The sequence below is a fragment of the Vidua macroura genome, chromosome 3 (genome assembly GCF_024509145.1).
Source record: "Vidua macroura isolate BioBank_ID:100142 chromosome 3, ASM2450914v1, whole genome shotgun sequence".
In the NCBI taxonomy this organism is placed as follows: Eukaryota; Metazoa; Chordata; class Aves; order Passeriformes; family Viduidae; genus Vidua; species Vidua macroura.
The window spans coordinates 90,053,233-90,629,948 of NC_071573.1; the positions used below are offsets into that span (position 1 = coordinate 90,053,233).

Genomic DNA, 576,716 nt, shown 5'->3' on the forward strand with positions numbered 1-576,716 from the left:
TACTACAAATTCACACATAAAGGAAAGCATTTAATGATTGAGTCCTTTTTCTAAGTAACACAAACCTGTCCTCTTCACAGTTTTCTTTCAAAAAAATGTTTGAGCTATGTGATGTTTTAGGAGAGAAATGAGTTTTGTCTATTTTTCAAATGCAAGATAGACAAGCTCTAAAGGTAAAGTCAACATAATAAATAGAAAAGATAAAAAATAACTCCTACCAATGCTAAAGAGACTGATAATCAGTCACGAGACAGAGCCTTGGTACGGAAATAAATCTAAAGTAAGCAAGAGGACCACCATGCACTACTCCATAACTAGGACATTGGATTAAAGTGCCAATATTCTTTCATTGCCACCATCACCAAGGACATTAGTTATGTAAGAATGTGACATAAATATGGGAACAGATAGATATCCTTCTACAAATGAAGAAAAAGGGGGTTGTTTTCCATCTGTAATGTTGAAAAATAAAATACTGAACGACTTGACAAAAAAGATTAGAAGCCATTGATCCATCTTTTACAATCACTTTCTACCCCTGTCTGCTCATTAACATCAGGGCAATGCAGAGCATAGGTGGGTTGTCTTTTCACACAGATATCTGCATCTCCACAAAGTGCAGGAGCTGCAAATACAGGAGCAGCCCAAATACCTACTTAATGTGATCTGGTTTTGACAGTGATTGGCTCCAGATGCTCAAAGGAAATTTCCACAAAACCCACAAGGTAAGCAGTCATGGAAGAACAGATGTATAAGGACAGATTCTTCCCAAGTTTGCTGTTTAACTGGTTTATGCCCTGAAGAATGGCATCTTATGCCCTTTCCAAATTCACTCTCTTCCATCACCTCAATAATGGAGTTTAGTGAAGCCTGTCTCTTTCTTTCTGTACTCTGCTGCATACTTTCCCCATCCCCAGGCTTTAGCAGTCTCTGCACCAAGGATCCTGTGACACCACAGCTGCATAGCCTCTGCTCAGACTGCAGAAAATGAGTTGTGAATCCATACAGTGACAAGGAAAATAAATATTCTAGGGATGGTGTGCCAGGATTATTAGCAGCTCAAAGATTCAAGAGGGAAAACACTGGCACAAGAAGGTGTATAATCGTAAATTAAAACAGAGGGGAAGGCTCCTTAGCTCAGAGACTATTCAGGAGCTTCTTGGTCATGTCACCAGTGCCATGAACGTCAGTGGAGCTGGTGGTAGATGGCAGCTCAGCAGCCCTGGGCATCCATTGCAGGGAACCATGGGACAGCCTGCCCTCCCCATTGTGACTGATGGCTGAGCAACAACAACCTTGGGTACCATATTTGGAGCAGTGAGTATATCCTTAACCTCAGAGGTCATTAAATCCAAGCTGACTTTGTAAGGCAATAAGCATTTGCTTAATACCTGTAAGCTGGACATGTCACACTTGTGTAGATCATGGCCTATGGACAACAGGCCCAAACAATCCAACTCAAAACAGGGCCCATAACAACTGATGTGTGCTTATTGCTGAAACCTACTGGACTCTTAACCTCAGTCCTTAGTGAACAATCAGATCCATGGATTATGTGTTGTATAAAACACTGGTGATGTCTATGTAAACTGGGAGAAATTGCACCTTTATGGGCCTGTGTTGCAGATACCTGATTGAAACAAATCTTTTTCAACATGCTGTTTTAATCTCTGTAGAACCAGCCAGTTCCTACCATTCAATTTACTTATACTGCAGCTATTTTACCCTTGACATTTTCAGCAGATTCACCATAGGCCACCAGTTGCAACATGTGTGTACAGTTTATTGAGTAGATAGCCCACAGCCATGTCTATTTTATTTTTACAAGCATTTTTGTTCAGTTACACTGAAAAAGCAGTCAGCAGGATAATATTTCATGAGGTCATCTTTTGCATTAATATTTTTTTTGCATTAGTAACGAGAATTTCCACAACAGAATATTGTTGCTAATTACATTCACTGAGCCAATTTAACCACCTAAAGGCTAAGTCTAATTTAACCTAATTTACTTGCCTGCCTCATTGTTTACTGCAGAGAGAGCATGGTCTCAGAGAGCAAAAGATCTCCAGTGTATTTTTGAAACTTACACTATCCCAAGATGAATCACTTTCTAGGAGTTCTCCTTCTTTCTGCTGAGTACAGAGGTAGTCAAAATGACAGATTTAAAATGGATGCCCACCCCTGCTTTTATGCAGTGTACGATTGAAGTTCTCTGCAGATGGACTACAAAGAAATGGCATTGCATAGACACAGCTTGAAATCACAGTTAATTGATGTGAATGAGTGGCTTAGGTCACCTAAAGAATCACTATCAAAGGTATTGGTAAAATCATGTGTAATATAAATTTGCAAAAGCATGACTTAAAACTTGGTGGCAAGTTTCACTCTATTACTTATTACACAGATGAAGTACACAAAGGCAAATTGTGTTACGATCAATTTGTGCGGAGACGAGGGTCACAAAAGGGCAAAGGGGTAAGGGAGATCCTCCCACTGAGACACAAGGCTCAGAGCTGACCCCTTACTTTCTAAACTCCTGATGATGTGGTTGAGTCCAAACTTCACTTCAGACTTGGTCAACAGCTTATATCTAAAGGGTTTAACAACCCTTAATAATTGACTAACTTAACAATGAATGATACAATAGGATTTACTATAATCACAGCAGTAGCTTAACTACAAATCAGAGATTGGAACATTCACACTACACTTGCTATAAGGTAATTACATCAATTCACACAACAATTATGTACAAAGGTACCCAAGTTTGGTGAAATACCTCAAATAATAAAAGGATTTGGGGGTGGGTATTACTAGTCCAGGCTTCATCATCAGCTTTCAGTAATGATCCTCCAATTTTCTCAAGCTTGAGAGTTGGCAAGCTCTGAGAAGCATCCCACTCAGAGGGAGATGCTGCAGCCCAGGAAACTCAAAGAGCCTCACTCAGGACTGCAGTTTATAGGGTGACCAAAGGTTTGGCTGTAATCATCTGTGAATCTCCATCCTGGCTGAAAACTATCCAAGATGGTAATTACTGAACTTTCCTCAGTTACAATAATATTGTTCCACTTGGGCTATGATTTAGACAAAACAATGTTCCAAGGCTATCTGTTAGAAAACAGAAGTTTCTAAGGTAACAGAAGTTCCTGGGAACAGACAGTGTTTCTGATAGGCGCAAGAGGAGTTTAAGTGCCCGAGAGTCATTAATCAAGATGGAGGCCTAAAACAAGAATTCCTCAGAGCAGCCTGGGGAGGGGGAGGGATGCACCACCACAGCTGAGACATATTCTTTCAGATATAGGAAGAAAACTTGAAATTTTCCTCTCCAAATCCAATCCCAGATCTTGGTCTTTTGTGTTGCTAGGTTTAAAGTAAAATAGGTTGGTAAGCACAATGAGTCCTTTGCATGGCTGTTCAGGTCAAGGCATTTCAGTTTCTTTTGTGGGTTTTCTTTTGAAGGCGAGGGGTTGGAGTGTGGAATTCCAGTAGGAGCCATCATCACCAAAAGCCCAGACCACAAGTGAGAGAGGCCGTAAATACGGTTTTGCAACTGGTCATCACATTTAAAAGGGATACACAGAAATTGGAGACTGTAACAACAACTACAATCAAATATCCAAAATCAAAAGTATATAATAAAGTGGTTTTTTTTTACCTTAGTAAAGGGAAGACTGGTAGGGGAGAGTGGTGCCTGATGATTTTCAAAACCATCATGAAGGAAAATCAACGACAACAAATCAAAGAAAATTTCAGGATAGACATCAAGAAAAACCTTCTCAGGTTGAAGAAGTTCCTGGGAGAAATTGCCAAGTTTTCTTTACTGGAGGTTATTAAAACCAAGACAAATGTCTATCAGGAATGACTTAGGCATAGTTGCTCTCTTCTAGGAAGACAGAAATACAACAAGTACATCCTTCATCTGTAATATTTCATTTTCTAAATTGTTCCTTGTTTATAAGAAATTTATTTTATTTCAATGTTCCTTATGACAGGAACCTCACAAAGTTCAAAAAAGAGAATTGCAAAGTCCTGTACTGAGGGAAGAACAACCCCAGGCACCAGACCCTTAAGATTAGCTCAGCTGGTGAGAGCATGGTGCTAATAACACCAAGGTTGTGGGTTTACTAGCTGTATGGGCCATTCACTTATGAGTTGGGCTCAATGATCCTGTGGCTCCCTTCCCACTCAAAACATTCTGTGAGTCTGTAACAAAAAGCAGCTGTACCTGCTGGGGTCACCCAGCTGGGAAGCACCTTTGGATAAAATGACTTCAGTGTCCTGATGGACATGAGGTTCATCATGAGCCAGCAATGTATCTGTGCCACAAAGATGACTACTGTCATCCTGAGCTAGGATGCAGGAATGCTGCTGTAGGTAGGGGCAGAAATCTTTCCCCTCTACTCAGCACTGGTGAGGCCACACTTGGAGGAATATGTGTCAGTGATGGGTCCCTTCTTAGCTTTCACTAGGAATCAATGAGTTTCATTAGCCTTACTATGAAGAGGAAAGCTTGAAAAGTAATCCTTAAGAAATTCAAGTCTCAGGACATTCTGGGAGTGAGAGTGTATGGAATGGAGGGGGGAACAAATACAATACTGTTATTTTATTGCTGGGCCCCTATGGACAGACACCTTTTGTAATGGATGGTGTGTCAGAAGAAAGGGTTTAGCATGATAGGGTGGGTCTCAGAATACAACTTGGGCTCAAAGAACAGGTTCTTTTCACTTTCTGACAGCAAAATTTGTGTTCCTATGGACTTAGAAACAGTTAGGAAGCACAGTGTATCCCCAAATGAACAGTACAGTTAAGAGCAATAGACTTGGAATTTGGATCTGATAATAGCCTCATGTACAAACCTTCACCTTTTCAAAATAAAGAAACCTTATATCTAATCTAGCAAAATAACCATATACTTGGCTAAATACAATTTATAACCCAACTGATATCTGAGTGGGATTACTTTTTTTCAGCCGAAATTAGTTTTAAAATCTGTCACTGGTGAGTTTCCACATATTAGTTACTGCTACCACTGAAGCCATGGTCTGCTTATTTAGCAGGAGTTGAGATTCACAGTGCAGCTCAGCAGTGAAGTGTGAGCTGTATCAATTTCAACAGATCCGCTGGCAGGGAAAGTCAATCACTCTGCTGACAGGAGCTATAGACAACCTTCTTGTGCAAGGCAAGCTTCAGTGCTTTGCCTGGTTACTGTGCCTTGCAGGGTCAGCTATTCAGTAATTTCCTCCTACTTTCAGGGATATTTTAGCTGACATCAATTTTATCAATGTCTATTTTTCTTTGAAAGTTTAAGTTATATAGCTGACTCCAACAGGCATTTTGGAAAATACCTGGTGAGCTCTCCTGGGATTTACAGTAATGTGCTGTCCTGGTTTTGGCTGGGATAGATTTTTTTCAGAGTAGCTAATATGTAGTTGTGTATTGGATTTCTGCTGAACTCAGGGTTGATAACAGGGATGTTTTTTGCTGTTGCTGAGCAGCACTTGCAGAGCAAGGTGTTTTCTGCTTCTCCTACTGCCCTGCCAGCAAGAGGCTGGAGGTGTGCTAGGAACTGGGATGGAACACAGCTGGGACAGCTGACTCCAACTGACCAAAGGGATGGTCCATACCATATGGTGTCATGATCAGCATATAAAGCTGGGGGAAGAAGGAGGAAAGGGGGACATTCAGGGTCATGGCATCTGTCTTCCCAAGTCACACATGCTTTCCTGGGGATGACTGAACACCTGCTTGTCCATGGGAAGTGATCAATGAATTCCTTGTTTTGCTTTGCTTATGTCTGTGGCTTTTGCCTTCCCTGTAAAACCTGCTTTATCTCAACTCATGAGTTTTTACACTTTTGCTCTTCTGATTCTCTCCCCCATCTCACTGGTAGGGTGTGAGTAAGCAGCTGCATGGGGCTGAGTGTGCTGCAAGGTTTCTCTTGGGCTTCCATCTTTCATCTTTTTTAGCCTAATCTTATATATTAAATGATCCAGAGCTACACTGAGAGCAACAGTCCCCAGTAGAGATGGGCAGCAGCTATCACAGTGTGATAGTTGAACCAAGCAAGCCCAAATGAAAGGAAAAAGGTGTACCTAAAACATTTTCTCTTGTATGGGCTTATTTTAATGGCTTTAGGCACTAAACCTAACTGCTATTTTAAAGTGTCATGATTTATGCAGGATTAAAAAAATCTACTGCCTTCAGAGATCTTTTGTATAAAGGTCAAATTTTTGAGCACTCAACTCTAGACCAGGGAAACCTTGGATTCCAGTCATATGGCAGCTGGACAGGGTCTGAACTCACTACATCTAGCTCTCTTAACATGTTTATGAGGATTTTTTTGAATATGCACTACCAAGAAGGGAGTAGATAAAAAAATATAATGGCATGTAATAGCATAGACCTTGTATTCTAATTACCTATCAGCTTATTTTTTTTTTTCACTTCCAAGGTGATATGTGTCTTTGGAGGACTGTAAAATTATTCAAAAAATGAGGTCTGTGATGCCAAGCTCTACCCATCAGCCCTACTCTATAGGATGTTAATGGTCCTCAACCCATCCTGCATAGCTATAACTCTGCCAGCTTAATGGGCAGCATAGCCACAGCAAATAAGAAGCCAAGGGGCAGTGGTGGGCATGGCACTTTATACAGAATATGGTGATACAAATGATGCCCAAAGTTTTAGCTTTCATATTCTTAGATTCTGTACTGCCTTAGTGTGTGATTTTGAACTTCATAATAAAGTATTGTCACTGTTGATCTCATTTCAGAGAGACGAGACAGTCTTTCAAGGGGCGAAAAAAGCTAAGACTTAATTTTATACATCCCTTTATATAGAGTTTTATAAACCCTCCCATGTCTATCCCCTATTGTCAGTAACAAGCTGTTACCCTGTAGTAATTGGTCAGTCTTGGACAAGGTGTCTACATGCAAGAAAGGGTTGTTTGTGAGATATTGCTCTCATTCTTTTGCTGAGACGGGATTGCTGAAACAGGTGCAAGAAAACAGTCCTAATCTGTAGAATTCTTTTGCAGGGAAACAAATTGTTTTCCACCTTTACAGGCTTCTGTTTTCATGAAGAGCTGTTACCTTTCTCATGGCTATGTCAGACCAAGTCAGGATTCAGTCTGCAAGGCCTTATACAGGCCTGCTGTTTGACACCACAAAGTGTTTGCAAGTTCTCTTCATAGGTTAGACAAAACAATCCTTTTCCAACTTGAGAACTAAGGACAGCCATTACAGCCTCAGTCCCAAAAAGCATAAACAATGGCAAATTGAAGAGAGCAAACTGAGAGGATGAGACTTCATAACCTGAGGCTGTAATTGGACAATTAACTCCAATATGTAAAGGGACCAAAACTTCTAAAACTGTGATGACTCGTGACTGGTTGTCCATATTGCATCCATCTCAGGTCCATCTTGGGCAAATTTCCAGCCAAGCTCTTGTACTGCCCAAGGTGTGTCCTTTAAAGGCCTCTTAATGAATACCTACTTTATTCCTTTAACTCTGTCCAGCCTCTGTTCCAGATCAGCCCCTTTCTAGGCAGCACAATCAGAAGGCAAAAGCCAATTAGGTGACAAAGAAACAGAAAATGTGCTAAAAACTTACATAGTGCAAGGGTGAAAAGGGTGAAGAGTTAAGTTCTCATACCACAGCCCACTCTTGTCATCATATTATATGAGCTGTCTGCCCCCAAGGATGGTAAGACATTAAAAATTAATTTATTATTAAACATATACACCAACTTCAATACACATAAATTTTCCTCCAAGCTCATCATGTTGTATGAATACGAACACAAACGTTCCAAAGAAATCTATAGTTACTACAAGGCAAATGTAAAAAAAAACAGCATTATGGAGTAAGCAGCTACTGGGATGTACAAATCAACTTATTTAACCAAATAACTCATAATTGCTACTCTTTTCACAAGTTATTTAAAACAAGCCTATAAAATTTTAAGGTATAGTACATCATATGTTGAGAACAACAGAAATGACTATATAGCCATGGAAAGACTCGTCACTACTCTCATGACTGTATATTTATTACTCTATTACTAAACTATTACTTTTCTATAAATATCTGATTCCTTCACAGGGGACATGAAAATTTTAGCCATTCTTGAGTAAAATGCTAAGTAAAATATCGGAAAACAAGTTGGTGTGTTATTTTATAGTACAATTAACAACTTTGCATACTTTTGCATTTTGTCAGTTGTTACAGTCTGCACTTTTAGTCCCAATTAAGTTTGGCTTAATTAATTGGAGGCTCAGTAAATACATACCCCAGCTATCTGGCAAAGCATTTGACTAAACTCCATGCAGCTCTTCTTGCTCTACTCTGTTTCCCAAAAAAATCGAAACTTCAGTTTTCCAAACAAAGTATCAACAAGTCCCCCTGTGGCTTTTGAGTCCCTGCTCTAGTAGCTCCAACAAGACAACATAATCCAGCGAGGCCACTTCATCCTCACACCACAGGAGAGGCTCAGCAGTATGGGGTGTGCTTTGGTCGGGCCACATGGCGTGGGGGAAGAACTGTTTCATTGTGACTTAAAGTTGTTGTCCTCACAGGAATTAACACACTCCAGGTCCAGATTCCAGTGTTCTAATGAGTAGTTTTAAGGGAATTTCAGAGAAAATTAGATCTTCACTGGAAAGTGCTGAGGCAGGGTGCAGAAAGGACTTTTATACTGGCAGCCACAAGTGAAGGAGAGACGGAAAGAAGAAGAAAAGAAAGGAGGAAGGAAGGAGTGAAGGAGCTGTAGCCTTATGTAAAAATATCAAAGAGTTTATTTTAACATGTTTTTTTACTCAGGTAAAGTATTGGCACTTATTTGTCTGTACTTAAATTAAATACAAGGTTTTGTTTCCAGCAGATTTATTCAGTTTAATTCTGTGAGAATGAAAGGAAAATTCTATAGATTTCAAAGTAAATTCACCTGTTATCCTTGTGATGATTTTCTTGACAATTATGCCTGAGAGTTTTCTGATTGCTCAAATGTAAAATATCTGGCTTCACTCTTGAAGAGCATCTTTTTCTGCCATCTTCATTTCTACTTAAACAGTTTTACTGATGTTTGTGTAAAGAGGGCAGTAAGAAAGGTTCCATTTTCATAGAACAGGTTCTGTTAGATTTTGTAAAGATACTTACAAAGGTGTCTGGGATAAATGCCCATAACGTGGTGTTCCACATTCAAACTGCTTTCCATCAGTAAGTGCCTGCAAAGACAGCCATCAGAATGCAAGACTTATAATGTGGAGAACTAATGCTTCCAAATATAAGGATACAGAGATGTTGACCACTCAATACAGTAAATGTAAACCTTCTATCTAATAGAGTATGTTTAAAGTAAGGTTATAACAGTCTTACATAAGACATTAACTTACTTCAACAATAGTTTGGACATGACTCATTGTACACAAAACTGATTTTCCCACCATTACTAATGTGACAATTATGAATTACTCTAGTGCCTGAAAAACTTCTCAACTAGTACAAACATGGCAATCAGGCAAATATCCTGCCTAGCTACAGGGATCCATATGCATATGTTCTCTTTTCCTGATTCTGAAGGTGAACAATGTAGGTGTGTAAGTGTTTACAATGTAGGCATTAGGTGAGATGAATCCCAGCCACACCCCCAACGTCTCCCATGATGAAAACAGGGAAGTATAATAAGGCACACATCCAATATATTACTTTTGTATTAGGCAGTTAACAAATTTCTCTTAATGCGAGGGCTCTCCAAGGCCTTTTGGAACAGAGAAGCCCTGGCATCAGACAGACTCTGAGACTATGAGCATTAACAAAATGAACATATAAATTTAAAAACAGAAACCATGCATGAAATCTTACTATTCCTTTGGGATGTAACTGCACCATGTTCTAATCCAAAAAGTATTTATTTAGGGACCTAACTGATGCTAGAACCAAGTTGTTGGCTTGAGAAGCACAGGACAGGCATAGAGAGCTCTCTGTTGTGGAAGGCAGACTTCATCAACCACACTTGGCAAAATCTGAGTGTTACTTGGCCATCTTTGAGTAGCAGGAGGGACGGGGGCACTAAGAGCAACCACCCCAGCCAGGGACGTGCTCTGCAGTATGGAAAGGGGATTTAAGGCAGTGGACTTCTTTCAGCAGTTTAACTTAGAAAACCAACCAGCCAAAAAACGAAAGGAAGGGGTTAAGAAAGGTTAAATTTTCAGATTTTAAGACTACCACGTCTATAGTTATGCCAAAACTTATCTTGTTTAATATATAGCCTGGGAGCTAGCAGACCACGTACCAAGGTGATGGGCACATCTCGGTTTAAAAAAAAAAAAAAGGGTGCTACACACAGGAAGGCAGCTGCCTTCCGTGGTAGCCTAAGGAAAACCCGCGACTGATCACACGGGTTTGTTTTCCATGGAAGATGAGGTGAGGAATGCCGACGTATAGGGAGTGGACCAGGGACAAAGGCATCCGTAGGCAAGGAAAAGATCACCCTTGTCCGGATCTTTCCTCAGGAACCCAGACGAAAACCTCTCAAAAGCAACTTCTCTCTCGCCTCAAGCCCGACTTGGGCGCCCCCGGGAGCGACTCCCGGGCCCCCTCACGGCGGGGCCCGCCGCGGGGGCGGGGGCAGCGGGCAGGCGCCTCCCCGAGCGGCGCCCCCGGTCCTGACGGCGCTTCCGGGCGGGGGAGCCGGGATGTGCGTCCGGGTTGGGTCGGCCCCGGCGAGCGGTTTCCTCTCGCCTTTCCTCCGTTTGCTCTTCCCTGCGCCCCTCCACCGCCGTGCCCTCGGAGGGAGCGCCGCCCGCCCGCTCCGTAAGGGGTTGGTGAGAGGGGCCGCGGCCGGGCGGGGATCGGAGCCCGGGCGCCCCGGGCCGGCGGGAGCGGGGCCGGGGCCGCCGAGCCTCGCCCTCGGCGTGGCCTGTCGGGCAGGGCCGGGAGGTACCGGTGGGATGGATCCCCGTGCGGACACCCGCGGGTGGCTGCCTCTGTTCTCGTCCGAAGTGGCCATCCGGCTTCCCGGTGCTAACGGGGCTTGCCGAGCTGCGGGTAGCCGGGTGTAGGCTAATGCAGGCAGGAAACATCATCTGTCTGAGCGAGCCGAGCGAAGGGATCGGGTAGCCGCGCTCTGCCGGCACGGGTGCGAGTGTGGTGATGGGCAGAGCCTTGAAAACGGGAGTATTTTCCCCTCCTTCGAAATGAGCGTGATCTGATTCTTGGAAGGAAGTTTGCAGCTGCAAAATATTACTCTGATGATATCCCGGCACGGCAAAAAGTGGCGTAAACTTAGCTTTTATCAGGTGGACAGTGGTGAAGTTGTAGCAAGACCGAGGGAGTCAAGTGAGACTTGAAAGCCTTGGAACAACTGGTTAAGGGACCAGGAACACAAGCAGTGTTCTATTCTGGCCTTCCAATCACAGGGAAGAAAGAGGAAGAGCCTGGAGTTAGAGGCAGAATTTTGTTTTTTTGGTGGTGAGTCAGTCTACACAACAACCATGCTTGCTGGCAGTAGATGGGGTAGATCTATTTCGAAGGAGGAAGCTACTTTTACAAGAGTTAGTAGGACTCATTGAAGCAGTTTTAGACTAGATGTGAAGGGGAAAAGGGATAAAACCAGGCTCCCTAGAGAAAAGTTTGGGGGAGGCATGCACTTGCGGGATGGAGGTTCAGAGAGTGGTGGTGAATAGGTTTAAATCCATCTGGCAGCTGGTTGCTAGTGGTGTTCCCCAGGGCTTAGTGTTTGTGCAAGTCCTGTTTAATAACTTTACTAGTGATCTTGATGAAGCCATCGTGTGCACCTTCAGTCAGTTCGCAGGTGACACCAAGTTGGGTGGGAGTGTTGGTCTGCTGAAGGGCAGGAAGGCTCTGCAGTCATCTGGACAGGTTGGATTGATGGACCAAGGCCAATTATGAGATGAAACAAGGTTAAGTGCCAGCTACTACACTTGGGTCACAACAACTCTATACAGAGCTACAAACTGGGGTCAGAGTGGCTGGATTGGGGCCCAGTGGGAAAGGACCTGGTGGTGCTGGTCAACAGCAGGTGAACGTGAGCCAGTGTGTGCCCAGGTGGCCAAGAAGGGCCAGTGGCATCCTGGCCTGTATCAGCAATAGTGTGACCAGGACCAGGGCAGGGATTATCCCCCTGTACTCAGCGCTGCTGAAGCCACACATGGAAATCCTGTGTGCAGTTCTGGGCTACTCACTGTAAGAAAGAAATTGAGGGGCTGGAGGGTGTCCAGACAAAGGCAGTGAGGGGAAGGGTCTAGAACACAGGTCCTATGAGAAATGGCTGAGGGAGCTGGGGTCATTTAGCCTGGAGAAAAGGAGGCTCAGGGGAAATGTTATTGCTTTCTACAGCTGCCTGAAAGGAAGTTGTAGCAGGGTGGGGGTTGGTCTCATCTGCAAGTAACAAGCAATAGACAAGAGGAAAGGGCCTCGAGTTGTGCCAGGGGAGTTTTAGGTTGGATATTAGAAAAAATTCTTTGCTGAAAGGGTTATCAAGCATTTGAACTGGCTGCCTGGGGCAGTGGGGCAGCATCACCATCCCTGGAGGTATTTAAAAGATGTGTGTGCACGTGGCACTTAGGGACATGGTTTAGCACTTTGCAGTGTTGGATTAATGATTTCACTTGCTGATCTTTGAGGTCTTTTCCAACATTAACAGTTCTGTGATTTTGTAGTTCAGTGCCTTCATTTCTTCATCATTAAGAAAAAAAGCCACCAAAACATCAGTGAAATATCTTTGCCTTAAGCCAAATAAATTATTCTCTACTTCCAATTTTTATTATTTTCAGTTAGTAAGTGTCAAACCAAAGCTAGTTACATAACTTGTCTGAGGTCATTTAAGGAATCTGTGACAAAGACAGAAATAAATTGAACTATCTGTATATAGCACCCTAATCTGTGTGATTATCTTGCCTCTTGCTTTCTATTCACAGCATTTTTATGAACATAATAGCTATTTACTTTGTTGACAGAATCAGTAGTTTCCTGAATAAACCAGAGAGTCACCTGAGACGCAAAGATGTTGGAAGAAGATATGGAGGTGGCCATCAAGGTGGTAGTAGTAGGAAATGGAGCTGTTGGGAAGTCCAGTATGATTCAGCGATATTGCAAGGGGATTTTTACAAAAGACTACAAGAAAACTATTGGTGTAGATTTCCTGGAAAGACAGATCCAGTATGTATTAAACAGATGACATACTATTGATTTTTACCTCTCTCTCTATTTCTTTTTTTTGTTGTAATCCTGAAATTTAAGAAGGCATGGAAAACAAGGCCTGCTGTTTCTGAAGCACACTAAAAGGAGATGTTTTCTCTCTTGCAGTGTTATATCCCTTATTCTCCATCCAAAATTTAAAATTATAAATAAAATCTGGAATATCTGCCATACCAGGCTCTTTGACAAGTTTGCTTTGTATTCTATCTCCAGTTGATTATTTTTTAATTTTTTTGTGATTTCTTGTGAAGAAGTGAAACTGCTTATGATAAAAGAATTACACAAATTTATTAGCCAATATAGAAAAAATGTGAAAAAATTAGTGTCTTTATGCAGTATAAGCAGGTAATACACTATTATGTTTGGTAAAGTGGAAAGTCTTATGATAATGAGAAGTAAGAAAATTCTATAAATTCTGCAAGCTGATGAAAAGGCAAAAGCACCATTCTTCAGGCACCTAAGTTTTGTTTTGATGTCTATCTTATTTTTCATTGTAGAAGGAAATGTAGAGGAAGAAGAGGAAAGGAAGAGGAAAATGTAATACGGATTGTCTGTAAAGAACATATAATGTAGTTGAGGGACTATTGCCATAGTATGTTATGAAGGTGAATGAATATTAGTAATAAGTTACATTATGTTTACATCCAGTTAAATTTGATTTGGATTACTCTTATAATGTAGAAGCAGAAGTATTTCCATGACATTTGCTTTGATTTATTCCTGTTACTGTATTGATCACAAAACTGTCTTGTTTATTTCAGAGTTAATGGTGAAGATGTCAGGCTAATGTTATGGGACACTGCAGGTCAAGAGGAATTTGATGCAATAACTAAGGCCTACTATAGAGGTGAAAATACCATGTTTATTGTTTGGTAGTTGGGGTTTTCTTGGTCTGCACATCTCTAAAATATTTTCGTATATTTGTATTAAGAATTTTAGTTATTTCATGTGTGTGCAAAGCATGTTTAGTTCAGCTTTTTCAATTCTTAAATATTTTTTCTCTTTGTGCAAGTTCCTTGTCTTAATTATGTCCGCTTTATGCAGTAGTACCCTTTAGAAAACATTGAGTAAAATCAGACAAATATCTGCACAGAAACTGGACAGAGTGTAGACATTCAAACAATCAGATGCAAATGTATATTTTCCCTCTGAAAGTGTTTCATTACTTCTGTGAGACACATATCCAAAAACTGTGGATGAGGCACATAGCAATTAATCTAAGGGGAGGAAATCCAGCAGTCATCCTAGAAAGACAGTTTACAGGGCACAAGAGTTCTTTTGCTAGTACAGTCTGCCTCAAATACGTTAAAACAAGAGCAGTAACGAAAGTGTATTTATTTACTTCATAAAATAAACTGTGTTATTTGTGTAAAGGCAGTCTATCTGTTTAACCAGTTACAAATTGCATACTTAAGCTTTCTTTGCTTATAATTTAACTATGGTTCTGTAAATATTTCTCTTTGTTTTTTTTTTATGGGAGAGATACAAATGACTTGGCAAAGATTCCACTGTTCAGTTCTTGCAAACTAATTACCTGAGATGGGGGGAAAATATACAGCTATAGTATAAAATTACCTCATTTGGAGATAAAATAGTGATTATGCCAAGCTGTTTCAGGGTGCTACTGTCTTATGATTGTTTTATGTTTCGTAATCAATTTGCTAATAGGTGGGTTTTTTGGTGATACTTCTTGTTATTGTCTGTGATTGATGATTACTATTTCCTCAGAAAAAGATCTTCTTTTGTCATGTGGATATAAATAATTTACAGCTGACAAGTTGAGCATACGAATTTTAGATGGTAGTAGTTGATTCTCTTGGAGCTTCCTTTTCACTGTCCTGGCCTTTGGTCCTCTTGTGTGCTTTGCTCTCCCCCGTTGTTTTAAGCCAAAGACTTTTACTCCTGATTACTGAGACTGATAGTTTAGAATGTGGAGCATTGAGAAGAACTCAGGACTATACCTACTGGCCTCACTTACCACAAGCAACTTGCTGGTTTAAAAACAAAACATTTGCATGAATATCTTGAAATTTTGGTCATGACTCATGCTCAGCGTAGTGCTGTTAGATCTCTGCCTTGGAGTTCTTTGCGCAGTTAGCCTGTACACACTGTAGCAGCATGATGAGTATACAGTAAATAGTTCCAGGTGTCAGATACAGAGACTGCTCTACACTAGACTTTGACTCATGAAGGACGAGGGAAATTGGAAGAGCCTGGAGTGCAATTTTGGTCTAGCCTCAGCAATCACACTATTATAGAAACAAAAAGTCAAGCTTACTTTGGAAATGCCAGGATTTTATTGCTAATTATTGCTGATAAGGGGAGGATACTTCTAAGATAGGTAAGATAGATGCTGGCTGTTGATTTAAGGTTTGCTTCTCCCACAGGTCACTGTCACACTATCATTGCACTAGGGCTTTTGTACTCCCCTGGGACACTGTGCATTGTCAGTTCTTCAGTGCTCACACATGAATGCTTTAGAGCCTGTCTCTGAGTGTTTCTTGTCCAAGGACCAGATTCATTCAGCCTTGCAGAGAAAGAGAATTGGAGCTGACAGTGGATTTGTCGTGTAATTTCCTGTGTACAGGCAAGTGTGTGCAGCCAGTGTAGTTTCATGGCCATGATCACACAGTGCAAAGAGTCCAGCAGTCTAAATTCAGAGTTGAAGGAAGCACTGTATATATTTAATAATTTCTCTTTTTTGTATTGTCCCATGCATCTTCTCGCCAGTTTCTGTGTGATTGAAGTCAAATGTTTCTCAAAGCAGAATTTGATCATTTCTTTGTGTATGTATCTTCCTTCTGCTACCACTGGTCTATCTTGAAGATCCTTGTTAGGTTTTTGATGGAAAACAGACATATTGCTCATTAGTGTGTTACTCAGTTGCTGATTAGTCAAATTGTCAAGATCCTAATTTTGTTGCAAAGTAGTTCATTCTTCATAATCAAGCCTTCATAGGATTGCTTTAGCTTGCATTTGTTAACCCCTTTTGTCTGTAGCAAATATGATAATGGAAGGCCTGCAATACTGCCCTGGTACAGTTCTTTTAGATACTGCTAAGGAGACATTCAATTCTGCTGAGCCTGTCAAAGACAGCCAGGACCCACAGAGGTTAGAACATCAGCAGTAAACGAGAATTTCTGTATGATGATACTGGGTTTTGATCTCAGGGTGAGATTGAACAAGTCACCATCATTTTTATAGGGAATATGTGCTTTCTATCGTAGCCTGGAAAAGCTAAGGCAAAGTACTGAGTGAAATGAGTAGGGTCAGGTATAAAGCCCTGTGAGAGTCCTCTCATGGCAAGGAATTTCCTTACACTTTCTCTTACAAAGGCTTTGTACCATTATGAAAGGAAAAAAATGTGGTTGGGTAGTCTATGGGGTAAGATAGTCTGCTGAGGATCTTCGAGACCAATTCAGCTGACAAGCTCATGCTTTACTTGAATTAAGTAGCACTAGTGTCTAATTTTTTTTTCTGAATTGCTCTAGGTATAAATGTTATGTCAGTGATTCTGCAGGCAGTTGAAACATTTAAAAATATAGAGGAATTATCAACGCAGTAATTGCACACAATGTCATTTTCTTCAGTACTTTAAAGTAGCTTTATGGAAGAGCTTCTTACAAAGGAGCTTTAATTTAAAATATTCATTGAGAACATCCTGAGCTGTTATGCTTCTGTTTGATACTATCCTGAGCCTTTGCTGCTGGTGCCTGTTGATGTACATAATCTGTTGTATGACAGAGGTGGTGTATGACTCCATTAGCTGTGGGTGATTGATATAGTAATGTTACTGAATAGTGTCAGTGCCTGCATAAAAAAAGGTGTTTATGTGGCTAAATTCTAGGGTTTGTCTTTTTTTTTCCTCCTTAGAACTCTTAGATGGACATTATAATTTCTTAAATTGTTTACGTTTTCAGTAAAAAGAATTAGTATTTAGCAGATTTCTTGAAGATTAAAAGAATTTGCATATTAAAATCTCTGCCCTGTGGTATCTTCTGTTGAACTCTGTTGCCATAATAACTTTGCACCATACTGAAGCACACTTCAGAAAGATCACAGTTGATACTGTTTTGCATTGAACCTGAGAGGAAAACTACTTTTGTCTTCTCTTCTTAAATAAGCATCTTACAGAGTTATTGGATTAGTTAAGTCTGATACTTATGATCCAGTGATTGAAAACTTTGGCAGATGTTTGGAAATGCACAATGACATGAGTGTATAGAATTTGTCTTTGTTTATGACACTTTGTTTTACTGTTTGTTGTAAAAATCTTGAAGGTCCACAAAAATATTTCAGTTTGATTCTTTATTAAAGCCTGTCATATAATTCCCCTTTGAAACGAATATGGGCAAGCTGAGGTATTTTTACTGTCCTTGGCCACTGCATTCTACCTGTACTATGTACATTGAATAAGGTCTGATGTAGTATGCTGCGTTCTCTTTACCTACAACATACAAGGGCTTTTCCCTCTAAACTTGCTGTTACCTGTGGTAGCATTCAGAAGGAATGGGTGGAAGGAGAAAGATGAAGTGAAGGTCTCTTAGTTTGGAAACTTCACAAAGGATTTCTTGGTCTTGAAACTGAACAAAGTGATGTTTACAGATGGTGGGAGTAGTTTAATAAATGCTCTCATCTCCATTAAGCTACTTTGTGAGATAACAGGCAAATGCAAACTAACCTGCTTTGGAACGAATAATGAATTTTACACCTCTGTCACAGGAATTGCATCAGAATAATTGCATACTTTAGAATACAGTGTGGACAGTAGAGAAAACAAAGTTTTACAACACAAATAATAGGGGAAATTATGGAAGGCTGCATTGCTGCTTTTTTACTGGTAGAGCTTCAGTTGAAGTTCTTAGGGCAGTTCTTATTGTTTTGTATAAAACTGTACCAGAAGAGTCTTAATATGCATGTGGAAGAATGTTAAAGAGCATCGGAAATCTTTCTGAAAATAGACTATGAACTTGGCTTTTAAAAAGCTAAATAAAAGCAAACCTAGTAAGACAACTTGGGTGCTTTGTGCCAGAGAAATAAAAAGATAAACAGAATACAGGAGTCGGGGATACTTAATGAAACTCAGAGATAAAATTCGTACTGATGAAAAATTTTTCATGCTATATGATATTAATGTGAGATGTTCACCACAAGATTATACTAGAGTCTCAAAAACACTGGCTATCTATTCCTTTCATACTGTCTTACTAAATAACTAGTATTTTGAAGGCATATAAATAATGAAGTGTGCAAAGAAAAGCAGTTTCTGAAGAATTAACAAAGGGCTACTGGACAGTCAAAAGACCACACACTAATATTTCAGCTGTGGAGGTACCTTCTCAGTATCCATGGAGTTTAACTATTGTTTATTTACAAAACTGTAACAAAAGATTTTGTAAATTTTATCGTAGTGCTCGGATAGAATTATTAGACTATCTGATAGTATTAATTAGAAACACACTTATTTTCCCCAAAAAGCTACTAACAATTTACTTGAAATAATCACAACTTCATCTGAAAACTTTTTAAAGTTTTCTGCTTTTCAGAATCCAAATTATTGTACCACAAAGAATAACATGAAATGTGCTTTACAGATGCTGCATACAGGAAAAAATTTGCCTTCTGGCCTCCATTAATCTGTCTGTAAAACAGCAATAAATGAACCTCCCCTTCCCTTTTGCCAGCCTTTCCAGATCTCCTCCTGTTCCTTTCCCCTGCATGCATTCAGTATGCTGGAATTAGCTTTAAAGGTAACAGACCCATTTGGGATGAATATCTAGGCCTGGTTCCAATGTGTACTTTACTTGGATACAGCCATCATGAAGATGGCTGTAAAGATCAAAATAATATGGCAATGAATTTTCATTTAGGGAATCTGTGACCAGTGGTTTACAAACCGGTGGTAAAAGTGCGTGTTCATGGGAAAGACTTAAAAAATCCCTCATATTTTAAATACATTACAATTTATTTTTTTCTATTGTTTATTGGCTAATTTGTGTGTGTTTGTATTTGTAATTTATTTGTATATTTCTAGGAGCCCAGGCTTGTGTTCTTGTGTTTTCTACAACTGACAGAGAGTCCTTCAAAGCAATCCCTACCTGGAAGCAAAAAGTTGTGACTGAAGTTGGAGACATTCCCACAGTTCTTGTGCAGAATAAGATTGATCTTCTTGATGACTCTTGCATAAAGAAGTAGGAGTTCTATTGTACTACTTTTAAAGATCCATAGGTGCCTCCTGTATACAGAAGTTTTAAAAAAAAGAAGTCTGTGTGAGTTTCTGGTGAAGACTTAGAGTATCTGGGTTGTCCCACCTGTGTCCTGCATCTAGACATGCCCTAGAGGTGGATGTTGCTGCATGAGTGTAGATACTTGGGCAGATGTGCTGCAAAGCTAGGAGCTTTCTGTTTATTTCATGCTGCATCCTGAAGCCAAAAGTAATAGAGGAAAGACATGAAAAGTTTGGTTCTGGCATAATATGATTCACACCCTTTTTTTTTCATCCTAAAAATCTAAAACTATAGATTTTCTCTCCTATTAAAATTCAGTTACTTTTAAACTCTTCTGTGCACCACTGAAGGCACATTGTCTGTTTGGCTAGTGAATGCTTGCTAATATTCTTTGCTTTCTTTAATTTGATTTTTATTATTCATTTTTATCAAAACATTGTGACTCTATAGAAATAAATATGTGGTAATATTCTCAGACTGCATGGTGCTGAATCTTCCTTGCTGTATTTTTCTTTACAGATTTTATTGTCAATTCATTCTGCCCTTGTGTATGTAACCAATTTCATTCTTGTCGTAAAATCAGCTTAACAAATACGTTTATTTACCACAGCATTTCATGTAGAAAATAGTGCATGATCAAGTTGATCATTCTCCACTTCTTCAATTTCTATCATCTTCCTGAGAGATTTAAATTATTTCTTCTTTTTTTTTTTTTGTTGTTTCCTGCACTGGCTTTCTTTGTTGTCTGTTTGCTATCATTGATGGCATAAATCAGCTTCTACTTCTTCTGCAAAGAATTCTGAGGATTTTTCAAAGGAAAAGCAAAATTGCATTTGAACTCCTCCTTTATTCATGGTATGTCCCTTAGGTTTGGTTCTCAGAATACTCTGTCTGCCTCAGTAAAATAATCTTTCTGATGATCTGATTTTCCTTAGGGATGTATTTATAAGGTTCTTAAACTTTAATGTAAGTTCTTTTTCACTTCACAGAAAAAAGTAATTCTTGATTTCATCTGTGCACTCATCTGATTGCATAGCATACTGCTTCTTTAAGATATACTTAAAGTTTAATTTTTGTTGTTGTTTAGAGTTTGCAGTGATAGTGCTGTTAATTACAGCCTCCTTCCTTTTGATTTCACCCACACACTTCTTTGAACCCTTGGGAAGTTCTATTTAATGAAGTCAATAAATATTGGAAAGAATTCCTTTGAGTCATAAAGAAACTGCATGTAAAATACCTTCTTTTTATAGTGGAGATACTGTAAAGAAATTAAAGATTAGGTAATTTTTACTGTCTTGAATTTCTCAACCCATGTTTAACTTTAAGCAAAGCATTTTGTTTATAAGAATAACTGTTGACAAATGAACCAGATAAGGACTTACAAAGCCCTCTTGTGTTGTGCAGTGAGGAGGCGGAAGCGCTGGCAAAGAAGCTGAAGGTGAGGTTCTACCGAGCGTCGGTGAAGGAAGACCTGAACGTGAGCGAAGGTAGGCGCTGCCGCAGGGAGAGCAGTCCTGCCACTGCTCCATGGCCCTGAGCATCCCCCGGGCTGGAGACAGCTGCTACTTACACATCCTTGCATGCTGGTGGCAACCCTCTTTATGTTCCCTAGCAGCACATCTTAAACCCAGCTAAAATTACCAGTGGGTTAGGCCCATTTCTTCAGGCACATCTTCCTCTTCCACAAACACACACAGCTGTGATGTTCACAAGTGCCAGTGTGTTAAGGCTCCTTCGTCCTAATGACTGTCAGTAAGCATGAGCTTTTAAAACAAATACACGTAGTAGAAGCTGAATTATTGCAACATAAATATTGTTGAACAGATTATTTTGTAATTGTTCAATAGTTAATAAATAATTGATAGAATAATTATTTTATATTTTAGTCATATTTAAATAAAGTACATTAAAAGATTGCATCTCTTGCAGTGTTTTGTCTACTGGTGATATTTGATTAGTTCCTGAGTACCGCTTTTAATGTACTTAATTTTATAAGAGTAGTGTTAAAATTTTGAGTCTCTGTCTTTTGTGGGCTGGGTTTGAATAATCATGTACTATACTCTCTAATGATATATTCTTGTTTAATTAGCCAAAATTAATAGTAAACTCCCTGTTTCTTCTCCATTAACATCATTCACCATGGGAAAAATCTGCAAGAGAAAACGTAAAACTCTTTGTATCATTTTTAAATGAGTTGAATTACAAATGTAAATAATCATAACACATCTAGGTTCTGAAAATTCTGCTTTAGTTGTATATTTTTTCAGATTCCTAGGTCAGCTTTATATAAGCCAATAGAAATGAGGGTAGCATTAGTTAATTAGAAAAACCTTGTTGCTGAGTTTTATTAATAGACTTATTTTACATGACTACTGTTTTTCTAAAGCTTCTTGCAAAATATATATATATTAAATTCCTACATAATTGTAACAAGTTCCAAGTTGCATTAATTGAAACATTTGGCAATATGTATGAGCCATTTTTTTTTTTTAATAAGAGCATTGAGATATTTCTTTGCAAGACTTCAGTACTGCAAACTGTAAGAGCTGGGCCAATACTGGAGTGACTTGGATTCTGCCTAGGCACACAGGCTTGCCCAGAGTCACTCACCAGGTTGTGCTAAACCTGGAGTGTGAAATGCACTTTTGTCACCATGCAAAATTTTGATATAATGGCATTATGATGATGATGATAATGATTTTTAAGCATTTTGTGATATACCTTTTTTCTTTTTTAACTTTCCAGTTTTTAAGTATTTGGCCGATAAATACCTTCAAAAGCTCAAGCAACAAACAGCAGAAGATTCAGAAGTAGTACATACAAGCAGTAACAAGATTGGTAAGTATACTATAATTAAAAAAAAAAACATAGAAACAGTATTTTGTGCCATCAAAGCTTATGGTCTCATCTGTTTCCTTATAGAATTAATACAAGGTGAATCAGAGTCAATTATTACCTCCCTATCTTAGGATATCATCTCTTTCTGTAAAATAACTTTGTGACTCTTGAAAATTACAAGATGGTCAAACTGATGCACAGAAGTTTCTAGCTAATGCTTGGCAAGTGTTCTTTTACTAAATGCATTTAAGCAAGATTGTGCAAGGATTTGAGAAAGATGCTTGTTGGGTTTTTTAATGTAATTAGCATTACATAGCATTGCTCATCTTAGTGTGGACTTACAAGACTCATGGGGAAAGAATCTGGCATGTAATCAGAAGGTGTTTGTAAGTTGCCTTCTGTAGGAAAACACTGAACTTCTGTAATTCTTCTTTAAAGCATTTCCGAGTCAGGTAATTTATTTTCCTTAAAGCACTCTGTTTTTATTCAGGTCTTTTACTTACCTTTATATCAACAAAGTTTCTGAATTTTAAATCACCATGTTTTTCTTCTATTATATTACTCAACTAACCACAGCTTTGTGCAGTTAGTAACATACACAGATGAGTGGATATGCTGCCCTTGAATTACACAGATGCATACTAGCTTTAAATACTGCCTGGCTAGTAATTCCAGCTGCCTCTACTTCCAATTTAGCTGCAAAATTGACCCAAAATAGATTTAAAAACTAGTGTACACATTTGAGGTGCTCTACTATGCCTTGGCAGGTGTTTCATCTAAAGTGTTAATGTATTATGCTGCAAGCAGTAAACAAATACAAATACTTCTCTTGTCTGAATTCTGTAGGTGTTTTTAATACAGCTGGTGGAAGTCACTCCAACCAGAATTCTAGCACTCTTAATGGTGGAGATGTCATCAACCTTAAACCCAACAAACAGAGGACCAAGAAAAACAGAAGTCCTTTTAGCAACTGCAGTATACCTTAGACCACTTTTGGAAGAAATTAAGCAACTCAGAGAATTGGATGAAGTTGTGCAATTGAATACAGAGTAAAGCCAGCTGTAGAGGTATTTTTACCGGTGCTTTAGCAAATCTTGTGCCTCCTAGACAGAGGGTGGATTTCGATGAACTTGCTGATGCCGTGGGTTTGTTGTGTGGCGTGAGACACCTGGTGGCGACACACAGAACCGTGGCTGCCTTGTGCACTTTGTACAGATTAGGTGAGCTTTTCCTTTTTCAAGGAATTACTCACAGAGCTATAAACTAGGTATTGCTGAATTGCAAAGCACATTTAATGTAAGGATAATACTTACACGTATAGGTACAGACTGTAACTCTATGGCCCAAGGTAATGTAGCAACCTTGCAATTAAATTTCAAAGAAAATATTAGAATTGGTTAGTCAGAACACTACCACATTTTGCTCTAAATGAAGAGCAAAAAAAACACTACTTCCTTTTATGCCTGACCATATTAATGTTCTGCCAGGATTCTGGCAGTCCTGTGGGTGCAAGATCCTTGCATTATATATATGTGTGCTAAGGTATATGTGTAAACATTTGGGATGAATATCTAGGCTTGGTTCCAGTGTGTTCGTTACTTGGATATCAGCTAATGATCATCAAATGGCATCTTCCAATTGTCCTTTAAAAATGTTGCATTTCAGATGAGGCTTTTGCCACTGTGTATGTTTAACTTGCTATATTTTGGGCCTAAAAGCTTAGATTTAAAAACGTGTGGTGCCAAAAATGCTCCTTTTTACCTAATGCTATGCTACAGATGTTTTGTAAGTTTGTTTTTCTCAGTCTTAACAGGTTGAACAACTAACACTAATAGCTGTTCAGAAGGAACATATAATCATATTCTTGTTCAAATTTGATTGTTGTATCCTGTGTCATGTTATGAAAAAGGAATTTTCAAAGTGATGTTACACAGTATTTATCATATTTGAAATTTTTTCATAGATACCATAAACTAAGTTACAGGGATTCAAAAAAAATGCAGCTGATTATATTACGGAGACATTCTTGAATGTTGTCCTTCAAAATTAAGGAAATCTAATTCTGAAAGATGAGAGACATGGCAAAAAATTTTCAAAGTGCTTCAGTAATTTTAAAGAACTGATTTAGATGTTTAGGAGCCCAAATCTAACTTCAAGGTTATTTGGGCTAAGGCTCCTAAATCACTAAGGTGCTTTTAAAAATGCTAAGCAAGATACCTTTTATTTAGCAAAAACGAACACTTTATAATCCTCTTCAAGAGCATGCATGCCTTTTAAAAACTATCCATTTTGTTTACATGTTTTTGTATGGTATGATATAATTTTAACTTTCTAAGATTTCTACACATCTGCCAGTGACAAATGCAAAATCTGCTGCTTAAAAAGATTGGAGTTTTAATAGTTTTATAAATGGTGTATAAGAATGAAAATTGGTTGAGTCATCCTGTATATTTTTGAAGGAAGGACTTTTCACTATGTGAATTCATGTAGAAAGCTTGACTGACTTTGTTTCTAAGTCAATGAGTATGAAAACTGAAATGTATTCTTATTCCCACTGTCTGCAGGGAGAAAAGTGAGTGACAAGTTATACACAAACATTAAAGATCTCAGAACTCTGTATTTTATGTTTACTGTATTAGGCTTTCTACCGAGTACTGCAGTTTCTTTGACAAACTGTTAGAGCTGTCCTGTTGCTGGCAAGGAGCACTCCATCCTCTTTGGTCTTGCAACAAAACCATGTGTTCTTCACTGTAATGTTTCCTGTATTTTCTCTTGGATAAAGGCCTCTATTTTTTAATAAGTGCATTCAATCGCTGTATGTATAAATGGAGTCAAGTCCTATCTGTCTTAGCAGTTTAAGAAGTAACGTACTTGGGATAAGATGATTGAACATCATGGGGCCACCTCACAGCTTAGGGGAGAGTGTATGCATGAAGAATTTTGACAACTGGTTTTAGTATGGAAACTTTCACATTTCACTGTCTGTCTACAAGTTTCATGGGGTTTTATTCATTTTTCATGAAAAGCAAACAAAACCACAGAGTGTTTGAAACATCTTTTTTTGCCTTCTTTGACTTTGTACAGCATACTGAAAAATATTATACATAATGACAATTTATACTGTTTTATGTTCTACTGTAACACACTGTACAATTGATATAGGCTGTTTGTATTTACAGTATGTCACTAAACTACTACTTTTAACGACTTTTAGTAGTTGTTTCATAGGTGGAGACTTGACAGACTTGATAAATTTAAGATATGTTGAAATGTAGTGCATATACTTTAATGTAGGAATAGTTACTTGCAGCATTGGGTAACAGTGAGTTTTCATTTTACTCCCCCCCTAAATCTAAAGTGGATCTTTTTTGTTGAGACCTTGCAGTGCTTGTTCTCTAATATGACTGTGATGGAAACTGCTGAAATTAGCATCTTTCTGGGAAGTGCCCTGCATGTATGCTGCTTGAAAATTTTGATTATTTATTCTTCTGGGGTCAGTGTGTAGATGTAAACCGGATGACTTGCATATTGCAGGAACCCTTAGGTATTCACATCACTCTTCAGTGGCACTAACATTTGCGTTTTGGAAGAAGACACATGCCTAAATGTTTTAGCACTTGTGTTCTCCCTCATGGATAATTTTTATTACAAACATTACTTCATTCTCCATTCAAAGTGTACTCATTAAAATATCATATGTTTTAGTTAGCAAAACCTATAGGTGCAGGGCTGGTAATAAAAATGCTCTTCCCTTTGCATCCCTGGGACTGCATGGTGGGTGAGGATGTAGCTCTGTTACATCCATGGTACTCTGGGTTAAGAGCAAGAGATTCTTGTGCCACAAGACACAAAACTCATTGCACTCCTGTATATTCTTTTTATATCTTGAATAGCTCATTGGCTGTATTACCTGAATCTTGCCACAATTTTTTGCCCTTGGCTGATAAAGCTACCACTAGCAGGAAACTTCAGTGATTGTTAATGTCTTAGTGAAATAGGGATTCACTAAAGAGTATGACACTACAGCTTTGTCACTTCTGTGTTGTATCCATTCAGTGAATGGGTGTTCTCCCAGCACGTGGGGCATCGTTAGATGCAAAGCAGTAATGCTAGGGATGTATTTCCAACTGGAAATAGCAAACCTCAAAGTTGTATGACTGATCACACTAATTTTTGTGCTTGTGCGTGTGTGGTTAATTTTAAAAAAACTTTAAATATTCCACTTAAGACAATTTCGAACTTTCTTATTTTCAGTGTTTCTTAAGGCAACACTGTGGTAGTCAAAATGCCTGAATTACCACAGTCAGTCTGATTTCCTGTTTAATTTTTATGCTTCAGTGAAATATATCTTTTTATTTTCTTCATTATTGGGCTGCAGCACATCTGACATGAAGTTTTCCTTCACATCATTTCTGTAGAGGTGGGATAATCTAAAGAGCATTGAGCAGCTGAACACGCAGCACTCTGGGGGGGTTGTGTGGGGTACATGCACAAGACTCAGCAAGCCTGCCTTTGAAGCTTCATGCACCCTTCAGGCTGAGATCTCCAGGTGTTAACAGGTGAATGATCTGCCCTTCTCTGTGGGAGTTCATCATGCAGCAAGCCAACACACATGCTGCTGCATTCCAGTGACACTACCTGAGCCCCTGCTGCTTTTCCAAGTATAGTCATAGACCTTCGGTTGAAGTTCCAGTACCTGAACACTAATTGTACCAAAATTAGAGTGCAAGGATGGTCCAGCAAGCTCAAATTCATCAAAACGACCTTGCTGTCTTTTTGTAGGAAGCAAAAGTTGTGCAGATCTTCTTTCTAATGCACAGATAGTACTGAGAGAAGAAAATAATTCTCTGCTAAATATGGCATCCAAGCAGATAATCAAAATTATAGAATGAAAAACACAGCAATGCTTAGATTTAAGATGAAAGGTGCTATAATGGAGTAAGAGAAACCTGCTAATGTTCCGTGTTGAAGTGTTCTATATGAGTTACCTCAATGCCAGGTGAGTCCTAGTACTGAACTGAGCTCATTCTCAGGTTTCTTGTAGAAGGATAATACTGATAAATAGTTTGTCAGTTCTGCCAAATTCACTAAAGTTGATAAGAAAAATTTAAAATTACTGTGGACCAGGAGAAACACCACTCTCATTGTGAGGATTCAGATGCATTGTTACTAATGGCTTAAATGTAACTGGCTAGAAGAGGAAAAGTACATACCTGGTTTTATCATCATCATGATCTCAAGTAAATGTAACAGATTTGTAAAAAGAAAGTCAACATACCATAAATCCTCAATCGGAAGAATCAGTGTTTAAAATTGAGTGTCTTGTGTATGGTGTTCTGTAAAATCCCTACAAATTCTGCTGTTCTCTTGTAAGTGACACTAGTTGCATCATGCAACTTAAAACATTTGTTTGCTTATTGTTGGGTCTGATATAAGTCACTACTTTTGTGGTTATATTAAATTGTCAGTATATTAAATTTCAAAAATTGCTGTAACTACAAGCTGTGCAACCTCAATCTGATTGAGAAACATGTGCTTGATTCTTGACTTGTGTGTTGCCAGCAGCTGGGATCCAAGGCAGCACATGAGAGCACTGAAAGGAACAAGTGTGGATGCCCTAGACAAATAGAAATGGTTTTTCTTAGCTCTTGCCTCTGATTTCTTTACGATGTAGTTGAAATACAAAATAGGGATTCTTTTCTGCTCTTGCTGGTAATTTTGCTTTTTATGATTGGTCTGGCCAATATAGTGACAAGGTTTAAGATTGTAGACATTGGAAGTGGCATTAAAGTATTATTAATATATCAAAGATGCCTGGTACATTTTCTGAAAATAAACAGGTAAATAGTCACTAGTGATTGTTAGTTGGGGGTTTTGCATTGTTTTGGTATTTTTTTCTTTTTTTAGTAAAACACAAATCAGCATTTGTGTCTGCCTCTTTACGCAGGTATCTGAAGAATATCAGAAGTAACATACTCCTGCTTCCTCTTGCATGCAGTTTTGAACACAGAAAATCAACACCCTGCTAAGGATTAATTGGCAGTGTTTTAGGCTCATTCCAGAGGCATTAGACTAGATGACCTTCATCAGGCCCTTCTAACCCACCTCTTCTACAATACTGTGATAGCACAAGTGCTATAAAAAATAAAAGTTCTTCTAGGTATCAGAACAATGAAGAGGATCTAAGAAAGAAAACAAAAAGATTTTTTTCCTGAATAACCTTATAATGGCCTTAAAAACCCAAATATTGAAGGAATATTCTAAGCAACAAGAAGCTGTCTTCAACTTAAGTGTTGCACAGCATGAGTTCTGAAAACATCCTAGGCTGTGTATTACTGTAAAGGGTGTTAATAGTGTTGAACAGCTTGAAGATTTTTTTAAAGTGGAATTACAGAATTAATGTCACCAACTCTTAGAAACTTTTCACAATCTCAAAGCTGAAACTTTAACTGCATTTGAAGCACCCACCTGAAGTGCCATTTCTGCAAATTAAATGCAGTGACAGTGACCTTGTAGTGGCTGAAGTTTCCAAGAAGGGCAGCTCTAGTTTTCCTGCAGAACCCCTGAGACCATTCAAGGCATTTAAAACCACAAGGCTCCTGACTGTTTGGCTGTGCAGGAGCCTGATGTGCAGGGTCTCACCGTGGGCTGGTGCCCTCAGAGCATCCAGCTGTACACTCCAGCTGTGACACTCCAGCTGTAACACCCTAGGCACTGCCACCAAGGCAGCTGTGGTGGGTGGCATCACTCAGAGCCTTTGGGCTCCCTTCAGCTGAGCTTTAACCTGAGGCAAGTTCAGCAGGCTGGTGGCTGAGCCAGAGAGCACCCTGCTTCCCCTCAGGGCACAGCCACCCTTGGGTGAAGTACTGCAAGACTGGCCAGGCTCCAGGGGGTGACAAAATTCCAGGCACACCCTAAAATCTGCAACTTTTGACCCACAGCCACAGAGCTCAGTGCTGATGTGCAGCAGTTACTGTGAGTGAGTGAGTGGAAGATAAACCAAAAACCACTCACACAAAGAGGTGAGTAATGCTGGATGTACAAAGTACCATCCTACACAAGACACAAATACAGTGTTTGCCTGGTGAGAAGTCAAAATGTTTTGCTCTGTGGCTGCAGAGATGATGAAAAAGTGGAATAGTAGCTGATGTACAATTCCCCTGTCTATTATCTTTTAAAAAACACAGCAATCTCAAATGAGCTTGTGGGAGCAGAATGGTTCACCAGGCATGGGGATTTTGAGAGTCAGGTAATTTCTAGCCGAGCTAGTGATCCCTGGGATACATATGTTGCTTTTCACTTAGTTACAAACAAGGTAGCTGTCTATCTCTAGAAAAGTATTGTGATTGGTTTATTTAAAATATTCAAAAAGTGCAAAATTATAAATGGTAATAAGTAGGACACTGTGTTGTTTATGAAAATACCATAAACAGTTTATTAATTCTTTCGATTTATTGCCATAATTTGTCTTTTGTCCCCAAAAGTCTGGTTCACACACTACGTATACAGGAGAGAAAAGCTGAAATCTCATGATAGGACATAACAACTTTAGCTTAAAAAACCCAGGAGAATGGAGGAAAGGCTAGATTTTCAGTTTCTGTCAGTTCAGCAGAAGCACAATTACAATTTGCAATAGAGCAGTATTGACTCTACAGAAGAACTGATAGCATTCCTTACTGCCAAAAGAACTGCCAATGCTACCAAAACCCATTAAATGCTTGCACCTCGCAATCAAAGATACTTTGGTGTGTGTGGATGTGTAGATATGTGTGTGCTCGTACAGAGAATTCTTTTCTTGGCTTCTGTGTGCTTTTTATGGGCACTTGCTCATCCTGTGGTTTGCCAGAAGTAGCCAGGAGGATACGTTAATCCTGTTTGCTGTTGCAAGATTGCCGAACGGATGATTTCTGATGCTCCAGCAACGTGATGGACTTTTCAGAATTTTCCAAGTTTCTGAGCAGAGTCTCTAGGCGCCTTTTGATTTTCTTCTGATCCTCAATGGCACATCCGATGACCACAGACTGAAATTTCTGATCGATGGGTCCTGCTGGCACGTCGGACGTGCACGCACCATAAAGTGACATTAAGCGCATTTTGGCGTCTTCCAAATCATCCAGGAGTTTATTGACGATCTCATCAATCATCTTGGTGGCGTGCAGAAGGGATTCCTGCTGCTGCGCGTTGCGGATGGTTTCTACGGAAACCTCCACAGTGAGGGTTCGGCCCATCAGGCGATTAGCAGTCAAATTAAGTTCTTCTCTCTCACCTCAATTCAAAACAATATTCTTGGTTACAGGCAAATACTTTCCTGTGCAAATAGCATCATCAAGACACTCAAACTGCTATAACTTAGCAGTAAACAACTTTTTTTTAAAGTAAGTGACAATCAACAAGATTTCCAGAAGGCAGAAATGAGCTTTTTACATTTGCCCAAGTCATACTCATTTCATATAGTATTATTTGAAATGAGGCATTAAACGCTACTAAAATTGTAAGCAATGTTTTTCCACTGCTGACACAATGCTTGCTGTGTCACTTCAAAGCAAAACATACAATATTGTGAGGAAACACTCAGTAACAGAACTGGCTCATTAAGGACTTCTGAGCCATTCTGAGGGAGAGATTTAGACAATAACCCAGAAGGCCATAAAGAGAGAACTAGATATAATAAGAGGCCATGAAAAAACTGGTTTTCTATTTTCTGAAAGCATAGCTGCTTTTCAAAAATATGAAACATAGGCTCTTCAAGAGCCAATAAACTAGCCATTTAAAGCACCTAATAATCAGGTTTAGGGAATATATTTAAAGACATGAATCACACAACTATGACAATCATCTTAATCATCAGGTGCTTGCAGACTGTACACTTTGTAACACTCATGCCTGTCCAGTAGTCAAAGTCATTTTCAACTGTGTTATCATCATCATCAATGTCTCTCCCCCAGGAGAGCAATGTTAATCTTGATTTTGAAAATGTATCAGTGAACTGAGTATAGGCTTTCACATACACAGTAGTGACATTCCTGGTAGTCCATCCATCTAAACAGCATGGATTTAATCAAGAAGAGGAGATCTCAGGATAATGAGTGACACTTCAACAACCTCAGCTGGCTCCAATGCTGCACCTTTACCAGCAGCAGAGAGCTGCTCACAAAGAGCTGCCCCCTAAAAGGTGGGCTGATTAGACTTTGGGTCAGTTGGAGGGTACAGGAAAGCAGCTTCTCACCTTCACTGATGTGCCTCATATCCTGGCTGTTCTGTATATTGTGGATCATTTCAAGCAGAATTTCTTTCTCTTGCTCCATAGCAGATGCTGCATCACGGAAAGCCTCTACCCTGTACGTGGTTGAACCAAACAAAATGTTTGAATAATAAAATAGCTGTTCACCTATATAGCTGCAAGGAACTCTTTATTTTAAACTTCGGCTTAAAGTACAGTCAGGTCTTAGTTATCCATGAGACAGATTCTGACTTCATGACCATCTCTATCTTAACTTCACTTTTCAAGACTCAGTATGATTAAACAAATGGAGGGGCAAACAGAAACAACAGCAATTCAATCAGACTTCAATCTTTAATTTTACTGACAGTGCTGTTCTATCCTACTCTGTGGTTATCTGGATATGCAGAGCCTGATGGTACTACAGCCCCATAGCAGAAGTTCTGTAGCCAACTGGCAATTATCAGCTGCCTAACTGGGAGAGAAAGGGACCGAGTCCCCATCAGGGAGCTTGGCAGTGAGGATGGCAGCTGCAGAGATGGAGGCAGCAGGGGGCCCTGGCTCCCTGTGTGATCGCCAGGCCAGCAGAACCTATAGAGTCCACCTGCAAAGCAACAAACACTCCAGAAAACTGCAACGTGCCAAACCACCCCTTTCACAAAAGATAAAACCCTGTGAGTGGACAAAGCTCACACACTTTCATTAACATGACAAGGCTTTGCCTTGGTCACTGGGAGAAGATGCTGGACTGCCTGCTCCCATTCTTACTGGTGCTTTCCAGGGAATGATGCTCACTGTGACTCACACGGGGAGGAAGCTTCTGTGGGAGCAGCTCCTGTTTCTGGGCTTGCAAGGAAGCATGAAACTCAGTCCCTCCTGAAACCAGACCCCTACTCCAGTCACATTACTGTGCTGAAACTCACATGTAATGCAGTGACGACAAGGGGAAAGTCCATCAGAGACTGCTGTCCCTGTAACTATTGGTCCTGGTAAGGTGTGTGGTTCTGTGCCCACAGCCAGCCCTCCTCGTGGCATAAAATGCAGACTCAGCTCACCGTGGGCAATGTGAAAATGTTGCATGAGAAATCTGTGTCCAGTTTCTTAATTCATGTCTTACTCCCCACCACACCACAGAGGGGGCTTTTGCATTCAGGTGAATAATGGAAAAGAACACTGGAGAATTCTAATGCAACGCTTTATTTGACCTGATACAAAAAGGGAAATGTCCCATTCCCTTGGCTTTTCTCTGAGACTTGAGGGTCTTGCAGAGGACTTTCCAAGCTGGAACTGGCTACAAGAGTTGCACCAAAACCATCAACTCTGCATTCACAGGCCACACAGAAAAGCAAGAGTATCATGTGAACCTGGCTGATGGTTTGAGATGCTTACAATGCACAGCTCAGGAGGTCTAGCTGCGTCACGAGAATCCATCCATCTATACTGAAATGTTTAACAAACCTGGCCAGAAAAGGAGAAACAAACCAAAACATTGTTAAGTCTCTTAGGTGCTCTACACTCTTCAACATTTCTGGGTGCTGCCCTGAGACAGCAGTGGCTTGTTGCTGTCTCTGCAGATGAGGGCACATCTCCTGGGACAGGAATGGAGCTGCTGCTCCTTCCTCACAGGCTGGCTGAAGGCAGGTAACTTCAGGAAAACAGCAGTAAGAGAAAAGAGGGTGAAAGCAGAGGAACAGGAGCATTTGAGGATATAGTCACTCTTCACATGCAGCCTGCTCATGAAATGATTCTGTTTTACAAAATATCTAGCCCAATTTAATCAGTGAAAGCACAGGCTTCAGGTCTTGCCTTTTATGTTTTTTCTGAGGAGGAGTGGGAAAAGCTAAGGCAATGCAAATTCATGCCAAGAGCAAATACTTTTAATTATTATTTTGGACTGGTTAGTAAGAGCAATGAGGCAGGTGGAGTCATTTCATACTTCAGATGTCTCTACTTTATAATTTAGGAAGTCTACTAATATTTTCAAAATGCCTTGCCATGCCTTTTTAAAAAACCTAGTTGCTGGAAAGTTGTAAATTAAAATTCTGAAGTGCAGACTTTCAATTTTGATAGTGTTTTAAAATCAGATTTTGTATATCATTGTACTGACATAAAAACTGAAGTTCTGCCTTCAACAGATAGATCAGTCCATGATTTCTACTGGCTTTGCTGGGTCCTAGGAAGAATGTGGAAAAGCTGCATTGCAGAGATGTATCCTGAATTGGTACAGTTCTAAAGAGATGCCTAAAATCTCATGGCTTCCAAAGGCCAGTTTGGTATGTGAGGTAAGACCTAAAAGCCAAATTATCAGAATGAATGTGCACTGCAAAAAAAGAAAAACACAGTTCACCAACTAGAGCTTTGATTGATATTAATTTACTAAAGGTAATATAACCAAATCTTAAAACTATTTTATTTGCAGCTTCTTCAGAATTATTTTTACCATTTCCTAAACTGCCATGTAGAGTGCCACACAACAACGGGACAGGGTCATTTCACAACAGTGCTCTAGTGGGAAAAAAAAAAAAAGCCAACAAAAAAATGTAAACCAGTCACACCAACTTCAGAAAATAATGTGTCAGGATCACATCACGCAGTCAGTTCTCATAACATCTTTCCTAAAATGCATGGTTTCTTAACTTCACAGGTTTCTGTAAATCTTTCCTTTCCTTGTGTGGGGGACCCAAAAAAAACAATTGGAAGATTTAAACCTCTAACAGAGGTGACTGATGTGGGAAGGCGTGGAAACACAATCCAAGTCTCAAAAAAACAACCAACCAAAGAATAAAAGGTGAAGAAAAAAGAACACAAAATACTCATATTTATTTATAATAAATAAATACTTATATTTATTTATAATTGATAACTAGGCATATTTATGCCTAGGCATAAACTAGGCATATTAGTAAATAATTAGGCATATTTAAAAATAATTATAAATTAGGCATATTTATGCCTAGTTATAAATTATTTTGAAGCAGCAGTATGGTCTTTTTTCCTTAGAGATGAAAACCTCCAATCATATTTTTACTTGGATTGTATTTGTTGCTTTGAACATCAAATAAATATTCCATCTATTACCTAACACTGAAAAAGAAATTCCTTACTTCTGATTTTCCCTGTTTGTGAGCAATTAGCTGAGCAATGCCTTTTTTTGCTACATACCATTTACATGAGCAGAGCATTCCCCTGAGAAACAGGTGGACCAGGCTGTGCTTTTGTTTCCAGATGAGAAACTTGACACCCGCTTTCTTAGGACAGCTGCAATAACTCTGTCCTTTAAACTAATGACTGACTTAAACAGCCCACTATTAAAGCCCATGTGCTGGAGGTTCAGATAAGTTTTCAAAGGAAATAAGAAACATCTGAGGATGGAGCAGCTTTTTTCCTGAAATGGAGCTAATCAGGCACACTGGAAGAAGACAAAACAGGGGGTTTCACCCTGGCATCCTCAGCTCCTTCAGCTGAGTGTCCATTCCCAGGTAAGCAGTCCTGTGAACACTGAAATGAATGGTGGCAGAACATGGCTGATCCAAAGAATAAGATAAAAAGTACAAAAAATGAAGATAAAAAATACCTAGCAAGAATCTGACTTACCTCGTGTATCATCACACCTATAACTGTGTTTTCATTTAACACAACCAACAGAACACAGTGACTCATAAACAGAGCCTCTGGTTTGGCTTCCAGCTGCTCCTGAGATATCTTGGCAGTCACGGCAACACGAAGGTCCAAGCCCTTACAAGGGGCAAACGTGTCACCTGCCCCCTCGCCACCTCTGCCTCGGGCACTCGCTCCCTGGCACTGCCTCCCAAATTAATTCCCCTTCCCGGCTCACTTTCCATACAGAAGAAATCCCCTCTGCAAACACCTATCAGGGAGGTACAAAAATACCCCATTACTGTTAGAAAATAAGCTCTGACAGTGGAAAGAGAGAGAGGAGGGCTGTTCAAACTGGAGCAGTTTACAATGCTTTTAAACTGAAAGAAGGTAGACTTAGATTAGGTATTAGGAAGAAATTCTTCACTATGAGGATGGTGAGACACTGGAACAGGTTGCCCAGAGAGGCTGTGGACACCTGGAGGTGTTAAAGGCCAGGTTGGATGTGGCTCTGAGCCACCTGGTCTACTGAAAGGTGCCCCTGCCCTTGTCAGGGGGTTGGAGCTAGGGGACCTTTAAGGTCCCTTCTAACCCAAACCATTCTGTGATCCTCTGATTTCCAGAGGGATGAGGCTTGCTTCAGAGTTCAGCTGACCTTAAGCAACTTGAGAACTGAGGATTGTTGAGGGTTTTAATTAAAGGCTGTAGATCAGTTTGACAAATTTTCACTTATTGTATTTACAGGCAACATCTTGAGGGTCTATAGCAAAACCAAACAAGCTGGAGAAGGAGAAAGTTTGGAAGTTTTTCCTCCTGTCATTCAAATAAATTTGAAATGAAGCATGTTGATTAGCTGTGAATAGGAAAAAACCGTAAGACTTGAGTGACTTTTATCAAATTAGACTATTTTTTTTCTCATTACTATTCCACATTTAGAATTATGGCTGTCTGAAAGAACCACAGCAAACTGGGAAGTTTAATTGAGGGTTTAATTGCTGGCTAACCAAACTGTCTGCTTTGTTTCAGAGTCACTCAGCAAATCTAAAACACATTTTTGCATATTCTCATGCTAATTTTTGGATTATATATTCATCATACGCCTAGACCTGGATGTAAGCAGTGAGACTTGTTTGCAGACAGTGATTTTGTTTAGTCAAATTCAGAGAAGTCTGCAAAGGACTTCAAGGAGATTTAATCAAGCTAAGTGAAAGGCTAATATAACAGCACATCGAGTCCACTCCTGAATAATGCAAAGTAATGCAGGCAGAAAGGGGAAATAAAACTCCTGCATCCCACAAAGCTCTTTTAATTACAGGAAAGTCCTGGAAACATTCTGGGTGGCTCTATGAAAGCTGCTGATCAATATGCAGCTGTAATGAAGGAAAGGGTGTGTTGAAACAGTACCAGAGGAGGTGAATCAGTGGCATCCTGCACATCCATCCACCTCAGAAAGGACACTATGTAATTTAGCAGAGCTGAGAGGACAGGGAAGATGATTAAAGGCAAGGTATCATCTCTCATAAGACCAAACCGGGAAAAAAGTCAAATGGTATTATTTAGAGAACGTTAAGAGGCAGAAAAAGTTAGGAGATGTCTTAGAACAATGATAAAATTCACATAGCATTTACAATAACTTTGGAAAAACACACCTCAGCTGCAGAATGCAATGCTGTTCACATTTTATAGTGACACATTTTAATACACCTCAGAGAGGAGGTGGACACAAACACAACAAGAACATCCACAGCTGAACCAGTAAGTGCAAAGGGAGGTTTGGAAGACAAGAAGCCTCATACGCCAGCATACAGCACTGCAGCTTAAAGGCTTGCCAAAGTCTCCGAGCGCCTGAATGACACCATGTTTTATCCTCGGATTTCCTGCATCTCCTTATAAAACAGCTGCCCGCAGGTGCGGGATAGGGGCGACAGGGTGGGACGACAGTCACGATGCACCGCGGGCTCGTACCCGCCGTGTCACAGCACGCAGAGCACAGCCCCGTCTGCTAAAGGCTCCCCACACCCTGAAGGGTAACAAATCCGAAGCAGCCCTTCGCGCTTTCTCTGAAAAACGTCTACTTTCATACATTCGTATAGATATTCCTATTTTCATGTATTCCCAGGCCACGCTAACTCACCTTTGAGCAGCAGCTCCCATTTTTAAACTTTGCCCCCCATGGAGGAGAGCCCTTTTTCCCTCGGTCCCCTCCAGAAGCCTCACACCGCCCCCCCCGCGCCCCAGCCCGGGGAGGGCTCCGCGCCCGCCGCCGGCCCGCGGTGCGGAGCCACCGGCTCAGGGCCAGCCGGCTCCCCGGCCCCTCCCAGCGCCCGGCCCCGGGCCCCACCTGAGCTCCAGCTGGTCCAGGTTCTCGAGCAGGCGGCTGGAGCGGTCGGCCATGGAGGTGGAGCGGTAGAAGCGGCCCCGGAGCTGCCCGCCCGACTGCTGCTGCTGCTGCGGCTGCTGCTGCGCCCCCTCGCTGGCCTTGGCGCTTATCCTGGCCTGGGCCATCCCACCCGCCGCTGCCGCCGGCGGAACCTCGCTGCGGCCGCTCCCTCCCTGCGTCCCGCAGGCGGCGGCGGCGGCCGAATGCCGGCACCTCGCTCATGGCCAAACAAGGAGCCGCCCCGCCGCCGGCCCCCGCGGCCACCCCGCCCCCGCGCCGGGCCCGCGGGCGCCGCCTCACGCAGCGCGGCGGGGCCGCCTCGCCTCGGCCGGGGGGCAACGGAATCACCGGACGGGCCAGGCTGGGAGGGACCACGCTGGGTCATCTGGTCCAAGCTCCCTGCCCCCTCTCGAGTGAGGGAGACTCCACAACCTCTCTGGGCAATCTGTTCCGGTGCTCGATCACCTCGACAGTAAAGAAGTTGTTCGTATTCAGGTGGAACTTCCCTTCCTGCGCATCAGTTTCTGCCCATTGTCTCTTGTCCTATTACTTGGCACCACGGAGAAGAGGCTGCTCCATCTTCTTGACACCCATCTTTGGGTACGTAATCACACTGATGAAGTCCCCTCTCAGTCACCCCTTCTCGAGGCTGAACAGACCCAGCTCCCCGAGGCATTCCTGGTAAGAGAGATTCTGCAGCCCCTTGGCTGAGTTAGGTGCCCCGGGAGCTCCCTGTCTCTTGTCTCTGCCCTCTCCGCACACAGCCATGGAGGCCGGCCGAGCCGCGCCTGGGGCTGAGGCCGCAGCAGCCGAGTGTTCCCGGTTGTGACCGACACCGCAGGGTCACCTGCACCTGCCTCTTGCAGGTGTCCGGCCACTGCACACCCGACACACGGCAGCCGTGTGGCACCTCTGCTCCTCGCTGTCACCAGCTGGGGCACAGAGAGACCCGGGCTGTCCTGCTCCTGTCTCCACTCCTCTTTGTGACAAAAGCAACAAAACCTGGACCAGCCAAAAGCAGCAGGAACTCTGGCTGTAGTTCAGCCAGAAGCTACGGGAGGAATAATGATGTTTTCAATATCTGTATTAACTTTGTGTGAGATGGGAGCTATTGGTATGAGGATTTGTGTTCCGGAACTGGTCTGTATGGTTGGTTCATTGGTTTGCTCTTTCATTAAAGAAAACAAGAAACCCACAACTACCCAAATGTTATTCTTATTTAAGGCTAATTAAACAGTAAACTACAAAACTGAAAACAGTGGAAAGTGCGAGAAACAGGAGGAGAAAAAATAAAGGGCTTTAAAAATCCAGAAGACTGAAAGGAGAGAAAAGTTAAACCAGAGACAGCCCTTACTGCAAGCAGAACCTAAACAAATTTCCAAAAAAAAAGAAAAGAAAAAAAAAAGGTACTTTGGATCTTTGGATACTGCTACTTACAGTGCATCTTTCTCCTGCCAACTGCAAGAGCCCCCTACTACTTGCAGAAAAGCAGCTGTTTCACCAGCTGTTATTGTAAGATTCTACAAAAAAGCTTACTGGAAATAAAAGTGGTTTATATTCTCTTTCTGTGCCAGAGAGAAAAGATATATCTATTTCATGGTAGCCAAGGTAGTTGATCTACATCTAGTAATGACTTGTCCCAAGAACATATTTAATTTGCCTGTATGAAACGGCTCCTTCTTTCTCACAAGCACCAGCAATTCAAGTCACACGTAAGTTTTACTTACCACTACTGTGAGTATTTAAAAAGGAATTTGCTTATCCCAAAAGACGAAGCTTGGGCAAATACCCCATGGCTCCAACAGACCGATTTTTGGCACCCAGCTAAGAGGGATTTTGTTGCACAGGGATACTGTTTTGTATGCTTATCCTGCTGTGATTGAAAATAGCTGTTTTCTCAGGCTCGTCCATTCAGAATGATATCATGTCCCGAGTACTCTCGTTAAATTAATTGCCTGAGTTTTCTTTGTTTTACATGGTTGGATAAGCAAGGCTCATTGCCTGTGAGCTCATAGAAATAGCTTCATTTGAACAATTGTTCCATCCATCTCTCTACAGTCTCTATAGAAGATAATTAAAAACCATTTCCCACCCCAAACAGAACCCATTTGTAGCCATGACACATAGTTTGCTACCATTTATTTCCTAGGATCCTTCTATTCATCCCATGCCAATTTATTAAGCTTCAATTAGATTGGGTTTAAAAAGCAGAAATCAAAGTAGCTGAGCAGCTCTGAACACTTTTTTCCTCCACAGGTAAAGAGGGGTTTAATTCCACACAGTAGAAGTTACAACAGCTGAATCAGAGGCACAGAACAGCTCTAAGTCCAAATGTATCACACTTGACTTACCCTCTTTAACAGCAAAATGACACTTTACACAAGAAAGAGGAATAGCAAAACTTTGGAAACAAAATGCAAATTTAAAAGCAAAAATGGTCTTCCAGGACAAGTCTTGAAATTACTACCTGTAAAAACTGGGATCTTTTCCCTTTCAGAGACTTGGAAGGACCTTGAAAACTGCTTTTCCTGCTCTCTAGAGTAGGTTGCCCCCACCCCCCCTATTTTTGCCAAGGTATGTAAAGGGACAATTGGCATCGCTTTTCCAAAATAATAACTGGTTGGTCTAGAAAGATTGGAGTCCAACCCTACAGGAAGGAATGTGATTTATAGCTGAGTTGGAGGAATTTTGAGGACAAAAGGCAGGAATCGAGTCCTTCAGGGAGGCAAGGAGGAGGAAGGGCCCCCACACATGAAAAAAAGCACGTATTTCATTCTCCTTCTTGCCATCACTGGTGAAGCATGTTCAGGACTGCTGGTGATGCCATGCTACATCCCTGTCTTCTCCCATGTCCCCACATCTGTGGCCATGTGAAAGACTGCACAGCCCTGCTCTCGCTATGGGCACCAGCAAACACATGAGAAGGGGGTGTGTATCCCATTGTTCCTGCATTCCCATCACAGCAGTGAAAACACTGGCTGTCTCCTGTTTAAAGCACAGCGTTGTAAAAAATGGGTGCTGGCTGCAAAACAGCAATGAACAGAAGTCTCATCCACATGCATAAAGTCCCTTGAGACAGCAGAAAGAGCAACTTTCCCAGGTCTCAGACATCTGATGTAGAAGTCCCAGAGCCAGGGAGATGACCTACACCAAAAGCACTGCAAAATGTAACACTACTAAAGAGCACCTTAGTTCCAGCTTTGCCTTATTTCAAATCCTGATATATGCCTTGTCACATACCCTAACACTTACATGAGCTGTCATGGAACAGGATCAAAGAGAAAGTCCACACCCAAGAAATGCCATGCAGGATTATTTTCCTGCCTTCACCTACAGGAACTTAGTATTTTCAAGCTGAAAGAGGGGAAATTTAGTTTAGATACTAGGAAGAAATTATTTTCTGTGAGGGTGGCGAGACACTGGAACAGGTTGTCCAGAGAAGCTGTGGATGCTTCATCCCTGAAAGTGTTCAAGGCCAGGATGAAAGGGGCTCTGACCAGCCTGGTCTACTGGGAGGTGTCCCTCTCCACAGCAGGCTGGAACTACATGATTTTAAAGTTTCTTCCAACCCAAACCATTCGGTGCTTAAGAACCTTCCTTGTGCACAGGTATGCTGGAAACACAGCAGTTCCCAGACGTGGCTGAAGGATGCATCCATGGATCAGGCCAGCCAACCAAAACCAGCCTGCAGTCTCCCCAGCACCGCAACAATAACAATAAAGATGGGCCAACCTGACTTTTCAGGGTATGTTTTCCATCAAAACACATCTGCTATCACAGTAGGCTGCCCCCTCACTTCACACCTGCTGAACCTGTGCTGCTGTGTCTTTATTGCTGTTCTTACCAATGCTAATTAAAACTAGCCTGGGTTTGCCTCTGCACGTTGCAGTTGTTTTACTGTGTAGGTAAGCCCCGAGGTCCTAGGCCTGTTAGAAGTCTGAATGAAGCCCTCTGTCTCAGGAGCAATCTGAGAGCTGCTATGACCATTTTGGGGCATGCAGCAGTTCATTCTCACTGGAGCAAAGTCGACGATTAAATGAGGCAGTGCATTCTGTACAGCTGCAGATGCTCGGTCGATTGACAGTGGAGCTCTGAGCTAAAAAGCAAAGGGAAGGACTACCAGAAATTAGGATATTGCAGTCAGTGAAAGCCAATTTGCACAGATTTACAAAGGGAACTTTACATTAAATTTCCATGCACGCAGAGCATTGCTGTTCAAGTACACACTTGGCATGTTCTTGCCATTTGCCAAAATTTTTCTGACTTGTTTACATCCACTTTTAGAATTATCTCAGGCCATATTATTTGACCCAGATTGTTACTACTGAGCACCAAATCCCTTGAACTAAGAATTTCTACAGGAAACTTCAAGAGGTTTAGAAGTACCAAAGAGAAATGCAGATGCAAACTTTTCTAAAGCTGCTTAGCTGGAAAGAATTGCCAGAAAGTATATTTGTGCTAATGTAAGCCAATTTTTCTGAATTAATTTTGAAACAATTCATCATTCATCCTCCTCATCTCTTTCCAATTTACAGCAGTCTCTGTAAACATAGCCAGGACACTGCAAGCAGATGATAGAACACTTTCCTTTTAAGAAAGATGATGGCGTAACTTCATACCTCCATAAACTTCACTATATTTGGTAAAGATTTCATAAAGGTTTGCATTCCATGATCACTACAGGAGCAGTGGTGGTCATTTCTGTATTCCTTGAAGAGCTATGAAAATTAACCCACCACCCAAAACATACATACAAGGCAAGTATCTTAGAGTCAGCCAATCTCTCTTTTTAATATTATTAAGTAACAGAAGCAACCAGGCAGATATAACACTTCAGTGCTCCAGTGACTTTACTAACAGTTGCACTGGCTTATTTGTCGGCTCACCTTGTGTCTGAATATGACCAAAAAGGGATTTTGTTTCGTAAGAATTTGGCACACAGAACACCAAAGAATTAAGAGCCTTATACCAATCTCAAATTGTCACAGTTTCAGTCTTGTAAAACTTAACACATATGCCATTCAGAAATTAGGAGCACTGAAATGAACAGTTGGTGGTAGTCAGGTAGATTAGACTTTTTGCTCATTAAAGATAAAAATAAAGAAGCACTACTGAATTACTCAGTCTAACCAAAGATGAACTCAAACATCACCACAAAACCAAATGCTCTTGAAAAGGGCATGAGAAATCACTTCTAATACAAATGCACTGGGCAAGCCCCTTTTAAAAGACAGGTTGTGCTTGTAAACGCAGGCAGATTTCTCAGCATATGAAGGACAAACCTCAGAAATTTCAGCCAGTTAAACAAGACTCACCAGACAAAACCACTGAATTCTGAAACACATTTACAAGACAACTTTTTCAGTTGAAGGTGTTCAACCACAAGATGCTGGTGAGTAACAAGTCACATGTCTGTACATGCAGTGTTTTAAGAATCCAATTTTCTCTGTTCTTTGGGAAACAGAAGTATCACAAGCCCGTGATGGCAGAAAATTTCACAAAGAAAAATATGAGTTAAGGGAGAACCTCAAAGAGACCAAAATTTTCTTCAAAATGAGGCCAAATTTCAAGATGTCGCTAATTCTGAAGACTACTGTTATAAAAATAATAGAGAAACTAGAACTCTATTTAGTTTGTTTTATAAAAGCCAAAGCAGCAGTGGTTGGGATTTGCCACTTGTTTTGGTAAGCAGATGACAAGGCCAATACAATGTGTTTAATAAGTGGAGCTTCAAGTATACAGAGTATGTGTGCACACAGGACTTTTTTTTAATGCAACCAATTAAGTAATGGCCTATCAGGTACAAGCAAACTTTACATTTATGACAGAATAAAATGTTATGAAAAATAAAGCACATAATCAAATCCTAACATAGCAGACTTTCAAGATCTATCCAGGCTTTAAACACTATGGAGCCAAAGAACTTTCTCAGAAACATCTTTTCATGTGAAAGGAATTTGAAACTTCAGGCTCTATATAGAAAAAAAACCTGCCCAAAAGCTTCTATAACTTAGATGGAGATGCTTTTGAGGATGAAAATTGTTTTCTGTTTCATTCCACTCTTTAACAGAAGCACTGGGAAAAAGGGTGGGAAAAATTCTGGAACTGATTTAAGCTAAATACAGTAGTAAATTATGTAGCTAAAGACAACTCAAAATCTCCCAAAATAGGGCTCTCTCAGGAGCAGTGCAAACTACACACCTGCATTTTAGCAGAAGTACAATTAATCCAAGACTGGCAGTAGGAAAACAAGCAACAGGCACAAGGGGAAAACCACTAAGAGGTCCTGTTCACCCTGTAACACTTGGGAGTCACACTCAAATGCATTCTTAAGTGTTCAAACTATTTTCTGGCATTTGAACAGTTTTTTCAAGCTGTATGATTGCTAATGAGTACTAGATACCTCACTAGATTCTTCCTTTATTCTACTTGCTTCAGAAATAGCAATTATATCAGAGTAATAATTAGAAATACACCAGTGTCAGTCTTCCAGCTTTTCTAACCATGATGACAAACAGCTGTAGTTATGCTGATTCTTTGGAATAGTGAGAAAAATCCAGCTCTCCCCACATCATATTCTCCACAAAAAGTATCTACTTGCATAATGAGTATTTAAGGATACAGCAGGTAGGTAGAAGCAAACTCTCAAGGTGAGTGAATCATAAAAAAGAATTAGGCTGGAATTTTATTACACTGAGATATCTTACTGATTGACAGCAATCATTAACTGAATGATAATAGGCTGGTAAAGCTAGACAGTTTGCATAGGTATTTTAAAACAAAACTGAGAAAGATGACAGATAATTTTAAACACAAATAATTTCACAGTAAGGACAGTACAAAAATAATTAGCACATTTACATTCACTTATCCAATGCCACCTCTTCATGAACAGAAGAGAGCAAAGACCATAGTATACAGAAATATTACAGTTTAAATTTTCTCACATGTATTCCAAACAGAAACTAGGAAGTTTATTTAGATTCTGTTCCCTTAAAAGGTTGTTCCTGCTTTAGGTAAGGGAGAGGCAATGAAGTCGTCAAACTTTAAGCCATCAAATCCAAATACTCTACCAGTATTGAAAAAGTAAACACATTTATACAAATAAAGCTGGTAAACTAACTATACAGCCTGTGGTCCTGATTTGGACATTTATAACAAATAGGACAGAGACAAAATTATGGCCTATGAAGTAAAACCAGCCACAGGCAAGAGTTAGGCCATATGTTCAACAACCCTGGGATCTAAGCTTCTCTTTATAACAAGATTAGCCAGGCAAATCTGAGATAACTGGAGTTCACTATTTTTATCTGTTGCAAAGACCACATGAAAAAGTAAATAAAGACAATGACATTTTGTGACAAAAAAAATTAAATACAAGAACCAATTTAAGAAAAGAAACCTGAACAACCAGGAACCCCAAAATACCTAGTAAGACCGGCCTACTAATTAGGCAACAATTTCAAACAGCTAAATTGGAGAGACTTAGTCATCACCCCTTAGAAACAAATATGAAAAGGCTTAAAATTTTATTTTTATCAAACATAACACATTGCAATGAATATGAATAAGCTCCAGCTGTACATCAGTATGACAGAGGACATCAGATTATTAATCTAACAATTACAGACACTTCAAAAGTGGCATTTCTGAACCCTTCTAAATAGACAGAACAAGCTTCCATTTTTGTGAGCAGTTCTGATGGCATGGTGTTAGTGTACTGAAGTATCTTCATTTACATTTCCTCAAGGCTCCTTTTGATAGCTTCTTGCAGTTCTACATCTTGCAGTTCTGTATAAACAAAAAAAGACTGTCAAACTGCAATTGATAACTAGCCATAAACACAACTACCTTAATATTACTACAAAAAGCATGAACTTACTTCTGTGGGCAATGTCAGTAGACTGCAAAAAAACCCCAAGAAACAGATGAAAATATTTTCTCTCCTTGTTTTATGCTATCTTTTCAACACTACAAAATGTGGGAAGCACCTCTACAACTTTTCACTGTATTAACCAGAAGCAGTCCAATGATTAGTATAAGACCATAATTTCAACTATGTATTTACTGGTCAAACTAACAGCAAGATTAGAACCCGTATGTATGCACCAAGAAAAATAAATCATATTAAAACAAAAAACCACAAACACATAACAAGCAGAGAGGTTTCAGTATTTTCATTCCAGTTCCTCATCCAGATATATGCCCATACCTACATTCTGACTTGGCACCAGTGTTGTCACTCTTACTAGGCAGTCCAGAGAAGTAGATAAAAAGTCATTCTCAGCAGTAAGAATAGTCTAGATCAGGGCTGTAACAGGTTTCATGGTGGGGAGGAGAATCACATTGCACTCATCTGACTTCTTAATCTCAAACAGCTTTCATAATACTCAAAAAAGAAACTCTGTTTTTGCATTACACTGAGGTTGTTTTGGGCACTAATTGCTTGCTGCTAGTGATCAAAAATCATAAAGTTGACACAGTTTGTACATACAGCAAATATTAATATCAATAATATAGCTGGAAAAATTAAAGCAGCTTTCAGACACACTATCATTCATGAATTATTCATCTGCTTTAGGAAGACACAAGCACATCCTATTAAAAAGAAAGATCTGTCTTTCTTATGAAAAAGGAAATAGAATTTTAAAATTTTAATAATTGTTGGGCTGTTGTATGTGAGGCTGAGATTTAGAACAAAGATCATATCACTGACTGCTCTCTCATGCATTTGGACTTTCCTGTAATGTCCAGAACTACTGATAACAGACTTGCTTAAAGAAAAATACTACATGCTCACAGAAACAAACAAAACCAAAGACAGAAAACCATTTGCAGACAACTGCTTGCATTAAAATATGTTGTTATTTAGCTACTAGGCCTGTTCAAAAATACAAAATAAGGTCCAAGCTATGATTCATGTGAAGCCAGTGCTTCATAAGTGCCTCTGCACTGCAGCATCACAAGTGGGACCTCCTGCATGCACCAAATGCCACTGCTATCCCAGTACTAGGGGGGCCTGAATGCACCAAACTTTCAGTGCTGGAGATGAGTGCTGGACATTTAACAACAGTGTTTAGTAACAGCTGGTAAACTTACAACTGAATAAATTCTGGGAACATAAGATTCAGTAATCAGTTTTATGACTGAGCTTGTACAACTTTTTTGGGTTTTTTTAGTTTATTTCCATGAAGTAGAGGGGCAGAAACAAGTCTTTCAACAATAAATTATTTTCAAAGTACACTGTGGTCTGTCACCAAAAATGTGTATCTATATTGAACACCACCAGTAAGCTCAACAGCAAAAGGATGAGAACCATTTCAAATAATGTAAGATAGGATGTGAACAGACAGATGTGATGATAATTCAACCTTGTGCATAACTCTACAGCTCTTTCAGGAGACCAGAATGCTTTATTGCAAAATTATATCTAAACTTGAATTATTTATTCAGGAGTTCAACTATTTAGTCAATAGTTCTGCTCTGAGACAACACAGTCATACTAAACTGGTACAAAGTGAACTCAGTCAAGTCTTTAACTGATTGGTTCCCTGTGGTGTCCAATGAAACAGATTTTTAGTCTGCTGGCATATTTTTCAGATTAGGAATTTTTTAAAATTTAAAACTCATCACAGCATTCTTCACTACTCAAGACTGCCCAGCATAGTTTAGAGAGTATTCCTAACAGGTCACTTGCTGTAAAACTGACTGTAAGTTTAGTTTCTGTATCTTCCATAATTAATAGTGCTCTTGAACACAGAAAAGTAAAAATTGACAGACCTTCCTGTTTCTTTGTTTCTTCTAAGCTCCGCTTCACTGTTTCCTTCACATCTTCATCCTCTTCACTATCTGAACCTTAAATGCACAAATGAAACAAATTACACATTGCTTCTAATAAAGGTATTAACAGCCTCTCTTGCATTTCTTTTACTGTAACACAACTGATTCAAAGAGTACACTTGTTATGATCTAAAAAAATCAAGATAAAAATACATTCCAGTGGTTGTTTAAGACAGCAACTCAAGACAGTTATTTTTCAGCTACCTCCTTCCCCTTCTCCCCACAATCTAGAGGCACATTGCTTCAATTTTTTATTATGTTAAAGCAGTAACAAGAAATAATAGGTGCAGAAGCTACAGTCATTTGTGGGTTTTTTGGTAATATTCAGTTATTAAAAATTACTCACTTTCTATAAATTACTCACTTTCTATAAAATGTATCGAGGATTTAATTATGGGAAGAACTACTTTAGCATTTCTCTGCCTATATGTGACTGCAGCTGTGTTTTATTGCCCAAATACTGCATTTGAACAAGGGAGTGCTAAAACTCAATTGAACAGTGCAATTCAGCAGAGGCTGCTGTTCAAGTCTCATATAAGCAGAAGACTGATAGACTTAATCTGTTAATTTATCACAACCCAACCCAGCCAAAACTCCACAACCTTTCCCTTTCTTAATAACACTCTTCACAGGCTGGTTTCCAGCTCCAGAAAGATGATTTTATTTCGTTTAGTGCACCTGAAGTGTTGTGAGGTTTGTTTGGTTGGTTGGTTGGTTTAGTTTCTTGTTGGTTGGTTTTTTCCCCATTAAACAGAGGCACAGAAAAGTACAGGTTAAAAGCCAAGCCAATGAGTCACGTTATGCATTCATGTTCCTGCTACAGGCTATTGCTATTTTGGGAGATGGTCTCTGTAATGAGGTCTTACAGTATTAGCAATCAACAAGGTCTCCTGCAGTCATACCAACAGAAGTCATCACATTTATTAATACATCAATGTACTTCTGATTACATTAACCAGCAAAGAACTTTCTGATATGGCCATCTAACTTACTGTGGGACTTCTGCCATTTTGAATTACCCAACTTAGCTATTCAAATTGTCAGGTATGCTTCCAAAATTTGTTTTCAAACCTCTGACAACAACTGGTTTGAGCAGAACCTTGCTGACTTTCCCAATTCCAGGAATAAAAATTCCAACAGCTGGTGTCAAACAGTGATCAGCAGCCCGAAATATGCTAGAAACAGATAGTTAAAATGGTATTTCTCCACTCACTTAGCAGACTGATTGTGAACTCTTTTTGGAGCTACCTAGTATTTTCTGAGCAGAAGCTATACTAATTTTTACTTCATTTTCCAAAGCAAAGGAAAGAAAAATCCCCCAAAGCAGTCACTACAATTACTAATGAAAGGGAGGAAAAAGTGCAAAGGAAAGACATTTTGCAAGTGGCTTCTCCCTTATTAACTATGCTTTTAATCTTCCAGCCTGGAAGACACGTCAGACCACTCTAAAAAGTTTTAAACCTGTTAGAGGTGGAACAGTTGAAGCAATCACTCCCTAATTCAATTCTTGGCTTAGTACACACGACATAAAAACACTTCCAGGGATGGGGCATCCACAGCTTTTCTGGGCAACCGGTCAAGTGCCTCACTACCCTCTGAGTAAATAATTTCTTCCTGCCATTTAATCCAAATCTTTTAGCACAAAATCATTTCTCCTTGTCTTGTCACTATTTGCCCATGTAAAAAGTCCTTCATTTTTATAAGGCCCCTTTAAATACTGGAAGGCCACAATGTGGTCTCCTCAGAGCCTTCTCTTCTCCAGCTGAACAACTACAATACTCTCAGCCTTTCTTTCCAGCTCACTAATCATCTTTGTGGCCTCCTCTGGACCCACTCAAACAGATCCATGTCCTTCTTGTACTGAGGACCCCAGAACTGGACATGGCACTCCTAGTGGGGTCTCCTAAGGGCAGAGGGGAGGGGGAGAATCCCCTCCCATGACCTGCTGGCCACTCCTCTTTTGATGCAGCCCAGGATGCCATTGGCCTGCACACTGTTGGCTCATGTCCAGCTTTTCATCCATGAGAACCCCAAAATCCTTCTCCACTGGTCTGTTCACATGCAGCTCTTCTCCCAGGCTGTACTCATGTCTGGAATTATCCCCACGCAGGTGCAGCACCTTGCACTTGGCCTTGTTGAACTTCATGAGGTTCTCATGGGCCCACTCATCAAGTTTGTCCAGGTCTCAGCTTCATGTCATCGGCAAACCTGCAGAGGGTGCCCTCAATTCCAGTGTCTGTGTCACTAGTAAAGAGACTGAAGACCAGTCTCAAGACAGAGCCCTGGGGGTCACCATCTGTCACCAGCCTCCACTTTGACATGGAGCCACTGACCACAGCTCTCTGGCTACGTCCATCCAGCCAATTCCTTATCCACCAGTAAGTCCACCCATCAAATCTACAATTTTGAGATAAGGATGTATGTAGGATGGTGTCAAGGCCTTACAGAAGTCCAGGCAGATGATATCACAGCCTTCCCTTGTCAAGCACTGCAATTGCTCCATCATAAAAAGCCACCAGACTGGCCAGGCAATGTCATAGAATGGTGGAGATTGGAAGGGACCTCTGGAAGTCATAGTGTCCACCCTCCTAGCTCAATCAGAATCATCTACTGCCCAGGACTCTGTCCAGATAGTTTTTGAGTACTACTGAGAAGACAATGTAGTGGGGAGCTCCAAACTAGTTAGATAAGACCTTACTGGATCAAGTGAAAGCATCACTTTCCTCAGCCTATTGGCAACAATCTTCCTATTGCAGCCCAGGGTACTGTTGGACCTCTTAGCCACCAGAGCACACATTAGCTCATAGTCAACTTGGTGTCCACCAGGACCACCAGGTTCTTCCCTACAAAGCCATTTCCCAGCTGGTTGACTCCTGGTCAGTATATATTGATGCTTGCGGCTGTTTCTCCCCAGATGCAGAACTCTGCAGTTCCCTTTGCTGAACTTCATGAGATTCACTGTCAGCCCACTTCTCCTCTGCCAAGGTTCCTCTGGATGGCAGCACAGTTCCTGTGGTGTATGAACTGTCACTCCCAGTTTTGTCTCATCAACACACTTGCTGTAAACATGCTCTGCCCCATCATCTAGGTCATTAACAGACATTTAAAAGGATCAGCCCCTGTACTGGGACACAGCTGGTTCCTGACCCCCATGTCACTGATCTCCATGTTCCAGGTCAGGCTGTTCAGCCAGTTTTCAACCCACCTCAGTTTTCTCATCCAGCCCACACTACATCAGCATATACTCCTGATACTGCTGGCATCTTTTAATGAAGAATGTTTAATTTGAGAAACCAGGCATGTCCTGTCCCTCTTGTTAAAATGCTCAGCATGTGCTATAGCTCTCAACTCCTTTGGTGTCAGAGGAAAAGCAGCTGCCCAGTTCCAGAGGCAAGAGATCTTAAAATCTCTTGTACTATTCTATAGTACATTTTGTCAAATACACATCAGGTAAGAACCTCTGACTGTACCAGTTCTTTCAAAAGAAATCCTACTGCTAACTATTGTCCTCACATACTGACATATTCCCACTGGAAGAATGAGAAAACAGGAAAGCAAACTCCGGATGAATATAGAGATCAGAGTGATTTTTTGACATTTCATGTCTCTCAGAAATCTGTTCTGGGGAGAGACCAGGAACTTTCACAGAATGTAAGCATCACCCACTGTCCTGCCATCAAAGCACCACAGCTTGAATTTGGATTAGCTGCCCACACAGCTCAGGGTAACATCCCCCCACTATATCTTCTTCTATATCCCCCTACTAATCTTCTTTTGCAACCTCCCCAGTTACCACCAACCCTTTCATAATTTCCATCAGGTTTGCCACCAGAGACTCAATTTCCCTTCCCCAACCTTCCTCCTGCTCCCTTACCACACAACACACCTCTTGTCTACTGTACAGTCTCACCTTCACTTCCCTCCTAAAATCCTCCTCCACTTCCCTCCCAAAATACTCATTCTCTTAGTCTTTTCATTAACTCCCAATCTCACGTGCCCCTTTCCTATTCCAATGTACAGTGGAATTCACATCACACTACCTCTCCAACCACTGACCCTTCACCTTTTACAGCGGCTGTCTGGAGTTTTAGTGCTACCTTATAGATACCATTTGTTAACTCAGTCAGGATCCCAGGAATTTCTTAGCCAAAATCTTTAGATCAGTACATCACCCTTACCTTTGTTAACAATCACATTTGGTATGTGTGGCCATGCTGCCTTTTAAAATACTTTCCTTGGCTTCTAGAATCTTTTCTTTCATTCCTTTTTTCATAAGCCCCTGGAGGATCCTTCCCACATACTCTTCCCAATACTTACTGCTCTACTCTCTCTTCACATTAAGGTAATACTATCTGTAAATGCAAGTATAGCTACTCCCTGCTGAGGGTTACCACCTCTCTCCCTCCATGCAAAGCAAGCTTTGCTCTATGGATCTCTGACTACAGTTGCTCATTCAAGTGTAGGACAAATAAAAATAAAGCTCTCAAGCTGCCACTCTCCTCTAATTGCATTTCTTGGAAACTGTGGCCAATATAATTATAGTCACTCAGGCTTTCATCTAACCTTTATCTTAGACTCCTCTCTCAAATTCAAAGCAAGATTTAAGCTAAATCTCAAGAATTCTTTTTGTATGATCTGAGTGGTGAGGTCTTCCCAGTTCATCCACTGGCCTACAACTATTGTTCAGACTCATTATCTTAGCTCTCAGTACATCGCTTTCTCCCTAGGGCATACACATACAAGAGATGCCACTGACATACCAAACCCAGTAGTAACTTCCTGCTGTAGCTAACACAAGGTTACAACTGAAGGGTGACTTTCTTATCACTCTCTACTGCAATAAGTTGTGGCTGCTACAATAAAGGAATATATTACTAGAGAAACGATAATTCACTCATGGTGCATCACTCTGCAGATGCTCATGCCCTTCACATTCAGTTTCACACTCAGGAAAGTGGAGGCTGGAGGCTGTGATTTGCAATCTGTGTTAACTAAAGGTTTGCAAAAACAGAGATGGGACAGCATTCACACTGGACCTCAAACTGGACCACATACAGATGTTCACCCATAAAAATCTTCACTATGGAGAAGTAAAGCAACTATTCTCAATGTTTTTTTAAAAATTTGTTCTTCTGTCCTTGTAAATTATTTTGTTGGCTGTAGGTGAAATGAAAGGTTTTGAGCATAGTTGGAGCTAGGAAGCTTGGGAGCATTCATTAAAATGAACCAGAATCCTGCTCTTCCAAATGTAAAAACTCTCATGGAAGCTGCATTTGGTAGTACTTAAACACTTCAGGCAAGAGTAGCAGATAGATGTAGGCTGGCAACTCCTTTTGTGCACGCTGAAATGTACTTTATGGGTCAGTGAAAGAGGTATGGTGGCTATTTGGCAGACAACACTACATTCAGTATACCACTGACTGACAGGCTCATGAGACAGACTGGCTCTTCAAAAGAAAGGACAAGAAATACTTTCAAAAATTTGTTCTTATTATTTAAAAGAGTCTGTTTTACATAAGAGCTCAGTCACTGAAGGATGTCATTTGAACATAACTGGGAGAAATACAGTTAAGCTAAAGACATCCACTTACACAAAAATAATTTGTCAACCAAAAAGCTGAGGCATTCCTGTCAGTGTCCAGACAGATATGATGACCACAACCTACTATCAACTTTGGCCTCAGCATTGTCCAGCACTTATTAAAAGTGTACTTTCAACACACGGGATATCATCAAGACATAGACAATGGAATAATGCTATTTTTCTGCACACTACAATTTTTTTGTTACAAAGAAAGACATTGAAAACTCTTCCACCCTTCCCAAACCACTCAGCTAATATACATGAAGCTCTTGTCATGTGTTGTGGCTTCAGCATAAAAGCAAAAACCTTCTTCATTTATGAACTCAGGCTTAGCAGCAGCAGAGAACAAGTAAGAATGCCTACTCTTTTCATATCTCAAAGAAAGTTCAAGCATCTCCTCCAGCCAAGGGTTTCCTATAGTAACATACAGTTGGTATTGTATTGCAACATATGCAGAAAATTTTATTTTTATTACTTGCTTTAAAATAAATGCAGTACTACAGTTCCCACAGCAGTTGTGCTGGTAAAACAGTTCACAAGATGCACCTGTCAGATTGCCACATCCAAACACAATCCAGGTGCTCAGAAGCTAATGATAGCTCTGTCAAGGTGATTTAGGGAAAGAGCTTTTTAATTTTGCAGCTCATCCAATACCAACAATGGTCTGATATTTTTCAACATGATTCTCTGCCCTGTTTCTCACTTACATCTCTCTCCAGAATAATAGCCATAGGCTTGAAAAAGTCACAAAGCAAGCAATTCTTGTTTGCATTTCCTTATACTCAGCTGCTTTTCTGTAATAGGTCAACAAGTTATACCAGCCTATGATACACTGCATGACTTTCCACCTCAACCCTCCAATACTGGTTTTGCCACATTAAGACTTGCAAATGATGGCTGATGCTGCTGAGCCACACAATGTGTGTACTATGTGGTGGCTTTATCTTTTTAAAGAAAATACTCTTATAGTATTTTCTTTTATAAACTCTTGGTAACAACATCATCCCAAAATGCAGCAAATACAGACCTATTACCAACAGTGAATTCTCTAATATTCTGTTTTAATACACGACAGGGAGACAACAGCAGCTCTTGCTGTCTGGGTCCCCCCCTTGCTGACACTGACTAAAAAAAGGGACAATTCTGTTCCTTACAAGTTTGGTAAGGAGTGCTAACAGCCAAAGGAATCATGTGTCATTCCATCAATTTCCTGTTCAAGGATTTTTTTTTTTTTTAATAATGACCACATGTCCAACTTAAGTGGAACACACAATGAGCAGCCAGCCAGCAAGTTAAGGTTTGCAGCCTCCAGGTAAGGCCAATTACCATAATAGTAAATATTAATGTAGTAAAGGACATTGAAAGAAGTGTTAAATTAAAAAACTTCTAATGCCTGGGGTGGCCAGAAAACTCTGTAAGCACCTTTTCTGTATCAAAACCACTTAAATCAATTCCAGCTCACCACACGTAATATTTTTTTTCCAGATAGCTATTATCCTATTTTTTTCCCTTTTATCAGTCAATGCCAATTCATCACTCAGAGACAGCACTCCACTTTAATCTTCGTTGTGGAACAGCAGTACCATGTTATAGCTCTCATAAACCTGTATCAAGACTAGCAATGTAAATTCTCAGAAAACAGTTTAGGGTTAATTCAGAAACAACTTTCTCTAATATTCCATGAATTAACAACATTCCAGAACAGCAACAAGAAGCCAAAAAAACCCCAAAAATGTCTACAGAGAAATGTCAAATCTTCCAGGAAAACAGCAAAATACTCTTAAATGCTGATAAGTATTAAAACTCATCTCAGCTCTGGTACCCTTTGCATGAAAATGAGCTGGCTCAATCCTCTTCGATTGTCCTATATAAAACCAATGTGATCATTTTAGCATGCCATTAGAATCTGGCACTCTAGAGAACTTAAAAACTTCCACTAAGATTTTTTTCTCCAAATGGGTGTGTGAGTTGTGCCAGTGAAGACAATTATCAAATGATAGGAAGTAGCCAGGAGGTCCAAGTTAAAATAGACAGAAGTATTTTGAGAAATAATGATGCTTTAGCAGTGACACATTTGTTTCAGACACAGAATAAATCAAGCCAAACAGATCTGAGTACAAACTGATAACTATTCACACAAGAGTGCTTTAAACAGCTTCTCTTGCACTAGAAATGAGTTTTCAGACTGAAACATCAGTTTCTTCTCCTGCTAGAATAAAGACTACAGAGGTAACAGAGTTTTTTGTATTGAAAAAAATGCTTAATTAAGTCTGTTTTCAAAACATGCCCAAGCATAATGATTTTCTGATGTATTATTCATTGAAATACCACTACAATACAAGAAGCAACAAGCAACAGTTTATGTTACCAGTATGTGTGTCCCATTTTTTTATTGGAAAGAACTATCAGTTTACTGGAAAAATTGTGTTTAATGTTTACTTTCTACCTTTTGTGATATCTGAAATGCTGTTTAGCAAGGCACACATCATGTCTCCTTCAATGTGGTGAGGATTCAGGATGCGAGCTGACCGCTGGGTCATTTTAAATTGGTTTTCCAGTTCCAGGAAGCTTTTGTCTCCAGAAAGAATAGTGAAAGGAATTTGCTTGGGCAGGTGCTCATCCAGACGACCAGCCTATACAAAACAAATAACAACTGTTGAACAGAGATCATGTTCTTATGTCATGGCATTTGGCTAGCTTTTCTTTGTAAAGTTTTCTACAGCAATTTATTCCTGCCTTTATGATCCAAGCCACATTATTCCACTGTGAAAGGCACTGTTTTAAAAGTCTGATGCTCATTTCTTCTCTATGTGCAATAGATACTGGTGATGGGTACCAGAACAGTACAGATGGAATATGGAACAAATTCCTAAAAAGCAGCATTTTAGAACTGTCTCTATATAAAACAAGTCATCTCTGCAGAGCATTTTAAACATATCATAAGAAGCATGATGAAACATAAAACCACTGTTGCAAAAATGTGCTTATACATTTAGATAGGTAGTAATTTGTTTAACTGATAAAGCACTATATGGCCTCAAGCTGCACCAGGGGAGGTTCAGATTTTCACTGAAAAGTTTGTTAAGCATTGGAACAGGCTGCCCAGAGAAGCACTGGAGTCACCATCCCTGGAGCTGTTCAAAAATCATGTGGATATGGCACTTGAGGACATGGCTTAATGAGGGTGGTAGTGCTGGGCTGATGGCTGAATTTGATGATCTAGGTCTTTTCCAACCTTAAAATCTATGATTCTACATTAGGAACACGAGTCCCTGTGGCATCCCAGATTCCCATGCCTCACCTGCACATCCCCAACCCTGCCAAAGCCTTAAGTCTACTGAATAAAGGCACTGCTCTTTGTCAGCTCAACAGGGTCTGTGAAACCAGCACCCATTCAACTCCATTGTAAAGATGGATCAATATTTGTTCTACTTGAAGAGACGAAGGAGTTACATATCAGTCTCAAAGAGAAACTGTAAGAAGTGCAGGTTTTTTTACTCTTCAATCCCTAACCAGCTCCCTTCTCCTCCACAACAGACTGTTGTCCTATTCAGGCTAATTTTTAAGTCACTTCTTGACCACCCAGCTCCACTCAACCCAGGTTTATCATTCTTTATAGGGGATGCAGAAGTCTCATGGAGAGAATATAAAAATGTCATCTGCAATTAGTACTTAACATCAATAGCAGATACCATCTGCCACCCTTCTCTGGGTGCAGGACACAATAAAGCAAGTGTGCCCTAACTTACATGAACACAGAGAGCAAAGTCTGCTGCTTCTCTTCTGGTACTGCAACGTGGATGAAGAAAGAAACATCCAATCCTCTTAAGATAATTGTAAATTTTGCAATGCACTGGAGGCTTCCAGTTGCTGTATCCTCCTATACAGTGAAGGGGAATAATATTAATAATAATAAAAACCAAACATGAAAAACAAACAAATATGGGCAGAAACGCCTCTATAAATTAAGAATGCAAGAAGGCAAAAGCAAATATAAAACTGTCTTTAAAGACAGAATTTATTCTGACCAATGTGAAAGCTAAGAAAAACATATAGCCCAAATCCCCCCAGCCTTGTTTTTCAGATAGAAGGCAAAGAAAAAGGAGCTAGCCTGATGCTACTCTATTTTGTACTATTTTTTTTCTTCAAATCCTGAAAATTTTATCTTCTAGATATCATGTGCCTTTAGATACAAGGATGTGATTTTCTCCAGTTTGAAGCACAGTTACGGTTAATGTGCAGAATCAGAAGAGCTCTGAAACAGTACAAATAACAGAAATGCTTCTCTTAGGGAAACCTGTACCACAGGAGTTACACGGTCGACATGCACTACAACTGCCTGACGCATCCCATGTCACAACTCATTAAAAAGAGGATCCAAGATCTGGAGCAACAGCTGAGAGAAATGTTAAGAGTCCTGAAAAACCCATGGATGCAGTCAAGGACAAGCAAAATGAGGCTACAACTGCGAAAGAAGTGCAGGAATTTTCTAAACAGTATGCTAAGCAGGTAGTTACAGGCTGAGAAAATAGGTGGATAATAAAGATGAGTTGAGTACAGACAAAACCAGTACCAGACTGAAGCAAGTTGCATGGGAAAGGAAAGAAGCAGGAAGTCTCTCAAGAAGAGAGGAAACACCAGAGGAGCTTGCACCACAAAAATGCATATGGCACCATAAAAAGACAAGCAAATGAAAGAACAATTTGACCAGAGTAACTATGAATTGTTTAACATTCCAATGGCTAACAAATAATGGGTCTGCAACATGAAGGAAAAAAATGTTGCTTTATCTGCTAGATGACAGAGTATCTGGATGTAAGAAAGGATTTTGAATGGAAAATGAAAGCAGTCATTGATGACACTTCACTTAAGGTCATGGAAAACCAACATTCAAGTAACCAGGCTGCAGAGATGGCTTATGCCAACCTGTCCACCTGCAACCTGACAAAGAAAAGCATTTCTCAGTACATATCTCCTGTTTCCCCCCTGCCTTTTCAGCCTAATTACAAGACGATTATATAAAAAAATTAGTGCAAAGATTTATTAAGAGTCTACACAGAAATTATTTAGTAGAACCTGTACATAAGAAAAAAATGCTATTTGCAAGTTGCTCGTCAGCCCTCAATCTATTTGGGAAAGACTTGTAATCACCACCCCTATTTTTTGGCTGCATAAATGTACAACAAAAGCATTTTTGTCCAGGGCAGCTGAAAACAATGACAGACCTGTATTTATTTTGTTTGTTAGCCCACAAATGGATGAAAGACAACTGAGTATCTGAAGACAGAAACAATACAGAGTCCGGACAATACAATGGAGGAACTTGAAGCAGAGCTAAGACTATACTAGAAACAGGAATAATAGAAATAATGCAGATATATAGTATAAAAATAACAATTAAAAATTCAGAAATGTTGTTTGGGAAATCCAGGGAAAAAATGTTGCTATATTTTCACAGGTTGAACAAACAAGAACAGCATGCCTCAAGTAACTATACAAATCATTATTATGAGAGGGTACCTACAACAATAGATCCAGATGTGCCTGGAAGCCTTAGTGTTCCCAGGCTCAAAACCAACATATTTGACACTAAAACTGGTAAATTTTTCTTTAATATTAATATGGCCTATTTTATTCACAAGTAACTCTTTAGCACGTTTTTTAAGTTCAGGTGCTTCAAGGGCCATTCCCATGAGACAGCCTGCATGCAGCAAACCTATTAGGAGTAAGGAATTGAGCGGCGCTGACATGGGCTGTGCTGTGCCATCAGGCACCTGTGTTTGGAACATCTCTGGGCACAGAACTCCTAAGAAGCAGATACCAGATTACAGGTTCAGGAACACAGATGACTGAATCTCTACCACTTTACATTAACAGCTATACTTGCTCTGCCTTCATCAGCTAACTGGAAAATCTGTTTCTAAGAGGAAAAAAAAAAAAAAAGTGACCCAGGCATCAACAGGCTTTTCTGTAAAACCTGGGCAGCATGAAAACTCTCAGCTTTAAGAATAGCCTTGATTATCTTTTATGGGAAGAAATAATAAAAAAACACTTAGCAATGAAGTGCAGTGCAATAGTGTTTACCAAGCGTAAAACATACCTGACCTACAAATCTGGTAAGATGATGCCTGTGTTTCATTTGAAACTATCCCTTATCTATATTTTACTGATGAAATCAATGTACCACAGACAAAATAATTGTAAAGGTAGGTACAGAGCAAACCTGTAGAAAAAGCATGAGGTGAACAAGCAGTTAGTTCAAAAACAGTCAGATAAGCAAAAGCATCAAGTTAAAGGGATGCTACTGGCAGACTTTGCAAAATGGTATGATCTTTAAGGTCCCTTTCAACCCAAACCATTCTATCATACTATGAAATGCATGACAATGTGAGTTCCATCAACCATTGGTATCTTTAAGATGGGACATACACCTATTGTTGTACAGGATGACCAGGACCACTCTCTACAGAACAAGCCAGAGACAGAACAAAATTAAAAGTCTAAGAGTGCAAAATCATGCCTTCTGGAACTAAAACACCAAACCAAAATAAAAAATCCCAGCCTTATAAGAAAGACTTAGGAGTTAATAAAATCTCTGAGTATTATGGCTGTCCTGATAACTATGAAAATATGATACAGCTTAAGTAAGTTCATAAGGGAAGACAGACTCCTAAACAGCTCTGCAATTCTGGAACTGTTCTACAAGGACTAGTAAGAGCAGTGGAGGTTTATATGGAGTTTGAAAAGTTCAAGAAGCAACTTTAGAAGCCTAGTGCCTTCTTGCTCCTGCTCTTCATTGTCTCAGATTCAAAGAATCTCTGCTCAAGTACATGTGTAGAGTTGTTTATCTTATCTTTTAATTTACTTCAAACATTTTTTTACCTTGAAAACCCCAGATAAATGTCCCTTGGTTCAGGTTAGCTGGCAGGTCTGTGAAAAGGCTTCCCCAGTTGTCCAGATCCACCAACACAATATGAGTCATGGTACTCAGATAGTCAAGATCAGGAAGTTCACCATCTTCAATGGGATAAAAAGGACACTTTTAAAATTCATGTGACTTTCTGGTTAACCAGCTTGCTTTTGAAAATTCTTGTAGTCACATATGTAAGGAAAAGTCACAAAAAGAAAAGCTACAAAACATGATGCTGTTTGGTGACTGCACAGATTTTAAAATCAACTAATTCAGCACTTAATAATGCACAAATTAAGAGAGAAGAGTGCAATCTGGCTATATGATGGTATAGACCTGGATAGTTTTGTGGTAAGCACAGAGAAGCCACCATCCTTCACCAAGACATTTTAATAACTAATTTAATATCCAGCTGTGTACCCCTGACTATGGCAAGTCTCTGTGACATTCAATTGCTTGCATGCATAAAAGCACATAAAATGTTTAGATATGTACATTTTGCTGTACTTCTAGTAAATGTCAACCTCTTAATCAAAACATTATGACACCACTAGTAATCAAGAAACATTTCCAATTCTGAACACAAGAAAACTACATACTGGGAATATAAATTCTCAGCTGATACTGCTTTTCGGCAGGCTAAGAAAGTTGAGATGATAGTGATATAACAGAATTGCCCACACAGAAAGCACTATCAGGCTCATAAATATTTATATATATAAAAAAGGCAAGTTTCTTTCGAATGTGTATGATAGATCACTTTTACACTTCTAGGCACTGGATCCCTAATTGGGGTATCCTTGATGATCCTCTTCCTTTTAACACCAAATTATGCTCCAAACTAATTTGAAAATCAAATGTTTCAGCCTCAGGATTCTCACATCTGCCTTTTTGTTTGGTTTCTTTTCCCCACCAAGACTTCATAAAAATGGCATATAACAATAAATTGTGGAGTCTGAGTTTTGGAAATTCAAGTACTGAGAATTCAGTATACTAAATTCTGAGCTCATTTATAGACTGGATGTAACCAAATGGTATGTGACATGTACTGACAATGAAACAAAGTGTGTTGAGGACAGAAATACTTTTCTAATGCTGAAAGAAATTTTCTACATACTTTCACTAAGTTGTTCAGACTGTTCTAAGTCCTCATTTTTTATTTTATTTCCCTCTATTGGGCCCTGCAGAGGCGAAGATGGTGGTCTGTCCTGAGTTTTGCATGGAGATGCTTGAAATTGTTGCCTGTGAGGTTTTCTGACCACACAAGCCCCACTTGCTGAAAACTTGAATACTGTGTCTTCTGATTCTGATGCAAGACTTGACAGATCAGGTTTCTGCAAGAAGCAGTGTTTCATGTGATAGTGCTGATGTGCACTTTGAAGATCATCAAAGTTTTTGTTGCATGCAGCACATCTAACAACATACATCTCTCCCTTAGATTTTACTGATGTGTGACTCTTGAGATGACTGTTCATATCAGCAATATTCTGTGCCGTTGCAGAACACAAGCAGCATCGAAACCATAAGTTTCCTTTCTGCAGCATGGCTTTCTGACAATTCTCATGATCATTCCTCCTGTTTATTTTGGAGATGTAAGTTGTCCGGCAACCACAGGTTAAGCGGTCTCCTTGTTCGACTGGGAGGAAGTCCTCATCTTTTTTTATTGACAGTTCCACCTGCTCAGGCACAAATGTATAGTCCATGCTATGAAGTGCCTTGTAATGGGTTAGAAATTCTTCCTCTGTGTTGAAGAAGAGATTACCACAAAGGCCACAGAAGTATTTAGTCTGCATCTCCTGATTATGATGCTCTTGGAAGTGCCGCTGTAGCGTTCCTACTTTCCGAAAATGATTTTTACATATGCCACATGAGTACCTGTGAAATGCATGGCTTTCTAAGGACATGCAATGTTGCTGAACACTCTCTTCAGAATCAAACATCTCCTCACAAATGCGGCACTGCCATTTTCCCACAACAGGACCACTTTCAGGGGACAGATCCACAGGGCCAGAAATGCAGTCTTTATCTCCACCTGCAGAAATGCTCACTGCATCAGAAGCAGATGGCATAGGTTCATCTTCTACAGCTTCTTGCTCATAGTAGTAACTATGTCCACCATGAAATTCAGTTACGTGTCCCATAATATCCTCTTCTCTAAGATCTACAGAGCATGCTCTGCACCAGAGAAGAAAATTAGTCAAGTGTGCTCCTCCATGGAATCGACTCATATGCAAGCGGATAATGCTTGAATTTTCAACCAGCTTTCCACACACAGCACACTTATGACAGATCCTATTTGCTGATAAAATGTGCTTTTCTACTGACTCTTCCGTAAAAAACTTTTGAAGGCATTCACAAAACCAGGCTTTTACTTTGCAAGCACTACCTTGACGTTGGTTTGCAACTTTATCTTCACTTTTATCTTTTAAATTACTCTTCCGTTTTGAAGGACTAGACCCCATTTCACTGGAGGACTCATCTGGACTCAAATGTCTTTTAAGCAGTGGTCTTGACCGTTCCACAATGTAACCCAAATGAGACTGATTTTTGTGTTTTCCATTGACATGGCAGAACATCAAGATTGACTCTTCCAGTGTAGTAAAAACTCTAATGTTATGTTGAGTGGTTTGTTTGTGTTGGGTCATCTGATTCTTATCAGCAAACAGTTCATCACAGTTCTCACAGTGACCTTTCGTTTTAAATATCTCTGCAACTTGGGAGACGCTTTTCTTTGACAGTGCCATGGGTCCAGAATTATGACAACGTGTTCTAGAATGGATAAAAAACATTAAGAGGTTATATCACCACCTGAAACATTTGTAAACTTTCAGATGTACTTGATATATTACCAAGTAGCTACGGCATTAATGCACGGAAACAGTGTGCCCTGTGTCCTTTAACCCACCTACCAGCTTGCCAACAAAACCATGCAATGTAAATTTAGTCTCTGAAATTTGAAGAGAATTAGGTGCTAATTTCCAAAGCTAGCATGTAGATTGATGCTTATGTTCTTGACTGTACATTTTCAAAATCAAATGCTGCCAACTTCAAAATAGTGGACCAGCAAACAGCTTTTGTTTTACTGTTACAACAAATACAAAAAGGATCCTGACATTGATCAGCTTTCTGCAGTGTGGGGTAAAGTTAAGGGGGCAGGCTTTTGATTGTTTATTCAGGAAGTCAACATTCAGATGGTCCTAGCTGCCCTGAAATCCACTAGTACCACTGAAAACATGCAGGTATGTCTGCATACCTGTCATTGATCTATGGATGTTCACATTATAAAGACAACTGCCTTTCACAAACCTGAAATGAGCCGTTAATTCCATATGTGAGCGCAGTATCTTGAAGCAGGACATACACTTCACTTGGAAGGAAACCTCTTTGCACAGAGATACCAAGAGGTTCTTTGCAAAGGATGGAAAAGGTAGTGGATGGCCAGACTTCACTGCATCTGTAAAACAGAATGGTAGAAATGCAACCACACGTTAGAGTTTCCCAACAGAATTTCAGCTCTGTGATGACATAATTAATTGCTACTTGTCTGTCACAGGGTTCAGAGTGCAAGTTAACAAGTGTCAGCTGAGCTACAGTAACTGTATAGTACTGGAAGCTGTAACTAAATCCCAAATTTTTTAAACTTCTGTAACGATCTTGTACCTGAATCTGTTTGCATTTTGCTTTTTCATACTTGGTGACTTATTTTACTTCTCTTTTCCTCCTTCTACAATGCCAGGTCCATATCTCTCTTAGGAAGGTTCTTACCTTCTTCTCCTCCACCTATTACCAGCAGTCTACTCTTATTAGATAAAATTTTGTTTTAAGCCATAGAGTATTTTTTCTGAAAGAGCACGCAATTTATTTAACAAGTTCTCACATACCCTGACCATCTCTTTCTCTCTTTCCCATCCTTAATGTTAATTCTTAAACTTTTAGATGCAGGACTTTCTGTTGTTCTGAGCATATATTCCACTGGTAACTCCCAGTACCAGCAGAGTAAGAAAATTCTACTGAAAAGATAATGGAAAATAGTTTATGGGTTATATATTGTTCATATTCTGCACCTTAGCAGGATTTTTTTTTTTTTCTGTTTTAGTAAGATGTGATGATCAGCAGGCAGTAATTTGAGGTTATGCCTTTCAGTTAACTTCAATGACAGATCTCAGGCCATGCTGATAATTATTAAGCATGAAACCTAATGAATACAAAGTAAAACATGGAACAGTCAATTTTTTTCTGAGTTAAGCACTCTCCAACTCTAAAGAAGAAAACACTAATTTGTGTTTTTAATCTTTTCAAAGCAAGAGCTCACCAGTAATCTTTTTTAAAACCTATGACCTGAATTTAAAAGCATCTGCAGTCATCAAATTCAGAACTAATAACCTATTTGAGAATAAAAGTACATTAGAGTGACAATGCATAAGGGAAAGTATAACCATGCAGCTGATTGTCACTTCACTACATGAAGGCAGCACCTGCAGGGGATTCCTTCAAAGCCTCTTCATTTCCTGCAGCCACTCTACGGAATGACAAAAGTGAAGACACACTTACGAAGATGAGAAATAAATATATGAATCCTTCTGGCCATGTAGGCTTGTTCAGAGAGTTACAATGTCTAAAATATGGCCACTTAGTAGTTCAGCTAACAGTGAAGTAAATGCTTTAATGCCTACTGCTTATGTCAAAAATAAAATCAGTACAGCTATGTTGGGCATTAACCCTGTTTGCAACACCATGATCAGACAGATCTTTCCTCTGGACTTTATTAAGCATGGTTCAGGATGTTCCCAGCTCACAACATAACCATCTGCCTTCAGCAGCCATGTAGTCCGTGCAAGCCATCAGACCAGCAGCAATGTTCCAGCTAAGCACTCTAAATTTGCAATTATATGGAGAAGACATTTTAACAAGTCTTTGCCATCAGGAATGCCAAGGACACTGACAAGAAAAATAGCCTCCAAGCACACTACAGACAGTCGAGTAAGGAGAAGAAACTCAACAGCCACTCTGACTGGAATTGAAAAGAAATTTATGTGTTTTGCTCTGAGTCTCTTTCAACATGCTAAACGTAAAGTTACTCAGGAAAGTAGTTGCATGGAGTCATTGGAGGATGAGAAGCTTATATGACAGACTCAACAACATCTCATTACAACAAGTGTGATAGAGGAATAATTTCTACACAAAAACACAATTTTCAAAGCATCACATTTAAGATCTTAAAAGAAAAGTAAGAATTCATTAATAACAAACTTTAAAACCTTAAGCTTTTTTACTCAGCAGAAAAATGTAAGTCACTTCCTATCTTAAGGATGAATTATCAGAAAAAATTAAAAGCAGTACACTTAGTAGCAACGTACCACTCAGTTCAGAAACCTGCAGGAAGTGTTTCTTTTGCGACATATGCTGCCAACACTCATCTCTTTTGGTGAAAAGGAAGAAGCAGTTTGGGCATGCAAAACACTGAATATGCTGTGGAGGAGTACCTTTTTTATGCCCATCATTTTCATTTAGCTGGAAGAGAAAATTATCTATTTAGGAAAAAAATTAAGTCAAGAAACCAGGCCCAGTTCTCACATCCTCTCATTCCTCTCTCATTTCTGTGGTAATATTTTCACTTCTAGATTTCCAGCTACCACATCTGTATTTACCTACAGCCTACCCCTCTGCATTTCAGCTCACAAGACACAAGGAACTGGCCAAAGTACCACTGTCAAAATGAGCTACTTATACACCCTTATTACACCATCAATTTCTCCATCCCCTTCTTGCACCACTGGGAGCAAGTACCTTCCCAGGGACTATGGGCTCCAGCAATTCTTAGCTATTCCCTTTACCCAGGCTCTCAGAAAAAGCTCTGTCAATAAAGCAGCTGTTTTACCTCATGTCAGCTCTCCTCTAATCTTGCTAACCTCTAACTCCCCAAAATGCTGCTCCTCAGAGTAGCCCAAAAAGTCTGTCTTCTGTAGAAGTCAACTCCTTCCACCCGCTTTGCCTCCTACATCAACTTCACAGCTCTGCCTTCAGGGCAAAAATCCTTTAGTTCTGCTTCTGATATTTTTGCTTGCTTCTTTCTACATCACTCTAAGAATCTTCATTATATGCTTAGAGCTTTGATTAGGATTATCCCCCCATTCCTTACACATCAAAGTAATCCCATCTTCTCGCTGTCTGCAAGAGACACTCACTGCCTTTCCCCCACCTTGGCTGCTACTCCAGCTAATGTCCCTGAACACATTGTGTGAGAGGCACACAACTTTGAAGCAATGGAAGAAGAGCAGGGACACACTACAGTGCAGTCTTTCAGCTTGTCAGGTATGACTAATTATCAAGTTATTACTACAAGCAAAATTTAGTCTGATTATCAGGAAGTCTAACACTTCCCCAAATTTAATGCAGCTTCTGGAGACTTGGCGAGAATATTTGTTATCAAAACACCCAATTTTGAAAATGCTATCCACTATCCAATCCTACACCATACTGCTTAAATAAAACCTCCATCTTCTTTTGGCTGCTACTCTTTTCTGTCAAGTTATTTCACCCTAACTTACTGCCTTTACCTTTCATAGTTTTGGAAATGCAAAAAAAAAAAAAAGGGACTATCTATCAACAACACCAATAGATGGACAAGAGTTCAAGACAGAATTATGGTCCTCTTGAAAGCATACCAAAAAGTACAACCTAATGGCCACATCTAAAGGGAATACTGTCAGGCTACACCAGGTGTTTGAAACACAGCAGAATCAGAGAAAACAATCTTAAAGAGCAACAGAGAAAAGAGAGAAAGAGGGTTAAAGAAAAAAACAAAACAAAAAACCCACCAAAAATCAATGCATAATTTTAAGTCTTAAACCCTCTACTACATTCAGTCAGGCGAGTTATTTATCCTTATGCTCTTGCCTTAGATAAAAGATGATCATTGTACTGCTGAGAGGTTGAAAATCTTTCACAGCATATCACACAGGCAAAAGCATTATGTGGGGGTCCATGTAATGTGACTGTTGGGTCACAAGGAGAATGATCAAACCTGGAGAAGAAGAAATAATTAGCAAACTAGTCCCCTCTAAATAGTCAAACAGCTTTTTTTTAATGGAAAAAATTCTGTCCTTTGAAGCTATCAGACCCCCTATCTAACCAACCTAAACTATGAACTAAGCTAAAAATCCCGTCTAACCAATCTAAACTATTAAAATTCCTTACTTCTCCTATCATGAAATGTATCAGTTGAAGTGTCCTGTACAGAGATGATTCTTCCTGCAGCTTACACGTTAAAACAGCCACTCTGGAGAGAAATCATACTGCTTTTAAGAGAACTAAGAAAGCCTTAATTTCCTACATAGACATTTCAATTATTTACTTATTTTTATTTCCCTGTACTAGTTCTGGTTGGGATGGAGTTCATTTTTTGTAGCAGCTTGTATGGTTGCTGTATTTTGGATTTATGAACAACAGTGTTGATAGCAAAGGGAAGTTTTAGTTATCACTGAGCAGTGCTTGCAGAGTGTCACGGTCTTCTCTGTTTTTCAGATTGTCTCAACAGGAAGATATTGGGAGACACAGCTGGGACAACTGACCTCAAATGGCCAAATGGACATCCCACAGCAAAAGACATCATGCTCAGCAATGAAAGTTGGGTGGAGGAGGAAGGAGGTGGGAAGATAAATGCCATCACTCCAAGTAACTATCACACATGGTAGTTACTCTCTATCTGTCTGATAGTTACTCTTACCCTCTGACTGTCAAGTCCTTAATTTATTTCGCAGGTGCGCGCAGCTTTTGCTTTACTGATTGAACTGTTTTTACCTCAGCCCAGTGTTTTCTCACCTCTCCCTACATCCCACTAGGGTGAGTGAGTGAGTAGCTGTGTGGGGCTCAGCTGCCTATGGGGGCTAACCCATGACACTCTCCTCAACTTCTCACCATCCTGCCTACGGACACATTCAGTAGTTAAAAGGCAGTATCTGCTGGAATTGAACACAGATAGACTGAGTACTGACTAGCAAGATCAGCTATGAACACACAGCCTATAGCTTTTGTTCCTCTTTCCCAGCATTAGGGGCTTTTCTTTTTATCTTACCAACAACTTATGTAAGTTGGCCTTTTGGTTTCTTTCAAGTTTGGATGAAGATACAACTAAACTGGAGTACAGAAATCTGACTTCTCAAAAAGACTCAGATACTAAAAAATGCTCAACAAGAGGAAGACATCAGTTCCGAATGAAAAAAACAAACCACACACACCAAGTAAAAAACTAAACCAAATCATCAAAAAAGAAAAAATCCATGAAGCTAGTCTATAAAAATTGTAACATATTAACTGGCTCTCAAAATGGAGCTTTGTCAGTACAGGCAGTCTGAAGCAGACTTGATGCTGGTGTCCTAAGTTAGAGCACATTCATTCATTATTATTCCTTGCACTGAACTCTTGCAACGTATCTCCTTACCTTTGAAGATGACCTAGAAGAAGATGTACATTATCAAACTGTCTGTTGCAATGCATCACGGGACAACATTTGGGACTGCTGTTGACTCGAGTCTGACCTGTCCTCTTAAAAATAGCCCTTCTTCCACCGTTAACAGAGCCTGGTTTCAGACCTGTGTTCCAAAACAAAGTACTTAACCAGAAGCTCAATTAGAGGCTTAAGAAAACAAATAACACACAAGCCCTAAACATTCCACAATGAAACTGTAGTGATTCTTAAAAGCAAACTAACAATCCACTCACTGTCCTTCAATCCTACTACAGTAAGTCTGCTCTTTCACTGTCTCTTCAATTCCCAGTAGTGCAACTTTTCAAACAGTTTGACACCCTTCCTCCAGGTCCTCCAGGCACTATTTTAAATTCATTAAACATTGTGAAGTTACACTTACTTACACTTTCCTATGCAGCAGCTCAACAGTAATATTTTTTCTTCCTAGCAACTTGGCTTATAAAAAATAAATAACATTGCCTTACTGGTTTTTAGACTTTGTATCTTAAATTTTCTAAGTAGCAAAGCATTATAAGAATAGCTTTCATGGAAATAAATGTTTAGAAACTTTCCAATTATATGCTCTAGCAAAATTAATATTGTAGGATTTGGTTATGCACAAGGCACCTGCAAGCTCAATACAATTTTCACATGTTCTACTCTGTAATGCAGGACTTAGAAACCATCACTCAAACTTAGTTTTCTACTCTTACCTGGCATTTTTAACCACTGGTCCACACATAACCTTGCAGCTTCTGTATCACTGTGTTCCCGAATAAATTCTAGTTCTTGCAACCCATGAGCATATTGGGAATCAACTTTCTCCTAAGGTAAAAAACATACCAGACAGTGTTGTGACCAAATTGCAAGAATAAAAGAAAAAGAGAAAAGAGTAAGTATGTATCTCAAAATTTTCATATGGGTTTCTAAAAAACACACCCACAAAAACCTAAGTGAGGGGAAAAAATTCTTACAACTCAACTGACTTCTATTTAATACAATAAAAATTGAATGTAACAGAAAAAAAAAAAGAAAATAAAAAGGCGCTTTCACTTTGAAGACTAAATTTAAGTCTGCAGATTGCATTACCTGATGAAGAGTGAAGAGCCAAGCAGGAGGAAAATATTCATGTTTAACAAAAAGATCTTTTAGCCTTTATTCTCAAGCTGCTTTAAAAGCTACACAGTTACCTCTGACTCCACTTTACAGTTGAAAAACTGTATGTGGAGACACAGATAACCAAATTCAAAGTGGAAGAGACAGAAGGGGGATGTAAGCCTCCAGACTTCAAGGCTACCTTGGACTCTATCTAATCTAGCCTTCTACTCTGTTGTACTACAGTTGCATAGTTTACATAGACTGCAACAAGCTGTAACTATAGTAGAATTATGTGATTTTAAAAGCCTTTAACAGTGTTGAGAAAATTAGGCTGGGAAGTCAGCACATTTTGCCAGCTCTGGATTTACATTCATCCTGGTTCAATTCCATCAAGTTGTTGTAATCCCATTCCTTCAAGATGTCCAGTTCCCCCTGAGAGCAGTCCTACCATTAAGCCCACTGACTGGATCTCCCAGTTTGTAATAAAAGTAAAAAGAACATTCTCTTCAAATGGCTGCAAAGTGCAACTAACAGGACTCAACTTTAAAATTATGCCTTAAACATTGAAAATGTTTTCCCATTATGAAATACTACCTGATACAGATTTAATGCAGCAAACAGTTTCCCAAAAATCTCAGACAAAAAGCAAGGCTTGTTGCACAGTAGTTTGTCATAACTGTTATTTTTCAATTAATTGAAATATTAGAATATCAGAATAATTGATACTAAGGTTCCTCTGCTATATCTACAAACAAGAGAAGAAGTTTTTGCCATTGGTTTTCTTTCATTTAATTTTCCCCCTTAGAAACTGCAATAAGACTAGAAAATTGATCAGTTAAAAGCCACTGAAAAGACAAAGTCCATGTAGTACTTCACACGATGCCTCAGAAGTAGAAGTCTAGTTGCTAATTCCAGGTATGCCTCTCCAATTTCTTTATTTATTTAGTAGGGAAAACAAAGATACTTGTGACTACAAGGCCTTTATTATGCAATTCTTCCAAAATAAAACACATCCAATACCTTAAAGGCTTTGTTTTTCTCTTCTTTTTGCTGTTTCTCTACTTCAACATGGCGTGCCAGACGATCCAGGGTTGATGCAACTCGTTCCTTCTGATAGTCAATGTGATCCTTACGCTTAGTATTTCTCTACAATTGGAAGGTTAAACTCTTATTTGGTGACTGTTACATAACAGACATTAATACAGTGAAAAGTGATGCCCAAGCATCACAACATAATTCAGTAAAGAAACTCTTAGCCTAAGTTCCATGAGCTACCTTGTAGCTTTCTCTTCTTTTTTACCAGCATATGTAGCTTCTGTTAAAAAACAAATAAAAACAACCCTCCCCTCCACATATTCAAGGCAATTCAACATAAACATTAGCATTACCATGCAGTAAAGGAACATGCATGATTGTGCTGAGTGTCCTAGAAGTCTCCAACAAATGAAAACTTAACTTCTTCCAAGTAAACAAAATCCCTCCTGACTTCAAAGCCAACACGCAGCCCATCTAAAAAACCTGAAAACTGCTATCATTCTTGCCCTAATGCTGCCCACTGTCTTCAAAAAGGCAGATCATGAGCTTTTTCTAGGGATAGGCCACATCCCTGTTTCCTCTTCTTACAGTCAGCTCTAGTAATGATTCCTGTAATGACAGCCTGTGTGTGTACAGAAAATCACCTTTCCTTAAGAATCAGGTTTGTTGCAAATATCCTCTGCTGCAACACAAGAAAACAAAAGTCAAAAGACAGTCACTGCTGCCAAAATCAACTCTAGTAGGGTCTCTCATTGTCCCTTTCAAAGGCCTTGCAGAGCAGACAGAATCAGCTTGGGGGACAGATAAACTGATGAGCCTGCTTCTGACTCGTACATTCTTAGCATGGATTATGAAGGATTAGGCTGAGCTAAACCCAGACTGTCACTAGAATAAGGTCATTCAACCCATACACTGTTCCTAAAAAGTTATTTTAGAAAGAAAAGGCCTTGTAGTAGACCAGGTATATTTTCAGGATAGAAACTGGAAACCCCGACTTCCAAGGCTGCATGTAAAGTTTTATTTCCACACACTTGTTCAGATGACTGAAAGACAAATACAAGTACCAAGGTGGAAAAAATGGCTGTGGAAAAAGTTAAGTGCTGGTATTCTTGCTTTTCACTCAACAGCAAGTAGAAAAATCAAAATATGTCAATACTGGTTATTTAGCACTTGTTAAAAATACATCTAACAAGGCTTTTGTGAAGAGTAACGTGATAGGAAAAAATACAGAAGAGCAATTATTTTATTCAACTAAGATATCCTAAAATGTATTACAACATACTCACATGAAAATAAGAACTGCTGTTAGGCTCTTCATCCTCACTGCTGACGAGATCAATGCATTCAAGGACAGGCCTTAAAGGTCCTTCCTGGAAAAAAAAGTGTTAAAAATGCTCACACAAAAGCATTAAATTGTCCTCCGCAGAGATAAAATGTACCATCTCTTCCATATATTGGCATATATCTCTTCAAGATATCAACAACCAACCAGGTAGGGCAAGCTAGAAGACCTGCTGCCTCATGATGAGTAGCAGAGAGAAAAACAGCATGGAATCCTCTCTGCTGCTCTTAATGCATCTCATTCTTTACATTCTTCCACCTTTCAAGGCAGTAAAGCTGTTTAGCTGGCCAGGCATGAATAGTCCTTTGTCTCACTGGGGAGAAGAAGGATGAAATCTTGCACAGGCACAGATGACAAAAGCTTCTATGAATCAAGCTGCCAGCCTCCAATTACCGACAAAGAGTGACTCTTTATGATTAAATAAAGATAATGTGGTTTTCTAAATGAAATAGCAAAAAGAATCCACTGCAGATATGCTTCTGTAGAAACTGACAGGCTCTGCAATGCTTTTAAGAAATTAAACCTTTATTAAACAGATGTTAGCAAGTAAGAGTTCAAAGACACACTCCAACCATCTGACTGTCTAATCAGTTCAATAATGTGTTTTGAAATGTTCAGCTCTGATCCTAACAGCTTCTTCAAGGACAGAGATTTTTCTTATTTGTGTTCACTTACTCTTAGCGTTCAACAACTAATGAAAATGTACAAAACTGACAGCTGAAATGCAGAGTAACTTGCTTTCAACCCTAGAAGTTCAAGTGATCAAAACATTACTTGATTTGGTATAGTAACTAACTCTCCTCTAAGCCCAATGCCAAACTCTGGCAACTTGAGTTATCCATTTGTTCACAGGGCATTACAATTGTGAATTTTTTCACTCTTCCCTTATCCTTCCCAGGTAAGCAAAATGGGGGCAAGACCATCCTATCTTAAGAATACAGGAGCAACAGCTTGCACTGTAGATTAAATCATATTTCTCTGGTGGTATGTAAAGCTTAAAATGTAATAATTTGAAATGGACAAAATTTGTTTTGTGGAATATGTGGAAAACTGTGGAAGAATAATTTTAGGTTTCTTGAATGAGGGTGAATCAGACTGCAAAAGCTGAAAATCTCTGGCAGCAGCAGACTGACAAAAAGTCCTTATCTGATGGAGCAAAAGCATAGTCCTACAGTATGAATTCAAATACCCTAGTACAAGTGAATAAAGTAGGAAAAAGCCACCCCAAAACCACAAAGAAAAACTGATCAAAGAAACAAAAAACCCACATCAAAGCCACATCTGACTGTCAAGAAGAAAAGAGAAAAAAGAAGAAAAACATAGATCACATGGCCTACAGCTAGCTGCTTGTTATCTATCAAAATGAGCACAGGTTGGGACACCCCAGTAGCTTCCCTAATTCAATTTATACACTACCATCTTGTGCACAGAGTCTTAAAGACATGTAGATAATCAGGAGGCAACCATCCATAATACTTATGAAGAGTGTAAGTTTCCAGTCATACACATTATTATATGGAAATGATGATCTAAAGCTTGCCAAGCAGTCTAGAAATCCTTTTGCAAAGTCCAAAGTCACCTTCACTCAGAGGAGCAAATGAGATCTGAAGACACATTGCTGATATTAGGTGATAGCCAGAGTCACACACCTTTCCCCTCATATTCATCAATTACAATAGTAAGCTACTCACCCCAGGATATAAGTCAGGCAAAAAATTTTAGCAGAGTCATCTTCCTATATATAGCAGCCTCTCTTGGAAGCAATAGTCACGGGGAGCAAAAAGGATTCCTATTATCCACAGGCAAAGCCAAAGGAAAAAAAGGTAGCTGGAAGTGTTGATTTTAGTTCCTTTGTTTCAGTTCTCTTTCAGTTCCTGTTCTTGGTGCTCCGGCAGCCCTTCAATCCTTACACTTTCTACACTATACTAGCTTCCTTGTTCATTCGTTGCCCAGTTTGAAGAAAATGAAGCTTATTCAGTCATGATCACAGGATGACAGAAGGGTTTGGAAGATCATCTTGTCTCAACCCCCCTGCCATAGGCAGGGACATCTTCCACTAGACCAGACTACTCAAAGCTCCCCACTGCCAGCCTTGAACACTCCCAGGAATGGGGGGCATCCACAACTTACCTGGGCAACCTGTTCCAGTGCCTCACCACCCTCACAGAAAACAATTTCTTCCTAATATCTAATCTAAACATACTCTCAGTCTGAAGCTATTCCTCCCTGTCCTCTCTCTATATGCTCTTGTTAGAAGCCCCTCTCCATCTTTTCTGTAGGCTCCCTCCAGGTGCTGGAAGGCTGCAATTAGGTCATCCTGAAACCTTCTCTTTTCCAGACTGTACAATCCCAATTCTCTTAGTCCTTCCTCACAGGAGAGGTGCTCCATCCCTCTAATCATCTTGGTGTCCCTCCTCTGCACTCATTCCAACAGGTTGATGTCCTTCCTGTGCTGAGGATGCCAGAGCTGGATGAGAACTGCAGGTGGGGTCTCACCAGAGCAGAGCAGTGCAGCGCAGCAGGATCCCCTCCCTCGCCCTGCTGGCCACACTGCTTTTGGCACAGCCCAGGACACACTGGAACTTCTGGGCTGCAAGCACACATTGCCAGCTCATCCACCAACAACCCCAAGTCCTTCTCTGCAGATGTACATGAATACTTGTGTGTATATAATGAACTTCAAACTCAATCAATTTTGCCCAAATCAACCAAAATATTAAGACATCTCAGAAATAACCATCTACTTATAATTTTTGCAAAAAAAACCCCTGTCCTTCATACTAGAGCTCATAAATACCCCTGCAGAAAAAGTCTGTATGTTGAACTTCGGCTTTAATCAAATACCACACAAAAAGGGGGGGGGGGGGGGGGGGGGGGGAGGATCTAGTAATTATTCAGCATATTGTTCAAAAATGAGACCAATCTACAAAAAAACAGCCACTAAAAATACTGGCATCACTGAATCTCTTGACCTTAGCAACATGACTTGCTCCTTCAAGAAAAACATCTTTAGATGTGTAGATGTGGCTCCTAGGGACATGGTTTCATGCTGGGTTAATGGCTGAACACAATGATCTTAATGGTCTTTCCCAACCAAAACAATTCCATGATCCCATGTAATCCTGCCATCCAGTACCACTTCAGTGATGACAGATTGAGGCTAGAACACGTGCAGCATGAAAAACATTCTGCTTCTCTTGGATATCCAACAGATACAAGTGTCTTATTGGTCACATAAAGCATGTCAGCATCAGACTAGGTGTTGTACAATAAAGAGCCCCTCACAATTTGAGAGGATTGTTTAAGGCCTGTAGTCCATTATTTCCTACCTCTTCTACATTGAGTACAGTGATTTCAACATTGATTTGCAGAATGAGCAGTGATTTATGACATTATTTTCTCTACAGGACCAACTGACATCATCTTACACCCTTCCAAGAAAGGGCACATAAGATTGAGTTGTTATCTGCTATAAAAATTCACAAATAAAATTATCTTTATATTCAAGAGTAATGCTTTACATCAAAATATAATCATCATCAACTGAGTCAATAAAGACCTCTCTCCTGTTTACTGGACTACTGAAAGTGTATTTTTTACAACAAGCAGTGTATTTCCAGTACAAGGGCTACTTACTCCAATGAACTCAATTTCATCTTCACTTCCAGAAGCTGGTGATTTATTCTTGTGAAAGCTATCAGAGTTATGAGGCTCCATTATCTAAACAGAAACAAAATATACTATATAATTTCACTTCTAAAGTTTCATTTAACTATACAGCATTTTCCATTTTATGCCTTAGTTGGCTTTGCAGTTTATCTGTATTCAACAAGTCTCTATCATTCACTCCCAATTACCAGTGACACCACAAGTGGTGATAAACGACTCTGACTCGAATCACACTACTGTATTTTTCCAAATACGTAAAACGTGGTTTTATCTACAAAGCATGCCAATACCTACACTCCTTCAGCAGCCGTAGCTGCAGTGTAGCAGCCCAAGGACATGCCTGAACTTGAAACCCCAGTAAGAGCCGAGACCCGAGCTCCAGCCTAGCGGCGCTCAGCCACCGACGAGCCCAGGCCGGCCCGTAACAGCTGCGGGCGAGCTCGGGCGTTTTCAGCAGCTGCGGCTGCTTTGGGCCGCTCTAGGACCGCGGCACAGGGCTGAGCTTCCTGTTCCAAAACAACGGCGGGGGCTGCGGTGCTGACTCACGTTCCCGTACCGCAAGGGCCCGCGGCACACGGCTCGGCGGGCTCCGCACGCCGCGCTGCCCGTGCTGCGGCTCGCCGGGCCCCGCCCGCGACCGCTGCGCTGCAACCGCCGGCCCCGCCGCCCGCGCAGCGCCCCGGCCCCGCTCACCCGCCGCCGGGCCCCGCGGGCAGCAACAGCCCGACCCGCCGCGTCCCCGCTTCCTCTGCGGCCCGGGGGCGGGGCGAGGGCGCGGCACGGCTCGTCGGGATCGGGAGGTGCCGCCGCCGCGCCCCGCGTTCCCCATGGCAGGTGCCGGCGCTACCGCGGCAGCACCATGGCGCGGCCTCCCTGGCCGGCGCTCCGGGATCTTTCCTTCTTTTGGGCCTTCTCCTTCTTCCGGCCTCCCCTCGTCCGCCTTCAGACGGGCTGCACCGAGTTCCGGCTCGGAGCGGGAAAACCCGCACTCCGCTTCCGGGGGAGGAGGAGGAAGAGAAGGAGGAGGAAGGGCGGCTATTGGGGCTGGCGGGAAGGCGGCAAAATCGCCGGGCCGGGCCGGGCCGGGCCGGGCCGCGGTCCCGCTGCCGCTGTCTCAGCCGTGCTGTGCCTGCTCAGCCGGCCCGTGCTCAGCCACCTCACACGGTGCTTGGTCCAGCCCGGGCATCTGCGAAGGTCCTTCGTGAAGATCTTGTGGGAGGCGTTGGCAAGGGCAATGGTGAAGTCCAGACACGCAATGGTCGTTGCTCCACTCTACCAGGGCAATCAGTTTATCACAAAAATTTGTCAATCTGGTCAAGCCTGATTTCCCCTTAGTAAAGCCATACTGACGGCACAATGATTTTCTTGTCACTGAGATACCTGGAGATAGTTATTGGGATTGGCTGCTTCATTACTTTCCAGAGTGGTGAGCCTGCTTTTTATTCTTCACCCTCCCCTCAGGATCCGGAGCTCCACCGTCTCATGCTCACTGTGGCCAAGGGTGCCTTGAGCTTTACATTTCCCACAATCCCTTCATGGGTATAGGTCCAACAAAGCATTGCTCATTCTTGGTCCTTGTTGACTCCTTTATGACTTGAAAGAAGTTACCAGAAACCACCTGGATTGGTTATGTCCTGCTGTATTGTCCCTCCAGCAAATATCTGAATGGTTGAACTCCCACATTAGTACCAGGGCTTGCAAACACGAGGCTGCTCCTATCTAGGAAAGGACCTGGGAGATTTCTCCATTATGGTGTCTCATAGACATTTCTCTGCTTACATTGAAGAGCTGAAGGTGACCTCTTCTAAGTTCCATCTTCTTGATTTTGTGTTCTCTTTCTGCCACATCACCTTATGCCCTTTGCTTTTTTCTGTGTCCATCAATCCCCCACAAGGCTGCTGGTTACTCTCTCACTTAATTCTTAGTTTCAATCTCTGCTTATATGGTCATGATCCTACTGGTAAAAATAGCTTTGCCCTGCTTAGTGAGGTGGATCTCATCTCTGTCAAGACGAATGTGATTTGCAAGCAGGGTCTTATGGTCGTACAACTCAAATCCTTGTCGCCAACACAAGTTCTGCCAACAAGTATTGACTTGTCCTGTCAATGCCCCCTCACTGCTAGGATTGAGAAAACATCACTCAGACCCCCACACCCATGATTCCTGCTATTTATCTGCTACTGCTCTCCTGCTTGTTCATATAGCTACTTTTTGCCCCCAAAGTAAAAGTCAGTATAAATCATCTTTACTCAATGCATTGGCTTTGAGTAAGCCGAACAGTGTAAATGTCACCTGTGAGCTGTGTATCAGTATAAAAGAGCTGCTTGCACACCTGCAAAGCACTTCACTGATGTGTGCTTATCAAATCCTGTAGACACAGCAGAGAAAGAATTCAAAGTTGTGTGTTAAATTTTGTATTATGCAAGAGAATAAACAACTATCAGCAATGTCATGTCATATCATAGTGCACTTGTTTTTCTTGAAAACACAGTTACTACTGTTAGTTTTAAGCCTCTTTCCATCTGAATGTAAAAACAGCTCTATGACAGAAGGTGGACATACTGAGCTGCTAGTTATATCTCCTAGTTATATACTCATTAACAGCTGTACTGATGTAAATTAAGGGCCAGGAGACCAGCTCCTTTGAAAAACCCTTTATTTAGGTGATCAGCTCTGGGTGGGGGGCCCGAGGGGTCGCGCACACTGTCGCTGCTCCCTTCGGCGACGCAGAGGAGGAGGATAATCAGTTTTGCTTCACAGCAGAACTGGGGCTTCCGCCCTCGAGGGCGTGCCTAGGAAAACGATTACTGGTTTGTAGACTAGGGTCCTCATCTCAGTCTGACTACTTTTAGGTGGTGGTGACCTCCAGAACTCGATTGATGGCATGGGAGGACTCTTCCCACTAGGTCTAGTCACTTGGTTCCTCGAGTTTCCACGTTAATTTGGTGTTTTTAGGCCCTTTTAGTGGATTCTGTTCTGCTTCATTTCATTTGCATACTGCCGAGGCTGTTTCTGGCCGCCATTTTGGGAGCAGCGAAGGCAATGCCCGAGGGACTGAATGAGGGTAACAATAAAGGGATTTAACAAGGGGTAACAGGGGGGTATTATGCAACCCTAGTGAACATGGGGGAGCATATAACAACCAGGGGGGTATTACAACAAGGGTACAGTTAGAAGGGACATATAGAAGCAGCAAACAGGGGGGTGTATTACAACCAGGGCACAACTGGAATGAACAGGGAGAGACATCCACAGTGGGAGACATAACAAGGGGGGTACAATTGGAATGAACATGGGGGCACAACAAATATGCACTGAATTCATTCATAACAGTACGACTTAATCACTCTTGTTGGAGTGTATAAACAACACTCATTTGTCTATTTTTATTTCATTATTAAAATAATGGAAACCTGACTGCCACTTGGAAAGTCATTGTTGCTGCCTAAACTTTAATATTTTGCATTTGTAACTTGAATTTGCTAACAGAACATTGATAGCAGTCATTCTGTTTGTAGCTTGCATTTGCACTTGATAACTTTTGTTTCTTGAGAATAGATAATATGACAACCTGTAGTAAAAAGTTATTAGGGCAGCATGATGGAATTATATTTCCAAACTCTGACACCCTATGCAAATGATGCTCAATTAAATATGAATTTTTCAGTAGTCCTTCATGTAAATGTTTACTCTTGCAATGACCAGTCCAAATTTCCTCCTTGTATGTAAACAATACAGTTAAGAAAAAAAAATAGTAAGGGAGTTGCCATGCAATAATTTCCAATATACTAACAAAACTCTGAATTCCAGAATTTGTGTATTTCATCTAATTCCTGTGAAAGAACAGTTGTTCAGGCTTTGGGCCAGCTTAGGAATGTTCTTATGGAGAACTTGTTGAGGAGGGCAGGGGAGGTGAGGTAAGGAAGAGCAGGGGTTTTTGTGAGATCTTCATGAGATCTCCAAGTCCAAAGCTCAAATGAAGTCTAGATATCACATAGGATGTGGAGGCTCTTTCAGAGCAGACAATCTTCATAAATTCAGTAATGCTCTCTAGCAACTAATTCCACATATTCACTATATGCCCTTAATTATAGAGTAGGTTTAGATGAAATATTATTAGGAAGAAATGCCTTACTGTGACGGTGGTAAGGCACTGGAACAGGTTGCCCAGAAAAATTGTCCATGTCCTATCCCTGGAAGTATTCAAAGTCAGGTTGGTTGGGGCTTTGAGCAGCCTGGTGTAGGGGAAGATGTCTCTGCCCATGACAGAGGAGTTGGAACTAAATGATCTTTAAGGTCTCTTCCAACTTGAATAATTCTATGATTCTAATTCAAACATATTTCAACATTCTTGCTTCGCTCCTTGCTCCCTGAAGTGAAACACTGATTGCCTTTATAATCATTGATTTCCCTCTTGTATCAACATGCCATACTGCCACTTACTCTTGATCTAGAAAATTTAGATATCTGGTGGTTTGTGTTTTTTTACTCCTATCTATATACCCTAGTAAGAGGGGACTCAACATGCATTTAACTCCCTGATTCATTCAACCATATATTTTTTCAGTAAGGTTTTTATCCAATTCTTCACATATCTCAATATTCTTCCTGTCTTAGAAAACAAGCACTTTTCTGAGCACTTCATGATAAACAGTTACCAAATTTTTTCCATGCTAACCTTCAAATTCACTCTAATATGCAGTAATAGAAATAAATAGTTCAAATTATTAGTTTTAGTGTTGCTTACCTTTTCAGTAGTAAATCTCCAGTTACTAAATGCCATACAGTCTAATACCACTACTACAGCTTCTGTAGCAGCCATCAGTCTTCTCCCATTCTGAGGACTGCAAATAATGTGCCCTCTGTTGCTCATATCAGAATTTTACACTTTGGAACATCACACATTTACCTATAACCAATTAATTTTTACTTCAATGCAAATTTTGGGAGAAGCAGCATTATGCTGATCTGATGTCCTTCTGAAGTTTCTAATCTGTGATTATCTAGTCTTCAATTTTGTATTATCAGAGTTTGTCAGGGTAATTTTGAAAAAAACAGTTTTATTTTGTACCTTTGTGGTCATACTGCAAGAGATATGGCCCTTTTGTTAATGGTATAGTTGTATAACAGCTATTTGGTTCCTTTCTTCCAGTGGGATAACATCATTTCTATAATTTAGTAGGAGGAAGGAATGGTCTTTTTGCAGCTCACTCACTTTTTGTCCTTTGTTACAACATTAAAATATCTCCTTCCATTTGTTGTTCCTTTTGTCCAGAATACCCCCCTATCTCCCTGGCCCATGCCTGGGAGCAGGTCCCCCACCCTACCATGAAACTCCTCCTACACGTTTTGTGGTGAGCTGCCAGCGCCACTGGTTTTCCTTTGACAACTCACCAAGGCAGCAGAATAGAAAAGCACAAAGTGCAGCAGGATCTGCAGCGCTGCAGCAGCCACAGGAAGAGCAGCTGCTCACCTCAGTCCCATCTACCTGCTCAAGGGCTTCCACACCTCCTGAAGGGCAGAGCAGCTGCAGCTGTGTGACATCAACTGTGACAGCTTTGAGGTTAGAGTGCCCTGGTAAGGTGGGCCAACTCCTTCCCCAGGTAAAATGATGAGCTTTACAGAAGCTGGCTTCACAACAATTATTAAAGTGAAAGAAAAAAAAAAACAACAAAAAATGAGTGAGAAAAAAACCCCAACCTTGTACGTTTGAGTGTGCCACAGAGGCTGATGTAAGAAAAGGCCCATTAGACAGTGAGGACAATAAAACAGCACTAAAACATAGTAATGTTTCATTTTATTTGATAGAAAGTCACTTCAAAAATATGATTAACTATATACATTATTATATATGCTGTACATACAATTACATATACAAAATTTACATAATAGCAAATTTCCTTCTGTTACATTTTATAGATGGTAGTTAATAGCATGAGATAGAACTAACATATTTCATACCTGCTTTCATCCTGATCCTATCTACAAGGAATTGTTAGGTGAGAGATGAAAAAGGATAGCAAATCACTTAATTTGTACCCTAGCCCACAAACAAGTCTTCTCCACAGTGCATTCTATTAATGCCTTGCTCTAGAACAGTTAGATTTGCAGTACTTCCCTTCAGCAGTATTTGGCTGATAACCTTATCTTCAGATTTTTTTTTCAGTGTTCACCCTCATATTATTTCTAATTTATTTCTGTAACTCAGATGTCCTGAAATCTTCCTTAAATCAAGCTAGATTTCTTCAGCTTAATGTCACTTCATTTTTCCAATCTGATTTGTTAGTTGCTTGTTTGCCATGTTTGAAATAGATTCAGCTAATAGTACTCTCAGTTCTGGGAGAAGTACACTCAAACAGGAAAGCCATAGTCCCAACCATTCTCTCCTTCCCATGTCAGCACATTGGAAACCTGAAATCAGTCACCAAGGGAAAAAATCATAAAACCACAGAATATGCTGAGTTGGAAGGGACCCATCGGGATCATCAAGTCCAACTCCTGGCCCTGCACAGGACACCCCAAGAGTCACCATGTGCCCGAGAGCATTGTCCAAACACTTCTTGAACTCTGTCAGGCTTGGTGCTGTGACCACTTCCCTGGGGAACCTATATCTTCCAATCCTCCTCCTAAGGCTGTTATAGGGTTTGTGTGACTGCCAGCTGCTTCCTGGAAGAAGTGGTGTCAGATCTCAAGGGGAACTTGCCCAGATACTGGGATTTTTCTGGTCCTCGTCCCATGGGGAATTTTCTGCCTGTCCACCTTTTCTCTAAGCAAGGGGTAGCATGCCAAAATCAAAACCCAGGGAGTAGAAACTGGCAGCTCTGCCCTTTACTAGTTGCTTCTGCTGAAGTGTCCTCTATTTCCCCACTGAAAGACCAGGCACCCTTATCCTATGGACCTGATGGTCAGGGAGGGAGAGGGAGTAAGAGCTGCCAAACCAGCAGAGTACCAGCAGCAGAATCCCTGTAAGAGAATGGCTTCCATAACTAAACAGGCTCTCCTGGAGGACTCTTCCCTGAGCTACAAAGGAACATGGCTGCTTCCATTACCTTTTCTACTTTGAGAGGTTAAAAAATAACTGCTTCTTTCCTGTGGATATCTTGAAAGTTGTAGTTTCATTGGCCTAAGAAAGTTATTTTGTTTTCCAAGTTATTAACAGCCTTAAACATCTATTTCATTTCTTCTCTGCTCATGAGGCCCTGTGCTTTCTACTCCTGTACTGGCCACAGTCATCATTTCACTAGGAGATCTTTCTATTTTCTCTCCATATCACTATATCTTTTTTACATTAATATACAAGAACTTTCTTTGATCAGTTAAGCAGTTTTCCCTCAGCTGTCAAGCTGAAAGCAAGGGGAATTATGGTTCCTCATATATATTCTTTTGGTAGTACTTTAAATAATTTTTTCTAACTAAGGGGAACTCTACTTGTATTCTTCAGTACAAGTTTTAATTACTGCATAACATGCATATATCTTATAATGTCTTAAATTCAAATATATTAATATGCCTTCAATTTTTTTTCTAGACTATGGCATTTTTATTTGTTTGAGAAAAAAGTTCTCAGGCTCCTATCTCTGTCCACTGTTGGACACTACCATACATCTAGTACAATTTAGATATTTTTTCTTTTTTATTTTATACGGCTTCTTAATCTCTGTTGAGCACATGAACTGGAATGAAACACCTGTTATTCCTTGTCTGAATTCCTGAGATCCTGTCCACAGCCCTGGCTGGGAGAGGGCGCTGGTGAGCTGCTGGCGAGTTGAGACTCCACCTTAGAAGAAGTGGGTTTGGAACACTCCTGCTGACCTTCTGGGGTGGGAGGTGGACAAGTCAGGCAGCTGTCACTTTGCTGAAGTTGTGCATTAGCAGCTGGTGAATCATCATCCTGCTGGTCTTGTGTACAAGGAGGAACAGCTGAACAGATGATGCCCTGAGGAGCAGCTGTTGAACCACTGTAGAGACAATTTCTAACTAAGTTTGAGATATTAACATTAAATGTACAATTAGTATTGTTCTTAGTTTTCAAGCTGCAGAGTTTGTTTATTAGCTAGTTAAATAGTTTTCTTCACTGTCACATTGCCCTTTTCCTTGTTTCACCTCAGCTTCATGGATCTGAGATGAAAATTTGTCTGTCTCATTGGATTTGTTTCCATTTTTTTTTTCTCTTGGATCATAATTCTACTCTGTGGAAAGGTGGAGGAGGTGAGTAAGGAAGAATAGCAGCAAGGGAGGAAATAAAAGCTGCAGCAACACCAGTTTTTAAAGTTAGTAACTTGTTTGGATAAATGGTTACTAAAGGTCCTGCACAACAGAATTTTCTCTATCCCTCTCTGTACTTCATTGCTGGAAGGTGGACTGAGGGAGTAGTAGTGAGATGATGAGCACTTTTTAATTGTCTTACTTTTCTTACAGAGAATGTGTGTCATCTGAGTTATCTTGATTACCTAGTTGGTGATTAACTGCTTTGACAGTGAGGCTATGCTTAACAGGTATAAAAAAAAAATTCATTATAAATGCATCAATTCAAAAGACACTATTCAGGCAATATTTGAATTGGTCACAATGGATGTTGGACTCGATTTTACATAAACACTGATCAATAAGAGACATAAGGGCATTTTTAAAATATTGAAAGGGCATTTTTAAAATATTTGGTTTATATTGGAGGGTCCATAAGCAATATTTAATAACAACCCAGAATTATTTTAGTATAGTCAAGGTCTTCCTATCAAGGCTTCAGGAATATTGTGTATATCAGAAGACTCGGGAATTAGCAAAAATGTATGAATCCATCTGATGGAGATAAAGATTTAAAATATTTAAGATTTCAATTCTTTCAAAGATGACAAAATCTGTGGTTTTGTGCTGTTGTTTTTCATGTCTGTGTTAAGGACAAGGAAAAACACTGCAGTGAATCATTGCACACTGTATATTACAAATACACAGGACCTTTAATTTATGAAGTCTTCTCATCTCTAGGAGAAAAGCATTAACATTGTAAGCTTCATTTTTACCAGGCTGGTGCATTTGTTGATTGTTTTCAGATGGAAAAACCTGTGTATGTTGATTTTCCTAACAGATATTCCGTAAGTATTTCTCAAGTAATAATTCACAGATCCCTGGTGGTCCATGGAGTACTACCAGGTGGCTTAGAAAGGAATTTTAGAATCAAAGCACTACTACTTTTCAAACATTTGTATCATAACATAGACAAATATCTTGGGCTGCTTCTTATTTGTTGGGGATAGGTTTTTTTTGGTTGGTTTTTTTTTTGTTTTGTTTTGTTGGGTTTTTTTTCTTATGAAATGTCTTAGAGTTGCAAATTTAGATTTTAAAACCATGCAGGAGAGAAGTGAACCAGGAAGAAGAAAAATGCTACTTCAGTATAGGAAGTATACTTCAGCATACTTATAGTAAGTATAGTATATACATACTGAAGTATATATAGTATATATATACTGAAGTATAGTATATTTCAGTAAGGACAAATATCTTTTCCCTGTCACCCTATTTTTATCTCGTCCTGTTCCTTGCTCATTTCTTATCGGGTTCTTGAGGAGAGGCTGAGGCAGCTGAGCCTGTTTAGGCTCTAGAAGGCTCAAGCTGATCCTATCTGTGTGTACCACTGTCTGATGGGAGCGTGTAAAGTAGATGGAGGCTCTTCTCAGTGGGGCCCAGTGGCAGAACCAGAGGCAAGGGGCAGAAATGGAAACACAGGAGGTCCTGTGTGAGCATCAGCCAACACCGTGAGGGTGGCGGAGCAGTGGCACAGGGTGCCTGGAGAGGTGGTGGAGTCTCCACTTTGCAGATACTCAACCACACTGTGCATGGCTCTGAGCAACCCGGTCTGGGTGACCCTGTTTGGAGCAGCACGGGCTGGACCAGCCAACCTACAGGGGTCCCTTCCATCTCCACCATTCTGTGATATGTACATTTGGAATATGTGGAAACAGTACTGTGCAAATAGCTGACTTCATCGACTGTAGCCATGAGTTTGGTAATTTTTGTATTAGTTTCACTCACAAGGCAAACATGTCCCAAATAGGTAAGATATTATTTAATAATTTCTCTGACCCAATAATTTAGACTCTTTTGGCAATAAAGGATTGCCAACTTAGCTCACCTACAGTACTCTTATAAATACATACAAAAAAGAGTTGTGATTTTTCCTGTATTCACTTGTGGGTTAATTGGGGTACAACAGGTGACATGAAAATGGAATTGACTAGTCTATGGTGAGCCAGAGAATAACAAGAAATATGAATAATGTCAAATCTAAAATAGATATATTCAGCAAAGCAAGTCCATGTGTTTCCTTCTGTTTTCTCTTCCTGTAATTTAATAGACTTGTGATGCTTTGCCTGGCACCAATAACTATTTTTGTGCAGTACTGTTAAGCTGGACTGCTTCTGTATTATGTACTTTTTGTACAAGTTTATGGAAATATTTACTGGCTGGGAAGTGTCTATACCAAGTAGGTAAATATATATTGTTATCTGAATTTTAAGACTGCTTTTAGATTTTATTATTATGAAGTAATATGCAGATTTACACAGTGCAGACATTTTTTTAATTTGACTTACCAAAAGCTATGTTTCTGAAAAGCACCTGAGTTAAGATCTTTGCTTGAAATTGGCTTCTTGGTGCAATTGTTCAGTTTTTGTCCCATCATTCGCCTAATTAAAGCATCATCTGTGTTTGGAAACAACTGTTTTGTGATTCCTGCAAAATAAAGAGATGATATATGTATATGGACCTTCCAAATCAGGGAAACAATATATAAAATATATTTCTTGCATCTTTTAAAGTTTCAGCTACTTCAGCTTCCACTTTAGTTACTTCACAATCTTCACAAACTCCTTCATAGATTTTACACAGCTCCTGTTTTTCTTTGTGCCTTCCACATTGCTGAGCCTGCTCTTGGCAGACTCAAAAGGAACTCCAGGGCCACAAGGGCTTCTGTAGCCAGTGATTTGTTTGCTTGCTAATCCTCTGTCCTTATGTTCTGTTCTTGATCAGAGTCCTTTTCCTATCCTCATCAGTCCTTAATGACTCTGAATCTTACTCTTTTTTTCCTCATTAATTTTCATTTGCATGTGATGTCACTTTTTCTAAAAATTTCCCTTCTGTTTTGCCTGGCTACATTTTTTGAATGCAATAATTACAGGACTCAACATGAGGAATGTCATTCCTGCACCCTTCTTCCCATCATTTTCTCTTCCCTTGATTTCTCTGCCCTTTAATTTCATTTTATTTTGAAGTCCTACAATTTCCATCTTCTTTAAATAATCTGATTTACTAACTCATTTTCTACAATCCTAGAACTCCCAAGCTTTCTTCTCATTTTTCTTTTTCTCTTGCATAATGTTGACACTTTTCTGTTTAAATTCAAGAGTATTCTCTTCTACCTTAACAAAGTTCTTTGATTTCTTTATAGGCTTTGCCACTGAATTCTCCACAACATGCCGTATTTCATTCTCTGATTACCTTCTCTGATTCCCTTTTCAGTTTTGCCTAGGCCGTAGTAGGATTTAGAATCATTTAGGTTGAAAAAGACCATTATGATTGAATCCAACCATTTTTCTCATCCCATTAAATATTTTTCATTTTTCTCAAATGTCATTCTGAAACTGTCTCATCTTACTGCCTCTAAATATATTTTTACCATCCTACACACTCTTTCCTTTTATCTTTCTTGACTTGAAGCTTTTTTTTTCTAACGAGGTTCTTAAGAAAAAAATGTTTTTTGCAACTGATAACTTTTGAAACTGCTGGCTAACTTCAACAAAACTGTCCTAAGGTACAGGAACTGGAGCTAAACCAAGAAGGGAACCAAGAGAACTGCAAAGTCCAAGGGAATGGCAATGGGGGAGGAATTCTAGTACAGTAATTAAGGCTATATTGTTCTAGTATTTAGTCATAGGTCTGAATCCAATTAAAATTTGGCTTCATATGCTCACAAAATACTGTTTTCTTTAAACCTAATACTTCCATCTGAAATTATTTTCTGTCCTATGCACCAAAGATTTTCTGCTGTAAACCTCAGCATAAATCAAATTTCGTTTGCTTCTCTGATCCCTATTTCTGTCTTCTATACAGTCTCATTTTGCCTCTAGCACTATTAAAAATGTCAGAATTCATAACATTCACTAAACTTCAGAACACAGCAGACATAATTTAAAATTTGATCCAAGCGTGTCCTCTTTTTGCCTTCCCTTATCTGTTATCATTGTGCTCCAAGTTTGACTGTTGCAAATTAACCTTGCAAGGGCTAAAACAATTTACAATATCACTGTTCCTGAGCAGTCACCTGAATAAAACCCACAGAATTCACATAATACTACTACATTGCATTTCAGTGGCAGTATTTTTAACAGATGGTTTTAAAAAGCATGTAGCTGAAGAAGGAAATAGGAAGCAGCTCATCACCAGAGTAGACCAGCTGCTAAGCACTACAGCCCCTCCCTCCAAGAAAGCCCCCTGTCATGTCAGAGCCGCGTTGAGTAACTTAAGAAGTCATCACCTATGATTTCCTGAACTTCATTCTGATTCATAGCTGGTTTTGCCGCTTTATCCTTTGAAGAGGAGGACTTTGCACCTGTCAGGCTGTGTGTAGCCATGTATTCATGTGTATAAAGTGCTTGCATCAAGTCATTTATAAATTTTTGAGGTTTGCTCTTGTTACAAAGTGCAATCTGCCACTTTTCGATCTTGAACTGGAAAACAAAATAGGTCATAGGCATAACTACTGCAGTTTTCTAGAAATATTATATACTATTACCACTGAAATATCTTTTTCATTTTCGATTTCTAAACCACAATCTCAAAAGTCATCTCTGCAAACAGTGTGCTTGAGATAACACCACACTTGCATACTGCTCAGCATTTGGGACTATACACACAGCTTGATTATTTTCCAGAAGGAAGTGTGGGGCAGACTAAGGACCCCATGCATCCTAGCAAAGCCTTCACCATCCTTATTACTCACTAGTGGAGACAGGACATGTTCAGACATAGCAAAATCCTTCTGCTTGCTCTCCATGCAGGCTGGCTGTGGTCCAGTTCTGGCATGGTTTCTGTACTGCCTTGGTAGCATGGCACAGTGCCCAAGCAAATATTCCTGCCTGTGAGCAGACATGCCCTAAGAACTGTGACATGTGGTCCTGGGCTTTGAGAGTGGCTTCTGCATGCAGTGGTGGTACAGCCAAAGAGCTTGAACTCTCCTAATAGGCAGTTTTGAGCAACCTCTACGAAGTAAGGCAGGCTGCTCAGAAAATTAGGTCTTTTTATTTCTTTGAAGATGTTAGGTCAAATTTTGTGGTTTCCCATATGCAGTCAAAACATACCACGATAATTTTTTACAGATTTCTTTGGATTTTAGCACTCCATGACAACACTCAGGAATGATTTGCATGGATTAGCATGACCCAATGCATAATAATGTTTATGTAAATTGTGAATGCCGACACTAGAATCATTCTTTCAGTTGTGCCTTCATTTTTTTCATGTACAGCCTCTGTGCCTTAGATTTCTCAATCATGTTCTATTATAATTGCAGAGAACAAGGGAACTTCTTTACTCAGCATCTCTGTATACACGTATTTCTACTTAACTGCTAGCCAGTGTCTGGAACAGAAGAAGAAACACAGCAGCCTCCAATTACAAATTAACAGTTTGAACAGACTGCTGGTATTCATCTTAGATTATCTTTGAAATACTATTATTCCCCTTTGGCATCCAAACAATTAGGCTGGAACTTATCCCTGGATCTTGTTATTTTCATCATGTATCTGCATTCTGCCCTTTGCCACAGATATGCAAGGCCACTGAAATTAAAGTCAATTTGAGAATATAAAGGACACTGAATAAAAGCTAATGCTTCTCATGGAAAGAGCATTCTGCACAAAAAGAGCTCTTTAGTTATGTTATCAATGCAATGATGACAAATTATTTTACTGATGGTTATTTTTTATATTATGCTATAGCAGTAAACTTTATACTGTATAAAGTTTCATGCCTGAAATTGCCTTTTAACTGACCTGTTTTTCAGTCTGTTGCTCCTCATCTTCCACATTCAAAGTTATTGGTGAGCTGGAGTTACTATGCATAGCTGCATAGGAATCTGCTAATGGATTGTGAGATGCCTTCCAAACAGCATGTGGATGCAGACTGGACGTAGATGATGTCACTCCCCCTTTGAGCAGTGCTTCAGCCATCCCTACCAGTTCCTCAAAATGAGAGACTGCCTGTGGCAACACTGAAATCAGATGAAAAGTGAGGGGTAAAATAGTAATGGAAGCTTTCAGACTCCAATTACATAAGCAGGGATATTTTCGCAATTAGATTCCTGTCATAATGAGAAGGCTAAGAGGAACTATTAGTTTATGCCCATCCTGGCACAAAACAAACTATTTATCTTTTTTCTTTTTACAATTTCAAAATCTCTACAAGTCCATAAAGTTATTGAATATGGGCTAAGTAATGTCTGATTTTTTTTTTCCTTCAAAGAAAGTACACAGATTGCAGAGGCTTTTCTTTTTTTTTTTTAATCTATAGAGAATATGTTTTAAATACTCTTTCCTCAAAGTAATATTTTCAAATATAAACTTTTATTGCATCCATTAAGAAGAATCAATGCAGAGCAAAAAGAAATATCAGCAAAATACAGAATCACTAAATTAAATAAAATACTGTAAAAGACTAAGATAATTGCTCAGGATGCACGGTAAATTGACTTATGTGTGAGAAAAGTTGTCAGACACAAAGAAAATGTTTACAAATAATATTTAAAAAGGTGGAGATGAATGATTCAAACCAAGATGGATAACACAAGAAATGCAATCAGGTGGAAATTAAAATTATAAACAGTTGCAAAATCATCTGACAATAAAAAAAAAAAACAAACCAAAAACCCAGATACCACCACATTGTCTAGGATGGTGTAGCTGGCACAGGAGGGAGTAAATCCTCTTTAAAACTTATTCACCCACTAGTGGTTTGAAATTTTGGATTTAGTTTTGGCTGCCTCAGAGTAAAGGACAGGGACAAGTGAGAGGCACTTCAGAGATGATCACTAAAAGATGAAGGGTTCATTTACAAAGGAACAAAATTTTTCATCTCTGGTTTGGTGCATCTGAAACTAACTCAGATTATCAGTAATGAGGAATTACCAAAGTAATTAGAAATTAAGTAATTTCAGAATAAATGAAATATCAATTGATCAAGAAAGACTGCTAGTAAATAAGGGTCATTGGACTGGTCACTGAAGTATTTGAGCTTAGCCAATGGTTACACAGCATACAGAAAGGTTCTCTTGGGAACAACTGGCAGGATTTAGACACATTTTTCATTTCTAGCTCTATGATTGCATGGCCTCTGTGTAAGTCAGTAAGTGCTGCTGGAATTAAATGCTGCCATGTATCACAGACTGTGATGCTAATGGTAGGCCTTGATCATGTCAGGTGCTTGAGCATCCATAATTCCCATCCAAATGGCCTCTTATAAATCAAGCTTTTCCTGACCTTCAGGCTTTCCTCTTCATCAAAATACTCCCAAAATTACCTTGAAGCATCACAAGGGACTGCCTTAGGCGGCAGTTTTCTCTCATGGTATCTGTCAGCTTCCTCTTGAGACTTTTAATTTTGGCACATAGTTCCACCTTGGAGAGTTGAAATAAGGGCTCTTCATCATCACTGCTACTTTCACTATATAGAAAGTTGCTTCCTGAGTATGGTTCTCTCTGAAAAAAACCCAAACAACTGTGATATCTAGAGCAACAACAACACAAAATCAAAGCATCAAAACTAACATTAAAATATCTGGCTAAATCAAAAAATTCTCTTGTATAAACAGACTCAGTACATTTTAATAAAAGCTTTTATCAAACATAGCTATTAGTATTCTTATTAAAATTTAAAATGAAACATCAGTGTAATATGAACTGTTAGGTACCTTTGTCTGTTCTCTATTCACCAATTTTCCAAAGCAGCATCTTTTAGAACTGTTAACTTCACTATGGCAAAAATCCTATGCCTCCCTCAAAAATACCTTTCAGACTGCTTTTGCTTGATACATTAAAATTGCTGAAAAGATGTTTACCTGTTTGTTAATTAAAGATGTTTCAAGTTGACTCAGGATGTTGGCAGGAGCAGATGTCTGCAACGATTTCTTTCTTTTTACATGTTTCATCATCTTCCCCTGTAAAAAGTGCGTAACGGTGCCTTTGCATTCCTATAGAGCCTTTCATTACAGTATTTCATAATATACCATAAGTTTTTATTCACTGTGCACTTGACAGTCTTGGTTAGTAGTTTCAAAAAATATATCTGTAACTTTGTTAACTGTTATGTTTTCCTGGCCTATATTTTGTCACTGCATATCTCAGCACAAAGCACACCTCAGAAAACCTGGTCTCTTCCCTTTTTGATGCACTAGTCAGATTTCTGTCTTATGGGGGAAAATGCAATGGAGCTACAGAGCATCAAAGCTTTGAATAACACTCATCTCTTGACACAGAAAAGGACAAAATCCATTGGCCTAAGTAATTACTCTGACAGATTATTGTGCTGAGGTACCATGTGAAGGCTGCCTGTATTCCTACCTTTACTATACATCCTTTGTGTGTTATATCATGAAGAATCAATAGTTGTAGTCTATTTCATTCCTTTATGGACCTAACAATATAAGGCACATAAAGACACAAACTCACCTTTTCTTTATCCAGGTCACTGTCCTCACTTTCTGAGAATATCATTTCTATCCTCTTCCTCTTGCCTTTTCCAAGGACTTGTATTTTTGTAATTTCATCTGCTCGTAATATCTTTTGCATCATTTCCACTAGCTCTTGAGGGTCATCTGAAGTGACGGAAAGGAAAAAGACCAAAGCACAATCAGGCAACTATACCTTAAAAGCAGGTTTCATAGCAGACAAGTGTTCTGGAACTGCACTCACCACTCATGTACACAACTTTCACCAGGTGCTTTTCTGTCTTTCTTTCTCCCACAGGCCAGTTTACTAGTACATGCTCATTAGGTTTCAGAAGTCTTTCTAGTTCATTGTCATCACAGGGAAGGTCCTGTATCCATGAAGTCTCTCCAATTTGCAGTGAATTATCATTTACAAAATCAAACAGTGTGAATTTTTTCATTGTTAAGTGGCTTTCTTGTCACACAGATACTTCCTGAAGGACATCATAGGAAAAATAGCAGTTACTGTATCATGCCACAGGGATGTTACAAGAACCCTTTGAAAAGCCCCAAACAACTCTCCTTTTGCTGGATATTGGTAATTACCTTGTATGAAAATATCCTGAGAAAGTGAAAACTAGCCAAGCAGTGAGTTGCATCCCCCTTGAAAGATGGGAGATGGTCTGTTTAACACCTGTACACCAGACATTTGCCTCCAAAACTATGCACAGAAAACAGCTTTCACTCACAGAGTCCTGGCTTCCATATTACTTCTATGTTCAATCTGGCTGGGATCTCTACTGTTACTACATTTGTCTCAATAAAATTTTTAGTCCAGCTTCTCACTAAAAGATACAGGTGTGATAGAACCTTTCCCTAGAATGGAGGAAAGTGCTAGCTATTCATGCTATTGAGTGGGAAGTATGGTTATTTCATGGTCAGGAAGACAATTGCAGCCACAGAAAACCAACCCAGAACTACCCAGGACAACTGAGTGGGTGAGGTATGACACATCCTGGCAGTGGAAAACTTGATGTACAAAAGAAGTGACAGACTAAGGACTCAAAGAGAGCTGGGCTGCTTCATGAGGAATAACAGCAACAAGGAGAACCCAACCCCAAATATACAGTTAAATCATTTGCTTCATAAAACAATGCTTTTAAAGCAATGTGCTGTTCTGGGTTTTTTAAAGCACTGAATTTCTCTACCAGGAGAAGGGAACAAGTCATACTTTGAACTTTATTTTCCCAATTAGGATGATAGCTTTTCATGAAAGTATAAATCCTACTGGAAATGTAACCATTTCTTTTAAGTGTTGCCATTATACTCAGAGAAGATATTTTCTACTTTAAAATTATTAAATCAATACATAGAAAATCTGATTTTCAAACCTGAGTCTTCTTTCCAGCAAACATATGGTCAATTCATAAAGGTGAAATACTTTCACAGAGCTGAAAACTCATGAATTCCTAGATGTGACAGTGTGATTTGCGATTGACTTGGCCTCAATCAGTCAGAAGCAAATTTAGTGCCTCACGAAGAGGCTGTCAAAAAGGTAACTCAGAGCTAGAAAAGGAGAATTACGTGGGGCTATTATGTCAAAGTGAGAATATCTGGCTGCACTGCTCTGTGAAGTAATGTCAATTTGTTTGCAGAAGTCCAGTTTGCCACTATTCCACACGTCTGTTCTATGCCTCAACAGAGCTGGATTTCCATACAGGGGTGAACTTGTTAATTTGCAAAAGACAGCTGCAGTCCTGTCAAAGTGTTTACTAATACAATGGGGCAAGCAGTATAGATAAGAAATCACCATTAAAGTGAGTATTAAACCAAAGTTTTATGCAGAATATGCTTAGTGTGATAGTAGTAGAATTGCTAAGTATTGCCTCACTGGAGAAAGGAGACTGTGTTTGCAAGAATTGACATTATTTTTCTTTAAAGATCAGAAAATATCCATCACATGCAAATTCTGGAAGAGGAAGCAGCCTGACTATCTCTGCCCAGCATGACTCACTAGAGACTTCATTCTGCCACTGATCCATGCTGGATGGATCCTCATACCACAGACAGGGATCATTCAAATGAATAAACATATAGACAAAACAGAATCCAAAGGAACAAAAGTTCCAGCACTGACCTCACTATGGGCATGTAAGGTCCAAACTGGAACTGCATGTTTGTCTGAATAACAAAATACCAGATTTGAAACAGGTAGAGTATGCAATCAGTTGGGCATCAGTATTCTTCCATCTTTTTCAAAATGCTTTTCAGTATATACTTCACTCAGCTTAACATTTTTCATCCGGTTCAAAGATGTTACTTCAGCCTCTGATCAACCCAGCACGGCAATCCCCACCACCCAGTTCTTTGATTCTCAAATGAAGTACTTTGTTATTTCCCCCCTTGGCCTTGGCAGTTGTGAGCTACTTCTTTACCCTCCTAAGAGCCACAGAATTGCAGCAAAGTTAGAGCTGCCAGTGTGCTAAGTCTAACAACTGATGGATTGACTTCTATATTTTGTTAATGTTTCCCTGCAGTCCTCTAACAGTTTGTCTTTTGTCTCTCATTTTGTATTACGACAAATACTCTCTAAGCCATGGGACATCCATGTGGTCTGAACTTGTACAGGGTTAGCAAGCCAGCCCAGGATTTCCAGAGGTACACTGAATATACAGGCTGTTCACAGCATGCAGGCAAGTGATGATCCCCCACATCAGGCACCAGGGCTAGTCCCGTACACACTGTGCCAATACCATGCACATCAGTAGCAAGTCCAACAGCTTTTGGAAGGTATCAGACTTGCCTACATTTTTAAACAGCTTAATGGAGCCAATGGAAATGTGGACTTCTGGATGTTCAGATTCCATGAGAGCAGCCTGGTGCCACTGGTAGACATTGTGAAGCACATGGACAACAAAATATCTCGCACAGTCTTTACACCAGGCAAGCACCTGGATCCATGAAAATACATCCTGCCTCTTTAAGCTAAGGACAATTTTTACCGTGGTCATGGCAGGATGTGGAGCTCAGCAATTTATCTACATTATATATCAAGTTCTTCTGAGCTGACAAGATTCTTGCCTGTGGTCAGAGGGTGTACTAACAGCTAAACCAATTTCACTAAGGGCCTTAACAGCTGCCATATTCTCTCAGCATGCTGAGAGAAGGAATGTCCAAGGCAGGAAAGCAGCTGAGGGGCAGCAACAGCAACTGACCAGGACCCCCTTTTCTCTGCTGCAGCTCTACTGGACATAAGCCCAACTGCTTGTGTTATGGAAAAAATGATGAAATCATTGCCAAATAAAAGGAACAGAGTGTAGTAGTTGATTGTAAATATTTTTATGCTATGGAGCAATGCCTTCAGCTCCTGCAGTAGACATTAATCAAACTATGTATTTTCACAGAATTTATTGTGACAATCCATGAGCCCTGAGGATAACACCTAACTGTCTGCTGGCATCATCTCTAGCCAGTGATTAAAGGGAATGGAAAGGTAGAACAAAATGTCACTAAGAAGGAAAAGGAATAGTGAAACACTTCACTTTCTGGAAGAGAAGTCCTGCAGTGTTTTCTCACCCTTACCTCCCATAGGAGTCAATGTGAACCTTGTCCAAGGACTGCTGGAGATGCTTTCCTCTAAAATCTTATTTGCCAAAACAGATCAAAGGCAAAATATAATGTATCATCAGAAAACAAACAAAATAACTTGGGAACTGGGATTAATGTTACCAAACTTTTACTGCCTTAAAAAGGGGAGGTTGTCTAGCCACATTTGGCTCAGTCACTGCAAAAAGAGAGGTGATTCATTTCACCCTATGACACGTGTCTAAAAGACAGCAGATGACTTACTGTCTGGGAGAGCCTATTTCTCTCCACCAAGTACTCAGTGACTATAAAGTTGGTGTGTCTTCTTACAGAAGCTGGCCTGGTCCAACCCATCTTGTATCACCTTTTTATGGTTTTGAACGGATTTTGAATAGTAGGATAGATTCCAGTAGACCAGCAGAAGTTAGAGAGCCAAAAGGATGGCATAAAAAAATCTGTTAAAGTGTATCTGGTTCTCTGTTTTAATTTTTTCTGACATAGTTCTGCAAATCATCAAGTAAGATTTCTGACACTGAATGCTTCGTTCAGTGGTTCATTTGGAGGAAACATTATCATTCACAGGCATTACCCTGTGTGCAGCTACTAACCACAAAGACATTATATGACCTTTGAAAGCCACTTATGCTTTACAAGTTATTTAATTCTGCTATATGATCCATTTGAAAACACTACTGATTTGAATAATACTGAATTACAAATTTATGATTTTTCACAATTCTAGGTCATTTGTAGAAGGGGAAAAGAAAAAGGAAGCAGCCATATAATTTTAAAGTTCTGCAGAAGAAACATTAATTGGACTCTTAATTTTTACAAACTTGTTAACACCTCACATACTGCACAAATGCTATAAATTTGTAATCATGATATTGTTACTAAGCAATACAAAAAGCCAAAACAAAACCACACAAGAAACCCCAAAGCCACCAAAAATCCACAAAGGTCACTTAAAGACATATCTCACCCTTTGTCTGACATAGTCTGTTCCATTCAGCCAGAGAACTGGCAGATGGCATGCTGAGATCATTATTTCTCTTTTCTTTCAGTAGACAAAGTGCAAAGTGTTACAAGTTTACAACATGAGATTGTAAATCTGATGAGTCTGATTCTCTTGGCTTAAAACAGGGCTTTGACACTGGTTTCAGCAAGTCAAGGAACTGTACCACAACCAAATACCACAGATCTACAATTACATTAAATGGTCAGGCTTGCTACAGAGTTGCCTTAAATTGGTGAAGAAATGATGAGACTTGTTGAGAAAAACATGAGATGTGCCCCTGCCTATCTTATACCTGGCTTGAGCAAGGTGTAAGGACTGAACAATGCCTGGGTGAAGTGGAAGTCTCAGAGAAGCCCCAGAGAAAACCTGTACCTCTCTACCAGCCACTCTGCATAACCAGCCTCGTTATAAATGTGGTCCTTTAAGGAGACAAAGATGTACTCAAAGACTTTCTAGTGAAGGTCAGACAGCCTTTACTGCCACCTCAGCAGGTGGAGGAGGACCAAAGTGTTTATTCTACCTTTTGTGTCAACTATAAATTCTGACTGAAAATAACTAAGACACTCATTAAGCCCTATTTGCATATTAACTTTTACATCCTAAGAATGCAAATGAAGAGAAATGAAAACACACCTTACATGTATGATCATAACACTCAAAACCCTACCTATGGCATAAAGGAAGGAGGGGTTTGGGGCAAAGAAAGAAAAAAAGAGAGAGGGGGAAACACCTCTGCTTCCTCAGGATCGGTTTATGGACTGTCCTCCTCCCTTGAAGGGATGCCTTTAGGTGAGCTTTGTGCCTTCAGTGCATTGTAAAGACCTGGGAATATTTTTATATTTCTCTCTATATACCAGTAATAGAACTCTGTCTCTATCACCTGCTGTAGTGATTCACTGTAGTTAGTGCAATCCTATCACCAGCAATCCTGAACCTGCTTTCCTGTTATTTCAGGAAACAGTACTTTTTGTGAATCTGGACTGTGAAAGTTTTTATTGAACTCAGATCTATAGTATTGAACTGATAAACTGCACTGTTTTCAAGTCTGTGATCATACAATTTCTTACTGAACTTAACCAGGCTGGTAATGCTGAATCAGTTCTAATCAGAAGCTAAGCCCAGCTGCACCCAACCCCTCTGATTTCTGAGGCCCAGGTGGAATGCATTGGGATTTATTTTAGGCCAAGTATCTGTAACCTTAATGCAATACATAATGAATACATAATAAAGCTAATATTTTATTATGTACTAACATTTTATATTATTTACCCTCTGAGTTCAGCCTTCAATTATCCCAATTTTCCTTGGGAAAAAAGCCAAACCAAAAGCCAAACTTAACTGGTCTTAAAATAAATCTACCTCATAAAAACATATTTATTTCCAATTCAGCATGATAAGTGGTAGTGACAGATTTGGGTTGTGTTATTTAGACTGTCACATTTTACCTTGAACTTGTCAGAATATGAAATACAATGTTGATGAAAAACTTGGGCTGCACTGAAGTCTCAAAGTTCCCAATAGCAAGTGTATGATGGAAAACATGACCATATTTAAATAAGTTACATGCCCTGTTGTAGATTCTAATCTTTTTACCTGAAACCAGTGTAACATTTACTAGTGAATTCAGTGGAACTAGGTGCTGTCAGAATACAAAAGTGTGTTACTGCTCGAAAGATTTACAGTGTAATATCTTAGTAATTTCTGAGAAAAGATGACTCAAAACCACAAATCTGCTGCTCTCAGCTGAGAAATATAGAGTACAGATTTTCCAGAATCGTCAGTATTGCTGTGTTCCAAATTCAGCTAGGAATCTGGGGGAGCATCTATCAGAACACTACTGCAACTCTTAAGACTATAAATGCACAGAAATTATCCCACTTGTCTTCCACAGGAAGGATAAAACTCTGTGATTTTATTCCTGATATTCAAGAGGTCACTTCCTCACTGCAGATCACTATCCTGGTGTGACTGTCTGTGAAATAACCTGAGATACTTTTCTAAGAAGTGATGCTATTCGTGGTAAAGCAGCAGCTCTGGCCTTATTTACCCAGATGGCCTCCTTGACTTTAAAGCCTCAGTGCATTTACAACTCAGAGGATTACACAGAGAACTTGCTGCAAACCTTGTACCGCATTCTAAAATCTTTTGAGTGACCCAAGGAATTAATGAAGCCATTCTTATTTTTCCCAATAGTGCTCTCTTTCCATGTTTTCTCAACCTAGGAGTTCTATATCATAATATTAATACTTAAATATGCCAAAGTCCTTTGTAGGACTGTGGCTTAAATCAAAAGCTTGAAGACATCTATTGGAAAAGCTCTGATTTTTGCATCAAACAATTAATTTTATTTGTTAAATTGAGTGATAGGAAAGGCTGAATAATGAATTTTTAAGCAGGTATATTCAGTACTTCTGGAAGTACTAAACTTTTGTTCTAACCAAAAATTTATTCAACTATCAGTGAAACATGGCATTCATTTTAATGGATTTCAAGATAAGCTAGCATCATTACTGGGTTTTCAGTACAGGATTCTAGATTTAGATGCTTGCATTTAGGTGTCACCTGTGCACCAGGTGTCTTAAGTTGTTGCTGTAATCACTGGAGATGCAGGGGGCAATTTGGCTTTCTAAGCAGGTGCCTGGCACTGTTATTGGCTTGGCCTTCAGCTGCTACTCTAGAAGTACAAATCTCCCACAGGGTTTTTTATCACAGTTGTCATCCTTTTGGAGATGTCTCAGCCTTGAGCAGCTCCAACAGTCATAAGTGTGAAGCCCCTACTCAACACAGCTAAAGCTTCCTGGAGGGAACTGCTGTAGGGCTCAATTCAGTAGGCTAAAAATAAATGCATGGTGCAATCTTAGATACCAAAAGTTATTATGCCAGGCCTCCAGCTGCCTCTTCTGATGGGAGCAGACTTCCCACAGGACTTGGACCCTTTTCTGGGCTTACAATGGTGGTTACTAACTCCAGGCACTTCAAATGGCACTAAACACAAATTCAGGGAAAAGCATTGTTCTCTGAGCCTCGATGATTTACCTGAGTTTAAATAGGAGCCTAGATATCTCATATGCCTATAAACCATGCACATTTATTTATCTGTATTTTAATCCCATACTCAGTGAAAGATTCACATTAAGATAGCTTCCTGCATCTTACTTGGCATCTTGCTATCTTAATTCTACATGACAGATTAATATCTTTATTAAATAGCTATTTCACAGCTGACAGATGGAGAACTAATACTCACTTCAATTTGCTTGTTTGTAAATGCCATGCACAACAAAATGTATTAACATACAGACCAAGAAATAAATCTCTATTGAACTGGATGAAATACCTATGCCACAGGAGTTTGAATAACCCCAAGAAAGCTCTTTGCATGCAGGCTAATATATCCAAACACTTAGAAGCAAGAAGTAGCCTGGAAGAAGAAACAGTCAACATGGCTCTGTAAAGTCAAACACTTGGCCATGCTCATGGTGACCTGGCTTGGGAAATCCAACATAATCCCTTTTAACAGCTCCCAAATTATAAACATGAAAGAACAGTGATGCATCACCTATCTTGTCTAAAGATGTTTATGGGATCATTAGAGAAAGTTTGATCACATGCAAATCTCTGTTGAGGTGCAATAATTGTGCATTTGTTCCATGCAACAGCCCAAGCAGTCAAATAAACTTTTCCTAAAAGGCTGAAGAAATATTGGACATACTTTCAAATTGGACTTATTCAAACAAACTCTATGATAACCTGATACGAGAAGTTATAAGAAGATGCATCTTACTCTTTTTATAAGGTAGTAGAAACTATATCTTTCATTCTACCCCAAAGCATTACTGTTGGTGACATTCTCCCTTCAACATTTAAAAGCAAGAAGTGAAACAGCAGCTAGAAAATTCCAGGCTTGATTTTTGGTCAGTATTTAATAACTTAGCAGCATCTTTGCTATCTCTACTTCTATGTCTTTACTGGCTGTCATAGGTGAGTGATCACAGAAGAGAAGTCATGCCTGATTAATACTCAAAGTGCTTGCTCTTTTACTCCAAATCTCTTCCCCAGTTGCTCTGGTTTTGCAGCATTTTTATAGGTAGGAGAGAAAAAAAAATCTGCATTACTGTTAAAGGTCCTGAACTAGAAAAAGAGACATGCATATTGTCCTCTTACTCCAGGAAATGTCACTTCAACTAAGAGTAATTCTGCACACACTTCAGAGAATTGGTAGCAACGCATCTTCCCTGCAAGAATAAAAACCTCAAAACTTACTAGAGCTATTTTTCCCTTCCTGTAAAAGTAAATATCTTTTTACTGTATGTAGTTGAACCTAACTTTATGAAGTAATATAATAGTAGAAAGACCAGTGTTGTATATCAGTCTGAAATAATCCTTAAACAACTTTCAATCATATAGTTAAAATACTAATGAAGTGCATTTCCCTCTGGGATGTAAGGCCACAGACAGATTGACAACTGCTACTCTAAACACTGCCAAAAATGAATACAGAGCAAATTTCAACCAAGGACAAAGGGGCACACTGCTGCTGTAATAAAAAAAAAATGCCATAGGAGCTTCAGCAGTATATTTCCATCTAGGCTCAAGAACAGCCTCTCTGTCTACAAAGTCAATTTATGCCTACAGGATTCCTGCTAGCATTTTTCCAGCAATACTATAAGCCATGAGTGTACAACTTTATGGCTCATTCTCCACTTGATTTACATTCAGTCTCATAAGCAGAGAGAATTTAAATATGCAAGTTGTTTGAGCTGAGGAACCCACAGAATAAGGACAATTACCTTTACATATATAAAGCTGACAAGAATTTGGTTTTACATGGTCACCTATGAAATGTAGGTGGCAAAATGTTCCAGCCATGGAGGGGTTTAGTCTGTAGCCCTGGAATTACAGAGTTTGGTCTTGGGTAAATTATACAACTTTTAAATTTATAGTTCACCTTGTCTTTTCAATGAATCTGAAATAACAATACATGTTTACCTAAATTCAAAGATTTTGTGAGAATTAACTAATGTTAGCATGCCTTTTAACCATATGAAGTACTGTATGGAGTAAACAGTTTAGCAAGTTTTGCAGAATGAAGATTTGTAATAACCCTCCTGAATTTAGAACATATAATTTCACGTGACAATTAAAAAAAAAATCTGTTGCCCATATCAAGCCAGCAAGTGTTATTCTTTCAACTGAAGTGTTTTGTAAGGTTTAATCATCTACCAGAAACTCTCACAACATTTCCTATGGTATGTTTAAACTGCTAGTGTAGCACTGATGGCATTATGTAATCTGTGACTAGAATATTGAGGGGGAAAGTCAATTATTTCATCAAAAGAAGTTGATAACACTCAGACACTATGTCTTCTGTATTTTATTTGCTTGCCTCTTTGGTTCTGACTGTATTTACTTTGGTTCTTGTTTGATGAGGAAAAACCCAAATATTTTGTTAGAAGGTATTAGATGATTAGAGAACCCTTCTAACCAGTTAAGTAGTCATTTAGGCAGAATATTGCACTCAATTCTAATTAATTAGTACACACACAGTCCTTAAAGCATACCTACATGCCAGTGAAAAGAGATGATCTTACCCTTTCACTCCCTCAGCTACTCTTCTGAAATAATTTCACGCATTGTCTCGTATTCTTGTGTCCACATCACTAGATGCAGCCTGTGGCCTTTTTCCCCTCAGCTCACTGGTACAGGGACTCTTACAGCTGCCAAATGAGCTCTGCAAGGCCTCAGCCTGCAGGAGCAGAGGTGCCTTCACAGAGTTGTGGAGTGCCCTTGAATCCCATGGCTCACACCAGGGGAGGCCAGCAGACCTCTGAAGGCAAGGTTTCTCCACTCAAAATGCCATCACATTTTCTTTTTGCCTTTTTTTTTTTTTTTTTGTCTGTCAGCCTAACCTATGGCACTCGGGTAGAATTTTTTTGTTTCTTTTAAAAGGTGTGGCTGAACATTACCTAAATTATCAAGGAATATACACTGGCCCAGAGACTGTACAGCAATTCTCCAAGCAGGACAAGGGTAAGGGAAGAAAGGATCTCCTTCTTCAGTCTTGCTGGGCAAGACTGCTAAGTCAGAACAGGCTATCATGAGAGACCAGCTGAAAGAATATTTGAGGTCAGCACTGCCTTTTCTCTCTGCAGGAGGGCTGCTGCTGCTACAGCATGTTCCCTGTTCAACTCCTACATTAAACTGCAGGAGTTTGACACAATTTCCATGTTGTTTCCCTGCCTCACCAACTTGGGAAAATAGGAACTGCAGTCAAGAGTAACTGCAACCACAGAAACATCCTCCTGTGCCTTTCCACTTCCAAATATTTGCTGATCACCTGTTCTCTGAAGCAGAACTTCCCTTTTTGATCCCTCTGACCAAATAATTATTACCACCTCCTCCCTCAGCATTGCTCAAGTGAAAGGCTACTTCCCAAAGCTTCACCTATGCCAGTGACTTTGTCACTGCTCTATTTGCCTGTGGTCCCCACCAAAACAAGCATCTGCAGGACCCTACATCCCACCTGCTCACAACTCTGCAAAAGTGCACTCACATTATGTGTACTCTGAAATGGCAGCAGGACCCCTTGCTTATTGCAGAATCAATAACTGCCTTCTTAGATTATAAAACACTTAATTCCACTTCTCAACAGCTTCTGACCTCCCCTCCCATTTCACTCCCCATGATCACAGATAGCCTCAAGGCTTTGTTACCTTCTTCTTCTCTGCAATGGCTTCACCTCCAGGATTTCCCTTCTGAGGTCAAATCTCAGATGAGAGGTTTTGTTTTAACCTTCTCTCTTCATTTCTTTTGTCTTCTCTGTTTATCATCCTTAAGATTTAGGAAAAGTCCCCTAAAAAACATTCTGTAAGGAATCTTAGATTAAAAGTGTGATACATATACAACTTCTCTTAAATTTGCTTTATTACTATTTGGGGGGATAAAAAATCTACCCACATATAATTTGCTTATTTTTAATGTGTAGTAACATCAGCAATTTAAACTTTATTCACCATAGAAGTAATATTTTAACCACTCTACCATACCCTGCAGTATTTAACAAGCACAGGGCAGTAATGAATATAAAGAAAGCCAGAGCAGCAATTTGGTGTACATGTGAGAGATAGCCTGGAGCAGCATCTCTCTGAAAAATCATGCATGTCAGCATTTCTTGCTCTAAACTCTCTTACTGTACTTTCTTTCGCAGTTGAAAAAAAAAAATTAAGAAGCTGTCATGAAATTTATTATAACCTTTTGGAAAAACATTATCCTCAAGACACCAGTGAGCTCTAACTCTTAGAAGGGAAGAGCTATAGATCTTAAACTAAAAAGCTTTCACTAGAGATTTTTCTGTCAGATGATTTCTACACACTGTTACCTGAGAACAATGTGAAAAGAACCGCTCCCCCTCAGTTCTCTGTGATTTATCGTGCAGCCACTGCTGTGCTACTTTTGCTCTATCATCCCACTCTGAAACAATAAATCAGTGCAGAGCTAAAGGTGTCAAAAAGTTTCCTGCTCCTGCAATATCCTGCAGCGTGGCACTGCAGCACGATGCCAGGAGGATCATGCCAATTTCCTTCATGTTTCACTGAGGTAACATGGACCATTTGAATAATCTCCAGGTAATCTGCATTAGAACCATTCTACTGCAGTGTACTGCGGTATTAGGAAAGATTTCAATATTGCACCACGTGATGCAACACAACCTTACAGCATTTGGCAGTTTCCAGGCAGTGAGGGAAAGCTTCGAATCCATGGCTGCAATGTAGCGACTTTCCATTTTAAAAAAGCAATAGGACAGACTATTTTGGCTCACTCTGTTGGTGTATAGAATGAAATGGTAGAAAATTCCTGGAATAAATTATTATAGACCTAAACCCCTTTTTTTTTTTTTCTTTTTTTACTTACACCCCCTCCCCCGCTATCATGAGCATCTTTCGATGATAACAGATTTCCTTAACCATAAGGGTACACTAAAGTGTTACAATGTTATTAACCTTAAGGGTACAGTGAAGTGTTACAATGTTACTAGCCCAGTGATAAATTAATTTTACTAATCTAGAGATTATTTTTCCTGTTCTTATTTAAGCTACCACAGACATATGTCCCTCTCTTTCCAGCTTGCATATTTTTTAGTTTAACTTAAATTTACACATATGCTTTTCTGCAGCTTCATGTCAGTCAAATAAAGCAGTAACATTCAATGTTTCTCCAATATTTAAACAGAGATTTTAATTATTTCTATGAAGTTTTGGAAATGTTCTACAGATTTATGTGCTCACATCAAAGATACATGAAAAGCATATGAGTTTTGCCTTGAGTGAACCTTTCCTCCCAGTAACATGACTAAATGCAAAATGGGACCTGGCTATGTTTTCAGCTAGTGATTTTTTTTCTGCGTGTCCGTGAGGGAGTTTAGAACTGTATTTCCAAACATCTCTGAAACAGTCTCTAAAAGTCTGGACTGTCACAGTAACAACTACAGAGGTAGAAACAGCGACATAGGTGAACTCTTGCTAGCGTCTGCATTAGCGACCTGCACATGGCAGGATTTTGATGCTGCACCGGCTGCGGCCCGGCGGCGAGGGAAGGGCACGGGGCTGACATTGGCTGCAGCGCGTTGCAGTTTCCTGCAGGGCGAGGGTCCCTGCAGGTGCTGCTCTGCGCAGCCCCGGCGCCTTTCGCGTAGGGCACGGCGGGGCAGCGCGCACACCGCCCCGTCCCGCCCGCACCGGCTGCCCACTAAATGCCGGCAACAGGGACATGGGGCAGCACCGCACCTGGTCAGGGCCCTGGTCACCTTGTCAGGATGGATCTCGTTATCATTTCCCAATCCCTTCCACCGCCACGAAACCGGCCTCGACCGATGCTTCGGGTCCAGGGTACGCCACAGACCCCCTTCACCCACGGACCTGCGCGGGCGCTCGCCGCTGCCGGCACCCCGCGCCCCTCGGTCGCATCCCATCTTTTCCCACGGGGGTTCCCCGGTACCTCGCAGCAGCCATTTTCCGATTCTCTCAGCAGCTCCAGCGGTGATGTTACCGGCCGAGTCTCCTCGGCGGCGGGATGCACCGCTCCGTACTCCTTCCTCCCTCCCGACGCCGGCGGCACCTTCTTCTTCTTCTCCTTCGCCTTCTTCTTCTTCTTCCTCCTCCTCCTCCTCCTGCCGCCCCGCCCCGCCGTGCCCGCGCCGGCTGCCATGCGGCGCCCGGCCCCGCCCCGCCCGCCGATGCCCGCGGGCGCTCCGGCTCTGCCCGCCGCGCTCCCCGCTCCCGGCAGCCGTGCGGGCACGGAGGGGCAGCCCCACCGCAACCATCGCCGCGGCGGCGGCTGCTGAGTCACGGCCTGAATCTCATCCCGCTCCTCCTCCTTCTCCTCCTCCTCCTCCTCCTCCCCCGCGCCGCCGCCTCCCGCCCGGCTGCCGGCTCCAGCAGCGCGGTGCCGGCGGCGATGCCCGCCCCGCTGCCGGGGGGAGAGGCTGCCCGGCGCTGCCCGGCCCCCCGCCGCTCGCCGCAGACCCGCGCACGCACAGGGGCAGCCGGGCGCTTGAGCCATGATTGCCGCGGCTTTCCTGGTCCTGCTGAGACCCTACAGCATCCAGTGCGCCCTCTTCTTGCTCCTGCTGCTGCTGGGGACCATTGCCACGATTTTATTCTTCTGCTGCTGGCACCGCAGGCTCCAGAAAGGGAGGCATCCCATCAAATCCGTCTTTTCAGGTCGCTCGAGGAGCCGAGGTAAGAGATGCTGCCGGTCCCTGAAGGCGGCGGGGGGTGCCCCCGGCCCATCCCCAGCTTTCTGCCGGCGGAGGGCCGCCGTGGCACGGTTTAGCCGGGCAAAGGCTTTAAAGAAAATTCAAGCCGAGCCCAGGACTGCGGCAGCCTTGTCTCCACCCATCCCTCAGCGAAACCTCGGCTAGAGGGTGAGGGGTGAGAGGCTGGGAAGCCCCCCAGCTCTCCCCGGTCTGTCAAAGCGCAGCAGAACTTTATGCCGAACTTCTTCCCGGTGAATTAAATATAAATGCCGGGCGGAGCTGCCGGCTGCGCCTGAAGGGCCAGAACCATCCCGGAGTGTGCGCCGAAGGGCGAGTGGCGGGGTAAACCCTTTAGCCGGGGCGAAATGCGAGGTGCAGCTGGTGGAGCCTGTGTGTCTTTCTGCTTCCCTTCCAGATGCTGTCATGAGAACTCATCACTTTCGCTCTGAGGTAATTTATTTAGCACGCAATTTCAAGGTCAGAAGTTGTTCTCTTTACCCGAGTACATATTGTCGTGGTCTTTTGTTAATGAAATCACATAGCAAACTTTTCATTTTGCATGGAAAACATAATGTCCTCTTTCATTTCTTGGTTTGTTTTTTTCCCTTCCCAACACAAAATGAGCTCTTCATCTGTGTTACCCTAACCGGCCTGCCGATTTGTGTCATTCCCAAAGGAATTGGTTACTTGGAGAAAAGCTGTGCTTACTGTACGTGCCAGAGCTCTCTGTGTCCAAAGGCATCCCTGAGCCCAGTCATTGACCTCGCTGTAAATATGTGCAGAGCTGGTCACTTTTGTGACTGCAGAGCCTCTGCTTGCTTGCTTTGCCCACAGCCCTCACCTGTGCCCTGCTCCTTGTCAGGGAAGTTGCCTTGGATGCTGCCGCGGGAGATCCCAGAAGGATCCAGACTACAAGCCTGCTTGGCAGGGACCTCAGTGTGTGACTTTGTATTCAGAGGTCAGGGGAATCAAAACTCGTACATGCCAGTGCTGAAAGTATAACACAAACCCCAGTCACTTCCTAGGGATTCTGAATGAGGAGCATAATTGCTAGGAAAATGTGAAAAATAATATTTGTTTTAGTACCCACTTTGTTTCCATGCTGCCCTGTAGAGCTCCTGTCTAGATATTTCTCTTGCCTGGTTTCCTGCTATTGATTTAAGGCATATCTTCATGCCATTGCCTATTATTCTGAAAGCCTTGAGAGACAGTTTTGCACTCAAATGATATTTTGTTTTAAATTATTTGCATTTTCCCTTACCCTGCTGTGAGTGTGAAAACTATCCAATTATGACTAATGTTTTCAAAAGTGTGCATGGGATACATATATGCAGCATGGTTCATGTTGGCAATTAGTTTTAAATTCTCAACTACTTTGAAATTTGTACACACCATCACAAAAAGAAGATGCCATAGGGGCTGTCCTATCTTTAAACCATGAAAAACCTGAGTTTGTTGTTCACCAGTGCTCCAGTAAAGTGAACAAACAAATGTGTACCTCTGGAAATAAAAGTATTTTTCACTATTTAGTTTATCCAATATGAAATGCTTTGTTTCCATGTAAAATTCACTCAATCCTGAGCCTAGATGGAGATGAAGTTTAATGTTTTGAAATACGTGCCATCCTGCATGGTGACACTTCAGAGGGAAGTTGCCAGAGTAATTTATTTTTATTGCTTCAGCATGTGATTATTTGTTTATCATCCAGTCAGAAGCAGATGAATTTAAAACATTTCCTAGAAGCTTCCATTAAGTGAAACATGCTAGAGTAACTGTTATATTCTTTCATAATTTTCTGTATTTTGTTTAGATGGAGTAATAATGCAGCTAGTGGTCTAAGCTGCTCTTTTAAATAAATGCTAGAACTGTTTTTCCTTTCATTTTCTGATGAGACTTTTGATAGAGAAATGATGACTCATTTGACATCATCAAACTTTCATTTTCCAATATTTTTTCAAGTAAAATGTTATTTTAATGAATTTAATAAAATTAATTAATGAAAAAACTACAGGCATACTTCCAATAAAAATATTGGAAACATTATCTGAAGCAGAATTTGACATTCTCTATTCATATCATCACAAAACATTATGCACTTCCAACTGCAATACGATGTTGCTGAAAGCAAAGCATGATACGTGAAAATATGGGCTTTGCATAATCCCCCCCACCCCCAAAATTAATGTAATATCTCAGCTCCAAGTTTTATAGCACAATGTAATCTGCTAGCTTCCACCATGCTTAGTTGTTTGTCAGGTGTAGTTATAAATAGTGTTTCTTAATTAGAATAAAAGATAATGAAAAACAGGCAGATAGTAAATAGCAGTGGGTTGGCATTCATCTCCTGAGAGCTGGGTTCAAATCTGACTTCCATCACATGTGAACGTGCAGGTGGTCTAGCAGCAGTGCATAGAGAATTATAATTGCCCTATCTACAGAGCACTGGCAATTCCTGCATGATTGACTGCCTGCCAGGAAAGCCTTATATTTGGAAAAATAGATGTGTGCAAATTTATGTTGAGGTTCTTTGCCACAGCCACAGCTCTCATGGTGCATGCCTGCATTGTCTATATACAGTGAGAACTATTGAATCCTTTTAATACTGAACCACACAATAAAAAATAAGACTGCATACTATGTCAGGGTAGATACAAAATTTGAAGATGTATTTATGATCTTTTCAGTCCTTCTGTTTTGAATTTTATATGTCACTGGTGAATTGAATCCACAAATAGTTCATTTCTGTGGGCCTTGATTTTTAATGTCTCTGCAAAACATGCCTCATTATTATACATCAAAAGTCTATGCAGATATTACTTATTAGAGAATGAACTTAAACACTTGACCCCCTGCCTCAAAAGGAGGTAAATTTGCATGAATCATTATGAATATAAAGTAGGTGAAAGTCTGTCTTTGTTAGAGGTGCTTAATAACAGAAAATACTAACCAGGAAGATGTGAGAGTTTCTTGAGATAATACAATAATTGTCTCCACCTCCCCACCAACACTTGCTACCATCTGAAGTTTGTCGGGCCTAATTTTTAATATATTTTTTTATTTACAGTCCTCAGGTTCATTTTGACTGTAACTGCTCTTCAGATTCTTCCACTCCCCAGGTACTACAGAAATTCCATGAAGTCACAAAGGAATCACACCCAGAGTAGTTAATATTCCTAATCTCAGGAAGACCTAGATATGCCACTGCTTTAAAAAGAAAACAAGTAAATTTCCAACAGAAATATTCATTGCTACATGACACATCAGACTTTGATGTAGTTGTTTGCATTAGTCTGTCTTTATTTTGAGAATCAGTTGTAGAATGAAATGTCTGAACCAAAACCACACCAAAATAACAATATAACTCAGTGAGAGTTTTACCAAAGTAGGGACTATGATCCATTGTTGGGCCTTTTAAAAATTATTATTATTATTATTATTATTATTATTGAAAAAATGTAAAGTCTATAAATGATTCACTAATTTTATTCTTCTTGTGCTCTTTGTAGAGTTGTTTTTTCATGAAGCAGAGGAATTTTCTATGAGTTCTTTGTGGGCTTGGGCTTGATACCTTTCAATGTTTATCATTTTATGTTTATGCCTTAAAAAGTCTCCTGTACCTTTCAATTTAAAAGCATTGCTTAATTTGTTGGTGTTGCAACTTGTGATTTAAATTTATTTCTGAATTAGTTTTCCTTATAGTTGAAGCCTCTGGAGTCACTGGATTATGTGAGATTTTTACCTTTCAATTAAAAGGGAAGTAAGCTTCTAGCCCTTAGGCCAGAAGGAATTAATCTGAATGGTATCATTCTTAATGCCTTTTGATTTGGTGGTAAGAACTGTTGAAAAGGAAGGCTCTTATTCAGGATCTATAAATGGTTGGGTTTTATGAGATTGTGAAGGGATAATTGTGCTAATTGCTAAAGAAGCAGTTTTCATATTATTAAGGAAAAATTATCGGATTTATAAATCTTTTGCCTGAAATTTTCTCTGAGCTTCACAGTTTTCCTTTATCTTACCTTTTATGTTAGGCATACTATGACCACAGGAAGTGAAGGTATCAGTGTCAGTGGGTAGTCACAAGCAACATGGTATCACTTTGTGTTTGTTTAATTTTGACTCACAATTTTTGGGCAAGTTTCCTGTAAATGCTTCCACTGAGACCTAGAGGTTAAAAACTAGTAGGAAACAAATCTGTACAAGTTTTACAGTCCACTGTAAATTCTGATTTCACATAACCCAGGTGGGACTAAACACACCGGTAAGATAAATAGGAGTTGACACTTTGTGAAAAGACTCTCTGTGAGGGCTGGCAGTATGTGTTAACCATGTTTGTAGCAAAGGAATAACATTTGGTGGTTTGAGTTTTGCAGACCCCACATTTTGATTTTAGTACACTGAACAGTTGCTACAAGGTTGTATATGCCCAGTCTATTTCAATACTCTTATTGATGACATGGATGGGGGGATTGAGTCTTTCATTAGTAAATTTGCAGACGACACTAAGCTGGGAACGTGTGTCGATCTGTTGGAAGGTAGGATGGCTCTGCAGAGAGACCTGGAATGGTTGGATGGATGGGCAGAGTCTAATAAGATGAAGTTTAATAAGTCCAAGTGCTGAGTTCTGCATATTTTGGCCACAATAACCCACAATGCTACAGGCTGGGGATAGTGAGGCTGGACAGTGCCCAGGCAGAAAGGGACCTGGGGGTATGGCTCGACAGCCGACTGAACATGAGCCAGCAGCGTGCCCTGGTGGCCAAGAAGGCCAAGGGCATCCTGGCCTGTATCAGGAATGGTGCGGCCAGCAGGAGCAGGGAGGTTATTCTTCCCCTGTACTCAGCACTGGTGAGGCCACACCTTGAGTGCTGTGTCCAGTTCTGGCCCCTCAGTTTGGGAAGGACATTGCTTGAGTGTGTCCAGAGGAGGGAACAAGGCTGGTGAGGGGCTTGGAACACAAACCCTGTGAGGAGCGGCTGTGGGAGCTGGGGTTGTTTAGCCTGGAGAAAAGGAGACTCAGAGGTGACCTTACCACTCTCTACAACTCCCTGAAAGGTGGCTGTAGTCAGGTGGGGATTGGTCTCTTTCTCCAGGCAGCAACTGACAGAACCAGAGGACACAGTCTTCAGCTATGCCAAGGGAAATATAGATTGGATATTAGGAGAAAGTTTTTCATAGAAAGAGTGATAAAGTACTGGAATGGTCTGCCTGGGGAGGTGGTGGAGTTATCATCCCTGGATGTGTTTAAAAAAAGACTGGATGTGGCACTCGGTGCCATGGTTTAGTTGAGGTGTTGGGGCATGGGTTGGACTCAATGATCTTGAAGTCTCTTCCAACCTTGTGATTCTGTGATTCTGTATTGTTGTGACTACACTGGTAGTGATATAGTTCATCCAAGACTGATTTTATTTTTTAAAAGCAAATGGATTTTCTAAATCATTCATTATGGTACAATGGGTGCAAAGCTATAGTACAACAATGTATATTGGGAAAACTATATATTACTTTGTCAACACAGATGCCCAGAAAATTGTTCATAAACTTATCCCTAAGTGTACCTTTGCCATAATCATGCCCCTTCTGAGGCTGATTGTGAGACAGTTGTCTAAAAATACAGATTCTAGTTATCTTACAAAACAATAACAAATAGTCTTTGAAGAGTTGCACCACAATTCATACTGAGCATTACAGTTATTTATAAACTGCTTCAGATATGTACAGCTCCAGTGAAAGAAGAAATCAGCAGACCCTCCAAGCTGAATTTGAGTCTTCTGTTTGATTGGAGAGAGTGCATGCAATGAGCACCACAAATGTTCAGGACTAGCCAGAAAAATACATTCATTCACCTATTGAAAGGATGTTTCATTATCTTTACAGAGTTGAATCAGCCTGAAAATATTTTACCTTTGTGTTTGACATGATTTCCCTCAGGATGTTTAAACTGTTTTTCCATTAGCTGTCTAAGAGTTAAGGAACAGGTTCAAAGGAAAATAAATCAGAGAAAAAATAAATTGTTTTCTTAGCTGTATGAGAGCACTTACATATAGGAATAAATGGAGAGCTATAAATACAGGTTACACTGTATAAGGACAAACCGTTCTGTCCATTTTTCATAATATATCAAATAATGTGGAATGCCACACTGAGCTGTCACATGGCAAAGTAGGTATCACTGAGATTTGGTTTACTGTATGTCATCTGTCCATCACTCTTTGTCAGTTTTAGTCACAGCAGTGCTGGGCCTTTAGACAGCCCATAAGCATTGGTCTGTGCTGAGGAACAGCCTGTTTGGCAGTTGTACCACCAAATATATGGCATTTGTCTGCTTGCTGCAGCCAGACTGCTCGAGTGCTGAGCTAAACTCCAGAGAAGTTAACTTGGGTACTTTTACTCGGTACTACAATGTAGTGTACAAATGCCTGATGTATTTATATAGCCTTCTGGTTGTCTGCATCTCTGCTCTGGATTCTGGTGGTCCGCAGAGCTTTGAAATGCTGAGGGGAATCGCCTCTGAGCTCCACCAATCACCTAAAAAAGTACTGACATTGTGTTATGGTCCACATCAGTGGTCAGGCATGGTCCTGGGACCTGCTTTATAAGTGAACACATCCTCATAGTTCTCTAGCAGGACCGGGAAAACCACTGCATAAAGATACACTACCTCCTAAAAGTTCTTCTTACTCTTTAGTTTCCCATTAATATTCACTTATGCCAACAACCTCATGGCTATCATGTAAGTATTTAGATATCCATGTTTCTCAGTATCTACTGCTGTCTCTGGAATGAGTTGCAGTTCAGTTGTGCTGTGTGCCATTTAAGTGCACACTCCCTGTACACACAGGCAGAACCCTGATTTCAAGGGGACACAGGGGGAGCACAGCTTGTGGCCATCTGCCTGTTAACAGACACATTGTACACATGTACAGAACGGGAACTTCTATCTGCTGTCTTTTGCCCTTAACAAACCTCAGACTGAAACCGTGAATTAAAACAGCTGAGGTCATACTTGCAGTGAGCACATGTATTACCACATTGTAGAAACTGTTCTTACGCAGACAGAAAGGATCATGCAGGGCTCCATAGATGACACACTGCTCAGAAAGGCTTAATCATCTGCATTGATTTCTCAGTTACTGTAGTTAGATTGGGTGACAGATCAGGTTGTGGATCTTCCTTCAGAAACAGCTTAGCTCTTTAGACTGAGGGTATTGAATGTAAGAAAGCACTACATGAACAGGGTAGTATGACCCTTGGGGTTGTGGCTGCTCCAGGGCTGTTACGTGTGTTTTCCTTGGGCATGGAAACCTCACTCACACTCTCTTCCATTGCCAGACTGTTTTAAGTAGAGACACCTTTGATATACTATGGAAGAATGTGCAGAGCACAGGGTGAAGTGACCTTGATGTTTTCATGTAGGATCTGATTCAGCTGAGCTGGCTTTTTGGGGCCTGGCCATGACAGACATGAGAGGACACCAGCCAGAGCTGCAGCCGCTCATCCTGCTCCACGTGCTCTGCAGCCTGGAGGGTCTCAGGCTCTAGAGAGTGGGCACGTGGGCTCCTCCAGCCTCCTGGGGCAAGGACTCAGCACTGTGTGGCAGAGATGCTTTAGCATGTCAGGCTCACAGTGCAGACAGCTGATCTTGGCTTAGTGTTAGCAAAGCTGCCTTGGTTTTGAGCTTGTTCTTTGTGCTTCTGGTTCAGCAGCGAGCCTGGGTACTTGTTATCTGGAAACTTGTACCCAAAGTGTCTGAGCCCCTGCTGGGCTCCCTTGTGCCCTACTGCCTTGCATCAAGGAGAGCCAGAGCTTTGCTGTTCCTGACTCATCAGTGGGAATGAAACATGAGCTGTGGCTGAAGTGTGAAAACACCATATCAGCTACAGAAACTAACTGCACTTGATGTTTGGGCAAAGACACCTTTCTTGCAAGTTGTGCCAATGTCCTTATCTCCCCTGTCCACTCAGCTGTTTAAATATGGCACTCTGCTTCAGGATGGTGGGGAGACAGTAGAGCAGACTGGAAGTGAAACACAGATCCTACAGGCTTAATTGATGATTATATACATTGATAGCACAAATTATACTGAAATACATAATTGTGTCAGGCTGAGGTATTGTATTTATCCTTCTTCCTTGTTCTAGAAAGAACAAAATGATACAACCAAGTTCTCTTCTGATCTGCCTCCACTACCTTCCTTCATGTGAAGGTAGGAGTTGAAAAGTGAGTTTGTATAAACAGCATCCCCTTATGCAGCCCAACAAGCTCACTGTAGGCATTTACAGATTATAGTCTATAGAACTGCTCACTGACCTAGTGTTGATGTCTGCTTCAGGATGTGCTGAATCGTTCTTCAAGCCTCACTGAATGTGTCGACTAAATTTTTTATTGGTGATAACAGGGAGCAAAGGGTTGTTCAGGTATGTTGTTGGTATCTGAATCTAATTATCTTAATAGATACCTGAATTCTAGCCTAGTTTTCTTTTTATAATATATTTCTGCTAAGTCTCTCATCAGTTATGCATCTATTTTATAATTTTAAAAGCACAGGCACATCTTCACATGCTGTGGTGGGATATATTCTCTTACCAGTTTGTGTTTCAAACAACACACTGGACAAAAGAGACTAATTTCTTTGTATTAGTGTTTGGCAGCACTGCTATGGTTTAGCAATTTCTGTTATTTCTTATTCAGCTTCTTAGAATATTTTTAATATTTAAAGCTAATTTCTTCTGGCAGGTCCTTGGTATATACTGGACACTGCCCGAGATGAGGAGACATGAAGAGATGGAAAACAGAGGAAGCAGGACTGGAAAGGGGACATGCTAGGGGAATGTGCTAGTATATTTTAAATTAAACCTTCCCTTGCAGTCCCCACTGATAAAGAAGTACACTGATTTTTTTGTTCTTAAATAATTGTTCCCTTCCTAGGGAGGCTTGCAGTGCCCTGAGGTAACAGGGAAGGAACTGGGACGAGCCATCGCAAAGATGCAGTGGAGAGCTGTAAGCCTTATTGTCAGAGAATGATAGGGCTGCCTGGAGAACAGGCTCTGTGGCTTATAGCTTTAGACAGGAAAGAGTAGTTAAAGGGTATCTGGAGACATGACTGGGTGTGCCATTTGGCTGTTTGCTTGCAGATCATCTGATTTTCCTAATGTTACAACTTACCTCTGCTTTGATAGGAATCCTGACCTTATGACAGGAAAAACCAAATGTGTCATGTTAAACAGCAGTGTAAATTAGCATGGGTTATTAGACATTGTATTCTAAATTCACACCTAAACCTAGGGGCTCTTAAATACCTAAATACAAGGGCTCCTATGTATTTACACTGGGGGGCCTGATTAGGAACTGGAAAGCAGATTATTGATGTTCTATTTCATGAAATCAGTTGGGAAAGTAATCTTGTTCAGGTTATGTAAAAAGTAATTGCTTTAAATGCCTTTGAACGTGTGGACTTATCTTGGAATATTGCATGTGCCAAATCACAGTCTTCAATATCTGAGAAATGGTTCCAGCACTGCTTAGAGTTTAGATTTTATAAGATAAGAATAATATCTCCTAAAATAAACATAAGGCATGCAAAGCAGCATCAGTGAAAGCTTGCTAATGAGGGAGTGGAGTGAGAAATTGAATGTAAAATCTTATATTTTATGTTTTAAATCTTGATTCAGATCTTTATAGGAGTAACCCTTTGTAAGATTAAAAAAAAATGATCAACAAAACTACACAAAAAAAAAGGTTGCAGTCTATTTCTTTAGTTCTGATAGAATCGAAGTAGAGCAAATACAGTTGCATCCCCCTTGGGTGTTAGTGAAGTAATACACTCAGTGAGTGTAGGTAATCATCCTGTGATAGAAAATTTACATGTTACATTACTTAGCAATCTTTACTATAAATATCTTGGAGAACTTAGCTTGAGTCTTGGATTTTGGGTGGAACTTACAGAACTGGCAGTTAAATAAATGTTGTGGGGTTTTCTTTGGTTCTTTGTAAACTGATTATATTTGTGATGGAAATCTCTATGGAAGAGGAAGGAGGGAAATAATGCAATCTTGGCCACAATTTAATTTAGAACAATTGTTTTAACAATTTGGATGTATAGATATGTGCATATATATATATAAATGTTTTTCTATGTAGCAGAAAGAATCTCAAATTTTTCTGTGTGCAGGAGAATTTCATACAATAAAAATTGAAGTAGGTACTCCAACTATAGGTTTTAATTATATTTCAGCCTGTCTGCAGAACAGTTGAGAATGCCAGCATCTTGAGAAGGGTTTGATGCTACACATAGTAATGTCTGCAGGCCCTAAGATGCTGTGGGTTGTATAGACATGAAAGTTTCCAAGATTTAAACAGGTGGTAACTGGCAATTTGAAGGCTATTTCTTGAGGCCATTAGTTGACAATGGTAACAGATAACAATTCTCATACACATACAACCACTGTCAGAAACCTTAAAAGCGAGAACACAAATCTGGATATCCTATCTAAGCTTCTTTTGGCTTTGATATTTATTAGTGCACCTTCATCTACAAGAATTACTCAAATATCTTTGAGTAAAGGCCTTTGAAAACACACTTGAGTTCTGCTGTCACTGAATCGTGGCCTAATGCTAGCTAGCACTTTCTCTGTGATTTACTGAAATTCTGCCAGAAGGTAAGCTGGGCTGCAGTCCAGTGCCCACTGAAGTTAATGCAAAGATTTTTGTTGACTTCAGCTGGATGTCAGATAATGCACTTTTACCTCCATTGATGTTAATGCTTACTGACTCCAAACACCCATACTGGCTGGAAAGGTTGGGTTCCAAGATCAGAATTCCAGCAACCAATATATTCTACGTAAAATACTTATACACTGGAAAAAATGAAAACTGAATATGGCTTCTTATCATGCATAAAAATAGAGATAACATATGATGAAGGCAGTAGGGCTAGTAGAAACTAGAATGGAGAGGGGAAGGATGTGGTGAATTAATACAATTGCACATTGAAAGAATGGAGGAGTCAGAGATTTATATCACTAAAGCAATAATGCACACATGGGGTAGCACTGATGTATTCATCTGATGCTAATAAAGTATCAGACAAAGAATTAAAAATAAATACAGAAAAACTAAGACAGTGAAAGAAAAAGGTTCAATACATTATTCAATATGTTCTTATCTGTAAATTTAAATAAAAGCAAAAGCTAGACAAGTTTTTAAGGAAATTTCAAATTCCAGTTTTTATGAGGAATGGATTAGGAATGAGAATAAGCAAAACCACAACAAGGATAGCAGAGTATAACACATTTGGTAATCAAATCCCAGACCATATTGAAGAAATGGGGCAAATTATGCTGTTAGCCAATGCAAGGTTGTGTATATTACAGAGAAAAGTCTTTAGCTGCATTCTTAATTTTTAGGTTTATGATCTTCAGAAACGGTCTTTTGAATGACTTTTAACAGTTCAGTGAGGACTACTTTCAGATGTGTAGACTCATTGGAAAGGAGATGGGAAGGGAAATGTTTAAACAGAACAGAAAAACATGTGCTACTGTTATATATATCAGCAATATAAATTTATAAGAGTACTGTACTGAATTATGGGGATCCATCAAGAGTGATATCCATGAATGAGGAAATGTGAAACTCTCACAGGAAAAAGAAAGTGATGGAAGAGACCAGAATAATTTAATGTAGAAGGAGAAAAATGAAAGGAAGTCCGATGATAAAATATGGAATGATGAATACCAGATTGGAGGAAGACCAAAATCTAGTCACCATGGGTCTGATTCATCCTATTTAATTTGGATACTCACAGTATGGATGTGTGTGAGTGAAGTGGTCAGTCTGGGCTCTGGGTATGGCCAGTGGAGAGAAATAGGTGCTGTGAGGGAGTGGTTCATCTCACCTGCTGGCTTTGGTGGCTCAAAGGGTAACCTGGGGAGAGGATGTCTGCTGAACTTTGACCAGAGAAAACCCACACATGTTTCTATAGAAAAGAAATTAGGCACTGAATCAGAAGTGTGAAGTTAAAACTTGGCTGGATAAGATATTTTTTACAGAACACCTTATTGTGAAAGTAATTTTACATAGTGTGCTCTGGCATGCCATGCCCAGGCTGGCAACATTCATCATTAATTTGTGTATAAAGATAGATGGAATAAGTTCTTTCAATATTATCACACCCCATTCCAGAGAAAAAAACAACCAACCAACAACAATGACAAACAACCAAAACCCCCAACCAACCAACAAAAAAGCCCCACAAAACAAAAACCCCCAACACTCAGAAGATTTAAAAGAATTTCTGCTAAAAAAGACTGATCTCCCAGCCTGCTTCCTCATACAGAAAAGCTCGCTTGTGACCAGGTGAACTAGCCTTTGGCTCTGCAACAGCCTCCAGAGACACCTCTCCGTTTCTGTTTGCTGTAGACTTTGATTAGGAAGTTCATTCTTCCTGGATTCCAACAGACTCTAACTGGAAGGATGCACATGAACGCTTTTGCAGAGAAGATAATTCCAGGTTCAATTGGCCTCATGTCTTCCTCTGATAAGTCTAAAATTGGTTCTGGTGGTCATACGAGTTGTTTCTTTAAGGAAGATTACTTTAGTGTAAATCTTTGTGCAGCTATTTTGGTATTTGGAAGACAGGTTTTCTAAAAATACACGTTTGAAGTTTTGTTTGGTTGCCTCGTTTCAGAATTTTACAGGCACAAAAATGAGTCAAGCAGTAGGTTCTGGGAATGAGCAACTCCCTCCCAGCACAAAGAACAAGACAAGGTTTTCATTGCCCAGTGACACAGCATTCACATGATACTGGAAACTACAAATTGCTTAACGGTGTTAGAGCAACCTCGTTCTCATATCCCTGTGATTTTAAAATCTCCAGCTTTTCCTCTGTGATTTGGTCTCAGGTGGTGTACTGTGCTTCCCTGAGCATTTTGTAACATTTTTCTGCTCAAGTCAACTGACTTGACATATAAAATAATGCTGTCTTTACCAAACAAATATTTGTGTGATTTCCATGGTTTTTATTTTGATTGCTGTATTAATATGATGTTTTTAATTCTAGACTAAACTGAGGGATAACGCAGATGACACAAAAAGCTTCTGTTCATTTTACTGTTTAGAAGGAATCACCAGGCACTCTAATTTTGCACTCAGCATAGGAGTAGCAGCTTCCATATGTTGCATCACTTTTAACTCCTGTCTTCATTTTTCATTACCAAATTTTGAAATTTTCTGGATTTGCATCTTTGCTCTGGCAAAGTTCCATTGCAGGAATGAGTAAGCATTTTAGGATTTGGTCTGAGGACTCTGCCCTTGTAACATTATCTTTGTAGATACAGAATTTATTTTCCACCTGAAATCATGATCCTCTGCCTTTATCACATTATAATCCTCCTCACAGCAACTATTTGTGATACTGCAGGCAGATTATGACTTCAAGAGAAGAATGAGCCTCAGCAAACAGAAGCAGATGAGCTCTTAAAGAGATACAGATCCCATTTTCTTGCTAGTAATAAACAGCAAAAGTGAAAAAATATAGAAAATATCAAGGCGAAATGTTGTCTATAAACAGATTTTTCTGGAAATCACAGGTGACTTTTTCCATATTGAAACAATAATCACTAAACCTAGACACATTTTGAGGTGAAGCCACTTGGTGAGACAGACCCACATCTTTAAATCCCTATTTGGCATGTGTTTCTAAGCACTTTTAGAGCTGCTTAGCTTCTATCAAATTCTTCTGTTACATAAACATACTTTCCCAAAGAGTTTTATCCAGCTAATGGGACGGGAGTGTGGTGAGGGAGCAGTGCAAGGCTTTGGCCAGTGGCCCTCACATAAATAAACCATAATGCATTTAACATTTAGAAAATCTATTCTGATTTCAGGACTTGGAATAGATTTACTGGGTGTTTTGATCTCTTAAGGAATATTTTCACTTGCTGTGGAATAATCCCCAATGCACACTGGCATTTTTTTCTAAAAGAAAATTTCCATGAGCAGTAAGCCCTGCTGTAGCAGGCTCCCCGAGTTTATTTTTCCCTCTTATCCCTCCAGTCCCTAGTATCATGTTGAAATGATACATTGTAAGTACATGTTAGCTATTTCCCAGTGCAGAAAGAAAATGGGGCAATAAGCTTTCCTGCTGCAATAGCGTGGCAGAGTCTCAGATTTCCATCTCTGAACGTTTGGAGATCCTCCTAGATCTGCACAGATCAGCTGGCTGAGTGGCTTCCCCTGTACTGCTTGCTTTGGTTGATATGGGCAGGGTCCTGCTTCCATTCAGACACAGACTGTCAGGGTCTGCCTTACCTAAACTCTGAATGGTTCCATTGCTTCAGTAGAGTAGGAGGGATCATAAAAAATGATTCAGGAAATATTGACTGTACCTTTGCATCATATATGTATTGCACAGCCCTGATGCACTGCATAAATGAAGCTCCCAGACTAAGTAGATTTGGGCTCTATTTCTATCCCTTCTCTCCAGTGTTCATGTGTGGAAGGTTGTTCCCTGGAAGTTACTTCACCTTTCCACTTCAACCTTTTTACATCATCTGTTGCATGCAATGTGTATCTATAGCAATTACTAGCATGTGTATGTAAATGTGTGTTTGTATCTTTTGGCTATTTAAGTGTATATTTACTTAATGTGGAATGCATTTAAATAATGAAGATAGCTGTTTGTCTGTCCATCTGAGTGTCCAGGGCAGACACTGTTTTCCCCTACAGTCTCATGAACATTAGTGGAGGAAATCCAGTTTTCACAGAGCCATACTTTTGATTGCTTCAATTTACCAACATAACAGCATTTTAGCACAACTCTTCTGTGCTGATTTCCTAATCAAAACAACAACAAAAAAGGCAAAACAAATCACAAAACCCAAAAGCTAATGGAAGGGGGTAGCAAAAGAATAGCAGATTTATATGGAAATGTACTGCTCCCACTAGTTTTCTGCTGGCAGGAATTCAGGATATTTAGATTCACAGCATAGATTTCTGCAGTTTTATGTGAAATCTAACCTCGCAGAAGTTGGATTCTAAAATCTGGCTTTGTTGTATAAGGACTTCAGCAGGTATTCTACTAGAAGAAAAAAGAAAGTAGAAAATTAGAAATTGTTGCATCTATTCTCGGTTTTGAAAAGAAATATAGTCCTTAAACTCCAGACTGTCACTAAGGACAGATTTGGCTCACCTATTCTGAAAGCTGATATGACTAAGTGAATGAATATTTACAACCTGGCCAAGTTTAATATCAACCAACATTGTATTCAGTACAAATGGCCCTTGTCAGACTTGTGCATGCTCATGAGGGGACTCGGTGAAATGAGAGAATGCTCATTGTAATTGCTCTGCAGGTAGCAATAAAAGGATAGCATTATACATGTTGCCATTAAAGGAATGAAATTCTGTAAAGGCCATGAGCTGCTCTGGATGATGCTCAGAGGTTTTCCCAGAAAGCCTCTAAAAAGCATTTCTGAAGGGCAGCTTTTCCTGAGTTTATTAATTTGGCCAAATATACCTGTATTTCTGAGACGATATAATTGTTGCCACCTATCAATTTTTCTTCACTTTCAGTCTCAGGAAAAAGTCCACGTTTTCAGCCCATGCTCCCCAAAACCATTTCTCATGAGGCCAAGAATTAACCTGGAAAATTTTAATTATAAATTTTAAATGAAAACTTTTTAGTTATAAATAACTAAAAATATGAGCTTATAAAGAAAAGCAACAGGAGTTACTGCTATTGGCTGTGTCTATAATACATATAATTGAGCAACATAAATCAGATATGATATTAACAGCGCTTGGCAACATCTCTTTATTGTTACATGCAGTATATATGGACATGACATTAATTTAAGGTGAGCATGCCTGTACCTTGAGTTGTTAAGATCCAGTGTGATTTTGTGGTTGTTACACAGCTCCATTTTGAGATGCCAAACACGATGATTCCTTTTTCTCTTACAGGGCTTTAGATCAAGCCCTCGCCATGCCAGAAGACGAGTGACACCTCGCCTGGAGGAAACACAACCCATAGTGGAAGCTCACCACCTCAGTGAGCAGGAAACTTCTGTAAGGAAAAGAAAAATCAAGAAAAGCAGTCGAGTCCAACCAGAATTTTACCATTCTGTTCAAGTCACCCCAACTCGAAAACCTGTAAGTGATCTACCTTTAGGGATAAATAGCACTTACCGTTATAAAAGCGCTTATATTTAGAGGCATGTAATATAATTCTAATTTTTGGGCTATTAATATTCTCTTCCTCAATTTAAAAACCTTTTCAGTTCTCATATTCAGCAGCAAATCCAAATAAAAGTTGGTAGGACTGTATTTAATGTTGATGCATAACTCTAAAAAATAATTCTGTTCTGAAGAGGGTTTTTTGAATTTTGATTTTTAAAATTTATTATTTAGACTATAGACTATAATCAAATTAGATATTAAATTTTATATTTTTATAGTGATATTACTTAACAGGTTTTTATAGCAAATGTGCATTTTATTTAAATTTCTTACTTAGATTCAACAGAGATGCTATGAACTGAACTAAATTTATATTAAATATCATTACTAAATTCAATTTTGAGATCTCTTTTACTTTATACAGTGTTTATAATCTTTCTGCTCAACAAAACTTAGATCAAATCTCATAATTCTTTGCTTCTCAGATAGATTTACACACAGTTCTTTTAATACTGATAACCTACTTTTAGTATGGAAATATGACAGTTGATGAGACATACAGTTCCTAATGTAAATTTGCATGAAGCCCTATTCTGTCCTGCAGGCATAATGCATTTCTCTTTTTAATGAGAGCTCATTGCTTTGACACATTTTCTAAAGAACTTTTCTGTGCCAATGTTATGGGGCTTGAACAACTTTTATAAAGTCAGTATTATTAAAGAGGTAATTCTTGAGCATACCCTAGACCAGATTATCTTGAAGTTGCTGGAACCTAACTGAGCCTTCCTAGATTGGTGCTAACTAAGCACCAAGAATTATCAGTGAGCTCTGAAGATGGTTTGAGGAAGCATTCCTTAGTGGAATTACATTGCCTGAGAGAACAAGCAACTTCTGCAAAGAAAGCCATAGCTGCCAACAACTGCCAGAATTTTTACCTAGTATCTGAATTTGTTTCTCTTCTTTCACTTCACTAGTCCCCGTTTTCCTCTGTTCTCTGATGCTTCTATTTATGGTTTATTTTACACTGCTTATGTTTTTGTGTTTGATTTGATCTGATGGGTTTGTCTTCTACTCTTCTTAAAGGATCTGCTCTCACTTTCTTCTCAACCATCTCCCTTTCACTCCCATCCTACTTTACTTTCTAGACTACTTTGTCTAGCTCTGTTACTCTTACTAGGTCTCTAGCCTCCCACCAGGCTCACTCTGTTCATTATTCACTTCTGGTCCTTTCCCTGCTTTGTTGTCCTTCCTTCATCTCTTCCATCACCAACCCTTATTTTCCATATCACTCCTCTTGGTTGTTTGTTTTTTTTTTTTTTTTTTATTTTGTTTTTGTTTGTTTGGGTTTTTTTGTTTTTTTTTTTTTTTTTTTTTTTTTTAATTTTTTTTTTAAATTTTTTTTTTTTAATTTTTGTTTGTTTTTTAAAATTTTTTGTTTGATTGTTCGTATTTTTTCCCATGGTAGGCCTATGCCAAAGGTAAGCCTCCCTGTCACTGCTGAAGGTGTAATCAATTGCCACTGGTTACCAGCACTGGAAAAAGAGCATCAGTGCCACTGAATTAAAGAGCTAAAACTGTAGAAATGGTGTAAGCAGAAAAACAAGCTTGGAAGAATGGAGTAGTTATGCTAAGAAAGCCCTACTTTTTCCAAAAGTCAGTAACATGTCAGGGATTTAAGGACCAGCAAAATAAAAAATATAAGAATGGAAAATGTGCAGTGTTACTATATAACTTCACTTTTGTATCATTTCATGTGTCTGCTGTGTCTGCTAAGATCTACCACTGTGTCCTAGGGTGTCCTAGGTTTCAGTGAAACGATAATAAATCCCAGATTTAGAGAAAACTTCTCTCAGTGCTGTCACCATTATGTCACTTCCTTGAAATTGCTTTTGCAGTGTATCTTTTATACAGTTATATAGTTCTTTTGAAAGCTTTTCCTTCTACAGTCTTGATGAATGCACATTTCTACCAAAAAAAGAATAAATTATCTTTATTATACTACAATCCAGAAAACATAAGTCACCAATTTAATTTCTCATGGACATTGTAAGTTATTTTGAGTGTATTATTAATGCCATGGTGACAGGGTGAGTAAGGTTTATACCATTGCCATGACAAATCACTGCAGTGTTGTGAAGTTCCAGGCAGTCACCAGGATGTCCATCCTGCAGTTTATTGCAACTTCATCCCACTTAGTCTCAATGTCTTGAAGCTGAGAGACTTTTGACCTTCATCTTTGTACAGTTTTACATGATTCAGTGCCAGAAATGCTCTTGTTAATCTGCATAATTTCTTTCCCTTCCCCCCCTCCCCTGATATTCCTAGCTCTGCCCACTTGAACCACTCTAAATAAGTAATCTGTTGTCTTGATGTTTACATTATGGCTATATTCTGCTGAGTCATCACTTGAAAAAAGTTCTGTATGATATCTGCTAATCAGAAGATATAATTTCTCCTTATAAACCAATTCTCCTTTTTGTTTTTTTTTTCCCTCCTCATGCCTTTTTGTCTCCTTTTTTCTGACAAGAATGTTTTCTCCAAAATAACTATAAAAGAACCTTAGGGAATGCTTTTTCTTTGCTCCAGCAAAATTTAAATTCCTGAAATATGTTAGCCTCTTTTGTTGTCATATTAAGATATATGCATAAAGACTTTTCAGATATTTCATTTAAGGCTTTGGTGGCTATTTTGATGGTAGGCTTTCCTATTCTTCCTATGTTAGACTATTTTGTATTTGGTTGGCTTTGTTGTGTCTAAATCATGTTTTGCAGTTTCCTAGCCGCTGCTATAATTATCTGAATTTGCTTGTATTATTTTTTACTTCCTGCATAACAATCTGAGATCTTTCCAGTATTGTTCCTGATCTTGTCAGAACTAAATTAGTTGTAATTGTTTGGATGGGAGTAATCCCGCTGAAGACAATAATTACTCCACTTGAATATCTGCACGAGGAGATGTTTGCAGAAATAGAACATTAGTTTTCTCTGAAAATTTAATTGTTTTTTACACCTTCCAGGTCATTAATGGGGATATTAAATATATTTTGTGCTGATACTGATCCTTGCCAAACAAAATTTATAAGCCATTTTCATTTTTATTTATCTTACTCTAGTGCAACATGAACATAGTGCTGAGGCTTCCCCTTGTAGGGCACATTGTTATATATCATGTCCTCTAGGTCACCCTCTCATTAGTGGCTGTATTATTTGTGCTGACATTCTCTATAGGTGACAGCTTTACATCAGCTTCATGTGGAGGAGAGTCCACACACATACTGCTGACATGTACTTTGAATTTTTGAACACAATGGAGAACTCTTGAGAACAAACAGAATTGTGTTTTTTAGGTTGGTGTCATTGCATGCAAGTCAAGGGAGTGTTTCACGTTGCTCCTTTCACAAACTGGGCACCTGATTCTGTTAAGTTTTCTGAAGGTATGGAAGGATGTGCAAAAATCCCTTGTGAGCATGCTCCTGCCTAGCAATACTTCTCTAGGGCAGAGGGTTCTATTACAAGCATTTTGAAAATATTATCTATATTTTTAATAGTGCTTCTGCTCTGAAGCAAAGTATAAAGTGCAGCAAATTATTCATAGGTAGCCTTGAGCTTGTGTAAACATATGTGGCTCCTGAGCTGTGGGGTCAATTAGGTGTATAGTTCTGCCAAACAATATTTGTATGACTATGAACATAATTGAAAAGAGATGCTGTCAAAGCAGCATCTTTTGACATCTCCATTGTTAAACAATTTGAAGAGCTCCTGACTCATGCAGCCACCAGGATTATTTACAATCATGACATGTAGTACCAAAATTTGCACTGTTGTTTGTCATGATCACTCTAAGACATGGTAGATGAGACTGCAGAGACAGGGTGATAAATAAACCTGTTTTCTTCACTTTCAGATGTGAAAGCCCTCTTTCTACTCAAAAGCCTTGTACTTTGCACATCCAAATATGATCTATTTTGCCCCAGAACTGTAGCAACAGCCTGTATTGAAGTGATTAGCTAGTGAATATTGTTACAAAGAAAATTATCTCTGAAGTAACCTACAAAGAATAAACTGATGACAAATAATGATCTCAGAAGCACTGCTGATTGTAGGTATTCCTCAGGGTCTCCTAATTTACCTGTTTCTCATTATTTAAGGACTGGCCTTTGCTGAAGCAATTTAACTCCTTAGGAGTGGGTGCAGCATCACTACAAGTCGCTACATGGAAAACAGAGAGGGGTCAGATGTCTGAGAGGTCACATGTGGAAAAAAAACAATGTGAGCAGCTTCATTTGGCTCCACTGAGACTAATCCCAGGGCCAAAGTGAAACTTGCACTATGAATACCCTGATAAAGAAATAAGGAAAGCAAAGTTTGATCAATTTTTAATGCATGTAAAACCATAAACTGTCCCATTCATGGTCTTTTCAGCTATCCTGGTTTACTTATATGCTGTGTTTAAGCCTTAGAATTTATGGGAAGATCGGTATTAGAATTCTGTCTGAAAAATACTTAGGGTTTTTTTAAAAAATCTGATACCAAATAATTTATAGAAGTTCCAGAAGTCTCTCATTTCTGACACCTTACTTGAGAATAATTTTTTATATGGATAAAGTTGTTCTACAGGGCCCTTAAGGAGTTTTTAATACGTCTCATTAAATTGCATTAATTTCATTAATTTCCATTTATTCTTACTCTGATGTTATGTACTAATTTTCCAGTACCACAATGTCCTTTACATGTTATTTGAATGACCTAAAACATATGAGATACAAATATTGCCCCTCACTCTGCACAAGATGTGGTTATTTCCAACTATTAGCTATTTGATCTGTAGATTGCATTCGTATCTCCTTTCTTTTGGAGACATCTGCTCATGCTGGATTGTGTCTCCTGTGAATTGCATTTAGAAGCAAACTTGGCAAAACATTTTCATGCCATCTTTCACTTTCAGCATTTTTATTAACATTATATTAACGTTCTCAAATGTATGGCCAAGCTGTGAGCTGTCAGATTCTGCACACACGTGTGCACACACACATGCATGGGTCCTCTCTCAGGACAATCTGAGCACAGCCATAATGAACAAACACAGGGAACATGTGAATCCATATAAAAAGGGAAATAAGAACTGCATTTTTTTCATTTTTAAGACAGCTATGGTTTAGCTTGGCACGCAGCTAAACACGAACAGCACCATAGAACTGCTTGCTCATTCCCCTCAGTAGGATGGGGTAGAGAATAAGAAAAAGGTAAAACTTGTGGGTAGAGAGAAGGTTTAATCAGACCAAAAAGGAAGGGAAAATAATGAGAATTATGAAACAATGTACAAAACAAGTGATGCCCAATGCAGTTGCACAGCGCCCGCTGACCGATGCCCAGGCAGTCCCTGAACAGGAGGCTGCCACGCTCAGTCAGCTCCGCCCAGGTTTGTTGCTCAGCATGATGCCATATGGTATGGAACATGCCCGTGGTCAGTTGGGGTCAGCTGTCCCAGCTGTGTCACCTCCCAGCTGCTGGTGCTGGCAGGGCAGCATGAGAAGGTGAAGAGTCATTGATACAGTGTCAGCCACGCTCAGCAGTGACTCAATCATCAGTGTGTTATCAACATTATTCTTACCTGAAATCCAAAACACGGCACTGTACCCGCTACTAGGAAGCAAAATAACTCTACCACAGCTGAAACCAGGACAAAGATTTAAACAGTATTGATGGGCATTTTGAGAAGGTCCTGACAGTTTATTAGGTGATGGTTTCATAAAGTTTTTAACAAGATTTAAGCATCTGGCCATCTTAAACATTTTTAAAAATATCTCAAGGAACCTATTTTAGGTGCACAGCATCTTTGCAAATATGACTATTAATGCTAAATCCATTCATGTCTGAAATGAAGAGAAAGCTTTCAGTGGCCATTAGGTTGACTTTGAAATGAGTTATTTTTCCAAGAGACCGTTTACATCTCTTTTTTGGACTGCTTCTATGGCTTTTCTTATAGCAAGTAACTCCTCACTGATAAATACTTCATAAACAGTTTTGCCCAGAGAGTTCATTTTCCTGCTGTTCTTCCAGCTTCTGTGACCTCCTCCTTTGCTGCCTGCTCCCGATTTCCTCTTGGCTGCTTTTCCCTCTCCACCCTGCAGCTCATCCATTGCGTTACAGCAATTGCCCGTTTCTTCCACTCCTTCTGCCCAGCTCCTAGTCAGTTTAGGTTTTTGAAGGGATTTCTTAAAGATATATTGCCATGACTTTCACTAGGCCCTGGAGGTGATTGCACTACTATTTTAAAACTACTTTTTTCTAAAACACGATAGTGATATGTTAAGAATTAGATCTGGTATTTTAAATTATTATTGTCTTTCTAGTGTTTTTTTCCCTATACATGAGTTACTATGGCTATTAAGCATAGTACAAAAGAAACAAGTTAATTGCAGTAGGGCTAATAATTGGTAACACATGAATGGAAAAAGACACAAGAAATAAGCATAGCAGTAACAGTACAAATCTATATTTAGAGCACCTTAACTGACTTCACTGCTAGCTCTTACTTGGAGAGTTAAGGTCATTTGAATTGATTGTCCTCTGTGGTGACAGATCATTCTTGTTTTGAATATATTTACTTAGATTTAAAGTTACATGGTTGAAAATTGCATCAAATCTGTTATTTTCTGTGCACCGTTGCAAATTATCCTGTACCTGTGGGCAAAGTCCTCTAATATAGCAGGATTTTTCTTGATAGGTGAGCTGATTTAATACCATTTTTATTTTGTCTGAGCCAACTTTCACTCCCAGGGCAAATGCTTATTTAGTGAAAATGGGATGAGAGCTTAAACCAGTCTAACTCTCTTCCATCTAAAGTGTTCAAAGAGGGTCAAAGTGCACCCTTCATCCTTGCAGCTGAACCTAACCTGCTACTAAATTAGAAGTGAATGAGAGGAAATATTCTTCAAATGTTGTATCTAAGGAATAGAGTTGTGAAACTGGCTTGAAAAATGGCTTCTTTTTTTTTTTTCCATCATCATTTTGCCATGATTTCTATTAACTGGGATTTTGTGTTCATTGATAAATTTTTACTACATGCATGCAGCATAGCCTCACTGAGAAATTAAATTTTTGGCAGTTCAGAATTCTTCTTTTTTTAAAGCCCAGTGTCCTTCTAGGAGAGCTAGTAATAGAAACCTAAGCTGCTAAAATGTGCTAGCAGTCTTAACTGTAAGAAAAAAAATGTTTTATGCATGTGATTATAAATCTCACTGGTAAATTCTGTACAGTAGCTGAAAGCAGGTTAAAAAAAATTTAATCAGCTCTGATCTTATTGATAGTGTTGTTATTGATAGTGTTGTTTGCACAACTTAAAATGACGAGTAATTGTCTCACAGATGCATAGTAATTATAGTCTAAATGCAGATGTTTCCTTTTCCTTTACTGCCACAAGAGTCACTCTTGAGAGTTGTATTGTGTAACATCCTACTGTGGCACATAAAAGTACATCTTTATATAGCAAGGGACTCCCTTATCCATTTGTATTTATATATAACACTACACATGGGTATGATGTTGAAAGAATAGTTTGGCAGAGGCAAGTGTTCTGATATTATCAAGCACTGGAATTAAGGTTCCACATGCAGCTTTGATTCAGTGGATTATGCATAAAGCCTGTATGTTGTCATACAGGCTTTAATTGTATGATGGTGTACTGGTTTTTCACAGGATGTACTCTGTATTCATCATAGGGTGGAATTGCTCTTAGGATGACTCTTATGTGTAGGAGTTCTGCTGCAGAAGTTGTAAAGTGTATAAATGAATAAAACAGGAGATTGCAGGAAGACAGAGGATCTCTTAATTGTTTAGAAAGAGTGAGTTTTCTTTAAAAAGGGTGGGCACAGGGTCACTAAATAAGGTGAGCAACTGGTTTAAAACATTTTTTTATCTTCCTTGTTCTAAGTGCCTGAATCAAAGCAATGTAACTGGGTTTATAGAAGTTCTTAAGCTGCCATTCACCACTGAATTCTTTGTGTGCCATAGTCTTATTGACACGTAATATTAATAGCTTTTAAAAGTCAGATCCCTGGCATCTCAATTTGAGTTCGGTAAAAAAAAAATTGACCTCCTGGTTTAGTTTGCATCCTGTGTAATGGGAGTGAAGCTGTCAGATGCTACTGTAATGATGAGCACCAAAAACCAGTCTATTAAATAATAGTTCCTTCTTCACACTAGTATTTGAATAACATGAAGTAAGTTAAGTTCTAGGGCTGCCCATTGAACGGAGGATAAAAACCAAAATACTGAATAACAGTTTGTGGAGTGAATATCACCCATCATTTGCACTAAATAAGAGCAAGACTTTTATTAAGAAAATTACTGAGGACGTAATAGTAAATGATCACGTCATTACGACTGCATCATAATATACAAATAAACAGGCTAAACCAAGGCTGCATGGTGAACCTTAAGTCTGGGATTTGGTAATGTTTTAGTACTTAACTTTGCAGCCTTAACAAAAGTATTTCAGTAGGAACTTTGTATTTAATTTCCTACTGCTATTAAAAACAAAGTGGAAAAACTCAGCTGTGTAGCTCACTGGCAGGTTTTGACACTTTGCCTACAATATGGAAAATTCTGTTGGATTTCAGGGAGAGACTGATGGCATTTGTATTCCTCATATGAATCAGTAACACAGGGGAGGAGGTATTCTTTTTCTAGAGGAACTCTCAGATATTTGCTAATGGCTGGAGTTGGGGTGAAATTTCCCTTTCCTTCCAGGCTTCTTAGGGCAATGAGCTTTCCTGTGCTCATTCTTCCCATGTGTGGCTGTTTCTGCCATGTCTCCTCCAGCCTGCTCCTGACCTGCCTCTGCCAACTCCTTCCTCACTGTCCAGTCCCCACTCCTCTGCTGACCTTGGTCCTTCTGGTCTTGCTCTGCCAGTTCTTGTTTCACTCCTTCATGTCACAGCCCTTCCCAGGTTCTCCTGGTCAGTCCTCTCATTGCTCTGAGGCATTTGTTCAAGCTGTCTCCTTGATTTCTGTGCCCCCCCACGGCCCCTGGTTGCATACTCCATTCCTTGGCTCTTGTCTGTCTTCTCTGAAACCTTCTCACACACAGTTCATACCCTCCTTGTTCATTAAACTGCCTTGTTCAAAGCCTCTTGCAGAGGCAGCTCCAGTTTCATGCCAGCATGTTAGATCCTTAGCTCTGCCCCAGTCTGCTTCCTCCAGCACTGATGGCTACTAATCCCAACAGTTACCCTGCAGGTCCATCTCTCCTGTAGTCCTTATCCACAGAGTCTGCTGCTCCCTTGAATGCTTTCCAGCTGCAGCTCCCAGACTCTGTCAGTCTGTGTTTGTCCCTCAGGCTCTCAGTGCCAGTGTATTTCTCCAGCCCTTTCCTGCAGCGTGCCGGTTCCGGTGTTTGTCCTCTCCACATTCACATCACACGGCTTCTTCCTCTCGCTGGCTGCACACGGCTGAGCGAGTCACGGAGAGCATAAACGAAAGGTCTCCTGCCTCTCAGGTCTGGTGCCTGCCTTGCCCTGCTCTCCATGCCTCTTGTCCACACTGCCATCAACCTGAAATCATGGCAAGCAATGAGTAAATGCAAAGATTAGTTTTTCCTCTGGATCTCCAAGCTGGAAGGATCCTGGTCAGCTCCTTGGTGGGGATGGTAGGTGTCCCAAGTGTGGAGGTAAGAGCTGTGAGGGTGAAATTTGCTTGGTCATTCTGTGATGGTGGGGTATTGGTCTGGCAGATCTGAAACCCCTGAGAGACTGTTTAGGGGATGCCAATCTGAAGGGATTTTTCAGAGATGATACATTGAAGGCATTTTAGTTGAGAAATTTGAACCTTGATTAAAAAAGTCTGGCAAAATAACATTGGTAGTTACCTAGGAATAGTTAAATCAAACTATTTACCTTTGCAAGGAACAACTACTAGTAGGTGAGGAGAGATTAAAAGAAGTTCACTTGCTCAGCAAAACCAAAAGAAGGTGAGAGGAGATAGAATGCAAGCTACGAATACATTGGGGAAGCAGAAAAGGTAATTTAAGGAAATGAACCTTGTTGTTGCAGAAAAACCCCAAAAGACCAGGAGTAAGGTTGAGGTGGCAACTAGAAGATCCCTTGTAATCAAGACAGCAGGAAGTTCTGCAGCAGTTTTCCTGTCAGAGTAGTGAGATCAAATACAAACTTTAAAAGCTTTACTTTATACTCCCTGATGCCAGGGATAGCAGATGATATTTGTACATCAAAGACTTATCACTCTGACAAATGTAGACAGATTTTTAACAAAGATGGCAAAAGACTTATGTCTAGCTTAAAGCATATTCGTATTTGAAGTATCCATCCCAAAGTTTACGGTCTTCTCAAAAAAGATCACTGGGATTTTTTTTTAGTGTTTACAAACATCTACTGGATGTTTTCATAATCTTGCTCTCAGGCTTCTCAGTCAGCTTCGACTAAAAATTTTCAAGAAAATTAAACCTTGGGAAGGAAGAATTTTCAAGCAAACTTAAGATTAAGAAACTCAAAATTGGTTTTATAAGAGAAAATGTCAATTTAATTATTAAAACTGGTGTGTGTAATGATAAGAATATGTATTTTCAAATAGTTTAATGTTGATTGATTGCTGGATCGAGTCTTCAAATTTAGTTCTAAAACATGGATGATAGAATAAACACCGAATGCTTATTTCCATCTTCTCCTACCTTAAGAAAGAAAGAAAGAATGTAAGTTCTCTCCACAGAGCAAGTAGATATTGCCTTGATGTTTGAAAAGCCTACCTGTTTGCAAAGACAGTTTAACATAGAGCCAGACCCTGGATGATCAGGAGTTTCAGATTTAGTGTATTTGCCTTCCAGCTTTCTGCTTATTTTTTATGACATTAAAGACAAACCCAGAAACTCTGTGGTAATTTTCATATTTCCTGATAACATAGGTACTTGGAAGTATGGATATCCTTTTAAGTGAGCAGCACAGAACCAAAGAAAAAGATTAATTTCCTATATCTGCATCTTCATTGGTGATTTTTTTTTAAGTCCTTCATCACTGGCTTTACACTGTCCTGGTTTGTACTTTCATTTGTGTGTTTTGAATTTTGGTCATTTCTGACAACATGCTAACTAACATACATACTAGCCTGATTACAAAATTGGATGTTTTGTGTTCTGCATTGCTTTATCATCTACTCAGGCTAAAGTGGTAAAGATTTACTAATGGGAACATTGAATTGCCCTAGATTTTGCCTTCAATTTGTTAACTTATTTTACTTTAAAAGTTGATCCACTTTAATATCATTCAATCTGGGATGTTAAAGGACAAAAATAGCCATTTGCTTTCAATTGATATTCTAAATTATTTTAGATTAGAAGGAATTTTGCTGAAACACACTGAGTAAAATCATTATTCTAGTGCTTCATTTCTGTTGATATTTATCAATTTCCTGCAATGAGTATAATAAAAGAAAAAAAAAAATGTTCCAGGAATTCTGAGATAGTTTAGTATAAGTGAAATATAAATAACTCATAACTAAATTGAAAATTAAATGTCAATCAGTGTTGACCTGTACTTCCCACAGCTTCCAAAAACCAGCATGAAAGGATTCACTACAGTGGACAATCTTCTTAAAGATAAAATGTGAAAGTACAAACTGTTTGATTAGAATTCAGCTGGCTGGCACAGTCTCTGATGTGTCATAGGGTTGTGGAACTTTTGTAATATGAAGATAATTTGGTATCAGCCTTGAAGCAGATTTTCCCAGCTGGTTTGCCTGACCGAATTTAAAACCTGACCTCGGCTAATGCTTCCTCCCCCAGGAATGGCAGTGTACAGTCCCCGCTGTTCTTGACCCTTTCAGCTCCTATTTCCAGGTGGCTTACCTGATCTCTGGTGGTGTGCAATACTCTACACCATTTGCCAGCGACACCATCTTCCACTCAGTTTCTACTTGATCTTCTGCAATGCTTCACCTATGACAAACAGCAATTCTTTCCCTCCTCAGGGGAAATCATGCCTTGGAACTTGGCCCTCTAACAAGAAGTATACTAAATGCTTCTTTGAAATCATCGCCGTTACTGGAAACCAGCTCGCTTTTACAGCACGGTTGCCAGCCTGACTCTCAGGCGGCTCCTGCAAATCCCGATTTCGTGGAAGCCCGCCGGCAGCGGCGAAGGGAGCTGGGCTCTCCGCCGCGCCGCTCCCGCGGAGCCCTCCGCTCCCGGGACCCGTGTGCGCTGTGCACCCCCGTGCGGCACCGGCAGCGAACCGTGCCACGGGAATCCCGGCTTTGGATGCTGCCGGCTCCGCTTGGCTGAGCTGCCGTGAGACGCAGGGACTTCGGCGCCCTGAGTGCCCCGCGCAAACTGCGCTGCAGCTGCAGCCGCTCCTGCGGAGCAGCGACGGGGGCTGCAGAGAGGCCTCCAGGCTGCTGAGCAGCAGCAATGCGCAATCGGAGGCAGAGAATGAGCAGCCGTAGCAACTGCGCTGTGACCTTACAGGCCTTCAAGCTAAGAGCAGTCAAGCCCTGCCACTTGCTAAGTCCCTAAGAATAGGCTAAGTAAGGATGATCAATATTTTATATTGGGGATATAAAAGACACTTCACTCCTGTAGCCCCCTGAAAAAGCATTGTGTATTATTAACTGGTGTTTTTCACTTGCACACAGCAATGTAATTTATATAGAAATAACAGAAGTGCCTCACATATTTTGATTTTAACAGAATATAATGACCTTTTTTTTCCCCCACGTGTTGTCCTAATGGGCCAGGAACTTTTTTTCAGAATAGCACAGATGTTCTGCATTATTTCCTATTTTTTAAACTGATTAATATGTTTGATAATGGAATGCTTATTTGGGATTCACAACTCTATAATGGAAAATGTGTATGCTAGAAACATAGAGTCCAGGGGGATGAGTGGTACACAAACAGCGCCTGTGTGCAAAAGAGGAACAATTACAGAATTTGTATCAAAGCTGTTAATTTACTTGAGTAAAGTTGTTCAGTTCATTATAAACACCTTTGGAATAGCAAAGTAAAAAATACCTAGGTGCTCAATATCTCTGTGTACACATTACTCGGAAGTATCTCCATGTTGAATAAGAAAGTAGACTGTAATTAAGTTAGAAGTTGACATTTCTTAATGTTTTCCAGATTTTGTTGTTATGAAAAATTCCTTTCTGAACTTCCTACATTGCTCTGAAAATGAAACAACATGGTTCTTGAAGAGTTAAAAAGCTAAATTATGTTTTGGTTATTCATTTGGTTACCGCATGTATCATTTAAGGCAGGATAACCTAAAAGCAGATAGCTAGTTGTAATACACACAGGTGCCAAAGACTGCTCTACTACTGCCTGTTCAGTTTGGTTCTCATAAAATATGAGTGGAGACTTCTCACAAAATATGAGTGGAGTCTTCTCACACAGCTTATCTTCCAGTATTGTTACAAAACTGACTAAAAGGCAGACTCCTTTTCCCTAAAACTGACATCTCAGTAGACCATTTGTAAGTGGTGCACAATGAACGACTACTCAACAGTGCTTTTGGCTTCTACAGGTAGGAGGAGATGTTATGAAATATAATAATGGGCTATGAAGGCCTCTTTTGAAAAAAGGAAACCCTACTGGATAAAATTTATAGCTTAGTTTCAAACATAAATCTGAGAGTTGCGAGATCTTCCCCAAAACTTCAATAGCAATTTCTATTGTACTTTGTTCTTGCATATTTCAGGCTGCTACATAAATACTAACGAACTATTGCTATAGCACCTCACAACACTGTGTTTGGTCTCTTTCCATCTTTCATATTATAAGCTAGAAATGCAGAAGGTGACAAAGATGGAAGTCAGAATCTCTCTCTGTGGGTCTGTGTGATCCAAAGATACTGAGGGTTGCTAATCAGCCAAAAGAAGGTACAGGCCTGAAGCAGGATGTTCAGAGCTGGGATTAAAGGCAACACTTTCTCTTCTATGGCAAAATCTGGAGCAAAGGACAGGCTCAAAGGAACCTAATCCCTGACTAAGCACATGAGGGGCCCTGGTAGCCCCAGCTGGTACAGCAAAGTGCCCTGCAGCAAGCTGAGCACTTCCAGCTCTTATCAGGAAGACACCTATATGTGACCATCCTGCTTTATGAGATCCAGTTTTAGCTTATTATACAAACTGACAGCAAGATAGTCTCTGCACTAAAACTAATTATGAAGGAAATCTGAGCTGGTATCAGACATCTCATGTTTCTGTTTTTCTGCGCTTACCTTTTGCTCTCTCCACATCACAATACAGTGAACGAGAATTCAGTTAATTGGTTTTATGTATTCATTTTTCTCCCTCATAACTCACATGTTTCAAACTTCACCATAGAGTACATTACAAAGAGAAAAGAGAATTGGGACAGAAATGAAGAGGGTCAGAAGGAAAAAACACTAATAAGTGATCTCTTCTTATTATAACAGATTATTTACCTTTATATTATTTTTTACTTTTATGCAGAGCAAAGAGTGCATCCTGTTGTTCTCTGAATTATGCAGATTCTGAGTCTTAAATGGGTAAAATACCCCCTCTGACAGTTGACAGTAAAAAAAAAAAAAAAACAAAAAACCAAACAACCAGACAACAACAATACATTTTATCAGATCTCAATCACTGCACAAATTTATTTTTTAAGAAAAGCTACCCTTTAAGCCCCTTTATAGAAAAAAAACAAAACTGAGAAAAGGGCTACCATACAAGCCTAAAATACTATCTAGTTTAGTATCAAATCTGGAATCCAGAATGGCTGAATGGGGCTGTTGCTGTGCAACAAAATATGCTGGCTTTAAACTGAAAGAGGGTAGATTTAGATTAGATATAAGGAAGTAAACTTTCACTATGAAGTTCCAGTGAGGCACTGGAACAGGTTGCTCAGAGAAGCTGTGGAAGTGCTCAAGGCCAGGTTGGATGGGGCTTTGTGCAACCTGGTCTAGTGGAAGCTGTCCCTGACCCCAGCAAGGGGGTTGGAACTAGATGGTCTTTAAAGGTCCCTTCCAACTCAAACAATTCTGTGAGTCTATGATTCTACTACACCTGTAAAAGCTGACAACAGCACACACCTAAAAAATAAAATAATTGGACAAGCATCAGGTTGCACTTTTGAAAGGCTGTAACAGTAGCTCCCACATGAAATGACAAATCAAACCCATCATTTTCTTGTCTCATGCGTTGGAGAAAACCACAAATCCCTTCAATCAGAAAATACAGAGCAAAAGTAATAGCACCTTGCTGTCCATTGTGTCCTGATAACATGTGTTTAAAGATGTACCTTAAATTTCAACATGGTGCTGAACTGTCACTGTTCACACATCTCCGTTTCCCACTTTACCATAAACAGGGAAGCAGACATGGCAGCAGTCCTCTCCCTGCATCAGTGTTTATTTACGTTTCTGGAAGAGCTCTTTTTTGAGTAGCTGAGAAGCCTAAAAGTGGATGCAGTCTATACATGACTGAAGGCTGCCCATCGTGCCCTGATGCCCGAAGGGGCTGCTCCGAGAAATTGTGTTCCTTCCTCCCCTCCGTCCCCGTTAGCCAGCCGCGCCGGGCTGCCCCCTGGCACGCGGGGCAGGGGGAGGCCCGGGGCGGTAATAAAGAGCCCCCCTTGGCTCCCGGCGGGCCTGGGTCTGTCCCAGGGGCGGATTTACCAGTAGCTCGGAGATGGCAAATCTTCCCCTTGTCCTGGCGGGGGAGCCAAACACCTTCGATCTGTAGCCGGGAAGGTTGGTGTTTTTTTTTTTTTTTTCGGCTGTTGTTGCTGCTGGTTTTATTGTTGGGGAAGTGGGAGGCTCATTTGCGAGCTGGTTGCCCAGCCGCAGGCCACGGCTCTACCCCGACATCCCTCCAAATGCACTCCCGCTAAAGACCGGCTAGTTTTTGGAGGATCGCCCTGGGCACGCCGCACACGCACCCTTTTTCCCCTCTAAATTCACACCAATGGTGAGCGGCGGCCCTCTCCCCTATCCTCCTTTCCCCGTGAGAAGCTTTTCCACGCCACGCGGGGCGGGTATTCGCCGGCGCCACCTGAGGCCCTTCGTCCCGAGCTGCTCCCCACGCACCCTGTCTGTCTGTCTGTCTCCCCGTGCAGAGCTCCGGCAACGCGTCCTACCGATGCTCCATGTCGTCCTCCGCCGATTTCTCCGACGAGGAGGACTTCAGCCAGAGGTCGGGGACGGTGTCGCCAGCGCCGGGGGACACACTGCCCTGGAACCTGCCCAAACACGAGCGGTCCAAGCGGAAGATCCAGGGCGGCTCGGTGTTGGACCCCGCCGAGCGGGCCGTGCTGCGCATCGCCGGTAAGGCGCGGTCGGGGGCGGCCGGGGACCAGAGGGACCAGACCCCGTCCCTTCTCTTTCAGAGCGCGGCCCCGCCGGGCGGTGACTAAGCTCTTTGGCCGCCTTTTCCGGCTGGGTGAACTGATGCGTGTGGATGGCGAGCCGAAACACGCGCAGGTGCGCCTATTAAACTTTCATGCGAAAAGGCATCAGCGGCCGGGGGCTGCAGCCGCGGCGGGGGGCGATTCAGCGGGGCCGGCGCTTTTTTCGGCCCACAAGGCCGAGGCAGCCCCCGGCAGCCCAGGGTGGAAGCGGCGCGGGGACCGCCCGCAGCGCGGGGAGAGGCCGCGGCGGCCGATGATGCCCCGCGAGGGGCGGGGGACCAGGCGCCGGTCTTTGTCCGCTCGGGGCCGGGGCTGCGCTCGGGATGGACGGGGACCGGAACGCAGCCGTCCCGGTGTGCCGGAGGCGCCGACGGGCTCTGGTCCGCGGCCCGGCGACAACTGATGTCGAAAATAGGGCGGAGGCCCGCATCACCCTGGCCAAAACTGGAAAACGCCTGCAAATGAATCCCGGAAAGATGCGGCGGTCCTCAGTGCTCCCTAGGGACGCCGCTGTTGTTCTCCCCAACCACCGCGATTGTATATGCGCCTCCGTGGGTCTCTCCTGGGACAACATTTCCCAGAGTAACCCATCCTAGCGGCGCTATCAGCGGGGGCAGCGCTGCGGAGCCGGGCTCTCACCAGCCGCAGGATGCAGCCGCGACCGGGGGGGGTTGCGGAGCCGGCCGGCCGCGGATCTCGCCACCGCCGCCCCCAGCGGGCAGGGTGCGCAGGACGGGCAGGAGCGGCGGGCCGGGGGCAAAGCAGCAGGGACCGCACCGGAGCGGGCCCGGCGGTGGGGTCAGGGCCGGGGGACAGCGGGGGAACGCAGGCGCGGCGGTGACACCTACGGCGGGGCCGCGCCCGCCCCGCCCCTCCACCGGGACTGCGGGAGCTCCCGGCCCCGCTGGCTGCCGGCTTGGGATCCCTCCCCGCTCGGTCCCTGCCCGTGAGTGCAGTGTCCCCACCGGCCCCGTCAGTGCTGCAGGCGTCGCGTCCCCGCCCCGGCAGCCGCCACCCTCCTCGTCGCGGGGGAAGGCGGGGGCGGGCGGGAGGCGGCGGTAGAGCTCGCCGGCCCCGCAGGCGGTGCCTTGGCCATGGGGCTGGAGCCGGGGTCTGCGACGGGGAGGCGGCGGCTGCCGCCGGGCTGGTGCCGCCCCTCCGCGCTCCGAGGGGCGGCTACCGAAACCCGAGCGGCCGCGGGGGCGTTTCCTCGGCCGGGCTGGCAGCGCCTCCCCCCGCCCGCCCCCCGCCGGCTGCTGCCGGGGCTTTTCTTGTGCCATCTCCAAAGCCGCCGGCCGCCCGGAGCCGCACGGGCGGGCAGGGCTGGGCTGGGCTAGCTGCCGGCCATGGCTGGCTACCTCTCCCCCGGCGCGTATTTCTACGCCGAGGAGCAGGAGTACCTGCAAGCCTACGAGGATGTCCTAGAGAGATACAAAGGTAGGGCAGTGCTCGCCGTGCCGCCGCACCCGCCCGGCCGCTCGCCCCGCCGGGTGTGGCGACTGCGGACCCGGGAGGCGCTGGCGGCCAGGTGGGGAAGATTGGTAGCCCCTGAGGGGATCAGTCTGGGGGGAACGGACGTGGGCGTCTTGTGCGATAGATATAAATACCGTGTCACCTCACCAGTATGTGACAGGCGCTCTGGTGCGTTTAAAAGTCGCTTTTTCGAGTGCGGTGCGGACACAGGGATTTATGTCTCGATATGCATTCGTATTTAAAGCTTTGGTTTATTTTAACCTATTTATTTATTTATTTATTTGGACTAGGGCAAAGAATTGGCTTAGTTCGTGTAGCACCTGAGTTTTTTCATCGAATACGGAAAAATAAGCAAAAAGGCATTTATCATGGTGAAGATGTATGCAGCTAAATTAATCCTGCTAGAAATGTAAATTGCATTGATTTCTTAAGAACATCGGGATGGAAAAGATGGTTTGGATGATTCACTGCTGTTTTTCAGTACATTTGCTAGTACTAAATCTGAAGAAGCTTATCAAGAGTGTTACAGCTTTGATTTTAATCCAAGTGCGAAAGGGATGGAGTTAACTCTTCACACTGAACCTTCATCCATGAAATAGTTTTTACAGCATGTCACAGCATATGCTGACATTTGCAGTGCTGAGCCCTTTTGTAATGTTAGGGAATAAGAGGTTAGGTTTCATATCTGAAGTTTTTCAGCTGTATGTCTTCAATCAGTTCTCAAGATTTCTGTTAAATGGTTTCCACTGATGGGAATGGGAGTGGCATAGTTTAAGACAGCTTGATTTGAAGATACTGATAACTGATTTTATTTATTCTGTGTTGTTATTAGCAGTATTTTGAATAATAAACCCTCAACAGATGGTTATTTTAACTGTGAGAACTTGTTGGGTCTGAGTGTACTTTATACTGGTGTCACTTGCAATTTCATGTGTCATTAGCAGTATTGACTAATGACTCCTTTGTGTCTGTTGCCCATTGTGTCAATGCAGCAATGGAGCATGTGCACCGTTCCTGTATTCAAATGCATTAGTGCATTTTGGTTGAGAAATAATTACCATTTGATGATTGCCATCATCTTCAAAACCACATCTTTATTCCATTCTCTCTTTTTTTTTTAAGTCCTCAATTTATATGCAGCTGATCTGATTTGTGCAAAATTTTGGAGCAAGTAGGCTGTTTACTTTTTAAATAAACACTGAGAAAAGCTTGTTTTTATGCTTTGGATCACCTTTTATTTCCTGCTAGAATTAGGTTTAATAAGGTTCTTTCTCATACCAATTACTTGCTTAAAAACATGGGAAAGAGATTAGGCCCAATTTTCCTATTTCAATGGGAGTTTTATCAGGAATGGGACTGAAAGGTCCGGTTTTTATGGGGGGAACAATAGGATTTTAATTAAATAAACTCTGAAAGCTAATTTACATCTCTGTAAGAAATAAACCACTTTCTGCAAGTATTTGAGTATATCTTATTGTGGGGGTAACACAAAGTCCATTCATTTGCCTTTTTCAGTGACCCCTGAATCCTGAAATTATTTGGAAGGATCCAATGTCTGTTGTCTTAGTTTTTAGTGTCATATTTTGTATATTGGTATGCTGTGTTTTGCTGCTCAAGATAGACTTTATTAAGCTATTTGGAGCAAAGGTAAAAGTTTGGACTTGTTTTAATTAAGATGTATTGGAAATCTGGAAAGCACATTACTTTCTGAAATGTGTTTTCAAGCCAGTCATGATTTCCCATTCGAGTCCCAGTAGTATGACTTCACTACAGCAATTGTTGTTCTGATGACTTGCTATGGGAGCTGATCTAATCAGAAAAGAATTGCTACAATATAGGCTTTGAAGAGGGAGTGCCATTTCTCTGATTTTCTCAGTTTTGTAAACACCTCCTTTAGTAAATTTCTTAATCAAATGTGATCTATGTTGGCTTTATAAGACAAGCTTCAATCTGTAATTTTAATGCTGATAGTTCTTTTTTTTTTTTTTCCTTTTTACAGTCTGCAGAATGCTTCATACTCATCTAGGCCATTATCAGGGTGCCAAATTATCTATGTCCCAGCTGTTGAGTGCTGTAACTAGCAGAGTCAGCTGTACAAAATTCATTGCCTGTCTTGGAAGGCTTGGGATCCTATGATGCCACATCATTAAGATGTTCAGGCAGTTTGACTTAGGAAGATAGAAGCTGCCCTTTATAATTGTAGAAAAGTAAAATTTTACTCTTCCTCTGTTTCTGTTTCCAAAGTAGGCTGCAGATTTTGAAGATCATGCAATACCAAGTAACTTGTTGTTTTAAAAATTGAAAGCCACATATTTGTGTGTCTCCAAATTCTGTCTGCTGATCACGTCTCTGGCTGTGACAGTAAATAATTAGGCAACTGTTTGCTAAATCTGACATACCACTGAAGTGCTGTTTGCAATGGGAGAAGAGAGAGTTGTTTTCTGATCCCTGGTTGCTAGCTGTCAATTTGTTGTTTTTTTTTTTTTTTTTCTTGATTAGTAATTATTTGGCAGTATTTCTAAAGCATTTTGATGGAGGAAAAAAAGTCACATTATCGCAGATGTTTTAGAAATCAGGTTGAATCCAGGGGATTCAACTTATTCAGGGGAGAAAATTGCTTCTTTGTTGGTAGCACCTCTAAGAATTCAAAGGCAAACCCTTTATTATGAGAGTAGCAATAAAACATCTAGTATAGTTTATCTGAAGTATTTTACATATTTCACAGCTTGTTTATGACTGAATGGTAATATGAGAAATCATACAAATATTTGTTAATGTAATGAAGATTCAACATTTTCTCAAAAATTGTATTTGAGTTCTCTGGTAGGTTGTAAAGAACTTCAAAAATTATTCTTGGTGCTCTGTAAGTTACCTCACAGTTGCCTGGGAACAAAATGTAATGAAATTATTAGCTGTAGCCTTTTTGATAAAGAAAAAAAAGTGCAATAGCATTTAATATACTTTTCATTTTTAAAGCATTAAATGCCATCTCTGTCATATGGCATAGGAATGCATTGTTTGGTGCCATTATTATTTGAGCATTAAATATCTGAAGATGATGATTTTAAGCTGTGAGTGCAGTACATTCCTTAGATTTCCTCTGCTATCAATCTGAAGTAATAAACTGAGAATCAAGTTCATATATATAAATGTATCATCCATCTGAAATGGTCACTCTTTAATGTATTTTTCAGTTCAGGTGGTACTTTTATTTGAATTGCAGTTGCAACAGCCCTTTTCTGAAAGATTTTGAACAGTTGTGTAACTAGGCTGTCTCCATTTTGACATCATTTTTGATGGGGTATATCTGTTAATGGCAGCATGACTGCAGTACCTGGAAAAGCTAATTCATGGAGTAAAGTGTTGAATAAATCATAGTTATTCAACCATGTTCTTTAACTATGTAAGCCCTTAAAGTTTGAAAAATATAGGGTTATCAGGGCTGTGCAGGGCTTTTAATGCTGTAGATTTATACATCTACATTTACAGGAAACAGATCTATTAAAAAACTCAGCTTGACACGACTGCCCATGAAAAATACAGTCTTGCTGTTCAGAGAATTCACTAAATTGTTGCTAATGCTAGGAAAGGTGTCACATGAATATTTTGTTTGCATTGGGTGCCTGATTAGTGCTTCCTTTGAGTACTTTGGGCTTACTGCATAGCTCTTGTGTCCATAGGAAGGAGGGATAAATCTGGGAGACAGCAAAACTCAGGTTGGGTTGTTAAATGTTGGTACATTCTGTTTCACTGTTGGCATTGCTCTCTTGCTTTAAAAAGATCTGTAATACTCCACATCCAGCTGAAGCTCAGCAAACAGCCCTGGTTCTGTATTCTGAGAACAAAGACACTGGAGATGGACGAGAGCTAGCAGGTCATCTGATGCATTTTGTTGCCTGTGTAGGGTTCAGAGACAATGTAGTTTGTTCTAATGATTGATTGAGGGCACTGTCAAGTAAAGCTGTTCTGACATTGGGTACAGGTTTTGAATTAAGATAGAAACAATAGATGCCTGTTGTCCAGCTCCTTTGAGCTGACTTCAAGAAGGGAGCATTTGCACAGAATGGTTTTTATACACCTGAAAATGAATTTTAGGAATTTGGAGGCTCCTAAATGTGTTAGGTATCAGATTTAGTCCAAGGATATTTTTTTCAGAGATGACTTCATAGAGAGCAAAGACAGTAGGGGCCATGATAGATGCTTCTGGCTCTGGAATATGTGAATTTCTGAATTTCCTTATTTATGCTTTGAAGTCGGGGAGCTGAATTTTTAGTCAGCAGAAATCATGCTCTTCTGGGCTCTCAGCTGTAAACTAATTGGATCTTCTGCTTCAGGGTTCTGATTTTGAATGCAGAAGGAAATCCTGAAGTGAGTAATTGATTAGGTAGTTTCCACTATAGATAGTTTTCTTTGACCTCTTTTCAGGTGCTGGCAGTATCTAGCCTCTGGCCTTGGGATTGATCACTTTTCCTTTTTTTTTTTTTTTTTTTCAAGTGGGAAAGTTATTTTGGCTGACTATTGGGCACACGTGGATTATCCAGCTGCATGTCACCTAATCCTTTCTTTGCCACCGTGTCAGTCTTCAGCAAGACAGCCCTGTTGTTTCCCATATTCCTAGCACATTGCCTACAGCAGGATTCCCTCCCGGGAAGGAAGAATTGTAGCCAACAGAAAATGCCTTCAATTAGGGATGGAAACATAATAGCTTTTGTGCTGTCTGAAGTTGGGCAAAATTAATGGTCAACTTGGGCCACCTAAAATGCAAAACCTGAAGTTTTACTCTGTTTCAGCATTCCTCCTTATTTAAAGTGGAAGTTCTGACTTTTAAAGGGCTTGGAGATGGGCTATTTCCTTGAGTACATTAATCTTAAATATGAACCAGATCTTGCTGATTTGACTTGTATGAGGTGTTCACTTGAACTAAAGTGAAGAGGTCTTGGAGTAAAATAGAAAGAACCTGAATGTTGGGCAATTCAGTGAGGTTTGTGTAAAGGCCTTGAGATTTGGGCAGCATTTTCTGAAGCTGAGTTTGTTGGGATACATAAACTGTGGCAGCTTCTCCATGATTTTAATAAGTACCTGGTTGGTTTACTAAGGCAGACAGAATTTGGCCATTGATTAAAATATCTTTTATATATGAATTGGAGAAGACATCAAAGGTCTGCTTCTTTGCTTTTCTGCTACTTCCCAATTCCCATTGAGTCAGCAACATCTTTTTAGTAGAACTCATAGGAATATTCCGTAATTATCTTTTTAGGATGAAAACCAAGAGGTGGTCAGGTATGAGGGGAGGAAAAAAGGAAAATGAACTTCAGTCACTATAGAGTTAAAAGTTTTGTTTTGTCTCAATCTATATTTCTGGTTGAGGCATTGATAATAGTTTTCTGTGATCAACTTGGCTAATTTCTAGTGGTATTTTGCTTGAAAACCAGATTATGCTTTATTATTTTTCCTTTACACTATTTAAAACAAGCCTGATTTGAGGAATTTATTCCATCATTTCAACATGTACTTGGAATTAAGTACTTTGTAAAATAAAAATGGGCTTATTCACATGCTTGAATTTAAGTGCAAGTATTTTATAAGTTCAGGCTTACAATAATAATGTTTTGTAAATGTCAAATATGAATGCAGCTTATTGCTGCATGCCTGAAATGTTTCCTGTAAAACATCATTAAAGCCGTTTAATTTAACAAAGCCTTGTTTTTCTGTAGTGGGTGAAAATATTCATGTGCTGAATGCTTCCAGTCAGCCCAGCTTTCAAACAGGTGAAACAATGCTTACAAAGACACTTCAGTCTGCTGGTCAAATCCTGAAGGGCATGTTAATAGCCAGATCTTACAAGTTGATCTGTGTAGGCAGACTTGGTGCTTTTGTGGGGGAAAGACTGGCTTTGGAACTGGCTTTGGAAACCCACCCACACAAGGCTCTTCTCAAGACTGGGGCCCAAGTAATAGTTGGTCCTTTGATAAGGCATATTCCTCCTAAAGTCAGGCCTCCTGTAGGGAATTCCAATTTGGCTGTAGCTGCATTAAAAGCAAGTCAGCGTGGCTCCAGATTTAATTTTATTTTACCTGGTGAGTACATAATTTTGCTGTGGAGTGTTAATCTATGAATTTCTTGGATTTTGTACGAGATGAAAATAGCTGCCAATAAATCTGTGAAAGGGTGCAGATTCTAGGCAAATGTATTGAGGGTTAAATTCTGCACCTCGCAATCACACAATTAGTGTAGCTATTTCTGTAAGACAAGGATTAGGTCTCTGATGGGCTTTCCAGTGGCATAGGCCAAAATCTGCTCTTGATTATAGCCACATGGCCCTTTTGAACTTGGTTTGCTTTTAAACATATCTTCGTTGTTCAGATTCATAGTTAATATGTGAAATTACAGTATTTAATGATGTGTTCTGCAATGCGTATAAATACAGATCAGCAATTAAGTGGGGTTCATAACCTAATTGGAAAACTAAATTAGTTTGGCCTGAGGTTCAGGTATCCAGCTATCTGACAGCTATGACACTTGGCACCACGTGGATCTAAAATTAGTAGAGCTCTTCTATACTGGGATTAGAGACATGTGTGTATGTTTTAGTTCATAAAATGGGTAAAAGTCTGACTCTGTATACAGCTTTCAGAGGCATGTTTTGGACATTTTGCAGATGAGACTATGGGTGAACAGAGAAGGTCCAGAAAGTTTCTTGCTGGATACTGAAATGGATATCCTGTCAAAGTCTGCTCATAGACTTTGCTTCTGCCTGATCAGATTACCCTCTGTGTGCTCCTCATGTGACAAGTCTCCTAGGCACAGTAGAAGCAGCATTAGAAAATGAATGTAATCATTTGGACAGACATTTTGCAGTAATATTAATGATAAAGCATCCTGACCTGTTCAAGCAAAAGAGCTTTTTTTGAAAGAGAAATGATGCTTTCAGTGCTGTGGTTTTTATTCAAACAAAACTTCTGTTAATTTTGGTGAGAGTCGGGAATTTAGCTATTGATGTTTATAAATATTTAATGCTTTAAGTTACTTTGCCTTTAGATAAATTTTTAATTTTGAGATAAAGGGTTTACATTACATCCTAAGAATTAGGAAATGGCTAGAGCACTTGTCTGGAGAAGCCACTGTTGTGTAGTTGTATATAACTTCTGGGAATAAGGTATTATTGCTAAGGTAGTTATGGTTTCAGAGTAGGATATTTTCAAAAGAACATATAGCAATGTGATTGCAAGTCCCAATGACCTTTAATAGCAATTAGGCTCTTCTCTGCTGTTTGTGCCTTGGAAGTTTTCCTCCAGTGACTATACGTTCATTATGGAGATCATCACCTGATGTTGGAAACCATTTCATAATACCATGTATTACAGATCAGTTCTGCATTTAAAATTCAGTTTTTGAAATGTTTTAGATCTGAAATCTTCTCTGGAGAAAAACTAATAATAATTTTTAGAAAGAAAGTTGATTGAAGAATTAAAAAGAACATATGTTTCAAACATACTGAAATTTTCTTTGTAGAGCAGACTTGTTAGGCTTTATGCCTTCTACCCTCTCAATTTTTCACAAAGCAATCACTGAGAAACATTTATTGTGGTTTTGGGTAGGTTTTCATTTTGCTTTGCTGGAAATTTTTGTCTACCTCCAGTTTACACTGGAGTTAAAGCAGCCTTTGGCTCAGTATCTCTTTAAAGTAGAGAAGAACAGACACAGATGAGCCACAGGAAGAAAGCCAAAGTTGATTAGGTCCCTTGATGAAATTACCTTATAATTTTACCATGCTCAACCGGATACTTTTGCACTGTATTCTTTTTTCAATATTTTAAAATAGAGCCCTTGTTAACAAAGTCCATATAGTTCTTGTGAGGCCAGATCTATCCCACCTCTGAGAATATTCACCCAAATTCTCATTTTCTGCTGTTGCAAATTGTATTAAGTGAAATCACATTAGTTCTTGCAGACCTTGTATGTTTCTACTTAAATCATACATTTATTTTTGCTTTCTCATGGATATACATTTCCTTCAGATCTTGGATTACACTGAGTCCAGCCATCCAACATGCTGTTTAAAGTGGGTGTATGGTAGGACTGAGCAGCATCAAACAGCAATAATCTAATTTATGAAGATTATATTAGTATCCTAGAAACAATACATGTTTATGCCTTCATATTTTGCCTGTCATACTGAAGCATTTTTTTTGCTTTGGGAACAACATAATACTCAGGAAAATTTCAAGAATAAAGTTTACAGTTTGAGAGCTTGTGTGTCTCTCCAAATAATTTGCAGTTTAATACCAAATGTAAGGATTTGATTAAATAACAATAGCAAATGGGTGATCATCTTTATTCTAAGCTTGAAATGCACTTTGAATTTGGTGCCTAGAGTTTTGTAGCCACATCAGTGGCAACACTGTTGCAGGTCTGGGTGTATAACTAAATTGTTGATGGATCTTTTGTATAATTTGTTCTGGATACTGTTTTTTCTCTTTGCAATATGCTTTGAGTCTACTCACTTCTGATCTTTGATCATTTTGCTTTTTTTGGGAATACTTCTTCATTGGAGGCTGGGGGAAGTTTTTTTTTTTTTTAGTTTTTTTTTTTTTTTTTTTTTTTTTTTTTTTTTTAAGACTTTGTTCCTAGCATCTGGAAGACCCTCTACCCTTGGTTCTTCTTTCTTCTTTCCTTCATTACTTTTAAGTCAAATTTTAGCAGTAGGTTGGATTCCTCGTGGGCCTGCAGGCAGAAGATGGGTTTCCTTTGAGATGCTTCTTGTGGAGTTGAATTGTACTTCCTCATCAGGCTGGTCCCTTCCCTCTCATGATGAAAAAAGAAAAGTTCTCTATTCCATTCTCCTTCTGCTGCTACTGGCACAGAGATCGCTTGAGCACTGGCTCTAGTCTAGGAAGCAGTGTGGGCTTCACTCCCTGAACTGTAGTTAAAGCTGTTGAGACATCTTTGAGCTTTTCCTTATCATAATGAAATGTAAAAACTGTGTGTGTTGAATGAGATTTCTCAGGCTATGTGGCCACGTGCTGGTTCCTGCTGTGAACTTGAGTTCCTAGAGTCAGGATCAAGCCTGACTGGAACTTGAGTATCAGGTCATGCACTCTGTGTCCTGCTGTGAGAGAAATTCAAGGCTAGTTTAATCCCTGTCAGGGAAAGTGCAGAGAGAGAGAACACCACCAAGGGGACAGACAGATCACTTCTGAAATGACTTTCTTTTGCTCCTGTCTTCAGTACTCTACTTGCACCTGGATGTGTGAACATTGCTGCTCAGGGTGAGAGAGTCAGTCTGGTTTTGCACTACCAGTGACAGCAAATGCTCCCGCCCTGCTCTGTGCACCCAAGTTAATTATGAAAAACACCAAGATGTTTTCTATATCTTAACTGCAATTGAAATGCAAAAGATTTGTTTTCCATGTGTTGGCTTAATGGCTTGGCTGATAAATAATTTTAGTTTGATTTATTTGCTTTTTTTCTTCTGAGGAAATAAACAATGCTCACAGTATTTGTCTTGATGACTTGCAGTTACTGTTGACCAGTGGCTTAAATGCTATATGAAATAATGGAATCTGCTTGCAATTTGATTTTGTCAGTATAGCAATAAGCAAAAGGGAGTCCAATTAACATTTTTGTATTTTCACAATTCTTTTTCAGTTAAAATGTTTTTACTTCAATATTTCAAGATTAAAAATCTCAGCTTCTACAAGTTCTTTCTGTGCCATGGTAGTAAAGCATTTAATGGCTGTACATATTCTTCAGTGCTCCTACTATTGATGTACATTGTGTGTGAGTGTGATTGAATGTAGTACTTTCATTGCATTACTGTTTTATGTAGCTTATCTTTGATATGAATTTAAGAATTCCCTTTGATTATTTTTTCTTTTAGGTAGTTCTTGAATACCTAGTATAAAATTTATTCATCTGTATGCAGTTAACAGACAGCTTTCCACCAATAGTTTTAGTAGTTCAGAGATGCTTTCTTCTGTTTTTAATTTCCTTTTTTTTTTTTAATTTTTATTTTAATCATATTTCCTATCTTGCCATTTCTAATAATCCTTCTGGTTTCTCTGAGTGAGTATGAGTCTTAACATTTTGGAGTTCTCCCAATCTGAACACATTGGTATCATCAGACAAGACTGAATGTTTTTGTTTGCTGCTCTCGCCAGCTCTTTAGTAAATGTAGAATGCATTGTTGACTTCTGGAAAACCACACCATTTTATCATGTTGGAAGACAGCCAAAATTCAAGACTTTATTGTTCTGTAAGTAATTTTTCAGGCTACAAAAGGATTGTTCCCTATATCCTTGTTGGTTTTAGTTAGCTTTTGTAAATACGAGTCAAATTTCCTTGTATTTACATGTACACACACACATATGTATATACAGCCATACATATAGCTGTTTTTGTTTTTAACTCAAAGGAAATCAAACAATTATGGAGAAATTTGGTTTATCATGACAGAAATTATGGGAACAGGCTGCCCAGGGAAGTGGTGGAGTCACCGTCCCTCAAGGGATTCAAAAGGCATGTAAATGTGGCACTTGGGGACATGGTTTAGTGGTGGACTTGGCAGTGTTACTTTTAAGTTTGATCTCAGTGATTTTGGAGCTCTTTTCTATTCCATTATGGAGCATTACATTTTATTACATTACATCACAATTTTCCATTATGAGTATTGTTCCCAGTACTTTAGGTTTGGTTTTGTTTGTTTTAGTTTGTGCTTTCCAGTTACTCTTGGTGGAACTTATCAGAGCTACACCAGTAATCTCTCAAGCTTTTTCATTTATTTCTTAGAAATTATCTGGATATCTATTTTAGTGAACATTTTTTTTTCTCTGATACCTTAAGTCCATTCTGAATCTGTAGTTAGTTGGTAGTAGATGGCTATGTATGGTGCTTGTAGGTGGATGTATTTAGGTTTTCTTTCTAAATAATTTATTATTTGAGACTTCTTCCTCTGATGAAACTTAGTGATTTTTCTGTAAAGGAGGCTGTGGGGAAAGGAAAAACAAAATGTTGTCTTAAAGCCTAGGTCCTTTCTCAGTAAAGAATTCATTCAGATACGTCACCTTTGCAGTGGCTCGTCTATTCTCACCACCTTCCTGATTCTGATCATCTATGAACACATGTGTTATTGTCTGTTTTTGTATCACAATTCTTATTTTCTTTTCATAGTTACTTTTCATAGTTACTGCTTCTTTTTTTATCCTGATTTTTCCCCACGATTGTTTGGTTAGGGCTTCTATCTGGCTAACAATTTTGCTATGCCAGAAAGTTTTCTTGTAGCATGTGCCTGTTTACTTGATGGCACTGGACATTTAGTCTACTAGCCTTCTGGTACCAGAGTAAATTGTGCTCCCTAACATGCATGTGTATCAATATTGCAGTCTCTTTCCTTTTTAAAAGATTACTTTATAACTTCCCTGTATCATCATCTCATGATATCTGTGGTATATCTAATGGATGGGAAAATTTAAGAAAATAGGGGCATGTGTGTATTGTAAAGCAAAAATTTCCTTTAGTACCTGATATTTTCTCATTTTATCCTGTTAAGATATGTATTTGTTCAATGTAGCTTTGGTTTCAATGTCTCCTGTTTCTATGTGACTTACCTGTTATGCTTTACTCTGTTTTATAACTATAAATCTTGGTTATTTTTAATATAGGTAAAGATACTATTACTGGTCTTTTTAAAATCCAGCATAATTTTTGACATTTGAAATATTAACTGCATTAAGGTTTTTTTACTGTTTGGTAGCTACATATTGATCTTCTAAAATTTCTCTAAAATTTGAACAAGAAGACACATGGAGTGAATTCCTCGCTGTTAAATGCTAGTCATCCCCAGTCTTGTCCAAAATACTGACAGTACATTCTGTTATCATGCAGATAAGTGTCTTGTTAAATTATATCTTGAGACAACTGATCAAAACAAAGACTGAATCATGAAGTCAAGATTTAACCTCTTTAAATTAGCAGTATAGTTTTATTTTCTGGTTTGGAAGGCACAAATGACATTTTTATTAACTTCACTAACTACATATTTATATCTGCCTCTTCTCCCAATTGTCTTGCCCATACTGAAGGTTTCCTGATGGACGCTGTCGGCTGCTTTGTGAAGGGTGGGATCTTTCATGATCTGGTTCTTCCTGTGAGTTTGTAAACAGGAATTTTCATGTGTCAGTTGCTGCTGATATTTTTAGTATGACAGCAGTTTTATCTGCAAGTGGAGCATTTTGTCTCACATGCTGGGCTTTTGACATCAGGGCAAAGCTAGTTTTATGTTTAAATTGGTATCACAGCTGCTGTTAGTGTTGGTTTTTGGTAATGGGCTTGAATGTCCCAGCCCACCCCACTGGGATCCCCCAGTATCCCTCAGTCTGGGAGCCTGTGCCAGCTCCCTGGGAATGACCCTCCAGTGATTCCCCAGCAGGGCAGGTCCCTGCAGCCTGACACTGCTGGGTTCCACCTGTGGGCTCGTGGCCTGGCTCAGCTTCAGCCCATGCCCAGGGAGGCTCCCAGTGCCTGGAGCTGCCCTGGTGTTCCTGGCTGAAGTGGTGGGGTGGGCTCTGGCTGCCAGACCTTGCCCTGCTGCCCCTCCATGAGAAGGACTCACCACCCCCAGCACCATGACAGTTCTGTGCAGACCCATCTTTTGCTTCACCTATTTGTTTGTCCATGGTCTATAATTTCTTAATTTGTAATTTTGTCCTCTTTCCTGGCCTCATGGTATGGCAACTTTTCCTATTAGAGTGTGGTTAACACCTGCCTGGCTTTCTGTACCTTCCTGACAGGCTGTGTTATATCCCATCCTGTTTAATGTGCTGCCATTGTGTGATGACTTGACAGAAAGATCAAATGTATGCTTGAACATAATGACTTTTATTATATTCATTAGCAGTGATGGAGAAGGACTAGCCATAGAACAAGTTCATTGCACAACTTAAAGGTTCAACAAGACACTAAGGAGGTGGGAAGAATGCCCTTAGGAGCTAGGAGAGGCTCACACTTTATGCATAAGTATTGCTAGTTGGAAACATAATTAATGTTTGGAAAATACTGTGATTCTTGTAAGAAATGCTTTGTTATGCTGATTTAATGTCCAGTCCTCAGGCCACCCACTGTAAGAAAGCTCCTTTGTCTGGTGCAGCCAGGAAATGAAGTCTGAGAGGTACTAAAGCCATAATGCAAACTCAGTGATGTCTAGCAGTACGGGCATATGTAACAAAACTATATAGAAGACAAAGGACAAAATCCTGCCTAAGTCAGGATGTTAAATACAGTGGTCCAGGTTAGCTGCTTTTCACTACTGCCATCTTCTTTGGGTATCTGAATTTATGAGGAGTATTAGTGTATCTGTGTCTTCTCAGAAGTATTGCCTTCCCAGAGGTGATGATCTTGTCCTCTGCCTAGTGTTTACCATATGCCAAAAATCAGACAGCAAACTGCCTGAATGTTTCCTGTGTTTGCTAACCAGGGTAACCTAATCCAAACCTGAATGCTGCTTCTGTATGAATTTGCATAAGAATAACAGTGATTTGAGTGTTTGAGAGTTAGGTGTATTTTTAGGCCTCTCTGAGCAGGAAGAGTTTTGATTACCTGCAGCTAGAATGACAGGAATATTTTTTGCTATTTGGGTAGGAATATAATTATTTTCTTTTAAAACTGAGTTAGTTACTGGGTGAACATGTGGGAATAAAAAGGCTGAAAAGAAAGCAAATTATACATTAGCATGCAGGAGAGAAAAGTGTAGGCTCTGGTCTTTGGCTCTAAGGTTGCTTTTTGTTTATTGTTATTTATATCCATAAAAATTAAAAGAATAGGATGAAACACTGAGCTGTACTCTCTGGTATGGTAACACTTTCACAAAGAACCAGAGCCAAAGAAATTCCTTTAATTTGCTCCACAGTGACAACCCATATAAAATGTAGAGCTGTCAACAAGAAGAATATCAAGAGAGGTTATGATACTGCCTTTTGAGTATGCAACTGTCTTCATTGAAAGCACTCCCTTCTCCACTCTGTTGAGAAGAGAGGATCCACACGGTGATCTGTAATTGGAAACTCTATAAAAAATCCAGCAGAATCGGCGGTGGCAGGCAGCCCAAGCAGTATTTATGAAAACTGTGGTGAAGCTTTGGAAGATAACCGAGATTTCCCTTCTCCATAGCACCTTCTGTGCTCTCATCTGGCTAAGAAAATGGAAACTCTGAGGAACTTGGGGAGCAGTGAGCATAGTCTGCTCTCCAAGGGACAGGGTGCCCAGTGTGATAACAAAGCTGGTGGACACACTGCCCCAGGGCCTGTGACCTCTTAGCAGGGCCAGCCTGGGGGCAGTAGCTGATTTGGATCCCCCAGGTGTTTTGACAGCTCTAAGGGCTTATGTGGCTCTGCAGCAGTGGCTTTCCTTCAGCAAGGTTCACACGACCTTGCTGCTGAATCTGTTTGCACACACTGCATCGCTCCTTCCCTCCCTGCCCGATACAATGTTCTATTTCTCTCAGCGTGGACTGGTTATTTCTAATATTGTTACATATTCCTTAAACGAGGTGTCTTTGCAGAAATTTCTTTGCAGTACCGTGTTGCTCAGGAAGAAAAGTTTGAGTTGTTCAAGTGGACAAGAGATGTGTTTGTTCTGTCCCTGTGGCTGCCAATATATTTCCTTGGCATGGTCTGGATAGGAACTGCTGTGTATAACCCAGGATGTTTTAGTTTAGAGGAGGGGATCATCTGATAGAAGAGACTGAAGTATGTGTTGAAGTATGGAAGAGATTCTTGGACAGTCTTGTACAGTCTCATGTAGACTTCATTACTGACAGTCCTTGACTATCTGTTTCATTACAAGCAACTTTTTTTTTTAATTTTTTTTTTTTTAATTATTATTACACTTCAGCTTGCCAGGTAGTTTTTCTGCATCTTGTCCTTATGTCATGATACTAAAGCTTCTCCTAGCTGTCAAAAAGCCCATTGCTACAGGGTCAGCTTGGGATCCTGTGATTTTAAAATTTATGAATCTCCCCTTGCATGAATATTGCCTTTCATGACCTCATGCCAAATGAAATATCACTTGAGCTATTTTTGGTAGTTCTTCAGTGACAGATTTCTACCTGAGTCTCCAAGCAACAGCATTTCACCAGGATCATGAAAATCCTGTGGTTCATTTCTGAATGATGAATTTTCATCTAAAACCTTCCTTTTTAGAACGACATTTAGTACAGAAGAAATAAATATAGGTCTAATGTTCTCAAGATTCTGATTTCTTTTACAGACTGTTGCCTCCTCTGTTTGTTTTGGTATGGGGAAGCTAAGGCAGCACAGCTGTGTCTTCACAGATAATCTTGAAGTGCATAACCTAGTTAATCCTGCCAAGATGCCAGCTGTCTGGTAACCTTTTCCTCCAGCTGAACATCAGGGCTCACTCCAGGAGATCAGTTGCTGCATCTTCCACCTACTTCCAGGATAGATGTGAAGGGGAGTAAGTGCAGCAGCAAGGTCGTGTGAATTCTGAATAGCCAAGCAATCAATACAAGCAGTACACTTTGGGCTGAGCTGCTGGATCAGATGTTCAGTTCAGGAGAACAGTGTTTGATCTGCTGCTTGTCCAAGGCAGCTGAAATGGCTCTTCCATCTCTCTTGGAGAGGATGGTGTTGGCCAGTCATGCGCAGAGGGAGTTACAGACTCACTTGTAATAGGGTATGAGAGTTCTGTACACTGTAATCCCCAGGGCACCTGATCACTTCTGCCATTCAGAAATGCCCAGCCTCACAAGCATCACGGGTTTAATAATGCCTGTCTGCATCTGAAAGGACTGTAATTGCTGTGTGGTGTTGCAAAAGGACAAGTTGCTCTAGACTAAGATAAAATGAGAGATTACAGTGCATGAGCCAGTCTGTGTTAGCTGCCTCATGTGCCTGCTCATGCTCAGTGGTGAAATGGGATGTAACTAACTCTTCTTTCAGCAAGCACTGTGCTTCAAGGCACATCTGACATTTGCCTCAGAGCAACTGTGATATATCTGATATGCTCTGTGTCCCTTTGTTGCCTGGCCTCACAGTACCCCACTTGTCTTGGGAAGGCATTTCCTTTTCCAGAATGCAGCAGTCAGCATGAATGATATTTGCCATGATTAAAAGTAAGGATTTCAGGACAATCACTGCAATACTTTGAAACCTGGATTAAAAAGTTGAGGCAAAATTTGTTTTGCAATTACATCAATGCCAGTAAATTAGCATGATTAGGACAATTCTGTGACACTGATGCCCACTTCCATAGAGGAGCCTTCATTCATGGTCTGAAATTCTTTTTCTCCATGTTAGGCTACAGCCAAGTTCTGTTGGGAATAGTGGATGACCCATGCTGAACTGTGCCTGAGAATTGTCTGGGAGGTGGGCAGCTGGCATGGGCTGAAAGCAAGCTAGAGATATCACCATCAAAAAAACTTAATAGGATGGAAGGATTTACTTCTGCTCCCCATGAACACCTGGCTCTGGTGTTTGATTTGCTAGTATGGATCTAGTCTGAAAAGTGTCCTAAAAATTTTTACAACTTTAGTTTTTTATAATTACTAGGCTATAATAAGTGTTACAGTTGCCTTCTAGTCACATTAATTAAGCAATCTAAATTCTGATGTTCTATTTTAAGGAGTATTCATAATGGTAAGATTGGAAAAATTGTATGTGCAGATTTAGAGCAAAGACGTTTTATTCTAGATATCAAGCTACGGGGAAATTTTCCAAGTTAATAAGTGTTATTTAATTTATTATGATTTTTATTTGTTTGAGAAAGTATGCCATCTGCTTGAATAAGAGGCTTCAACACTTTTCCTAACCTCTCTATAAGTTGTTGCTTTGCAGTTATGAATTCAGTTTGTGTTTAAAGTGGGTATTTTACAAGGGAGTATTTCAGTGCATAGGATAAACGAACTTATGCCAAGGACATTTCAGGAAGGATTGAAACAAAAAAAAAAGTGTGAATTTAAGGTTTTGTAGTATCACTGCATGTTCCAAGCAATGCTTAAGTGGTCAAGAAAGTTAGATTTGAGCATTGACAAGTTGGGTGCTTTCCTGAGAAACTAGCAAAGCTTATGAAGCGCAGGTTAACCAAAGATACTTGCTTTCCTCTTAGGCCCACTGGGCAAGGAGCATGCATTAATATTGTGTGTATATATATATATATATACACATTTAAAATATGTATATATTTTAAAAATATTTTCATATTATTGGTATTAGCAAAGTTAATTGGCCATGGAAATATGTCAAATCCATGCTGAAGTTATCTTAATTGCAGTATAAATGTGGCTACTGGTTTAGAGGCGAAAAGGGAATAGTGAATTATCTACAACAGAGTTAAAAGCTGAAGCCTTACATATGATCAATATTTCCAGACTTATGTTGTAGCAAAAATTTTGGAGATTGTGAAATTGTTATGCATTGTATGCTGCTGTTATGTTCTATCTTGTAGCCTTTGGCAGAACTGACTATGAAAAATGCAAAAGTAATTTTCTTGGTTATGTTGATGGAGTGGGTTATTCCTCATGTTTGTTCCAAATAAGCATTCATGTAATGGGAAAGATAGATAGTTCTCTTAGGTAAGACTTATTACTTCTAAAAATATAATCACTTTGTATGGAAGATGATTTTGTAATCCTTTTTTTCATATTGAAGACATTTTGTTTCCTCGAAGTTGAGAATAATAGACTTTTTTTTCCTAAAGGTAGCTTACCTCAAAGCAGAATAACTGATTTAAGGCTCCTTCAGAAATCCTTCAGAGAGCACTTAATTGTCCTTGTGTATACACAAACCTGTGCTGTGGCTGTGCCACATTAAATTCACATTTTAAAAAATGTAGTGGCCACGTAAAGTCCAAATATTCAATTGACAAGTTTATAAAAAAGGGATTTTTCATTTTCTTCATAGCAAAAAAAAAAAATCTAAAATAGGAAAATGGCATTTATAGTTTGCAAAAAATAACATTAATATTTGGCAACTGAAAAAAACAAAACCAGGTGATAAAGCAATAAATCTCCTAGCTTGTCATTGGTCCTCATGAGCTGCCAGTCACTCTCTGCTGTGCAGAGGCATGGGATGTGACCTGCAGATGACTGCCCATCATGAACTAAGTTTTGACAGGCTATTGGAAAGCCATGGTAAGCCATAAGTGTTTTCAGCCACCAGTCCTGAGGGGCTGTGACCTTTCCAAAGTGACGTGGAAATGCCTTGGATTCCAGTGAAGGCGAGGAAGCATGGGCCTGAAATCCAGGTCCTGCTCTCTGCAGGGCCATGATCAGCACTTTCCTGGTGAGATGCTCCAGCTTTTCATGTGGTTTTATGATGTGGCCAAGTGCCACATAAATTGTTTGGAACTGCATGGAGAGGAGTGTGTGTTGTCACTAGGAATAGCTGGAAAAATATAGAAGGGTTCTTCTCATTATTAAATTTATTTATTTATTTATTTATATACACCTTATATGTTGATACAAGCATTTTGTCCCTATACAATGGTGGTTGGTTTTGTTTGTGTTTATTGTAGCTTGAACTGCAAAGTGTATACATTCAGCCTCATTGCTGACATTTCTTCTTCTTATTTTGGATGTGAATAATAATGTTTTATGCATGTTTCCCTTCTCAAAGAATTTTACTTTTGTTTGGTGCCATTGCTTTGCAACAGGCTAATGGTTTAGTACTTTGTAACGTACGTGTCTATTTAAGCTGTAGGATACCCCGGTTCTCTTTATATTAACTTGCCCTGCACACCTAACTTTATGCTCAGACTTGCTCCTTTGGCCACATTTAATTTGTCTTATCTCAGGTTATACACTGTTCCCCAGTTTTATCTTTCCTCAAGATTTAAATTGCTCTCGTTACCGTTTGGCAAGTTAGCCTAGCTCAGGGAGAACAGCCACTGAATACATGAGATACAGAGTGAAATTGGATTACTTCCCAGTCATTGTTTTCATTGTGATGTGAAGATGATGGGTTAGCAGCTAATGAGGTGCACTCATTTGCATTGTACCCTCTGACAGATTAGACAAGTTGAATAGTAAGCGTCAGCCTCGTAGAAGAAAAGATTTTAATGCATAGGCTGATGATTAGAGTTAACATTAATTTCAGCTTCAGATAACTCTGTTGGTAGAGGAAAGGGAAAAAAGAAAGATGACCAGAGAGCATATTCTGTATTGGTACATCAAAAAATGTATACTATGATGGCACCCAGGTTTTGGGCCAAAGCATTTGAATTCAGAACTGTTTCAGAAACATCTGATTCTCCAGCTTGGGATGCTGCTGGCTTGTATACTGACTTTGGGAAAAATTTTACTCCTCTTCAAGGCAACTGAACCACATCATAAGATGGAATTACCAGCACTGTTTGAGTAATGTAAAGATGAATCAAAATGAACAGAAAATGAACATGCAAATAGTAGATACTTGCTTTTCCAGCAAACTAGAATGCATTTAAAAGACTGAAAGAGCAGGAAGATATCTAAAAGCTGTGGTGACTACATAAATCTGAGCTCAGAATATCATGCTGTGCTGCAAAGCTTTATTTTTACTGTGGTGTATTCATTATGCTTATGGAGGTGTATGTAGCAGGAAAAGTAAAATAATAGAACTACTTAAAAAACTGTACTGGAAATATGGTAGACTAGGAAGAGCTAATCTTAAAATATATTTATTAGGCATGTACATATTTTTTCCCTTTGGGTTTTTTTTTTCTTTAAATCAGCATTTACTTTTTTCTCCTTAATACTTTTCTGTAATCTGAAATAGCATCAAATGCTTGTGAGGGCCAAATGCAGAGATCACCTCCTGCATGAAATGTGGACATAGATACCTTGTTCCTGTTTCCAGCGACACAAAACATGCTCTCCAGGAGTGATGTGGAGTAACTGAATTTGCAGCAGACAAGCTTAAAGGCAATGCTTACTTTGCAAAAGTCAACCATTTCTTTTATAGTGCTACTGCATTTTGGGGCTTAGGCTAACTTTCTGAAGTATAAGGAATTTGTTCATTGATCAGTTAAATATCTTTGTAAAGCAATTTACTCTGGAAGCATGTGAGTGTGTGTGACCACCCAGCCCCAGAAGACAAGACCTCATTCAGCCCAGTGCTGCTTGTTGATATGATACTCATGATAAAGTGATTTACAGACACTTCTAGAATAGCTGATGTCATTAATGGAAAGGAGACAATTCCTAAAATAATGTTCTTGTCTTGTTGACTTTTCTCCCATGTTGGAGTTACAATTACATTGCGTAACTGAAACAATCACTGCATAGGGTTAATAAAAGCTTGTAGGAAAAATTCGTTGACCATAATTCTTTATTTATCTAGATTTTTTAAAAGAGAAAATAAATAGCCATACAATATGGGAGTCTTTTCATGTGAGAAATAAAACAGTGAAAAGAAATGCAGAAATTTCTCAAATAAAAAAGGCACCCTCCCACATTGTGGGCTGAATAGATCACTGCTGTAATAAACTACCTAAGTTCAGTCATCACTTGAAGATCTTGATAAATGTCATAGTACTGTTACTGCATACTGTCATACTACTGCTACTTTTTTTATCCTTACCTCTTGTAAGGATAAAAAAAAGGCAATGGACTGCTGTTATAGAAGGGAAGGAGGGACAGTAGTAGCTGCTCTCTTCTTCCCTGTGTGGACTGTGATAATATGTATTTATACTTCTGAAAGTACTTCTAAGTATTTTGCTGGATGTTAAAAGGGCTTTATGATTATATAATGGATGAGGAAATTTCAGGAGCATTTCACAACTTTAAATAACACAGCTTCACTCCCCTTGCCTAGTTACTAAATGATGGTTGATTTCCTGTGTGTAGAATTTGTTCTGGAGAAGTATTTTGAAGTTAGGGTGTACAAGATGGTATTTGAGCTTGAGTTTAAACTGATTTTTGACTTTAAATTTTTTTGTTGATGAATTACTGTGATGCATAGCTGAAGGCTGAGGTACCCAGAACTGGTCACGCTCTATCAAATAACAAAGGATTTTTGTTTGTTCATATCTGTTAGTGGTAAGAGTAGTCCACAATATACAGGTATTGTTTGGTAAAAAAGTGTAACTAGCCTGGTTGCATGAATCATTTTCAGAGGAATGTATGTTAAGTAGTGCTGTTGAGAGGCATTTTTTAAGGCCCTTACTCATTAAAACAAACAAATAAATTACATGAGCATCATTTCAGACATGGGTTTTTAAAATTACTGTGTGATACTTGTTATAGAATATTTAATATTAAATTATTCCATGGCAGTTTTGTTTTTCCTTATTGCAGTTAATATTTCCATGTATTTCAGTCTGTTATATAGGTAGAATTGCACTAGTACTTCTACATGGCGTTGGCAGAATGCTAGGGAGTATCACACTAAACAGTGAGACTAGCTGTAATAAAAGACTAGCTGCTATGTGTGTTGTCATTTTTGTGATCAAGGCCATGACTTTTGTAACATTTTGTTGAAAAAAAATCCACTGAGTTGGTAGCTTTGTCTTTTACTTGTGTAAATGGATGATGTGTTCGAACTTCTTACTCTTGTGCTCATTGCTGTATTTAAAAAAAAAACAAATCAACCACCCACAAAACCCCCCCAGACAAAAAAGCCAAACTTGTCCCCCCTTGCCAGTCATTACAGTGTTGAAGGGCATGCAGAGGGCTATGACAGAAATGTGAAGGTCAAGAGTAATCCTACCTCACTGAATTGTCAAAATTAGGAGTGCAGTACCTAAATTTAGAACACATTTTTTGGACATACCTCTTTCTGTGAACTACAGAGTGCTTTTCATGTCCTACCTCACAGCCTGTCCATGTCTGATTTAATACTGGGATGAGCCCCAAGCACATACTACTATTTTTTTCTTTTGCTTCTTCATTCAATCTGAATCCTGGATTCAAAGGAAAGAAAACATGGACATGAGGATGTCACCAAGCTGTAGTGTACTAACGTCAGGTCCTTGGTCTGAATAATCTTACAGCCTGTTACAGACCATAGATATTCTGCAGTGTAGGTGTAGCCTAAGAAGCAGTGATGTCTGATGGCCCATCAGCAGATGATCCAAGATCTTCTCTGCTGAAAATGGAAGAATGGTGCTGACTAATATGGTGTAACATAATGGAGACACATACAATGACTTTGGCCAAGAGGAGAACCAAGAAACTTCTATTTTATGTTTTCTGCAAAACCATACACTGACAATGTCGTGCCTAAATTTTAGGATTTATTTCCTCTTTAGAACCAGTGGATTCAGCCTTAAAATGGCTGTTGAACAACACTTGATATCAGTCTGCTGGTTAACGGTGTGGAAGAGCAAAACCTTATTTTGAAGAAGAAATCTCCCATGCTATTTTTGAGTTAAGAGCATGATTGTGCTTCTGCTAGGTTGCATGAGGCCAGATGTCTACAAAGTTTATTTCATTAGGATGGTGAGCTTAGGGGAGGACAGTAGAAATAAGTAGTCATGGTGAATTTTAAGCACAAGAAGCAGATGATGCTCAGAGAGCATCAGGGTATTTATTATAGACACATAATATGAAGAAACAGGTCTCCAACAGGTAAAACTCCAGCCATGAAAACCTGATGAGATTTCTCTGCTAACCTAAGCAGATTTGTTTTTGCTTCCTTCCTGAAAAACAAATCTGCCTATAATTGTGAATACTGACCCTTAGAAACTTTTGTGTTAGTTATAATAATTGTGGCTTATATGTATAGGAGAAAAGATGTTAATAGACAATTTGTGTAAAAAATTAGAAACCAAACCTAAACAAAATTTTTGACTTTTATCTGGTAGTTGTTCTGGTTTTATGCATACTTTTGGATTAAAAGAGTATGCATTTTATCTTCCAAATATAAGAATAGTTACGTAGTTTGAGTTGAGGCTTGGCATTGGGCAGGGCAAGCAGACAAGAATTATCTTCTGAAGTTCCTCAGGATTTGTGGCCAATGCTGAGGGAAGTTCAAACTTCTCCATACCACTTACAGTTGCTAATTACAATTTAGAACTGTGCTTTCTTATTTTTGATACTTCTATTTTAACAGAAGTTCCAACATTGGCAGTCAAGTGTTTATTTTTTAACCCACTTTCATGGTATATGTTGTTTCCATTTACACTTATCTGAGATGTAAAATCAATTCAGGAAAATCGAATAGTCACAAATAAAATGTCAGTAGTTGGTAAAGTTTAGGTGATGTTGCAGATCAATTTCATTAAGCAGCAGGAATTTGAAGACCTGGTTGGAGATCGATGGGCCCAGGAATGAGACTTGACCTTCCATAGATGTATGATTCAGCAAGATAAGAGGCTTGCTAAATTCACTGCTTATAATAAACATCCATTAGCTGTCAGAAGAAAAAATTGCCAGGACCTTTAATGTCCTTTGCTAAGAAAATTGTCAGATGGACTCCCATGGCAGGGTGCTTAAATTAGTGTATAAAATCCTCTTGCCTCTATAACACAAGACTCTGGACAATGTGTGTGTTGTAGATGTTTGTGTGCTCATTATAATTTACTCAAATATTTTCACTCTTGTTTCATGGGTGACCAGTAGCTCAGTCATATAGCTCTGAAGTTGTATATGATTTTCATAAAGCAAATTATCTTAAGAAAAAAATCTTCAAATACCATAAACTGAGAAGAAAGCAAATATAAATAATATTTGAGGAACCTTAGTGAAAAAAGTTCACATCATCTCAAGTTCAAACTATAAAGTGTCATTTTCTAGTAGTGAGTTCTCTGAGGCTGCTAGGTCATGCACGTTCTGTGTATTTTTATTGTAATAGCATTACTGTGCAATTGCTTTATGCTGGGGGAAAACAGAAATTACTGGGCCAAAATCTCTGCTTAAAAGATCTGTTATGATTTTCCTTATTTGAAGTTGAAACCTGACCTTGTAAATACCTGGATTTTATGACAAAAGAAGAATTGTTCAATAGTTTTTTGGTTGTGGATTTGCCAGATATCTGGCACCAAGGAGTAAAATACGATTTTAGTATTTTCTCATGAAAAAAAAAAAAGGGAAGACCTTGAAAAATATTTCTGTTGGCTATTTTTTGAAAGATAGAGAATATGGTAAAGATAGTGAAAAATAAAGAATATTATGAAGTTTACTATGCTGACCTATTTAGTCTATTTCATCTCACTGTGACAATCCTGGATGATGCTTCATAATTCTGCTAACACTATATACAAGAAACAGTGGTCTTTTTTTCATTTTCCTAAAATGGTTTGGAAGTAACAAAAATATTTTAATAGTGATGGATAGTTCAGAGTTTGAAAAGTACTCATGCTTGGAGAATAATAATTGACAAAAGAATTGGCTTTTCAAAATTGGAAAGAAAATGAGATGTTTTCAAGGTGAAATATTCCAGATAATGGAAAACATTGTGAAAATTGTTCAGATGGAGGCGACAGGGCTTGTAGTCTTGCCCCAGTGCTTTTCTTTTTGTCCTGGAATAAGCACCTTTACCTCTTGTAATGATGGTAGCCTCTTGTCTGACTTGAGTGATTAGAAGGCTTGTTTGCGCTAGATTTGAGGGTGAGGTCACAGTTCTCCCCTCCTTATAGCTGCTTGGACAGCACTGAGTAAAAGAACTTTTGCTGTGTGAGATGTTTGTTTCCCAGCTATGGCTGCTTCCACCTTCCTCCTCAGCAAGAAAGACTCATGCTTCATTGAAACATGCTTTAGTATTTAATTAGCATTGAATTAAATTTTCATTAATGTCCATGACAGAAATACTTTTAGGGTTCCCTATGCTTCCCAAGTTGTGCTTGAGGAGGGGAAACAAAAGAATATGTATACATACTTGCATTTTCTCTAATTTTGATTCAAAGTAGTAACTTTTGAAGTTGCCCAGTTAAATATTAGATACCATGCTATTGTGCCACTGCATAATGGCACTACCTCCTGCTGCACATTGAGACTATGCGTTTTTGGGTAAAGAGGACACTGGTGTTCTGATTTCCAATTCTGCTGTCAGTAGTAATGAATTTTCAACATGCTACTGAAAAGTCTAGGAAAATTGGAAGGCAGAAACTGGCAGGTAAATGTGATGAATTTATTTTGGCCTTGCTGTTGGATAAAGGAGAACTGGAAAAGTCAGAGCCTGCCCAACAGAGCTTCCTGGCAAGAACTGCCCTACCTCAGACCTTTGGAAAAAACACTCAATATGACTAGATGTGTTGCAAAAAATCTCTCTCATTGCATCTGGAAAATCGTTTACAGCCTGTTTCCATCAGTCCAGAAACTGGAATGTTCATGTCTCTGCAACTGATTTGCATCCAGGGCCAAGGCACAATAACTAAGATTGACTATCACTGATGGATCTCTGTGTCATCCTTTTTTGTTCCAAGTCTGGTGATTACATGGGATTACAGTGGATTTTGTCTTTTTATAGTTCAATTTTTTTTATATTCTGGTTTTCCATTTCTGGGGTACCTATGTGTCCCAGATGAACCTTGGCTCCCCACGTTCTGTTGGACTGTGGTTAAAGACCTTGCAAAGAGCTTTGTGGCAACCATACAAACTGCATTGCAGATTGATACTTTCAAAAAGTTCAAAACAAGCTTGCTCTGTATTTTTTTTTTCATTTTAGTCTTATAAATTACTCCTGTTAATCTTACAATTTTAAGAGCTTTACATTTTAAAAGATTTTTGCAGAGTCTAGTGGTGCAAGAGCAGTATGGTCTTATGACTGGTGAAGTAACTGTTGTTTAAGATTTCTCCAGTTTATTTGAAGGTTTCAGGGAGACCAAATTGGCTGGAGGAGTTAAGTTACTTATAAGTCATTCTGAACAGGAAATTAAGGAGGAAAAAGCATCCTGCTGTGAAAGTAGTAATGCACTGTGAGCCAGTGTTCAAGTGCAGTAAATAAGAAAAATGTGTTGTGGCACTACTACATGCTTATAGCCTGACCTGTGTATTGACTGCATTAATGCCACATAATAAATATGCTTGCACAGTTCTGAATAAACAGTACCAGCAATCTGCTAAGGTAGTTCTGAGCATGAATATTAGTTGTGATCAGAGGTTCTTTTTTATATCAGCAATAATTTTTACCAGATGATGTAATTTTTTTTCTGACCATACAAGTGTAGTGGATTAACAAACTAAAAGCCCATATAATTTCTCAAAGAGGGGGACCAATGATCATCACCACTGGATTTATGGATATAAGGTATTTTATCTATAGTTTGTGGATCAGATGTGGTGAAGAAAAGGTGCTGTGTATCCTTTCTTTTTCCAACTTGAGAAATTTTTAATTCTTGAGATAGTTAAGCAGTCAGCTTGACTGTTTGGAGAACACTGTCCTAATTCTACAAAGATTGGATAGACTTAATGTTTTCTTCCAGGTATGTTTAAGAGTGCAGAAATTAAAAGCTAACATGATTTAGAGTATGTTGACTTGAGTAGCTGCCTTATCTGTGTGATACAGCACAGCAGTTGAGTTCAGCTTATCAAGTTGTGATGACTGTTCTTGACTGGGATCTGCTGGGGAGCCTTTGTGTTGTCAGATGGTGGAATTGGCTTCCTCCCTCTTTTGACAGATGGGGAATCAGTTGATTTTCCAGAGAGAGTGTAAAGATGTGATTTTAATTCTGCACTTATCTTCAATACAATCTTCACTCCTCCATACAAGTGAAAAAAGTGAAAAAACAGATGAAGCATTGAACCTTTGATTTTCTGTAATTTCCCAAAGTCACTTACTTGATAGCTTAAGTCTTCATCTGTAGTAATCATGGAGGCCTGCAGTTGTTTCCTGGTTTTATTTGAGACATAATTAGAAATATAGTTTTGTTGGAAGGCTGCTTGAAGCTATTGCAGGTGCTCTTTGTGATACCCTGCTACTTAGTGAGAAGTTTCAATATTCAACTGCTACCAATTGTATCCTTTATATAAGGTGATCATTTAGGCTATTTGAATTAGAATTTGAATACTAATAAAACCAGAAGAGAAGAAGCTTAAACTTTTAGTTATTGTCCCTACTTTCACCCATCTTGCTTTTCGTAAAAGTGCTCCTCAAGCTCTGGGTGTTTAAGTTTGAGGGCTCTGAATCAGGAAGCTGGCCTGCCTGGAAGAACATATCTCTGTTGTTCATTCTGCATAGCTGTAAGATTTTTTTTGGCTAGCAATGTGACTCCTTTAAAAAGAGCTGTGCTTTCCAATGCCAGTTCTGGTTCTGGAAGCTCTGTAATGAGATGCCTCTTAAAAGTAGTTAGGTAACGAGACAGATTCCCTCAGCACTTTCCAATTTCTCATCCCTGGAAGGGAAAAGTTGAAGTTAGTTATTTTAAATTCACTCTGATTTATTTATATGCTGAATCGTTTTTCTTGGTGAGGACACATATTGCGTTCTGGCATTGCTACCTCACATATGGCTCAAGAGGCTCAGATCAGGTTTCTGAACATGGAATTAATCCCATTCTCTGGCTATTTCAGCATCCCTTCCATCATCCTGAACTGTATCAGACCAATGCCAGGTTTCCACTGTACTAAAACTTAGACGAGTCTGATAATATTAACCCTGCCTCGCAGTTTTCTGCATTAAGGCTATTGAGCAATGCTTTTGTATCTTGTTTCTAGAAAATAAGAGACAGGGAGTGTAATAACATATTATTAGATGCCAATACTTAATGGTTACAAGAGGGTTTATGGGTTTATTTAAAAATAAATTTAAATCATGTTAATTTACTTTCTTTACAAAGTCAATCCCTACTGAAATAACACTGTGACAATTGCCCTTGAGTAAAACTTTAGGAAAGATTTTTTGTTAAACACTATTTAGTTTGATGTATTTAATAGTGCTAAGATTGGTAATGGAGAAAGTGAATTTATTGAATTGAAATAAGCTGTTGATTTTCCACAAAATAATTTTAAGACTATTTTTCTAAGATTTAAACATTATATTGATAGTAATACAGAAATATACGTTGAAGTTTAGCAACTTGGCTTTTTTATCAGACTGTGGAATCAATCTCGCTTGCTTTGGGACCCAAGCTTTAGACACCCAAGTGAGAGGCTTAAAAGTATTGAAGATTAAATTTTCCAATATTGGTTTTAAATCCTGTTTCCTCTATATATATCTATTAACTGTTTATGTGCAAAAATGTACAGATGCAAGTTCTGTGATAATGTGACATCAGTCAATATTAGTCACTTCAGATGTTACCTGCTCCCTGTCTGCTAATCAAAAAAGGTAAACCTATGTGACCCAGCAGTTAATCTGAAGTAGATGACTATGTAATTACTGCTTATTTATGTTGTTACAGTTATTATAGAAAGTTTGTAAGCTTTACTTAAGAGACTGGGCACCTCTGCATCTTCAGTCCTCTTGCTTATCTTTGCTGTTCTCCGTTCTGCTGAATTGGTACACCTCCATTTTGCCTAACAGAATATTATTTTGGTAACAAGTAAGGAGTGCATTCCTAAGCCTCTTCTCCCCTGTCTTTATTATACTAATTTGTGTTGAAGTGTGGATGTACAGTAAAGCTAGCAAACTTGGTATCAAGGGATCATGGTGGTTCCCTACATAATTCTGATCCTGTTTTCCTGTCATGGAGCTGAGCATTTACTCCCCAAAAGGATACTGCTAAGGTAAATGTTCTCATTTCCACTACTGCTGTTCCACTGTGATAAATGTTTATGAAAACTGTATAGCTGATTATTCAGACAAATAAAAATGGTACACAAAAGTAATGGTTGGATTTATGGAAAAAATGCACCTTTAGAATCACATAGTGTGAAAAATAATTCACAAAATTGTAACAGAAAGGAGAGGAACTCCTGAAATACCTGTGCTGGAAGATGCCTCTCTGCTAGGTCTCTGTTTTGGAAATGCAAAGCTCCAATGAGTGCCACTGATACCTGTGTTAGGAAAACTGCCAGAAAGCATTTTGGTTGTCTCCTTGCTGTTTGTCTCCTGACATACCAAATGTGCATGTAATAGAAGTGGGATCTGAAGGACTTGAAAGTTTCTCAAGTTTCTAGCTTCAATCTCTTTTACTATCAGGGAGATAGAACTCTTCTTGCTTCACAGCTGTCAATACAAAAGATTTTAATTTTCATCTGTAATATTCCACTGACATAAAAATATTATTTAAATATAGTATTGAAACCCATGGTGGGTTTATTCTTGTCACTGCTTTTTGTTGTCTTAGTCATCAATCCGCTTCTTTAGCTACTTCAAAAGGGCACCACTAAAAATTGATGCTATTATTTTTCACTTAAATATGACTGTTGTTCTGAAGCATCACTGCTTGTCATAATCTGGGCTTTTCAGTGGCTGTAACTGAAAGCTAAAGCTAAACCTTTGTTTTCCCAGAAGTTTTATGGAACTCGAGTCAGATGCTGGGAATTTGGATTCTCATGTTAACCCCATGGCTGCTCCCTCTATGTCATCAAGCCTGTGACTTTGGGTTTGGTGGCCCTTTTGAAAATGCCAGGCCATTTTAGGATGCTTATCATACCATGGCCATGGGAGTGGGGTTTTGCCTCTGGGTAGTTTGGTGTTTGTGGCAGCCCAGCTGTTGTTACAAGGATGGTGGTGCTTTCCTCTTTGGAATCACAGTCAGCTCTCAGTCACATTTATGTAAATAAAGTCTCCATCTTGATCTCACTGAGGTTAACAGAAGTGTTTCTCTTTGACTGTAACATCTTTAGTTCAGACTGTAAGCTTTTAAGAACATAAATGTATACAAGGATTTAAATGTTCATATTAGGACTAACTGAGATTATATGAGTTGTTCAGTATTTAGTCAAGTCACTAAAGAAATACTTATGATTCACAGTGGTGTAGCGCATTTGGGAAACTCTCATGCCACTGAAGTTTAAGGAGTTAAGTGTAAAATTGATGAACTCTGATATAGAATTGAGTCATTAATTGGGTCATTAGTGTACTTGTCACACAAATATGATACTTGACACTTCCTTATTTCATAATTTGGGATCAGAATTCTCTGGGTTTTCCTTAGTAAGTCTTTCTCTAAAGTATAGTGTTATCATTAGTCCTCTTATTTTTGTGCCTTACAACACTGACTGTTGGTACTAAGACTTGTATCTCTATTTTTTCTGATTTTAGAAGACTCTAAGTTTATATTACAAATGGTGAGATTTTTGTCTTGGATGGTAACAGTGAAAATTTTGGTAATATGAGTCCTAAAGATTCAAAAGCTGAAAGCAATCGAGGCGAGGCTATTAAAAACAAAACAAACACAAAAAAGCCCACAAAAATGCCAACAAATCCCCAGGAAAAAAAGAAAAACAACCCACTTTTGTGAATTGAAACCCCTGCCTTTGTGAATTGGCTTGTTTAAGCCAAACTTGGGTTTTTTTTTTGAGTTGTGAAAATTCAGAACTCACAGATATCAGACATGGAAATACAAAAGCTGTGTTTTCTCCAGATCGCAGGGAGTTGGAATAGCTTAGAAAGAACTACTGGGGCAAAAAAACCCAATAAATTACCCAAGTGCAGCTGCTGCAGTTAGCTTGAGCTTGAATAGGAAAAAGACGGGATTGCCCTTGTATCTGTAGGGTATTTGTATAACAACACAATTTACAGTTGAGGTTAGGTGAACAGGGAGTGCGTGTTTATTGCTGCTGACAAGTAAGACCGAAGGTAATTGCAGTGCCAGGTATTGTTTTAATGACTTGACCAAAATGATTGTATTTATCTTCTGTAAAAAATAACTAAAACTGCCAGTGTTGGAAAAGATGGTGATGAGTATTTAATTGTAGGAGGAAATGATGACTTTTTCTATGCAGACCCTTTGAATAAAAGGGGCCAAGTGAGGTTTTGTGACCTGCGCTGTAGGATAGACTCAGTGCCTTTTTAAGCATTTGATATAAAAGTATGAAAAGGACCTCTGTCAAGAAATAGATTAAGAGGTGAAACTCTCAAGTGAGAGGGAGATAAAAATCGTGGGTTTGTTTTTTCACTTGAAAATGAGTTATTTGGTTTACTTGCTAGAATAGCAGAGGATGCTCTAATACTTCTAAATTCTTTCTGACCAGCTCATAGGCTGTGGCTGAAATCAGCACTAAACCTGCCCTGAAGTATCATCCAATTCTTAAAGCTCAGATAATTGAATTGACAGCTGCCACCCAGGAGAATTTTCTGTTAAGCTTTTAAATCTGCAATGTTTTACAAGAATTTGTACATTTAAGTTTTCTATATATTTCAGACCATTCCCCAAGTGTGTTGACCTAGAAAGATCTTTCCCTACTGTTGGGCAAGTCATTTAGTGCTAAACAAGTTAGGGAAAACAGTTCAAATGTAATAGCAGCAGCATGCCTTCATCTACATGATGAATGTGTTGTATGTGAAGTTATTGCTGGGAGCTGCTGCAGAGGAGGAAGAACACAGCTGTGTTCAGTATGTTCCTGATGCATGACATGGAGGGTGAGAGCCTATGCTGATGCAGGAGCTGACCTTGTCAAAGGTCATGTTAAAATGTCATACATTTTAAAAATGTATGAATCTTTCTAATGCATTTTATGGGACAGCATGGGGAAAAACTTAGCTGTGCCTGGAACATTATATTTTCATTTTTCCATTTATTTTCATCATTCTTGGCCTGGTTTGTTGTTGTTTTGCTTTTGTTGAATAGTGATGTGAATCTCTCAATTTCAGTGGTGATTTAACTTTGGCAAAGGAATTGTGTGGATCCAAGGCACACCCATTATTATTTAAATATTTCAATTACAGTGCCATTTTGGTAGGTGGGAGGTGAGGATACATCTGTCCTCTGCATCACAGAAACCAAGTGCATGGGAATGTGTGGACAGATGGAGAAAAAAGTAATTTAAGAAGGGAACTAGGATGATTTGGCAGATTGTTGATGTAAATCACTCTTATGGAAATCCAATTTTTGGACCAAGACATCTTTCTTGAATGGGAAGAAAAGTAGATACTTCGTAAAATTTTAATTCTTTAACTTAAAATTTCTGTATATTCTGACATCAGATGGTCTCTTCTGTAAGTGCTGTTGATACTTGTTCTCACAGGCACTAATCATTGCACAAGATAAACAGCTTGCATTAATACACACATTCATACGCACACCATGTGGAATGCCATTACATATTTCATTTTTAACTTTAGAAGGTCTCTTAGGAGAGGTGTGTGACATGCTAAGACTGCTCAGATGAAGTGGAAGTCGTTCAGCCTTTCCCCTGCTGCTCACTGGGGTGCATCCATCAGGACCTGACAAAGGACTGGCCCCAAGCACACCGCAGCTCTGCGTGTCCCAGCCCATCCCTCCTGGGGCTCCCCTGTGCCACAGCCCAGCTCTGTGGCAGGTCCTGCCCCAGCCATTGCCCAGCAGGGACAACAGGGCCGGTCTGCAGCTCCCTCTCCTGCACCCAGGTGCTGCTGGCTCCAGCTCTGGCCTGACAGGAGGAAAGCTACAAAGAATGCAAACAAGAACCTCTCCCGCAGGTTTCTTTTCTTTTGGAGCCAGTTCAGCCGCAGCATTGTTGGACAGCCAAAGACACACAGAAATGCTGCACTAGCCACCTAGATTTCTCTTCATTTTGCTTAAGGCGTATTTGATTGTTCAGTTGGTCCCTGTCCTTTCTTATGCCTGCTCCTGGCACCAAGATAAAGTATTTCTCCTTCTTGGACTCCTTCAACCAGAACATGTTAACATTTGTTTTAATTTCCTCTGCCAGCTGCGATCTGCCTTACAGCTGCAGTGAGACAAAGTGACTTTAACCTCTTGCTCTGTCTTGCCTGGTTTGCTGACCCCATCACTCCTGGGCCCAAGTGGGGCTGTTACCTTTTCCTCTCTTCTGCCTTCCCCTGGAGAAGGGACATGACAGGCTTCTGGATGAGCAGTGCTGCAGACACTGTATCAGCACAGTGCTAATGAATGCTCTGATAGTGAGAAGCAGAGGGAGCAATGGCAGGAGCCTTCCCTTAATGGATGTTGTTTTCATGGCTACAAAAGTGCAAGGGAACTATAACTTCTGTTTAAAAGTGCATTTGCAGAACAAAAGCTGTCGAAAAAGGCAAAAAAAAAAAAAAAGGTATTATCATTTTCAAGAGCTTTGAAAGGAAAAAAGCTGATTTCGGGGAGATTTTACTTTGGTGGAAAGAGCAGGCCTTTTACTGGATTAGTTGAACTTTTTTTTTTCCCCTCAGTTTTGAATTAAAATATTTTTAAAATTTCCCTTATTTCTTGACTGCATCTGTAACTGGTGTGCCCTCTTTCCAATGTATTCTGAAGTTGTAAGAATTGGGCATATCACAAAAAAAAAAAAAAAAAAGAAATTTTGGAAATTTAAAATTTTAAAGAGTTGCAGCAAGGCTTTCAGAATGGAAATCAAAGAAGGAAATCCTTGTGCTAGGAGCTAGTTCAGAGGAACTGTACAGGACTCGGAGGCAGCATGGACCTTGTAGGAACCTTCTGTATGAATGAGGATGGGTGTGTGGCTGAGCTGCAGCTTTTTGTCTCAGTTACTTCTCAAACCAGTTGATTTTTTTCTTTTCTCTTCATGGGTCTTACACCATAATTACTAGAGTGATAAAATCCTGTGCTAAAATTAGTATTGGAAGGAGTGGTTCTTTGGAAAAAGGGGCTTTACTATTTCATTCTGGAATTACATTTCTCTTTTATAACCCCATTGCATAACAAGCATAACAACCTGGAGCATTATTTTTATTATATACACATATATTAATTATATAATAATTTTTATTAATTACATAACATAAATCTATAGTTTTACAGATATATATATGCTCTTGGGCAGACATTGTGTTGCTTCATCTCGCTTTGCTTTCTGCATTGATTCCTGTTGGATTGAGTGGTACTGGGAGAAGTACAGATGGGGCTGTAAGATTATTTTAAACTTTTTTCAGGGGGAGGCTTTAGTTTAAAACAGTTTTTGCAGAAGTGTGGTCTAAAGATGAAAAAAAATTGCTGTAGGTGCCTGTTCCTGTATTTTTTGAGTATTTTGTACTATGAATGACAGTCACTACCACAGTACCAACAAACTAGCAAAGAAATGGAATAAAATATGTTATATTTTCTGACTTTTGTCTTCTAACTTTCTATCACCTCACTTGACTGTGTGAAGGCAGGGAAGTGGCATACAGTTTGTGCTGTACTGCAGACACGAGCCCAGTGCAGTGGTGGGGGCAGATGCAGCCAAGTTCCCCATCAGAGCACACTGGCACCCTGCGTATGTGGTGCTTACAGGCATCAGCATCCCCGATGCTGTAGGAAAGTGACATGGACAGCTTTCCTGCCTTTGTTGCTCTGTTTCATATTTTTTAAACACTCAGGTTTAACCACCTATTTATTTAGGTGTGTTCAGTGCAGGTTAGAGGTTTTCCTCTTTGTGGACTCACAAAATACTGTGAGAACATTTAATGTCTCCACTCCTCTGTTGTACTGGAGCTTTCCTAAATATGTAAAGCTGACAATGAACGTGTTACTGCTTTTCATTTATCATCACTTTATTTCTGTTTTAAATTTCAGATTTGTGTTTTATTTTCAAGGGATTTATTTTGAAAGCAGGTGTGTTTGTATATTTATCATGTTTCTTTCTGAAGATGGCTAAGCAAGTCACTTTGAACACGGCATGAGCTTCCATTTGTTGTTGGTAACCATGACTCATCTGTGTTATTTTTAACACTCTAAGCATGAAATTATTTTTTCTTAAGCTATTCTGATTATTTTTCCTACAGTTCAGGTTTTTTTTTTGTTTTGTTTTTTGGGTTTTTTTTTGGTCTACCATAAATCAATCTGCAAACCTAGGTTATATGTCTATAACAGAAAAAGCTACCTAGAAGTTAATATTTTGATAATCAGTATTGTGTTGTAACTGGAGCTGTTAATGTAGGGTGACATTCTTGCCCCTTATTAGTCAGTATGCTTTGTGCAGCTGTTCTGGATGGCATTTGGGGAGACAAGATCCATCACACCTACAGTGCCTGTAGAGTCCTTGAATATGAGGAATGTCTCTGCTGTAGGCTGTATGATTCTTTTGAAAAAGGAAAAGTATCCTTGAAAATCATGGACATAATTTTGCTTGTAAACACATCCAGTGTCCTGCTGATTTGGTTCAGTCAGTCCAGTGAAGATGTAAAGGAAAGAATTAAATACAGACTTGGGTTCTTTTTTTTTAACCTCCCTAGGAATATTGTTAGAGCCAATCTTAAGCAGTTTTTTCCCTCATAAATAATTGTATTTTCACAGAAGTCAGAATTTCTGCTGTGATTACCATTCTAAGTAATGCTTTGCAAAATCCTGGTTTTCTTAATAATGTTCTTCTCCCTCCATGACAATGTCATGCATGTATCCCTCAGATGTATTGGAGGGAATCCTCAGCATTGTGTGACTAGTTACTGGTCTCTGATCCAGCTTTAAGCTTTGTAATGTTAACAATATTGTATTTTTGGGTTTTTTCTTGTGATGGTGTACAACCTCATAAATAAAATATTTACAGTGGTGCCAGGCTTGCCTGTTAGACAGCTTCTTGCGTTCTTTACCTTTTGATTGTTAGTATTCAGTAATCTTTACTTCTCTAGTCATAAAAATAAAATGTTTAAAATAGATATTTTAGCACAAGCGTCCTGCACTTTTGCTTGCAGGATCTTGTCCTGCTGACTGGTTTTTAAGTCATGGATGGCTGCTGCAGCATCTGCCCCAGTTACTCCTTGTTTCAGATTTACAGTCTGCACAACTCTGGATCTAGTATGTTTTTTTTCATGAGACTGACAGAAATTGATATTCTATAGTAACTTATAGATAAGAAATATATAGTCCCATTCTGGTATGGGGACAGTTTCAGAAGTTTTGTGTTGGGACTTTGCTGGATCAATTCTGTCTGTGGTTCATGAAGCGTCTTTGCTCAAGATAAGTTTCATTCATACCTTCTTCATTGTTATTAGCAGAAAACATTGCTTATTTTCAAGGGAATAATTTAATCAGGTTTACTGTTTATTTGTAGCTGTACCTTAGGTGAAAGAGCACAATTTTCATGAGGTTAGATTTGCTGCAGTAAGTATAAAAGAATCTGATGTGTAGAACAAACTGGTTGTTGACAAAATCCTATGAAATTGAAAATAAATTTCTCTTCACCCCAAGTTGTAGTTGCACTGCTTCCAAACTACTGTAAAATCAAGTATTTCGTATCTTGTCAGCATCTTGTGACTAGCCAGACTTGTATCTTATTTCATGACAGTAATTAATTTGATCCTTTTATTTCAGGCAGTAACTATTTCAGGCTTACAAGCAGAGCTTTGGACTCTTAGCTTTTGGATAAAAAAAAAAAAAAAGCTTCTTTTAAAGGAGTGGGACACTTAGAGAGACTCTGAAGTGATATCTGACCTTGCTTTTACTAAAGTAGTGTGGGTAATACAGCGCTTCAGATAGGGAGCTTGCTGCTCAGTGGTTGACCTATGTGACCAGGTACAATTAACTGACCTCCTTTACACCCTTCCACATGCCCTCTGGCTGGACTGGCCATGGCCTTGCTTACAAGCTGCAAAACAACTATTTTGGCCTGCAAACTCTGTTTGAGGTGTATCTTATATGCATCATTGCATATGTAAGACAAGACTTTGATTTGTCCTTAATATTGTAGTGACATAGAAGAGAAGAGAGATAAACCAGGCCTGCTTTACCCAGTCCTTGTGCTGTTAGCCTTCATGGGGCTTTGCTCTTGGTTTCAGCAAGGTGGCTCTGGCTCTGCCACAGTGGGCAACTCTGTCCATCCATCTGTTGTAGGGATGTGTTTCCTTCCTCTTTGAATGAGAGCAGTGTAAGTGAGAAGGCAAATCTCCCCAGTGGCTGAACATATGATTCCTTTTCCTTTTGCATGATGTCTCTTCTGGGAGCCCTTTTTGTCCTCCATGGTCGTTGCTGTCACCTGGTCTCCTTTCCTCAGTTCTGTGACACAATCTTGTGTGTCAGGAACACTCCTTGTCCTGGTACTTGGCTGGTGCCTCTCAGGGGGAGCTAACCAAGGCTCATGGGGTTCATGATCGTCCTTTCCTAGCATACAATTTCTGCTTTTAGGATGTCAAATCCCTGTGCATAAAAGTGCTGTTAATTCTATATTGCAATTATAATAAAAACCTATTAGAACAACATCCATTTATAGTCTAGTAATATTTTCAAAGACTAAAAATATATCCTAACTTGGATGGAGAGTGAAATTTTGTTCTGGCAACCCCAGCGGCGGTAATCAAACCCTCTGCCTGAGACAGGCAGGTGGCCTGTCACTCAGCCTGCCTCACTTACTGTCATCCTTCTTCTGTTGGCTTGTGTTCCCTGTCTTGGCATGTCTTAGACTTCTTAAGGTTATATTTCATGATAAGTCAAGTCTGGTTTTAGTTTTTAGATCCTGTGATCCTTTCATCTTTAAATGAAAGCAAATAACAACAACTGCACTGTGTTCCTACTCCTTAGCTTTTTCTGTAAATAATTAAATATAGCAAATATTATATTTAAATAAAAGATGTGTAAAATCCATCATTTAGCTGTCATTTTCTATGTGATTACATTGTTTATTTACAGGGAATGTTTTGGCATGTTCAGCGCTTTGTATTGACTTTGCCTTATTAAATTCTTCTTTGCCTTGTTTGACTTGAGTGACTACACTGAAACAACTGCACTTCTCTTCCTCCCTTGCTTTTGTTGCTCTCTGTGGTTGTTCCAATGGCTTTGCCTTGAATGGAGTCCTCCTTGAACTTATTTTCCTTTCTCCTTTGAGATTGTGATGGCTCTTTGGTAGTCTTACCTCCCATTCAGGATTTCTGGGCAGTCTGATCCATCCTAGTGACATCTGTTGTTGTAGTGAAGGTGATTCAGAACTCCCTGTTGTATTGATCCACAAACTTCTGTCTGCATGTTCAGTCGCCTTTCCTTATTTTTTTTTTCTTCCTTGTGTGTGTCACTGTTGAGAGCACATACCAGCCTCTAAGGCTAAAACATGTGACTCTTCTCTCAAGCTCTTATTCTCAGACTATGGAGTGGTTTTGGAAACTTGCCTTTCTTTCTGTGCATGCAGCATAAGTTTTCCTCCAGAGAGGTCTGAGTCCTGTACTGACTGCCACAGGACCCATCTTTATAACTCTCCAGATGCTAAGCTTAACCAGTCACTTCAACATTCATTTTTACTGAAATCATTATCTTTGTATATTGCTGCCCTGGAATCCTCTTCTTCCACTATTTAATGTAGTAGCTTCTTGTCTTTATCTCCAGTACCACTCACAGCTCTCTCTGCCATATCATTTCTCATTCCTCAAATTTTCATGTTCTTCAGACAGTACCATTTTCAAAACTCCCTATGCCCATGGTTCTTGTGTTTGTTCTTTATCAGCTGCTGTTTATGCATGGCAATGAATTCTTGGAAGTGACCTTTTAATCTCCTTTGAAACCTTAAAATCTCTGTCTGTGGTGACACTTCTCTTACCTATTAGACATGGAACTTCTAGTCACAGGAAGTTATCAGAGGTCCATGAGGGAGTTTAAGTGTCCCAAGCTCCAGGGGATCAGAAGAGCAAAGTTGTCCTAGCTCCTTGAGTGCTGCCTTGGCACCTTGCACTGCAGAGTAAAATCCCTGGCTGTGGTGGTGCACTTAGATGGGAAGGTGCATTTAGGTGGTTGTAGTAAATTTAATGAAGAAACAGGTACCTGCCCTCCTATCATCCTGAAGCCTCACTGACCCCTTGTTCAAGAACCTTTAGTACTATCTCAGGACTGATACATTTTACATGATCATGATGGATGATTCAAATGGTACTGTATTTTCTTAATCAATGCAGGCATGAGTATGGGAAGGAGATGGTTAATTGAAAAAATCTGCTATTGGCTGTTTGTGTGGAAATTCACTTTGAGAGTGGTAATTATTTCAGGATAATATGTATCTAATTAATTAGCACTATTATTCCTTTTTCTGTCATGAGTTTACAGCTCTCACACTAACTTAGTCATACCAGCATAGCCACACAGAAATTATGTGATTTGCCTCTTTTACTTGCGTAGGTGGGTTGCTTGTTTCATTAAGGGCAGAAAATTTGTGGTCCTATAGAACTTTCACAGCTCTCTGTAAAGTTAAAGGCAGAAATATATTTTGATACAGACTGTGAATAAATATTCTGTCTGCCTTAAATGGGGGCATGCAGAAGTTGGATAAATGCTCAGCAAATGTGCATGCTCTCTGTGAAATCTAGAATAAGAATTTAAGATGGGAAAGGTAATTTGATGATCAGGGCCACCTGCCTGCCCAGGTAGACTTCCCTTCATAGCTTGTTTTTTCCAGTTGCTTTCCATTGTTTTTCCAAATGGTTGTGCAGCTGTATATGCTGTGTAGAAGCTCCACATTCAATACAGCAACCCTGTATGTGAAAAGCAGTCGTATGTCAGTCTTTAATAGTTTTCCTCTTTTTCTTCTAAAGATCATTTTGCCTATCTCAGCATGACAGTTCAGTCAACTGGCTTCTCTTTACATGAATGAAAAAAATGCTTTGCTGGTAAGTCTCTATGAAACGGATTAAGACTGTCGGTATTCCCAGTGAAACAATATGCTCAAACCTGTTCAACTCAGTGGAAGTATTTACTTTAGGTTTGTGTGGTAATCAAGAAAAGCAGTCGAGATTTTCAAACTATTGTACACTTGTGTTACAAATAAAATGTGTTCTTTGGGTCAAGTCTTTAGATTGAATTGGCTGGGATTGTTTTTTCATTTCTGGAAATCTGATAGTGGCTTCAAACCATGTGTGTATTCTTTGTCTTCCTACAACACAGAAAACATCCTAGTAGTTATTTTTACATTTGTTGTGGAAGAGAATCTTTCATTGTTTATGAAACTGAAGGGGGAACAACGGGTGCGTGTGCTGGTGGAGATGAATGAGGAGCAGTATCATATATGTCTGTGGGGTAAACATCAGCTGGTGAGATTTTATTTGTAATGCTCAATGATTTTGATTCTTGTTCCCATTATTTTGACATCACATGCAAACCAAATTACTTTCCTTTGATATAAGTGTATCAAAGAGTTTGAAGATGAGAGGAGGGAGACCTAATGATGTAGCCAAACCTAGCAGCACAGATCTCTGCTCATATCGCCTCTCTCCAAGCTCTCTCGAGTTTGTTAGTGGGTATATTAATGCACTTTGTATGCTACATTGCAGTTTCATATTCTTAGCTGCTACTGAGGTTGTGGCCCTGTGGACTGTGCTGTTCAGAGCTGTGTGTCACATGGAGACATTGCTGCTCGCCCTCCACTTCTGCTCTGCGGCAGTCGGGGGTTGGTACAGTCATGAAGCAGAGGGCTCCAGGGGCTGGCTGAAGAGCTTGCAAAGGGAATGCTATTCTGAGTCTTTTCTTCTCTCAGGACCTTTACATGGATTTCTTGGAACATATCCCACTGTTTTTTCTCCAAGGGTGAGAATAAAAAGCAAAGCAGAGGGACTTGATCAAAGGACAGATATACACAAAATCAGCACAGATCTCCACTGGCTTCTGGGGATTTGGGGGAAATGCTGGCAGTTTTCTTAGTGCAGTGATGCAGGACACACAGTAAGCTGCTGTGACCTGAGTTTGCACTGGATTGATGAAATAGGCTTTAGTCTCATAAGCCTTTGTTGTTTAGTTAGTCGTGTCCTTCCAGTGTGGGATTTCTGTTAAAACCTTGTTCACCATTTCAAAGCATGTAGACTGTCATGTGGTGCTGCAGGAACCGATTTTTAATTTCTGTCAGAACTTCACTGATTACTTATGAAAAGCACCAAACAACCAAAAAACAACCGCCAAACATTGTGATCTGGTAAGTGAGAGCTGTCTGTGCCAAAATTAAGGTGCAAACAAGACCACATGCTGAAGTCAATAATAATGGTTATATTTAACAGTAAATGTGAAGTTGAGAGATAGAAATGGAAAATGGGAGTGTGGGGAGAGAGAGAGTGAGAGCAAGACAGATTAGGCAGAAGATAGTTACCACCCATGGCACCACCCAGTGCCATCCACTGATCCTTCTTCACCCTGGGCTTCCTGCTGCTGGGGGTCCCAAGGTCATTCAAAGCTTTTCATTATTTATACATTTTAGAAAACAAAGGAGTTAATGCTCATTGGCTACTCATTTCCCTTATTCTATTGGCTAATGCTAATTAGTCTCTTTCTCTTCTTTTGAGTTGGTGGATTGTGAGTTGGTGGTTATGATTTCCCACTGCTGGAATTACCTTTTACCCAATCTGAGTTGACTTCAGCACTGCTGCTGAGTTGGCTTTCCTTGTGGTCCATAAATTCTGCCATTATCAGTGATACATTCTTCTCCCCAGCTTTTTTACCTCCTCCTAGGCCTGAGATAACACTTGGACAATAATACCACCTGTCTTATCTCAAGTTCCTGTCACTATGGCTTAACTTACAGTCCCAGTTTCAGGTATCCCCAGAGGAATATTGTGGGGGGGCTTCAGTGGTGTTTGGTGGTCACAGCTGACATCTGGGGTGATCTTCATTTGCCTGATGATAGGTGGATGAGCAGTTGCTTCTTCACACAGTTTGCCATGGTGGGAATTTTTTTCTGGACACGTTACCCAGGATGTGCTACCCATACCTCCTTGCACCAGCTGTGGGGTTGTCACTTCATTCTGTGCTTATCTCATGGCAAAATCTTTGTATGACCTAAACATTCTGGAGGCAGGCAATTCTGATGTTAAAGTCCTTACATCAAGCACACAAACTTTTTTTAAAAATTAGTTTAAATTCTGGTTGGAGAGATAATCTAACATAGGCTGCTACAATAAATTTTGCAGGAAAAGGTATTGCCTACTCAGTTTTTTGTTGGACTACATACAGGCTACATGTTTCTTGGTAGATGGATGTGATATTTTCACATGGGCCTTCTCTCTCATTTAGAAGGAAGAAGTCAAATAATACTGGATATTAAATTGAATTGGAAACTGATTATTTTCATGATAGTTTTCCAGTACTGCTAGTTGCCATCTGTGCAGTTCTACTTCGTTGGGCTCTTTGTAATAGTTAAACATGTGTCCTGCTATAGGGCTTCAGGGAGAGGTCTGCACAAAAGAAAATACTGTAGAAGGTCGCTGAGCTTTGGGAGTTTTTTTTCACAGGATATTGTGCTAATGCAAAACTTACCCAGGAGTGACTCTCTGGGCACAAAAGAACTAGACATGGAGCCCTGCAGTGCTCCAGAGGACAAGAATATTTTCTTCTGTGATTTCAGTTAATCTGAATTGGCTAATGATGTTTTTAAAATGCCTAAATAAGAAAGTTGGATGCTCTGTTGAGTTATTTTTTTTTTCTTTCCTAAGTGGAACAGGCTTATAGGTAACCACTATTGTTTCATTATCTCCTGTGATCTGCTTGTATCTCTCATTGGTTTCTTGTCTAATTCTTCAGCTATCAACTTTAAGCAGCTGGGACCCTTGTTTCACTTATGATTCTGAATCTTTTAGAACACTCATTGCTGGGACTGGAAGACACTAGAGGAAATGCTTTTTGAACTTAATTTCATGTCTCTCTTCTGATTAGTTTTGAAGTAGCTACTTAACCATGCCAAAGGGCTGACTGAGTATGAATTTTGAAGTCATCCCTTGGGCTTCCTCTTGGTTTTGATGTCTGTGCACACACTGAGATATAGCCATATTTACTCCATACAGTTGTGGAAAATCTTTATTTTCATTCCTGTAAATCATACCAGAAGTATAGCTCTAGATCCAGTAGTTTAGGTTTTACATATTATCTTCTGCATGGGATGGTAAAGCCAGGCAGGCCTGCAGTTTTAATGCAGCATTTCAGGTGTAGAACAGCTGAATTCTTCATCCTGCTTCAAGCAGAAATGCAAAGTAGTGGCAGAAAATGGTCCAAATGAAAATTTGAGTGCAGTTTCCTATGGGGCCAGATGGGTGTGCAATTAGCAAATTGTTGAATGATTTCAGGACCGAAAGCATTTATTTACTACTTCTTGTGGTTTCATGTTCATCTGCATTTGTAGGGTTGAGGGGTATTACAGAATATCACAAGCTTAAATGGTGAGACAATTATTCTTATAGCTTAGATTTTTTTGTGTGATTTTGTCTGCATGTGGTCTTGATTTTGATTTTGGAGTGGTCATACCTCTGTCAGAATCAATGGAAGTTCAGTGATGGCTCATTTGTCTTCATTTAGGATTAAATTCTGACCTCTGAAATATTAAAAAGTCTTATTTTGTTTTTAGCAGATTATAAAACACTTTTCTGTGTGGTGCCTTCAGATGTTTTATTTCAGCAAGTATCTCTTGATATCAGTTATGTCAGTCTGGAGTATGAATATTGATGTTAATCAAACCCATCTGATGTTCAGGTTGTCAGGTATGATCACTTGGGAAGCAGCTACTTTGGAAACCAGGAAGGGTTTAGCCACAGCAATTGTTCACAAGCTGAAAAATCTGTCTGCAGCCTAGAGTGTGCATTCATGGTCTCAGGTACAACTGGCTTACTACAGTTACTCAAAATAGGTTGTTAAAGGATGTCCAGAGTCTGTCAGCAGGACTCTGGGGTCTTCTATGTGTCCAGGAAGCAAGTGTACCCAAACCATATGGGCAGCTTGAACTCCTCGGACTCCAGAGAAGTCTTCTCCTCCTGGCTGACTGTTGGAATTCTTCCTGCTACATCACTATCTTACATAGACTCAGGGAACTGCACTTATTTGTTGTTTATAGAATTCTGTCTTTTGAGTAAGAAAAAACCCATGAACTGGTGTGTGTGCAGCTGGAGGGGATGGTGCAGGTAATGGTATTATTTTATTGTTGAGTCTGTATGAGACTCTGATGAGCCCATCTAATCATTTAAGGGATGGTTGTGAGCATGAGAGTCTAAATGCTGGATTTGATTTTACAGCAAGGTAGCAACATATCTTTCAGACAGAGCACTGTATTTTGCAAAGCCTTTTACAAGAGCAAATAGAACTGTTTACATGTGACTAAGGATTTCTTTTATTTCCTAAGTCTTTTGATTTTGTTGCAGGTATACTACTAACATATCAAAGCAATTAATTTTGGATTTTAATAGACAGACATATTAATCAAACAGATTATCCTGATACTTAATTGCAAAGAATTGCAACGTTTCAAAGATAAGTATTGTTCCAGATCACAATGTTTAAACTTCTGTTTAATTCTCTCCATGAATTAATCTGCACTTTTGTTTTATTCCTTCGCTTGGAAGGCTGGGAAGCTGCTGAAGTGGGTCACTGGAGTTGGCTGAACAAACATGCATCAAGTAAAGCACAGAGGAAAAGACAATATCTTTGGATTATGCTTGCAGCTGTTGCATTCAAGACAACTTCATTGGGAAGCCCACTTCAGTGATGAATGAATATAATGCAAAAAAAATGCTGAAGTTTCCCAGTTTATTTTCAGTCCTTGTAGTTTTTATTATATGTTTTCTACCAACTTTTATAAGACTTGCCAGTCTTTGATGCATTTATGTCTGTTGTCAAATTTAGTTCACATTCAGCCTACAAATTACATTGCTCATTTCTTTAAAGAGCATTTTTTTCTGAAAACATTTGCATTTTTATAGCTGAATGCATACTCACAGAAATAACATGGCAAGTAAAATTTACAATACTATTTTGTAAAAGAGAAATAGAAAAGAGAAATAAAAATATTCAGTTTGAAAAAATACGTTTTTATTTAATGCTGGACCTTAATGACATAGATGCTAATGGGGGCTTTAATTAGTGAAATTTAGCTATTAACTTCACAATGAGTGTGAGTTTGGTCTTATTTGACTGAAATTCCAAAAAAACTGTATAATTTCTAGTTCATCCTCAGCTCTTAATGCATATAGTTCACAGTTTAGTAAAAATAGACCATGAAGGGGAATCAGATTTCAGAGTAAGTGGGCAAAACTTTTTATTCTGATTGATCTTTGTAATCAGACCTTTCATCTCAGTGTGTAAGAGATTTGATTGGTTTCCAGAGGAAATTAAACTGGAGGGAGAATTAAATTTTTCACAGACTTAACTGAAGCAACCAGAAAAAGCTGAAGACCTAAACTGACATTTGTATTTCATTGCTATTTAAATGAATAATGCAAAGCTTAGGATAAGTGTAAATTTGAAATTCTTCCATATCTGTGTGCATATCTGATATGACATGATGTACAAAGTGAAGTTTTATGGGAGTTGATTTGATTAGGAGAATGCAGAAGAGGAGCCACTCTTTTGAAAGAGCCTTGCCAAATCAGTGCAGACCTCATCAGAGGGCAGTAGTTGAGTGGGATACATTTTCTGGAAAAACATAGGATAGATGATGCCAGTTGCCAAATTTCTGTTTGTGAGGGTGGCAGTTGACTGTGAGAAACATTGGGGAAGCCCCATTTCACCTCAGCAGTGTTCCCCTCTCACATCAGCTGGAAGTGAATGTCTTGGTAACAATAAGGAAGGATCCAGTGGGACTTTTCTCATCCTTGGCTGGTGTGTGGTTAAAAATATTGCTACCAGTGATGAAAACACCAGCACATAATGCAAGGTTTTCTTCAGGGGTTTAAACATAAATAAAAAATGTTTTGGATATGAGAATCTTCTAGGTTATTCTGGTTGCAGATGGAAACTTTGCTTGAATAACCCAACTTTCCCCTGTGGCACTGCATCAACTGCAAGTTTCAGATATCTGGGAGTAGCACAGTGGAAAAGTAGCTCCTTGTGCCTCATCTTTTTCTCTGAAAAGCTGCATGTGTGTGTATTCAGTGGCATCGTCTTTCATGCCTCTTTGTGTATGTGTGGACCACATAAGTGGCAGTTGGAACTTCCCATCCCTAGGCCAGATGAGTTGAAGTTCAAACATGTCATGAATGTGGAAGTGATGAAATAACCAGAAAGTTGGTAAGAGATGTTAAATATTTTCACCTGAATAAAAAAGAATTTAAAAGTAGGGTTTAGGTTTTCATTATTTTTAAGTGACCCTCAGTTAAATGATGCATTTCAAGAGTTTGTGCCTTACTTACGAATGCCTACCAACATTCATTTTTGCTTGCATTTCTTAAATAGTAGGCTATATCCTATGTATAAGAATCCTTTGTGTTACTGCTTGTCTACCCTACTGCCTCTTGGATTATTTTTTTTTTGCAGTTCTTTCAACAGGATGAAACCCCATCATTAACTTATCTGAAATCTCTTATCCAGATTTCACTATCTAGACTTGTTAAATATATATATAATTATATATATATATAGTTTAAATTCTTTCTTCTCACATGTGGACCACGCCTCTCTCTTGATCCATGCCCATACTGTATTTCTTCTGTATTTAAACTGTGTACCTTACCAGTCTGTCTCTAGTTATGCACTTATTTTGTATCTGGATGACAAGGCCTCCATTCAATTCTAAAAACAAACTAAAAAATAATGTGATGTTGACTCCAAGACAAGTTCCTACAAACTGCTGACATTATTTCCTAAACTGTCCTGATACATGAATACCAACAGGGAAATAAATGAAATATTATGAGTTCTGATTTCATGAATCCAAGAGGAAGCTGATCAAATAAAAAAAAAAAAAATAGAGGGGGGGTAAAATCTAAAATGTTGCTTTTAAGCTTGACAGATGTCTCCTACTCAACAGCTGATTTAAAAATAGCACCATTATACATTAAAATGCATGAAGTGTTCTTTTGAAATATAAAACATAAAGCACTATCTGTTTCCTCTGTTAGTGGAAACAAATGCCTAAGAATCAGCTGGATTCTCATGTGAGGTTACTATAAGAAAACTGTCATATTTACTCAGGACTTTTCAAGGTGAAGATAACAAGAACTTAGAAGTCCTTTAGCTAACAAGCTAAATTTTCATGACAAATACTAAGTGTACATTGCAGTTCTAGTTCTCTGTCACTTTAATTGGTTAAATATTGCAGAGGTTCAGGTTTGATCCTGCAATTATCACCCTTGTAGACTTGTTTATCTTGACTACTGTACAGGGGTGGAATATACAAAAGTAGCCTCTAAATCTATTTTTTCAGTATTTCTAAGATTTTCTACAGGACCTTACCATAGCTTGGTATTTTTAATGTAGAAGGATATATGTAATTTTTTTATAGGAAGGGCATTGGTAAAGTATGTAAGATTTTCCATGCTATGTGTCTTAATGGAAGTTTGACACAACAGCAGACAATTCATAGCATTGGTCAGTATACTTGTACACTTTCATAATGGAGTTTTGTTTTATTTGCTCCTAAATTGATCTAGGTAAGGCTATAATTAAGAATACTCACTAATTATATGAAAGATATAAGAACCTGTTATTAAGGTTATTCAACCCTTCCCTTTGGAAAAACCTGTAGCTTTAACTTTTCAAACTAGCCTTGTTTGCACTGAGATTTTAGCTTCCTGGAGACTGTTTCAGATGGTTTGATGAGTTTGTTGAATGTCCCCCAGTTGCTAATTAATGAGCAAGAATGAATAATTGGTATAGACATGGAAGGCCTGTGAGAAGTTAGGATCAAGTTTGGATGAGCAGGATAAACCTCCAAGATAAGGAGGTTTAGCACAGTCTGGAAAACTGGATTTGTTCCCTATTTCTTACATATTTTGTGATTCTGGGTAATGCCCTAAAACAAATGCTTTCCCAAGAGACCATACATTATTATGCTCTGTTTTCTGAATGCGATGTTGGAGACACCAGGGTCTAGCTTACAGAAGGAATGTTAGCAGTACCAGAGAAAAACCTATCATGAAATGAATGTTGTGTTCAGAGCTTGAAAAATGATGAATGAATTGGTGCTCCATTTTCAACAACAACATGAAATACATTTTTGAATAACTGTTTCTCAAATGAGTAGCATTTCTTCTATGCTATAGACATCAGTTTTCTAAAAAAGTACTAAACAATACAATATGTGTTATAAATAGCGACAATATGTATAGAAAAACTAGTGCATTTGTATGTGAGTATAAATATAAGTGAGATATAGGAGTATGACATGAGTTTTCTTATATAAATGTAGGAAAAACACCTATCAGGGCTTCTACAAATACCTGGGCACATGCTGACTATCTGGCCATTCACATATGCAAACCAGTATCAACAGAGAAGCAAACATAGTAATGCCAAAAGCTGCCTAAGAAAAAGAGATTTCTTTTTCTGAGTCTGTCTCTAGGTGTAGGAACTCCAGACTTTGAAAGCAGCATAGAAGTTGGCAGCTCATCTGGAGAATAAGGAGTTTGTATTTCTGCACTCATTTTGCAGGAATGTTACTGTGAAGACAGGCACATTGTTCTGCTCATTCAAGCTGGTGGCACCTGGTGTGGCTGTTCAGAGAAGATTAAGTTTGTCTTGAGGTGGAGAGGAGCACTCAGTGGCTTCTGCATGTGAGTCCCAACAACCCCATGCAGTGCTACAGGCTGGGGGTAGAGTGGCTGGAAAGCTGCCTGGTGGGAAAGGATCTGAGAGTGCTGATCCACAGTGGCTGAATATGAGCCAGTGTGTGCCCACGTGGCCAGGAAAACTCATACATCCTACTCTGTATCAGCAATAGTGTGACCAGCAGGACTGGGGCAGGGATTGTCCCCCTGTACTCTGCACTGCTGAGGCCACATCTCCAGTGCTGGGTCCAGTTCTGGGCCCCTCACAATGAGAAAGACATTGAGAGGCTGGAGTGAGTCCAGGGAAGGGCAGTGGAGCTGGGGAAGGTCTGGAGCACAAGTCCTGTGAGGAGCAGCTGAGGGAGCTGGGGGTGTTTAGCCTGGAGAAAAGGAGACTCAGAGTGGATCTTACTTCTCTCTACAACTGCCTGAAAAGAAGCTGTAACAAGGTGGGTTTAGTCCCTTCTCCCAAGCAACAAGTGATAGGACAAGAGGAAGTGGCCTCAAATTGTACCAGGGTAGGTTGAGGTTGGACATTAGGAGGAATTTCTTCACAGAAAGGTTGTTAAATGTTGGACCAGGCTGTCCAGGAAAGTAACTGAATCACCGTCCCTGGAGCTATTTAAAAGACTTATAGATGTGGCACTTAGGGACACGGTTTAGTGGTGGACTTGGCAGTTTAACTGTTGTTAAAGGTCTTCTCCAACCTAAGCAGGTCTGTGATTCTCCCCAGGAGAGCATTGAAAAGGCATCAGTGTCATATGTTGCCTTTGGTGTAATCCTGATAGTGAACTTGACTTCCAGAGAAACTGTTCTGATTTCCAGACACTCTGAGCCATGTAATTTTTAGTGTTTTTTGGAAGGGAGCATTGGTGTTAGAAGGATCTGGCTCCTGAGTTTGTGCTTGGAATTGAGGAATGACAAAAACGCACAGAAGGAGACCTTAGTGGCAGCAACTGTTTTTTAAATAGTTATTTACCTGGTTTTTAACAGGTTATTCAGATTGGTGAGATTTTACTGAGCTACTTTTCAGGCACATAAAGTATAAAAAACTTTGATATTGTCTAATATATCAGAATAATGTCTGCAGGTAAAAGCAGACAAACTTAAATGGATTAATTACCACAGAGGATTTTTTGTGATAATCTGTAGATCAGATTAGCTAACAATATGTGCTTTCTTTCTGCAACTCCTGTTTCACCTGCATTCTTAAATTACCTTGGCTTAATGAGTATCCATCTTCTGGGTTCAGGGTGACTCTTTTCTTGCTGCTCAATGCTGGTAGAGGAAAAAAACAGACTTCCTTGTTTGGAAAGCTCAACATTTGTACTCAAATGTCTATTAGTGCACCTAAAAGTTAAAAAAAACCCTCAAACACAGATCCTTAATTAATATCTTGTTGTGAGTTAAAGCCAGAGGGCTCACAGTTTTGATTGCTCAGAAGGCACATGGGCTGTTTGCTCCTGTTTTTTTAAAAAAGGGGTGTTGCTACTCTGTGTCAGCCAGGAGAAGCCCTGGTCACTCCTTGGCTCTCCTTTCCCTGAAAAGAAAGGAAGCTCTGAAGTCCTGAAGGACAGAATGAGAGAGTGTGGTGAAGACAAAGAGGAGCAGAATGCAGAGCTGGTGGGAATCATGTGCTGCATGGGTCAGTAATGCAGCCCGGGGCTGGGCTGGCAGGGCTGCCTGCGGGGCAGGGCACAGCTCTCTGGGGGAAGCCTCTCTCAAGGGGCTGCCTGTGGGTTTCCTTCCTTAGCTGGTGTTTATGTGCTCATTTACCTGTTTTCTGCTTCATCTGGGGAGTTTCATTTGGTGTGCTCTGCTCTGAGCTTGAGCACACTGAACACTGTGGCACTGTATTTTTTCTCTTAGTGTGCATTTGTTTTTCTGAGAGCATTTGGGTTTTAGATTTAAAACCACAGTTGTGGTTTTTTTTTGTGACCTTTTCCCCCTTTAATACTGGTGTTTTTCACAACATGACAGGTGTCAGCTTTCCTCTTCCTTATGCATTTGGGTCTGTCTGTTGCAGAATTTTTCTGAGTGTCTGTGTAATATATATGTATATATAAAGGACCAAAGGTAGTAAGCATCAATTCTTTTGTGTATGTTAGCATTTTAATTAAAAATATAGTTGAAATGAATAGAAATGAATAGTGACTTCGTATTCTAACAAGATACAAGAAAGTGGGTTTTTCAACCTTTTTGTTTTTCTAACTGTCATCAAAGTAACATTTCCCAAAATGTAAACTTCTTTATATTTGGTCAAAACTAGATGGAGTTACCTTAATAAAAAAGACACTTTGTACACATTGTGAAATTCTGCAGTTGAGAAACTTTGTGTTCTTTTTAAAAGAGCTACTCATAATGAAACAGTTAAAAGTGAAAGTGTTTCTGGAATTATTTTACTTCTGATATTTTCTGTTCTCTACATTTACTGAATCAAAGCTTTCACCTTATTATGATAAATAACTTAAGTCAGAAATGGTGTCTCGCTAGATGAAGGCTATGGAGAAATATATGTATAGCAAAACATTTTCTTAATCTGCCAGATTTTTTTTCCGCAGTAGTACAGCTTTGCTCTCTACTTTCTCTTTCTCCTCTTTATTTGGGTGTTCAAATAGACTAAGAGACTGTAGAACTGTGAAGTGGGGGAAAAAAAGCATATGCCAGAAGCTTAGAATATCTTGAATGCTGTGGAAAAAGCATTTAGAAAACAGCAACTCTTCTCTACAGAGCCAAATGTACAAGTACACTCGTATACTGCCTGAAGACTTCATTGCCACAGTGAGCTGTGGCTATAAAAGTTATAGGTGTGTCAAAAAGGATTGAAAAAAAACCAACAAACAAACAAACAAACAGAAAAAGAATGTATTTATGACTATTAAATGCAAAGATATGAATAAGTATGTAGAAAGTCTGTGAGTCGCATAAGAGGACTATGCAAAGGCTTCACAGGCTTTTACTTGTTTTGTTTTTGCTTCTATTCCCCAATACTCATTTCTCACCACTGTTAGGAACCCCATATGCTGCTCAGTTTGGCCCAGGATAAACTCTAGTATAATGTCTTACTCTTTTGAAACACTTCAGTATCACACCAGAAATTTGAAAGTCCTTGAAAGACCTTCTGTGAATTTATTTGAATCTATTAATTGTTATATTTGACCAACCTGAAAGCTGTACTTTTTAATGTAAAATACAGGACCTAGTTCAGTCTTTTAGTGATGGCAGTGGGCACATAGGGATTTTGTTTTGCTACCTGAGCTCATTGCTCATTCTCAGCCACACTGCAAATAGCCTGAGTCAATGAAACAGCTGCAGTTGTGTCATACAGGGCTGAAGGGCTCTTGCTATTTTAGACTTGCACAGGTGGTCCCAGTCCTAATGCTCTGTGACTCCTGCTCTGGGGAGCTCTGGGCTGGTGACCAGGCTCTGTAGCAGTTGTACTGGCTCAAGTAGCTGGAGACAACTCTTGTGCTGGTGGTGGTTAGATTTTCTCCAGTGTGGCTTGGCAGAACACATGCTTGTGCTCCCTACCCATAAGTGGGATGCTTTCTTACCTTGAGTCTACTGCATTTATTATTTCTCCACAGCGTTTTGTGAGCAATCATTGATGCTGTCACTACAGGGAGCAAACTGCTGGCAGTGGCTGGGTCCCATATCTGGGTTAGTGGACATCCCTGTTTATTTTGTAGAGGTTTAAGAGTCCTTTCCCTGACTGAAGCTGTAACTAGCCCTTGTGTGTTTGAACAAGGGTGCTGTGCCAGTTGAAAAGCATAATGATTGAAAAAGTTAGCTTTCATATTGCAAATTTTCTATTGCCTAATTCACTTGTAATTATCTGATGATATAGACCATGAGTAGCATTTATAATTCTTAAGAGTTTGCCATGACCTTTTCAGTATATTTTGAGTGGCAGCTGACTTCTTCTAGGCAGTTAGATTTTTATCAATAGGCTACTGTAAGACCTGAGGGGCTGTTGCCCTGGAGGAACACACCTGGAGCGTCAAGAAACTTTTTCATATCATGCTGTGATGTACTGAACATTTCTATGCTATTATTTTGATTAGACATTTTGGAGCTTTTACAGGCTATTATGTTTCTAAAATTTATTAGAAAATTAATTTTATAAACGTCTTCATAAAAAAATTGTCTACATAATTTGTAGAGTTGCTAAAACATTTGTTTTTCCTTTTTACCTTTAGATGAGCGTGACAAAGTACAAAAGAAGACATTCACAAAATGGATAAATCAGCATCTCATGAAGGTCAGTTATTTCTATCATGAGTGGATGACTGCTACAGCAGTGATTGTATCTTTTACTACATGTTTGATTTCAGGATGCAACTGTGTTACATGTAAGGAAGATCGTAAATTGTGAGATTTATGCATGTGCTTTGTCTTTGAGGAGTCATGGGGGAGTTGAAATGCTGCCCAAGGTGATCTAATGGAGTACTTGAATTTGAAATTAAAATGAGTCAAAGTTGATTTCTTTCTAAAAGGCTTGGGTCATTTTTGGGATTAGTGTGTCATGGCTGTAGTACCACAGCTAAGACAAATGAAAAAGACATATATTTGAAGCAACATGCTGAGGAGAGGGGAATGACCTCGAGAGAGAGAGATCTCTAGATCGTCTTGTAGCATCAATATGCTGCTCATGGATTAGAAATAGAAGTTTTCCAGGGGCAAAAGTCACTTTTCAATATCTTTCTTTTGAATAGCAGTGAACTTTACTTCAGGGACAGAGCATATTATTTTAACACCAGGTACAGATTTTAGTTGACAGAGAACTAAAAGCTGTGAGTTCACCTTTACTGCTTGGCCCTTCAGTGCTAAATTTGCTGTCTCTGGAGAAACAGATTGTATAATTCCTTGACATAACTTCCTTTGATATCCCCCCTCACTCTGAGGTGGAATTCATGTAAAAGTCGCATTAAATAAAAATGTATCTGAGTTGATAAAAATAAAAACTGTCAGAGTTGAGAATTAATGAGTGCAATGTTCAGATACTGTTGGAAAGATCCCCTTGTATTCATGTTTAGAGAAAAACAGAGTTTTTTAAGGAACAACTTCATTATTTCTCTCTTTCTTATGGCTGATCTTGTGGGTGTTTGAGCACTACTGCACACTGAAACAAAAGAGAATTTCTGCAGGGTTGTTGATGTTTAAAACTTGTTTTTACCTTTTTTTTCCCCCACATCTTTTCAAGTTTTGGAATATATGTAGCTCTTGGAAATGGTATGATGTGGGAAATTAATCAGGCTTAGAACTAAAGTTGGACTCAATTTTGTCTTTTGCAAGAGAGCTCTCTTGCAGAGAGAGGTCCTTCTCATCATGACTGAGCCATCAGCCATCATGTTGCCATCAGCCTTTATGCGGCATACAACCTTTCTGTGGGCAGGGTGAGTCTGGAGTCACAGAACTGCTCATACCAATGGGTTTCCCTTTGTGAATTTTGTTGGACCCAGGGGAAACATGCTGTATCTAGAAACAGCTGCTCCAAGGATCCCTTCTATGCAGAAGCTTCCTCCTGTTATTCCTAAAACATCCAAGTGGCCCCATGTCCCTGCAGAAAATTTTACTTGCTAATGAGAAAAGACAAAAGGCAGTTCTGCAGCCTTCCTTTAATGAATTTTGCCTCATGTTTATAAGATAAGAAATGTATCCATTGTAGATTATTTCAGAGAAATAAAAAAAAAAAAAAAGCATCCAAGAAGGTTGCCAGGACTCTGGAAGTAAAATGCAATATCCAAATGAACCATCAGGCATTTCTTTATCTAATTGAGGGTGATTGTTGTCATGTTTATAGAGGCTACTCATGTTTTTGTGTATTAAAGAAGCATTTTAAAAATGCAATTTCTGTTTTCTGTGGGATGCAGAAAGGCCTATCTGAAGCTTTTTGGAGAGCAATCCTTTAATATTAGTTAAATATAGTGCCTTATTTTATCCAAGAGCAACGTACTGAAAATGATATTTCTATACAACTTCATTTTACACATTTCTAAAACATGCACAGTCATCATTGCCATGCTGTCAACCTCTTGGGAGTAGCTTAAAAGAGATTTAGATTCTAAACCCATAAAGAAATGAGGGTAAAGAGTTCACTCTAAATCCTTCTGCATTGCTTGCCAAGGTCAGTGGCCTTAGGCCTTCATTTCCAAATAGTTCTGGGTTGGGTGATTGCAGAGGAATAGATACAGATAGGAGACACAGATGGGGTATGTTGTCTGTGTGTATTGCTGGCCTTGATCTTCATCTCAGATTGCTCACTTTAGAATTCAATTTAAGGGTTGCTAGTTCAGACAAATATAGTTTCATAATAGCTCTTCCATTAACTTGGAATTTATGTAGCAACTCAACTTTGTCTTGTGGAAATAGTTTGAAAGCAGGTGGTGATACAGTTGTCAGATTTCTGTTCTTAGACATTGTTTCTAGAACAGTAACTTGTATGGAAATTAAAATCAATCTGTCAAATGTTCTCTGTCTTAAGATGTGAGGGCATATTTAGAAATCACTATAAGGTGGAGGGAATTTAGAAAAACAGCACAGTAAATGAGGGCATTTCTAGCAGAGACAGTGGACCTCTCCTAGTCAATGCGCTAACTTGAACTTGAGCCCTTATTTTCAGCTTCCTCCTATTTAATACAAATCATAATCAACTCATATTTGCACATTCATTGAAAATACCTTGTTTCAGACAAGCCAAGATGGGAATTGTCTCATTTCAGGTATTGCAATAGGTTTATTTGAGCTGGCTATCCAGAACCATTTAGTAGATAGCTGAGGGAATAGGCCCTTTTAAATGTCCCTCCACTAAAACATCTACCTAAGGGGAAGATGAGTTTTATCCTAGAAATGCTTTTGCTCCACTGACTGTAAAAGGAAGTCAGTGTGCTTTGTCTGACATGTGTAGGGTTCAACAAGAAGCAGAAATATGATAATGAAAATTATGAGAGTTCTTGGGAAACAGACCATGCATGTGGACATGGCCCCACTATGGGCATGGGGATGGATCATATTTTAATTTCATCTTTTTTCCCTCCTATTTGTGTTCTTTGCTTTCTCTCTCCTGTTTCTTTTCTCTGTCACCTGATTATTTTTTGCCCTTTTTTTCTCTTTCTTTTCTCACCTCTTTTCACCTTTTCCTTTCTTATTTAGTGCTTTCTTTTCTCATTCTAATTAAACTCCTATTTTCCTACAGTCCTTGAGAAAGTCCTGAATTTTCATGCTTTTATACCAGTATATCCAAAAGGTTTTATTCTAGGTCAGCAGCAATGATGCTTTTACAAGTTCCCATCTATTGTTGGGGAATGGCATAGAAGCCTACTGTCATTCTTCTAATTAAGTTCTATATTTATGGGATTTACAAACAACAAGATGACTATAAATATTTACCATTCTGCTGTCTGTTGCCCATTTCTAGTTGCTTTAGATTCCAAGTGTGTAAGTGCATAATATTTAAAATTCAGTGTTAGTCCCTTGTCAGTTTAGTTGAGCAGTAAAGCATGTTATGTTATGCTGTGCTAAAATAGAAACATAGTCATTGCAGAAATATTTCCTGCTCATGTTCTTGAGATACCTAGTTTTTGACAGGTAAACAATGTGTTATTTGCAAAATTCAGGTGACTGTCTTTGAATTCCACAGTATAAGGTCAAGTGGACTGTCACTAAATTTTTTTAATGCTGAATTTTTTCTTTTGAATTGATAACAGATTTTCTGAGAACTGGTTGGAGCTTTAGGCTTGCTAAGGCTACTGTTTGCTGTCTGATGGTGTGGCTCCAGTTTAAATGTTATCTTTTATGTCTTGTTGACACGCAGTCTGGAGAGGTGAGATATTGGACTTTAGACTTGCCTGCTGCTGTGGCATGAGCTTCCAGGGAGAATTCACATTCCAGTGTAGTGTGGTGGTGGGGTAGAGATCTCCTCTCTTCTTGGAAGCAGCCTCTGCTTCCAGCAAGTGTTTCACTCTGCTGCTGTAAAAATAGGGTGTTAAATCTTGCTTGAGCAGTAAGTAACCCTTGATGTGACAAGAACAGGTAAATTTGTGGCTGCAAGTTTTATTCTTGTGTAGTGTTCTCATGGCTCTAAGGCATCCAAGGAAAAATCCAGCCTCCATGAAAGCCCAGAAATTCTTCCTGACATCCTTTGAATTCAAAACACCAAAACTTAAGGAAATAGTGAAGCAAGTGTGAAACACAGGTGGAGGATGAGATAAAAGTCAGAAAATAAAAGAAGCTGTTGATGAAAACAGAGTAAAAGCAGATAAATTCCTTTTTGTTGTTGATTTTCTTTTTCAAATAAATTAAAAATATTTTTGTAGTGCCAGGTGCTAGTCCTGAGAGATTAAATGGGCTATTTTAAAAGACTTTGTTTCTTTATTAGAACTTACGATGTAGAGAAAATAGAACTAAAGGCAAGGTAAGCAGAGACTGGTTAGTGGTATAGTGAACACCCAGGTATCTTCCCTTCAAGAGAAAATGTTGCTTCCTTCTCATGGAAGAAAAAGTTGTAGAGAGCCTCTTAAATGGCCTTCTAGCAACACTCTGGGTGCCTGGGCAGCTCCCTGGAGAGGGGCAGCTGTCCTGGCCATGGCACTGACAAGGGAGCCCAGCCCCCTGCTGCCACCCGCAGTGTGGGTTGGATTTTGGGACCCTTGGCTGACCATACATTGGGAGAAACCAGCTGCTGATGGGAGCAATGGGCAGCATCCCTTCACGGTCATTCGTTGCTCCAAAAGTCACTTTAAAAGGTGACCAGAAGGCTTTTAAAAGGTGACAAAATGCTTTTGAAAACTATTGTTTTAAAGCCCAGTGATCAAAACCATGTAGGACTGCAGTGGTAGTGCATTAGCAAGAGAGAGAACAGCTTTTTTTTTTGTGCACAGACCAAATGAATAATTCAGAATAGAAACCTGAAGTTATTGATTCCTGTGTGTCCTTCAGGCAGCACACTATTTGCAAATGGCCTCTTAGGTCGATTGCTTTGTGAAATGTTCAGGTATGCCCTTAATGGCAGCAGGATTGACTATCCCTGATGGAGCGCAGTCATTCCTTGCTGAAAGCTGGCACTTTACTGACACTAGTGGTTATCATTTTAGATAGCACTACTTCTCAGTATCTTCCAGCCATGCTGTTAAAATGTAATTTAAAATTCCCCACCTCTGCTTTTAGAAATGAGTACTTTGTTGCTCTACATTGATATTAAAGGATGAGGCACCTGGTGTTACCCTAATGGTAGCAGCTTTTTAAACAATTCTCAATTTAACACCTTTTGATTTTGAAACACACTCAGAAAAAGCTGCTTCCCCCTCTCCTCCACCTTGTTCAATAAATTAAGACTGATTCCTGGCTGCGCTGGTGCATCTAAATGAGCTTTGTATACATTCCTCCCAGTTTATCCTGACAGCTGCTGCAAGCTGTGTTGGGTGCAACTTCCATAAAATTCCACTTCAATGTGGTCCCCAGCTTGCTTTAGGCATTGGGTGCAGCTAAAGTATCAGTATTTCCTCTTCTATTTTGGAATTCAATTATTTAGCTATGCCTACTGTCTTACAGGTGAACAGAATAATATTTCAATTTTTCTTCTAAAATTTTTTGCTGTTGTATTTTCAGGACTAATTCTAAAAGGTCTTGAAGTGCTTTTTCTTTGAGACATATTCCTTCTAAAAAAAATTACAAAAAATAACTCTTGAAGAACATCATCAGTTAATGGTGTAAAGGTGTTTTTGTTGTTTTCTCTGAAAATATGCACAATTGTAGTTTATTCATTCGGCACACATTTTTTCAAAAAATCTCCATTTGGAGGTAAACCACACTGCTTAGTATGATTTGTAGCCATTTGCAAAGCAGCTCAGCAAGAAAACCGGGGACTTTCTTGGTGTTTAATTAAAGTTTAGATGAGGGAGTAAAGTAACCAGGAAACTGTGAGGAAAAGTAGTGACAAATGCCACAGGTTAAAGCTGCAAAAGAGGAGGAAATTGTACAAAGTTTTAAACGGTAATGATGAATTGCACCACAAATATCTCTCTGCCAGTAAGGAAATAAATAAATAAGCAAATTCAAGTCAATAAAAACTGTGCCACAGATTAAGTTTATTTGATCCTCTTTAATGCATTCAGACTTCATGACTAATTTGGAACAGAAAAGGGAATAACTTAAACCAGTAAATTAAATATGCATGAAATACAGGATAGCTTGAGCATATCGATATTTTTATGGCATGCAACCCTATTGAACCACTTGAGCACATGCTTTTATGTGTGTTGGTTTATATAGGTGCACTTATATGAAAGAATGAGTATAAGGAGAACTAAGTCTGCCATGCAATGAATACATGATGAATTAGAACCACTAGAATCAATATGCTTCCTATTATAGACTTAATATATTAATGTATTAATTCATTCTCTTTTTGTTCAGTTTATTGTTTGCAATTAGCTCTCAGCACAGATTTTATTTAATATTATTTATTCCTTGGAGATTGCAAGAAATAAAATTCTAGCATTTGCAATTAAGTGTTGACTTTTTAATTAATTGTTAAATTATGCATGGGCTTATTTTTATCTATATACTTTTGATGTATCTGTATCTAATAATAATTTATATATCAGTTTAGAAGTACTAGGGTTTGATCTAACTCCCTTTGGGCTAATGTAACTGTGCCATTGGCTCCAGTGGGAGCAGTTTTTGCCCCAATATGTGGACTCCAGACAGTGAGCAACTTCAAACATTTGATCATAAACATTACCTAAGTATTTTGTTCTATGGCAATATTTCATATACTCTGGAAAGTGATGCTTGCCCTGAGGGAGTGTAGATGAGTGACTGCATGAGGATCTAAGAAGGCATCAGAATAAACATATTTTTCCTGTAAGGAAATGTGTTCTCTGTTAAAGGCATTTATGGTGCTTTGAACAGGGACATTTAAAGGCAATCACATAGTGTTCACAATGCTCTTTTACTTAGAGTACCTTGATTTTAATTGGAATAATATTTTATCAGCCAACTTTAGTATTTTTTACCTACTTCAGGCCTGTTTGGAGTGTATTTCCTTTGGTGAGGGTTAGTTTTGAGCTGAGTTTAATGTTATTAGCATTACATTTGCATACTTTAAACAATTCCTCCCTGGTAAGTTACATTTGACAGCATGTAGTACAGGCCAGGAATGCTGAGGCCAAGTTGGAAACACAAAGGGTGATGAGAACTGTCTGTACTGAAACACTGTGGCACGCTTCTGGCCAAAGAAAAAAGGCAGTATGACTGCTGTTAATTGGAGGCATTGAGCTATACCAAGAAAATTGATGGTGGATTTTTGGTCACTAACTTAGCATTGGAAAGACAGAACTGTGTACCAATGGGGAAAATCATTTATCCTTATAATTGACAGGAGGAACAGTGCAGAATTCTGCATTTGAAAACATATGAAGGAACCCTCAGTAGCATACGTAAGAAAGGCATTTCTGTGGCACAGCTCAGCTCATCCCCAAGCAGGTGTGCAAACCACACTTGCTGTTTTGTACCCTGCCTGCTGCAGCAGTTGAGGTGGCTGCCTCTGGTGTGGACATTTTTTTGTGAGTGAAATGCCAGCCAGAGAGACCTTCAGCCTGCCAGATTCAGAAAGTTGCTATCAAAGCTTCTTTGTTAGATAGGGTCTGGACTGGCTGGGAGGGGCTGCTTCAAAATGTGAAAAAGGAAGGCAATTTGGAAGCAAGTGGTTGTAAATCCCAGGCTCACTTTTCAAAGCAGAGAGAAGTGAGAAGTAATAGCAAGATAATGAACTGTAGAAAGCAACAGGTAGGGTCTCCTGGGGGCGTAATACAGGAGAGGCAGAAATGCAGGAGATCTGGCAGTTATTTAAGGTGTTTGTGTAAGAGGCACAAAGGCAGGCTACAGCCAGGCAGAACAGATAGGAGACATTGTATAGAAAATACTGCTGCTTTCAAGGTGTGTGAAATACAAAGGAGCTGTTCAAGAAATAGAAAAAAGGGTAGCAGGGCTAAAGGTTTATATAAAGGAGTTAATAAAGCAATGTGGGGTAAAATCAGAGAAGTACAAGGTCCAGAATGAATTAATGTGACATGGAAGATCACAGAAGAAAGACCCTGTAGTTATGTCAGAATATGAAGAAAAAATAAATATTTTTTTAGAAGTACATTACCAAGGAATAGAAAAAGATAAATAGTTTTGACCAATGTAGAAATGTCTGGATTACTCTGGTCTCTTTGCTCTATAAAATGCTGAAATGAATTTTAATAAGATGACAGTGAAATTCAGATAAGGAAACAGCAGATTGAAGAATATTTGGATAAGTTACATTTTCTTGTGGCACAGCTTTATTTATCCAACAGTTAGTAAATAACTGATTTGCAACATTTTATCATTCTATTTAAGAACTCAGAGCAGAGGGGGGGCTTCTAGCAGTATGTAATTACAATAAGCATTATACCTTTCTCCCAAGGAGAAGAAAAGAATGAGGAGTTAGGGACCTTGCAGGGTGATTTCTCTCCCGGGAGAGACTGTGGAACATCTGATCTTTGAAAGCAGGTGGGCAAAGGGGAAGTGGTACAAATGGTATGTATGTACTTTTACATGCTACCTGTAGTCCCATTAGCAGATTACTGTCGCAAAATTTGAATTAAAGGATAACAGAGCTTGCTGGGGTATTGCCATTAATAACAGTTGCAACTGCAGCTAGAACTGGTGCTGGGAAGAGCCAGTGCCATCAGTTGCTGCTGCCATGGGTGCTGTCAGGTGCTGCAGCAGCAGCATCTGGCTCTGGGAGGCAACACCCATGAGCAGGGATCTTCCATTGAGAGGGAGCATCCAGTGCCTGCTGCCCTCACTGTACATCATCTTCAAGTGAGGTTTCAAGCTCTGTGACTTTACCTTTGCAGGTAAAGGTACACCTGTTTCTCTCTGGCTGTGCATCTCTCTGGCTCCAGCCTTTTGTCATGTCAGCAACAACTGTCATTCTTGCCCTGCCACAAACCTTACAGGGCTGTGTTGGCTGATACCCAGGGAGCTCCAGGAACTACACACGAGCTCTTCAGCTTTCCTGTGGGCAGCGTGGTGCTTAGGAGACAAGGAGGCAGCTTGTAATTCTGCTTTCTCATAGACACACTTGTGGGCACGTGGCTGTGAAACTCTGCCTGGCTGTGTAACTTCTGATCTCTGCATGGACAAGAGGTTTGTAGCCATCTCTAACAAAGTAGTAAGAAGATAAGTTTTCTTGGAAGATCAAGGGTAGGTTATGATAATTTGAGTTTGTTTAGTCTGAAGCTAAGAAGATTGAAGGGGGACATGATATTGTGTCCTCAGTATGTAAAAAGTGTTTATGCAGAGGCTGGTGGAACACATGATTTCTGAGGTCAAACTTTAGGGGAAGGGACAATAAAAACATGGAGATTTTACAGGAGATTTAGTTCAAAGATTAGTGAGGAAAAATGCCCTTCTCTGTAAAGCTAAGTGAGTGTAGTCAAACGCTGGAGCATTTGTACTGTTTTACATTTCCTTCATTTGGATTTTCAATAATAAATTAGAGAAGCATCTCTACTGCTTCTTAGCCAAACTGTGCAGGACTGAGTGATCTGTTCAGTACTTTTTAACCTTACACTTTGACTATTTTCTGACAGCCTTGTAAGTCACAACCCTTCTCTGGTGAAGTATTATTTAGCTTTTGAACCTTGAAACTGATCGCTGCAGAATTCCTTAGCAAAGCTTATATTTTTATTACTTTAGTGATTTCAATCTGCATTAATCCTACAGTTCCAGTGAGAATGCCTTCTTTGAGATGGTTGCCATGTAAAGTGAAGCTTAGTGATGTTTGCTTTATATTCTTTAATTGTTCATCACATTTATACCTTTCTAAATAAAATATTTTTTAAAGGGGAGAACAGACGTTACAAAAGAGCAAATCTACTTGGTTGTGAGTCATGCTTTTTTGTTTTAGTTGTTTTTGAAATTTATAAATATCTTTAGTCTTATACGCAAAAACATCAAAACAAAGTGTACTGATCTGAAGAAAAATCTAAAAGAATTACAGTGGTGCTAAAGAGGGAAGAGCAATGGAAATGCTGTGCCTTGAAATCACAACTCATGCAATGAGTGGTGTTGGCTGGGAGTATGAGTGGAGTGGCATGCAACCTCACATGACATGCCACATGTGGCATCAGCCCCTTATGTTGTCTTTGAGCTATCCACAAAATGAAGGTTCATTTAGTGTAGTAGATTCTAAAACTTGCTGGACATCTCTGTGACTTTCTATTTTAGAACTTTAAATTGTAGCAGCGATGGAGTAGACATCAATTTTATGTTAGTAAATATGCATTTCTGATGTGAATCTGCGGGGGCTCCACTGAGATGGATTTGCTGATGCCAGTATGCAAATTTACAGGCAGACAACCCAGACTGTGCCAAGGATTAATAGCAGTGGGGGTAGTGCTGTGATAATGATAATAAGTAACTGGAGTGGCACCTGAGGAGATATCCTGAGTGGTTGGATCAACGCTGGTTGGAGAGAACCTTCCAGCCCATTCGTCAAAATGATTTGAGATGTGTCCAGTTCTGTGCTCTCCAGTACAAGAGAGACATGGAGCTCCTGGAGCAGGTCCAAGAGGGGGCAAAAAAGGTGATTTAGGGACTGGAGCATTTATCTTACAAGGAAAGGCTGAGGAAGCTGGACTGGTTGAGCCTCAAGAAGAGATGACTGAGAGGGAACTCATCAGTGTGTATGAGTATCCAAAGGATGAGTGTCAGGGGGATGGACCAGGCTCTTCTCAGTGGTGCCAAGGAGGACAAGAGGCAATGGGTAGAAACTGAAGCACAGGAACTTCCACCTGAATATGGGGAAGAACTTTTTACTGTGTGAGTGACCAAGCACTGGAACAGATTGTGGAGTCTCCCTTACTTGAGATATTCAAGAGTCATGAATGTGCTCTTGGGTGACCCCAGTATGAAGGCTGGACCAAATGACCCACTGTGGTCCCTTCCAATCTGGCTCATTCTGTGATGGTGTTAATGGAACCAATTTTCTTTTCCTGTAGGAAGCGGAAAGGACTCGTGACATTTAGGACACTTAAAATTCTTCTGTACAATGATGCTGTTTCAAATATCACACATCTACTGAAATCCACAAAAGGACTCCTTGATGTGTGTGTTTATGTCTTACTGTTTGGTATATATGTAAGATTATACCTCTGATTTCATACTTGCTGATTTGGGGATTAGGAAAATAGTGGACCACATTTCATAAAACAAAAATGTGGGAAGTTAAGGAAAATATAAGGATATTTAGTGAGATTTAGCAATGGCCTTATTATTTTTTTTTTTCAATGAGCCAGAGTATACTTATACCTTAAAGCCATACAAATATTTTATGATTAATACAGTTATCCGGAGACATGTGGAATAATTGAGGGCAGGGAATAGAGCGAAAGCAATGGGTGATTGAGTTGTCTGAGAGAAATGTGAAGGTTAGTGTGGGAAAAAAAAAGTGACTGATTTGAACTTTTAGATACAAGGACAGGCTGTTAGAGGGATGGAACACAGGAAGGGTGTTATGGTTGTCATGATAATAGAGTGTAAAGCATTGGTCAGAGGAGACAGTGAAGGATGAATTCAAGGATGCAATCAAGGATGACTCTTCACTTAGAAAACATCTGCTATAAACAAAGATCGGAGGTGTTGAACTCACTCTGTAAAGGAGACTTGTTTAAATGTTTCTTCATAAAATTCCTTTATGATTTTATTAAGTTGAGTAACATTAGCTATGTCTGCTACTTGTGAGAATTAATATCCAGAAATATATTCAAACAGAAAAATTCCTCCTAAGTATGATAGAAAGAACCGTTTACTTTCCGTAAACCACAAGAATTGTTTGCTGCAGAGTGGATTATTAGACTGTTGAAAGAAAAGAGTGAAAAAGAGTTTCGGCACCACTAAACCTAAAATTGGATTTGCCAGACTCTGCTTGCAAGCGAGCAGGAGGCCAGAAGAGATGTGGCCCAAGTGTGTGTGCCAGCTTGCCGCCAGCCTTGGCTGCGGGCGGTGCTGGGGAGCCAGGCGGGTGTGCTGGGTGGTGCTGGGTGGTGCTGGGGAGCCAGGTGGGTGTGCTGGGTGGTGCTGGGGAGCCAGGTGGGTGTGCTGGGTGGTGCTGGGGAGCCAGGCGGGTGTGCTGGGTGGTGCTGGGGAGCCAGGCGGGTGTGCTGGGCGGCGTGTCCAGCGTGTCCAACACGCCCGCAGCCCGGCGGTCCTGCTGCCTGCGCCCTGCCCGCCCCACGGCTCCGGCACAGCTTCCGTGCTCCTCATGGAGATCAAACTCCCTTAATTAAACCTGAGTGCTTATTTACTTTTAACAGGATGCGTGAAGTTTAGTATGGGATTCGGTACAAAACAAGCATTGTGACCAGGGTGCGTGTTTGGAGCTCGGGATTTTTCCCAGCAATACGTTTTGGGTTTAGAGCAGGAGATGAAAGGCCAGGGCGGCTCGGGGAGGCTGTCGCCGTGCGTGTCACTGTGCACGGGGCTTTGGCTCCCTGGCCTCTTGGCGTGGCACCAAGCTGGCCATGGAGCACAGCTCAGCGCCTCGCTGCCCTGCTGGGGGAGATGACCTGGGGGGGAGTGGGCCCACATTGTCTTGAGCCATACTCATCATACGTGGGGGAGTGTGAGAAGGCTGTAAAGTACTCATGGAGTGGCCACAGAAGTTTTTCAGCTCTTTGAATGCTGGTGGCATTTACTGTGGAACACTGTAGTCATAGGAGCTCTTAACTATTTATCTATTATCTTGGTGAAAATTGTTTTACTGTTACTGAAGTGAGTTGGCGTTCTAAGAGATCCTTCTCCCACGGGCATTGACTCAGATTCTTAAAGAATGAATTAGGAGTTTATTGTGAAACTCACAGTGGCCTTGTGCCAGCTGTCATTTGGACTTAGCTGTGATCTCAGTGGTAATTAAGGTCTGACCCTTTTTTTTCCCTAAACAGTTCTAACTTCTAACTTTCCCTTACAATTCTAACTTTTGAGCCTTTTCCCATTTTCCTTTGAAAAATCAGTAAGGCTTTATGTCTGGGCTGGGCATTTAATTAACTTTTCTTCCAGAAGCAAGGAGAGCAGTACTTGAAAAAGACTTTCCCAGGCAATGTGGTCTGAATAGCCTCAGCTGGATCTGTAATATTATAATTCTTGATAGCTCCTGGGTAATGACACTGATTTTATGAAGACTTGACAACTGAACTTCAGTTATTCAAAATAAATATGGTTCAGATTTGATTCTAATTTTGCCTGTTCTGGAAACCATAAGAAAAGGTCTAATTTGGTATGTTCTCACAATGATCACTTCAGCTTAATTATAATATAGAAAGGGAGAGTTCTGAAGTTTTTAAGGCAGATATTTGATTATAGTAATCTGCTTTCCTGACCCTGTAAAAAAGAAGTTTTGTAAATAAATGACCACAAAACTCTGCCTTGTTTCCAATCATGCAGCTTGCCAGGGCCACAGTGATTACCTCACCTGCCTCAGGGATTTCCTGGTGGCCTCCAGTACATGGGCGTTGCTTTGAATTATTCCTGCTTGATCTGATTATATTCTCTCCTGTCTCTTTTGCCTCCATTCTAGATTCTGCAGCACATTTTTGTTTGTTTCTGCTTCTTCACACACCATTTCAGTTGAGAATGTGCTCCATACATTTTAGGTGCTGGTCTGGAAGACACTATATCCTAACGTGAAAGTCTGAGGGATCTATGTGTTTGCTCGATGTGCACCCACTGTATACACGGAAATGGGCACAACCCTATTTTCCTGCCATATTTACTTCTAATCAAGAAAAAAGGGTGTGATTCTTGTTTTAGTAGAATCATCTTAGACTCCTAGAACAGTTTGGGTTGGAAGGGACCTTTAAAATCACAAAACAAACTGAACTGGAAAGGCCCTACAAGGATCATTTAGTCTAGCTCCCAGTTCTGCAGAGCACCATCCCCAAGAATTGTGCCATGTGCCTGAGAGTATTGTCCAAACACTTCTGGAACTGTCAGGCTTGGTCCTGTGACCACTTCCCTGGGGAGCCAGCATCCTACCACCAGAATCCTACTACCAGAATCTAGAGTGGAGGCACCTTTGAGTGAAGAATACTTTTCCTAATACCCAGCCTAAACCTCCCCTGACAAAACTTCAGACCATCTAGTCCAATCCCCCCTGCAATGAGCAGGGTCATCTTCAACTAGATCGGGTTGCTTGGAGCCCCATCCAACCTGATCTTGAATGTTTCCAGGGACGGGACATCCACCTCTCTGGGAAATCTATTGCAATATTTCACCACCCTCACTGTAAAAAATTTCTTCCTTATATCTGGTTTAAATCTACTCTCTGTTAATTTAAGACTCTTACACCGTGTCCTATTCCAACAGGCTCTACTACGAGGTGGGTATGACAGTGTTGGAGAGTGACCTGTGCATCTCCTGTCCATCCTTGTCAAGACTGAGCTGGTTTTGCTTGCAGTAGTGGAAAGTGACAGTCCTTTCCCTTCTACCATATAACTGTAGGCAGCCATTAGTGTGTGAAACTATAGATTTTGTTCTAGAATCAAGACAAATAATATCAATAAAATTGCAAGAAATAGGTTTTCTATGGAAGATGCTTTGTTTTCTGTGGTGACTGATGGCAAAACCAGAGATCATGATGTGCAAGTTTGGTTTGCTAAGCATTGGCATCTACAACTGCTTGAGATGTATAAGGGTGTTCAGTACAGACATCTGTGGGGGACTGGCCAGCAGGACCTAGGGAAGCATTAGTCCTTCTGGAGAAGAAGGGAGACCAAGTGGTGTAGCCCCTGAACATAAACCAGCCCCTTAGATAATGTGACCAGGCAGCTGAATCATGCTCAGTCAGGCAGACTGGTGACAGGTGCCATGATGCCAGCTCACAGAGAAGGAGGGCCAGGGAATTTTATAGAAGAAGCAGAACACTGAGGGGGTCCAAGTGGAAGTTTTTGGAGGTGACAGCCATCTTCTTGGTCATCATCTCTGAAGTGTCTAACGTGCTGTGGTCTGGGGTCAGGATTCAAGCTTTGTCTGCTACAGTATTAAAAGCTGTTTTTTACTGGTGATAGCGCAGCGATTCCCCAAGGCACTAGACTGCAAAGCATAAGCTTGCTGGAAAAGGATGATACGAAAATATCTGACGCTTATGTCAAGGAGAATGGAGCTTTCCTTACCACAAACATCATAGAATACATGCCAGAAGATGAAGATCAGAAGATGAATCACTTCTGAAACAGTGCTTTACATTCACTCTGTCTCCTTTTCACTGGTGAAGCCATTTTGCTTTTCTTGTTTAAGTTTTGTCAGATGTACCTCAGCCACTCTGTGTTTCCCATGTCTTCCTTAAATAATCTCTTCTCGTGCCCAAATTATCAAATCTGCCACACTCACTTAAGGATATTGCAAAAAGTTGCCTGAGGCAACATGTAACCTACTTTGCGTGTGGACCTTGTAAAATGTCGGGCTGACAATTGAAAAGCCACAACAACTGTTGTGAAATTCTATGGGCTCAGTAGATCCCACACATCTGTCCAGGGACTCCCATCTGCATCCAGTATTTGTGGAACTATGTCTTTTGAAGGAGGCTGAATGTGGCAGTAAAGAGCAATGAAGTACTTATATTTGTTTGTTGTAAGTTAAAAGATTTAGTTATATGTGTTGGGAGACAAGAGTTGCCCAACTGATAGAGGGAGGTGATTTTTCAAGCTTTTTCTAAAGTGTCAGCGTAGGATCTCTTGAGGAGCACAAGATGCTCCTTTTGGAAGAAGTGATCTGATGCTTTGAGTGAACATACTTACATCAGTTGCCCAAATACAGCATTTTAGATGCACATCTGCTGCTCAGAGTATTGGAAGAAATTACTTGTTATGTTGCCCTGTACCAGGATGACTGGCACAGCATGTACTAAACAATTAATCCTCACAGTAATTGCCAGCCAGTGGCAGAACTAAGACAGATGCATAAGGTGTACTGCTGGTTTTCCTGTTTTGACAGCTCTGTGCCAGTTTTTTCATATCCAGTGTGAATTCATCTCTGAAGAAAGAGTCTGTGATTTCTAGAAAGATAAACTCGGGAAGATAGTTGTCTTTGTAACACTTGGGAAACCTCAGAGCATAAGAAACAAACAGAGGGTTAACAAATGCATGCTGTGAGAGACAGAGTAGCATGATAACAAAATTATCTTGCATCTAATGGATGAAAAAAGAAGACAGAACAGAAATAGTGATATTTTCTCACCCCACAATTCAGATACCTGCTTTAACTGTGCTGTGCAGTGTCTTTGAGATGTACACCACATTCCTCTGTCCTTAACCTTATGTGCTCCTGTGCCTCTGGCCACCAGCCTGCGCTGTGGATCTGTTCTGGCTGGGGATTCTGCTTTCGAAAGAAAGTGGAAAGTGACCTGTCCTGGGTGGTGGGGCAGGCAGCCCTCTCACAGGGTTTGGTCAGCAAGAAAATTTGCCTACTTTTAACAGAAAGAGTTTAGCATTCAGTTTGATATAGTCCTTTGAATAGAAAAATAACATGTGGGTTAAAAATTAAAGATTCTTATGCTTCTCATCTTTCAAGCATTTATCATAGTCAAATCTTGTATCAGGGATATCAATTATTTATATGGCTTCCCTTTTCTTTGCTTTCACCAGAGATGTAGTAGGAGAACACCTGTTCTTTACCTTTGTTCAGCTTAGCAGTACTTTAGTATTATCAGAGAAAAATTTTCTTAGGTTTTTTTTTTTTTTTACATTAATTGTAGGATTAAAAAAACCCCGTAACTAAAATTAACATGATCCTATTTTCTGTATGTGTGTGAGGGTGTAAAGTTTATGTATTAAAGTATTGGATAGTAACTTGGCTGTGTATGTAGGTCTGTGTAAGCATTTTGGAAAATATATGTTGTAATTCCTCATGGAACAGTCTTCTAGATGACTTGTTCTGGCTAGTCTTCAGCACAAGCATAAATATGTTCTGATGCTACTCTCAATTAAGATGATGGTGTTTGTGAAAACAGATTGCAGGGTAATTTCATGTTTAAAATTGGAGTAAGAAAACTTGAACTAAAAAGCTAATTTATGAAACTAATCTTAGGTATGGAGACAGCTTTTTATGCAACAGGATGAATCTCAAAATTCTCCCAAAAGTGTAGCAAACCGAGTAGTTGTATTAAGTTGAAGATCTGGGTTAATTCTTGCTGCCCTCATCACACACATATGTTGGCAGTCAGAGTGTGTCCCATAGACCTCATATTGGAAGTGCAACTCATCTTTAGCAGAGGTTAGGAAGAAGGAAATTTCTGATGTTGTATTTTATCCTAAGCTTAGGAAGTTGCTGATCTGGTGATTCAACAGGAATACCAGGGAGCTGACAATAAACTGTAGCTGGAAAGCCCTTACCTCTGCCCTTGCAAGTCAAAAATCTCTGATTCTGAAAAATTATTATAATACAAAATGTAATTTGTGTAATATTCAAAGAGCAGCTGGCTGGAATTGCTGAAGACATTTTAGATAAAGTTGTAATTAAGCTAAGGGTAAGAATCAAGAAGTTGGCCTGTGGACAGATATCTCCCAGATTTGTTGTGCCTGTCAGTAAAGGTGGATCTTCCAGTTGTCTCTCTTGTTATGGCAACCCCTCACTAGATCAACCCAATGTCATAGTTCTTTGGTACAGTGTATAAAATGGATGTGTGAGTTTTTGGGAAAGATCACTAAGTACTGGGAAACCTGAGGTGACGATACATGCTGTTAATTGCTGGATGGTATGCTGATAATATATATCTGTTGTGTATTTTTTTACAATCCATTGAATCTAGCTACCTGTAAATTAATACTGGTTTTCTTTTCATTAAAGTGATATAAAGTCTGATGAAACTGCAAATGCAGAGACAGATGTGAATTTTGTCTATTACAATTAATTTGCTTTTATAAATTTGTCAGGAAAGTGAAGAAATTTAAAAAAGCTATGCTGAGGTATAGCTGAGGATTATCTGTATTTTAAAAGATATGTATTAATATGAGTGTGAATTCTCAGGTGTAAACAGGGATCTTGTATTTATTTTTTGCATTTATCTGTGCAGGTTCGAAAGCATGTGAATGACCTATATGAAGACCTAAGAGATGGACATAACTTAATCTCACTTCTAGAAGTCCTTTCTGGAGACACCTTGGTAAGCTTTTAGATCATAATACAATGGTTTCAGATTGTTAATGATGCATTTTCTCTGTTTGTTAACTCCTTGTGTGTTGACTGCTGTAGATTTCTTTGATATTTTCTGTAATCTGTGACCAGATACCAAAGACACAAGTTGTATTTCTCTTGGTAAATATGCTGGTGTGAATTCTGTCGGGGAGTGCAATCTGTTCTTTTCGTTTCTTGTGGTTAGTGAGACTTCCTTTCTTAATAGGGTAATGCACTCTTTCTTCTGCTCTTTCCTTTCCTTTCTGATTTTTGTTTTAACAAATATTGGATGCTTAATATCTTTTTGCATTTAAGGGAGTAACTTACAAATAACAAGGATCAAATGTCCCTGAAATTGTCTAACACACTCCTCAGGTGTCATTTCCTTTCTTTGTGAGCATTACTTCCCTTGCTTGGTATTTGTTCTCTTCATTATGTTCTTCTTTTCATGCTCTTCTTTTCATTTGTGGTCTGTCTTGTGTTTTTGCTGTCCTGTCTCCTGTCTGTTGTATTCATTAGCCAAGAGAGCGAGATTTTTTGAAGACCTTACGGTTGGTGAGTTCAACAGAAGCATGCGCAAATGAACAGCATGAGGATGTGGAGGATGAGGATAAGGGGGTAGGTGCCGACCCCCATAACTGTACTAATGTAGTGTTTGAAGTGTGGTGTCTGCTAATGTCAATTCTTAGTTTGGTGTGCTGCAGTAGTGGGCTGTAGAAAGGACAAAAGAACTTTTGTTGATAAACCAGGATACGTGTGTTTACAGTGGAGGTATGGTAAAGACAAATTTTTTTCAGTCTTTTTGTGAAGAGCTAAAATGCAAATGTTCAAGATTTCTGTTTGTTTTCTTTCATTAAACTGTATAAAACTGTGGTGCAAATGTATACTGGACAACACTATCAAGAAGCTATAAAATAATTTAAAAAATAGAGAAATACCACAATTCTATTAAACTAAGCCTTTTTTTTTAACTTGCAATCACTATTGTCCATATACAAGTAATTTAGACAAAGACCTGAAGGTTCTTCTTAGTGAAATCAATGGCAAAAAATTGATTTGTCTTAATTAGAAGCACCAGTTTACTATGTGCATGGTGTGTGTGCCATAATATTGGATAATATCTCGAAATAAGGTAATTCAGTGTGCAGATCTGTTTGTTAGAATTTACTATATGTAGAAGTGATTTTTACCAAAGCAGGTAGATTAGAAGTTAAGCAACAACTTTGTGTTGCGGCTACTAAAAATATACAGATAGTTTGCAGGGCTTATCTTTCTTGCAACAAATGCTGAATTATCGATTCTCTTTATTTTGCCCATCCAGAAGGGAAATATCTACATATAAAGTGTAAAATGTTGGGTGCTTGTTAGTCCGAGTGAGCTGTTTCATTCCTTTTTAGACCTTGCATTTTGGCTTTTGCTAAAGCAACTTGCTGTCATAGGGCCCGAGTGCCTTCCTGGCACCTGTGTGCTGTGCTGCATTTGTGATTTCAGTGGAATTTGTGTGCTTTTTTTCTGAAGTGCAGCATAAATAAAAATGCTGCATTGTTTTATAAAAGAAATATTTCCCCTCTGAGATGCTAACTATGTATTTTGGGATTTACTATACCTTCCTTGTTGTGGAAAACAAAGTTCCAGGTCTGCAGTCATTGATACCATCTGTGGAAGCTACTTGATAGCAAGGGCTGTAATGCTTGATCCTGAGTTATTGGTGTGAAAAACAAGGGGCTAAATAGAAGATTCTGTAATGGAAATTAAAATTCTTTTGTTTCAGTTTATGCTTCTTATTCAACTTCATTTTCTTATGTTTCTTTTTGGCAAGCATCTGATACTCCATAGGGGGAAAAAAAGGCAGTTGAGGAAGGCTTGGGCTTATCTGTGTGTTTCACAGTGGTTGTCTAAGGAAATGCTCATATTCATGCCTGATCCCTAGCAATTATAGTCCACTTCAGTTTATTGCTGTGAAAGTTTGTGAAAAATCTGAAATAAGGAAGATTAGAAGGACTTGGATATGATGTTGATGGTATAAATTTAACTGCTTTCCCATGCTGATCTGTGACAGCTAAGTATGCGTTTTCTGTGTGATTCTTCTTCTTGGTGATTTTACACTAACTGCATGCAGTTTTGCCATGTTTCCATTAACACACCACTCATTTTTATTTTACAATTTCTTTTGATAGTTCTGACTTTGCTTTGAGGGGAGTGACTTGTTAGTTTTTTCATGCTTTGAAGATTTCTACCTAAGTCAAGAGTTTAAACTTACACTCTAGGACTGTTCATGTTATATTATTCTGTTTGGAGGATGATACTATCTTTATTAAATGCTTTAAATAAATATGTATAGATATCATAATCATTATGCAGTCATACCATTAAGCCATGAAGTTCCATAAAGAGGTAAGCTTTTCCATCACAGCGTTTACCATAACAATGCAAAGGTCATTACAAAACATTACTTATGTTTTGTTTTGCTTAATACACTGTAAATATTTTATAATAATGTTTAGTTTCCGTAGGAATAGCCCTTTTGGCCTTAATAGTACTTTACAGGGAACAGCAATCAGCCTGCATGGATCAAAGTTGCAGTTGGGGACCACTGATCTCTCTTGCTATCCACTGTACTAAAAAATAACTACAGTTAAAATAAATAGCTAAAGCACACTTTTCCACCAAAGGTATTGACTTCATTAAAGCTGTAGTGCTTCGAATGTTCTACATGGTATATTTAAATCGGACTGTTTGTTCTTTTGTCTGATGAGAAAATCTCACAACTACTGTTTTCCACTTGTAGCCCCGAGAAAAAGGTCGGATGCGGTTTCACAGACTGCAGAACGTCCAAATTGCACTTGACTATTTGAAAAAGCGCCAGGTATGATGAAAACAATAATAAAAAAAGAATGAATGAAAATTTTGTCACCTATAGCTAATAAATAACAAATTTGTCCTGCTTTGTCTCTTGTGCATATTGTCTAACAGCTTCTCGTGTAGGTTCAGATTTATGTCATGCCTGAGATGGTTAAGAGAGATGTGGGAAAGTAGTTTTACACCACCCTTTCCTGAGCAATAACAGCACATTCCATGTGCTATATGCTATAAAAGAGGAGAAAATTATGGGTGACATCCTTAGGAATTGCTTATAGTACATTTAACTGTCTTTCATGCTGCCCAGACACTAGTTGGTATGCAGATTCGTTCACAATCTATTTTTTAGTGCAAAATGCCAATTCAAATATATTAGAATGTTGTATGGGAGTTCCTTGTTTTGGGAAACACAAATTTTGTGTTCCAATCAATCAAATTCCCAAAAATTTCTCAAATTTTCATCCTGATAAAAGCAAAACCAGTCTTTTTAGACCAATTAGAGAGGTGTCAGAGCCACCTGGGCACTGTGGAAAATTCAGGCTTAATTTCACTTGTATTTCCTTTTAGCCTGACACTTGAAATCCACACTGTTGCATTTCTGCTACTGTGAATTTCTTTCCACTTTTCAATATCTTTTAAATGCTTACAGAAACTTGATTTCTCCCTTTTCCAAAGGGAGAATAAAGGGATTTCTCCCTTTATCCAGAACATGGAAGGAAAAACTGTTCTTCCCTATCCATCACATCCCAGTGAATTGACACTGAAAATCTACTTTCTGATTGGTTGATTTAAAAAAAAATTACATTGTTTTTGCTACTTCAAAAGTTTGAGAGAATATGAGGTAGCAAACCATAAAGCAGATACTTAGTTTTGTTATGAAACCAGATGTCATTTTGCATTTTGAAATTTCAAACCTGCCTTTTGGGCGACTGAATGGAATGTGTGCACTGAGAACAAAATCCTCCTTTGCTGAGTTCAAAGCAAACTTTTCCTGTCAACTCAAGTAAGCCACTGAACAAGTACACTACAAAGTAAATGAATGGCTAATTGACAGTCATAAATGGCATTTTTATGCAGCAGGATCTCAGGACTTGTGCTGCACCATGCCATATTTATGCGTGGAACACCATGTGTATTAAAATGCAGGAGGTGTAGAGCTGTGTCATCCTCATGTTTATGAACTTGCACGTGCTGCTGTCGATTGTGATCTGAGGATTTTTGTGCTCTCTTTAGCCTCACAGCTTCATGAAGATGGCTGTATTTTAGTATACAAAATGTTTGTAGGGCTTTGGTCCTGGCAAATTGTCAGCGGGGCTTGCAGTTGATTAAAGTTTCAGCCCTCTAGTAGGTGTTTCTAAACTGCATTTAGGAGTTAACTGGCTCAGGTTAGCTGTGTAAGCACCAAGTACAATGCTTTATTGTGATTGCAAGGCAGAGAGAGCCTATATATTGATAATTTTTAAGCCTAACTTGAGAAAGAAACAAACAACAAACTGTGGAATACACTGTCTTGCAGAAAGTGTGGTTTGGTGCTTTTTTTCTCTCCAAATAGTAAAGATTATGTCTGCAGATCAAAAGAAGGACATGCCTTTGCTTGTTCAGCTGATAACAGGGTATATGTTGAAAAGCATGTGCATGAAACTTTACTAATGTAAGCATACAATGTCTTTTTAGCTGAGTCATTTTCAACTGCTAGGTTATATGGATGTATAATATATAGAGAGAAATTAAATACATTAATAAAATTAGGCAAAAAAATGGAATTATTGAACTCTGGGTGTGAGTTTATGGGAATGTAATAACAGCAGCTCTTGTTTTAATCCTATTAACCATTTATTTATAGCACTATGAATGAGTACAGCATCAGAAACTATAATAATTATTGTCTTTTTAAAGGCATTGTTTACTTAAATGTGATACTAAATTCCTAGTTTTATCAAGCCAGTCCTGTGGTTTAGCTGGCCAGTTCTCCTGCTGTTGAATCCTTGTTTTTAAGTACAGGAAAGCGTGGGGTGGAAGAACGGCAGCGATAACTTCAGTGTTAGCACTGCCCTGGGACTGATACAGCAGCTACAGATCATTATATTCATGTTATCCTGCCCAGCTCTGTCATGCCTTTCCCTTTTGACAAGAGCTGAGGCAAAGGGTATTTGGCATGGGGAGCAGATCTGCCAGCCTAGTGACAGCTGAGGAATTTCCTCATCCCAGTGTGAGTGGGAGAGGGCAATTCCTGGCAGGCCACTTATGGGCAGAATGTAATTCCTTTCTGCTTTTGAGAATTAAAAAACCCAGCAGAGTAGGCTCAGGAAGTGAGTAGTGCATCCTTTACAGTCATGCCTGTGCAATGCAGTATGTATTTGTGGCATATTTATTTTAATTTTGCCTGTATTTTCTTTCTATGATGGCAGGTGAAACTGGTTAACATCAGAAATGATGATATAACAGATGGGAATCCCAAACTGACTTTGGGGTTGATATGGACCATAATTTTGCACTTTCAGGTAAGCCTAGTTTTGCTTGACTATATGGTTTTGGTCAGTTTCTTGCCATAGTTGTGAGGAATGTCGACGTAGACAGGACTCCATAGATTTTATCTCTTCTCTAGTGTGTTTCTAAAGGTTTGGATGATGTGTCTTATTTCATGATGTAAGCTGAATCTCAAGATTTTATTTGCTAATTTCCTGTCTGTGGAGTGAGAGAAAAAAAAAAAACCATCATTAAAGACAGTAATTAATGTATTCCTTCCAGTGTTTGGACATGTCCTTCTTGTTTTATTCTACAGACTTCTTTCTGTAAGTATTAAAATATATTGAAAAAATTTTAATTTTTTTTTTTTTTTTTTGGTTCAGGATCTGCTGCTATGAGTATTTTAGCAAGCTGTACTCTCAGCCTCTTCTAGTAGTTCCTCCTGTGTCAGCATTTGTTTCTAGCCCCAGTGACGGTGGCATGGGTCACACTAGGTGGCACTCTGGTTGTTGTACACTGGTGGGATTGTGTACAGTATAATGCAGCCTTACAGTGTGTGGTGTTAAATTGCTCCTCAAAAGGAGGCTTGCATAATGGCCCTGGCTGTAGATGATGTAATTCAGATGACAGATAATTCCCATTTAGTGACTGTGGCTTTGTTAGCGATGAACTCCCTGCTGTGCAGGCATTTTAAATGATCAGAAATTTGCAAGATCACACAGAAAAAGTATGGCTCACTTAGAAGTATTCCACACTGGATTTATGACTGAGAAAAAATTTCTTTAAAAAGCCAGAAAGGCTGCTAGGATCTAATGTGCCCTTCTGCAAATCATAATGAGGAGCAAAGACATGAATAGGGCCAATGGTACCCGGATATAAACAGGGTGCACACCTTAGCCCAGACCAGCACATAGAACAAAGGAGAAACCACTAGCAAGGACCTGGAGCTCCTTCAGCTCCCTTTGTCATGTCAGTCTTTGCCCCCACATGGTAATACAGAGAGGAAAAGGATGGGTTTAAATATATTTAAGCATGACCTACAGAATTAGGCTGTGATTGAAGGTTGCTCTATTTTAAGAAATAAAGATTATTAACAACTTACTAATAGAAGCTGTTAGTGGAAGTTAAACCTTTACTTGATGTGTATTTTATGTTTCTGAACCTGATTATTAGGCTTTTGCAGGATGAAATTGTTAGTTTTTCTCATTAGATGAAGCACAGGACATCTGGCACAATTTTAGGTGCTTGTAAAAAGTCATGAACGTTAGTGCTGCCAGTTGTAAAAAATGGATGAAAAGGAAAACCTATTTATATAAATTACCTTCTTTATACTATAAACCAATTTATATAAATTACCTTCTTTAGGTGAACTGGTGTGGCAAGGATTTTCCTCTGTAAGGTAGTCAGCTCCATATGAAATATGTTGAAGCATTTAAATTGTAGCCAAAACACACTTCACTATGTCCTAACCCAAATAACTACCAACTAAATGTCTGCAAGTACCATTCAGATCTTGTAGATCTGTCGGAGTAGACTATTTCAGTTGGAGGGGAGCAACAATGCTCATCTAGTGGGACTGCCTGACCAATTCAGGGCTGACTGGAAGTTCAAGCATGTTGCTTAGGGCATTCTCAAAATGCATCTTAAACAGGCTTGGGTCATCAACCATCTGTCTAGGAAGCCTGTTCCAATGTCTGACCACTTTCAAGGAAGAGAAATGCTTCCTGATGTCCAATCTAAACCTCCCCAGCACAGTTTTGAAGTATTTCCATATGTCCAGTGACTGGATACCAGGGAGAAGAGAATCAGAACGGTTTGAGTTGGAAGGGTAGCTTGAGAATTACCTCATTCCACCCCCTCTGCTGGGGGCAGGGACACCTTCAACTAGACCAGATTGCTCAGAACTCCATCCAACCTGGCCTTGAGCACTCCCAGGAATGGGACATCCTAACATCTTCCCTGGGATCTGTTCCATGATCTTCCCATGTACAGAGGAGTGGCTGATAGGACTATAGTTCCCAGCGTTGTCTTTTCTTCCATTTCTAAAGATGGGTTCCCTTTTAGGAGCTCAATGCCTCTCTCTAGTTTCCCACAGAGCACTGAGGTCATTTTTCAGCCTTCTTTTCTCCAAACTAGACAAAATCAAAGTCCTCAGGTGCTCCACTTAGAACATGCTTTCCATCCCTGCCACCACCTTTATTGCCCTTCTCTGGACATACTCAAGAACCTTCATACCCTTCTTAAACTGTGGAGACCAAAACTGCACACAGTTCTCAGAGTGAGGCTGCACCAACACTGAGTACAGCAGGATAATTGCCTCTCCCTAATGGCTGTTTGGGTTATGTTTGATGCCCACTAGTATGGGGTCTGCCACCTTGATGACCTTCTTTTTCAAAATTGAAAAATTGATGAAAAAGTAATTTTGAGGATGACTACTAGTGCTTGACAAATATTAAGCCTCTTTAATAAATATGAAGTATCTGAAGAACAGGATATTAAAAAAAATATATTCTTTTTGTTACTAATGGCTGCAGTATACCTACACTGAATGCAGAAGGGATTTGTAAAGTGGTGTAAGACATATGCCCTGCATTAGTCTGTGCTTGCATGACATTTCCTGCTATGCCAATTCCTTTGAAGAATATGGCAATTCGGTGTCTTTGTCACCTGCATATGGCCACTTCAGGTTTAGAATGTGAAGTTCACAGGAATGTACATACTTAGACATCAAGTTGGTTTTTTTCTTCACTTAGATTTAAAATGAGGGAAAAATCTGAACAGGCAAGTGGAGTCTTCACCAAGGGATAAAGCTTTGTGATAATAACTGTGTTTATGCATGTATTGGGAAAAGTTGTGATTAGATTCAGTTTGAAGTTAAGAGACTTAAATCCATGTGCTTATGGGGAGCTATATTCTTATGCAATTGTCTAAATTGTCCCTTTAATCTGATAATCAGAAGGATAGAGGTTTAGTTTGTACAGTTAGTACAGCCTAGACAATGAGTCAACTAACAAGCTACTGGAGGTTCACTTCACTCAGCTAAACGTAAACATTTGTGTTGGAGATTTATGAGACAGCCATGTGAGTTTGAGAAGCGTGACAGGGGTGTTATGAGAAACCCAGCCTCCTCTGGGAAGAGACAGATCAGGCAGGATAAACTGCTTCTTCAATGGTGGAAAACATGTTTAGCAATGGATTTGAGGCCTGGAGGACTAGGCAATACAGAGGGTAAGGCTGATGGGTAATTCAGATCACCTGAAGGAGATGCCTAGAACACCTATGGAGCTATTCACTTGTCCAGCACAGTTGCTGTGTGTGTTCTGAGATGACACTTCATATCCAGTAGCATTTGCTTTGGGAAGTAGGTTTCCTTAGGTCTTGTGGTGTAAATCTCCATATGGATATGTCAGGTATTTTAAAGTGTCTCAAATATTCTAGATGGCCAATTGACTTTCTTATCTCTCTGCTTCAGAGTGTGAATCATTGCTATTGATTAAACAACTAGTATAGGAATTTTGATTCAGTCTCCTAAAGACAGGTGGCATTTGAGTGATATCTGAGGTGTCCTAGAGTATGCAGGACATGTGTGTGGAGTTCTCTGATGAGACACCAGAGCTGTGAGAGACTCATGATCTTTTAGGCCTGCAGCTGGAGGCCAGTTGGGATATTGCAGGATATCTCAAAGAGCTCCAGAAGCCCATGTTGAGGGAACTGAATCCTGCCCCCACTGCATAAAGTGATCTCTTCAAAACCTAGCCAGTGTGTAAACATGATTATCTGGACACTTAAGTGGGGGTTTTTTAACCTGAATTACCCTTAATTTTCCCATCATTTGCAGAAATGGTTAATTTCTCAGTGAGCATAAGAAGCTCTTTGCTGTGTGATGTTACTGGCTCTGCTACACATCAGTTATGTGTGTTCTAATAACAGTGCAATCTGGGAAGTAGTCAAGATGCCAGAGATTTTTTTTTTGGCTGTTTTTTGTGGCTTATTGTTTCTCTGAGTCATGGTCCTTATCTGGAGGGTATTATTTACTCAAAATAGAAAATCCCTCTGATTATTGGAATGAATTTAGGAATGATTTAGGGGAAAGACATGATGAAAAAAATAATTGACATTTGAGGATTATGTTTCTCTTGCATCTGAATTATATCTAGAGGTGGTTATGGTTTTCTGAATTGGTATGCATAACTAGATAAATATAAATTTTACAGCACTGGCTTCTGCAGCTGCACAAATCCAGAAAGTATCCATTCTTCTGTGTCCCAAGTAATTACATAAGAGTTACTGAAAAGCTGGAATGGGAAATCTGGTGGATTATTAAACTGAGTATGTAAGAAAATAATTTGTTCTGTGGGTATTGAAAAACCCCAATGCATCTGTGTTGCTAGGATTTATGCAAGCATTCAATGTATGTATTTCACATGCTTTTAATAGTAGGTGGCTTAGTTTAAATTCAGTCTCATAATGTAATAACTGTTACAAGTTATTTTCCTGGCACCTATAGAACATGCTAAATCAGATTATAGTATTTTGTATAATCATAGACTGTATGTATAAATATACAAATTGCTACTTTAATGGACTCCTTCAACATCCAATACATTTTCACTGACTACATTGGAGATGAGCAACTATAAATGAAAACATTTGTCCTCATAAAGTCATCACAATTTTAGTAAGATTTAAATTCTGTGAAAACTGGTGATCTTTTATTTTCAAACCACTGCAAGAATTTTTTAACAAATGTTAAATGTTTAAAATCACTTGCAATTGGTTGAAAAAAGCATGCTGAACCAAAGAAGAACTTTGAACTTCCATCTAGCTATAAAAGTAGGCCTTTGTGAACTCAGACCTTAAAAAATTTCAGGAAGTTCTAAGTAATGACTCAATAGACTTCTTCTATTTCAATTTCATCATCATTTTTCAGCTCAGGAACTGCCATTAAATGCTTTTCCTTGCACTCTCCCCTGCTCTTTGCTGTCAGACCTCTGCAGGATGCTGCTTGCAGTGATGATTCTGTCCAGGTGTTACAGCACTGTCCAGCCCTCTCCAGCCAGATGGGCACTTTCTCTCAGGCCTCCTTTGACACATACAACCACTTTACATGTCTCTTGCTAGCCAGCAAATACTATTTTTTTTGCTGCTGACTCCCCATAAACCTTTAAGAAAAAATCTTTTGATTAGTCTGCCCCCAAGCAGTCCACAGACTGTTCATTTGGTCCAGCATCAGCAGCTAAACTTTTACCAGTGTTGGTGAAAAGGTGAGACAGGTGGATTTGTAAGGCTGTGGCCTTCATACAGGGTGGCCAGAGGAGGAGGCAGCTCAGCTGTGGTAGCCCACTTCAGTAAATGATGTGCAGAAGACAGAGGAATATCCCATGGTAGGGTCACAATTCAGTAGACATGCTGCCTGCTTTCTTGATGTGGCCATGAGAGATCAGGAGAGCTGGGTCTGGCCTTCAGTCACTTTTTCCTGGCAACCATTCCTGGTGCTGCCCAAGCTGTGTGCCTTGCAGTCCAAGGATTGAAATTTACTCTGCCTCTGCTTTAAAATAACCACAGCAGTTCAAAGTCTGATCTTCTGAAAGATTTAAAAATGGAACTATGTGGCCAGTTGTCCAGTCTGTGACTATATGTGATTGTAGGATAAAGTGTATTCCACGTGGTGGCTGCATTGTCTGTCATTAGCCAATGCAGCAGCATTACCTGTCCTTCAGCATTTGTTAGGGTATACTCTTGTGATATTTTCTCAGCTGAACTCCTAGTTGTTTCTTCTGGAATTCTTCAGTGATTTATTAAAAAAATAGTGAAATTCCTAAGTCTTAGGTAAGAAAATGGGTGTGGAATTCTTGAAATTTCTGGGACTCATCTGAATGACAGCAAGGGTGAGAGAAGCATAAGGTCTCTTTCCTTAATGCCATAAAACCACCAATAAGGAGCAAATTCCTCTTTTTTTTGTAAACCATTTCACTAGATATAAAACCCCTCCTGTTGGTAGTTGTGACTTGGTAGTTGAACTTCTCTTTCAGAGTTGGAGGAGAGGTTGCTAGTACAGCTCAAACAGCTCCAAACCTTTTGTTTGTGCTGGCCAGCCTTTATTTTTATCCTTGTTTTCTATCTTGTGCTACTTTAATTTTCACTTTCTATTTGGCTTATGTTTATCTCTCTGTTATTCTGCATGTGACCTTAGGGCTGTGCAACAAAATGCTTGCTGGTTATCTGGTATGCTGCTTTAGTGCTGTGAAATGACACGTCCCATTTGTGCTAAACGCTCCATTACTTCTGCTGTGCTGTACAAACACACAAAAAAGAGGGGAAAGGGATCTTAGATCTAGGAGTACCTGAAATGCATTACTAGTAGGGTTTTGATAAAAGATACCTAGCATTGTTCAATTAGCAAAGTAGAATAATTTCTCCTGTACAATAATTACTATCTGTATGAGACAAATAATAAAGCATAAATTAGCAGTGTACATAGGGTGAATGGTATCATAATTTTGCTGACTTGGAAATACAAAAATATTCAACAACATTGCCCTTTTAATGTGTTATGCACCTGTCCTATGTTATGAAATTAATGCATTTCCCAGTCACAGGCATGCTTGACAAATTACAGAAATCTATGGTTAAGTGCAAACCCACACAAATCTGCATGAGCAGATTCATGTTTCAGTGTTAGTCATTTGTTTTCCATGTCTTAATCTTAACCTCTTGTTTGTGATTAAGTGGCCTCTAAGACAGGTCAAATTGCACGCAAATGTTAGTCTAATCCTTTATTCATGTTATACTTGGGGTTTTTGTGCCAGAAAAAGTCTGTTGTTAATCTCCCCATAAAACTTTGCAGCATTGGTGGTTATAAATTTGTATCTTTCACATGTTTTTTTTAAAAAAATACCAACAACAAAAAAAAACCAGTATCAAGATAAAGAAACACAACAATCTCTGGTGGTTGTTTTAACAGCTTTGATCACCTGGATCTCCGGCTTAAACCAGTGCTGAGCTTCCATTCAGGTCTAGTCAGATTAGTCAGATGTCCAAGGCAAAGTCTGTGGTGTGGTCATCATTGTGTTGCAGTGGTTCTCACAGGCTTCAGTGGTGGTCTCTTCTGATCCTTTAGAATGTCATCTGTCTATGCTCTAGCTGTCAGGTTTTGGAAGAAATTTCAGTTTCCCGCTTCTGAATCTCCAGTGTAATCTTGTTAAGTCTGTTTCTTTCCTTGCTGAGACCAAAGTTATGACTTCATAGAATTTCAGTTAACTGAAAGTGGTATTTATTTCTTTAGTTATTAGCACTTTCATTTATTGTTTATGCTTATTTTGGTTAGGGTTTTTATATAGAAAAACCCAGACAACTGGTATAAATGCAATTTATCAATTCTGTTGTCCTTGATCTTTTCTTTCGTTAAGTGTATAAGTGACTTAGAAAGTTAGTGACTATGAAGTTACTATTTGGTTCTTGGAGAAAAAAGGAACAGCAGAAAAAATTGTTAATAGAGAGCTGATAGGCTTCTCAGGAACAGCTGGTAAGTATTGTTAAAGTGGTTATTAAGTCTCAAAAATACCTGTGTCTAGAAAGATAAAAAGCCATAAAGGCTACTAATCATCTGCAGAGGTATATTTGGGATGCATTTATTCCTAGATAATTTTTAGAAATGGATAAATCGTAGAGCTTAGAATAAATCGTAGACCATAGAATATGCTGTGATGTACAGGACCCTTCAGGATCATCAAGTCCAACTCCTAACCCTGCACATGACACCCCAAGAGTCACCATGTGCCCTGAGAGCATTGTCCAAACACTTCTTGAACTCTGTCACTTCCCTGGGGAGCTGTTCCAGTGCCCAACCACCCTCTGGGTGAAAAACCTTTTCCTAAACCTAATCCTCCCCTGACTCAGCTTCAGGCCATTCCCTTGGGTCCTGTCACTGTTCACCAAGAGAGAAGAGATCCTCTTCTGATCCTCGTCTGACCCTCCTTCTCCTCTCACAAGGAAGCTGTAACTGCAGTGAGGTCTCCTCTTCTCTAGGCTGAACAGACCAAGTGGCCTCAGCTGTCCCTCACAAGGTTTCTCCTCCTTCACCATCCTTGTGTCTCTCTTCTAGGACTACCTGCAGTTAAACCAGCTGCATTTGAGTAAATTGACCTTGAATATGCAGAAATAGGGCAGGTTTGGTGGGAACACTGATCTTGTAGACAGTCCTTTAGAACTGATTCTTGGTTTTCTGCTGTCTCTCTTTTTTAAATTCTACTTCAGTGGCACCTGATTTTTGAAAAATTGAGTTACTCTTAAGAAAAATAATCAAAAGTATAAATGAAAGAGGATGTGCAAGATCTGGGACACTGTAAATTACTGACTGCATTACCAAATGTAATTGTCAGCTGTAAAATAACAATAATATGTTTCTTCTGACCTATCTTGAAATTAGATATTATTCTACATTTTTGTGACAGTCAGTGTGCCACTGAACCTACAGGAATTTGGGCATAACAGAGTGTACTTTAGGGACATTTTCTGTTTGAAAGAAGGTATTGTGGTGACTGTTAAAGAGATGTAAGCAGTTTAAAAGAAATACATATCAAATCACACTCCAGTAAAGCTCAGTAAAATAATCGAATACAGTACTGTTTATAAACCTTGATGCCCACATGTATTAATTTAAAAATGTAATTGCATTGAAAATTTAAATTTGTGGTATTTTTAGGGAAATTCTCTCCCCCTGTGAAATTTGTGGAGGAAGAATAACTTCAGCAGTGTACTACTGGTAGATTACATTAACACATTTTGAATTAGGGTGAAGATTTGCGGTTGTCCATTCAAATACTGGACACTTGTCTTTAATATTTTGCGTATTTCTGCTTTGTCAAGATAATATTTTTTATATATATTTTGAGACCATTATACTATGAGCTCTTTGACCATAGATTATTACTAGGCATCTTGTTATACCAGAAACTGTATCTGTGTGAAATGAAATCAGCCTTGGTCCATTGCACTGTAAAGTCCTGAATCATCTTTTCTGATGAGAGAGAAGAAAGAGAAGCATATATTTAGGCATAAAAGCTGTTTTTTGGTACAAACACATGGATGTAATTTAGACAGATGTATTTTTTTAATGTGTTTTTCTGTTAATAAAGGGGGCCCATGTCAGGACCCAACACAGACTCATATGGAAGTATACTTTAAATCAGTAAGTCCTCTGGTCTGAGCTAAAAGTCACTTTTCTAAAGTAATTTTTCTAAACAAACTAGGATACAACTTTTTCATTGTGAGTAAAGGGATCAAATGTCACAAGTGCACCTGTATGTTGTGCATGCTACAAATGCAAATACAAATTGAGGCTATGAAAGAGTATAGTCGTAGAACAAATGTCTCCTTTGAAAAGAAACACCTTAGCATTGTGCCTGTACATAGCTGCCCATCTGTCACAGTATTCTGTGGTGTTGCAGTATACAATTTTCTAAGCATTACTGTTAAATTTTACCCCAGTGCCCTGAGAATAGTCATCAGTGAGCAACTGTGTCCTTGGAAATTCTTTGGAGGCTCATCCTAGATCTTTGCTGTATTATTCATTCTAGATCCTATCAGTAAAATGTGGAATACTTCAGTGGAACTGGCCTCTGGGGATAAAGTCTCTGGGTCTCATTATTGCAATTCCTTTTCAAATAAGCAAGGGAAAGTCCATGGTAACACCTGATAATGCCTGGCAAGTAACTCTGTAGTTCTTTCTCAGCATGAGAAACCATACACATCTGTTCTTGGCGATGTGTGCTGGTTTTAGCAGATTTCACATATCCATGACAAAAACAAAGAGAAAAGTTAAAAATATTTTTCCAAACAAAGTAGACTAGAAGTTAAACTGCCTGCATTTTAAGAGTGTATATTTCTACTTAGTTTTAGGTATAGTTACATGCTTCTTGGATCTTCTATTCAGAGCTAAACAGAAATGCCTTACAGGAGCATGGGAGGAGGATAAAGCTCCATTTTTGTAAACAGTAATCTTAAGGTCTGTTTTCTAGATAGACTGGCTTTTATGATTTGTTTCACTTTTATCTGCCAGAAGGTTTAACTGTGCTGCAAAGTTTCAGCCCTAGTACATAGTGTCACTGCCCTGAGCAAGCTGTTGTGCTTTTATGATGGCAGTGAAGCAGCAGGTTATTTATAGCTGACAAATCAGTGAAAAGTCACATTAGTGGCTATGAAAACTCCACATGCAAATAAAAACTCGACCCCCAGCAAGCTGTCAGAGCAATTTCTGATCCTTTAGTTTAATCTTCCCATTTGTGGATCATTGGGTAGGTAATAAAAGCATATGAAGTGCAAAACAAATCTGCTGACTAAACCCCTGTTATTTACTGTGCTGCTTACTTTTGGATTTGGAGTGTAGCTAATAGTTTCAAAGGTTGCTACATATTTTTCTACTTTATCTTGCTCAAGTTACTAAGTGAAACGGGAAGTTAAAATGCATGTGAGAAATTTCTATTGCTCATAACTGCTATGTCATCTCTGTGAAAGGCAATCAGCATTACAGCCCAACGCTGGAACAGTGATGTTTATTTAAGAGGATTGGTGGCCAGAAATAAGCCACAGTGTCTAATCAGACACAGGCCCTGCCTGGGCAGCGAGCCACAGCGTTTATTGCGTGTGCATTTCTCATAAGCAAAATGGCTACGTACTGAAGCGGGTGCATGTGAAGTCTGGAAGAAATTACGGTGGAAAGAGCAGTTCTTAGCTTTTTGAGGAGGATTTAAGTTTATTTAAGTATATGGGAATGAATGAAACTGTGTGGCTGTGAGTTATAGACAGCCAAATGGGGAATGTCTGTGGATGTGTGAGGGCTGAAAAGGAAGAACAGTGTTTAGATCCTGCCAAAGCTCCCTTAAGTCCAGATAAACATTCCCCTGGAAGAAAATATTTCAGAAGAAAAAGGAGAAAGAAATCAACCGAGGAGGGATCAGATTCAGTGCACGTTAAAGAAAATGAAGAAAAAAGACAGTGTGAAGTGGAGATTGCAGAAAACATCGAGATTCATCCCAAGGGTGTGGGATTGGCTGACTTCCTCCCCAGGAGAGTGACAGTGGCTGGTAATGCTCTGCCTGTGAGTACAGACTTTTCAGTTGATATTGCTAAAGCAAAAGTTTTCTCGGATTCTCTTTGTGGGGAGAGCTTTCATGGTGATAATCAGGGGCTCGCCAAGTCTGATGAGACAGACACACAGTTAAAGGAACAAAACAAGAGCAATTCATAGAAACACTGTGCATGGAAAAGGAAATGTTCACAGGATGATAACAGAAAAGAATTAGCATTCCTGAAGAAGTCCAGTGGTCTTTGTTATAGAAAAGGAACTACTTTGGATTCTGCTATCCAGGTTTTTGGTAGACAACATGAAGAAACTGAGTTAAACATAACTTCTTGCAGAGTCATTGAAAATGTTTCAGAAAGCAGTAAATATGAAAAGTTGCATCATTTTCTTTCTGAAAGTATAAGTGATCCGTTACTTGAACAAAAGAGGTTTTATCCTGATGCTGTACTTTCCCATTTGCCAAAAGAAAAGGCATTATTTAGCATTGCACCAAACGGGAGCAAGGTAAATATTTTGATACAGTACATTATCTTTGAAAGTTAGCTGAGGATAAATATTGAACAGTAATTTTTGTATTACAAAAATATCCTCAGTATGCTGTGTATGAACCTTTTACCATGCTATGGATATTTGTAGGACAGAACATATCACTTGATCTTTTTCAAAGGCTATGTAATAACTCTATACTTTAGGAATATTGAGAGATTCTTGTCCTATTTTTCTCTCTGTAGTTTGATCTACTTCCCAACTTAGGAGAGAGATTTTCATGTTAAAATGTTGCTAAAAGGTGGAGTGAATTTTAGAGTTTTCATTCAGTATCTGTACTTCTTACCAGTATCTTACCATCTCTTCATGGTCTTGTAATTCCTTTGGGTTTTGTATCAAGTAAAGGAATACTTCTAATTCTCTTCAGCTATGGCCAGTAGGAACTGAAGAATGATAGAGCTATGTAGGCAGCTTGAAATAGAACAAGTGACCATTAATCCTGTTAATAGCACTCTACACTTCTTTAAAGGATCTTTCCTCCCAAACTGTCTAGATGACCTATTAATATTAATTATTGAAATTCCATCTTCCTCTGAGGGTAGGAGTATTTTGTTTTTAATAAAATACTTTTAATAAAAGAAACCAAAATACAATCTTAGTTGCAGAATATCTGAAGGAAAACAAAGTTTTGGCAACCATGCTTACCAATTCAATCCATATTTCCAGTTTTGCCCCACCCATCTTCAGGACAACTGAAATCTGTACATGTGAGTCAAATGCTGATACCAGGATCTGGTCCAAAACTGATTCCCGTTGCTCAGTGGGGACATCTGAGCTTTCAGCTGAGTGAGCAGAGGGAATGGGCATATGCCAAAGGCATTCTTTCTAGCAAAGAGCTAACTAAATATCTTTTGCTTATATAATTTACTTTTCTAACAGGAATCAAACAATACTTTGTCTGAGCTTAGTTTTTTAAACATAGATAACACACCCAATTACAACATGCAGTTCACAATAGTACATATAACCTCCTAATACACATAGAGATCTTTGCCCTCTTAATCTTAGCTGGAATTCAGGAACAGCTTAGGAATGTTCTTTGATTTGTACAAAGCGTCACTGTTGAGTAAGAGGGTATGAGGCCTTGTCTGTTCAGCTAAGCATGGCTGCTTTTCCCTGTATAATGAAAGTAATGCAGCTTCTAATACTGCTGCACTAATTACTCCAATCAGGTCTGTACCTCTTGTTACTGCCAAAGAAGGGAGAAAAAAGATGATTTCTGTTGAGCACCTATATCAACTGATATTGAGAAAACATTGCATGAATATGAAACTACTGACACATCAGGCTAAATGCCTCAGTTGCTAAAATCAGTTCAGTTCCCTTTCTCAACCCAAGATTCTCAGTATAAGTAATTTTAAGAATGCCAAGGTTTGACCTCTAAACAAAACCAGGAAAAACTAGATTTCAGACTTTAATTTGCTGTACAAACTCATAACCACTTTCCTTCTGATTGTTTTTGAGAACTAAAAAAGCATTTTAATGTCTTATATTTCTGTCTTTTTTATACTATGCGAAGCTGGTATTTATAAGAGTTTCAAAGGTCCTGTTATTGGCCTGAGCTGGCACACAAAGCTTGCAGTTAGCAATCTCAGCTTTACCATTTTCTTTACTGTAATTACAGAGATCAGTAGCCTTCCCTTACCTTGTCAACTTACCTGTGCTGTAATGTGCTCTCAGCTTAGACAGTGCCTCAGATGTGCTGATAATTGAAAGCATGTTGGTTTTTCAAACTGAGAAGGAGACACCAGAGGAAACTCATTGGTACAGTTGGATAATTTGCACAGTAACAGAGATATGACATTTTACCCTCTGAAACAGTGTGGTCCCCTCTAATGAAATATATTCTTTAAGTTTCTTTCTGTGGCATGGTTTCTTATGCATGTAAAAAAATATGATTTTGTGTTCAAATATGTGCTACCTCATTACCTCTGTTTCCCTGATTACAGAACTCAGCTTAGAGGGAATCTACTGAAGCGTTGCTCTTGGCTACTCATTAATAGCTTTGAGAGAAAAGTTTCTTACTTTCTGCTGAAGCCTAATAAGCATTTCTTAGATCATAGTGTGGCCCAGGAGAGATGTTACACCGCCAGAATCATGCATCTCTAGCTCATTATGTACTTTTGTGCAGTTTAGTACATTATGTCAAGTTTAGTCTTGCTTCAAAACATTTGGGATAAGATGGAATCAGAGGGTAGACTTCCTACTATCTGTATGAGTCTTGCTCTTCTTCTCTTTGCAATGTGAAAATGAATCACAGAAATCCAGCATCACTGTTGATCTCTTGGAAAAGTCTTCTCCAGTCTGCTCTGCTCTTTGGGCTGCAAACTGCATCACTAAAATCAGTGCAAAGAAAGAGCTTGAGGCATTTTGGTGTTTGGATTTTGTATACTGTGTGATGCAGGGGGAATTTACAGGCTGAGAAAAAGCATGTGCAGTAGGAGAAGTGAACATGTTCTCCCAGTTATAAGCAAGAGAGAGTGGTTAGTGCCAGTTAAGACTTTGATCCTGAAGTAGAAGGGCTGTATAGAGAAATACCTCTGTTGCTTTTTCTTGCACAACTTTTAATTCACAGGCTTTGCGATAATTTGGAGAACTGGATCTCTGGCAAACAACTGCTCAATCTCATGCAAATGCTGTAATTAATTCTTTCCATGCTAAAGGAATAAATGTGCTCTACTTAAGCAGTTTATAATGAGTAAATGATAGGCTTGTGGGATACAAAAAGTTCACACAAACTTTGCTTGGAAGGACTACATTTTATGAGTAGAAGATTTGATTTCCCCTTAACTTATTTTCTGTTCTAGTATTCTTAGTTTAATAGTCCTTCAGTTTTTCTTCTATGGGAAATGATGTTAGAAATATTGATGATAATGCACAGTTGGTGGATAAGTATCTCTACTGTCCTTATGGAATTATCAAAAGAAAGATGGGCTCTCTCCCTTCCTCTTACAGCTTATTTTGTTGTAGTAGTATTTTACTTGTTAAGAAGTTTTAAGTTAATAGGGCATCTTGCAAACTAGAGCCTGTATTTGTAGGTGTAAATAAAATATAACTATTTGACTCAACATTTCACAGAGTATTTCTACTTTTAAAATACTATTTCAGTGTTTATTAAAAAATCTGAAATGTTAGCCTTGAAAACTGAAATACTTTTATTTAGAGAGCAGAAGTGCTCAGGCTGTTTCAGGTCTCAGGCTGATGTTAATGTTCCTTAACCTGTAGTAAAAAGGGCTACCTTTATGAGTGAAAAGCCTTTTCCTTTCTCTTCAGATGGCTAACTAGAGTGCTTGGAAGATTTTGCATCAGAACCCTGTTGATCTTCATGTAATAAACTGAATTAGTTTTAGCCATCCAAAATTTCAACTGTGAGCTTCCCTAATGGTCATGTTCAGAGTAAAAGCTCTCCTTGTGTTTGTGTCCATGGCTAAAATGTTGTTTATATCTAACACCAGATACTAGTACAGCCTTCAGAAGTTACCTTGATGTTTGAAATTACTTGTTTCCAGAGGAATCTAATGTGCACTCAAACATGCTGTGCTTGCACTCTCTGCAATCTGAAGTGTACAGAGCCATCCCTGCTCAGTTAACCGTGAAGGAGGCTAAGGGCTTGAACTCAGCAGCAAGGAAGGGCCATTAGCAAATTGCATTGTTAGCTTGCTTATGTTAGAGTATATTAAAAAAATCTGATAATTAAGGATTATACACAGAGGACTTTCTGAAAATGACAGACAAAAAATATAGGTTTTTTTTTAAAATTTCTTTTTTTTTTTAAATTTTTTTTTTTATGCTAGACATCTGGCACTTGGAGATGACATCATCTCTTTCAGAAGCGTTGTCCGGATAAGCAGTATATGGTTGACTTCATTTATATTGTGATCTGGTTGTTCTGTGATGAATAGAAACTAAAGCTACTGAAAAAACATTTAGTTTGCTTTCTTGCTTTGAAATACCAAACAATAAAGCTAACCCACAGAAAAAATCTTGCACTACAGCTGAGTTCCCTAGATTTTTACAAGAAAATGTTCAGAGTGATTACAAGTTTTGCCACATTGTATTTTCTGTTGTCTTTACAGACACAACTCATCCCATCTGTATTTCATTCAGTAAATACTCTTTGCAGGGTTTTATACCTAGAAACTTACAAATGATCACATCTGCATGTGTTCTCTACTGTGTTTTGAACAAAAAAAAAAAGGGGTTTTTTTCCTTCTGTATGATCTTTCTTTAAAATGTGCTGAAGCTGGAGACAATAGGATGCAAAAAATGCTGTCAGGTTATTTAGGGGCTAGTTGAACAGTTAAAATTGTTTTGCTTTCTAGCATTGGTGTTTGTATTTTTCCCTTACGTAGATCCAGCAGATACAATGGCCTGTGATAGGTATCTGAAGGACTGCATTCACAGCTTATGATTTTGTGGTTACTCGAATAGAAAGTAATGTGATTTTTTTCCCTACATTAAATTTATTTATAATTTACTGTATAGGTGTAAAGGCTCATCATCCCCTGAAAGTATGAGAGGTGGTAAAGCAGAAATTGCAGTGAGCTCTATTGTCCTGACATCTCTAAGGCTCTTCCTCTAGTTCCCTGCTTCCCAGTGCTTCCCACCACCTTGTCTTAGGCCATGACATAGCAACATCAGTAGGCAAGCTACACAGCATTCTTGGCACTGTGATTTGTGTGGCTCTCATTTGAGAAAACCCCATAATTTCCAGCCTAGCCTGTAGGAATTCCCCATGTCAGAGCCCAGACAGAAGATATCTGTGCGTGCAGAGATTCTGAGGCTGGGAGAATTTGTTATGACCATCCCATCTGACCTTATGAGCATAGCTGCCTGGTTTATGCTAGAACAGGATTGCTGGAATTGGCACAGCTCAATTTGCAGCTCTTCTGCAGCAAACTCAAGCACCCAGAGCTGTTTGTGGGTGAATCTGCCCTGAGCTGTGGCCTCAGGCTGGCTCTGGAGCCAGAGCACACCTGTGTCTGCAGTGCTGGGTGTGTGCTCGTGGGGAGCAGCCTCTTCCAGGGGGGCTCACAGAGGTGCCTGTTGTCTACCCACAAGCTGTGACATTGCTTCAAGCCCTCTTGCCTCTGCCCAAGCAGCTCTGCCTGCTTTTCCTAATGGCTGAGCTACATATTCAGGTTGTTATACAGTGCCTTGTGGGACATGGGCTCCTACGTAGTTTGTAATAACACCTTATATTGTCTCTTGTTTGGATAAGTGGTAAAAGGCAGTCACTTAGAAAAATGAAAACATGCTATAGCCCTTCCTTTGCCAAGGCACATCTTATTTTTCTTCCTTTTTAGAGTTTGCCTTTACATTGAGTACAATTTCTGTAACATGAGGTACAAACAATACATGTGCAAATTAGGGAGAAGTCTGCTTCGTATTTATGCTGTGGTAGTTTTCTAAGGAAACTGACTGAACTTCATTAGGGGATGATTTAATATATTCTAAAGTAGTATTTGAATGTAAAATTCCCAATACTTTCCTGCTTTCCCTGATAAGGAGTTGATAATCCTTAGATAATACAAAACTAAACCTTCTTGATGAGACAAAATTTCTATTTATAATCCTTCAATCTTTTAGTCATTCCTAAAATACTTCTCAGAAAATTTTGTCTTAAAACTGTTATCAGTTTTCACTCAGAATGACTGTTTTGTCACTGAATTCCAGAACATGTACTATAAATCAACCTGTTTTAAGAGAGGAATTTCATAGCTATGAATAATATAAACATGGTTATTGCATAAGTGTGGCTATATACATAAAAAAGATATTGCATTTTATATATACTTATATAGCATTTGTACATAACAGGTGTCATACATAAAAAATAGACTGTATTATCAGCATAAATAATTAAGTATTTTTGCATTATGAAATAGTATTATATTGTACCCAGAAATTAAGAGACTGAGAACTGGCTAACTGAAGAAAACTGTGAATTTTGTATTTCATATTGAAGATACTGAGAGTGCATAAGGATAAGACATGAAAGAATATTAATACAATACCTGAAAAATAATTGTTTTCCTGTATGTAGATACCAGACAAATATTCTCCAGCAATGAAGAGTGATTTTTCTGCAATATTTTAAACATTCTTATGGATTAGATGTAACTGCAATTTTTACATTAACTGTGTTTTAGATATCTGATATCCATGTTACTGGGGAGTCAGAGGATATGTCTGCTAAAGAGAGACTGCTCCTGTGGTCACAGCAAACAACAGAGGGTTATGCTGGAATACGTTGTGAAAATTTCACTACCTGCTGGCGCGATGGAAGGTTATTTAATGCCATCATTCATAAATACAGGCAAGTACTCCATTTGCTCCCTTGGAAAATGTTAATTACAGCATTTTAATATACAAAGAGAGAGGGCTCTTGCTTTATGTTGTAACAGAACTGCAGCTGTGGAGATGACACTGATTCTTCCTCAGTGATTTCCTGCTCCTTGCAGCCAAAGGATGCTCTGTTAACCTTTGCATGTCCCTCCTTCCTCAGAGAAGTACTTCCAGGAATCCTGTACATCTTCAATGGGGCATGTTCAAGCTGCTACGAAGTATGTTTCCAGAATTCAGTCTTCTCCACAGTCCTTTTTTGTCATACTGATGTTTAAGTGTAGGTGGGGTAGAGGCAGAGCTGATCACCAAAGTCCAAAACTGCACTGCTGGTGAAAGCCATCAACTACTTTATGACTCTATGATATGTCTGAGATCCCTGTCTTCTTCCTTGTGTGATTTTACCCTTGGATGGCCCTGGAGTGTAGAGCTTCCTCAGTGTTTATGTGTGGAGCCCAGACCTACTCTGAGATGCATTTCCTGTAAAAGGGTGTTCTCATGGAAAATGTGACCAGCTGGCTTGAATGTTCTCAGTCTGAGAAGGGATTTGTGCTTTTGTGACCATACTCTTACAAAGTTAAGTAGACATTGTAGAGTCACTGGTGGCTGTGACTAGAGACTAAAGGGTACAGGATATTAACTTGAAATGCAGCTGAAAGTGTCTACTGACAGGAGAGGATTTCTGATTCTGGATTCTAAGTGAGAATAGGTCTCTCTTGACAAAGCTGACTTTGGCATCAAGCTTGCCAGAGATTTAATCATTGATGTGCTCACTGTTCTCTCTTGGTTGGTGACGTGTCTTCTTTATTGTGTATTTTTTTTGGTTCCTGAATTGACTAAGAAAGTTTGTATCTTAGAGGACCACGTGGGAAAGTATTCTGCCTGCTGGGTTGATCAGTGTGTACTAACATGTCCTTCACTGCACGAGGCTTTCTGGGTTTCTCATAGCATGTGTAGTTTGTACTCTCTGCCCTGGAGAGTATAATAAGGAAGTTTAAGGGTACATGATTTCATTGGTATAATTTGAAGGAGTGTCCCCAGTAAAGGCAAAATTGGTGTTTTTTCTTGCAGATCCAGTGAACAGAGCCTGGAGTAGATTATTTTGTTCTTAGATTTCCTTTTGTGGCACCACTTGGCCCACCACAGAAGGAGGTCTAGGTTGACACAACACACACAACAGGTGCTTATGGGGAGTAGGACACTAATGTAAAATGGGAGACAGGTGCAGCCTTTTCCTCACAGGCTGTGTATAAAGGCTGCAAGCATCATGCACAGTGCTGAAAGTCCCAGAGAAGCTGGCTGTGGCAGTGCATAATTTCGTGGTAAACGAAGCTGCATCTCAGTCAATGAGGTTGTTTTCTGACATGCTTCTGTTCTGGGTAGCTGGTCAGAGACGAGGTGCATGCCAGCAAGAAAGTCTCTTTTAGTAACATTGGCAAGACAAAAGGAAATAGCTGGCAGAAGATGAGGCTGTTTTACTTGGACAGAACAACCAGAGGAATGAACATAGCACAAGCAAGTATTTGAAAAAATAAACAATATGAAAGATACAGAGGGATTGGAGAGAGAAAAAAAAGGAAGGAACTTAATGGGATAGAGTAATGGAAAATATTTCCCAGAGCTTCTTCAGAACCATGTATCTCTTGCACAAAGCAGTGTAGCCTTAACTGCTCAAGCAACTGGTAATTATGGTACAGCTCAGTTAATAATGAAAAACTTGATTCCTCTCCTCCAGCTGTGCAAATGTTAAAACCTTGGGATATGACTGAATTGCTTTGTTGGATCAGTGTTCCTGGCATTACTCCGTGAGTTTCATTCACAGTGTTTCAGCAGGGAAGAACAGGCACCTTTGACTCCAGTGTGTTGCACAAAGCAAGTGATTCAGTGACTGGGGAGCAGAGTCCCCATTTTGTGTGCTTCTGTGCCAGTTTCCATTGAGCTTAACTTCTCCCTGTAAACATAACTTCACCTAAGGATTTTGTCCTTCCCAGGAATGCTTACCAACCTTATCTAATGTGTTTTTCTGTGAGAAGTTACAGGTTGTTGGATTCCATTTCAAATGGAATCAGAGTGAGATTCTTCCACTGATTTCAATGAGTTTCTATGCTTCATTCCTTTTTTGTTTTGTACCGTTAAAACAGAGATCATAATTTCCAGCTATTGCTCACAAGAGAGGAATGATCTTCCCAAACAGTCATCTGTTATTTTTAACTATATTGTTTTACTCCAGAGACCTTTTAATGCTTCATTTTTCTTCCGAGCAATAAGTAGGTTAAACACTAAAAGATCTGCACAGTTGTGGCAGTGATTCTCAATTTGCCCAGTTTGTCTGTTTTAATAGCTCCCAGTTTGTGGATCACAGGTGGTGTCAGGAGCTGGTCTGAGCATGCTGTGGGTGCTGCCAGCTGGTGTGCTCCACCAGGGTGGATGACCAGATGTGCCTGCTTGGGCAGTAGGGTGGGACCATGGTGCTGCCACTGTGGAGTACCCCCATGGGGCACATCTGTCGGTCGTGTTGCAGCGTGGCAGCCCCTGCACCAGGTGTGCTGTGCTCACTGGAGATAATTCTCTGTACAGAGGCACCCTGGGCTGGGAGGAGTATCAACCCTGCAAATGGGGGACGGGGCTCTTCAGGTGGTACATGACTTCCAGTCCTGGAAGGGCTTTAATTGGGCTCAGACCTTATTTTAAGGGCATGATATTTAGTGCTATGACAGTAAAACCCAGAAGGCTCAAATACCCAGGTTTGTATCTGGAACTGCAATTGTGCTGAGCCACAGGAAGCTGGGTGTTGGATGGAGGGCACGTGCTTACCCATGGCAGGACACAGCTGCTGCAGGTCCCTCAAGAGGTCCATCAGGGCAGGGCCTGGCAGTCAGGGCTTTTTCCATGCCCCAGTCAGGAGTGGGGCAGCCAGGGGGGCACCAGGGCAGCCCCACCCCTCACACTGGGACCTCCCTGGGGCTGGGCTGGGGCTGGATCTGCCACGTGTGGTGCCTGCAGGTTGGCTGCACCACTGCAGGGGCCATAGCTCAGCTGTGGGCCAGAGGCCAGAGCACCAGCAGCTCCTAGAGGACAGCCCTGGCCCACAGCCCTGGCACCAAGGCTGAGAGACCTTCTCTGGATGCACCATCGAGAGCACAAGCCATATGAGTCCAACATGATCTCTGCAGTCAGTGGTCCATGAGACAGACAGGGAGATGTCACTGTCCAGTTCCAGGTGACAGGATAGGAGTGGCAGGTCGTAATTAACTCCTCTCCAGGTATACATGATTTTTTAAAATTACAAGTACATACCAGCTTCAAGACTTCAGGAAATTGCTGAAGCTGTGAAGGGCTGGGTGAGGAGCTGGGCTGTGACTCAGCTGCCAGCAGGCAGGGAGCCTCTCCTTTCAGCAGAACTGGCAGCCTGCCCTCTCTTAATGGCAGGTTAGAATTGTTTCTTTTGTTTTTCTGTCTTGACAGAGGATTTTAGCACCTTTTCGAGCAAGTGAGCTGAAATTTGTGGTGCAGAACTGCAGGAATAATGCATGGGCATGCCATGTTTCCCTGCTCCCCCAAGAAGCATGGGAGATACTCCATAAGGCTGGGATTTCCCTGTCATATCCACTGCAGCATCCTGGTGGACATTGGTGGCTCAATGGGTGACCCAGGTTCTTCCCTGTGTCCCTGTCCTACCTGCACCCACAGCTGTGCTGGCAGTGCTCCACTTGCAGTGGCAAGCAGGGATGTGGGCAGTGTACAGGTGCTGGAGCTCGTACACTGCAGTCATTCACCCTCTCTCCTGAGCAAATGCAAGATATTGTTTTCTGTCCCCTTGAGCAATGAGGGTTAGGTTGTCAGAGCTTCTCATAAAGGCCTTCAGTTAGTTATTTTCTCTTACTACTATTAAGAGTATGAATGACTTGCCAGTGATTTTGTAGTGCTCTTTAAATCAAAAAAAGTAATTTTATGAATAATGGAAATGAGAGGAAAAAAAATTGCTTTATTTGAGGTACTTGGATCCATATACCACTTGATTTTTTTTCCCACCACCAAATATTTTCAGCAGTTTGCAGTGGTTTGTGTTTACTGGGTAAGATTGAAGATTATTTTGTTGAGCTTTTGAAGAGTGTAGAAAGTTTCAATTTACATCCTGTACATGGTTAAATCCCTGGGAACAGGGCTTCACACTGACCTCAAGAACTGCTTTGGGGGGCTGCATTGCAGGCCCTGGAGATTGGTTGAATCAGAGAATCATAGAATGGTTTGGGTTGGAAGGGACCTTTAAGATCATCAAGTTCCAGCCTCCCTGCCATGGGCAGGGACACGTCCCATTAGGCCAGGCTGCTCAAAGCCACATCCAACCTGGCCTTGAACACTTCCAGGGATGGGGTATCCACAGTTCTGGGCCATCTGTTCCAGTGCCTCATCTCCCTCACAGTAAGGAATTTCTTCCTAATATCAAATCTAAACCTGCTCTGTTCTGTGGGAATACTTGTCCTTACACAGAAAGGCCAAATCAAATTATAACATTAAAAAGTGTGTTTTAATACTGGACATTAACCGTATTTGTATTTAAATATATAAGCTATCACACTGTTTTTTTAACCTCCACGCTTTTCTTCAGATATGTGGTCAGGCCTTTAGTGAAAGCTACAGATACACCCAGGAGATTCAAGAATATGCTGTATGTCTCATCTGTTATATCATTTGCCATTTATAACTTAATTTTTCATTGGAGATGAATGTTATTTTATTCAGCATGTTGTGTTGGAAGAAATCTGACTTCAGGCAGTTTCAAAATTATGTGATGTCTCTTTTGTACCATCATATAGCATGTAGCAAAAACCTGTAAGCCAGACTTTGAAGTTGTAGGCAGACTTTAATCAGGGTATAATGCCCAGATTTTTCTGGAGATACTACCACCTACACCCTGGAATCTTCATTTTGTAGCATTATCAGCTTAAGTATTTCTAGTCACTAGGCTGTTTTGGGAAAATTATCTTGAATTTTTTTTTTTATTATTATTTTTATTTTTTGGGCTTTTTTTTTTTTCTGTACATGCCACTTGACCAGAAAGAACCACTAATTTATTAGAACTGTATCCCAGTTATATCTCCTATATATAGAAACAGGTTTTTTTTAATAGAGAGAGTGAAAGCTGCTATTATTTCAGTAGGAGTCATATGCCAGATGAAAGCTAGTAATCTAAATTATAGATCTACATTAATTGTGCTTGGCACATATATTTATTTTACAGCAAATTCAGATTAAAAGTTATACCAAAGTAGTAAAACTATTATTTGATCTCAGACTGCCCAGAACCTTTGTTACATAAGGACTACAGGAAATTTAAGTTAAAAAGTGCCTGAAATAGAATTTAAGAAATAGTAAAAGTAATAGCTTGTAACACTTACAGTTAGCTGGCACCTGTAGGTGCTCCATTAAGGACAATGGCTGTTGATACTCAGAAAACAGACATTGTCACAGACTAACTAATCTTATTTTCTAGAGAAAAAAGATGAAGTATAGAGGATAGGATCAGATTAATATCACACATATGTTTTTTGTAAAAATGTGTGCCCTCCTTTATACATTTTATTTTTGTATTCTCACAGCTTTTATAGTAGAGAGTTAATTTCGATTTTAGCATTTACAAAAGGAATTCCAGCAAAAGCATTATGTTCTTGTGTAACTAGATAATAGTATTTAATGAGTAGCTTCAGTGGTGCCTGTATGGTGAAAAATAGCATCTGTTCAGGAAGCCCTGCAAGCTCAGTTCCTAGATAAGGACACATTTTTAAAGTTCTAGTCTCAGGTGTTAGGTCTGTTCTAGCAAACGAAGCAGGTCCAGCTCCTGAGGGTAAGTGGTACAGCAGGGCTGGTCTGCCTGGCTGAGCCCTCCCTCTGCCCCCCAGGCAGGATGCAGCTCCTTCCGAGCTCCCCTGGGTCAGTGCTGTCCCTGGACCTGGGCTCGTGCATTGCCTGCCTGCGTGTGCTCACAAGGGGCCACAGCCACGCTCTGGGAAGGACTAAAGTAAACAAAGGCCATGGGGCCTTGGTCTGCCTCCTGTACACTCAGACATGTCCAGTTATGCCTGGACTTCCAGGTGAATGTCAGCAACCATAGAAAATGTGGAAGACTGGTTAGGAGGGAAAAGGGATAAAAAGTGTTTGGGTCAGGCCACAGTGACAAGCAAGCAGGACTGTAGTTTACATGTTAAAGGTTTAAGACAAGAAAACAAGTGAGGTTATTGCATGTAATGCGGTTCCAAGGCTTGCCAAGGCCACATGCAGACAGTTTCTATAAACTTTGGGACCACCTAGCAAGGATTAGAAATGCTACAAAGAGGGAAGGTGGTGATAGAGTTAAAAGGGTTACATTTTGAGCACAAGAAAAACGTTTTTACTGTATTAAAGAATTTCTGTTAGAGAAATATAGGGATCTGATACAGAGGAGCCTTTGCTACTGGTAAACTTTGTGCAAGGCCATGAGGCTGTAAAACGACAAAACCTGTGGTTTTAAGCTGCATACAGTGTAAGAGAGTGAGTGAGGAGATGGCTACTGTTCCCAGAAAAAAGAGGGACAGAGGCTAACAGTGAATGCAGCATGGAAGAAGTGTAGGTACACTGAGTGCTTCATGTGGGAGGAAGAGGAATAGAAGCTGCAGTGTGTTCCCAGAGGAAGCAGCAATGTAACAGGTCCATAAATGCTAGATAAAGTGAAAGAGACAAATTTTCCAGCGTCACAGTGCTTTGCTTTTGAAATGTTGCTATCATAACTCAGTATGCTTTCAGAATTATGAAGGGGATGTTAGTTTCTGAGTGTGGTACAGCACGGAGCAAGCTAGATTGATGCCTGCTAAATAACTGTTCTGGTGTGGAACGAGCTGTTTCAACCTTACCCAGGATGATTTGCTGTGTATATATGGTTGGTTGAACACTAAGCTCCTGGCCAGCAGTGCATGTGGCATCCCTCTGATGTTAAAACATGTTGCAACCACTCAGGTACTGACTTGAATACATTCCTTAAGGGGAGGGATAATAATGCCTCAATTTGCAGAAACACGTTCAACACCCTTGGGGAATGAATGAGAAAGAAATTAAATATTACACAGTGTCAAGCCTTAAAATGCTAGGGGATATGTTTGAAATAAAGAGATTAGTTGGGTCTGCTGGTTTTGGCTTGCTGTTTTGTGACTTGTACTTTATTGTAACCCAGCTTTAACCCAAAGAAAATGTGACTTTGGTTGTGTTGCACCCCCCTTTCTATGTACCTCATTGTGTGGTTCCTACTATTTTCAACAGGTTTTGTTGTGTAGAATAAATGAACTCGGTGTTGAGAATTGGCAATTTGGGAAAACATAAACTGCATTTAGGTTGCTTAAAAATATTGACATGCTTTTAATATTACTTGCCTGAGTGTATTTCTAATGGATTTACAAATAGCAAGTTACCTAACCTGGAGCTTAATCAGATACGCTCAGAATTTTATGATGGCACTTGGTAAAGGCTGTATTAAAATAGTACCAGCAGTATGCCTGCAATTTTAGCATCTTGTGTTGCGGTGGTGGTTAGCCTTAGTGGGTATTAGATGGGTGACTTCCTGTCAGCTGGATTGATTAATTTCAGATCTGGTCTTAAAATGATCTATGTGTGTGTTGTGCTGGATCCTACTGCTAAGTAGCAGCTGAATAACAGTTTTCTTTTTGCAGTAACTCAAAAAAGAAAAAAAACAAAAAACCAAAACCAATCCAAACTGGGATGAAATCAAAGCTTTTCTCTTGTCATTTTAATGGAAATAAAACATAAAGTAATGCTTTGTGTTGAAAGGCCAGGCTTTTAAATTCAGGTTTGACATGTTTCATACTTTTGGACTGGCAAAGACCAGGACATCTAAGGGTGTCAGAAGTCTTAATTCAAAAGTATGTGGTGTCTGAGCAGTGGGGGCATATGTACCAGTGATAAATCACATAGGGAAATGTCTTGGTCTTCAGGGAATGCTTTTGGCAAATTTGTGGCATGTGGAGAAATGGTTGCCTCCAAGGGAGGACAAGGAGCCTTTGGGAAATTGTTTGAACTCATTACAGCACCTCACCATTCTTCCTCATTGGTAACCATACTAATCCCACTGGGAAGCCATTCTGTCAAGCAGCCACTGCTGTGGTCTGGAGGGCATATTCTCAGGATGCAGAAGAGAAAAAGAGTTTAGTTGGGTTTCTTCATTGTTTTTTTGGTATTCACAGTTCAAGGAAAAGTACATTATTTATGATTATTTTTGTGGCTTGCATGGTGTGGGTTGAGGTTGAGTTACAAGCCTCCCATTTAAATTTTATCATAGCCAAAAATTGCTGAAGTTGCTGTGCCATTACTGTTTTTGTATTAATGGAAACAGCTCTTAGTACAAACATGAATGAAACTAGAAAGGATCTGTTAGTCCTTTCACTAGCTTTAAAATCAGTTTTTACACTCTCTTAGTACTAAGTTTGAAACCTGCATTGCAAACGTAATGCCAAGTTGTGATTAGGGTTTGTTTTGCATGGCTAAAGATGAACTCCACATTTATCTAAAAGATCTTTGATATTGCAATGCCACAATTGTATATTTATCTAAATTACTTAGTATGGCAAGTTACAGGTAAAGCTTTGCAGTGCTAACAAAGGCAGGACAGGCGGCTTCAGTAGGTTTATTAAATTCAGTGCTTGTCAAATCAAGGGCATGCACAATAGGAGGAATTACCTGAGTTAGCTCTGTATATTGTTAGAGGATTAATTAATGTTAGGGCACCTGACAGCTTTTGCTTTTCTTATTTTAAGTGCCATTAAAACAGTCATTCTTTTTCTGAGGGAAGTCTTGATATAATATGTTAGGATGTCTGAAGAATAGACATGCATCTGTAAATAGTGTGCCCTTGTTATACTATCCATTGCAATTGTTTTCTTCAGTTTTATTCATCATATTCATTTAGGTGAAAAACTATGAAGAAATAAGCAAAGGAGAGCTGAAGAGTTCAGATCACATGAGAATTTTTCAGCTCTCAAGGAAATAAAAAACCATTTTTGTTCATTGTTACTGAGGCATTGAGTGAAGTATATAGAGATAGATACATGAAATCATGTAGTGCAGGCATTCCTGTCATACCAACAGAAGAGAACAAAACCAAAAAGGATAAAAGGCACAATGATAGAATGCTAATAGAGTATGTAATTGAGGCTGGGGTCCTGTGGACATTTAGAAAAGATTTTGCCACATACTTGAGCAAGCAACTTGAGCATACTTGAGCATGCTCTGCATGCAGAGCTGCATGCAGCAGCATGCTTTTTGGTTTATCACAGTTGTAAGGATAAAGCTTTCCTATAATGCCAGTTTTCTAATTGAAATCTTTGATTTTCTCTGAATTCTGAACTGTTGCCTAACTTCAGTGGCATCACAGCTCAGCTTCACCCAGTGGTTTGATGCATAGGGGTAATTTTTTCTTATCACCATATCATGTGTGAATCTAGAGCTTCTGAATGAGGGGGAAGTCTGGGGTGTAATGGAAGGCAGTTTTGATTCAGAGTTGACATTTTATGCCCTTTCCCCTCAGCATGGGGTTTTTGACACCAAGGAACCTGCTACAGAACCTTGTGCTGTATGCCCACATTGTGGTCCTTGATTCTGATGATGGAAGAGATCCATTGCTCCCTAATGCCACAAAGTCAAACCTCCTCGCCATTATTGAGCAGAAACTCTACTCTTTAAGTAATCAGACTATGCCTGAAAAAAAATACCCAGGAAAATGTGGTAGGCATAGGTATTAGCAAAGGGTACCTCTGACACTGTGATTAGATCTCCTGGTCACGACAGCGTGAGAACACTGCAAACATGGCAAATCAAGAAAAGTGTGTGAGGCACAAAGAATGGAACATGGTAGTTGAAGTCCAGCCATCATTCCTCTTGTGTTGTTCCCTCAGTCTTTCTGAAGCAGATTTTTTGACAAGCTGTTTCAATCAAGGCTTAGATTTGTACCTGGTGTGGGGACAAATTCTTTACTAAGTTCCAAAACAGTGGCTGTACATGTAAACTGGTGTAAACACATTGGTATTTTTATAACTGTGTTAAGAGATAGGCCTAATTATATAGGTTAAATAATACATTTTGCTTCATCATCTCATTTGTAGAGTTCCTGGGAAAGTAATAGGGGATGCATATTTGACGAGATACAGATAAAATTTCAGTTTTACATGAAATTTTTTGGTTTTGATTCCTTTCTTTGCAATGTTTCTGTTATTAACCAAAATCTCTAGAATAGATGATTTTTCTCTTGTTTGTTTTAAAATTTTTTTCTATGACTGTGTATTCTGGGATGGTCTTTCATTTGATCTAGTAATCCTTCCATCCCTAATAAAGGCATCAGTTTTCTAGCACCCATTATTTGTCTATGAGCAATGAAAAAAAAAATTAACTTCCATAAGCATTTTCTAATTACAGCAGTGGAAAAGCTAATTGGACTGTAGTGACGTGATACACTTCACTCTGCATCTTCAGTCATGTTTTTTTGAGAGTTCTGCTTGAAAGTCTCTACATTAGTGTTTCAACTAAATATAAGCCAAGAATGAAATATCCTTTAATATCAGGTTATTACTCAGGCAGCATGCAGAGTTTTGAGTGAGAAAGAATTGTGGAGATTAAACAGTTTAGATGGTTCACATAAATAACTTCAGGCTTCTCAGCCTTCTGAATGCATTAACAGAATTTTCATGTGGAATATTACTCTGGTATATATGTTTTAGTAAAGTTTAAGATTCTTGTAACTTGAGCAAATGTCATCCCAGAAGAGTGAGGAGAAGGATGTGATTTCTTCGCCATTGGGAAAATAAAGTTCAGTTAAACATCTTTTTCTGTTTTGAGGTATCAAATCCCCTTAAAATATCATATTTTATTTTAATTGGCAAATGTTATAGCTGCTAATTTGGATCCTAACTTATTTTGCTAAGTATTAAGTTCTGGCAATGAGAAAATATACATGTACCTAATGTTATTTATTATGCACAACTCTGATTTCAAGGAGTCTTTGCAGACCAGAAGTATCTGCTGCTATTCAGATATTGTTCTCTTTCTTCTCTTTGTGGTACTAGATATTGTTTTCCTGAATTTGTCATAATTTTTTCAGCTTCCTAATTCATGTTGTATTATTTACACTTCTTTTCCCATCACTTCTGATACAAATTGTATCTAATTTCTAACACCTACACTACGATCTCAAATGGCAGCATCAGTTTTTAAATAAATTAAATGATTAATGACTCTCAGTGTGGAAGCCAAACCCTTGACTTAGGTGTGGCTCCAGCAGAAGCATCTTCTTTGCATGGAATGTTCCAACTCGACTGGTGTTTGGGATGTTTATGTGTGTTTTCATGGCAAGGCCCCAGCCCACTGAAAAATCTGCCATAAGATGACTCACAATATTATGACAGAAGGTAGAGTCATTGTATGTTACTTAAAGGGCATTTAGTTTAATTTGTTCTTGATTATGCATAAAACTACTTAATAATGCTATGCAAATTGATATAAAATATATTTATAATACATTACAAATAACTTCTACAAAACTCATATATTTGCGGTATAGCCTTAAAAAATGCATGGACAATGCTTTTAAATCTATTTCAACTACAACAATTAAATATGTATTAGAGGATACTCATCATAACTGCAATTTCAACAGTTATTTTGAGTTAGTGGAGAGGTATCTCTGCAAGCTTACAGCATGTAAAAATGGCATTTATTTCTATTTAGAATTGCAAAAAATCCCCACTAGTAAACAAAAGGAGCAATATGGCAATCAGTGATTTCCTGAGCCATGTTTTTTGGATGCATTTTTCTCAGGCTAAAAAAAGTTCTTTACTGAGCTCTGGGAGGTAAACTCCTTTCCCTGTGGATTTGCAATATATCCCTCTACTACTTGTGAAGAGGAAAGGGTGATCTGCAGAGGGGGAGGCCCCAAGCCCTAGGCAGCATGATCTTGCTGTGCCTTGTGCCAGGTGCTTTTGCAATCAGTTGATAATACTTGTCTTTTCCCTTTCATAAGCCATCATTGGGCTTGTCCTCAGTCAGCTGTGGACCCTTCTGTCTGCTTTAAAGAACCAAAGACATGCACTATCAAGACAGGCATGAATGCCATCTTCTGTAGTATTTTCTCACGGACCAAGACTTTAGATAAATATAGACCACATAATCTAGTTCAGTATACTATGTGCTAAGAGTATAATTAACTGGAAATGGCAGCATTCATTGCAATTTCCCCTTGTTCTTAAAGGGAAACAGTAATATAATCCAATGCTGGTAGGAGTTGCAGGGATGGGAGAATATGTTTAAAAGGTGGGGAGGCATCTCTACAGAGTAGGCTCTTCTTCAGCTGGGCGGTGAAGCTGCAGAACGGATGTAAAATGATTTATTATGGAAGAGCAGTTGTTTTTATTGATTTCGTTACCTGTGTCACAGTGAGAATGACGTTACTTTTTTTTTTTAACTAAATGGAAGCTTTATTCTAAGGAGATTATTGTGTCAGTGTCTCTGCAGCTTGCAGCTTGTTTTCTGGGAATAGTCAAGGCTTTCACAACATGTCCTTTCATGTTCTGAAAATTGGCAATCGAACAGGCAGTGCAAGTGATTATTCTTGGGACATTTTTATCAAATGTGAAACAAATGTAAAGAAGGCAGGAGGAAAAAAATAACCTAAGCAACAGTGTTACGCTTACAAAAGCCTCTTGTCAGAACTGCTGTTAAAGCAATCTTTATTACTCATACCACTTCCATTATTGTGGCTGAAACAGGAGATGGGGGTGCTCAGTTTTCTTTTCTAGTATTGTCTTTTATTTTTCATGGATTTTCTATGCTGCTGAGAGCAACAGCTGATACTGGTTTCATTGCATTGTTTTCATTGCACTGAAATTCAGAGAAGAACAGCATGAGCTTGATCATGCTCCCACTAAGCATATTGGAAGTGGAAAGTCCCACTGCCTTAGGAGGATTATATTGCACTGCTTACATTTTGTTATTATTAAATGTTCTTTCAAAGCATAATGGGTGCAGTGTTATTATCTGTCTTGTAGTCTTGTCTTCAAAAGAGCACAAGGAAGACAGTGATTCTAAATGGCTGAAAAGAAATAGATTTTTATTTACAGTGCCCTTGTAGTTAGTTCAAAGACAAGATTGTACTGAGTTTCCCAAAGTTAATACCATTTGGTTATCAGGGGAATTTAGGATGCTGCCAAATGAAATGTTAACTTTAATTTTGAACAATTGTATTTAACAGTTTTATTTCTATCTCTTGCAATAATTTAAAACTTCTACTTGATAAAACTAAGAAAATAGTTTCTCTAGAAGCAAAAATGAGAAAATTTAAAAACTGAATTGTTTACTGAAAGTTGTATGCCAATTTTTTTGTTTTTAGGTCTTTTTTCATGGTGAGTCTGGTTTTCAGTAGTATAGGATTTCAGTAGCAAAGGTTTCAGACCCTTGTGGCTCTAGTTGACTTCAGTGAGATGAGCTTTCAAACATGCTCAGCATGTATGAAAATCCCTTATTTCTTTTTGGTGGACAGCTATGAAAATTCCAAGTGGTGAAAGAGGCAAAGAGTAACACACTGAGAATCACAAGATCTAAAACGTAGCTCCTACACAGCAAACATCAAGGACAATATTAGTTTTGATTAATTTTACATTAATTTAAAACAATAAAGTATTGATGCTGGTACAGGGTTGGTACAGGATAATAATTATGGGCCTTAAAAATATTTATAGGCAAGATTGGCTTAAGACAATTATTCCATTAAAGCAAGCATATTGTGGCTGGAAAAGGAGTTTAGCAGGATGAGGTGTGGAGGTAAAAGTGCATGGGACTGAGAGTTACCTATAAGAGAATTGGCACCAATGTATATCTGAAAGCAGGGCTTAAATGCCTTTGAAGAAGAACTCTTTAAAGCTCATCAGAAAAGATTAAAGTGATGTTTTTGTGACTAAACTTTGTTACTGTGTGTCTTCTGATTTGCTGAAGAACTTGATGCAGAATGACTGAAAACTTGTGAAAGCAATAGAAAGTAACTCCCTCCTGTAAAAGAGAAAAGTGAATTTAATCTTTTCAAGGGCAGTGGAAAGGACAAGGTGTTGAAATATAATGTCAATGCACATTAATAAATATGCATAAGAAAATAGAGGTGTATACAAGGGATGGCTGGAAACCAGCTTGTACATGAAGAGCAGACTGTTATAGTTTTCTGCCGCTTGTGTTTCTCAGTTAGCAGTGGTCTCAGCTTGTTCACCTGATTTTAGTGAAATTCTTTTATAATGAAAACTCTGTTGCTGTGTCTGTCCATGCTCATGGTTTGATTTACCAGTACAGCAGTAATTTAAAACTGGTAAAGAGTTGTAATCAAGTGTTGCTGTTTTTATTTGACAGGCCGGACCTGATAGACATGAATACCGTTGCTGTTCAAAGCAACCTTGCAAATTTAGAACATGCTTTTTTTGTAGCAGAAAAACTTGGTGTTGCCAGACTCCTGGATCCTGAAGGTAAGAGATCTACAGATGGCTTTGTTGCAAAACCCCCAACTAAAACCCCCAACATTAAAATAAAATCCAATCTGCCTGCAGGTTGTAGCTGTGGGCATTCTTACAACTATGTGATAAAGCACTGTTACATCTTGCTCTTTTAGATGTTGATGTTTCCTCACCTGATGAGAAGTCAGTAATAACTTATGTGTCATCACTTTATGATGCATTTCCCAAAGTACCAGAAGGTGGTGAAGGCATCAGTGCAAATGTAAGTAGGAAAACAACACAAGTGTAGTGCGTGAGCTACATTAATAAAAGTCTGAATTTCAGATCCAGAATGTTAGCTAGATCTTCCATAGGACTGCTGTCACACTTTCCTTTGACATGTTTTTTCTAGGCTGAGATTTTAGAGTCTTAGCTATTTCATGTCATGGGCATGAAAATATTTGTGCAAAGAGCTTAACTGAAAACAATGTGCCTGATTTGGAGAAAGATCGAGTCAAAGTTCTAACTTTTCAGTTGTGAATGTATAAATTATGCCTTTCTGATTCTTACCAACTTGAAATTTATTTATCTAGGAAATATTTTGTTTTCAGTAGAAGTATTTGGGATCAAAACTGAAGATGGAAATCATATATTTGAAAACTTCAATTGATCTTTAAAGAGCAAATATATATAGTCTCAGAATTGCAGGATTTCAAAATCTATTTTCTATATATGTGAATTCTTCAAAGCTGAAGTAGAATGAGTTCTTGATGATTTTCACCTCTTCTGTAATCTGGGTTTTGCTTTGGCAGGATGTTGAAGTCAAATGGGTTGAATATCAGAATATGGTGAACTACCTCATGCAGTGGATCAGACATCATGTCACGATAATGTCTGACAGAACATTTCCCAATAATCCTGTGGAGTTGAAGGTGAGGTGTGGTGGCTTGGACAGCTTGTTGGAATTGCACTTTATCTTACTGACTCAAAGCATACTTGAACAAATGACGTGCTTGTTGATTTATAAAATCACGTCAACTGTAGAACAGTACTACTCCTTAACCTTTTCAAAGTATAATCAATACTTTGCTAGCATATGAACAATCAAAAGCAAATCTTTACCTTGTCACAGATTATTTTTTGTAGAACTCTAGTTTGAACAGTATAAAGGTAAGCTTGTGAAGAATATTAGAAGAGGGTTTGGAGACTAAGGTTATAGTCACTGTAAATAAAACTTGATGTTATTTTTCATGTTTCTGTAGGCACTTTATAATCAATATTTACAGTTTAAAGAAACAGAAATTCCACCGAAGGAGACAGATAAATCAAAAATCAAACATCTATATAAACTGCTAGAGGTAAGTTTTAACATCGTTGAAATGTATAGAAGTTCCTTTTCTGTGGCGTAAAATAACAAATACATATGAATTTTTAAGGTCTGGATAGAATTTGGACGCATCAAACTTTCTCAAGGCTACCATCCAAATGATATAGAAAAAGAATGGGGAAAGCTAATTATTGCCATGCTGGAAAGAGAGAAGACCCTTCGGCCTGAAGTGGAGAGGTATGCTAGTGAATATTTGGCAGGCTTTGTTAATATATTTTCTGTTGTTTTAATCCATATTGAAATTTGTAAATATCTTCTTCTATGATGATGTCCATATTATTTTTCTAAATCAAGCATTTCTGCCTTTGTTCAAGGTCTGAAATTCTCTACCTGCCTAGAGGCAGGTCCAGATATAAACAATTTTGGTGGGCTCAGAAGGTTGTGATGAATAGCATCTGTTCCTCAGATCATCAAAGCACTTATGCACATATATAACCACTTTCTTTGTGCACTTAGTCAAAGCTGGCTTTATACCACTTCACTGTCTCATTCCATCTTGATTTCATATAAGGACCATCCTCATCCTTTACATGAAATGTGTATTTTTTTTGGTGCACAGCATTGTAGAGGTTTAAAAAAGTAGTGGGACTCAAGAGTACACCAAGTGTTTACATGTGGAAAGGCATAGTAGCCTTCCATGACAGTAGGCTGTGGGACACTTTTTACATCACTGATGACATATTAAGCATGATTAAAGTCTTGATGCAATCTTGAGAGCATTTTTTAATGGTATGTCTTTTAAAGTTCTGTGGGAGACACAGGTGCTATCCATTCATAAATTAAAAAGCCCTCTTAAAGTTGAAGTGATTTTTGAGGCTTCTACCTTTGAGTAGATATAGACACCTGGATCTGGATTCATTCTGCTTGACTTTATGCATCCAAAGGAGACATCTAAGATCTGAATCACTTCCTAGAGGATCTTGTCGCTGACTTTCTGGTGACAACAGGGTGACCTATCTCTGGTTTAGGTACCTGAAACTAGGTGTGAGGAATCCAGACCATTGTATAGGATGTCCTTAGCAAGAGAGATTTCAGTCAGAGGACAAAGACAGCCAGAACTGATTAAACATGTGTCATGCTTACAAGAGCAAGAGCATGACTGAAATGGCAGATTCAGTAGGAGGTATTGATTCACATCACCCAACTGTGGAACAAGTTCCTACAGAGGAATACAAAGTTGTCCACACTAAGTTTTCCCTCTTATGCAGAGCAGAACACTGGAAAGCAGCAGCAGAAATACAGCTTGCTAGGTCTTGTAGGTTAATCTGTCCTAACCTGCTGAAAGTAAAGTGTCTGGCTTCACCAATAGAAATTCTGTTCATACTTGCAGAAAGCAGGATTACCTTTGTTAAGAATGTGTGTAAATGACATTAGTTTATTTCTATTTTTTATATGGTCTGAGCACAGATAAACAAACATGAACCTAACTTCCTTCCCATATTTCAGGAAGGGTAAGCACACTTAGTGATGATAGGTCATATGGTGATAGTCACAACACGTCATGGTCACTGTAAAGAGAGAGAAAATGTCATTAAGTGCTTCTGGCATAGTCACCAAGTTAAAAGTATTGATTGATGTGGACACAAGAACATAACTCATGTTTGTTGCACTGGTTACCAGTGCATCTCATCATTATGAGGTGCTGATACAGCTGCTGCGGTGAAATTTGATTGTGGCAAAAATGTGACTTCAGCCAATACTAAAACCTAGTGAGTAATAAAACTTTGCTTGCAAGTCTGTCAAATACATCTCAAAATATCAACACAAACAGACAATGTGTGGCCAGATTGGTGTATGGGATCAAAATTAATATGGTGTCAATGAGGAGAGTGTCAAACTGAGCTCTAGTTTGCAAAACTAGCAGAGTTTGGCATTGCTGCAGGGGTGTGTCTGTGCCTTTGCTGAGCTCTGCTGTGTAAACAGTCACTTTATGGGATGGGTGTGGTTGTTCAGGAATTCTAAAAGCAGACAGTGAAATACTGAAAAAATCACCCCAGCTCAAAATCTGAGTTAAAAAGTAAATTTGAAAGTAGTGATCAGATTTTTCTTACTTATTTTCTGGTCAAAACAGCTGGAAGAATTTGGCTGTGAATGTGGAAGAAGATGAAGGGAAATTTTCAGGAGGACAGTGTAGTGGGACAGGGCAGTTGGTGAAGATGCATGCTTGGACAGTGCAGGAATGACAGTAGGTTGGATGGTGTATAGGTGTCTCAGATTATATTGTAATGAGTTGATTGACCCTGATACTCCCCCAGTTTTATTGTGCAGTTCTAGTTGAATGAAAAGGAGTCAGCCCAGCCTGGAAGTTATTTGTACTCTACTGTCGAGTGTGGATTTCTCCCTTCTCTCCTTTTTGAAACTTTCCATTGAAGAGTCCGAGAGATACCGCAAAGAGTTCTTTTAGTTCTTACTTGGTTTATAGCTATTTAGTGACACTTAAATAAAATATTTGGTGTGTCTGTTTCCTAGAGACGCCCCATTGTTGCTGCCTAGTCTGTACTTGCAAAGTTTTAATGCAAGGTAGGGAAGCCAAAAGCAAGGTAGCGTACATAGCCCCAGGTAAAATCCTTTGAAGAGCTGGCAGAATATTAATTGTTGGGTTTTAAATGTGCATACTGAAGCCTATATAAAGGAGGAGTCTAGGTGTTTCAAAAGCCAGTAGTGGAATTTCATCCCTAGAAGCTGTATGTTTTGCAGGGGTTTTATGTTCATTTTTCAGCAAATGCAAACAGCCAGAAGATCTGTGCTCTGGATGTAAAGATGAATAGCAGTAGTTACAGCTATCATAGCAGTGATTCGCTGTTTAGCAACAGCACTAGTACTCGAACCAGCGTCGACTCTAATGAGAATTTCCTTTCTGTTAATTGTGGTCCCACGCTGATTAAATCTTGTATAAGCTTTGGTAATGGAACCTTAGAAGGGAACAGGTAACTGACATATGCATTTGTACTTTGTGGTAGATGCTGTTGATTCATTTGTTTGTTTTTAAAGTCATGCAACATGATTGTAAGTAGAAATAACACAGTACTTATTTATTTTCCTGAAATGCTTTGGCATTATCTAGATTGGAAATGCTGCAGCAAATTGCAAACAGAATCCAACGGGACAGCCGGAGCTGTGAGGACAAACTGATACTTGCCCGGAATGCTCTGCAGTCTGTAAGTCAGTCAGTGATTTTACTTGTCTGTATTCATAAATTTATAGAAGTTGAATGGCAAAAATTTCTTAAGGGTTTGTGAGGGCAACCCTAATAGCTGCTACATTTATTTTCATTGTACTGTTAAGGTAGCATGTCATCAAGAAAATACCACAAATTGCCTAGAGTGTGTTCTGTTACAATTTTTTTGTTCTGTAGTTAATTAAATGCTTCACAATTGTTTCAAGTTAAGAACAAGTTTGTGGCTTTAAAAAAAAAAAAGAATTCTTAGAGCTGATATCACTTTGATTTTAGCTGCAAGGCTTATGACTTTCTCTCCTCTATTAAGGACACCAAGCGATTGGAGTCAGGGCTCCAGTTCCAACATGAAGCAGAGATAGCTGGGTATCTTCTTGAATCTGAGAATCTTCTCCGCCAGCAAGTGATTGATGCCCAAATTCTTATTGATGGAAAATACTATCAAGCAGACCAGCTTGTTCAAAGGTACTTTACAGTATATTTATGTGAATAAATAAATGTCCCAAATATGGATTCCCATTATGGAAAAAAATTTCAGTTCTTTATAACTATGCATAAACTTCATGGTCTGTCACTGGGCACCCAAATATCAGATATTCTGGTGGGTGCATTGCCCACAAATGTTGAAGACAACAGGAGCTATTTGTACTTATGAAAATGAAGTCAACCCCTGGACATGACTTAATGTTTAATGTTTATTAGATATCTGTGTGTAAAGATGTTAGCTTGTTTTATTGCACTTAAAACACATTTAGAATTTACTGACTTTGATTTTTTAAATGGGGGTGAAATTTCTGGTGGCACAGGTAATAAGTGAGGTAACATTAAGTTATGTGTGGCACTGTGTACAGTGTTGGCAGAAAGAAGCATTTAAACTGCATAATTCTGTTTTATGAAGAAGTGACTCCAAAGTTTTTTTTGGATTCATCCTTGGACTGATTGAGATGAAGTGCATAACTCCTTGGCAGTGAACTGCAGGTGTTTGATCTACTGCAACATGTAGTGTCTTGTAAGATTTCTGGTTTGTTGATTGTTCCCTGGAATTACGTATAGTGCATGTTAGCACCTATACCATTTTTTCAGTCTTTACCTGATTTCTGCATTTATTATCTGTATAGAACTATAAGCTGATATTCCCTGTACTTTATAATAAAAATATTTGTTTATAATATTTAAGTGCAACTAAAGTGTAAGAGATAATGTGAGCTCATATCACTACTCAGTTGATCATGATAAACCTTAATCATAAGAGTTAATTGTGGTTTTTTTTTTTAATTCTAATTTAATAGAGTTGCAAAACTTCGTGATGACCTGATGGCCATACGGACTGAATGTTCTTCTGTGTACAACAAGGGGCACGGGCTGACCACAGAGCAGACAAAGCTGATGATATCAGGAATAACTGAAAGCTTAAACTCAGGATTTACAACAAACCTAACGCCTGAATTAAATGCTGCAATGACACAAGGTTTAACACCTACTTTGGCTTCTTCCAGTTTGACATCTGGCCTCTCATCAGGTCTTACTTCCAGACTGACACCAACCATCACTCCCGCTTACCCATCAGGCGTCCCACCACGGTTAATTCAGAGCTATGTGACAGGAGTAGACAGTGGGACTCTGCAAACACTCAAACTGATGCAAATCAGAAAACCTCTTATGAAATCAGCTTTTGTGGATCAGAATTTGACAGAAGAAGAGGTGAACATGAAGTTTGTCCAGGACCTATTGAGCTGGGTGGAAGAAATGCAGGTAGCAATTTTTGCAGAAACAGTCCACTTTTAATGATTTACTTTTTATAGACCATGGCTAATCTTTTCTTCCTGTTTGTAAGGTTCAACTTGATCGAGTAGAATGGGGTTCAGATTTGCCAAGTGTTGAAAGCCATTTAGAAAATCACAAAAATGTCCACAAAGCTATTGAGGAATTTGAATCCAGCCTTAAAGAAGCCAAACTGAGTGAGGTACTGCACCATGTTCTTTATTTCTTTGATTACTTTCCTACTGAGTGACACATAAACTAATATTTAATTTTAGAATGGTGTTTGGATTTCACAGTCTTACCTTTATTTCTGATCTCTACATGACTTATGGTGAAATCAGAAGATCTAATGGTTTAACATATCTAACCTTTTTATTGTCTTTTGATCTCATGTACCAAATACAGATCCAAATGACTGCCCCTCTTAAACTCACTTACGCAGAAAAACTGCACAAACTGGAGAGTCAGTATTCAAAACTCTTGGTAAGTTAACCATACCTCTTCCATGTTCAGCTTTTCAGTGTGTATAATTTCTGCTAAGGGATGAGCTTTAAATTCTGATTCTTTTAAACCTTCTTCTTTTCCTTTTAATAAAGAACACATCAAGAAATCAAGAAAGGCATCTAGATACTCTTCACAATTTTGTGTCTCGTGCTACTAGAGAGTTGATATGGCTGAATGAAAAAGAAGAGGAAGAGGTTGCATATGACTGGAGTGAAAGAAACCCCAATATAACAAGAAAAAAGGAATACCATGCAGTATGTATTGCTAATGTAATCCAGAGGGAGTAATTAAAAGATCTTTAATAATTAGATAGAGTTCTAAAACTTTATTTTTTGTCTTAAAAAAGGAATTAATGAGAGAACTTGATGAAAAAGAAGAAGTTATTAAATCAGTACAAGAAATAGCTGAGCAATTGCTTCTTGAAAACCACCCAGCCAGGCTAACCATTGAGGTAAGTTAGTAAAACCAGCACCAAAACAGGAAACGTTTTGGGATTTAAAAGAGCTGAGTTTCGGGGGAAAATGGGGAAAAGAAAGCAAATGTAGAGAAAATTAAACAAGACTCTAAATTAAAGGGGCCTTCTAAAATTTCCTCTTCAGCATCTCTGTGTATTTATCTTCCAGTTTCAAAAAAGTAAAACCACTTTTATAAAGTTATGGGTATACCTTGGATTGCTTAGATGAAATCTCCTGAAACTCTAAAATTAATTGGTCTGCGGAGATGTTTCTGGTCATTCAACTTCTAGAGCTGTTGATACAAATTGCATTGGCAGACTGAGGGCACAGAACAGTCCTTATGTGGTTTCTTTCCTGTTGGATTGAAAGAAATTTTAGTGAGAGCCTTTGTCATCACTTACTGTATGTGCAGGTTCCTAGTATGATTTAGGGTTGATTTCATAACTTACTTGTCAGTGAATTATGCAACTTGTTTGGATGGCAAAAATCTGATCAGGTGATATGATTTACTTCAGGCTTGAATCTAGTTCTATGTTATATATGTAAAGAATTTACAGAAAAAAAATATTGTAGCTGTTGTAGCATCATAACAGGTTTTCAAAAGAGAATGTAAAACAATTTTCCTTGTAGACCTTCAAGGAAAGAGTAGATACAGGCCGTGAGTGGTAAAGACTGAAACAATAAAAAACTGATTTATTATAGAAGAATAAAAAAAGTCAGAGGGAATGTATTTATATTGTTCTTCAGCTCTGCAAGTTTACATGTGCAAAAATGGGAAACATGAAGAAAACCCCTCCCTTCCTTCCTTCTTGTGATATCTACTTTGAATAATAAATGACTTTTTTTTTGTAATGTGGGCAATTCTATTATTTAAAAGTGTAGCCTGTTCTAATGGGCTCTTACTGGTGTAGTGTAAAAATACACTGAAAATGCCTGTTATAAAACCAGGCCATCGCAGTCACGATGACTGTGCAGGTTATGCTGTCTCGAAAGATACTATATTGGGATATTTATAAAAACATCCTTAAAAAAATGTATCCTTTTCTACAGAACAATATATGCATTAATGCATCGATTTGAAATTCCTGGAAGACACTGGAAAAGCTGTTTCGAACGGGGGATGACAGGAGTCGAGACCCCGAGACCGGGGTGATTTCCCAAAGGCAGCAGCGCCCCCTGCTGGCGAGGGCGCGTGCGGCTCCTCGCGGGTGCCGCGCTTTGCGCCGCTGAGACCCAAAGCGGGATCTCGGCCCCGGGCCTGGGGTGGGCGTCCATCGTGCGTTCTGTGCTACTTCAGTTCACGAATTGTATCCAGGCAAGGCTCCAGCTATTCTGATTGAGTACACGGGCACACAGAATTGTAGCTGAGCCTAGGCTGGAGGAATCTCTCAGGAGCTGGAGTACTATCAGGGATTTGTTTGGCCAAATTCTGACCAGGCCAGAGGATAATGATTTCACAGTCCCTCTGGGCAAGTTTTATTATGTTTGACTATGCTGTGACAGGGTTTCTTTCTCACATCTCATTGGAATTTTCCTTGCTGCAGCTTAGTTTTCCAGAGTGAGGTGGTCAGGTTTTAGTTGTTTGTGTTTGCTGCATTACTTTTGTGTTTCCTAAATTCTGTAAAGATATGCAAGTTTTAGTTTTCATTTCCATTTGTAAAATATATCTCTCTTCCTTAAAGGCCTATAGAGCTGCAATGCAGACACAATGGAGTTGGATTCTTCAGCTCTGCCACTGTGTTGAACAACATTTGAGAGAAAATGCTGCATATTTTGAGGTAAGTAAGTAAATCAATCAGAATACAAAATCTTTTAAGTTCTGTTCATAGTCAAAAAGTTCCAACAAAAGCTCTAGTTGTAATTGTAGAATTGACATTTGTCTTGTACAATCACTAGATGATAAGCCATGCTCCCACAGTGTTGCCACAACTCAATTTCTTCACTACAGGTATGTCAGTTCACAGCAGATGAAAATCTGGCCTGAGATTTTTTCAGTGCCTGTCGTGCACAACTGCTGTCAATGGATTTTCTGTGGATGATGTGGCGTGGAGGGTGGTTAGTGATGCCCATGGGAGAACATATTCTAGATGGTTATTCCAGGACTACTCAAAGCAAAATGGAATGTGCAGCATTAATAACAAACACAGTCAAGAGCACCCTGACAGCAGATACATCCATCTGCTGAAACACCCATATGACTATCTCTTTGTCACCCATTCACATACTCAGCAAATGATAAAGTTATTTGCATGAACATGATAGAGGAGTTTTGTTGTTAGTTTTGTTTGTTTTTAAATCTACTAATTTAAAACATTTAAATTATAAGGATGAATCCTTAGCGTCTTCTGGGTTGTGTGGTTGAGGAGAAAGGGAGGTGATGAAGGGGTGAGATGCCTTTGGACTGAGAAGGATGAGATCCCAAAGTTTGGAACAGGACACTGGAGAAGACAAAGCAATTTGAGCTCCTTGTGACAGGGGGAAGAAACTGGACTTCTGGATTTAAGAAAGGGACTTAAGGGAGAGAATGGGATTTTCCTTCCCAGTTGTGCCTAACCAGGACCCTTGTTTGGGTGTGCAGATACCCTTGCAGAACTGCCAAGTGTGGCAGCTCATTTCCCTTCCTGAACAAAATGTTTACCTTACCTGTGATACCTGGATTTTGCAGCTAGTTTCTATAGTTTGTAGGATTTGTCTGTGTTTTCTATATGAAACTAATTGTAATTCAAAGGAAAGCAAGATTGGCTTAATAAATTTTTTTCATTGCAGGAATGCTCATTAACTGTAGGTTCAATAGCTGCAGAATTAGTTTTGCATGTAGCTCATACTGAGAATAACTGGTGATAACAGTGTGTGCCTTTTTGAAGAGTACATTTAGACATGAGATCATGAGTAGCTGAGTGTGGTGCAATGATCAAGTGATGAGAAAAGGTTGTTTTAAAAGACAGCACTTGAAAACTTCAGTGTAGCTGATTCTGCATTTTTTTGTTTGTTTAAAAATAACCCAGATAATTATTTTATCCTAGTTTTTCAGTGATGCCAAAGAAGCCATGGAATATTTGAAGAATTTAAAAGATACCATATACCGAAAATACAGTTGTGATAGATCAAGCAGTCTTCATAGGCTGGAAGACCTTGTCCAGGAGTCTATGGTAAGATCTTTAGTAGGATCCTATTAGCAGGAGCTACAATTAAACAAGAAATGTCTAGGTTATGGTGGGATATAAAATGTCTTAAGAGTATTCATTTAAAGTAAAGGAAAAAACGCTGATTTTTTCAGAACTTATAAATAAATTACTATTTTTCATAACTTTAAAACACAGTTTTATTTGTTTATATTTACAATACCAGATATATGAAGACAGTGACTTCAGAAAGATACTTGGTTTTCATAAAATGTGTTACTTTTAGGAAACACAGTAGAAGGAGTCGGGGGGAAAAAAACAGGATCTAAGAGGCAGTATTCTGGACATGTATTCTGGACATCTCTGATGATGTATTCTTTTCTTAACTGTTCTAGGAAGAAAAAGAACAACTCTTGCAGTATAAGAGCACAGTAGCAGGCCTTGTGGGAAGAGCAAAGGCAATAATTCAGCTGAAGCCAAGGAACCCTGACTGTGTACTCAAAACATCCATTCCAATTAAAGCCATCTGTGACTATAGACAAATTGAGGTTAGAAAAAAAAATTTCCTCAAACCAATTACAGATGTAAGAATTCAGCTAAAGTTTCATTAATTACCATGTTCCTGGAGAAAGCTGGGCTGTAAATTTCTTCCACCCTAGTAAACAAGAGCAAATCCTTTGCTTGGAACATTAGTTTTGTTGTTCTGTTGCCTTATTTATTGACAGCATTAGCAGAAGTGCTTTGTACAATTATTTTGTAATGCTTGGCTCATCAAATGATTCTGCTTTTCTGTTAATACTAGATAACTATTTACAAAGATGATGAGTGTGTATTAGCAAACAACTCCCATCGTGCTAAATGGAAAGTCATTAGCCCAAGTGGTAATGAGGCCATGGTTCCATCTGTGTGCTTTACAGTTCCTCCACCAAACAAAGAAGCAATAGATACAGCCAACAGGTAGGGACAAAGTAAAACTACCTATTTTCTATTCATATCTACTTACATGAAACTAGGGTTAAAAGACTTTCCCATTTTTTTTGGTTGGGTTTTTTTGTCCTTTGTCAGGGGGAGGGGTTCAGGGGTTTTTTGGGTTTTTTCTCCCTGCCTTGTTATCATGTGTTACCCTGATCTGAAGTTGGAATATTTTTATTTCAGGATTGAACAGCAATTCCAGAATGTTCTGGCCCTTTGGCATGAGTCACATGTAAACATGAAGAGTGTGGTGTCCTGGCATTACCTGACAAATGAAATTGAAGTTGTTCGAGCTGGCAATGTTGCCTCGGTAAGTGTTATGACTAGGAAGGGCTCTTAACCGTTTACTAGGAAGTCATAGGATGACTAAAACTGTGTGAGATCACAAACTGTTGCAAACAATATTTGCAATACTGAAAATTACACTTTCCTACCTAATTGATCACTGTTACTGTTGGAAGAGGAACCTGAGATAATTCTTGAGGTGTCCCTACTTGTCCTTGCTATTGTTTGTTGCTGCATGGCATTAGATGGGAGAAATGAAATCTGATGTAGGGTTGGCTTAACAGAGGCCTTTCCCGATGTGAAAGATTGAAAAGGATTTTATGTTGAGTGTAAACTATCAGCTGTCAAGTAGACTCCAGCTAAGGAACAGTGAGCTTTCAGAACCTCTATACCATCTTAGTAATTGATCAGTATTGCTTTTTGATAAAAAAGCTTCACAGGAATTGTGTGAGTGATGCACCATTGCTGACTGTGCTTTGGGTCTATAATCTGTTGCAGATAAAGACAATGCTGCCAGGTGAACATCAGCAGGTTCTAAGCAATTTACAGTCCCGCTTTGATGATTTTGTGGAAGACAGCCAGGAGTCCAAAATCTTTACAAGTTCTGATACAGCACAGCTGGAAAGGGAAGTTAATGTTTGCAAGCAATACTATCAAGAGCTTCTGAAGTCTGCAGAAAGAGGTAAAACTTAGCTTAGAAATGTAGAAAGATGTCCTTATGAGAGAGATTTTGTCCTTGACCTTAAGATCTCTTTTCTCATGATGATATTGTTACTGCCTGTGTCCTTTTGAACAGAGTCATTTTAACAAAGTGTGCAATTCCATTGTATAGAAGCTCTTAATTTTTTTAAACTTTGTATATATTAAGCTACGTAAAAATATTGATGTGTTACATAATATACAGAATGCTGCAAAAAATTGTACACCTATAAATTTTTTATGTGCTTGACGGCTCACTGCTTAGTCCTGTGTTCCTTGTTTTTGAATGCTGGAAAAACACCTTGATTACTGTGTTGAGATTGTAACAGAATCAGAACTTATTTCACCCTGTTAAGGCAAGGAAAACATCCTAGCTACTTTCCTGGCTCCACAGGATGCCTGTAGTTACTGCTGTCTTAACTCTAATTAACGCTGTATTAATACAGTGAGAACAGAAAGCTTAAAATAGCTCTTCTGATTTACTGTTGAGTAGTTGATGACTTAAAGAAATACAGTAGTGCAAAGCTGATTACTTCATTAACAAAGTTCACTAAGCTTCAGGAAAGATGTGGTGCCCTGTGCATCTGAAAGACGATTTATGTCCCTGATACCACTGATTAAAAGAATCAGTCACCAAATTTAGCAATGTCACCATGGAGGTAATGCCTGTGCAGAATGATCAGAGGTAGTAATTTTTCATGTGTGAGGAGATGATTTAATGAAAAGAAAAATTAAGAGCTCCTAAGATTTGCCTTATAATCAAAATTTCAATGGAAACTGATGGCATTTTGGCCAGTCATGAAAACACCTGTAGAGCAATGACTTTATAAAGTGTGAGGAGTTATGGTGAAAATGGCATGATGTCTTTGCTGGCTAACATATGTCTTAATTCTTTCAACAGAGGAGCAGGAAGAATCTATTTATAATTTGTACATCTCTGAAGTCAGAAATATCAGACTACGACTGGAGAGTTGTGAGGAGCGGTTAATACGGCAGATCCGGACGCCAATGGAGAGGGATGATGTACATGAAAATGTGCTTAGGATTTCAGAGCAAGAGGTGAGCCTTTGAGAAAGTCTGTTTTAGCTAGGAAAAGTCATATTTAAAAAAAAAAAATATCCTGACTTTTGAGTGTAAGCCAGGAAGGTTTGCAGTGTACCTTGAAAAGAGGAGTCAAATATTTATCTTGTGTTTGTGTGCAAAAAGATGCTGATCAATGGTATCTCCATTAGTTTCCCTATTGCATATATGTTTCTCTTCAATTTTTTTCAATGGTGTCATCATCCAAGAAGTAAAGGAGGGCAGACCTGTACTCATAGTGATATATAAAGTGTATATCAGGTTGATGTAGGATGAAAGCACTATCAATCACCTTTCATTTTACAGAAATTGAAGAAAGAACTGGATCGACTCAAGGATGACTTGGGAGTCATCACGGATAAATGTGAAGAGTTTTTCAGTCAAGCTGCTGGTTCCCCTTCAGTCCCTACTCTGCGCTCTGAACTCAATGTTGTTATACAAAACATGAACCAAGTTTACTCCATGTCTTCTATTTTCATAGATAAGTACGTACTAGGCTGTCTTCTATCACACATGCTTTAGTTTACCGTTTTCTCTTAAATTGAAACTATTAGTATGAATAATACTGATCAAGGAAAAGGGAGTTAACATTTAAACATTGTATAAAGGGGTACCCTATGACATGAAAAGTCTGAAAAACACGAATGTGTTGAGTGTTGGTATTGATGGTTCAGTTAACAGGGTGTCTGTTTTTCAGATTAAAAACAATCAATTTGGTGCTGACAAACACCCAAACAGCAGAATCATTAGTAAAACACTATGAAACTAAGTTGTGTGAAGAAGAGGCAGTAACGGCTGACAAAAACAATATTGAAAATCTGATGGGTACATTAAAGGTAAGAGCTGGCTGGTGCCTTTTCATGGGCAAATCAAGAAAATAAGACAAAAGGTGTCTTTTAACACCTGATTTCATTATGCTTCCCTCTACAGTGTGTCAAACATTGGCTTGTGTATTTAGTTTTAGGTGGTATTAGAATTGACATATCAGAAAAAACTGGCAGCTTTGGAGCATTAGGATTTGGATAGGTTGAAAGCATGTTCCTGCTGTTACAAAATGCATTAAAGTACTTGAACTTACAAAAGTGGCACTTGTTAATGCTGCAGTAAGATTTTCTTTGCCCTTCAGAAGGTAGCATATATGTAGGGTAACATAAACATATATTTATGTTATGTAAATTTGACCACAATAACATCCTTTCTACTGCTTTGGTGTTCTGATCAGGGATTCTTAGGAAGTTTGGCAGAATCTTTAAGAAATGGAAAGATTAAAGTTCAGCATTTTTTGTTTGCTGTATATAACTCATTTTGATATTACAAATTATGAGTAATGCTTTTTTGCTAGACAGAATGATTGGCATCTGCCTAATAATTTTTTTTTGAAAGCTGTAGTTTCTAAGGTGAGTGTGTTCATTTGATCTCTGTTTTGTGGGGATTGCTGTTACTTAGAATTATTTTGCAGTTTATTGCTTCAGACCCGTTCTAGTGCCACTTGAGTATTTGAGCACACAGAAATAAAATATTAATTGAAATATTTTTATTGATTCATTTATACAGCATACTTGTGTAAAATACTAATTTATAAAATAGTGTCATAATTTAGGAGTTATTTACAACTTTTTTTTAATCACCTACTAGCAATGGAGATCTGAAGTAGATGAGAAAAGACAAACATTCCATGCCTTAGAGGATGAGCTGCAGAAGGCAAAGATGATCAGTGATCAGATGTTTAAAATGCACAAGGAACGTGATCTTGACTTCGACTGGCACAAAGAAAAAGTTGATCAGTTGGCTGAGAGGTGGCAAAATGTTCATTCTCAAATTGAAAATAGGTTTGTATGACTTTTTATTATAATCTGTTCATGGTTTATACCTTTTTTTTTTTTCTTTCTGAGGAAAAACAATCAGAAATGAATGTTAAAACAGGTCTGAATAGTTTTCTGAACTGTTTTTGGAATGTGCTGGGATGAAGACCTTTATTGTGCTGTTGACAACATTGCCTTAGTTTTCCAGTGGAAATGTTTGTGACTGTTAAGTTCCAAAAGAGGAACAAGATACAGAAACTTACTACTTACTGATACAAAGTGGAGATAAATTGTCATTTTTCTTTAAAAAAAAACAAACCTGCAGAAATGGCTGGCAGTCCTGTGGAAATACCATCTGTTTCTCTACATAATTAGTTCTGATGGGCTAAATTGATGAGCTGATTCATCAGTTATGATTGGATTCATGTTGATTTGCTTTTAATTACTCAAGTGCTAAGTCTGGAAGTTCTTAGCTTCCATTGACTTCTGTGTTAATTTTTGGTGCAATAACTTTTTGGTGAAGTGCCTTTTATTTTTTAAAATATCCAGTATCCAGTAGAGATAGTGCTCTAAATTCAGCCCTTTACTGTCAAGCTGATACTGAAAAATGTTGCTGAAGTGCACGTGCCTACGCAGATGTGCATATACAGCAGAACACACCTACCTGTATTTCTGAAGATGTCCATACATGAAATTCCTGGAAATGCTTTTTTCTTCAGTCTCTACAGTCCTGTTTCCTGTATGTAAAGGAAGCAGAACTGTAGAGGCTGAAGGAAAAAGTATGGGCAAGTGTTGAGGAATTCTGTACTCTGCAGTCTGAACTTATTTCCTTTGAAATGTACTTTAGTTTGTTATTATAGATTACCTGAACAAGAACATTGAAGATGGTGCTGTTGATGTAAAAGTCACACAATAACCTGTTGCATTTTTGTCCTCCTTTTCTAAGGGGTGTATATACATTCAGGTGCAATATTGAAGTTATTCACTTGTAATTAACTAGTTTATTTGTGTCTGTTTAATATTGCTGGAAGTTAGAAAGGAGATGGGAAAAAGGCCACTCCTTTAAAGCTGGCTGCAGAATAGCTAGCTTTGCTGAGTTTTCATCAGCTGTTAGTATGACATAATTTAAATGATTAAACAGTAGTTTTATGAGGTACTGAAGTGTTCTGATTTCTTCAAGAGAGTAAGCATGAACCACATGCTCTACTGCCAGGACTGTATCCTGAACAGAATATGCTGAAAAATGACTGCTTATACATAGTGTCTTCTGGTGTAAATATGACAGATTGTGGTGACTGCAGTATAGAGCTGTAAACAAGCTGCTTTCTGCAAATATTGTCTCTGCTTCTTCCTATCAGCTTGACACTGATAATCATTATACAAAACGTATGTACAAATATTGGCTGCAGTTATCATGATCCTTTCTCTTTTTCATGGTTATTAGCTTTAAAACATGCTTAAGTATGAAACCTGAGCAAAAAAATTTCCTTTGCTTGCTCTTTTTTAATCTCCTTTTGGCATCTCATGAACAGCACTCTAGCAATTCAAAGTATTCATTCCAAGTTGAACTGTAAAAGGTTGTATATTTCTGTTTATTCTGCAGTGTTGAGTGGTCATATTTATATGATCTTTTTAGTAGAATCATAGAATATCCTGAGTTAGAAGGAACCCACAAGGATTATCTAGTCTAACTCCTTGCTCTGCACAGAGCAACCATCAAAATCACACCATGATAACAAGTAACAGTATAAGGATCAGGAAAGAAAAACTGTCGGTATCTCCCTCAGTATGGAAATTACTTTAAAGAAATACACAGACCTCTCTGTTTTAGGTCAAAAACATGATTTAAAATTAGATGTATATGTTCAATTACTTTTGCACATTAGCATATTTACTGTCTTCAGTTTTAGTGTAGCTCCTGCTGTTTTGTGGGAAGTATGGAGAGAATGGTGAACCCCTACTTGATTCCAGCATGGCACACTCCTTCTTGATTCATAGATCACATTTTAAATACTCTCACTTCTTGTAACAGAGCTGATTGCTGTAGCAGAGCCCTCCCTCTTTCCTGGTATTTCCAGTGCTCATAGAGTTTCAAGCAGTCAAACAGGCTAATGAGGGATATATAGAGTTTCTTGTGTAGTAGGATCTCTCCTGGATGCCCTTTATGACAAATGGAAAGGGTTCATCAAGCTGGGAGCCCTAGTGTTTGAGAAGTGAATTTGCTGTTTAATTAGTGTTACACCAGTATGTTTATACTGTGAACTGTAACAGAGCTAAGGCATTTAAAGCTGTTAAAGCTGTATTTGCCATAGTGTTTTATTTTTTGTCTTTAATAATCATCTTCTCCCCTTTGATTTATCTTCTAAAATAAAATCAGGTTGCGTGACTTAGAAGGTATTAATAAATCTCTGAAGTATTATAAAGATACTTACAATTCTTTGGACACTTGGATTCAACAAGTGGAAGACACTCAGCGAAAGATTCAAGAAATACATCCTGAAAATAGCAAAGCATTGGCTAAGCAATTGAACCAACATAAGGTATGAAAGGGATGTCATTGTGGCAAACCACTGTGGTAAGCACTGATCAAAGAATTACAAGAATTACAATATCAGTGATCTCAATATTGATTATTCATATGAGGGGCTTATATCCATCAGCCCTTACTCTAAAGCTCCAAGTAATCACCAGATTTTCTGATTTTGTCTTTATAGTGCAACCATGAATATATCACCCAGTGACAATTGTCACTGTTTTATAGACCAGACTGGTCCTCAAGTCTGCAAGCACATCAAAACCTTAAAACTTCTGGACTTGCCTTACCACATAATTTCATATTTAGTGCTGCTTTCTTTTTTTTTATGGATGTAGAAATATTTTCATGGAAGCAGAGCTAAACTCAAAATGTGTCTCCTACAAGAAGGAAATGCAGTATAAATAGACAGGATAATAAATTATATGCATGAAACTATATATTCCTGATTTTATTTTAAGTTAATTCACCAGCTATTAACCTGGCAGGTTTTTTCACTACTTCTGTACTGTAAATCTGATAAATCTGAGGATATAGGCTTGAGCATAATTACCTGTACACATATGGATAGGAGTATATTAGATAAAGTAGAAGTTAACAAACCATCTATTTATGTTAGATAATGTTCGATAAAGTAGAAATGTTAATTATAATGGTAATAAAAATAACTTCTTAAGATGAAAATGTACATTCATGTTTTACAGATGCTGGTTTCTGAGATTGAAATGAAACAAAGCAAAATAGATGAATGCCAGAAGTATTCAGAACAATACTCAGCTGCTGTGAAGGTAACGAGAACATTACACTTGTAGTCCTATCTTTTAGTGTCAGTATCATGTGTAATGCCAATGATTTTCCATATTTTCTCTTGTACAGGACTATGAGTTGCAGACTATGACCTACAGAGCTATGGTGGACTCCCAACAAAAATCTCCAGTAAAACGCCGAAGAATGCAAAGCTCATCAGACTTCATTATTCAAGAGGTAAATGGGTTTCTTATGACATTCAGGAAAATGTGAGTCTTTGTTTAAAACATAAACACAAGAAAATTCTGTTTTGCATTTATTAATGATTAAATATGGTAATCCAAGAAAGATTGGGTTTTTTTCTCTATAGATACACAATATAACAAATATTCTCTTGTTCCTTATGGTGCATTTTGGTAGCAAGACAGTATAATGCAGCTGATTAAAAAAAGTCACCCAAATTATAAAAAGCTGTAGAAGAACTGTGCCTCAGTAAAACTGTTTAGAACTACTTCTGGACTGGATCTTGAGCACAGTAAACAAGAAGTTCATCTTGACCATAGTAAAACCTACTGGATCTAGACACTTTTATAGATTCTAAGGCAAATCAGCCTCATTTGGGTGAGAAAGATAAATCTCTTTCCCTGCGACCTGTTAGAGAAAGGAATAGTGACAAGCATGGCTTGCCCCTCCTGAAACCTTTTCTTACAGGGTGAAGAATCAAGTGACTGTGAAGTCAAGACATTGTCTTATGTTTCTTCTTCTTATGGATCTGCTCATAGATGCTTTGGATATATTTGTTTAAGTGCACCTCGTTGACAGCATTGAATTTTGGAATCAAAATTAGAACTTTGAATTCCACAATCGTAATTTTGAAATCAAAATTAGCATAGGTCCAGAGGAGTGTCTATCATTTCTTTCAAGCTTAATGGGAGTATTTACCTCTGACATCTACCCCCCCCGCTTTGTTTCTCTACAGTTCATGGATCTACGGACTCGGTACACTGCCTTAGTGACCTTGATGACCCAATACATTAAATTTGCAGGTGATTCTTTAAAAAGACTGGAGGAGGAAGAGGTAGGTCATTCTCTGGCAGTCAGCCAAGCAATAAGAACATCTAGGCAAACAAAGAGCAATATACCTGTTGGAATAATTCACAAAGTTACCAGCAGATGTGGAAACTAAAATTCCTTATGTAGTGCACATTGTACAGGAATGTACCAGTGTTAACACTGTTATCATTCAGATAAGCAAAATCCTGTACCATCCATACATTTTACCAGTTCTTCCACCTAGAAAGATCATATGATTTCCTGAATTCTGATGAAGATATAGTTTAAATTTAAATAGTAATACTTTCAATTTTAATACCCAAGGGCTTGATCTTTAGGGTAAAAGCAGACATTAAGATGAAGGCAAACTCACTGCGTATACCCTTTGTATACATATTTTTAATATTCCATCGTATGCATTCCGGTCCGCTTAACAATCAACAAGTTCTTTCAACAGGGAGATGAAATGCCCTCTTAATTGATCTCTGAAGTTAGTTTGATCTGTCCAGTTACTTTTTTCCTTCTGCCTTTCTACTGTATTGATTCCTTGTGGTCAAACAGCATTTTATTTATGCTTAGAATTGGATCTTGCTAGCAAGTGTAGGTTATTGAAATTAGGCAGACAAATTACTCAAAATACATGCTTGCAGAGCAAACCTTCCAAATAATTGAGAGAAAAATAAACCTTCTAAATTTTTCACTTTCTTTTGAAAATTGTCTCTCAGAAAGAGATTATGTAGTCATTCTTAAGGACTACATTGTTTTAGTATAAATTGGATACAATTTGAGAACACTACCATATAGGCATAAATTTTATTGTTATTGTTAAAGCAAAAAACAGTTCTTAAATGAATGTTATATAATTCTGGTGCTGATTTTGTCTTTATTGGCTTTTCTTGCTATTGAAAACCTCTGAACCAACACTAACAACAGCATGTATCTTTGGGCATCATCAAGTGGTGGAGCAAACTGATGGAAATACATGATGTTTGTTGATAAGTAGCCATTATAACTGAGGATTTAGTATGACTAATAATGATAATGGCATTGAGGATAAAAAGTCAGTCAAAGAACAAGGATCAAGAAATCTGTGAATGTCAGTAAACTTCACATTCTTCAAGAACAAGTGGAATCTTGCAAAATATTTAGAGTTTCAGTCTGCTCTGAGTCTCCAGGATTGCTTTTTTTTTAAATCAAGTACCCCCCCACCCATCTTCCTTCCTGCTCTACCCCCTGTCAGCCTTCTAAATCTTTGGTAGCTCCTTTGAAGATAACCTAAGCAGGTTTCCAGTCTCAGAATAATGTAATAGGTTTTTTTTCTCTTTAATCAGGGTAGCAAATCAGAAAAAGAATAATCTTTTTCAAAAGAGGAATGAGATTTTTTTTCTTCCAGGAAGAAAAATTCTTCACAGACCTCTGAAGTCTGTGATTCTTCCAAGATTTTCTTTTATGCCAGTCTTTCTTCCTAACTCTCAGTAATGGCATTAAGAAATCAGAGGATAAGGGAAAAATAAGATACTTCCTATCATATCTCAGTTTAATCCATGTGCTGTCATGCTCAGAGTTTACCAGAAGAGAATCAACTCCAGCAACCTGTGAAGTCAGCTGAAGTCTTTCAACATTTGGGATGTAATGAAGATCTTGAATTGAGAGAAGAAAAGAAACCTAATGAAAGCATGATGGGTGTGGAATATTTGCAAAACCAGAACTCTTTCAGTAAACCTGAATAGACAGAAAATAAACTGGAAATGAACAGAAGAAAATTAAATGCAGACAGATATGATAAAATCAAAACTGATAGAACATTTAAGCAACTTCTAAATTTCAGTGGTCAAGAAAGCAGCATTAGGAGCAATAGAGACAGTAAGCTACATACAGAGCAGGAGACTTTAATGGGTTTTGGTAATCAAAATAAAGAAGAAAAAAATGGCAGAAAAGATTGTTTTGTTTCAACTGAAATCTGTCTGAGTGTGAACAATGATCCTGGTGAAATGTTAAATGAGCAAATTGCTAATGGAGAAAGACAGAAAACAGAGTGGAAATCAAAGAAGTTGCCTGAAGTGGAAATGATACACAAAACCACAGGGGGAAAAAAATCAAGAAAGGCAGGGAGTGATATTTCAACAAAGGAAGAATGTGAGATGCAATCAGAAACTGATTTTGAGCTAACAATGAAGAAAGCTCAAGTAACTTCAGAAACTGCAAAGCAGGCCCTGGGTATCAGCCCTTATAAACAGCAACATTTTTCACAGAGAACTAATTTTCAGTGTCAGCATAAAGAACATTGCTTTACAGAAAGCAAAAGCCATAATACTTTAAAATCTGAAGACAGAGAGTTTCAAGTGTGTGGTGAAAAAGATGAATCTCTTTCATGTACAACAGATGCAACATCTTTAGAGAAAGATGCGTCCTCTTTCAGAGAGCTGGCAGTGCACAATGGAAGTGAGAAAACAAAATTAATTTTGCAATCTATGAGCAATCCAGGTGTTGATTGTAATGTTGAAAGGAATATTGACAAAATGCAAAAAGCATCTCTGGATAAAGATTACTTCCTAGTAGAAAATGAAATCCTAGAAAAATTAAATTTAAATTCAAATAAAGCCAAGAATAAAGAGCAAGAAATTTTGGCTCTTTCTTCAAGAAATATTTCAGAGAGTCACTGTGCAGCAAAAGTCTCTGAATCCTATCCGTTAGATTTTCAAGTATCACCACTGCAGAATGATCAACATTTAGGTGCAGAATTGTTAGGAAATGCTGGTGATTTAAATGAAAATTTAGGTATCTCAGGAATTTTTTCTGGAGGAGAGGATTATTTTCCATTATCAGAACATGAACTAGCAAAAAAGCTTTTAAGTCACTATGAGAAAGTAAGTGTGAAGAAAATACCACAGGGTAACACTTATGTTTTGGACAGCATAAATAGAAGCGGGAAGAAGCAGAGTGGAGAAGACAGGCTAGAACAGGATCAGAAATGGAAAGATTTATTGCCAGTTTCAGAAGTAGACAGTAGAGATGAGGGTAATAGCACAAAGATCCCTGAAAAAACCACTGAACTCCAAAAAACATTTGGTGAAAAAGTAGGCATAAAATCTCCATTTGAAAAAAAAGAAAAGCAAAAAGAGAGAGAGAAAGATAATGAAGAGAAAAGGAGCACAACTGTTGTTAAGGTACCAGAGTTTTTATGCAATGCAAATGAAAGAGTTAATCTAAGAATTATTCTAAATCAATGCAAATCAACATTTGAATCACAAAATATGTCAAGGTCAAGTGATTTAAGATTGATTGAGCATAATTTAAACAATGAATATGCTAATCATGTATCAATTACTGTACATTTTGAGATGCTTAAGATTTTTAAGTTCTTAGAAATTAATCTTTATGTTTATTTTATGTTAATATTTGCCATCCTTTTCTCCACCCAACTGATGCTCAGCATGTTGACTAGAAAAATGAAATTTAAGATGATGCAGTTTCTTACTGTATCTATATTTTTAGGTCTTCTTTTTCAAGCATAATACATTAGATTTTATGTTTATGTGTGTATAAAAGATCTGATAACAAATCAATTTACATACTTCGTTTCTATTGGAGGCTGTTCAAAATTATAATATAGGGAAATATGGAGAGGAACTGAAGAAGCTGCCTTTGCATTAGCCTTTTAAGAAAGATCTCAGATATTATATGAAAAATCAAGTAAATCTGGTAAATTTTAAGTAGCCCAACGGTTTGATTGAAAATGTTGCTATTGTTACCCCTCATGCCCTGTTTGTATGATCATAGGAATATAGGTGCGTTCTTATTTCATGTTAGCTCACATTTGCTAACTTAGCACCACAACAGTGCTAATGAAGACAAGGTATGTATAGTTTCAACCATATTATTACTGATGATTATACTTCTTGCTTTAAAGACTTGCTCTGGATCTGCCAATATATGGAGGCTACCAGCCAACTGGTTTTCATTAGGATTTTCCTAATTACCATGTTTACACTTCTGTGTCTACAGTGCAGAGCAGCTGTGCTCTTTAAGTCCCCCAGCTGGGTCACTGTGGGCACTGGGACTGGGGAGCCCACTATGCAGCACTGATGTATGGGGGTTTGGATACTGCTCTTTCTGGAGCTGCTGCATCTTGGCTCTAAGATACTGTTTCTTTTCTTGGAGGGCATTTCCAAACATTTCTTGTGTCATTTGTGTTTGCAAGCTTAAATCTTTGTTCCAGCTCCTGCTGAACTGATTGAGAAATGGCAGGCCACTTTCTCCTTGGGAATTCTTGCGCACTGTGTTCAGGTTATTGTTTGCTCTACCTGTTTGTTGGAAGAGAAAGCCAAAGTGAGCTGTTTGGTGTTGCTTTCTGCTAAGAGGCATCTAACTGAAGTGAGAAGCTTCAGGATTTCTTCGCTTTGTGGATGTCTTTGTCAAGGGTTTCATAGTTGGCTAATGGTAACTTCCTGAAGCCTTCAAGGGAAGGTGATGGTGGTGGGAGCTGCTCATCCTGCTTTCTGGACATACCATTTATGCATGAGTAAGTATTTTCCCTTCTGCTTTTCTAAGAGCCTAACACGTTCCATATACTGTATTACAAAAAGTGCATTCCAGCTTATCTTATTCTTTTACAGATTTTAAAGAATAAGGAAGCATCCACACGTCAGGCGTATTCAGATCTAATGGCACAGCAAAATACCACAGCTGATGAGAATAAAAAACTCATGGGAAAGGTAAAAACACTTGAGGAGATGTTGGAGAATATGAAGAAACAAAAAATTCAACTGGAACAGGAGCTCCCTAAAGTGAGAGAAGCTGCAGAAAAAGAGCGGAAGAAGCAGCAAAAGGAGATGGAAGAGATCTGTCTTCAGAAGACCAAGGCTGAGCAAGAGGCAAGGCAGTGTCGTATCGATCTAGAAAGCATTGAGAGGGAGAAAGCAGATGCAGAGCAGGAGTTGGAGTGTGTAAGGCAGTTCATTTTTCAGGCAGAGACTCAAAGAAATATACTGGAAGAAAACCTTCGTGCTTTTCGAAATCAAATAGAAGAAAGCACCTTTACCAGAAGAAACCTTGAGGAGCTTCTAAGAAGAAAAGATACTAATCTTCATGATTTAGAGAAACAAAAAAAAACCTTGATGCAGGAACTGAAGAAAAAAACAGATGGAGAAGAGAAACTTATGAAGCTCATCAAGCAAATGGAACAAGACCTCGACTTCAAAGGGAACCTATCAGAAATAAAACTGCAAGAAAGAGAAACAACTGAATCCAGAAGGAAGGTTGTTGAAGGCATATGCTCTGTAACTAGAGAAACTTCCCTGCCCACTTTCACAGCTGGGCAAGGCAGCCAGTGTAGGATTGATTCTGAAATTACGAGTTTCCAGAAGAAACTAGAAGCCAAAAAAGTAGAAGAGCTTAAACAAAAGATAGATGAGTTGACCCTTGCTAACAAAAAAGCCGATAAAACTATTAAAGACCTGAAATATGAACTGAATGAAATTGAACTTCAAAAATCATCGACAGAAGAAAAGTCTCGTTTATTAAAAGAAAAACTAGATAAAGTCAACACTGAACTTAAATGCCTAAAAATTAAGTTGGAGGAAAAAGACCAAGTAGAGCAGGGGTATTTGCAGCAGTTGAAAGAACTGGACAGGCAACTACAGAGAACCACAGGTAAATTGGAAGAGGTGATGCAAGAAAATACAGATCTTAAAAAACTTAAGATGAACTATCAGGAGGACCTGAAGTCTGTTCAGCAAGAAAAGGCACAGCTAAAAAGAGAAATAGAGGAATTAACCAGATCACGGACAAAAACTGAAATCACTATCAAACATTTAAATTCACAGATCAGTTCCCTTCAAAAAGAGAAGCTGGCAGCTGAAAATAGAACACAGTCATGTAAAGGAGAAGCAAATAATCTTCAAGACCAATATAAGAAAATTAAAGAACAGTTGCTTGAAAAAACAAAAGTAGAGAAAGAAAACCAGCATGAAATTCAGGTGCTGAAGAATGAATTAACCAAAAGCAATCAGGTGTCAGAAGCATTGAAAAAACAGATGGAAGACCTTAATAAATGGAACACTGAAACAAAACTACTGATGAAGCAAATTCAGTCCGAATCAGAGAAGCTGACTTTGGAAAAAGAAAATATTCAGAGGAAAAATGATGCTTTGAAAGCCCTAGCAGATGGTTTCAAAGAACAACTGCGTACAACAAATGAACAATTGCACAAACAAACAATAATTGAGCAAGAATTCATATGTAAAATCAAAAGCCTAGAAGTTGATCTTGCAAAAACAAAAGACTTAGCTAGTGACTATAAACAAAAATGTGATAAACAAAATGCTTCCACCCTCAGTATTGACCGGGAGGTTAAGAATTTAAATGCTCAGATGAATGCTCTAACTGTGGAAAAGAGAATGAGTGAGCAGAAGATGGCACTACAACAAGCTCACATACAAGAACTAAGTAGCAAATTAAAAAAATTGCAGGATGAACTCCATCAGAAGACTCTGGATGAACAGATGGCACGCAAGAAGATGATTCTGTTTCAGGAAGAATCCATTAAGTTTAAACACTCTGCAGAGGAATTTAGGAAAAAAGTTGAAAAATTATTGGAATCCCATAGCATCACAGAAAAGGACATATCTGGTATAAAACTAGAATGTGTTGCTCTTCAGCAAGAAAAGCATATGGCTGAGGAAAACATCATGTTGTACAAGAGGCAAATGGAAGATCTGCAAGAAAGGCTCAAAAAATGTCATGAACAACTACAGCAAGGGAAGCAGGTCGAGATGGACTATCACCAGAAGTGCAGGAAACTTGAGGAAGAATTGGAAGTGCAGAAGCGCGTGGTTGAGAACTTGAAACAGAAGATGGATCTGCAGGTCAGGGAGAGTGAACATAGGTTTCTTTCATTTCAGAATGAAGTTCAGCAAAATAATAAGCTCCAAGATTCTGGATTTAAATTGAGCTGTGAGAGAAGAGGGAATGATTTCAATTACCTGAGTGAGACTGCAGCTAAAGAATTTGAACAGCTTCCTCCACGCACCTCACCTTTGTTAAGGCAGAAACAGGAACGATCAGGTTTTAAATCTGATCAAATAGAAGAAAATACATTGTACGTGAGTGCTGATGACACAGTACCAAGAGAGGTGCAGTTTCAGATGTCAAGCATAAACCAATCATTAGAAGATTCAAGTTCTCAGTCTTTTACGGAGTTTGTTTCTCAGACGAGTACGCAGTTCCAGATAACTTTTGATAAAGCAAGCCAAATCTCTGGAACATCTGAAAGGAACACACTGAGAAACAGGAACCTACACAGTTCCAGACAAACCATTAGACATGGAGAAGACACAAAACATGAATTAGGAGTGGTAAAACTGCATCCTTTGGAGGTACACACTACATTTTGTGAGGGCTTGCCTTCCTAATGGTGCCTTTTACTAGTCCATTTTGTTGGTCGGTTTTGGCTATGCTTTGTTACTATTCTGTTTAGTATTTCTTCTGTTCCTATCTTGGTGAAGGGAACCCCTTCTGTCTTACATAACACAAAAAGCTTTATATTAGACCTTATTACCAGGTTTATTAATGTCTAAGATTATTTTTAAAATCTGTATCGAAAATAGGAATTCACATACACTGTTGTATCTTTATTGATCAAAGTAAGTTTTGATTAACAGCAGTAGGCTCATATAGTTACAAACAACAGTTACTGATGTTTAGTCTAGTCATATTCCTGTTATTGAATAAATATTTGAAATGGAAAATGCACTTCAAAACTCAAACTATTTCTATCTCTGCTCGCCAATTCTAGTAGCAGTTCTCTTTTCTGACTTGCATTCAAGTTCTTCCTTTGGTTTCTCTGGTGGTGGATTTAGGATTGAATTATGTGTACAGCATAGTCTGCAGTTGTATTTCTCACTCTATCAAAAACTTCCTATTTACAGATAGTGAAGAACAAGCACTATGACATGCATGTTGAAGTCACAACATTAAACCAAGAAAATGACAAGACTTTTGGTAATGAAGAGAGAATGTTTCAGGGATACAAAACTTCAGGAGGGTTTAGGAAAGAAGACTTTGCAAAGATGAGCTCTTTCTTAGGAGAAGAGGTTTTGAGAACTGTTGATGATGCTACTCAGCTGGAATATTTTACAGAGGAATATGATGCTATTAAATTTCAAGGTCTCCGTCATGATGTAACTGCCAGGCAGCTGACTGAAGTTAAACTTTTAGACAGGCTCACTGTTGAGCAGCTCATTTCAGGGCAGAAAACTATTGACGAGGTTCAGAAAAGTCTTGAAAAATTTTTAACTAAACCTACAGCTATAGCTGGGCTATACCTTGAATCCAGCAAAGAGATACTCTCTTTTGCTTTAGCAGCAAAGAGAAAAATCATAGGAAAAGCACTGGCCTTAGCATTTTTAGAGGCCCAAGCAGCTACTGGTTTCATTATTGATCCCACAACAGGTCAGAAATTCTCTGTTGATGATTCAGTTGTTAGAGGGCTTGCAGATAGTGAATTCAAAAGTAGATTGCTTGAGGCAGAGAAAGCTGTTCTGGGTTATTGCTGTTCTGGCAAAGTGCTCTCTGTATTTCAGGCTGTGGAAGCTAAACTTTTAGAAAGACAAAAAGGTAAAAATATCCTTGAGGCTCAAATTGCATGTGGGGGGGTTATTGATCCTGTAAGAAGTGTTCGTGTACCTCCAGAAGCTGCTGTGCAGCTTGGCTTGCTTAATAACACAATTTTAAAATTTTTGCATGAACCTTCAAGTAATGCAAAATGTTTTCACAATCCAAATAACAGGAAAGCTATGTACTACTGTGATTTACTGAAAATGTGTTTGTTCAGTGTAGGCAGTAAATGCTTTCTGCTTCCAGTTGGTGAAAGGAAAATAAGCAGCCCATCAGCAGAAAAAAGTCATAAAACTTCTGTAATAAATGTTGACACAGGAACTGAAATGACTTCATATGAGGCTTATAAAAAAAATTATATTGATAAAGCTACATATCTTGAGCTTTCGAAACAGGAATTTGATTGGAAGGAGTCTACATGTTTTGACTCTGATGGAAATTCTTTTCTTCTGCTTACAGATCTTAAAACGGGTGTACAGTTTAATATTGAGGAGACCTTAAATCAGGGTAGAATTGACAGAGCATTAGTCAACAAATATAAGGAGGGCCTCATCACAGTTAATGAGTTTGGTGATATTTTAGTTAGCAGTTTGCAGCCAAATAAAGATTTAAATAGTCCTATTGCAGGATTCTGGCTTTCTGAAACCAATGAAAGGATTCCAGTCTTGAAAGCCTCACGCAAAAATTTGGTAGACAGAATTACTGCCCTCCGATGTCTTGAAGCTCAGGTTAGTACAGGAGGTGTAATTGATCCATTTACAGGGAAAAAGTACAGTGTTTCAGAAGCTTTGCAAAGGGAGTTAATTGATGATGGTTGTGCCAAGCAAATCCAGCAGTGTGAGCTGATCTTTACTGGAATCATTCATCCTGTAAGGAACACTGTTATGTCAGCTGTTGAAGCTGTGCATTTAAGTGCCATAGACAAAGAAATGGGCATGCGCTGCCTGGAGTATCAGTACTTGACTGGTGGCTTGATAGATCCAAAGTCTCATTCCAGATTAACAATGGAAGATGCAATTAAAAATGGTATTATTGATGCTATCACAGCTACAAAGATGAAGGATGAAAAATTGCACATTCAAGTTTTAACATGCCCCAAAACTAAGAAGAAGATAACCTACAAAGAAGCTTTAGATAGAGCTGTTTTTGACTGCCACACTGGACTGCGGTTGTTAGAAGCGGCTCAGCCCATGAAAACAGGAATTTCCAGTCTTTACTATAATTCATAGTGGACAAAAGATATTAATACTTATTTTGGGCTCTGCTTTAAAACCTGTTAAAGTTAAGGAAAATATCTGTGATGGCCTTTATGAAAAATCATAAGTGGTGTTTTCTAGCATAAATTAGTTGCAGTAAAACTAATTGTTATGAAAAACTGATTAGCATAAACCACTGAAACTGGAATTAGATATTACTTATTGCAAAACTGAAATTTATAGATAGGCAGATTCATGATTTCAAAATGTAAGCTATGTGTTCAGTCTTTACCTGAAGGCCTTGTCTGTCAATTCTTTACATGTAGATAGTGTAAAGGAGAAATTATACTGAAGTTAATATTAGATGGAGTTAATATTAGTTCAAAGTGGGTAGAATTAAGCGAGACAAGAATCATATTCTTACCATAAGGTTGAAAGGGATTGCCCATTTTGTGGGTGAACACAGTGTAGTATTTCATGTGACCTGTTACTTAAATTAAAAAGTACAAATCAATCTGCAGATACCATTTGTTTTACAAGAGAGGCAATAAAATATACAAGAATTAAATCTGCAGTGCAGTAAGCACACATGCATCAGTACTTTTTCTCACACTGGTATTTCATAAATTTTAAGGGGCTGCTTACGCCAGAAGGTTGTGTTTCCTGTCCTGAGTTTTTCTCTTATTTCATGTTTTTTTTTTCCTTAGAATTGTTTTCTGCTCTAATAGGCAAATGAATTGCAATTACATATCAAATTTTTAAAAAATCCATTGAAATAAAATGTTTTAATTTTTACTTATGGTACATAGAAGGGCTTAAGCGTGTTTTCTCAGTATTGATAAATGTTCACCAAACAGATTGTACTTATATGAAAAGGCGTATGTTTTCCTATGCAGAAAACGATTAAATGTCTCAGTATTTTACTTTTATTTTTTATTGTTTCTGTAAACATAAAAGCAGTGTATTCTTCCTAATTGTAATATGGTAATCCACGTGCATAATGTGCAAAATACTGTTATGCTATACTGGTTGTACATATCCTTACCTGAGGGTAATGCAAAGGCAGCAATTCAAAGATACTTTATATGCAAATGCTTTTTAGATTTTATCTGCTGAGTAATGGCTGGGAAGCTATGCTTTTTCTTGCAATCAGTCATTCTATAATGATTGTGTGTGTGTATGAATAAGAACATTTATCATAATTAAAAATCACTTGAGGTATTATTTTGTTATTGTTTATAACTATATGGCATTTCTGTTCCTACATCAAAGTGTCATAGTAATGCATGTGGCGGTAAATAAAAAAGAAATAATTTTATGTTTATGTGGTGATAATAATGGCATTGTGATAGAATTGTGTTTCTACAGACATTAATGTTACATATTTCGACAATTTGCATTTACATGTTTCTTTACAATTCATGGCACTCATCAGAAATCAATGGAAGAGGAAAAGAAGGAACATGTTGAGAAAGCTGGGGATTTACTGAAATGGGTATCAAACCTCAGCAAGACACTCAGCAAAGAAGAAGGAGAAAAGGCTGAAAAGACAGATTTACCTAAGCAGCAGGTACACAGATGTCTTTTGATAAAGCACCACTTCCTCTTTTTAGGTTTTTGCGTGGATTAAAATGCCAAAATAATCCATAATTTTTTTTTCCCCCCTACAAATCACCATCCACATTTTCCTCAGGATGTAATTTCACATTTGGTTGTGAATAGAGAGCTGGGTAAATAAACATCAATGTTTAGGGACACAACCATGTTACTCAAGAAGAAGCTCCCACTGCTTTTTCCAGACCTAGCATATGACATATTCTGACACTGCAAAATATCAGTTTAGAGAAACTGGACCCTGCACACCATATGTCAGCCTTTGTAGAGGGAGAGTGCATCCTGTCAGGATGGCATTTTGGGCACCAGGAAGGAGAAAGTTGGTAGGAGGGGCCTAAGGGCCAAGTTTCTATTTATTTGCTTTTGAAGAGTTAATCGGAGTGGCCCTCTTAAGATATAGTCAAACCTGCTGTCCTAGGAAGTATGGCAGATGTTGACTGAGGCCTCTCTGTTATCACACTAGGCCAGGTGCTGTTGGAGTGGCCCATCTTCATGCCTTTGTATTTGACAGGACATTGTCACTGTGTGCAGTTGTTAAGTCAGACCATAAATTTCCATCTGTGAAGTTTCATGTCATTTCTAAGACCTCTGCTGGGCTTGCCCATGAAATAGCTTAGTTACATCTCAAAAGCGTTCAGTAGGTGAAGGCTTACCTGCACACTGAGCAGCAGAGGGACAGAGCAGTGTCTTGTCCACATCCCTCAGTATGCTGCTGGATGTGTCATCATGCAAACATGATTTTGGCCCTCTTGGCATCCTGTTCCTATGTTTTTAATTTGGTGATGCTTTCTGGCACCAGAGCCACTGGACCAGCATGTGCATAAGTCCAGCTTGCTGTTGGGAAGGTTGGCAGTCCTGATGACCACTGTTCTGGCATGTAACTTGTTCAGAGAGGACCAGTGCTAGCTCTGAGTTTGTCCCTGTATCTACAGGAGGAAGTAAGCTTCCACTGATTTGAACATATTGATTGGTAAATTGCTAGTAGTTAAAATCAGGATTTGCACAAGCATTCAATGCTGGTCCTCTACTGCCCTTGTTAATGACTACACTGCAAACCTTTATCAGTGCTGGGCCAGCACTCAACTCCTTAGGACATCTCAGCTTACCACAGCAACTGTGGGTGTCATCTCCTCTGTCCAGCCTGAGCCTCCAGTGAGTAACCTGTGAGTTGGCTGTCTTGGCTTCCTGTGGGAGATGGGTGTTTGCTGAGAGTCTTTGCTTCCCTTGTGAAATGGCCTGGCGAGGTAGCTGCACCTTTCAGAGGTGCCTGAGTTTGTCTCTCCACTGAATAGCAATGATGCCTTGACAAGTTGTGTAGAAACATACAGAAACTGGTGACTTCATAGCTGAAATACATTTCACACAGAGGATCGGGGTTGCTGTGGGATGTGGCTAGGTATTGGGAAGAAAAGCTGATGCCAGTAGTGACAGGGTGCACACAGCAGCCACAGCAACACTGGTTCCCTGAGTAAAGTGGATCTTGTGGCCCCATCTGCTGCTTCAGCCTGCTCACCACATCTTCCTGCATAGTGCATCCAGTGGTTCTCTTGGTTCCCGTGCTAGCAGTACAAGTGATGAGATTGTGGCTTGCTGGTGGTGATTGCACAGGGAGACTTTTTGGGCGCTTTGATACGATGCATACAAGGACAGATTGATTGTGTCCAGAGCCAGGTGAATGAAGGGCCCAAGCACCTTGCTCGAGACCTAGCACCTATGTTGAAAATATCTCCAGCTTGCACAACTCCCTTTTGATAATTTGCCTTTATTTAGCCAATATGAGTGCTTTTCTTTGAAGAGACTGCAGGGAATTTCTCAGGAAAGTTAGAAGATGAAATTCCCACAAGTTCCTCTACCAGAAAAAGTCCTTTAGTGAGGATGGCACAGAACCGATAGTGTGGGGAATATTAATTAATAATTCATTTTTCCCCAGGTGTCTCATACTGCATTTTTCTCTGTAATTGAATTTCATGAAGGCTTGTGATCTTATGATATGTTTTTTCAAAAATTTGTTATCTCTCATTTTGGTGAGCAACTTCTTGAACATGACTATAGTAGACAACCTTTATAAAGCTGCTATAAACTGTGCCAACTATAATAATTGATTTTAAATGATTGGTTACTTTTCCATCTAATAGCATTTTGAAATATTCTATTTGTTTTGCCTAATAGTTTTCTAAAAACAGCTTGCTTCATCAAAAGACACATCACAATGACTTGCTCATATGTAAATGATATAATTCCAATAAATAATACTGCTCTACTGATAGCCAGTATTTTTTTAAAGATCAAGCTCTTATATTATTGAAATTAATCCCAGATGCAAATAAGGTTGTTTGTTTGTTTTTGTTTATTTATATACATTATTAAGTCCTGAACACAGGTTATTTATTTTTCAGGTTTCCCTTCATGAAATGTCAACCAAGAAAGAACAAATAGCTGAAGCTCTGCAGACTACTCAGTCATTTTTAGCTAAGCACAGTGACAAGTATGCCATTTTTTATTTTTCAAATAATGTAAATTAATTGAATCAATGCATACTGTTTACTTAAAAAGAAATCATATCCTTATACATCTAATTGCATGTCATGTAGAGTTTTTCATCTTCCCATTTGGTGAAGCTTGATGCAATTTTGTTGATTTCAAGAATTTGTCTTGGTTTGTATACCTCTGGTCATCTTAAAAATATTAGATATTTAAATTTTCATTTGAAATCAAAATAATTAACAAATTTGTAGTAAATTGGTACTTGAACTACCTAGCACAAGATTGTTTCATCTGTGCCTGAAAACAGACGGTTTAAGTTACTAAATTGCTGAGGTATCTCATGACTCCTTGATGGTTATGTTACCTGTCTTGACTGATAATCAGTAGACAAAGGCCCATCCAAAGGTTAAATGCTTATTTTCCTGAATAAGTGCAATCAGATTGTAGCTTTCTTGAACGTCTTTGTAATTAGGCTGTATTTTTTCCAGATTACTCGTACTAATTTCTGCTCCCCATTTTTAAGTAAAGGTAGGCAGATCACTCCAAACAAGTTACAAATTACCTCGGGATCTCTTTCTTCCATTTTTTTTAATGATAGAATGACAGATGAAGAGAGACATGAAATGGAAAAGCAAGTTAGATCTCTTCAGGAAAGCTACAGCTTGTTATCCAACGAAGCTTTGAAGCAGCTGCAGGAAGCACATCTGGGTGATGAAAAGATGGAAGAAAAGGTAACAAGATTCAGACTTAGATTTCAGTTTCTCTGGAGATTTACTGCATGGTTTTCAAGCCACACATGATGAGCAAAAGAAGATGCTGCAATTAACAGTGTGTGGAAGGAACTTGATATTTAATTGACTGAGGTGTTGTGTATTCGCTATGAAATACTGTATGTGACCTTACCTGTGCACATGAGCATTCTATTCATCAGACTTCTTTTGAAGAGTCTTAATAATGTGTGCTTGCATGAAGAAAGATAAGCAAATCATTCATCTCTTAACTCTTCTCTTAAAAGCCATTCTTTGACTGCTAGATAAGTCTGTGTTTCTGCTGCAAAAATGACACCGTAAAATAACATGTTCATCTCTCCCATACATCACTCAGAAGTGTCCTAGAAGTGATCTACTTCCAGTTTTTCTTAAATTTTTTTCTGGTTATGAAAATGGGAGGACATAATTCAATTAACTCTGAGACACTTTGAATGTATTTGTTAATGGATATTAGTCTTAAATATGGAGCAAGTATTCTCATATACATAATAGAGGCAGAGTCTGTGTAATGAGTTCAAATGATGTTGCCAAACTGACTTCATGCTTTCCATGTGAACTAAATGCAATATTTGGTGCTGGAGTATCTGATTCCATATTGTTGACTGTATATACAGAAATGCTGTATGCTGTAAACATGAATAGCATGGTTGTGTTGAATCACATACTGTTTCCAAATATTCTAACTTTTCACAGACATTTATAGCATGAAAATGTGCCTTTCAGGTATATGTTCTATTTGCCCTCTCTGCAATAATTTCTTCTATTGTCTTTCACTAACCCTGTTTATGTACGCAAAGCATAGGTTTTCAATTCACAGATGCATGTTGGTTTTAAATCTTTTATCACATCGTGTGCTGTTGAATGACTGACAAAAATCACTTGTGCATTTGAGCTGCTAACATTCACAACATTCCTCCAGGCCTGGTAAGTACATGTTTTTATGCTTATCATGCATTCAAAATCAAAAGAATATTTTAAACATACAGTCCAAAAATGATGATAACTTTTCTTTTATATTCCCTTTTAGGTGAATAAAGTCATTGCTGGTGTCATTGACCAAACAACTGGAGAAGTCCTTTCAGTCTTTCAGTCTATTTTAAGAGGTTTTCTTGACTATGACACTGGAATTAGATTGCTTGAGAATCAGCTGATTCTTTCTGGAATAATTTCTCCAGAATTAGGAGTGTGTTATGATTTGGAAGAAGCTAAAGCCCATGCCTTAATTGATGAGCAGATTCTGTTGCAGCTGCAAGAATTAAGTAATGCAAAGAAGCTTATGTCAGAATCATCATTAGCAAATATTCCAGTTGTTTCAGCTTTAGAACAAGGTTTAATTTCAGAACCTCTGGCTGTTAAAATTCTTGAGAATCAGCTTTCAAGTGGGTATTTGATTTTGCCATCTACTAGAGAAAAGCTGTCTTTGCAGAATGCTTTCCAGAGAAATCTCATTTCTCCAACATTATATTCCAAACTCCTGGAAAGACAAGATACGTGTAAAGATCTCATAGACCCCAACTGTGCTGAGAAAATTTCCCTTGAACAGATGGTTCATAGAAGCATAATACATGAAGCAACAGGGTTAAGACTCCTACCTGTGAAACCACAAGAAAAAGGGAGAATTGTGTTCAAATGTGGAAGGAGGGTAACTATATTGAGGGCAGCCCATGAAGGGCTCATTGATAGGGAAACAATGTTCAGGCTGCTGGGTGCTCAGTTAATGTCTGGAGGTATCATTGACCCTGACTCAGGGAAACGAATGACTGTGGAAGAGGCCATGAGACAAGGGATGATAGATCAGGACACTGCTTGTGGGATCCTCACACGTCAGGTTCAGAGTGGTGGAATCCTTTGTCAAAATTCAGGACAACGCTTGACTGTTGATGAAGCTGTGCAATGCAACTTAATATCATCTACCAGTGCTCTGCTGGTATTAGAAGCTCAGAGAGGCTTTGTGGGTCTAATTTGGCCTCACACTGGTGAAATATTCCCTGTATCAACTTCTTTGCACCAAGATATGATTACAAATGAGCTGGCATTCAAAATACTGAATGATAGAAAGAAAATAGCTGCACTTTACATTCCAGAAACTTGTGAAATAATCAGTCTTGACAAGGCTGCAGAATCAGGGATTATAGACAGTAATACTGTATCTGTTTTGACCAATGTGACTTTACCAGATAAAATGCCCAATGTAGAAGAATTAAAGTCCCTTTGTAAAAATGCTGCAAAATGGTTATCCACTTACGAATTTCTGCCATCTGTATTTCATGACTGTGAGGGGGAACATGAAGTTTCTGGCACAGAAGACCCTGTATGTCATAATCTAGATGAAGCTAAGAAACTATTCATGTCTTACCTGATGGTAAATAGTTATATGGATGCAAACACTGGGCAGAGACTTTTGTTGTATGATGGAAAACTGGAAGAAATCATCAGTATGTTGCTGGAAGGTGATAGTGCTGGGTATGATGCTGGTGTGTCAGAAATGGAGTTCAGTAACAAATATGTAAGTTCAAAAGGAATTCACCTAAAGTCAGCAGACAGTGTTCAGGGTGATTTTTCAGGTGCTGAAAATTCTTGTAATAACAGGATATGTAATCAATCTGATGATTTTGAGAATTACGTATCTTCACACGAAGATCCCCATATGTGCAGGCCAGATGTTTGCAATACTCTTGGTACTGAGCAATCAGAATATACACAGGAGATGCAGTTAACTATCCCTGCAGAACTCAGAAATGTAGTAAGCAGCACTCAAAATTCCATGAAGAGAAATGAACTCAGGGGGTTTTTTGAAATTTCTGAGTGGACAGAACTCTGTAAGCATAACAATGAGCAGACACATTCAGGAAGCATTGAAGGATATCTTCCAAATGACTCAAATACAAGACTTTTATCACAAACAGCAAAGGAAGAGATTTGTGTGGGAGACAGTCTGGATAATGAAAACATGAATGATAAAACATTACAAAATTCCTTGAGTGTGAATTATTTGTCAGATAAAGAAACATGGAGGGAGCTGGAAAGGTGCACAGACTATGGGCCTCCCATATTTCAAGCTGATGTTAGCAGAATGGTACTGGATAACAGCAAGAAAGATAATTTTCAGAGAAGTCTTGATTCATCCATCACTGCAGACACTGAATATAGACTTCCAGAAGAATTGGTTAGTCAATGTGGTGTCACGCCAAAGTATGAAGACAATAGATATGGTGCACAACTTCTTCAGGAATATGCAGGTCCATCCCTACAGGACTGTCTTTATATCCATGGAAGGCCATCCCTGGAGGATTGTGCTGATTTTCAGAATAAACTGTGTCTAGAAGACAGCACAGACATGCACCATAGGCTTTCATTGGGTGGTGATAGTGTCACACATGATGGACCACCTCTGGGGGACAGTGACAGCACAGCACAAAGGCTGACAGTAGAAGAAAGTGATCTTATATTCCACAGGTTACTGCCATGTGACAGTAGTTCTGACTCATCAATAGAGGAGGGTGATGGCATCCCACAGCTTGAGAGTAACTGCTTGCAGCATGCATGTGGTGAGGTAGCCTCTGAAGAGGACAGCTCTCAGTTGGATGATGGTGATGATGATGCCTATGAAACACCTCAGGGTGATGATGACAGCGATGTCTATGATACTCCACAAATTGATGATGATGATGATTCCTCTGACACTTCTCAAGGTGATGAGGGGTTTAACACCTTGCAGTTGGGGGATGATGATACACCAGAGCCAGAATTGGCTGGAAGATCAGTTCCATTAGGTTTTCTGGAGGAGAGAGGCGGTCGAATAACCCTAAGAGAAGAGACCAGCTCTTTTCAAGAACTTGCAGCTAATGCTGGAGAGAATGTTCATGTAAATGTGAATGGGCAACCTCAGAGCATAACTACAGCTTCTGCAAATGCCAAAACTATGGAAAAAATCCTTGAGGAGAGGGAAAGAACAGGGAGTTTTGGAGAGAAGGAGCTAGACTTACCAGTTACTGTTGAGAGTGAAGGAACAAAGGAAGGAGGCATGAGCTATTTACAGAATATGTATGAAGCAGATGTACAACACAGGAATGAGGAAGTTGAAATGAAAGCAGAAGGTGACCTGTGTGAGGAGGAATCTGAAGGTACACAGGAGGGGGAAGATTATGAGGAGGATTATGATAGTTGTGATGACTCTGACACTGATTCTGACAGTGAAGATGAAATGGATATTTTTTATTCACATCATCAATGTATAAGTAAAGGTGACCAGCTGTTAACGTCTGTAGAAGATGTAGAAAGGAGCAATGAAAACAATCAGAATATTGATGACTGCTGCTGTCCTTTAGACCACAAGACAGGATATACTTTGCAATTCCAGTCTAACCATGAAAATGGAAAACTATCCTCAGTAATATGTGAATCAATGTCAAATATTTCTGAAGAAAAACGTGTTGGTCTTTCATGTACCAGTAAGGAAGCCAGACAGCAGGAAACAGAAGATGAATATGGAACTTGTATCAAAAGTGAACACATGCCACAAGATACTACTGAGCCTATTCACTCTGAAAATACCTCTGACACTAAATGGATGTCCACTAAGAGTGAAGAGAATAATGAAACACAGTTTGGAGTTCCAGGTTCTCAGCTTCTTGATGGTACTGTGAAATCTGAGGTTAGTGTGACAGCCTACCTACAACAAGCTGTTGATGACGACCAAAGTACCTGGACAAATTTGCTTCTCTCAGAATGCTTTACTGATAGTGTGAACAAAGACAATAGTACCATGCCAATGTTAGATTCAAATCCTGGACAGAGAGAGGCACTGCTTGCAGAGGGAAAACTATTAAATTATATGGAACAGCTAAAGGAAAGTTCATCCCAAATGGACAATAAATTCCTTACAGATGCCCATTATGTGAGTGATAGTATTTCACTTAGGGACCCAATACATCCGGTCACCAGTTGGAAGCATGGTCAAATAGAAAGAGGTTTTGAAATTCTTACAGAAAATAAAAGTAGAGTAAATATTGTGGAGGAATGTGATGTCATGGGGCTAAGTAATAGTCCCATTCAGATAGAAAACCTTGGGGAAATATTTGATGCAACAGTAATTAAAGCTTCTAGAGAAACTCCTGCTGCAAGTAAAGAAAAAGTAAATGTTCATCAAGGTTTTCTTGACATTCAAGGGGCAAGATCAGATGAATTTAAGAGAGATGGTATCATTTCTGCTTCTTTAAAACAACATACAACATGCATAAAAGAAGGTGGCCATTCAGAACTCAATAAAACTGAATTCTCTTTTGAGGACATGGAAAGAGGGGAAAAAGGTATACGGAATGAAAAGTATTTTCTCCTAAATATGGAAGAAATGCATTCAAGTGAATGTAACACTTACTCTTTTCCCCCACCTGATACAGTGAAACCAAAGGAGATTAGCATAACTAAAGAAACAGGGAGACTTAACTGTCAAAATACTGACAATGTTCTTCTAGACATTCCAGAAAACAAAAGCAGCAATGATAGTGAAATTTCCCCCACAAAACCAGATGCTTTAGGAAGTATTGAGGATGCCAAAGAGTTAGGGGATGGAAGTGAAGTGTTACCTACTGGGAGAAATACCCATACCACTGATGTTTCTTCTGCAATTCTGAGTAGCACAGGGACTAAGTTGAATTACAGTGCCCAGAACAAACATGAGATGCTGAAAAACACAAAAGGAGAAAATGTCATGGTCAATGAGACTTCCTCCCTTGGAAATGGTTTCAAAAAACAAATGTCCATGGAGTCATTGCAAAAAGAAATGGGCTCCTGCAAAGACTTTCAAGTAAAGGAAGGCCTTTCACAATCAGCAGATGTGTCTGACACACTAATGGAAGACTTACAGAATATGTTACAAAGGAAATTGAAAATGGGACACGTTTACTGCAAGCAGGAAGGTGAACCCCTAAGTTACTCTGACACCAGAACTTTAATGCAAAATTTACTTAAAATGGTTCAAAGCACTCAGCTTGAGAGTGAAATGTCTAGTGGGTCAAATCTGAAGCAAATAAGCAATGCTGTTAGAACTGCATTAATGGTCACCGCGCTGTGTACAGAGCCCAAGGACAGTGATGCTCCTTCACTGCTTTGGCCTGATTGCAGAAGTCCTGATCTTCTTCATGATATTCTAAAGCAGGAATCCTGCAAGCAAAAGACAGCTGATTCAGATGAAAGGAAGAGTGAAACAGACATGAAAGCCCCTGTTCCCAAGCTTGCTACCACTGAACTTCTGGAAATTTTTCAAATCTCACTTCGAGATGAAAGTACAAGCAAGTTAGGGGAGCTGATAAATGGCTTGCTTAGGAGTTCACGGGTTGCTGGTACCACCACAGAGCATGAGAGTAAAGGCAAAGGAGATGGGCTTTATTCTCTTTCCTCAACAGAACGATCAGAACTTGGATCAGAAATTGATGAAGAGAAAACATTGGCAGATAATACAACCACTACTTGGAAAAGTGATGGAGAGCATGGGAAGACAGAAAGCCTGTTCAAAGACTTTACTGACCCTGTTTTGAAAACAGAAGAAGCAGTCATGGGAGACACCCCCACTAGCATGGTAAGTAACAAGAATATGTGCTCAGTGTCCTGTGTTACTGGAATTGTGTGGATCTTTCCAAGTGCTGGAGAGAACAATTGAACTGGAAAAGTGGTTGAAAAATTATATTATAAATTTGAAATAAATAATAATAAACCCAAGGACTTATATTGCTTATTTTCAAGTCAGTTTGGAAAATCTTTTCTTATTTTTAAAACTCATTTTCAGTTTGATGGAGTACAGCAATGTTTAAAGTTAACAGAAAAAATGCAAGAACATTTGGCAGTGCTTCAAGACATGAAAAACCACCTAGATAAACAGCAGCCTATTAGTAACAGCCTGGAAATACTAAAAGCTGAACTGGAACAGCTAGAGGTAAGTAAAGTGTTATTTATGCTTGTACTTCAGTGATGGGTGCTGGAAATAGCCCTTAGGTTTAGAAAGGGAGATTCAAAATGTAATTAAAGCAATTCCGATTGAAATGCTTTTCCTAGTAACTTCATGCATTTTTTATGTATTCTCTTTGTAGTCATTTGAATCAGGACTGGCTACCTTTGCAATTATCCTAAAAAAGGACATGAAGCTGGCAGAAGAATTCTTAAAGTCTTGTAACAGGGATATTCCAGAAGAGAAAGAGCTAAAGATAAGCTATGACTCTTTGCAGGAAGCATTTTTGGTGGTCTGTGATAGATCTTCAAAACGAGCAAAACAAATAGTCTGCGCTGTTGACTTGGAAATGGTATGTTTTTACCTTGATTTTCTTCAAGGTAATTGGGGTAAAATAAAGGAATTTGGATTTTCTTTATTTTATCTTAGTATAAAGATACATGTGTGATTCAATTTAATATGGTAGAAAATATGAGTAGACTCCAGGAACATAAATAAATATACAACTTCCCTTTCTAGTCTAAGCTTGCAGGATTACACCAGCAACTTTTAAACCAACTGCAGAGATTTTCAGACTGGATCACAGAGAACAATAAAATCATGAATGACTTCACAATGAATACTAATGACATAGAAGAGATGAAGAAAAGTTTACAGCTATTTAAAGTAAGTGCTTTTTATGGCAGGTGTTGAAGTTTCTGACAAAAGTTACTCCTCATTATTATTAGCTAGGTTTTTTATTCCTTCTCAATAACCTCTATTGCCTAAAGAGATGACTGGAAGTAATTACTTAAGAAAACAACTATTAGATAATCCAGTAGTAAAATCTTGTTGGTTTGCTTTTTCACTTGCAAAAAAAGTTTCATGGAGTTAGGATTACTGAGAAAGCTATTGGTTCTACTTACATTTGTTGCAATAAATCTGAGCCTTTTAGAAATTTAATTTATAATACAAATATTTCAGTGATTAAAATTGGATTTTTATGCATTGGGTTCAGAATCTTTACTGAATTTTAATTGTCTTCCAAATCAATTATATGTGAGAACACAAGCTGGGAAAAGAGAAAAAAGTGTCTTCATTACACACTCCATAAAATGAGTAATGGAAAACAAAGCAGTTCAAATTTTTAGTAAAGTTCATATACTTCTATATGTCTGAATAACAAAAATTATTTTAGTTGTTTTAATGTGCTTAAATAGAGTTCCAGAGAAATGGTATGACCATAGGGCCTCCACAGTATGTAGCCGTTGGCAGAATTTACCACACTAGAAATGGTGACATTCTTGCTGTGGAGTTAAGAATAGGAATGATTTCAAGTATGTTTTTTAAAATTTATGGATCTTCTGACCCAGAACCTAGAAATGTTACATCTAACCTGCCATAAATCTTTTAGAGTTGAAGATCAGTCAGTTTTCAAACATCTATGTGAGAGCAAAGAAATAGAGATGTACAAGATCACGTATTTTATTCCTTAGACACAAGCTGTCCTCAGGCAAAAAGCATTTTGGGATAAGGGCTAAGAAGAGATGGTAGGCATACTTGTGGTTTATTTGTACTCAGTTTTTCTTGCTAGTAATTCCCTTCACTTCATTTACAGAACAGTGCTGCAGAGCTCAGCTGTAAAAAAATGCAACTGGAGTCCACTGCGTTTGATGTTCAGTTCTTCATTTCTGAACATGCTGAAGATCTTTCTCCTAATCAGAGCAAACAGCTGTTGAGGCTCTTAAATACCACCCAGAAATCTTTTCAGGAAGCACAGGAAGCAGTAACTTCTCAAGTGGAAAGTTTAGAGACTCAGTTACAGGCAGTGCAAAAGCTGGGTGATCAGAAGGTTTGCCTTTCTGTGTAAATGTGTGCTGAATGTTTCTGTCTATGGATGAGGAATTTTAATACCAGCATGCAATATCGAGTGTATTTCTATCTTTTCCCTTTTTACTACAGATACGTTTGTAGTTCTACAAAAATTATATTCATGAAATTTGGTGAATTATCATTTTTGTCTTTCTTTGTTATACTCACAGAAACAGCATATTAAATTAAGAACAGATACTTAACAGGTCTGCTCTTTCTAGCAAGGAGAGAAATTTACTTGAAGTTTCTCCCAAGTGTTGTTTCTTCAGCAGCTCTATCAGTAATTGATCTGAGCTATATTGATCACTGAATTTGCTATTACACCATTCCATAACACTTTGGTCTTGCTGAAGATTTTCTTTCCCTTTAATTTGCCAGGTCATCTACTTATGTGATCTTTTCTCTAGATCTTCATAGTCCAAGAACCAGATTTGTTAAAATCTGTGTAGCATGGATTGTTTTGACTGAGATAGTTTAGAGAGACAAACATATGAGTAAATCAGCCAAGATACTTGCAGTTCTAAGTGTGGGCACTGGGACAACTGTGAGTCAAACTGGGCCAGTTGCTTCTTCAGCAAGTGTAAGCAGCCTTTGTAGAATCAAAAGAGGCTGATAAGATGCTGCAGCTTAATAGCACCTCCTCTTCTCTCATAGCAGCATTGCTAGGACTCAGAATCACCACCTCAGCCCCTGGTTTATGTGTAAATAAAAGTGCTTTAATATTCTGAAGACTTTGTATTATTTTGCCATTCCAAGAACATTTCTTTCTACTACATTTTGTGAAAGAAGCATAAAATTGAGTATAGAAAAGGCACAGATAAGTTTTCTAGGACTTTTTAACAATAATGAGCTTGCATGTTTTGTTCTTCTCTACTGCTTAAAAAGTTCACCGTTTCTATTCAGGTAACATGTTATGCATACCAAAAAGAGCTAACTCACATTCACAACTAACCTCTGTTTTGATGTCCTTTTTTTTCAGAATTAATAGTGTTTATCACAGGTTTCAAGTGGTTAAGAGACTGGATTTTCACTCCTGCTGTTTGGAGATTTCATCCTTCACATATGTGCATGGCCAGACTTCTATTGGGCAATTCCATCAAACATGGTCTCTTTTACTTAAAACATATTTGAGGTTTATCCATAACTTCTGTATGTTCATCTTGCTCTTTGTACCACTGCTATCATGTTTACAGCATACTTTTAAAATTATTGCTTTGCAATATTGATGTTCAAAGATTTCTAGTATCTATTAGAGTGCTGGTTCCTGAAGTGAGGATTTTTTGTCTTATTGTTCAATTGTACTTGGCTCTAATATAGGATGTGGCTGAACGGCAGCAGGAATGCAAAGAGAAACTGCAGGAAATCTGTGATTTGCTTACACAGACTGAAAATCGACTCATCGGACAGCGACAGTCTCTTGTTATTGGAGACAGCAAGGCTGAGCTGGAACAATACCAGACCAAACAGGAGGTATGCACAATTCTAGTCAGAGAAGTTAAAGAAGGCTGAGTGCAGAGGAGAGTGACTTGACTCTTTTGTTGAGTAACAAGGCTTGTCATGTGAGAGGAGAATAAAATAGATTTGTTTGACCTACCAAAAGTAAAGGCTTAGTGGCATGCATTTAAACTACTGCTTGTGAATACACTCCAGTATGTGCCAGTGGGAGAAGAGAAATTTCCAAATGAGAAGACATTATAATAGGGAGTATGTGCTACACATTTCAATTCATTCTTGAAGCAGATGTGAATTTTATTAATGTATTAGCTCAAGATTGTTCCTATTGAAGTTGATAAAATCACACGTTTATTATGCTACAATAATTTACCCAGCTTTTTAACTGGTATCAGAAAGTGTTTATTTCTGTTCAGAGTATGCTGAAAAATTTTGCTGCAATGTTTTCTCTAGCCTGAGGCTTTCCATTGCTTCACTCTTGCTTTGTTTTTAATTCTGGTTCTTATTAGTGTTTCTTGCAATCTCTTTGGTGTCCTCATGTAGCAAACCCCTTTGAACTGGCTTGCTTTCCTTGCTCTTCAACTGTATCCAGTCATCTATAAGTTTTTACTCTCTCCTGATAGAAATTGAGTTTATGATAGTTAAAGGACTGAAAGGTTTTGTACTCTTCTTCTTCCTCCTCCTAGTTTACTATACTGTAGAGCTCCAACTCTCTGTAAAAGGAGACATTTCCTTACTCATCTTGCCTTGCTTTACTTATCTTTGAAGTAATGCATCTAGTTTGTCAAAGTTGTTCTTATAGTCAGTCAGTCATACAGACACCCCTGGGGTAGCTTTTAATATCTCTTACCTGTCTTAAGGATTTATGGCCTAAATGGGGTACTCCTGGAGAGTCAATAACTGATAGAGCTTCATTTTTTTAAATCAGCTATTTGTGACTGCCTAGCAGACTAGTTGTTATTTTCTGACTGATTTCTTGGTATCGCCATTCAAAAAGTGCCTTAGGAGGAAATGGAGGTTAAAACCAGTCTTTTTTATATCAAGTCAGAGTTTTCATCCTCAGTGTGCTGTTTGAAAGGGAGCACAGAGATCTTGGTCACAGGAGAAGCTTTTCTTGATACAGGGTCCTCAGGAAAATATTTCTAAGGTACTTGCTGAAGTGTTAAAACGAGCTGCAGTTTTAGCTGCTATAGTCTAAAACTGCTGCAAAATCTGTAGTCTGGAATGAGGATCAAATGTTCTGTTTTGCATCTCCAAGATTGTTACACTGCACAAGAAGGTGAAAAACGTCGTTGTTTCAGTAACTGGGGGAATGTATTCAACAGTGTAATTGTTACAATTAAAGCTCCTCTCAGATAACTGGGAGGCAGACTAGGAAAACTGCTTTAGGTAAATTGAAACTAAAGATCTGTCCTCTATGAAATTCAATGGAAGTAAACATTCTTGGGAGACTGAAATATTATGGTTGATTACAATAGAAGAAAAAAAAATGTATGCCATCTCTGGCCTGAACAAACCCAAGAAATATAGGAAAACTTACCCAGGAAAGATTACAACTTTCTGACTTCTATTCAGACAGCGTATTTTCAGCAGCTTTCTGTTAGGATAGTAATGGACCAGAATTTGTCAGGAGACTCACTTTACTAACTGCAGTGTAGCAGATTTACTTAACTCTTGATTTCTAAAAAAATAAATATATGTTCTGCATACATGGAAACACAATATTTAAACGGTTAAACAAAGGGAAAAAAGTGGGCTCAGTCTGAATAGGACTGTAAGCAAACAGATTTGCAATTTGAAAACAAAAAGATTGAGCTGCAACAACATTTTCAGATGTGCGTCTTTGATTTTAATAATTGTCTGCAATTTATTAACGTATCATGTGCAGCTAGGAAGGACCAGTGTGGTGCTTAGCCCTAGAAGAGAGATAGTTCCAATAAAGTTAATTGGAAAGATCTCATTAATAATTTGTTTACTCCTATTTGCTTTCTTTTTTTATCAAAAGGAGATACAAAAAGACATGAGAACAAGTGCCCAGACTCTGGCAGAGATTGTGAAAAATACTGAAGCCTTCTTGAAAGAAAATGGAGAAAAGTTGTCACAAGAAGACAAGACTGTTCTGGAACAGAAACTAAATGAAGCTAAGACAAAGTGTTTGCTCCTTAGCCAGAAGGCAGAAGAGTCCAAAAAAGAACTGGATAAAGCTATGACAACAGCAATTAAGCAGGAAACAGAAAAGGTTTTTGGGCAACCCTTTCATACCTTTATTCAAACCTTTTTCATGTCTTATGAAATTAGTTGTGCAACTTACAGTTGTGTGGTGGGTTGACCTTGTCTGGATGCCAAAAAGCCATTCCATCACATCCTCAGCTGGACAGGGAGAGAAAATTTAATTAAAGTATTGTGGATTGAGATAAGGTCAGGGAGACATCACTCACAGCTGCTATCATAGGCAGAACAGGCTTGACTTGGGGAAATTAATTTATTACCAATCAAATCAGAATACAATAATGAGAAAAAAAACCTAAATCTTAAAGATACCTTCCCTCCACCTCTCCCTTGTTCCTGAGCTCAGCTCTGGAGTTCTCTCCCTCATTCCCACCACTGCCATCAGGGGGGATGGGGAATGTGCGTTGTAATCAGTTCATCACATATTGTCTCTGCCACTCCTTTCTCCTCAAGGGGAGGACTCCTCACACTCTTCCTGTGTTCCAGTGTGGGGTCTCTCACACAGGAGACAGTCCTTTATGAACTTCTCCAACCTGAGACCTTCCCAAGGGCTCCGGTGGGGTCCCTTCCATGGGGTGCAGTCCTTCATGCACTGTTCCTGTATGTGGAATGACCCCATGGGGTCACAAGTTGCGCCATAAGCCAGCTCGAGTGTGGGCTTCCCACAGGGTCATAGCTTCCTTTGGTCATCCATGTGCTCTGGAGTGGGGTCTTCCTGGGGCTGTAGGTGAATCTCTGCACCCCTGTGGCCCTCCATGGGCTGCAGGGGCACAGCTGCCTCACCATGGGCTGCACGCGGGGCTGCAGAGGAATCTCAGCTCTGGCACCTGGAGCACCTCCTGCCCCTCCTTCTGCACTGACCTTGGGGTCTGCAGAGCTGTTCCTCTCACATATTCTCACCCCACTCTTCAGGCTGCTGTTTTTCATGCATTTTTTTTACCCTTTTACTATGTGATCCCACAGTTGCTACCACCATTGCTGATGGGCTTGGCCCTAGCAAGTGGTGGGTCCATGCTGGAGCTGGTTGGCTTTGGGTCTGTTGGACATGAAGGAAGCTTCTGGCAGCTTCTCAGAGAAACCACCCCTGCAGCCCACCCCAATTCCAAAACCTGGCCAAGCAAACCCAAAACATATTGATAAACTGTGGAGAGGCTAATATCATATTTCATTTGGGTAACTAATAAACTCTTGGTTTATTCTCTTCTAAAATAAACACCTACCTCTATATTAATAAAATATTTTCTTTTATGTTAATGTATTTTAAATGGTTTATTTGTATATTTATTTGATATTTTGTGATCTTTAAAGATTTCTAAATTGAAACTGAAATTTCAATATAGGTTGCAGCCATAGAACAGCTGGAAGAAAGTAAAAATACAATAGAAAACCTTTTGGATTGGTTATCAAATGTGGATAAAGAAGCAGAGCATGGCCGGAAATTTAAGCAAGTGATAGAACAGAATGGAACACACTTTGAAGAAGGAGATGTGAAAGTTTTGGAAGGAGAGGAGGATGATGTTAATGGGAATCTGCTGGAAATGCAGCAAGACATTGAAACTCAGGTGGATGGACTAGTGAAAAGCATCGATGATAATCTGAACCAGCAGTATCAGAAAGTCAAGGTATTGTTACTGGGTTTATTCAACATTTAGGTGTATCACTCCTTATTCAACACAAGTGAACTCAATCTCATCCTGCCTGTCATAGGCTTTGGAGCAAGTACTAGGAAGATAGTAATACCCAGTGGCAGGAATTTCAGTAGTTAGAAAGTATTGCACAATTGTCACTTTTTTGCTTTACTATAGTTGTTTCCTGCAAAATAAGAGAAAGGACACATTCTGCAAGGTAAATTTAAAGAATCTTTTTGGTGTGTCTATTATTTTTTGTAGTGAGAAATTGGTGCAGGCAAATAAAATGCAAAAAGCAGCAATATAAATTCATACCCTTTATGTGACTTTTTCAAGTATCTTTGTGATACCCAGGTGATTCATCCTCTTAATCCCCTGTGAATACAGATTGCAAATTGCTGCAAATAATAGTTTACTGAAATTATAGTTTTCATTTCCTACAACTTAACACATGGACAAAGCAGTGTTTCAAGGCTTCAGAAGAGTGAGGTACATAAAATTACAGTGCAGCATTTTAAAAACATTTTCCTGGTAAGTTGGAAGCATTTAAAATAATAAGAGTTTCGTTTTATCTGCTGACTTACAGCTGAGAAACCAAGAACCTTTAGGTTTTTCTTACCTTAAAGAAATTTTTTATGCCTGTAGCTGATAGTATTTTGGATTTCCTTTTTTTATTAAAAAAACCCAAAAGCCAAAACCCCAAAAGCAACCTAAGCAAATAGGATTATTGGGTTTTGTGTACATGATATTTATACTTCTATTTTTTCGACAGTTAATTTCTGCACCTAGTGCCTACAGAATAATTGGCCACTACAGTCATGGAAGAAAAACATAGTGTTTATTTTACATAACTATTTTTCATTGGAGACCTTCAAGAATGAAGAATTTTTTGAAAGAATATATTTGAAATATGTTTTTCATTTGGAATATAGTACTAGTTCCTGGACTTAAATATTTTTATGGGATTGAAAAATTTGAAAGTGCAGATTGGGTCTTGATTTTTAATGTCAACTGGACCTGTTTTATAACTAACTATATTTGATAAGAATCATGGCTCTTGATTTTGAAAAATGAAATTTCAAAACCCAAGAAATCATTTTTGTTCACTGAGTGTAACAAGAAAGTATCTGTACTATGATGTTTTTACTCCTTTAGGTCTGCTTGTCTCTAATGGTAGCTACAGTAGAAGTAATGGGACATGGAGAGTTTTGATTTGGAAAGTTGCCTACCTTTGAATGTTTTATTTGTTAAATCCCATTTTGAGACAGACAACTAGGAAATGTTTGATTACACTAAGTAAACTACCATAAATGCTAAGTAACAAGCAAATTAATTTTGTTAAGAAAAAAGTTAAAGAGATTGATAATATCTAGTTTTGCTCTACATAGTTTTGGAGTTTTAGAATTACAGGGGAAAATGTCTGTGTGATATATACATCCAGGTATTACTGAGTTGCAATGATACTTGAACATTACCATATGGTCATGGCCTGTACATCTGGCAAAAATTACCATTGAATGTTTTGTAAAATTTTTTTAACTGCACAGAAATATGGTGACCAAGTCACACTTTCACTTAAATTACTGAAAAAATATGGGCTTTATAATAAACAATATGAAAATTAGAAAAGCCTTCTATCATTTTGATGGTCTTTGTTTTACATGTCCTTTACTAAGGAACTATGTGAGAGGGTGCTGGTTGTAATTTATTCTTTTCTTTGTAGGCTCAACATGAGAAAATTATTTCACAGCAGCAGGCTATCATAGTAGCAACTCAGTCTGCTCAGGCACTGCTTGAAAAGCAAGGGCATTACCTTACCCCTGAAGAAAAAGACAAGATGCAAAGGAACATGAAAGAGCTGAAGGCTCAGTATGAGACTGCTTTGGCTGAATCAGAACGAAAAATGAAATTGACCCATTCTCTAAGGGAAGAACTGGAGAAATTCGATGCAGACTATAGTGAATTTGAAACGTGGCTGCAGCAGGCAGAACAAGAACTTGACAATTTGGAGGCAGGGGCTTCTGACTTCAGTGGTATTATGGTCAAATTGAAAAGACAGAAGAGTTTTTCAGAAGATGTTATATCTCACAAAGGTGATTTACGCTATATTACAATTTCTGGACAAAGAGTTTTGGATGCTGCAAGGTCATGTAGCAAAAGAGATGGTGTGAAGGTTGACAAAGATGGTATTGATACTTCGGCTACATATGCTGAAGTACAAAACAAACTGGATAAAGCTTCAGATCGCTTCAAATCTCTCTATACCAAGGTAAGTTTTATTTATACTGAATAGGAATGACTACTGTAATTGATTTAGCAATTTGTGTAGACAGGAGCTAGTTGATGAGACAAACACTGTGGGAAGTGGTAAATTCTTTGTTTCTTGAAGTTAGATAATAGAACAAGATGTGTTTCTAGAACATCTACTTTATTCAAGTGTCAGACTATTAAAGGTCTGAATGGATGATAGTTTCTACTTTGTGTTATAAGGAAGAAAAGAGACCAGAGTTTTACATTTACTTTCCAATCTTAAACAGCCTCTGAGACTGTGGCAGCTCAGAGTGCCTTGAGTAATGTTTTGGGGTGGAAAGAAATTGTAATACTTTCAGATGTATAATACTACTTTATGTCACTTGCAATATTTCCCACAGCTGTTTATATACTTGGCTCCCTACTAATAAAATGAGTGCAAAAAGAGAGAGACTATTCCAAATACAACATGTAAAGTTTTAATTTTAATTTGTATCCTGAAATAGTTTGTCCTGATGTGACCTTTGTTGTCAGCACGAGGCATGAAAGAACTTAGTGATTTAAGGACAGCAATTATTTTCCACTGCTCTGACAAGTAAACATTTTATCCTTAACAATATCAGATTAGTGTCTAACTAGTGAGTAATTAGCAGTGCAAAATCCCCCATGTACCTTAGAGAGGGAAGATAATCTAGCTCTCTGTGCCAGGTTCACATACAGAATCTGCCTGATAGAACTAGACAAACATCACCAACTAGTCTCACATGCCAATTTCCAGCTGTTTTCAAAAAAACAAGTTTTGTTCAATATTGATAATATTCCAAAACTGTAAACTTTTGAGATAATTATTAATTGAACCATTGAAGAGAGTTGCTCTCAGTAGCCTTTGACTGTGCTATTTCATATTTTTCTAAGATCATAGGTTCAAACTCCTTAGTAGAGCTTCAATGTCCACTGGTACAGTATTGGTCTGCAACAGTGGCCATCTTTATCTGGAAATTTTTATCTCTTTAAGGTCTTTATGCTCAGAAATGTAAATTCTATAAAGACATGTATTTGATTGTATGGTTTAAAAAGTAATGTAAAACTTATTTTCTCAGTTTGTTAAGACAGCTGTTCATTTACAGAAGCACATTTTCCTTTTCCTGCTTAACCAGTATGAACAGGGCAGCTGAATTGATAATTCTATTGACAGGTTAGATTTCTCCAGTTGGTTTATTGAATTATTTTGAGTATAAATGTAAATATTTCATAGCAAAATTTTCAGAGAGATTATTTTTATGCACATAAAAATCCAATGCCAGAAGCTTGATTTGTCAATTTTCCAAATTCTATCCTTTCCATATATACATTTAGCAAGGTTATAATAGACATACTTTAAATATTTGACAATAGATATGCAGAACAAAGTAGACCTTTTGTGTCTTTAAGGACAGAATTCTAAAAACTGAGATTGTCCACAATTAGTGAGATTTTCCAAGTTGTAAATTAATTGGTAGTAACTTTTTTGCCTTTTGTTAAAGTTTCTTGCTTTTAATAAATACTTAGATTGCTTTTACTTTTATATGTATGTATTTGCACATGTGTGAGACATGATTTTATAGGCTTGTATGTTGAAGAAATGCTAAAGTCAGTTCTTGGTTAACTGGTAATATAAATAAGCATGTTCTATGTCTGCCCACCAGATGGAGACCAAGTACCATTTGTGAATATTAAAATACAGTATCTGGAAGGTTCAGAATATAAATATTTAATGTAACTGTTTATAAATATTATGACTTGATACAATCAGAGTTTGCTTGTGAAACCATCTCCAGAAAGTCTGAAAGAGTTTCACTGACATTTTTATGTGACAATTTGCTGTAAACATTTTGGGGCATGCTAACATATAATAGGACTAATAGGATCTTGTTCAGATGACATTTTTAAGTGAATAAAACAAAGCATATGTACAATACAATTGTACATATCACTTTGGATTCACGATGCAGGTAAGGAAGTTATGAAAACAGTACTCCACTGTCTCTATTTTAATGAACATACATATCTCTCCTGATTTTTTTTTTTTTTTAAATCTATCTTCTTGTGGCTTTCTACATTTCTACTTTCTACTCGCTTTCTACATTTTTGGTACCAGAGTTCTGATAAAGAATCTTTATATCACTGAAACAAACATTATTCCCGAAGTTTTTCCTATTCTAGTACAGCAAGTAAGATGCCAGTTTCCCACCTGCATCCGTGATTTAATCCTAAATCACCCTTTAGGAGCACAAACTGGTGAGACCTGCATGGCCTGTCCAACTATCATGTCTTACTTCAGAAATCAGTTAGACAGTGAAATGATGGAAGGAAAAAATTATCCAGTATAACAGGAATGAATGTATAACTTTGAGATTGGTATGAAATGCAGCACACAGTTAATGCCTGCACATTTGCTTGTTTCTTTTTTACTCTTTTAGTGTAGCATCCTTGGAAATAACCTTAAAGACTTGGTAGATAAATACCAGCATTATGAAGATGCCTCATCTGGACTTTTGTCAGGTCTCCAGGCCTCTGAAATAGCTGTGAACAAACAACTGTCAGAGCCAATTGCAGTGGATCCCAAAAATCTCCAAAGACAACTTGAAGAAACCAAGGTGAAGAACTTTAAAATGCAGCAGCAGTTTTGTCCTAAAAGGAACTGCTTTTTGTCTGGCAAACAGGATGATCTAATATAATCCAAGTGGCTGCAGGCCAAATTCTTGCCTTGCATGGGGGCATACAGCTTCTATGGTTCTGAAATTTGCCTGTCCAGAGCAGTATCTGAAAAGCACTGGATGAAAAAAATGGGGTACCAAGATGGCATTAGCAGTGGTGAAAGCAAGATGTGTTTTGTATCTCTTAGCAAATGATAGGGTGAAATCTGGCAAGTTTTTGAACTAAGAAAGGATTTAGTGATTATGGTTTGCTGTCAGAATAAGGCTTGGATAGGGTTCCAGATAGTGCAGTCCATTTGATTGTTGTCTGTGACTCTTGATTTTTTTTCTGTTCACATTTGTGTGTTACTTCATTATGAAAGGGCTCATACAGGTACAGTGTGATGTGAGTGGTCTGTCTGCCTATTTCAGTTTCATCCAGTGCTGTATACCCTGCAGAGAGTGAATTTAACATCATTTGTGTTGCACAGAAAAACAGTGGTTTTTATTTTTTGCCACTGAGGATGTAACTCATGACTTTATGTAAATCCTAGTATAGGCAAGACAAGTTAGTGATAGAGCTTGTGAAAATAAAACTCTGGGTACCTCTATAAAGTGTAGGTTTGGAGAAGACTTTAGGAAACCAAGTATATGGTGAGTAATATAAAGTTTCATCCAGTCTTCATCTTTGAACTGACTGTTATATTTGCATAAACACATTCAATCACTTATACTATAAAAAATGCAAGATTATTTGTTTTTTAGTGAGCAAGACTAATGGTCAGGCATTTCCTCACTGTTTTGTTTGTGCTTGGTGAAGTATCAGTGCAGGTCAAACACATTTACTATTGAAAAATCATAGTCAATGGCTTTAGGAAAGTACATACTTTAACCATTTCCCTCACATCAGCCTGAGCAGTAGTTACCTTTATATATGGTGTCTTTGAAATTGGCCACTGGGAATGCCCAGCACTTTGGTGCATGACAGCAAAAGGAGACAAATAACAGCCGTGTTTAAGACAACAAAATTAAAAGTATAAATTGTGAACTCCTAACAATTGAATGTTTAGGTACATTTGTGCTTCCAAGCAGTGAAAGAGTAGGAATAAAACCAATTACAATTTGAAGCTTCATTTAAACTTTTTGTTCCTTATGCCAAAATGAATTATATTCTCTATAATGCAAATTTTCATGGATGTAATACAAAAGGAGTGAGTACTAGGGCGCTTTTTTTGAAATGTCTACATGGGTTACTTTCCACACAAAAGAGCACTCAATGGCTGTGAGTTGGGAAGAAGGGAGAGGGTACAAAATGTCAAAAGATTCAAAGGAAGAGAAAAAACAGGAGGCTGAAGAAAGCAAGCCAATTAATGAAAGCAAAACAAAGAGCATTTTGAGGAAGTCAGGTGTTGCAAGTTAAAGCTGTCCCTTGTAGCCAACACATGCAGCTGATAATCCAGCTAGACACAGACCTTGGCAGCATGGTGAGGTCTAATCTTTTTATGGGGATTAACTGTTCTTCAGAATATTCTTCACTGCCTCTGGCATCAGCTTGCTTGCCTTCTGTTAGTATACAAGGTTTTCTGGTACATCTTTTTCTTTCTTTCATCTTTTATTTTTTTTTTCCTTCTGCACAATTGCTAGCCTAAGCCTCTTCAGATCTCTTAGAGACTCATTGTGTCACATGGGTCAGCAAGATGATGTACTGTGCTCTGGCACACTCTTATGCTCAGGGTACCAGTGCTGAATGCACTGACAAAACTTCTTTGTGCTGGCAGGGCACATAGGATTACCTTTAGATTCATATATTCATTGAGTATCAATGAATATCAAAAAATAAATGAGATGTCCCTTCATTTTGGACTTATATAAGTTTCATGTGAATCAAAACAAACACTAGCACAGGGGCCTGAAATAATTTAAAGATTATTTATACTAAAGTACTTTTACACACTAGAGAGATAAAACCACTAGAAATTGATTCAGCCTTACTGTTTTTGTTGACTCTGGCAAAAATCATGGCTGGGCTAGTCTCTGAACATGTGTTCCTTGGTTAGGTGGACAAACCTAAGCAAAATTCAGCCACACTGCTTCAGGCAGTGAAGGCAATCATCTTGTTTCAAGCTATTCCTGTTTGTGCTACAATATCAGCCTGATCCTTTGTCAATACCACTGCTGGTGAATGTGTAACTGCTGCTGTTGATTGTATGCTTTTCCCTCTCAATTGTTCTTAGATGCTGAGTTGAAAAATGTGTTTATAATAGTCTGTACAAAGGCTCTTTAGAAACAATTAATCAAAAGACACATTTGAAGTTACATGCAAGAAATAAGTTGGGTCAGACAAGTATTCTAAAACATAAGGTAAAAAAGATGGTGCATGAACTAAAACAAGGGCCAGAAGGTTAACAGCAGCCATAACCACTGGTCAGGATTTTCCTTAAGGAGAGGTCACAAATTGAGTTAGTTTATTCCCAGTACTAAGTTTAGGTTCTGTGATGTATCTCAAGTCTTGCTTATGTTAATAATATCAACTGTACTGAAAAGCATAACTGATAATAGTGGAATTTTACAGGTTCTTCAGGGACAAGTGTCTAACCACCAAATTGCTGTAGAAAAACTGAAAAAAGCGGCTGAAGTGTTATTGGACACGAGGGGAGAGTTGACACCAGACAAAGATGAGATTCAGAAAACACTGGGTAAAATATTGGCTTTTCTTAATGCCTCTTTTTATCACTTGTGTCTGCATGCAGGTTCTGGAAGAGAAAAATTACAGAACTTCCACATTCTTATGTCACTGTTCAAGTCCATGTTTTAGTTGAGTTGTAAGTCATTACAACACAGTAATTTTATTGTTGGTTTCTCCTACATGGATCTATATGCTTTTCACTGTCATTTCATTTTTTTCTTTTTACTGAAATAGTGATTGCTGAGCAGAGGTAGTGATTTGCTGAGGATCATAAATTCTCCAGAGAAAAATGACTCCAAGGAGCCTGTTTACAAGCAGTTATTTGAAGTTTGCTTAGCTTAGGAATTACTTCCTTCTAAATTTAAGAAACTGTCTATGAGGGGGTTGACTTTGGCAGGCTGCCAGATACCCACCTACCTTCTCTCTCACTCCCCTTGCTCAAGTTGACAGGGTAAAAATAAAGATAAAAAAGCCCACAGGTTGATATAAAGACAGGTAGATAACTCACTTTTTACTATAATGGGTAAAATAGGCTTGACTTGGCAAAAATTAACTTTCATTTGTTGCCAAATAAAAAGGTTTGGGAAATGCGAAACAAAGACAAATTACAGCAACACTATCCTCCACTCCACTCTTTTTTCCAGGCTCACCATCACTCCTTTGTTCCCAAGTAGTCCCCCTTTCTCCCTGCCAAACAGTGCAGTGTGGATGGGAAATGGATGCTTGTGGTCAGTCTGTAATTTCTCTGCTGCTGCTTCCTCCTCACACATTTCCCCTGCTCTGGTGAGGGACCACTCCACAGGCTGAAAACTTTTAGGCTAATATTGTTGCAGTGTGGATGTAGGCTGCATCTCCTTCAGGAAGCATCCACTTCCTCTGGCATGGGTCCTCTATGGGTCCTCAGTGTGATTATCTGCTCCTCTATCCTCCATAGGCTTCAGGGGAATCTCTGCTCCAGCATCTGGAGCACCCCTCTTTCTTCTCTGACCTCCATGTCTGCAGGGCTGTTTTCATACTTTCTTTTTCCTCATTTCTCAGATCCATGCAGTGTTTTCCCTTTTCTTAAATGCATGTTTCCAGTGGCACCACCAGTTTGGCTGAGGAGCTCAGCTGTGCCCTGTGATGGGTCAGCTGGAGTTGGCTGCAATCATCTGTGCCTTCCATGGGCCAGCCCTTGACCTCTTCTCACATGAGCAAAAAAAAACTTGTCACTAACAAACCCTTACCACCACCAAAACCTTACCACCTACACCTAATACTCTTTCCTATAAATTGTGAGAAGTAGCAGAGCTTGACGTTCACCACTGTCTGAAGTTTGAAGATGCTCTCTGTGTACCACCCAGCAATCTCTTCATAGAATCCCATAAGTAACTTGCAGAACAACAAAATAAAACAACAGTGGCTTGATCCTTTGGAGTTGGTGATAAAACTCTATGGGAGGTACATGGAGCTTTTAACTTTCAGAGTTATTTTGAAAGTGTTGAATGTGTAATGAAGGACCATCTGGAAGAACCTCTCAGATCTCACAGTAACATAAGAGACATAATTGTAGAAGACCTGTCTTAATACTCTGCTATTTTACTTCATGGGAACACTCAACAGCTGTCTTAAGCTAGAGCAACATGGAAACCAGTTTCTAACACTGGGAACTACAGCTGTATGCTCCCTCATTTCCCTTGTCTGATGTGTTTCTTGGCTGTGTTTGAAATTACTGGTCTTTGCTTCCATGTTTTTACTGACTAAAGATGACGTTTTTTGTCCTTCATTCTAACATAGCAATTTTTGACTCAGCTGGTGAGTGCTGGTGAAATAAGCTAAAAGCTTAGTTTGGCTAGAAGGAATTGATTGAAATATATCTTCTCTTTAACAGATGATATCGTGGAAAGATATGACAATTTATCCAAATCTGTGAATGAAAGGAATGAGAAGCTTCAAGTAACTCTGACACGATCCCTAAGTGTGCAGGATGGTTTGGATGAAATGCTTGATTGGATGGAAGGAGTTGAAAAGAGCCTTAAAGAACAAGACCAAGTGCCTTTGAATTCTGCTGCTATTCAGGACATTATTAGTAAAAGCATTGTAAGTAGCATTCTTTGAGAAAAGAAACAGTTTTCTGATAGTTCAGATTTAAAGAAAGAATTAAAATCTTAGGTTGGCACCTTTTATGGATTAAAAATACTTACTAAAGAGGATGGTTCTATGAAGTGAAACTGCTCATAAGGATTTTTGTAGCTGAAATAGATTACACCGATGATTTAGCTGTAGTGATTTGTTGCTTTATGTGGTAGATGAATTTCACTTGTTAAAATTTAGTTGCAAGTAATACAAAGTAGTTCTTGTATGTTTCAGATGCTAGAACAAGACATTGCAGGTCGCCAAAGTAGTATAAACACTATGAATGAAAAAGTGAAGAAGTTCATGGAAACAGCAGATCCATCCACTGCATCCACACTGCAAGCGAAAATGAGTGAGCTTGCAGGACGGTTTTCTGAAGCAAGTAACAAGCACAGAGAGAAGCTTATGAAAATGGAGGAATTGAAGACTAAAGTGGAGTTATTTGAAGGTCTTTCAACAAAACTTCAATCATTTTTAGATGAGAAAAACCAGGCTCTAAGTGAGACGGAGGCACCCAGAAAGGATGTTAGTGAAGTGTCTCAATACATGCAGGTACTCTAGCATTCAATTTGTATGTGTTGTGGGTTCTTAGTCTAATTCAATCTAAGTGATTGAATAAGAAACAAGGCATGGGGTTTTTTTCTAGCATTGGTTGGTTAGCTAAAATCAAGAGTTGAATTTTGAACAAGTGATGGTAAAGTCTAATATGGAGAATATAATCCTATTTTGCAGGAAGCAAGTGTAGAATTGGCACAACACAAGAAGGATCTGGAAGTTTTGAAGCAGGTCCTTGAAGAACTTTCATTCCATGCTCTTCCTGGAGATAAAGCACTGGTATCAGAAAAAGTAAATGCTTTGTCAAAGAAATTCAAAGAGGTAGAGGAGACAATAAAAGAAAAGTAAGTTGGATAATCAAAGTGTTTCCATTTTGGCTAATAACAGAGTGTGAATGTTGTGATTACTGCTACCCTTTTTTATGCAATCTGAAGATATTGCAGTTGACCAGAGTAAATAAGGGATTTTTCTTGGAAGGAAAAGATTCTATTTGAAAATGTGTTTATAGTTAGTCTGTCTGGCCCAAAAGCTCTAAAAAAAGCCATAAAGATATGTAATTTTTCAAATTTTGTGACATTCACAGGATTCTTGGCAATTTTAAGAAAACCCTACTTCTCCCCTATTGTGATAGAATATAAATTGCTGCTTGTGTATATTGCTTTAGAGCACTATTTGGCATCAGGCTGCAAAGGAAAACTGGAGAAATTGTAAGATTCATAGAAGTTACCATTGCAGTAAGACTAGGTTTTGCACATTGTACTTATATCCATAAAATTTTTGACTCTTTGAATTTGGGAATAGTAATATCAGATTAATAATATCTGTTAGTTTAATTATTAGAAAGAATACTGTCATTCCTTTGTCTTTAATTGTCTAGAGAAGAGGATGTATCATCTTGTCAGAAACAAATGGATGCTTTTGAGCTCCTTGTAGAATCATTAAAGAAATGGATAAAAGAGACGACAGAACGAATTCCAGCAGCACAGCCCTCTCTGAATACAGAGGAGTTAAAGAAACCTTTGGAAGATACATTGGTAAGCCTTTGTAAGAGAAGTGAAATCTGGCTGAAGGAAATAAGACACCTATTACTAATATTAAAATACAGATTTGAGGTGTAAGCTGTCACAGTAATTGGGACTAGGGGGCTTGCAGTCTGCATTTACATTCCCATTTGCTTTTGTATGTCTACAACAGATTCCCAAGCAGCAAAGTTGTTCCTTTCTGTACACTAATTCTCTTAAGTTTGAAGTCAGTTTTGTAATGAACAAATTACTATCTTTCTTAACCAGAATTTAAAAGATGAGTGGACGTTAAAGGCACCTGAACTGCAGAAAATGAATAGCAGAGGAACTTTGCTGTGTAACTTAATCACTGCAGTGACTTCTCCTGCAAAACTGAGAGCAGTTGCCAAATCAGGTATGCTTTTGTATAATCAGGTAAGCCTAACATTCCAAGAATTTTTAAAACCTTTAAGACAAAAATTAATGTTGTTTCACCCTTGGATTAGCTTTCACAATATCATGGCTTGTGAGAAAACATTTAGCCATGTCTCTCCTGACCATTGCTTGCTGTGATTCTATTTAAACTAGCTGCTGTCTAGCTGCTGTAGTAATTCAGCACACATTCTCATTGTTTTACTCTGCCAAAATAATGTAAAAGTGTGCTGATGTAAAGGTTTAACATGTCCTAGAGTTGTTATGTAATTACCAGATAGTGAATAAAATGACAGTTTCACAGTGGCCTTCACCTCATCCCAGAAATCTTCTGAGAATGAGAAATCTACTTATTCTGATCAGTGTTGGGTGCTTCACATATCCATCAAGTCTGCAAGCAGGAGAAATACAAACCTTGCTTTGCAAACTCTGATGTACCTGCACAGAGATACTTATTTAATGGCCAAAAAGCTATTCTGGGACACCAAGCAAACACAGAAAGGTTTGCAGAGTTGTGGAGTTTTTGTTAGAAGGTTAATGAGGAGATGGTTTATTTAAAAAATGAGCCTAGGTAAATGTACTCATCCTAACATGATATCATAATTAGTATTAGTCTATTTGTTAGTTGAAACAACAGCACAGAAGGAAAACAATTTTGTATCTCAGCGTGATTTTCCTGGGCCAAAATGTGTTTTCTGTCTAGACTTTCAGCTAAATTCTACTGGTAATCATAATTTAAAGATAGCAAGTCTATTTCCATGATTTCTTTTTACTCTAGTGCTGAATATTAATTTGTTTTACAGAAACCAGTAATTCTGCCAAGTATTATTCCAGACATAGTTCAAGGACATTGGGCGTTTTAATGGCAATAAGCACATTTTCAATCAATTCTTGAACTGACTAGGTCTGGAAATAAATTCAAGTGTGTTGGCCTTCATTGGTCATCTGTAAATGACTGGGAGGTTGAGGACTGACAGAGGATACCTATTGGGCAAAAGTAGAACACTTTCTTTCTTATATCTCTTTGTAATAGCTACTTCTGGTTTTCTGGTTTGTTTTTATTTTTGTTGTTTGGTTTTGGTGTTTTTTTTAACTTAAATAAAAATCTTTCAAAGAAAATTTTGCAATATTCTACTATCTATTTGGGCTCATTCCTCTGCCTCTTTTCTACTCAAATGCATCCAGATAGAAAAAATAGTTAAATAGCTATCACATAAGAGCAGCTATAATCCTCCAGACCAGAACATTTGCCCTCATTGACAAGAGCTGTACTGTGTATCACTTTATTGCAGTTGTAAATACCAGAGTCCAGCTAAAAGAGTGCGAAGATGTACAGGACTCTGGCTGGGGCCTGTGACTTCTCTTATCTGGTTTGTTTTCTCTTGCCATCCTCCAGCTGCCACTAATGTGGTCCTCACTGTCCAGCTGGTACTGGGGGGTGATGCACAGCCTTTTCCAAGGCAACCATTAATCTTTCTCAGTTAATTACTCTTCTGGGAATACATATGTGCAGGAGAGCGGGAAGTGATTCTCCCTGCAGTTCTCTGCAGTGTGATCACGTGGCCCTGCTCTTTGGTCTGACTCCATTTTACAAAGCCCATTAGCTCTGGTTTCAGAAGCTCTGATATGGTTAATTAGTGTGGCTGCCTCCAAGTGACAGTAAGGACTTCAGGTATGAGTGCCACATTGCAATTCCTATCATGGAGCACATGCTTCAGTCTTGCTTATGACAAGCTAGCGAGGGATTAATCCAGTTGGTCTTGAGAACTTTCTGTGCAGAGTTACAATGTCCAGCACTAAACCATGTCCCCAAGCAGCACATATACATGTTTTTAAAATACCTCCAGGAATGGTATCTCAGCCATTTCCCTGGTGGGTAAAGGTGCCCTAAGTAAGCAGTGCCTTTGGTTGTGGTGTGTGCACTTAGCACTCTGGGCCTCTGCTGTTTAATGTTTAGTGCTCTCCTCAGCTGCAGCATTTGCCAGCTCGCCTTCTCCCAGGCTATACCCATCACAGCTGGGTAAAACCATCTGTGTTCTCAGTGGGAAACAGGGTCCTTTGGGGGAGAGGAAGGAAGTTCTGTTAGCAATCTGGATGTGAATAAGCCTCACAGATGGTGCATAAGCCTTTGGCCCTGGTCAGTTGTTTAGTACAGAATTGTGAACAGTAGGACTGCTGATCATATGTGCACCCTTGTAAGTGCGTGCATGTACACCCCACTCACTACGCACATGCTCTGCCTATGTGATACCACTTATGGTACTGGCTGGCTGGAGCTTCCTTCTTGAGGTTGCAATGACAGCTATGGATCATGCTGTTCTGAAGAGGTGGGGTTATGGTGGGAAAAGGCTCAGATAAGCAAGAGGCTTCATCTCTTTTGATCCACAGGTGGCACAATTTTAAATGGTGAAGGAGGAGCTCCAGGAACTCAGGATTTCTTGAAAAATAAAGGTCAGTAAAAATTTCAGCATGTGACAAAGAATTATTGCTTGCCAATTACTGTTAAATATGGAAATATTTTTTAAATGCTGTACATAAATCTGCTTGTAGCAGTCATTATTAGACTTAAATTTCACATCACCATCACATAAGACAATTACATTGTCTAGGGCACGATATTGTAAGTAATTATAACAATGCCTATCTTATTATTTTCTTTGAAGGCCAACCAAATCTGTCCTGGTTTTCTGAATCAACATATACTTTTATAAATGTATATGGAGATTGCTATTTTAATATAAGACATGACTTTTGAGAAATACCTTTCAATGGGGATTGAAACCTTAACACCCATCAGTATTCACAACATGTGTATACACAAATATACATATACAAAGATACCCATTTTATATACGTGTGACCGGCTCTTCTATAGAAGCAAGGGAATATTTATATAAGGACTTTATAGTAGCTGAACTGTAGCCCAGTATATTCAACTTTTGGTCATGGAATTGTTACTTAAAATACTAAAACAGCAATGGGTAGAAAGATTAAAGCATGTCTGTGCACTTGTATGTATTGAAATAATGATTTCTGTGAAATAAGAAGTTCTTGCAAATAGGAGCTTATATTAGCTCATTCTGATGTAGTGTTGTCACATTTAGAGTGGACTGGGAATAACTCACATATTCAGTGACTTCTTTTCTTACTTAGGAGACTATTAGCTACTGTAACTCAGAGTACTCTTCAATACTGTTTCACTACACTCAGTATTGTTTCAGGGGCTTGTAACTTCTAACGCAATCTTCGTGAACCTCTCTTTACAGAACTGACAACTGTTCAACAAGCTATGTCTAATGTAAATCACAGCTATGAAGATTTGGGAGTTTTATTGAATGAAAAGATTTCAGAACTAGAAAGTATGCTTTCAAAAATGCAAAATATTCAGGAAGAATCGGCCTCAATGATGCATTGGTTGCAAAAAATGGACAAAACTGCATCAGACTGGGAAGCTGCTCCAACAGATAGTGAAGCAGTTAAAGCCCAAGTTGAACAACATAAGGTACTTTGTGCCTTCAAACAAATACTTTTACTTGTAGTTGTTAGGCAGATGCTATGAAATAACTGATATCTCAGTCTAGCTTATGTTACAGAGAGTATTTAAATGATCCTACTAAGCATATTAGTCAGGCTTAGAGCAAATCTGGCAAACTGTGTCAGTGGAGTAAAGGAGCACTGTGTCAGAGAGAATGAGTTTTGCAGGTCAGAAAATAGTAATTTTGGTGAACAGTTTGAAAAGGTGAGGCTACACTGATTATGCAATAAACTTTTTTAATCTTAGTTGTTTAGAGGTGTAGAATAGATTACTTTTAATATCTGAAGGGCTGTATGTGTCCAAAAGCTGTTTGTGCAGCTGCTGGCTCACTGATGCTCCACAGACCTCCCGGTCTCTGCAGCTGCAGTGGCTTATGTCTCTTCCTAGGCAGTGTTTCTCTTCAGCAGCCCTGTCATGCTTGTTAAGTTATATAGCTGCACAACAGCCTCCTTTTCCCTTTACAATTGATAAGAGAAAACCACTGAATCAGCAGTAAGCTCCTGTCCTGTTTCAGCACTGGAGACATATGCTTCCCTAGCAATGAAGGACAATATTTACACATGTAAGGTTCATCTATAAAAGGAAATGTAATGGATAGGGAAAATTCTTTTCTTGCTTGTGATTGTATATAAACAAAGACAGAATTAGATTTAACTGAGTTTCTTTTATATTTGGCAGGTCACCCTTAAAAATTAACCTGACCAGCTACCAACTTCCTCAGAGTTGGATAACATTCAGTCATAAAATTCAGATTAAGTGTGAAAGAAAACCAGCTCTTTTTTCTTAACAGAGAATGTGCAAAGCTATCATGATCATCTAATCCGCAGTGTAGTAATAGAAAAGTATTCACAAATAATTGGAAAACTGAGTGAGTGCCCAGGCAAGAGTCATCTGATGCACTGGACCTTTTACTAGAAGCTCTAAATCAAGTACAGTTTGTTCAGTGTTTATTTTTGTGTGTTTTGGATAATTAATAAGAAACATTCACTTCTGTCTGCAAGAACAGCATTAATTAGGATTTGCTGGAATATCTCAGGTTAGAGATTCCAGGTTCTCTTCTGTTAGGTTTACACTTAAAATTCTGATTCTCTTTAAACTATGGGTTTAGGAGATCTACATGAAATTGTGATAGCAGGCTTTCTACTGAGGTAAATGAGGCCATACCACCCTCCTCTCTGTTGGAGCTAGCCGGGTTATTTCTGCTGTGAGCTGTACTCTGCATCAGTCAGTTTGCCTTCTGTACACAAACAGATTCCAAGCGTATGTCGATATGATGGGACCTAGTGAATCTTACTTATCTGAATTCTTCTAGTTCTGTCACTTTTTCAATTAAGCAATAATTATTAATATAGTTTATATCTGTCAGGTTCGCTCTTCCAAAAAAATTGACCAGCAGCATATGTCATTATAGCATGTTTTGAGATTCATAACAGAAAAGTAGTATATACAGGCTAGGTATTTAATTTTTTTATCTTCATGTTTGGGACCGCAGTATTACGAATTGCAAACTTTACCATTCTTCTTTAGTCTCATATTTATTCATTTATTTCTTTTATCACCTAAATGTCCAGCTTTTTGAAACTGAACTAAAGCAAAGTGCAAATAAAGTGCAGGAACTGAAGGACAAAGTTACAGAGCTGTTGGAGAAGAACCCTAACTCTCCTGAGGCACCTAAGTGGAGACAAACATTGGATAAAATAGGTATTTCAATAAAGCTATATTATAACTCAGACTGATTTGGAAATTGTTTTATTATGAGTTTTTTTATTTATTAACAATAACAAGTATTTTTAATACCTTGTTTCCTCTTACCTCTTAAATTCTGTGGAAATAACTCCATTTGCAAGCATGTAGATCTGAAGTAATTCCAGTGATGTCCATGGGTTTTGAATTTGTATTAGTGCACCGGCTATAGCTTGACTCAAGGCTTTATCTTTTTCTAACGTTGTGCAGCTAAATCTTGATTATCCAGTTACAAACAACATATATATTTTGTTTTTTTTACAAAATGTAGCAGATTAAAGTGATTCTAATTTCATGCAGAAAATTGAGCTGTTGGTAGTGCTCTTCTGCATGTATTTTCCCCTTGAACTAGAGGCTTTTGGCATTTTGTGGGTTTGGTGGTTTTTTGCTCTTTTCTAAAACTGTATAAATGTTGCTAAAATTTTTTAAGAAGCCAATGGAAAAAAAAAGAAAATTACCATGTTTGGTGAATAGATTTTCAGATATTACAGCACCTAATTGTCATGAGCTTTTAAAATTTGTTTTCATGTTAGTCATATTTTAAATAATTACAGGTCAGTAGCATGGTATGTCAATCTTGATTCATAGTGATAGGCATTTCCATTGCTACACAAACAGTAATTTTGAAGCTGAGAATTTTTCCAGTCTCGCCTGCTTGTAAGTGAGACTCTGAAAAGTTTAAGTGGTAGGTAAGGTCTCCAACTGGTAGGTAAGGTCTCCAACAGACCCTTAGTAGAGTTGAAAGGGGATTAATACAGAATGAGCAGAAGACTGTGAAGCAGCAAACAGAACTGTAAAAAACAGGCATGAAAATTAGGGACAGGGAGAGTTAGCAAAATACCAGAACTGACTGAGCAAGCAGTGACAGTATCACAGAGGGAAAGGGGGAAGTTAAAAGATTAGGACTCAAAGGCTGCTCTGGAAGCCACTTGCCACAGTGGAAAAAAACACAGACTGGTGAGGTGTGAACCTAAGCTCACACAGCACTTTTGAAATACCTATATGCAGAATTATTCTCATTGCTCATCATTTGGTACCTAGTTTAGATGTTTTAGATGAATGATACAGGCATTTGAAAGACTTAGGCTTTTTCAGAGGGCTGTTCAGAGTTGAAGCCTAATTTCGGGCTTCTGATCACCCTTGAAAACTTATGAGGCTTTATTACTGAATAAATCAGGCACCTGAGTTATAACTGAATAGAACCCTTTGCCTTCTATATCATTTGAGACCAAAGCCTAAATTTGGGAGTATTTAATTTAGTAATATTCTAGTATAATTTTATTACATGTTGAATATTCATTGCTCTAAAAATTCCCCACATGGCTGACTGTTATCCAAGTGCACGTGGGTCTGACTTAAAAGATGTTATTTGCAGAGTCACTGCAATAAGGCATCTGGAGTTAATCAGCACGAAGCCTTATGAGAGAGCTCTGTTTATGTTTCATATATAGTCTGCTGTCTCACAATCCATCTGCTAGAACATGCATGCAATATGTTAACATTATCATTGTTAGATTCCAAATGGAAAGAACTCAATCAAGTTACATCTGAGAGACAACAAAAACTGGAGGAGTCTTCAAATTACCTGATCCAGTTCCAGACAGCAGAAGCTCAGCTAAAGCACTGGCTTGTAGAAAAGGAGCTAATGGTCAGTGTGCTGGGACCATTATCAATTGATCCTAATATGCTGAATACACAAAAGCAACAGGTTCAGGTGAGTAGTGCCAACACACATCATTGATTTAAGTTTCTTCTGCCTTTTTGTTATTAGCAAAGTAGTGTTTTGCATCTAGAGCAGAGCATGGTTAGTATAAGCCATTAGATTTGTTTATCTTTTGGTATCAGCTTACATCATACTTGGCTACAGTAATTACAAGAAAAAAAATTATCATAAGAGTGAAAAGAGATCAGAACAGGTAAAGAAAAATGTTGGGGAGACGTTGACCGTTGATCCTCTAATATGTCCTTCTGTTTAGACCACACCGTGATTTCTCTAGTGAAATGAAAATGTTCCTTTGAATGTTATTAATTTGATATTTTACTGTTATTCCTCATGTACAGTCTGTGGTTAGAATTAGCTTTTTGAGATTTTATTCCCTTGACTGTGCCAGTAGCTAATAATAATATGAAGGCAGTGAAATGCAGTACTGTGGATAGATATGGGGCCAAGAGTGTCAAAGACAGAAGAAAAAGCATAATGAAAAAGTGGAGTAATTTACTGACAGCAACACAGCAAATTGCAGACAAAAGAAACTAAATCTGAAATTAGATGAAGTTGCAGAAGGTAGAAAATTTAATTTAAAGCATTTCTATTAATGCCAATTATTCTAAACTGATAGGAAATTATTTGTTTTTGAAAAAAAAAACTTTAATAAAGCTTTAATAAAAAAAGCTTTAAAAATAAAGCTTTAAAAAAGCTTTGAATAAAAATTTAGTATCAGTATTGTTTAAAATGAAGTGTTTAAAGCATGAACTATATTCTAATACTATATGAAATACTATGACTCAATACTAGTTTGTAAGTGCTTCAGAAGTCTAGACAGATGGCATAAGACTATCATGTATCACTTCACAGTCCTTAAAAGTTCAACATAATTGACTTAGAAAGGGTTTGGAATGTTTTGTAAAGTAAAACCATTATATTTGTCCCTTCTTTTGCAAGCACTGTGACTTACTGTCAAAAAAACCCAAAATGAGAACCAGTGACATAAACTTAAAAGGTCTTACACTACACATTCAGTAATTTTGTGAATTAGCCAAATAGTGTCTGTTCTATAATAAAACATTGCAATATTATGTCAGAATACACCTTCTTTCAAGTTTTTTCTTAAGGCAAATATCAAAAATGTCTAGGAAAGAAGACACTTCTTGAAACAAAACAGCACTTACTTTGCTTGGTGTGGTTATTTAATTGCTGTAGTATTAACAGAATTAATTGTTTACTTGTGTCTCCTAGTTGAATTTCTATTAGATGATGTGTAAATTCACCTCATTTTTTTTCTGTTTCTTTGATGCAAATACTTGGAAGCAACATCGTTTATGTAGAAGGCACATTTATTTCACTGGCTTTTAAACTTGGATACACTCAATAATGGAACTTAGCTACAACAAATTCTACTTTTGTTTGAATGATTTTTTGTCAGAAGCACTTTTTTTCTCATGAAGTAAATTCTTTTTAAAATTCTCTTTTTTTCCTAGATTCTTCTCAAAGAGTTTGACACCAGAAAGCCACAATATGAGCAGTTAACTATCGCTGGGCAGGGGATTCTGGAGAGACCTGGTGAACATCCACCCTCCCATGAAATTGTAAAAGAGCAACTGGCAGCTGTGGCACAAAAGTGGGACAGTCTAACCAGCCAGCTGAAGAAGAGATGTGACCGGATTGACCAAGCCATTGTGAAAAGCACAGAGTATCAAAGTTTACTCAGGAGTCTCTCTGATAAACTAAGTGCCTTGGATAGTAAACTCAGCAGCAGCCTGGCTGTGAGTACACAACCTGATGCTGTGAAACAACAGCTGGAAATTGCTAAAGAAATGAAGGAGGAAATAGAACTGGAAATGAAGAATATAAGTGCAGCACAAGCTCTTTGTGAAGAGCTGTCAACACTGGTTGGGGAAGAGTATTTGAAAGCAGAACTTACAAGACAGTTAGACGGCATCTTAAAATCATTTAAGGATATTGAGCAAAAATCAGGTTGGTATTTATTTAAAGAAAAACAGTAACTAAGGCATAAAGTAAGGCAAAAGTTTGTGATAGAGGTGAACTGAGCCTGGTGCAAGAATCCCCATGCCTTGAAATGGTAAGAACGATGCTTGGGATCTCTAGTGAATAGTTTGAGAGATAACTTGGAGTAAAATAGCAAGGCTGCTTTTGTCAAGTCTTCCTTCAGGCACATCTTCACTGAATTAGAATACCAAAAGAAGATGCTGTTGAGCTACCCAGCTTCATAGGGGCAGAGTATAAACCAAAATAATAATTTCTAGGCAAACATCAGTTACTGGCTTAGTGAAAAACAGTGGTAATTGTATAAAACTGCCTGTGACAGAAGAGGGCTGGTAGTCTGCAGCCTTTCCTTACCTTGTGAACAACAGAAGTGAGCAAGTAATACATTGCAAGTGATATCATACTTTGTGCTCCCTAGCAGCCTCAGTTTTGGGTTTTTAATTTCCTCTGATCATGAGGAACTTCAAAGAATCTCCTTAGGAAGGTGTATTGCCTGTAGGCCGTGAGTTAGACACTACTGTGTTATACCACTTAATATTCCCTGTGCTTACACTTCCTAGTACCATGAATCACAAATGTGTGTTTTTTACCACCAAAATCTGCTCAAATGGGATCCATGTAGACACAGACTGGATAAGCTCACCTCATTTGATTCATGTTTCTTGCCTTCACTGCTCTTCTGTATTACAGGAATGAGTGTGCCACTTGCAAGAAACTTGGTTGTCTGCCAGTCAAACTCCACATACTAAGGGACTGGCTTCCTTAAACTTAATGATCATGCATAATGCAATCACTATTAGTTATTATTTCTAATGAACCTCTGTGCTGCCTTCTCCTTTGTAGATAACCATGTTCAGCAGCTTCAGTCAGCGTACGCCACTTCTCATCAGTTCCAGCAGATGTCTAAGGACTTTGAGGCCTGGCTAAGCAAAAAGAAAGAAGAGCTGAACCAGGCTCGTCCTGTGTCAGCCAAACTTGATGCCTTGCAATCACTAATTGAAGAACAGAAAGATTTTAAGAAGACAATGACTGATCAGATTAGTTCCTATGAAAGAATTGTTGCAGAAGGAGAAAGTATCTTACAGAAGACTCAAGGAGATGACAAAGCAGAGTTACAATCCCAAATTGCCACACTCAAGAATAAGTGGGATGAAATGAATAAACAAGTAAAAGAAAGGGAAGATAAATTAGCAGATTGTCTGGAGAAAGCCCTCAAATATAAGCAGCATGTAGAAAATCTGCAGCCATGGATAGAGAAGTGCCAAAGCAACCTGTGTGAATTGAAAGTTGGCATAAACCCTGTTGAAATAGAGGATTCTATAGTTCAGGTGAGGGCATGGCAGAAGGACCTGGATAAACACCATGGGGTGGTGGAGCTATTAAATAATTCTGCTGAAAGTTTGCTCAGTGCAAGTCAAATAGATAAAGAAATTATTCAAGAAGAAACTAAGGTGCTGAATCAGAATGTGAAAGTGGTTACAGAACAGTTACATAAGAAGAGAGAATGCTTGGAAAACATGGCACAAAGACTGAAAGAGTTTCAGGACTCATCCAGGGAAACTGAAAGACAGCTTAAAAGTGCCAAAGAGCATCTGGAAGCTCATGACTCACTTGGACCTCAGTCATTCAGTAACAAACACCTGACAATGATGCAGGCCCAGCAGAAAGCCTTGCAAGCTTTAAAGCCTCACGTTGACTTAGCAAAAAAGCTTGCCCAAGACCTGGTGGTAGAAGCTTCTGACTCAGCAGGTGTTTCTGACCTCTTACTCCAAGCTGAATCTTTGGAGCAAGAATACGCTGCAGTGAAGCAGCAAGTTGAGAATAGGTGCTCGTTCCTGGAGACCAAACTTCAGGGAATTGGCCATTTCCAAAACAGCATCCGAGAGATGTTCTCTCAGTTTGCAGAGTTTGATGATGAACTTGATAGCATGGCTCCAGTGGGGAGAGATCTCAAGGTGCTGCAATCACAGAGAGAGGACATAAAATGTTTCATGAAAAAGCTGGGGGATCTTATAATGAATAATGAAAATGCTAATAAAAACTGTAAAATTATGCTGGCCACAGAAGCTGAAGCTTCTCCTGATCTTGTTGGTATTAAGAGAGACTTGGAAGCTCTAAATAAACAGTGCAACAAGCTACTAGACAGAGCAAAAGCCAGGGAAGATCAAGTGGATGGTACTATTTGCCGTGTTGAGGAGTTTTACACTAAGCTAAAAGAATTTTCCACTCTGCTTGGGAGAGCTGAAGAACATGAAGAGTCACAAGGTCCTGTTGGAATGGAAACAGAGGCTATTAATCAGCAGCTGAATACATTCAAGGTAGGAAGATTGCTTTCTTACTATTACAAAGTATTTTACCACAATACCATTTTATTAAACAGCATAGTGGAAGGGACTGGTTAAGTACAGACCTTAGAGGAGTCTTGTTTCACAGCAGTCTGTTCTGCCTGTATGCATTTTATCTGTTTTAAATGGGGATCCTATGCTCCAGAGAAGATTTCCGTTATTACAGCTTGGCAAACATTGGGAATTTTAAATCTCAGCTCTCAGTTCCTGCACTCCAATTCCCTCTTCACCTCTCTTCACTATCTTATCTTCTGTAATCCATCTGCCTTTCTGTTTTTGAGAAATTGCATATTGTCTCTATTTGATGTCCATGTATTACAAAACTTTCATCTTCACAGTGGTGTGAATTTTAGACTCCAGTGTTCACATACCAGCCCACATTCACTTTGCTCATCTGAGCAGTTTAGGTTTTTTTCACCTGGGTATAGGTTTTAGCATATTCAGGTTTAAGATGTTACTTTTTGCCATTTTCTGTTCTGATACACTGGCCAGTTTTACCTCACTGAATTCCACCCTTACCTAGAAACATCCTAATAAAAAGAAAACAGGCAAAATAATCCCTGTATGATATTGGGATTTTTCTGTAGCATCCTTATCCAAAATGCACTCCAGAACTTCTGTGTGTAGCTTTTTTTAATATGCCAGCTAGCAATCCATGTCAAGCTCAAAAAAATGCATTGCAGTGATAGTGAGTGTTAATTGACCTTTGCTGCTGAAATAACTACAGATATTTGCTTGGATTAGGTTACAAGAGATGAATTTCCAGTGCTCACCAGAATGATTTATGGATGTAAGCAGTGTTTGAAAAAGATCATAAATCTCCTAGTGGCTATATAGTAGCACTGAATATTCTACACAGCTTTGGTTTCATTCCAATATAATATTGATTCAAATGTTTGTATGATCTGTACATTAGTTGACACTTAATGATAAAGCCAAACCTTCATTGCAGGATTTGATAAGCCATGCTGTTAAAAATTTGGACCTTGGAAAAGAGTCATTACATGGCTGGCCAACAGAGGGTGCATTTTGCTTGCTTAAGCCATATTGGAAAGGAAAATTAAACCAGAAAACTTTCATCTGGGAATTTCAAATGGAAGTTACTGTGAGTTTTGGTGAACTTTGAGAATGCATAAATAGAGACAAAAATCTTGAACAAATAGTTACATTATGAGGAGATTCCATCAGACTGGGAGGATTAAAATTGTATGCCAGTCTATCCTAACAAGTCTATCTCAATTTAAAAGAGAATCAAATGGCTTTTCTTTGTATATGGTTAGTAAAACACTTTGGATATTGGAAAATAGCAACAGCTTCTGCTGTGAATGCTCTTTCTTACATTGGCTGTACAGGACTTCAGTTGTAGCCAGTTTAGGATCTCTGATTTCACAACATTTCTTACATTTTCAAACATTAGGTATAGCTTCAGGTCTTTGTTAATAGGTATTTTATACAATGAATTGTATATGTACAAATATGTATTTTATTATAAAGAAAAATGTTTCTGGAGTGTTACAACCTAATGAGCGGGGGGTAGGAAAATCCAATTCCCTGTGTGTTGTCCCAGTGTTAGAGTTCATCAGGGCATTGGACACAACATAGCAATTGAGCAGTTTGGGAGTGACAGACCTGTGCAGACCAGTGAGGTGACAGCATCCCTGGTAATACAAGAGCTTATGTGGTAAGAAGACAAAAAAAAAAAAACCAAAAAAACAAAACCAAAAAAAAAAAAACAAACAAAAAAAAAAAACAAAAAAAAAAAAAACAAAAAAAAAAAAAAAAACAACAAAAAAAAAACAAACCCTGGAGAGACATAAAGGAGAACAGTGATAGCAGCATGTTTATATCCAGAAGTCTACTCTGGGATTGTATTTATATGAGATATTTATAAGCTTAGAAATGTGTTTTGCTTGAAGCAACTATTTTAGGCCATGCTTTTGCTTATGATTAAAAACACAATGCCATTAAACAGGAGGTGAAGAATGATGAAAAAGTGAAGGAGTTGTTTAAATAAGTGAAAAGCAAATGCAGAAATAAAACAGCAGAGTGAGGAGCCTTTGAAGAAAGGAAATAGGGAGACCAGAATGGGAAATTTTACTAAGTGAGAGTGTAGTTAGTGAAGAGATATTGATAGCAGGAGGATAGGGATCAACTCTCCTAATGCTTGGTGTCCGTGCTACTGGGGCATATCAAAATGACAGTAAGTAATCTATCTGTTTATACTCTTTGCCCTTCCAGAGAACAGTTCTACCTGAGGCAGCAAACTGTAGGGAGACTGGATCCCACAGATCCTGCTCCACTCGTGGTGTGTTTGTGTTTGCTCACACGTTTGTGCACGTACGCAAACACAGGAAACCTGAAAATGTGGCTGTGGCCACAAAACCACTGTCTGGCTCCTTATGTCTTTAGCTTCTGTGGTCAGCTACAGTCAACTTCAATTCCTCAAGAGTAAAGCAAAAGAGGTGTTCTTTGGTATAGATCTATTAACATGAAATCTTCACTCTCTTCAGGGAAGGATCTTGTGTAATGGGCCAGAGGTGGTTTTTGTGGTTTAACCAATTTTTATGTACAAAGAGTTAGAGCTGCGTGCATCTTCTTGGCATTAAAACACATAATGTTTTTTAAAAAATAAACTGGCTTTGAGCTGTATTATATATATATATATTTAAAATGCATATGCATACTTGTTTTATTTATATTTCTTCTTTGTAATGTACTTATTCCAGTCAGTATAGAGTGTTAAATTGAAAGTAGTTGCTGTCAGTGTTAAATTTTAAGTAGTTGCCATTAGTGTTAAACTATATTTATTTACAGTGCAGTTATAAAACTTACTTTCTGTAAATGAAATTTTTCAGAGCAGTTCATTTCAAAGTAGAACCATGACTCTTACGTCACTTCAGGAAGAGTATAATCAAATGAAGAATTTATCTCAATTGATATAAAACACACACAAAAAAGTACTCATTAACTTGGCTTTGTAAGACACTTTTTACCCCAAAGTTTGTATGCAATGTGTACATTAGTCCTGAAAGGAAATCTCAGTAAGTTAGGTTTGTTAAGGTACACAGAGTCTGCCACCATTCTTCAAAAGCAAAACAAAAAAGAATTGTGCAAATGGACAGAGCCAAACACTCTGGGTTTAAGTAACTGCACAATGCTAGAATGTTAACAGTTGGAGAAGCATTTGCAGCTAGTTTCTCTCTGAAATAGAGAAAGAACCCAAAGTTGAATTATTTTATGTCATTCTTCTTAGTAAAACCAACATGTCACTGTTACAGCTTTCATGAGTATGTGGTTCATTTGATCTTTGCTTTTATTTTTGGATTTAAAGTAGATATAGTCATTAGAGGTTGCCTTCTAATTGGACTTTATGGGAATTTTTAGGTAGCCTGAGTATTCCTGCCAATAAGCTTGAACTAAGATTTTAATTGGCTTATGTTATAGAACCACAGAATTGTTTAGGTTGGAAAAGACCTTTAAGACCATTGAGTTCAATGTTAACTCAGCACTGCCAAGTCCACTGTTAACTGTGTCCCTAAATGCCACATCTACATGTCTTGTTAGTTATGTAGAGGGTGTCAGTCCTCTGATTTTTGCTTTGAAGGCAAATAATGTTGAAGGCATAATCAGAAGTTTCTCTTTAAGATCCTCTTTGAGCTGTGTTGCATATCCCATGCGCTGTTTACAAACCCTAGAATGAGATACTAAAATCTTCCATGGGATTTACTACAGTTAAGGTCTGTATTGAAAAGCAAAGGTAATATAAACAAGTATGAACATTTTTAAGAGTTGCCTTTTGAAAGTGACTTACCTGTCATACAAAAGTCTTCAGCAGAAACAGTGAAAAATGGTAAACTATTTTTTAACTGTTAAAATAATTTTGCTGTTGAACAAATACAGACCAATTTCAGCTATACACTTCCCATATAAAATCATGCAGCACTTTCTGAATTCAGCAGGGATCTATCTGGTTTTGGTTGTTTTGGGTGAAAATAACTATGGATGATAGGACCTTTCATCAAAAGTATTTAAAATTCTTTTTGCATCTTTACTATTACAATATATTCTCTGCTAGAGAATCTAGAGGTGATGATCTGTTTGGGATAATCCAAATGTTATATGGCTGCTCACCAGAGAGGAGGAAGAGAGAATTTGTTTTGCATGACCTTAGTGTTTTGATATGTAGCTGACTGTTTATTAAGTAAATCAATAAACATGAAGTGTGGTATGTTTGTATTTCTTGCATACAGTGTATCCTGCTTGTTGCTTAATGCAGAACGCTCAGGCTGATTGTAGTGAATGCACTGTGTTAAGCTTCAGCACTAAGTGCCTTATGCTGTCCTTAAACTGAGATCTGAATTGTCCCTGAAACTGATGGCTGCTGTCACATCAGCAGCTCAGGTCTTTAGGGGTTTGGCTTCTACTGGAGTGGAGCTGCTTGGTCATGGCAACTCCTCCTGTGCTGTTGGCAAGTTTCCTGTGAGTCTCCCAACCCTTCCCCTCTGTGATTATGAGCTAGAAGTGTAGGTGCAAAGTGTTGAACTGTATTTAAAAGATGTCAGTTTCCAAAACCAGAATCTTTGTCCTGATAGGCTGGTTTAAGGCTCCAATAAATCCTACTGGAAAAAAAAAAAAAAAAAAAAAAAAAAGAAAGAAAGTCTTTCAGATACAGTTAGGGTTTTATTCCCAATATTTTAATGTTTCTTTCAGTAGGAGCTGGATTCTTCAGGAGCGGCTGCCCTGCCAGCCAACACCACCCTAACTAAGCTCTTGCCTCAGGGCCAGCGACCAGACTGAAAATAGTCAAAACTGGACTGAACTTTGCATGTCAGGTGGAGCAATCTGTGACTATTCCAACACCTAATCTAAACACTAGGCGAGTTTGGGGGATTTCTTTTTTTTTTTTTTTTTTTTTTTTAAGTAATACAGAGGTAAAGTTTCGGTGTAACTTTGGAAAGGAAGCCTCCATTGAAATGACTGCTTCACGAGACGGGGCGATGGCGTGCGGGCGCGGTTAAAGCGCCGCTTCCTCCCCTTCCCAGAGCTTCTCCCGGGAAGGCAGCCGGCCGGAGCGGTGTCGGCCGCTCCCCCAGCGCCGGGAGCGGGCTGCGGCGGGAGTGATGTCACCGCCGGGCGGGCGGCGGAGCCTCCCCGCCGCCTGCCCTCGCCAGCCCCCTGCACGGCACCGAGCGAGAAGCGAAGGCGCGGGCGGCTGAGGAGATAAGGAGGCGGCGGGGAGGGCCGGAGGGAGGGGAGCCCCCAGAGCGGCGCTCCGGGCGCGGGCGGGCCGGTGGCAGATGTTTGCTGAAGAGCGAAGCGGGGCGTTCCTGGCGGCTGGAGCGGGGCGAGCCGGGCGCTGGGCGGCCGCGCCGGGCGGGACGCGCCGGCGCTGCGCGGCGGGGGTTTCCCTTCCTCGGCTCCTCGGCAGCTGCGCCTCAGAAATGAGGAGGAGGCGAGGGCAGCCCGCTAGCTGCAGCTCGTAGTCGGGACCTGCCGTATGTAAACCTGCCGTGCCTTCGGGGAACGCGCCACGCTTGCTCGGCTCTGCAGCTGCCTTCAAGAGCTCTCCAGGATGGCATCGGGAGAATCGGCCTGAAACGTTCTTTTTCCTGCTCAAAGGACCCATTGGCTTGGCTGCTAGAAAGGGATGTTTTCCTGTGGGACTTGTGGAGGCACCGCGAACAAGCCTGTTACAAGAGGAGGATAAGCTGCCTTTCAGATCAAGGTTATTTATAGCTACTGCCAAAAAAGTAAAGGGCTGTTTTATTATTCTTACTGTTCTGGATTTAACTTATTGCCCCCCACCCCCCAGAATTTTCTCCGTGCCTTGGTCAGGACCATACAAGCCACTGTGGATTCTGTCTTTTTAAGCTGCCACACCATGTTTTATTTATAAAGGAGATGGGACCCTGCAAGCCAGCTAAATGGATTACAGTTAAGCAGTCATGTACAGAAGATAATGTACTGCCTTCTGTAACACTTGTTCATTTGAAGGCTTATTTGGGAGATTTCAGATACAGATTCTGACCTGGAAAAATAAATGAAGCCTTCCACTGAATATTTGACATATTTGGCTACTGCTGGTTTCTGCTATACTTTGTTTTTCTGTGGCATTGGGACATTTCTGTTACTTTCTTACTGAAGCACTTTATATTTTGGGGGGTGGAAAACCTCATATCCAGGTAAAGTCAAATTTAAAGAGATGCACTGATTATGAATGACCTCAGCCACTTCATATCTTATGATGTGTATTTTCGTGTCTATGCATCTTATGCTAAGGGCAAGTTGACTATTTCTTCAGATTGCTAGTGTTTTTTAAATGTTTGCCCTGAATCTGTGAAAACGGAGCTATACTTGTGTGAATACTTTCAACATGGGGAAGCCACTTAGCAGGCCAGACTGTCTGCGTCAGAATCCTCCATGTGTTGGCAAAGGGGAAGAAGATGAAGATCTAAATATTGAAGACTGCTACGTTCCCCAGAGGTCTATCTATGACACTGTGAGGCTGAATGAACAGATCGATTCAGGCTCCAAGGGCAGCCTCTCTTCGAGGCATTTCACAGACCGGACCTTACCCTACAGTCACAGAACACTGGACATCAGTACTTTGTGCTCCAATGGTGCCCTTACTTCTTCCAGTGTTTTTGAGCTCCGAAGCCGTGAAGCTAACAAGTTAGATGAAAAAATGATCTTTGATGCTCTTAAGCTGAACAGCGATATAATTCGGGCAGCTGGGTTACCCAAGGCAAAGTCTCACACCGAAAAGAAGGAGCATAGGCGATCGTGGAGAATGCTTGTTCCACCCAGCTTTCCAGATTACACTAATAGAAGTGAAAGCTCCTTTAATGAAACTGCTGATCTGTCAGAGGCAGCTAGACTAGGCAAATGCAAATGGGGTACGAATTCTCTTACCTCGGAAGAGGATGATTCTGGTTTATGCAGCCCTCCAACAGAAAGGGAAGATAAACAAGATCCACCGTTAGCAGGGGAGCAAACTCAAATACGAAGTCTGTCTTCTGCAGAAGATATCCGTGTAGTAGGTCAGTTCAGACCATATATCCCAGCAGTTTGCAGAGAGCAGCAAACCACACTGCTTGCAAGCATGAGTGTCCCTGTCAAAGAAAACTGCAGACTGGCTTTGCATGACATTTTACCCTCTGGAAAAGTAAAACAAAACAATGCCCAGACATGTGAGAGTGATCAGGAAGGGATGGAGGGGAAATGCTCTCACTTAGAAGGTTTCAAAGAGAAAATTCTGTCAAATGAAGATCCTCTTCAAGGTGATGAAAGAAGTCTTACCCCTGACAAAAATGAAGTGGAAAATGCATATGAAGTTCATGAAAAAACTCAAATACAAGTCACAACAGTAGAGGAGGATTATGTGGATGATGTATCTCTTCATGTAGATGTTTATTACACTAATGCTGCTGTAAATACTAGTGACTTGGATTTTGCAAAATATGAAATTTTATCTGATACAGAGGAATGCAGTGTAGCATGTACAGGCTCAAATGAAATGGCATTTTCTGTTCAACAGCTTGATTTAGATAGTACTGTAAACTGCCCAAAAGTTTTCCCAGAGAGAGATAAAGGCAATATCTGGACTACTGGCATCCAAGACACCTTGGATACAGTCTGCAATGGCCTCTTGTCCAACAAGGTAACTAGAAAAAAAAATTCCATAGATTTGTGAAATAGTTGTAGTGTAACTATAAAGATATTTGTTTAAAACACTTAAGTTTTGCCATCATTGCAAAAACGTAACTTTAAAAAAATTATTAATTAGGCAGGTGCAGTAATCAGTGCCACTTTCATAGCACACATGGGGTGTCCAAAATAGGTGAAATAGTAAGTATGGGAAATGAACTGGGGGCAGAGTCTGAGGGAGTGATTGTTACTCCAGCTGTTTGGAGCAGGGCTGTTGTTGCCCAGCTGGTGCCTGCCTGTTGCTCCCGACGTGGAACGCTTCCTCCGTGCTCATTCTTGGTGCTCGGTGTCTGCGCTGAGTGCGCTCCCAGGCAATGCCATTCAAGGGCAGCTACGGCCATGTGTTCATGAGCAGCCTTACTCATCAAGGTATAAGCAACAGTATCAGATGGTTGTGGTTTCTAAAGCAGACAGATTAAAGGCTCACCTCCTCTTCTGAAAGATGCCTTTTGCATTTGCGTGCCAGAAAGCAGATCTGACATTACGGTAGTATTTTACAAGCACAGGACCTTGCAGTGCTTTGTGAGTGGTGGATGAGGTAAGAGAGTAAGGGAAGCTTTGTAATAAGGAAAGGGTGTTTGTCGGGTCTGTAATTTTTTTCTTCCCACTCTGGTTGAAATCTGAGATACTTCAAGCTTTGTTGCTAAGTTGTTCTGGTAAACTTTAGCCTCAGCAATAATTGTAATTTATTTTAAGCTTCCCTCCACAAAGAATGTGTGCATTTTTAAAGGGCAGATTATGTAGATCAGTCCTCTCTGTGGTAGGACGTTGTTCTCAAACGACGAGACTTTATAGCACATAAAAGAAGAATTTGTTATTGATTCTGTGTTGAAATATTATTCTGCCTCCTCCTTACCCTACAGTCAAGAAAAACACATGCATTTTCCTTCTTCTAGGGGCAGCCAACTCATTGCACGCTCTCAGTTTTCATGTAGCTACAGTCTTAAGAGTTTTTAGGGTTTTTTTTTTTTTTTTTTTTCTGTAGGAACAAATCTCTTAGGGATGCTTAATTTATTTTACCCCTCATGTTTAGTGTATTTGCAGTAGCTGCTAGATTAACTTGTCAAACTGGTGGAAGTGTGCTCAGCCACCTGAGGTCTGCAGCTTTAAAAGCAATCACTTGCCACAGTGTGTTTGATGCAAAAGAGGAGAGTTGCTGGTACATTCAGAGTGATCTCTGCTTTTCAGGATGCTGAGAAAGGTTGCTTTGAATGCACTAAGTGTACACCAAAACTGTTACTGAATGCTGCTATAGAAATTGAAGGATTTAGGGTCAAAAGTTGAGCATTCTTTAGCATTGTTTATTCATTGGTTATTTTTCACTGGCCTGTGTAATTAATTCAGGGGCTTCAGGCCATTTTCTGATCTCATTGACACTTGTGTCAGTGTAGCTTAATGCTGCTGAATACAAATGGAGATTTACATTGCTGTTGCTAATGGTAATAATCTGGCTCTGAAAAAGCTTAAATACCTGCAGGAGTAAAATAAAGCAAACACAAAATTGCTCAAACTGCTGTTGGGCATGGTCAAAGCCTTGGCAATTAGCAAGAGTATCCTTTGAATGAAATCCCATTTTCCGGGGTGTCTGCCGGGATACTGTTTCAACAGCATCTGTAGTGCCTCCTCACTTGCTACCATTATAATCTCCTAAACAGATCTTAAAATATCTCTTCCTTCACTGTTTCTTTGACTTAAAACTTTAGCTTTAGTCCTAATTTGGAAAAAAATGACCACTTGTCTCTCTTGGTCTTTGCCATTTTTTGTTAGATTTTATACATAGATAATTAAACAGATGAGTTTGTCCAGTCTTTTTTTTTTCTTTTTTCTCTATCAGAAGTTTTATTTTTTTCTACCCCCTAAACTTTCACTGCCTCTCTTTTTCTTTGTCCCTTTCCTTCCTATCTAAAACTACTCATGGAAATATATGCCATTTCCCCTTCTGTGATGTATTGAATTTACTCTGTTTAGATTGAGCCTGTGCTGTTTAGATTTATTAATGCTTTTTTAGGAAGGTCTCGACAAGGAATGGCTTCCTTTCTTCTAGACACCAGTTTTAAGCAATGTTTGTGCTGCATACTATCATGTAAACACCATATGCGTTTTATGACAGAAGTTACCATGTTTCATGTCTGTCTTGGGTTTCAACTGCAGGTATTCCAGAAAGAAGAAATTGAACCCTTACAAGTAAAACAACAGGAAGTAAATTGGTTGGGTCAGGGCCTTATTCAGAGTGCTGCTAAAAGTACCAACACAGAAAACCTTGAACGTGACCTTGAAGATGTCAACACCCGATGGAAGACTCTTAATAAGAAGGTTATTATCTTGTACACTATCCTGCTTTTGTTGTGTTCTGCCTTTTGGTTATTTGCTAGCTGATGTCTTTCAAAATACAGGAAATTAAATATTCACTAAGAATATGAATTGTATTTGCTTTACACAATCACTTTTGTACTTCTAAGGATAAGTTTTATATTGCTAATAGCCAGAGGCGTTGCTGTCATTTATAAGGTTTTGCCAAACTTTCCCTAGGTCTGTTCTGGGTTTTTATTCAGGAAAGATTCAGAGTATCATGAAATGGTTGGGGTTGGAAGGGATCCGTAGAGATCCAGTACCACTTTCAGTCATTTTTTGCATGTTTTTTCAGTTTGTTGTATTTGCTCATGTATACTGTTGTACCCGCACAGAGCAATGACACAGCCCAGCTTTGTGTGACTTTACAGCACTTTAAGGATTGTATTGCTTGAGGCATCAGAAAGTGCCACTGCTTTGAAAAACTGGCTGTAGATGTTTTTCTGTACTTTTCAGAAGTCTTCATTCAGCAGTAGCTGCTGTTGGGAATGGAAAGGGTGGGGAGTAAAAATGGTGCTCATCTTCTGCTGTCTTCCTGAAAGAGTGATGCAGCAGAACCAGATACACCTGTGGTTCACATATTTGCTTTCTCCTTTCCTATTTTTATTTCTCACTGATGGCATTATTGGGCCTCATTAGCAGCTGCTACTTTGAAATCTTGGCTCATTCTTTCTATAAGGAAAATAAAGACTATCTGAAATGCAAACATCCTGTTAGTATATTTCATAATACTGTAGCTACATAAAGCAGTAGTAACTTGTAAGGAATTGTTAGAGCAGGCTGATTTACTGGGACTCAGTCTGTTCTTTTCATTGGATGTCTCCAGCCCCAGTTAATGAATTGAGATTCATGCTGAATTGTGACATAGTGCTGTTATGAATAGTTACAAAAACAAGAGTATTTATTAGTGATATTGACAGAGTTCTACAGATTTTGACAAATTATTTCACAGAACTAAAATGAATAGGTGAGATCCTCTACTGTTTTTTCAGGTTGCCCAGCGTGCTGCGCAATTGCAGGAAGCTCTCCTCCACTGTGGGAGATTTCAGGATGCCCTTGAATCTCTGCTTAGCTGGCTCATTGATACAGAAGATCTTGTGGCTAATCAGAAACCACCATCTGCTGAATTCAAAGTTGTCAAAGCCCAAATACAAGAACAGAAGGTAAGTGAAATGGTTTCAGAATCTCCTTCCACTGGATCAATGAGAATAAATTCCCAGTCTTTGGCAAATCATAATATCTGTTCAAGTGTATTATATTACACTGGGGTGTGCTGAGGTGTTTAAAGGAGCCATCTGTTCAAAGCTCAAGACTATGTCCAGGGTTGAGAGAAGTGCTCATCTTCTTGGATATAAGACAGAGTGATACTCTGCAATCTGAGCTCTGATTTATTAACATTATGTGGAAAGGATGTTAAAGATCCATTGGAAAAAGAAAGCAGAAAATCCAGTATTTAGCCATTTGAAAGGTAGGAGATAAAATGTAGTAAATTTTCACTCTAGTACTACCAAGATAAGATTTCAGATCATTTAAAAACTTGGCTGTTGATCTTCATGTGATCATTTTTGGTAATTAGTTGGAATCCCATAGGGTAGTGACCTGTGCTAATGTAGAAACTCTATTAGTGTCATCAACTTTGGCATATTTTAGTAGTGGTTATAGAAAAAAAAAAAGATAATGTAGCTGATAAAACATACAATTCATGCAGTTGGACTGTGTGGCCCACTGCCACCCAAGGATTTAATATAAAGTAATGGCCAGTACAGGTGGCAAAATGTTAATGTTACCAAAGGCACCTAGGGAATGGAGGAAGGGAGGATTGCAGACAGAGGCACATTTTATTCTTCACACAGGAGTTAATGTACTACACTAGACTGGTGAACTCAATTGTATCTCACATAAGTGATGAGTTGATTATACAGTAGTTTTAGTATCCAGTTTCCCATCTCTCTATGTATCCGTATTACCTTTGTGATGCCAAATCTGGCAGGGTGTGCAGTTTCCTCATAAATGTTCCTATAAAATGTTTTAATGTATTAAAATGTATTAATTCTAAATAGCTGGATTCCCTCAAGGGTGTTATGTAGAACTTTGTCCTCTATGTGTTCACTTTTTGAGCTGCCACACATCCTTACTTCAGAGAAACTAGGGTTGTTGTTCGGGCATCATGAAACTCCAGTGTTCTTAGGAGAACAACTGAGAAACTAAAGAAACTGAGAAACTGAGCCTGTGTTGGTCAGGGAAGGGGTTGATGTGTATGTTACATGTGCCTCTTTGATTAGCTTTGTTCACATTTTTATCACAATGTAGGCATTGTGGTTTAGGTTTTGGTGGTTTTTTTTTGGTTTTTTTTAACAGTTTTTCAAGAAGTGTACTGTTGTTACATTTGCATTATGCAATATTTAATAACCTGGTGCTTGATTGCTCTCTCTGCAGCTTCTGCAGAGGCTGCTGGATGACCGCAAGCCAACTGTTGAGGCAATCAAGCGTGAAGGGGAGAAAATTGCGGAGTCAGCGGAGCCTGCTGATAGAGCGAAAATCTTGAAACAGTTGAGTTTCCTGGACAGTCGATGGGATGCCTTGCTCAGTAAAGCTGAAACAAGGTACTTGAAATTCTTTCATGGATTTGAAAAATGTAGATATAGCATGTGATAGATGTTTAGAAGCAGCATGTGGAACTCTATATTGTAAAGTACTACCACGCTTTTGATTGCATTATGTCTTTGTGTCTTGATGTTGATATAATGGGTCCTCTGAGGGAAAAGTGGAGAAAAGTGACCTGAAGAGACCAAAAGCTCTTTAAAATATGTTTAGTCTAATGTGATAATCTGCTAACATTAACTACATGTGTATTTTCTGAATATTTTATCTCTGTTAATTAATTAGAATTGCACGTGTTTTGAGGCAAGAACCTGTTTTGCAATAGAATCAAGTGCAAATTATTTTACACCTAACAAATGATAATGATATTCTGTTGGAACTTTAAAGTTCTGAATTGCTACAAAGCAGGGGCACTCACTTCCTTTTTTTTTTTAATATCATCCACATAATTAGTTTCTGCAACAAAGAGGTCATTGTAATGTCAGTTGCAGATGCATGCAAGGTACTGAGCTCCCCTAGTTTTCAAGAGAAAAAAGGACCTTTAAAGTATATAGACATATATTCTAGCAACACAGAAAACCCCATCTCTTAAAAGGCATTGAGGTCCACTTCAAGTTGCAATTGAAAAAAATCAAACAAAATCCATGCACACAGTATCTATGTAAGCACAGACTTACATTTATGAGCTGTTCTCAATGTATAAAATGCCTGTAAAGTTATGAACTGTAAAGTGTCTTTGAAGAAATCTGTGTTGCAAAGGTTACTGAACAAGTTTTCTGGGTGAGGATTTGAGAAGAACAGTCTTCAGAGTAGAGAGAAGACTACATGAGACAGCTTGGAAAAAGGCCTACAATTGAGAGTAAGAGAGGACTTGGGAAGTTGAAGAAAAATTTAAAGTGCACGGTGAAGCTTTACAGTAAAGAACAAATGGTTGTGTTGGTACCTAAAGTAGCATTGAGCTCACTTCACTTCTGCTGTCTTCTATTTCTTCTGGTAGCCTCTCTTTAGCTGAACCTGTTTTGTTACCTCATACTAATAATAGGATTATTTAGTTAGTCAACCACTAATAGACCATTATTTTCTTTTTTTTTTTTTTCTTCTTTTTTATTGAAGGAATCTGACTAATTAGCTGGGGTAAATGTTAATGTCATGTTTAATTTAATAATATCCTCCCAGTCTAGTGATATCTAATTACAAATGAAATTGCAGCTTTTTCCAAGCCATTATTAGCTGCAAGCTTGTCTCCATTGCTCTATGGCTGGTCTCTAGAAATGAAGAAGGAATTTGAGGATGATTCTGAAAACTATGTAGAGTACCTCACAGAGTGGTCCATGGCTAAGTATGTCAAGTCTACCTTGTTTATAAGCCTTGGAAAATACATATAAATATAGCTTTTATCTGGAACAAGATCCTCATTTGAAAAACATTACTGTGATGTTTTCATGTAGAACAAATCTCTCCTAAAAGTCTGCTTGAATGAAATTTGTTCAGCACTGCTTGTAGGGAAGACTTTGCTGTAATCAAGAGTCTTCTCTGACATGTAATAATCTGAACCAGAAATATTTTAGTTACTGCTTTTCTGTTTTGGAGGTCAAGTCTCTGTGCTTTATTAATGTTGTTTCACTAGCTTCATCGAGAGCTTTTATCCAGGACAAGAAAGGTGAATTTAGAACCAAATAATTCTGTTGTCATAATTGAAAAAATGTTTAAAGATACTTTACAACACTGAGGAAGCATGACAGTATGTTATGGTTCAGTAAAACCTTTGCCTAACTTTAAAACATTTATAATAGTCGAGAGAATGTAACTTTGTGCTTTAAGACAGCTGGAAACTTGAGAACCATCTTAACTAGGTATAAAACAGTGTTTTGCTGAATTGAGTGCTAGATTATTTTTAGCAAAAAGTATAGGAATAAAGTGATATTATTTTTATTTTCAAAACTGGTATATTAGCCAAATGCCTTGGAGGTGTTTGTTTTTCATGTTATTTGATTTTTACTTTACCTTGCTTTTCATTAAGTATCATGGATATATGTCTGTTTCATTTGGTGACTGGTTCCTACAATGAGATTGAATTATTTGTGGAGTATTTTTCAAAGGATTCAAGGGATTTTTTTTCTTTATTAAAACTGTTTGACACTCACTTCATACAAAAGATAACCATTCCCTGGGTGCATTGGTAGGAACCGTCAGCTGGAAGGCATCTCAGTGGTAGCGCAGCAGTTCCATGAAGCTCTGGAGCCACTGGTGGAGTGGCTGACAACCACAGAGAAGAGGCTTGCAAATGCAGAACCCATTGGAACACAGGCCTCCAAACTGCAGCAGCAGATTTCTCAGCATAAAGTAAGATACAAACCACTCACTTGCTTTGGTCATACATTTTAGATCTTCTGTAAAGCACAAAAAAACTGGCAAAGCTGTTGCACTGTACTCATTTTACCATTTTACCATACTGTTTCATTTTTTTTCCCTTGTAATTTAAGTTTTATACATTTATGTTGGTAATATGTCCTTTTTTGTTCAAGTTTTATTGAGTTCCACTTAAATTTATTTTATGTTTTTCTGATTTTCTTTTCCATTATTCTTCACTATTGAAAATAAAATATAGGCCCTAGAAGATGATGTCCTAGCTCACAATAAGAGTTTACATCAGGCCATTAGTGCTGGTCAGTCTCTAAAGACTATGAGCTCCAGGGAAGATAAAGATATGGTGCAGGAAAAGCTAGATTCTGCTCAGGCACGATACATTGAAATTCAAGAGAAGAGCAACAGCAGGTCTGAACTTCTCCAGCAAGCTTTCAGCAATGCTCAGATTTTTGGGGAGGACGAAGTTGAATTGATGAACTGGCTGAATGAAATCCATGACAAACTGAACAAATTGTCAGTCCAAGATTGCAACACAGAATTGCTTGAGAAACAGCACTCTGAATTACTGGTATTTTGATTTCTGTTCATTTCTTATTTTATTCATGTTTTTAATTTGATTTATATCCCCATACATAATTTATTTTCATTGATATATTTTGTTTAAAATGTCAGTATGCTTATTATAAATAAAAATAATATCTCTTTTTTAGGTCTGTGCTAACATAAGTGACTTTTATTCATAGGATCTTCAGGAAGAGATTCTTCTTAGAAAACAAAATGTTGATTTGGCTATACAAAATGGCTTAGAGCTTCTCAAGCAAACAACAGGTGAGAACTTACATAAAACTATAATTTGTCATACTTTTTTTCCTTGTACTTGCCTAAGAAAATTAAAGTGAAGCTTGTAAATATGATTCATAATTACTGGTTAAAGCAATCATAGTTGTTTATTTTAATAAGGTTTGAGGTCAACCTAGGCTATGTTTTGGGGCCAATTTTACTTTTAATGTAAGTGAGCAAAAGGCCTTTTTGGCCTGTAGAGAATTTAGCCCTTGAATCCTTTTATTATTTTTAGTGGAAAATTATTCTAGTGAACCTGCATTCCATTCCTAATAGTGAGTTATGGACATTACTCATAATGGAGGGCTGTTTGGCAGTGGACACAGTAAATTCCCTGCAGGCATCCACAGATGAACAAGATATTAGTCTACCTATTACTGCAAGGGGAAAGCTTCAGCCATGGGAGTTAATACTGTGGGAAAAGTTGCATTCCAATTATATACAGTGTGTCTGTTCTGTAGATCAACATCTGTCCAGATTTTCCTGTATTTATAAAGTTTTTGAACCCTTTGTGAGGTACATATGTTTGTACAGGGTGGTATTATCCTTTTCTGTTCCAAACTTTGACATTACACATATTCTGTGATGAAATCTGAACATTTCTAATATTATGGCTAAATTTCAATGCATTGTTTTTCTTTTAGCCTTTTGAGTTGTGTGTCAAATGGACAGCAATGAGGGTGAATTGTGATGTCAAAATCTACTGTAATTTAAAGTCTAGTTAGTAATATGTAGATTTTTTTTTTTGTTCTTTACATTTTCAGTAACGCTTTTATATCTTTTATTTGGCCTTTATAAGAAGTATTGTGAATTTAAGGGTGGATTTTTTTAATAAGAACATAATAAGAACTTTTTTTAATAAGAACATTTCTGTTTAAAATTGGATTTAATTCCTTACTTTGTAATAGTTTTGTAAAGTGAAAAACAGACATAAGGACTGATCCTGAACTGAGGTAAACTTAGTACCTCTGTGGGTTTTAGTGATGGTACGATAATTTATAACAGTTGAGGATTGGCCTTGTCACCTTGCTTGGGTTATTTTAAAAATTAAATATTGAGGTTGCCGTAATATGCAGAGTTTGGGCTTTCAGTTTTTTTGTTGTTGTGGTGGTTTTGTTTTTTAGGTTTTCTTTTAATACTTGTGATCATGGGAAATAACATTCTTTTCATATTTTAGGTGATGAAGTTGTAATTGTTCAGGATAAACTGGAAGGCATTAAAGCGAGATACAGAGATATTACAAAATTAAGTTCTGATGTATCCAAGACTTTAGAGCAGGCTCTGCAGCTTGCAGACCAACTGCACTCAACTCATGAGGAACTCTGCAAATGGCTTGATGAAGTAGAGATGGAGTTACTCTCATATGAAACTCAAATACCAAAGGGTGAAGAATTAAGCCAAGTACAAGAAAGGCAAAAAGTAGGTTTTAGAACCTGTGAATTATTTGCTGTTCTGTGATTTGGTGAGGTTTTGCATTAATTTATGCTTGATATGAAATAATTTTTTAATAACTAATTTTGGCATCAGATCATTTGAATAAATGTAACAGTAGTTAAGAATCAAACTCTTTTTCCAGAGTCATCTGTTATAATCACTTATGAAATTGGGCTGAGGTTTATTTTAGCACAAGAGAAGCACAATATTTTCGTTTTATTCGAGGAGCTACCTAAGACTGGGAATCTTCATGAACTGTCAAACAAAGTCTTTAGCTGTGGCACGGATAAAATCCTGTAAAGTATCAGCATTTTAAATATACATTACTAATTTTGTTTAACAAGATCTATTAAAAAAAAAAAAAAAAAAGCAGTGTAAGCTGCATGGTATAGAAAATGTTGAGGGTGGAAGCTTAAAAAAATTCTATTAAATTTCTTTAATAGATGGGAAGTTCTATACAGGTAAAAGCTTGTTCCTTTGAGTGAATATATTCTTGAAATTTAATCCAATAATTTAAATTCATCATATTTTGCTATTTTGCATGCCGATTTAATTTGCTGATGATTTAGTTCCTTATGGAGTTGCAGTTCACAACCATCCATTAGTTTTATTTTCTTTGGATGCTTCACAAAGTGCTAACAATTCTTAGAAAATTTTCAATCATACTGAATAGAGAAATATATTTAGGTTAGATTTTGTGGAAAATTTCCTTAAGAATTACTTACCTTTCTGTCAAGCAACTTACAATACCAAAAAGCTAATACAGTTTAGTGGAAAATAAGTATTCTAATTTATCCCTGTGTTTTGTGTGGAAAGCATTTCAGTTCTGGACTCATGGAGTAGTTGAAAGAATGAAAAAACTGCAAACTGTGTATGTTCCGTTCATATATTGCCATGCTTAAATGGTTTAATTCTTTTAAATGGCCTTTTATAGGAGCTGAAAAAAGAAGCAAAGAACAACAAAGGCTTAGTGGACACTCTGAATGAAGTTGGCAGTGCCTTCCTGGAGCTGGTGCCATGGAGGGCCAGAGAGGGGCTGGACAAGATGATAACGGAGGACAACGAACGTTACAGATTAGTGAGTGACACAATCTCTCAGAAGGTGGATGAGATTGATGCTGCCTTCCTGAGATCCCAGCAGGTACTGAAAACTGTTCTTTGGACAGTAACAGTCTCTGGATGTGTGTACTTGAACAAAAGCTGTCCTTTAATAATGTTGCCAAAACTTTATTATGCTTGAGCAGAAAAAGGCCCATTTGAAATGGGACTCCATTCTTAAAACATGAATGCCAGAAATCTGTTAATCCGTACTCTGCTGTAGTTGTCTCCCTTTTTGTTGATGCAAACAATCTAAAATTGCTGTTAGTAACCTGTGGCTCCTTAAGTTGGGGTTTCCTTAAGAACTGAATGGCCCACATCTTTTGTACATCATGTTGTGTTAAGTAAAATATGGTCCAAGATCCTGAGCTGCCTTTTCTGGAGGTGACACTGATATTGCTAGGTTGGCCATACCTTTTAGCATCTGCTGCTTGTCTAGCTCCTCTGCACATTAGACCATAAAAGCTGGATGATCTTGTTCCAGCTGTAGTAGAGGATTTAAATAACACTTTTATTAATATCCTCAATACTTTTGTTCCTGAGGTGCAAAACTCGAGGTATTTAATATGAGGAAGTTTCTATACATGCACAGAAGTATATGTGAATACACTTTGAGAACTGGGCTCTAATTTTGTCAATAAGTAGTCTCATATTTAAGCCAGCTTATAAATGCATTCTGGAAACACAGTTTTCCAGTTCAGGCATACAGATATTGGTGGAGATTTCTCCTTTTGCTGTATTGTTCCCTTAAACAGTTGTAAGAGGACAAGGAAAAAGCATGTGATAATTTCAAAATTTGCTAAAAGCTGACTAAAAGAGGCAGTAATTCAGATTTTCTTCTAAGAGAGCCTAAAAATAACTACAGGTTTCTTTTTCAGGGGTTTGATAATTAATATTTTCTCATCTCATTAACCCAATCCTCAGAAATGAAGGGCGATTTTTATTTTATTTTTTTTAATGAGTGATAATGTGAGATAGGAGATTATATATTGGCTCTCCTTCAGATTTTCTGAATTCCATGAGTATGTTGCATCCTTTAGCATAAGTTGAGCAGTTTCAGATCCAGACATAAAAAGTCCAGAGCTGCTATTCCACTAGCTAATGTTGCAAGGACACATTGCACTCTCATCCTGCATACCCCTAAACCACTTCAGCACATCATCCCAATAAACTCCTATACACCATGTCCTGTGATAAGTTTCAGGTGGTTTAATATGCTTCCAGTAAAGGATAAGATATTTCCCATTCAGCTATGCAAGATAAAAAGCATTTTTAGAGAAGCTAGTGCTCTTTAAGTTTGCCCTGTGGCAACTTGTTGAAGTGCCTATACTATTAAGTTTTGGCTGGAGGACAAAGCTGCTGAGAATAGAAGGCTTTGGTAGCAGTGAGTGTGGGTTTCTTGTGAGATGTTCCTGGACCGAGGTGAGGAATGCAGAAAGAAACAAAGATGATTAGGCAGAATAGCTTCATGTTGTGAATGGAAGCTGGAAGAATAATAGACAAATGCAATGCCCAGGGTGTTCAGCTACCTGGGCAAAATGGTCCCAGGCTGATAATAGAGATAAATTCAGCTGCATGGTTTAGTCTTCATTTCTCAAGACTGAAAGCCTTGGTGAGGTCCTCTAGTGAAGGAGTCCTATATAGAAACACAAGGTCATATTCTACCTGTTCTTCACTCTAAAGCAGCCTTAGAGAGTGCTTTAGAAAGCATTCATGGAGAAAATCACAGCATCATCATATTCAGAAATCAGTCATTCCTGATAAGAAGAAAATGTACCACAATGAACTATGCTTGGTTAAACTAGAGAGGGATTAAGTAGATGATTTTATAGTGACTCCAAGTGTAGCTGAGGGCTCATAAGTAACTGCCATGTATAATGGGAAGAAAACATTTCAAATTTTGGATGCAGAGAGTGCCAATTTTATGCTTTTTATTCCTTAATGTTGTTTTTAAGCATCACGAATTGGAAATCCTATACCTTCAGCAAACTGAGTTTAGAGTTCTTCCCTTCCTCGATGCTATTTAACTTAGAAGTTTCAGTGCCATGCCTTGGTTTTGTTATTTCCATGAAATATTTCCTCAATATTACTTACATACTCATGAATATTTGCTATCAGGAAGTCACACTGCAGTTAGTTTGTACATCTAACACATTTGAAATAATCTTCTCCCTTTCCGTCGTAAATAGATGGACTTCTGAAAACCTTGATTGTGAACTGTACTTCCTAAAGCCAGGATTTAACTAGCCCTGGTGCATGTGCTTCATGCTAATGTTTACAGTACTGATTATTTCAGAACATACCTTTCTAGTAGGACGTCACAATGTTTAGGACAAGTCTTACTTTCTGTTGCTTTAAATGAGAAATGACATATACTGAAAAAAAAAGTTCTTCTCTTCCACATAACGAATGGATTATAAAGGCTGAAAAAGACTGACTCATAAATAATGAAATCTCAGGACTGTTTCTTTCGTTTTGTGGGACTCATGATTAACCACTAAGACAAGCCTATGTTAGTGACTAAAGTGAATTCCAATTATATTAAGGAGCAGGACTGTTATGGACTACAGCCAAAAAGGCACAGATCATCATATTTTAAAGACAAGTGGGACTGAGAGTGCTCAGTAGAAGATTTCTGAGGAAAGCGTGGGGCGTCAACAACACAAATAGCAGGTTCTGACCTAAAACATCCTGCCAGATTTTCACAGTAACTCAGGGCTATATTAAGGTTCAGGTAATTTTGGAGAGGGGACAGAGTTTTAATGAATTCAATAAATAAATTCTTATTTAGTTTCTACATATGTTTCTACATAGTTTCTACAATGTGCATCTGATACATCCCATGTAATATTTCTCTATGGCTTAGGCTCAAAGTTGCCCTGGTTGAGTACTGCAACATGTGTGTGCTAAAATGCGTGCCTATAAACTTGTTCTGAAGAGAGAATGTATGATTTTGGTTATTTTTTAATTTGCTCTCACATTTCAGAAGACTTAGATTCCCACATTCTTCTTTTCATGCCTTTCTTTGCAAATTAGTAAGAAACTCCTTTCATTATATTAGTGCTTTTAGGAAATTTCTGAAACGCTTAAATGTTGACTATTGTAATCAGAAATTAATCTAAAAGTCAGAAGGAAAAGGACTGGCTGTATCTAAATGCTCAAAAAAAAAAAAAAGATTTTGCATTTAATCTGAGGCCTAGATCTGGATGAAATCCTGTCTTTTCTAAATTCGGTGAGGTTTTTGCACTAACTTAGCTGAACTGTGATTGTTTTGCCTTGATCATTTAATACCAAAGCAGCTCTTCAGATTAATAGGGTAACATCAAACAACTGTGTCTCAGGATAATTGCAACACTAGCAGTAATAATAAACACAGAGATGAAAAAGACACGTAAAAGTAGAATAAAATGAAAACAAGCAATCTAGTTAAAACTCTGAGGTTATAATCCTTTTTTATTTTCTTACGACTGGTAGAGAGCTGTAGGCTTTGGAAAAAAGTATTTACTTCTGTTGCTTTGTCATGCTTATGAATTAAGCTGCTTGTATTACAATTCCTCAGAACCATTTTGGGCATTATATTTCATTTATATAAAAATCTCAAATGGAAATTCAACAGCTATCTTTCTAAAAATCCATAAATACACTGTTTAATCTTCTTTAAAATTTTTGAAACTGTTACTCTAATTTCATATCTGTAGAGCTGCTGAACTAATTCTTGTCTCCCTCATTTAGTTTGATCAAGCAGCTGATGCTGAATTTGCCTGGATTGCAGAAACAGAAAAGAAACTGATGTCTCTGGGTGATATTAGGCTTGAGCAAGACCAGACCACTGCTCAGCTGCAAGTTCAAAAGGTAAAAGAAATGCATTTCCAACTGTCATGTTAATTATTGGCCGACACACTCTCCATCTAGAAAATGTACTGGCATGACTTAATTTTCAATCCAGTCATAATTAATTCATTTCAAAACCAGCTTTTGCTCCAAATACTTTTTAAAAAAAATATTATTCTAACCAACTTTTATTGTGTTTCAAGGCTTTTACCATGGAGATTTTAAGGCACAAAGATACTATAGATGAACTTGTTAAATCTGGGGATAAGATTATGAAAACATGCACCGAAGAAGAGAAACAGACGATGAAGGTAAAGTTCCTTAAATTGCAGCTACAGTGGTAGATATGCAGACAATGTACAAGTAGAAGGACTCCTATTGTGTCTTTTTAAAAATATTAATGAAAATGCATTAATTACAGTCACTTCCTGTCTGAGGATTGTAGTGCTAGAGGAAATGCTGTTGTGTTTTGCACTCCTTCCTTCAGGATGTTAAAAGAACAAACGCTGTGTACTTGCTTCTTTGCCTGACACTAATTTGGAGTCCCATTTATCATCTTCATCCATAGTAAATAGTATTTTAGCCTATAGATGACCGAGTAAAGAGGTGTTAGTCATCTGGGTTGATGTGTGGAATCTGGCAGTTTATCTTCCGAGTTCTTTTGGGTCAGTGATGCACTGGGCATGAGCATTTCTGTGCCAAATTCAATGGCTCTGCACCTCAGTGTCAGCCTTTACTTTCATTTCTGCTGATTTCCATGTAGACCTTGCTTGCCAAGATTATTCCATCCTGTCACAGCCCATGAAAGGCATTCTTATGACTTTGTTTATTACACACGGACACAGAGGGCCCAACGCCAGGGCTGCAAACATGTAGAGATGGATTTTTCATGTTGGCATTTAGGAAGGACTAGTTGTGAGATTGAGATTTTTTGCTACATTACGGTGAGGCTGGATATATTGTGTAGATCCAGTCCTTCCAAGCCATGAAAAACAATGTTTCAGTAATTGTGTTCTGCTGCAGGATCGCTGAATAAATCTGATTTGCTCTTAAGTGAATTTAAAATAGATGAGGTGTTCTGCCTATGAAGCTATAGTCATGAGGCAGAGCAGTTTTGTGTGAGTCTTTACTAAATATTTTTATTTGTCAAAAGTACTGTATCTGTGTGTTAAGGTTATGTTCTGTCCTCTGGATAGCATCTCTGTACTTAATTTACATGCAAGACATAACAAATGAAAGGATAGCTTGTTCTGCCAAAAGGAAAAAAAAAAGCTTCTTTATATTCAATGTCTTGCTTATATGTAGTTTTTCCAAGGCTTGGATTTCTGTGCATTGTCACATATAATATTTCATAAACATGATAACATGGGCAGTTTTCCACAGGAAAAATATAGCTAGTATAGCTAGTTGATACTTTAATTTATTATTACATGCCCAAATACATTAAATTAGTAATGTATAAGCCTTATAGTTCTATCACTATTATCTATGTTATTAATGGTACTACATTCTCATTAAGTAATGTATGCTAACCTGGAAAATAGTGTTTTGTAGTTTCTGTTGCAAGTCTGTAAATGACAGTCGCAACAATATATCCTATTATCTAGCCAGAATGGAAAAGAAAACCCCACCAAAAAAAAAACCAAAAAAAACACCAAACTAAACATCCCAACAGATTTTGTGTACTTTTCCTCTTGCTTTGATTCAGAAATGCTGTGGAAAACTTAGTTTCTGCCAAGTGTCACTGAAGATAAGTGTCTGCAGTGAGGAAGTTGGGCTAAGATCTGTAGTCAAATCATTTGCAGCTTGACTAGAAGCCCTATGAATAAAGTGTCATTTGTAAATATCAATATTGTTAAATGTATTCTAATTATTTTGCAAGTACTCTGTCAAATTCTGGCTCTCTCATTGTTGATTCTGTTTACCTTAAACAGCAATACTGTAGAAACATCAAAATTGAAATTTTATTCACTGTGAATTGGTGCTAAAATTATCAAAGAATGTTTGAAAATGAAGGTAAGAGACACATGGAAAAACATACTTTTTAAAAATTAACATTATTTTACAGAAAAAAATTGAAAGCCTCTTACAGAAATATGATCAAGTCTGTCAAATGAACTCAGAGAGAAACCTCCAGCTGGAACGGGCTCAGTCCCTAGTTAACCAGTTCTGGGAGACGTACGAAGAGCTTTGGCCATGGTTAACTGAAACAGAAATGATCATCTCTCAGCTTCCTGCGCCAGCCCTTGAATATGAAATATTAAAGCAACAACAAGAAGAACATAGGGTAAGCATCTTGCCAGTTTTGAAAAGGAAAGTATTAAATATTAGGAAGTATTTTGCTTATAACTGTGGAGTACTCTGCAAAATTCTTAAAACTGAAAGAGATACTCTTCTGTTGATAAAAAAAATTAAAACAATAACACACAGTATATACATTTTCAGTCATGTCTCTACTGTTTACCAAACTGTGCATGTAAGCAAGAGTCTTTGGGGAAGGTAGCAGGTAATGTGTAAGCATAAAAGAGGGCTAAAGGGAAATAATTGCCATTGTACTGAGAGAACTGAACACATAATAGTTATTAGTTATTAGTTAAGAAGTATATTTAAAAGTACTTATTAATGTCAGTATTGGAACAAACCAAAACAGAAACAGAAAGAACAGATATGGGATGTTGGAGCAAGAAACAAAAGGGGGGTGCAGTCTGTACACAGATATGGACATATGCTGATCTTATGTATGTATAAAAAATCTGGCTTTTGTTTTGTTGGTAACATTGAAACTAAACTTAGCTGAGTAAGGAAGATGAGCAATTAGAGGGCCAAGAATGGATTGCTTGTCTACCAATCCCATAGTAATTTATCATGTCAAGAATGTTTGTTCTATAATAATTAAAATAAATAATTGTTTACCATAGCATCACAAAATAGAGGTGACAGTGTTGTAGACTGGCCACTGTATGGGTTCTCTTACATGGATATAAATCAGTTTGGATAAAAATTGAGGTGTTTCATAGGTGACTGCTAGTATCACATGGAATCAGATGCATCCCACTGAGGTTAAGAACCTGCATGTTTTGGCAGATGCAAAACCTGCATGGCCACTGGAGATACCTGTTTCTCCCTGCTAAGCATGGAGTAACTAGTGGTTTTTTGGTTTTTTTTTTTTAATTTTAGCTGCCTCCATTAAGTGACTCAAGTTAGATAGCATGAGCCCTGGCTTCAAAGTCTTGTTTACTTTGAGAGCAGCTAATGAAATGTGCCACTCTTATGTACTGGTAAACACCAGGTTCACTCATTTGTCTTCCTATTATGTCCAGAATGAACAAACATGTTCTGTTAAGACTAGTTATATAACATAAGCTTTACAAACTACCTTGATTAGTCACCATGAACCATATCATGCTTGCTTTACTTGCAGGATTGTTCCTCATGTACTTTAATCATGCTGCTTCTATGAAGCTTTCAGATGAGTTTCTATTTTTGCATTTTCCCCAGGCTATGCCATTAGCTGAGATTTGTTTGTTAAATAGAAGATTAATGTCAGGCACTTTTAACACGTAATCTGCTCTTGTTTGCTAGAATTGCTTACCCAATAGTAGATCATGGAGAAGACCAAATAATTTGTTGTTCTATTAAAAAGAAGAAGAATAAAAAAGGTAGCTTTCAAATGTGAATGAGAACCTAATGTTTCTGTTCTGATGTATTTACTGATGACTATCTTTGTTCCAAGTTGTGGAATTCATAGACTTGATTCTATGTGAGTAACATGCAGTTAGTTTGGTTTGAAATGAGCTGTTGGCAGAATATTAGCATAAGGTTTAGACCCAGAAATGTGCACTCTTGTGGCCTTGTGTCAAGTAATCTCTTTGTGCTCAAAAGTAAACCACACAAAATTATTTTCTAAAAATTTTCAAACTGTTCTTATAATCTCATTTTCCTCCTCTAAGCTAATCAACTTTTTTTTTTCTTGTGGCAGAGTGTACACATTAAGTTACATTCAAAGTAAATAGTAGAGTCGGTGGAGTTATTTTAATTTCTGTTTTGTCATTGGGGGACTGAAGAGTTGTGTTACTGTCTCCCAGTCTCCTCAACATCTCCTCTTCTGGGGAGGAGCAAGGAAGAAAGCCAGCATCTGGATTCCTTTTTAAGGGAAGGACTGTAGTAAAGAGAGGAGAACTTATTTACACTGAGACTGATATAGGCTCTTTTCTGGGTCTTCATTAATTTAAACAAACTCTCATCTGGGAGGAGTAGTGCATGTACCTCTCATGTTCCTGCACTGGAGCTATTGGATAGAAGCACATGAGTTCACAGCACTGAGAGGGACAGTGCCTCACAAGACTGGGACGTTTCTGAAAAGAGAGGGATGAGATGAGAAAGTAAATAAAATTTAGGGAAGAAGGGAAGGATGGGGCTACTCACACAAACAAAACCCTTTCCCTTTTGTCAGTTCTATGGGTGCAAGCAAGAAAAATCCGAAATCCTTTGACAACTTGGAAGACACGTTGTGGCATTTCCCTTCCACAAGCCCCTGCACAGTCTTCAGTACAGGTTTTGCTTCTGGGTTGGATGATGAGAAGGAATAGACAGCTGAGATCAAATATAATGCACTTACTAATTGCTTATTAAACATTGTGTAAGTTAAATAATAGTGCTGTTATAAAGACAGAAGGGTCCTGTGGCCAGAAGGGGAGACAGATAGACAACGTTGGTAGGTCTCTACTGATCACCCTTGCTTGTCCTTTTGCCCTTTTCACTGATTTCTTTGACCCTCCCTTGTGCTGGTTTCCTGTTCTTAAATCAAGGATAATTTGAATTAATTTTCTTGCAATGCTGGTCCCTCTTTCTGTGATGCTCTTCAATGAAAGGCTTTGCAGCATGTGACCAATATCAACATGAAAAGTATGTAAGTGGTGGTGTTACGCCATGTCTGGAATATCGTTGCCCTTTCTGTCATTATAGGTACTAAATATGATGGGCAATGTCTGTTGTTAGCATCATATGCATAATTAGCATCTTATATTCTGCCTGTAATCATATGTCCTGCCAGAGTGTTTCCAGTGTGTCTCTAGTTCTGATGTTTTTATGCCTGGATAGTTCTGTGTTGGAATAGGAATGATCACTGGCAAAGCAGTCATTAACTTTATTTCTGCTTTACATTAAGACGAAAGGTATTTGTTTGGAATTTCTTGCCAGCTGGATGTGTTGGAAGTGTGGACAGTTGTAATGTGGTGGTGCAAGCATAAGAAACTGATAAGTTGTTTCATTTGTTATAGCAACTGCGTGAGCTGATTGCTGAGCACAAGCCTCATATAGATAAGATGAACAAAACTGGGCCTCAGTTGCTGGAGCTGAGCCCGGGAGAAGGCTTTTCTATCCAAGAGAAGTATGTGGCAGCTGACACCCTTTACAGTAAAATTAAGGAAGATGTCAAAAAGCGAGCACTGGCACTGGATGAAGCCATTTCTCAGTGTACCCAGGTATCAATTAAGGTTTAAAGTATAATTGAGTTCATTCAATGGAAAAATACACATTGTCATCTTACATGGTTATATCAAGACTAAACTACTGTTTCATCTGGATTTTTCAACCTAATGGTCTGTGAATGTTCATATCACTGCTAATGGTATTGATTTTTCTATATCTCGAGGGGTTATAATTTTACATATTGGTCACTGTTATGACTTTGCAGCCATGGAAAAATGTTACAGCTGCTTAATTTTGAAGTAAAACTAGTGGTCTAAAGATGTGGGATTTGATTTTCACTTTTGTTTTCTCTTACTGGTCTGTTGCTAGCTGATGCTTCATTTGTAAACAAATGTTAATTTTGATCAGTTAACTTGGGTATAGTTATTTCTAGAAATTAGCAGCTGTAGTTAACAGTTGGCAGTGGAACTAGTGGGTAGTTTAGCCGTGGTAGTGGCATTGGCTCTTTGGTGCAGACTCCAAAGAAGGTAACATAATGTGCTGAAACTGTTTCAGAAAAGTATTACCGGGAAACTTAGATTTCACAAAATATCATCAGCATAAAACTCAAGTCCACAAAAGCTGCATATTATAGCTTCATTGGCCAGTGTAATTAACTTCAGTAGAGTATTGTCAAATGTTGTGTTCTAGCAACTGTTAACTATTGGTTAATTAAATATAGGTTAGTTTTCATTAAATTCACACAGAAATTTTTTCCTCTACCCCAGATTCAGAAAAGAACTCAGTAAAACTTTGTACATAAACTCATAGAAAAACCTGAATAAAAATACTTTGTTCTATACTGCTGTTTTTATAGGAAAGTCCCCTTTTTTCTCTGTTCACTGGAAATTAAGGGCTATATTCTGCTTAGGTCTTAAATATGAAATAAAGAAATTAAATATGAAATAAAAAAACACCTTGAAGACCTTACCAATTCTACATTCTAAGTAATTTTTTCAGGTCATTATAATTAATGTCATATTCCTAGCCCCTGCAGCTGAGTTTAAGAATGTGAGGCAAAACTAAATGACATCAGATATCATCCTACTTCTGAAGTGGTTATAGATGTTTTATGTTATATATATTTTTACTGTCTAAACTTTCAGTCATTCTAAACACCTTCCTTATTCGCACCTCTGAAATATGCCTGATTATTTAGATCCTCTCTTTTTTTTTTGTCATAAATGCTTAGTCTTCCCCATATGCGGAGCTGCCAATTTGAAAATCAAGATATTTACTTAATGTTAGAGTCCCTGTTTTGTATATGATAGACATCATGTTGTACTGGCTAAGTACAGAAAGCAAGAATTAGAAATGCATTCTTTGCTAACACCTAGAACATAATCAGATGTTGAGAAATTACTGAATTATTTATGCAATACTTTATGGTTCATTTTATATACCTAAATGTATACTAGATGGCAAAGCAAAACATTCTAATGCCCACAGAATGTAATTATATAAAATCTTTTTTTTAGGAAGACATGTGGATATGTATTATCAGATCTCTCTACTATGATGTTTATGTCAATGTTTGTCTAGACAGTCCTTGAAGAGTAATTATTTAACTCTTCAGGTTTTAAATTATATTAAATTGCACTGTGTATCAAAGGAAGGACATAATGTATGAAGCTAGAATGAGAGGTTGTAATGACTTGCACTTTCTTCCTTTTAAGTTCTAAAACACTTTGTCTTATTTGTTGAAGTTGGTACAAGGAGGCCCACTGAATGCATGGACAACTTAAAAATGTAATATGTGTCCTAAAATTAAATGCAAATATTGCCAAATTAATTTCAGTTTTTATCACTTTTGTTAGGTTTCCACAATCACTTGTTTGATTGTTGCCACAATCAGTTTCTCGGAAGTCTTGAATGTGGGAAGGCTACTTTTCTTTCATAATACTTTTGTTGGCTTGTATGATATTCACACTTCTAACAAAAACACTGAGGCCTGTAATGTTAGTCATAGAGTCAGATTTGAAGTGGATTGTATGGTGGGAAAAAGTAATGATATTTATATTGCCTGTGTATATTCCTTTGAATAGAAGGGATGTAGCTATTTGTTCACATAAGGTAATCTTGGTTTGCTGTGTTTTTTCTTGCATCTTTTCCACGTGTTGTCAGGAGTGCTTTTTGTAGACCCTGAAGAGTCATTAAATGCACCCACGATTTATTGATTCCTTTAATTTGAAAGGGGCGTGGTGGTGCAAGATATTTAGGAATCTCTGTGAATCCAAAAGCATATAATAAAGGCTAACTTTGGACCTATCCCAAAAGCTGAACCACTTTAACACAGCTGTAATTGGGTTTCTGAGCACCTACCTGGGCTCAGTCAAACATGGAAGGATATAGCATACACTGTTGTGTACTTTTAGTTGTAGAAAGTAACATACCTTTACTGCACTAGTGAGCATGAGCACCTCCTGGCCAGTAACAGATGTTTTTTTGCATGACCTTACATATAAAGCCTCAGTTGGAGGTAGTATATCAGTATGTTGGTCCTAACAGGAAAATGTATGTTTTTAATAGTAAAGTACAGATCTTTCTAAAAGGATGAAGTCATAAAGCCATGCCTCTCTAAAGCTACAAACTACATGAGTTTCATAGGGCTAAATGTAAGTGGATTCTGCCATGTGTATGGTACCCTCAGAAGGAGTGTCTCAGGAGTGAACCTGAAATTAATAGAAAAGTTCTTGAATTTGAGAGAACCTACCATTTTGCAGGATTATTTTTGTAATTTAGATATTAAAAGAGCCTAGAGGGAGGTATTGTAGTTTGCGCATACATATGTTGTATAGAGATGTAAAATACCTTTTCCCAAGATAATTTCAGATGCCATTTTTTAGTTTATTGTTTTGCTTTTTTTTTTTATTCTAATGTGTCTGCCATTTCCTTCTGTCCTGTACCACCCTCGTAGTTTCATGACAAGATAGATCCAACTCTGGAGAGTCTGAAGCGCATAGCTGAACGTCTGAGGCAGCCACCTTCGATCTCGGCAGAGGTTGAGAAGATAAAAGAGCAGATCAGTGAAAATAAGAATGTATCAGTGGATCTGGAAAAACTTCAGCCAGTGTATGAGACACTTAAACAGAGAGGGGAGGAAATGATTGCTCGCTCAGAAGGCGCTGATAAGGACATGTCTGCTAAAGGTAATAGAGAAAACTTTCATGTAGTGGAAATGCAGTAAGCTGCAGCATATAAAATTTTTCATTTCTGATGACCTCTAATCTGGGGAATGTTCTTATGGAGAAGCTGTTTAAGATTTATAAAACAAAACATTTGTTTATAATAATTCATTGTGGATATGACCTTTATTTTATTTTTAAAGGCCATTGTATTTGTTTCCACTTAAAATTATAAGGAGTCCTGCAAAGAAATATTTTAGAGTCTAAATTTTAAAATGTACACATGTTTCTGCTGTAGAACTGTAGAGAGATTTATGGCCAAGAATTGTTTGCCAAGGTAGTAATCTAGTTCCTTTGTTTTTTAGCTGTTCAAGATAAACTAGACCAAATGGTCCTAATTTGGGAAGACATCCAGACCCTGACTGAGGAAAGAGAGGCAAAACTGTTGGATGTAATGGAACTAGCTGAAAAGTTTTGGTGTGATCATATGGCTCTTGTAGCTACTATTAAAGATACTCAGGACTTCATTCGAGAGCTGGAGGGACCTGGGGTAGACCCATCTGTAGTCAAGCAACAGCAAGAAGCTGCAGAGGTCAGTAGAAAGTATTTTCTTGATTTGAAGTACTTTATTTATGGTATGCAGAGGAGAAGATATTATTTTGTAAAGACTAAGAGGGATAATTGTGTAGAAATTTACAATAATGGTATCTCAAGAGTCTACAGTTAATAACATGTATCAGTGCTTAATTGCAATGAGCACGCAACATGTGCTTGTCATTACATTTCCTTATTTGTTTGTAAACATGTATATAATAACCATCTCACTGAGACTTTTAAAAGTTGTACATACTTGAGATTCCTCGAGCAGTACGTAACATCTAAATGAAAGGTGGACAAATGTATTATGCTCCATGTAGTATCCTCTAAGCCTGTAATTATTTATACTGATAGTTAAATGTATGAAGGTTGAATGATAACCTCTGACAAAGAAGACACTCTGATTAAAGAAATCTAATTTAAAACTTCCTGTTTACTTTTTCCATCTCATGCAAAATGGTATCATAAACCACTGTTACAGTTTAGAATGATGTCACCTGATTTCATCTGCCACTGCAAAGGGATGCTTATTTTTTAAGTCCAAGTGACTGGAAGGAAAACAAAGGTGGAATCCCGCTCTGTTCTGTCTTGAAAGCAAGTTGTACATAGGTTATTAAACTTAGTATTAGCAGTGTTGGCTTTTTTTCTCTTTGTAGGCTGCTAAAGAAGAAATTGATGGACTACAAGAAGAACTAGAAGCAGTTGTGAGCCTTGGCTCTGAGCTGAGAGCTGCTTGTGGAGAGCCTGACAAACCTATTGTCAACAAGAGTATAGATGAGGTATGGGAAATGCAGATGCTTAAGTCTGCTATGTGGTAGCTTGCTCAGCTGAAATTGGTATATTCCCTATGACCCCAACAAATTTTGAAAATAAAAATTTTGTGGCAAAAGTGCGACACCACTGGAACCTTTGTGGTAAAGTAAGATTTGACTTTTGAGTGAGTAAATCTTAGATTAGATTAGAATGTACACACTGTTTTATTTCATTGATTTATGGTTAGAACTTTTGTAAAAGACAGTTTTTTTTTTAAAATAGTCACAGATTAATATTGTAGGTGACTATTTCTTGCAAAAAGCAATGCTAGAATAAATTTTGGTATGTATTGTTCATACTAAGTGAGACAACTGAGACTATCCTGTTTGGATGACTGTGAAGTACTTTTTATTTCTCCAGTGTTCAGCAATGTATGATTCTTTTAAACTATTTTTTATTATGGTGATGCAACTCCAAATGATTTAGTAGTATTTCCTCTATTAACTGTAATATCTCTGTTAATAAAAAATACTCAGTCAGTATTGAAGTTAACAGCTTTTATAATCCAGAACCACTGCTGAATTCTGAAAGAAACTAGTTATGCAGTGACAGGGAGGACTGAGTGTTAATATGGAATAAATGTGAACTAGTCATGCTTAGTTTATTTGTATTACTGATCAGTGAAGTGTTAGTAAACGCACATTATATAGCAGTAAAATTCTTTTGTCTGTTGGAGTAAATTGTGCTTACTTCCAGCTCAATTCTGCCTGGGATGCATTGAACAAAACATGGAAAGAACGTGTGGATAAGCTTGGGGAAGCTATGCAGGCAGCTGTTCAATACCAAGATGGACTACAGGTAAGATGATGTGATATACTTAACCCAACCTTGGATCAATGGGATTTAATGTGGTTTTAGTAAAAAAGTGTCATGTGATTAGGTAGGTGACAAGTACTGCACTCTGGTAGTAGTGACTATTTTCTTGAGTAGGCAGAGGTTTTTTTTGAGATTGGTTGGGGTTGGTTTGGTTGGGATTTTTTTGCATTAAAGAATACGTATGTTGGGTTGTTTTCTTCATGTCCATATATTGCACTGTGTTTAGATTCAAAATTAATGTCCCCTTGTTTGTTGATAAGAGTAAAGGTTTTTTGACACCACACATTCATAGTAGTTCTGCTCACATTTTCTAGTGATAGTCAAGGCAGGTTAAAGTTGTGACACATCTTTGTGGTCTGAAAGGAACAGAGTACAGGAATGTATACCCACTTGCTGCTATTTTTTTTTGAGTAGAAGACAGTTAAAGCACTTGAATTTTATTCCACTTTATTTATAAGTAAAATGTTTGGGTATTTTAAACAAAAATATTATTAACATAATGTTGCTAAACCATTATTCCTAGTATAATTTATCCTATCATGATACATTAGAAGATTATTCCCTTTTTAAATCTGTAGGCAAAGATTCCAGCAGTGTTAAGATACCTTGTACATTGTGTTTCCTAGAACTGAAGAAGTTTAAAAAAAAAAGAAGGGTTGTACTTTAGATGACCTTTAAAGGTCTCTTCCAAAACAACCTATCCTTTGAAACAATCTCTGTATGTGCTGTTGGGTTTTTTGTAGTTGTTTGTTCGGTTTTTTGTTTGTTTTTGTTTTGTTTGTTTGTTTTTCTTGGTAGAATTACTGTCTTCCCTGGTTCATTAAATCTTTAAAATCGGAATTTCACATCACACTTGAGGGCAGTTACTTCTGTATTTGGTGCAGATCAAGCAGCAGACCACTCCTTAATAGTAATGCAACGTGCCTTTTTTGCAGTGCACCATCACTGTGGATTTTTGTCAGGGTTCTCCTGTGTTCCTACTGTGCAGAGATTGATTAGACAGAATCATCACCATTTGGTTTCAGTGCTTTCTATTTCCTGTAACTGTATATGGCACATCCTACAACCTTGGTACTTTGTGAAAGAGCTGTATTTGAGTGCTGTCTTACACTCATTTCCATAGACAGTATGGAAAGTATTATGGACAGATTGTTAACTGCAGCTGCCTCACCTTCTTGAGCACATTGGGCATGGTCTTCCTTTTCTCAGGGAGCAGTGGGCATCTCCAAAAAGATGTCCTAAGCATTTCTCCTTAATGGTGTCTCCACAGGCAGGTGGAAAAGGGCCTAGTTGGAGGTGTTTTTTTCCCATGTGCAATTACTCAGATTGATGCAGGTGTTCTTAATCCATGTAGAGTATTCTTGAGGTTCTGCATTGTATCGGGAGCAAAAGGAATACCCACAGAGCATCAGAACTGGGGAGACATCATTTATTTATAATTTTATTTTTTTTAAAGTCACTCTGCATTATCCTATAGAGATTCATTCTAGCTCAGTTATGGTCCTTCACCTCCTAGTATGTGCTGAATAGGTAGCTCCATGTTCCTTACACCAAAAGAAGTTTGTTTGTAATCCTCATTTAAGGTATGTTATCCACCACCTTCCATTTTCACTCCAAGCAATTGTAGAACAGAGTTTGTCTTGAGTAAAATCTGCCATTTTTATGAATCCCCTAAAAGGTAAATACAAGAAGTAGATTGCTACTCAGCATGAATAATTCTGGCAGAATCTTGCTGCTAATAGAAGTCCGGTCTTGCAGAATTTACACTCCTGTAACTGTTACATGGGTATTTGTTCTATTATATTACAAAGAAACCTAGGTCTTGCTGGGGAAGTTATTTTCTTTGAAAGAGAACAGCAATACCTTCTCTGGAAAAAAGAAAAATTCTGATATTTTACTTAATACAACTTTCAAAAATAACAGTGTTTCTCTTCTCACACTTAAACATCATACTGTGATTTTCAGGCATTATTTGACTGGGTAGACATTGCTGGAAGCAAGTTAGCATCTATGTCCCCAGTGGGAACAGATCTGGAGACAGTGAAGCAGCAAACAGAGGAACTTAAGGTATGAACTAGCAATTTATTTCCTTTATATTTCCACTGTCTGTATTTTTCTGTGTTGTGTAGTATTTTTGAGAGTCAAATGCAATTTTCATTTTCAATTTTTAGTAAAGAAGAATTTGCATGAAAATTTAAAAATATTTAGTTGCAAACTTTTCATTTTAAAACGCACTTTACTTAAAAATCTATTTCAAATTTTGGCTAGGCTACATTTTATTTTTTCTGATAGCCCAAAAATAGTTGTAGTATCAGTCATTCTCTTTCAAAAGCTATGAAGTTATTATGTGCAGAATTCTTCTGCTATGACCTTTATATTTTCTGGTTTCTAACATGAACAATTTCTTTGAGGCTCTGAGAGAAGGCCTCCAAAGCTTTGCTTCTGCCAGTAGAGCCTTTATGTAAATGCTCACACAGGTCATGACATTCCCAATACATGAGTATGGTGAAAATCAAAATTCCAGTCTAACTTGGAAACCTGTCTGCATGGATCTGTACCAAATGTGCTCCTGATGTTGGGATGCTGTTATGCCATGTTTAAAAAGCAGAGATATGTGAAGGTCAGAGAAGGTTCTTGGTTTTGTTGCTCACTTGTAGATTTTGTTGGCTGTGGGCAGGTTGTTTTATATATTTTATGATGTAATTTCAAATGAATGTGACCTTAGTTCAGAACATATGTACACAAGGTGCATTCCAACTGTTGTACCAATTGTGTGTTAAAGAGGGTGTTCTGCTAAAGAAAATTTGCTTTCTCTTCCTTTCAAGAATAATTCCATTTGCAGTTGATAGCATTATGACCATCACAACCACAAGAGCTAGAACATAGAATCATTCTATGATTCTATAATCATTACTTGTGTTTCATTTATTTCTATTATTTTTCTATTTACCATAGCAATTTAAGACAGAAGCTTATCAGCAGCAGATAGAAATGGAAAGACTGAACCATCAGGCAGAACTATTGCTAAAGAAGGCAACACAAGAGAGTGACAAGCACACTGTTCAAGACCCTCTCTCGGAGCTCAGACTATTGTGGGACAGCCTAGAAGACAAAATTATAAGTAGACAGGTACATAAGCTTGGAGGTGGGGGTTTTATTAATGGCTTCATTTTTTGTGAAAAATTCTTTGTTATGCAAAATGCTTATATTAATTTACACATTCCTTTTAGTTTGGAAGCTAAAACACCTATATATGATAGGATTTGAATTGTACAATTAGTTGAGTTTTTAAACCTTTTAAAATTTTCTTTCAGTAATGCTATATCGAATGATTATTATTTCATTTTGGTTATTTGATGATGTCTTAAGTAGCAGTTGAAAGCATGTTTATATGTGCAAAAGTAATAGTAGCAGCTGAACTGAACAATTGAATAAAATGCCATTAACTTAATATTAAACTATTTTGGTGTTATTTCCTTCAATTATCAAGCTGAGAGATGTGAAAGTGTCCTTTGAAATGTATTATTTTTTCTAAACAAAACCATTTCATGACAAAGAAAATGTGTTTAAAAGATCATGCACTAAATTGTATTTATATTGAAAATATGTTTTAAGTGATAAAAAGCTATACATCTGATGAAAGAACCTTCAATCTTTTCTGGTATGGCTTCTTCCAAGGGCAGGAATTTGAGCTTGGAATGCAAGGCTTTACAAGGGAATTGCTAACTCAGCTGTAGTTATAAAGCATTGCCTGCACTGGGTAACTGTTCCTCCCTGGTTTTTATTCTGTCTTATGTGTGGACTCTGCTCTGGATTATGGTGACTAATAGTAATGTAAGACAATTCAATTACATTGTGAAATGATTTTCTTGTTAACTTTATTTTTGCTGTAGCACAAGCTGGAAGGTGCCTTGTTGGCCTTGGGGCAGTTCCAGCATGCCCTGGATGAGTTACTGGCATGGCTGACACATACAGAAGACTTGCTGAATGAACAGAAACCCGTGGGTGGAGACCCCAAGGCTATTGAAATTGAACTTGCCAAACATCATGTATGTCATTATAAACAATATTGACCAAAATGTTCTTTTGATATTTATCTTAGGGATGAGTCTTCTAATAAAACTTCACAGTTGATAAATAATTCTCTACATATACTTTCAAGATACAGATTATAGCTGAAATGAAGGCTTGGAACAAGTAATATCTTTCCTCTTACTCCTCCACATTCCTTCCTTTCTTGAATGTGCCATGCAAGTGGCATAGGTTTTAGCTAAAAATAAACAGCTTACTCTAGATTCCATCTCTAAACACCTTTCTTTGACCTAGGGAATTCAAAACCTGAACCTACTACTCTCTCTGAAGCAATAAACTCCTTGATTAGTGCAGTTTAAGCCAGGTCTCACAAACTGCATAGCTCTTGCATATCTTTGATTCTTTCTTCCCTCTCAGAAAATAGTGATTTGTTCTGAATTCTGCAAAATTGTGTGTCAGTTGGGTTCAGCTAAGATGGAAAATGCTTCTCCAAAAATCTGTGCAAACTCCCATCTTTTTCTCTGTGTTACTTGCAACAGAGGGTTATGGTTTTTTTTTATTTGTTTGTTTGTTTTAGTATTTTTATTGATCATTGTTATTTTGGAGCCCATGTAAGAATGCTTCTGCTATGCCTTTATTTTTAGAACATCTCCTAGGAGTTTTCCCTCCCTCTATATGTAACTCTGTGCCCTTCATAATAATGTGTTCTTTCTGGGCTTGAAGATTTCAATCTAACCTGGTAATTCCTCTCCCTTTAAATTTGCCATTTAATTTTTGGCCTGCATATGATGTAAAAAGCACTCAGAGTCCATTTTGGATTTTGAGAGAATTGATTGAAATTGACAGTACACAGATAATTAAAGTATTTTCATTGTCTGTGTTAATGCAGCTCTGCAGTTTCTGAAAGCTTTTGGGTGGTCAGTTGGAACTTGAACAGAATACAGTGTCTACATACCCTATGTGACTATTGTTATAAACAGACCCTTTTAAAACAAAGTAAATAACAAAACCAGGTTCTGCTCCATGAACCTTTTATCTTCTTATCGAACGGAAGTGTTTTAACTAGTGAAGAAGCATCAAGACATCATTTGTCCGTGCTGAAGGAGTTCAGCAAAAACATGAATGAATCTACTTCCTTTTCATAATACAGAGTTTATAGGTTAGAAAGTTCACACAGTAGTACATCCTGTGGTAGCCTGTAAAAACATCTACCTCTTGAATAACTTTGGAAAGAATAGACCTTGTTCTTAGTGAGTTTCAGCAGGAAGGAAGGGATAAGATGTATCTGCTTCTTTGAATACCTTTTTTCACTTTGTTAAGAAAATAAAATAATCTGGTTCTTAGCTTAGAAGAATTAAAATAAATGTGATGTGTATTTTGTATTCAAAGTCTACTTGTGACTTGCTAATTTGTATTGTGCTCCATTTAGTTTATTTTTAAGTTTCTTTTTATTTAGATTTATATTTTTTCCATATGGTAGTACTTTGATGGAGGTGAATTTGAGTCAGATCCCATGAAAGATAGCAATCATAAACTTGAATTTCTTAGAAAGGGTTTACCATTTTCTTCCCAATCATTTTGTGTATTTCTTTTTCTGTTCTATATTAAAGCTTTTTTTTGCCCTGCCCTCCATCCTTCTGAAAACAGCATTTTTTTCCCCAAATGTACCTCTTGCCTTTTATGGTTTTTACTGTGGTTGTTGATAAGAGGTTTTCCAGCAGATGGAGGAGGTCTTTTGGTGTTACTAGTACAACCATCCCCCAGCTTTTAGCACAGGTCAAGTGTCGTGGTAGCCTGACATGATGTGAAAGGAGTTGTAGCCGTGGCAGCTGGGTTGTTGTATAGAACAGCAGGCAGACAGTATTCAAAGCAAAATCCTGTTAAAGGAAAGTATATAATAAATTTAAAAAGTGAAGAAATAATTATTCCCTAGCACTACTAAAATTCAGAAATATATGCATTCAGAAGGAATATATTATTTTTCCAAGATACAAAAATTAACTTCAGTATTTTGTCAGAATGGTTACTGTCAGAATTGCTAGTGCTTTTGATTGAAGAGGTCTAAGAGCTTTAATTTCTGATACCTGTGCTGATCCTTAACTATTGTCTTGTCCTTGGATTACAACCTGTTCAATCACTTGTGAGTGCCTTCATTCAGTAATTTACCAATATGGCCATGCTGTGTTACAATTGTAGGTACTACAAAATGATGTTTTCGCTCATCAGTCTACGGTGGAAGCTGTTAAAAAAGCAGGAAATGACCTGATTGAATCAAGTGCTGTTGAAGAAGCAAGTAATTTACGGAGCAAGTTGGAACTCCTGAATCAGCGCTGGCAAAACTTGTTGGAAAAAACAGAGCAAAGGAAACAGCAGCTGGATAGTGCCTTGATCCAGGTGAACAGGAAATGATCAAATATCAAGATAACTCAGAAAAAATGTATTTTACATGAAATACACAGATACATGTATTAGAAGTTGGCCTAAATCAAAACCATGATGCAGATGCTCCTGAATTTGGAGAAAGTTTGAATCCAGCTGTATCTTCCACAGCTGCACACTGTCCCTTACAGTGCTGATATAAAACTTCAGCTTTTGGTCTAAATGTTTGTGAAAAGTGAAATTTCTGTATAGGTGTATTATTCAGGGAAAACATTGGTCTCACAGTAGTTATTTTGACTGCTTTCATGATTTCTATTGTTTTTGTTCTTATCCTTTAGATTGAATTGAGCTAGTTTGTTTGTTTGCTTTTTCCTTTTTTTCCCCTTTAATTTCCTTTGATTATTACAAATATCTGATTAAACCAGTTGCCGATGTGCTTATGCATCAGAGCTGGTATTGGAATGGAGAACATTTAAGTTATCTCTAAAATGATGTGGTATAATTTAGGCTCAAGGTTTCCATGGTGAAGTTGAGGATCTGCAGCAATGGCTGACAGACACTGAACGTCAGCTGTTGGCATCAAAACCTGTTGGAGGCTTACCAGAAACAGCAAGAGAGCAGCTTAATTCACATATGGTAAGTATCAGTATTAGATGCTTTGCAAATTACATTTCAGGACTAACTATCTTTTAAGAGTGTTTTTTGTAAATACAGAGTGTGTTCTATATATCACAATGTCTGTACAGTGTCTTAAACAAATTTAATAGCCTTCAAAATAACACTGTTGTTTACAGTGTAGTTTAGTAGCCTGTTGGGGACATACCCAAAGCTGAACCATTATTAGTATAGAGGCAAATAAAACAACTTTTGCTTCTTTACAAAAGGTGTTTGCAGATTTTTCAGTGATTTTCCAGATTTTTTCTATTCTTCTTTTCCCTTCTGACCCCATAACTAAGTTTATGATTTTTCTAAAGTTTGAAGATTAACCTAAAAATGGCCCACATTCACTGAACCTTGACTTAAGAGATTTGATCCTTTATTCCTTATCTAACCAAAGCTGACAGTAAAGTCATCATTAGCATAGAAGTGAGAAGGACTACTGGCTTGTAGAGGCCGTGCGTTAATTAGAAATGGCAAGCTGACCAGGATGCCTGAATTATTCCCTTTCTTTTTCTTTCAAGAAACATTCTGTGGATTTCTCTGCTCCCACAGAACCATAGAGTTTAAAAAAAAGACACTTAAACTTGATCTCTTTCCTCTAAGGAGGGTGGTTCTTACTGTTCCATTTGTGTAATATCATGATGTGCTATTAGGCCAAAATAAAAGGCCAGACCTGGTGATCTGAACCTCTGAATTCCTGGCTCAGATGTAACAGTGATACTTACTGAACTGTCCTTGAACAGGAACATGCCTGACCTGACACTTCCAATTAGAATGCTGAATTGTCAAAATGTTAAAAAAAACAGACTTTTTTTTTTTGAATGATGCTAAAGATCATGGCTTATCAACATAAGGCACTTTTTTTTTCCTTCTTCTTTGTCCTCAAAAAATTTGACGGTATTTATAATTGATAGGGAAACTAATTTACAGTTTTAAAATCAGTTAAGACAGGAAACTAGATCCAAACACAAATACTCCTGTGGTTTTGAATTCCTATAATCCTTTTCTTTTTGTCACAAAGAAAAAACAAAAAAGGAAAAAAAATAGGTGGTGGGGGTTTTTTTTCCCCTGTGAGAATGGACTGTAATCATGATTCCCTGAAAGTCAGTGACAATCTTTCCTTTTTTCATCCTGCACTTAGGTCAAGATGCAAAAATTTTCCATGGAAACTTCAGGATTTTCTTTTAGTACATTCTTTACTATGCAAATTTTCTACACATACCATGTTTACAGACTGATTAGTTAAAGGGCCTTTAAATTCAATGTTATAGTCAGAACAAGTCTGACTGTCCCCAGTAATATGCACTCCAGGGTACAATCCCTCCCCAACTGTACATGTACATTTTAGCAGGATGTTACTGTCCTGGTGGCCATCTGCAGGCACTGACTTGCTGTCAACCCTTAAAGCACAGAACTTTATTTCCTTTTGGTTAAACCTTAGTACACATGTGCAGATATGTGTAAATTCCCTCTCTCTCCTTTTATTTTTTAATTTTTTACTGAAACGTTGAGGCCACTTCTCATGTTGTCTACTACAGTCCAAATTCAAACTTGGCTTTAAGTGATTAGAGCCAGCTGTGTTAATTACTGATGTGAAACTGAAGGAGAAAGTTTTGCACTACATTTTGATTTGTTCCTCTTTGGAAATAATGTGATGAAGCATGTTCTTTAGTATAAGGCCTGCTTCCACAGATATGAATAAAAGATATGAATAAAAGAACCTCAGCTATAATTGGTTCACAAATGAGTTGAGATTGGGCTGCCTTTCCAGTTTAAGCAGCTCCAGGAAAACAAAAGATCTGAAGAAACATTACAGGATACCAGTAGAAAAGGGGCTTAAAAAGACACCTTTTTAGCTCTTCCAGTGCTGCTCAGTCCGTCTCTCTCCTTTTCTTAAAACAGTCATTGTTTTCAGTTTCTTCCTGAAGTAGTAGGAGGCAGCAGAATAGGGTACACTACTTTCCATAGTTCTCAGTAAGAAAACAAAGAAGCTTTCTGTTGTGTCAAAATCTTAAGCTCATGAATGGACCTGCTTCTTGCTTTGCCCTCCTGCGTGGTCAGGTGCACAGGAGGGCACAGTGCCCTGTGTACAGTATCTCTTAACCGCAAAAGAAGTGTTTGGTTTAGGCTCTTGTCTTGAGAATGAGAGGAAAAAGTACTTTTCTTCTTATTTGCAAGGCACTTATTCCTCATCTCCTTGTGAAGATGTTCCTCATTTGTGAATCTGCAGCAACTGTTTTGGTACATTTTGATTTGCCTGTTACCAACACTGACCATGCCTTTTTGAGTCAGACAGATGCATGGGAGCTCCCAGACTTTTGCCAGCTTACCTTTAGCATGATTTAAAAAGCATAATTATTAGAATAGTTAACAGGTAAAACATGTTCCCATTATTATTACAGCTTTCTTTTAATGTCTGAAATGCCTTCAGTGCTCATGCCTGGCAAGTGAAGGAAGATACTTGACAATGTACAATAAACGACCCCTCCCAGGCTGTCCCACCCACTTTTGAAGTGTACTGGATAGGTCTGGACTTCCAGCACACTGTGTAATGCTGACACTTCTTGTGTTTTGGATACAGATGAACTTTAAACCTACCAAGTTCTAGCAACTCTTCTTCAATAAGTGCATAGTACTTTGCCAATCTTTGAATCTCAAAGAAGACATTGACAGACAATACAAGTTTTCATTTCCTGAGGAACTGTGTCCCTCATTTTCTCATTTGGCTTTTTATGAATTACATGTGTTTCCTTTGTTAGTCTTAATCATACCTGCTAAATGTTGGGGGAGGAATAAATATTATACAGGAATTTATAAGGAGTATTGAATTTCTACCTTATTATTTCTGGTCCTTTCTTTATTTAGGAACTTTGTGCTGCCTTTGAGGCTAAAGAAGAGACATACAAGTGTCTAATGCAGAAAGGCCAGCAGATGCTTGCAAGATGCCCAGAGTCGGCTGAAACAAACGTTGAGCAGGACATAAATAACTTAAAAGAAAAATGGGAATCCGTGCAAACAAAACTCAGTGAAAGAAAAGTAAGTGTTTTTACATAAAAATTGAAGTGTAAATCATGCATTTAAGTGTGTTAATGATCAGTCTTTTTATGGATGCACATGTGCCTCATTTTTTACATTTAAAATCAGTTGTAGAGACTAGCATAATTCAGTAATATGTTTAGAAAGTACTGAGGAAAATAAGATTCAAGAAGTTAATTATCCATAACTGGGGAGGAGTATGGTGAGAATGGCACAAGTCTGTTCCACAGAAATATATTAACTGATAGTGTTAATGCTTATTTGATAGGAGTAGGGGTTTTATGGGTTTTATTGCAGTAATCGTAGACATGAGAGACTGAATGGTCCTTCAAGTTGATCTCCTCCTCAGTACAGAATTGCTGTGTTAATTTTCCTAGATTTTAGCTGTTTTTTCTTAAAATTCCCAAACACTTGGCCTTTTACTGTTTACTTCAAGTGCCTACCTTCTGTTCTAACGGAACAATGGCATGATTTCACTGATATGCAAGATACGTTTTCTTGTTATTAGTTTCATGTGGCTTTCATTCCTTTGTGAAATATAGGCCACTTGTTCTAACTCAATCAAACAAAAAGAATACCCATGATTGCAAACAGAGAAACTCTCTGTACAGCACTGATAAGTATTAAGCACAAATATTTAACTCACAACTTAGCTGTATTTTGAAGTTATAGTGCTGATGTAAGGTAATAATAAAGTAAAAATGACAAACAAATTAATACCCAATATAAGCACTTCTTGCAGGAAGCTGTAAGGTTGGAGTGCTCAGTGAGGTCAGCAGTGTAAATGTTTGAAAATCTCTGACTGCTGTCTCATGGGCAACAAAATTCTGTATCCCAAATTAGTTTCTCTTTGGGCAACCAAAATGACAATTGGACTTTATTAAAAAGAAGTGCTCTCGGAAAACTTATTCTTCATTAAGTGCAAAAGAATAAATTTGATGACCTACTTGATGCTCTTCCAAGTGTACTATCACCTTAGATTTCTGAAATTCTACTGGTTTTGCATTGAACTTGGTAAATCCAAATGTCCCATTTGGATTAAATAGTAGGAAATATGTTCTAATGTGGAAAAATTAATCTTGATACTAGGTGCAGTATTTTCTATTCATCTGTTATACGTAATGTTGCTCCAACTCCTGTCTTCATCTCCTTGAATATGCTTGAATATAGGGTGTTACTTTTAAACTCAGAAATTTTGGATTGGAAAAGTGTTTTAAAATGCTAAAGTAAAATGGTTTACTCCAAAGTGCTGAACTAAAATGGTTTCCTTGGCTGTAGCCCGTGCACAATATCAGCCTCTAATAAAGTATGACCTGTCTTTACAGACCAAACTGGAAGAAGCCCTCAATTTAGCAATGGAGTTCCACAACTCACTTCAAGATTTCATCAACTGGCTTACTCAGGCTGAGCAGACTCTAACTGCAGCTTCTCGGCCAAGTCTTATCTTGGACACTGTCTTATTTCAAATTGATGAACACAAGGTATGTAAAGAAACAGATGTGTAATGTTTTTCTCCCACTCTGTGGAGATACTGTAACAATGTCCAAATGAACCCTATAATGCTGGCACTCAGAGAAACATTTCATTTGTTTTAAAATTGTGTTTTGTAGTCTTTCTCACTACATCATTCTTTATCAGACTGGGTTTTTTCAGTGTTTACCCAACACAGTACTCAGTAATTTTTACCCTTTTTTTCCAAGGTTTTTGCCACAGAAGTGAACTCTCATCGAGATCAGGTCATAGAGCTGGACAAAACTGGAACCCATTTGAAATATTTCAGCCAGAAACAGGACGTTGTCCTTATTAAGAATCTGCTGATTAGTGTACAGAGTCGATGGGAAAAAGTAGTCCAACGCTTAGTTGAAAGAGGAAGAGCTTTGGATGATGCAAGGAAAAGAGCCAAACAGGTAATGGGACAACAGCTGTTATGCAGCTCTTTGAACTTAGTTGTAATTGCATCCAGATTCTTGAAGAATATGATGCTTTAAAGCACTTACAAAGCAAGCCTGGGTTTAGTGTAACAGACAGTGTTGAGTTAGTGGAGCGAATTCTGTGATTCAATCCCAGAGCACTTCATTTGGGAGGTGAAAGCATCATTTTCAACCCAAGCAGTGACTTCTGTCTGCAGTATAGGATAGTCTGAAAAAAGTTACAGTATGGATTCCAGATGTGTATTAGTGCCATCTGTATTCAAAAAGAAGTTTCATAATCAACCCTGTATGTTTTAAAGAATGTGATGAACCCTTTTCACTAATCTCTGGGAGTATTCCTTAGCATTTTCTTCTTGGGTCTATGTTCTGTCCTGATTATACTCATCACTCAATCTCTTATGTTAGTTACTAGACCAATATCTTCTGTGTGGTAAGATATCTCTATTTATTTCCTTATAAACATGGAGAGGTTGTTTTTTGGGTGTAGGGGGGCTGTTCTCACAGTTTTCTTTATTTGGGAGCGTCCGTATTGTTTCCCTCAACGAGGCACATAAGTGATAAGATGCAAAATGTATGAGAGGAATGTAAGCTGTTTCAATATCAATAGTAAGTTCTAGCTCCTTTCTATTCAAGGGAACGTGATCATTCAAGATTTGGTGATGTTCACAGCTAAACCACGTTCCAATGTTCACCACTACCACCACTGAGTTCACAGAGCAAGAACTTCTCTGGGCAATGAATTAGCCCATAAGCCAGTCACGTTTCTTATTTTCCAGCAGTTTCTCTTGTTCATTCACACACTCAGCAGTTCTGCAATGAGATGGGTTTCATCTCAATATGCATTTACAAAGCTGAATACAGTGTTAAGATGACCACTGTGTGTGTGGAGTGTGAAAGGAGTACTGAAGGCTCTGGTGTCAAGGCCTAATCAACAGTCCTGAACAACAGTGTCTTAGATGCTTTGAAAGGTTTCTGAACTAGTTTCTTATGCTCCATGTATAGGCAGCCCAGGGAAGAAGAATTTTCAAGAGAGAGAGAAATGACCAGCTTTGAAAAATCAACACCCAAACGGGTGACACTTTGTGAAAGCTGGTTGAATCTTTACTTTTTCCCTGCTTCCTTCCCTGAAGTGATCTTTTCTTTGAAACAGGAAAGAAGATCAAAAATCTGTTCCTTGCTCATCAAGATAGCATTTGATATAATGAGAGCTTTTATGAGAGTTACAGGGGACATCTTGGGCAGTCATCCAGATGGAAGCTTTCCCCAGTGATTTACTGCCATGGTCCCATATAAGCAATAGCTAAGCCCTGTTCTTTCTGTATTTACTATCCATTACTAAAACTGTAGAAATCTAAATGACCAACACATCGACAGGTATGACCAGTATGTGTCTGACAGATACATATGATATGTGCACATCATGTAGATTAAAGGTTGTTAACTCACTTGGTGAAGGGAGACTACTACACAGTGGGCACTTGGCTAGACCGGTTCTGTTCAAGAGACCAGGGAGAAAAAACCATAAAATTTTGTCTAAGTTTGCCAATCTTGATTGAGGTTTAATGATTTTGGACTGTTTCATGAACCAGTTAATTTTAAAGTCTATGCAAATCTGATTTTCCTTTAGTTTCATGAAGCCTGGCATAAACTTATGGAATGGCTGGAAGAATCAGAGAAATCTCTGGACTCAGATCTTGAAATTGCAAATGACCCTGACAAAATAAAGATGCAGCTTGCACAGCATAAGGTGAGTCATGACACATAAAATGCCCAGGGAAATGTAGTAAGTCTTTTGGCCTTGTACTGTTCAATCATCAAAGAAAGTAGATTTGTGGCCTCACTGCAATGGGGTGTTTATTCACATCAAGTTAAATGATGTTTTAACAGGGTATGAATGAAAAGAACTTTTCACAGAACCTGATATGTGAGGGAATGGTTAAAAATGAAGAAGAAAGAATGATACAGCGCCATGGAAACTTTACCATTTCAGAATAGGGATCTCTGAAGAGGCTTTCTTTAAGTTCTTAAACCTAAAATTTACTGTCCACTTACTTGGGTTGAGATTTTTCTTTTAATCCTGCAGGACAAATTCAAAAGTGAAAAAAAAAACCTTAATCAAGTATTTTGATTGGCAGTTGTTTTTTATGTCAAGTGGAAATATTAACGAAATCCCCTAGAAAACACTGTGAAAGTATTAGAGCAAATACTGCTCCATATTTCTCTTTATTGGATTCAAAATTCTGAAAACATCTTTTCAGAAATTCAGCTGTGAATATGTAAAAATCTCTCTCATTCACTTGGCTTTTCAAACTTTATAATGTAAAGCTCTGTAATTTTATCAGACACAGAGCAAAAGCAAAGACAGAACTAGACTTTACTTCATTTTGACTTCTTTAAAATGCCTAGAATAATATATTTAGGATCAAGTAGATGACTGGTAGGATCTTCAGAGATATGATTGTGTCTTAAGATTTCTCTTGGGACGGTTTCATTAAACACTAGAGTCATACAATTTTCTAAATTTTGGCATATATTTTCTTTTTATGTCAGTTTTATTGTTCTCCATTTACTCCTATTTTTTTTATTTCACAATATCCTGAGGGGTTTGCAAATCTAATTTTTTCTTTTCACTGTAACTTCTGGTGATTTTTTTTACCTGTGACAAATATTGTCATGTATAATAATGACTTCATCAGTCTGCTTGATTTTTTTTTATCATCTCTCAGGTTGCAGGATGTGTTGTTTATCAGCCAGGAAAATATTCTCCTTTAATATAGTAAGAGCTGGCAGTTGGTCAAGCAAAAATAATTTTACCTGTGTCTGCTGTTAAAAACCTTTAGATAAAACCTACATTAACATTCTGTTATGCAAACTCTGCAATTTCAGTTAGTTTTGGGATTGCTGCTGTTGCCAGAATTTGAAGTCAGTGATCTGAACTGGCAGGGGGGGATCTTGCTGTTATGATAGTCTGAGTCTTACTAATCTTCTAATCCTTTCACTCCTCTCTTTTCTTTACATATTCAAATTCCTCACTAGTATGGTCAGCACTGTGACTTTGCTTTGAGGTTTTCAGGACTCTCTACCTGTATTTTCATCCCATCTTCAGAAATGTTAAACCTGATAAACTTGACATGTGCTTTATACCTACAGCAATACATTTTATGAGACCAAGCTTCCTCAAATGGACTGGCAGACTCATCACTTCTGTCACTGATATATTTTCTTCAGTTTCTTTCATGTAAAAAGCCTGCAGAGCATTACGGCTTGAATCTCATTAAGGAATGGGATGAAATTGGTACAGACACATAAGGATTGAAACTGGTGATCTGGAGAAAAAAGATGAATGTGTGTGAGAGAGGGAGTTTGGTGAACTTTGTGCCTTTAAACTTCAAACAACCACCCTCTCAAGAAATCAACTCAATTGTTTTTTAATGAGTTGTCAAACCTCCCAACACTGCAACATCCTTCCTTGTATTTTGAGTCTTTTCCTTCCACTCCCACATATACTCCGAGTCTGTCTTTGTCTTTTCTGTCCAGCCTTGAAGGTTTCCTTGCTCCATTTAGTTAAGGATTTTGCTATCCCATCTGAATGTGTGCTGTAAGCAATTATTTGGACTCGCTCTTTGCCAGTCATTACTGCCAAAAAAAAAGTCCCTGAAAAAGAAAAGCCAAGATAATATGTTTTCTCTCTCACTCATATCTAGCATGTTGCCAGGGACTTTTGGGGGTTATTCATAGTCTGTTTATTGGAATTTTTTTCTCATTTTTAGGAGTCAGGAATGGAAAAACCCGCACTAGGTCACCCAATCCATTCCTGTGCTAATGCTGATGTTCTTACAGAACATTTATATGAATCTGGCTAATTTTATCTCTGTGTGCCCATCTTCCTTAGAAGGAAGGTACCTAGCTGAACAAAAATTTCAGTAATTAACTTACCTATCTGTTCCTGGCAGCTTAAACCAAAGTCTACTCTCAGTTATACCTGAAGTCAAATGAAAGTAGATATGGTTTAGTCTCAGGGAATGAATTAACTGCAACCCTTTGCCATCTTTAGATCTGTTTTTTCTGTATGATCCTTCTGTGGCAGCAATTTAATTGTGTTTCCTTGTGCAAACCTAGTAACATTGTGTAGTGTTAAGTAGTTTAAAACCCCATCAAAGAAAACAAGCATAGACATATTGTTTGTATTGAAGGAACTGTTATAAAAAACTGGTTATTTTGAAAATTGTATTTATTTTTACTGTAGTCCTAGTTTGAAAATTATGTTTTTTCTTAAAGTTTTTTTCTTGTTTTATATGAGGAACATTAAAGAATAGTAAGGAAATACTAAATTACAAAACAAATATTGCTTCTTTGGTAACAAAAAAACCTGAAAATATTTGATGCTGTATATAAGGGTTTTCTAAAGCAAACCTGTGATTCTAACTGATTCCCTACTAGCACTTCATGTAGGTGTGAAATATAACATTTCAAGCATTGCTGCAATTTAAAAACTGCCTTTTTGGGCTGGTGCTGTCTTTTGCCAGTGTTCCTTCATTTAATTATTTACTCTGTCAGTCAGTTAATTCTTGTGTGGTATCAGATGAACTGTGTTTCTTGTGCTCTTCTGTGCCTGTGAAAAGCTTCCAGAGAATCTGTGCAAAAGGAGCTGGCAGAGCTGGCAGGCAGACTCTGTCACTGTCGTTGTGCAAGGTTCTGGGGCACAGAAACCTGCTTTGATTTTTACTTCTAGCACAGATTGAATTATTTGGATGTTTCCTGACTGCTGCTTCTGCTCAGAGGTTTCCCAGCTTGTCCATGTTGAGCTAAACTAGAATAACCTTTGTAGCTCTTGGGGAGCTTTACAAGTGCCTTGAAATCCTAGTTTGTAAGACTGTAGTGCAAAGAATGCTCAATTAATGGCTCCCAAAGTAGCAGTTCTTTCACATCCTTCTGACTACTAGGCTGAAATTTGGGAATACTGTGGTAGGACAGGAATCATTGCCCTCACTGAAGGAGGGATTTTCCCAAAGTTGTTCCAGTAAGCAGAGAGCTACATTTCCAGAGAAGGACAAAAAGCAGGGCTCTCCTAGTGTCAAGCCCCAGGTGCACTGTGGCACTAGCATAGAAATTTAGCAGTAAGTTTAAATTATTATAGCAGCAACATTTACAATTTATGTTGCAAATAGTCTGTCAAAAATGAATTAACAATGGCCTGTAAGTAGTTAATGATATATGGATATTTTCTTTTTTTTTTCCCCATATATATATATATAGGAATTCCAGAAATCTCTTGGTGCCAAACATTCTGTGTATGATACCACAAATAGGACTGGACGTTCCTTGAAAGAGAAAACCACCTTGGCTGATGACAATTTGAAACTTGATGACATGCTGAGTGAACTAAGAGATAAATGGGATACAATTTGTGGAAAGTCAGTGGAAAGGTAAGTGAAACTCAACTAATTATTCATCAAATAAGAAAAAGGCTTCTATTTTTGGAATTTGTTGTGTAAAAGTAGAACCAGAGTGGCTAGCTTGTTTGATAATTAAGAATGCCAAAGCAGTAAAATACAGCAAATGCATACTTTACTAATGGTACTGTAGAAGAGCAGGGGAGGAAATGGAAGGAAAAGCCCTTTAAAAAGGAAAACTTGATTTGAAGTTTTCTGGAGGTACTGGTCAACAACCAGCTGATTATGAGCCAGTGTGTGCCCAGGTGGCCAAGAAGGCCAGTGGCATCCTGGCCTGTATCAGCAATAGTGTGACCAGCAGGACCAGGACAGTGATTGTCCCCCTGTACTCTGCACTGCTGAGGCCACACCTCAAATCCTGTGTGCAGTTCTGGGCCCCTCACTATGAGAAAGAAGTTGAGAGGCTGGAGTGAGTCCAGGGAAGGGCAGTGGAGCTGGGGAAGGTCTGGAGCACAAATCTGATGAGGAGTGGCTTAGGGAGCTGGGTTTGTTTAGCCTGGAAAAAAGGAGGCTCAGGGGATACTCTATTGCTCTCTACAAGGGCCTGAAAGGAGGCTGTACCCAGGTGAGATTGGTCTCTTCTCCCAGGCAACAAATGACAGCATGAGAGGAAACTGCCTCAAATTGCACCAAAAGAGGTTTAGGTTGAATTTTAGGAAAAATTTCTTCTCTGAAAGGGTTGTGGAGCATTGAAACAGACTGCCCAAGGAAGTAGTTGAGTCACCATCCCTGGAAGTGTTCAAAAGGCTGGTGCATGTAGCACCTGGGGACATGATGTAGTGGTGCTGGGATAGTGGTTGGACTCAATGATCTTACCAGTCTTTTCCAACCATAACACTTCCATGATTCTATTATTTTATGCTGAAAATATTTTCCTGAAGTGTGTAAATGATTATTTTATCTGTGTGTGGTTGTTTGGCTTTTTTTCTCATCTCAGACAAAATAAACTGGAGGAAGCCCTGATATTTTCAGGACAGTTTACTGATGCTCTGCAAGCTCTCATTGACTGGTTATACAAAATTGAACCTCAACTAGCAGAAGACCAACCAGTACATGGAGACATCGATTTAGTAATGAACCTGATTGACAACCACAAGGTAGTTCCAAAAATACTGTTTTTTAATTACTGGATTGCTCATAAGTGTAACATTTTAATAATATCTTTATCTTTCACTATTCTGTAATTTTTGGAAATATGTAATAGTTTTGTAACACAAATGTAGACAACAATGGAAAATGCTATAAAACATACATGAAAGAGGACAACTCTTAGTGACTCATTAATACTAGTTAGCACTGAGATATTCTATTTTATTGTGCTGCCCTGTGTATTTATTAATATCATGTCATAAATCACAAATACGCATTTGCAAATGTGGGTCTAGGGGCAAGAGATGGCGGAAATTATTTTACTGGAAAACTCTGGGGCAGACAACTCTTTTTCAGTCCATCTGCTAACTAAATGTCCCGTGCACTTATCCTGACTACAGCAGCCTTTCAGACCTGTGGGGCTGCTATATATTTATTGAGAAAATTAATTACAGTGCTGAAGTTATGCATAGATTTCAACTAGACCATGGCCCAGGGAGCTTGTCTTGGAAACCTGCAGTATTATGTTATTGAAGTGGTTTTGGATGTGGGAACAAGTAGGAGATGTTGGACTCTGCCTCAATCCCAGTTTTGCAGTTCAGTATGTCAGAAGAAATGGCTGCTGAAGTTACTTGTATTGCAAAGGTGACACATATGCAGAACTCTGCAGCCTGGAAAGATTAAGAGGTGAAGGTCCCTCTGTTCATCCACCTGTGACTTTCAGTATCTCATCTCCACTAAGTACAAGATTTTGGGCCTCAAAAAAAAAAAAAAGTGTTTGGAAACATAGGTTGTCTATAAAAATTAGCCTGCACAATGCTTCAGTTGCTTCTGAAATCCCTCTGTCCATCACAAATAAGTTGCAGTTGGTGGCACGGCACACTAATTAGCTTCTTTTAAGTAACTAGAGCTTGTTCAATTTACTACTGTGAACATACTCCCACATAAATATATGAATAAGCAGCAAGATCCACAACCTTACAGTTAGACCCCCAGACAGGGATTTATTTCTGTTTTGTTGATTTTAAACCCTCTCCTTGGTTGTTACTTTTTATCTGATCTTTTCCTGCCACAGCAATCTTAGGTGTTTATCTGTGTCAGATCAATTGAAAAGAATGGAAAGCCAGCAGTGATAAGGAGACTAAATTTCCCATGCATTGCACCAGAATGGATTCTTGGGATCTGCCTGACATTTTCCTATCATATTCCAGTGTTATTATGTTAGAAGAGAGTGTTAATATCTTCCTATGGGATCTAATAAATAGAACTTAGCTGTTTTGCATCACTTAAATGGAGTTACTCTTGACAGAAATAAATCTGTATTTTCATTTCTTTTCATAACCAGTAGTTTTTTCTTGTTTTTTTACATAAGCATATCTTAATGACCTAAACATTTCAAATATATTTCATGGTGTCTAGGTTTTCCAGAAGGAGCTGGGAAAAAGAACAAGCAGTGTCCAGGCTCTGAAGCGCTCTGCAAGGGAGCTGATAGAAGGCAGTCGTGATGACTCTTCCTGGGTCAAAGTCCAAATGCAGGAGCTAAGCACTCGCTGGGAGACAGTTTGTGCCCTGTCAGTATCCAAGCAGACACGACTGGAACAGGCCCTTCGGCAGGTACAGGAATAATAATGTTGCTACACATACTATATGAGAAGGAGTGAAAAGTATCTTGCAGTTTAGTTGCCAAAAAGTTAATTTAATTTTCACTTGATGTTATTCTCACTCATTTCATTTGAAAATACTCATTTGAAAATACTCATGCTTATGCATTGCTTACCTTGTCTATCCTTTTACCACAGTACATAAATAGTGCCTCTTAGCATTTATTATTCCTGTTATTATTAGTCTCTGCCACAAATGCAAAACAAATGTTTCGAAGACCTTACCATCTAAGGAAATCACTGAAGTTACAGTCAAATATGAAGGATGATAAAGAATTATGCCCCAATTACAAGAAGCAGGAGGTTGCAATTATATTTATGCTTTTTGTGCCTTATTGGAAAGAAGTAAATTTGTGTATTGAAAAATTCTTTACATTGGCACAATTACAATGCACGATGAGGTACTTCAGAGAAAAAAAAGAGTTGTGCTGAGTGCAATCATGACCTAGGACAGTCTTTGTATGTCAGCATTATCTGGTACCAATCCCAATAAAGAGGTGTATCTCTGTTGTTTCCAAACCTGAGATAATATGGATGTACAGCTCTCTGAAGATATACTAGCTTGGACTGATGGATGGGGCTCCTGCAGTAGCAATGTATCCACTATGTCCAATATTCCTGCTCTGCTTTGCTTAGCAGACACAATGCTGAACTTACCTCAAATAATAATTGTGTCCCTATATGGCTGTACCCAAAGGTGAGTCTTTTTTATTTTCTCTAGACACAAGAGTCATTCTCCAACAGGCTGTCAATTCATTTTGCTTTACTGGTGCTTTAGGCTGTGCAGACATTAGTTCTCCGCTCTCCAGCTGGTCCCTGAAAACACCTCCTGTGTAATTTGTCAGTGTAAAGGCATGACATTCTCAACTGAGCTGCAAATACACTATAAATCAGATGGCTAAAAGCATGAACAGGCTTTTAGGCTTCCTATATTTTTTTGGGAAGCATGAGCTGTTTTTACAGTTATGAAAATGTAGTGCTGTGTATCATTGACTTTTTAATGGAAAGATAATGTGCTGGTACTGCTGGATGATTAATGATTCCAAATGTGGGCTCAATCTGTGTAAGCTGCAGTGTGTCTGTCAGGTCATCTCATGAGTGACCATGACTTCTTGTATATTAACAGGCAGAAGAATTCCACTCAGTTGTCCATGTCCTTTTGGAGTGGCTGGCAGAGGCAGAGCAGGCTCTTCGTTTCCACGGCATCCTTCCAGATGATGAAGAGGCCTTGCGAACACTGATAGAGCAGCACAGGGTAAGCAAGAACATGAAGAGGATCCTCTTCATTCTAATGGCTCTGATAGGCAGTAAAATAGAGGAAAGGAGGCAGAGTCTATCCCAGATAGTTCTAACCAGCATCCAGGGTTGGAGCAATTCTTTCTGTAGAGAAGCTAGAAATTTAATGTAGTTAAGAGTTTGATGTCCAGACTGGTGTTGGGCTGTTGTTTGAGTCATCTTGGCTTTTTAAAGAAAAAATGGGCCTTTAGAAAGTCACTGTAAAGATTTAGAGATAGATGCAAGCCCCTCTGTGGAGCATACCATGCCTGTAATTGCCACACAGAATACTACAGTAGCAAAAGTGTATCCGTCTTCTTAGCACCATTGACCTAAAGGGCATAAACTTTTCTTGCAAGGTCATTTCTAATGTCAGCAGAATGATGTTACCATCCATGAACCTTTTGTCATGGTGAAACAGCATGCTGCCTGACTTCACATGCATTGGCAGCTGTAATATTCCAGTGGCATAGGTACTGCAGGTAGTAAATTACAGGCCATCAAACTAACTTTGCATTAATGAAATGGGAAATTGGCTAAGTAAGGATCATAGAGGTCAAATTTCCACTCTTCAGACAGGAGGCTACAAACATGCACAGCGCAGCCTACACCAAATACCAAGCCTACACTACCAAGGGTGTAGTGCCCAAAGTGTTATAGAACAAGTTAAAAGTCCTGGATATGTTGTTCATCATTGCTCTGAAGAAAGTTAAAGCAAAATTTTTGAAATGGAGATTGGAAAAGCATCCTGTTTAAATTGAGTTTGCTAATATTATTATGCAGAGAAGTACATGCCAGATAGGACTATTAAATGGTTCTTAACTGAGGGATTTTCAATGTATTTAAAATGCAAGGTTTTGAAAAAAGTTTTCAGTTTTAGTTTAGGGCCCTGGAAGCTGAGTGCTAGTCATAAGCTGGCAAATGTATGTATGCATCAGTGTGTGATGATGTAACAACCTCACAGTGTGTTGACTAATGTTGACAGCAGCAACTTGATGTCTCTGTTCAGTGAAATGCCTTTTAGCTGCCTTTCCTCCACATGTGCTTCACCAGTTCTCTTTTATTTGATTTTTTAATCTTCTGACTAGAGAGAACTGAGTGAAATCTTAGGTCCACTGAAATAATTAGAAAATAGAATTTTAAATTTCTTCCTCCACACTGTAGGTGTATTAGCAAAGTATTTCTGTACTAATTTTAAAATCTGTGCTGCCAAAGCATAACTTGGAACCTCAAAGCAAAGTTTGTCTCTGAGAAACCCTGTCCAGCTGGGAAGGATGATAGCTAGCACAACACAACCAATCTCGGTGTTAGATGTGGCCTTACTGTACTTAAATTTTCTCAGAAGGTGTTCCCCCAACCACATTTTCCTCTTAAAGGGCAAACAATAGAAATAGAAAAATTGTCAAGCTCAGAAGGATTATGGCACTGCAGTTTTACCGCTCATACACAATCTTTCTCAATAGGTCATCTCTCCTTTTAAGCTTATAACATCAGCTTTCAAGAAGACAAAAAGAAAATAAGGGAAGAAGTAATATATATTACTTTTAAATATCATGTATGCATTATAATGCTGCATACTATAATAAAAATGTATGACTGAAATTATTATATGAATATGAAAGGTGTCATCCTTTTGTCACTGTGATTTTTGTAAAACAGTTTTATTGCATCTGTATTGAACTATATGTAGAAATGTTTTCTTCAGGACAATATTTTATCCAAATAGTCCATCTTTATGCCCATTTCTGATTTTTCTCTTCTTGAATACTGCACATGATTTAGTGAATTCTGCTATCTCAGAGAGATATCTGTCACTTGTCCACCTCTCTAGGAACTGAGAGCTGTAGTGGGTTAATGCACTGCATTGCTCAATGAAAAGCATCCCATTTCCTCTTCTGTAAATGTGTCTGTGTCACTGGTTTGCCACAGAGTTCAATAAAATTAGGAAGAGTTTAAGAAACTGTGAGCTGTGTGTCATAGATTTAATTCTTAAAATACTCTAATACAGCTGAGCAGGGGAACACAGTGGGGCTTTTTTGCCCATTTTCCACCTGCCTCTGCCTTATTTTGGTAATCTCTCATTATAATCCAATTCAGCTCATCCAAAAGCATGTTGAACTGAAATATTGTAAGGATGCATGTGTTTTTGTGAGAGAAGGTTTGCTATTATGATTTGGATATCTTAAACTCTGGCAATAATTAAAGCTTAAATCAAAATCAATTAGTAACAAATACATTTAAATAAAGAGCCTACATATTCCAGGCTTCTAGAACAAGGTAGAAAAGATTATATTTTACATTTTATTTCATTGTAACTTCATACTTACTTTGTAAAGGCACAGGATAATGTCATGAGTTGTTGAAGAACCTGTTTTTACAATGTTTTGGTGGTTTTGAATTGTGTAGGGAAAGGGAAAAAAAAAAAAAAAAGAAATGCAAGCAATAGAAAGGATGGGAAAAATCCTCCTTTCAGTTGCTTTTTCTTATTGTTGTTTCTCCCCCACATCCATTTCTGGTCCTGCTGTCATAGGAATACCAATAACTATGAGCTTGGATGCCTAAAGTTGTAAACATCCTTCTGCTTTTACGAGATTTTTTCCACATGCTGTGTCTCTCCCCCTCAGCTGCTGAGTTGTCACATTTGTGTTACTTTAGTAGAGCTGCTCCTGAACTCTGTCATCTTGTCTGAGCATGCAATTGTAGTTAGACATTTCCAGCCTCTGGCAGGAGCTTGATAGTTTTTTATGAAGAATTACTGTAACTGACAAATCAAGTCATTGAAATGTTGCCAATAGTGATTCTAACCATCATATAGCTGGTTTGCAGCACTTCTAAATGCTGTGATTTTCCTTTGTTTTTTTTTTTTTTTATTGGCATGCATCTTTCAAGGATTTAGATTGTGGTGGGCTTTTAAGGATCAGCAAGTTGGGATCAGGTTTTAGAGCTTTGTTTAGTACTTTATGTAGAATAAGCTTTTTAAATAGTTTAAGCTTTTCTCATACAAGTGAAACTTGCCTCTTGCAAATTGCTTGAGCAGTCAAGAGGCTCATGACCTTCCAGATTATGCACTCAGACTTCTCTTGCAAATTTTGTCAGTATCTAATTAAAATTATTACTTCTGTTTTAGGAATTTATGAAGAAACTGGAAGAGAAAAAGGCAGAACTGAATAAAGCAACAGGTATGGGAGAAGCTATTCTGGCTATCTGCCATCCAGACTCCATCACCACCATTAAGCACTGGATAACAATCATCAGAGCCAGGTTTGAAGAGGTCAGTATATGTTGTACCATCTTTGTGGCAGCAGTCCATCTTTGATTAGAACACAGCTGACAACTAACATGGTAGTTACACTGTGAGGAAATGATCCAGCTGTTGAGAACTAAACATTTTAAATACCCGTGGTGATGGATGTGAATACTGCGCTTCCCTAGGCTTTCTTTCAAAACTTACAGGGCTTTAAGAGCTAAAGCAGATGGTCAAGCTCCTTTGTTTGTATGTATTAAAGGAAATACTGTCTGGCACTTCCCAAGTAAGGAAAACCAATAGTTTCTAGGGGGAAATTGAAAAGTTACAAAGGAAAGAAAATTCAAGGGCAAATGTGGAGGATTTTCTGATTACATTAGAGAGGATTTCAGTCCAACATATTCTTAATCTAGAAGACATTTAAAAGTTTTAAGTGGCTACAGGTAGGTTGTACCCTCAGCTGTTAAGGTGATACTTTCTGTTTTATATTAAGCTTAAAGAAAACCAAAATACTGGTGATAGCAAAGTGTGGTTTCGGGAGTGCCCAGAAGGAAAAGTGACACCAAATCCTGTGTGATTCACTAACTCACACATGTAGTTAAAATTCTTAATATGTTGCCTGAATGTGCTGCTCACTGTGTTTAGCAGCACTTAACCCTGAATATCTGTGGAAGAAATGTGTTGGACTAGGAATTCTAGTTACCTAGCTACTGTTAGTGATCAGCCACTACATTTAACACATTTGATATGCAAACATCAGTAGGCCTAAGAAATAGCTCTGGGTTTACAATTAGCAGAGCAATTTTAAATACATTGTGAAGAGTTTCGGATGTGCACATACTCTTGTATTGGTTCCTTTGTCAAGGTCTTAGCGTGGGCTAAACAACATCAACAGCGACTGGCAGGAGCTCTGGCTGGACTCATTGCTAACCAGGAGCTGCTGGAAGCCTTGCTGTCCTGGTTGCAGTGGGCAGAGACTACACTAACTGAGAAAGACAAAGAGGTTATCCCCCAGGAGATCGAGGAAGTTAAAGCACTTATAGCTGAACATCAGGTAAGGATCAGTAAGTGACGTGTGTCACTCACATGGGGCACATCTCAGCTACGCTGCGCGATCAACTGCGAATTTTGCTATTTTCTCTTATAATAACTGAATACAAGCAAGGATAATATTAGAAATAAAAGAAAATCCACATGAAATGTATGATAGTGCTGCCACCTTAGATCTAGTGCTGGAGTGTGGCTCTCTTGATTAAATATCAAAAATAGGTTTGTGAAGTACCAGGGGGAGCTGCTGGTGTACTGAATTCTTATAGATTTACCCCAGCTTAAACACCAGAGCTGTCTCACTTCTGTGAACTGCAGTCTGAACAGCAGGATCTTGGAGGCAAAATTCTGTTCTATATCACCTCACCATATACAGTTAATAAAGGAGTTTGACAGATTGTTTTTAGACTTAGTCTTCTTTTAACAGCCAGGCCATAGTGACCTTAAAAGCTTGTACTGCAGATTTTTCTTATCTACAAAACATTTATCTAATTCTATATTGTGAGGCTGGCATTATAAGTGTCTTTCTGTGTGTTTCTTTTTAACTTGAGTGTTTTGCTATTGTGTATGTTTTTCATTCCTCTGGTTACTTTTGTGTATTGTTAATTAAGATCTCCCCTATCTGATTGCAGACATTCATGGAAGAAATGACCAGAAAACAGCCTGATGTGGATAAAGTTACAAAGACCTACAAAAGGAAAGCACTTGAACCCTCTCCAGTACAATCTCATATTCCTGTCCTTGATAAGGGAAGAGCTGGAAGTAAGTAACAGCGTATTTTTGGGGTGTGTCACATGTACCATTCCTCTATCGATGAAGTTTACAGATTGCTAATAACCTCATAAGTTTGATTAACTTCTGGTGAAAGGGGGTAAAATTCTCTTGGCTGACTTTTCTAATTATCTCTAATTTTTTATGAATTGTGAGGAAATTTCTCAGACCAGACATGTATTTTTACATTTTGTCCTAATCTTCATGAATAGCTATTTTTAAAGTGTGCAGCCTTTCCTGTGCCCTTAAACTTCCAAGAGCAAGTACATGCTGAGTCTTCGCAAATCTTCCATTATATGAAAGTGCAGACAACTTCACAGAGAGATATAGAGACAAAATTGTGCTCTTACTGTCTGTAAAATTATATTAATCCAGTTAGAAGTGTATTCAGTGAAGTTGAATGGAAAGTGAATCATCAAGTGAGGAAATTGCTTTTTGTATTTTTAGATATACTTACTCATTGTATTTTATACTTACCCATACATAGAACCTGCTTCTAAAATGAGGTTGTTTACTTTGCAACTCTGGGAGATTTATGAAGATTTAATTTAAACTGTGCAGTGTGATAGTGGAGCCCTCACTAGCTGCTTCTGGCTAGATAAAATAGACTGTAACCATCACTGTTTTTTTACCATTGCTGGTTGTTCCCCAGCAATGGTAAAAAAAAAAGGAAGATAAATCCCACTATATGGAATCATCCATATATGACCTCCTTATTTGGGACAGGAAGGAATAATTTTAGGAAGGTCAAGTGCATTTCATGTGAACATTTGTTTTGTTTGAGCTGGGTGAGCCCTATGCCTTTTATCATGTTTTAACAGGAAAGCGTTCCCCAACACCAGGCATTTATCCGTCAGCAGCCCAGGCACAAATTGAAACCAAGAATCCACGGGTAAACCTTTTAGTCAGCAAATGGCAGCAAGTTTGGCTTCTGGCATTGGAAAGAAGGAGAAAACTGAATGATGCTTTGGACAGACTTGAAGAGGTCAGAAAAGCACTATACAGACTGTACATACTTTTTGCATCATTTTCTCTACCCTGGATTAAATTCCAATACTGTGAAGAACTTCCATATTTGTTATATTATATTGTATGACACAGCTAACTGAAAACACTGTGATACATGTGCTTTAATGTGCTTTAAAAGCTGTCATCATCATTTTAAATGAGGAGAGCTGAGATATTTAAAATGCTTGCACAGGTCCTCAAAAAATCAATTATTCAACAAAACGCAGATGGTATCTATCTCATTCGTGTTCTAGATTGATGGATTTCAGCTGAATTTTTTTTTTCTGTTTTTTATTAAGCTGAGAGAATTTGCCAACTTTGATTTTGATATTTGGAGGAAAAAATACATGCGATGGATGAACCATAAGAAGTCTCGCGTGATGGACTTCTTTAGGAGGATTGATAAAGATCAGGATGGAAAGATTACAAGACAGGAATTTATTGATGGAATTCTTTCTTCAAGTAAGTTTTAAAATGAACGTAATGTTGAACTTGGAACAAGCATCTAGTGAAATCTTATTGTCTAGATAGTGTGACCTGTGCATTTTATTGTGTTAGAAGGTTACAGATTTCCTTTTTGAATTTATTAATTATTATTACTTTATAATTATTTTACTTGAAAATATTTTTAGATTTTTGAAACTCTTTCTAGTTCTTTACATCAGGTCACAAATGTCACATTTATATTATCGTCTAATTAGTAGTTTGCTGGTTTATTGAACTCAGATTGTCATTCCTATAGTGCACTAGCTACTTCAACAATTACTTTTTGATTGATTACTCATAATAGTAAAAAATACCTTATGTAACCTATAGATGATTTTCAAAATCAGTTCATAGGATCATATGATTTTTATTAAAGAACTTATATAGAATAGTTTCAATTACAGTAGGAAACTGTGTAATTTTTGAAACCAGTGTTTCCATGAGCCATGGCAATATTCATATACCTATATAGTAAGGCTTAAAATGCCAAGCAATCAAACTAGAAAAGAATTTTCCTAGCTTTCCTGGTGGATCAGTATTCCTTAGTTATGGTAGTAATGTAAGTCTTTTACATCATATATGTGATCATATTTCCTTTTAGGAACAGACTCATAACAGATAAGGACCTAATACTTAAAGTAATCCTTTATCTTCAGATCATGGAGACTTTTGCTTTAAACAGTAATGATTCAGAATTGGGCTGCCTCTAGTATTTCATTTTAGTGTTACTCAGTAGGAAAATGTACTCTGTATATTTTCCCCCTCCTTTAGGAAATGCAGTAAAGTAAATATTCACTATATGTGAATATTGCTGTTTTGCTTGAATTAATAAAAATTCATGAAAAAAACCTAATACCACCAAGAGGTTAAATAGTTTACTCTTTTAACTCAGTTGGTATCAATTTATTATGACCACCAAACAGTCCTGAAATAATCCCTGTTCATCACCTTGAAATTTTCTTTGACCATTTCTTTGAGAATCTCTGCTGTGAACTTCATCTAAAGGACTTCATGAAACACCATGCATGGACCTGCATTTAGAAGGCTTCACATTCCAGATTTAATCAGCACTGAAATGCTTGCTTGACCTTTCCTCACTAATTATTTATCTTGTTAATTTCTGGTATTTTATGCACTTTGAAGGTCAAAATGTTAATGCGCACACACCCCACCCCCCCATATATTTTACAGTTTAATCTGTGCCCTTGCTTTTGTCTCTAAGCCACACTATGGTACTCATTTTTATCCAATATCTGGGTGACACTGGAGATTCAGATTGGGGTTTTTTTTCAGAAATATTCCTTCACTTGTTTGAATGTCCTTATTTTTTTGATAAGCACTATCTGTTACCAAATGCCTAATCACCTTATAATATTTGTGATAAAGCTTCTCATTGTAATGGAATTGAAAAGTGAAAAAATTTGTGTTGTTTTCTTCGTCCCGCAGAGTTCCCTACAAGCCGACTTGAAATGAGTGCTGTTGCAGACATTTTTGATAGAGATGGTGATGGGTATATTGACTATTATGAATTTGTGGCAGCTCTTCATCCAAACAAGGATGCATACAAGCCTCTCACAGATGCTGACAAAATTGAAGATGAGGTACGTTCTCTGCTTTCTTAGGTTGTACTCTGTTCTACTGGAGTCATATTCTATAATAATTCACTTTATTTTCACTCCTATTTAATTTGAAATTTATTAGGTACACAAATCTTTGGAAATGTGATATTTAAAGTAATTATCCTGTTGTGGTTTTTTGCAGGTTACAAGGCAGGTAGCGAAATGTAAATGTGCAAAACGGTTTCAAGTGGAACAGATTGGGGATAACAAGTACAGGGTAAGTCTTTTAAGGACTTCAGTTCTTTCAGCTTTCTTCATATGACATGGTTTACACAAGGAATTAGGCTATATGAATTCACAAGAATCTTGTATGACAATTAGACATTTTCTTTAAGATTGTCTAATTTTTTTTTTTTTTCTTGTTAGAACATATAGACTAAAAATATGGAAAATTGCTGATGTTTGTGTTTATTTTCACTCTAACTACTGAAGCTGTTTTCAGTCATAGGAATTTTTAAGAGCTAACGGCACACATCCATACACATGCATACATAGATACAATATATCCTCAAAAGCTGATCTTTCTGCCTAGATACCTTAAGTGTTTAAACTGTAGCTGATTTTCTATTAGTTTCATAAAAACAGTGACTGATATTTTCTTGTGGTATTGTGTTGTACTTCAAAAATCTTATACCAAAGTGTATTCAGTCATTTCTACACTCTTGTCATTTTATTGGAACACACATACTTCTGAATATAAGCAAAGTGTTAGATACCTGCAGAATTATTTTAGATCACAGAAAAATAAATATCACACAGTAGAGAAATATCTGCTACCCCTGGATTCAATAACTAGAACAATTTGAGGTAAAATACGCAATATTTGGCTAAGAGAGATTAATAAGTACTTGTAGATTTTAAAAGACCACAGAAACAGCAATGGGAAGGAAACGAAGGCCTTGAATATTTTCTAATATTCAGTCTCTGGATGGCTAGCTACCTGCTCATCTCTCAAGTAGATACTTTATTTAGAATGTCTAATGTGTTAGTTTGCATGTGTTCTAGGTCATGTAGAAAATTTCCTGTAAACTAATCGTGTCTTTCTTCCATTTTTCATTTCTTATCAGTTCTTCCTGGGAAATCAGGTATAAACCAGTGGAATGTGTTATGAAGTTTTTTTTTGTTTGGTTTTGGGGTTTTTTTGTTTAATTTTGTTTTTTTGTTATTCTCTCTCTTTTTATTTTTTTTTTCCTAATGCATAGTGATTTAAGCTTGCAATGGTCTTGCCATCCTTTAATTTTCAGCTAATTCATTGCTGGTCAGCTGTGGTATTTCTTTAAATGCTATGAAGCATTCCTTGTCTCAGGATCCCTCCTCTACAATCCCTCATCTGCTTTCTTTGGTCATTTTCCTCATTAAGGAGATTACTTTTAAAGGAACCAGATAATAGTCAGCAGCAATTCCCATAGCGAAAAATCTTGAGCATTTAAACTGCAATTGTAGAGATTATGATTATCTAATCAGTTTTATAGTTGAATCCTTCAAAAATCTGTAATGTCTTTTTCAGGCTATTTGAGTAAAGGCTAATCATGGCAAACAGGTCCCAGTGTCTTATGACTTATATATTGCAAATTGCACAAAAAATACTTTCATCTTTGCAAAAAAAAAAAAAAAAAAGGTACAGTCTGTATGCAATCAAGCAGACTGATTAAGAACCTAGCTGATAGTTATTATTTTATTTCCTTAACACAGTGAATCTTTAAATACATATTTTGGAAATAGGCAAAATAAAATTACTATTCCCATGTAGACTAATCCCTCTCCCAAAGTGTTTTCAAGGAGCTATGGCAAGTCTGTAATGTGCTGGAGCTGTGTTTAAGAATACTTTGTGTCAGCTGGGTCTCTGGTGAGTCCTCCCTCAGGAGGAGACGCTGCCCAGTGCTTACTCCTGCAATATGCACTGATACACAGCTTCCTGAAGTGCTAAATCACATCTGCCCAGTAAGGATGGAAACACCTTATGCAAACCAGATATCAGATACTGTTAGTCTTATGTTTTTAAAAAGGCAATAACGCATGTAATCCATTCTGGACATGCTAACATCAGCAGCAATAGCCATTTTAAATCTCAAGATGTTGAAAATGTGAGTGCGCTCTTGTTTACTAGCAGAGCCTCTTGAAGCATAGAAGAAAACAGAGCAGTGGATAACCTTGCCACATGCCTCAAGCAATACATCTAAGCAATAATTTAAAATATTTTCCACATATAGAACAAGTCTCTTTTTGAAAGAACTGTTTGAAATTATGTTAATCTCCTTATCTATCATCTGTACTCTCAGATCTGTTGAGAAGCTCTTACTGATGCAGAATGGCACCTACAGGCTATTGTCAAGAACAGGCCTTTTTGTAGCTTAAATTCCTTTATGTTTTTACCTCTGGTTGTTTGAAATAATGTTAAATACTGTTTTAAACAAGTTGTACCAGGCTATTTTAGGAAGGAAATCAACTGAGTTACCATAAGAAGTGCAATGATAGTTACTATTGTATTACCATGTTACTTTCCAGCCCCACTTTCTGAATTAACCTCAGCTAGCTGGGGAGTTTTCAAAGCACACTGTATTTGACCCTTGGTGTAGTTGCCTGATGGGGTCTAACTGACTAATTAGGCTGTGATGGAGAAAAAAATAAAGAAAAGAAGAAAGATATTATCTTCAGAATCACTAGAAAAAAAATTTGGTAGGAACAAGCCAATGAAAATAAACAGCGTTAATTTAGATGTCTTTAAAAAAAACACAGTGATCTACATATACAAAATGGTTCTTTCTTTGGCACATATTGAATGCATTATTAAAAATCTCTCAGAAATAATGCTTATGTGAATGTTCTTACTTAGAACAAATACAATTTATTATTAAATTAAGAAGCAAGCTTTGCTTTTGTTTGGTTCCTAAAAGTAATATTCCTTTAAACTTATTCTCTCTTCTTGGCTTGAATAGTACCAAACAACTAAAGTCATCTAACAAGTAGGGAGCACATTTGTTGTGTGGTTTGTTCAGTTCCCTCACTGGAGCAAGTAGGTACAGTTGAATTATGGCCTTCTCCAAGGGTCAGAGATTGTCCCAAAGAGGGGAATTCAACTCCCATTGGTTTTAGTGAGTGCTCTGCATGTTTGTGTGAGGGTGCACTGCACTTGGCCTGTTGATCTGGTATCAAGATATTTTAGTAGTGCTGGCTTAAAAGTACTGAATTCTTCTGGTTAGTTTTCTTGAGATTGTGAGGTCAACATTTTGGTCATGCTTTCTCTGATCTGAATTTGAGTGAAGGTACTGCGTACAGGTTTTGTTACACAGGTTTCAAAAGCAAAATATGCATTAGGCCTGGCCATCAGCCCAAAGGACTCATACAAGAACTTAGTATGAAACAGACTCTCATCTCATCTCTGAATTGTGAAGAACCTTGATGTGTAGTCAGAGGAGTGACAAACATAATTATAGTTACTAATCATTCATTGCTTCTTTAATGTTCCCTTCCTCCCATGCACCTTGCTATCGGTAAGCAGTGTCAGCACTGTAGTGCTGTACCTGAAAATATTCCTGTAGATTAATCAATTGATAGAATGGTGCACACTCATAACACATTGAATTTCCAGATTATATACTGATTGTTTGAAGTGATGCTGCCTTCCTTTCAGCTGACAACATTAAAAATCAAGAGTGTTGCAGAAGAGTGTTTGCTTAAGATTTTACCAGTGAAATAATGCAAATAGGTTTTCATTAATTTGCACAAAAGCAGACTGTAACCAATCAAATAATGTACTACTAATTTTGCTTCTTTTATGACCTCAGACATTTAAGAATCAAACATAAAATTAAACCTGAGTTTCTTTCTTACCATCCTGCCATCTTCTTTTGATTAATGCAGTGCCATCTGATTTGAAATCTTAACAGCTTTAATAATTTGCATAAACAAATTGATTTTTTTTTTAGCATTTACTAATTATTAAATATCAAAATAAACTTTTTTAAATGTCTGATTGTTTTAACCTATCAGTGTTAAACTGCATCTGAATGCCTGAGAAGCTCAGACTGTCATTTGATTTTTATTGCAGTTTGGTGACTCTCAACAACTGCGTCTTGTTCGTATCCTGAGAAGTACGGTCATGGTCCGTGTTGGAGGTGGCTGGATGGCGCTTGATGAGTTCTTAGTGAAAAATGATCCTTGCCGTGGTATGTAACAGAACTGTTAAAGACTTGCAGCATATTATTTGGATGCAGTCACCATTCATTGTCTCAAGATGGAGATGGACTTGTATAAAATGCCAGTTGTTGTAAACATCATCTCACTAAATGTCACGTTTTTGTGAACTTTAAATCACATGGTTGAGATCCTCTTCAGTTGCACTGGTGTATGTCTGAAAAAACTGTAGTGTCTTCTGCATAGTTCCTTCAGTGTTCTAGAACTGAACTTAGCCCAAATAGACTTTATGGTATGTAAGTGGCTTGTATGACTTGGCAAAAATAGCACACAGAAATGTCCAATAAAACCTTCTCAGCAACACAATAAGTCAAAATAAGGCAATTGAATTGATGAGTAACACCACCACCACAAAAACCTCTGGCCAGTCACTCTTCCCAGTCTTTCAGTCTCTACCTTTGTAACCTTGTCTTTTCCTTGGCATCTTCCTCAGAAGCACTTTGTAGAGCCCTGAGCCTTACACAAAGCAAGAGGAAAATGTTCTGGTCCAAAGGACATTGTGCTCTGCGGGAGCAGGGAGTGCTCTATCACTGAGCCCTCCACGGCATTGCATCAGATGAGCTGTTTTCTCAGTACACAATACTGAGGACTGTAATAAGGAATTCCAATAAATTATTGGATATTTATTAAGTATTATATCTTTCATTGTCAATCTATGAATGAATTGTAACAGTCTACCGATCAATAGGCCTGAGAAAAATGTTTGGGGTACAACAGAACTAAGCAAGTTAACCTTTCAATGAAGCCAGATCTTCTGAGGCACATTTCATTTTCTACTATTCTGCACTTTTGAGGAATAAAAGTAGAAAGGAATAAAAGGAGGACTCTTTTTCTTGCGTATATGTGAGCAGATGTCAACACAGTGGATCTAAAGAATACGTGTAAGAATACTCTGTAAAATCAACCTCACTAGATGTTGTGAATTGCTACCTAATCCTTGCCTGGTTGAAATCAGTGATGCAGGTTCAAACTTTTCCTAAACCACTTCACCTAGCAAAGTTGCATTTCCACTAAGTGCTCCTCGTGTATTCAGATGAATCATACTGCAAAGAACCGTTGTCATAAACAGTTTTAAAAGTACTGCACCTAGTCATATAAAATCTCTTTAGCTTGTATTACTTCTTTATGTCAGCAGATAAATACCGCTGCTACACAAGTATACTTGGGACTGTAGCCGAGTCTGTCCACATGCCATTTCTTTTTTGCCTAGGGGACCTCTGAGAACTCACCTCAGAACACTTAGGGACAGCTTTTGCTCAAGTCCTGTCTTTTGCCCTGGTGCTCCAAGTCTCTTGGCATATGCAGCTGCTGTACTTGATTTCTTCTCCTGCTAACGATTTTCTTTAATGTGACCCATGTCCTGTGTCATTTTTTCTAGTTCATCATCACGGGAGTAAAATGTTACGTTCGGAATCAAACTCTTCAATTACCACTCAGCCTACTATAGGTTGGCAAACCCCTCTCTTTGTCTCCTTCTCCTCCTCTTCTCTCTCTTAATTTCCTTCCTGCTTTTTTAATATATGTATACTTTTAGCTATATGCTTCACCCATCATATTTAGCTTAACATGTTCCTACATGGGCTGGTGCTTTGCAAGCTAATTTTTTTGACACGCTTGAAGAGTGTTTCAAAAACAATTGCCATTCACACTGACACAGTTAAATGCTAACATGTCTTGCATTTATTCATGCAGAACATTCTCTTGTATGTGTGTTTGTATGTGTGTGTGTGAGTGCTTAGCCACCAATTACCTCATCATAGTTTGGGTTTTATGTTCATCATTGCATGTTGCCAAACTACATAACACCATAGTTTTGAATAAATATATTTGCTGCTTTCCTGTAATTTCTTCTAGAATGTCCAAGCAAGTATTATTTATTATGAATAGCTGTAGAGTTAGCAAAACTGCCCATCAGGTTGTGTCTATGTATTAATAGCTGATTAACAGTGATTTAGCACGTTGAGCATTCCATTATCATGCTGACTTCCTTTGACAGTGGTTCATTCCTGCTGGCATAAAGTATTAGAATAAGTGAGTCCTGCACATAATTCTTCTGTGTCTAAAATAAATGCATTACACAGTAATGCATTTCATTTATTGTTAAAATGTGTTGGAGTTAGCATGGCAAAAATGGCAATAAACAGCCTTGTGATAGCTTTCATATCTGAGTCAATGAACACCTCTCTTTACAGCTAAAGGGAGGACAAACGTGGAGCTGCGTGAAAAATTCATTTTGGCAGATGGTGCCAGTCAGAGCATGGCCGCTTTCCGACCAAGGGGCCGTAGATCACGACCCTCTTCAAGAGGTGCTTCTCCCAACAGATCTACTTCTCTGTCAAGTCAAGCTGGCCAGGCAGCTGCCCCACAAGCTGTTACTACAAGTACGCCGAAGGTAAGGAGAAAAGTACAAAACTGCACTGGTTAACAAATGGGATATAGATTGAATTCTTGGGTTTTTCCTTGCTCCAGTAATATTGGTGCTTACTCTAGCTGATGGAGGAAAAGTACCTCCATTTGATTTCATAGTCCGGGGTGGATCTGAGAAGTGTTTTCAATATGTTTTCTCTACTGTTTGTTTGCAACATGGCAGTAGAAGAATTTCTACATTTAAGGTGCCACATGAACTAACTGGCAGTTTGGGAATTGCTCTGAAAGATCAACAAACCTCTCATTTCACTTGAAAAATAAACTCTGTCATCTCTTCATTTTAGAACATTTGTCATTAACTTTTTCTGCTTAGATTTTATTTCTACTGAGATTTTGAAAGTCCGGGTATCCTTCTCCATGATGTAGTTTTCCTCTACTGTCCTTCATATTTTGATTTACCATTGTTTCATACAGACACCACATCATTTAACACGCAACTATGGTAAACCATGGTTGACAAACAGCAAAACATCAACTCCTTCTAAGCCACCAGAATCCTCAGACTATCAAGGGTCATCTGCAGAGGTACAGTAAGGACAGAAATTCTAGTATAATGACTTCCTTCACTAAAACTGTCACATCACTAACAGCCACTAGAGTTTGAGTGCTTCTGAGCTGCAACATCCTGTGTATATTAATGCATTGTCTTTATTTTAGATCTTTGTCAAGTTATTTTTTACTTTTTTTCCCCCACAAGTTTGTTTTGGTTTGTTTTTGTTCTATTTTTCATGGGGTTTTTTTTAATTTTTGGGAAAATACAGCCTCAATGAGCTAATGTTTAAAGCTCAAATGCTTAATAAATCATAAAAGCATGGAATGAAATGGTTGAGTAAATGTGGAAGAGTACAAAGAGTACTTTTTTTAAAGAAAAACAAAACATTCAATACACTTTGCAGGTTTCTTTCCTAAAATTGTTTACTTTGAATTCATTAAGTACTATAATGTTTCTGAACTGCAGACATGAGATTAATAAATCATGATCTCTAGTGCAAAACCACTAAATATAGAAATACCCAATCACAGTGAAGAACACGGCAAAAAAGTCTGGCTGTGATACATAAATCTTTACAGCAACTGAAAGTTTTGTTTGGGGGGGTAGTGACCAATCATTGCTCTAATAGGATAGCTATTTGATGAGTTAACAGAAAAACATGGCTTACATGGAAATTGCTAGTATAGCAATTAGGATTACGCTGACAATTAGGCTGTATGAACAAAATTTAAAGGGGCTTGACCCAAAGTGTTTGCTCTAATGTCATTACAGTCAGTGAAAAGATTGCAGCTGGATCAGGCTGCACACTCATGTGTCATTTGTTGGAGTTACTCTTGCCCTGGCTTGGATCGAGAGCTTGTGCTACCACCCCCTCTGTTGTATCTTCTGTTCACAAATCTGCACTTTGGTGCCTATTGCTGTTCATTTGACACCTTCTGGTGTGAAGCTTCCATAACCTCAGCATGGCTTTGCTCAAAGATGCACAACAAACTTCCTCCCTCCTCCTGTGCGTGTTGTTGTGCACACTGCAGGTGTGTCTGTGGGTACAGCACTGCAAGCACACGGGGCTGTGGCTTAGACTGATTAACAGCACAGAGCTTAGTCAGTTGTCAGTTTCTAACATATTCCTGTATTGTCTTTCATCTCTTAGCTGGTAGCTGCAGTGGAAGATTAATTGATGGTGCATTAAAGGGTTTATAGACATGGAAAGGTGTTGTTTTCATTGAATTACAATGACAGGAAAGCAGCTGGCCTGATTTCATATGGGGGCACTGTATTTCTTATCTGCTCTTCCAACTACCAGTAGTTTCAGTGAGTTTCTTTTATGTAAACCAGTGTGGCTTAAGATTATAAACAGAATGGTTAGGGTGGAGTAGGTTCAGTGAATTTCTAAGGCATTCTGTAGCATTTACTGCCCAAGAGAGCAGTTACTCATTTTTTATGTAAACTGCATTTGGGTTTAGGGCAAGACTGAAGAACAGGCTAGTTTTTATTTTTCACACTGATGATTCTCTCCCAGTGCCTTGCCCAGAGTGTAGCAGCTTCAATGGAGGTAATGTTCCCTTTCTCCTTACCCTCCCAAGCAGTGTCTGTATAGCAGATTCCCAGGGGCTAGCTGTATGTCAAGCACTGTACTTGGCTTTAATGAGAGTTTAATATTGTGACCTGCCCTGTCAGAGGCAGCAGATTGCTCTGTAGCATCACAGCACTCTTTTGTTCAGAAGTGCCAGAAGTGGTCTGGACTGGCAACTGCCAGGCAAGCTCCTGCCAGGCCTCTGCTCTGTTCTTAGCTCAAGGCAGCTTCCAACACACTTCTCTGGATCTTGGTTTTCAGTACCTAATTCTACCTAGAATTGTATGGGGATTAAATGCACAGAACGCAGGATCCTGGAATCCAGGCCACTCCACAAACTGCACTGGTTTTCTTATTTTTGAATATTGATGTAGTATTTTTGTGTTATTAAATTACTGTGAATACTGTAGTTTTCCTCTTATTTGCATATACCTCTTATTTAGTGAGTGATAGTCATTTGGAGATCTGATGATTCAATTTTTGTGGCTGTGAAAGAAATTTTCTGATTTTGGGCAGATTGTAAATCGAGGCTCATTTCAGAACTAAGAAAGCAGGCAGGGTAAGACTGTGTAGTAGAGACACTGAAAGGCAGTATATTGACAACTGTAACTTTTACAATTTGTCCTCTGCCCTTTTTTCTGTTTTTCTGGTTTTTCTCTCTTTCTGTTTTGGCTTGGGTTTTTTTCCTCCTAGCAAAAGGTTTCTGAAATTTGGTAGCTTTGTTTCAATTTTAATAATATTTTCATCACCTATAACTACAGCCAGAATAATGGAAAGTCAAGTTATGCAGACATAAAACCTCAATATGTACCATCAACTAATCTTACCTGCTTGACTAATTATAAGAAGGTAGTTTTTTCTTTCTTCATATGTGTTGAAATACACACAAAGATGCTAAAATGTTAAGCAGACTGTTAAAATGATTTTATTGTTGTTGTTGTTTTACATTTGGACTACAAATGCAAACTGCTAAAGGAACATTCTAAACTTCACATTATGAATTGTGCCCAAAGTGGCTTAAACCAGTATTTCAGATTCACAGTGAATATTATGACGATCACATTCTAAGCCTGTGTAACCTCTAATATTGATCCTTATCTTCAGTTAAAAAGCTTTTTTTTTTTTTTTTTTGTTATCTTTTGGTTTGCATAGGGAACACCAATTCAAGGAAGTAAACTCAGACTGCCAGGGTATCTATCAGGGAAGGGTTTCCACTCAGGAGAAGACAGTGGCATCCTGTCAACAGCAGCTACCAGAGTCAGAGCTCAGTTTGCAGGTGAGTGTCTTGACTTCAGAGATTGACCTACCACTTGCTTTGTTTTCCACCTGAATACTTAAGGTCACATTAGAGTTCAAGGGAGAGATGTCAGAAGAGTGGGAAGGAGTAAAAGTCGTACAGTCTGCCCATTGCTGAGAGTGCACATAATCGGGCCCTCCATTCACATTTTCAGCTCTGGATGTGTGAATTCATGACTGCAGTCTTCTCAACAATGGTACCTCCAGTGTATCTGCCCAAGGAACTAGGGAAGAAGCATTTACTCAAAGGATCCAGTTCTTTACAGTATTCAAGTTATTCTCAATTGGGATGGAGCAAAAGGCTCACTTAGTCATGACCTGTCCATTTCTTTTGGAAGATCTGCAGGGAGCAGCTGTAGATTACCTTATTAATGGAATATCCCACAGAGATTTTTAAAGAAGTATACAAAAATAGAAAGCAGTGAAGCTGTGCTTTCCAAACATAGTGTTCTTCATACATACTGGGAACCAGATTTGTAAAGATGAAAAATACTTAATAAGTAATTGGAAAATTATGAAAAACCACATTAATTATTTTCTGTTTAAGATTCTTTGTGGTTTTTTCTTCATGGCACATTGTCTGGGCAGGCTTTTACTTAGCAGGCTTGCTGAGAGCTCATCTTCTCAGCCCATCAGTTGGGCAGGATGTCTACTTTGCCCTTGTTTAGTTGCAGCTTTCATCTGTATGGATTTTAATTTTTTTTTAAAAAGAGGGGTACACATTTAAATATTGGGATGTTCATTTGCATCTCCAAGATGCCTATACTTAGAAATCATGAATGCATGAAGAGACCAGATACTGATTTTTTTTTTTTTTTTCTAATTAATATCTGAGAAAATGGCAAGGGAAATAAAGGCTCTGGCTGTTGAGTGAAGGTACAATGCGTGTCTAGGAAGTCAAGAAAAGCTACCAGGATAATGCATTTTTAATAAAATGTGCTAGTGATTAATTAACTATGTGTCAGCATTTGATCTTGCGTTTCCTTTTCTTTAGTGTGAGACACAGCATCATTTAGCTTGCCTGGCAGACATCTAAAGTTTAGTTTGTGCAACGAGGAATCTTTGGGGCTGCCAAATACCTAGGAAAGACCTGCACAAGTTTTCCATCCTTACCTTTAATCCTGGTGGTTTTCTTCTCTCTTTCTAGACACCAGAAGAACTCCAAGCAGACCTGGTAGCCGAGCAGGAAGCAAGGCTGGCAGCAGGTCAAGCAGCCGCCGCGGCAGTGACGCGTCTGACTTTGACATTTCAGAAATCCAGTCTGTGTGCTCAGATATGTCAGAGACTGTTCCTGCTACAAGCAGGCCGACACCCCGAGCAGGTTCTCGGCCAGGATCCGCCAAGCCTTCTAAAATTCCAACCCCCCAGAGAAGGCCACTAGCCAGCAAATCGGACAAGTCCTTGAAGAGATAATATGATTGGCTCCATAAAGGTCTTTTCCTTTTGCATTAAATATTTAAGTTCATAAGATGTAAAATATTATGTAGAAATTACTGTGAAATATTGCAAGAGGTGGATTTTTAATTCTGCAGATGGCCTTATTTGTGTATTTGTCTTCTTATTTTATGTGTATAATTTTTGTCAGACTCTTTTTTGTTTTGCCATATCCTGTGAGAAGGGGAAGAGTTCTAATGTAAACTAACAGTTGTACACAGTAACATGTAGAAAGTACACTAAAAATAATTGCCGAATGTACAGTGTACTGAATGTACAGTAAGTCTGCAACCTCAATAAAAAAGGCCTATCACTATGTCATTAGTTAACAGTAAAGGATACCTCATGATTTTTCTTTAAAAAAGAAAAAGAGAATACTGAAAGCCAAAAGACACAATTACACATTTTGAGCTAATTAAACAAACACTAAATGATGTATGTCAAAACTACTAAGGAATACAAACACACATTCACAGTACCCTTATTTATACAGCATCTCTCAAAAAACTCACAGAGTTAATTAAGCACTTGCCAATAATATGATACTCCAATACCTTGCAGCATTTCTGTGCCATTGCTTTCAATGAGGCCAGACACATTCTGGATATCTGAACTATTATTCTGTAAGAATATCAATATAAAGTGCATTCATGTAAATGTGAGGTTTTCTTTTGCTTGAGTGGATGGTAGCACTGTATCATTGAACTCATTTTGTATCAAAGCAATTTTGCTTGCAGAAAGCTCAGAAATAAACATGTCCCTTAACTTTATTTCTATCGTATTTCTTATTTCACAGGAAGGTAATTTTCTGTGTTATGTTTTAGAACATATGCCATTTCAGATGACCAATAATTACCATAGGAACACAGGCTTTAATGTTATTTCCCATTATTGCTATCTGATTTTGGTTAGCTACTGTATTTGTTTAATAAAACACTAAATTGCACATATCAGAGCATATGAAATTATATCTAATTATTGTGTGTCAACAGTTATTTTCTCCATATTAAACTGTCATTTATAAACCATGTATAAAAGGCATAGAGTAATTCACTTGCTCTATTAGTCAGTGAAACACTCTAGCCATGCATGAATTCATTGAAAGGATAGCTAATAGCTCAATTTCACTGGAAAAAAGGTGCAGCTTCAAATGGGAGTGCTGTAGCATGGTTGGATAGATGCTTTGGTAAGTAGTAACAGAATCCCTAGAACTTTCAAATGCCCTTTGGTAATATCAGAAAGACTTGGGTGGGATTTGGCCAGAAAAACAATACTCAAAAGATTATTGAATCAATCAAAATCCATTTGTATCAGGATTTCTTTCAACACTAGAGTTGTACAAAGGTTTGTAGAAAGCCATGATCAACTGGTCCTACCTGGCTTGGGAATCAGCAGAAGTGTTTACTGATTACTGAAGCATTAGTCTCTGTTGCACTATTTTATCTTTCCATTTTTCACCTCTCCTGTTGCTTCTATTCATCCAGTGATTGATTTCCTAGAACATTAAAATAGATAAGAATGACTTTAGTGCTTTTTGAAACCCCCAACACCCTTGGATAGTTTTTCAGTATTTACAGATGATAGCTGAAACATCTCTACTTGTAAGCAAGAGAAGGGAAAAGGATAGAATTTAGGCACTTGCATGGATACTTTAACTGAAAGAGGTGGTGGTGCTCAGTGGGGTATTCTTGGTACATTTTTTTAACCACAAGACTGATGTTCAAGGATGTAGGGAGGACAAATATAACTCCTTTGCAAGGGTACATACATAGATCAGTACCTTGTATCCTAAGAGCAACCCACCTGCACAGGAGGTAGTGTTGGCACCTACTTAAAGCACCTTTTATATTGCAGTCTGAGCTTAACTGTATTTTTAAAGCTTCATTAATTATGCAATTTAATGGAATTTTTGTATGCCTACATTGTAACTTTATAGAAATATTAGAGGGACGACCAGCCTCTGGGAAATCCAATGCCAAGCTAACGCCCAAGGACAAGGTAGATTACTGTGACTTGCTAGTGATTGCAAAATGGGGGAGGATGGGACTGGTAAAGTGGGAAAGTTCATTTATTGGCTGGAAAGAATCATCCAGTGTTGGAAACCAAATTAATAGTAAATTAAATAGGACTGGGCATTCAGTTAAAAAGCTTATATCTGCCTCCAGATGTTATACCTTAATTAACTTCTTCCAAAAATTAACTGCTTTAGGTTGATACTAAGAGACTTTTCAAAATTCTGTTGCCTGTGATACAAAGTTCATACTGACAACAAAAGTCTGAAAATAAATAATGGATGCTGCATACTTCTGTGACCCAAGGAGGAATCTGAAGAACTTCATGAAAAGGCATATTGTGAACATGTGGATAAGGGATAGGTAGCTCAGTTTTAGTGAACTATTTTTGTAAAGAAATTAGTGGTACTCAGTATCCATCTTTCTGTAATTCAAAAGCATTTCTTCTTTGGTGCCAGTGTAAATGGCAGATGAAGGATCAGCCCTACAAGTATATCCCCACCTCATTCAGTTGCATGAGATTTTATGTGATCTCATCATTGGAGATGCATTTTTTGCCCTTTTATTACCTTTCTTTCCTTTTAACAACAGGATTTGATAATTAATTCATCAGCCTGCTAGGTGACCCTGATTGAATTACAACTTAGTGTGGCCTAGACTCGTACATCTGTTTATTCTGTGATTGTCCTGCACAGTGAAGGAGCAGAGGTGATGGGCTGGGAAGAAGGGTTGGACAGCCTATGGCTATGGGAACCATATTAAGTGAATAATGTATATTTAGCACTTGGGAAAGCTGGCTCCTTTACTTTTTCATTTTCAGCTTTCTGCCTTTCTGTTTTGCTGCCTTCAAAATGGGAAAGTTTCCACAAATTTTCTGCAATCTGCAGATGAAATCTGTATTGATCTAGTGATACCTCCTGGCCTAGGGATCCTCAGCTCCAGTTAAGGTATATTGTGAGCTTGTTACATGTCAATGCAATCAATGACAGTAATTCAAGCTTTGCCTCTTTACAAAAGCATACGAATGAGGTTATATTTAATCTTAATTTAAAATCTAATGCATTTCATAAAAATAAACTGATGCAAGCAACTATGCCATACCATAGTGAGCAGCAGGGTTTGGATCCATGGTTGCCACAGCTCTGACAGGGCTAGCAGCACCCCACAGCTTGCACATGAGACAGAGGCTCTAGCATTAGGTGTGTTCCTCTGAGGATGTGGCAAGCAGACACATTGCTGAGCACTTGCTCTTAATGTTCTGGGAATAACCACAGGGATGGAAAATGAGCATTGCCTCATTTGCTGCACACGAGCTGCCCTAACTGCTTCCAGGTGTTTCCCATTGTCAGGCTCTTTGGTGGCAGCTGAGCTTACCCTGGAGAAGAGGTATTTAGCTAGATGTTTGTTCTGACAGGGAGGTGATGTTAGGAGGTTTATAGACTTATGCAAGGTGAGTAGGCTTTTATAGAGGGAAGAAAATGTGCTTCCCTAATGAAACTTGTTTTCTCTGCTGGATTTGAATAACCTGTTGGCAGACATGAAGGTGGAAGAGATGGCTGACTTATTTGCTTGCTTTTTTTTCAACAGTGCAGGTAGGTTACTCATCTCTGTGGAAAACAACAACTTACATTTCCTAAAATGGGAACATTGCAGAGGAAAAGAGAGCTCTTCAGAAATGGATGAGGCAGCACCTTGAATTCTATGGAACTTGCACAAAAATACTGGATGGCTGATAGTATTGAACTATTTTTAAGTCCTCTGGTAAATAATTGTTCAGAATTTTTCTGTTGCAAATGAAGTGGTATCTGACCTGAAGCTAAAGGAATCTTTGGGTTTTTTTTTTTTTCATAATTTTTTAGTTGTTCTGGTGAACTGAAATAGTTTAAATAGTCCAAATTGCATCTTGGGGTACTCAAACTGTATTTCTGTATTGGAAGGGTATAGGAAAGCATGATGAAGGTGAATTGTGTAACTTAGCTGGAATCCTGGCTGAGTAAGTATGAGAGTGTTAATATATGTGTTATTAGCACTTGGATAGTTGAATATGAGTAAAAACCCCAACCTATAAATCAGACCCTGTCAGCATTTACAGTATTATTTGTTCTTCTGAGAGGAGGCAGATGGAGTGGTGATAGCTTTGTCCTCAGGGAAAGCTGATGTGGAGCTTTTTGTAGGGGTCATGATGATCTTTACAACAATTGGAAAATTATCTACCTTTTTTTTTTTTTTCCCCTCTTTTTGGGGCTTGATCCTGGCTCTTCCAAATCTTAGAGTCACAGAGAATAATTTAAGTTGGAAAAGACCTCTAAGATCTTTCTGTTCTTTAGGCAGAACAATGGGAACCTAGGGATCTATGAAAGAATTTGCAGTGTCTGGGCTATTTTTAAAGACAATGAATTCACGTGATAAAGAAATATCTCTATAACTTAAAAATAATTGAAAATATTGAAGTATATGAAAAGACACAAGTGGGGATGAAGAAAACAGGCTTGTAAATATGAAACATTGAGGAACTCCACATCTGCTTATGCAAGAGGGGATGTGACTTTAAGCAACACTGATTTGAAGCTTTATAGACCAAACTAATGAAATAAGGTAATTTAGGCTATGTAATGTCCACCAAAGACTGAAGGAGCTAAGCTGCTACTTGGAGTCCTCTTGTCTCATGTGAGCATGAGAGGACTGAAATTATCTAATATATGATGGATGCCTTTTCCAGAAAGACACTGGTAAGCTTAAGAAAAGTGCTGATCAGTTTAGACTTGGAAAAATGATAGATGCAGTAATAAACAAGACAGTAGTGGAAACCTGAATAAATATACTATGGAAGAGTTGGCTCAGCTTTTGAAGGGATGTCATGCCTTAGAAGCTGCCTGAAAGTCCTTGAAAGGATCAGTTAATGTGGACAAAGGTTGAGATTGACCACATGGCTTTGCAAAAGAAATCAGTAATGCTCAAAGGAGTGAGCACTTATGGGATCAGAAGAAAGGGCTTACTGAGGGTAAATAGCACATTGCAAGCTAGGAAAGACAGTGCAGGAGAACGTGCTCAGTTTTAACAGAGGAAAGAGTTCTGCAATGGAGCCCTTGACAGGGTTTAACATAAAGCTGCAAACGCTGGCTCAGAGGTTCCTGACAATGTTGGACGGGTGCTCTGGAAAAAAGCATCGCTGCGTTTCTGTGATTCATCCCATCTCCTGGGGGTGTGCATTGCTTTCCACTGATGCTAATGATCCTGCAGTGACTAGCTCAGCCCTAGCCAACTAATCTTCAGATGGCTAATTTAAGTAGAAGGAATCCCACCCCAAATTAATGAGCTTATTTCAAGCTAAGAAACACTGTTTGGGGTTTTCCTGAGTGGTTTGGAAATTCCACTTCTAGCTTTTATTACTTTCACACCTTTTTGGTGCACTAAAGGTATTTTAGGGTATGCAAAGTATGGATCATCATGTAATTTTGTGTCATTTGTAGTCACATTCAGGAAATGCAAACCATGGAAGAGGGGTGGAGAATCCCATCACCTTACTGCTCTCATACTGTAGGAGCTCTTGAGCATTCCTGGGATCCTTCAGTAGCAAACCCAGGTAACAAGGGTGTTCCTCTCTGTGTTGCTCCTAGTCACATGTATTCTGCAAGGCACCTGGCAAGCCTGTTTCCTTTGTTTTCCAATTGTTGATCGTCCTGGGATCCACTGGCACAAAGGAAGTGAATGTGTCTTTCAGGGGAGAGTGGCAGATCATGCACAACCTCAAGACCTAAACCATTAAAAAAACTGAAGTAACTGAAAAGAATACCATGTTGACATGTTTCTCTTCCTTTCAAGTGTCCTATGGATCTGAGGAAGATAAGTGTTTTTTTCCAAAAGACATGAGCTATTCATTAGTACGGTGTGGTTGTTTTGGGTTTTTTTTTGTTTGGTTGGTTATTTTGTTTGTTTGTGGGGTGGTTTTTGTGTTTTGGGTTTTTTTTTTTTTCCTATTTGCCTTCTAAATGAACACAATTGAATAAGGCTATGCATGAATAGCTCTTTCTGGAATAAAGAAAAATAAGTAACTAGTTCTTTGAACAGTTATCCAGTGAGAAATGAAGCCAGAGCAACAGTTTATTATATTGGAACTTAAGGCCAAAGCATAGACATTCATGTTAAAGCAAATGTAATTTCTTTTGTAAAAATATAATGAGATGTAGTAAACAAACCACAAATAAATTGGGCAAGCCTAAAGAAGGCAAGATGCTTGCAGTGGAGGCTGCTTCTATGCATTGCTATTGCTTTTTCCTCACAGAATGTATTTGCAAATATAGCTGTTCTGAACTGTACAATAGCTCTGCAGCATTTCCTATTAAAATGAGCAAACTGAATTTTGCAGCCCATGTTTTGTATGGCTCTGTAACAAGAGCTGAAGTGATGCTTCCTGTGGCCAGATGGTGAGGAAGGTGTGTAAGCCCCAGCTCCCAGCCTGGCTGGAGCTCCTGCTTATGGCCCCACATAGGCAGAGCTGGCTCTTCTCCCGAGAAACCTGGCAGTGACTCTTGGGAGGTGATGCCTCATCAGTTCTGCTGATGTTTGGGAAGAGCATGAGCATGATCACCATGCTTTCAGACACTAGAAAGCCTTCCTTCAGTCCACTGATTAAGTCACTTGGTCAATGCAGACTTCTGCATGGGACTTCTGTTTTATACACTTACTGTCTTTACCTAGTAGAGGAAATAATGAAGAAATAATTTTTAATAATTTCTTATCTACACACAATTCAGGGCATTCATTTTTCTCCCTCTGTTTCTTTTTTTTTTTTTTTTTTTTTGCCCTCCCCCTCCAACTCCTCTAGCTTATCAGGGATTTATTAAATCATTCCAGTTTTCTGAGGAGGATTTCATTCTTAATGATGCAAAAGAATTTTAATGTAGCACTTGCTAATGGAAAAGCTCTTCTTAATTACCATTGGAAACTTCAGCCCCTGAGTGAGAACTTTATATTTGGTAGCTTTAAAGCTTTCCATGTGAGAGATCTCCTCCTCCCCTCCAAGCTCCTGCTCTGTTTCCAATAATGTGTGCAGGCTCTCCAAGAATGTTGCAGTGATCTCATCTGGTAAAATAACCCTGGTCAGTAGTAGCCCAAATCCTTCACTGGGCTGTAGCTGGCTGTGGGGTCACCACCAGGCTGCCACTACCAACCTCTCCCCCATTGCAGGGGAGATGCCCTGGGGCTGGGGCACACTGCCCCCCTGGAGGCAGAGGGTAGCAAAAAGGGTCTGTGGGCAGAGCCAGGGGCTGGCAGGGGTGGCAGGCAGCTGCTTGGAGGGCTGGTTTCATGAGAACAAGGTCTGTCACAGCTGCCACAGCTCACCCCCAGCAGCAAGAGGGTTTATTCCCACCCATCAGACAGGCCATGCTGCAGTGAAACACTAGGAGAAGTAGACAATTAGTCAGGAATTTCCTAAATAGCAATACAAACTAAAAAGGGGAGTGTTTCTCCAGCTGGAGTGTTTCTATCAAAATGGCAGAGATTAAGGAATCTTTTGCTTGACTTAGATATATGGCCTCCTGTGTCCAGGATGTCTTTTCATATGGTCTTTATATAAGTCAGTTTCTGGCCCTAAATGCTGTGTTATTGAACTCTAGGGTATAAGACATGGTCTCCAGTCCTACATAAATAAAAGCAAATCTTTTCAGCTGAGTAGTCAAATGATGTTGAGGGAGTTTGAGTTCAGGCAGAGTGATCTAATTTGGCTGTCAAAAAATTAAATTAAAACTCTGAAAAAAAAATAAATTCTGCAAAGATGATGCTATGATTGTTAAGCTACCAAAAATTTTCAGAAGAACCTATTGGATGGGCAGTATTTTAGGCAGCTGCATGAACATCAACTGATGGTTTGGAAAATTCAGTTTTGGGGCTTGATGCTGGGCTTTTTGCAATTAAATGCCTGTGCATGAGCCTACCAAACTGAGGTCATTTGGATGTATACATGGTTTGGAAGGTAGAGTTGGAGATAAAATCAGTTGGATTAAAATAGAAGAGGAGAAAGACATCATTGGGTTGTTGTGATACTAACTTGCAAGGAAACATTTTTCTGTAAACTCTCATGTGTAGTCTCAGAATGGAGCACCAGCTGTGTCTATCTCTGGAGAGATCTAGCTAACAATGTATGTCAGAAAAATTATAGCATAATTTATTCATACCTCTCAGAACAGCAGAAATAAGGCTGAAATCATGTGCCTGACAACAAAAGGTTTTGTACTAGTTCCAATCCTGTCCAAGGATGGTCTATAAGAGTGATAAAATGCCATAGCAAATTAAAAAGCAAATTAAAGTGTAGTTCCTAATCAAACTCTGAAGTAAGTGTTAAGTTCAAGGAAGAATAGACTTGTCAATTAGAGCGAGAGCGGCAAGCCCTGCAGCACAAACTTTTTTCCTGGCTCTGAGCATTGGGGGTGTGGGGTGAGCTTGGAACTGACTTGATCAGGCCAGGACAAAGATGGCTAAAAATCAAGTTCCATTTAATTTTTTTCCAGTCAATGTTTAGTTGTGTTTTCTGTCAAGGTTATTCTTCAGTTAGTCTTTCATGAGGGGAGGCTGGCCAAAAGAAAACAAGGACTCACACTCAATGTCATATCTTGCAAGAGCTATTCTTTGGCAGGGCTCTGTTCTGGGAGTAAAGCAGGAGATGGACAGTGCTTCTTCAAGCTGATAACAACGTTGGGAGAGTCTTTTCTCAAAGAGATGTTGCAAAATGTTGTAAAGAAACAAACCAGAGTATCAGGCTGGATGATATTAGGGCATTTCTTAGGCAGGTAAGGTTTCTGTAAGAAACCAGTATAAAGCACTTGTGTTGGTGCTTGCTCTACAGTTAAAAAAAAAAAAAAAAAAAAAAAGAGGTCAAGTTACTGGAAATATGAAAAATACCGTAAGTGATAGTTTCCTGGCTAGTCTTGGTTTGCCTCAGTAATGCTTTGGTGATGTTGTGCTTCCAATAAACATTAGTCTAACAAAACACATTCTGTTTCCAGCACTTCTGATGGTGACTTTTCTCAAATCTCTTTGTTGTCTGGTTTGGTGAAGTGGTTACGGCACTCTGCCAGCACTATTCCTCTGTCACTAAAGCTGCATTGACAGCGATGACTAGCTGAGCTGCCAAGATCGGGATGGCATTTCTCGCTCACAGATTCTGGGGTTTTCTCCTTGGACTTCATAGTTCTGGGTGGAAAAATGATGATGACTATTTGGGACTTCTGTTGCCTGTGGTGAATGAAACCAAGATACAAAAGCAATGTAAGAATGCAAAAATCAGTAGATGTGACTACTTTGAAAAATCCCAAATAAATGCAAGCCTAACTTTAATCTTTAACTGTTTGCCTTAGGACATATTTTCATGTTCATACACATCTCTCCCTAGCATATCAGTTCACCTGGAGAATGGAATCCAAAATGTACTGAAACACTTTCCTCTTTTTTCTTTTTTTTTTTTTTCCTGAGGCCAGCAGGTGGTTGATTAGAATGGGATAAGTATTCTGTGTACTTCCAAACTTTGTCTTATGTCTGAGATATCATGTTATCTAAGTCTTGTTCCAAAGAGATATTTAAAAGTAAAAAGCAGATGAGATAGGAGAGCAAAAAACCTCCTCTTGGTGAAGATAGAATTGCTCTGAACAATGTGGCTCGAAGAGCAAATGTTCAAACAGATCTTGTTTATAAAGGCAGTATGTACCAAAGCTGTCTGCAGGACAGAAGTGTTCAGTCTTGTAGAGTGTCCTAAATACAAATTAGGGTTACTGTGTCACTACTGGTTCCTCATTCTGGTATCTGTAACCCCTGCAGGGTGCTGCTCTGCTCTTACCATTTTACATCTAAAGAGTAGGAAGAGGGGAAGCGGGAATATGCCACCTTTGCAGATAGGAAACAGAGAAACAGATTAAGCCCTTTGGCTGGGAATATTCAGGAAATTTGCTGGCAAATCAGGAAACTGTTTTGGCACATGCTAATCTTCATCTTCAACCTGAGCAGAACATCCCTCTCTTTCAAGAACGTCATTATTTAATTATATCTGTTTAGGAAACTAAATTTAATCCTCCTTGTCTGAAAAGACATCCTGGCTCATCTGGAAATTCAAATTATGATTTAAAAATAGCTGCAAGTCAGTGTTTACTCATACAGTATTATCTGCTGGAAAAGGCACTGGTTATGCTAGTTACAAATGTACAAGTCCAGCAGTTAAACTACACTGTGCCCATCAAGTGTTTCTGCTAAGGAGCACAGGCTCAAGGGAAACACAAACATGAATGTGAATTTGTCTTTTAGTTTGGGCCTCTGGAATGTTTCTGTTCTAACAGTGTTCTAATAAAACCAAAACATTGAGTCTTTCCCAGCAAAGTTATAAATAGAAAGCAGGCACCCTACTTCTTATGCAGAAAGATAAACTGCAAAAGGAGATTGTACACAAAATGAAAAAAAAAAATCCAATTTAAAATGCTGATGTTTTACTTGTGTCTCAGAGCTGCTGCACTTCTGCAACAAGCAGCTGCTATTTCTCCTTCATTTTCCCATGTAATTGATTTATTCTCATGAATGAGAATGGCATGATGCAGCACAAACGAGACAAATAGTCTTTCTGCATAGTGGCACCTCTGTGCCTCTGACAGGTGAGCTGATGGTGATTCTCAAGTCTAGATGGCCTCAAGCAGCTTTGGGGCTGTGCAACTATAATCCAGTACTGACATAGGCCAAAATGTACTTCTGCTCCTGTTTTAGAATCTCAGAACCATTTAGGCTGAAAAAGTCCTCTAAGATAATTGTCACACCATTAATCCAGAACTTCCAAGTCCACCACCATACCACGTCCATAAGTGCCCCATCTACACAACTTTTAAATATCTCCAGGAATGGTGACTACTTCCCTGGACAGCCTGGTCCAGTGCTTGACAAACATTTTTGTAAAGAAGTTTTTCCATCCAAGCTTCTTATGGTTCAATCTACTTCATGTTTATTTGGGTCTGGAACTTGCTTTGTAGATGATATAAAGCTGGGAGGAGTGGCTGATACTCCAGAGTGTTGTGCTGCCATTTAGAGGGTCTTGACAAACTGGAGAAATGATGACAAGGAACCACACAATGCTCACCAAAAGGAGTAAGTATGAAGTCCCCTACCTGGGAAGAAGTGAATCCAAGCACTAGAATATTCTGGAGTCTGATCAGATGGGAAGCAGTTTTGCAGGAGAAAAGCTGGGGTTCCTGGCAGATATGAAGTTGATGTGAGACAGCAGTGTGTCCCTTGGTACAGGTGCCCAGCAGCCTCTTGAGTTGCACCAGCAAAATCTTTGCCAGTGAATTGAGGGAGGGGAGCCTTCTGCTTTGCTCACTCCTGGTGGGGCTGGGGGGGGGGGGGTGTGTCCACTTCTGGGCTTCCCAGTACAAGACATGGGGATAGTAGAGGGAGGCCAGCAAATAACCACATGATGAAAGGATTGCAGCATTAAAATGAGAGTGAGAGAGACGGAGATGTTACCTGACTGGGACAGAGATGGGAGTAAAGATGGAAACTGACTCTGCTCAGTGGTATCCTGTGAAAGGAGGAAAGGCAATGTGCTGAAGTTGGACTGCAGGAAGAAGATCTGGAGAGTTTGCTGTGAAGATGGCCGAATGCTGAAAGACACTGCCTAGACAAGTTGTGGAGCTGACCTTCTTGGGAGACATTAAAAACCTGACTGGTTGTAGTCCTGAGTGGCATACTGTAGCTGTCCATCCTCTGAGTGGGGGGCTGGGCTAAATGGTCGCTAGAGGTCACTTCCAACCTCAGCAATGCTCTGATTCTGTGACTTGTAACCTCATTTTACAATAGAAAAGTTCTTATTTTAAGTGATATTTGATATTTATAGGATTTACTACTAAAGTAATATTGAGGAGCATCAGCCACAGCTATGGCTCCCAGGGAGCTGTTTATACAGGTAGACAAGACTTAGGACCATGAAAGAGAAGGGCAAAGAAACAGAAGGATTAGCTGAAGGCAAGCTGTAAGCCTTATCTTCCTCACTTCTTGCACAGTAGTCTATTCACAAGTAGGTTTTTCTCCCTCCTCCCCCCACAAAAACACTCTGGATTTTGTTTCTAAGTCTGCATGGGTAAAGAATGAGATATGAATGCACAGATCTCACTTATAAATTTACTAATATAGATTATATTTCTGAAACAAGTTTGCCCTCTATTCAGCAGTTGGGGGAAACAGAGGTACATTCATTCTGTGAGAACCTCTTCAAAGGTCCATTCACAGCCATTCATGGGAAGGGCTACATTGCTGGGCATGTGCGAGAGAAAAAGCACTTTAATTGAATGCATGAGTATCTAACTGACTGCCAGATTGTGACTGGCCTCTGTGCAGGCCCAAAGTTGCACGTGTTCTGCTGGGAGCAAGAAACTGCTGTAGAGACAAGCCATCCTCTTACTCTATCAGCTTCCCAGGAGACCAGGCACTGCAGAATGAAGACAAATCTGTGAAGGTGGCTGTGGGAACTGAAAACAAGGCTTCTTGCAATACAGATCATTCATTTGGCTGAAGGACCTCCTAAATATGGCTGCTATCTGTGTGCAGAACTGCGACCTGTAGCCACTCTGAATAGAGCTGAATGCTTTTAGTGTAGTAGTTTTTTAGTGCTTCTGTGTAGGAAATACTGGGTGTTAAGTCTAGCCTGGGGTACAAAACTACTGTGAAGGAGAAGGATCAGTTTCAGTTTTATGCAGTGTTCTTGTGACTTTGTTTCTACAGGTATCAGCAAACCCCTTGTCTCTGTTTAAATTTTGTTCAAACTATATAAGTCTGTTCAATAGCAAAACTTGGCTTTAGCTTCCCTACAGTGCTGTGGGATGTTATTGTCCTCTATTGCCCACAATTCTTGCTCCATGGATGCAGAAGTCATCCTATTTTTAAATGTGAACTCCAGTTTCACTCTATCTTTGCTTGCTTTTCATGTGTTTAATATGTATAATATGTTTTTCATTTTCTGTCCTTCCATTATTGAAAGCTAATCTACTTATGTTTTCCTCAAAAAATACCTGATGGATACTGACTAAAAATACAAAGCACCCATACAGAGAGCAAAGAGGATGGGCAAAGGCAGCAGGCTATTCAAGGATGCACTTAACACTGTTCATGAAAAATGTGAATCTGCTTCAGGAGATTGGATAAACATTGATTTTGCTCATAGAGAGCAAAAGATAAAAAGCAGCCCCCCTCCTCTTTTTCTGCAAAATGAAAGGAACTGATGTAATTGTTCTAAATCCAATACAATGAAGTGCTATTGGAGCAGTGCCAGCAGTGTATTTCCTGCCAGTGTCTGCTCCTCCAATCAGTTTAATTATGAGCAATTGTTTGGGTTGTGCTGTGAAGAAATATTAGAGAATGGAAAAAAAGAACATACTTTAGGTCACTATTTTGCAACTGATTCATGGTTTGGCAGAAACCATTAACTAGATTTTATGCTTTACAACACTGTAATAGTATCACTGTGGATCAACCTTGCCATATAAGCACATACAGCACAAATCCACCGTTTATTTTGACAAGGCTCTAGTTGAAGCATTTGAAAAATGCTGAAATAACATCAGCTATTGGCTAGAATTTCTGGTTAATCATGTGCCTACTCTTATCCAAGGGATCTAAGCAGGCTATGAAAAACTGGCCATTGTTAATGTCTCCTATGTTTATCTGTCATGTCAAATTTTTATAATAATTTTTCTTGTGCTTGACACACTTCTCATGTCTTGCTGCTGCATGCAGAGGTATTTTGTAATCATAGATCAGTTCTTTTGGAAGGGCAGACTGGGGAAAGATGGTTCTTCTCCCAGCTTGCCGGATTGCTCTCCTTCTGACTGTTTTTCTTGGGATACTGAAGGCTTAATTAAGCTAACAGGATTGCTCTGGAAGTGAATCCTGATTAATGTGTACTTCAGCTTGTGTGGAATGTTTTCAACGCGGACTAGAGAGGATGTTTACTGGGGCAGTGCCTCTGTGCGGAACAGTCTTCATGCAGAGATCTTGCAGGACAAAACCCAAAATGCCTATTAGTGCTGCTCTGCAGCCTGGTCAGTGGCCAGGACGGGAGCCAGCCGGGCATGGCACTCCGAGGGGAGGAAGTTCTCACATTGCCGAGCCTGATGTAGCCACCCCTGGTGTCATTCCTCTCCAAGCAGAGAAGTTTAGATTTCAGATGTTGTCAGATACTACTGATCAGCAAACTAGGAAAAACATCCCTTGGAATACAGAAAGCAAAGAATTCATAGCACTTGTGGCAAGTTGTTCAGGGACTCATGCCTAGATCTGACATGACATGCTGCAAGAGCATCCTTCCTCCAGGAATGCCATGTAAACTAGCCCAATCTGGATGCTGTTTAAACAGAAGACAAAAGGTGCACTTGTTTTTGTATTTACTAATGGAAAATGTTCATTTTTCTCCCCACTCTCATGTGAGCTGTGTACATGCTTTTGTTTTCTGATACCAGAACAAATCTTGGATAGCTAACACATATCTCCTTGTACTGAGTAATATGGGATTAAAGCAAATAAACTTTGTAAATGCAGCAGGTGGCATTTTACATCTCTGCCAGGTTCTGCAGTCTTTACATTAAGCATGTTTCTTAGATGTAGCTTAAGCCTGCAATGTTCAAGGGATACAAGGGTCCAGCTGTTTGTAAAAATGTGGGGATCCAGCTGCAAATCATCTGTGACTTGGGCTGCTCCAATTCTGCTGTTAAAATGTGAGCAATGGTAATTTCTAGCAAGAGAGTTCTGAATTTCAACAGAGTTCAGAAATAATAGTGAGAGGAACAGAAGTCCTGTGTTTGGATCCTATGTTTAGTTCTTTCTTAGATACCTGCTTAGCTTAAAGATTATTTGAGAGATCATATTTTGCCTGATGGGGTGCTGCACCTCAGTTACCTAAGCATGTCTTGGAAAATAATTTTCCACCAGGAAGCAGTGTTCTCTGTGAATACGAATCCTTCCCATGTAGAGATGTTGCAGAAGGAACAGCAATCTTGGTTGTTCCAGGAAACAGACATTGAAACTGCTGTTTAGAAAAGTAGGATCAAGAGCATAATTGGAGATAAGGAGATAAGATCATGTGATGCATTGTAGATGTAACCAGGGAAGAAGAGATTAAAATCACTCTATTCTAGGTCAGTTGAATAGAATAAATCCATGAAATACTATGTTATTATAGCCACTGACTTACTAATAAATAAGGGCAGAGGTGGGTCTCATACAGAAATTTCCATTACCACTGATGTTTTTAAGAGCTGTATTTTGTCTAAAAATAAATTTTGTTACCTTGCCAGGGTTATAACTTTTATTTTTTCCAGACATATTCTTAGAGTTGCCCAGAAGAGTGTTGTTGATTTCGGAGCATGGCTATGACCTGTTCTGCTGCTGCCTTCTGCTGTGCCCTCAGGAATGGTCAAAATGAGATGAGTGCTTACGTGGTCCTTTTACCAATCTCATTATACTGCTTATGTTACTTGCTGATTGGAAGCTTTTTGTGTCAGGGAAAGTTGTGTCCCCCTGACACCCTCTGGCTGTCCAGTGTTGAACCTCATCTTTCTTTGCACTGCCTCATCACAAAGTTTTCACTTGTGTTAAGTTGCCTCTTCTTCTAAACAGTTTATGGCTACATTGAAAGGCACAGTTCTGTAACATAACCTCCATATGAAAGTTGGCATTTGTTTTATTTCTACATTTTCTCCTCCTACCCTGAAAAACACAATTTTATAGAGGATTTTTCCTTAACACTAGCCTTTGTTTATTGTGGGTCTTTGGGAAGGACCTTATTCAAATTTTTTTGGAAGTCCAATAAAATTGTTTCAGGTATATTGACCTTGCAGTGACTCTGGTAGTGTGCCGAGACATAACTTGCTTGTTTTCTCGGAACACTCCTCAGGCTATCACATGGGTCTATTTTTTGCTACAGTTTCTACTAATTCCTCAAGTCCAGAGGTGAAATTTATTGGTTAGCAAGCTAACTATTCAAGTTACAGAGAATTTTTAAAGAAAAAAAAAAAAAAGAAAAAAATGAACACTGGTTTTGCCTCTTCATATTTCTCTGTTATTTTCACTATTTTATAGCAATGGCTGGAGTTGGGTATTAACACCAAGGAACGTTTTTGGTCTCCATATAGCATCTACCAGTAAAGATTGATATGGTCTTTGCATACAGCTTAGTATATAGATGAACTTAGTATGGCAGTACTCATGCAATGCCTGAGCACTGGTACCCAGTCCCATCTGTAGCATTAAGCTGTTGATTCAGGCCAAAATCACACCAGAAACCTTTCCAATTCTTGCCTTCACATGCAAGTCCTGGGCACAGCTTGGGAGCTGGAACCAGTCTTCATCTTGTGCTAATAGCTGTTTGGGAAACAGTGCCTCCTCTCACCCCACCTCCCTTTTTGGTGGGTGGATTTAATGGTTGCTCCATGGCATCTGGCCTGAGTGCTGTAGAATGGTCCCAGTTCTGGTCAGTGCAGAGCTGCAGCCATGGTGCTCATTGTGCCATCATGGGGACTGCTGGATACCAGCCTGCGACTGCCCTCAGGTGAGGGGTTTTATCTGTTTATTAATTTTCCTTCAGAAAAATGTTCTGGAAGATCCCAGTATATCAGCACTGTGAAAAGCTGAGTGAGCCAGAGTTTCTTTGCACAGACTTATTCAAATTCCATTTGGAGCCCTGCAATGATTTTCTTCCATCTCATTTCTTCCATGCAGATTTCTCCTGAAAAACTGCCACGAGGTAGTGCCTGTCTTGGCTCCTGTGGCTCAGCGGCTTCCCTTGGCCTGCACAAGGTGCCCTGTGATCCTCCAGTAGCACTGGTTCCAAGAGTGCCCTCAGCTGAGGGACACAGGTGCTTTGGATTTGCAAGTTGGTCTTTTCAGACTGTTTCCACACAGCCCCCACACACACTCTGTCCTGTCTCATCTCTTGGGTCTGTCCTGCTGCCATGGGACAAGTGCTCCCATCTTCATGCAGTGCTTATGCATAGTGATCATAGGTAGGGTCCTTCAAAGTGGCCCCACCTTTTGGATGTTTTACATTTCTCTGACAGTGTTAATTCATGGTGTTATTATTTCATGGCACCCACTGATTGAAATATCCTGTGATGTTTTAAAGAGCCTTTATTTCATTATAAGGTTCCTCAGTTTCAGAGGCTTTCCATGTATTTAAAGCAGACTTTGGAAAAATATTTGGAAAGACATTGATACTTTTTCTTCCTCTTCCCCCATGTCTGTTTCCTTGCCGTGCCCTCACCAGAGTAACCCAGCGAGTGAGCTCCTGCTCCTACAAGGGGTCTCTAGTACATCCACACAAGAGAAAGCATTAGCCACCTTCATGGGCCTCCACAGGCTGGTCCTTTCCACTCAGCCTGCTTTCATAGTGAGATATAAACTCCAGGGAGCTACCCCAGCAGAGCAGCAGTGTGGCTCTGGCTGTGCCTGGCCAGCTTGAACACAACAAAACAAAGATTAATTGACTTGTTCTGACAGCATTAACTGGCCACTGAGACCCAAACTAATATCTCTGTGCAGTCTGTCGGCCTTACAGTATATAATCAAAAGCTTGTCTGTTTTCATATTCTGTCTCTGCCACTGGCCAAGAGCAGATGCTTTGGCTAATGATGTTTATATCCAGGCCATCTTGCTAGAAGTCACCCTCAATACTGCTAAAATGACTATCCTACTGTATGGTATATATAGGACTTTTAATAAGATTGATGTTAAAAACCCTCTACATGGTATAACACAAGAGACAGTGTAAGAAACTCTCTGGATACTGCTGTTATGCAATTATTTCAAGCTCACATTTATTGTAAATTATCTGTTTTAATTTCTTTTCACCCTCGAGAACAGTTTGCATTGTGGTATTAGAATCCTTTTCATGGGTCTCTCAGTTCATCTCTCCTTTCATGCTGTTGGCTACATTATAAACCCTGCAAGTAGAACTGGCTTTGCACCCTAAAGTGCATACTTTTAGTGTTTTAAAATCCCCTAGTTTTTGAACATTTCTTTTGTTGGTCAAGCTACTTAACTCTGCAAATCTGTTCATAAAGATAAAAACTTTTTAGGTCCCTCAAATGTTCTTATCAGAAAATAATAATGTATTATAATCAAAATATTAAAATCTCATTTCATTCTTTTTCTAATTATAGAGCAATTTTACACAAGTTAAGCAATAAAAGTATTTGGCTGAAGGAAACTTATGGTTTTGTTTTTCAGGGTTATTGGCTTTGGATTCAAAATGAACTTCTACCCTTTGGTTAATTTTTTCCTGCTTTGCCTCTTAAGAATTCTCCTTTTTTTGCAACCTGCTCTGTAGCTGAAGATGCAAAAAATGTGAAGATGGAGACTCTTATGGAATCACTAACACTATGATTGGTACTATCCTTCACAATGTAGATTTAATTACTTCACTTTTTATTTTTATCTATTTTTTTAAGTCTGTGCCTTCTTTCTGTATCAACTTTCCTTGTTTTGGTGTGGTTGCTGTCCAAGTGGAAAAAGCCTTTAAAAAATTAATTCCTATAGCTTTCAGGTGCTAGTCTTCTAAGTAGTACTCAGTCAAAAATGGTTGTGGTCATCTTCTGTTATTTGTGTTGTTTCTATTCAAATATGTTGAAGGGAGTCCTATCCTGCTGGGTATGCTGCAATTGTCCCAGTTGGAAATGCAGTTTCCAACAAAGTGTTGGTTTGTCTATCTGGACATCACAGCCTTCCTGTCAGAAGCATCTTCTACACACAAATTCACAGGCCATGCACGTGGGCCTGAGAAATCTGTGCTCTACAGATTTTCCATTTTTCTCTTGGCATCCAAAGGACTGAGATAAAATTGCCGAGATCAAGGGATGCTGCACCAAGACAACTGTCTTATGATGGTGAAGAGTGACCACCTCTGGCAGAAGGGACTGCTCTACGCTCTCTGCTGGAATCAGGTCATGGTGTTGTTGGACTGGGGATCTGAAACAACTCTACTCTTAGGGTTAAAAAGAAAGATAGACCTCAAGGGAAGAAAAACTTTACTATACAAATTTCAGTGTCTGATCAGTAATTAAAGGCCACAATGAAGTCTAGAAAAACAGTACCTGTTTAACTCTGTGCCCAGCAAATTACTTGAGGCCATGCAATTTCTGTAGTAATTCTGCTGCTGTTTCTAATGCTGTTGAATATGGAGCAATTTTCTGCCACAGGTGTTACAGATATTCTATTAAACATTATTTAAATACTGATGACTAGTAAAACCAACACAGAGTACTGGGAATGAGGAAGGAGGTGGGATGCTTATAGGTCTTTGGTGATCTCTATGGCATATCTACTTTGCAGAAAAAGAAGAATTCTTTGCTGTAGGAATTTAGAAGTAAAACTCAGCTGTCAAGCAAAAAAATACCTGGAAAGCTTAAAAAAAAAAAAAATTGAAAAGGCCTCTTGTCTGTTTGAAGTAGAAAATACCCGGTCCAGAATATTCTTCATAAAACCTGCACCTTAGACAGGGCAGCAGGGTTAGTTGTGGAAAAGAGTAACTACTTTGAATGACCATGATGGGCAGAGAGTGTTAAAAAAGAGGCTAAAAAATAGACTGTGGGCAAAGTGGACAATGAAGCTGTATCTCCAACCCTCTCATGAGGCTGAAGGTCAGGAGCTGTAAAGAAGCCCAGTCAGCAGAGAAGGTTAGCTTGACAGAAGCATCCATAGATGGTAATGAAAGGAAGCAATTAGGCCAGCTCCTCCCGCGGTATTCTGGCGTCTTTTCCAAGATCAACGAAGAATTTGGATGACGGGATTAAGTGCAGTGCTGCTCTGTGCTACACCACTGAATGCTCCTGGGAAGCAGTGCTTATGCTGGCTTGTCATGCTAGGAGATGGGTAGAAATGTTAAATTACAGGCAGTGGAAGGGCCTGACTGCTCATCCTAAGGTGTTGCTGGCATCCTTGGCTCTCCAGGCACTGCTTGCTTCATGGGTGGCTTCAATTTTTGTTACTAATACACTTAGTGCCTTTGAAGGGCTTGTTAGCACAGGTAGCACGCCCAGCAGCTATCAGGATCTCTCCTGGCCCAGAGGTGGATTGGCTAATGGTGTGAGTTGTGCCTGCACAAGATAACAGCCCCTCAGCAGGCTGTGGGCCAGCGGTTCCAGGCTGGTGCCCATCCCTGAGGAGCACTGAAAGCCTGCTGGGACATGCCCCAAACCCTCTCCAGCACTGATCCCCCTGTCTTCACCTCAGCTGCAGCCTGCAGAGATGGGATTATTTCAGTAACTTTTATCACTCTGGGCACATTGGCCTCAGGGCACTGTCAGAATGGAATGAGACATGCACACAACCTGCTGCTGGAACAGTCTGTGCTGAGCCCTGCCAGCTACACAAGACATTTTGGTCTCTGTGCAATGTGCTTCTTTTGCCTCTTCCTTCTGGAAGACATACATTATCTAGGGTTTTCATTCTCCTGTGCAATTCCTTATTTCTTGGATGGAATTTATTTTATTTCTTTAAAATTTCAGAGGAGACTTGGTGTTAAATGCTGTATACAGAAAATTTCAACTTCAGCCTGTTCAACACAGATGTCTTTCTCTCTGTGGGGTAAGCAACCCAAATTCAATTTCAACAAAAAAGAAAAATTATTGTTTTCTTTTTCTCTTTGCTTGATCAATTTTGTTTTCTTTTGTTAATTTTGTTGCTCACAAGATTGTTAGGTTTAGCTGAGAATTTAAAGTGTTACTCTGCATCAGCTTCTGGGTGATTACAAGTCTCCTGGGTTAGGTGCAAGACCTGGGTGAGTTCCCCACAGCAGTGCTCTCTGCAGCTTCCAAATCTGGAAAATCTTTGCATGTTTTGTGGGAACTTCACATTATTTCTCTAGAACGTGAAAGAAAGAGCTAATAGGAGAAGAAATTGTAAAGCTTGTAACCAAGCCAGTTTCTAAAGTTAGGGTGGGAAGGTATGCATCCATTTAAAACCAGGAATCTAACCAGCTCCCAGAATAGTCTGGTATAAACCTGTTGGTAAAGAGTTTTGATGTTAATGGAGTGCCAAATGAAGGTATCATGCTTCTCAGTCCCACAAGGGTCTTTCCTCAGTGTCTGCTAACACACCCATTTGCTAATTCTAAACATTCACTCAGGCTCCTTGTTTCTCTCCACTTAGAAATGTGACTAAAAAAAAAAGAGTCCATAATTAATGACAAGACCACAAAGAAAGTAGCAGAGATAATGAAGGTATCAAGAAGAAAAGAGACACATGGGTGAATAAGAAAACAGAGAAGCTTAACAGCTTTGGTGCAAAGCTGCCAGAAGTTTGACTGACAGGTGAAAGCAGCTCAAGAGACCTGCCTTTTTGATAAGGACAAATGAAGGTATTTTAGGATTTGAAGTGTAGGTAATTTTTCAAATGTTGCTTTTATTATAAAGCTGGGCTGGTTGAGACAAACATGCAGTCCTGGGGGGATGATGATGCCAGATCGTATGAGTCAGATTCTGCCCTCAGAAATAGTTTGGTAGGCAATCATAAGCCAAATGTAAAAAGTGTGATTAGATGCTAAATTTCATGCCAAAGAGGAAAAAAATAGAGGAATTGCAAGCTGTGGATAAAGTTTTGCAAATCTCAGTACTCAAGAAAAGTAACTAAAACATCAGCCAGTGAGGATTCTATCAGAGTCCACTAGATAATTAGGCAGAGCAAATAATTAAACATAAGTCTTAAATCCCATTATGGTATTTTCCCCTGGTTATGGTGACATTTGTTTAATACACTTAAGTTTCTCCTCACAAAGTTAGGAAACTATTACCAGTTTTCACCAGTGAATCTGTTTCAGCATATGCCTTTGTAATAAGTAAGTTTACTTGTAGTACTTGCTCCTTAGTTTTTCTATTGGTATAGATTTTAATAATATATCAAGAAGTACTTTGGTGCTCAAGAAGTAATTCCAGTTTAAAAAAAAAAAAAAAACAGATCAGCAACAGAAATACTCTCATTTCATTGAAATAGTTGTAGTAGAGTATTGTGTGTGAATCAGCTCAAATTCACTATCAAGTCTGTATAAAGTAGTAAGAGGTATCACCTATTCTGCCAAGTCTACCCTCATATCTGGACTTGTTTTCTACACAGAGACATCAGATTCCTGGCTTGGGAATCTCTGATACCCTTCCCAACTGTTTGGTAACATCCCAAGTCCTATTTTGTCACAAGTGACTATTTTAGTACTTAAAGTATTGGTGAAATTTCAGGTCTGATTCTGTGGATGCTTCACTCAGGAAAGATATGGACCAGAGCTGGACAGAGTTCAGAAACAAAGAAATGGAAAGACAGAGGTTTAAAAAATCATGTCCTATAAGTTGAAGGCAGTGGTGATATTTAGTTTAGAGAAAAGAAGACTGAGGAGAGGTGTGACAACAATGTTTGTTAAAATATTTTAAGTGATACTCCAAGTAGGAAGGGAATAAATGATATTCCAAGGGAAAAAAAGCACAAGAAGAAATGTTCTTAAATTGAGGTAAAGGAGACTTCTATTAAATTTTAGGGGAACATGATGGAAGCCCATTATTAGTATTCTGTAATAAATGACTATACATTCATTCTGCTGTGTAAATATCCAAAGTATGCCTGGAAGGATTTAGCTCAGTTTTTTAGCAGCTGTGGTGAGCTGCATTGTCTCTTAAGGATAATGAAGGTGACCATTTGTCCACCATGACATGAACAGAACTAATGTGAAAAAGGCAGAAGCTGTTGCTCATCCCATGTAGGTGGTTTCAGTCACCCAGGGTTTTGGTAATGCAGAAGAGGGGCTCTAGGGCTTTGAAAAGGAGGCATCTGAAGGCAGGCGTGGGCTCCAAGGTAGGTGTCAGCTCTGTGGGTGTTGCTGTTTAGATGCTGCTATAGATGCTGTTCAGTATAGAAATGACTTTGCCCTGAACCTTTCAGGATGGTTTCTGCAGTCTAAGCTTTTGTCTTTTTTTCTGTTCTTCAAGTGCTCTGTGTGTTAATGCCAGGGCACCCTGCTCCCATGAACTGGAGAACCCTGTTCTGTTTATGTATATTTGCCTCCTTGCCTTTCAGCTTTCACTGACGCTCTCTGGGCAACAAAGACTGCTTGGGCAGAGTTCACTCCTTTCCAGGATCCAGTTCCCCTAACCAGCATACCATGCCATGGATGTTTCTCTTGAAGCAAGACACTTTGAGCACTTCATGTAGTTTTGCTGCTTAAGGTCTGTTTACAGTCTGGACAGTCCTTATGCCCCATTGTTCCCAGAATCACTCTTTGTAAACTGTCACTTTCTGCCTTCCTTAAGAATTTTCCTGAAATCCGTATGTATGGGATGGCAGCCAGAGGTTGGTGGAACTGATTTAAGACATGAGCTTATCTGCCTCATTAAATAACCAGAAGAAGCTGGCTGCAACTTTCCTTTAAAAAGCTCAGTCATACCAACAGCAGAAGATTAGGGTATAAATAATCCATTTGGCAGGGTTAATACAAAAATACCTCTCTGTTGCTCAGCACTTGTTTTTCATCCATTTTCTTAGTTACACAGCCTCGCTGCCTCTGGCACTCACTATGGAGTTTCTATTTTGGGCAGCTCCCCGAGTGATGCCTCTCAGGGACCACGAGGTTACGGGGCTTTCTTCCGAAAGTGGGGTTTTTGCTGGCACGGCGAGGGAATGGGGACCCCGCTCACCAGCTGCACTTGGAACTCACACACATCTCCCACGCAGCTCTAAGCAGATAAATCCATTTCTCTGAAGGTGCATCCCCAGCTCTCCTTCCCTGGGAGTGCCTGGGACCCTCAGTCACCCCTCGGGCGCTGTGCGCTCCCTGCAGTTTTGTTGTCTAAGCCTGAGGGATCAGTGCAAACTTCAGGAATGAAGCTTTCCTTCTTTTCCTCCCCCCCGCGTTCCTGGAGGCTGCCCCGGCCATCTGGCCTCATGACTCACGGCTTTTAGACCCAATGAGGGGCCGAGACAAAGGAGCCATTCTTCAGCTCGGGCTGCGAGCCGCTAGGAAAGCTGTGAGATAGGCATCTCCCTCTCTCCCTCCTGGAGACCCGGGCCCTCATTTGGCGCAGGAGCCCCTGCAGAGCTGGCATTGTGTCCTGCTGCTCCGCTGCTGCCATTCTTCGGCACCTCCGGCTTCTTGGTTCCCTGGGCATGCCCAGGTTGTTTGTCGCAGCTGCGAGGTGTCTCCTCCCAGGCGGCGTTCGCTCCCGTGCTTGGCAAGATGCTTTTCTGTTCCCAGCTGCAGCTTTGCCACCGCTGCGTGTGGCTCAGGAAACAGAGCTCCGGGCAGCAAGGTGCTGCTGAACCAGGGCAGGAGCCCTGGCTGCCCCCTCGCTGTCCTTGGCCCTGCTGGACCCCGGCTGCCAGACAGGAAATCTCTAATTGTCCTGAACAGAATTGCTGCATTGCCTAAGCATCTATCAAATGCAAGAAGTGTCTTACTTCTGCCTATTTACTGCTCGTTTCTGGGCTCTCCATGAGCTGTTTATTGAAATATACTTGTACCTAGTGTATTTTTTTTCCAGTGGGTTAAATCTCTCACTGCAGGAAAAGAGTACAAACCACTGTTGTGCTAGGTTTGAAAATAATTCTTGTTCTGTTTTCTACAACCCCAGTTAGAAGGATAGTTGCAACTGAGAGACTCTTAGCAGATACTCTGTGTTTGTGCCTGGAAAATCTGGGTAGAAATATAGGTTAGTCTGTGGTGTCAGGGCTGTCATATATCCAAATTAATGTATTTAGACTTTGCTTCATGCATTTTGGGCTGATCAGAACTCTGTGCTCCCAGGTGAACTTTAAATCACAGTCGGTTTGCTGTATTCCAGGTCTGAGCTGTTGCTGCGAGTGAGCTGCCTGCTATCCTGGCAAAAATACTGAACTAAAAAGGAGAGACAATAAAGGACAGCAATGAGCCAGTTGTAGATGTGGGGGAAGGACCTCATAGAAGACTAAAAGGCATCATCTCTTCTTGTATTTTTGCATGAAGTGGAGGTAATCTAGCAGTTTAAGGCAGGGAAGATACTGGAGGAATCAGGCCAGGCATAGCCAAAACAAGTGACACCTCAGTATGCAGTGCCAGACTGCAGCTGTAAAGAAACTGTGCTGATTCTCACCCCAGTGGTATAAATGTATGTTTTGTCAAGGCTGAAAGGAAGCTCCTGATCCTTTGCTGGCACTTAGTGCTATAAACGCATCAGAGTTAAGCAGGCAGAGATCGGTGGAAGCTAAGTAGAACCTCACAGCAAAAGCAGTAGGGAATACACTGTGAGCAGGGCAGGGTGACACCCCCAGGCCCCACAGGAAGCCAGCAAAATCTGGAAAGGAAAGACTCTAGCTTCAGTGTTTGCATGGGTGTCTCTCTGACAACCTTGGCAGGACAGTTCAGTCCCAGAGAGCTGGGTGGGTGAGATGTTTTTTAGCAGCTGTGAACCTGGTTATTGTGTGCACTGGGCCACTCCTTCTCTCTGCTATTGTTTCACTTTTCCGGCTTTGTTCCTTTTAACTTTTCCATCTGATCAGGCCCCATAGAAATTAATACTACTGTAAACAACCACTTAAGACAGCTCCATATGCTTTAGAAATAACATTCATGTTTTCCAACTGAGAAACAACTGCACTGAATTAAACCTGCCCAGGCTCTTCAGCAGGCCCTGGTGACCTTACAAACACAGCACTGGGACAGTTACTGTCAACCCCTGCATTCTGTAGAGTAGAGCACTTCTCTTTTGCAGGATTTCCACTCTGCCAGCACTGGCTCTGTGGGCATTGTGTTACCTGTAATGATAATTACTACAGCATGTGCCAGTAAAAATAATTTGCCAGAGTCAGGTGTGAGCATGAAGTATAATTTAGGTGTGTGTACAGGTACTTTGTGCATTGTAACTACTCAAGATGTATTATATATACTGATGTCCTATGTGGGTATTTCTTATGAATAGTTCATTTAGCTCCCAGAGGAAGTAGGATCTTCATTCTACTTTAGGAATTTTTAAATTTAGGAATAATGCTCCATAAAATTCTATGTGTGTGTCCTGTCAGTGAATTCCCCTTCCCTGATTGAAACTGCACCTCTTACTAAGAGATCTCCCATCTCTTTTGCATTTTCACTCAGCTACCAAGAAGTTTACCTTATCTAAAGCATCAGCTGCAAATACACTGCTGCTGGTTGTAGGACAGTCCTGCAGAAGAGCCCTGCTCTCTTCCATCCCCCACCCACAGTCCTGGGTCTTTGCTCTTCAGCAGTTCTGTTGCATGGTTATTTTCTTCTCTTTCACTGTCTGCAGCTGAGTATTTACAGTACAATCAGCTGCCTATATCTTAGTGAGAAACACAGCAAAATCTTTTCAGTTTCTGAAAATTTCTGCTTTTGCTCAGGCTACTCTGTCCTGAATTCCTAGGGATATAATCAGGAATAATTTAACTGTGTTTTCCTTACAGCCTGTTTTATGGTGTCAGAGGGGCTCTCCAGTGTACTCACTATGTTTCTGATATATACCTTTCCTTATCAGTGCTTACTGATATATAGCTTCATCCAGATGATAACTCTTTGCTTAATTTACAATTTAAGCCACTGAATTTTGCCAGTATTTGCCAGGAAAACTCCACTGCATGGTTCAAATTTCTGTCCATAGTGTGTGCATTTTACCCAGCATGTGCTCCTCAATATTTCAGCCCAAGCTCATGAACTGAGTGCTTAAAACCAGCACCAGAAGCACAACAGTTGTGACCCTTGGGACATGGGCATCTGTTCTGCTCTCCTGCCAGGGCAAACTCCACTGCTGGAGCTGCTCTGTGGCACAGGTATTGCCAGCTCAGTGTAAAGCCTGAGCAGATGCTGGAGGCAAATGCATCTGCCTCTGTACCCTAGCTGACTGCAAACCATTTTGTGGTGACTCTTTGTTCTACCTTCTTCCTTGTTGTCCTTATAAAAATCAGTAGGAGAGCTCATTTCCAGAAGGATACCCCAACCATATAATGAGAAGAGTGAGTTTTTTGCAAGCTGTAAAGCACATGTGCATTCTTTAATTAAAAATCTTTTACAGCTTTTGTGATTTAGACTAAAGACTTTTAGGCAGGCTGTATTTTATTTTCAGCAGTCTTTCTGCAGTCAGTCTGTCCTTACAAGAGAGATTATTATCAGTAGCTTTCCATGAAAAATCAATGTAAACTAGATCTATCTGCTAGTCAGATTATACTAATGAGAACTGCACAAAATCCATTACCAGATTCATTAAAATATTTTCCTTTTTTAAATTTGGCTTCCAGCTTAGAACAGCCTTCAAAGTATTCCATTAGTGCTGCTGACTCCCCTTTCTGTTAAGCTAAAAGCTGAGATAACGTGTGCTCAGAGCAAATGAATGATGCAAGATGATCAGTATGCCAGTACAGCTGTGCTGGAGATTTGCAGTTGCATTTAAACCATTGGTAAATTTACACAAGCATTTCAGAGATCAGACTAACTGGCTTCAAGGCAGAGCACAGTACCTTCCTCCTCTTGATACAGATGTCATTAGTTCTGGGAAGAATGGGAGTACCACTGAATTATTTATACAGCCAGCACTATTTGTTTTAAGGCATGATCTCTGAAGTGAAAATAGTCTCAGAGATTCTAAAAACTTATTTCTGATTAAAATAAATAAATAAGTAAGGTCTTGTAAACCAAACGAAGAAGTACTGAACCCTTCCAATGTTTTTATGAAGTCATTTGTTGACACAACTCAGTGATGAGGACATTAAAGGAGGAATATTTAGTAAATATTTTGCTGCCCTCCACTGGACTAGCAACAGTATATCCCAGCAAGCACGGTACCGTGGGACCGTTTTACTTCAGATGCAATTGAAGATGTGTGTTCTACCTCAGCTGAACATTACAGGGGGTTTTGAAGCTAAAACTGGATGGTTGCGATTGTAAACTGAAAAATATTAAGGATCTGCCTGGTAGAGCAGAGTGACCCATCAGCTGCCTGTGAAGGTGTGGACCAGAAATTGTTGCACATTCAGGGTCCAGAGGGATTTACTCTTTCAACCCTAATCAGAAGAGCAATACAGAAGTGGGGGTTTGTGCACAGGTACCTGGAAATAGGAAAAAATTACTCCTTTCTCTATTCCTGTAATATTTTGGTTTATGAATATGAGATATCTGCAGGCATCTATGCCTGTGGATGGATTTTGTGCTTAGTCATTGTACATAACTTCTGTGTTTTATAGCAATGATGTCATGTTGACCTTGCCATTAGTTCATTAGCAACTTTGTACCTGCTGTAGTCCTTGGCAGAGGACTAACATCAGTATTGTATCTAGAAACATTTATTATTAAAATATTTTCTAGTTTGAATAATGTTTGAGATGATAGCCTGAAGGAATTGCTTTATCAAACTAGGACACTGAGGCAGTCACTGGGACTGAAGGGCAAAACATTCTTGTGAAAGTAGAGAAAGGACAGCTTAGAAGGGAAGGGGATTTGCAAAAACACCAAAGAAGTAGCAGACCTGCATGGACAGGGATCAGAATTGGTTGCTGAGAAGGCTGGAACAAATATTCACTGTGTACCTACAGTTGGGAAGTTTCCTGTGTAAGGGGCATTTTTGATGACCATGGGCTTGACACATGTTGTGGCAGAACACTTCCTTTGGAACTCATTAGGTTTCCATGTGTATATTGCAGAGCATATATTGAGCTGGCCCACTGTGGCAAGGGACAGTTGTTGAGTTTGGCTATGAATATTTTCACCACTTATTTTGTTCTGACATTTTCATATGAAAGAGAGGAAGTGGAAACAAGAACAAGAAACATTAATCTGTTTGTTTTCGGTCCAAGAAACTAGGCATGATTCATATCAGACAATAAAAATGAACCACACAATAATCAAACTGAAGAGCCTGAAACCTGGTGGTAGCTGCTTGTATAAGGATGGCCACGTTTGGTTTTTTTATAATGTTCATATAATTTGTAGTTGCTGTCTCAGTATTATAATTGAAAGGATTATGACAGAACAGATTTTAGCTCCAGTCTTCGTTTGAAAGCTACTTAATAGCTACTATGCTAGATTTAATTTATCCTAGTTGATAATCATGCTGCTACTCTCCTGGTCCAAGTTTTACCTTACTATTTCTCCAAATGTCAACAATCTGTTTTGTTTTGTTGTTGTTGTTGTTGTATTTGTAATGTTGCTTTTCTGTATTGCAGAAGTTCTACCCACCACAGTGTATCCATACCAGGTGGCTGTTCTTTGTGACTGCCACTAACACACAGCATTTGGTTAACTATGTTAGAGGAATTCTTGCATTTGATTTCTCTCTCTTTTCTTCATAACAATATGTGATTTTATTCAGCATGAGGAATTTTATTCAACAAAAAGGAACAACTATTTAAGCTCCAGTTCATATGAAATTTTTTTTTAAATGTTGTATTATAGGACTATTAAAAGCAATTTTTTCCCCCAAGGTATCAAGTACAAAATGTTCAGGCTGTCTTTTAAGGTAAATATACACATACTTTAGTAAAAATGGCTTTTTAATAATTACAAGATTTGTTTTGACATGAGTAATTTTGATCTTTACCTTCCATAAATAAAGAGGAAAACTCATTTTGGCTGATTGTTATGGTGATAATGATAAGAAATAAATCTGTTTAATATCTTACCTTCCAATGTAGAAAAATGTTATCCATGTCTGGATAATTAAATTCAGGAAAAGGAAAGAGAAAATCATCAAAACCATGGGGAAAAAAAAAAAAAAAAAGGCAGCTACAATAATCATCTAGTGAAAGTCAGTAGAAGAGCAGAAAGCTGACTTTTTAGAGCAAACTTTCACAGTAAACTCTTAAGTGTTACATTCAACACCTAAATTCACTTCTCAGCAAAATAGGGTCAGATTATCCCACTTCTCAAAGGTTTTAACACATGTTGGTTGAAATTCTATTATTTTTCTGCCAAAGGTGAGGAGGTGCTATGTTAATGTTCTACCCATGGATGATGCTACCTGCTGCTTTCTTATTGCAGAGGATTCTTCAATCTAAATTTCAAAAGAATTATTGTGTACATTTCTAGACCCTGATTTTATAGATTTACATGTGTAGCACTTCTAAATCTTTTGTTCTGTGTAGGGGTAGAGTATGTTTAGACAGAGATTCAGAGCACATTAAATAAGAACACTTATAAGGTCATCAACATTTTTTTTTTTAATGTTCAGACATATTTTTTTGTATAAAAATAACGTCAAGGCTAATGCTTAAGATGTTGTTTGTACCAGACTATCACTGATAGTGATCAGAATCACCAGTAAATGTCTGAATGATAGATATATATAATGTATCATACCACTCATACAGTGCAATTTCAGGTTTTTGTGGTTCTACTGCTGATACTCTGCAGTATTTCATTATGCCTGTATTTAATCAATGCTACAGGTGTGCAAACATAAAAATGGTCTCTCATTCCTTTTTCCTCATGTCTGAAATTTCTCATTTAGAATTAGTCAAAAATACTATTTTTGTTACAATAAGCATGCTGTGATGAAGGGAAATGGAAAAGTAACCATTCTTTTTCTTCACAGATTACCCATGATATTTTAAAATTGAAATAGCCCAACAAATAATACTAAAATAAAACATGTTTTGAGGGTTTGTTTTATTTTTTTTTCCCTAAGAGAAATGGACTTAAGTCTCATGGAATTAAAAATGACCTCTTTTATTATAACATAACCCTCCTTTTTTTAATATATACATGTATATATGTTATTATGTATTTATATGTGTTTATTTCCTTTGTCTATAGAAGAATTAAGAGACATCCTGAACTGTACCTTCATTTAGGATACAATTTAACATTAAGCTTAAAATGGTTTACTTTCTCATGAAAATGAATAGAAAACATCCAAAGATTATGCTATTTTATAAAGTAACCCACCAAATTTTTTCTAAATCTATGAGTGGGTTTTCAGTGTATTCTGAAATCATAAATGTCCTTTAGTTGGTGTAACATGCTGTGTATCAGTACAGAAACACTGGTGCTGAGCTCTGGGCATGGCTTCAAGATTTCCACAGCCAATCCAGTGCTGCCACAGTCCATGGTTCGCAGAGAGACACTGCAGCTACGATTACACAACTGAAGCCCACATATAAATTAAGTAGATGCAATTGGCTTTCATGCAGCTGGATAAGAAATGCATTTCCTGACAAAACACTCCCTTTTTGTGTCTAATGGAATGTCTATGGAATAAGCAACTCTGAACAGCAGATATTTTTTTTCCCAGGGCAAGCAGTCATTGTTAGAGCTGGGGAAGGAAATGTCTCATACCTTCCGACTAGTCTGTTGGTTTGAAAGTGCATTTACTGTAGAATGCACCAGGTAGCCAAAAGAAGGAAATTCATAAAAACTACATTGAGCTTACTTAAGGGAGATATCAAGTAGTCAATTTAGGTGCAGATTCACATGTGGGGAGCTGGGACTGTGTGTTCTCCAGTCAAACCATCTTAAACTTCTGGTTTTAGTAGGCAATGAGGAGGCAAGTCCATAATTTTGTCTTTGTCTGACTTCCTCTGAGGCAGCCAACAACCCCTTGGGAATCACCAGTGCCAGAGCTGTGCATCCCCTTGGTCTTCAGCCTTTATTGGAAAGAAGAGGAGTGACTTTGTTCCTTTGAATTGCAAACCTGACAGTTTTAAAATATAGTCCAGGAAATAACCAAACCAGATATATTTTCTACTGGCAGCAATCACAAGGTGCTTCTTCATAAGTATCTGCCTCTAAATAACAATTCCACCCCTAAAGTCAAACAGATGGGCAGAAAACTCTACCATGGAGAAATTTGTAAAGATCCACCCCAAATAAATGAAAAAAAAAAAAAATTCCAGACTGCAATATTCAAACTTCTTCAGGATTTCAGATTGTCTGGGGCAAATGAGATAGCTGCAGTTGAAAAATTCAGCTCACAAAATGTAGCCCACTACAGAAATCGTGCCATGAATCACAGGAAAAGCTCTATGTAAGTTATAAATCAAGCTCTCTGTGATATTTTTTTAGGAGACAAGACACTACTAAACAAAGAGATCATTGTGTAAATGCAATCAATACACATAAAAGCACTTTGAGATCACTCACTTTGGTTGTGCTGGAAGACAACCTCAAAGGATCAGGTAAGTGGGCAACCTGCTCTTGGTAGTCTCACCTGCTGTGCAGCTGTCAGAGCAGTGCTGAGTGTTGCAGGGAGAGTGGCCCTGGTGTCTTCAGCAGAGGTTTGTTGAAGAATAAAAAATAAAATAGTGACCTTTTGTTCCTTGAACTTACCAGGCATATGGGTAATTAGTCTCAGGAAATGTCGTGCAGCCAAATCCTTTAACTACTCATCTTAAAATGTGATGTGGATGTCTCTGCTGCATTAGAGGATGATGAAAATAGCCATTTGAGAAACCTTGGAAGTGCGATTTATTGAATGCATCTTTTCTCTAGTTGTCAGCAGGCATATTCCAACAGTCCTTACATGTATTTTTCTTGCAGTGTGGCTTACCCAAAAGGCTTCCCATACGAGTAGCCCATCACTGCGGCCTTTTGAGTTTGTGTCAGGCAGTCTGGGGCTCAGGTGGAATTTACAGCAAATCAGTAGTTCTGGCAGCAAAAACCATGTTGTCATTCATGTACTGACAGAAAGGAAATCTTTGTGTCTCTTCTGTACCACATCAGATCAAACACTCATGCTTAGGAAAGATTTTAATGGTTCTTGGCACAAGATAGCATCGAGCAAGAAAGGTAATAAGGCAAAATTATTTCTTGATTGTTAGAAGGTCCATTCTATCTCATAAAGTAAGGAGTGCAACACTCTCCTTACTTCTTCTCCTCTCCAATATTTTGCCGTGAAGCCATCAGCTCTTTTGGTTGGTGGATCAGGCAGGTGGGTCACTGTTTTCTTCCTCCTGGTACCCGACGGTGTGTGATGCTGACTGCTTCCCTGATGGCACTCACAAGTGAGTTATTTTTCTGAGAGTTTAACCACCTTTTTTTCCTAGTGCACCGTTTTCCACCCTTGTGTAATCTCTTAAGGAATGTCTTCTTTTCATTACAGTCAGTATCTTTTTATTTCTATTTTGGTGGGACTTTTTTTGCTTGTTTGTTTGTTTTGTTTTGTAAATAAAACTGCCAAAAGCAGTCACTTTTACTGAGAATTTTTAACAATCTTCAGGCAGATTCCCACCCCAACTACATCATCCATTTATTGATCTTATAGAAATAAGGTAAAAGATTCTTGATTTTTACTAGAATAATCGAGCTTTTAATTGTGGAAAGCTTGTTTTTCTTTTTTCTTATATCAGAGTTACCCCTCTTAGGAGTTCTTTACGACTAGTTAGTGATTTTCTTGCAAATGGAATTAAGTATTATTTATCCAGCTCCTCCCTCTAGTGGTGACCATAGGGCTCAAACCCGGAGAAAGTTTTCATGCTTGTGAGCTTTAGATCTACAAGTCACACGATCCTGTGTATTGGTGGCACCCTTTTTTTCTGTAAATTTAGTGTCGTGGTTACTAACTAAGTCCACTATTTGTCAAAGAGTTTACTGTATTAATTTTGCCATTTTTTGTGGATACTGAATGTAAGAAATTAAGAGGGAAAGACAGCAATTGGAGTAAAATTAGGTACTATACTTTGAATTAAAAGAGTGTTGTTCCTCATAAAGCTGCAGACAGTGAGTATTTGACCTAGAATTTTCAATTTGAAAAGAAAATTATTTTATTGTTGAAATCAGTAGAGATGTAATTGCCTCCTAGTCTGTATTCAATTAGAAGACTCTGCAGTTTCTCCACAGGACCTGAAATCTTGTTTAAGGGGGGGAATCTACTGGATACGTGTAGAGATGAGTTTAACCAGCAGAGCAGTGTTGGGGCCTGTGTGGAAGCAGTGGCTTCACCAGGCTGATGGACACGGTGGCTGCAGTGCTTGAGTGGCCACAAGCTGTGTCCAGAGGCAGAACAAGGCTAGGGCTTTGGTATGTGGGTTTGTTTTACTCATGTATCTGTTTTCTAGTTAGTGTCATGTTGTGTGTAGTTAGACAATTATTTTATGTGTCTCTGAGATACTCTTAAAGAAACTTGAAATTCTCTGTGATGCAGATAAAGCCTGCTTGGAAGGCTGCCGGAAAGTTCCCGATACAGCCGGGCTGTGCTCTCTTCCCAGCAGTGCAGGCTTCCTCTCATGATTGCTTTTCCTGGTGATTATTTAATATTCGCTTGCCAGTTCTCCCTAATTCTCTGTGATTGTCTGAGAACATGCAGCTTTTTTTATTGACTGCACAGCTGAAATGAATTTATAAACAGAAAGAGCAAATTTTAGTCTCAGTATATGAAGCAAGAACATTTAGAAACTGATTTTTTTTTTTTTTTTTTTTTTTGTCAAAATGAAGATACTGATGCTCATAGTGAGTTCTGCTTGTGAAAAGGACTTAGAAGGGAGTTGGGGTTTAGGAATGGATCAGAGTTGCTGTGCCTGTGAGCCAGCCTGCTGCTGTGTAGGTCACCTCCTGAGGGGTGGATGGTTGCCCTGCTTGATGTGGGAATTGCAGGAGCCCCAAAACATTTATGTGATTGCACTTGCAGTGTCTGCCAAGGGACAGCTCTGCTACAAGAATTTACAGCCTTTCTAATGTACTCTGAGAAGAAGCAGCTTTGTGGTTCCTCACACAGCAAAAAAATAAAAGCAAAGCCAGAACCAAGTGGTGTTCCCAAGAGCTGCTTGCTTCAGTCCCAGCTGGTTGCCTGCACTTGGCACAGACGGGCTGTCTCTCTCCACCTCCTCTCCTCCTCTATGTCTGCACAGCCTTTGTCTTTGGAATCTTCTTCCCAGATGCAGGGGAAGAAAAGGCCTGCCAGCTCTCCAGTGCTTGTTCCTCTCTAGCTTGCAGAGTCACTGAAACTCACTTGCCAGCAAATTTGCCTTTGGATGGAAATCAGAACTCGAAAATAAATAATGCCTTTTCATTGCCACCATGGAGACAGTGCTGAACTTGGTGTCGCTGGAAACCCACAAAGCCAGTGTGTCAGCAGCATTCAGCAAAGGCGTGGAGCCCCAGGCCACCAGATAACCTTTAAACATAGTCAGTTGTCCCTGAGGAGCTTTCCATGTCCACGTGGAAGTGCTGCTAATTTCCTTTCATGGCCCATTTTTCTTTTACTACAACTATGAAGGGCAAAAAGGACAGTCTGAAAGAGTTATAAATATAGCAGCCACTTGCTGCAGTTTTGATATCAAAACAAGGTACCACCCTTCTCTTACCAAGCCAGCTCTGAATCAAATAGGGTGAGAAGCAGGGCAGCTCCAGGGTGCAGGTGGTCAGCACAATTTTTTGATTGCCTGCACACTGTGATCCCACAAAAATCTACAAATGTCTTCCCACATCTCTCCCCTCTGCTTGTGGAAAAGCACCTGGGCTCCAGAAATCTGGCCTTGTGTGAGATTTGCTTGGCTCCTCTCAGCAGAGAGGAAGCAAGGGCCATGGTGTGTTGAGGATGGCTGCTGTGGGATTTGGGATTTTAGTCGCTCATTAAGAAGTCAACATACGCTTACGATTCTCTGTGGGGAAAAAAAAAAATTCACAGACTGAAGCATTCTGGTGTCACTCTGAGCAAGCTGTCATCCTAACAGCCAGACCTAAAAGTACATGGAGGAAGCTGAGAGGTTTTGAGCACTGCTGTCATGATAGGCTGTGCTCTGCTACCTGATCTCATCTGCACTGTGCTCTTACATGTCCTACGTGTGTGATGTGAAGGTTTCTGAAGCTCAGCTGTCACATTTGCCAAATGCTGTAGGCTGCACTGGAAATGCTGGTTTCTCAGCCATGAGTGTTACTCAGAGTATAGGCTGCTGTGGGAATCAGTCCTAGGGTTAGTAATGGCAGCATCTTCTCCTTGCACCTCCAGGACTGTACTGAGCTACAGGGCAAAACTACAATATCTTCTGCCTCGAGGTGTAACTAGAAGGTGAACAGAAGGTGCTGTGCTTCACACAGTCATTTAAAAATATTTAACAGTAATAAATTCATTTAGAGATGACAAAATTAATTTATCTATTGTTAGCAGAGTTCTAGGTGATCCAATAGAGTATTGAATTGTCAGAGTTGTGGCACAATTGTACAATTTTAATGGATTTCTACTTTCATAGGTCTCTGAATAAATTTTCTTTTTATTTCCTTAATAAAGACAACAGTTTTCTTCTTCAGACAATAGTAGTTTAAGGTGAGAAAGGCTGGAAAAGGGTACATGTGGATGGAATAGAATTTGCCTTCTATTGTGCTTTAAAAAAGTCTGACATATGTTGCTACCAAGCAAGCTAGCATTAAATTTTAAGGAGAAAGTTAGTACCTTGACAAGGAGCTATGCAACTTTTTCATCAAACCTTTTATATGAATCTTTCATCTGTAAATGGTAAATATAGGGAGGATGAAGTACCTTCATGAGGGAGGAGAATTACCTTCTTTTACAAATGATATTAGGTGCTTCCTTTGTGTAACTCCTTTACATCCACAGAACCTTAGGCTAAGAAACTTGGTCTGTATGAAGATATGGAAATTGCTTAAAGTTACATAATTGCTTGAAAAATTAGATGAGATCAGTAATATAAAATTGCTATTTTGGTTGACAGGTTTTTAATGCTGTAGTATTTTCTGTATTATGAATGCATTTCTCTTTCAAAGGAGGACAGCACTGTGCCTGTTTTAAATTCTCCCTGCAATACCTACGTGTGTCCCCTGCAGTTTAAGTGTATTATTAGAATCTAAAGTCGAAATACATGTAACATCATGCCATTATCTTCAACAGAGCAATAAAATTGTTATTACTGAAGGCAGCTGGTAGTACAAATTACTTTTTTCCCTTTGGGGAGTATCTGAAGGACTTGAAACAGAGGACAGCCCACAGCAAAAGCAGAGAAGACTTTATGACTTGTCTCCTACGTGAAGGTTTTGTGTTACTGTTGTCTTTCCATGTTCCATTGTCTAATTTCAACCAAATGTGAGTCATCTCAGAGTAAGTAGTCAAGGTCCCACAAGCTTTGGGAAATACAAAATAATGAACTTTAAAACATGAAAAACTAAACACCAGGAGTGGCTGGGGTTAGCACTCTGGTTGAGCAAGAGAAACAGAACAGAGCCTCTCTTTTTCCTGGCAGCAGAGGCTGGTCAGGCAGCAAATGCCATCTCTGCCCTGCCAGGGGTCTGGACCGGCTGCAGCTTGTGGCAGTTCTCCCCATGTGCCAAACTGTGTAAAGGCTGGCAGAAGATATGGAAGGAAAACAAGGGCAGAATAGTCTATAATGGGGATGTGTAAGGATCAGTGGTGACAAAACATACTGAAACAACCTTCATTTGTTTTGCTGTGAGGCTCCCTGCTACTGCAGCTATTGCCAATTATGGTTTCAAAACAGAGAAACAAATGTGAAAGTCCTGTGGTAGGGAAAGGCTTGGTGTGCAAGTGGTGATACCAATGACTCAAAAGACAGTTCTCTTCTTGCTGAGTGAATACTGAATTGGTGCTGCAGGATTTCTGTAGAATGACACCTTACTGACCATGAGCTTTTCCTGGTGACTTCCAGAAGTTTGTTTCTGGTTACTTGTGGTTTTTGAATTATCTTCTTTTTTTTTTTTTTCTGTCACAGAAATAGAGAGGCTAAAACTTTCCCTGTTGTTAGACACAGAAGGATGTTTCTAGGGAAGATTTGTGGCTTGCTGAATCTGAATTTAGCCTTACAAGGAAATTAAACCAATCTGATAAGATCACAGATATTTGCTTGTAATTTTTTTTCTTATTTTTGTAAAAGCCATATTTTAAAACAACTACATTTGAAGATATGACTATAAATATAATTTTAGCCTTAGCTGGATACTAGAAGAAGGCAGTACAGCCAAACACTGTTAACCAGATAATTACAGGGAATTTAGGTAGCATTTTGGTGAGATTTTTTGATGGAGCTGTTTCTACTTTATTTTCCTAATATTTCTAAAGCTCCTTAACTACAGGGACTACCTTTTCTAGAAATTCTTACAACTAGAAGTGTGTGAAAGAATGTTCTTGGTGCAAACTTCTGCTTCTGCAGACAGCATGAGGAAGTAATGTGCCAGCAGCTGCCCCCTCTACAGAAACTTGCTGGTGGTTTATCCAGGACACTGGGGTATTCTTGTATATCCTGGGCACTAGGTAAGTGTACTGGAAGAGAAAAATAGGCCCATTTCACAAGTGAAAATGTAGTTGAAGCACTGACATGGAACATGAAAGACCTTTATTGGTGTAATGTTATACTTGATTTTTTAGAGAGCTTGTGAGCTTGCTTCTGAGTCCTAGTCCTGTAAACACTAAATTGTTCATACCACAGCTTTTATGGCTAGTCACAAATAAAGATTTGCTGAGCCGATGATTTCAGAGCCTGACCTTGTTCAGAGTATTTTGTAATTCCTTCTCTTTTTAAATCTGAGGTTATTTTGTAGTGGAAGAAAACCTAACAGCTAGGACTTTTCCATTGATTTATATGAGATTTAGTAGGTTTCAAGAAGCCTTTTAGATGGAAGGTGAATTTGATACCGATCTTAATGCAACATGTTCTTCATAAGAATATTTTCCATGTTGGAAAATAAATTTTCTAATATTAGGAAATGGCTCATTCAAGACTGATTGTATTTATTATACCACAGCTTTTCTTCAGTTAATCATACAAAGCACATAATAGATAATGCTGTCTTAGGCACAGTTTTTATGTCTGTTGTTGACTTCAGCGTGTGGCTCTAGGTGTTCTTACTTCATGATATTTGAGCTGCTGTTAGAAAAAAAATAATTTGTTTTCCTAAGGGCTTTTTTCAGGCAGTGATTACTGGAGTGTCTTCTCTGTTTTCTGATGAGCTAAATTTATTTGATAATACCTTGTATGCCGAAGGAGTCTTCTTATATCTCCTTCAAAGCTGTGAAACTGAGGAAAAAGAGCAAAACTGGGAGTGGGGAGAAAAGACACAGTATTAAAAGACACGTCAAAGCCCCTGAAAATGTATGTTCCACTGTATTCCTGCCCACTAAGACCCTGGAATTAGCTACCTGCTCATAATCACACAGAGAAGGACATGTTTTCTGGGACATTTTTTGAAATAAACACAAAGGAGAATTTTCATATGAGATATCCACTGGGTGGCAGAAGTAGATCAGAAAAAAATGGTACTCAAACAGGAGGACATACAAGTCTAGCCACTAAACTATTTTCTAGCAGCACTATATCTGACACCTGAGCTAGATGTGTTTGAGAATAATATATTATGAGATAATGTATTAGATAGAGGGTGGTTTTTTTTAACTCTCTTCCCCTTTCTGTATGTAAGAAGTAGATTTCTGGATGTGCACATTCTCATCCCTTCTTTCTTTTTTCCTCACCAACTACAGGAACAGCATTTTCAGAGCAAAAGAGGGCCCGGACTGCCCTGCCTTATGATCCTTTTCTTTCCACCCCTTTTGATGGAAGACGCTGTGGCTGCAGCTGGAGGCTCTGCTGTTCTGCTCCCTTTCTGAGCAGAACTTGCTGCTTTGGAAAAATTACACAGGGAGGTGTCTTAAGTTCTGTCTACTCCAATGTTGCCATAGCTAAAAGCAATTGTTAGTATTGATAAAATGAAGAGCCCTTCCAAAGGTACTTGTGCTCAGGTGATCCAGGTCCTTGAGCTCATTACTTTTGCCTGAAGCTCTTCCTTTGTCTGACTTGGGCTTGTAACTCAAACCAGTTTAAGAGAGGAGCTGAACCCAATGTAAAATAATGGGCAACTAGTTAAGAGATGTAGAGGGAAGCTGATAAATTTAATAGTGATTAACAATTCCCACCCCACTGTGGTTAGTACCTGACAAGTTTAAGTGAGCACAGTGAAAATGAAGGTAAAGGGGCAGGAGTTAGGGACTTGGAAAGCAATTAAGAACCAAGAAGTAAGCTTTATCCTTGAACATTTTTATGATAAAGACTAAATGTAAAACAGTCTACATGTTCCTGTGTATGTAATTCTGTTAGAAGCAAAGCTCACATTGTGATCCAGCACGCTTCCCATGGGTGTGTGCATACCCTGTTGTGATAACTGAACATCCTTCATCTGTCCACTGTAAAGCACCCAAATCCTAAGTGACCTGAGAGATCCTGAATATAATGTTTTATAAGAATATAATATAAGGGTTTGTAACAATAGAGTATTTTGGTTCACCTCTTGTTTTGTTTTGGTGTTTTGTGGGTTTTTTAAAAAATTATTTATTTTTTTAATACATTCTCTACAATATCTCTGAGAAAGATATATAACTAGTGTTGTCATTTTTTAGGATGTTTTTACAGAGAATTTGGCCTTGTCACCAGAATTTGTTTTTTACATCTGTTGTTTCACTGCCCTCCAAACACTCCTGCTTCATTACTCACTCTATTCCCTTTTCTGTGCTCTTTGTGGAGCTCCTGCTTTCTTGCACTGCCTGGGCAGGAGAATGATGCAGTAATCAGCATGGTTAGTCTCCATGAATACTTTTGCCCTATTAAATTCAGGGCTCAAGAACATCTTTATTATGTGTTTTATTATTGTGAGGCTGTGAGGACTGTGGCTCTTAGAAAGACTGTGCTGCCTGGCAGGTGGGCAGAGCACGTGGTGGGACGGGCTGAGCTCAGCATCTGGAGGGTTATGTCAAACTGCATGTAGGGCCATTGACCTGGAATGCTTTTCATTTACAAGGGTAGTTCCCAATAGCATATTTCTAGCATTCTTTCTTTAGAGGACCATGAATGCCAAGTTGTAATAACTAAAATGAGGTCAGCTATATCAAGCCCAAGCTCTTTGACAGCACACTTTGCAATCTCTGGAATGAATTGGATGAAAGAAACTGTTCAATCTTGTTCTGGCATGACCTATTCCCCTTTTTTAAAACTAATTATGGCAGTATTATTCCACTTTGAACTCTACTGTTATATGTACACACCAGTATGAGAATTTGCATGTTTTTTTGACCCACATGGTAGTGATTTTTAGATAAAACTGCTTATAGCTATATTGTGTCTAATCTTTGAGTAAAAATATGAAGATATGATTCCACTGAACATGCATAGTTAACTACAAAAAATTCTGTATTCCATACATATCTTACACACAACTTGTTTTATCTATATTTGAAAATCAGTAGAAATTTCTAAACAAAAATTAGCATTCTGTTAACAGGTGTGATACATACAAATAATGTGTTTGCTATGTTGAGTTTTTTCACTGAATAGCAGCAATCCTGGTACACAGCAGCAAGAGTGGTGGGGGAAAGGAGGATGTTCTCCAATAGTCTGTATATTTTTATGCCAGATGTAAGAAAGTTACTCTGTTGGGCACACTCATTGAAGAATTGCACATTATTCAGGTCAAAATTTAATGGCAGAAAAAAATTCTTCCAATGAGGCTTAGTTCTGGGTGTTGTGGCATTGTGAAAACACAGTATTGTAAAAAAAAATTCATCTAAATATCTCCTGCATATCACTTAGAATAATTCCAAGTTTTGAAATCTGAATGAAAATTGTATTGTTATTAAAACATCTCAGAAAACTAACCCTAATCAGGTCTTGTCAATATTTAATTTTGATGATGTGTAAAATGCTCAGCATAAAATTTGCTTGAAGAATAAGGAGGATACCAATTTCACAGTCTTAAAAATAAAGAAAAAGCCCCAGAACACATTAAATATACAAGAAGAGAGCTCTGGTATTGTGATTTGGTTGGTTTGTTGGTTTTTTTTTAGTTCTAAACATATAGCTGAGGTTACTTGGAATGCCCTACTGTATTTAAATAACACATGGTGAAATATGTTTATTTTTCACCCTTGCTTTCTGTAGTAAGGAAAATTAAATCTAAGAGACTCTACACTCAGCCAGTGGGATGGAAATATTTTTATTCATGGAACACATAGGATAATCTTTATTATGCTCTGTACTATTTTTCTTTTTTTCTCCCCTTACTATTTAAATAAACAACAGAAACTTAAGGCAAAGTTTAGCTAAACTTAAATTGTCATTAATCTATACAAAAATTGAACCAAGTACTCATAGGCTACTGTTATCAGCCCAGAAGAAATTATGCTCTTAGGGACATTGTATGATGCTGACATGAGCTTTGGACATGCAGTGGCTTACAAAACTGCTTCTAGTAACTTGAGTGTATACATTTTCCAAGGAAACAGTCCAGATTTTCCGAATAAAAGATGCTGAGTGGAAGGACATACTGGAATCGGAGAAAAAGTCCAGGGTGTGGGAAATGTTAACTCACAGAGCAGTTGAGTAATGCCAGCTGGTCCCTGTTCCATTCCCCAGTGACCTTTCTGTTAATGAACCCTGGCATGACTCACCCTGCAGTCCCACCTCCACACCTTGCCTGCCCTCCCTCCCTTTGGGGCAGCTGAGAGCTTGCAATGACAGTCATCTTCACTTGGCTCATTCATAACAGCAATTTGGTGTTTGGGCTTGGGGTTTTTACAGCTCCTATGCATAACATCCCTTTCTTTTCCTTGGGTTAAGGTAGAACTCAGCATAATGTGATGGAAGACTGCACCCTTTCAAAAAGAAGCTAATTTATGCCTTTCTTCTGTAAGGTTCATCTTAACACTTCTTTTTAAAGTATTGTCTTCTCAACTACCATCCTTTTAATTATTTGATGCCAGTTTGATATGGTACATGCATTACCAAGGAAAACCAGCTCAGTATCACACAAGACGTGATCTACCATCTTTTTCTCATATGTCAAAGGGCAATTAACAGTGATGACTGCAAGAATATTATCTATTTATCTTGAAGGAAAGTATTAGTCTTGCTTCACTTCCTAGGTTTCCAGAAATCAAGTTCCCAAAGACACTGGGATCAGATTTTATGTCAGAGACGCAATTTTATTACACCAGTTTATTGCTGAACCTTGTGTAATAACAGGATGGACTTGATTATACTTTGAGCAGTAGCACTTAAAACTACAGAACTGGAAAGAAAATTCAGTGGTTCAGTGTTTTCTGAACCACTCAGGATCCAGCAAACTTGAAAAGGAGTCAGAAAATCATTGAGCCATTTCAGTGAGCCATTGGGGAGCAAGGCAAGCCTTGTGTCACAGAGGCATCATGCCATTTCAGGAGTCTGTAGCTCCTCAAATGCAATTCCATTTCATGTCCTCCTTTCTGATTTTTTCCCTATCTTCCCCTCATGTTTTCCTTGTTTTTCTGGCTATATCTCATATTTTAGCTCTTGAAATGGAAGGGGGAATAATCCATTTACTTAGTGGGAATTTGTATGTGTTAGGCAGACTGAAAGGGAAAAATTGTTATTTCTGGAGGTGCCAGAAGTCTGATATCCTGGAGTTTTTCCAGGTATTTGTATTAAAAAAAAAACCCCACTGAATCTTAGGCTTGCCTTAATAATTTCTGATTAAGTTAAATTTATAACAACCTTTCACAAAAATCTCCATTATCTATTTTTAATGGTATTGCTATTCCCCTGTTTCTTGTACTTTGACAGCTGTCTGTATTATATTATGTTAAGTGAATGTTTGACAGATTGTTAAGAAGAGAAGAATTTAGTATAAAATTAACTTCCAGTGCCTGTTTCTCTGTGCTTAACTAGGTAGTATTAGAATAATGGGATATGAATAAAAAGTCGATGTTTCTGTTCTAAAATCTTCTACTGTAACATAATGCAAATCTTGAATAAACACAGAACTCTTATCTATTATACTCAAAGTCATGAATTGTATTTTATTTGCTATAAATTTATAGATGAATATGAATTTTCAATAGAAAGTATATAAATAATATTTTAATTTGATTATACTATTATACTTCAATAATTATAAAGCTTTAATATGGAAGGCTAGAATATGAACCAGGCAGTTTACTTAAGTAGCAATGTAATGCTGCTTAACATTGTTTTCTCATTTGCTCAGAACTTACATGTTTTTGAAAAAATAACTGAGCAAAGGCAAAATCAGGAAAATAATACACACAGAAGAAGAGAAGGGATCTCCTCAAGGAACCAAATGATGGAGGGTCAGGAAAGAAAGATTAACTTTTGTTTAAACATTACTGATTGGGAAAAGGATCCCCTTTCTGAAATCCTAGCCCTAAGGAAACCCATTGCAGTTCTGTCACTGATTTTCATCCATATAAAATCTATCTCTACATCAAGCATATTCCTAGTATTGACTAGATTATAGTACAGGTGCAATATTTTGTGATGTCTGATTTTGCCTTAACTCACTTTTGTTTCTGTATCTTTAATGACAGTCATAATAGGTCATGATAAAAACTGAAATATTATGAATTCTTAATTAACATGACAAAAAAGTTGCTCTTGAAATGCAAACAAGAATTATTTGCTTGATATTTGCAAAGGGACATGGCAAATGGAACTGTTACATTTAAAATTGGGGAACTGAAAGAATATTGAAGATGATCTTATTTGAAGTAAAAAAAGAATAAGATAATATTGGGAATAACACAAAATGAAAGAAGGATAAGAAGAAAATATTTTTAAAATATTGATAAATATAGTTGATAAGATATTGTCTTGATAAAATGTGACTTCTTCATTGTTTGACACCTTTAAGAGTAAATTAGGGAAACACCTGGAAGAAATTATTTAGGGTGGGGACTATGACTTAATGATATTTTTTGCCCCTGCTTATGATTCATTGACTTCCCTGACTTCAGCTTACCTCAAGTTACCATATTTTTAGGTATTAACAGTAATGGTTGACTTTTTAATTGACTTTCACTAACTGCTTTAATAACCAGCAGAAATTTATTTTTCAAACTGATTTTATTTTTCTGATACATTTAGGAATCTGTATAGAGTGCATCTGACGTATCATTGGACACGTGCAGCCATGGTCATCAGCCCAGTCAGGTTCAGCATTTGATGATAGGCTTAGCCTGTGGTTGGACTCAGACTGATGGGATCCAGCTTAAAATTGTTTGAATGTTTCCACTTGCTTTCGGGGCTTTAGAGGAGATGAGTACTGCTGCTCAGGTAGCACATCTGATTATGTCAGCTGAAAGTCTTCTCCAGTGTTCCCAAAAATTCGCTTTACAAAGTGGCATTCTTAGAAGTCATCCCAAGTCAGGGATGAAGTTACTCTCACTAGATCTACAGCTGAATTTAAATAACTAACCACTGTTCACTTTGCATCATTGTGGTGTTATTTGGATGAATATTTAGGCATCTTGTGAATTTACAAACATCCTATCAGTCACTCTGAATTCTATGTTCCATGTATCTGTTAGTTCTGTATTCAGTAAGTAAATTTATGGGGAAAAAATTGAGGATCTCCATAATAATCAAATGAATGAATTTTTGTAATTCTCTAATTTTTGGTTTTCAACAGTTTTTGTTCTGTGTCAGTTGAGCTTGACAATCTTGTTTTTTCAAAAAACATACTTACTAGAAAAGTTTGACTTATCAGAGGTATATGGCAAGTAGCTGGAATGAGTCAGTCATGGCATAATTTAGAAGTCATTCCCTTGTTCAGGATTAATCTTTTGATTATTTCTGAGTATAGAAGAGTAGCTTGTATTTTCTGCTCTCTGCAAAAGTTGTATGTGCCCTCACTGTGCCTTCCTCACATATATAGGGATTTGTCATTCTTTTTCTCTCCATGTTTTTGGACACCAGGCTCCAGCCCCCCATCACTGACTTTTTGTCCAAGGAAAAGTGTGTGATCCTTTGTATGTGAGCATTATTTCTCACAAATTTAAAACCTGGCTCTTAAAAAGATTTGGAGTACTTTCCACTTCTACCAGATGTTCCACCCATGTTTAATGGGAACAGATGAAGTCATTTATGGATGTGAGGATATTTTTTGATCCTTGGTTCTTGGGTTATACTCTTTGCAAACATCTGAAATATCCCTGGTGCATTCAAGAGTCTAAATGGAATTCTGCATCACTGAAGCAGTCCACAGGTTATCATAACAGAGGTTTTTCTTTCCCTTTCCATGTCTCTATGATAATTCAACTTGAAGGATAACCATATATTCAGTAAGTTAAAACTGTGGATATATTCTGTTCCTTATCTTTTTTTCCCCTAAGTATCTCTTGCATAACAAGGTGGATGATCTTGATCTTTTTGTGAATGAAGACTTTTGTAAGCAGAAATCTTTATGTACCTTCATATCTCTATTAGATGTTTGATACAGTTTTAAGTGCAGAAGATGGTGGTGATTGCTGCTTCAAGCATCCTCTAACATGAAATATATTTTATTTTTAATTACTATGTGATATGCTAGAAGATCTCCAGTGGGAGAGGGGCTGCTTTTTTTCCAGCAATATTGTATAAATTATACTTTACTGCTGCTTCTCATCATATGTCTTCACCTCTTCTTTATACTTGGAGGAGACAAAAAACAAAGTAATTGCTGTGTTAATTTCCTTTCACTGTTTTCTATGGACATTTCTGCTGAGTTGGTTCCTAGGTTTCTTTTTATTCTAGTGCTGCTTTTGGGTTCTACCTTTTTAATAAGCTCTGACATACAAACCATGTTACACACTGTTCTTATGATGCCTTTTTCTTTAGCTTCACTTACTTCTGGTCATTCCTTTCCCTTGGAGCTGAATCCTTCATCTAGCTTGACTCTAAATTCTGCAAAAGAGCAGTCCCAGTTTCAAAGAGTGCTTTGTAGTCTTACAAATGCACTTGCATGTTGATTTATTATCTTTCTAAATCTATTATGAGCTCTTGCTCAGAATGAGAGCAATGACAGAATGTTCTCCTGTCACCCTGCATGCAAGACCATTGTGTCAGGAGGTCACACTTCTTTCTACTGACGTTGAACACTTGAGTATGATCCTGAAACTCCCTTACTCTGTTAGAGTACTGAGGATTCTCATGACTTGGATCAAATCCATTACCAAAACACCTTGATTAGAAACCTTAATACTATAACAACACAAAACAATTTTGTGTGAAATAAAGCATGGAAAGTAAGCTGTACTTCTCTTCTTGTCTGCAATGGCAGAGGATTAGCATTAGGCACAATTTCTTTAACTCAACTACCTGACCACTTCTTTTGTGTGGGTCAGTAACCAGGAGAAGAGCTCTACCACTTCCAAGCCATGGATGTCTGGATAGAAGTGCTACAAGAAACCCAGCAGCTTTGGGACTGACCAGTTACTTCTAAAAACTGCTGCCAGCTCTCCAATAACCCCAGAATTTCTTTTCCTGAAAGGTGGCAATCCTCAGCATAGGTTGTTCTACTGTCTGATGCCTCTGAAGTCTGCTGCACCTCTACCACACAGGTTGGAGCCAGCTAAGAAACATATTTTCTCACTTAGCTGGCCAGTGACATTTTTGTGAAAACTTCTGCACCTTCAAGTCCTTCAGTATTTTCTGATTACGTTGACAATCATTCAGGTTTTACCTCTGGAAAAAAAAGATTCCTCCATGAAATTTCCATGCGGTTTCTGTTCATTACTTGCTACTCTTGATCATTGTTTTTGCACTGTGATGTCTTTCTTCATCAGGAACCATTTATAAAATGACATTTCACTCAGGCTTCAAAGTTCATCTCTTGAGTAGACTCTTACAGGAATTGCCCAATCAGCTGCTGCCTTCCTATGCATCTGGTCTTCTGCTGGCAGTAAAAACAGCAAGCCAGGCAAATATTAAAGTTACAGCTTTTCCATATTGAGAATCATCTATTAATGAATAGCAAAAAAGAACTGATATTTAAACACAATTCTAATGTACATTACTACCTAAAGGCTGTTTATTGTTTCAGTTCTTGAACGTGCTAGATCAGAAATCCTGATGTCTGTTTCCTTTTTGTGCAGAAGTCACCAGCCATAACTGTTGGGAACAGTTGGGAAAGCAGCATTTTGAGGCAGGACTGGATTTTCATCTTGTTCCTGTTATATCCAAAGCAACACCAAAGCAACACCAATGAAACCACTGCTAAAATGAAGTACTTCTCCATAGAGGTGTTTCCCAGAATGATTATTACATAACTCACAAGGTCAAACTCAGATTTTGGAGCTGTGTGTTATCAAGCTGTTGTAAGATAATGATCTCATCACAGAAAAAGTTTTGAGTGCTAGCCAGTGCAAATATATTTAAAACAAGTTTTGCCTACAGCTCTTCTAAATTTAGTTCCGAGTTGATCAATATGGATTATATTAATTCACAAGAGAAGAAAATATCTCATGATGTGGTTTACAAGATACCTGAGTTTCAGAACAGCTGTTGAATTAGCAAGTTCCCACACACAGGGCACAAAAGTATGAGTCTGCTACATGTAGCCTTTTAACTGTGACTAATCCTACTTTCATCCTTTTCTTTTTTTTTTTTTTTTTTTTTTTTTTTCTCATGGCAAATCAGTGATTTTATTCAGGCAAACTTTCTGTACAATCCAACTAAATGAAAATTATATAGTGAGAACAGATTCTGTATCTTGAGTCACGCTCAATGTACTCTGAAAATCATAGAGTGATTTGAAAGAAAAGGGACCTGAATCATCTTGGTCCAACCCTCGTGCCATGGGCAGAGACACTTTCCATCAGACTGGGTCACTCAAAACTCCATCCAACCTGGCCTGGAACCCTTCCAGGAATGGGGCATCCACAACTTTTCTGGGCAACCTGTACCAGTGTCTCACTCTCCTCACATTTTAGTATTTCTTCCTAATATTTAATCTATATATAACCTATATCTAACCTGCCCTCTATTAGTTTAAATTCTAAAAAAATTACAAAGGTGCCGAAGTGCTTATTGAACTAATATAGCATTGTGCAGTGAAAAATAGGGAGCCTCTTATTTTTATCTTTATGAATGGATAGAAATCTAATATTTCTGTAAAATCTTACAAGTCCAAGAAATGTCTATTTTCCAAGTTTAGAAGTTTCTGTGCATTTTAAATACTCTTGTCTTCTGTGCTAATGACTAGTAACTGAAAATCAAATGCACTACCCCTTTTGTAAAGAGCTATTTCATTCATGAGAGCTACTGACATTATGTAATTTCATTCCAGATTTTATATAAAGATCTAGTTTAAATGTTCATGGAGTAGTCTCTGCTCAGTGTTTACACAAAGACACAGGGTTCCGAAACTGGATAGCTAATTTAAGTGTGTGTATCTCTAACCTGGAGTGCCTACATTAGCATCACTAAACTGTAAAGAGTTGTCACTTAAACTTTGGAAATACAGCTTTTCAACCATGCTTATTTTAAGGAATGGCTTAAATGACAGGGATTGTGGAAACTTCCGTTTTGCAAATCCTGGGCTCCAGCTGCGATTTTCCAGTTGTTTCTTCTCATGCATTAGCTCTAGTTTCTCTTTTACCAGCCCCAGTCCCTGCTCACTGCAACGATGCAGAATTCATTTCAGAATATTGACTATGCCACTATGGTAAACCAAAGTATGTTTATGGAGAAGTGATGGAAAACACAGAAACACTGATTTGCCATAAGGTTGTTGAATTTTTGTCCCTTAAAATACAACCTGCTCTTGCAGAAATGGTTTGAGAATGTGATGTGGTTGCTGACAGCATAATTAAGTAAACGTCTTGCATTGCTAGTTCTCTGAAGCATAAATTCTAAGTGGTGTAATTACTATAGAACCTGTGTTTATTAGCATTTCCTACTGAGGTGGTGCATCTGTCCCCCTTGTTGTGCTGCTGCTTTTATATTAAATCTGGTTTTGCCGGTGATTCTTTAAGCGACCTTAAAACACTCATTTTTAACACCTTTGTAAATCTTGATGTTGTCTAGAATGCAACCTCATTAGGGTGTGAGGTGACACCCTGGTGTCCCAAACACAGCCTAATCTCTTACTAAATTTTGCCATTCACAGGCAAACATATGATTATCAGAACCATAAGTACACTTTATATATGGCACGTCTGCTGAGGTGTGAAGAATTATTGCTCTTTACCAGAGAGGGCTTGATCCCATGAGAATTATCTGTCATATACAGGTGTGAATTGAGCTGGCTCAGTGTCTACATTTATCTCTGAGCTTATTGGTTCCTAGCTGACTTCCTACTATTTAGTGGTTGATTTTAGGGGTGGATAAAAGTAAAAATAGGCACCAAATTTCACTGAAACTTCAGGCCAGACAAGCCTGAGAGCAGAAATGATGTCTGAAGCTAGCAAAAAATATTTTTAATTTTGAAGCACAGAATATTCAGAGTTGGAAGGAATCCACAAGAATTATCAAGTCCCCCTCTTAAGCAAATAGCCCATACTAGGACTGAACCTGAAACTTTGGTATTATTAGCATCATCCTTTCATCACCTGAGTTAATCTCAGGGTCATAGATAAGGCTTATCAGTGTAGCTGTCTACAATACAGAAGTTGATGTAACTCAATCAAACTACATGGCCTGAACACTATTGATTGGAAATTATTTAAATATGTGTATTTTTTGAACCATTATGCAGAACAGTATATGAATTTAAAAGATGCTGGTTCATGACCAGTCTTTTATGCCCCACCACTTCACCTGCTCCATGTCCTCTCCTCACTGAAGGACATGGGAGAGGGCCTTGTGTGGCAGCTGGGAGGAAAAAAAGGAGAATTTGTGGCTGGTTAATTGGGGCTTGGGAGAATTGACTTTCACATGGTTTCTCCAGTGCTGAGTCATGCTCCCTCCATGACTCACATCCTTGGGATGATGTTCTGCAAACACTATCCACACCAATATGCACACCATGGAATTCTTCTCAGTAAAGCTACTTTTGAGTAAAGTACTTCTGAGTACTTGCGCAGTACTTGAGTATGCAAGTCATTAAAGCAGTAGGCCTATGTAATAATGAAATGTTTATTGATGTGCATTTTATATTTCCAAACTTTTTCATTGACACAGCACAGCTATGTTCCTGTCTATTTTATCCTTTAAAATGTCACAGAGGGAAAGAAAAGGGAAAAAATAAAATTCTTCCTGAGCAAGGAAGAACAAGGGCTACAATACCTGTTTCAGGAGGAGGAAAATAGACATAGAATAATAGTAGGTGTATAAATTTTGAAAGGTATTTTTCTTAATCCAATCTTCAGTATATTTATGTAATACCAGTGTTCCTCCTGAGAGTTTCCACAAGGAAGCAATTTTCTGTCTACATAGCCTTGGCCAATGCAACTTGATTGTAAAATAAGCAGAAACTTAATTTGAAACCACAGAATCCTGAGACAAAGAAAGGCATCGAGAACTTTCACAGTGTGGGAGGAGGATGACACAATTTTTGATTGCCTGAAGCTAGATAGGAATGTAGTGGAGACCTCAAAATGACTAATTTGGATGCAATTTGTGCTTAGATTTTATGCTGCCTTTTCATTTCATTTCATTTCTGCATGGCCTCACTGGGCACCATACTGTTTTATGCTTTACATAAGAACATTTTTTTCCCCCCTTCAGACTCATTATTTAGGAAATAACATCAAATGCTACTGACATGTAAAGAGTTAAAAAAAATCACCATTTTAATAATTTAAAAATAGGAAAATTTTAATGGATGACTAAATTTGGTAGCAATATGATGATCTACTGGGGGCTGTGCTCACATCCACTTTGTGCATCATCTCTTCTACCATGACCAGGATAAGGGCTAACAATACTTCTATATACTTCTTATACTTCTATCCCATTTTTTGGCGTAAATTTAAAAAAAAAGATTTTTTTTGTGAAGCCTGGGAGATCAATGGTAGATTTAAGTCAAGACTACTGCTTTATTACTGCAATTTTCCAGGCTTAACTGTAGATTCAGTTAAAGGCAAAGTTTATAAATATAGTGTTATAATGTTTCTAAAGTCAGTCATAGGAGATAGATTGGTTAGAGCATCATCAAAGTTTGTAAATGATTCATGTTTAAAGAGCCACAGTATATCGGCCATGAATGGTGGGAAATTTTTCATGCTATAAACAGAAATATCATCGTCGTATAAAAAATGGCCCAGAGGTGCTACACTTCAAAAAAATATTGATTCTGTCAGATTTAAACCCTCTTAGAGTTGGCATTTGCTATCATGTACTCTGTCCATGGTATAGTTATTAAGATTTTTCATGAACTTTTTTAGCTAAAGTAGGTATTGTCTACTCTGTGGTAGTTCATTTGTAGAATTTCTTAAACCTCTCTTCTAGAGGCTCTTTTTTAAAGTGGAAAAAACTATACAGAAAATACACATATGTATGTGTCTTCAGACAGGTATATATACACACATATATATGAATGAATTCACTGACAGCAATGAAACTGCATCATCATAAGGTGAGATATACATTTGTTCATGGCTGAGCTGCTCAGTTTCCCAAATATGGTGGGCAGAGGGAGGATGGGAAAGATGTTCCTTTCAATTGTCCCCAGGTAGTGCTTTTCTGGGATACAATTTAGAAAGAAAAGCATCTTTTGATCCTTTGCCGTGTTGGGGAAGGCAGACAACAGCAGGGTTGCTTTTTAAAATTTCTGTCTTATTTGCACTTAACTGAAAGGTGAAAACTCTTTCTGTCAAGTGTGGAGGTGTTTGGCTAAACGTTGTGTGTGAGTGGGTAACACAGACACTTCCTGCCTTGTTCATTCACAAAAATCCACTGCTCTTCAGTGATCCTCAAAAGAGGCTACCTGTTAAAGCATAATGGGGCTACATTTGAACCCAGACTTGTCTGCTGGCTGAATGAACTTTGCAAACACAAGGTTTTACACAGGAGTGGGTATAAGGCATCTGAGGGAAGAGAGTGGATGAGGACTCTTACCACAAAAGAGATGAATCGGTCATGGGTACTGGTGTGCCCACAGTACAAATAACCCACGATGTCTTGGAAAAGCATCCGGATAATGAGCTGGCCCCAGACCCTGAAAATGGCAGTGGCAGAGGGGGATAAGGGCCTTGAGTATGAGAGCAAGGAGCCTCTGCTCGCGACTGCTGGCATTCATAAGCCACACTGGTTTCTAGTGTAGGTGTCCTTTATTCACAGAGAACTAGGGAAGCTGCACTCCCCTTTGCACCTATGAGCCTCTGACCCATGTTAGCCAGGCACACAGTCTGACGAAAACTAACACTTCTGTGTTATTTACTTCATGCTTTTCTCCATATACATTCTGTCACAGAAGGGCAAGGCTTGTGTGACACAGCTCTGATGTTTCTCTAAGAGCTTTCATGGGTGTGTAGGGACAGACATGGGGAACATCAATCACCTAGGTACAACCTGTAAATAAATAATTAGGGAATGGCCCCAGAGGTCTTAAGTAGTGCTTCACCTGAGCCAGGCAGGCTTACACACCTCTTTAAAGTGTGGAGATTCTCAAAGTTTTTGTGAAGGTGGTGAGGGACACCAGCTCCTTCTTTTAGTAAAACCTCCTTTAGACATGAAAGTCATATGCTTATTGTCCAAACACAAAGTGTTCCCAGTAGTCTGTCTCCTGGACACATCAATCTATGAAGTCATTCTGTCCCTTCACCTAGAGAAGAAATGCTGAATGATGGGCAGGAGTACATCACCAAACTACTTCAAACCACTGGCCTGTCCCTCTGGTATCCAACAGCTTGCTGATCCCCGATGCAGCCCTGGGTCGGGATGCTGTTCCAGAGCGGGGAAAACCTGTCCGAGCCGGGACCATGCGGGACGGCGGGGGCGGCACTCGAGCTGGTCCCGGGCCAGGCAGGGCCGTGCCAGGGCGCGGGGCCGGCGGGGGCGGCGCTGCCGGCGGGGCGGCTCCGCGGGGCCGAGGCTGCCGCGGTCGAGCGGGCGCGGGGCAGAGCGCGGCACAGCAGCGAGAGCGGCCGGCGGCAGGGGGAGGGCACCGCGGCCGCGGAGGGACGGCGAGCGGCCGCCTGCAGGTCAGAGGGGTCCCGGGGACGCAGGGGCCGGGTGGGCTGCCCGGGGCTGCATCCCTGTGGTGCTGCATCCCTGCGGGGCTGCATCCCTGCGGGGCTCCCCTCGCTGCAGGGGCAGCCGGGGACAAGGACAGACACGGGCCAGGCGCGGGCAGGTGCAGCCCCCGGGCGGCCTCGGGCACCGCTGCGCGGCCGGGCAGCCGCCGCGGGAGCCGCCGTGGGGACCGTGGGCGCCGGGGAGCGGGGTGCTGAGATACAGAAACTTGTGCCCCCTTCTTAGCAGGCAGCTGATAGTGGACTGTGTCACTGATGCAGGGTTGGTTTTTTTTTTTTTTTTTTTTTTTTTTTTGCAACGTGACTGCGGTGCGTGCAGCAGATTGGACTAGCATGACACCCTCTCTCGCTTAGTTTATCGGCACGAGATGAAATAATTTATGTCCTGCTATGTCCTTCTGTGCCATACAGAAACCTGCTTTATTCTTGCACTGTAACCAGTACCACATTAACTTCTTTAATAGGTTGTGCCATGGGAGTACAGACTTTACAAGAATTAGTGAAGTAAACGGGTTTGTAATAACTGCAATTATATTTGTTTCTGTACCTGAAAAGTGAAAATTGCTCTGTGGGCCACTTCTAATTATTACTATTTAGCTGTGTAATGCTTAGATGTACATAGTATTTACTGTGCTGAAAGGATCTGGTCTTTGAGGATTAAAAGGCTGGGAAACCAGTGCACTGGTTGATTCTGAAAGTCTTCCAACTTTCAGACACCTGAGAAAGCCTTGTGGATCTGTCAGAGTTAGTAAACTTGAAAATTTTCTCCAAACCTTATTGATTGTGGTTGTTCTTATTATATATATCACTCAAGTATTTACTCAAATACATAATACTGAACTAAAGGATGAACACAAAATACTCCTTTGAAGAATTGTGCTAAGTAGTTTCCTTAGGAAATTTATTTTTCACCATAAGGACTTTGACAGGATACAACATGTTAAAGATGTGCAAAATCAAAGATTTCATTTAGGGATGCATAACAGGATTGTAGCAGATGTGTGATGGCATCTCTTGGTAGTTGTGACTTTGAGATTTGTATCTGGTATCAGTACTATCTGGGATTCCGGACACCAAAGTTCCCACAGTCTTACTAGTTCATCAGGAGATGAGTAGCCAAAGGTGGTCAGAGATCTAGGAAACATAATCTTTGGGAAAAGAATGAAAGAACTGGAATGTTGCGGTCTAGGGAAGCAACTGATGAGAGATGTGGTAACAATCTTTAACTAACTGTGTAATTGGTTTCTGCAGAGTGGTGGGAAGCAAAATCTTCTCCACATCCAGTGGAGATATGACAAGAGCCAGCTTGCTGAGCTGCTGCAGGACAGATTAGGTTAAATTGGTAGGGAAAGTCCTGTCTAATTGTACACATAATTGAGCATTTGATGTCCAGCCAATCACCAGAAATTCTCAAGACAAATGTGATCCTGCCTTCCTGTTGTCAGAGACACTAAACAACCTCTCCAGGTCCATTAAAGATTCCAGGGTGGCAGTCACAACTAGGAGGCCAGCCTGTGAACTCATACACTCTTGATGATGATCATGCATATCAAAGAACCAGCTCTGTGAGGTAAACACAGCTCAGTCATCCATTTGTAGTATTTCACTCACATGCCTAACTTTTATACTAGATTTTGTGATTCTTCTCTCTTCTGCTCAAACTGCATTTGCCATTGAAGTCTAAGAGCAGTGGTGTGTGATTTGCTGATGAACATCACATCTTGGTTTGGTACCATCACAGCCAGTAAATTGACTTATTGGTAAATGTTAGGAAATTTCAGCTTAGTTTTGAAGTACAGTTCTGCAAAGTGGATCACATTGTTTCCTTCGAGTTCTCAGTAATTACCAGAGTGTCTCAGAAAGTAATTGAGGCAGAACTACTTTGGTTTAATTAATGTCTATATTGGCTGTATTATCACTGTGTAAAGTACTCAGAATATAATTCAGTTCTTAAATATACTTTGAAATTTGTAGTTTGTCCTACTACATTTAACAAAGTTTTGCCTCCAATTATTAGCCAAATTATTAGCCAAACTAGTTACAGAAATAGCTGACTGAAATGAGTCTGGGTGGTACCTCCATTACCTAGAGCTTTTTGCTGCTTTGCTCAATATTTATTCTTTTATTGTGTTATTCTTTGTATTATTCTTATGAATGTAAATGTTAATTATATTGCAAATTCTACCACATTCTTTTCTTTCAGAAATTAGCTTCCTAGTCCACAAAAGGATTACTTTTTTGAACATTCCTATTTTATAAGAGTAGGAACAGACAAGGTCTAACCTGTCTTTCTAGATTATTTGTTACTATTTTCTGTCCTGTGTTCTGCCCTTAGTGTTTGGAGAGGCATTGAATAAAGGTGATTCAATCTTTCCAGTGTCTCTTTATGAAAAAAGAGACCCTTTCAATGCTCTTAGTAATCTGTTTTATTAAGCTGTCTTTGTTTCTGCCTTCTTTCTCTTCTTTGAGCTGATATGACCAGAGCTGAGCCCAGTAACCCTGCTGAAGACATGCTGTTCCTGAGGCATCTTCTGCTCCTTGCTTCTCAGCTGCTTTCCATCACACCCCTGGCGGTGTGGCAGGCTAGAGTGCTTGAAATAACCAAGATGTGCCTTATAGAATGTCTTTCATTTGTTCTTTCTGCTTTGTTGCTCTGGACCCCGTCAGAGTTTCTCTGAATCATCTCAAGGATGAATTTTGTCCGGGTACAGCAGTGGGGGCTCCCCATGGAGGGGTGGCAGGGATGAGCCTGGCCTGTTCCACTGCCCCAGCACAGAGCAGAGTCTCTGGGGGGCCCCAGGGCAGCCCCAGCACTGCACATCTGGTATCTCCCTGGGAATGGGCTGAGGCCAGGCTGGGACCTGGGCCTGCACTGGGAGCTGGCTCGATGAGGCCCATGGCCAGGTTGGGCTGGGCTGTGGCATCACCAGGACAGGGGCTGGGGCCCCAGAGGGCTGACATGGGGGCTCTGGCTGGGGGATGGACTGGTGAAGGCCCCTTGGTGCCATGAGCCCTTGACACATTTCAGAGCTTCACTGACTCAAATTTTGTGTTGATAATGTGTGACATCCATCCATTAGCATAGCAGTGAGTATTTGAAGTATCCAAAAATGTTGGGCTTTGGGGGGGTGGGCCTACACCGAATGGAAGGCCAATGTTGCCATGTGTCCCAGGGTGAGAGTCACAAAGAGACTGCCTGGGAGTGTAGCTCCCCCAGTTGCACAAACCAACGTGGCCTCTAGAACGGGCAATTACCGCTAGAGACGTGTGTGCTCGAGCACCGCCTTGTTCTGCAGCATTTCTTGGCTTGCCTGTCCTGCAGTGTGTTCGCTGCAGGGTTTGCTGCCTGCTGTGCATTCTCTGCATGGAGAATCCAGTGCACCTCCTCCAGCACTGCAAAACTCAGATCTTTGGATTAAAGGTGGTTCCTCCAGCCAGGTCTGCTTGTAAGTAGCCAATACTAGTCATCTGGAGTAAAATTTAGGGTAAGCAGAAAATTTTCAAGAAGATTGCTACACCATGGCAATACAAAGCAATCTTTTTTCAGTAAAAGCAACCCCATAATAATCAAGGCTTGACTTTCTTCCCTGCTTTTTGCCCATGAAAATAGGCTGAGCCCTGCAAGGCTTCTGTGTTCCTTCATTTAGAACTGGTCTGGCTCTGGAAAAACACAATATGTGGTAGAAGAAAACTTAGGCCTGTTTCTATGCTCCTGTGGGGAGCATAGAAAAAATGTCTTGAAGGACTTTTTTCCTCTCTCTGGTTTCTGTCATCCTGGGGTACAGTGAGATTTACAAAAGAAACTTTTCCAAGTTACTATTAATCTGCACAGGCATTGTTTTAAAGCAGTGCTGATTGATTTAGTCTTCGAGGGTAGATGTGAGGCACACTATTCATGATTAACAGCAGATAGAGACCAGGGAGATGAGCAATGTTGATCATACTGAATAATACTATGAGTGGAAAGGAGAGTACAAGGTAAATATGTGTCAACCTTTTGGAATTTTATGTGATTTATATAATTTCAGTGTTGAATAATTGATCTTTTTATCAGTATGCTTCATGCTGTAGTAAAACAGGAATTAAATAGAGAGAAGTTAATAGTTGCTCCAAGTAAAACACACAGGCAGTGGAATAAGACCTAATCTCTGTAACTAAAAACATACAAAAATTGCAGGGAAGTTTGTTTGAACTTGATGTGGTACAAAATAAAACTGTCATTCGTGCCCGTGACAGTTGCATTTTTCCTTGAATTTTCTGTCTGTTCAAAACAAGCCAGCTAAGTGTACTGTTTTAGCACATAGGAAATTTACATTTCCATCTTGTATATTTGTAGTTTAAGGCCACTTCATAATTCAGATTTCTGTATTCCAAGGCTTTTCTGCTGTGGTTAATTCTGGTAGCTTGCTCTGAAGCTCTAGTTTGAACTAAAAGAGGAGCTAGAGGCTTCTTAGTAATGACAGAAATGAATACAGATGTAGCAAAATGAGTGGGCTATGGAGATCACAGAGGGTAAGACAAGGAGAGACTGGGATGAATTGCAGGTCCTCTGAGGCAGGAAGGGTTGAGAAGTGGCTGCAAGGGCCCTTTGACTGTGGAACTAATGGTGGGGGTCTTCTGGCAGCTGATGATGGGACAGAGGCATGAGTAGGTTTCAGGGCATTTTAAGGACAGGGAAGGTTTGGCAGAGATTTGTGGCAACAGGGTCTCTTTCATTCCCTCACACTTTCCATCCAGACCAGTTCTTCTCATTGTCTATTTTACTGTCCCACATCATGGGGTGCCTTTTATGGCCTCTGGAGTCATCCATTTTTACTCAAGCTAACATTTTTTCTTTCCCTCTTCATTGCCCCCTGCTAATCCCTCCCAGGCTTTGGGAGGATCCAGGGCTGGGATCTCAGGGTCACTTGTTCTGGCTGTCAGGAAGGTGATAAAGGGAGGTATGAAGAGAGGTGAGGGGCCTGTGCAGAGATGAAGACAACACTTCAGTAACATTTTAGAGAGAGATTTACTCCTTCTGGAGTCCTGCATGATGTGAGGGATGTCTGGCAGAGAGGTACAGCAAGTCTGCCTCACATTCACTCAATCTCTGTCCTTGGAGATGGTGGTAGAGTACTGTGTAAATGCGTGCTAAGCAGTGATTCAGGATGTAGCTCTGCCATTCTCGTCTTCTTTAGCATAGGTAAAATCTGCTGCAGAAGTGGGCTATTTGCTTACAAGTGTGCGGCGTGGGTTTTTGCTCTCCCCGGCTGCACGCGGCTCTTGGGAGCCCGGCTGTGGTGTAGCTTCCACGTGCTGCCGGGGTTTGCTGCCGCGGGTTCCCGGACACGGCTCCGTGTCTCGGGTGCGTGGGCTGGCCAACCGCTGTTACCATGCGCTAGGGGTCCGGTAAAGAGGTAAGGAATTTGTCCATTTACTCCGTGCTTGGCAGGAACGGTTTATTGGTCACGTGGCGCGGTTCGATGGAAAGACGCGACCGCTCCCAGCACTCGCATGGGAGAAAATGGCGCCTGGGTGCCGGTGGGATAGGGTTTTATGGAGGGGCGGGGCAAGAGGATCCACGGCCTGCCGGCCAATAGGGGCGGCTGCCGTGGCGGTGACGCCAGCAACCGCGACCAACCAGAGAACCTCGCAGGGGCGGGCACCGAGCCTTGGGCTGAGCGGGATCGTGTGGCTTGGGGTGGCCAGCACGGGGTTTCCCGGGGCCGGCCGGGGGGGTGGTTACAGGAGCAGCAGAGGGGTAAGAATCCGGCAACAGGCAGCGTGGGGCCAGAAACCGCGGGGGGGGGGGGGAACAACACGGGGTGTCTGCGGGATTACAGAACTTGACTTATTTTAACATAAATTAAAAACCCTAATCTAAACCCAAACTCCGGGATGCAACACAAGTGTGCAGATTTGTGGGTGTAAAAGATGTTGAATGAAGAAGTGATCATTGGGTTTTTAAATGTTTTAATTAGGAAGATAATCTTATCTGGGAGGGCTTTAAATGTGGAATATACACAGCTGTATATGTGCTGTGTGATAAAACTTTTAGGATATTTAAAAATATCTGTTTATCTGTTGAATATGCTAGAAAAGTGTCTTTACCCAAGGCTGTCTTTGAAAGGGAGAAATTGAATTGGAAATGAATGGAAATTGGCATGAAGAGTGCCCCATCTTCTGTGGTTGGAGTGTGCATTAACAGTACACAGCCATTTGATTAGCTCAGAACTTTTTTGTATATTTTAAAGACTGCTTACTCTACCTAAATCTCTGTATTTTTTTTTCATTTCATCCAGCTTACAAAATATACAATATTGACTTGCATTATACAAACTGAAAGTTCTTTTCCCTTCTGTGTGAATCTTCAGAACCATAGTGATGATAAAACATGTCCTAACTTGCCTGAACTCATTTTTATCCTGCATCAAAAAATGGAAGAAAGAAAACAAGCTCTGAGCTCTAGTTTGAAATTAAGCCAACAATTTTTAAAGCATACCAGCTTGTATTTTCCAAAATATGTTATAACAATCTGTACTTTCTTCATTAAGTAAAGTTAATGATTTCCAAAAGTTTTCTTTTTAGTCAGAACTGTTTCAACATGTACAAATGAGCTCAATTAAGGTGACTTGAAGACACACAAATGAAGAGTGCTGCAGCTGGTATAACAGCAGGAGTATATCTAGGCATAGCCTTTAATAGACATTTGGGAAGTCTTGTCAAAAGTATCTTGTGCTTCTTTTGGTCTCAGTAGGTAATTCCAATTCCCACCCCCTTATGAGCTCCCTAATTCTACAAGAGTTTCCAGGGTCATGTATCTAGAGGTCTAGATAAGTTTGCATAGTTGTATTAAGAGTACAATTTATAAAAGTATCAGATTATTGAGCTCAGTTTAATATTTCTGGTATAACCCTTGCTTCACTAAAGTGTGCAGACTTTTGCCAGACTAGCAGAGAATCTTCCAGCAAGCATGATGGGCTTTCTAGACTGTCAGTGTAATGCATATATTTGAGGGAAGATGTATGAAGTAGTATATAATTCTTTTCCTGATATTGGACACTGAGAAGATCCAAATTGTAGGTGCAATTACAAAAGTACCATTCTAAGTGTCCTCAAATGTACTATTTTTTTTTCCTTAGTCTTTTAACCTTTCTGGGATACCCTGGTGCTGTGGCCCCAAGAGACTCCATTAGACAGAGATCTAAGCAAGGCCGTTTTAACCTCTTTAGTTGCAACCTTCCTTGGCCAGATCAGTATGTTCCTCCCTACTTGCACTTGGGATCTGACCCTAGTTTTCTACTGTTTCCCCTTTCCTCATTGCACATAGAAAAGATAGAATAACATTCCCAGCTGATTAAAAAGGCAGACGAGAAAATAAACTGTGTGACCATAGCTGCAGTGTCCCATGTGGAGAAGGGGAGCAGACACATCTGTGCAATGCTTACAGGGTGGGTGAATTATGCAGAACATGGCTGGATAGAAGAAGTGGAAATGGACCATGCAGATCTGGTGGTATTGTGAATTCACTCCTTTCTCAGTTATGGGAAATGTTTCAAAAAAGCATTCTTTGGGAAGTGCTTCTGAGATTAACACTTTATGCCCAAGATAAAAACCCAGGAGAAACTTATATAATGCTGGACTTCCATTTTATCAGAGGTTTGATTACTTATGGAAAGTGGACATGGGAGTCTCCAGCTCTTTAATTCTTGGGCTTGATAGCACAGGACTGTAAAGGGTAATGTAGATCACTCCTGGAAAAATATAAGCGGAACCGAATGCCAGTGTCTTGGTAAGAGGCTATGTGCTTCTTTTCCCAAGTGGAACGGTATCTGCCTAGCTATCACATTTTGTTTAAAAAGTTTCCATTAGGAGGGAGCAGAACTGGGTGGGTGAAAGTGAGAGAACTTTTGAGATACACTATGACATTCTCAGTCAACTCGTGGGACAGAACAGTGTGGAAAAGTACAGCCAAGAACATTGGAGTTACAGTGCAGCCCTTCACAGCAATTTAGGTGAAACTTTATGTGGAAATATAATAGTAAGAAGTGTTAATATGTGAAGGGGAATTTTCAAAGACAACCCCCCTAATTACCTTTCCCACTGAAAAGAAATTGAAATTCTCACCTACTGAAAAGAAGTCCTCTTTGTCTTTCAGCAACTGTCATTTGCAGTGAAAGTAGCATCAAATGGCAAGCCTAAGCAAACCAACCAAATAAATTAAATGGCATTTTGAATAGCTCTGTCTGGAAGTTGAGAGAGAAAGAAAAATGGGGAAATAATGGCAATTAGGAGACCTGGAGGCATTTTCTCCTATCCCTGAAAAGTAAAATTGAGAATTCTTTAGGTCCTATGTAGAATGCCATCAGCCATGAGAAATCATTGATAATGAAATGTATCTAAATGCTCACAATATATTAAACTGTGAAAAATATGCCCTTTCAGTATAAAGAAGATAAATGATAAAGGAGGTTTTTTTTTTTTTTTTTTTTTTTTTTTTTTTTTTTTTTTTTTTTTTCTGTTTTACTGCCATGGAAAAGAATAAGGGTTAGGGAAGGGGAGGAAGATTTGCTGAATAGAAATAACAGCAAATTCTTTTTAAAAGTCCTAGACAATGGAGGTTGTGTTTGTTATTTATTCCCTGGTGAATTTTCAATGAGGAGAAAGGAATGTAATTGTATGCCCCTGTGATTAAGTCCATTTGCTGTGCAAAGGGGCCCACATGGCCATGGCGTGCTCATGACTGGGCTGAAATGAACATTGACAAGTTTTGCCAAAAAGAGGAGGGAAGCCAGGACACAAAGGATTTCATTAAGGAGCTCAAAAGAGAGGACAGCTGCACCTAATTTTCAGAAGCACATAGTTGTCTTCGAGGAAGCTAAGCAGTACCAAGAATAAAGATTAATTTTTATTTCCTAAAGAGCAAAGACATTCCATTTATTTTATCTCTTGTTTTCTTTTCTGATCTGGATTTAAATAAGGTATCTGCCCTCAGAAGAGGTGTTTCTAGCGAAGGAAAATTTCTTCTCTGTGCATGCATAAGTATACTTACCAAGTACTCACTGTACTTATCAGTAGTTCATGGTTTGATGGTACCTCTCAGTAGGAAGGTATTCAAGGCATTCAAGAAAACCATCCTGGAGCTGTCCAATGCAGAGCATTTCCTTTGAAGAAGACCTGGTTTTCTCTGTTCTTCAGTACTTGACCACATGCAGTTTTGCATTTGTTTCATGGTCACTGCATATGATTTTTAAATAGATCTGGGTGATACACATCTCCTGTTCCTGCAGAATTACTTATATGATGCTTATTGGCCAACTGCAGGCAAGGAAATCTTGCACAGAAGTCAAAGAGCTATGAAAAATCTGTTACATGGTGATTTCATTCTGAACACTCTGCTGCATTAATACTACAACAGAACTCAGGCACTGATGATTGACACCGGAAGAAAATATGTAATCACTTTAAATCATTAACCTGTTTTCTTCTTTGAATAAACAGGAAGTAGCCTTTCTCTCCTGAAAATAAATAGGTCAAGATGTTGAGAAAATTTTGATACAACGAAAAATATTAATAATTATTACAACAATTGTTATGAAATACTCCTATGTCCTTTTGTGACACAGACATTTTTGTACTTTTTCCATGAAGTAGTTATTTTCTAGTTTTTGTTGCTTACACCTTTTTCACTAGTTGATATTTTCAATCTATTTTTGTTTTCACGGAAGCTTAACAATATTGCTGAAAAGAAACTGGCTTTCTGTATTTGTATATGCACTTTTTGCTCCTTTAATACTATCTGAGAACCAATTATCATGGACATATATAGAGTTCATCTTCAACAAGTTGATTCCAAAACATACACGACAGTATTTGATTTTAAAGAGCTAAAATATAAAGCAATGCTTATGTATTATAATAGAGTTGCTAGTTGTTGTGGCTAAATTATAGCTAAATTGTGTGAATTCTCATGAATTATATAGCCCAAATAAGAACCAAGAATGTAATCACACATTTTGAAATGAGGCTTAGAGACAAGAAAATCCATTTTAGTAAGAGTTGGATCTATTTCTTATAGTTTAAGTAAGAGAATAGTATATGATACTATACACACCATCTTTGGCTCTTGATACTATACCAAAGATTCCTCCAAAAAAACCATTTTTTTTAATGGAGATGACCATTATATAAAATGAGATTGTAAATAACCATATGAAATTATTAGCTCATTGTGTGGATTATTTAGAATTCACACACCACTTACATAATTGAGGTCTCAAAGTACCTGCAAGTACCACCATTTTTGCAGTGGCAAATATGACTTCTATAAAATAACCCTGGATGAATTAAGTTAGCATTCTCATAGAATTCAATATTTCAGTAGCTTTGTATTTTGTAAACATATTATCAAAATTGGAGGAATAGAATTTCAAAGAATACTTATTTTTGTTTCTTTTACATGAAAAGCAATGTTTGGTGGAGGTTTGAGCATTGCATATCATTCTGTAACTGGAAATAGAATAGCTGGTATTTAAAGTTTCAAGTTATATGATTTAACGTGTATGCTTATTTATTTTGATGACTTCTTGATCTATTTTGTTTGCAGGCCCAGTTGTACAGACAATGCTTTGTTTATTTAGCCCTTAAGGCAACAAATTACAGTCCAGGTGCAGATTTTATGATCCATTGAGATCACTATTCTTTTTTTTGTTTGTTTGTTTTGAGTGGAAACTGCAGTCTCTCCAGTTATTTTAAGTTGAAGAAACATTCTGTACAATACTTGGTTTTGTCTAAACCTACAGATGTTAGTTTTACAGCTTGTAGGTAAATGCTATAGTTATTTTTACATGTCCGTGTTAAAGTTTTCATATTTTTTATACTTTAGTGCAGAATGTAGACAATAACATACTTTATTAAAAACAAATTTGTCTATCTCTTCCTTAGAATTAAATTCTGTAAAAAATTCTCTATATTTTTTTGGCAGAGGTAAGGTAACATTTTTATTGGCTATAGCCAATAGCACACTTAACAGCTTCCTTAGGATTTTCCCTTTCAGGCTGTCTCTGAGCAGAACTGGAGAAGTGTCTCTCTGTCTCTCTGGTCTTTATATGAGGTCACTAAGACTGTGTGCATAGTGCTTTTGCCCAACTGTATAATCCTTAGCTTCAAGTGCCACAATAAACCCTAGAAACACTACAAGTGTTCGCTCTGAAGTGCTGTAAGTGATGCTCAATATGTATTCCTCTTGTATATAAATTAATCTTTTTAAACAAACAAGCAAACAAACCAACATGAAATCAACCACTTTTTGAAGAGCATGAGTTTGATATTAAAAAAGAAAAGCTCATCTCAAGTGGAATAGCTCTGGAATATGACTGAAAATGCATTTGGCATATTTTGAAATGTCAAATTTCTGGCACAAATAATAATATATTCCTTTCACTTTTTTTTTAAACTTTGTATTAAAACTTATGATAATATAAAATCTGTTTTTTTTAAATTTGTGGTATTCCTCTGAAAGCCAAGTTGTACACCTGGTTATGCAAGAAAGCATGACCTATACTTTGTTCAGGCCTGTCTGTTACCATCAATATACTGGGTAAGCAACTTGCTATAGGTCCTAGTAAGTGTGCTATGTTGCTTTATTCATCCTTTTGCAAACTACATTGGTGACATTGGTGACACTTCTTAATGGACTCTATGGAAAATAAGTTACTCATGTCTTGTACATTTTGAGATACGCGAACTACTTCGGAAAATTAATCAGTGTTTTTGAAAGAAAAAATGTTCCCTATACTGCTCTAACCTCTACTGGCCATTTAATTCACCAGTGGCTAATTTAAGTCCAGTTGGCTGATTCAGAAATGTGACACTCTTGAATTATTAAGAAATTATAGGACCCTTCATGTCAAAAAGAAGCAAAAAGCAGAACTGTTTGTACTGTTCTCTTGAACATGAAAGTGGAATGGCATGAAGGAGACAGAATAGAATCATAAAATTCTTAAGGCTGGAAAAGACTTTTAAGAACATCAAGTCCAACTGCCAACCCAGCACCATTACTATGTTGACTTTTAAACCATGTCCTTAAGGGAAAGTCTTTGGCTATTTACTGTATGGATTATAATATATAACCCATATATTAAAATACATAATCTCTCAGAATAGTCTGTGGTAGGTCTTCTGGTAAATAATATTTAACTGTTGCTCAAAAGAGGGAGAAAAGTGCCTGATTTATTTTGTTTCCCTGGTGGGAACCTAAGAGATATGTGGGTGATGAGTGCTTATGACTGTTTGGGATCACTGCTGAGTGTAGTAGTAAGTCTCATGGCCTGGGGGCCAGACGACTCTCTAACCCATATGTTGAAGATTTTTCATGGATGTAGAGTGGGAGGAAGGAATTTGCCTTCTTCCCATGAGTAAGCTAGCAAGATTGAACAGGATGCAACCTTCCACCCCCACTTCATCCTTGCAGTGCCAGTTTGTAGAGAATTGCCTGCAATGGCAGAGAAGTTATTTTCTGCAGTTTTCAACATTGAGATTTCTAAGAACTTGCAAGTGCAGAGCAAACTTGCATGGCCCTGTCTGTTGTTATTGTAAAACCAAACGACTCTCAGCCTTGAAGGTAGTTCTCACAATATCCTGGAGATTTAGGGTTGCACTCCCACTTAAGATTCCCCCAGTCCCAAGACAGTACTGACCAGGACTGCATGCAGCTTCTGCACCCTCACTCTCCATACCCCAAGAGTACTCCAGTGTCCTTCAGACATCTGACCTTCCTCTAAGTTCTCTCTCAGTGACCTGTAGCAATGCTGACACCCCCACAAGGAGCTAAATTACTTTCTTAAAGGACATTCTTTAACTAATCGGAAACAGGTTTACTAGCAGACACTGAGGGATATCTAAAAAAAAAAGCAGCACTTCCTAGATCATCCAGAATAAAAATTGTCATCAATTTATTCTATGTAGGTTACTTCAGCAATGTTTTTTTTTTTTTTTTTGGTCTTACTATTCCGTAGATAATCACCTCATTATGCACTGTTGCTCCAAGACAAAACAGAGCAGAATGTTTGGATGTGTGAAGTTGTATTGGTTTTGCGTGGCCAGGTTTTGATATCAGTGGGGGTTCTGTGGTGGCTTCTCTGAGAAGCTGCCAGAAGCTTCTTCTGGATCTACAGGGTCAATGCCAGCCAGCTTCAAGATGAATCTGCAGTTGCTGTTGGCCAAGGCTGAGCCCATCACTGATGGTGCTAGTGCCTCTGAGAAAATTTAGTTAAGAAGAAGAAAAAAAACTATGGAATGGCAACTGGAGCCAGAGAGAGGAGTGAGCACATGTGAGAGGAACAGCTCTGCAGACACCAGGGTCAGTGCAGAGGGGGCACGAGGTGCTCCAGCTGCCAGAGCAGAGATTCCCTTGTAGCCCATGGCCAAGACCATGGTGAGGCAGCCCATGGAGGATGAGGGTGCAGAGATCCACCCTCCTGGAGGACCCCACTCTGGAGCAGGTGGATGCCTGAAGAAGTCTGTGACCCTGTGGGAAGCCTGCGCTGGAGCAAACTCCTGGCAGGACTTGTGACCCCACAAGGGACTCACTGGAGCAGTTAATGAAGAATTTTAGCATGTGCAAAGGACTCATCTTGGAGGAGTTTCTGGAGCACTGTATCCCATGGAGGGACGCCATGCCAGAGCATGGGAGTCTTCCCCTGAAAACAACAGAGAAAACGTGTGATGAACTGATTGCAACCCCTATTCCCCATCCCCCTGTGCTGCTGGGAGAAGGAAGTAGAGAATTTATGACTAAAGTTGAGGCTGGAAAGAAGGAAGGGCTGTGGGGAAGGTGTTTTTAAGATATGCTTTTATTTCTTGTGATCCTACTCTGATATGATTGGTGATAAATTAAAAAAAAATTCTCCTAGTAGAGTCTGTTTTGACTGTGATGGCAACTGGTAGTGATCTCCCCCAACCTCATCTCAACCCATTAGCCCTTGGTTGTATTTTCTTTCTTCCTTCCAGCTGTGGTGGAGAGTGATAGAGCAGCTTTGGTGAGCACCTGGCCTCTAGCTGGGGTCATCCCACCACAGAAGTAGAGGGCTTTTAAGTAGAAATAGGGAATTAATCTGGGATCTTACAATAACAAGCACGCTGAAATAAAAAACAGCTCCCTTTTGAGCTGCTTGCCTGGAACATTGGGAAATATCGGTGTTTTTTCTATGTGAGAAAGTGATTTCCAACAGCCAGGGAGAACTTTGTATGGTATCTGCTGGCTTACTTCTTATTTTTTCTTAATGCTTTTTATCTTTTTTAAGGTGAAAACAGAGAAATACACAGGAATCTTCTACAGGAGGAGTACCCAGAGACAGGGCTGTATAGTGCAGGACTGCTGTCCATCCTGCATCTTTGCTAAGCCTTCTGGATGCAGCTTGTCCATTTATTTGTTGCTCAGCTCTGCAGCTACTTTGTCCTTAGTTGCTTGGTAACCGTAGGTAGGAGTAGGAAGGAATTTTATACTTTATAAAAGTAATAGAAATAATTGTCTACATAGGCTGTAAGAGTCATTACAGTTCAAAGAAAGTAAGCTGGATTACTTGCTGGAAAATCTTTAGTCTTTTTGCAGGTGTAAAGCAGCTGGGTGTATAAGTCCTGCATGGTTTTAATTTTTGCTTGGGATCATACTTTTCTGGAAATGTGAGTATTTCTCAAAGTACCAAATTTTGGATATACTTGAAACAGCAAATGTTTGTTTTGCCCTTTGAGTATGCATGTGCTAAAGTTCTTTTTTCTTCCCTCAAAAAAACAGTTAAAAATCTTAAGGATTTGATTTAGCTCCACTGAATACAACTGTAATTCTTTCAAAGTTTTACTAGTTCAGGTCCTAAATTCCTCTAGAATTTCAACTATTTCCATTTCTTCAGCCATCACAACCTCCTTTGATTGAATTGTCAATATTTTCAGTGAAAACAGGACTAAGTAAATAGAATCCTATCATTTAAAAACAATAGAATTGGAAAACCTAAAAATCCTTTTTACCTATTCATCTTATATGATTCTTCCTGGATTGATGTCAGTGAATTTGTATATTGGTAAAATACTAACAGATAATCAAATGTTTTAGAGGGCAGTCTATTTCACGATACCTTTATATATAGTCTAAAGTACTACATTAAATGGAATAAACATCCATTCATTCTATAGTGTAAAACAACAACATTAGATTTTGAAGCTTGAACAGATAGTTTAATCATCCTTTCCTGTGGCTATGGATTTTTTTTAAAGATTAGTCTGATTTGCTTTTAATTGACTTTTTCCCAGAGATTAAAAAAAGGAGAGGACAATTAAAGAATTGCAAAGGACTAGGCTTTCAAAGGAAGTTTTGATGCCTTTGGCTAAAGCAGGCATCCACAGCATTATTCTTATCCTCTCCAGTCTTTGACATTACTTATACTAAAACAAATAATAGCATAATTTATAATTTGTGGAAACAGACAATGAATTTCTCTAGTGGGCTTGCTGCTGGAATCCAAGCCTGTTTGGAGGATGAATAAGAGAAAGGAATAGAAGAAAAAGATAAGAAGACTGAAAAATTTAATTTCTATTTCTTATTCTGGTCCTTACTTGCAGGAGGCAAACAAAGCCTGCAGACTTATTCTTTTCTTTACACAGTAAACTTATTTTAAATCCCCTCTTATGTATGTCTCACTGCATCTCTCTTGTTTTCATGGCAAATGTTGCAGTCATCACATTGCAAATAACATGTTAGCTAAGCCAACCTTACCCTCCCTTTTTAAAAGTGTAGAACTAAAGTAAAAAGATGAAAAGAAAAATGTAATGGAAAAAAAAAGAAATGGGTGAGGAGCTATTAGCAGAAATGTGTCTCACATAGTTGAATCTGGTAGCGCTGACTATGTTTAGGTCCTCAACTGTCTTGCTTTTCTGAGGACTTTGAGACCACAGCAGTAACTGATGAGCAATTCTGTGTATCTCTTGTCAAATGGGCATGATCCAAAAGTAGTCTTTTAATTGCATTAGGAGCTCTTACTTGGATTGATTCCATTTTTATGTTGCCTTTATGACTCTTTTTATCAGCACTCATTGTTAGAGATTGTTGTACTTTTCTCTTAGACTTAAACAGATTTCTATAGTGGTTTCACTGCTAAATGATACATAATTTTATGTAATTATATATAATTACTTTATATAATTTCTAGTTTTTTTCATTATTTGCCCCAATGATTACTTCTCTTGTCACTGGCCCAAATGAACTCTAAATTCCTTAGTGCGAACAAAATGTTCTCCCAAACTATTGCACCAGGTTGTAATTTGTATTAATTTTTTTCTCTTTCCCTGTTTGGTAACATTGTTACTTATACACGTGCACAGTCAAAATTTGAACTTTGAGATTTCCTCTAGGAGTTGGTTGAAACATTTCTTATGTAGATCATATGCAAGGTTAATTTCATTTGAGTGTCAGATTTTATCCTGTTGATTAGCTGTTTTGTTTTTCTTGGGTCCATCCAAGGAGGGAAAGTTCTGTGGAATCTCAAGATGCTTGATAAGAGAGAAGTAACAGCACAGGCTTTTCACAGACAGGATTAAATCATGGTTTCCAGGGAGACTTCAAATTATTTTGTTGCAGCCAGAAATCTGAGCTGCCAAGTGTGGTTACTTCCTTAAGTTGCCCATCCTATATTGTTTCCTAGTCAGTTGTGTATCAGTCCAGTAGCTCAAATGCTGTGGTAAGCTCCTTTTTCTATAACCCATAATAACTTATTGCCAGGTCCTGGCACAGCATCCTCTTGGAGTGGGAATAAATCCAACAAAGTACGAAGTGCCAGAATAAATTTGATTTAAAAATACAAGTCTTCTGTGACTTCAGATGTTGGAGCATGAATCCAAATTGTCTCTGCTGTAGACTGGAGGAACATGTAGGTTTGTGTGCTTTACTGAATCATATGAAAACAAACTAGTCAGCCCATCTAATTTAAGAGCATTATTTGCTTTCAAAAATATGTATAGTCTTACTTGAGTTATAATATGTATCAACTGCTTGCTTTAGTCTTCAATGTTTAGCATGGAACTTGGTCTAAAGCCTTTACAAAATTGATACAAAACCTTATTTTCAAAATCTGCTGAGAAGATGATGAATTCTTTAATCGTCTCTGCACCTTTATATAATCTGCATAATACTTTATACATCATATATATATCAAAGCTACAAATATGAAGTGTAATCTTAGCATGTAGTACTAATTCCTGTGAGTTTATTTTGTTTGTATTGAATGCCTCTAATAATAGGAGTTGTATTCATATTGGAGAATGATTGCATTTAAACTACTGGTCCACTGAATTTTTTTCTTACCTTTCCCTAACATGTGGGAATGAAGCTCTGGAATGAAGATTGAAGTGGTTTGCTTTATCAGTAGTTTTGGCAGTACTTTCTTGACTATTAAGTCAGCTATTCTTAATGAGAGATTTAAATTGTATCTGTGGCACACATAATTGAAATATCAAACATCATCTTGAAGTAGTAGTTACCTTTTCTGACTTTTGAGGGAGAAATACAAAATAACATTTAAACAGCACAACAAACCATGCTATGTGTACTTGATGTATGTGCAGAGGCAGATAAGATTGATTTCTGAAAATGCAGATGAGATGTGATGCTATTGTTTCTCTGAGGTCTTCATGTTCTTTACATGCTTGGATCTTCAGCTAACTCAGTTGCTTTGCCATTAACTCTGCACAGCTCTCATTGCTGCAGCTGTGGACTTGAGCAAGAGGTCTTTGCATCCCTTCTCAATTTTCCATGTGTTTCTCCAGTTCCTTTAGGAGATCTCTGTTTTTAGTCTGTCTGCCAGGTAGGCTTTAGATTTGTAGGGGGAAAACAAACAAAACTACACCTCTTAACCTTTCTTATTGTTAAAAGAGATAGCAAAGGTAGTGGAAATGGATCAGGTGGCCCAAGCAATGCCTGCATTATGCTTTTCTTTTCAAGGTAGTCCAGGCATTGCTTTCCGCTCGATTTCAGGGTTAGGAAATAAAATATCTGAAACTGTGCGCTGTGTGTACTTTATATAGCCATGTATTCATATATAGACTTAGTACAGCTAAGAATTAGCCTGAATTGAACCATTTTATAACAGCTTTTTATCCTTGTTGCACTAGTACTTACTATTAAAAAACACAAAGAAAACTCATAATATGTGTAACTTAAACACATAATTTTCTTTCTTGACTCCTCTTAATAAAACCACATCCTTAATCATATGTTCAATGCTGTAGAAAACTCCTGGCTTAAATGTTGTTATACTGCTGATTATGCCAAAATCTTTTGTTCCAAAATAGAAACAGAAAGAAATGATATGAGGGATACTGGTGTACTTGTCACTTTTGGAGATTTTATCTATTTATAGGCAATCTTGTATATGTATGTATGTTCAAACCAAGCTTAAATTAATTTTGTCTTTACAGCCTCACCCTTCCCAGGAAATGGTGTTATTTTAAATGTTTGCAAGTATAACAACCTCATCAGTTGTGCCCACCAAGACAAACAAATGGATAGGAACAATATGTGGAAAACATGAATGCAGAATGGGACTGAAATCCAAGTGAAAATAAATACAGATTCAGATGAATTACTTAATGAAAGAAACTGACTTAGAATAGGCTCGTAGACTTTTTGAATGTATAGGACTGGTAATATTAGTTAGAGATAGAAATAAATAGCTAAATGTAAATTACCCTAACATTTTATTTGCAAATCCCATTAAAATGGAAGGGAGCAAATATAAAAAGGTGGTGATGAAATATTGCATTACTTTTCCACATTATTTAATGCATATTAATCAGGATTTCGAAGTTCCTTTTTCTTGCTGCACAGTTCCTGTAATATTGAGTAAATTTTGAAAATGCAAAGAATCTTCTGTATGTCCTTTCAGTCATTATTGTTTTAATGTCTTCAAACTTGTCCTTTTTATGCCAAACATAATGATCTCTAGCTGAATTATGAGAGGTTTACACAGTGATGTAATATGAGAGAAGTGTTAACTTATTCTTGGAAAGCTTGCTAATATATATAACCTTTAGTCTGGTTATTTTCTCAGAATGCTGGAAAAGGTTAAAACTATACCCTCCCTGACTTTCTTCTTAGGCAGTAACTAGCAGTGGGAAGAAGTGAAGGAAGAAACTCTTCCTTTCAGTGTAGTTCTTCAGCAAGAAATCTTCATGCAGCAGAGAGGCCAGGGTTTTCAGAGAAATCTCTCTCTATGAATTTGAATAGTGACAAAACTGCACTGGAGAGCAAATATTTTTGATTCTATAAGATTACAAATTTCTCTAAATGGAAAGTTTCCTCAGAGAGTATTCATGGAAAGAATAAAATTATATATTTGTCTGGGCACTGGAAAAATTGCTATGGAAAGACTGCATCAATAAACTGCCCTTTGAGATATAGAAGGTGCTGCTTTTAGGCATCATAAATGCAAGATGGAAATACTGTCTAACCTGCTTAGATGCATACATTTTCTCCTGAAAACTTAAATTTGATGTGAAATTATTCTGCTGTGCATGCAGAGGAGATGTCATTTGAACCTCTGTGCACTTCTGTGCAGCAAAGCTGTTCTGGGAATTGCGTGCCTTTGCCATCACACTCACTGACAGTCTTGAATTAGTTTGAAAATCAAGTAGAAGCTGTTGGTTTCAGTAATGGCTGTACCACATTTCCACTGTACAGGAAACCTGAGTTCCATTACCTTCCCAGTCAGCAGAGTTCAGTGGCCCTGTTGGTGCAAATGCTGCTGCATAGCAAAATTGCACTGCTCAGAAGAATGCAAGAAATAAGTTGCAGGAACTGTCCAGTTGATTAAGTCTGCCTACAATGACAGCATGTGGGTGAGTTGCTGTGTCACTGGTTTCCAAACTTCATTGAGTTTTCCTCCTGTGCACAACAAACAGTGAATGGGCATGGGGGAGGCTATCACCTGTCTCTGACCATGCCCTCACAGGGTATGGGCTGATGCAGCCAGGTTTTATTGTGCCACCTTTCTCTCCTACCTTTGCTGAAGACAGAAATAATACTTTGTGAACTCTACCCAGAGAACTGGGTCTTACACTACTACCCCATTGGTACAAGGGTCTGATGTTTAGTAGCCCTGCTAGGACCTCACCTTTTGTGTACTCTCAGATGCAGAGAAATTTGCCTGAGTCTTGATTCAAATCACTCAGATATATTGTGTATGCTCTACAGCCCCTCATTTTGGGAGCTCAGAGCAAAAGCCTTTACATAAGCTGTTTGTTTTCCCTCTGTCTGAGATAGGCAGTTTTCCTTAGAGGACTGTCTCCATTCACTCTAACATCCCTTTTGCTATCAAACTGGCATATAAAATACTGAGATAAAAAGCATACAGTGGAAAGAATGGCCGTAATGAGTCACACTAAAGGTCCACCCAACCCAGTATCCTGTCTCACTTAATACCTCATTAAATCTTGTGGCTTTAATTTAAACAAACAATTTGGTGGAGCTGGGAGATAGCCAAAGGTTTGCTCCTGCCACCCTATACATCAAAGCCTGGTGTTGGTTGCGGGGCTCTGTCCCTTTTAAAGTGGAAAAAGTAAACAACTATGAGGATGCCTTGAAAAATACAGTAACACATGTGCTATTTCTCCACTAATAATGTCTGCCACCCTTTACTTGAGTTGGATGCAACATCTGTGTATTTATTTAGTAACCCTGTATGAATTTCTCCTACATCAACTTCCATATGTTAAAGGTGGTTTGGTATAACTGAGAAGTGGGAAAGCAGTTCTATGTGTTTTCCTGGTTATGTTTAGTACAACCACTAAACTAATAACTAGGGAAAATTTGGCAAAAGACAGAGGCCAAACGTTTTATTTAAAATATTCATTCCTGAATTGCTGGTGTTTCTGTAAGTTTCAAGTACACTTTTGTTGCCTGTTTAATAACTAATGTGTTGACAAGATACAGCAGCTAGGTCTCTGGAGTTGCTGGTTTGGCATCTCTAAAAGTGTAGTGCTATAATATTATTTTCTTTCTGGTAAATTGAGCATTGGAATCCTCATCATCTGGTTGCTTAAACTCTGGTTTTATCCTTTTAATTTTGTTTTCTGTTAATAAGTCCATTTTGGCCTACTAAACATTTATTTTGGTTTATACTTAAAATGAAGTTCTCAAGTACAGGCTTTGTTGAAAATGAAATAGAGGATTCTCACAAATGGAAAAGATGATCTGTCAAGGGAATACAGTTTGGTTCTGTGAATCAGATAAGCTTGTTTTGACAATTATTTTACTGATTCCTTTTAAGAAGTATAAGTTGGACCATGGTTTTCACCAAAAGAAATCTTGCTGTGATGTGATGTTTTTCAACATTAAAGACATACACTGAAGGCTGCTGTAGCATTCCTGAGGCCTCTCTGTACCCCAGGACAGCCAGCAAATGCTGCTTTCCCATGTACCTCTCCCAGGATGCAGTATTAGTGTTTCTGTGGAGCAGCTCCTTCCCCAGAGGCACAGAGCTTCCTTGCAGGCCCCTGCTTTCCCCTTCCCCTTCTGAGCATCTACCTCTTTTCTGCAGCTTCTCTCATTGCTGCAGATCTGGGAGGCTCATCCCTGCAGGCAGCAGTGGGTAAGTGCTTGCTGAAGGATGAGCAGAGATGAAAGGGCGTGGTGCAGTTGAAGGAAGGCATGTGTGGTTTCTGCAGGGTTGGTGAAAGGAGAGCAGTGCCAGTGAGTAGGATCCCAGTGTCTGCACCTGACCTGAAATATCTGTGCTCATGACACAGAGCACATTCAGTTTGCATTCAAGGCAGTGTGTTGTTAAAACAATTTTTTTCTTAATTTAGTGTGCTGTTTTAATTTCATTAAAAAGTTACATCATTTATGGTAGCTGGCCCTGTACTCACTTTTTAGTGAAGACTGATAACAGTGAAATCACTAAGTTGCCTGCTTTCTATTTTCTTTTTACATAAATTCTGTGGGTGTTACATAAGTAGCCATTTAGACAATCACAGCAAAACTTAGTTAATGTTCTATTTTGTAATTAGTTAATGTGCTATTTTGTTCAATCTTCTTTTTCAGAACTATTCTTTATCATTTGTTTTTTTGGTTTATTTTGGGTTGGTGGGAAGAATCAAAAGGATTTTATAGTTTTTAAGGGTCAGCCCTGTGCCTTTTTATATGTATATCAGCTCTCTCTATTGTAGTCTATCTGGGTTTTTTTTCAGTTATAGGCTGACATTTTTCTGATATTCTAAAAGCATGCAGTTGTCCTTCAGGCACCTGCAACTTCCCACACAGACTTAATTTCATGTGTTATTTTTTGCTATTGCTCAAATTGGGCTCATGAGAGACATGTTTTACCCCACAGTAAAACCTTGCCACAGAAAAGACTGGAAGAAATTTTAGAATGATCAATTGTACAAACCACCAACAAACCAAATAATCTATGTAAATTGTCTACCTCTACTATGGTAATATTTTTTTTTATGTATTATAATCCTAATAGTTATACACAGTTTCATAGTTTAAAATAGATCCTTTTTCAAATAACTGGAATAAAAAACTGCTACGTAATCTGTTTGAATGAAGGTAATAACCCAGTATTTGTGTAGCAGAACTGGAAAAGTTCTGGATCTTATGTCCTGTCCCATAGACTGCAAGGTGTGTCTGATTTCTTACATTCTGACAAGGTAATATGAATAACAAAATATGGCTATACCTTGCAATTATCTGTAATCTGAAGGAGAGATTTAATAGCAGACTAATTATAGTTTTTCTTTATTAACTTTGGGGAATTACATTAGGTGGGAGTAGAATTTCCTGGAAGTTGACTGCTCTGCAGTGAAATTAATTCACCCTGAAAATTGCTTTTTACATTGAAGGATGAGATGAGAGGATAAAAAAGAGACTCAGTATACTTTCTTTCATAGTCTTGAAATTAATGGATCTCTAATACAGTAGTCCAAAAATGCATCTTTTACCATTATGGCACCTTTTTTTCAATAAACATAATAAACATAATGAATAAATATTTCTTAATTAAAATAAATTAGTCAAATAATATTTTTAACAGCAATATGAGACTAAAATTGCATGTTTGCTTGACAGTGGGTTATAGTTCATAAACCATGATAGCAAAGGAGACATAAACAGAGGAAAAAAAAAATCAAAAGTTGAAGATGTATGTCATCTTGGGTGTTGCAATACACTGTCTGCAGGGCTTGGCTCTGCTGGGGAAGGGCTGGGGCTTGCTGAGACCCTGACTGCTGGTGTCAGTCTCAGTCCTGGTGTAGAGGACTCCCTGAAATAGTCAGGTGTGGGGCTGAGACTGAAGTAGCACCTCGCCACCAGTGCCTGATACATAAACACTTGCCATATTTTGGATCTTTTGGTAATGTCTTTTGGTAATGGCTACAGAGTGGGATAGAGGGCTAGTGTTTGGACAAGTGTGACTAGGGATATAACCTACTTGTGAATGTGCCTAGCAGGAGAAGTGTATAAATCCACCTTGGTGAAAACTGAGCTTCTGTAAAAAGGCTGGTGAGTGTTGTTGAATTTAGAATCTCAGTTTTGGGCTTACATGACTGATGCTTTTTGAGTCAATGGTTCATTGCAGGGTGGCCATGTCTAGTCTTACAGATTCAATTCAGAGATGTTCCTCCGACACAGTTTTTAAACTGCAGAAGCTTGGAATTTTTTTGTAATATAATAACACTGTATTTTCTTTTCATTTTTTCCCATCTAGTTTTGTATCAAGACCTTGAGAATAAAATACACATGGCACAGATTGTAATATTTTTTCAGATGCTGTTAGTTCTGCTACTTCATGATTATATCTCAGCTGAAGATGGCGAAACAAGAGCAAGTAGGTCTTAATTTTTGCATTTCAGATAAGTGCAACTTCAAAGCATGCCTCAAATTTTTAGTGTCCATTTTGGTGTTCACATGTGCCCTTCTGCTGATGGTGATTTTATTCTAATATAATTTTCCAGGTGAAAATCTGGTGATATGTGAAAAATAGCTTAAACATCTTACTTCTTCATTAGGAAGGGAATGTCTTTATTTGTGTCTTGGAAATGCCCGAGGTGTCAGGTGGTACTGTAAAGCTTCAGTCTTGATTTAAAATTGAGTCTGGAGTATTTGTATTTTCATTGCTTCAGAAGTCATGTTCTGAATAGCTTAGTGTTATGTGAGGAACATAACACTATGTTATGTTATAAAAGTTCTGTGAAAGAAAGCTAACTCCAGTTCTGGGACATACCTTCTTGCACATTCTTCAAAATTAGCATCTCAAACCCCACCTAACCATTTTAATACTCTAAATCTGCTTTATAGAAAAGAAAGCATGAAAGCAAAATAGCTTTCTTAAAGACAATGTGACTGAATAAAAAAAGTGTAGAAGACTTGCCTCTAGCCACAATGATACTTCCAGGGTAAATATTTTTCCTCTAGTTTTGCTCTCATCCAGCAATTTTGAGTATTTTAGAACAAAGCCCATAAAATTCCTTTTAATCTTTAGAAAGGCTTTTTATTTTCAGTCTACCTGGTCTAGGAGTTTCCACCAAAATTAATACTCTGCTTTTAGCAGAGTCTAATGATAATGAGTCCCTCCCAATTGAAATTACTCTGTAATTCATATCCTTGGACCACTGTGCTCTTTGCTCCTTCTCCCAGTGTCGTTTCTCGTCACCACCACCTGCATTGCAAAATCATTTCTCCAGAGATTGTGCTCACTTGCTTTCAAGGAAGGTGAAATCTTGTCTTGACCAGAAGTGTCCGTAGGCAGATTTCAGGGTAAGGCAAAGCTCTCCTTCCTGTGGTGGAGCTGCAGACTTTCAGAAAACAAAAGGACAGTAAGCCTCATGACCTCATGTGCCATGAGATCAAAATAATCCCTCCTGCTTTTGGCCATGTCCTTGGCTCCTCATGTGTCAGTTATCAAACCTCTTTCACAGTCAATGGAAGGGGATTCCCTCCTTTAGAAAGTTACACCCTCTATCTGAGAATGGGCATGTAGCATGGAAGGACTTTCCTGTGGAAATTCTTATGCCTGTCCATGACCTGTTGTCGGCAACTTAGTCTAAAAACTAAGTTTATGACTACAGCTAGGAGTACTGAATCCATGCCTAAGTCATCATGCAGTTACACCGTAGTTATTAAATGCTTATGTGATTCTATATTCTGGAGGTTGAGCTCATTCACTGAATACTTCTGTAAAAATCAGAATATGCTACAAGCAACATCCAATTGAAACTCAGGATTTTATAATACTAGTTCTGTAAATGCCATATAGCAATATCTGAAGTCAATTAAAAGGTATTTGTAAAGCAATTCTGGAGTATTCAGGGTATAGCCTTCCTCTGCAGTGTGTTTGGTTTGCTAACAAAAAGGAGTTTTTATATTTATCATTTCTGCAAATGAGATAGGAAAAGACCCAATATATATTTCTCTCTGTTGATTGAATGGAATGCAATTGACAGCTAAGGAACTGAATTTCAGAATTTTTCATAGTTGTTTCTGGTGCTAATGTAAAAACCAGAAAATTATATGGCTTTCAGGTACCAAGTTGGATCTGTGTAGCTTACACAAATAATCTTACACAAGTTTGCCCTGATGAACTCTGCTATTTCTTTTTTCATCTGGAATGCATATGTCAATATAGATCCTAATATAAGCACTAATTGATAGGAAAAACATTTACTGTGGAGGAAGAAAGTGAAAGTGTTCATTAATTTTTTTTTTTTTTTTTAGGTTGCAGAACTGCTCCGGCAGATTTAGTTTTTATTTTGGATGGCTCTTACAGTGTTGGCCCAGAAAACTTTGAAATAATCAAAAGTTGGCTTGTCAATATTACAAGAAATTTTGACATAGGGCCAAAGTTTATTCAAGTCGGAGTTGTCCAGTACAGTGATTACCCTGTACTTGAAATTCCCCTTGGAACTCATGAATCCACTGAGAATCTCATCAGAGAAATGGAGTCCATACACTATCTGGGAGGAAATACAAGAACAGGAAGAGCTATTCAGTTTGCCTTTGACCATCTTTTTGCAAAATCTTCACGATTTTTAACAAAAATAGCAGTGGTTCTCACTGATGGAAAATCCCAAGATGAAGTCAAAGATGCAGCAGCAGAAGCAAGGAAAAATAAAATCACTTTGTTTGCAATTGGTGTTGGCTCAGAAATTGAGGAGGATGAACTTAAAGCTATTGCCAATAAACCTTCATCAACTTATGTATTTTATGTTGAAGACTATATTGCAATATCAAGAATTAAAGAAGTTATAAAACAGAAACTCTGTGAAGGTGAGTATAAAATATTTTAGATGTGCAAAATATAGTTCTGTACATATGTTTTTTAATTTCACAAGCAGAATGCATGATTAATATAACCTAAGGGACCTGATACTCTTTACTATGATCTTTCTTTTTGATCTTGGTTGTGGAAATTCCCTCCAAAATGTTAAAAGATGTATATTTGGGAAAGATATGGTGGTTTAACACAGTATATGTTTAATTTCAATATGTATCCTTTTGCCCTAATCCCAAATTTTTTTCATTGATAAAGTTTAAAAACACTAAAATATTTCAGCAATTCTCATACTGCTGAAAATATGGAGTTTATTGATTTCCTAGTTGCAACTGATACTCATGCACAATCCAGCATTTTCTAGAGAGGTGAGAGGACAGCCTGCCATTACAACAGGAGTTCTTCTGAATACATACTTCTAGTATGTATTGAAAAACCCAGAAGAAAGACTCCTGGCAAAAATCATAGAATCGTAGGCTGGTTTGGACTGGGGACCTTAAAGATCATGTCCCAACCCCCCTGCCATGGACAAGGACACTTTTGAATAGATCTGGTTACTTAGAGCCCCATCCAACCTGGACTTGGACACTTCCAGGGATGGGGCATCCCAAAACTTCTCTGGGCAACCTGGTCCAGTGCATCGCCGCCCTGATGGTAAAAACTTTCTTCCTAATACCTAATCCAAAGCTACCCTCCTTCAGTTTAGAGCTGTTCCCTCTTGTCTTGTCACTACACGCCCTTGTGAAAAGTCCCTCTCCAGCTGTCTTGTAAGGCTCCTCTAGGTACTGGAAGGCTGCCCTAAGGTCTCCCCACACCCTTCTCTCCATGCTGAACAACCCCAACTTTCTCAGCCTCTTTCCACAGGAGAGAGGCTCCAGCCTTCTCATTAACTTTGTGCCTTCCTCTGGACTTGCTCCAGCAGGTTCACATCCTTCTTATATAGTGGCCCCAGAGCTGGACACAGCACTCCAGGTAGGGCCTCATGAGAGTGGAGTAGATGTTTGGAGCTGTAGCAAGCAGTTATGATCTTTCTTGGAAGAATTTTATAGAAGAGTTAGCCAAGACCAACACTCTAAAGGGACCCTGACTTTAGAATGCTAACAACAATACTGCTTTGAGTTTTCTGAAATTTTGTAAAACAATGGCTTTCTTTTATGTATAAAAAAGATAGCAAATGTATCACTCAGACTCTAGTCTGTCAGTGGTATTTTGTACATGTTGGATCAAGAATTGATGCAAGTCCTATTTCAGTTTTACCATATTTCTGTACTTAGTAAGAGTGAAAAATAGAATTTGTTTACTCTCACTTAAAGTATCAACTTTATTGAAAAAATATGGTGATGTTTTTGTTGAGGATATTAATGTTTATTTCTTGCTACATTAAACAAAAAGCATAGTAATTCCTTGTGGCTGATGTAGTAAAGTTGTCAGTCCAAAAATTAAATCAGCTAAGTGGAGCTAAATTTTTTAATAGAACTTAATGCAGGGAGAAATTCTCCTAAATAAACACTAAATAAACAAAATATTTTCTTTGACTAAAGTTTTAGAAGAAGTGCCATTATATTTTATCAAGATGAATTTTCAGCTTTGAGCATCAAGTTAACTAGTGTCCTTTAAAATTCATCCATGGTATTTCACGTGATTTACAGCAGTAATCTGTGAATGCTGACTATTTATACAAAGTGTATATACTTGAAGTGACCCTTTGCTTTGTCTCCCTTATGTTGTGCTCTTCCCTTGTTTTAGCATTTAGATGCTTCTCTTGCTGAGGAATCAAAGCCACTCGGCAGCTTCATTTCTAGCCACAATATCTTTAGCAGGTGAACTTCAAGACTGATAAACTGGAATTTTTATAGCTAAGTTGTGCATTATTTTATTGATTGATTGATTGATTGATTGATTTACTGATTATTGTGTTGTTAAGATTGACTTTGCTGAGGGAGAAGAAGTTCCATGAGGGCTGAGCAGCAGTGGTTTGACTGTGATCAATCACATGAAACTGCCTGAAAATTTTGCAATTCTCTCTTCACGGTCTTTATGTAAATGTCTAAAAAAATGCTAGCCTTTGCTTTGCTCTATGGAGGTTTAAAATCCATTCTGAAGTAAAAATGTAAACAAAAAGGCCACAGGGGCAGTATTTCCCTTCTGGACAATGAAGACTGAGGTTTGGTGGTTCTTGGAGCAAGTATTGCTCTTAGGAACAGGCTTGCAGGAGGTGTCTAGTGTGCCTTTTGGGGACTCTAGTGTTTGTTTTAGAGTACATCAGGGGCAAAAAGACTTCATGAACCTGTCAGCCAGAACTGAACGAAATATTTAAGGAATATTTAATATTTATTATTTATTCTGAAAGTCAAATGTTCTTGTACTATAAATATGCTATAGCAAAAAAAATTAAATGTGTCTCAGGAATGATTTTAGAAAGAAAACCTAGTGCAGACCTCAGAAGTTTGGAGGATGCAGAGAAAAGTTGCTTTGTCCCAGATACTTAATATCACAAAGTTATTTCACGCTTTAGGAAGGAAAATAATCATCTGAAAACTATGTAAAAAACACTAGAGGCATCAAGAATTCAGAGAAGGTTAGAGAGTTAAGTGACTGGTACTGTGGATTGGACAACCCCATTTCCAATGGAAGACAGCTCTTAATTTTGCCACTGATTTCTGCATGTTGTATAATGGCTCAGTTAGTTATCAAAATAATCCTGACAGAAGATTATCCAGAAAACCCAGAAAGGATCTACTTGACTGGGAATTTTTCATGTAATTCACCAATGTGCCACTTGAAAGAAAAAATACTTTCCTAATGTCTAATTTTACACATGCTTAATTTCTTTGGTTGGTATTGGTTTAGAACCAATGAGTTATTAGTAATTTTGGCCCTGATCCACAATAATGGCCCTCTTACATAAAGTATTCTTATTTCTGCCTTTAGCTTTTGATTTTACACCAAATTTGTAATATTCTCACTAATAGGAGACCCTATACTTGTCAGTGTGTATGTATGTGGTTATCTGTAATCTCTGTTAATTGTGATGTGACCATTATCCAGCTTTGCAATAAATGAGTTTAAAAAATAGGTCCATGATAACAATGCACACTTGAAGAAACCTGAAGAAAAGCACTATTACTCTTTCTTAACAGGATAAGTAAACTTTAATCTGTGTTTTGAGAAGAATGAGAAAGTTTTGTTGGACTTTGCATTTCTTTAATTTTTGAAAGCATTCAGGAGGCAGACATTTTAATTTCCAAATTGTGTGCAGAGTTCTTGCAGTTCTTTCTTGTAGAACAGACAGATAATTTATTTTTAATTTGGAAGTCAGGTGTCATTTTGCTGTGGAGAGGAAAAGAACACTAAGGGGAGTTTATGTTGGTTCTTGCTGCTGCCCCAAGTACCTGTGACAATCCCCATGATTGTCCTTTCCCACGACAGACAGGTTGTGCAGAAAATTAGCAGAATTTTGTTGGAGCATATATCCGGCCTCCCCCACCAGAATGGGGGAGCTGCTGAGTGCCCTGGGGTTGATTAGAAAGGGAAGTCATGCAGTGTTGCTCATACTGTGAAAAGAAGCCAGTCTAGACCTTTGAGCTGATAATTCCCTGGCACAGAGATGGGAGTTCTCCAGCCCATGGCTGGTCCAGATGGAGATAGGAGAACTCTCCACCCCTTCATTGGAATGTATTCCTAACCTCTTCCCTGTCTATGAACTGCTGCTTTTCTGAAGAAGCAGTGAGAAATGAATAATGATATTTATTGTGAGCAGTTTAGCATAGTTTTAATAAAACAATAAACTTTCTTTTTTATTGATTTGTTACCCTAATATTTGTTTTAGTATTAAGTTTCACTGTCCTATCTATTTTTCTATTTTTTTTTTTGTTTGAGACAACTTAGGTTGTCACAGAAAATATAGCACACACCCTATTTTTCCATTCAGAATAACTTCAAGCAGATTTCAGTGTAACAGACAAAACAGTTCAGAGTCCATTTTGAGTTAAATAAAATGAAAATAAAAGTCAGAGATAATTTTAACTTTGTCCATTTTCAAACTAATTTTATAGTTGGGAGGGATGCTAAATTCAAATTGTTAGTGCATTTTGGAAATTAACATCTATAATTTTATATCATTTTGGAACCGTGCAATTTTAGAAATGAAATTCAATATATTTATTAGCCAGATATTGTAATACTCTGTAACTACAATTAGTGATAATTCAAAATAGTATGTGAATGTAATTGCAGTAAAATATGAAATCTTAATATTCTTGCTTCAAGTTCCTGAGGATCCTCCATACCACTTCTCTCATGTTATACTTAACTGACAGTTCTCAGTTCTTTTTATTTCCTGAAAGGCAGATAAAAAAATATTAGTTGGGTGGGAGGCTACTTTTCTTGGAAGTCTTAAGTCATATTTTGGACTGTCCTTGCATTTATTACTTTGCAGAATCTGTTTGTCCGACAAGAATTCCAGTGGCAGCTCGAGATGAAAAAGGATTTGACATTCTTGTAGGATTAGGCGTGAAGAAAAAAGTTAAAAAGAGAATTCAAATATCAACCACTAATGTAAAAGCTTATGAAGTAACCTCACGTGTTGACCTCTCAGAATTAACAAGGTATTGAATTTTATAAATATGCTTCTATATTCAGTAAGATTTTTTTTGTTTCTCTACATGAGAAGGACTTATTTTAAGATTTATATGAATGTTCAAGTACTGTTTTGTTTTTTCCACCCTTCCCCCTTATTTAGGAATGTGTTTCCAGAAGGTCTCCCTCCATCCTATGTGTTTGTTTCCACTCAAAGATTTAAAGTAAAAAAGACATGGGATTTGTGGAGAATCCTGAGTCTAGATAAGAGACCACAGATAGCAGTCACTGTTAATGGAGAAGAGAAAACATTATCATTCACTACAACAAGTTTAATAAATGGCACACAAGTTATTACATTTGCTACACCTCATGTAAAGGTAAGGAGGATGTCACTATCATGCTGGAATACTTCTTTAAATACACATTATTCACCTATTCCCTTCTTTGAGCAAACCAGTTTTATTGTTTTCTAGTACAATCTGAAGGTTGTCTTTCAGTCTTCAGTAATTTCCAGTGGAATATTCCACTCTCGTAAGAAAGATTGTCTTAGCTGCAGATGAGACAGAGGAATGGAGATTGAATGACCCTGTTCTTGCATTTGTAGCAGGAATATGTGCAGCCCAGAGACTGCCCTTCCTGCCACAGGGAGTATTATTTAAGTGAACAGAGAGGGCTATCTCAGCAGACAAAGACTGGGAAAGATTTGATGCTGGAGCACTTCATGGCCAAGTGGGTTCAACTTTTCTGGGAAGTGGAGGCCTGCATTCAAATCCCTACTCCAAATCAGGCTGAAGGGATTTTAAATATAAATTCTCAGTGAAGGAAGGACTTCTATCCAAGGAATAGGTCTTAGCTACTAAGCTTTTTCTAGGTAGAGGCATTTTATTCTTCTGTTTCTGGATGGAGAATTTTTGCTTTTTCTTTCCAAATTTCCTCTACCTTTTAATAATTATTAGTAGGTGAAATAATTTTTTATTATTTTAAGAAGCTCAGTTAAACTTGAGTTACTGGAAACTGTTCAAAAATTCAGTTTCAAGTCAATACTCTATTTGTATTTATCTATTTCTTGGAGATGCACAAACAGATCAATCTTACTCATGCAGTCCCAGGTATCAATAAACTTCACCATGATAACAGACCTTCTGTGTTTTGTTTGTTTGTTTTTGTTTCACCATGCCTGCCTTGCTATTATGGAGAGCAATAATTTCATGACTTTTTAGACTTGTGTGTCTCTAAACACAGTATAAATGTAAATACACTCTTAATGAACATTTTTTTAAATAAAGCTTTATGATAATTTATCACCTATCAATTTATCACAAGTACCATTTTTTTTCACCATGATTGATGATCTGAAGTGTTTGAGACATTACACCAGTGCAGATAAATAGGTTTCTGGCTGCATATTTTTAACAAATACAGGTTTGAGCTTGTTCACGGTCATAGACTAAAAAAAAAGAAATCTATGTGAGTTATAAAATAATTCTGAAATATGGATTAATTATTACCAATTGTGATATTTTCAATTACAGTATTATTTGGCAATACTTTATTTGCCTATATAGTTTAGAATTATTTGTATGTAAAACCTGCAGCCTCGATCATCTCAACCATTAACAGCAGTTTGATTGTTGAAGTGCAGTTTTATCGTTATTTAAATTGAAGGCATTTTGTTTTAAACAATGCTGTTTTCTTCGTTTTTCTCAGACATTGTTTGATGAAGGCTGGCATCAAATTCGTCTCTTAGTAACAGAAGACTTTGTAACTTTGTATATAGATGGCCAAGAAATTGAAACAAAGCCATTGCATCCTGTTTTAGGTATTTACATCAGTGGCCTAACCCAAATAGGAAAGTATTCTGGAAAGGAGGAAACGGTACAGGTAGGCATATGCTAAAACTACAGTAATTCAGTAATTCTGTTGTAGGTTAACATTACATTGGTGACTTCTGTTTTCTTGAGCTCACTCTTATTACTTAGAGTAGACTGAAATTTAGTGTAAAAAATTTAATACTTAAGAGAGAATAAAAATGGTCAGGACGACTTAGCACAAGTGATCTATCCTGTGACATGGATGCTTAACTGGTCTCACTGATTCCAAGGACAAAATTGATGTAATGTGGCTGCCTGAATTTGGGAAACACTGTCTCAAAGTAAGGAATTTCCTCTGCTTGATATTTGCATATGCTGTCCTTCCATTAGTGTATGTGTGGGTGATGCTGGTAAAAGAGGAAAATTTTGGTCAAGTTTCATTCTCCTTGCTTTGTGGTCACAATAGTTTATGCTAGAAAAACTAAACAGTGGTTTCATTTTGTTTTGGAATGTAGCAACAAAGCAGAATGGCAAAAACTTTCATTTACCTGATGCCAGTGTTTTTATTCACTGCTTTTTAAAGATTTATACTGTATACTAAACACTAAGCATAAGGGATGCCTTCAGATGCTTCACCAGAATTTACTAATCCTACATCTAATCTGAACAAGTCTGTTTAGAAGCATTTTTACAGGTCTGTTAAGATAAAAAGAAAGAGGTTGGGCTTGCCTGTGTTATTAACTTGTTTCCTCAATGATATTGGCAGCCACTGTAGTTTGTGCTGCATGCGTTTGGATTAATTCCCGGGGAATATGGATGGTGATTTCTGTTATTTTAAAAAAAATCTTGCATTGATTATTTTATTTAAATAATTCTGTTACAGTATGTTTTATTGGTTGTGCATATTAATCATTGTGAGTAGCCTAAAAATATTCCTGCATATTTAATTGATTTTTAACTGTAGTGAATGCACAGACCTCTAAAGAGTTTTATATATTTTGAATTACAGTTTGATATACAAAAACTGCGAATCTACTGTGACCCAGAGCAAAATAATCGAGAAACAGTCTGTGAGATCCCAGGATTTGTGAGTATGATAGATGAACTTTTGAGGACTACTTGGCATTCTTTTACAAATCACTGTTTAAAGCTGACTTAATGAAGTTTTAAAATAGATTAAACTACATTGATTCAGCTGGTGCAAACACATGCTTGTTACCTATGCAATATCAAGTGACACGGACCTTCTCTGTTTCAGCCTTATTTTCTCACAAAGTTTTTTACAAGTTGTTTTAATTTAGGTATTTAATGGTGCATTTTTGATATATATGAGTATAGAAGAATCTCAGAATCCTCTCTTAAAATTTCAGATTTTAAACATTATAGAATAATGAAACTTCTAGGTTTTTTCAGTGTAAAATTCTTATTAAATATGACTTTTGAACTTTTCTGATATACTCCTTGCTACTTGTCAGGTCATTTAATCTGTGAAATTTTGGTACATAATCAGCATACCTGTATTTCTAAATCACCTTCTCCCATTAGAAATATCTATGCTGAGGTTTGTGATAAATATCCCATTATCTGAAATGTTGCCATGATTTCAAGAAGCATGTTAAGTACAAGACAGAAATAAAATCAAGACTTTATGATTCATGTACACAATTAGCAGGTTTATGGGGACCCTTTGGCCCTTTCTTGGTTCTCTTACAGTTAATTATGCACTGCAATGTAAGACATATACAAACAGATTTGGAAACCAGTCATGACTGACAGAGCCAGATTTAATCATTCAGTTTCCATCTCAAAGCATAAGCAAGAGACTGATTTAAACATACAGATTCAAAATAATCTCCTTTGCTTGGTGGCTAAAACAAACTGAGCTAAAGATTATTAGCTGCCAGTGTCTTACTATGTAGACCCACATTCCTCATGTTGTGATTAGATTTAGTATCATTTGGCTGGTTTGACAATAGAACCATTGAATCTCCAGCATGCAGATTTTCTTTTTTGTCAGACTGGCACGTATTGCCAGCTAGTCTGTTTTTCTTCTTTTTCTTTGGGACTAGTGTGCCTGTTGCATCCTTATCAGGGTTTTTTCAACTTTCAATCAAGCAGCAAGTAGGTGAATGTATTATTAGCTGCTCTGAACTCTGTGTGTCAAGAACTAACAGGTGCAGAAATACTTTTGTAAAATTAACTTTGAATCTTGAAGAAAAGAAAGTATTTATTTAACTATTATTTAGGTGCACCACATATCTTTTTGCTCTTTACAAGTTCAAAGTAGGATACGAAAAGTAATCAAATGAAAAATATTTTGCATAAAGAAAGCAAACACTAAAAAGTCTTTCATAGCTTATGTTCTCTGCAATTTATCAAGGAGTTGAAGCCAAAAGATTGTTTTTAGCCATTTAAGTTTCACTGTCTGTTTTTGTAAATTAAATTTGGACTTTGCCCATGAAATTCTGGACTCCTTCAGAAAATAAAAATGTTGGATGATCTTCAAGGAGGAATATGTGGTTTGTGGTTGTATTCTGTCAGAGTGTGGTTGTGTCAGAGTTCCTGAAATAAGCAAAGACTTTAGGTACTAATTACAGACCAAATTAATTCCCTTTCCCAGAGATACCTAGCTGCATAGTAATTTTAAGCTCCTTCTATGATCTGTGGAAAATGAAAACTTTCTCTTGGGTTTGCTCAAGCTGAAAATTGAATACAGAGGAAGCTTTCTGTGTCCACAGAATGTGTATGGAATCTGCAGGGACTATGTGCATTAGAATACTCCTGTGGACAGTGTGGCTAATGGTGGCTACTAAACTATTAAGACAAAAAATTTCATGGTTCCTCTGCTGAAGTATTTGAGTTTGGATTGTTCTGTGGTGTTGTAGATACTGGAACAAAAATAAATTGATAGCAGAGTCTAATGCAAGTCACAGGAAAGGGGGGAAAAGCCAGCCTTGCCTCTGTGCTGCTCTGTGTTTTCCCAAATGCTGGATTCAGGCAGAGAGCAGACATTTCAGAAATATTTTGGTACATTCTCTGACATGAATGAACAAGCAGAGCATATTTTTGATGAGAAGTTACTTCTCGTAAAAGGTTGGAACCAAATCTAAACATTTAGTGTGTAAATACTGACATGCTTTAGTATTAATTCTGTCATTATCATTTAAAAATTGCTACTGATAACTCCCATTGACAGTTAACTAAATTAATTTTATATGCATTGATAGCAGCTGCACATAAGTCTCAAAGATTAAAAAATTTAATTATAATTTCTTGACAGTTGCAGCTCAGAAGTTATGATTGGTTTTGATAGTGTTTCCAAATGAATGGATTTTCTTTTTAGAAATATTGCTGTACTCTTAAACTGTGTTTCTTCTTGTTTCAGAATGGAGAGGTAGGCTCCATCCTAAACTACTCAAACTCAGTTTAAGGTAGTATTTGACTTTTTATAAGCTTCTTAATATTCTAGGTAATATACACTTTGTTCTCAAAAGGGGACAGAGATTTGCTAAGCTTAAGAGTGCTGGACTTCCCTTGCTTGAACTCTAGTCAGCAGACAAATTAAAAATAATTTTTCTGAAAAAACATGTTCATTAGAATAAATGGTCTGATGTTTTCCCCCAGTTCAATTCAATTGCTGCTATTTGCAGGGGGGTGGAGGATATGCACGAGGGATAAAGCAGCTGTTACCTGCATTGTGCTTATGGGAACTCCCTGAACAAGAGCTTATCTGAAGACTTAATATGACAACTTCCCTAATCTTACTTGTAACTCCCAACTTGTGCCATTGCAAAGGAAACATGGGTTTGTGTTTTGGTCTATCATTTGACCCTGAGAAAGAATTCCAGTCAAGAAATATCTTAAAAGGTGTCATTATTCTAGAAAATATGAGTAAAATGTTATGGAAAGTTTTAGATAATAAATGAAAATATTTTTTTAGCTTGGATTCTTAAATTTTTGCCTTTCCATAGGTCTAAAAACTTGCTGGGTTAGGTTTGATGGGTGAAAAAGAATTTCCTGAATCTAACTTCAACATATTTATTTAATACAGATGTACCTATAATAGATATGATTTAGTAGCTTTCCCCTTGCCTGCCTGAGTAAAGCACTGAGGCTTCATGTGGGGCTTAATGGTGAGAAGTAAATATCACAAAAAAAAATAAATCCAGAGGGTTATGTGATCTGCCAAGGTTTAGTGTTTAGTGCAGCAGGGAGCATGGTTTGGAGGAGGTCATCTAATGGTCTTTGCAGGATGGGCACTCTTGGGACCAGGACTAGTGACTTCTAGGAGTCAGTGGTAGCACCTGTGTCCTGCCTCCCCTCAAAGCAGCTTCAAAGTTGGAGCACATGCCTAGGACGTAGGAGACTTGGGGTTTATCTTCTTTTCAGGCTTGCTGCGCAGGAGAACATGCCAATGGTTGGGATCATTATGCTATACATATTACATATTACATCATTTTACACCTTTTAAAATTAAATTGCTATATTTGAGAATTGGTCACACTTTAAATTATTAATATAGATTAGCTAGGAGAAGCATCTTTCATGTTGCAAGATTTAAAATTTTCAAACTATATGCAAAATATTTGAGCAAAAACAAAGTTACAGGTACCAGCCCAATATCAGTACTTACTTTTTAAATTTTTATTCTGAATAAAATGATTTCGTGCATGAAAAGTAATTGGAGGGCAATATTCAGATATGCAGAAGTTCCAGCTGAACAAGGGAGTGAATGCCAAGACCTAAGTGAAGGGCAGGCTAAGGAAGGTCAGCTTCACACAGTGTTCCAGTATGTTTTTTGGCTGCCTTTGGTGTATGTGCTGATGGCTGTTTTCACTCTTGGTAGTGCATGAATGGTCCCAGTGATGTAGGCTCAACACCTGCCCCCTGCATATGCCCACCAGGAAAGCAAGGACCTCCAGGCCCCAAAGTAAGTCTCTCTTCTGTCTTGTTGAGTATATACGACTTGTTCCCTGCTACTCTTCAGCAAATGATGCTGCACTGTTAATTGTTTAAGTATGAAATGGTTTTCTAATAAAATCTTTTAATGGAGAGAGGGGTTTCTTCCTTCTTTGTAAAAGAATGAACTAGATGCTTACCGGGAGAGTTGCACATTAGCTGTGCTGATGACCTCCTTTCTGTGTTGATGAAGAACTAAAATGAGAACTACCCTTGAGCTGCAGGCAAACTCAAATCCCCAGTATTTGCTTTATTATCTTTCTCAATAACTGTGCTAAGCAGTGTTTACAGAATTATTTATAAGTGCAGACAAGAAAACCCCAAATCACTTGTCTTTCATTAAACAAATTAATAAAAACCTTCTCTGCTGTCATCATAAAAGAGGTTACAGTATGCTGTAGCTACCTCAAATCAAAGGGCTTCTTGATACAGTGGAAAAATTTCTGATCAGGGAATTGAAATCTGCAACACAGAAATCATCATTATTGTTTCATGTAATAGAATTTTTGTTGTCTTTTACCTTTTTTTTTATTTAGAGAAAAAAAGAGGGAGAGAGAATGAAGTATTTATAATTTCAAAAGAATTGAAACTTACTTCCTGTAAAGTTTGAAGGAATATGACATTTCAGAACTCAGATGACCTATACCAATTGCCTTATGTGCAATTTTTCATCGACAATGCACTATAGTATTTGTTTGGGGATAATTGAATAATGCAAGTAACAAGATGGTGCATAACACAAAAGGCTGCAGAAAGTGAAAAGAAAGCCAATTTATGGTTGAATAGGTTGTCTCATTTATAATATATATTTATTAACATTTGAATACTGGACTCTAGAACCATATGAATTTAAACTTAATTTTTGTGTTTGTGATATTAATGGAGTACAATAAGTTGAATTAAATCAAAGTGATTTCAAAATGCAAGTAACTGATGTTTTAAGCTTTTCAAGTTAAAAGCAAAAAAATTTACAGCTAAATGGTATATTTGAAAGCAAATTTATTTTTGCTCAAATCCCAAACCTGGACTTCTTAATTTGGACAACAATAATTCTGGGTAGTTTATTACTAATTTAGCAAATTATCTCTGTTATGCTTTTCAAAAAATACATTATTTTATATTATCTTTCACTTAGTTCAGCATTACACTTCTGTGGTTTATATGTGAAATTATGTTTTTCACAGTCATATTGAAAGCTAGTTTCCTGTTTCCTTTCTAATGTCCTCCCTATTTATAACAATTCTGCAGTTGTAACTGACCCACAGGTCTGTTGATGGTTCAGGCTGAAGAAGTACCTGCTTAACATCCCTGCAGAAGTAAAATGGTTTAGAGGTCAAGTCTTATTGGATTTTGCAGAGTTCAAATCAAAGCTGTTAGTAAAACAGAGAAAGTCAATACTCTAGGAGGATATATTGAGTAGGATGCTAAGTTCCTGCTTTCTCACCATAAACATGAAGCCTTGGCAAGAAACTTTTCTTTTACTTTAATCTGATTGTAACAGTAATTATCAAAATAATTGCAAAGGTCTTTTAAGAGGAAATCTAAAAATTATATTTTTTGACAGCAATTGGTGTGTGGAGAGGAGTTTATTATTTTGCAGGTTTTAATCCTGGCTCTTGCCTTTTTAGTGGTTTTATCTTAAGAATTAGGCTCTTGCTAATTTAGCAAGTGCTAAATTCTGTTTAGCACTTGCCAAAGCAAGTGAGAGGTTTCTTCAGAAAAGAACTACTTCATCAATGAAGTTTTTTTTAAAGTTTGTTTCATCTAATTGATAAAAAGTGTTTCTATTTCTGTTCATTAAAGTGCTAAAAGACTAGATAGCTTTTAAGTTGATGGGTCGAACTTGTGCTGTAACCAAGTGTGGATTCACTTGTCCAAGTGCTGCATAAGAAGTTGGGGAGAAGTTGGGGAGAATTTTCCCCCCTCAAAACCATTTATTTTTCACTGTAGGAATTGCTCCTCAATAGTAGGTCTCTGGACTTGTAGAGACTGTTTTGTGGAATGTGTTAGGGCTAAGGTTGCTTTGTGCTAATTTTAAAATACTTGTACAATTTAAAAATTATTATATATTTTGTGTGTTCACACATTGCTTCTCCATAGGGTGACCCTGGGCAGCCTGGGAATCATGGTTATCCTGGTCTGCCTGGTCCAGATGGTAAGCCTGTGAGTACTAAAAACTTAGTCATATATTGTAAATGTAAAACTAACAGGAGAAAAAACATGGAACACTGATGCCATGTTTTTGAAATTTAGATAATTTTGTCACCATTCTCTGAAACTGTATGTAACTGTTGTATGAATATGTCAATCATATTATTTCTGTTGCAAGGTAAAGTACTGTAAATATTAGAGTTGGGTACTGTTGTAGAGCAGAGAACAGGCTATGACTGCTTCTGTTGATCTTCGCATTACTTTGCAGCAGTTATGTTACTACCTTCAGTCTTTACTCCTTAAGAATTTGTTCACTAGAAAGTACTTCGGGTTGCTAAAAATCCTATCTATTTTTTTTAGGGCTTGCTCCTTGGTTCATAGAATTTCTTTGTAGGCTGTCTCAAGTAGTTCATCCAAATCTGTAGATATGCATGTAAAATTAAAAAAAAAAAATAGATCTTTTTTAGTTCCAAACTGGTTCATTTAACTGTGGTGATTCCATTTGTAAGCAGAGTTAGTTTAACAGGAAGAAAATAGATGCTAAAACTAAAAAATGCAACCGTTTCTAAAAATTGAAAATTTCCCTTTTTTAAGATATGGGACTTCTTATATTGAAACCTGAGCATGGTAATCCTGATGGTCCAGATGAGCAGTGCATACATGAATTTTTCATCAGTCCCACAAGCAAATATCCTCATTTTACCTGTGATATAAAATGTTTTTATACTTTTGCTCTCAAATAACTTTTGATAGCTATTAAATTCAGAGGTTTTTTGAACCAGAGTTAGAGAACACAATCTTAATTGAAATTATCAGTGCTTTAAAATACTGCATTTTGATTTTAGACAATCCTGAAAATACAGGTTTTAAAGTATTCTAAGATGGGGAAATCTATTTAATCAGAACAACTTTTCAATTGATATTTGGTGGTGCTTAAGCTTATGAAGAGCAGTTCTGATCTCCTATAAAAGACAAGTATACAAACTGTCTGAGCATGGAGTTGCATGGGGGAAGGTGTCCATCACATTTGACCATGCTGATTTCTGGAAATAGATTTGCAGTATTGATAAGCATAGCAGAACTGCCTTTAATTCAGCTAAGTCTGATATTTTGAAAAGTAAAGGGATATCATGTAAGCTTTAATGAAGGCAGAATGGACTGGATATTGGTAGGGAAATGTAAGTCTTCTCTTCTCTTCTCTTCTCTTCTCTTCTCTTCTCTTCTCTTCTCTTCTCTTCTCTTCTCTTCTCTTCTCCTTCTCCTTCTCCTTCTCCTTCTCCTTCTCCTTCTCCTTCTCCTTCTCCTTCTCCTTCTCCTTCTCCTTCTCCTTCTCCTTCTCCTTCTTTCTCCTTCTCCTTCTCTTCTCCTCTTTTAACTAAAAGATTAAGACTTCATTTCTTAAGCATCCAGACAGGTACAACCGTGTTGCTTTAGAAACAATTTGTTATGACTCTTTCATACTTTAATAAACAGATTTCCACTTCAAGGCTATTTATCCTCCCATAAGCACTGGAATTTGTGACAGCACAAATAGTGAAAGAGAATAAATTGATACTGTAGACCTACTGTTACTTTGTAATCTGGCAGTTATAGCTTATTTTTTCCTGCAAATGAGTCATAATGTGCATAGATGGGCATTCTCTGAACATAAAAATGATTACCAGAGTATCTCAAAATGAAAATCAAAAAACTCCAGTACAGGAGAAATTGTATCACTTTGCTAAAGAACTTTCATTATTTTAAATGCTTGCAGCTAAATCCTATAGCTTTATTAACTGAAGAATGTTTCTGAAATATCAGTTGTAGTTTTTGTGCTTGTTCTTTATAAGGACATAATTGCAAACCAAATTAGATCATCTGTACCTTTGGCCAGTACATTATTTTTCCTTACAGTAGATTCTTGGGTGCGTTCCAGGCGACCTTTTAGCTGTAAATGGTGAGAGACCCTTTAGATCCACTGTGCAGGAAAACAGATTCCTCTCTCTGTCTTTTTCTTTCCATTTTACTTTTGCATTTGTTAATACAACTAGCACATTTTCTGTGCTGTCAGTGGTTTTTCTTGTCTGGGGAAACTTTGTTCATCTGACTCTTTTTAGGCTTATGTCTTGGGGATCTCTGAGAAAAAAGCTTTTAATTCAGACAGCACCATAGGCTTACAGGTAGTTATGTAGTCAGTCTTGTTTAATCAAATGGCTTTTGCATGAAAAGCTTTTCCTGCAAAGTCAGTCTCTGCTGTTCCCAAAGACATTTTTATGTTCTTCTCTAAAGTCTTTCCAGTTTGCCTATCTGTTATTAATTTTCTTGGAACAGTATAACTGGTCAACAAAATGTTTCTTCCTTTGAGAAAGGATTTAGGCATGCATTTATATTACTATATGAAACTGATGTTATAGTAAAACATCTAATAAAATTTAGTTTGTTGTTTGTGGGCTGGCTAGATTGTTCTAATACTTAATGCTAGTTTTAGTCCAGAAAAACTGAACACAATTCCTATCAATATCTTCAATCTTACCAGAACATAATTATTTACCTGGTGTTATCCAGTAAAATTTCACTCTAATATTTGGGGAAGTGAAAATAAACATGAATTATTTTCAAAATTTTCTTAAATGTTATTTTTATTAGTTTTGTTTAGAGTATCTTTGTTTTTTCCCTTTAATTGCCACCTCTGTTTAAATTCTGATACATACAGAAAAGATCAATTAAGGAGCTATAAAAAAGCCTGAAAGTGAGAAGCATAAGTAATGAAAATACATTTTTTCAATAAAAATATAATTTAGAACCTGAAATTATTAAACTGGCTAGTCAAGGGAAAAACACTGATAAATCAGTGTTAGGATAAAAACAATATTTGAATCTCAAATGGAACTCATTTTCATTAACATTATTAATCAGAAAGAAGCAGTGGGAGTGATTGCTGGCCCTGGAAGCACTCAGCAGCCTAACTTTGTGGTCACAAAGCCATTTTTTATTCCAAAGGATGCTTTGTATGTACTAGGGAAAAATTCAATTTAAGGGAAAAAATAAATTATCAGAATCTATACAGTGATCACTTGTGGTTAATAGAGGTAATAGGTTATCAGTCTGCTGCAGAAATTTAAAAAAATCCATCCATTTGTCAATTTTGAACTATGAACCATGCAACTGGCAAATCTGAACAATTTTTGAGTATTCCATCTAGTTTCACTCATGAAAGTTTGGAACAATTTGCCTTGTCTTTACAATATGTACAAGAAAATAAAATAAGAAATGAGAAAAAATAAGCAGTTTACAAAAAAAATACGGTGAGACTGACTTTACTGATACAAACAGATCTGGAGTTCATAAGGTATCAAAAGCTTCACATAATAAGTAATTTCTGATCATTCCAATATGTGTTTTTAAAGATTATAGAACATTATTACAGCTGTATTACCTAGCCCTGGTGACCAATTGAAGGCCAAATCTTTTATGATGTACTTACTATAAGAGCAATGATAAGCTATTTCAACAATACTTTTGGAATAAAAATGGGAAATAGTTTCACATACACAGAGAATTCCCTGTGCTACTGGATGGCTTGCCTGGGATTTAAGTTGTTCTAAACTCTGTAGCTACTTTTCTCAGAAAACTTTCATAAGGCAGAGTTGATAATTCAGCTGTGAAATGCTGCTCTCAAATCCAGGAAAATACATATTCCTCAGTAATACTCTGGCCTTTTTATTGTTAGAGGAAATCTTTCTGCTCTGTTCTGATACAGACATGTAATGCCTTTCCTGAGACCTGCAAGTCTGCAATCGGGGTGCTGCAGAGACAGCTGTAGAGTTCAGACAAAAGACCACACCACTACCTGCAGTAGCTGCCAAAGGCAGAGCATATGATAACGATGAGCATCTAAACAGTGTGCAGGAAGTTAGATTCCCGTGGTACATCATCCTATCTCCCAATAGCCTGAAGCTTGGGAACTTTTAAAGCTGTATTTACAACCTTTTATTGAATGATCTTGATGGATCTTTTTTCCTCTGTGCTATTTGAGAACATTGTGTTTAAGTAAAATATTCTGCTAGGGGCTCTGAATTATGAAGGCCTTGGCAGATGATGGAGTAGCTAATAGATGAAAGTGTAATGAAATGCAGAAATAATAAACATGGATACATGTCTGCATAGTTACAGTAATTTCTGTTAAGATGTAATGTATTTTATGAAAAGAGTTTGAAGACTTGTCTTGTAATACTTTAGATGTGCTTTAAAGTTTTTCTGCACGAAACTACCACAAGAGGTCTGCAGACCTTTCAGGGTGTTTCCTTAGTGCCAAGTTAAATTTTCCTTTTGCAGTTGAATTCCATTATGCTTAGTTACATGACCCTAAATACTTCTTTTTACTTAGTGTTTACAGTCCTTGAATATCTTTAGACCATTACTGTTCATCACTGGTTCCTTCCTAGCCAAACTGAGCTTGGTTACTTCTCCCTTTGTCTTTCTCAAGCAGTCCTGTGTTCATGCCTTTGTTGTTGATGTTGTCCATTGACTCCAAAAGCTTTTCATTATGGGAGTGTGCAGTGCAGTTCTCATTGCCTTATCCACACATCCTCTATTTTTATTTTATCCTCATCAGACGAGATATGCCTAAGAATGTTGTCTGAGCTGTTGTCCTTTAGGTGTGCAAATGCATTGAAGATATACTGAGGTTTCCTCTGCTGTTGTACCCAGAAGTGTGTTCAGTGTTTTTCCTTAAAATTATTGCCATTTTTTAAATTCCAAAGTTTTATTTGATTTTTTCAAATACCCAGCAATCTGGGACAAAACTAATCTCAATGTCCTGCTGTTTACCACTTTCCTTTTAAGGATTTTCAGGCACTAGAAAATGATCAGTACTGTTCTTACAACAGTAAACTGAGAGGTAAATTTTGTGTAATCCTGATTTCAGATGAACTGATATAAAATAATAAATGAGACCATAAAGTGCTGTCGAGTAGTGCTGACTGACAACATTGAGGAAACATTGTAGGTTGGATTCACTTTAAGGCACATGCATTTAGGATTTCAATGGGTATGGAGGCACAGGGGGTCTGAATTCTCATAATAGTCAACTATTTAACTAATATACCAGAAAAAGTACGGGATTTCTTTGCTGCAAGGTATTTTGTCTTGTCCACACTGCAAGACAATTATTGCCTCCCAAATATTTTGTGCCACTGTCTTCTAACACTGGGTGGGTGTCTTAGGAGTCTCAAATAGCAGGAGCTGCCTATATTTAGGTAATTGGATTCTAGACTTAATATCAAATTCAGAATTAAATCTAACACTTCTCATGCTGTTTGTGTGTCCTTTGAGAAGTTCATGAGGGAAGAACAAGCTCAGATAAAAATTTTTTGATTTGGTGGCAAATTTAGTGTGTTCACCCTATTTGAAAGAGAACCTTCAGTCCTGAACTCATCAATTGAAAAGGGAATTTTCACTTCTGTCCATTTGACGTAAAATGGCAGCTGTGGCACTGCTGTTCTTGCAGATATGTATGTATGTCACACAGGTACTCCTGCTGAGGGCTTTGTGATTAGGGAAAGAGGATTTGAGCTGACTTTAGTGCAAAAAAAATTTGTAGGCATTAGCATGTAGATTGATGATCCATACTGCAAAAGGAGTAGTGATACAAATATATACTCATTTTTTATGAAATCTGTGTTTTTTTTATTTTATAGGTGTTTTTTAATTTGCCCAAACAATTGCTCTGCTAATTGTACCAGATAGCGATTCTAACTTTTTTGACTTTCTGTGAATTTCCTTTTGAATCTTCTCTCTTCCAGCTTTCTATTAAAAGAACACATTGACAATGTTTTTGATTTGTATTGAAATCACATTACAATATTTTGCCCTGAGCTAAATATGCAGTTTTGTAAGCTGAAAACTCTTCTGCTGTCCTCCATTCATCTTGTGATTTTGAAATTCAGTTCAGCCAGGAAATTGTCCTCTTCTACTTCTTCCCCTGCTCAGTTAGAGGGAGAAGGGAAATTGCATTGCAGAGATCTAAATTATGAAATTAAGCTTTATTTTTATAGAATTATATCCTACAGAAAGTCATAGCATTTTTTTTTTTTTTTTTTGAGAAGAAAAAAATGGATAAACTTTTAGAGGCAGTTTTTGATTTGGTGAATTTTTTCAGCTACCTGGGAGGCCTATAAGCACTCTGGGGATACTATACAATCTACAGTTAAAACTGGTTTTGCTAGAACTGCCTTGAGCACTAGAAGTAAAATGCTTGATAAAGGATCCATGTATGACAGAGACCTAGAATTCTGTTTACTTCTATATTAAACATTACCAGCTGGCTTATCGGGCAACTGCTCAAATGTCTTTTGGGAAGAGGGCACAGCAAGGACTCTCTTGCATCTAACCCAGCAAATAATTTTAGCTCTGTTTATTATTCCTAGGAAACTCTGACTGATTTAAAGAAGAAATCAGACAAACACATTACCTCCCTTGTACTGAAAATGTTCTATTAGCTCCTTTGTACCTTTTTGCCAAGGAAAATAGGATTATTACTTCTCTCGGTTCAAATCAAGATCAGATTCTGGGTATTTGAAATTGGATAGCCCATTTAATGGGATTTATCAAATTTAGTTTTGTCTGCCTGTTGAAATGTCTGAACCAAATAGCCTCAGAATATTATAGAACAATTTCTCTTCTTGCTTTATATCCTTTCTTGATAAAATCCTCTTGGTGGCTCATTTTGTCCACTGCAAGGACATGTTTTTAAATGAACTATGCAAAATTCTTATTCTTCATTAATGTGCCTCTCTTAATGGATTCTTTAAAGCCCTTGTTAATTTTGCATGAAAACTGGTTATCTTTGCTGTACTAATTGAATCAAATCCACCAAAACATGGACATATATTTTGGTTTCTGTAAAGGTTCTCTTGTTCTGCCAATGTTGATTTCTAGCAAAGCATTCCTGAAATTCTCTTTTTGACTCATGAATTATTTAGTATTTCTTTTTGTAGTCTCAGTCATTCAAATGATTCTTTTTTTATTTGTATAGACTGTATATACCTTCAAGTTCATAGCTAAGTGCTTAGGATCAAGAATGGAATTTTTATTATGTAGAGATATTATAAAACTAGCTGCATAATGTAATAGAACATACCTTGTTTGTTAAAGCTTATTTCTGTAACTGGATAGAAGCCTTTAAAAGTATTGGCAAATTTCAGCTAGTTTTCTTAGAGAGAGAGGAAAAAAATGTGTCTACATATGTGGATTGATTTATTTTTTTTTTCCCAGTGGAAAACAAAACAATATATTTGTTATGCTTTTGTGTAACAATTTTAAAATGACTAGTTTTAGCTAAAGTCTGGAGGCTGAGAACTTCAGCTGCAGATTTGAAAGCTTTTGAAAGCTGAAATCTAAAGCCCAAATGTATGATTGTCAGAGCAGTTGCTAAAATCTGTGACCTAAAGTTATAGGGTTGTGATAAAAGTTCTTTAGTAAGCAGGAGGATTATTTTTTTCTTTTTAAATAGGTGTTTGGAAATTTGTGTATGTTGCTTTTGAGAAGTCACAAGTCTTGGTTCTTTTCTTTAGGGATACCAGGGATCAGCAGGAACTCCAGGTATCCCAGGAACTCCAGGGATTCAAGTAAGTTTCTATTTCATTCCTAGAATTTGAATATCTGAGACAAATCCTACCAAGTCTCTCTCAATATCTCGTTTGTCATTGAGAATTGAGATGTGAGGAATGAAGAGGACTCAAAGGGTGTCATGAAATCAGGGGCCATCCTTGGGTGAATTGCTTTGAAATTCACATGGCTTTGGAGCTTGTTGGTGGGCTGACTTTTAGACTGCAAATCTAAGCAGTGCTAGGTAAGGCCTCTAGAAGATGGACTCAGCTGCAGCTTAGACATTTTTATCCTGATCCAGAAGCCAAACAGTAGTTTCTTCAATTTTGCTGTGAATCACTAGCAGTGATCTCAAGTCTTGTCATGGTGATGGATTGCCCACAATTCACAAGTCCAAAGCAAGTTTCACATAAAGCCCCGATTGACGGAAGAGAATTATTTTTCTTTGTTGCATTAATTTAGTTATCCTTACTGAGACAGTTGTTGGAAACTTCTGCTGTATTTTACTTGTGGCATGATCCAGTCTGAATGATAGTCAAGTCCACTCATTTGTGGAATTAAATATCTGAAAGCCTGCTGGGGCCGAGAGCAAGCCTGCAAAATGGCATATGTGGAGGCTGTCTGATGGGCTATTGAATGTGACATCTCTGGGCTCACCCATTGATAGGTTGTGATTTTGAACAGGCTAATATTTTTTTTTCCTGGGGTGGTCCTTGGTTAGAACAAAAAATTGTTTCAGTGTTCCTCAATCACAGATTATGATAGTGTGCCATGTTCATCCATGCTGGGTACACATTGTGCTTAGTTCTGCTTTTGTGTCCAGTCACTAAAATGTTGGAATCAGTCAGCGGACACATTGGTCTCTGGTGCACATTGTGTGATGTTTCTGTGTCTAATTGTGTATCAGATTGTACTAGTATTATTAGTATTTGAGCTGGTGTTCATTTCTTTCTCAATCTAGGGACCTCGTGGCTTGCCAGGTATCAAGGGAGAACCAGGAAAAGATGGGGCAAAGGTAAAAGAACCCAAATAAGAATGATAGATAAAAAGCTTTTACCTTTTATAATTTTTGGTTGTACAGGTAATAGTATCAGTATTTTCACATGAGTGTTCTGTGAGAATTGTTTGCTAAAAGGGTGAGAAAGAAGGACTAAGAATCCTAAATTTAAATTCTGAATCTGGCCCTCTTTATTTAAAAAAGTTTATATCAGCTTTAGCACTGCCAGTAATGACTTTATTTCACTGAATAACATATACTTAGAAAGTGTATCTAAGTATGGGTACCTGGAAGCACAATGCAGACATCTGTCAGAATGGTTTCTTTTTAACTCTTTTCACCGTTTTCTCTTTAAGTGAGTATCAAGATGACTTAGATAGGAATTCCTGGATGGCACTTTTTATCAGAAAACACTGGCTAATTGAACCCAAAACTTTTTGAGGAAAATTCTAACTGAGGTGTAGCCAGTAGCTTGGAGACAAAGATATGGAAGCTAATATGTAACTGTCTCCTGCATCTACAACAGTCTCCTGGTAATCAGGATAAACTTGACTCTGGATCTGCTATATACACAGTGAATAAACCGCCATTGGCTGTGGCTTTCTCTCACATTTCTGCCCTATGTTCAGGAATGTTCTAAGCTGATTGTAATGACAATTATTTTGGGTTTGATTCATTAAAACTTCAAAGCCCTTTCTGTAAAACAAGCACTTGTTTTCCCAACAGATCTAAGAATTTCTTTCTAAAGTTCCCAATAACTAGGTCCTTAAATTCATTACTGTTCAGCAGAATTCTCAAATTCATGGTTAGAACTGAAAATTGCTTATGTGTTTTGTGCTTTATTCATCTCAATCTAATTGATTTTAGAATTTAATCTAATCAATCAGTCAGTATTGAGCTACGTGTAGAAATTAAGACACTGCTGATGAAAAACTCTAATTGCCTTGCAGTTCAGGGTTGTGACAGATAGAATATTTCCTATTGCTCAGTCTAGCCTTGTGTAAAATAAGCCAAGAAATAGGGCTTCCAGCACTGTTTTAGAGAACATTTCCATTGTAAAATAGGTCTTGCCATTAGAATTTTTTTCCTGGAAATTCTGCCCAAATTTTCATCTCTTTATTTCATCCCATTACTTGTAAAGTTTCTGTAGTAGCTAATTTAAAATGGTTCTCATTTCCAAATGTTTTAGTTTATCCAATAATTGAACCACAACTTCTGAGTAGAAATCAAGACTCCACACTTTTTCATTAAGAAGCAATGGATATATGAAGTGTTAATTTTATAACCTTTGCTGATTTTTAAACGCCAATGGAATCATTGTCTGCTTTTAATATTTATTTGTTGAGAGATATTGTGATAGCATTAATCCATAAGCTATCATTCCTGTGGTCATGTTCCTGCCTACTGCAAATATATGACAGACCTTTCCAAATCTGCTTAGGCATGAATGGCTTTGATAAACAGCACTGAGACACGTTGTCCTGGTTTAACCCTTGTCTTAGAATTTGAAATATTCTATGAAATAACTTTCTAAGCATACTTTACTATTCCTTCTATCTGATTGAAATATATTAAACAAATTGAAATATATTGTTCAATATAAAAATAGGTATTAACAGAAAGAAAGCATTCTGATTGCCCAGAAATGATTTTGTGATTAGCTGTTTTCTCATGTGAAGTAGTCTACTGAACCAAGCAACTAGGATTGGTTTTATTGTGTCAAAGCAAGTAGTGACAAGTTGTAATTTAGGATTTCGTTGTTATTGCTCGAGGGAACTTGCAGACAAATTGTCAGTTAAATATCTTCAGTATCAACAGCAAAAGTTTGGAATTCCTGATACCTGACACCTCTGAGAACAATAAAAAGAACTGGTATTTTGCCCTGTCTTTTCAATTGCTAACTGCTTTTACCTGAGTGGATTCTTTCTTCCTCTGAAATGAGAACTCATTTGTCAAATTGCCAAAGTTGTTTTATAAGTGTAATTGGTTTAATTAAGTTTCTTTTATAGAGCATGTACTTAATATCTTATTTTTTAATACTTCACTTATCCAGAGTAAGCTGGTAGGAAATTTCATAAGGTCATAAATTGCTGCTTTTGAACCTCCATAAGACTTACTAAAAGATTAGTAAATTTAGTCTAAAATTTAGTGATTAAGATTTTTATGTAATGAATTTTGTTTAAAGATAAAAAAAACTCTTATTGGTCATCACACCAATGTTATGAAGTTGATACTGTGATATATTACATCTTTCCACTATTTGTTCATCACTTGATCACGAGAATATGAATATTCTTGTAGTATATTACGACTATGTTGATACAAGAATTTCCTGTTTCAGGGTGACAGTGGACTACCTGGTTTTCCTGGATTGCATGGGATGCCAGCACCAAAGGTTGAAATTAAATATTCTTGTTACAATATTCCTGTGTTTCAGCTTGCCCTGTAGTTCAGTTTAAAGGGTAAACATGTCTATATGCAATACTATTTCAGAGCATTTGATGAATTGCTCACAATGAATAGATATGAAGGTGATATCTAGAGAAGATACATGCCATGGGATTTCATTACATAGATATCAAACAATAGAAACCACCTGTTATTTAATTTCTGTTTTACTCTATGGGATTTTATATTAATTTGATTTTACTACTACTTAGAATATTCTTAATCACAAATTTATTTATTTATTTATTTTACAAAAATAAAAACAATTATATGATTTTCTTGTCATTCTACTTGAGTGACAGCATTTTAAAGAACAGTTCTGACCTGTCACAGTGAGTTTAGTTCATGTGTGTGCTCCCCAATACAATTTTACCCATTTTTACTCATCTATGTTAGTACTCAACAAAATTTACCTCTTAGCTTTTCCAAATTCATGTTTTTAACCCTTCAAATAAGGTCTTCAGAAAAGTCCATCCCTTTCCAAGGAGCTGAACTTTCACTTAGGTTCCTGCCTATATTGAAACAATGAGAATCACAAAGTGTTTTCTATAGAAAGGAGAAGACTTAAGCCTGCAAGCTGAGGATTGTCTCACCATCAGTGAGAGTTCTGGCCTTCTCCTCTAGGAAAGCAGGTCAAATTCAGGATTTGCATTTACACCTTGGGTTTACATAGAGCTCTTTGCTTTCTTTGTGTCTGCTATACATGTATACTTAATATATGTATAAATATATCTTTATGTAACTACTTCTATTTTAAAAATTGCTCACATACATTTTGTCTAGGGAGAAAGAGGTCCTAAAGGAGATCAAGGAGTGCCAGGAATATACGGAAAAAAGGCAAGTGACCTTATAAGCATAAGTTAAAGCAAAATGCTATCGGTATCTGTGATGTGGTCACCTAGACTGGCTGCTTGGTGCAAACCCAAGGCATCTCTCTCAATCTCCCTTCTCAACAGTATGAAGGAGACAATAAGATGGAAAAGCTTGATGGTCCAGATAAGAGAGATCACCTGCCAGTTATTGTCACAGGCAAAGCAGTGGCTACCTGGGGAAAATTAATTTCATTTAGTGGCAACTAAAATAAGTCTGGATAGTGAGGAAAAAAAACAAAAAAACAAACAACTAAACCCCCTTCTCCTCCACCCTGCCTTTTCCCAGGCTCAACTTCCCTCCTTCATGGGATAGGAAATGGGGAGCAGGGTAGGGTGCTATTTAACAGCTTCTCCCTGCTCTTCCCCTCACCCTCCTCCCCTGCTCCAGGGCAGCTCCTTCCCATGGGCTGTCGGCCTTCAGGGCAACCTGGCCTTGCACGGATTCTCCATGGGCTGCACCTTGGCTGCCACAGCTCCACCATGGTCCCTCCAAAGGCTACAGGGGAATCTCTGCTCCAGCACCCTCTTCTTGGAGTCTGCAGAGCTGCCACTTTTCTCCTCTTTCCTTATTTTATTGGTGTCATGTTTGTGTCCCTTGTTAAACTCATTCCCCACTCCCGCCCCGGCTGTGGCTCAGCCGTGCCCTGCGGGGGGCAGTTGGATCTTGCTGGAACCGGCTGTGTCTGGCTGGAACCGGCTGTGTCTGGCTGGAACCAGCTGTGTCCGGCTGGAACCGGCTGTGTCTGGCTGGAACCGGTTGTGTTCGGCTGGAACTGGCTGTGTCCAGCTGGGGCAGCCCTGGCCCCACCTTCAAGGAGCACCCACGTTGCCACTGGGAGCCTGGGCATGGGAACCCCAGCCAACATAATTAATATTTTTATAACATGCATATTCACAGAAAATGTAATTCTTGATTTACAGCTTAGAAAAATGATCAGTGTTTTTACTGGATATATTTACATTTAGTAATGTCAAACTCACGCTCTGCTTATTTGGATATTTTGAGAACCTTTTCATTCTGTTGGTGGATTGGTGTAATTCATTTTCACATAGCACAAATGCATGTATTTTTTATAAATATGTCTATATATATACAGGGCATACATAATAATTGTATTGCAAAGAAGTCTATGTTTTTTAATACAGATGTGTTGTACATATAACCAGACAAGAGAGAGGGAGAAGAGTTAGGGGAGGGAGAAGAGCACATTAAAAGGATTGAAGCTTATAGCAGATGGGAAGAGAGATGTCTTAATCTGGAATTTATATAAAGCAGAGAGTACAGTTTGGCCATCCAGTGTTAACAGCTATATTTTCACCTGTCCTTATATTTTTTTCATGTGTTTCATTAGAGTTTTAAACAATTTGAAAGAGGGTCTGTTTAGCATTTCTATAGTTTGAAGCATATTTTTGTTTAGGTAATGGGGTTGTAGTTATTAATTGACAACTACCTGAGTTAAGAAAGAAATAGATCTTCTGTAATATTTCAAAATAAGAAATAACATACATGAATTATTGCTTAAATCTATTGAATTTGCAGCATAAACATTCAGCACTACTTACTTTCCACTTGCTGTTTTCCTCAGGGTTCAAAAGGAGAGAAGGGTGATACAGGGCTTCCAGGACTGCCTGGGCGATCTGTAAGTTTTCTGAAGACAATTTGTAGTTAGCTTTTGCTTGTCAATTTATCTGCTGATTACTGTTAAATGTTGCCACAGGGAGACCCTGGCAGAAATGGGAAAGATGGATTACCGGGCAGTCCTGGCTTCAAGGTATGTAGAAATGGATATTAATATCTTTATAAAAGCCTTCAATAGCATTGCTCATGGTGTAAGCATACTGAGTTTATTCTGTGGAGCATTACTGGAAATCAAAATAATGTTACTGGGAGATGTGGAAGTTTACTGTAGCAATGAGCAGACTTCATTGTTTTCAATTGTTCCTTGAGCAAAGGAAAAGCTTTTATTAAGAGTGTATTAGTGATCACTAGAGATTGTTTATACTTTATCTCCCTTATCCTTTTGTGTTTCTCTCACCCTGTGATTCTTTTAAAGAGATTTATATACAAGCATACACTGGAGAATATAATTGCTTTTGAAGGGAGCTGCAGGAAAATTAGGGGGAAGTACTTTCAGTATTGGATTAATATTTTTGTACGTGTTTTTATTCTCTTCACTGTGCAGTGCTGTTCGTATTTAATGTAGAACAGTTTTTCAAGTCAAACAAGTATGTGTCTACTGTAAAAAAGGCAACAGGATCTGGTATTTCTAGAATGTATTGCAGTTTGTGAGCTTACTGGATGTTTTGCTTGACAAGTTGTTGCTTGCACTGTTCTAATTTGTGAAAACATAGACTTCAGTAGTATCAGTTAAAAATCCACAGGGAAAAGATTTTAATAATATATGATGTAAATGCTCAACTGAATTGATCTAAAGAAGTTCTTCAACAGCAGCTTTGTTCCTATAAGGTTTTTTTTTAATAATAATGAAATTATTTAGGGCTGCTCAAGATTAAGGTCTTACTTCAAGGTCCAAAAATGCAAAAACCTGAGTGCACTTTGAATTTTAAGTTCATATTGCTGTATTTGGAGATCTGGATCTTCTGTTTTGTGACCATGTTTGCCTAGTGGAGTTGGGGATGCAGCTGGCATGTCTGTGACATCTGCTGCAGCAGGGACATATGACACAAGACCTGTGAGAGACCTAAAACCTTCCAGGCAGCAGCTGTCAATGAGGTGGATCCAGGGTAATGCCAATGGAGTCTGGAGAGTAATTCAGCTCAGAGAAGGCAGACTTGTAGGTATCAATTTAGTTGTGCACATAAGAAGCCCCTGGTGCATTTGAAATGCATTAGTGTCCATAACATCCTCAGGGAGCTGAAAAATGTGACATAACTCCTATGGAAAGCCTTTCAGGAGTGAGAGTACACAAGATACCATTGGGTATCTTAGGTATGACCAAACTTCTGTGTGAGCAGTGGAATTCAACTCCTGGTGTCTGGTCCACTGAATTAATCCTCCATCAATTGTCCAGACTAGACTTCTATTATCTGTGAGATGAGCTTGGTTACCTCCAGGAATTTATTTCAAATGAATCCTCTCTTATTTTATATATATATATATATATATATATATATATATGTACACACATACACAGGTATCATTGCTAAGTTGGAGGAGAAATTCCTTCTTAGGTACTTCAGAACGCAGGAAAAAAAATTAGATTTTTTTTCTTCTCTGGTATTTGATAACATGGAAGGTAATAGTCACAGTTACCATTAACATAAAATTTTAACTGTCACTGGTGGCAATTTAGAGTGAAGCATTGTGTTGCTAAAGCATGAATTTGGAGAGTACTTGCATATGTTTTATGCTTGTAAGCAATATACAGAGAATTCAGTATATTGTGTGAATATGTGTACATTTAAACTGAAAGACATTTTCTGGACTATTTTTCTTATTGTAGTACCAAAAATATGATGTGCTCATTAGGTTTTATTAATTTTATAATACAATAGTTAATAGAAGCCATATTTTTCATTCAAACATTTTGTTAGCCTGACTTCAACATCTGCTTGCTATAAAACATTGCTTCATTCTGGGTCTGTAATCAAATTCAGAACAGTAAAAAACAGGCTGTCTTTGAAGGAAATTTCTGTTGGAGCTTTCCTGGTTTTTTACAATATTCATTTTGGGAAAGAATGTGGAAAAAACATGGCTGAAAACCCAGATGCTTCCTATTGTAACTTGAAGTCCAGCTCTTATAATATTAAGTTAATTAGTGCCAGATTATTTTATATATGTGTGTGTGTGTATATCTACATCTACATCTATATCTTTACCTTGTTTATGTGCTCTTATTTCTGGAATTATTCAGATTTTCAGAATCTTTCAGTATCATACATACTTTAATAAATATTTGATCACTTTTTGTATTGCTGAATTCTGAAGTACTTTGAAATATTTTTTCATACTATTATTTTTACTAACAATTAGACAGTAACAGTCTGTTATTGTTTTATGCATTTTTTCTACCAGAAATTGCTGCTCTGAGTGAACAGAAAATCTTCTCTCATCTCTTTTTGCAAGCTGTTTGACAGCTGTCACATACAACATGAGGGAATATTGGATTGATGACACTTCTTGCTGTGTATTAAACTGTTAAGAGATGTTTGTTTGGTGAAGTCTCAATGTGTATTGCTTTGAAATTTTACTTAGATTAAAAATATTATTTACTATTTAAAAGAATTATTTTTATTATGAAAATAAGGTTGTTTTCTTAAGGGTTTTTTTTTTTTTTCTTAAGGGAGAAGTTGGGCAGCCTGGATCTCCAGGCCTAGAAGGACATCGAGGAGAGCCTGTAAGTGATTAAATTCCTGACATATCCTTATGTACTGATTTGTTAGTTTTGTTTGGTTTTGTCTTTTTTTTTTTTTTTAGCTAATACCTATTATACTTCATATTTAATTTATGTTGATTTGAATTGACTGATATGTCTATTTTTCAAAAATGCTTGTTTATTTTCTGCTGTTCATCTTTAAATTTGATTTAATTAAAAGCAATGAGCAAGCCCTTAAAGTCAAAGATGCCTTAAAAGAAAAGGTTCTTCACCATATTGGTGTTGTATATACTGAAAGATATATATATGGTATAAAATTGTCTCATTATTGGCTTCTGTCCTGTTGATGTTGTTAGATATTAATAATTACTTACTTGAGGAAAGATTCTGGATGGGTTTGACTCTCATTGCTACTACATGGTAGTAGAAATTATTAGTATCTTCTTGCAAATACTTGTTAATCACACTTTTAAAGTCTATTTTTTCACTATGTATCACTGCCTTTCCTTTGCCCATTTTTACTGGCCTTTTACTTCCTTGCATCTTCTTACACCATATTATCTTCACGTCTGTACTTCTTGCTTAGCTGGGGACTGTGCTGCTTCATTTTTGCTTTGCTTTTTTCCAAAGACATTGTTCTTCTGCTGGTATTTGGGCAGCTCATTTTACCACCCCTTAATATCTGATAGCCAGGCTTTGTCCTTCCTTGTTTCCTCGCTGTCCTCCTTTGTTCCTCCTTGTTTCCTTCCAGGCCAGCAGACTGCTTGAAGCAGAGGAGCCAAGATAGCAGCTTTGAGTGCTGAGAGACAGCCAGCTGTCATCAAACCATCAGCAATTCTTCTGCAGGCCAAGAGCAGTAAACAGAGCTCAGTTGGTGGAGCACTGCCTTACAGATGAATTGCCTTCTGAATTACATTTAGAATTGTAAGATAAAGAGATACAGCTTTATACAGTCAGAAATTTTGTGGTACTGAAAGTAATGGGAGGCAGTCTGAGTTACAGGATCTGAAATATAATAGAAAGTTTTGATAATGAGGAGTTGGAAATAACACTTATAGCTGAAAAATTCTGAAAGTTTTTCATTTAAATTTTTTATATATTCACCAAAACCTTCTCAAACATTTTGAGTAGACTGCAAAACACTGAGAAATCATGCCCAAGACACTTTCTTCCCACTTGTCTGGCTTAAGTGAAAAACACATACAATTCCTCCCTTAGCTTTATTTCTTCCTCTTTTTCTGGCCCAAATAACTGTGAGGTGTTTTAACCTTTTAGAGTCTGTGGTGTCTCCATATGTAAGAAAGACTGAATGTTAATTAAATATCATAAAATACAACTGAAGGGATTTTGGTTTATTGTAAGTTGGTACACCTTAACAAATGTGTTGAGATAAAAGTGAGTTCTATTATTGTCCCTTGCCTTGGTTTGTCTCTTTTCATTTTTACAAAAGAAATGTTAGTTGGTCATTGTGATTTTTTAAAAAATTAATCTAAGAAATGGAAGGAAAAGGGCATTTCTGACCTAGAGAAAACTAAATATTTAATACTTGAACAGCTGTCTTTCTAATGTGATTGCATTTGTTATGTATGAACTGTATCTAGTACTGAAATGTATTTTGGTTTAAAGTTAATATAAATTATATATATAACATTCACAATATAACATTTTAAGCAGTTATTTTAAACAATGTAAACTCATCACTAAAGTCCCATAATTTTGCTTTAAAGGGAAATGAAGTGGTAGATTTAAGACATTAAAAGTACTAAGAAGTTTTTTAAATCATCTCAAAATACTATAGAGGGAGACTTCCAAAATATAAACAACTACAAAAAAATTAAACAATCCCAATAGAGCAAGCTAAATTGCATTGTATCCTTCATTTATAATCAGTGGAGGTTCTGAAGAGTATAAAGGCTATGTGCTGACCCTGAAATTGCCTCAAGGTCACCATTAGGGAATGTAAGACAGTGAGTCATCCCTGCCTATCTGCCTCTATTGCTGTTGTAGCACCATCCTGCATGACCAACACAGTGCTCCCATCTATTTAGGGCCTGGAGGAGGAGCAAAAAGCAGCATTTCTGCAGTTCAGTGCAGAAATGTTGAGGTGAAAATGTGTAGTACGACATCAATGTGTGTTTGGGTTGTGGAAAATGAAAGCTGGCCTCAGCTGTGAGATATATGGCCTCCTCTATGCAAGTAGAGGGTAATTGTTGGAAAGTGAGCTGGATTTTAGGGGCTGTGAGTTGCTATCTTGTACAACTTACTGCTTGTGTTTTTTCTGTTTTTCCCCCAATGTGTATTTGAAATATAATGTGTAAGCACCTCCTCTCAGCTTCCCTTCTGTGGAATTCAGTGTAAACTTCTCTGGTGGGACACCCTTATAGTTAGGGCACTGGTGTGGAAGAGAGGGATTGAACTGTGCTGTGCCATCCCTGGCACAGCCAAATAGGCTGCCTAAGCACAAGACAAGCCTTGGATGATACAGTTGAAGCTGGACAACTTTTTATCATTGACCAGCCACATGCAGCTGTGGCCCTGGGACAGCTCAGCAGATTGTGTGGATACCCCACCCACACAAACAGATATGCAGACAGTCTTTATTTCTTTCATTTACCCACATTAGTGTTAGACATGGCTTAATTTGTTAAGTTGATGATTTAAAAAATAGTCATCTTATGATCCCTTTTGCTTAAGCAAATAAAAATAACATGGTTGTGAAATGAATGCATGTTGAGACATCTAAGGAGCAACTGTCTAGAATGGAGAACACAGGTGAACTGAACTCCCTCCCATTGCCTCCAGCCGTTGAGATGTGTGGTTATTTTTTGGACAGAATACTTTCTGGTATATTATTTCTCTTACTAATCCCCAGAGTTACAAACAGAAAAAGTAGGTTGTAGAGATAAGTAAATAATTTCAAGAGATGTGCTTGATTTTGCTCAATATTATTATTTGGAACTTCAGTTAACCAGACTATCCCAGCTCTACCCACTCTGTAGAATAGCATGTGACAGTATGGACAGAATAATTTAGGATTTGGTAAAGGTAGTAATCAAACTCATTTTCCTGGTGACAAAACCAGGCCATGCTGTCACTTTAGTTTAATGGCTAGTCATCTATCTTACTGGTGACAGGCTGTTTTGATAAATACATTGTTTTTAGGGACCAAATGTCTATAGAATAAATCAAGATTTATTTGAGCTTAATTCCAGCCTGACTGTGTTTTTTAACATAGGTAGGGTTTTTCAGAACTGGTTTTCAGTGGAAGCTCCTTGTGTTTGCAATTATGCAGATAGGAACTCTGAAGTGAGTGCTTGTGGGTAAAGCTGGCAGGACATTTATAGCACTCTTCTAGGCCTAGCATATGCTCTCCTGCTACAAGTAATATGTCTGAGCATTTGCAACTGATCGTGTTTACACTCCAGAACTCATATTTTTCAGAAATACATCTGCAAACACTTAAAATGGTAGAGTTTTGTCTCAATATTTAGGTCACATCTCAAGATCTCAGATGTGGCCTCATTTGTGCCAGCAATAGCAGCACAACATGACTTTCAGCTTCTGACCTGACTCCCACTGTTATACCTACACTCCTGGTTTGTCTATTGATCTTTCATAACTGCATCAGGAATGCCAGATACAGATCAATGCATTCTCTGAAAAAAATGTGTGTTTTATGCTAGGCAATGGTAGCAGAATTCTTTTTGAAATATGTTTTAAGATATGCTACAAGATACAACATAAAAGTTATATTGTCTTCATAATGCAGAAATCCTGAGAACAAACTGGTATGGCCAGATATCCTGTGTGTTTGGAAAGCAAATACAAAGTTAATGTAATTCTACTGCATTTAATAGCTATGCTGAGATTGATAGAAACAGAAAAAAAGGAAAGAACAATCCTTACTTAGTAATATAAGAGAATGCAGAAAAAGTTTGGGGTTTTTTTGTTACTATTATTTTCCTCTCTGTCATGTAATGTTTTTCTTGATGCTCCTGATGTTATGTTGATTTGTATCAATTTTAGGTACTAAGATGCCATTTAATCAACATTTGTGTCTTGTATTTGCATTTACATACTGAGTTATGAACTACTTAGGGTAAAAGCAAACCTAAAACCTCTATTGTATATCTGCTTAGTAGGCCTTGTGAAAAAAATCCTTTCTGAAACTTACTTTATTTTTTATCCACCTAGTCTGATTATTGAATTTCTACTTTTAATCTCTTCATAGGTTAAAGCATCAAGATCCTGTTGTATTTCCAGTGCTCAAGAGATCATGTGTTGTGTGAATTTATTACTTGTGGAAATATTTCATAGAGTACTAAATACTCCTTCAGATTTTATATCACCTTAAATTAGGTCCTGCTATAAAATAGCACTCTCTTTGTAAATAGTCTATAAAGAATAATTTTTTTCCTGTCACTTTTTAAGAGGAAAGTGATCAGGATACTCAACAAAGTGGTTGGTGTGAGTCTATCAAAATTTATAGTTTCTGATCTGATATACATGCTTTTCTACTAGTCTGAGATGCCTTGATAGTAGGACCTGAGCTCTGGTGTCCTGTGTTTCAAAGGTGTCAGCATTACAGTCGTAAGGGATGTAAAGACTAGCATTTCCTCTGCAAATTTTGTGGCTCTCAAAAGAACACCTATTTCTTTTTGAAAATTCTGACTTACCTGTAAATAAAAAAAAAAAAAAAGTTGTTAGTTGGGTGAGATGATTTTTTTATTCGTAAACAATTTGTAAAAAAGCTGAAAGTGATGATTTTTGTAGGCATGTGACATGCATCATTATTTCTTTACAACTAGGTTTGGTTAGTTGAATGTACTTTTTGGCATTGCTTCTTTATTCCTTCTTCTAACATCTAAATTGTTGAGGTAGACAGGGCAGAGTCTTGCTGATGACTTTCTGAGTGCTTGAGCTACGTAACAGATGTTAGTTTTGTTCTCACTTGAGAAAGGGGGAGATGACAGCTTTGACCGCACAATGCTCCCAGCAGTCATTTGTTGATTACATAGTGCTGTAAGCTCAAACACATTTTTTAGACTGAATGCAGGTTTTTCTGTCAAGTATAACTTCTAGGTAGCTGTATTTATTTTGAGCAAACTTTATTTCCAGCCTAGGTTATCTTCATTCTGACTGACAAATTATTTTAACTAAATTCGTTCCATGCTATAATTACAGAAGAGTTAATTGCTGTTAAGAAGATAAATATGAGAATTGTAATGAAACAGGTAATTAAAAGACTTCTAGAACTTCAGGCAGGCTAATCTGAGTTACTTTATTATTCCCAGTTGACAAAGATGGTACCAGACATGACAGCATAGTTGCTGATCCAAAGTGTATTGAAGTCAGTGGAAAGATTCTCATTGAATTCAGCCTGGACTGGGGCCACAATAAATGCTGTAATAAACTTGGACCCACTAATTTAATGCAGCTTGTAAAATAATGCCTGCTTTTCTAAGTTGTAAAGCTAACATCTCTCTCCAAACTAATTCACACTTTCTGCCTGATTATCGTGATTTCGAATTTTTAAATTTATTTCCTCACACAGTGCAATTACATTAGCATATTAATTTGCTATATCTTTCTTGTCCTTCTTTTGTCTACAGAGTCTTGGGAAAGTATTTTTTATTATTTTTTTCAGCTAACGCCAATTTAAATTTGATAATTTTGAAAAATGATGTAGAGAAGAGGTGGCATGCCCTGCTAGCATTTATTTAAGACTATTTTATAAATGCAATGTTAACGAAGGGAAATTCTTAAAAGTTTTAAGGAAATATGAAAGGAGGTCTAGTTGTAAACCCATTGTGGACATGAATATCATATCCTGTAAGTAGTTGTAAATGGTACTCAGAGTACTCTGTTTTCTGCTCATATGCTATGGTGACATTTTTATGGCTGGCACTTTTTTTAGTGATTCATATGCTGATAGAGGTTAGACGCTGGCATTCCTCCTCTATTGCTGATGTTTTGTGAACATAGAAATAGAAGTATCTATGGCAAATGTGTTGTAACAACTTAAAATCTTTCTACTGCCTTGATGAGCTATGTTCTAATAAATAGGTGCTTATCATTTTGTTAAAATGTCTCTGAATAATTTGTTAATACTTTATAAACTGAAAAAGAGTATTAAAACAGTATGATTCTGAAAGAATTGTCCTGCAGTGAGCACTTGAAGGTGCAGCTTTGTTAAAGAGTGCAGTAATTGACTTCCAAGTGCAAAAGTAGTGGTAGTGATGATTTATTTGTATTCCATGAGTGATTCCAATGAGCTAGACCTATTTATACACAAACCCACCGGCTCTTTTGAAGAGTCCAATTTCTTCTATGCATTAATTTGGGGTATTTTTGGACATTTTCACATAAAAACTTTAAGCTTGATCTTATTCATCTTGATTATCTGTACTAGAAAGTGAGCTTTAATTGCCAGATGAAGTGTTTTGGCATAAGCTTATTCTGTCTAGAGTAAGACACATGTTGCTCCACCTGTGTTTTTTCCCTCTAAGGAGATGATATGTAGCTTGAGCGTTTAGCTGTAATGTTTTCAGGTTGGCTTAGAGGGAGTCTAGGGATCTGGGTTGAAACTAAGAATGAATCAATTTGGTGGTATGGGTGTATTCATTACACATCCAATATACTCTCTCATGGTAATATTCCCCAAAAATACAAATAAGTGTATGCCTATTTAAATGCTTGTGCATTTAGGAAATTGCAGAGACTGTGATATGCACATGCTTACAAACATCACTACCTTTTTTCTCAGTACCAGAAACTATATTTTCTTGGTATTAGTGTTGCAGTGGGTTTTCCTACAGAAATTGTTTCTTTGGCATTTTAACATGATAAATATGCAATATGACAATGTGTTTTAAGTAGGAAAACATCAGTTAACTACAACAGATTATCATTCAAAAACATTTGTGATGAATTGTTTTTGTTACTTTGAGCAAATGATGTACTGATACATTTCAGGTATATTACTTAACATACTATTTCTTGGACTGAGAAAAAGACATTCTAAAAAGTCACTGGACTTGATCAAATGTAGATTTTTGAAAAGTTGAATGGCCAAATCCACACAACTGTAAATTGATCCTGTGTTCTTTATCAGAAATTTCTTTATTATCAAGTATCAGTTAAAAGTGGGGTTGTTGATTTGGTGTAAATTCAAGAATTAAAGCAATATTACATGTGCGTGTCTGTGTGTGCCTGTAACTGGTTATTTCACCCTGCTAAAAATAACTAGTAAAGATCTTGGCAGTTAAATGGTACAATGGAATAAAATAAGTATACTGAAGTGCTCAACATTCACTTCCTTTGATGTGATATTTAAAGGACTCATTTGCATTCTTTTGGATCCACCTGATGTCATTAGTAATACTTAGAGCATTCCTGAACATGCGTGCTAATTTCATTCATCTAAGAAAGGCTTTTCTGAAGAGAAAAGGCTTGAAGAGAATGTTTGGACTGGTATATGTTGTGTATTGGGCTGGCATCTGACCTGTTAGTGCCAGGAAAATTGATGTTTATATTTCCAATAATCATTGTTTCACGATTATTGTTTCCAATAATCATTGATTAATCTTTAAAGAACAACATCTCCTTTTATTCTTGCCATGCAATTTTCTTCTTAACATTTTATGACTTAGGTAAATATCTGTTGGAATTTCCAGTGACTCTGAAGACCAAGCAGAAACTTCCCCCAGATGATTGCTATACTTAAAAACCAAACATAGAGAGTATGTATGAGGAAGACACTTGGTTAGAATGTAGCAGACATAAATATTTATTATTTCAGTTGATTTCATTTGCACATTGTTGTTCTTTTCTATGCTTTGCAGTATGTTTATGGTAAGTTACTTAAGCACAAATAGAAAGAGGTTTACCAAAAGGATGATTGACTTTCCTTCCTCTGATCCAACTTCAACAGACTAAAAAGAATGTAGCCAGTTTTCTAGCTAGTCATCCTTCTTCTTCAACATGGGAGAAGCCAGAGAAAAAAATTGTTGTACCTGAGTCCTCAAAAGGTCTAAATTACAGCCTCCTTGAGAACTGTGGTCAGGGTGGTGATTCAAAGCACTCTAGCTGTATCTAGCTCTAAGTGCTGTATCTGGCATCAAATCTACAGCCTTCATTCTGAGAATTACCCAGAATGGTTTTCATTTCACCTCATGTAGTCAAGTATGAGTCTATACTTAGTTTATTTCTTTGATATTATTTTTTTCTACAGTGAAACTGATATCTGCATTCAACTCAGCATTAAATATATGTCTCAAATAGAAGGGGTCATTTTTGTTTTGACTGTCTTAGACAGTTTAGATATTTGGATTAATAAAAGTTACTTTAATTGAAGCCCTGCAGAAAATACACAAGAGAAAAACAAACAAAAAACTTGTAGCAGGGCTGCTTTGTTAGTTTTATGTTCAAGTGGTAGTTTGGCTGTCAATGTAATTAATTACTCGTGTTTCTTCTGTGTGACCTTCTTGATCAATAGCACTGCATTATTCCTGTCCACAAACAGCTTTAAATGTGTAATTGAGAAGCGATACTCAAGTTTCAGACACTCAAGTAAATATAGTGCTAGAAAATTTGGGGAAATGTGGCACAGTAAGGGTTTAATTTTTTTTTAATCTTTCCATACTAAAATTATTGTGAATTGAAGCTATGGAAAATCTTGTCAGAATACAGTCTGGCTTCTGATCCATAACAAAGCAAAACAAAGCAAAACAAAACACCATGATCTTTAATAAGAGTGAATTTAAATCCATTTGCAAGTTTTAACTACTATTTCTGCTAATATTATTAAACCATTTTAAGAAGCAACCTTTGCCTCTTATTGTGCAAAATATTTTTTGCTTTAGTAGTTAGTTTTAGTAATTAAATTTAGCCTTAATAATTGCTGAGTGAGTCAAGGTGAGATTTTCTTTCTTTGTGCTCTGGAAGGGTTTTGTCCCAGCCTTTGTTCCAATTTTTCTTAGCTATTTCTTAAACGGGTAACAGCTGCCAAACAGACTTGGACTAAAGGAATTATCACAGAACTTTTTCTCTGGGAATGGATAGGAACATATAGAAAATTATTTTATTTTCACCTGTTATTTACTGCCAGATACTCTCTGTCAGAGCTTTGAGACTTTCTTAGCCAAAAATGCAGGCTGGCCCATCCTTAATAGACAGCAATGGACCAATTCTGTAGAAATTTTACAATCCCTTTTGGAACACAGTTTTACTGTTTTCTTTTGCTGCGTTCTGTGACCAATTTCACAGAATCCACCATATTTAATAATAAAAAAAAAGAAAAAAAGAGCATGATTTATTGTTAAACTTACTCACTGCTAATTTAACTGAGTGGTTCCTTACTATGGAAAAGAGTTGTGGCTGAAAACTTCGTCCATCTGCATCAGTGTGACCTGTGAGGACAGAACTCTGGTTATGTGGTGGGTGTAAGGAGCAGAGCAGCAGTCAGTGTCCTTTGGGGAGGCTTTGCTGGCCTCAGCCTGCCCTGTCTTGTGTGTGTAAGGTGCTCAAGTGCTGTGACCCCCATAAATTTTTCCCCATAATTTAAGTGGTGGAGAAATTTTAAAGCATTTTGAAGGCTTGTAACTGCTTGAGTATCAGCATGTTTTAAGTGTCAAACATGGGTCAGTTTGTCAGCATTTAGAAGTTTGTAGGATTTCTGACAGATGGGTTGTTGGTTATCACAATCTCTAAGGCTGATGCTAGCACCATAGGCAGAGGGAGGGCATCATGGTGTCACCTGCCGGGCTGAGAGTTCAATTTTGTCTGCCCACCTTTGGATCCATGATGATTTGGCAAGTCTGATTCTTTTGAGGGTTCTTTACAAGAAACAAGAGTAACACCAGTTTCAGCCTGTGACAAGATATACATAGTTTTCATTTTCTATTAGTATTTCCAACTTCTGGATTATAGTTTTCCAAGGTCCGTGGTGTTGGCAATGCAATAGAGGTCACTCTGTTCTACTTAGCATGTGTATTTTATTGCTAATAACTGATTTGCCAAAAAAGTATTTGAAAACTGCGGTCTTATAACTGCAAAGATCTTGCTAATGCTTTTTCCTTTCCTGAACTTAATTTAAAGCTGCTGTGCTGGTCTGGTGGATAGTCATTATGTCTATGGGAATGCTTCTTTGTATGTAGCCTTTTTTTTTTTTTTCTTTCATCAATTGCAACTACTCAGTAGTAGCAGATTCTGCTTCATTGAATTTCTTTTCCAGTTTTATACATTATCCAAATTTGATTTGTCTCTTTTATTCTATTAGGATTATCAAGGATTTGCTATAATCCTTTAAAAAGTGTTTCGATTGTTGTACTTTCATCCAAATTATGGGTTGACTTGTACTTTTTTTGCATGTCTCCGGTAAATCTCTCATGTATCATCAAGTAGGCTTTTTCAAATAAGGATCAGTAATACATAAAGAGTTGAGTTTTCCAGGTGTTTAAAGGGATCATGGGAACATATGGATAGATAGATATCTTTTGTGTATCTTGTTCTATTGCTGTAATTTATGTAAGACCCTTTAGGGTCATCTCAGAATTGCAGATTTTTCAGAGTGGAATGAACCATTTGATTGAATCATAAATTAGAGAACTCATATATGATAGAAAAAACATCTTTTTATCAGAAGAAAATAAGATAATAAAGACAAGTATACTAAAGTTCTCTACATCTACCTGGGGAATTGACTGCAAAGCAGTTTGCTCATAAAAAAATAGCTTTTGGAAATACTCTATAATTTCACATCTTCCAGAGAAGAGATAAGATTTTATGATTATGAATACGTTACCTATAGCCTAGAAATTCCTACTTTCCACAATAGGGTATCCTGTCCTACTAGGCACTGAAGAATTGTGGAATAATAAAGACAGCAGCAGAAAATAAAGAATAAAAATAAGCTAATACATACCAATTTTAAGACTAAAATAAGTTTTGTTTTGTTCTTTAAAAAAATCTTCATGGTTTCTTCTGCTGTTTACAAGTATAAAATTAACCATAAAGAGGATGCAAATAATCCTTGTACTAGCTACAAAAAGCAGGAAATATTTTCAAAATTGTAGCTTGTGTCTTAAGTAAAAATGCTTACATCTAGTTAAACTGTATATGAGGCCCCAGGCAATTTCCTTAAAGGATTTTTTGTGGGGCTGCACGGAAGAAAGTCCATCTGTTTAATATAATCCAAAACAAAAATAGACACCTCATGATTAATGAAAACTACAGGAAAATTTTTCCAGGGATTGTGAAAACATTTTCCTCTTACAGTTCAGTTCTTACAGTTCCATTCTATTACAGTTAAATCCATTCTATCTGCCAGATATTATCAAAGAATGGAAGATTTATTTAAATTGTTGAAATTGGAATAAAATAGAATATTTATACAGAATTTTTTAGCTATCATAATTCAGGTTCATCATCACAACAGATACAAATTAATACTTTTGGGTGTTTTGAAGTCCCAGCTGTGCAGGCTGCAGCTGAGGAAGTCTGCATCCAGGGATTTGGTTGCATACTGAGATGAGCTTCATTTTGCAATGTGATACTGAGACAGAAGTAGATATCGAGGTGTGTGGGATTTGGCTGCCTAGGCATGGCCACCAAGAGCCATTGGAGCTGTATGAGGACAACTGCAGAGCTGGCAGGCACGACAGAGTTTTTAGAGCAGAGTGACATCTTTTTCAAAGGGTAGATCTGCTATCCCACAGCACCATCAGTGACACTAGAGATTATTTCAATTATCTACATGGCATTCAAGTATCACTTTAGGTCCTGGGGTTACCCTGCAAAGCCTCCCCAGGCCTAACCAGACCTTAGAAAGCTGACAGGCTTCTAGGTACACATAGGTAAGACAGGGTAGAAGACAAATGATTAAACAAGCAACAGAGGCTGAATAAAGAATAAGGACAGCAGTCCTTACCCAGTCTCCAAAAATCTTAGTTAGCTGCCAGACAGGTGCACGATGACATTCGTTTTTAGGCACAATCTCAGCTGCGTGTGATAAAACTGCAGTTGAGAATTCTTAGAATAAACATGACTTTCAACCAAGGAATTATATTTGCTAGACTATCTTGCTTTACATTAACTTTACATTTCATGTGATTATAGTACTTGCTGATAAAGGCTAAAATAATGAATAATATTACAGGCTTTTATGGGGTAAAGGAAGACTTCCCATTTAAGGGAAAATTTCAAATAAAGGAGGAAAACATTGGTATGAAGTGAAGGTAATTGATGAAGTCAGATTGACGATGCTGAAAGAACTGAGGCAGTACTTGCAATTAACTTAATTTTTAAATATGAAGAAATACTGAATAAGCCTTTCATGATGTTTGATGTAAAAGAAAAAGAGGAACGAATTAACTTATTCAAAGTATAGAAACTCTCCAACTCACCAGGGACAGAAATCAGTAAAGCACAGTAGATGGCTTGATTGTTAGATACTCTGGCTAGAAATGTACTGCTACTTTCTATTGTTATTATAACTGCATATGTGATATATACGAACCATTTAACATGCATTTTATGGAAAGGCAAGGAAAAAGAAACTTTAGAATTCCAACTCCTTTTCATATTTTATATGAACAAAATGTGCTCAATAGCTTTGCAAAAGACATCCCCAAAGGCAGGGTTTTTTTTTCTATAGGCCAGTGAATCATGAACTATTCCACAGCATTGATTCTATTACTCCCAGTGGGTGGCCATTTTCCCATTTGTAGCAGTTCCAAATATTGTTTTTCCCTTAGTGGCAGAAAAATTGCATGATGAATGTGTTTCATATTAAATTTTGATTAAACACAGGCATTTGTGATAATTTTAGTTGCAATATACTCTTAAAAAAAATTGTCTTACAAATGGAATAAAACTAATTGCTTTGCCTCATTTTAAAGTTAGAATGCATTTTTTGATATTTAAAGTAAGGTTTCTTTGACAGCTTAGCTAGTGTTATGTCATCTTATTAAATATATGCTCAGATTCTAAGGATTTGTATTGTGAATGAAATCTCTGTTTGGGAACAAGACACATTTCCAAAGCTTGATTTGGCTTTTGTCTTAGAAGTTAGGTAAGAAACTCTTGATACCTAAACTACTTTTTAAACTTGTCTTCTGAGAAAGTACAAATAATTCTAATTGGCATAACTAGAGATTATCAATGTAAATGGAAGTAATAGATTGGGACAGATAATCACAAAACAACCAGTTTTAATTTTTTAGGTATTCTGTAGCTGATCCTACAGAAATTAATCCTTATAATTACTTAACCATAGAAGCTACACAGAAAAATTACTCATGGGAAATAGTCATTCTTTATGACCAAATTAGCCACTTCTCCTTTTGTGCCAGTCTACATGTGAAAAGTAACTGATAATCTCCACCCCATGTACTCTGGAAATCACTCACATCAGCATAAGTGATATATTCATTCTTAGCTGAGTGAATGTTAATGAACCATAAGAGAATTTTTAAGGGTTTAGACCAGCTCTCACTGACTTAAGGGTCTAATTTCCACATACCTCAGTAGTGAAGAATCAGTCAGAAAGGGATAGAAAATTGGGGGGGAAAGAAAGGAAATATGACTTAGTTTTACAATTGTTGTTCTTGGAATTTCATCTTTCTTTGTCACTGATATAAATTTAAATGTTGTGTACCAGCAATTTGTTTTAACCAAGAAAGATCAACACAGCTCAGCAGGACATTGTGTTTCTTCTAGGCATGCTCATATCATGGTAAATCATTTGTTGTGTTGGATAAGTGTGTGGAACTGAGCCCTCCAAGTTGCACTGAAATGTAACTGGAAGTCTCTGGTACATTCAGGACAAGAAGGCTGCTGCCTGGTGGGATGTTTTTCAGCATATATTAAATTCTTGTTTACATTACAGGTACACTTGTAATTTGGATTTATATTTTACAGCTACAGAAAAAAACACCTACGTTATTAAATATTATAATTATATTAAATAATTATATTGAGAACTGACAGATGGGTCTGGAAATTCCTAAATGTGGTGACAAACATGCCCTACTTCCCATCTCTTTATTTGTGCTAAAGATCTAAGAAGATTTTGGACAAAAGTTAAGAAGAGTTATGTAACATAATGTGGGTGGAAGTCTCAGTATGAGGCATTATTTTCAAGTTCTTTTTATTGCATTATTTGATCTCTTCCTTTAATGATAGATACATTGGATTTTTGATGATCTGTAAAATGATCTGGATGTAATTGTTAACTCATATGCCATTGACCAACGAACTGTTTCTACTTTGCAGGGTCATTTTTTACTAAAAGCGGGTGTAAACTGCAAAACAATGGGACTATCTTTTGCACAGATGTAATTCATATGGAAACTATTAGGTTATAGTTGTTACATTCATGTTATTTTGTTCTCACAGAATACATTTGTTTCAGTGGTGTCTAGAACAGTCCTCTTGTCTTCACTGCAACATGTTATTTTCAATATTAGATTAAAATGTAAAGTCTGTTACCAAATTCTTGCTGCAGATTAGTTATGCAGTACATAACATTGTCTGTAACATTGTACATAACATTAAGTACAAACATTGTCTGTCGAAAAAATTTGAATAGTTTTAAGTTGAGAGAAAAATAGACTAACTGAATGTAGACTTCTGCATTTAGCATATGCAGTTCTCTTTTAACCTGAATCACATTTGATTAAATGATCACTGATAGAAAAATGTGAGATATACTGTAGAGCTGAATGAGTAATGATGTTGAGGAAATGGCAGAGATCTTCAAGTATTTATGAATGTGGAAGCTAGCATACATCAAGGAAAAGTGTATCTGTCTCTTTAAATAAGATTTTAGATAATATGATTTGTATTTTAGATAATATGATTTGTCATGCTGATGGTCCCATTGACCAGGGCTTTTGCTTTAACTTATTTGGGAAATCTTATGGATAATGTAAAATGGTTCCTTTCCATGTGTCAGTCAGGGTTTTGGGGCAAGCAAAAGCATATGAGCCTGCTGAGCGCTAGACATGGACTACTGCAACAAAAGCAGTGGGGAGCAATTCAACATTAGTGTTTCACTGTATCCCTAGAGTAGTCTGCATGTTTCCAGCTGAAACTCTTTCTCCTATGTGTTTTTGGTGCTTTGAGGGATTTTGTTATTCTTGAGGTTTTTTGTTGTTGGTTTTATGTTTTTTATTATTATTTTTGTGGTTGTTTTGTTTTGTTATTTTATCTTCTGTTTTGTTTTCTTTGTCCCTGCCCATATTTTGAACCCAAACCATTTAGGCAAATGCAAAAAAAAAAAATTCTGGTGAAATTATTTCTTATATTTAAAAAGTTTTTTTTTTTCCTTCTCAGGGAATTCCTGGAATTCCTGGAAATCAAGGAGCAAAAGGACAAAAGGTACTATTAGTTGTTCAAAACACAGTTGAAACTTATAATTATATACCCATTCCAAACTAAGGGCTCAGGCTTAGAGAAGAGTTTTCATTGTGGGGATTTATGACATCAAATCATGCTGCAAAAGAATGGAAACAATTCATGTCATGTTTAAAAACCTCTTACTAGGTTTTACTTCAACTACTCCAGAAGGAATGAATAGTTTAAAAGGAACCATGCTAATTTCCTAATACATTGAGAAACAATATTAACTAATTAAATCTGCATAGTTAAAGAATTATAAAAAAAATGTTAAGTATACATACATTAGCCATAGAATTTTTCTCTTTATGTAAAAAATGCAGGGTGAAATTGGACCGCCAGGTCAACCAGGAGCAAAAGGGTCACCAGGAGATACTGTAAGTTTCAAAATTGTGTTATTATGAACAAATAATTGTGCTGTTGCTATTCTATGCTTGTCATAAACTAACATGCAATGGCAAATACAGGAGCAAACTAGCATTTGCAGGTTGGAAAGCCAAGGCTATGGTAAATGTAAGTTCTTAGCTCAATGATATATTTGCAGCATGAAAATTCTGGCTGAAAGCTGAGAACTGTTTTTTTCTGTTACCCTTGCCATTACTTTAAGCTTCTGAATATTTTGACAAGAGGTGAGTTCTTGGATTCTGATGGTTGTTAAGAGATTGTATTTTTCAGTTTAATAACTTGTCTGTCTCATGATTTATCTCTCCTGTCATTTTTTGAGGTCTTTCCCTATGAAAATCTTCATCAGTGAACTTCTCCTTGACATACAATAGTGAGGCTGTATTTCATCCATTTTGATAGACAAAGGGCGTTCTGATGTCCCTTTGTAGTGTTAAAAGTAGAAGTAGTACATATTTATATCTGCAAGGACAAATACAGACTACTCAGTGGTTCTCTGAAAGGGCCTTGATATTAATTTCTCAATCATCACTACTGTTACACTGTTAAGACCATCATAGTACCTACCTTTCCTTGCATGACAGGAATAATCTTTTCAGGGACTATTCTTTCCATCTTTCAGTGACTGCAGGGGTGTAGTGGTAGCTTGTGCCTCACTTGGTTGGATGACAGGAACCTTGAAGGAAGAGGATGCCAAGGATCTCAATATGGACCTTTTAATCCTGTCATTAAAATGAATCTCTTTAACATCCTAGCTAAGGTTACCATCTTCTAGAGTGCGTAAGGTCAAACCTGAAACCAAAATTACTTGGGCTTACTGCAGTATTCCTGTTCTGAAGAGAATCCTTGTTTGGATGGAGGTTAGCAACACATATGTTTGACCATCTTGGTATGTGTGGTTACGTGTAATTGCATGTCACTGCATGCCAAATGAGCCATCTGGGTATGAGCTACTAACCTAATCATCATTTATATACTGATGTGCTGGAGTGTTCCTCATGGTATAGCTCCTCTCCTCTCCTCTCCTCTCCTCTCCTCTCCTCTCCTCTCCTCTCCTCTCCTCTCCTCTCCTCTCCTCTCCTCTCCTCTCCTCTCCTCTCCTCTCCTCTCCTCTCCTCTCCTCTCCTCTCCTCTCCTCTCCTCTCCTCTCCTCTGTTAAAACTGATATAGTTGTTTTGGAGACAGAAATTGAAATTTGGAATTTTCAAAATTCTGGGCTACTCTGTCATCCAGTACATTTTGAATTTCCTACAGAGTATACACTTACCCCCTACCCAAACAGCATCTCTTCCTTTCCTGACTACCACAGGCACAATCAATACATTACAGCTGTCAGAAAGCCTTTTTTATATAAAATACACTGGTTATTTTTTTTTTCATGAACTTTGAGGACTTTTCCAGCTATCTCCTAAAGATCTCTGGGAAAAATAGATGTCCTTGACAATTAGTTATTGCAGTTGTCCAGATCAAATTTGGATGAAACACTGCCTGAACTGGAAGTTTAAATGTCCCTTCTCTTAGTTAACACATCAACATTTGTTCTCTCATCTGAGCTTCCTAACTATTTTTATTGCCTGTTGCTGGAATTTCTTTCTCCATTTCTTTCTGAGCAAAGTTGAGCAAAATGCTGGAGGAAAGGCTATATCATCAACTCCAATAAAGCCTTGTGGGATTCCAAAGTGCTTATATTTATTTAACTCACCTACCATATTTTCTTCAAATTTTATTTAGATAAATAACATCTGGTTCATGATACACTTGAAAATAATTTATTCCTCTTTCCTGTCAATTCATTTAATGTATTTTTTTTTCATCACCTGATAAATTAAGTAGGAGATTGATGCATGGAATATCTGAATGTATTATATGGCATTAGGGAATTTAAACCAGAAAAGATAGTGGGATTTTCCTTGTATTAGTCACTCTGAATATGTTTGTTCCAGAAAACACAGATGGAAAGCTTGTGGATGGTCTATTAATAGCTTGGGAAAGTTTTTCAGTAACAAGCTCTTCTTCAGTAATGACTATCCCTATTGCATTGCCAACACCAGCAATTTATTAATTTACCTGACATATAATGTCAGCTCTGCAAAATAGGACAATAATGCTACATTTTATGTCCCTGAATTGTTCTACATTTTTGTTCAGGACATTCTCTTCTCTTCTAATTTTATATAATTTTCAGATTATGTTCACAAGCTTTTCCTATGTTGCATCTGAAAGTTCCCTTCTTGCAGTGTGCTGATTTCATTTAGTAGTGTCTGTGTAATTTTTTAAACAAAACAAGTCAAATATGGCCTAGTAATGAAAGTGCAAGAAAGGAAAAATGGACTTTATTTCTCCTTTTCCTGCAGATGTATTCTTGACCTTTAATTATACTAAATGTAGTTCCTCATTTGCCTTCTCTGGTGTGTGTTTGCAGGTCGATGTAGATATATACACATAGCTGATTTAATTAAAAAAAAAAAAGAAGCTATTCTGTGCCTATAGTATTTCTGCTTTGTATAAGATAAAATAAATGAGGGACATTTTTTTGTGAGCATATGCCACTTCTGTAACCCAAAGACTGATGTGGATTTCACTAGAAATGATCCAGTGAGGTGGTAGAGTGTCTATGGCCTAAAGAACAGACTGCTATATTTATTGATGGAAAGTTTTGGTGACCAGTATTTTCTTACTGCGAAGCAGGCAATAAACATGAATTAATCTGTGGTTAGTTTGTATTAATCTTTGGTTAATGGTAAAGCACTGGTGAAATACCTGAAAACGGATGAAATTCTGAAAACCATGGCTGCAGAGAATTACTTCTTGTTTTAGGAATTCTGAATTTTCTCTTCTACTGTGGAAACAAATACACCCTTTAAGTTTTAGTTTAGTTTTAAATGAATAAAGTTTAAATTTTTTTTTGCAAATCTGAGTTATTATCTGTGTGAGAAATTATATATGGTTTTGATTACATGTAACTTTTGAAAGAAGTCTGAGATAATGTCATGGGAGTGAATAGTTCCTAACATTTGTTACTAAATAGAAGGTGATTTATATGAAAGTGAAGATTAAATAACAACAATAACAGTGAATTTTGAAAATATTATCAGTTGGAATAATTGATAACATTTAATCTCTGGCAGGTTAGGTTTCCAAGCCTTATTTAATTGTTTGAATTTCTGTATCATTATGCTTTTATTTTATGCTGCTCTTATTGCAGATTGTATTCCACAGTATTTGAGCAGGTCCAAGTAAAACAATAATAATATATTGATTTTATTGATGCATGCTGTTCTAGACTAAAAATGAAGTGAGGCAAAGTGGTGAAAAAGAGAATTGTTAACACTAGATGTGGAAAATGTGATTAATGGGAATTCTTTCCTGGAAAGTATGATTTCAAAGAAGGATTTCTTTTCTAATGTATACTTGAGACTAGCTTTAAATAGAAATTAAGGAAGTCAGCCCTTTGATGATTTAATACTCTTTAGCTCTTATTTTATGTAGGGAACATGCAGCTAAACATGCCTTCATGAACACGATTCCTTTTGTGGAGTCCAAGAGGTTGTTTTGGCTTTGTACATGTGCTGAAGTGTTATGATCTGAAATGGCAGAAGATATTGGGTTCTTGAATGAGTAGTTTAACTCTGAAGATTTTGCAGAAGATACAAAGGTGTGGCCCCAAAAGTTAACTGCTCCTGATAAATCTCCGCAAAATTTGCACAGTGGGTCAAGTTATGGCAGCCTTTGGGGGACACACAGTCAGAAAGGAGAAAGAGAATTATGAAATGCACAAATACTTTTGTTGGTTTTGGAAACCCTAAACAGAAGCCAAGAAACTTTTGTGTCACTTTCAGTTACAACTAAGGACGCATTACAGACTGGGTCTTGAGTTGCAGAATTTTTTCTCTCAGGTGTATTCCATGACTGCACTGTTCATTTCTCCTGTATGTTTTTTTTTCTATTGCACAGTAGCCCTTTGTTAGACCATAAAAGGTTTAAATAATCCACTGTACTGTATCGAAACTATAGCCTGTATAGTAATAAAAGACACTGTATTTACTGTTTAATTCACTAAAGAAATAGAATAATGATGCTACTAATACAATACCAAGCTCATTGTTCCTCTGTTTTAGTACAGAAATGTCTCTTTTTCATAAATAAATAGGGTTTGATGGGACCAGAGGGTTCACTTGGTCTACCTGGAGCTCCTGGGCCTAAGGTAAGTATTTGACTCAATTTGCTTCTGACTTTGATAAACGACTGCTTTGTATGCAAATTTGATGTGACAATGCCAGGATTTTGTAGCTCATTTTTTGGTGTATTGAATATTGGTGAGCAGCTGTATGATTTTCCCTGTGTTACCTTTTATGATAGTTCAGTCTCAAGAGAGGTTAATATAACTCAGTAAATGGTGCCTGTCATCCTGTGAGGTTTTTAACAGTTGTGGAAATGGTCATGAGAGTTTGTGTCAGTTTTACAGTCCTGGAAAATATTCTGCAATGCTGGAAACCAGAAAATTCTCAATATACATCTGAACTTTCCCATGTTACACTTATTTATATTTTAATTGTATTCAATAATGTTATGTGCTGTTTCTTCCACCCAAGGAGCCAAACTTATTTCAGATGTAACTTTATTGATTGCACTGCAGCTACAGCAAGAACTAATTTTACCAATGTTCTCAAAAGCTAAAATAAATACTAAAAATTCAGATTGGTTAGTGTAACTTTTCAATTTAATCCAAAATGAGCTTTGGATTGAATTGCAAGTAAGTATTGAATTGTATGTCCTAGAGAATATTTAGGAATACAGAATCCATTTCCCTAACTTTGCATTTACATATATATCCCTTTCCCCCATACATTATTCTGCATCCAAAAGTGTATATGCATTTATTTATAATTGTATACTGACAGTAGCATTTTTTTAAGTATTAATGTTTTCTGTGGTCAAGAAGGTTGAATACCTGTGATACAACTAAAAATTAATTAGCTGTATTTTTGTCTGTGAAAAATGCTTTTATTTTGTATACTTATCTCACTTAGAATATAAGCTGTTTCTTAGAAAATCATTCTTAATAAGCTCATTCTTACAGAAGTCCATCATGATGTAGTCAATAATTCTTAGATTTAATGCAAATCCTCGTGCTGAATATATGTCTAATTCCATAGGCTGTGATAACAGCCAGAACATAAATAAGTATTTTGACTTAGACAATTAAATAAGATGATGGAAATGTGAGGTCAGTACACACAAACTTGTAACTGTATGAGGCAAATGAGGCAGGTGGAGATGGGACAGGTATGCAGATCAGGTTTTGCCATCAGTATCTCATCTTTCCTGAGAGAAACATTCAGGCTGCCTGTAATGGAGAAGAACTTCAGCCTTTCAGTCACTACTTGGGCCCATTTTTAAGAGTCAGTTTTTCAACAGTGTCTATTTATGTTTGCTTGACATACCACATGTGACAAAACATAATGATGTATCCGCCGCATTGTTATGTAGGGTGATAAAGGTGAACCAGGAATACAGGGGAAACCAGGATCATCAGGAGCCAAGGTAAATATTATTCTGGAAGTGTTCTAGTTAAAAGAAGGGATTCATTTATTTCTGCATTATTTACTAACTTTCCATTATTTCCCTTGGTTAATTATAAGGCAGTTTGTTTCACAGTAAAACATTAGTTGACATCACATTGCATCAAAATCCATGTGATGACTTATTCTTACTAATTTTATACTAGATTTTAGGCTGTGAAACTCAGATGTTCATTAAGTTCAAACCTGCAAACGTTGTTACTTGAGGTAGTATTTTTTGTGTAATTTAGAAATATCAACTGTATTAAAAGACAATAAAAACAGGTACTGAATGTGGCTTCTCTATATTCACCATCCCTTCAAAAATCCTTCAGATATTTCAATCATCTTCAGTTGTAAAATTTCAAAATATCTTAGCCAAAGCGTATCATGTGGCTTTGAGAAACATGCAATGTGTGTTTTTACACACAGCACATCACTGACACAAAGCTATTGTGTTACTCAGGGAGATCTAGGCGTACCGGGGGCTCCAGGTGAACCAGGCTACCCAGGCATTCCTGGTACCCAGGGATTAAAGGTAAGTAATTTTTTCCAGTTTTACATTAATTGCATCTTTATTTGGAAGTGCTTTCCTTAAAAGTAATCATTATTTTACAAAATCCTTTCTCTAAATGCATCATTATTATTAGATAACAGTTGGACACATTTAAAACAATAATGCGTCCATTAAAACCCATGATGTGAAGGCATTTGTGGTGAGTTGACCTTGGATGAATGCCAGGTGCCCACCAAGCTGCTCCATCACTCCCCTCTTAAGCAGGGCAGGGAAAACAAGAAAATAAGATGGGAGAAAGCTCATGGGTCAAGAAAAAGGCAGTTTAATAAAGCAAAAGGAAAGGTCGTGTGGAAGCAAAGTAAAGCGAAATATTTATTCTCTGCTTCCTGTCAGCATGTGTTGTCCTGCCAATTCCCGGGAAGCAGGACTTCAGTACACATAGAGGTTTGGAAGACAAATGTCACAATAATGAAACTTCCTCTTCTTCCCCTTCCCTTTAGCTTTTATTGCTGAGCAAACATGGGTATGGAATATCCCTTTCAGTTTAGGTCATCTGTCCTGGCTATGTCATAGAACCATAGAATGCTTGTGTCTTAAAGATCATCTAGTTCCAAACCCCATGTCATGGGCAGGGACCCTTCCTTCCGCTAGACGAGATGGCTCAAAGCCCCATCCAACCTGGCCTTGAACACTTACAGGGAGGAGGTATCCTCACCTTCTCTGAGCCACCTGTCTCAGTGCCTCACCACCTTCAAAATAAGGAATTTCTTCCTATTAACCTAGTTTCAATTTGAAGCCATTCCCTCTTGTTATTACAGACCCTTGTGAAAAGTACCTCTCCAACTCTCTTCTAAGCCCCTTTTAGGTGCTGGAAGGCTGCTCTAAGGTCTAAGGTCTCTCCAGAGCCTTCTCTTCTCTGGGCTGAACAACCCCAGCACTCTCTGTCTTTATGAGAGAGATGCACCAGCTGTCTAATCATCTTCATGGCCCTCTGCTGGACTTGATCCAGCAGATCCATGTCCTTCTTATGCTGGGGGCCCTACAACTGGACGCAGGTGGAGTCTCAGGAGAGGGGAGTGGATGGGGAGAATTGCATCTTTGCCCAGCTGGCCATACTGCTTTTGATGCAGCTTAGGATGCAGTTGGCTTTCTGGGCTGGAAGTGCACATTGCCACATCAAGTTTCTTATCTATCAGCATGCACAAGTCCTGCTCTGCAGGGCTGCTCTCAATCCCTTCTCCACCTAGTCTGAATTTGTGTCTCCACCCGAGATCTTGTCTGGCCCTAGTGTACAGGAAAAGGCAAGGATTTGAAGAGAGAGCCTTGATGTTGCAGGGAGCTCTGTTCAACAATACCCAAAGCACTGGTGTGTTATCAACACCTTTCTGGCCACCATTGCAAAGCACTGCACTATAAGGGCTGCTATGGACAAAATTAATTCCTTCTCAGCCAGATCCAATATTGCATTAGAGAAGTAGGATTAAATTTCACTTTCATAAGAAGAGAAAGGTTGAAGGGTAAAAAGTAAGATAGAAGGGTGGTGTTGCAATTAAAGTTTTATGAAAACCCCATGCAGAAGTATTCCAATAGAGATCATCTGCTCCAGAAGGCACATGTTTCTTGTATGTCCAGTGTCATATATGCCTCATATACATCTTGCAGATACTAGAGTACTTCACATGTCAGTAGACACATATATGGACATGCCTTACATTGACTAGAGCATGGAGTCAGTGTCATGATAATTGTTTAATTAGTTTCATTATCACTATATATTCAATTCAATATCTAGGGGTTATATAAGGCACATGTACTAAGACAATATTATTTTATGAAAGATGATTTTGTTAAAATGTATGGAACTTCTCTAAATTTTAAACTGAAGAAGCCTTTGAAAAGGTCATTTATTTTACATGAAGATGCAAGTTAGCTGGAATTACAAGTCCAGTGACACACTGGAATTATTCAGGAAGAAAAGTGCAGTTTGGGCATCTGACAGTAGAAGTGAAGCCTTTCAGCTATAGATGAATTTAAAACTTGAAACAACTGAATATTTTACATTCAAATGCAATACAGCAAAATACTACAGCTGGAATATATGTCTTCTTATGTGCTGTGATTTTCAATCAGGTAAATATTTTCCACGGCAAAAATCTCCTCTTCACTACTGTTTACATTTTACTATTCTTTTATTTTCTACCCCCCCACATCAAAAAAAAAAAAAAAAACCAAAAAAACCCAAAAAAAACAAAAAAAAAAAAACAACCCAAAAAAAAAAAAAAAAAAAAAACAAAAAACCCCAGCCAAACACACAAAGTTTTGGTTCTTACAAGCAATCTGACAAAACAGACCCAAAAATCTCTATTCTAATTATTTTCTTTATTAAATGCAGTTTTACATCCCCCCTACAGATCTTTTGTTTCATGAGCTGCTTTGTTCACAGTTCAGCATTTTGATTTATTTCTATTTAAGCATGTCAGAGTCAGAGTAAGAGCCATCTCCCATAACTTTAAGTTTCCTTTTCAATTAATGAAGAGAGATGGCCACATTTATAGAGTACATATTTTATACCTCTGTTGTTAATTGGAATGAACAGTTTTCATGCATTGCCTGTTTCTCTCCAATGTCAATTAGATTGTGTTCAGATAAGTTGATAAAACTGCATACCTGACTTCTAAGCACCATTTGCACCATTTGATTGCAAATCCCCCCATTATTATTTACTTTAAACATTTTGAGGTAAAACAAGTAGGTGGAAATGAAGCTTAGTTCTTAAATATTTTTATTTAATTTAAATATAGAGGTGTTTTTGGTGAAAAAATACTTTTTTCTTGTTTTTTATTGCATAACTTATGCATGTAGTGGTGCATTCAGCTAAAATTTAACCCATAAGAAACATTGCCTCCCTTCCTGCCTACATCCTCTCCACTCCCATAAACTGAATAGATAAAATCCTGCTGAGGATAAAATCCTTGCCACCTCATTATGTTGTATTTCTAAATTTTTTACTTGGTATGTGAGCATCCACTTTCTTTTTTAATTTTTTACTTGTTAGGTGAGTATCTAGTCTCTTTTTGATAGTTGTTTTAATGACAAAATCCTTTCTTAGTATAGCTCTCTGGACTTTTGTGTACATGAGGATAAAGTGATTTGTTTTCTTTCAGTATAAGAAAAAGCTAGATGTTTCTCTTGTAATTACTCTGTTAAATTAAAGCACAGACTACATGGTTTAGAGGTGACTCATGTTTAAATAGAGACCTTTCTTCTAATATTTTACAGGGGGAGAAAGGAAACCAAGGTGACACTGGTATCCAGGTATATCAACTTTGTTTCTAATGAATCATCTGGCATTGATATTTATACAAGTCTTAGGTATTTATTTAAACAGGATTTTTTTTTTAAGATTAAACTCCACAGAAGGTTAACTTCAATAGCAGCAGTAACTCTCCTTCAAGGAAATCTGCATTTCTGGGGGCCTGAGCAGGCTGTTGGCATTTGCTGCAGAGCTGTGTGCTTCTAGCAATGGTGCAGGCACAGGGTGCAGGTTGTGCTGCTGCCCCAGAGGCCTGGGGCATCACCCAGGACTGTCGCAGGATGCTCTCTGTCCCTGCCTGCAGGGCACTGCAGGATCACAGAAACACAAAGTAACTCCACCTGGCCTCTGCCTACCTACTTTACTATCAGCATGTGGGATTTTCCTCCTTGTAATCTAAAATCGTGGACATACCTACAAGAAAAAGAAGAATATTCTGTCATTACTTTGATCCTGGCTTGGTTCCTCTGTGTTCAGGGTAGAAATTTTATTCTGCACAGTTGATCTCTTTGAAGAGTAACTTTTCAGATTGACTTGTCCTAGTTTAGAATGAGGTTTTATATTTCTATTTAGCACCTTGTGTTATTTTTTTGATAGTTTAATTACATGTGCCAGATAAATCTATATTTTATAAAATGTGATCTTTTCTGAAGGGACTGAAAGGAGAAAAAGGAAGACAAGGAAATCCAGGCTTACAGGTACTGTTAAATAGTGATCCTGCTTAAAGAGAGCCATAGTGACCCTAGCTTGAGGCCATGATTCATATTTGTTTCTTAACACTTCTTCCATCAACATGTATAGGTCTTTGCATCAGGTGAAATATATTTATGTATAACATGATAACATAGTTATATAAGTTGCCTCTTAAACACTTAATATTTTTAAAATAACAACTCTAACACATACAGAGAAGATGGAGCAACATCTCTCAGCTGTGCATGCTTGAAGAAGGAGAAGAAATGCATATGAATTGGAACACAGGAACTTGCTATATACAGGAAAAACATTTTGCTTTGAGGGTGGTCAAACACTGGAACAGGCTGCTCATAGATATTGTGGCAAAACCTGTCTGGACAGCATGTTGAGTTGATTAAGCTGCATCTGTTCTGCAAAGGAAGTTGTATCCAAGGAGGTCACTTCCAGCCTATATCTTTCTGTGTTCTGTGATATTATATCTTGAGAAACAGACCATAAGTGCATTTCTTTTCTTACTGTAGTAAAGTCTTAATTATAGAATATTTTTATAAAATAGTTATAAGTAATATAAAATGCAGATAACAGCAAATAGTGGCTTTTGTGTAAAGGTTATAAGAGTGATACTTGAGTTGTTAAGATTTTTCATGAACCATGCTACACTTTCATACAGTTCATTACCTCCTAGACTATGCTGGGAGTCATTATTAACATCTTCTGTGCTCATAAATTACAGATGTTTCCTGTTTCAGCTATAAATCAGTGAGATCCAGTTGTTTCTCTTTAGGTCAGCGTCTTCTGATTGTGTCATAGTTGGCGATCTTGTTATTCCACAGAAAATAGCTGTTAGTATTTATAAATACTTGTTAACTGTATAATCTATGTATGTCTAAACAGAGAAGTATTTTTTAGAGGTACATATCTAAAACCAGACTTGGAAGGAAGCCACGGTTGCTTTGTTCAGAATTACGACATTGATACAGCTGCCCGTCTAGCCAGATGGACCCGATTCCCAGGGATTCTGGGCAGGAGATCTAGACTGCATGTTAGTTAACACTCTTAGAGATATGTAGGTTGGAAATAGTTCATTATTAAACCTGACCACATTTTTTAATAAAGAAATAGTTTAAACTAAAAGATGAGTCATTGACTTAACCAAATATAATGACATTTTACAATTTAAACTTTCTGGTTTTTTTGGTTTTTTTTTTTTTTTTTTTTTTTTTTTTTGTGGGGTTTTTTTGGTTGTTTTTTGTTTGTTTGTTTGTTTTTGTTTTTGGTTTTTTTTTTTTTTTTTGCAAATAGTGGACAATTTTTTCATATCTTTATTATTTTAGTCAAAAGGGAAAACAAAGTGATAGTGAAAGAAAACTGTTTTTTTTTTTTCAGATAGAATGAGGCAACTGAATTGTTATTTTGTTATTGCTTGCTTTCTTTCTTTTTGGAGAAAGCTGAAAAAATAATACAGACTAAGTCTAAAATTGTTTCCTGTGCTTATCTGGTTTGGTTAGGAACCAAAAAAATCAGTCATTTAGTAGAGACACAAGATATTTCCAAGAATTCTCAAGACTAAGACACAATACGATTTCCTCATCCATAAGAGTGAATCAGAAAAGTGAACTGCCATGGGATGTAATGGTCAGTAACACCATTGGATCACTTGGCAGAAATGACATCAAAATAATTTGCTAGCATGCAAAATCTGCCTTACCACGAAGTCTGTATTTCAATAGATCTGAAATTAATTTCTGCCTAGAAAGATTGTATTAAGCAGTTTGAATAAGGAATTTACTTCTGCTAGGACACATGTTATTTATTTTGTAAGCTAATAAGATTTTGTTTCTTAAGTCTATATTATGTTTTTATGTTTACAATATGTGTGATATCTCCCAACCTTTCCTCTAGGTACATGATATTAAATGTAATACTGAAGAGTTCATTCACACTGATACAAATTTTTCATCATTATATGCAGTTTTGGTTTTTGTACTATAGTAATCAGAGAATCTTTAAAAATTACTGTTTGTGATTGATTACTAAAAACAAAGGACAAAAAATATTAATTTTTGATTCTATGTAATTTGGCTCATCCTGCATTTTAAATTTCTTTTTCGTCTTATTTTTTAAAGGGAGTAGAAGGATTGAGTGGAGAACGAGGAGAGGTAGGTATTTTTGCAATGATAAATATAGTATTACAAAATTATTCCATTTCAATTTTCTGCAAATTAGGCGATCTGTAAAATGTGTGTTTAGTCTTGCTTCTGTACTCACATGTCTGTAAGCAACAGAGGAGAAATTGAAAAATATCAGAAAAAGAAGTATTAGTTATAAAGAGACAGAATGCAATATATATTTCATTAAAAATTATTAAAGCCAAACATATACTTTAAGAAAATTAAAAAGCCAAGAAATGAACCAACAAAAAAAAGAGAGAAAAGATTGTTTGAATATAGGAAATCACCAAAGAAAATAACTAAGGAAAAAGAATCATTGTGTTGCATGTTGTTTAAAAATTGGTATTTAAAATGTTAATTTTGTTGGCGATTATTTATTTATTTCAATATTTTTTAAAATTAGAGTATACACTTTCCCAAATTCTTCTTCAAATTTATCTAGATATTGTTTATTCAACCTTCTTTCTTAAAGCATTGTTGCATATCAATAGCTGGATACATTAGTTGGAAATTCCATTCTGATAATGAAATTATTTTATCCATTTTAACATATATGTTGTTTCATATGCTTCTGTGGTTCTAGGAAATTCTTCAGTTGCGATTTGGCTTATAGGTGTTTTACTAAATTATTGCCAAATCTAAATTATTGCCAGTTCCTTGTATGCTACTGAATTAGTCATACATTTACAATACCTTAATTATTGCAAAACATGGGAATAAAATATTTCTTGTGGAAATTCATTTAAATAATTTCTTACTATGTATTAAGCTATAACGATGCCACTGTGTTTACTTATCAAACCTACAAAATTAGTTTATTTTCCATTTCTATAAAGTATGGGTTTTGTTAGACTCTAATTTCTAATAAGTTTCTCCAGCCTGTAAGTCTCTTACAGGCTCTTAAGCACTTACTGAGCTGTTTTCCTTTCTTTGCTTTTCTTTGCCAATAGCAAGGGTCAGTAAATAAGGCCTCACATGGATGTGGTTGAGCATTAAAACACCAAGATATACTGCGGAAAATTTTCCCCCTGCAGTTTCAGTTGTTTCTTGGCAAGCTCTTCAGGCAGTTCTGCTGATGCTTCCAACATTTTCTCCTGGTGTTTTTATGCTGGCTTCTTGCCTCTAATGTTGTTCTACAGTAGATGCTGTTTCCCCAGTATTCTCTGGTCTTAATGCCTTCTAGCCCCTTGAACATTTAGTACAGATAGCTCAGCTTGCAAGTCTTTTATGTAAATAAAGTCCACAGGGGTAAAATTAATTAAAAATTAAAGAAGAACCAAAACAAAACCTCTCCTAGCTATAAACCAAACATAATTTCAGACCTCAGTGCATACAGTTTCTAGTATAGCCACAGGTAGTTACATAAGCACCATGGGCTTATCTCTGAGCCTTGCTGACAAAATGAAAAAAACACCTTTGCAATTATGTACTAGAAACAAGCAGGTACAAATCTACATGAGGTAGCTAAGAGGATCCCTACTCTGTTACTACAAAGATGACAATATCAAGAAAATAAATTACAACTACAACTTTGGTAGAAGTTGTATCTGAATTAATGCATGCCTTTTGAAGGTATGAACTGCTGTTCAGGTCATGCCCCTGAACTGGCCACTCTTCCAGCAGTACTCTTAGGCACTTGACTGACATCGGTCACATTTTGTCTCATTTCTCTGTTTCTTTAAGAATATGAAGTACCTGTCTGATTTTACAGCCTAGCTCATAAAACTGGTTAATCTGACACTGAATGTAAAGCTTGTTACCCTGTAGTAATTAATGTAGAGAATTCTGGGCATTGTTACTAATACAGACCAAGCCAGGAAGCTTTGAATTTTTCTGATGTGAAGAATCTTGATAAGTAATATAGGAGATGTTACAAAGTAATATAAATATCATAATTTAAAATTCAGTGGAAGCCTATTGAGACCATATGCATGAGTATTTCTTAAAATTATATAATTTGCTTCAATAAGTTTGTCATATATAATAGTCGTGTTCTCACGACTATTTTAGTTCCATCTAAAATAGTTGAACGTGGAGAAAGAAAATTTTTCAGCAACTGATAATGTTATGCAGAAGCTGGGCAAACGAGGGAGGAAAAAACTCATAAGGGAGCAAGCATAGTATACTGACTTTAATCTTGGGCACATACTGATGTTTTGCTGGCTCCAGAGCAGGGAAAGAGTTCCACATGAACTATTGCAGTAGGTAATTCCATACATGAAACCATTGCTTTGGTGAAGATATATCAAAACATTTTTCAGCATTTTTTTACCTTTTCCAGTGGTGAAGCAAACAGACTACTGTCAATCAGTTGGAAAAACAGTTACTATCAATCAGATGGAAAAAAAGTAGCAAAAATATCCCTAACTGAAATCAAATTATTTTTCCTTTGTCTTATACACTGCAGATATAAGGTAAAAGGCTTGATTATTATTGTAAGCTTCCAGGAACTTCAGTGGTGCCAGAATTTCACATCCAATTTTTTCTGGCCTTCTAAGGATTTTAACATACTATAAAAACTTTTTTCTGATTCTGAGGAAAAAGTGAATAAAACCCTTCCTTCCATGTGTTAATAAGGAATAGTAAAATGGGTCTTGAAAATTAAGAAAAGGTAATTTATTTCTAGTTCTCTTTAATAATTTTATCTGAAAACTTCAATATGTTTTATCGATAGCAAGTTAGTTTTCATAGGCATCACTTTAATTTTATGAAGAACTTCAATAAAGATTTCTTAGAATATGTTTTTTTGGTGCTACCTACCTTCCAAATGACCTGTGAACATATAATTGGCTTTTCATTGATTTTTCAATCCAGAAAGGTGAGAAAGGAGATCCAGGCATTCGAGGCATCAGTGGACAAAAAGGAGAATCTGGTGTCCAGGGTTTGATTGGACCTCCTGGCCTCAGAGGTCAGCCAGGAGATAGAGGACCCCCAGGACCACCCGGATCAGATGGAAAACCTGTATGTATATGACTTCAAACTTTTCAGTTTGGGTACCTTAAAAACCAGAAAGAATTGCATGCTCTGTTCTCTGTTCAATTCAGGCACGAGAATTTTCAGAAGAGTTTATTCGACAGGTGTGTTCAGATGTACTGAGAAGTAAGTTTGAAAGTTTCTTTACTGTTGTTTCCTTGTTTGAAGTGCTAAAGAAGTTTCCTGATAATTATGGAAATTTTTGATATATAAATAAATAAATATAAACAAGAAATATATTGATTTTTTTGAAAACGAGTTCCATATTGCCAATTTATTATTTGTTTTCCTACATGTGTGGAACTGTATTTCCACATCACAGGCTCCATACTTTACCATCTTGTTTCCTAAAAGTATTATATTCTCTTAAGAGAGGGAACTGATTTTGTATTAGTGGTTGGGGGGTAATACTTCTATTGTTACAACACTTTAAGCAACTTTTTATTTGAATTCTCCCAGCCCAGTTGCCTGCCATTCTCCAGAGTGGAAGACTACAAAACTGTAACCATTGTCAGTCCCAAAGTGCTCCCCCAGGACTTCCAGGACCACCAGGTCCAAGAGGCCCTGAAGGTCCAAGAGGGTTTCCTGGTTTACCAGGGAATGATGGCATTCCGGGGCTGATGGGCTTGCCAGGTCGCCCTGGGGCTCGAGGGACAAGAGGTACAGTGTGTGTGTGACACAGTGCTAAAGGCCTTTATGTCTTGGTTTTCTGCTTCTAGTTTTGGATGGGGTTAATGCAGGGTGGAGTAAGAGAATAGGTGGGCTTGCTTGGCTGAATGGAATTGTGACCATGGAGCAGTGTGGATGTTTCACCACCTTCAGGGAACATGTGACAGGAGAGAGAATACAAAAACACAGCCAGAGAGTTATTGTTCAGTTCTACTATAGTCTACTATAATCTCTGTTCTGATCTTTTTAGAGAGTTCTTAGTCTCATGTAAATGTTTCTACCTGCATTTAGATTCTTTTTTTAGCTCAAATATGCATAGACATAGATTTCAAAGTATTTCCATGTCTTCTGATTTCTTTCCTTCCAAACTTGTTTGTTTCTGCTTTTTTAAGGAACAGTCTTTATTCACTGACTACTTAGTAGTTGTGCTGATTTTTGACATCCAACAACTTTTATGCTTCCTTTGATTTCCTGACTTTTTGTCCTTTTGTTCTCTTTATCTCAAAAGGATTTTTGCTCCTTTCTTTATGATTTTCGTAAACATTCTGGATTCTTTCGAGGCAGGCTAAGATTTATGCTTTCAGGTAACTCAGCTGTCCAAGCATTCCAATTGATTTCTGTGATGTATTTGCAGACTTTATATTAAGTACACATATATAGTCTGGAACTAGACCAAGGTTACCATAATTTGGTAACTGGTAGCATCAAAATAATCAGGAAATCTGTATGAAATAACAGCTAGCTAGTAATGTACCAGCGGTAAGCAACAAATGTTAATAAATATTTACTTTCTTTGTGACTTACTGCTTGTGACCTGGCACACCAATTTCATTTTGTATATAATGATAATTTGTCTGTAGTACTTTTATAATTTTATCTCGAACAGGAGAATTTACTTTTGAAAGATTACATATTTAATTCAATAAATATTATCAAATGCTGATTTTTTCCTTTGTTGGATGAAAATGATGTGCAAAGATATGCATGTGTTTGCTAATTCACAGGACTGCCAGGGAAGAATGGTGCAAAAGGCAACCAAGGAGTTGGTGTTCCTGGGATCCAAGGCCCCCCAGGACCTCCAGGTGAGGGATGGTTCAGGTGTGCAGATTCAGTGCATGCTAATAATTTTTTTAAGTGTGGTTTAGATAAAATGTTGATGTAATTTGGAAAAAAATTACATACTTTGTACACATCTTACTTACCAAATATATTTTAGGGTAATGCCTGTTGCTTGCATACCTTATAAATTGCCATATAATACATTACTTAATATAAGACAGGTGCTGTAGAGATTGGTATCTGAGACTCCTGTTTCTTGATAGGTGGATCCTGAAGTCAACTAAATCTGAAAACTGAACCCTGATGTGATCATGTGACTTCTAAGCTTTGCTTATTGAGGCAAAATATTCTTCATAACATTAGTGTATGCATACAAAATGTAAAGTTGGGCATTTAGAAGATATATTAGGGCCCCATCCAAAGCCAGAGAAACAAATAGAAATAGAGCGACTGATTCTTGCCATGATGGTTCCAGATTATATGATGAAGTAGAATAGTGTACTAAAGCAGATTTTCAGATTCTCCTTTAAAAGCTATCTTTATTTAAAATGTTTTCCACGTGATTAAAAAAAAAAAATCTTTATAAGATACCATGTTGTTTATATAAATATATAAGCAGTTTGTGATAAGAAGTGTCTTTTGCAGGAAATGAAGTGTTCTTTATCTGCATACTTCACCAAAGAGCATGTGCATTGTGGGTTCATACTTGTTCTTTTTCATTTTAATAGTAATGCATTTATTTATTTCTTTATTGCATGTGTTATTAAGGTCCTGAAGGTCCACCAGGCATGAGTAAGGAAGGACGTCCTGGAGAGCGTGGGCAGCCTGGTAAAGACGGAAATCGTGGCACTCCAGGAATTCCAGGACCAGTTGGACCCCCTGGAATTTGTGACCCATCACTGTGTTTTAGTGTAATTGTGGGGAGAGATCCATTTAGAAAAGGACCAAATTATTAATTTGTGATATGATAATTTAGAGGAATAGTCACGGTGCTTATCTTTCATGGTCTTTCAAAGCTCAGGAAGGTGACCAGCAATAATCCCATAAGAAGGAACAAAAGTACCTCTAACATTAAAAGCGTTATAAATAATGATCTCAAAGGTTATACATTCCTTTAGACAAAAAACTCCAAAACTCCAGTAACTTTTTTTTTACACCTTGCACTGGTTGAATCTCAAGTGTTTTTAAAGAGATTATCAGTTTTAATAGAAATAAAATTAACTATAATATTTGGTATTTAGTATTTAAGTGGCCTATCATTCTCCTTTTACCTCTTTTTACCAAAGAAAGTCCTTTGCAAAATTGCTGGAAACACCACTGGGAGCAGAATTAGATCTCAAATGGCATTGGTCAGGTATAAATAACTGTGAAATTTTTCACATGCAGCCAACATACGCAGTATTTGATTTTGAAAGAATGTGGCTGGCTGTGACTTTGTATTTGTGCAAATTTCATTGCCTTATTTACATTTCATATGTCATTGCTCCAGATATGAGTGAAAGAATGTTACCAGATTTTTATGAATTAAGACAGATACTTGACTCATCACAGGAGAAATGCCACCTGTTTTCCCATGCAGCTCTGCTTAAAATCGAGCTGAAATGCAAGGGTAGAACTACAGGTTCAAAGGCCAAGGTTTCATTGAAGATGGTATTGTCAGCTACTAAATGTCAATAGTTTCAATGTGGGTGATTCAACTCATATGAAAATAGCATTAAAAATAAAAAGGAGCAAAAACCTGACTTAGCTGGCTTTAGCTATGATTTGACAAAATTAAAGATTTAAAAATGTTTGCACAACCCCAATGTAACAGTTCTGTGTAGTGAAGTATCAAATTATATACCCTTTGCTGTTTCTGCTCAAGGACTGTGTTGCCAAATTGAAGAAGCAGGTTTACAAGGAGAAAGGTCTATCTGGTGGCTGACCAGCTGCAATGTTTGTTATTATGTTTTCTTTTTCATTTTAAGCCAGCTGTGTGTAATTTTCATTGTATGCTTTGCTAATGAAGTTTATTGCTTGCTTTTGCATAAAGAGCAAAGACACAGTTCCCATGAGAATTTAAAATTAATTTCTTAAATTAAGGCAGAGTCCTGTATTAAGTTAACCCATGCTTCATAAGTCACTTTTTCTAATGTGTTGTTTTTCTGTTGTCCTACTATCAGAGACTGTTAATATGCTTGACATTCAAGGTAAAATAAAATACACACTTTCCAATAAGATGTATGGTTGAGTGAATTATGAGTCTGAGAGGAGGCAAAACCAACCAAACAAGAGCAAGTCAGAAGGACCTCTGACTATAGTGAATACAAACAGAATACCAGAGTTCCCTGCTTGTAGAAAAATCCTCTTGATTTTCAGCTAGTCTGATTGGTAGCTTTGTTTGTGATTTCATTTGATCAAATTAACACATATATCAAGCTTAAGTTTAAAAGTATTGGTGGTTTTGTCATACCATTAGTCCTGCTCGAGGGTTGCTTCTGAGTGACTGACTGAGGATCTGTGAGTAATTTCCAGTTTTCATCTATTAATTGGCCCTTTCTTGTCGTTTATTACATGTCTGATCAATTTCTATTTGAGCTCAGCTTTTGGTTTTCTGTCTGCATTTCTGTGCACTGTAGCAGTTCCCTTATAGTTCTTGACAGTTCCCTATAGTTCTAGCCTGCTTTTCCAACTCTGGAACGCTTCTTTTTTCAACAGACTCAGAAGCTCTCAGTTAAGCCAAGGTGGTCTCTTGCTCTGCCAACTTCTCTATCTTTAAAGGAGATGGACTGGTTTTGTGCTTTCAGGAAGAGAATTTTAGAAAAACTCCTGGCACATGCTAGCTTCTTTATCCTTCATGGAAGCTTCCCATGAAATCCTTCCCAGTTTAGGTCTGAGAGAGGTGAAATTTTCTCTTCTAAAATTTAAAACATTTGTTCTAATACTAACCTTCAGTGTGCTTCACTTCCTCCTGTTTGTTCCTCAGGCTGTGTGCATTGATATGCATACACTTGAGGTGGCTGGTCTTCTGGTTGTCATCTTGTCAGGCTGTTAAGGAACATTTGTCTTATTTTTTTTTTTTTCCATACAAATAATATAATATCTTCTGCTCCTTCTGTTATCTAAAGTAGCTCAATCTGGCCTAACATAAATATTTCTGTACAGTGCTGCTCAAAGAGTACAATCTAAGCTAGTTACAGCTATAAAACAAAATGTCATCTTGGACTCGTTTCATTTTATGTAATAATATGGTAAGAAAGACTGAGTTAGTAAACTAAATAATTAAGAGGCTTCACTGAATGTAAAACCAAATTCAAAGCCTTGATCTGCAAAAGGGGGAGATTTGATGCTGAATCTATTTGATTGCCTACATTCCTGAGTTGTTTGGATACTTAAGGGTTTTAGTGCTGCTTGATCTTCGGTATTTTGCTCTGAATTCGAGTCTGTGAAACTGGCATTTCTACAAAAAGGATTTGGTTTTGACAAGCTGGAATTTTCCATAGGACATGCTAGCCATCCAGTCTGTGCAGGTGCCTTTAGAAAGTTAGTAGTAGTAGCTTAAAAACATAGAGATACTTTGGAAATTTAGTTCTACATTATTAAATGCCCAGGAGCTCTATAGGAAGTACCTTGCATCCCAGTGAAATGCATATGTTATAGCTTAGGAACCTGTGATTTAAATTATTGCTTCTTAAAAGATTTTATCAAGCCAGAATTTAGCAGACTTCAAAATCATTTAATTTCCTGACTTCATTTGATATAGTGGGATTATACAGCAGTGTAGGTGTGTCCAAGATTGTATCTTGATTGGATTTTTTAACTGAGAATATGAATATATTTCCAGATCTTCATGTGATTCTACAGTAAGAGTTTAAACAAGTGGTATAAACTTGAGTATTTTCAGATTAAAGATCCACAGGAGAGAGACTTTTATTTACTGTTGATGCAAACTATATGAAGTTCTTGCAGATGTTAATCTTCAGTCAGAAGCTGTGAATTAAAAAGATCACTGTCCAGCATGTCACCATCTCCGATATTCTCTGGGAATAGTTACTAGAAACTCTGTTAACTGACATTTACTTACTTACCCTCCAGATTATACTCTTTAAAACTGGAATTTGGGCTAATTTTTAAGCAGAAGGCAAGATTTAAAAAAAAAGTCTGGATGCTTTTTTTGGTAGCATTTTGCTGTATAACCTTGAGTTAAGAAATATCCTTTCTGGTTGGTCTAGTGCCTGTTGATATCAGTAGAGGAACTACACTACACTACACAACACTAAATTTTTAATATGGCTTCAACTCATATCTCTATGTGCATAAAATAGATTTAATATTTACCACTTTACTATCCTCAATGATTGCTATTTTCTCTCAGTTTCTTAGGCATGCACTTGGACATAAAGATGCAGAATGGAAAAGTATTACTGTGGGAACTGGATTTCTTAATGAAAGCCTAATTCTGTATAGATGGAGTTCAGCAATTTTCACCTCTGAGAATCATGATCTTAGAGAAGTTTGGAGTAAATACATATGGAGTGATGTGTCTATATAAAAATATATATGATTTAGTAAAAGACCAGATGTCACAGATTGTTTCCACATGTTCAGATTTATTTGATAAATATATACATGTATATATTGTATGTATATGTGTATATATATCTCTATGTGTGTGTGTGTGCATGTATTATTCTCAGTTCTTCATTTGTTTAACTGAAAGATATCCTAGTCCTACAAATAAAAACAAAAAAAGTAAAAACATAAAATCATAAAGTGGCTTGGGTTGGAAGGGACCTTAAAGATCAGCTAGTTTCAACCTCCACCCATGGGCAGGGACATCTCCTTGCACTAGACCATCCAACCTATCAGGGATGGGGCATCTGCAACTTCTCTGGGCAATCTGTTCCAGTGCTTCACCACCCTGACAGTATTTCTTCCCAGCAATCCTAATTCTCTTAATCTTTCTTCATAAGAGTGATGCTCCATCCCTCTACTTGTCTTGGTGTCCCTCCTCTGGACTCACTCCAATAGGTCCTTGTTCTTCCTCTGCTGGGGACCCTGCAGGTGGGGTCTCACCAGAGTGGAGCAGAGGGGCAGAATCCCTTCCCTCACCCTGCTGACCACTCTGCTTTTGGTGCAGCCTGGGACGCATTTGGCTTTCTGGGCTGTAGTGGACATTGCCAGGCCAGCCTCTCATCCAGCAGCACCACCAGGTCCTTCCCATTAGGCCTGCTCTGGATCTCATCCCCCAGCCTGGATTGATACTGAGGGTTGCCCTGACTCAGGTGCAGCACCTTGCACTTGATCTCATTAAACCTCATGAAATTGTCATGGGCCCATTTCTTGAGCTTGTCCATGGCCCTGTGGGTGGCATCCTATTTTTCTGGACCGTGCAGTCTAATCTGGAAATCTAGTCTTGTAAAAACTGAACAATCTCAGTCCTTCTACTGCTCCAGAGCCAAGGTGCTATTTTCAGATTCAGGAGTAGTCAGCATATGTCAAGGTTGGTCAGCCTTTCAGAGGAGGAGCTGAGAATGCTAGCTGTGCATCTTTCAGAACTAGAGAACCTCATTTCTGTGAAAACTCAAGGTGCATTAAAATGAAATTTCAGCGCATCTGACTGCCATGGCAATGAACACTATCACTACGGCTCACATGGATTGAATCAAACCTCTGTGAAAAGATAACTGTAAGTTTTTCCTGTAGGTGGAACACATAGGTGATAAATCAAAATACCTGATAATTCATAGTCAGCAGAGACCATAAACCCTTTTAAGAGCTAATGCCTTCTGGGGTGCTATTGACATGTTTAAAAGTTGAATTAATATAAAAACAAATTGTGGGTTATTTTCTTCTGTTGATGAGCAGGATTTTTTCATAGAGGTCATCATCTATATATCTTGGAGAATTTATGTCCATTTTTACAATGGGGAAATCATTACTATATGGTTCCCAATTTTTTATTTACAAGCATCTTCCCTTTCCCAGTATTTGCATAGAAATGCTTTTTTGTATCAAGAAATATTCTGGTGACATTGCAGTATATTGTATTGTTCTGTGTTACGGTTTTCTTTCTTGGCACAAAATGCAAGCACTAAATGTTTTTCTAGAAGTCATATCTGGCCACTCAGCTAGCTCTCATGTGGGTATATTGGCAGGTTAAAGCTCCTTGGTTGTCTGCGATAGGCTAAAAAAACTAAAGTGCTCTGTATTGATTTTCTGACAGTTTTCCCCAATTTAATGCTTGTAAAAGTATGTAGTATTCATCCACTTAAGGAAAAGGTAGGTGAGAATTCATCAGAAGATTTAGCCATTTGACAATTAAATTATATGTCCATAATGCTTCCAAAATATCTTTCTCATGTTGGAAGCTTGTAACTCAAAAGTGTGTTTTATTTATTGTATTCTGATTTTCCTTTTTTAAATAATGAAAAAAAAATCATGGTATCTCTGGGAAACATTGAAATCACATACTGAATATAATGCAAAAAAACCCCAACAATAATGCAGAGAAACTGTGTTTCAAATAAATAACATCATTGAACTGTTGAAAAATATAAAGCTACTTGAGAGATGGAGAAAAAAAAAAAAGGCTCTCTTCTGACTGGGACAGGGTTCTTCAAGGTATGCAAGATGGGGAATGTGGGAATGAATGGCTACCTTTAATGTAGCCAAGATGGATCCAGAAGAAAATAAATGGTTTAAGCAGTACAGAAGTCTGGGTAGCAAATGAAGGGGAAGGAAAAGGTCATCCACTTTATTCCTTCATTCTAAGTTAATATGTATTGAATGAATTGTGCTTCTCCTTGTCCTTCTCAAAAAAACTATGGGAAAGTACACTGGGGGTATAGCACCCCTCTTGATATGAAGGGACAGACCTCCCAAAAGTGAAAGCTCATGATGAATGTGTCAGTGATGAGCACCAGCAATCTCTGACAGCTGGGACCAAAGGTCTGGATGAGAATTCAGGATCATAATAACTGTCTTGCCCTGATACTATCTAACAGCTCCTCTGGAACTGGCAAGCAAATGCTAGCACTTAACAGTATTTGTGTTATGAAAGTTTAAAGATATTTTTAATGTACACATTAGTCCTTTTACAATGCTTAGGAAAAAAAAAAAACCAAACCTAGAACTGAGGAAAAAGAATGTGGCTTTGTGTGTTGTGGTCACATAAATCTCTTGCTGAATATCCAGAGCCATCTGTGCTCATGAGCTGGCTTACTTTGCCTTTCTGAGGAAGGGGCTGAACTGGCATTCATAAAATCCCCCATACTTCATTTTTTCTCTTACACCAAGGTGTCTGTTGCACTCAGGAATCCAGCAGCCAGCAGCTTTCTCCAGGGCAGCTCATTATTACTCAGGCTAATAGAAACACAGTGTTCAGAAGTCATTTACTGTTCAGTATTCACTGTAACCAGATCATGGCTAAATTATGAATCAAATCATTGTACATGCTAGTGTTTGTTGGAGGTGCTTCCAACAGGTGTACATACCACTGAGCTCATACAAAAGCAGCTACTGGAGTTACCCACAAAATACCAACTGGCAAAAGCAAACAGGTATTAAAAGTTACTGCCAATATTCCTTTAACATGTAGATGTAGTAGATTATAAATAGGAAAACTTTTTTTTTTTGGTAGATAAAATCAGGCAGCATCTGTCATGAGAAAGCATATTTTATATAGGTCAAAACAGAAGTAGATTAATATCATTTTACCTCACAATGACATCATTACCTGAAGGATTTCTTTGTATTACATTCATACTGGTTAAAGCTTGAGAAATCTTGGACTAATATTTTGATGGCAACTCATCAGTGAATCTTCTTTTTTTTCCCCTCTATCTACAATGGACTTTTTAAAATTTAATCTCACTTTCATTTTCTTTTTTTTTCTTTTTGACTACATTTCTGCTTTTGTTAAGTGTCATGGCACAGTGTGTATGTGTCTTTATCCACATCTTCCTTCTACTTCAGTCTCTTCTGCTGTGCTTGCAATGCTCCTGTAAACAGGAGGTGCAAAAGCCACATATTTCCCTAGATCCTGAGGAATAAAGTGAGTTACTGGCAGATGTGCAGCCTGGTGAGAGCTGTGTGCATATTCCTTTGCCACTATGGGATTGTTCTCTCTGGTTGCAAAGTTGTGTGAGAGAGAAAGGACTGCCTGGAGGAGGGGGCAGCTGCTGAACAGATCTGTGAGCAGGACTCATGGAACCACTGTTGTAAGGAATCTTTGTGTGATGGGAAGGAGCTCTGAGATATTGACAGGGGAGACCTTCTGCCTTGTGTATCTGTTACCAGAGCTGGAAGGACGTGGTAGTAAAAATAGTCTCTCTCAGGACTAAACTTCTTGCCTGTTTGAACTTAGTTTCCTGTGTTGTGCAATCAGCAAATACAGCTCAAAGCCTTTACCGTGTATTCCTTTCTTTACTGCTTAAAACCTGAGGCTGAATGTTGTTTTATTAAACAAGTTAGAGTTGGCTAGAGATATAACGAGGTGCAATTGAATGGATTGCAATCTTATTTTGCAATATAAGTTATATTGTGCAGTATAATACTGTCTAATATTGATGCCTTAAGTTTTAGCTTTCATATTTTCCAGATTCTGTACTGCATTAGTACATAACTCTGAACTTCATACAAAGTGTTCACAAGTTCTCTTCACAGTTTAGTTAGACAAAACAATCCTTTTCCAGCCTGAGAACCAAGGACACTGTTGCAGCTTCAGGCCCAAAAAGTACAAACAACAGCGAATTGAGCAGAGCAATCTGGGAGGATGGGAATTCATAACCTGAAGCTGTAATTGGACAATTAACCCCAACACGTAAATGAACCAAAACTTATAAATGTGTGAAAACATGTGACCCATCATCCAGCTTGGGTGTAGTGTCAGCCAAGCCTCTTGTGCTGCCCAAGGTGTATCCTTTGAAGGCCTTTTAATAAATACCTACTTTATTCCTTTAACTCTGTCCAGCCTCTGTTCTAGGCAGCCTCTCAAGGCATCAATATAATCACAATGTAAATATGTGATGGAAGCGGTGGGGCACTGGAACAGGTTGACCTGGAAACCTTTGGATGCCTCATCCCTGGAAATGTTCAAGGCCAGGTTGGATGGGGCTGTGAGCCTTGGGCAGGGACACCTTTCACTAGACCGGGTTGTTGGATAGTGCTGTTTCACATCAGTGCATGTGATATGAACGTTTATTCCTTGCAAGATTATGCAGTATGTGCATTAATGGTATTACATACCAGTGACTTCAAGGAAGTCGAGGCAAATTTTAACATCAGTTCCAAACTCTTCAGCATTGAAAACCACCTTTCTCAGTGTTACAGCAATTTTTCACATTTACCCCATCTCTTGTGCCTGTACACCAAGTAAAGAAATAACATGTTTGGAAGAAGTGACATTTCAATTTCCAGTAAAAATACTTGGATTATGTGGAGCTTTATAGATACATAACAAAATGTTCGTCATGCTTAAATCAAAAGTTTAAACAAATTGTCATCTGTTAAAATGCCCTGAGAGCACTGGGCACTAGGTGTTGACAAATGGAAATTAATTTTTATAGCAAGTATACTTATGGGAATTTTATTATGGTTACAGGAGGTGTTCCAGCATATCCTTGATGGTAAGCAATCACATTTTGCATGCTGGATGATCAGAAGGAAGACACACAACTGTATATTTGGCACTTGTGGGCCTCAAACTAGACGTGTAAGTGTTTTACTTGTTTGTGGCCTCTAAATAGTGGTATAAATATTGCCAAAAATCGTACATATGAGGCAGTGTTTAATAATAGCTTTGTTAAACTTACTTTATACCAGCACTTCTGTGCTGGGATAAATTTACTATATGGTCTTCACTAACAAACTGTGTTCTACCCATGAATAGGCTTTTCATAATGTGAAAATGTTTAATTACAGGTAAAGGTGAGGCATCAAAAATAGTTTTCTTTCAGATATATAATTTATATAATATAGCCTATATAATTTAGACTATGCAGCTAAGACTCACAGGTCTTTTTCCCATGGAAAAAACCCCAACCCAATCACACAAATACCAGTCCTTCCCACATCCCCCCCAAATAAAAAAGCTAAATGCCTGGTCAATGTAGAGATAACTCAGATCAGTAACAGAAAAATAAATAATTCTGGTACTCAAAGAAACTTTTCCAAATGCTTCCAGCTTTTTCAGAAATAATAATGGTGACCTAGAGCATGAGGAGCTGATTTAATATAGGTTAATAATTTCTGTTGTCTTTTACAGACAGAATCACACACAGAGTAACAAGGGTGGAAAAGACCTTCAAGATCATAGGGGTCAACCCAGCCCTAACACCTCAGCTACACCATGGCACCAAGTGCCACATCCAGTCTTTTTTTAAACACATCCAGGGATGGTGATTCCACCACCTCCCTGGGCAGACCATTCTTTATGTACTTTATGTAAAAAACTTTTTGCTGATATCCAACCTATATTTCCCTTGGCACTGCTTCAGACTGTGTCCTCTTGAGATTGTCTTTTCTCTCTCTCATTTTTTAAAAATTTTTTAAAATTTTGCTTTGAAAGAAAAACTCAGACAAAGTTTTTCACACTTTTTTTTCTGAGGAATGAGCAATTGCTGACATATTCCACGTGAACCAAACTGCATGATGCTCAGTGACAGGATTTCAGCAATGAAGAACAGAGCCACACATTCACCACACTTTGGTTGGCTCCAGACAAGGTTTCTGAAATAAGTACTGAAACTGAAGAATATAAAAGAAACTATTAATTTTAGGATTTACTCCATGTTTAATCAGCTTTTGCTTCTTCTTATATTTGTGTACCAATTTTTAAAGGAAACTAACACCCTGCATGCTAGAACTAAGCACCAGTTAGGTTAGAAGCACCAGGTTGGATATTGTCTGTGTGGAAGCACTGGTTTGGGTGTTTTTTGAACATTTTTGTTGATAAATTGCTGGCATCTGACTAGGATAAGTTACTTGAAACAAAAGGAGGGAATTTGCTTTACTACAACATTTCTAAAACAAAGGAAAAATCCAAATGAAGCTATTAGTATATGCCATCTCTTTCATTTTGCCTTGAGCTTAATGTTGCAGGCCATAGCAAAAAAAAAAAAAAAAAAAAAAAAAACCCAAACCAAAACAAAACAAAAAAAAAAAACAACAACAAAAAAAAAAAAAAAAAACAAACCAAAAAAACCAGCATGGATAAACCAGAGTGTCATTGGTGATTTAGATATGTGAAGGAGATGCAAAATTCTTTGATACCATTCCTAGATAAATCTGGGAACAACTTTCTAGAGGGAAATTTTCCATGCAAGTCCTTTCCCCTTCTTCCAGCAGTGTTCACAGCCTGAGTGGGGGAAAGTCTCTTCATGGTCTAAACCATGGTATTATGTCCAAAAATACGATCAGACAAAATATAGCTATAATTCAAGTGACTCTGCTGCCATGAGAAGCTCTTGTGTTATGCTATTTAATGAAGTGCTTCTCCTGGCTGTCTCACCTTTACTGTGCTCAGTGCAGTTTTGCTTCAACTCTCTAAGTTCACCTATCTGTGCATATTCAGTGAATTATGTACATCAAATTCACTTCTCAAGCTGTAGAAAATAATTGAAGTTCAGTCCTACACACAAGTCAAAGAAAGTGTCTTGTGTTTATTCTTAGTATCTAAGTATGCATTTCATTCAGAAGAGAAAATAGATACAGCTCATTAAGGTAAGGTACAAACATTTCTGAGCAGTTCAGCAATGTTCATTCAGTTCTAAAAAGTATATATTCAGTGCTAATATGCATCATCAAGTTCTCTCTGCAATGTCTTTTTCATTTGAAAGTTCATTTAAGACAAGATGACATCCAAATCCATACATGTGAACACATGTTGGCTGAAAGACAGTAGCAACTTAGCATTCCATGTTGCTGAAAACTGAGTGTATTCTTTTGTAATCAAAAATAGCCCAGAATTTGGAAAGGAAAAGAATATGCTAAAAACTATTCAGAAAAACCAGAGTCTCTGCAGAGTTACAGCTAAAGGAACACTACAGATGTAGTTCCTCTGTTCCTTATTGGAATAAATGTCTGTCCAGTCAAGGAATACTTGCCTTTCTAGAGAAAGCTATCATACTGATTTTCTAATTGATTTTTCTTCAAATTAGGGTAGGATAGAAATCAATAGCTAGATATTTCCTAATTCTTTGAAATGAGAATTAATTTTTGTATAGTATGAGTAAATGTATCAGCCTCAGTCCATCACTAATGAATCAGATGCCCTCTGAAAGCATCTGATTAAGGGTTAACCTTAATTTGAAAGAATTATTTCTTCCAGACTGACTGAAGACAAGGCTTGAAATTTCCCTCATCATGATGCTGAGCACTCAGGAAAACAGTGAAAATTCTCTAGATTCACTCACCACACCACTCTGAGTGCATAATTGCTCAGGGAGCTGACATGAAGGGATTTAAGGACTGGAAGGGGATTGAGTCAGATCCAGTACAGCCAGTACTGGCCTTAGAGCTGGCCTTAGAGCCCTGGGTGAGGTACCTGGATTTCCTTAACTAATAAAGAGCTGCTGAGAGTGAGCTGAGAGGGAAAGATTTAGGGAAGGATCAGTCTTGGATTCTGCACTGAACTAACCTCCCTCAGTGCTAGGGAAGGTAGCAAAGCTTCCATCCCATTAGCCACATCTGAATTAAGGCTTGTGAAATTTTCTCCTGATACACACCTGTATAACTGTAACTTCCCTTTCCTATAAACTGGGCTATGTTTGAAAGCACTCATCCAAAATACAGTGAGAACATTTGATTCCTGCTTGAAACGGAAGGGTTTGATTTGGCTGAAAGGAGCAGGAGGGAGGGGCAGCTGTGGGGCACCTGCACAGAAGCTGTGTGGGAAAGTGGAAAAGCTACTACTGCCCCCAGAGAAATTCACACATGTGGGAATGCCCATTGCCTACAGAAACAGGCTTTGAACTGAACTGACTGTACTACTTGCAGATAAAGAGTCTTAAAAAGGCAGACCACAGTGTTGTGCTCCCACCCTGGGAGAAAAGCTTTCAGAGCAGCATGAGTTAAAGAAAGCACTCCTGGGTAATCTTGTTTTGGCTGGGACCTGAAGTGTCTCAAGCCAAGAGGGCTGAAACTCCTCTCTGATTCTTGGATGTTTCCCCTGGTGCCTGGCTGTGACCTCTTGCAGATGGGCTGTGGTGCTTCGAAGGAGGTTGTAAGTGGCAGACCTGGCTGCAGTGGAGAACCTGGAACAAGGGTCGTGGCAGGATTTCTGCAGGGAACAACCCAGACCAGGCATTCTGAATGAGAAATAAGCCATGTACCATGTTTCTCCAGTTTGCTGGGGTCAGAAGGCTCCTGGCACTTCCTCTGCTGCATCCTGGAGCCCAGTGAGTCCCTTGGGCTGAAATGGTGCCTTCATACCCCCTCTCATGCAATCAGAACTTGAACTGACAGCACATGCAGTGGAGGGTGGGAGTTTCTTCCCCTCTCCTGGAGCAGAGAGGGAAACTCTGAGAGCATGGTACCCCCAAGGGGTACCTGAAATAGTTGGAGGTAGCTGGGCCAGGAACAGACCCTGTCGCAGGGCCAGAAAAGTTGTTTTGTGACAAAACCTTCTTGGTTTCACGTGGACAGTGGAGATAGGGTTGAATTTGGGCACCAGACCAGCTTTACATCTGTTTTTTAGAAGCAGTTTCACTGCTGTCTAAATACTTGGGGGACTTCAAAGGAGAAGACATGGAGCACTGGGGCTGAGCTGCTCTCTGCATCCAGCAGTGGCACATTAAGGGGGATTTTAGGATTGCAGCTTTTGACTGAAGCATTCAATTAGTTGTTTTTTGGGTTGGGCCAGTTCCAGTCTTGGTCTTGGGCCCAAATGAGCACCCAAAATTACTACACACATAAAAGACAGAAAGTTCCATATGGAGGTTTATAATCGCCCTCCTATAAAATTCCTCATACAATTCCATCCTGAAGGAATATTAAATTGTTAATTTTCCTTTGTTTCACAACTTTGAATATTTTTCATTTCTGGAAAATCAAACAAAGCTTTTGAAGTAAAAAGACACAAAAGAAGGGGAATAAGGAGGTAGGGGGAAGAAGCCCATAAGGCAAATAAAGCCATTACAATCAAACAAATAAAATGTGTATGTGTATACAAATGGGAGATATTAAAAAAGGCAGTCAGAAGGCTCAAAGCCTCATTCTCTGCTGGAGCTCAAACTTTTGTTAAAGAAAATAGCACAAAAAACTAGCTGAGAAATTCCAGACATAGACACATAATTACTTATTATTTAATTGTGAGAGAGAATCTACATGAAATGGAAACCAATCAGGTTTAGTAGTTGGAGGGGGTTGCATTTTTCTTCATCTTCTTTTTTTCGTCTCCCTTTTTCTTTTGCCAAAGCAAGAGACTTAGGACAATGAAACATATTTTTGTGACCAAAAAAAGCAAAGACTGTTTTACTTATTTTCAATTTCTCACTCAAATGGTTAATTTCCTCATTCATTTTACAACTTTTTTCCAGAGTGGATATGGATTCCTCACTGGAACCTCTGTTTTCCAAAATCTGTGAGTTAAACTGCTCAGGTTTTTTTTCATACTCTAAAGGATTTCGTAGATCACTATGACATTCTTCCTCAAATACCTCTTTTTCTGTTCTTAATTTACTTTTGTATAGGAATCTTTCCATGCCATCCTTATAGTCTCTTTTTTCTGAGCTTTTTCTAGTTGTATGATATCCTGAAAAGCATGATGCCATGGCATGATGCAGTGAGTTTTTCATTTTCTGTACTGTTTCTAATGGTTTTTGATGTGTTTTCCTCCTTTACTATAATAATTCCAAATAATACTTGACTTTCAGCTTTGGCTGAGTTTTAAATTAATGTTTTCACAAATATTCTTAAAGCAATTCTGAGGCCTTTGAAATGTAACAAGAAATTCAGACACACCTTTCTGTATCTGTGATTTGGAACTCTTTTTCCCCCTACATCCATAGGCTTTCACTGACTGGATAATGGTTTTCATCTTTAGTGTATTTAATTGCTTGGCAACACTTTCTAGTGAAAACTGTTTATTGCCCTATTCATCCAGTCTCAGAGTTGATGATCCTGAGTACATCTCTGCCATCTGTGAACTTGGCAACAGCTGTGAACTCATTATTTGTTCCATATTTCATATAACTTCTGAAAATACGGAGCAGCAAAAAAGACCTGACAGCAAATTCTTGCCATCTCAATCTATTTCTTTTTGCCTAGCTTTCTGTCCTTTAATCAATTACTAATCTCCTGGAAGATTTTTTACTCTTAGTGCATGATAGTTTCTTTTAGCTTAGGAAGGGATCTTGCTGAAAAGCTTTGAAAAATCAGGCATATTCCATTCCAAAGTTCATCCTTAGCTACATTCTTATGGTTTTTATTTTCTTGAGAGACAAATAGAGTGTGATTTTTTCTCATTTTAATGTCCAAACTAGGCTAGATTAAATCCTTTCTAAAAGTGCCTGTTCTCATTTGCTGAGAACTAAGGATTACTATGTTGGGAGTAGCATTTACAATGGAGTTATATTAAAAGCAGGCAAGATTCATCTTCTCTCTGGCTGAATCTGTACTAGAAAGTGAAATACTGCCAGTGAATGTTTTTGTGTCAGTGAATAGATGGAAAACTCGATGGCATGATGTTCTCCTAAATAATTGCCAATTTCAGTTCAGAAGTGAAAACATTCCAGAGATGTTCTTGCTAAGGCATGTGCATGTAGGCACATATAAACACCATGTTTTAGACACCAAGACAGTTCATCAGATTAGACATTGCCAGCTCTATCCCAGCTGACCTTGTTGTCTGGGGAAGTTACTAACTTATCTGCTTGGGAAAGTTAATAAACCATTAGCTAACTAGTACCAGAGTATTCATGTCCCCTTTCTATTCCAGAGCTCCCATTGGTTTCAACTATCTATGGACAATCACTGTTGTCCTTATGAGTGTGGTTGCTATTTCCCTCTACCCCAAATCCTACATGCATATATTTCCAGATAACCCCTAAATCATCTCCCTACTGAATTTTTTTTTTTTTTTAAGTGAGATCTTTGTTAATGTTGTATCCAAGAAATCTCTGTTATTCTCATTGGCTAATCATTTTGAAGGTAGGAAGGCTTCCATATTTTGCTAGGGCTCTTGACTTTTGGATGAAATTTTGGATGGAAGATATTCATCAACCTAACAAATTACCTTTCTTTTTTTCTTTCATGCCACTTTACTCACTTATCCTCAATGACTGAAATTTCTTCAAGAGTTTCAGATGATTGTCTCCAAAAAGTTTTCTTCCTTTCTTTTTGGGTGCTACAGCATGCCTATGCAGCAGCCTCTTTGTAGCATAAAGAAGAAAGCTGAAATGCTGCCAGAATTGGTATGCACAGACACAGGTTATATTTTATCTTCCTTCTACTAACTGCTTTTATTTTGTCCTTATGTCCCTGAAAGCATGTGTTTATCTCATACTATCCAAAAGAGGTCAGTCATTGTCTAGCCTTTTCATACACTGAGGAGAGTTGAGGAGAATATAACGTGAGCCTCTGGCTCTAGTGGTTTCTGATCGGCTCACTTTTAGTCCCAGAGGAACCATCAATTTTTATATGGGTTAGCAATGTGGTGGAGTAGTCTGTGATTCAGATGAGCCCTGGCAGCTTTTCTCAAAGTAGACTCCAGGCCCTTTGCAGTGGCATTTTCTGATACTTCACAAGTCAGCAGATCATTCTTTCAGCTTCCTCAGCATTCAGTCCCAGAAGCACTGCTCTTTGAAATGTGCAAGCACCACTACAAAGAAGAAGCAGAGGCCTTAGGGCACATTTTTCAAATCAGTAGGGTGGATTCCTTGCAGGTCACTAAGACAGAAATCAGTCATTGGCCTTGGCTGCTGAGGCTGAGCAAGCAGCATTTCCTGACTGAGTCACATTCCTTCTCTCCTGCCAGAGTTGCTTCAGATTCCCTAGATAACTTAGAGCCTTCACACTTCCACATCTTATTCTGCTTCAGGCAAATATATATTTATTATATTTCAGTCAGCCCACTTCCTTGTCAAGCTCTCCTGCTGTTCTTGAGAGGACCTCCTAACAGCAACGTTTGGATGGACTTTTTTATTTTGACTTTCTGAGTTTCAGAGGATGTAAGACCCAGTCTTTAAGAAGTTTCTATGAGTAGATCCTCATGTTTATTGGCATCCCCATTTGAACACAGCCTTTACAGAAGCAGTGGAAAATATGCCAAGTAGATGTCTCCAATGAAGGTCCATTATGAAGGGGCCCTTCTACACTGAAGTCCAAACATTTTCTTTGCATATTATTATGATCTTCATTTTCCTGTTCTATAACTCTGATAGTAAACACCTTTGCACTACCTCTTTACTTTCATTTTTTCCCCATTATTTTCTTTAGGTGGTTACAATAAATTCTCATTGAAGCCTAGAGTATGTTCCTACAAGATAGTGATTACAAAAATGGATACAAATAAGTTATTATTATAACAGATATGTAATCTGGGGAAGCCAAGTAGATGTTAGTAGCCAGGATAACCTGTCAGGACAGAGAGACATTGAATAATTTGGATTAGAAAGGACTTCTAAAAGTAACCTGGTATCTCTGCTCAAAGAAGGGCCAACTTGGAAATTAAAGCCTACCTTGAAGTAAGATCAAGTTGCTGATCCAAAAGGTCAGCATTTTTTTAGGGCCCTTTAGTTATGGACAATGCTCACATTTCATGTGATGGCAGAAACTTTTATTTTATACTCCTTTTCTGTACCAAAAAAACCCCTTATTTTTATACTTATTCTGTAGATTCCTGTCATTTGATGAAGAGACTACAATGCTGGGTATGTTAAAGACATGATGGTGAATGCATCAGAAACCATGAGAGAAAAGATGCCCAGGAGCAACAGACAAGGGCAGGAACAGAAAAACTTAGTTAATGTTATTAGCCCACTTATCAGTTCACCAATCAAGGCAGAGTAACAGAGACAATAGATTGGGAAACCATCCTCTTATTGACATTTTGTATCTTTGGAGAGCACATTTTCATCACAAATATAATTTTCTAGCAGTGGTGTTCTAGAGGGAAGGGTGAGAAGATGAATAAGAAGGGCTAGTCTGAACCTAGAAATGGGCAAGTAATACATATACTGGAAGGGTTCCATACACACAACACATTACTGTACAAAATGTGCTTCAAAACAGATTTGGGATATGTGAAATGCTAGAAACATCTGTATTTTGTGGGATTGTACAAATTTAATTAATGCATTGTCATATTTGATGCTCCTTGAAACAATTATGCTTTTGGTTCCACTTAATTCTGTAACAGCTAGTTCTCTTCTGCTTTGCTGTTTCCAGATCAGGATACCAAATGAAAATATAGCGGAGACTCAGATCTACTTTTGAAACTGATAACTAGTGTTGTCCAGAGCAATACCTAGTATCCTAATAGTAAAACTATATTCTAATGATATGGCAGCAAAAAACTTTGATTTTCTTTTGATATCTCTAATTATTAATCTAAGTGAAACCTACCTAATTTGCAAGAATTTACATTGTAGTGTAGTTCCATCAGAGAATATTCCAAATTAACCATGAGGGAAGAAGACAATGTCATAATCAAAAGGTGATTTCAGGACACAGTTACAGCAATTCAAGCCCTCAGAACTTGTAAATAACTTTGCTCATCAGAATTGGTTATTAGCTAATTTTCCACTTTCTTCTTTTTCTTTAATTGGTCAAATACACTGAAGGCAAAACAAACTAGAAATTTACTTAGCATATGTTCTTTGGAGCACTTAAAATTGCTGGGAATCATCTAATCCTTACTCAACTTATTTGCACAGTTTGTTGAGCTGGAAAAAAGTGCATGTAGCTAACATAAAATTAAGCAGCTCCTGTGTGCAGCTGGATTTGGGGGATTCTTACTTGAAATCTCTGAGCTAATAGAACTACCACATGTGCTGGCTACAAAAATGCATCTTGTTACTTGTTGTAGGTCATTGCCTGTGGAAACTTGCTTTCCTGCCTAATGTTAAAACATAGCACTTCTTTCTGTAAACATAGTAAGGAAAACTGGAAATTTCCTTACTAAGACAGATTATTATAGCCTTGTATCTTAACATGATGTGCTCTAGTTCAAGTATATTGTCTCTTTTAAACAAGTAATTATATATATACTGCTTTGCAGCTAAAACACTCCCTGAACTAATAGCAATCTGCAGCAATGTCTGTTTGTTTAATTTTTCTTTTCCTTTCCAAAGTGCATCAGTGTTTCATAAATGTCATCTGGATCTTTGAAGAAAACATACTTTAAAAGAAAATTATTTAGATTATTAAATCAATAAGGACATAGGAAATTTGTCAATTCCTTACTACTAGAGTGAAAAAGACATACAATACTTTTGGAAGAGGATTATGTGGAATTAGGCTGAGAAATACATAAGTCTTTCAAAATATTCTTTTCAGGAGCACAAAAAGGACAGTTTTCACTCTGGAATTCTTAACTAAGAGGAAAACTGGAACTCTGCAGTATTCTACTGATGGTGCTCCAGGGAACACCTGATCATTACTGTGCGCCTTGCATTTTCTTTTAATCAATTTGATTTAAAATTCTACTATGTCAAAATGGCAATCACTCCATATTTACTTTTCATTCATATAAATAACAAATTTACAGAAAAGAAGCAATGCCATATTTATTTAGATCATCTGTCCATCATGGCTGTTATTTTGTACTTTGCAATGACCAGTAGTAGACACTTAATATAAATTTAATATAGATAGAGTTTGCTACACCTGCTCACCTCCCTGGAATGACTTCCTCATTTATGACAGTTAGTGGTTGCAAACATTTCCTGAACTGTGGGTCTCATCTGGACTATCCTGCTATGCAGCCTCTGATGGATCTAGTCTCCATGAGAATTTTTGAATGCCTTTTGGAACCTTTTGGACTTTTGACCTCTCCAACATCCTCTGGTAATGAGTTCCACAGTTTAATTTGAATGAGATCTAATTATGTGTGAAAAATGACTTCCTATGTTTGTTTTAAACTTTCTGCCTGGTAAATAAATTGGGTACTCCCTGATTATCATACTAAAAAAAAAGTGACTAGTGCTTCCCTATTCAATTTTGCTACATATTTCATGGTTTTATAGGCCTCCATCATGTCTCCCTTTTGTTATCTCTGTCCAAACTGAAAGACTATGTCATATCTTCTTGCATTAAAATGACTCCATATCTTTTTTCAAAGACATGTGAAGATACACAATGATGGAAGAGTGAAGGTGATGCTCTCTATGACAAAACTCACAGTAAAAAGACTGTAACTCCATTCATTTTCCAAATTAGAAGGACTTTTGGCCACCCAGCCAAAATATTTGTATGAAGCCTATCAGGCTGAAAAATTTCATAATTTAATTTTTTTTTCCAGAAGACTTTACTTGTTATTGTCATATTCATACCTGACCTGTACATTACATGACTTTGCTTCAACTGAGCCATCAGTAGTTAAGTTAAGATTCCTTGAGGGTGCAATTAAAATGTATTGTAATTGTTGAAGGCATTACCTGATCTGCTGTTTTATATGAACACAGAGACTACTTGGGTAAAATTTAATACTTGGCCAGGTAAGCCCTGCAATGAGAGAAATCACATCAGCTGAAATTCTCTTTTGGATTCAGCATCGTTATTCTGAAAAACAGAGATTCATCATTTCTCCAGCATGCGTCTTAGCAGTGTCTCTATAAAATTAATGTTATTTGTGATGAGATTACCTATTTATGATAGTGTTAGTTAAACTTTGCTCTGACATTTGTTCTTTGTGGTTCAGTATTAGATTATCTTAAATGCATTATTTATTTGAAAAGGAAAAACACTCCTCTGCTTCCAAGACTGTACAATGGCTTCTGCATATCTCAAATAGCATTGGAAGCCTATGTGAAGACAAATGAATTGAATAATTTGTATTAATGAAAAAGAATGAAAATGTTTTCCTTTATTTTAGAAAGATGTCTTATTTGAGAAGATCATGTAAATTATGTTTACTTTTTGACTTACGTATTTTATTCCTATGGTTTCATCTATACTCTTAAGTTCCTGGAAAGTAATTAACTTCTATCCTTCAAACACTTATCAGAAGGAAGCCTCCAAGTCACAGTGTATACACAGTAGTCAGAGCCTTACTGCCTCATCCAAAATCAGCAGGGTATGGCTATTGCTGTTTCCTAATCAGAGCTGTTTGGGGGAAGAGCTGTGGGAACTGACAGGAAGCTCATCTGGAGTCCTAGGCAATGTGCCCCAGTGTTACTGCCTAGTCAGTTCAGCTGATATATATCATCCCCAGACATATAAAAGCAGTTGGAAAGACTCCAGTAGACTCCAATGGGCTTACATCACACAGTTATATGACTGCTGGAGAACTGGAAATTGATAGACTTTTACTTTAGCTGGAAATTCTTTTGAAATCAATGTAAAGTGATATGGGAGTATCTTAACAGATATTCATCTTAGTGCCATATTCTTGGTTTCCCCTAAGTACTGTCATTGCTGAATATTAAGGAGTGCATGGACTTGAGATTTAATAAAATATTTCCTTCTCACTATCTGGGCAGGGATGGAAGCTTTGCAGCATGTAACTGCGAGGGCACTTTTACTGATACAAGACTGCAGCTGTCTGCAGCCTTAGGCACAGGCAGTGAGGCACTCACTGAGCCCTTGAGGCACTGGAATGGTTATTTTCCCAAAATAGTTTCCATATTCTATTTCCACTAAAGGAGTTTTTTTCCTATTGACAAATTAATTGTCTGACATAGAAAATTGCAGATGTAATTTTCATTATCTTGTAAAAAAAAAATTTAAATTTACTATCTCAAGCAAGTCAGCATTCCCTATTTCCTGAATGTCATGTTATTATCCAGACTCCTTACCTCTCTGTAAGGAGAAGGCATGAATTAGTGACTTCTCTGTGGACAACTGGGAACAGCTCACAACGTTTAAATGATATGTTAGAAACTGTTATTTACTCTTCATTTTCCTCAGAGAGTTCTGAGCGTTCACACTTAAACATACTCAACTGCCTTAGTGAACTCAGTAAAACTACAAGCTTTAGGATTGAGCCTTTTGCAGTAAGTTTGGTCTTGAGGGCGCTCTTATTGATTTATTTGCATTTACAAGGTACTGTAAGTTGGGCAGTATATAAAACACTTCTGATGCAATATTAAAAGATGAAATTGTGGGTTTGGACTATCATTGGCTAGAAATCTTGAGACTCAGAAATAAATATACTAAAGTCAGAGTCAATCCAAAAAGCAATCCCATAGGCATGCCTGTTTCCTGGCCAAGCATTGTAGTCTTCCTATACTGATGCTTTGCACTCAGATTTAGGGTTTCCCCAAAGGGCAATAACTTCTAACGAGACAGATTTTCATTTCTGTCTTTTATGGACTCTGTAGCTCTTTCAGGAATTCCAGGAAGATGTTTTGCTGGATAAAAGGTTAAGCCATGAACCAGCACTGATGTTGTGAAATGGTTTAGTCTGATGTAAAACACAAAGAGTTAACACAATTCATATCATGTGTGCTGACTATAAGGAATCAGTGTTGACATTCATTCAGGTTTGTTTCTATAAGGAAGTACTTCAGTTATTGCCTTTGTATTCTATTAATTTCCTTTTTGCCAAGAAGCATGTTTTTTTTCAAATGAATCATTAATTTTTTTTCCAACATGATTATTTTGTTTAGCTAAATTTTGAGGCCCTCGTAATAATCTGGAAGGAAATCTTGATAAGAGACAAAACAGATCTTGAATTAGTCTGAAGCCATTTTTACACTCCTTTAAAAAGACCAAGGAAATATTTCAAAGGAGTTCAAAGGGAGGGAGTAGAACATTTGGTGCAGATGTGACTTTATGGTATGCGACTGCAAATGAATGGCAATATAAAATGTACATTTTTACTATCAAATGTAAACAAATTTGTTTCTTATTGTTTCTAGGACTGTTTTTTTTTTTTCTCTTTGTTTTATTTCATGGCATGTATTTATTTCATGGCATGTATTGGTTGCATTTCAGCAGCTAGGTTGACTCTAGGTTCTGAATTAGTTAGGGTTATTTATGCAACCATAAGTCTGTGTTGAGTGTTAAATATTCATTATAGTTCACTACAGCTCTCATTCAGTTGCAACTATTTTGATAGGCTATGCAATATTTATATATTATAGCAGCACATAGCTTTGTGTACAGAGTTTCAATGCTTTTGGACCTCTTATGTATTTGTCTTGGGTAAATATTTAATGAAAACCAAGCTGGTGCTGCAGCTTTGAGGCATTAAAAAAGTCTCTCTTCCATTGATCTGCCTATTTCCACCAACTTCTTTGTCAAATTTGCTTAAAATTTGGTTACCTTGAGATCAAAAGTTTGTAAGCAGGGTGGGATTGGTAGTATGGTATAGTTCTTATTTAATTTTTAATGTTTTTTTACTGAGCATCCATACAAGAATAACACACCAGTTCTGAACATTGTCTGCTGTTATATGTCCCTTACTCTCTCAGCTTTTGGCAATCAATGGCTTAGGGATTTCCTGAATTAGAGGCAGCATCTGGACCATCATATTTTAATAGCCACTGGTGGACCCTTTCTCCATGAATTTGCCTAATCTCTTCTTTAACTCCATTTATGCTTTGGCCTTAACAACATCCTGTGGCAATGAGTTCCAAAATGTAATAATGTGTTGTGTGAAAAAGTACTTCCTCTTGTTGATTCTTAAATACTTGTTATGGGCAAAGTGCATTCTCTGCTGAGTGATAACACTGTTTTCTTTACTGCACTTGGAAGTAATCACACCCTGGACAATAGGTGTTCCCAGCAGTAGGCCAATGTTGCTGTATGTGGACATCAGTGAGAAGAGTGACAGGACACAAGAGAATTGTGTAGAGGCCCCTGGTTTATTTGACTTTGCTCTGTCATGAGGCTGTACATAAGAACATTATACCCTTAAACAGGAATTGCACTGCTGGGTCATTTATTGATGATGTTTAACAAACTAGACAAGTGTTTATTGTAGGCTCTTCCTCTTCCCGTACTTCACAAATGAACTGAAATATAAACTCCAATTTACCATACATGGTTAGATGCAAGTTTCCATTGCTCTGTATTTAACAACATACAGTTAATATATTATGCACTTAACACTTGTGTTTGCAACACAGATAATGTAGTTGTCTAACCCACATGATATACTTATTATGTCAGGGTCACTTTTTTTTCTGGCCAAAAGCTTAGAACTAGCAGTTCCATTGAGGGATGTCACTCTCCAACCAAGTCCCTGAGCAGCAGGATCAATACATTTATTTCCAACATAGTTTTATTTGTTAGTAAATGCTTTCCCAGATAAGTCAATTTAAGTGAAATTACTAATTGTTTAGAACCTAGGCTTTTTACTTATGCAGCAAAATAAGGCCATAGGGTGCTTTAACCAAATTTTACTAAAGAGACCAGTGCCTAAAAGATAGGAAAAATTTTGTGCAGCCAGATACTCTTATTCATGTCAGCAATGCCCCAAAAAACTGGGACAAAAATAGATCTCCTATGAGCTAATATTGGATTATATAAAGATGTTTACTGTTTGAACTTGAATTTGCAGTATAATCCTACATTTTTAAGACGAAGATTCAAAAACTAGTATTACTATAGATGACAGTCAGATGACTAAAAATGACTCTTTTCACATGGGTTTTGAAGACTAGAATGAAATTGTTATGATAACATACCTGGTTGCACTATAATATGTTCCTTTTAATTTTTTATTAAATGAAACATCTATTTAGCAAGCAATAGAAACAAAGGTGGCTAAAGAAACACTCTACTTGCAAAGGAAAATGAGATACTGCTTTATGCTCAGATGACAAAGACTGTCATAATATTCCCAACCAGTGAAAGTGTCTGAAGATATGAAAATGCAATATAATCTATAGAATATATTTAGAGGGGGAGACATATTGCATATTCTATGTTTGTAGGCATCTCCCTAAGATATACAATAGTCTCTGTGTCTTCTCATATATAGAAAATCCTAAAAGAAAATCTTTGAAGAGAAACACTCAACTTCTGTGCCAAAAAGAGACACTACTATAGGAAGTTTTCCATTGCTCCTACTCAGAATTACCCTTTTGGAGGTGCATGTGTCTCCCTATTAGCTTGAAGTTTGATTATGTGAATTTCCTCCTTGCAGGTCTCACTTCAGACAAGAGTTGTGAACTCTTTTGCAGGTGCTGAGGGAACTCAGAATATCATAGAAATTAAATAGAGGGAAATTACAGCATTCACATGGACTGTGGGATTCAGTTAATGAGGATTTTCTCTTCTGCATATTTTTCAAACGTTTGAACCTACTGATTCATGGTAACTTAGGAGGTCAGAGTGCAATAAATTCAGTCAGTACCATTTAACTTTTCACAAGCATTTACAGTGAAAAGATTTCTTCTTTTCTTTCAAAGAAAACTAGCAATTTTCTTCTTGGCAAAATATTCAGTAATAAAATAGTTATTTACAGCCTGGCTTGCGCAGGGGCTCTAGAAATGTGCTTACAAATCACCTTTAAAATACAGTGGTCAGGATAGATGAGCTACAATTCACAGTGGGGTACAGTATAGTCTTCAAATATTTATAACTGATACTTCACAAATATCTAGTTTTTAAATAAAATCAAGAAATCCTTGTATTAGGAAGAGAGAGGGTGAAATAACACAGAGGATTCATTGGAAAATACTTGTAAGTGTTCAGGATAGGCTTAAAGCATGTGGTCAACATATGTATACATTAGCTGAAACCAATATGTACTTTCCACTGTCCAGGAACAGAAAATTTATTTTGTAAATGCATTTTTATGCCAATGATTGTAAGATATTATTCTTCATATCACTGAAATCTAGTTATTTCTTTATTGACCAAGTAAGCAAGAGGAATCAGCACTAGTGTTAGTGAGCTGCATGGGATGCCATCTAAGTTTCTGAGCCCAAATTTTTAATAACTGAGAATGATATTTTCAGAAAGAAACAGTAAGACAAAAATACTATGTTTGTTACTGTTTGTTAATAGATGGTAAAAATGGAGGAAAATTAACCTGCTTTTGAAAATGTAAGATTTTGCTTGGGGGTTAGGGTTTGGGTGTTTGTGGGGGTTTTTTTTGTTTTTGTTTTTGTTTTTGTTTTTTTTTTTTTTTCTTCTTTGGGGCTTTTTAAATTTTAAATAGTGGATAAATTTTAAAGGTAGGTGCTTGCTTGCTTGCTTGCTTGCTTGCTTTTTTCCCTAAGCTGTTCCTACTACAAATGAATCATGATGTGAGAGAGATACATCACGGCACTAACGATAGTTCCGGTTATATTACTCCTGGAATCAGCTGCTTCTGAAAGGAAGATAATTTTAAATACATAATCAATCCTGATTTAGATTAGTCTAAAAATCATTCAATTTGAAGGGTACCTGTTATGTTTTGAAAGGTGCCTTGTCATTCTTAGCAGAATTGGCGTTATTACTATTATTTTATACTTTGCAGTTTCACATGACCTAGAACTGTAACATGCAGAAAGAGATGCCAAGATCCCATGCAGGCAGTCTGTGGCAGCATCCCTGGGCTCACTTGTACTCTGCCACAAAGCTCCTGAGGAACAAAGGGGCTTGGTTAGTCAGCATGTCAGAGCAAGATAGCTTGTAAAAAGTGTGGACAACATGGAGAACAAAACCCCACAGCAAAATGGGGAGTTACCCAAAACAGATGATGTACATGTCTCTCTCTATGTGTACTACTGTGGGCAGAAGTCAGCCACTGAATCACAACTGTAAGTGACACATAGAGCTTGTGTTTCGTATATTTAGACACTTTCAGACCAACCCCAAATAGCTGAGCACTTCAGTTGCTGGTAAGATTTAAATTTTTTAAAAAATTTTTACTGGGGGGATGTCTGTGCATTGTATGATCTTCCAAGTGAATGAAAGCTTCACATTTCTCTGGAATGGATCTTTTTGTCTCCATAGCTGTAACGATTTACCTTCAGGTTATACCTATCTCTTAGGGACGTTGGAAAAAGGTAAATATGTACTCTTAGATATGCAGATGCTAATTACTAGTAAAACAGTTTTAGAAGGAAATTAATGTCATCTAAGATTTTTGAGAACCTCAGAGGATCTTTCTTGTCTTGTTCCACAGAACCCAAACAGTTGTTTTCATTCTAACTTCCTGCACACACCCATGATTTTAGTTTCAAAAGTTAAGACAAACAAATGTAGCCCACAATTTTCCATTGCATTCTTAAGTGGATGAAGAATTTTTGGGCATATTACCCTGAAAAGCCTTTTTTTTTTTCAGAAAAGGTATTATTTTAGGTGGACTTGAAATAGCCATAAAGCAATGTGTACCTTAGGAAGCTGAAGTAGCAGTAAAGCCCATAATTGTGGTATAAATTAGGAAGAAAATGAATTCTGCAGTTCTTCAAGGAAAGTCTGGAATGTGCTGTGAATCAGGATAACACCTGAGACACAAGATGCTTTGAACAGTGATCTCCTAAGGAAAAAGCATTACTGCTTTTTCCTGGAATAAGACTCTGATATGGGACAAACAAATCTTCAGCAAGCACAGTTATGGTCTAGCTGGGTGAAGCTGGTAAAAAGCCAAAGACAGGAACTGGTAATTTCAATGAAATGGGGCTGTTGAGATAAGCAGGATTAATCCTGGCTTCTAGCTGTGTGACTAAGATGAGGGCCTTAAAAGAGACAATCAGGGAGTTTCTCAGCCATAACTGTAGAAAAATAAGATCTGATCAAGAATCTGGAGAAAAAAAGCTTGGATCCACACTGACTGTCTGATGACACATAAGTCCCTGCTACTGAGAGACAAAGATCACATGAACTGTAAAGGAAATGTTTGTGTCTGGAGATGGTGAAATTTCAGTTGCTGGCACAAACGTTTGTTTGAATTTTTCTTCCTGGGGAATGGTGTAGTTCTCATCTCTGCGTTTGAAGACGTCAGTTTTCTTCTCCACAGGAAGAACAATGATAAAACAAGCCACTGCATGGAGATGAAGAAATGAATTTCTGTGAGAAAGTTTTAATTATTATGGAAGTCTGCAAAATACTTAATTTGATTTTTAGGATTAAGCCTCTCTTACTTTTTTGACTGTAAAGCGATCATCATGCAAAATTGTAAATCATTATGCAAAGCTTGTTCCAGTGTGGTTTAGCTGTTAGATGTGTTACTGCTGGGAAGAAAAAAACTATGAAATACATCCTATATTTTTAAAAACTTTTCATATAGAAGGAGAATTTTAGGTTTTCACATAAGCCTTGACCTCTTCTTTGGTTGAATATTGCTGGGCACCCTTCTCTGACAACTTAGAGATTACAGGGTTTAGTGCAAAGCTGAATATTGTCAGATGAACCCCTGTAGACTTGCTGACTTGCAGCTGAACACTAATGCTCTTTTGCTACTGAAAAATTTGCCTAAAATACAAGCATTCATATAAACCTGAAATCTCAACTTGGAGTACTTGGAGTATATAATACTAAAAATTACCTTTTTTTCTAAAGGGTGGGATTTCCACCTGTTTCAAAGATCTTTCCAGAGTTTCAGGTGAAGAGTCAGGTGGAATCTGCACATCAGAGCAGCTGGAACAATGTCTTCTGAGTTGGTCTTATTTACAGGTTAAGTACTCAGTAATAAACAGCAATGATCTGATGATCTCCATGAAACATTTCTTTTAGCTATTTTTAAGAATACATTGCCATCTGGTGTACAACATTTTGAATTTCTTTATCAGTTTTACCATTTAAAATCCAATGTCCTTGGGCAGAAAATTTCCATCATTTGATTCTAACTTTCTGAAATCAACCTATTGACCTGAATGAACTAAAAACTATTGTACTTTGCAATGCAATTGTTTTCTAGAGTGCTTCTGAACATTTGCAAATTCACACTATGGAAATGACACATTTAAATTACTTACATGTAGGGGCTTTGGTTCTCAGTGGCTCAAATAACTGTCTTGTCTTATCTCTAAGCTAAGAGAGGAAATCAAACATAATCCTAGAAAAATAAATTGTGCTTACATTAGTAAGACAGGCACTGCACTGAGAGTGCAGCATCTTTACTGCTTGTACCTTGTGTAAAGGGAAGTTTTAAAAAAAGCAGACCTCCATCCCAGACAGATTTTACGGGATATTTCACTGATTTAAATTAAGCAAAGGTTTGATTCCTAATTTCTAGCTTGATTAAACAGCAGATTTTGAGTAGGTACTTTCATTTGGTCTCACAACAAGCAACTCTGAGTTTGTATTAGCTTTTAATATATGTCTTCAGATCTTCCATAATCATTGACCAAGGGTGATTATGCTATTATGAAAGTTAGTAAAACTGGCTCTTCAAATATTATGTTTGTCACATGGTAGGCATCATAAAATGATTTTTCTGTTAAAAATATTAGCAATCAAAAAAAAAAAAAAAAAAAAAAGATTCCTTGCTTAAATACATGCATTTTTCTGAAGTGTAAATAAAATTCTGAAGTCTCTTAAATGCAAGCAAAAACTCACAGCTCTCCAAACCCCAACTGCATCTAGTCTGATGAGAAATAGAGCAGTCACAGAATCACAGAATATTCTGAGTTGGAAGGGACCCACAAGTATAATTTTAGGATTGGTTCTGAATTTCCATGTAAAGATTTTTTTTTTAATTATTTTAATGAAGTTTTCAAAAATCACCTTTTTTTTAACAGTTGATTTCTAGTTTGGATAAATTGAAGGTAAACTAGCTGAGTGACTTCCTAACAATGGCACTATACATGCTGCTCTGTGGCTCTACAATGTCTGTCTACCAGACATTGGAGTCCAGCTCTCCTTGGTCATGAAAGACTGCCATGCTAATAAACATGTTTAGTACTAATCTTTCTTATCTTGGTTTTCTGAGGACCTCTTTTTCTCTTCTCATGGAATCAGAGGAACAAACACATGAGGTTACTGGGTCAGGCTCAAGTTCTTCTAACAATGAACTTTGATTTGTTTAATTCATCTGTCAGGATTTGTTTGGCTTTACATAATTACTTCCAGACTTATCTGTGATAACTTAATGGCTTACTTTTGTTGTGACCTTTTTGGTAAGGTTGTATATAAAAAAAAATTCACTGATTGCTTAAGAGGATGTGGGCAGTATTATAAAAGACATTTGTTTGATTAAATGGTAATTAAAAAGTGAATGCAATTAAAAATACAGTTATGACCAGCTCTTGTTCAGTCTGACTCTTGTGGAGCTTAGAGGTCAGTTTATGCTCTTGCTTTTAGTGGTTATTATTATTTATTATGTGTATGCTAGAGTAAGCACAGCATAAATAAAAAAACTACAAAATAGTTATTTCAATCCCTTTAGAAAAAATAATTGTCTAAAGTAAACTTCTAGTGGATTGCATTTTAAAATTCTGCCTATTATTTATCTGGAAATTGTTTGCTGCAGTCAAATTGGAACTCACAGTAGAAACCTGACCCTTAAAAAGATGGCCATTTTCAACACAGAGAAATGTTTTGGCACATGCTGCAGAAAGCTAGTGTTGTCTTGATTTTTCTAAAAGTTCTCTTCTGGTATAATTAATACTTCAAGGGAAACTAGTCCCGGCTCTGTATGAGAAGATAAAGATATGGTTGCACAAGTGTGGGAAGACAGAAATTGTTTGCACTTTCTGATGTAAGAAGGAAGACTCCCTAGATCCCCATCTCACTATGGCATCTTTATCTTATCCCTGTTAAACTGTGCTTTGAACCTGATTGCTGGTTAGTCAGGAAAAATATGAGGAAAACTTAGTACAAATTAGAGTTGTTTAATTATAAATGTAAATAAGAAAAATTAAAGTTGTTTGATCAAGCTAATGAATCAAGAAAAATACATCAGTTTTAATATCAAGTATAGACTTTTATTTCTGCTTCATCAGAATGATTTGCAACATTAATTCTATGATCACATTATAATTCATAAATGAGACAGCAATCTCCTTTTTTCCAATATACCCATGCAATCATACCAAGTTAATCAAGACATAAACTGATGCATTTTATTTTCTCACTTGACTACCTTTTCATCTGGGGCAGAAGCTAAGGGAAGCCATGGAGTCTTGAGTTTTGTTTCCATACTTTTTTTCTTGGTCAATTTTAATAAATTTAAAAAGTCTTACCTTATGAAGCTTTGCAACATATCAGACACAGTTGCCACACTTATATTTAACAACGCTCTCAGGGGAATAGAAAATTGATGTGACATGCCCATCTAGAAACATGTTGCATAAATTGGAAGAACTTCCAGATCATGGAATAAACTAGTTGTTTCTATTATTTTGGGGCCTTTTATTTTTCTGTTTTGTTCAGTTATTATTTTTTTGTTTCTACTTAGTTTTCAGGGGGGAAAATGTTTGTAGCCTCCGGCTGTTATTATTGTACTTGAGAAGTATTTGTACTTCTCTCTTAAAGATTTTTAATTAGCCTTGAATGGCAAGCTAGTTCAGTCCGTTTATGTTTGGATGTTTAACCAAATAGAAGTCTTAATGGACCTGAAAATATTTAAAATAATAGTATTTTTTCTACAGACTTTATGCTGAAATTGGATTCCCTTTTGTGTTTTGCTAGCAGTTTTAACTGTAAATTCATCTTGATCTATATCTTTAAGTAACTTTAATATTATAGTGCTGTACCTAATCTGCTGTGCTAGTGCCAGATCTAGATCTCTCCTCATCTATATTTCTTCTTCTGGAGTTAAAGTCCTAATTCAGGCCAGCTGCATAGGTAGCTTATGTCTATTTTTTTTTTGCCAGTGAAAAATAGCAAATAGTAATAAGTGCTCACTGTGGATGTGAGAGATGGGCAGTTGAGTCTCTGCTGTAAATCAAGCATGAGCTGTACCATCTGTAGTAGGTATTCACGTGCCAGATGAATCTCCCAAATATTTTTGTGCTGACCTTTGGCTCTTAGTATGCTCTGAACAAGTCCATAGCTTTAAGGTCCACTAACAAATTGGGTGTTTTCTATAATGTTACATCTGTAAATGACAGTAATTGTAAATTGCTTAAGAAGCTCCTTAGTAGAAAGCATACCTATCTGTATGACTTTTGAAAGGATGGCAGCTTTGAGACATAAGCTAATGCAACTTTGGCTGTCCCTTCCTTTTTCTCCTGATCCTTTTCTGATAGAAGAAATATGTGGCGTGAAGTTCAGATGTCACTATAGAACAGTTTGTTTCATCTCTTCTTTCCCCTTGGCATGCAGGGCAGTTGGGTAATCCTTATCTGAATGTTCAGTGCTAACTGAAGTTGTATTCTGGTGTTCCTTCCCTGAATCTGCTTACCCTCATCCCTACATGGCCACTTGAAACAGAATTTTCCTGTGGAGCTGTAGAGCTGTGGAGTACACAGGGACTTAAAGAGTTAAGTTCAGAAAAGGGATCTTCAGGTGTTTTTCTTGTCCCTGTTTCAGAATTAGAGAATTGACAGGGTGGCCATAGAGAAGAGAGCTGGATTCTGCTGTCATACCTGAAGTAGAGATGTTTTATCACCCAGAAAATATAGTTATGCCAGTATATTTGATTTTTTTTTAATTGTTGTTTTTACATTTATTTGCAAGATTTAGAGTAAATGCTTGGACCATTGTGTCACTTAAAAATCTGTGGGTTTGAGCTAGACAGGAAAAGTAAACAAATATTTCTGTGATGCTTTTAGTTAATAGGGACCCCATGGAGGAAAAACAAATTATGTGACCGACACATGTACAATTAGCTTTCTGCTAGGATTAATTTTATTTTTACTGCAATAACCTTCCCATGTAGGATGTATGATTTCCTTTACTGCTACTTTCAATATTATAAAAGATAGCTAATTACAACCTAGGTTGCTATTAGTCAGCTCCTCTAGATACCAGGACTCCCAGCGGGGGCTGCAGAGTTTTGTGAGGGGAGGCTGGGGCTGCCCCAGCCGGACACAGCCGGTTCCAGCCAGACACGGCCAGTTCCAGCCAGACAGCCAGTTCTAGCCAGACACAGCCAGTTTCAGCCAGACACAGCCGGTTCCAGCCGGACACAGCCAGTTCCAGCCGGACACAGCCGGTTCCGGACAGACACGGCCGGTTCCAGCCGGACACAGCCGGTTCCAGCCAGACACGGCCGGTTCCAGCGGGACACAGGCAGTTTCAGACAGACACTACCAGTTCCAGCCAGATGGACACAGCCGGTTCCAGCCAGACACAGCCGGTGCCAGCCGGACACAGCCAGTTCCAGCCAGACACGGCCAGTTCCAGCCAGACACGGCCGGTTCCAGCCAGACAAAGCCAGTTCTAGCGAGACACAGCCGGTTCCAGCCAGACACAGCCGGTTTCAGCCAGAAACAGCCGGTTCCAGCCGGACACAGCCGGTTCCAGCTAGACACTACCAGTTCCAGCCAGACACGGCCGGTTCCAGCCAGACATGGCCGGTTGCAGCCGGACACAGCCAGTTCTAGCCAGACACAGCCGGTTCCAGCCGGACACAGCCGGTTCCAGCCGGACATGGCCGGTTTCAGCCAGACACAGCCAGTTCCAGCCATACACAGCCAGTTCCGGCCAGACACGGCCCGTTCCAGCCAGACACGGCCGGTTCCAGCCAGACACAGCCGGTTGCAGCCGGACACGGCTGGTTCTAGCTGGACACGACCGGTTCCAGCCGGACACAGCCGCTTCCAGCCAGACACAGCCGGTTCCGGCCGGACACAGCCGGTTCCGGACAGACACGGCCGGTTCCAGCCGGACACAGCCGATTCCAGCCAGACACGGCTGGTTCCATCCGGACACAGCCGGTTGCAGCTGGACTCAGCCAGTTCTAGCCAGACACGACCGGTTCCAGCCGGACACAGCCAGTTCTGGCCAGACACGGCCGCTTCCAGCCGGACACAGCCGGTTCCAGCCGGACTCAGCCAGTTCTAGCCAGACACGACCGGTTCCAGCCGGACACAGCCAGTTTCAGCCAGACACGGCCAGTTCCATCCAGACACAGCCAGTTCCAGCCAGACACGGCCGGTTCCAGCCTGACACAGCCGCTTCCAGCCGGACACAGCCAGTTCCAGCCAGACACAGCCGGTTCCAGCCAGACACAGCCGGTTCCAGCTGGATCCAACCACCCACTGCTGGGGAAGGTGTTCAAGAAGGGAGAAAACCCTGTGAGGACATGCAGGGGGACAGAGAGGTGGGAGAGAGGAGGAGGAGGAAGAGAGAACCAGGGAAAGGATAGCAGAGGGAGCACACGGGCAGAGGAGTAGGAGGTACACTATGGCAGAACAGGCACACCCCAGAGGCACTCCAGCCCATGGAGGGGACATGCCAGAGCACGAGCAAACTGAAAGAAAGAAGGATTGACGGAGAGGAACCACAGTTAACTGACTGTCCTGTGCCACTCATCACCCCCTCTAAAGGCACTGAATGGACCTGTGGCAAGAGCAAGGAGAGAGGCAAAAGGACTGGAGGGAAGAAGTGACATGGGCACCAGCTGTGGGATGGAGAGGTGCCTGAAGAGAAGCTGAGACTGGGAGAGGATGATGGGTGTTTTTTCCCTTTTTTTTATTTTTACGTTTCCCCCACAGTTTCTGGATAAGTTGTTAAATAGTTTTTTTAATTAACAATTAATTTTCCGGGATGAATCTCTTTTGCCCAATACAGTGCTTGGTAATTGGTCACCCTGTCTTCATCTCAATCCATAAAGTTGTTACTCCAGTTTGTCCTGTTCTGTCCCTGGTTCTGCTGGCTTGCGAGAATAAGCATGAAAGTGTGTTTGAGGGTTGGGGCCAGCCTTCCATACACACTCTTTCCTAAAGGCTGTGACACCAGGCAGGGTCTCTTACACCTTCATCCTGCAGGTGTGGCCTTGTGGACGGAATTTGGCCCAGCTCTGGTGTCAATGAGAAATTACACATCATAGTCTTCAGAGAAATAACACCTCTCTAGGCACAATGAGGATAAAATCTCTGGTTTGGATAGGCCTGAACTGTGATTCTTCATAGCTGGATGTGAATCAGAACAACCCCTTCTCTGCTGAATTCAGGGCTCCTGAATCTAGCATTGGCCCTTCTCTGTGGACAGTCTTTAATGACTTAAGCTGTAATTTCCTTTATTGCTTTTCTGTGGGAAGCTGGAGGAATGTTGCAGGAGGTCTATTAGATTCCTGTCACTTTTGTCCAGCAAAAGTGCCCAATACAGCTTTCCAGGCTACACTTTAAGGTCAGGATTGTGACTGTGAATATAAATACAAGAATATATTGCCTCTTAGGACTGACAGCTCTGATTTGTTGTCATGGTTGGACACTGGCGCAATGCCAGCGTACCCATGAAAATGCACCTTTTCTAAAAAAATGCTGTGAGATGTTATCAGGAACAGAGCAGAGCAGGCCCAAACTTAATAACAAAGGAAAAAAAAAACTTTATTAAACTACTACTAATACAGAAAACACATAAACTAAATCCAGGATGAAGACCTTTTAAACCACCCCTCCTCTTCCCAATTCTAAAAACACCCAGCCATGAAACATCACCCGGGATTCTTGATCAAATTACCACCCTTCAGGTAATCTATACTTAAACTATCAAGGGAGAGAGAAGTCTCTCTTGCACCACAGACCCCCCAGGAAACACAGCTGCCCCCCTGTGTTTCCCTGTCACACATGGCAACTGCCCGGAAAAAAAAATCTGCCAGTGTGACACTCTCCATTCCATGGCACAGTGCTCTCACCACCGTGCATGGACAGACTGCTCATAGGGCTTCTTTAAGGATGCTTTGCCACGGACCCAAAAATACAACAGTTCAGTTTCTCATCCTGGGACTACAGTCCCCCCCATTTTCCCCTGGGGCCGAGGGGTCCAAAAACAGGACTCATCTTCTTCCCGAAGACAGAGGGTATCACCATTCCCTCTTCAGTTTTCTTCGTTTCTCGCTATTCTTGTGCTGTTCGAAGCTGAAACAGGTCTCCCTGGGTCACCACTGCATCCCCCTAAACTGCAGTCTCTATTGCAGGAGATTTTGGTTCAGTCTATGGCTAACAAGAAAAGTCCAGCCAAAAGCTACTTCATCATCTCCTCCCACTTAAATATTTCTTCTTCTAACATCTCAAGTCCCGGACTATCTCTCTTCCACTACAAATCAAGGAGGAGTAATACCTTTAAAAAGCCCTCATTTCCTGGAAAGGGTTAAACGTTCAGACTCCTTGGACGGCTGATATCTCGGTCCGGTGTTCCGCCTCCTACGCTGGACATCCCCCCCCCTTCTCCTTCTCCTCTGCCGGCAAATTTCCAGGTGCCACCAGGCTCTCTGTCTCTTTCCCTCTTGGGGGGGGGGGACGACAAAGGCATCTCTGCTTCTCTCCACCCTTCCGTCCGCAGGAGCTGGCTCGGTTCCAGACCCTCAGCCCCTCGGCCTACCTGGACAAGGCCGCGTGGCTTCCCCTCCCCCACCCAGCCCATGGGCTGGGCAGGGGAGAGCCTGCACTCTCTGACGACCGGAACCAAAAGAGAGAGTTCTCCTGGGAGTTCTTGCTTTTGAGAACTCCTGGGAGTTCTCAGAGGCGTGTCCATACTTTCAGTGGTCACTCTAGGTGCCAATATCCAAACCTGACCACTGATTGGTTTGACCCAACTTCCTGGAAAAAATTCACTTCCATGTCAAACCATGACATTTGTGTATCTGAAATACTAAATCCCTTGGAAGGGATCTACAACTACCTGAAATGAGGTTGTAGCCATGTGGGGATTGGGGATTTTCTTCTAGGGAACCAGTGATGGGACCAGAGGACACAGTCTTAAACTGTGCCAGGGGAGGTTTAAGTTGGACATTGGGAACAATTTCTTCATGGAAAGGGTGATTAGGCATTGGCAGAGAGGTTGTTGGAGTCTTTTCTCTGGAAATGTCTAAGATTGGATGTGGCACTTTCTGCCATGCTCTAGTTGACAAGGTGGTGTTCAGTCATAGGTTGGACTTGATGATCTCAAAGGTCTTTTCCAACCTAATTGAGTCTGTGATTCTATGACGACCAGCTAAGAGGAAAAATAATTCTTAGCTATGCTACAATTATGATATCTTCTGACTCTGGAATAAAGGTTGTAAAACTTTCATTCTATACCGGAGTAATTATTTTTTTTTTAGGTTGAATTTACTGGATGTAATCATCTACAAGAAACTGAGAGGGTTTTTGAAAGCACTGTACCATTATTTGGAAGAGATTCTAACCGCTGTATAGGTACACTGTCTTTTAATCCTTTGCATTTTGACAGCAAACCATCTCAGGCTTTTAGTTGAAATGGAAGCTATTATTTTGGATTCCTCCTCCAGATTGCCTGATATTATGATGCTTTGGTCCTTGGTACATGCTTGATATGCTTAACTTTAATTATGCTCTGAAGTACTTCAAGTGATAAAGCTATGGTAATAAACCTATCCAATGTTTAAATTTTGCATTTATAGAATATATATTAATGACGAATTTTCTGGGTAGGTACTTTTCCAGAAAAAAGATTTCTGAAGTGAGCCTGTTTTTGTGCTAAAGCAGGTACACTTGCTTTTCCAGTCGGTGCGAGTATTTATCCTTGGCTTTTCTGAGCAGCATGGAAGCAGTGGGCCTGAAGGCAGCCTGTGAGGCACTTTTCCCACTAGATGGCAGAAGATACTTTGGACCACAATATTTAGCAATTTGAACAACATACAGAATTACTGGACTTGTATACTATGATTTGTCCACAAGTACAGAGATGTCATGTATTCCAAATTTGTCTGGTCATATGTTATCCAGATTCCTTTAAGTATACAGCCCACTCTCTCTCTCTACAAATAAAGCAAGTAATAGGTACATTAGTAAGTAATTAAGTAAATTTAGATTGCAAGGGTTTAATTGCAAAAATCTCTTGCTACTTATGTGACATTGAAATCAGAAATGCTTATAGAAATTTCTGTATAAAAAAATCTACCTAAATGAAGCTGCAAAAGTGCAATGAAACTGATGCAAATACTATTGTGTACAATGTTTTCCTTATAATATGTACCATGTTTTGAGACTGTATATATAATACAATATTTGTATTTTAAGAGCTTTGTATTGGGTAACATATTGAGTTGATAAGCTTTCTACCTTGTAATAGTTTTCACTAATGTTTGCGTGGATATTCAGTTTAATGTGGTTTAGGTACAGCACTGTGACAAGACAATAATTCTTGTTTTGCCAGCTCTTCCTGGAGCATTTGCAGCTCCAGCAGATGGAATCTTCATTGAATAATGCAGCAAATGTGCACTGCACATATACATAGATACAAAAATCTCCCTCTGTCATGTATACATGCATTTATGTAAATATGGATCTGTGCTTTGACTTACTTTTCCCTAAGTGTTTCTCTCAGCATCAGGCTAACTCCACAGCTGATAATGCAATTGTTTACTGTGAATGTTTTTCACAAAAGTTTGGCTTCAATGTCATCTGCAGGCTGGAAATGCTGAAAAACCCAGCTATGTCTCAGGCTGAAGGTGGTAGAATGTATTCTGAAAAGGTCAGTGGAAAGCAAAAGGTGTAAAAGGCTTTAACTCCAGCTAAACTTATTTTATTGTTTTACATCCATGGAACAGATGAACTGCTCAGTGTCAGTAGAAAGTTTCCAAACAGAAAAATACTTGGACCTCAGTTTGCTTTAATTATCTGTTAGTTAGTTAACATGTCCTCATGACTGAAAAATATCCTAGATATGTAAATTATTTATTATTGAGACTAGTTGAATCACCCATGCTTTAAATATTGACAGTTATAAACCCCATTTGTCATCCCCTTATGATTTTCTGAACTGAACATTTTTTCAGGGTACTATTTTATATCCTGGCTGTGCCTCAGGCCGAAGTTTTTGGCAATTTTTGGCTGAGAAAGTTTGGGAAAAAGGATTATTTGCTCCATGTCTTTTAAAAATAAAATGTGGGCTCTTTTCTTTGAATGAGTCTTGCTGTCTGGTGCTCTGGAGTAGGGGATTTGAAATTCTAGTGAGGGGGAATTGGTAAGGAAAGGCATTTTGGAGTCAGAATGTGACCTTTGCTACTCACATCAAAGTCTGTCATAGGCCTTTGCAAAATCTTTCTTGCACATAGGTTGTATAATCTCTGTGGTTTTTCTGGGTGAATATGTCCAGGTAACATATTTACACATCCCAGATCTTCCAGGGAGGGCACACAGCACCCCCACAGCATGAGTGAGCACGCTGCCCTCCGACCATGGGACTGTGGCCAGGGACAGGAAAGGATCAGGCTGGATTCATCACTCCCCATTTCATGCATCTCTGTCAGCCACTGTGTGCTGCTCCCTGCATAGGCTTGCTTAGCACAATACATGTTCTGTCTTTTAAAGTCTGCTGCCAGTGGGTGGGGTAACCCAGCTCAGATGTATATATTTTTAATCTGGATGAATCTGGTCTGATGACTCCAGTGAGAGAACTGGATATGCAGTTCTGCAGAAGGAAAATTGGGCTGACCGAGCATAAAAGAATGCATGTTCTCAGCATAAGTTTATTTCAGGTACAATGTTTTGCTTGACAAAGGAGACATCCTGACAGTATCAGAAGGGACCTCAGAATTTTTGGCATCAGGCAAAAAGATA

The 576,716-nt window shown here is 38.4% G+C and overlaps 7 protein-coding genes and 3 long non-coding RNA genes across 21 annotated transcripts; 4 read left to right on the plus strand and 6 right to left on the minus strand.

The window, feature by feature from the left end:
* Positions 1 to 7,700: 7,700 nt before the first annotated feature.
* On the minus strand, positions 7,701 to 9,075 carry LOC128805097 (uncharacterized). The gene is made up of 2 exons (XR_008436280.1): positions 8,945 to 9,075; positions 7,701 to 8,610 (listed from the first exon to the last, which is right to left on the minus strand). It is a non-coding gene; the product is annotated as an uncharacterized LOC128805097 (long non-coding RNA).
* A 1,624-nt stretch (positions 9,076 to 10,699) lies between these two features.
* RAB23 (RAB23, member RAS oncogene family) lies at positions 10,700 to 28,092 on the plus strand. 2 transcript variants are annotated; one of them, XM_053973573.1, is made up of 7 exons: positions 10,700 to 10,819; positions 12,978 to 13,179; positions 13,980 to 14,065; positions 19,253 to 19,409; positions 20,850 to 20,932; positions 22,191 to 22,283; positions 23,130 to 28,092. In XM_053973573.1, the coding sequence occupies exons 2-7, from the start codon at positions 13,025 to 13,027 to the stop codon at positions 23,267 to 23,269; spliced, it is 714 nt and encodes a 237-aa protein (XP_053829548.1). In that variant the 5' UTR covers positions 10,700 to 10,819; positions 12,978 to 13,024; the 3' UTR covers positions 23,270 to 28,092. The 2 variants fall into 2 exon arrangements, with proteins under 2 accessions (XP_053829548.1, XP_053829549.1); XM_053973574.1 differs by having other exon boundaries at positions 10,747 to 10,812.
* A 1,605-nt stretch (positions 28,093 to 29,697) lies between these two features.
* Positions 29,698 to 37,706, minus strand: BAG2 (BAG cochaperone 2). Its single transcript, XM_053974537.1, has 3 exons — positions 37,442 to 37,706; positions 31,510 to 31,619; positions 29,698 to 30,549 (listed from the first exon to the last, which is right to left on the minus strand). The coding sequence occupies exons 1-3, from the start codon at positions 37,603 to 37,605 to the stop codon at positions 30,149 to 30,151; spliced, it is 675 nt and encodes a 224-aa protein (XP_053830512.1). The 5' UTR covers positions 37,606 to 37,706; the 3' UTR covers positions 29,698 to 30,148.
* Positions 37,707 to 42,246: 4,540 nt separating this feature from the next.
* ZNF451 (zinc finger protein 451) lies at positions 42,247 to 76,218 on the minus strand. 5 transcript variants are annotated; one of them, XM_053973222.1, is made up of 15 exons: positions 76,119 to 76,218; positions 75,393 to 75,476; positions 71,701 to 71,784; positions 70,400 to 70,525; positions 68,995 to 69,106; positions 68,255 to 68,405; positions 66,712 to 66,838; positions 65,172 to 65,325; positions 63,121 to 63,268; positions 60,932 to 62,583; positions 59,787 to 59,921; positions 56,654 to 56,784; positions 55,351 to 55,537; positions 47,261 to 47,335; positions 42,247 to 45,271 (listed from the first exon to the last, which is right to left on the minus strand). In XM_053973222.1, the coding sequence occupies exons 2-15, from the start codon at positions 75,471 to 75,473 to the stop codon at positions 45,216 to 45,218; spliced, it is 3,219 nt and encodes a 1,072-aa protein (XP_053829197.1). In that variant the 5' UTR covers positions 75,474 to 75,476; positions 76,119 to 76,218; the 3' UTR covers positions 42,247 to 45,215. The 5 variants fall into 5 exon arrangements, with proteins under 5 accessions (XP_053829197.1, XP_053829199.1, XP_053829198.1 ...); XM_053973224.1 differs by lacking the exon at positions 76,119 to 76,218 and adding an exon at positions 75,982 to 76,043; XM_053973223.1 differs by lacking the exon at positions 76,119 to 76,218 and adding an exon at positions 75,972 to 75,990.
* Positions 76,219 to 81,210: 4,992 nt separating this feature from the next.
* BEND6 (BEN domain containing 6) lies at positions 81,211 to 105,758 on the minus strand. Its single transcript, XM_053973444.1, has 10 exons — positions 105,715 to 105,758; positions 103,434 to 103,585; positions 92,383 to 92,611; positions 92,140 to 92,285; positions 91,530 to 91,628; positions 90,993 to 91,170; positions 89,471 to 89,688; positions 87,955 to 88,147; positions 86,015 to 86,153; positions 81,211 to 83,383 (listed from the first exon to the last, which is right to left on the minus strand). Exons 3-10 carry the CDS (start codon positions 92,576 to 92,578, stop codon positions 83,116 to 83,118), a joined length of 1,437 nt encoding a protein of 478 aa, XP_053829419.1. The 5' UTR covers positions 92,579 to 92,611; positions 103,434 to 103,585; positions 105,715 to 105,758; the 3' UTR covers positions 81,211 to 83,115.
* A 478-nt stretch (positions 105,759 to 106,236) lies between these two features.
* DST (dystonin) lies at positions 106,237 to 395,161 on the plus strand. 6 transcript variants are annotated; one of them, XM_053974362.1, is made up of 102 exons: positions 106,237 to 106,457; positions 106,890 to 106,924; positions 122,432 to 122,620; positions 138,734 to 138,941; positions 193,017 to 193,078; positions 210,917 to 211,006; positions 213,806 to 213,883; positions 216,285 to 216,377; positions 234,124 to 234,290; positions 248,738 to 248,850; positions 248,994 to 249,100; positions 249,630 to 249,749; positions 250,080 to 250,175; positions 250,254 to 250,381; positions 253,269 to 253,362; positions 253,690 to 253,844; positions 254,669 to 255,131; positions 255,214 to 255,342; positions 255,546 to 255,623; positions 255,737 to 255,898; positions 255,991 to 256,095; positions 257,782 to 257,877; positions 259,123 to 259,248; positions 259,617 to 259,769; positions 260,024 to 260,178; positions 260,377 to 260,503; positions 260,977 to 261,160; positions 262,079 to 262,236; positions 262,564 to 262,742; positions 262,955 to 263,093; positions 263,893 to 264,086; positions 266,437 to 266,599; positions 267,297 to 267,380; positions 267,469 to 267,576; positions 268,319 to 268,417; positions 279,640 to 279,774; positions 282,215 to 282,303; positions 282,901 to 283,033; positions 284,100 to 289,649; positions 289,857 to 290,003; positions 290,158 to 290,367; positions 290,535 to 290,681; positions 291,613 to 291,846; positions 293,184 to 293,336; positions 295,324 to 295,557; positions 296,888 to 297,169; positions 298,899 to 299,444; positions 301,885 to 302,061; positions 304,673 to 304,796; positions 306,657 to 306,865; positions 307,136 to 307,453; positions 307,634 to 307,800; positions 308,334 to 308,490; positions 308,746 to 308,872; positions 311,278 to 311,340; positions 312,156 to 312,391; positions 313,996 to 314,125; positions 315,682 to 315,881; positions 317,366 to 317,861; positions 318,735 to 320,209; positions 330,095 to 330,256; positions 331,285 to 331,455; positions 332,729 to 332,895; positions 335,077 to 335,236; positions 335,502 to 335,828; positions 336,004 to 336,088; positions 337,278 to 337,519; positions 338,469 to 338,675; positions 342,365 to 342,484; positions 342,667 to 342,774; positions 344,532 to 344,750; positions 347,743 to 347,946; positions 350,850 to 351,081; positions 351,423 to 351,649; positions 352,311 to 352,433; positions 353,164 to 353,265; positions 355,249 to 355,350; positions 356,239 to 356,412; positions 357,177 to 357,332; positions 359,512 to 359,709; positions 360,202 to 360,330; positions 363,220 to 363,390; positions 364,716 to 364,871; positions 365,091 to 365,297; positions 366,949 to 367,068; positions 370,578 to 370,747; positions 371,712 to 371,871; positions 373,283 to 373,477; positions 374,651 to 374,779; positions 377,927 to 378,070; positions 378,909 to 379,097; positions 379,723 to 379,852; positions 380,683 to 380,846; positions 381,169 to 381,331; positions 382,802 to 382,956; positions 383,117 to 383,191; positions 384,042 to 384,059; positions 387,023 to 387,140; positions 389,361 to 389,560; positions 390,010 to 390,120; positions 392,814 to 392,937; positions 394,105 to 395,161. In XM_053974362.1, the coding sequence occupies exons 1-102, from the start codon at positions 106,277 to 106,279 to the stop codon at positions 394,368 to 394,370; spliced, it is 23,337 nt and encodes a 7,778-aa protein (XP_053830337.1). In that variant the 5' UTR covers positions 106,237 to 106,276; the 3' UTR covers positions 394,371 to 395,161. The 6 variants fall into 6 exon arrangements, with proteins under 6 accessions (XP_053830337.1, XP_053830338.1, XP_053830332.1 ...); XM_053974363.1 differs by lacking the exons at positions 284,100 to 289,649; positions 289,857 to 290,003; positions 290,158 to 290,367; positions 290,535 to 290,681; positions 291,613 to 291,846 and having other exon boundaries at positions 106,247 to 106,457; XM_053974357.1 differs by lacking the exons at positions 106,237 to 106,457; positions 106,890 to 106,924; positions 122,432 to 122,620; ... (4 more) ...; positions 290,535 to 290,681; positions 291,613 to 291,846 and adding an exon at positions 140,371 to 140,461.
* On the minus strand, positions 183,175 to 190,098 carry LOC128805575 (uncharacterized). The gene is made up of 3 exons (XR_008436484.1): positions 190,036 to 190,098; positions 186,783 to 186,841; positions 183,175 to 183,362 (listed from the first exon to the last, which is right to left on the minus strand). It is a non-coding gene; the product is annotated as an uncharacterized LOC128805575 (long non-coding RNA).
* Positions 269,553 to 272,831, plus strand: LOC128805574 (uncharacterized). The gene has a single exon (XM_053974364.1). The coding sequence runs from the start codon at positions 270,141 to 270,143 to the stop codon at positions 271,905 to 271,907; it is 1,767 nt and encodes a 588-aa protein (XP_053830339.1). The 5' UTR covers positions 269,553 to 270,140; the 3' UTR covers positions 271,908 to 272,831.
* A 19,741-nt stretch (positions 395,162 to 414,902) lies between the features above and the next one.
* COL21A1 (collagen type XXI alpha 1 chain) lies at positions 414,903 to 539,274 on the plus strand. Its single transcript, XM_053973621.1, has 30 exons — positions 414,903 to 415,003; positions 471,993 to 472,112; positions 473,999 to 474,550; positions 478,993 to 479,161; positions 479,296 to 479,512; positions 480,843 to 481,016; positions 481,956 to 482,033; positions 484,332 to 484,340; positions 485,793 to 485,876; positions 488,006 to 488,068; positions 495,610 to 495,663; positions 496,605 to 496,658; positions 498,982 to 499,035; positions 499,872 to 499,925; positions 501,547 to 501,600; positions 501,679 to 501,732; positions 504,265 to 504,318; positions 519,634 to 519,678; positions 520,020 to 520,073; positions 524,249 to 524,302; positions 525,589 to 525,642; positions 526,126 to 526,197; positions 529,456 to 529,491; positions 530,143 to 530,187; positions 532,312 to 532,344; positions 535,171 to 535,317; positions 535,401 to 535,455; positions 535,789 to 535,989; positions 537,003 to 537,080; positions 537,826 to 539,274. Exons 1-30 carry the CDS (start codon positions 414,985 to 414,987, stop codon positions 538,011 to 538,013), a joined length of 2,925 nt encoding a protein of 974 aa, XP_053829596.1. The 5' UTR covers positions 414,903 to 414,984; the 3' UTR covers positions 538,014 to 539,274.
* Positions 493,759 to 500,732, minus strand: LOC128805121 (uncharacterized). Of its 2 annotated transcripts, XR_008436287.1 has the most exons (4): positions 500,420 to 500,732; positions 499,502 to 499,600; positions 498,998 to 499,083; positions 493,759 to 494,018 (listed from the first exon to the last, which is right to left on the minus strand). It is a non-coding gene; the product is annotated as an uncharacterized LOC128805121 (long non-coding RNA). The 2 variants fall into 2 exon arrangements; XR_008436288.1 differs by lacking the exon at positions 498,998 to 499,083.
* Positions 539,275 to 576,716: the final 37,442 nt, after the last annotated feature.

What these genes read in the sequence shown, in the direction of transcription:
- RAB23 (XM_053973573.1), top strand. Translation starts at nt 13,025, where the DNA reads ATGTTGGAAGAAGATATGGAGGTGGCCATCAAGGTGGTAGTAGTAGGA. An exon ending in GATGACTCTTGCATAAAGAA is followed by an intron (nt 19,410 to 20,849) that starts GTAGGAGTTCTA and finishes TGTGTTGTGCAG; the next exon opens with TGAGGAGGCGGAAGCGCTGG. An exon ending in AGACCTGAACGTGAGCGAAG is followed by an intron (nt 20,933 to 22,190) that starts GTAGGCGCTGCC and finishes TTAACTTTCCAG; the next exon opens with TTTTTAAGTATTTGGCCGAT.
- BAG2 (XM_053974537.1), bottom strand. Translation starts at nt 37,605, where the DNA reads ATGGCCCAGGCCAGGATAAGCGCCAAGGCCAGCGAGGGGGCGCAGCAG. An exon ending in CTGGACCAGCTGGAGCTCAG is followed by an intron (nt 31,620 to 37,441) that starts GTGGGGCCCGGG and finishes AACCACGTACAG; the next exon opens with GGTAGAGGCTTTCCGTGATG. An exon ending in TATGAGGCACATCAGTGAAG is followed by an intron (nt 30,550 to 31,509) that starts GTGAGAAGCTGC and finishes TTTTGAATTGAG; the next exon opens with GTGAGAGAGAAGAACTTAAT.
- ZNF451 (XM_053973222.1), bottom strand. Translation starts at nt 75,473, where the DNA reads ATGGAGCCTCATAACTCTGATAGCTTTCACAAGAATAAATCACCAGCT. An exon ending in ATGAAATTGAGTTCATTGGA is followed by an intron (nt 71,785 to 75,392) that starts GTAAGTAGCCCT and finishes TTTTTTTTCCAG; the next exon opens with GAAGGACCTTTAAGGCCTGT. An exon ending in AGAAACAAAGAAACAGGAAG is followed by an intron (nt 45,272 to 47,260) that starts GTCTGTCAATTT and finishes TTGTTTATACAG; the next exon opens with AACTGCAAGATGTAGAACTG.
- BEND6 (XM_053973444.1), bottom strand. Translation starts at nt 92,578, where the DNA reads ATGAAAAAATTCACACTGTTTGATTTTGTAAATGATAATTCACTGCAA. An exon ending in GAAAGTTGTGTACATGAGTG is followed by an intron (nt 92,286 to 92,382) that starts GTGAGTGCAGTT and finishes CCGTCACTTCAG; the next exon opens with ATGACCCTCAAGAGCTAGTG. An exon ending in GTGACCTGGATAAAGAAAAG is followed by an intron (nt 91,629 to 92,139) that starts GTGAGTTTGTGT and finishes CACTTTTTACAG; the next exon opens with GGGAAGATGATGAAACATGT.
- DST (XM_053974362.1), top strand. Translation starts at nt 106,277, where the DNA reads ATGATTGCCGCGGCTTTCCTGGTCCTGCTGAGACCCTACAGCATCCAG. An exon ending in TTCAAATTGATGAACACAAG is followed by an intron (nt 364,872 to 365,090) that starts GTATGTAAAGAA and finishes TTTTTTTCCAAG; the next exon opens with GTTTTTGCCACAGAAGTGAA. An exon ending in TCAGAGCCAGGTTTGAAGAG is followed by an intron (nt 378,071 to 378,908) that starts GTCAGTATATGT and finishes TCCTTTGTCAAG; the next exon opens with GTCTTAGCGTGGGCTAAACA.
- LOC128805574 (XM_053974364.1), top strand. Translation starts at nt 270,141, where the DNA reads ATGAACAGAAGAAAATTAAATGCAGACAGATATGATAAAATCAAAACT.
- COL21A1 (XM_053973621.1), top strand. An exon ending in AAAACAGAAACTCTGTGAAG is followed by an intron (nt 474,551 to 478,992) that starts GTGAGTATAAAA and finishes ATTACTTTGCAG; the next exon opens with AATCTGTTTGTCCGACAAGA. An exon ending in ATGGGATGCCAGCACCAAAG is followed by an intron (nt 499,036 to 499,871) that starts GTTGAAATTAAA and finishes CATTTTGTCTAG; the next exon opens with GGAGAAAGAGGTCCTAAAGG.